Below are 569389 nucleotides of genomic sequence, written 5' to 3'. Positions count from 1 at the left end.
TACATTTCATTTCTGTATTATCTTCCTCTCCTTTCCTGTATTTTTTACTCCATGTGTACTGCTTAATAATTCTTGAGTTATGCTCTAGTTTTTATCTTCCCATAGTTCTCACCACAAAAGCATTAGCCCTTGCAATTGCAGAAAATGTATTACTGGCACAATTTCACAGAACCCTTAGTTTTCTTTCTTACAGATTGGAGTGGTTTATGTGTGTGAGAGGGACAGACAGAGAGAGAGACTATTATATATATCTAGAAATTTAACCCTAAATATCCAAAATACTTTCAATTAATAACTCAATGGGTATATCATTTAGGAATTATGTTCAGCTGCTAGTAACAGAAACTGGAAATAACAGCATCTCAAACAAAATAGAGGCTATTCTTCTCTCTAGGAGCCAGATGGAAGCAGCCCAGAGATCATAAAGTATATTTCCACAGATTCTTTCTATCTTAATCTTTTCAGCATCCTAGTGCAAGGCTTCCATTCTTAAGGTCACCCCATGGCCCAAGATGACTGCTTGAGATCTAGGGATCTTGGCTGCATGGTAGGCCAGAGGAGTCAGAAAAGAAGGATCCTACTCAGGTGTCTCCCACAGAACTTCCACTTGTGGACCAGGAGAGGTTGGCAAATAGTTTTTCAGCTGGGCACACTGTCCAGGGTTCTGTTAAAAAAGAAGAAAATAGATGTTGAGTGCTAAGTAGGATATGATCATCTTTTTACTTCATCTTTAAGAATTAAAAGACAAAGACCAATAATAAGAAGTAAAATAAAAAGTAAAATATGGTTTTTAAAACAATGCGCTTGACTTTATTTAAAGTAAATGGCTGGATTTGGAGCCATTCAGCTTCCAAACTTTCGAGAGCTGATGTTTAAAAAGGAATTTAAAATTTTAGAAAAAACTATAGTTATATTTAAATTCATATATGATTTCCCTATTTATTTGAAGACATGTGTTCGATGATAGAAAAAATGGTTATCAGTTAGTCACTTGAAAGAAAAGTATAATCTTATTCTGACAATCAACTAGTGCCATCTATTTACTATTTCTAATCTTCCTCTCTCTATATATCTTTCTCTCTCTTTTCCCTTTCTCTCTCTCTTCCACTTTCTATTTTCTATTGTTCTGCTTAATTTAGTAGTCTATTTTTTTAAACATTTATCATTCTAAAAATTCATTCTCTAGAAAGATCTCCTCAGCCAAGTGTAGTTCGGAATTAAGGCAATTATCTGAATAATGCAGGCAGAAACTCCACTTTTAACTCAATTATTCAAATAGTTCAGACATGCCAAAGGTTTTGCTTGAATTCCTAGATAATTGTTTCATCTTTCAACTTTACAATGCTAGGGTCATTGCCCAATAATAAATTTTCTTTTGATTTTTGTATGCAATATTTGAATAATTTTTTTCTTTGAAGACTAAAAACTTCAGTAATTCCCAGATACTGATTTGAGTTTCACTTTTCTGTCTACTTTCTAATTTCTTAATTTAATCATCCTGCCTTTTCCTCATTCTCACCCCAGTAACTCCAATTAAAGGCTGATCAGAAGAATACATTTCTAAGAGCTCTCACCTCCTTTCCTACTTACAGGCATAGCCACTTCTTCTCTTTAATGATCTCCATAAATTGGACTGCTTCTAGCCAAAGACAAGGTTACTGTATGGTAATATTTTCAACTATCCTGTTTGGTGTCCTGATGCAAAGAGTTTTAATGAAAATGATTGCTTTACAACAAATACTGCTTGTAATTTAAATAATTTCCTTTTTTAGCAACATTATTCTTAATTTTCAACTAAAACATTTGGAAGCAAGAATAGATCTCTCAGAGCAATGTATTGTAAGTATTAATCCACATGCAATCCTCCATATTTCAGGATAATTCTATAAATGGTAATGACAGTTACAAACTGGTACAATCCATCTTCCTTTTCTTATATGGCAATAGAAACCTAGTTTATTTATGGTGGCTATGTTTACCCCTGGAAGTCCACTTTTTTGCTCACTTGTAACTAGGTGTGGCCATGTGACTATGTCCTGGCCAATAAGACATAAGAAGTATTGTGAGAAACTTGTAGGAATTTCCTTAGAAAGAACTGATTTTGCAAGAGAAAGGTTATTGTGCCTCTTCCTTTCTTCTGCTCTGGGCTTGGAATAGAGGAATGATGTCTGTAGCACCAGCAACCATGTTGGAGCAACAAGTGATCTTGTGATTAGAAGGTAAGTATTGAGGATGGTAGATCAGGAAGATAGAGTTAGGGTCTCTGATGACACAAAGAAACCACAATAACAACCCTGAAATTTCTACCCCCAGAACTTCTTCTCAAGAGGAATAAATGAATGTCTATTTTGATTAAATTGTGATGACTATTTGGGATTTTCCTTTTATGTACATTTGAACTTAATCCTGATAATTATTATTTTTAATTGAAATGACTGATTTGCTTTCTTTGTTTCTTGTACAGTGTGGTCATATAAAGACTATTTTTTAAATGTTTTTCTGAAGGCATCATTTACATTATTTTTCATTTGCTCTTTTATTTTATGCTGAGAATACCACAAGTTTCAGGCTGGATATCCATTCTCCCCTTCTTCCTTAACAACAGAACCACAGTTTTGTTTAGGATACTAATATACCCAGCTAAAATCCTGGAAGTGGCCATGGGACATAGCTCCACCTAATGAGTTATTGGAAGAAATATGCTAGGGATTCTGGGAGAATCTTTGCTTTCCTGATAGGTTGTATGCCTTCTTTCCTTCCTGGGAGGATAGAGGGTAGAATATCTGTCTTCAAACCATGAGGCAATAGGTATGAGGACAAAGTTCACAAACTGAGGACGGCAAAGCAGGAAGATAGAAAATTGAAACATTAATGACTTCACAGAACCATTGTACAAACCCTGGTCTGTCTATATCCAAACTTCTTCTTTCGGGATAACCTTCCAAACAAGGGCATTTGTCACTGGCTATTTTATACCAGTTTCATGAAACTGAACACAATCCAAAACACAATCCAAAATAATAGCCTTTTGCTGTATTACAGCCCTTTTGAATATGGGTCACACCATTCCTGATGGCATGGTTAGAACTTTTTTAGAAGCACTGATTTTTTTCATGGTTTGTTTCAGTGTGGTAGAATATTTAGACTGATTTTATTTCATGTCATTATAATTCAATTAACAGCCTACTTTTTAAAACATACTTAAAAGGTAGGTAGATAGATAAATAGATGTGTGTATATATAAAACATTTGCTAGGACATATTTCCATGATTTTCATTTCTAACTGTATTCAGCAGGCAGGCAGTAAGAGAAATAAAGCTTTTGATTCAAACTCTGTAGGTATTTCAAACAGAAAGGATTCAATGCACAAAGACTTAGAGGTTTGCACAACCATCAGTATGGCTGGGGGAGCAAAGGTCTAGGAGCTATTGATATAGTTCAAAGTATTAGGAAAAGCAGAAATCACGAGAAACCATTGCCATTGAACTCCGTCGCCTGTGGCACCAAGGGAAATCTCAGGACTACCTGACTCCCAGACACTGCTGGCAAAACATCGTATCTGCCATTGGCTGATATCCACAACGGTCCCTGCAACTACAACTCAGTTTAATAGCTTCTCCTTTTCTTCCTTCTCTCCACTTTTGCACTGATGCCTCCCATTGGTAGATTTAAGTTGTAATACTGCTAGAAACAGAGTCTGAGAAATATCTCCTACAAGGGGAAGCTTCAAAGGGAGAGGAGGCTGCTTAGTATCAATAGTTAAATGTTTTTGCATAGTTTCTAAGCCACTTAGCTTACTTTCTGAAGTCCCCAAATACAAAGGAGGGAATTAATTACTTTATTCACTCACTCATCATTGTTTGTTAGATTTAGAAATGACTGCACCCCTACACAAGATAAAGTATGTAAAAATACTTGTAACTTATGCTATTCTCTTGACTCCATTAGCTAAAGTCAGGTGTGAGTTTTCCGGAATATTCTTCAGGGAACTCAGGAGACTACATGGCAATAATATCAGGATAGTGTTCTGACAGTCCCAATGCCACAGAGGAAATTCAGGCTTGTGGGAGTGTCCATTAATTTCAACCTAGAATTATGCATCTGGAATCCTAATATTTTTGGAAATGTGTCAAAAAACATTTTGGAAAACCAGACCTTATTATTCTCAACTATGTATTGATTTGAGCATCAGCTAAAATCCTGGGGACAGTCACACAAGTGGTACTGTGAATATCCAATACCATATAAAAATCAATAAAATGAATCAGTCCTCAAAACATTAGGTTTATATTTTATCCTTAAAATCTTTATAAAGAATGAGTTTTGAAATCAAGGGCAAGTGTGCAAAGATCAGGAAGAACTGGGCAATGTGCATTTTCAAGACTGACATGTGGCCAAATTGAGTCAAGAAGAATGGACATTGTGTATAGGACTTCTTTCATCCACAGTTTACTGCATTTGGCTCTGTTAGTGGACTTCTGCTGTTTTTACTTGGTAGTCAAAACATTAATGTACCAGGAAATATCTTATAGGAATAAATTGACTTCCACATTCTTTGATATCCCTCTTTGCCAATTACATATGAAATGATTCATACTACTGAAATATACATTGAAGAAGAATAAACTATTTTTGTTTCTTTGTTTCTTTAGCCTCAGCGAAATAATTTAAGCCACTTACTATATATATTATACTGTGGTTATGGTTCATATATTTATAGAGATTGTGCCAAAGGTACCCTATCATATGCTCATTAGATTCAACAGGGCTTGAAGTATACTTTAAATGAAACAATTTAAGGCTTATAGACAGTAAAATTAAAACAAATTAAATGAAACTTCATTTAAATGGACCATTCTGAACTCAAACATTTAGACATTTTTCTTTGTAGGAAAGTTTACCAGCAAGGCATAATGGCTCATTTTCAATGGGACTCATCAACTGGGCCAGCATTAGATCATTAGCTATACTGACGTGTCATCATGCTCAATTCCGTTATGAGTCCACTCGCTTAGATAATGTCTTCACTGTTGACAAAATCCCACACAATCATTTTCTAATCAAATCTAATCACCCTATTACTATACTCTAATCCTATTTCAGTACACTCAGAAGTGGCTACTTTCTAGAAATCAGATGGGAAAATGACTTACAGGAAGAATTCCAAGGAAAGGAAACAGAAAACTAACAGGGTGGTAGAGGAAAACAGGACTTTAAGCCAATCAATACTTCGTTGAAAATGAGAATGAAACAAACAGATCATTCTTTAAAGCAGAAAATTTTAAGTGGGCTCTTTGGATTACTTTGGTATTCCAGAGATAGACTTTAAATGGTGCATGAATGTCCTGAAGTTGTGAGCAAAAATTAAATGCATGTAAATATTTTTAGGGAAGGGACATACATATTTTTTTTTACCAGAATTTCAAAGTCATTCTTAACCACCCAAAATATTATTAAAATTAAACATGTGAATTTTGAATATACTCTCTTATTATGTAAAGCCAAATAAGCATTGAATTGGTCTAAAAAACAGTTATACCAAAAGTAATTTGCATTTGTCCTTGGTACGTGTTTTTAATTCTTGCATTTGAAAGTTATGGTATCCAATGTTTCAGTAAATAGCAACATTTCAAATAAAAGACACAACTACACTAAAACCTTTTAGCTCAAAAAGAATAGACAAGCTTCAGCCAGATAATACATAGATTTCTTAGAAAAGTTGAAGGTAACGTGTTGTCCTAATAAGTTCAAGAAGTCAATCCAGTATACAAAATTTGAGAACAAGAAATCACTTGGAATAAGGGTGACAAGAACAATAACAGCAATATTTTCTTCTGAGAAGAACCCTAAGCTGACTTGTTAGAGGAAATTCTTGCTTTTAGCTCTTTTGTGACACCATAATTCTAGAGTGTAATTAGAGTGGGACTTTCATACTCCCCAAATTCCTATGGTTATCATTTCTTTTAAGAAGGTAGATAATTAACATTTCCCCTCTCTGACATAAAAAAAAGTCATAGTCATATAAGGGACCCATTTAGTATACAAAAGAAACAGGAAAATGAAGTGTTTTGGAATTAAGCTGATTTATAATTATATGAATTGAAAATTTCTTCTTCCAATTTAACATTTTAATATTTAGACATAATAAGTTGTATATTTTTCTTCATAGCTAATTAGATGGTAATTTTTCTGAATTTTAGTATCTTTTTAAAATAACTCTATAAAACAACCATATATACTCACTCAATAGTTATTTTTTACCAAAAAGTAGAAAAATATATTTATTAATTGATTTATTCCATTTCTGATATTATGAGGAAATTTACATGAGTGTATATATATATACATATATATATATAGATAGATAATTAAAATAAAATATTTTACCATTACCCAAGAAAACAAAAATTGCAGTGGTCAAGGCAATTGAGAAAAATCATAAATCATAGACTATTCAGAAGTATAGGTTAACAATATGTACTTTAGAAAAGCATTAATATATTTCATATCGTTCAATTTTTTTTAATAAAAGTTGGGCAAGACACTTTGGCAGGTATTCTGGGTTTTTCCTATTTTGCAATTCTTCACTTTTTTGGTAGTGGAGAATAAAATATAAATAGAATGTTAATCTCTGAACTTCTACAGTACTTTGTAGAATTTGCCATGTTGTTTTGCAACATATTTCCTCAAGGGCAGAGAGCAAATCTCATTTATCTTTGTATCCCAGCATCTAGCAAAAGAAGTGGAACATAATGAAATTTTAATACATTATGCTTTCCTGAATGAGCCACTTTGCAGATTTTCATAGCATCACCATCTGTCATATAGCTTGAAAAAGGTCAAGGTCATGCACCAATTAACACGAAGGAACCTAATTTATAGTCAAAGCTTTCCTTTGGCATCAAGTCAAAAGCACTAACTGGAAACACTGTATCAAATGATATAGGCATGGATTTAAAAAATAATGGAAAACCAAAATCTAAGTATATGTGTAAGAAGTCAATGCCAGATCAACATTCACACAATGGTCTATGAAACAATGGTCTATAAAACAATGGTCCTATCCCAATTTCTTAACTGACTGGAAATTAGATTGGTAGCATCCAGATTCTTAAAATCAACTTCATCATCATTTAACATGGAACAATGTTGAAAGTCATCAAATGACAAGCCAAGGTCCCCAATCATGGTAACAAATTCTTGGAGTAGGGCTTGTACATCAGCAGTAGAATAATCATATAACTTAGTTCTGCTGTTTTGAACTAGGGTTGCAAAAAGTATGAATTGCAAATAATAGTGTGGAAATACAGAGTGCAGTAACTGTAGCTTGTATCCAAACAATGCCAAAAATCAAAATAAGATGAATCAAATTCTTAAATGGTTTGTTAATACTGTATAAAATATTTGCATGTTTAACCCCTGAACTGACTTGAATAGAATATTCTTGCAATAGTCTTGAAAAATAAATAGAACAATACATGGAAGAAAATGGCATCCTTTCCTATATGCATTGCCAGAAAACAATATCTCTATAACCTTGCTTCTCTAAGTTGGTCCCCTGATTAGAATACCTGAAAGACTGTCAGAAATTCAGAATCTGAGACCCAACTGAATCAGAATCTGCATTTTAGCAAGATCCCAGGGGATTCATATGCACATTATTGTTCCAGAAGCACTGTTCCAACACAGAGTTCTAACAAAGGATATGACCCTTGGTAGGCTTTTAAAAGATTCAGTAAAACCATGGCTATGAAAATGTTGCTGTAGGAAGTCATTTCTTCCACTATCTCCCATAACGGGCATTAGTTCACCTATATTTTAGGATGTTTAATATTTTTAAATGGAAAAAGAGTGGCTTTTTTTTCAATGTGGTTATGTATGACTTACCAATTATACCTTACCCATTTCTGGTAAAACTATGAAATTTCCTAAATTAATACTCTAAATAAACAGAAAATTTGTCTTCACATCATTATGGAGCTAAACCATACCTGGTTGATTACATTGACATTATTGTGTTTTCAGCATTTTTTTTTTTTACATGACTGATGACCAATTGTGCACCTACATTTTCCCCAAAGACTTAACAGTTCAACAGTTCATAAGGTGAATAATTAAGTTTTGAGGGAATCTACAGGTGTTTGTAACTTGTAGGTTCTGGGCATAGTATCAAAACATGAACAGAACTGGAACCTTATAAATGAGTTTGAAAAATGACCAGACCCTTAAGTACAGGTGAGGAAAGAGGTTTTGTTGCTGCTGTTCTTTTGTTTTGTTTTGCTTTGCTTTGCGTTCTATGCCGTTTAGATTTGGGCACTACATATTTAGCATGTTTAGAAAATGTGCCGCACAACTACAGACGGGCTGTTCTAGGGCATTCCTCGCTACGATTTTGGTCTTTTGTCATGTGTTTGGGAGCAGTATGTCGCCATATACCGTTTCAGAACCACGGACAGCGCCCAGGCGCTTACACCAAGAAGGGGAAAGGTTTCGGCTGGGTTTGTGTTAAGAGGGAAAAGGAGAAAGCATAGGAAAAAAGAATTCCAAACGACACATCCAGTCCGCAGTTAAACCAATACAGCTGTCACTCTCACCTTTCATTTATTGGTTGAAAAAAAAAAAAAAAAAAAACACGTAAGAATTTAGAGCCTACCCTTGGACCGAGTTTGTCGTCACCGAGCACAGCAAAAAAAACCCGCGGCATAGTTAGGGATGCAGCCAGGAGAGGAAAACAAGGATTTTCGCAATACATTAATTAAACTGCCACTGCCTTAGGAAGCCAAGATGGTAATCATCCCCTATTGCTAGCCTGCAGGGTCGTGATAGCGAAAAAAAACGTCTGTCTTTCCCCCAGCCCCCTTTCTTTTTCAGCAGAACTGAGGTATAGGTTAGAGCCTGTTGCTGCTGTGGTTGATTCTCTTTCGCCTCTCAGTTCCCATCTCCTCTTAGTCTCATTGTCAGACACTCTCACATTCACACACACATACACTCGCGCACACACACAAATATTTACACACTGCCACACCGAAGAATTCCATGAACGTTTTTCTGCAAATACACACGCGCGCACACACGTACTTTGCGAGCGCCCACGTCCTCCCTCTCTCACCAACACAAGACATTTACACACGCAGGTCAAGAAAGCGCTAACCATCACGGTCCTGTGACTCCACGCAGGTTACCAGGACACGCTTTTACGTTGTTACTGAATCGATCAGCGAACACAGATAAGTCTGCTCGCTGTATTTCATCTCCATGGCAACAAGCATGGAAGGTGAGACATCTCTGCCTGCGAAGTAACTTTCTCCCTTTTGCCTCCGCATTTGCTGACAGGGTTCCAGTGCAGGTCCAGATGAAAAGCCTGTCCTCATTATCTTGTATTTCTGAAGCAAGGGGGAGGAGAAGAGGGCTGGAGGCGGGGGTGGGTGGGAGCGGTGGGCTGCAGGTGTGGTCAGTGTAAATTCTAAAAGGGGAAAGAGCCCTAATGCTTCTGATGATGCTGCTGATACTAAAGAGGATTTGTGTGTGTGTGTATGTGTGTGTGTGATCAGCTTGCTGATGCTTCTCCCCTAATATTTTGTAGGAACTTTCCATGCTTTTTCAATTTAATATGTAAAAAGAGAACTGGAGATAAACAAGGAAGAATGATAATGACGGTCTAGGATTCTCCAGTGAGTAATTTTGAGAATTTTCAGACCAGGTTCCCAGTGCTTTGAAAGGAATGAGTGTCAGAGTCCTTGAGCATCCATCCACAGATTTTCTTAAGAGGGAAATGATCTTAAGGTGGAAATCTGAAGGGTTTGGGGTGGATTCTGGCAGATAAGGTTTGACTCTCTGGGAAGCCCTGAAATGTATGCACTTCATCATGATGAAGACATCTGGGTTTGTACTTCAACGTTTTGCTTTGATTCCAACATTATCCATTGCTGTGATTAACTAGCTCTGTGCAGATATGGCCTCAATAATGCTTCTTTACCCTCTTTACTTTTAATAGGTTTTACTAACCTTAATATTTGGTGTAGGGCATGTATGTGTATGTATGGGAGGGTTCATTATTTATTAAGCATGTGTTTTCTTATATGTCTCATTTCATGAAATGATGAATGCCATATCCTTAGCATTAGAGATTATTGTATCTAATGACCAATATTATAATATTTTTCATTCAGAACACCATATTCCACTGTAATAGTTGCTATTTCAGATATACTGTTTGTAATACCACTATTAGATAAACAAGAGGAAAAAACCTGTTGATTAAAATAAAATACAGATTCTCTCTCTCTCTTTTTTTTTAATGGAACCTACTTTTCAATATTGGCTTCTGCAATTGTGCATTGTTGTTCATGCAAAGTAAATAATTACATGTTTCTCAAAATGAGTTTTCATATCTCTTAATCAATACATTTATTTTATGGAAGAAATAAACATTATGCACAACATTCATTTATATGAAAGGGTATATATCAGGTATAAAAATACTATTAACCTTTCCTGACAATTCATAATGCCATAATATGATTTGTATAACTGATTTTATTAAAAATGTATTGGTTGCTAACTACAAAGCATATCAGTGAGATTTGGGCCTTTTAGCCCAATTCTATGACTCATCAAGACTTAAAAATCCCAGTGCTTGGCAAATGACATGAAGGAAACTATACACTTTCCACCCAATTCCTCATTTCTAGAGAACCTAATCTTTTACTCCGGTGGCTATGCCTTGAGACAATATTTTATTGCTTTTAGTGGTATTATGAGAACATGTTTAATATAATCATAATTCATATAGACTCTGATTTTTAAAGTGTGTAATGATGATAATCTTGCCCAATTGTTTGTGATTTTAACTTTTACCATCACCCATTCATATATCCCATTCTTTTTTTTTGAAAATTCATTTCTCTACTTCTATTTCCTCAACTTCTTTTTAATATGGATTTATTTATCATGGTTTTGTAACCACATGAACAAAATTTCTCTCATACTTCTTTCATTTTCTATTTCTCAGAAAACAGGAGGTTAAGATGATGTGTTCCCCATGGGGTAGGAATTAAAATGTCTGTTGTGGAAACCTGATGATTTTTTTTTTAATTTCCCTTCTCTTCCAGGGATTAGAGAAAGTGAAAATGCATCTTCCATCCAAAGTTGTCTAGTAATTTTGTATACTTTATTAATTATGAAGATATCAATGTTCTAACTGAAGACTTCAATTTGTTCTTCAAAATACTTTTATATCACATTACACTCTATTTCTATAGAAAGGGGCAAATCTCAATGTACTTGGCAGTATATTCTCAGAAACTTTAGATTCAGTGTTGAAATGAGACAAGTTGTTCATTTCACAAAGCAGGTGAAATGGAAAGTTTGGACAAGTATTTGAAAAATCTAGGCCTGAAAATACTGGTGTTTTAACAGCTACATACATGGCTTAAATTACCAAGACCATCTATTTTCTAAACAAATTTGGTAAGCATTGCTTGAGTTTTTATCTTTAACTGTAGTGATGAGGCCAGACTGCTTTCAACCTTTGAATTTTACCCTTTCATTATTTTTCCTTGACCTACATTGTTTCCATCTTTAGATGAAAGTAAAATGTTAAAATTAATATAAAAACTAAGTTTTTCCTTTTAAGATATTAATAAAGCATCTATTCTTTCCCAAACTAGTCATTTTTTTAAAAAATGAAAATTTTATAGTTCATTGAACCCCAAATGAATTTACTTGGCTATTTTTTAAAATACTGACTACACAGTCTTTTCCCTATTATTGGAAATAATTAATATGAAGATTTTACTCTCCATCTTTAACTTTTCTGCAAGTAAAACTTCTTTTCTGTAAAATTTCCTTTACCACCTGACTCCATTTTCTCATTAACTGTCCACTCCTATACACCTTCAATTTAGTGTGCCTCTTGAGCACTCAACTAAAATTAGAATGATGATGAAAAAATTCTCAATGTCAAATCTGAGGCCCCCATATTTCTGTGCTTAGTTTCCATCACCACTGCAGAATTTGACACTATTTACCAATGTCTCCTTTGAAAAACCCCAGCCTCCTTGGGTTGAGGTGAACTTCCTATTACAGTTTATTCTTGACCCCAATCACTCCTTATACAACCCCACTAGTGGATCCTGTTTTCTCCTTGTAGTAGAAGCATTCCTTGAAGCTCATTGCTAGACTTTTTCCATCCTCTATCCTTTCTGGTAACTTCAAAAAGAACTTTAATCAAATGACAACATTTTTCCCTCTGGATCAAGCTAGAGCAAGTTGATCTAGTTTCCTACTAGATAACACTTCAAATATTTGAATTCAGCTATTTGTCTTCCTCTGTCTTTTGATTCCTAAGCAAAATCAGCAATTCTTCCCTTCCCTAAAGTTTTGAACTGCAGATGCTTCTAAGTACTGGGCTCTCTCCAACCTGGAGACACTCTTCTACACAAATTTTATTTGAAAATAATACTCTTAAATTTGCTCACCACCAGCAATTTTATGCTGGGCAAATTCACTTAGATTAATGTATTAAAAATTTGTCTGTTGAGTGTCAACTATGTGCCAAGCATGAGCACCACAAGTTCAATATATCCAGAACTAAACTCTACTTACTTTCTAAATCTATACTTGGCTTGTGTTTTCTTTATTTTGGTAATGAAAGCACTATCTTTAGACTTACCCAGGCTTAATGCAATGAAATCATCTTTGATGCCTCTCTCTTCAAGGCCAAGAAATTCCATCAGTTGCCAAATCCTATCCCTTCTGCCTTACAAATGTCTCTCAAACCCACACTCTCCTCTACTCTTCTACTCTCTAGTCTATGCTTTCATTACGTCTCGTCTGGACCACTTTATTCCCATGATGCTCCCTTCCTCATGCCTATATATTCTTCAGTCTCATCAACAAGCTACTTTGACTTAAGTTTCCCATTCCATGGCAAATATATTTCAAGCTCTTCACCTGACAATCAAGATATTTTTTTGTCTTCAGATTACCTTTCAGAGTTTTGGACCAAATTGTTCACTGTCCTTTGAACACATCCAGCACTTTTCTGCCTTCATGTTCGTTGTCATGATCTCCTCCTCCACATACCTAAATCCTTTCATCTTTCAAGACTCAGCTCAGATTCAATTTCTTAAAAGAATATCCTTCCTGGTCCCCAAATGATGAAATCTCTGTTCCACCTAATTTTGTTTTTCTTTTTTTGAATTTCTTTTCTTTCATCAAGATATTGAAGAAAATAATGTCAACTCCAAGGTTGTTGTGGGGATTAAATAAAATAACATGTAAAGCAGTATCTGGTATAGTGGATGTTAAATACAAATTTATGTCCTCTTCCCTTTTTATTATTTTCTTTATTATTGCCTTTGTAGATGCCTAAATTATTTTATTATTGTTTGTGCCTGGCTCTTCTCCTTTACAGGTTGGAATCTCTTTAAGTAGAATGCCCCATGTCTAATTCAATTTTATAATTTCCAGAGTGCTTAGAACATAGTAGTTACTCAGTAAATTTTTTGGATGAAAGTGTAGTGAATATATATTACTTTTTATGTGGCCTGCCAATGCATAACAATAGTGCTACTACATTCTACTATTTGTACCCTATTCAATCCTTAGATGGGCTTTTTCAGCAACCACTTCATATCTTTGGCTCATATTAACTATCGGTAATTGCAACTTGCAGATTTATTTCATGTAAACTTCCAAGTAAGGCCTTACCCATATGGGATTGTGTACCACCACCAACCCACCCTCCACCCCGCCTCCACCACCATAAGCACTTAAATACAGGACTTAAGAAGTGTTTCTATAAAATTTTATGTTCTGATTTCAAACCAGAATTCTAGTCTGTCAGAATTGCCTTGAATCCTGATTCTGTTAGCTAACATGTAATCTTCAGCCCAGCTTTGGACCAAATTTAATAACCATCACATTAATGTCTTCAACCTAGTCTCTGGTGAAAAACACTGAAGAGGAATCATGTTAGATCTTTGTGACACTACATTGGAGACCTGTCTCCACAATTACAGAACCAGATATCTATTAGGATAGTTCAGTGAACTATTAATAAAAATTCCAGGCATACCTCACCCTCTTCCCCACAAGGCTACCATGGGAAACTTTGCCAAAACTTCCCCAAAGTTCATAAACCATGTCTAAGTTGTTTCTATGACTAGGTTATTTTCATGGTTTATTGTATTAGTAGCAAACTTTCAAAAAGGAAGTGAAGTTGACATTACATGTTATTAAATTCACGTTGATTTTTAGTGACTTCTCACATTGGCAAATTACCTGTTATTTAATTATGGATTTGAAACAAAGTTTAACTCCAAGTTACCAATAGATAATTTTCACAATTCCCCCTTACTTTTGAAAACTGATGTTTTTCTGTCTACTTCCATACTTCTGGAAGCTTTCTCATGGTCAATAATTTCTTAAAAGTTCTTGAATTTTATGGGCAAGTTATAAATCAGCTGAGCCTGAAAGTTTCAACTCATTTATGTGGCTAAATATTATCCTACTACATTCTTGTCTTCTTATATTATTTGATTTTCCTATGATTTCTAAAGACCATTCTACCTTGGTTAAAAAGACAGAAGTAGATTAAATAGCCTTTTCTTTGTCATACCATCAAACCACCTTGCACAAAGTAGTGGGTTTAATCCTTTATTGGTGAAATTCTTGATCTGATATATCATATATGAAATCCTCCACCTCAAAGCCTTTGCTGTTTCCTCAACCTGCTATGTTCTTCCTCCAGATATTTTCATGTCTCTTCCTTGACATCAATCAAGACTTGTCTCAAGTATCAACTACCTAGAGAGGCCTTTGCTGACTTCTTTACTTAAAGTAGCACCCCCCATCCACCATCATTTTCTCTCCTCTTAGCTTACTTTGACTTCTTTCATAACATTTATGACTACCTGACATAATAAATAGGCAATACATGACACATGTACCTGGCATAATATCTGACACAATCCATAATAAATAAAAATTATTTAAACAGTAGTTTTGTCTATATCCTCCACTAGGATGTATCCCTCACGATGGCAGGTGAACATTGTCTAACTTACCAGTGTACCTTAGCACCCAAAACAGGGCCTGACACATAGAAGATACTCAATAAATATTTGCTCAATGAATACTTTAACTTAAATGTAACTGTTGTCTTCATTATTGTATATTACCTTAAATTCACTCAGCTCTTTAGACTTCCTGACAGTATCCTTAGTTTTTCAGTCACTTTTTAACATTTGCCCTCATTCCATTTCTTCTTTGAACCAATAATAGACAGCCAAAGAGTGCTTATAAATTATTTTTAAAGCCATGAAATTGTCATTTATCTATTCCTCCAATGTAAATATAAAAGAATGGTGACTTTCTTCATTGGCTAACATTGACTCTGTATATTCATGCATTGCTTATATCCCTACCTGATTCTTTTGAAGCAACTTACAATAATCCTCTTAGCCAAGGGTAATCGGAACAGTCAAGTAATGAGAAACGCAGGAGCAGGAGAAGAAAATATGATTATATTAGGAATCTTAAGCTAATAAAAGTCACTGCAATTGAATATAAAACCAAAATTTATGATGGCTACATACCTTTCCTTAGACAATAAAAGGAAACTCACAAGGATGTTAGAAAGATACACTTTCTCTGCATTTGAGTATTATGAAACACATGATTCTTTCTGGGAATATTAAGCAATTTGACAGGAAAGAACAGAAACACTGAAAGTCTGAATGAGCTGTTGAATTTTTATGCTTACATTCAAGGCTGATTCTTGAAATCAAAATAAAGCGCTCTTGTTCATTATATTTTAACTAAATGTGTTTCCATATTTTCTAGATGTTATATTAGAATTGTGAAAAACAGAACATTATTTATCACTTATTACTTAACCACTTAGCAACACATCAAAAACCTGTAGAGTTATTTGAATATTCACTTTAATACGTGCTTTAGTATGTATAGGAACAGTTTTATGTGCCCACAAAGGCAATTCTGTAATTCCAAAGAAGTAGCAACTCTGATGCAAATTTAATTTTGGTCCATATCTGATGGTGTTTTAAATCAAGAAAGTTTGAAAAATACCAGATCTACCTGCCTAATGCCATACATGGATGAAACTAAACTGAATCCAATTTTGTACCTAGGCCAAGAGGTGACTCCAGCAAGAATTTGGAAGACCCCCAATGATGTAACAGTGAATGATGAGTAGTATCTACTGTGGCAACTCTTCAGCTAAGATGAGTGTCAACGAAGTATCAGCTTTTTCATTAACTCTGGAGCAAAAAACTGGCTTTGCTTTTGTGGGGATTTTGTGTATCTTCTTGGGACTTCTCATTATCAGATGCTTCAAAATCCTGTTAGACCCATACAGTAGCATGCCTTCCTCTACATGGGAAGATGAAGTTGAAGAGTTTGATAAAGGAACTTTTGAATATGCCCTGGCATAAGAGTTCCAGCTTTGTGATTTTTATGGTTCTGCCATTGGGGCACTGGTGGATGTATTTGTAATTACCACGAATGTGCTAGAGGGAGGCTTATTTCATTGACTGAGTTCAATAAACACCAGTGGGTAATTTATCCACCATTGTGCATAAATGATACCCTCTTGTTGGTATTCCTCAATTTCCTCTGTCTGTTCTGAGAGGTTCCAGGGAGTTTCTTAATGAATAGAGCACCAGGATTGGGACCCCTGTGCTCCAACCAAATATGCCTTCTTTATTCTTATATTGAATTCTGCTATGAATCTCTGCTTCATTTCTTGTGCTAATGAACTGTTGCTAGAGGCTTCCTGCTTCTTCCCTCTGCAATGCCCAGGCATCCACATTCCCAATTTGAGCCCCTTTAACTTTACAGGTATCTTATGCAGAAGGCACACTTAGCCCAAAAAATAAACAGAGTATAATTTTCCTAATAATAGCCCATGGGTTAAAAACGTTCACAGGCAAAAAAAATCTCAAATAGCTAGCCCTCAAAGCTACAAATAACCACTGGCCCTAAAAGTCTCCAAGTCTTACAAAATCCTGACCCTTCTAGTTCTTGTGGTTCTAGAATCTTTGGTGATAAAATATCCTAGGTTTGGGTCCAAACCAAACCTGCCTTATAGTGATACATCCTTCCCCTCTTCTTTTATAAGTGGCATTAAAAGGGGAGTTTCTAGCAAGACCTAGTGGAAAGAACACTTTACCAGAATTAAGAGGTCTAGTCTCAGCTCTGCCACCATGAAAGCTGTGCAAACTTGCGAAAGTCATCTAATCTCTGTGGACTTCGGTGAGGTGGTTAACCAGAGGATTTTTAATTTCCCTTTCAATTCTAGCTTCTTATGAATTCTAGAAGCATGGACCAGAAAACAAGAGAGCTGAGATGAATAAGGACTTAAGATGTCATGAACGTTTTCTCAGATTAGGCATCTAAACTCAGAGATTTGAATTCTAATGTTGGCCCAGCCAAAAACTAGCTTTATGACTAGAAAGTTACCTAAGGGTAACTTGTATTCCATGTCTGCAAAGTGAGGATAAAGAAACCCAAATTGCATATCCTACAGGTATATAGGGAGGACCACGTGAGATATAATGAATATTGAAGCAATTTGAAACTCATTAAGCGTTGTGAGCATACCTTATCATCATTATTTATTATCCTCATCAGCAGTGGTAATAGAGGTTCTCAAACGCAAAAAATCAATGTGATTCAGTGTAAGTCATTCAACTTCTCAAGGCTTCATTCTCTTCATTTGAAAAGTGAAAAGATAGAATTATATGATTCTAGAATTCTTTCCAACTACAAAATTCTGACTCTGTATGATCATTGAATGGGAGAATATAGCAGGAGATAAATAAACACAGAAATATTTGTGTCACTTGAGAACACAAAGTGACAAACATACCAAGAAGGAATAAGAATAACATTTTCTGATATTTGGCATTAAGTTAGGTACTTCCCATTGATTATGTGATTTGATATCATATCAATTGTTTGAGTCCAGGACTACTACCTCCATTTTATTACTATCTCCATTTTACATTTGAGGAACTAAAGCTGAGAAAGACTAGGTAACTTCACAAGGTTACATTAGGAAATGAAATTGTGAGTCCAACATCAGAGTCCTTGCTAGTAATCACCCCGCCACACTCCCAGGCACTATCCTCAGCACTTCTACTCATTTTAGGAACATGGTAACTGCTCAGGTCTACGGCACTCCAAATCCAGGTCTCTCCGTGAGACTTCCGGATGCCTTCTGTCTGCTAATAGACTAAGAACACATACATCTGTGTTGGCTGTCTTGTGGACCAAACCACCAGTCAAGGAAGCTCTTGGATCCCCAGTAGGTACAAAAGTGTCATTCTGGGACACTTAGCAGAGAGCTAGTGTTTTGGCCCGAGAAAACCTCATTGGGCCATGCTCAGCTGGTCTCTCTGACAATTGTTATGTGCCAGGGCACTAGGCTCTCCTCTGTGATCTAGGCTTTTAAAATCCTCTCTAGGAGATACATCACAGTATATCCCAGATGTGCCATTTGTTCCTCAGGGAAGACACCCACTTATACCCATGATTTTGGTGACTAGAGTATAACAAGGCAAGATCTTTATTTGAAAAAGAAAGGTCCCCAAAACCAAAAGTTGAGAAAAATTATGAGTATGGAAATTGATCCTGGAAGATCAACTCCCAGAAGCTTTTCAGATATAATCAATTCAGTCTGATATTATTTCCAACCCCAGTGAAAAGAAACTCTGTTAACACAAAGTATCTTTGTCTATGGCCCATTGGTGCCTTAGACTTTTTTAGGGGAAGGAAATATACATGGTAGGGAGGAGTCAGCATCTGTATTAATCCAAGCTAGAAACAATGTAGAAGACATTAAAGGCTGGCTACAGTATGATACAACATGGAAATGTCATGAATATGAATCCTTCTAGAAACAGATGTCCAATTCCACAACTGGATCATTTCCTGGCTACCTTTCCCCAAGAGCCTTGTCATACAAGACAGAAGGAAAGATAGAAGGGTTTAGCTCCCAGCAATCTGCTCCGTTACTTTACTCAGCTGTCTGAAAAGCTTAAATCAGGTTTACCTTTCAAGTTTGGTCTTATGGATAGTGTCATTTCATCCATATCCCCCAAACCATGTCCCATCTGCTTCAGAATGTCTGAAGCCCATTTCACAGCTACAAAAGGCTTAGAATGAAAATGTCTGGTTGATATAAGACCAAGACCTGATTCATACTACAACATAGTCAGGCAGTCACTTGGTCAGCGTGGAAAAGGACATGGACTGGTTTCAGAGGCTTTAACCATTTGGCAGAAGAAAAAACTTAAAGAATAAATAGGTGGGCTCCAAAAAGAGGCAATAGGTCATGGAATGGTTGAAGGAAAGGGAGTCTAGAGGTGGCAGAAATAACTGAAGATCAGTTTACAACTCCTGTCTTGATAGATGCATAAGACTTGTTTTGGGTCCCAGCCCCATCCTAGCTGTCCCAATCCTAATCTAAACAACTGGTCCCACTCAGCTTAATCTGAAATGTGACTAATTTCTATGCCTAACTATCCTCTACATGGGGAGTCAGGACTCTGTTAAACAGATAAATGGTTGTACCAGTGGCCTTTAAGAGCAGTATGAGTTATAGTCTGTCTATAACTGTAGAACAGTTATAAATGTAAGTCTGTCTCTATTGCAGATACAGCCTTATGACATTAGACTGACTGATTAGCATGATATCTACATGTCTGAGTGCATATAAGGGGTTTTATCTTAGGTACCTTGTAATCCCTATTCCTAATCCTTTAATCTAGTCACCAACCTATCTTTCCCCCCTTTTTAATAGGCATAAACCTATCCCAATCTCTAATGATTCGGCCCCTCATCTTGGAAGTAACTAGCTAAAAGTCACCGGTCAATTGTAATTGTATAAACCAGTGCTGTTTTAAACTCGATACATCCATTAATTTATTTAATCCTCACAACAGTTCTACAACAAAGTGCCACCATCATCCATACATGCATTTTACAGATGAGAAAATTAAAGCACTGAAAGATTGAGTAACTTGACTGAGGTTACCCAGGGCCAGGATGTGACCCAGCATTATGACTCCAGAGTCCCGCTCTTAAGCACAATATACCACCACAGCCATGCTACTCAGACAACTGGAAATCATGTGGATAGTTTCTTATAACACACAAGGGGGACTCATTCAATCATCCTGATTGAAAACCAATGACAGACTCTACAGGGAGAAACTATTTGTCCTATTTTAATAATCACAAACACACAGAAATGAGCAAAACTTCCCCCCAATGAAACTCAAAAATTGGGTTTGACAAAAAGGTTTTGCCAGAAGGAGACAAAAAGGTCATTTAGCAGTGTCACTAGGAAACTTACCCACAGCTTGATTCCTGCTTGAAACAGTTTTCCCACTAGGTAGAAATATTTTTGATAAATGATTGTTTCTACTCACCATCTGCTCAATTCCCATTCAGAGAAGATCGAGGTAATATCTACTATGAGCAAGATAAAATAATTTCAAATACCATTTTCTAGCTACAAGCTATAGAAATTATCCCTGGAGGACTATATTTTGGTGCACAGGCTGGACAAGAAATAGGTCTCTAGGACTCCTCTGAAATGAGATGATGGGATTCAGTTTATCTAGCCCCAGAAAACTGAAACAATGCTCATGTTTTGTTGGATGATTGCTGTTGAGCAATCCAATTCCCCTTATGAATTAAAGAAATTTTCCTTTACTTCCTGCCTAAAAGGATTAATGGTTTACTTCTAGTTACTAGTTGATGTGGTACTTAAGGTTCCTCAGGGCTAATGGATGGGCAGGGTTTACAACACTCTTCTAAGCCAATCACTGCACAGTCATCTCTTTCAAGAAAGGTTTTAACCAATAAGAAGAAGCCTATGGTTCTGGGCTGAAATCTAAATGCCCCATATATGTCTGGGTGATCCTGAAGCAGGTTATGCTTCCTCAGAAGGCTCCTGGGTGGTAAGTTAAACATTACTGGGCAGGGTAAAATCACATTTAGTATGATTGAGGGTGGGGTAAAAATGAGGATGTCAAGGACTATGAAGAGAAGTCAGATGTTCTGTAAAAACTAAAAAGTTAACAGCTTTACTTTTAATTTTCCTAGGAAAGTTTATTTGAGAGTTGAAGTTCAGATCTTTTTTCCAGAGATACAGCTTTAATAACTGTGTGAGGGAGACAGAGTTTTCTTTGTATTTATCTCATCATTCTAGAACTTTCTCTGAAAAGCCAAATTATAAGGTAAAAGATATTATTTTATTTTTAACATTTATTATTTAAGGTAAGAAATATTGTTCTAAAAGAGAATATCTTAAAATGGGTTCATATCATAGAATTGCAAAATAGTCTTTTTATCTCACAATCAAATATAAACCTCTCAATGAAGATTGAGAATATTTCATGAACAGGAGTCAGTAGAGCACGTTAATTATACCTAAATATTAGCATATAACTTCATTAAGGGCTGTGATTTATTGCCTTATCCCAAATACTCATATATTATTTAAAGATCCCATAATAGCACTTGCAAAACAAACAAACGTATGAGCAAATGAAACATTTTGAAGCCCAGTAAAAGATCTAAGAATTTACAGAAATATCATCTTGATGGAAGCATTTTTTTTTTAATTTACATTTAAAATATAGTTCTTCATTTGTTTCAGGGGCACAAAGGGAATAAATGTTCCATGGAACAAATTTATGCTTGAATATAAACAGATTTTTATAAACTAGCAAGAATGTGTATTTTTGAAAACTTTTAAAAATATATTTTTAAAAATTTTAGCCATGTTATATATATATATTCTTGTCAACAAAATACTTTGAAGTTTCAGCATTTAGTACTGCCAATGAAATATGTTTCAGTCTGAGTATATTTTTATCAGTGCTATAAGCACAGGTAACATTTTATGGACTTCACTGGAAAATCTGCTTGTCAAAGCAGCTCCCCAAGTATTTAATTGCTCAGGTGACTACATTTCTTGAACAAGTAACTTTCAGTGAAATGAATTTAAAATTCTGTGTCTTGTGAAAGAAAATTATCCCCTCATATTCCCACCCCCACCTAAATATATTTGTATTACTTGGAACAAGTTCAATTTTCTTTTTCAATGACAGCTTGAAGAACGTGCTGAAGATTATTTAGAAGAGAATACATCAAGGATCTATTTATTGAGTTCTTCTAGAACAAAAGCCAGGAGATCTCTAATGTAACAACATTAGTCTTTATTTTGAGGTGACAATATATAGATTTTTTTAAACTGTCATAAAACAGATAGCTTAGTCCAAAAACTCCATTCTGGAAGATGTCCCTGAACAACACTTCCAGTGTGTTCCTGGATTCAGTCCCCAGTAACACCAATCGCTTTCAAGTTCATGTCATAAATGAGGGCCACAAGAGCAGTGCAGTCACGGATGACAACGTGGACCCTCCACATTATGAGGAAACCTCTTTTGGGGATGAAGCCCAGAACAGACTCAGAATCAGCTTTAGGCCTGGGAATCGGGAGTGCTATGACAATTTCCTCCAAAATGGAGAAACTGCTAAAACAGAGGCCAGTTTCCATACCTATGATTCTCACACAAACACATACTACCTACAAACCTTTGGCCACAACACCGTGGACGCGGTGCCCAAGATCGAGTACTACCGCAACACCGGCAGCGTCAGCGGGCCCAAGGCCAACAGACCCAGCCTGCTGGAGATCCACGAGCAGCTTGCCAAGGTAAGCTTCAGGGCACAGGAAAGTACCTATTCCTCCAGGCAATTTCCTCCTCTTTCATTATGCTATGAAAGTGAAGGAGTCAAAACAAAAATGATGTCATTCCAAACTGTCCATCTTCCTTACACAACTGTCCCCATTTCCCAATAAACCCCAAATGTGCAAAACACATTTCACAAATGTTAACTGACTGAGGAGAGAGAACTCAAGAATTAACTCTGTAAGTTTGTCAGTGTGTTTTGTTCACAATTATAGTCTATTCAACTTACAGTTGGGTAAAAATGTCAAACTGGATACTAAGCTGGTTTGACCTTAATGTCTCTGCTCTAATTGTGAAACAAAAAATCATGTGTGTTTGCTGTAGTCAATACTGTAGATGTCAGCCTTTAGGGTGTGTGTGTGTGTGTGCACGCATGCATGTGTATTCTTTAGATTCTTTAAAGGGAGAGCAGAGATTTATAAGATTCAGAATTTTATCCCTTCCTCTTCAAAACATTGCCTGAGGCTCCTGAACGCACTTAAGCACGTGAAAGTAACTAAATTGAATGTAAGTACAGAAGCAGCAAAAATGGCTAAACTTTTCATTATATTTAAAGAATACAGCCAGGGTTCTGCTAGAAGCATGAGGCAGCACTTTTTCTAATCTTGTATCATTTAGAAGCCTGGCAGATTTCTTCTTCCCTCACTTGCTGTAAAATATGTTGAAGGACTTTACGTTATGGATCTTCTGGAACACTATTTAGAATAGATATCACTCTTTACTGGTTTTAATTACTTGCTAAGAAAAATAATTAGCTATTACATATCCAAACGTAGTTTACCCTTGTCCAAGGAGGAGAAAAAATGATTGGAACAGTTCTTCTCATATTCATTAATTCATTAATTCATTCAACAGTTTTTTCTTTTTATTAAATGATTACCCACCTCAGAGATTTTTCAAATACTGCTCTCAGGAAAATGCTGATAAAGGTGAAAACCTTCCTTTAGTTTCTGCTTATTCTTCTTTTCACAAGGACCACCAACAGCAAAACTTTTCCGCTGGCTGCCCAGGAATACCATCACCAGGGACTAACATTCTGAGAGAATCTCATGCTCTTAACTCTGCTCCCGTATCCCCTCTTCTCACCAAACCTTCTTGTCCTATCTACCATAAGAATAGCACTTTATTTTTAGACTAAAGATTTAGATTTTTATCTGTGGTATTTGGTGCTTAAATCGAAAGAAGTTAACAGTGTGGTAATTTGAGACAAACTGGCAGCCCTGATGAGTGGAAGATTTAGGGGGAGGGGAGGCATTTTGAAGCCCCTGAAATCAGAATGAGGTGTCATTTTCCTATTCTTTGTGAGAGGGGAGGTGAGGAGAATGGCAGAAGATACAACAGGGAAAAGGAAAAGAAGGAAAAGAAGGTTGAGAGAAAGGCATATAAAGAATTTTCCAAGTGTGGAAAGGGCAGAAAGAAAAATTGGGGGCATAATAAAGAGATTTTAGTTTATTCTGAAGAAGTGAAATGAAATAAAGTCCTTCCAAAAAAGGCCTGAAATTCCATCCCATCATACTCTACCACATTCGTCATTATAATTTTTAAAGGTGCATCCTTTGCTGTAATTGTGATCAAAATCGAAATATTCTCATTCACTACCCCTTCCCAAATTAAACCAAAGAGACTTAAATGTTAACTCCACAAAAAAGAGGAAATGGCATAAACTCTCATTGTTAGGACTGATATTCCAGAGAGAGAAAAGCAGCTTATTTATAATTATTTATAATTTCTAAAACCATTGCTTATGTACATCTTTAGAAGGCCATCTGAATGACCATAAAATAGGAATGCTATAGCTGCATTTGACAGCTGTTTGAGCTATCATAGCATTTTTGAAAAAATAGGGTGACACTAAGGACTTAACTTCAATTAAAGCAAATTTTTTTTTTCTCAGAAACAAAGGAATGCAACTTAAATAGATTAATAATTAGGTTTATGCTCAATGCTCTGAATAATCATTCCAAATGAGTATAGTAACAAGTAACGCTTCTTAGGGACTTTATCTACAGTGAACTTATGTTGCAAATCAGGCATAGGCAGCTACATGGCCAAATTGGAAGTAGAAATCAAATAGAAACACAGAGTCTACAACTGACACATTCTTGTAGGCAGGAGAATTCTAGAGTTGTTGAAGCCATGTGGACAAATCTGCCTGTCTATGTCTTCTATTTCTGCTCTAGCCTGAGATTACTGACATTAACAATCTGGGCCTTCTTCATTCATCTGTTTCTTCCTTACTAGTGAATTGGATTCAGCTATCCCCCTGCCTTTTTTTCCCTGCAAATAAGAGATGAAGAGCTGCAATGTGATGTAGCTATGCTACCACCTGCTTGTGGTCCTTGACATTCTAGGGTAGTTCCTCAAATCACAACTAGGAATGATCAATAGAACAAATGTTACATAATAACACTCCAACACTTCACAGATTTTGTATGCAAAAAAATATAAATTATAGTGTTTACTTAAATCATTTACTTAAATCATTTAAGAATGGAGAGTAATTGACATAGTAAGAGTTAGGCACTATTTTTTGACCCATGATTGCGATATTTTAAAAATTACAGCAATGGTGCATCCATATTGAATGGCAGAACATATTTAGTCAGAAACCAGTTGGATTTTATGCAAATCCAAGTAATAATTTACAAGTCAGAAAAAAAATTGCATGACAAAATTGTCCTATTAGGTAAAATGAAAAACAGATTTGAAAGATATTTCTAAAGTCTCTACCTTAAGTGAAACTCTGGGATTGATAGATACTGGCAGGATTTGTAATCCTAATGATTTGAGATGTAGTTGTAGGAAATCCTTTTCATTTTCTGTGTAGTAAAGAGCTAAATGCCTATGCTGGTAATTAAGAATAATGGATTTTTGAAAACTTCAGTTAAAAGCAGAAATAAATTATTCTGTTCCTTACTTGTTCTGCAATATTGTATAATTTCTCCTTACCTTGCAAATTGCTTGTTAATATTAGAGTTTATATGCATACAAAGTCTAGCACATTTCCTACAATGGGTAGGAACCCAATAAATGGCTGTTTATTCTGATGGTAATCTTTATGCTAGCTTTTTATTTAGAAAGTAAGACATACACTGGTAAAATATTTACAAAGTACTAAAATATACATGCTCTAATGAAATGACTCTCTTCTAACTCTAATCTTTATTTCTCTTCCCCACGGTAATCGTTACAGACAGTTTTCATGTAACTCTTCCCAGAAATTTTCTATTCTTATACAAACATTTGTCCTAAACTTTCTGTCTGTATTCTTTTTACAAAAATGTATAGGGGCCTGCTTTCACAGTTTTCTGCACTTTGTTCTTGTCACCAAACAATTATATCTTGGAGATCTTTCAATTAGAACATATATAATGATTACTAGATATTTGGCAAAAGATTAATCTAGTAATTTTACTTTGTAAAGAGAATTCTGCTTTCAGTATCCAGCTTTAATTCTAGGGACCACTTTTCAAATACAGTTCCTAACTACATGGTAACCAAAATATAACACCATTTCAGCCTTACTAGCCACCACCTCTCTAGTTAGCCTTTCAGAAAAGCATAATTATAAGGGATTCAGGAAAATCTATAGCCTTTCAATCACAGGCTGATGTTCTGATGTTAGAGAATAAACAGTCTTGGGAAGTACAAAACACTGTAAAATTAAGATAGAAATACTAATCTTAAGGAAGCCAGTCATATAGAAACGGACCCCAAATGAAAACAGCTAAATGAGTTCACATTTGGGTCATTAGACTGTCAGAAAATACAAATAAATTGGAACTAAAAACATTAAGTGACTTCAATTTAATAAGAACAACCTTTTCATTGAGAATTTTTTATGTGTCAGGCACTGTACTCACACCTGGCACAAATTCCTATATTCAATCCTTACAAGAAATCTTCAAGGTAGGTACAATTATAATTGCTATTTTATAGATGGTGAAAGTTTTATAAAATCCTAAGGATCGTTTGGTAGAGAAAACAGAGACTTAGAAGTCAATAAACAACCCAAAGCCACATGGCTAATAAGTTAACCCATGTCTGCCTGACTCCAGAGTCCATGCTCTTCATCACTGTTTTTTATCTTCAGCACACTCTCTCAGGCACTGTGTCTTAGCTGTCAAACCATGCAGAAGGGTAGAACTCAGGCACAAAAAGGAAAATCATGCCTCACTCCCGCCAGGCTAAGCAGGCAGTTCCAATCCATTCCTTATTTTTGAGACTGGGCCAAAAGATCAAGTTGCTTATCGCATAGAATTAATTGTAAGTTTTAATTATCTTCGTTGTCATCAGAAGCATTATATTAAGTATTTATTTATAGGAGGTGCTCTATATAGTGAGTTAAGGAGATATGACCTCCAACCTCTGAAATGTCAAATAACATTGTTATGGATAGAAATAAAGGACATGTAGTTAAGCTAACAAATATTAAACCACATAAATCAATGTACTAATTGCTTATATTTCATGAAAGGGCAAACAATGTACAAATGTTTTCCCTAGAAAATAATGTTTTTAAAGTGTTTCAAATTTCAAATTTGGAACTTTAGCATTTGAGTTGGGGGTGTCTGAAATGTAAAGTAACCTAACTACAGCCAAATAAAATATAGATTAAGATTGAGGCAATAAATGTCTTAAAGGCCAGAAATGATTGGAAATCATCCCTAAAACATTTGTTAGAGTCAAATTCTGATACTTGTTAGAGTTTCTCAGCACCCAAGACCTGTTTCCCTGTGAACTCATGCTACTAAAATAATCTGTGGAAGCAAAACAGAAAAATGATTAAATTCCCATTATAAGTAGTTCAGTTATGTATTCTCTGAAAATATTTTTTAAAAATCTTTTAATTTTCTTTTTTATGTTCTCATTTTTTGCACATAACTAAATTTGACTTAAGTTATCGAAAACACAGGTAAATTTTTCTGTGAGCTTTGTGTTTTAGATATAGTAAAAATACTGTAATTCTAAACTGTGACTGTTGATAATGATTGGAGGCAAGTTTAGAATAACTTTTAAAGCAAGAAAGAAAACTTTCTCATTTTCATCATTTAAAATACTCCCTGTTATCACAAAGGGATAGAATGTACAAACATAATAATGTTCCTCAATAAGATATGGAAATATGATTAGAATGTTATGCTTTTCATTCTGAAATGGACCTTAGAAATCATAAGGTCCTTTCTGGGATTGCTGTTAAAATAATCTAGCTCTAGGGGTATAAAGGGTATAGATGGAATAAGGTTGGCCATTAGGTTGATAATTGTTGAAGCTAAGAGATGGGTACCTGGAGTTTATTATGTTATTCTCTTGCTTTTGTATATGTTTGAATATTTCATTAATAAAAGAAGTTTAAGACAATGGAGGAAAATCATCAAGGCCTAAATATTTATGGAACTATTTCTCAATGATGGTCTAAGAAGTCTACTGTCCTGCTATTAAAAGCTCAGAACTTGAAAACATGTTCAAGTAGCATGTTGTCTAGCTGGAATTTAAAGAATAAATATTCTTATTTTCTTTTGCTCTGATGATACCTAGAAAGGCATTTGTTATTTTTCTGAAGTCTGAAATATCACATTACATATTAAATGAAATAATTTAATCTGTCATGATTTATTTTTCAATCTAGAAGAATCCATTTGGAATTTGGCCCCTTAACCTGCTTGTGATTGAAGCTTCACTAGTTTATCAACATTGGAGAGGAAAAAGCTTTTTATCAAATGGCCTTCCTTCCTTTTTAATGCACTTCATTTTAACTACTCTGAATATTTAATGCGCAGGTAAAACACTTGGTAAATAAATAATCATTCCCTAAAGCTACACAATTTAAAATGCATTTATGGAAGGTTACAGGGTCATCATTTATGGTAATGGAGTGTGAACAAACAAATTAATTCGAAGTATGAGGGCAAAATCTGGTTTCAAGCAGCAATCATAAAACTTCCAGTCTTTAAGGCTTTGGTCTCCAGAACACACACCAGCCAGGAGTCTTATGAGTCACTGGTTATAGCTCACAGCCTTCAAGTCTCCACTCAACCCCAACCCCAAATCAGGTTTAGTATTTTGAAGATAAGTTGAACTTATAACTGCTGTTTAAGCTTACAAGGAGGCGTTTATTAAAGAGTAAAACCAAGTCTTGCTTTGCCATGTCGGAAAAGGAAAATGGCAAACCCAGTGAAATGATCTTAACTAAGAGTGAACTGCTTTAAGATACGACTTCCAGAAACCCATTGGATTTATCATCACAGGCAGTGTCCAAGAAAGGCTAAGCATCTTGCTAGAGAACACATCCTGAATTAGTTACGTAGCCAAAATTGGATTACAAGTATCTTAATGTATCAAGTGCAGCAGTTTTGGGAGTTCTTCATGAGAGTAAGCAGTGCAAATGGATTCTTTACCTGTACTATCAGACGTTTATAGACATCAAAAGAAGCATATACTTCAGGGTTCTTTCCTCCCACTCTGTGTTTTGAATATACTTAAAACTTTGAAACTCTATTTCAAACTCCATTTACCTAGGGGAGAGTTGAACACCCTATGTTGACTCTACTTTTGAATAACTGAGAAGTTACTAATTTCCAAATATGATAGTTTTTTGATAATGCCCTCAAAGCACTGTAATTCTTTAGCATTTTATTGGGATGTTTTAGTGATAAACTGAAGAACTGTTAAACTGTGACCAGGAAGAATATTCATCAGGAAGAAATGTTCAACTAAGGGGAAATTTTATGTCCTATTGGTCTGTTTATCTTTGTAAGATGCTTTTCATAGTCATTGGTATTCTCATCAATCTGTATCTAAGGGTCACATAGTCACCATTGGAGTTCATGTGGGAGCTGAGCAATATCCTGGACCAAACCCTCAATTTCAGGTTTAATCAAAAAACAAACATGGCTTCTATTCCCAAGACTGCCTTTAAAAAGGCAAGTGGCTAAGGCTGAGTTTCATGGGATCCTCCAATTAATCCAGGAAAATTAAATTGTCTTCTCCCTGAAAGAGCAGCTGGTTATGGAATTGTGATTAACAAGAATATCAACAATCTAAAAAGGAAAAAGTTTCTCTGGAATCCAATCAAATAAATGAATCTTCTAACCAAATAATCTCTTTAACATTCATGGACATTTTATCAAATTCCTGAATTCCCTGCTCTCATTGATTATAAGTTTCATTTCTGGAAAAGGAAAGTTACATTTGACTCATTCAGCTGCCTTATGGATATAGAATCTTTCCAGAGAAAAATAGAATTTTTAAGTGACCAGAAAATGGCCTCAAATGTTTCATCCATTTGAAATGCAATTGGATGTATTATATAAACTTGCTGCCGGATATGGTAGCCACAATCCACATATGGCTACTGAGCACTTAAAATGTGACTAGTCCAAATTTAAATGTATTGTCAATGCAAAATACACACTGGATTTTGAAGATCCAATAAAAAAAAATGTAATTATCTCATTAATATTTTATGTGGGTTATATGTTAAAATGATAATATTCTCTATATTTGATTAAGTAAAATATATTATTAAAATGAATTTCACCAATTTTGTTTTACTGTTTTTAGCATAGCTACTAGAAATTTTTAAAGTACATACATGGCTTGCATTTGTAGCTTGACCATACTTCTACTGAACAGTGCTGATGCAGATCACCAGTTTCTGCCATGTCAGTTCATTATCAATTTCTTTGGATTTTGTCTGTCAACTTTTTACATTGGGATTAGCATAAGAAGTCAGCTTTCAATTATCTGTGCAAATAGAAACTGAGGATGCTTGAGATTAAGATGTTCTTCAGATAATTAAAAAACTAAATTTTAGCTATTGATTTCAATCCCCTCTTTCCCTATTTTTCCCCCAGTGCTGTCAGAAAATAACACAATGATCTCTTGGGATTTATTCCTTTTCTCTCCTTTTTTTATTTTTATGTGGCCCACATAGAGGAAACAATGAGAAATGGCATCCCCAAAAGGGAAAGAAGAAAAAAGAAACAGGAAGCAAGGATGAATAAGAAACTAGGTCATCTGCTCCGAAATGGCAGAGCTCGGTAGCCAATTTATGGAGAACAGCCGTGTATGAATGACCTGGTACATGGTAGACCCTTGGTTGACATGAAAGAGAAGTGACCCAGGCCACTGCCCTCCCCCAATTTAGTTTTTGCTCAACAACTCTTATTTCATTGTATTAAATTAGTTATCCAAGTGTCACACTAGTATCATGAACAAAGTCTTATGGGAGAAGAATGTAGGGAAGAATCCTTACTTACATAGAGAAGGAGAAGAACGTCCTGGAAAGAAATAAGAGCCACTTGGAATAAACAGCCCAAGTTAGAGTCAGCTTATAGCGGATACACGAATGGTACACCAACACCCAAAGAAGTGACAGCCCTTGGATATGGCAAGGATAAGGATAAAGAACTTCAATTGTCCCAGAATAAAGCCCTTATTATAAATTCTGATTATTAATTTCACACCAGTCCTATTTTAGAGGAGAAAAAATGCCATTGTCCAAGACCTCTTAGCTAGTAGTGTCAGAACATATCATCTTAGGCTTAAATCCAATTTAAACTGCTTAAGTAAGAGAAAGTTGTTCTATCATAATGGTAATTATTTGCTGTATCTAAGAGACTTCCCCAAGGTTTCAAAACCCTTACTAGAAAAGATTGCTTTTTGGCAGCTCCATGATCCACCCAATGAGGAACCAGGTAAGTGCCAGGTAGGTTAAATTAAGTAGGTGCATCTGAAATTATTTAAGTCACATCTAGAATAGAAATTACAGAGGTGTGCTTAACAGGAGAGAAACGGAGCTTTTCTCTGCTCCACTGAACTCAGAAACTATCTTACTGAGAAGGAAGCTCTTTTTTAAACTTAGGCCATGGGGTGGGGAGCACTAAATAAAGGTTTGGGCCCTTATGTATACTCCTTACTTCTTATTTCAACTCAGCCAGTCTTTCTAGTAGTCAGTCATGAGACTTCTTGCATAATACTAACACATTCAACAATTCTCAGGCAAAGGCATATCAAATCTGAAAAAAGTTTCCCCTGTAAGTGGAATAGTCTTCTTGTAGTCATGCAGTCTTTCAACCTTTTAATAATACTTCAAACTTTTTTTTTTCCTGAAAACACGTCTACATGTTCTTTTATTGACTCCTCTTAAACATCCTTTGAGGTGAGTAGTGAAGTTTTAGCGTTATTATTTTAAATGAATAAAATGAGGCACAGGGAGGGTGATGGAAAGAAGGCCAGATACTTTGCCTAAGTGAGGAAGATTAACTTTCTGATTCTGCCAACACTCCTTCTTTGAAGCCCTCATTCACTTTCACTAGGTCTTCCTCCCTTATTTGGACCCTTTCTTCTCTCTTCTGTTCTACACTTATCTAAATCTGACCACTTACAGCTAAGGAAACACACACTCACAAGTGGAAGAACAGCCTAATTTTTCTGTCTCCTGGCCCCAGAGTCCTTCCACCACCCCTTGCAGCTTTAGTGGTCCTAAAATCACTCACCAACGAAATGAACCCATCAGCTCTCAGGGCAAAAAACATATATATTATTTTACTAAGAAGATATAGATTATATTTTCTTTTCCTTTCTCCTAAAGTTCTATGTCAATTGTTCTGATTTGCTGTCAAAATTTTTAGAGAACCATTTGTTGTTAACCAAATGCTATGGCTTTGCTATCTTTAAAAATTCAGAATGTGACCGGGGCCCCAGGTGCAGCTGACAGGGTCGCTAATGGTGACGGGATGACTGGAGATGAGCAACCTGAAAACAAGGAAGAAGAAGATAAAGCTGGTGCTGTGAAGTTTGGATGGGTGAAAGGTGTGCTGGTGAGAAAGCTCCTACTGTTTACAAATGAAGGCTATCTGCTAAATGTGCTAGGGGATTAAGTGTTAACAAGGTCTGAACATCACAGCTACACAAACTACTGGGTTTGGCCCCGTTATCTCTTTTCAAGTCTCCTTTCAATGTCCCTTTAACTCACAGGTAAGATGCATGCTGAATATCTGGGGTGTCATGCTCTTCATTCGCCTCTCCTGGATTGTTGGAGAAGCTGGAATTGGTAAGCATTTTCTCCCTTCTAAATAATTTCCAATCTAAATCATAAATGCCAAAAGCAGCATTAATGCTGAATGTAAGGTTCACAGAAGTAATTTACACTTGGGATCATTTTACTTTACCTCTTTGACAATGTTTGTCAGCGGGAAAAGGTGAAACATTAACTCCTATGAGGCTGGAATTTTCCAGCTTGCCAACCAGGTGAACGCTCACATAAGTATTTCAATCTTTTGATAGGTTTAGGTGTAAAGGCATATAAAGAATATCCATTTTTAAATAATATTCATATTTTGGGACATGTTGGCATTTGTCCCTCAGTTATCACAGAACATTCCCCTTATGATTTCTGGCAAAATTTCACTAAACCAAAACAACTTGTGGAGAAACTGGTGAAAATGTGGTCTAATAAAAATGCTGAATCATTGGACATTTTCCAAATAAAGTAATTGTGTTACTTTCAGGTACCAGGAGTAAGAAAATGCAGTTAGTAAAGTATTGACAGATATAAGCTTAAAATGATAGCTTGGATGAGTAAAATAATATGTACAACTAATGCTCATTTTTCCAAATGGAAAACAGATGGCATTGAAATTAATTTGGGTGTTTATTTAATGCTTTTAAATACTATATTCCACTTAAAGTATTCTTTCCCCTATCAAATCTTTTTTTTAATCGAGAGTATTAGTAAACTTAGTGCAAAAAAAATTTATTTGAATTTCATCAAAGTTCCTTTTTTATGTGATAAAAATGAATTATGTTCTACTCTCTATATGAGTGTGTATCAGGAAACTATATTAGAAATTCACTTTGTGGGAGAGACATAAATCATTAGTATCAAGACACAGAGACTCAAATGCTCTTTCAGATACTACTCCAGAATATATCTTAATTCGCATTTAAAAGATATTTGTTCATTATTTATTGCCTCCTCTAAACAAATTCACAACCGTCAGAAACTAACTCAAAAAAGAAAGAGCTGAGTTGTAAACTGAACCCCTAGAAATAGTTCTGAGAGTTTTCCTGTGTTTTGTGTTTGGCAACTGCTGGGTTCCTGACAAAGGGCTGCTTACTGGTTTTATGATGCATATCAAATGAATGCTTACAGCCTCGGGCTCCAAAATAAGTATATGCTGTTCCATGGAAAATCTGCATCTTAATATTGTCGGGTTTTTGCTGCAGGGTTTCATGCAAAATTAAGTTTTTAAGGGCAGTTTAGTAACTTATTGAGATCATCAAGAAACATTACTTTATTTGGAGGTGTGAAAGTAGCCAAGGGCAAGAGTAATTCTTTTTAATGCAACTTATTTAAAATCCATATGTTTGGGCAATAGTCTGAACTTTAATCAGATCTTCCATTACTCTTTGCAGTCAACCCAGTAATGTTTGTTACAAAATTGTAAATTATGAAGAATCCTATTCTCTGCTAACCTGTTTAGTACACTTTTAGACATTAATGTTGTTTTAATAAGGACCTTTTACTTAAGTAGTCAAATTATGCTTTAGAGGTGAATAGTGTTCTACCTCAGTGGGTGGCCAGTGGGTTTCCTTTGAATGGAGGTTGTTGGGTTTTTTTTTTAATTCTCAGAAAACAGACTTTAGTGAGTAGTAGAAACTTATTATCACCCTTTCCTCAATTCTACTAGCCTTTGCTGTGACCCTAAAGCTAAAAGAGTTGATTAAGTCACCATCTGGAGCCCACTTTGGTTCCTCATTGGGAAAGAATAGAAACAAATACAAGTATTTTTTTTGCTTACTTTGGAGATAGTTGGGGGGGAGGAAACATAAATACGTTTTCAGGCCCAGACTCTGGGAATAAAAAGAAGGAAGCTGGAGCCAGGAGTAAACTGTATACATCCCTTGGGTAACCACTCTGGAGCTATGAGTTTGGGTTACATTGTTCTGAAAAGCCAGTGGTAGAAAAAGCCAGTAATGCTGTCTACTTGCTCTTCTCTGTTTTGGAGACCTTGGTCTGGGGCAAGATGGTTTCCAAAAAGCTTAACTTTCAGGCAGAGAAAAAGGGTCTGAAACAGAGGAAGTAGAAGGACGGAAGCAATTCACTTATGCTCCGAGAGTTTCACTTTCTCATCTAAAAATTAGGGAACGACATTAGTTCTTTCCCAATCAATTTTTGAAGATAAAGCTAAAGGGTCTTGCTGAACAGGCAAACACAATTGGAGATAGGCTAAGGATAGATCAGTATTCTTCAGACAGTGGTATGCATAAGAATTACATGGGAAGTTAGGTTAGAAAACTGCAGAAACCTGGAATTCATTTTTAAAGATCCGACCACTGGGCATTTTTAATAAACATCCCGGAATTTCCTGAAGCAGGTGGTTTAAGGACAGCACTTAGAGAATACCATGAACAGAATGTTCTCTAAGCTGCATTTTGCTTTGGGAGTCCACTTTTGATTGTGTGAGAGAAGCAAATCCCTCACTGTTAAAAAGTATAAAATTTTGTTCCAGGGTTTCTAACTGTTTACAGAGAAATATATACAATGCAAAAGGAAAAATTAAGGAATGTTGGGGAAATAGAGGCAAAGGGAAAATAAGGGTAGCGAAAAAATAAAGTCAGAGGAGGTTTAATGCTGTGAAATGCAAACTATATGGTTATGCACAGTTGCTGGGATGAGCTAAACATTCGATACCAAACTTTTCAAAAGAAAGCCAAGAGCCAAATAATGTGCAAAAGATAAAAAGAAATCGCCTTTAGTGGCACAAAGTCCTGAGGCCCCAGAGTAATGTAGAAGTGATGCTCACCACAGGATCCCTTCCATTGGTACGAAGAATTTAGTGCAAACATTTCTCATAACATCTAGCTTTTAAGAGTCTAGAGGGGCCAAAGCACTATGGTTCAACTTTACAAATGGTGCCGCAGTTAGCCTCTTCCCAATGCGCTTTAACCAGTAAAATAGCCTAAAACCTCTTGCTGGGAGCATCAAGAGACCCAACTTTCAGTACCTCATTCCCATTTCCCCCCACTGCCCCTTCTCCCAGGGCATGCCCAGAGAGATTGCAGCCTCTCTCGGTAAACTACCATTCTAACCATCCTTGACAAAAGAGAGCTTGCCAACAACAATTCTTGAGCATCCACTTCACATAGGGTAGTATATCAAACAGGCTCAGGTCAGAGTATTCCGGGATGCAGCCAGGGTAAGTTTAATGGCTGTGACCACAGAACCTGCCCCCTGAGTTCTCGATCAGCCTCCATTGAAAAGGATGTACACCTGGCTGCCTATTTCCTGAAGTTGAGAGCAACCTCACCTTCCTCCAAATTCTGGCCTTTACCACTTTCTCCCTCTCATTATAGTTATTGACCTTCTGAACCATAAGATTCTTGAAGGCAGCTTTTTTCATTTCATTTGATTTGATTTGCTCCTTGCATTTTTTTATATAATTAACACACAGCCTGATGCATAGTAGACTTTCAATAAACAATAGCTATTATGAGTATTGTGGATATGATTAAAAAAGCACTATCAATGATTGTGTAACTATATTCTATGTACTATGCTAGCCAATGTCCGTATACATTCTTTCTATCTCATTGCCATTTTTGGCTCAGAAGACAAGTAACTTGCCAAAGGCCACACAGCCAATAAGTTACAGAGCCTAATATAGTTCAAAGAGATTCTTTCCACCTTATTCATCTGCCAGAAAAACAATTTTCTATACTGCATGTAATTTTTCATCCCATGTGACCAAATTTCCATTAAAAGATAGTTCCCTGGAAGGATGAACATTTGATCTGTAGTTATATCAACAGTTTAGAATTGTATAGACCAATTACTGTGGTTATAGATGTCTACAACTTCAAAAAATGGGCTTCACATTAAATTCTGACTAGCTTTGGTTATTCAGTTGTGTGAGGCTTAGCACTACACACCTAGCTCTTGAGTTTCTCGTACCCTGTCACTAGTATAAGCAGAAAACATAAGAGCTGAGCACTTGTAAGTGGTGATTTCCAGGGCAACTTGTTTAACTCGAATGTGGTCCTTAAGTGATTACCCTAGACTTGCTGCTTTTATGTAAATGATCTAATGGATTGTTCCATTGTTTAATCGCCTTTATTTTTCCTCTCTCAACTGAGGTCTTGGTGTGATTATCATCGGCTTAGCCGTGACAGTGACTGGTATCACTGGTTTATCCACCTCTGCTATTGCCACAAATGGATGTGTCAGAGGAGGTAATTAAACTTGTGACCCGTATGATCATTTGTAAGGTAAAAGCAACACAGGCTCAAATAATTCACCACCGACCTTTCTGGAGTGTTTTTAAAGGTAATCCAAGTTGGTTCCTTTTTTTTTTTTTCCCAGGTAGGAGGGATGCAAGAAAAGTGGAGAAGGATTTAACCTTTGTCAACCCCCCGACTCTCTCATTCAGGATTCTCTCGAGCAAGAGAGAAGGTCAAACGTCATATTTTCTCTTTTCACAGCCAGGGTAGTTTGTCTCCCAGGACACCAGCATAAGTCAACTTTTCCTTTCCCAAGGCTGCATTTTAGATTATGTTTACTTTTTGAAACCGTCCTTCATCATAATGAGCAGTTCTCCAACTTGATCTTTATGCCAGCCATACCCGTTTCTCCTTGCCACAAAGGAACCCCAGTGGGACCTAAGGCCTGGATGTGAAAACATAAATTAAAGGCAATGTAGTTTGCAGCAAGAGGGAATACAAGGAAGAAAAGTAAAATATAATATCTTCTATCTTTCATTGCTAACAGGTCTTGGAGTTCTCATAATTCTTCTTTCCACCATGGTAACTTCTATTACTGGGTTGTCAACTTCTGCAATAGCGACTAACGGGTTTGTTCGTGGAGGTAAAAATCTCTAAGCTATCTAATGCCCTCATCACTTGCTACGGGTAGGCAAAAACTTTTTATATATTTCTTTCTGATGGGATCAAGGAAGTAGCTCGATGTCGTTGAAGTCTGGCAGCCTACTTGGATGAGCTGGTCGCAAAAGGAAGTGGAAGGTACTGTGAGTAGAGTTCAGGTCCACACTGGTCAGCTCTGATCTCTTTTCCAGTGGGACGGTTCTGGCGCTTTTCAGGTCCTGACTTCCAGATACTTGAATTCCTCAGGTAAACGTTTTATTTTTCAGGCTACTTTGCACAGCTCTTGCTGTTGTTTCTTGAAAATGATTCCTGGACATTGCCTCAGTTTGAAAGTTTAGTGCATTTCAGATGCTTCCTAGACCCTCATGCAATGGGATCATTTAGAACATTTCAGGTTTTTCATGGAGAGACTGATCCTTCCATGACAAGATTTGGACTGCTGCCTCCTGAAGTACTGGTGACTTCTCTCAGTACTGGGACCAAACACCTTTCTTGGGCGATTTTGCAGGTCTCGGAATCATCATCATTGGCCTGAGTGTGGTAGTGACAACACTAACAGGTATTTCTATGTCTGCCATTTGCACAAATGGAGTAGTAAGAGGAGGTAAGCCAATTTATTTACTTATGACTAAGTTTTTGGTTGCATTGTAATGTCTATATTCCTTTAATATTGGAAGTGATATTTGTATCCTCTTAATTAGTCCGCAAAGTCTAAAAAAAAGAGAGAGAGAGAAAGAAAGAAAACCTAAAGTTTAAATAGCAAGGCAAAATTTTTCTTAATCAAAATTAAGAAATATCCAGAAAAGACTTCTGTGTCCCATTGCCTGTGGTAAAGCATGTATATATTGTGGAAAGTGACCAGTTGACTATTAGGAAGGCTCAGAGTATTACAATAAATCATATGGCTTCTTCATGCCTTAGTCGAGCCCTGCTGGCTCACCCACTATTTCCCTCAGTGTGTTTTCTGGGCCCCAGCCTATATTGCCGACACTTCCCACTCAGTAAATCTCTCCTGCACCTAAGCCCCAGGGTTCTCTCCATTCACTGTGTTCCAGTGGCCAAAAGGCTTGGGAAGATTGTTAAAAAATACATATAGATAGATAGATAGATAGATAGATAGATAGATAGATAGATAGATAGATAAAAACAAGCAAACAAACAAAAGTGCTATTTTCAAGTGATCCAGAAATAGGGAAGCCTAGTCAAAAACAAATGTAGGGGTTGAAGTTTATCATTGTTCTTCTAACCTCCTTCCTTCCTCCTTGGTCTCTCTGGGTCTCTCCTGGGTGCCTTATCCAGGTCTCCCTACTTCAGGCCTCCTTGAACACCACCCCACCCACCACATTCCCGCCCCCTCCCCACTTCTGCCCTGTCTCTCATTTTGACCAAGCCTTTGTAACTGGTTGGCTAATACACTTAACATAATTTGGATAAAGAAACAATGGGGATTTGCTCCACCCAGGTAAAATATTACATTTTTTAGACGGAACTTTGTTCCCTGAACCCAAAGGAGTTACTCTATTGGAAGTAAATTACAACTCAGTAAAAGATAGTCTGGGTTTTTTTTTTCCAGGTTGAGTATCATTCCTATGCCAACACTGTTCACTTCTAAGACAAGCTCAAATCAGGAGGTCATTGATTTACTCTGGTCATGGTAATCAGGCTTTTCAATATCCACTCTTTTTTTCCTTCAGAAACATTTTAGATACTCTCTAGGGAGTTAACCAGTCCTGTAGAGTCATGTACACAAAGGTACACAAACATACATAGAACTGCTTTGGTCCAAGAGAGAAGCAATTGTTCCACGACCTTCCTAACTTTCTTCCCACTCTACATTTATGACTGTTTCACAGTAATCATGCCCTCTTGGGCTAAAAACACAGAAAATCAAGTCAGACTTACACAAGGGGTAAGTACATAGCACCATACATGTACCTCATTTTACGTAGCAAATCTGTATGGCAACTGTACACCCACACATGTGAGCGTGCCCACACACACATATATATATATATATACCAGAAAGGAAGAGAGGAAATTAGAAGGGCAATGATAAACTTCACTCACTTCATTGTCTGCCTAGGCCTGCCTGTTCCTGGAAACCTTGTGTGTTAAATCTTTCTTTAGTTGCACTGTTGATTTGAAATCTGCTAAGACAAAGGATTCTTCTGTAAATTTTACTGTGTTCTCATTTGTAGAATTTGTGTACATTTAGCTTTTAATAAATTGGATTTTGTTAAGTCAAGATACTTCTATTGAAGACTATGTACAGAACACAGAGGACAACTGTTATTAATTAAGGTAACATAGGATCCCTAAAATTATTAGGAAGTGAGAATATTTTTATTAGAATAATTAATCTTTCAGTGTTCTCATACTTTCAAACTCATTTGGTCATGAAAACTAAATCCCTTATAATTTCTCAATGTAAAGCATATTTATTTCCTGTTGCAGGTGGGGCCTACTACCTTATTTCAAGAAGTTTAGGGCCTGAGTTTGGTGGCTCTATAGGCTTGATCTTTGCTTTTGCCAATGCAGTGGCTGTTGCTATGTATGTGGTGGGATTTGCTGAGACTGTGGTTGATCTTCTTAAGGTAATTAAAAGCTTTTCTTTCCTTCAGCCAAGCAGGATAATGCAAATCAGTTTGCTTCAGGGAGCTAAGGGATGCCATTATGCAAGATGAGAGGAAATGAATTTATTCTACAGAATGTAGAAGTTGGAAATAGTGGAAGGAGCCCTGGGCTTGGAATCAGAAGATCCAGATTTGAGTCCTGGCTCTCACATTCATCAGCTGAGAGACTTTGGACCAGTCCTTTTACCCATCTGAACCTTATTTCGCCAAATCTATAATATGGGAGGATATTAGAAGGACAATGAAAAACTTCACTCACTTCATTGTCTGCCTAGGCCTGCTTGTTCCTGGAAACTTTGTGTGTCATAAAAATGGGATGCAGATCAAGTGAAATAATGTATGAGAAATATTTTCTAAGCTATAAAGCACTAGATAAATATTGGGGATTATTATCAGCAGCAATAATACTGTTAATGCTGTTAATAGATTTCCAAAGAGAAAAAGTGTTCAAACGTTAGAACTCACTGAAGAAGACCATGACATTTCCTAGTTTAGATGTCCAGTTTAGGGTGGTGTGTGAGAGTAGGTTAATTAGCAGGCAGTTGAACTAACTTCCATTCCTCCTCTCATGTTAATGAGAGCATTCACTCAATTCAATCTGAAAACCAGATGAACAAATGGGTGTGTTGTATAGTTCATAAGGTATGTCATCTTCAAAAGATGCATTATCTGGTTTGCATCATCTATTCTTTAATTCAATAGCATTTATATTCCAATATTAACATTGGAAACCACTTATTTTTATTCCCCTAGATTTTTCCCTGACATACTAAAGGAACGCCATTCTTCTGAAACAAAACTTGATGTATGTTTGCAGACATACTTTTACTTAGTGCTACAATAGCTTCAAAAGCTGTAAATGGAATGAACCTGTAAAATTTCCAACTCCTAACCTTGACTACCAAAGACCTATTATCATAGGAAAAATATAATGCTATGTTCTTTATCTTTTCTTATACGTTCTTCTCTTTATAAGAACATTCTTCTCTTCTACGTTCTTATCTTTATAAGCACTTCATTTTTCTATTATCCCATACAGCCCAAGGCATTAGTACATGGCATTTCTTCCTGAAATTAAATGTTTCAATAAGGCATACATGCAAACAAGTATCTCAAACAATTTTTGTGATTTTTTCCTGCAGGAGAGCGATTCAATGATGGTGGATCCTACCAATGACATCCGGATAATAGGCTCTATTACAGTGGTGATTCTTTTAGGAATTTCTGTAGCTGGAATGGAATGGGAAGCAAAGGTGAAGTTTCAAAATGATTTTATCAGTAACTGCTGGTCAGGTCCTGAACAAATTACAGTGGGGAGAGAAAAATAGGAGGAACCCCATATTCAAAGAGAATTACTGTTATTACTTGCTATTGTAAGAGGAGCTCGTTAGTGCTAGTGAAACACCAAACCCTCAAAGCACAAGGTCTGCGAAGTCATAAGCCACAGCTGATGTGCCCCGCAAGCAAGCCTATGCTTCGTTCCTCTTTGCACTACCATCGCAGAGACACAGCCACCAAGGTGGCTGCCATCTTCATGCACAGACATTTAAGATGACAGCAACAGTACATTCTGGAAGCCGATGTCTCTCAGTCATACCCCCGGTGTCCCCTTTTAAGCTGGCTGTGGGTGCTAAAGTCCAAGAGAAATGGCAAATATGTTGGGAGAGGGTTAACTAAGGCAGAAATTATTTGTCATTCTCCCCTTGAAACCCAGTACTAGAGCAGTAAATTTGAGAACATCATAGGCCCTGGAACCAGAAAATATCTGGGTTTAACTAACACAGATAGTGAATTTCCAAATGATAGAGGCATGTGTTTCGCTGCCTCTGTAACCCTCTGCAGTGACTGGTGCAGTTGAACATATACATATGTGCCTAGAGATACAGTAATTAGACCACAAATGTTCTCCAGGAAGGGAGGGATGGCAATGCTTCCCACCTACATAAGGCAATAGGAAACATTTCTACATGGCATTTATGTGTGGATTATGCATTCACACATTAAGCAAAAATTGTTTACGTGCCTACCTTGTGCTAGATGTTCTGCTGAGCACTAGGGGTTTGGCTGTGACCAAAATGGACACATCCCCTGCCCTGGTTGAGCACATGGTCTAGTGGGGGATGAGTAATAAAAAGTAAGTAAAAATAAATGTAAAATGGTAAATTATGATTCGTGTTATGAAGGAAATAATCAGGGCACTAAGGTAGAAAATAATAGGGGAACCTACTTTAGCTCACTTGACTCCCTTAGGGTGGTGGTGTTGGTTGGTGACATTAGGTTGTGGTATTTAAACCTACAGATCTGCAGTCAGACTGCCTGAATTTCAATCTGGTTTGTATCAGTGTGGCCTTGAGTAAATTACTTAACATCTCTGTGCCTTAGTTTCCTTAGCTTTAATATGGGGATAATAATATTACCTAATTCACAGGCTTGTTGGTAGTATTATTTGCCTGAAAGAATACAGGTAAAGTTTTAAATCTGAACCTGTTATATTGTAAGCCCTTAGTGAATATTAGCTGCTATTATTTAGATTGAGCAGTCAAGAAAAGTTTCTCGGAGAAGGACTGAAAAGAAGAGAAGGAGATGGCTGGGCAAAGAGCAAGGGGTAGTATATTTAGACAGAGGGAACAAACAGCAAATGGAAATGCCAAACCAGTAAACATCTTGGCATGATGACAGAACTGAAGGAAGACCATTTGCACAGGTTGGCAGCCTGACTTCCAGGGCACATGAGAATTCTGTGGCTCACTCTGTGTCCTTGTACTCCTTCCTGCAGTTAGCACTTCCTGCAGTTAGGAACCCATGGGTGCTCTGCCTAGTAAAGAACTCAACTCTATCAGTGTTAAAATGTTTGGCCCCCATGCAAAGTTCTTGAAATATTACATTTGAGTGTCACATGCTCCCATTGAAAATGTAACATCTACTCCCAGGTAAATAAGACTTATTAAGGTGCTGTTTATAAGGATGCACTTATTACCTACTCTGAATGCCAGAATCTTAACTGGAAAACTCAGAGACTTTCACCAGTGGACATGTATAACTTTTGTAATATTTTTAAAATGTTAAACAAATCTAACATGGTCTCCTGTAATTTTGCCTTTCCAGGCTCAAGTGATCCTTCTGATCATTCTTCTGATTGCTATTGCAAATTTCTTCATTGGAACTGTCATTCCATCCAACAATGAGAAGAGGTCCCGAGGTTTCTTTAATTACCAAGGCAAGTGTGACAACTTACTTGCATTGCAATGCAATAAATGATTCTCCATGCCCTGCCCCCCATCACTCTATCACCATCCTCATCAACCCCACTCCAGCCGTTGGAATTCTAGTGTGGTCCAAAGAAGAGCCTGGAGTTGGATACAGGACACTCAAGGTTTAGTCTCAATCCTGCCACTTACTGGACAGGTCACCTAATGTGTTTGGGTCTCAGAACTTTCCTACTGAAGAGTGAGTGATAATAATACCTTCCTGAGGGGATTTTGAAAAGCAAATGAGATAAAGAATGTGAAAGCACTTTATAAACCTTAACATGCCTTTCAAATTGTTGTCACTGTCTACGAGTAGAACAGAAAGCATATGCAGAAAAGAGAACACAGCTCAAACAATTTGCTCAACCATTACAGAGCACTGAAGTCAAACATAATCATGTATTTTGCCTCCCTGCTAGACATTTTTGTACCTTGCTTTCCTACAGCATTAATTAGTTAAGCAACACCGTCAGGTTTTCAAGAGTAAAGGATTGTGGGACTTACTTAGTGTAGCATCCTCTGGTAACTTTGCTGAGCATGAAATTTGACTTCTCTCCCTCTCTTCTTCTACCCCAGCTATCCACTCTTTCCCATCTTTCCACTATACCATATTCAAGAATCCACTTGCTTAGTTTTTACATATTTCTCCTCATGATTTACTATGTCATCAATATGGGTTTTTTTCCTTTGCATATCATATCATCTCTTTCTTCCTTATTTTTTCTTTTAAAGGTTGTCTATTGTTTACTTTGCATGTTAACATCCTTTTCCTTTCCATTCTTTTCCCTTCTTTTGGCTCTCACTAAATTCTTCCTGATGTTTTAAATTTTCTTTCCTTATTTTTGCATCCCAGATTATTTTATTCACATTTTCTTTCCCTTTCCTTTATTCCTTTTCTTTACTCCTTTTCTTCTTCTATATTGTTTCCTTTCCTTTAAGTAATTTGGAGACAGCCCTCAGTTCTAATAATAACCTGCAGGTTAGTATTATTTTATGACCCAAACTCCTCACTATAATATTCTCCACACATGACAATTTGGTATAAAAACCTAAGATCTAATCTCTGGGGGTGAGAGGAGATTTAGGACATCAGTAGCAAAATTGCAAGATAGCCTTATCCACAAAATTCCCTGCAATTAAAAGGAAAGCAATGTACTGATGCTTTAATGTATTTATGTATACAAGAATGTGTTTGGCAGGGGGTGTGGGGGTGATATGTATGTGATGTATTTGTGAGTACGCCAGCATGGTCATAATAGAATTCTCTATCTCCCTGTCTTTTTTTTTTCCATCTTTTAAATGCAGAGAAATCAAGCAGCCTGGGTCTCCACTGCCACAAAGATAATTGATTTTTCATATTTGTGTCTTAAAGATCTAAAAACTTGTGATACGTATTTTGACTATTGTTAAATATTGATATAATGTCCATCAGGAGTACACCGATGTCTTCAAGTTCATGTCATTTAGAATCTAGGGATACATTTGCACTGAGGGCTATGGAAGCAGAGGGCAACTTTATCTCCTGTGTGATAATTTTCTTATTTGTATTGTAGCATCAATATTTGCAGAGAACTTTGGGCCAAGCTTCACAAAAGGTGAAGGCTTCTTCTCTGTCTTTGCCATCTTTTTCCCAGCAGCTACTGGGATTCTTGCTGGTGCCAACATCTCAGGAGATTTGGAGGTATGTTGTTTTCTCTGTTTTGTGGTCCTGGGCAGCAAATGGAGCTATAGGGAGTGTCCTTGATCATGGTTTTCTACTAATTTTAGAACTATAAGATTTATGCAAGGTCCTGTTAATTTAAAGGTTTTCTCTTTTAGTGCCAAGTTCAGATTCCATTCTCAAACATGCTTATTCAGTGATATGAGAAGAACAGTGTACATTGACAGTGCATCATATTTCTAACATGGAATACAGTTCAGTGAAAAACTACAAATACGATCCTTTCTCTTTCAAACACTTAATGAAACATAACATGACTATTCAGGAAGCAAAGATAGTAAGGCTTCAATAAATATTTACTGAGTGAATGAATAAAGCCATTTAGATTTGCTATATTAGGGACCATGATGCCATGGTGAATTTCTTGAGCAGAAATATGGCATAATATATATTATGTTGAGGCTCAGAAAAGTTAACTAAATTCTTCAAAAAAAATTCAGGTGGTATCACTGCCTAATGAAATTTAGTTATACATGTTAAACTTATGGTTTCTTAGATCTGGAAAAGTATCAGAAGTCACTGATTTAAATGTCTGCAAGTCATAAACACACATTTAAAATAGAGAACATTGTGTTTTCCATAGTCCGTAAAAGCCAAGTTTGTATTAGTTGTCTATCAGTCGGCTCAGCTCTGCCAACACTTATTGAATGCTCGCTTATACCAGCTACTGGTGAAGCCAAGAACTCAACCCTTCCCTTGAGGAGCTCCGGTCTAAAGGGAAGACAGACTTACTCATATATAAGTCATAAACAAGAATAGAATCATGTTCAAGGGAGAGGGGAAACATTGATTGTCTGTCTCCGAAGAAGTAAGGTGAGGCTTTCAGAGGAGAGGACATTCAACCCAGATTTCAAGGGATGAACAGGAGATCACCAATGGAACAATGAGGAGAGGGCATTTGGAAGGAAGGAGTGGGATGTAAAAAGGCAGAGAAAGATACTGCTGATGGGAATTATTCTATAGGGTGTGGGGTTTACAAGTAAAATCTTTTCATCAGTATATGAATAAACATGTTTGTTTTTCTATATGTCCTAGGCATTTTGGGAGTAAACAAAGAACTATAAGATATCACCCCTGTCTAAAAAGGCAAGACTTTCCCAAGATAAGTGCTAGCTTGATTTTGGGTGACTACATTAGTAAAGTAGTTTATTTATCTGTCAGTCAGTACTGAAAAATCTCTAATTTAGAGTTTACATGTAAACAAAGTGTAGAGGATGGTCTGGCATGATTTTCAGGGTACATGTGGTCATGGTAGCATTACAAAACTTTGCATTCTTTACATTTAAAAAGAATTGGGTGATTTTACAAGTAAGCTCAACTTATAGCACATATACTGCTTTATGCTTTTAAATAGAACCTAGAGATCCTTTAAAGTACAGACAATGGATTTTGAATGTTATCCCAAATCTAGTTAGAGACACTTAGGAGGTTAGATAAGGAAATAAAATGATTAGATATATGTTTTAACGAGAGCATGCTAGCAGCTTGTGAAGGATGGATTAGAGGGTAGAGGTAGATAGGTAGGGAGGGAGGAGGCAGAATGATCAATTAGAGAATATCACAATATTCCAGACAAGACATGACAAGGGCCTAAATTAAGGCCGTGGCAGGGAAAATGGATCAAAGGTTAGGGTAAAGAATTAAGAGAAGAAATGAGAAGGATTTTTTTTTGCCAGTGACCCACAGTGAGAAAACGGTACTCATCATGACCCAGTGCACACATACAAAAGTTTCAAGAACAATTCTTTGCTTTATTACAAGCAATGCTTTCTGACATTTTCACATCAGTTCTATTCTATTGTATTCCTTTAAAGCTGGTTGCTGCCCATAAAACTGATTTCATGGTGTAGTAGGTAAGGAAAAGGAGTCCAGCTATAACCATTGAAGTTGAAATGGCAGAGGGACATCAGAGTGGAGCTGTTCAGTGGGTAGCTAGATTCATGAGTCTGGAGCACTGGAAAGGGACTCTGGAAAGAGGCAGGATTGCAAACCATGGACATGGATGATCTCATCTAGGTATGTGCAAGATGAAGGGGAGAAGAAGACCAAGACATCACCCAGGGGATGCAGACATTCAAAGTATTAATAGTAGAAAAGGAGTCCATGAAGAAGAAAGAGTTGTCCAAGATGTAGGGGAAACCAAGAAGAAAGTGGGGTCATTAAAGTCAAGAGTGGAGGATGCTTTAAGAAGTATTAATTAACATGGTTAAAAGCCAAAATGACCAAGTATGTTAAGGACTAAGAAGTGACCATATGTTGAAAAATGACAAAGGTTCTTCAGTACCTCCAGATATTATTTCCCTCTGAGAGTGAAACTAGAAATAAATAAGGATTCTATTCAACTTCATACACATTTATTATTTATCCACAATAAGTATATGCAAGATGCTGACCTGTGCTCACAGCTTCAGAATCTTTCCCAAGATGGTGCTTCAGGCTGCCAGTGACAGTCAGCAAGAGTTGGTACAAGGGGATGCTGCAAGTTTCCCATCCTGAACCTTCTATTTTCTAATAACACTCTAATAGATGATCTGTAAATATGTGCCCAGAGAATATTTGGGAACTAACTAAATCCAGTGAAGAGAGTTAAGCTATAGTCTCATGGACAGAAGACTAGGTTGTGGTTAACATACCCAGAAAAAGCAGCAATCTAATAGATTTTTGTAAATGTCTTAAAAACATATAATATTTAATGAGGAAAGGTGAAGGAAGTTTAGATTTAGGGTTTCTGCTGGGGAATGGGAACTAAGATTTAGAGTGAAAACTAAGAATAAGGTTTGTCAGAGTCCTGAGCCCTGCCTAAGGGGAATGTAGAATGTAGACTAGACAATGTCAGCATATGGTTATACATTAGTATTTTAGCATTCAAATTTATTAGGGTCAAGTTAGGTTCTTATGTAAGTTCTACTTAACTAATTTTAGAGTTTGTAGAGTTTCAGTGTAAGACTGCCTTCCATCTTCATACTTCTTAACCTTATATATATATATATTTCCTTTCTTCCACTTGAATAAATTCTTCACATTTCAGTCAGGCCCAAAGAAATCCTTAATCAATAATACTAATTTTGAAACATAATATGAATTGGGGGATTGGGTGGAGCCCATCTAGTTCATCCACAATTGTTATCTTTCTTCCATGTGCTACTCAGTTGCACACACCTGCCACGTTCACTTTTGGAGACAATTGTTAGAAGGAGGACGCTGAGTAGGTATGTGTGAGAACAAACCCTGCCTGTAGATATTCCTAGAAGAGTGGGAAGGCGTTAACGATCACGGAGTGGCACTGGAGGGAGCTAGTTTACTCCCACGTGGAGGTGGGTTGCTTGGTTCAGTTTTCATTTCCAGCTGTCAGGGTGAGTCTATATTCACTATGCATTGACCTTTTTGGTGGACTTGATTGGCAGATTTAAGTTTAAAAAATACTAAAATTTTATTTGGATGCATTGAATGATTACTTATGTTGATGAGCCTCATGTCCTCTGGTGGAGGTGCTATTGCCTACGAGATTGTATTTCTCTCAGTTCAGTACTTACTGATTCTTACTACATGCCAGGCACTGTCCTGTATAAGCAATGAATACATTAAAATCTCTATTTAATAATCCCTGTGAAGTTGAACTGAATTTCCCTAAGTTGAACTGAATTATTTAAACAGTTATGCTCCTTGGGAATTGATTATGATATGATTTAGCCCCCAACATAGGATATAAAATGGAATGTTACATATGATGTGAGCTTGACTCAGTAAAGGTATTTGCATTTATAACATGCCCCTTTCTTTATGCCTGCTTATGGAAATTAAATATTTCCATTGCAGTCATTCCTGAACTAGATTCCAAATGGGGAATTTGAGGAATTAGAAAATTTAGTACATCATCCTTTTGCTTAGTCAAAAGTGATTTTTTTTTAAAGCAAGCCTAAGTTTAATAGAAAACAAATACACACCTGCAAATATTGTCAATGTGTCACTTACGTTTGTCCATTTTCCCCTAACACTTCAAGGTCCAATACATCTGCATAAAATTCATAGGCAATAAAGAGAAGAGGGAGGCCTTAGTGAGTGAAGTGACTCCTGTACTTTTCTATAGAACTCGCTGAACACCTTCTTCCTTGACAGTTAGAGACCTCTTCTGTTTAGCACAAAGTCTTACAGTCTTTAATCACTCGAAGGCTGTTCTGTTTGACATGATCTACAGCTTACTGCTTTGCCATTGCCTGAGCTTTTCTTTAGAATTCACCTCAGGAAGGGTAGCCTATAAATTTGAAAATACGGAAGAAACTCCACGTGATCTCTGTTTCTTATTTCACCCTCTCATCTCCTACCTTCCTTTTATTTTTGCAAAGGATCCCCAAGATGCCATCCCCAGAGGAACCATGCTAGCTATTTTCATCACCACTGTTGCCTACATAGGAGTTGCTATTTGTGTAGGTAAGTTGCATATCTCCGGTGTCAGAATGTCAGAATTACAAGGGGTCCAGTTGTTCTTCATATCCAGTGGACTTTCAATGGGACATAAGTAGGTTTTTCTTAAGGCAACAATTTAAATTCCCTTCTTAGGACCTTAATATTAATGGCTTGGATGTTCTAGGGATTTGGATCCAATTAAGCTGTAATGCAGGAGTCTCTGGGTTAGGAGGAAGTTAGAGCTAATTTGAGTATCATCCACCCAAACATACAAAAAAATCCCATATTCCTATTCCAAGTGACAATCCCACTGCTAAGGCAGCCACCGCTTCTAGCACCCACCTCCCTTGCCCTGGAAGGCAGGTCAGGAACAAAGCAAGAGACAAGAAGCCAAAAGAAAAAAAAGCCTCAGGAAAGTCTGAAAGATGTGGCATTGATGACTGTGTCTCATCCTTGCCCTGCTGCCCCTAATATGGAAATTTCACCGTCACCAATTGGCAGGGAATCAGAACAAGACCCAGCTGCTAGCAGTGTGGGCAGCCAGCGCCCACATTGCTCAGTGAGCAGAAAATTTGTGAATTCTCCTGCTGTTCGGGGGGTTGGCTTTGGTTCTACCTGCCACCTGCAGCCACACCTCCTCTGGGTTGGGGGCCACTTTATACTTATGCTGTAGCAGGAGAGGAAGAAATGTGGTTCCCCAACATTCAGAATGCGGACTCCTTTCTGTGCACAATAGGGATATAGCTCCAGAGTGGACCACTGAAGAGGCCAGGATGACCGTTTTACCAAAGGCACATCCAAATCATCCTCTGCTTACTGAAGGGAAATTAGGAAAGTGCACATATCTTGGGTTGATTTCTGGAGAGAAAAAGAAGCAGAAAAATTAACATTGGTTCTTCCTCTCACTGCTGCTTATCTGAGGAATTTGGATAAGGTTGTCAATGGTACTGTTGTGGCATTTCCCAATTTAGTTGCATGTAAAGAGATTTTGTTCCAATGCTTTAGGAAGCTGACACGTTTTTAAATGACATTAAAACCACCTAGAATTAATTTTCCCAGATTGTTTTCTTGCTCACACAAAGCGAAAAATGATGGAGTGGGCAAAGTTATAGACGTGATTTCAGACGTTTTTACAGTTTTCTCCACTGCTGGGTGGAAAATCTGCGTTTCTTCTTTCAGGTGAGGAGAAGGAGCAGTCGTGGGGGTCAATGGCATGTAATAACTGCAAATGTTGGCGCATGGCCTAGCTTAGGGGAATTGGGGGAGATCTACTATGCAGAAGCTAGAAAACATGACTCAGAAAAGTCAGTTCCACTTGAAACAATAGAAAGGAGTAAATGTGAAATGGATAGTTTTGCTTGGTAACAAAAATCCATAATTTCAAGAGTTTAAGCAGAGGCTGGCAGGCTACCTCTCAGGGCTAAGAAAGAAAGGATTCCTGTACTGATTATTTTAAATGGTTCTTTCAATTAGAAGATTCGATGACATTTAAGTCTTTCCCAGATTCAAAGAATGTCAACTCCATGCTTAAGAGTGAGGTTTGCCCTTAGTTTCTGTCACTGGGACCTATTTTAGAGTTATTAGCAAAGAATAAGAACCATCCCAGCTAGAGTTTGAAAAGCAAAGTAAGTTGTTTTACTGGTTAGTGTTTAGTTTGTAAAGTATTGATCCTTCAAGCAGTTCAGAGAAATTAATATACACTTCACACATATATTCATATTTCAATAAGCCTACCAGATATGTAATAGCAGAGATCACAGTTACAAAAATTCATATGGGAAGTCAGTGGTTAAAATTTATACCAGGAATCTTAAAAAATTCTCATAAATCCAGTTTTGGGAATCTATCCTAGGGGAATATTTTGAAACAAAGAAGAAAAATTTTATGCACAAAGAAATCTTAACATTTTATCCCAAACCGTTTTCCTTTATTATTTAAACCATTAAAATTATATAGAGAGTATAATCATCACTTTGTCTGAGAAGTTTTTCAAGGAATTTCAGTATTTGAAAAAGTGCTCAGTTCTCTGGATTACTGGAATTCCATAACCCTATCCCTTGGTTCCCTCACAGATGAGAAAAGAAACCCCTCCCTCTACGTGAAAATACCCAATCAGTGTCCCTAGGCCAGAAATACGAATTGAGTACATAGTATGCACAAGGCACTGCCATAGGCATTGTGAGAGATTCGAAAGAAAGAGAGAGTCCCAATCCTCATGTCTCTCACAGAGGCAGGCGAGGACTAGGACATGAACCTAGCTATTCAAGGCGGTACAATTACCAGCCTTTGTTAGGATCAGGAAATGTTACCAGGCTCAGAGGATGGAAACCTCCAGTCACTCTGTCCTAGCAAGATTTTACAATGAACGGGGGATAAAAAATGGACCAATTCATTCTTCAAGTAAACTAAGTAATTTTTAAAGAAGAAAACCCTCAGGAAGCAGAGCCATTATAAAGAAGTGACAAGCCATGGTTGTTTCCTCAGGAGCCTGTGTGGTCCGAGATGCCACTGGGAATGTGAATGACACCATCATCTCTGGAATCCACTGCAATGGTTCAGCAGCCTGTGGGCTGGGCTATGACTTTTCAAGATGTCGATATGAACCTTGTCATTATGGACTGATGAACAATTTTCAGGTTTGAGCTTTAAAAAAAGTGTTTACTGCTGTTGTTTCCATTTCTAGAACATGATGTATAATAAAACTTCTAACTCTGCAACTGATTGATTATTGATCAATCTGAATTCAGCAAAAAATAGTTTGTGTGGGAGAGAAGGAGTTCTTACAGGCATCAGGTGGTAGCAAATACTGCGGTTATATTTAGTATGGTGGGGAGAGGATAGGCAGTTGTATGAATTGCCAGGGAAATACCACCACCTGGCACTGTGTGCCTTCTGATCAATTGTGCAAGATGTCATGGTGAAGAGGAGAAACAGGTGAGCACTTGAAGTGCATTTCATGCATGGGCTTCAGCTTAGGAAAAGCCTCTGAGGTGGCACTGGTGTGCCTGGAAAACAAGGCCAGAAGGGAAATTATGAGTGGCAGTGGGGAAGGTAAAGGAAAGGGAAGGAACAAGGGAAGTTGAGAAAACTGTAGGACTTGAAACAAATTAATTTGTCTGGATGATTGGTGAACAGAGGGAGAAGCAAATTTCTCACATAGACTTCATTCATCTATTTTAATAATCAACAAAGAAAAATTAACTCAGCTGAAGTCATTATTCCAAAATATGACTTAAATTGATAGAATCTCATCATGTCTCAGATCTAAAATTATGTTTAATGAGTACAGAAATCACAAAGGGTTGAAAAGCTTCTGTGTGTAGGAAGAAGAAGAAAGGCTAAATCCTTTTTTAAAAAACTGATAAACAGCTAAGGCCCTCCCCAAATCTTATTAAAACCCCACTTTCTGCTGGATAGAATTTCCTGTCATCAAAAACAAACAAGTGACCACAAGAAATGGAACGAGAAAATGTCAATATCCCTGAAATTATTTCTATTCTTTTTATCATCTTCTGGACATAGCGTCATGAGCATTTGTTTGTTTGTTTTTTTAATAAGCAACAAATTTTCCATTTTGTTCTTTCCATCTTGAAAAATCACAAATCTTAAGAACTTGAGAATAAAGTAGGAAAAAAAAATCTGGTGAGAAGCAATTAGCTTAAAAAGCAGATTCCATATCAGAGGAAGTGGGAGGAGAAGCATTTGCATAAAAATTTGGCTAATTTTTTTCCTGTCTGTTGGATGAGTCTCATCACTTCAAACTCTCTTCCTCAAGGTCATGAGCATGGTGTCAGGGTTTGGCCCCCTCATCACTGCTGGAATCTTTTCTGCAACACTCTCCTCAGCCCTGGCTTCCCTTGTCAGCGCACCCAAAGTGTTCCAGGTAATGCAGACACTAGAGCATGTGCTTCTCTTCACTGCTTTTTCCACTGAATGTGGATCAGGCTGAAATATTCATTCTCGTTGGCAATCATTTTCCATCATTTTCTGAGATGGTTTAATGTTTGTATCTGGCTCAAGTGCTATGTCTGCCACATATTCAAGATCGATTCGAATAAATATAAAGAATGACAAACTGCAGTGTTAACTTGTGCCTCATATTGTGTATCACTTAATCTTTCCCCAAATCTTCTTGTTTGAATCACCTAGGAAAATGACTGTGCATAGATATAAATGACGGATTTCTCCTCTTCTTTCCCATTAGGCTCTGTGCAAGGACAACATTTACAAGGCCCTGCAGTTCTTTGCAAAGGGACATGGGAAAAACAATGAACCCCTGAGAGGATATTTTCTCACTTATCTTATTGCCATGGCATTCATCCTTATTGGTTTGTAGTTTTCTTGTCTTCACTGAAAGCCAAAGAATTCTGATTACTCATAAGGGCTTTCCTTTTAGCTTGAGAAATTACCCTTTTTATGTTTAATATCCCACCTGGGAATATCAGAGCCTGTCTAAGAAGGAAATGAAAAATCCTTGTGTGTAGTGGACCTTTGAGAAACTTGAGGTAGACTTTGGACTTGAATCTATCCTTTGAATCTGTGTATTGGAAATCCATCCAACCAAATGCAACTGAATCCTTACTCCAACCTGCACGATACTGCCTCATATAGAGTCTCCCCCAGCTATCACCTGTCTGTACATCTCCTGGCCCGGTAGCTAACAGAATTTAAGTGTCTATGTTAGCATTTCTCAAAATATGTTCCATTAACCATCTATATCAGAGTCAGCAGGGGGCATTTATTAAAGTGCAGATTTTTCAGGCCCCACCCCGGAGTTACTGACTCAGAATCTCAAGGGATAAGGAGTCTGTGTTTTTATAAGCTCTTCAAGAGATTCATAGAATACACAAATGTTTGAGAACTACTTACCTAGACTATAATCTTCACTCCCTCTTCCAAAGCAACAGAAACAGGGACATAATCTTGGAAAGGCGCATTCATCGGTTTTAGCCTGCACACTCCTCACTCCTCCCAAAGGCACCACCTTTTCCGATGAGCATATCAGAGAGAAAGAAGAGAGAGGCAAGGACAATGGTAACTACTCATGGGGGGTAGTGCCTTCTACAGCACTGTGGAGCCAAATGCCAAGAGCTCCTCATCAGTGTGTAAGCTCAGGCCCATGGAGAAGGAAGTGCCTGCAATGCAGGAATCTTCATCAACATTCTGTGATGTTGAAGAGGGGGCATATTACAATGTCGGTTGGTTTTTTTTTAATTTGAAAAAAAGGTGGTTATGTACAGAGATGTCTCCACTATGTAATTTAACCTTTAAGACCACAAATCATTGCCCTATGCTGCATTTTCGTGATCAAGTTGTCATCTAAACTTTTTTTTGTATAAATTAAAAGAATATCCTTAAAATAACTCCTTCAGGACACACAATTGAAGGCAACTCTTTTTGCCTCCTCCCTGTTGGCGCCCTTGTTCTAGAAACCCATCCAACTGCCATGGGTATTTGCATTGCTGAGAGTTAATGTATGTCTGACCTTCATAAGAGTGGCAATGTCTCTATATTATTTCTTATATCACACAGTAAACAGTCCAGCTGGGATTACATCATGCTGGATCTTTAGCCATCAAGGTAGAAGTATTTTTGGCGATCCTTGATAGGTAGCACTCTCTATAGATGTGGGAAAGTGTAAATGACTAACAAGAATCCCAGAAGTCAGAGAGTGCATTGGGTATATGAAAAGGGATTCCAAATGCAAGTTTCTGGTGCATTGTTGTTTATTTAACTAATCTGTCACCCTGCAGAGCCATTTGATTATATAGAGAGCAGATAAAGAACATAGGATCTGATGCGTCCAGAATAGCAAGAAGTGAATTTATCATTTGCTCAGTTCCCAAATGCTCTACCCACTCCCACCCAAATTTTCTGTAGGTAGGGTCTTGCTTGTCAATTTTCTGGTTGGTAGTTTTTTTCTTCTTCTTCTTACTTTATGGAAACTCTGGCTAAGAATATCTTTTAAAATGAATGCAGCCCCAAAGAAAAATCACTAACTTCTTAAACTTTGACAGATGCTAGCTATGTTTTCAATTTCCAAATAAAGTCAAGCTTCCAGGCTATAACAGCTGTTCAGCCCCTGGTCTCATCACTCATACGTACATGCTCAATTTTGCTTCTTTTACAGCGGAACTGAACACCATTGCTCCCATCATTTCCAACTTTTTCTTGGCCTCATATGCACTTATTAATTTCTCCTGCTTCCATGCCTCTTATGCCAAATCTCCAGGTAAGTTGACTATTCAAAACTAAAATAAACAGTTAGTTTTTCTCAATAAAAGGAATGTCAGTGAAAAGTCCTAAATCTGTGTTTATATCCTAGTGGGCAGCATAATCCACTTTATTTTGGCAAGTTGGAGGATGATTTCTGAAATAGAAAAAGAATCATTTGAGCAATGGCCTTTTTGACCAACCGTAAAGTCAATTTTCTCCTGTGGCAATAAATTATTCATTGCGAAAGAAACCACATTTATTTCAGCAGTAGAAATACACCACTATTTATTTCCAGGGTGAAAGTGACCACAGAAGTGGAATAAATGTATATATTTGAAACTTCCTCACTATCAATTTGTTTCCTGCCCATGGTGCAGAAGAGAAGGATGAGTAGTTCCCATAATTACGTGCTGAGTGCAGTAAATGCAGATTTGTGTTGGGCCTGTCATGCAGATGCCAGTGATCTCAGAACACTCCTTGGACTGTGGTTTAAAGTGGTTCCAAATTTCAATCAGAGAACCTTTCCCTGTCTAGTCACCCCTCACCTCTCCTTCACTTTCATTAGCCAATAGACTTTCTTCAGCCTTTCCACCAGAATAGCGACATACCATTACTGACCTTCAGGAAGTTCTTCACCATGATAACTTTTATCTAGGCTAGGGACACATTTACACCCTCTTAGGGGCTGCCACCATCTCGAGCCTCTTTTGAAAACCTGCTGCCAATAAGACAACATATAGATGTAAAGGGAACTTTTATCCATCAAGGGCCACTGGGCTACAGAAAATAATTGAGGACTGCTTTAGTGCAGTTAGTCTTTTCCTAGAGATGTTTTTGTTTTTGTTTCTGTTTTGGTTTGTTCTTTTAAACAGAAAGTTCCATTCAGAGAATAAAACAAATATTAGAAATGTGTGCCTCCATGCTATATTCAGCTAGTTTTGAAAAACAAGATGAAATAATAAAGTTGGGAAAGGGAAAGAGTAAAAAGTGGGGAGGGAAAGGGAGAGAGAGAAAGGGAAAGAGAGGAAAAATAGCAAAGCACATCAAGGGAGACCATGGAGATATAAACCCAGAGAAAGTCTCTCTCTTTCACATGAATACACAGGCACACACATACACACACACACACACACACACACACACACACACACACACACACACAGAGAAATAGAGAGAAAGCCAGACTTGGAAAAAAATAAGTGTATGTCCAGTGATGTTCTTGGAGTGCTAGTTCCATCTTGTGGCCATTTAGGAAATTTCTCTCGAAGCTCTGTTGTGTTTTGGCAACTCCAAATACAAATTGTGTCTCACCCAGAGACCAAATGTGCCCTTCAAATCAGAGCTTTCCCATCCTGATCATACTGTCTCCCAGTCTTTCATTGCACCACTTGTCAAAGACACTATTCTTATACAGACTTGTCAAAAATCAATTGGCTATACATGTAAAGATCTATTATTGAACTCTCAATTCAATTCCATTTGTCAATGTATTTATTCTTATGCTAGTACCATGCTTTTTGACCACTGTAGCTTTGTAATATGCTTTAAAGTCAGGAAGTGTGAACCCTCCAACTTCCTTCTTCTTTGATATGTTTTTGGCTATTTGGGGCCCCTTACCTTCCAAATAAATTTGATAATTGACTTTTCTATTTCTGCAAATTTGGCTGTTGGAATTATGATTGGGATTGCATTGAATCTGTAAATTGATTTGGGTGGAATCAACATCTTAACAATATTTAGTCTTCCAATCTATGAACACAGATTGTTCTTCCATTTATTTAGTTTTTCTTTGATTTCTTTTAGCGATGCTTTGTAGTTTTCTGTATACAAGTCCTTTGCAACTTTGGTTAAATTTATTCCTAGATATTTGATTCTTTTTATTGCTATTGTAAATGGAATTTTTTCCTCAGATTGCTCATTACTAGTGCATAGAAACATTACTGATTTTTGCATGTTGATTTTGTATGCCGTCACTTTGCTGAACTTGTTTATTAGCTCTAGTGGCTTTGTTATAGATTTTGGGGGGCTTCCTAAGTATAGAATCATGTCATCTGCAAATAGTGAATGTTTCACTTCTTCCTTTCCAATTTGGATGGCTTTTCTTTCTTTTTCTTTGCCTAACTGCTCTGGCCAGAACTTCCAAAAAAATGTTGAATAACAGTGGTGACTATGGGCATCCTTGTCTTGTTCCAGATCTTAGAGGGAAAGCTTTCAGTCTTTCACCACTGAGTATGATGTTAGCTGTGGGTTTTTCATATATGCCCTTTATCATGTTGAGGAGGTTTCCTTCTATTCCTATGTTTCAAAGTGTTTTCTTCAAGAAAGGATGCTGGATTTTGTCAAATGCTTTCTTTGCATCAGTTGAGATGATTGTGTGGTTTTCCCCCTTTATTTTGTTAATGTGTTCTACTGCATTAATTGATTTTCTTGTGTTGAACCACCCTTGCATACCTGAGAGAAAACCCACTTGATCATGGTGTAAAATTCTTTTAATGTGCTGTTGGATTCTATTGGCAAGCATTTTGCTGAGGATTTTTGCATCCATATTCATAACAGAAATTGATCTTTAATTTTCTTTTTTTGTAGTATCTTCATCTGGTTTTAGTATTAGGATGATGTTGGCTTAATAGAAGTTAGGTAGTGTTCCCTCCTCTTCAATTTTTTGGAAGTGTTTGGAAGAGTTCGAACAGAATTGGTATTAATTCTTCTTGGAATGTTTGATAGAATTCACCTGTGAAGCCGTCTTGTCCTAAGCTTTTCTTTTTTGAGGGAGGTCTTTGATGACTGATTCAATCTCTTAATTGGTCTGTTGAGGTCATCTATTTCTTCTAGAGTCAGTCTGGTTATCAAATCTTCCTGTTTCTTATTACGGCTTCTGGTTATCTTGATGAGTTTACTCTGAAGGTCAGTTTTTCTCTCTTATCCAGGGTTTTATTGTTGACTGGCTTTGTGTTAAGTCTCTTCTCTGTTGCTTAATCTGCTTTATTCTATATGTTTGCAATAGCCTGTGGTTAACCAATCAAATTTTTTTCAGCCCTTTTTCATCTGATTCTTGCCCTGAATATGTGATACAATTTTTAAGGTTGTACTTTTTGTGCAATTGTTTCATCTTCAGAAGAAAGCTTCCTTTCTTCTCTTCCTTCTCCAGGAATCTTGATCTGTTCTGTTTGTTTTTGTTTTGCCTCTATGTTTTTTTTATACTTCTTTCATTGTCTCTAGCTGCTTTTGCCTGGAGGGCAAACACTGGGAGGAGAGTCACCCCAAAGTAGACTTCCCAAGTCAGTATTTCCCAGCCTAAACAGGGTCAGGGACCCACAAAGAGGGTGCAGACTGGCTCCAAAGTCCTGAGGAAGGGACCAGGAAGGGTGCCAAAAGCCTCTTTAATGGCTCTCCAAATCTATGCTTTCCTGGCCTGTCCAGCAAATGCAGCCCTTCAGCTAAACTTCCCCAGACCCCTGAGTAAGCACTGCCTCTTTAAATCTCTACTGCCTCCGCAGTTGGGTTGAAACAATGGCTGCTGCCACCTTTGTCCAGAGTGGGCACTAGCTCAGAGTGGGACTCAGCAATCTGAATTTGGTAATCAAAAGCTGTGATCTGTGATCTGCCATTGAGAACCCTATTCTTGGAGAAGACCATTTTTATGTCCCTTTCTGTCTCCAGTGAGCTAGCCAGGGACTGTACCCCAAGGTGGCCCACAGCAAGAATGGGGGATGGGTGCTGGCAGCTGCCTTGGTGAGAAAGCAAGTCACTGTTCTTTACTGCAGTCTTTCAGCCTTTTCCTCCTGCTCTTCCTTGGATGCTATACAGTGTTCTTCTGGCCTTCAGAGCCCCAGAACAGTTGTTCCAGAAGTTCCTGCCTGTTTAATAGCTGTTTCGGTGGAAGAGCTGAGTCATGGAGCTGGAAGTCCTCGATGGATTGACTTTTGACAAATGTTCTGCCTTCTCCATGGGAACAATAAGTCTGTGGTCTTAATTCTTCTCTTTTTAGGACCACCACTGAGTCCCTCCTCCCCACCTGCCAGGCCCCACTCTCACCATCTCTCCTGCCTTCTTTCAGCTCCCGATGCCATAGAAATCAGATGCTCGTGGTAGTTCAGGTTGACAATCATGTGGCATGCAGGAAGTATAGAGGGGTCATGAGTGGCACATTTTCCAGATGCCTAAAATTTTCTATGTTTTACAGCATCCTTACTTAGCATAATTTCCCCTTCATAGACCACAGGCCCAGTTTCCAGGATAACAGATTAGGAACTTGACCTAAAAGCTCTGATTCTTTATGCCAGTAAAAGACATGTTGCTTGCATCCTGATGATACACACTGGTATGATAGTGGTTGCGTGGAAGTTTTTCCTGTGTACATAATTTTTTTTTTTTTTTACGTTCAGGATGGAGACCTGCATATAAAATTTACAACATGTGGGTGTCCCTCTTTGGAGCTGTTTTGTGCTGTGCAGTCATGTTTGTCATCAACTGGTGGGCAGCTGTCATCACCTATGTCATTGAGTTCTTCCTCTATATCTATGTAACTTATAAGAAGCCAGGTGAGATGAGGACTGTAGAGTATGGTGTTTTCAAAGGACTTTCTAACTACCCATTCATTCAACAAGCATTTATTGATAGTTTCTATGTGCCTTGGTGTGTCATGTGTGCTGCACATATTCATGATATATGATATGATATATGATATGATAGTAACTAATCTCATTGAGCACCTATTATATGCCATACACTTATTTAATCCTCACAATAACATGGTAAATCAAATATTATTAGTCTCATTTTACAAATGAAGAAACTGGGGTTCAAAGAGTTGACCCCATGCCAAGGTGACATCTGGGTAAAATATCAAATCATATGATGAAGTTGATATTTTAACCAGAATGTGTATGAAAACAAACCCCAAAAACTTTCCATTATATCATCTTCTGCCTTTAATGTTCTAATGAATATAGTCCCTGTTCTTAAGAGATCACAGACCCTCACAGAAACAATTAATTACAATACAATGCAGTAAGTACCAGGAGAGTGTCATGAACAAAATGCAGAGAAAATGGAGGGAGTGGTCACCTCTGATTAGTCTGTCCAAGAAAAACTTTCCTTGTCTTGGATTGTGTCCTGAGGGCCAAGTACACAATAAGCACTTAATAAATATTTGCCCAATGAATAAATAAGTTACATTAAAAAGTAAAAGATGACTAGGAGTTAATCGGATAGAGCCAGGTAAGGATATTCTTGGCAAAAGGAAAAGCATGAGTGATGTAAAGGAAGCAAGCGAGTGCACGGCTTACCTGGGAAGCTTCAAGGCTGTGAGCCCAGAGGGAGTTCTCAGCGCAGGGGCAGAAGGGGCTTGAGCCAAGCCTGGAAGAGCAGACTGGGGTCCAATAGTTAAGAAACTGAAATACCATGCTAAAGAATCTGGACATTTTTAGCAACAAGAAGCTGCCATAGGTTATTCAGTTGGATCTGACCTTTGGATGTCAATTTTGGAACCAGTGAGAAAGATGGATTGAAGCAGGGAGGGATGAGAATCACAGAGTGTAAGACTGAGAGATACAGTCTCAGGAGCGAACAGACTCAGAGTCGTCCTCATGCATACCCTTACCTTTCCTTTACTAGGCCCAGTGTTGGTTTTATTTTTCTTTATTACTTTATATATTTTTAATATCAAGTATAATTTACATACAGTGAAATTCAGTCTTTTTAGATATACAGGGTATACATTTTGGCAGAGCTATACAGTACGGTAACCACCTCCATAATCAAGATTTAAACATTTCCATTATCCTCTAAAGTTCCCTCATACCCCTTTTGTAGCCAATCTCTTCCTCCCACCTCCAGACCCTGGCAACAACTTTTCTGATTTCTGTACAAATCTGTTCTGGTTTGCTAATGCTGCCAAAATGTAAAATACCAGAAATGGATTGGCTTTTATAAAGGGGGTTTATTTGGTTACAAAGTTATAGTCCTAAGGCCATAAAAGTGTCCAAACAAAGGCATCAACAGTAGGGCACTTTCACTGAAGAACGCCGATGGTGTCTGGAAAACCTGTCAGCTGGGAAGGCACAGGCAATGGCTGTCGTCTGCTCCAGGGATCTGGTTTCAAAATGGCTTTCTCCCAGGACATTTCTCCCAAGCAAACTCTGGAGTAGCAAAAGTCTGCTTTCAATGGCCATCTTCAAAATGTTTCTCTTGGTTGCAGCACTGAGCTCCTTCTGTTTGAGCTCTTATAGGGCTCAGTAAACTAATTAAGACCCATCTGAATGAATGAGGCCACACCTCCATGGAAATAACTGTGGGATTACCCACAATTGGGTGGGTCACATCTCCATGGAAACAACCTAATCCAAAGATTCCAACCTAATCAACACTAATAGGTCTGCCCCCACAAGATTGCATTGAAGAACATGGCATTTGGGGGGTCATAATACATCCAAACCAGCACACTATAGCTTTGCTTTTTCCAGAATATCATATATGAAATCAAACAATATGTTACCTTTGTATATGCCTTCTTTCACATAGTGTAACACTTTAGGGATTCATCCATGTTAATTCATCCATTTGTGAATAGTTTGTTCTCTTTTATTGCTGAGTAGTATTCCATTGTATGAATATATCACAAATTTTTAAAAGTGCATTCATGGATGATGGACATTTGGGTTGCTTCTAGTTTTGGATGATTATATATAAAGCTGCTATAAACATTTACAGACAGGGCTTTCTGTGGACATTTGTTTTCATTTCTCTTGGGCAAATATATAGGAGTAGGATAGGATTTCTGATTTTGTAGTAAGTGTAAATACAACTTTATAAACAACTGTCAAGCTGTTTTCCAAAGTGGCAGTCCTATTTTAATTCCTACCAGCAATGAATGAGAATCCTAGTTGCTCTGCATTCTTGGCAGCCTTTGGTATTGTAAGTTGTTTGTTTTAATGAAATTCTAGTAGATGTTCAGTGCTATATCATTGTGATTTTAATTTGGATTATCCTAATGACTAATGATGTTGAGCATCTTATTTGCCATTTATATATCTCCTTTCCTGAAATGTCTGTTTAAATATTTTTTGTAAGAATAAAGTTTATTATTATAAGGTTTTTATAAGAATAAAATGACCCAAGGAATGCTACGCATACAGTCAAGATGTAATCAATATTAATCTTCTTTATCTCAGATAATTATCCCTAGGCATTTCCTTGACTCCAAGAGCAAGGCTGGGGAGAATTTTGTTATGCTCACCTCCATTATTATAAAGGTTAGGTCCTAAAAGAACAAACTGAAATACATGTGAAAGAAACTTGACCCTTTTCAGGGACATCCAGAGCTATCTTCATTCAGCTTCACTATTAAAACTGTAAAGATTACTGCCCACTGACCGTGTACCTAGAATACCTCCTTTCTTTTCAACTTAAGAATTTGTGGAGACCTCTTGAATTGGTTGAAGACCACTTTCCCATCTGTCTGCCTGCAATGGGATCCTCACCCAGCCTGTCCCACCAAGAAAGGTTTCTAGGGCTACAGCTTTATGTTCTGTTCCTGAACTGGAGAGAAGTTTCACTTCTAGGGATTCACATAATATTCGTAGAAGGGCATGATGCTCTTCCTAGGAAATACTACAGTATATTTTCTCTAATTTGGGCACTCATCCACCACTAACATAGCCAAGGAAAATCACAGAAGAAAATGGCTTATAAAAATTATTTGCAGTGTCCAGAGGAAAGGTCAGTGCTTTTTATGCCAATTTTCTTCTTCATCCACAGATGTGAACTGGGGCTCCTCCACACAGGCACTTTCCTACGTGAGCGCTTTAGATAATGCTCTGGAATTAACAGCAGTGGAAGATCATGTGAAAAATTTCAGGTAAAGCTGGCTTCTCAGGCAGTTGCTGAGGTAGCATTAGAGGTAGCTTTCCTTTATGTGAGACAAATGCACCACGGATATATTCTAAAAGTAAGCAGTCACACAAATCTGTCACATTTTAACTGTCTTCTCCTGTAACTGAGTGCTGCTTCTCTTCTACACTGAGTTATGCCCACTCCCAACAATAACCCCTCGTAATGCCAGGTGTCACCTCCCAGGCAAGGAGATAGACAGGTAGGTAAGTGATGTGATTTCAGAGAGATCTTCCCAAATCCTCAATTGGAGTTGTCTCCATTAAGCTTAAGGCTTGGTGGCTTCAGAATTTTCTTAGAAGTAACACTTGAAACTCTTCATTATTATTCCATTCTTATAATGAATGGAACCTCAAGAGACAAGCTTGAAAAGAGGATGAAGGAAAATACTGCTTGGAGAGGGGCAGGTTGAGTTGGGGATTTGGGATAGGTAGTTCCTTGAGGAAAAATGACAAGGAAGACCCAAGACCACGTTTTCCCTACTGCACACTTTTGACGTCACGAACAAAACTAAGAACACAAAGATGGCAAGCTTAACAGGCAGATGACTCAAGAATTCTGATGGGAAACCTAAGAAATAATTAGGGAGGCAGTTGTCCTATTTTGCCAAGCATTCTGTACTTGCCGTTCATATCTAACGTTGTTCTGGGCTCAGCAGCTTCTCTCAATGGCCAATTCTCACACCTTGTTTTCTCCATTTCCAGGCCGCAGTGCATTGTCTTAACAGGGGGACCCATGACAAGACCTGCTTTGTTGGACATAACTCAGGCCTTTACCAAGAACAGTGGACTTTGTATCTGCTGTGAAGTCTTTGTGGTAAGAGCCACTTCATCCAAGGAAGTTGCTTTTTTTTCTCCCTGCTCACCTTGTGTTGTTTTTGGTGAGGAGAGCAGGTACATGCAGTGATAGGAGAATAGCAAGGCAGTTTGGACAAGAGCCTTTTCCTTGAGTCACAGAGCAAGGACTTCCAAGAGCCTGTGATCCTGAATTTAAAAGAGAGGTTGAAATGTGTTTCTTATTTCATAGACCAAGAAAAGTGATAAATATTCCAAATGATGGCCTTCAAGTCAAGAAAGAGACAACTGGCTTAGAAATAAAATGAAGGCATTTGGGGTGATAACTGTCCACAGATATATAAAGGGATGGAATGAGCAAGATAGAGAACTACTATATGGATTATCTGATGAAGAGAGAACCAGACGTGATGGCCTTAAATTGATGGCACGTAGAATTTAGATTAAATATTTAGATATACCCAATGACACTGCAGATGTCCAGAGAACTAAACCGAATTTTCCATCCCTGATCTCTGTTCAGGGAGTAGGTGGTGAACTAATAAGAATTTATTGGTAGCTTTTCTTGGAGGTATTCAAAATAGGTGCTGAAAATTTAACCGTAATTATTGGCCAATTTGTAAAGTGTAAAGAAATTATTTAAAATATTATAGAATAATATAGACCTCCTAACCAGCCTACTTCTACTTCTTTTCAATGTTTTCCTGTAACTCTCTCCCTCTCTCTCTTGCCCTCTTAATCTTTCTATTTCTCTCTCACACACACATCTACCCCACTCAAAATTTCCAGCTAATTCAATATATTATTACAGTACATACCTATTCTTCAGAACATTTTCCTAGTTTCTCTTATTTGATCCTTATAACTTCCTAGTAAGGAAGGAGAGGAAAAAAAAGCCCTGTTCTCATTTTACTGATTGGGAAAGTGAGCTTCAAGAAAATTAAATTCTTGCACAGGGTCACCAGGATTTCAATCCACGCTGCATGATTGTGCACTGTGCCTTATGCCTCATGAAGAAAGCCTTAGCAGACCCCTGTCCTTGGGCTGTTAGAATCAGGTACCACTACCTAAACATCAAATGCCCACCAAGGAATCGGGCTTTTAGGAAGTTATGTGAACCTGGGTTAGTCAGCTGTGGCATAAAGCAGGGTGTTAGTTTTCCACATCATTGTGACTGGCACTAAGTGCCTTTTCACATTTGGCAATATTCTAAATGCTATATGGCACAAGTCGGTTGTCTTTTCTTTCCTCTCAGTACTTAATATGATAGTAACATAAACAATAAAACTCAATGCAATTATCCAGTAAGGGGTGGAGGGAATTCCACTGACAGGTTAACTAATGACCAGCAGTGACTCCAGAAGATTTTTAGCCATCTTATCAAGCACATTTCTCTCATATTATCAACTTTGGTGCCCTCTGGATTAGTGAATTTCATTTTGGCCAATAAAATAAAGGAGCTGGTTGTGATGGAATAAACAGTTTGAGGTGTTTTTCTTCTTCAGCAGTTTAGAGAAAACTTAGTTTAGCAGGCCTTAAAAAAAAAAATTGTCCTTAGGACAGGAGAAATGAAGTGGGAGTATGAAGAGTCATATTCCACAAGGCAGAAAAGTTTCTTTCCACAGAGACAAGAGATATTGCTTTTAATTAACTCTTTGCTGCTTTAACTATAATAAAATGGTATGGTCTGCAATATCATTTCATTTGAAGTAAGTACCCGAGTCTGTGTCTCCAACAGAGCTGGTTGTTTGAGGTATATGTTGGACCACATGATACGTTACTGTGCTTATCTGTCTGAGTAGGGTCCAAGAATCTTGCTCTCAGGTGCTGAGGGTCTCTTGGGGACAGAAAATAGTATGCATAAATTAATCACTTTCTGGTTAGTTATTTTCTGTGAGCTTCTGGGGCTGCAATTGCTGTCAGCATTTTTAGGCTGCAAGCTCAGTCGTCAATCATCTTTGCAAAAGAACAGATGGAAGGGAATATGGGGGAGCCCACATACCAGTAGAGAATTGTTTCCAAAAGCACAGTCTTTGTAGGTTAGGCCAACCTTGTGGAAAATGTTAAATTGTAGTGATAGTGTTAAGTAAATACCAATTTAGTTTTTAACTCTAGGAAGCTGGTGCATGGGTTTTTGAGACAGTCAAGTTCTCAATCACTGTTTTGCCACTTATTAGCTGTGAGTTCCATAGGCATGTAATTTAGTCTCTCGGTGCCTTGATTTTTTTCAATTATAAGATGCGAATGATAATAGCACCATGCCACAAGGTTGTTGTGAAGATTATACAAGATAAGCTTTCTAGTGCTCTGCTCAGTGTCTGATGCATAGTAAATGCTCAATTTCCACTGTTACCGTTGACATTGTTATTATCATTGTCATTATTATTAGTATACCATAGTCACTATAGGCATTCCAGAAATATATTAACTTCAACAAAAATCTAAAGCATCCTCTCTTAGAAAAGTTATATCCAGACACCGGATATTGGAACTTTTTAGGTATCCAAAAGTTTGATCATGTTGGAACAGTCAGATGTGTACTCCTATCTGACTTATCGTGGGACAGCAGGCTCTGTACTCTGTCCCTGCTGATGGCCCTTGGTTATTTGAAGTATTAGCTTGAGTGTGGTTTCACTGCCAAGGAAAAGCAAGACCCAGAGCTCACTGGCACTTTGATGCTGGTGGGTAGAGGGGAAGCAAGTGGCCACAGCTGCCATTTCATGCATCAGAGGCATTGTCAAAGAGCTAGAGATCATGGCTCCTAAAAGCTGCTGAAACTGACATTAAGAGAGTTATTCTTTTATCTGAATCTCCAAGCTCCCACTGTGGCCTTCCAACTCTCCAACTCTTACACTCACCCATCAGAGTCTATTCCTCTCTCTTCTTGCCTTTTTCCTATTCAGGCTAAAGATTCAGATGAGAAATTCTTCACAAGACAGATTTGGGGATCCTTTATAAAGAATCCAGCTTGGTAACTTTTATAAAACCATTTATTCTTCTCCTTGGAGCTACCGTATAATAAATCCATGGCATACTTACATCCCAAGTAGACTTTAAATACAACATATAAGTAATTTTGCTCTTTTGTGCCTCTTTTCTATCACCCTAGTTAGGCTGGCGGGAATAGGATTCCACCTTCTAGTAGCCTGCTCATATTTCTGAGCATAGCTTCATTCAGCAGCTTCAGTAATAAGCAAACATTAAGTCAAGGGCTGTAAACCTCCACTAATTCTATCCTCTGTAACATGACATGAGTAAACCACTGCCTTTGTCAGTCAGTTTCCTCAGTTATGCCATTAGGAGTAGATCAAGAGATAATAAAACAATCATTGCAGATAACTTAGTTTGGACTTATATATCCTTCATTCTCTGGGTAGACTAGTTCAGTTCTAAAAGTCTCATGATATAAACTCATACTTATTTTTCTCATGTAAGAAAACATCATACTTCAGCAGTCCCTCATTCAAATACTTCTCAGTTTTGCATTCGAGAGCAGGAGTTTTGTTTATTAAAACAAATTAAAAACAGATAAATTTTAAAAGATGGCAAGTTGATCCAAATGGTTGGGGATTTGAAATGCAAATCAGGTAACTCCATTATTGTCAAAAAATATGCCAAGTACCTCTTTTCTAAATTTTCCTTATCTTAAAATTGCAAAAAGTTTCAAGTCTACAGTGGCATCTTTTATTAAGTACACTGTGTTGTTCTGGTAGTTGAAAACAAAGACTTTTTTTAGATTGCTTCTGTATTTTATTTTGAAAAACTAAGAAAAATATTAGGTTGAATCATATGAAATTTGCATTTTTGTAGGTCAAAAACTGTTGAGTATTGGCAATTTCATATAGGTCAACTATATAGAATAAAATGACAACCATTTTGTCATAAATGCTTCCACTCTTTTTTTTAAATGAAATAATCTATTACAGATCAAGCTAAAGTCTCCTTTATAACCACCCTAGCCCCATGGCTATTTTCTTCTTCAGAGGGAATATTATCATAAGTTTTATGAATATCCTTCTAGTCATTTCACATATATACACCAAGATGTAGTTCTATTTTGAGTAATGTTTTTCTTACTCTTTAATTTTTCTTTAAACCTTCATTGTCCTCTCCTCTCATTGTAAAGGAAAAAAGAAATAACTTTGGACCATCTTACTCATGCAGATCCCTTGTAACGAGTTTCCCTTTTTCTTCTTCCTGAAAATTTATAAAAGATCTTAATGAAACCTAAATCTCTCTTTGAATTCAAAAAATTTCTCGAAAAAACTGAAGAGACAAGTAACTTCTAATTAAGGCATATTGGAGGACAGTTCAAGCACAGGTGACCTCACAAAAACTAAAATTCTCATTTTCTCTTCTATCTCTAACCTCGTCCTAATCCAACATTTACACCCACCAAAAAGAAAATGCATTCTTTTTAGATGCATTTATTTTCCTCTTGTCAGTAAGCCTCTTTCATGACGTTAATAAAATAGTGACATGACTAAACACAGAAAGAATGAAATGACCTATGAATGGGTATCTGGAAGCATGCTGAGTTGAAATATGGACCAAATCAGAAGGGAAAAAATTTCCTTTCCCGCAGTTCCAGAGCAGCAATGGAAAAAAAGGCAGAGAAATAAGACTCAATGTTTTGAAAAATAAAAGTGGAAAGAACACGGTGCTTTGCCTAAATTCCTCTAGTCAATCCTCATGATGTCAAAGCTCTCTTGCAAGTTCTCTCTTTGTCATAATATTCCTTTATTTGAAGCCACCTCACATCGACTTCCTTTCCAGACTAAGTAATTATCAATTCTTTACCCTTTTCTCAATCAGTATCGAAGTTACAATATACACAATATTTTTAAAGCTTCTTTGTCTTTTCAAATCCTGGATTAATTTATGTACTCACATTTTGGATCCTAACTGAATCTAATCACTATAATATTTTAATTGGGTGGTAAAATCCATTTTTGTGACTATGACATATTTGGATGTTGAATAATTATCTTTCAGGGTACCTTCCTTCTTTGTTAGTTTGCGTTTTCCTTGCTACATTTGTATTGCAGCCTTGTCTCACATTAATATGTGTGCTACAAGGATATTATAATCGCTCTTAGCAAAGAGAGATTCTGCATGAAATATTTTTATGACTTCTCAATATGGCAAATGTAGGCACTAAAGTAAATCTCTCTGTCACAATTAATGTTTAATCTAGATTTTTGTAAGAGTAATAGACATACATTAAGCTGTATTTTTTTAAATAAATGCCAGTTTCCCCAGGGGTTCCCAGTCACTGTGGTACACTCAATATAGTGACGGTCCAACATTTTTCCTGGCTGTTGTTTATTATTCCTCTGTCTCATGACTGCTGTTACCATTGAGCTTCCTTGAACAAAATATTCCTTCTTACTTTTGCAGTTGATGGAGGCTAGAAAGGACCAGAGAAGTGGTTTAGTATGACTGTCTGTACACCTGAGCAAAATTTGATCTATAGTGACACAACTTTCCTTAGACTAGGTTTTTGATTTGCTAACTACCCTCCCCATCTCTCTACCTCCTCTACCTTCATTGAAAGTTCTCATTTTTAAAGTTTAATCTAAGTCATTGAAACTGTTTTAAAATGTTGGCAGGTTCTAGAAACTCTCCTGGGGGAAAAAATAAGTATATAAAGAATCTGATCTAATTTAAATAGAATATTAAAATGGAAGGGGTCCCAGAGATCAATCATCCAGAACAGTGCTGTGTAATAGAAACATAATATGTAATTTTAAATTTTCTAGTAGTCACATTAAAAAGGCAGAAAGAAACAGGTAAAATTAATTTTAATAATACATTTTATTTAACCAAATATATCTAAAATATTATACTTTAAACATATAGCCAATATAAAAATATTAGAGGTATTTTACTTTTTCCTTCTTTATACTAGTGCTTCAAAATCCAGTGTTGTTTACACTTCTAGCATATCTCAGTTTGCACTAGCCACATTTCAAGTGCCCAATAACCACATGTGACTAAGGGCTATCATACTGGGCAGTGCTGATCTAGCCAATTTCCTTATTTCTATAGATGTAGAACCTGCATCAGGACAAGCAAGCGATATACCCAGAGTGTCAGAGCCAGATCTAAACCTTGCGCTCTGACTCCCAGTTCAGTGCTCTTTCAGCTCCTTCATAGAAAAAGCAAAGTGGTAGAATTAGTCTGAGACTTCAATGAGATCGTGAGCACTCTTTTCAGTTAATAAAAATCAACTTTGGATGAACACCTGCTATATTCCAGGCATTTTACTTTATGATTACTACTTAAAACAACCTTGCAAGATAGAGTTTTTAATCTCTGTTTTCAGAATAAGTTAACTCAGATAAGTTATCTCTGAGTTAACTTATTATCTCTGAGTTAATCAATTACCTCAGAAGTGGCAAAGGTTAGATTGGAAACCAGTTCTGTCTGGCCAAAAAGCCTGGACTGTTTTTTCCATAGAGTCAAATTCTCTTTCTCTCCAATCCAAGACTTTCTAAGATTCCAAATGTTGTCTGAGAACCAACAGCATCCCTACCTGGAAACAGGTCAGAAATGCAGAATCTTGGGCCCCATCTCAGATCTACTGAATCAGAATCTGCATTTTATCAAGATCCCAGGTGATTCATATGAAACCTGAGATAGCACAACAAAATACCAAATCTCTCTGAGTTGAAAGAATTTCCCAGGAAATAGTAGATTCAAACCCTGCCACACATGTAGCAGATAAACAAAAAAACTTTTTGAATTGAATTGAAACCTGAGAAGAAAAGAGCTAGCTTGAGCCTTTAAAGGAGAAACACAAATGGTTTCAAGAACTCAAATCTTAAAATTACAAAATGCTTCATCTACTACCACAATCCCTGCTTCCTTCTTTCTTGATCTCCTCCATTCTTCTTATCTCATAGGCATGTGAACTTTTGTTCCCACCAAGTACATTGAGTGAGAGGGAAATGTTCATTTATTTGAATGGAAGTGTGTCAACATAACACAGGGGAAAGCGGTACAAGGGCATTCTTACCACGCACAAAAAACAACGAATCAGCCTAATAGAATTGTCAAGATGTGGTAGTTCATGGCAGAATTTGCAGCTTGCCTCATGTTTCTGCTCCGGAGAACTCTGTCCATTTCTTGAAATTGGGCTCTAGCTGAGATTTCCTTCACATTGCGAAAAGTGGCTCTTGCTATTCAAAGGTTGATTGTGAATTTATTCTGAGCCTTTTCCATCACATTTGCAGTATTTGCCTCATGTGCCATGATGCCCCAGCACTTCCTTTCATTCAGAATGAGGCAGTTAAGCGGGTGTTAATAACTCCAGTCATTTTGGGTGGAAAGTGAATAATGTGAACAGTTCAGTTCATCTCCAAATGGTTGAATCTGTGTGACCCTGTTCAATGAGGTTTTTTTCCCTCTTTCCCATTTTTTAACTCAATGGGGCATTGCCAGCTGTTTTTGTCCTTTAGAAAACAACAGCAGTGTGATGTATAATAGCAGGGCTTCTAACCAATATTTCATGTGTCGTGCAGGGACCGCGCAAGCTGTGTGTTAAGGAGATGAACAGTGGCATGGTGAAAAAGCAGTCCTGGCTTATAAAGAACAAGGTCAAAGCTTTTTATGCTGCAGTGGCGGCAGACTGTTTCAGAGACGGTGTCCGAAGTCTCCTTCAGGTAAGGCTGGCAGTGAGGGAATGGGTAAAAAGGCAAAAGACAATTAGCATTCCATGTTAATGAGGCTCCCAAAACAAACGGTTCTTCCATCACAGATCAATGCAGATGGTTGAGGAAATTCGATTCGAATTCCTGAGGCTAGGCAAAGCTAAAACAAAAGCAGAGAGGTTCTTTTGCCATTAAGCTATGAATCATATACCGGAAATGAAAATAAGGTTGCCTTTGGCCACCAGAATACATTCTGTCTCCGTGCTTATTGAAATGCAATTTTTTTCCGATGGTCGACGACATTTAAGATCCTGTTAAAGCTTCAAACTATTTTTGCATCTTATGCTGCATATAGCAACACAAGTCAAGCATTCTTTTCCTTTTCTCTTTTGCAAATGGTATGAGGGCAGTTGTCAGACTCAACTAAAAAATGCCTGGTGATCTGGGCATAAAATCTCTGCATTTTCCTAAATTGTTTCCAGAATATTGGATAAAATGTAATCATATCTGTGGCTCAACACTAAAGCCCACAGTTCCCCTGCCTTTTCTACCTTATTCTTTCTCTCTTATTCTTCCTTACCCCTTCTATAGTAAGTTCATAAAAGCTTTCCCTGGTTCTGATCCTCATAATATACAGTGCCAGAGAATTCTTAAAGCAATCCAAGAGACCCTCAGAAATTGTAGGGCTTGGCTTTCTTATCATTTGGCTTAAATGTGGTTAAAATGCCCCAATTCTAAGTATAATGGTGCAATTGGCTTTCAGAGTTGCCATATTCAGGACTGTCAGAATTCAGGACTGCATCCAGGTAACTCTGATGCTTTTGCAGGCAGGAAAGAAAAATATTGATTAAACTGTAATATTTTGGAGATTAAAAGTATTTCATGCATTCTCATCTCTAATGTCCCCAAAGAACACTTGCAAAGTAGCTGTTCATGCAGACAAGTCATTTCTGAAAACCATATTACCTCCAATGAGCCTCTTTTCATCTGTTTTTAATTTTCTAAACCATGAAAATAGATGTCACTGCAAGATACTGATTTTTCTTTTAGTAGTGAGTTACTTTTCAGTAGCTCTTTGGTCAAATATGTTGGAAAAGTTACATGTTTAATGTAAAATTTTCATGGAAGATTTGTAAAATAATAAAATTTTCATATAGGAATGGGAGGACAGCTAAGGAATTAGAGTGGGGAGAGAAAAGACATAGATATGGAAAAGAACTCTTGTATTAATTAGGAAGATTTGGTTAAAAAAAATGACTATGTGTTAAGTATGTTCACGTGAATTTCTTCAAATAAAAGTGGGGCACCAAAGGGACCTGGCAAAAGGACAGGACAGAGTGGTATTAAAGGGGAATCACTGTGGTCACACCATTTTGGATAAAGCCTTCTGTGCATCTGAGAAGTTTTGGAATGAGTAACCACATCCCCAAAATGTAGTCACGGAAAAGATTACATCCAAACTTCCATGCATCTGGTGAGGGTCAAATGACAGCTCTAAGGAGCTGTTTTTCTACCTGTACGTTTCAAAGAGCAATATCCCAAATGTGGTGGAGCCAAAGTTTATATCTGGAACCCTCTGTCAGTGCCTATCTACTATTTCACATTCTTCCGTCCCCTCTAAAATGTCCAGCTCTGAGAATTTGCTTCACTATTCCTAGCAGCCAGAATGCTCTTCCTTCATTCTCTCTGCTAGCCCTGTCTTTGCCTGTCAAAATCTAACCAACTTCCCAGACCAGCACAAATGCCATTTCTTCAATGAAGCTGTTCATGGGTCCTCTGACTTCCAATTTTCTTCCTTTGTGCTTCCATTTGAGCTCCAATTGCATTTAGACTTGTGTTTTAATTATATCTGTGTATCTGTGTGTATCTTGTCTTCTTCACCTTATTAAGCTTCTTAAGGCCAAAGAACACAGCTTGCTAGTCTTCTACAGCACCCAGCATAGCACTTTATAGTTACCATCTGCTCAATAATATTGCCAAATTAAATTTAATTAAATGGAAATCATATCCTATCATCTAATGGGGAGAACAAAACATCTGATATGGAAGGTGGCTGTTAATGACACTGCCATACAAGTGGGTTAAGTTCTGGAAACATATAATCCAGTTACTCTTCAGTTAATATTATAAGTAGAGATTTAAGTGATCCTTTTGTATAAGAATTTTCCATAGATTTTATTGCTAATGACACTATGGATATAACAGGTGGAAATCAGCTTTGAAACACCAAGTTACAACATGCATACCAACAGCTAACCAGCCATCACTTTATTTTAAATTATTGAACCATTTTAATGAGTGTGTCAGAAGAAATGCAAATGACTGCTAATTTAGAAAAGCTACATTTCTGTCATCTAAAATCCATTTATGGCTGAGATGATTTAGAACTAATCTTTCTATTTTATGCTTGGGTACGAGCATGAAGGACATGCACTAAAATGTAATCTAATCTTCAGAATCTTCAGAACATTACTTCACTGCTCTTTTGGACATTATTTTTCATTTGTGGCAGTGGTTTCTGGATTTGGTAAGGATTGCCCATGTTTATATGTCCTCTGTTTAGGCCTCAGGCTTAGGAAGAATGAAACCAAACACTCTGGTGATTGGACATAAAAGAAACTGGAGGAAAGCTCCCTTAACAGAGATTGAGAACTACGTGGGAATCATACAGTAAGTGATGGCTTTCAAGATGTAGTCTTGTTTATAAAGCACTAACCAGAGCGGTACATAGTCGACACCGCTGTGCCAGATTAAATTGTCTGAGACGAGCATGTTACCCTGTTCTTCTGAATTCCTTACCAAAGTGAAAATATCACCGCCAATAATTGAACTTGAGGGTATCAGACTGTCAGAGGAGGCAGGGTGGGAAAATAGCACTGTCAAAGTAAAAGGTAAACACTTAGAGTTACAACATTGAAGCCTATTTATAAGATTAAAAGCAAGGACAGCTACTTAAAGGAGGATATTTTTCTTTCAAAACATTTGAGATCTTGGGCTGCCTGCTCCACCTAACTGAGTCGCTGTCTTCTTCTGGCCTTGGATAACACGGTCACTGTACCGGGACCTCAGGTTCCCTTTGCTGAGGTGGGAATCTGTATGCCAGGTGCCTCTGATGTCCAGGAGAATTGGCTTATGTACAGAACGTGAATTTTCAACGTTATGTGACATATCAGACCTAAACATTTCAAGAGTCTTCGGGTAGAGGTGACAGTGTTAGTCCTATGTGCCAGGCATTGTGTTCATGTCCTTAACATGAATTATTCCAGTTAATTCTCACGAGAAGCCTTTGAAATAAGTACTATGGCTGTTCTCATTTTACAAGTGGAAAAACAGACATTAAAAATAAAAGGATATGCTGGAAAAAATTACAGTAAGTGGCAGAGTGGAGATTCCAACCCAGGACCATCCAAATTCAAAGCCCAAATTCATAAGCACAGTGCTCTGCTGCCTCCCAAAGTACATATGTGAAGTATTATCTGTCTCTGTGCCTTCTTTTGAATGAACACAAGCACTTCACGTAAAGAGAGAAGCAGGGTGTCCTCAATGACCATTCTAGATAATAGGGCCTGTCTTCCAGGATTGAAAATAATTAACTAGACTCCTCTCAAGAGGGGCATTTTTAGCTATGCCCAACAGCCATCTTTTGCATGAACAGGTCTGAAAATGGAAGGTTTCTTCCACCTGGAGTCTGGCTTTGCTCAGATCTCACACCTACTGCTGCACTTAGAAGTCCATACTACACAGGGAAGAAACCCTCACCCCTTCAAAACAAGCATGTACTTAGTGCTTCCTACCCAGGCTATTTTCTCTTCTCCCTGCTAGAATGAACATCACATTTATTATTATTTGGGAGAGATTTATGCAATGTAATAACAAAACATTCTAATATTAGTTCTACTATAAAGGAGCATAAGAGAATAGTTTTCATCTTCTGAAATTACATGCATCACTGACCAAACAGAAATTTACTTAACAGTATTCCTAATACGAGGAGCCTAGGTATTAAATGCATTTTCCTGGATTGTGTTTCTTAAACGTACGAAGCCTGGATGCCATGTGCAGCAGTGCACAATCTGACTCCTGCTGGTCCTCTAAGTGCACTAGTTACAAGCCTATACTCAGTCTGATCTGATCAGGTTCAGAATTTCACCAGGCTCAGACAACATAATTTTGATATATTTAGAGTCAAGTCACTTACTGACCAGATGTTACTAGGGATGAATTAAATTTGCTTTCTGTTATCCAGATTTTTCAGTAAAATTTCATCCTCACCTCTGAGAAGAAAAGGGGTTGAGGAAAAGAAAAAATAAGCAAATAGAAGTGTATAAATCTTTAATCAAATAGTCCATTATTTGATACAAAATAACCTGGGACATCTTCCAACCTCTGCACCCTCCCAAACATACTAGTAATTCAAAGCAACCAAAATAATCCAACCTGGTAATATTGAACCAAGGAGGCCTCTAGTTTTTATAATAGAGAATTATTTTCTCAGCAACAAAGTTCAAACTTGTACTAGCATAAAATTATCTGGATTGATAAAGTTAAATGATTTCATTATTTTAGCAATGGGGTTAATATAGGAGGACAATCATATATCTGTATTATATTTCCCTTTCTAGTCTTTTTGTTGTTTATGACAAAATAAAACACAGTGTTATTATTAACACACATTATTATTACAATAATAAAGAATTTTACCATTTTTCTTTCAATAAAAATTTTTTAAGGTCTATAATATTCTTAAGTGTGATTTAATTTTAATTGGAATCTGTATGAGTTTTCTATGGCTGCCATAACAAATTGCCTTGAATTTAGTAGCTCAAAACAAGACAATTTTTATCTTACACTTCCATAGGTCAGAAGTCTGGCATGGGGCTAAAATGTAGGTGTGGAGCCAGCTACATGCCCTTCTGGAAGCTCTAGGGGAGAATTACCTTCCTTGCCTTTTCCAGCTTCCAGTGCCTGCCCACAGTCCTTGGCTCATAGCCCCCTTCCTCAATCATTAAAGCCAGCATATGACGTTTGAGTCCTTCTGTCATCAAATCACTCTGACCTCCTCTTGTGCCCCCTAATCTCACTTTCAAGGGCCCTTGTGGTTCCGTTGGGCCCACTGGATAATCCAGGGTAAACTCCCCATCTCAAGGTCCTTAACATAATCACATCTGCAAAGCCCCTTTTGCCTTGTTAGGTAACATGTTCACAGGTTCCCAGGATTAGGACATGGATAATTTTGGGGTCCATTATTTTGCCTAACATGGAATCCAAATGTGAAACACACTGTCTATTTCTTGTAATCAAGAATAATCAAGGATTGGCTTAACAGGAATTTACTTAATGGCAGCTTTTGCTAGAATGGGTCCATTATGTTAAGTGATGATCCTTTATGGTCTGAATTTTGAGTGGATATTCATATTACACTGAACTTATTTATATTGTTATCTGAAAATTTGGATTTACTTTAGCCACTGGAAACTTGTTTGAATAAGGTGGGACAATCACAAACTGCATTGTGTCTGGGAGGTGGTGACTCATGGTAAGAAGTCCTGTGTTTCAAGTCCACAGAAGATTAAATAAAGGAAATTAAACAAAGGAGAAAATTTTAAATAAACTCAAAGTATTAGTTGTTTGGCTTTCTGTTTGAGGCCAGAGAAAACGCATTCTCCAGGAACAGAGATTAAAAAAAAGAGAACTGCCTTTCTCTTCTAGATAATCTTATCCCATTGGCTTGGGTGTAGAGAAGGCTCAGCAACCATCTTCAAGGTGACCGTGAAAAAGCATTGCTTCAAATGGCCTGTCCAGAGTCAATAGTGAAATTTCCTTAGAGGAACTGGAGACATTTTTAACCAGGAGCTTGATATCATAAACATTGTAGATGGATTCCTCCTTAATAGATGGGAAGTTTGGCTGTCAATTTCAAAGGGTCTTGGCAGCCTGAAAACTCTCTGTTCTATATATTTCAGTGATTGTTTTGCTTACTTCATAAAGAAATCAATTATTTTGAAAGTATGTGAAAACCTCTTAAAATTCTGGTTAGTAGGATTATTTGGATAAATTGGCTCCAGAGTGAGTGATTTCATTTCCTTTAACCAGAATACATTTTTAAATGGCACATAGCTGCTGCTGAAGTTTGGCTGTTCCTCAAAAGTTAAACATAGAATTACTATGTGACCCAGAAATCCCACTCCTAGGTATATATCCAAAATAACTGAAAGCAGGGACTCAGATAGATTCTTGAACACCAACGTTCATAGCAGCTTTTTTTTCAATAGTCAAAAGGTAGAAATAACCATCTGTTCATCTGTTGACGGACAAGTGCCCAGCAACAGATGAATGGATAAGCAAAAGGTGGTATATCTATATAGCCAAAAAATTAAATGAAGTTCTGATACATTCTACAACATAGATGAACCTTGAAAATGTTATGGTAAGTGAAGTGAGCCAAATACAAAAGGACAAATATTGTATCATTCTATTTATATGAAACACCTAGAATAAAAAGATTCATAGAGACAGACAGTAGATTCAAGGTTACCAGGTAGGGGGAGAGGAGCTGGGAAGTTATTGCTTATTAGGTTCAGAGTTTTTCTGACAAAAAAGTTTTGTAATGGATGGAGTTGATGGTAGCACAACATTGTGAATGTAATTAATACCACTGAATTGTCCACTGAAAAATGGTTAAAATGGCAAATTTTGTTAGATACATGTTAACACAAAATAAAAAAGGCACAAGGGGAAAACAAACATACAAACAGAAAAGGCTCCAGCTCTTGGCAGTATTCTAATGTGTGAATTTTAATACTTCAATTATATCACAATCCTAGAAGCAAGTTTAGTTTTTGTCTCAAACTTGAGGATTAAAGGAGCCATTTAAATCACTAACTGCTTTACTTCCACTTTCAGTGATGCATTTGATTTTGAGATTGGCGTGATCATAGTCAGAATCAGCCAAGGGTTTGACATCTCTCAGGTTCTCCAGGTGCAAGGTATGTACTGTTTTCATTCAACCAACAAATATTCACTGGGCACCCACTCTGTGCCTGACATTGCTCTAGGTGCAGGGGCTACAGCAGTGCACAATACAGGGGAGACTCCCTAATGAAGGGGCGTCCATTCTAGCACTGACCCTTGGTGTCTCTTCCTTCTGTGTTTTCCCCATCACTAATGCAAGTGGCCTTTGTCCTGTGAATCAGAAATATAGAGTAATTCAAGAGAGCCATCAATTATTTTTCTTATCACAAAACCACAAAGCTAGCATCACTGAAAATAAATACCTTCAGTAAAATAAACTGACAAATTAATTTTTGCAAGATGTTCCAGAAAATGAAGATTAATTCTCTCCTTGGAAAAACTTGTATTTTGCTTTTAAGAGCCTATGGTCTGGTTTGTAGCAAACATGGAAATGGGCCTGAATGTATCATGCTGTGAATCACTAATCTAAGTGGGAGGGAGAAACACTAATTCAGATTAGTGACTCTGCTTTTTCCCTGTAGAGGATTTGGTATACTTATTTAGTCTTATAATGTAAACATACTCTCTTGTGCATGAAATAAAGGACACATTTAAAGAGTCACTGAAAGATTAGGACAGTACTCCATTCATGACTTCTCTTTCACCTGAACTGCACAAAAGGGCCCAAAAAATGCTAGCCCCACTGAAGACATGACATTAAGACAAACAGATTTATTTCTGTGTTAAGTTTATTGGTTCAACAGATATCCTGGGGGTCCATACTATGCATCAGGCTTAGCATAGGTGTAGGTGCTATGTAGACTAAGATTAATAAGAGTCTGTACCCTCAAAAGGCAGACAGCCGAGTAAGGGAAATGGATATATTGGTACTGTGATAATTGCTATAAATAGGGAATTATGGGAAATAGAGTAGGGGGACTCAACTACAAGAAGGCTTCTTGGAGAAAATTTACCCTTGATTTGAGATGTAGTGGATGAACAGGTGTTAACTAGGCAACATTAGGGGCTAGAGAAAAACAAAGAGGAAGTTTGGGAATGGTGTTTCTGGCCAAGAGGACATCATTAGCAGAGGCAGGAAGACATGGACACATGGAGGAATGGGATATATGAGCAAATGAGAGCAGATTAGTTCTACTGAAGTGAAAAGTATGAAGCAAAGAATAGCAAAATATGAGGCTGCAGTTATAAAGAGGAGCCAGATTTGAGAAGCCTGATTTGTCATATAAAAAGCTTAGACCATCTTCTGTAGACAATGAGGAGCCATTGAAAGGATTTAAGTGAGGTAGTAATGTGGTCAAATTTGGGTTTTAGATCTCATATTCTTTCAGTTTTGTGAGGCCAAGACTAAAAGACTAGAATGGACTCAAAAAGAACAAATCAAAAGATTTTTATAATAATCAAAACAAGAGAACATGGCAGCGTAACAGGACAATTTCAGAAGGAATAGTGAAAGGACAGAATTTAGAAGCACTTAGGAGGTACAAAGAGCAGCATGTGAGGGGTGACTGGGTGTGTGGGTTATGGGCAAGGAAGGAGTTAAGAAACACCCCTTGGCTGACTAGAATAAAGATGGTGCCACCAATGGAAATGGGAACTGCAAAGGTTTAATGAGGGGATGCTGGGCTCCATTTTAAACAGTCTCCTGTGGGAAATCCTACTAGAGATGTTCAGTAAGGGTTTGATATTTAGTCTTAGTCTTAAAGAAGTTTGAGCTGGAGATATAGATTAAGGAGATATCATAATTTAGGTTGAAAATTGAGACTGTGACACTGGGCAGCATAACCCAAAGAGTATGTATAGTTGAAGCCCAGGAAAAGGGCCTCAAAGAAGGAGCAGGGAAGTAGTAGTCAGAAAGTAAGGGAACCAGGATCCTGCGGTGTCAAGGAAGCCATGGGAGTAGAGTGCTCAAAATGAGAATGATCAATGCTGATTATTCAGCAGAAAAGTCCAGCAAGATAATGAATGAAATTTTCTTGGAATTGATTGACATCACATGGATAATCTTGAGACAATTTCTGTAGAGCAGTATTAACAGAATCCAGGTAAGGCTGGATTGAGGAGAGAATATGAGATGATGAAGCAGAGACTATGGATGTGGTCAAACATTTTGAGAAGTTTGGATGCTACTGGGAAGAGTGAAAATGAGAATATTAACTAAAAGGAGATCATAGACCATAGAATGGGAAACATAGGTATGTTCACAGACTGAGGAAATGGGCCCCAGAGAGTGGGTGAGATTGAAGATACAGGCAAAGAAAGGAGTGACCCATGAACTAAGATCCTGGAGGAACAAGAAGAATCAGAGGAAGGACATGATGGAAGTGTTAGGCTGAAACTGGGAAAAGATACTTCATCTTTGAAGATTGGTACAAAGGAGTGAAGACTGATGATGAAACACATGGATTTACAAGAGTGAGATGATAAGTTGAAAAAGATGACCTATAATAGTCTCAATTCTGTCTGTGAAACTGGAGCAATGGTTTACTTCCCAAAACAAGAGGGTCATGAGATAATTGGGGACAAGAAGAAATGAGTGAAAGTTTAAAATAGGATGAGGAATGAAAGAGACCAGAGAACATGACTGATCAGCGTACAGCAGTGAGAACCGAGCTATTGGTGGTCCAGTACAATCTCCTCTAACAGCATCTAGTCTCCAGAATACAAGAGTGGAGGAGGCGCTAGTTGGTTCAACAGAAAGGAAGGGTATTGAGAGTGCTTGTGCCTCATGGATCCAGATTCCATTTGGCTATTTCATGATTGTCTCCATCGTAACAGATTGGGATATAAGTGGATTAGGTGAATTTTCTGATGCAACCATTTTGGTGTGTTTTGGGGAAGATAGAAAAAAAAGAGGAGCATTTGTATAAGATAGAGAGACACTATGATTACGTCTGAAGAGCTTTAAAAAATTAAACTGGGAGTATAGTCCACTCTATGCAAAAGTGTAGCATAAGGGTTAGCTTTAGTTTCTCCAGCTTCCCTTTTATATGTCCTTTTCCTTTTTTATTGACCTTTTATGTCTCCAGATCAGATTTACTAATTCCCACTGGGTGTTCATGATTTTTATTCCTTCCTCGTAGAACTTAATAAATTAATGACAACCATAGTTAACACTTTTGAGCACTTATTATGTGCCAAGTGTTATGCTTCATGTCCACATATATTACAGGATTTATCTTCCCAACTTTTCTATGAGGAAAGTATAATGTGCCCATTTTATAGCTGATAAAATTGAGGCTTACTCAAGATTCAAGGCTTGTAGTTGGTAGAGCTGGTATTGAAATCTGTTTCTGTCTGAAGCCAGAGTTCATTATTCTACCACTTTTCTACATTTTAGAAAGGAAACCTAGAGAAGACAATGACTGATGTAATAGTGAGTGGCAGTAGTAAAAACAGATATGGGAATGGGGCAAAGCTATTTCTGTGCACTCCTAAAAACATCCAACACAGGGATTACCTATCTATAGTAAGATAGACCTCTCACTTTGAAGATGATTATAAGAACCTGATATTGAGACCTGTTCTGTTGCTAACTTCTCAGGTTTACTTTCACTTTTTTCTGCCTTTTCTGCTGTAATGTTTTGCATCTAAAAAATGAGAATACAAAATACAATTTGTATTTAGATTACACATTTGCTTTGTATGTTACATTGATCTCTCCAAGCTAAAAGATGTTATCTGGCTGAAAAATATTGTTTCTACCCCTCACTGTTCCATCTGCCAAAATGTACCATCAACTTAGTTCAATAAACCAGTACAGCAACCGAATTCCATAGTAGTTTTAAAAGAATCCTGGCAGTGAACTGCATCCCCTTTTAATTTCCCAAAGGATATATCCTATTTAAATCAACTTTGATGTTTGAAGCATTTCTGCTTCTTAGTCCAGAAAGGGAAAATATAGTGGGATGCTAATAAAATAATTACAAGTACCAACTATCTAGGGTAAACAGAAAACAATGTTACATAAATACATGAAGAACACGAGGAAAAACAATAGCATAATGATAGAAATTATCTTTATGCCACATTTTCATGCATTGTTTTGAAGTTTATGAAATTTATGACACAAACCTCATATTAAATTTTGAATTGGAAGAAATAAGCTTGTGTTTCATTATATTATACTGTAATATGGGGCTTAATAAGAGCCTGATAAATCTTAAGTATTGCATTACACTATGTTAATGATTATCATCATAGCTTTTCCAACACAGGCACCATAGTGTCATCACAGATTATAATTTAAAGGAAATATTAGCAATTCAGAGTGCCCATATACTGTAGTTAATAAAGCAGTGAATAGAAATCAGCTTTATAGGTAATTTACCAGCTAACGGCAATTATTTCTATACTGTATCATAGGCTTATGTAAGGAAAATAACTTTTTATATCATTCTAACTTGTATGCTGCAGCAACTCATTCAATACTGATGGCTGACAGTTTCTCTTAATAAATTAATTTACTGCCTGACAACACAAAAGAATGCTGTATTTCACATAGTTTGCTTCCCAGGGGTATTTAGCAAGTTTGCCCACTACATCAAAGAGTCCAAATTGTACTAGTAGGAAATAAAATGATGGAACGTGATCTGTAATATATTGTGGTCAAGTATTCTGTGTAAGTACTGCACAATTTATGGCCATCTCAGAGCATGGGGATACTGCTGTGTCTGATCGAGTAGCTTAGCAAAATAGAGACAGATGGCAGTGTAGTAAATAATTACTTGATTGGAAGGCAACCACTGCAGGATTGCTTCCTGTCTTCAATTCAGCGAGACTTCACCTGGGGTATGGCCCATTGATTCATATGAGCATTTGCAGCTTTGAGTTGGTTGACCCGGGAAAGAATCATAATTTAATAATTAATAACGAGAAAGGATGCTGTGAAAGGGGAGGGGATGCAATTCCCCAGTGGGTTTCCTGCTTTCCCTTCTGCTGCCAGCTAGTTGACTGCTCTGTCTCCTAAAGATTCAAAGTGGATTGTAATTTGTAGACTCCTGCTTATTTCTAAAAGACACCTTTTTAAAAAGAGACTGGGGATAGAACATGAAGCCATCCTGGCAACTAATTGAATTTCAAAGTATAGCCACTCCAATTGATTACCATACAATCAATTTATAAATCGCTGGAAAATATAGTAACTACTCTTCAGGAGGTTTTGGCATTTGCGTAAAGACATGGCCCAAAATTCACTCATTGATCTTACTTTGAGAACTGTTCGGGGATATGTATGAAGAAACTGATTAGAAATCCACCCTTAGTTGACAGAACCTAAAGGTCTAAGCTTCCACCATCAGAACCTCATGGAATATCTTAAAATCTTGGAAAGAAAAAGGGGCTCTCTCTCTCTCTCTCTCTCTCTCCCCACACACACATGCAAATGCAATGTAGTTTTATAAACCACGATATGCTAATACAGAAGACAAATTCCTGGTGTTCTAGTACTACCTGATGCCCAGTTGGTGGCCAACTCACCTTTCATACCTGCAGTTGTCTCCAGGCTAGTTTGTACCACGAGCCCCTGTTAGCCCTAGCATTAACTCCATTTCTTCAAATATTGCCTGCTGCAATGACAACCCTTCCCTTAGTTTTAATTCCTTTGCAAAGCTAACACTTTCAAAAGCATCGAAGTGTATTGATTAGTATTCAACAAACTATATTTGGTGTATTTATGTGCAAATACTTTGCCTGGCACTGCATCATTGGTGGGGTGGAGGAGGGTGTGCACAACCAAGAATATGGGAGCCAGGATGTGAAGTTCCAGGCATATGCTTTGGAATCAGACAGATCTGATTTCAAATCCCAGCTTTGACACTTTTCAGCTGTGTAACCTTGTTCAACTTACTTATCCTCTCTGTGTTTCACCTTTCACATTGTAAATGGGAATAATTATAGTACCTAGCTCATAGATTTGTTGTTTGGGGTTAAAGGATACGATGGCTGCAAGTGTTTCACTTTGCACTTGGCACAAAGTAAACACAATAATGGTGGTAATGAAATATGACAAGCGCTGCCCTCCTGGAGTTTGTAATTGGTGGGGGTAAAATAGGCACGTGTCTTAAAACTCTGCTGTGTCAGACAGTTATGGTTTAATAACTGCAATAAAGGTTTAAGCAGAGTATTATGGAAATGTAGAAGAGATTAATTCTGACTGAAATATTTGGGGAGAGTTTCTTGAAGAAACTCAGATGGCATTCCTTCAGCAGGCAGATATCACTAGAATGGAAAGAAGTCTGGGGTCATTAGCTGTGCGATCTTGGGGGAAATCAGTTGAACTTCCTGAGCCTAAGTTTTCTCATCAGGTGAAATGAGGAGAATAACATCAGCTCTGCCAGAATCCAGTATTGTTGTTGGGATCAAATGAGATACTCTGTAGAAAGGGATTTGTAACTCTTGAAGCATTGCAAATGTAGTAGTGATGGGATGAATAATTTTTACTGCCAGCCTGGTGGAAATCAATTTATGCCTATCCATCCATTCCCTTTGCCTCGCTGCCCCTTGTGGCTAATGGTACACTTCTGCAAGTCAGCTGGCCAGCACTCTTCTTGAAAGAAATGTTTTGACAAAGTCTAATCTTGATTTCTTATGCAAACAGAGGCAAGCAGTACACTGGATAGGTAATTCAGAAGAAAAGATAATCAAAACATCAATTCTAGTAGTGCTGAAAGGAGAAAAGTAGGAAGTGCTCAGAAGGAGGCCTTCGATCACCTATAAAGTGAATAATTAAGAATTAACACTAATAAGAACTTGCAAAATCACTGTGCATATGGTGATCACATCACTGTGCGGATCTGAAAATCCAAGATGGCAAAGCAAGCAGATGTTAGCCTTTAGAATAGACTCACTCTATCATCCTCTCTCTGTGTCGTCTTCGAGGGAACTGCTGATTCCGAATCATTCAGGAAAAATAAAAAATTGCTTTTGTCTCTGAGGCTTGCGATTTTTGCAGTTTGCTCTGTCCTGGATGGGCTGTGTACATACCTTTCACTCAAATTGCTGGAGTAGCTCCCAGCTTGCTCAGCCAGCTGAGTCTGATACAAAGGAGGATTTTTTCCCCTGCTTTGTCCAAACCAGAGGACAAAGAGCATGGCAATCAGTGGCTAATCACAGGGTGTGTTAAAATCTGCGAAAAAAGGAGAAGAGATAGAACTTCCTCCTCATGGCAACCTTACAGTGGCCCCAAGAATATCATAAATGTGCACCTTCAGATGACTGCAAAGAGCGGGTTACCCACCCCTGCTCCCTTAGGCAGATCCTGCAAGGCCCTAGAAGGGTGGGAAATAGCCAGGGTGCCATCACAGGGGCCTTGATGACAAAGTCTGGCTGCTGCTGTTGCTGCTGCTGCAGCCCATCATGTACACCCTATTTTTGGAGTCTTCCTGTTAAGATTACATGTTTCAGGGGCATAGTTTATGGAAATTAATGTGAAATTATACTGTGTGCCTGAGAGTATTTAGGTTCATCTGATGATGAAGAGTTGGAGGTAAATAAAACATCATCAAAATAATAATAATAAGGCAAAAGAAGAACATCTTCTTAGAGGGCAGTGTGCAGATTTGGAGTCAAGCAAGAACTTTTTGCATTTGAACCCTGTTACCTGCTGGGTGACAAGTTACCGAACCTCTCTGAACCTCGGTTTCTTCATCTGCAAAATGAGGATAGCAATAGTAACAATCTCAAAGTTGTTTGAGAAGGAATAAAATGCAGCTCAGTCCCTGGCACTCAAAGAGTGTGCAATAAATAGTAACTGATAAAATAACTCCCAGGCTTCTCAAAATACCACATTTGCTTTGCATGACTAAGTCCATTTCTAGAAGTGACATAAATATACTACCAATAGAATGCACTCATGTTATTCTTTAAAGAGCTCCAAAGCTGTATGCAGAAACTGTTGTTTATTCTTTTTACAGAGCTGGGAGGATGGGAAAGGGAGAATGTGGTGATACTCAGTTTCACAGATAGGAAATCTAAGACATAGAAAAAGTGAATGACTTGCCGAATGTCATAACGCCCTCAGCAGAGCTGGAATCGGTCATGACCCCCAGTGCAATGCAGCTTATGTTCACCTCTACAACTTCTGCTTGAACTTCACTAACATCAGTCTAATTTCTCAGGTTTTCTATCATTGCTAATTTTAAGAATCGTTGAAGCTTTGGGGGAATCAAATGAGTGGTTTGACCTTAAATCTAGCGCCACTAGCAAAAGATTAATTGCTGGAAAGGGGCTAGACAATTCTGCGTAGCCAAGTAACAGCGCCATCTAGGGAGGTGACTGTCTTGACAGATTAAGTTAGTACATAGTTGATAAATCTCGAGTTTGTATAGCCAAGCTTCCTGGTTAGATAAGGCACCAGGTTCCAAGGGTTGACATTTGCAGAAGCCCTACCAGTGTTCTGTAACACTGAATCTATGTTTTGTACCCTCGTCCTGGTACCATTGCTTATTTTGTAGGGCTTTGTTCTCAGAGGCAGTAAAATGATGGAATCCTGACAAGACTGCCACCTTACCCAGCATGGGCAAAAAGCCTGACAGTTTGGTCCTGGATCATCACTGATTTTAGTATATTTACCCCGCATCCAATGAGGTTGAAAGAGGGATTCATGCATTACATAGCAGTTAGAAATTTTTCATCACAATCAGAATCAAAAAAGATAAAAGGCAGCCAGAGGCAAATCAAAGCTTGAATGGTGGGTTTCAACCCCCGGGCAGGAAATTTTGGACAGCTTGACTCTTGTTCCAGACTTCAGTGTTCTGAGACCCTTCTTAGCAATTTGAACTCTGACAGACACAGAGAAACCTCAGCTTTATTTCTCGGCTTTAGTCACCCACTCCAGAACCAAGTCCTTGCTTTTGGGAAGGAATTGGTGGTGGATAGTTTTCTCTGTAATTTGCATTCAGAACTTGTAGAGTTTATTCCCAGGTTTGTTATTTTACTTTAATTCTTGCCCTCTGGTTTTATGTTGCAATTCAGGAGGCATTGTTGAGTGTCTGATACACACCCAGAGCACTTCTATAATTTTGCCACTTCTGGGTTTAAAATACCTGATCCAGTATCTTAGGTCAGTAAATCAATGGTTTACAGTGTATAAGATCTTATATACAGTGGATGTGTTTTTGTTTGTTTAGGCTTTTGCTTTTTGCTGGCAATAAATAAAAACTGCATTATTTAGCTTCCCTTACTCTCACAAATAAAAACCTAGTGATTTCATGTATTCTAACTTAATATTTTGAGCTATTTTTCTGTGCCACTTGTTACTTTCTGGACATAATTTGCTGAAATGCATTACTTTTTATTAATCATTCATAAAATCCATATTATTCATAATCATTTTATCATATCACACAATTTTTAATATTAAAGAAGTTTATAAGATTGTTCCCAGAGCTTCTGTTTCTCTGTGTTAAGTAAGTGATTTTTGTCTTTTATCAGATGAATTAGAGAAATTAGAACAGGAGAGACTGGCGTTGGAAGCCACTATCAAAGACAATGACTCTGAAGGAGGGAGTGGAGGCATCCGAGGCTTGTTCAAAAAAGCTCGCAAGTTGAACATTACTAAGCCAACTGCTAAGAAGGGTAAGTACTTTAAAATATATGTATCACAAGAAAGGTTACAAGATAAGACACTACTTGAGCATCTGTAGGAATCTTGTATCTTAAATCAACATATAAGGTGTTGGGGGCATCGAGTATAGGTAGGAAACTGAAAGACATTTCTTTTGGAAAGACAGTTTATGTAGAAGTTGGAAGCTGTTGACATTTATCAGTACTACGAACTTTGTTCCATCATACTATAAAAACTTTATCTTAATATGAGACTATTTGGTTTGGGAGTCATTTCATGCTTAAGCAGATTGAGTGCCATAAAGCAGAAATTTCTTCAGTAAGATGGAAATTGGGTAGAAATTTAAGAACCAATACCCAAACTGGTTTATCTGTTTCATCCACCTTGCAGACATTTCAGGGCACTGAGAATTCACTATTATAGCTAAATAGGAGATCCACTAAAACCGTAATTTTGAAAAGCATCTTTATTATAAACTAAAATACTGGATGGAGTTGGAATGTCATTGATATTAATCACAGATTTTGGCTGAGTGATACACTTATCTCTGAATGTCTCATGCATATCCAAGGACAGAGGACCAGAGGATGGGAGAGATTAACCTTTATGTTTTTATAAGTTTTATAAACAGGTGATTCAAACATCTGACTGAAAATTGCTTTCTTTCCAGAAACACTGTGGGTTTTAATTTAATGAGGTGCACAGTGACCTCTGCTGGTAGAAAATTGGAATGCTAGCATGCATTTCCTTCATGCACAAGTGTTCTACATTTACTGGAATCATATGTGATGGTGGGCCAGGATAGATCATTTCACCGTGAGGCTTTCCAAGTCAAATAGCAGGGACCAAACAGAGACTTAGCCTCTGGTCTGGGTTGACATAAACCATGTAAAATGTTCAGCACTTCAAAGAAGTCACCTCCTATCCTGTAAAAGCCATCTTTTGGTTCTGTTTGCTAGTTCTCTCACTATAGTCCCAGGATAAAATTTCACCTGTAGTATAGTATTTTTCTATGTTTACAAAGAATGATGGGAGATTCCAACTTTGCTCCCCTTCAAATACTAAAGGTATCCTTAGGTACATGGTCTATCCTTTGGGCTGTGGGAGAGCCTACTACTTACTACCCACCGTAAAATTATATTTCTAGGAAAAGGATGTGTTTGAGCCTACAGTTGGAGGCACATCAGGACTTTTAAGGTGAAAAAATTAAAATAAGATTGTTCTGGATGCTAAATACCATTTTCTTTCTTCTGCAATTATTTTATCCACGAAAAGAGTTAACTGCCTGTTGAATCTGCTCTATTAAATTGTATAGTCTGGAAAAGCAATGGAATATTCAGAAGTCATAGCCCAGCACTGTTCTACCTGAAGCAGGAGCATTAATGTCTTTATTAATAAGAGCAGGACTTGTTGTTTAGTCTGAAAGCCTGTTTCTGCATTGCAATACTTGCTTTGCAAAAATGTACTCCTCTGAAAATCAACATCTCACTGTTTAGAAAAGCAATAATAGTGATATCTCATTTGCAATGCCTAAAGTTTCAAACACAGCTCTAATGGATCATTCGTTATTCTGGGTTTTATTTAGTTGGTTGACAACTCTTTTGAGCTCTAGATCAGGATCAACTCTGCCTCCAGTTATTCATATACAGTCTTTTCGATGCTTTGGTTTCATGTGAGTGAGGGCAGGATTTGGTCCATTTTGTAAATAAATTTACTTTGTCCTTCAGCAGTCCTAGGGATATAGAAACAATGTAAGATAATTGCTTCAGAACAGACAGACCCAAAACAGGGAAACAGTGAAAGGCAGAACAAAGCATCTTCAGAGACTCTCAGATCAGAGAGGAAGTTCTGAAGAGGCTGCCAGCTCTGGTCTAAGCACTACGCTGATACCATCTCTTTGAAATAGAGCAATGAAGTCACAACTTCCAAAGACACAGAAATGAGAAATAATCCCAGAAATGAGAAATAATGTGTAGAGTGTAGCAAAGAAACACTGGCAAATACTGGCGAATACTGACCTAGTTCCCTGGGTATATGTATACTCTCACTGTGTCCGTTTTCGGGTGAAATTATGTGAAAAAAAAAAAAATTTAAGTATTTTATATATGTTCAAGTATAGGTATTCTAACCCAACTAAAGGTATTTTGTCTTTCCACATTTCTTGCCTTTTTCCATTGGACTCACAGAGATTCAAATAGCTCAAGTGGCTTTTCATCAGTTTCACGAAATTCCTTGCAAAGAAAACAAAGGAGTAAGTCAGGCCAACCAGGGGATCAAAAGCTCAGTCATAGAGAGCAAAATGCACATGGTCCCTGGCAACCTTTATAATCTAGAAATTCATGGAACTTACACAAAATTGTGCTCAAATGAATTCCCCAATGAAGGAATGCTTCTGATTCTATTGTTTATCTTTAGAGAATCAATCGCCCATATGTTCTACTTTCAAGCAAACCTCAAACCATTAAATTGATTTTTATTTGTAATTTGGCAAAATTGGGGTATTTTGGCTATAGTAGCAGAGAATTTAGTATTGTTACATGACTAAGTAATAATTCCACTCTGAGACAGATTACAAAGGACCTGAAAAGAATCCACTGCTTTTAAATGAAAACTGTAATCACAAAACCAGTATTGAATTTTTATTTAAATATTGAAGGTAATCTAAATTATTGGGGGATTCAAGCATTAGCACTCCTTTTCAGAGAAAAGAGCTTACTGTTTATCTGTATGTATAAAAACACTTACAAATACATCGCCTTTCCTCTGTTTTCATCAGCAGATTTATTGGAAAGTTATTTTGTTCCTGTCCTCAAAAGACAAATAGATGCATCATTTTCTCTTTCATTTCAGACAGCAGTGTTAACACAATCCAGTCGATGCATGTCGGGGAGTTCAACCAGAAACTGGTGGAAGCCAGCAACCAATTTAAAAAGAAGCAAGGAAAAGGCACGATTGATGTTTGGTGGTTATTTGATGATGGAGGTAAGAAATTTCAGCATATACACTGGGGAGCAGAATTTCTATGTTGATAAATTTAACGAACTTGCACGAAAAAGTGTATGAAAATGATACCTGATAAAGATAACATTTCTGTGTTCTCCAAAGATTTAAGATTATTTGGGAGCTATGAATGTGGGAATGAATGAAGATGTAAAGCTATTCATTTCCTTTCAGTTTGATATACTTATCCTTTCTGTTATAATTTACTTTTTATTTCAGGGTTAACACTCCTTATCCCCTATATCTTGACTCTCAGAAAAAAATGGAAAGACTGTAAATTGAGAATCTATGTTGGAGGGAAGATCAACCACATTGAAGAAGAAAAAATCGCGTAAGCAACTTATTCGCGCCTGAGAACATTTAGATTGTGTGTTGCTCTGATGGTCACTTTTAAGAACTTTAAGTGCTTTTGAGGCATAATAGATGTAAAGACAAAACCATAGTGATAGGACCCCTATTTACTTGGTCTTCTAGTCAATAAATTATCCACATAATTTTTTCTAATCACTGTCTTCAAGTCCTCTTATCCCTGGCCACAAACGCTTTCAAAAAGGAATTTGGCACAGAATCCTCATCTCAAGTCTTGAATGAAAGTATCATTATCTCTTCCAAGAAAGGAAGAGCCTGAAGAAATTTGTGCCCAATAGATTTTTCTGGAAGATCCAAACCTGTTAATTCGTGGGAGCCGCTCTTAGCACAGCACGCTTAAAAGAGAACTAAACAGACACATTGCACCTGGGTCCTAGCCCCAGCCCTGCCACCAACTAGCTGTAGTCACTAAACATAGTTGAGTCTCCAGTTTCTCATTGTAGTTTGAAAGAGCTTAAATGAATGGCTGTTGAGAGCCCTTCTAATTAAAAAAAAAAGTTCCTACTATGTAAGTCTATCTTTTTCATTAATTTAGCTGTGGAAAACTGATATATAGTTATGAGAATAACAGGCTTGCCAAGAACGTGGCACATTCCGAGGTCTCTGGTGGAAATCTGAAGAATGATCTTCAGCAGCCCTTAATACGTCATGGCATAATTAAGCCCCGAGCCCTTCTTGGAACCTCCACTTCCAGAAATCACAAAATAATGACAGGCTTTTAGTAATTTTGAACATGTTTCCCTCTTAGGAAGATGTGAAACATCCATATTATATGTGGATACATGTGTGTGTGTGTGCATGCGTGTGCATATATATGTATATTTATGTATGTATATATACATATATAGTGTTGATTTTCTCTTAAAATGGAAAATAATATGATGTCTTTAATAATTTGTATTTTCTTAAAACTTCTAGTATCTTATTGGGACAATTGATGAAATTTGAAACTGATTTGGGGATTAGATGAGACAATGACATCAATGTTAAATTTCCTGATTTTGATAATTATACTCTGGCCACAGAAGAGAATGTCCTTGTTCTTAGGAAATACCCACCAAAGTATTTAGGGCTAAAGGGGTCTGATATCTGCAACTTACTTTAAAATGGCAGATAGGCAGGTAGGCAGGTAGATAACAGATGATAGAGAGACAGATGTAGATCGATATTAAGAGAGAGAAGCGAAAAAGGTGATAAATCAAATGAGGCAAAATGTAAACAATTGGTGTATCTGGGAGTTCTTTGCACTATTCTTGCAATTTTTCTGTAATTTCGAAATTATAGCCAAATGATCAGTTGCCAGGAAAAACCTCTAATGTAATGCTCACATAATTATTAGTTTGTTAGTAGTTTATCAGTAACTCTATAAAGGTAACAGTCAATAAGTGTTAAAATTTGTTCTATTTCTTTCAAACGTTAAGGAAATATGGACAGCTTTGTATTATCTCCCTGATACATGAAGACATAGCTGGTTTACTCTTTCTAAATATCTGTACCTACATGACTTTCTTTTTGTCTTCTGGAATAGCTGAGTCTACATACACTTAATGTATCTATCAAGTACTGCAGTGAAAATTATACACTAACCGAAGACTTAGATAAGTTAGCTTGTCTGAAAGCTAGGATGAAATACGACATGATTCCTTTTAATATCTAAAACACAGAAACTCTTTGATAAAAAATAGTTAAATACACAACAATGAAAAGCTTTTCTCTTATATTTTCAGAATGGCTTCCCTTCTGAGCAAATTTAGGATAAAATTTGCAGACATCCATATCATTGGTGACATCAACATTAAGCCAAACAAAGAGAGGTATGACACATTAAATGTCCATTTAATGTTCCATTCTTTCCTCATGGTACTAGCTCATTCTCTTTTGTGTTGATTATCAAAGGGTAAAAATGCTGTGTATTTACTGCAGTGATTTCCTAATAGGATATAATGAAGAAGGGCTTCAAATAATCCTGGTGTAAAGCTATGAAGCACATTTGAATGGGAAGAAAAGGGTTTGTGGTGAAGGTGAGCTTTAGAGAGAAAGTTGTTAAAACACAGGATAGTTAGCATTTTGGAATTACCCTTTGTGTTCTTTGTTTCTATGGTGGCAAGAGTAGCAGGAATAAGACCAGACTATTCCCCCAGGTAGTTGGCACAAGTTTTCATCATTCAGAGCTGCTGGTGAGTAGCTAGTGGGGAGCTCCGATGGAGCGGTGTGGAAATACCTTATATCTTCTTGGCATAATGACAGTACAAACCTTCCCGGCCAACACTTAGGGCCTATGAACTTTTAGGGGGGCCTATAAAACTACTTGATGCCAGGCAAGGAAATGCATTGGCTCCAAACTGAAAAAAGATAATGGCAAAATTGAAAAGATAATTGTTTTGATGTCTGGAAACATGACATCATTTTAACCCTCATTAACTGTTAAATTTATAGAGTCCCTGATATTTGAAAACAATTTCTAGGTTAGCTCTTCACAGGAGTTCCCAAGGGTGAAAGAAGATTGTTTGGAAATCATAGCCAATTATAAATTAAATGAACTACTAAGAGCTAAATTTTTTTCAGAAGCATAATTATAAAATGTTTGCAATTGTTTGCAGTTCAAAATCATATTTGCTGTTGCATCTGGACATAATATATTACATTTGATTTGATGGGGAGTGGGGCCTCCAAGGATGTGAGCACAGAGGGACACAAAGGTCTCAGAATGGCCTAAGTCCTCGCTGTCCTCTTGGACCTCTTCCCATTTCTTCTGACCACCATTTCTCCTTCCTCTTACAATCCTTGAGGGGTTGCAATTCTCACCCCACACACTATTCAAGTCTTCTTGCCTCCTCCCTCCTTTTGATTGATTGTTATCCAATATGTGCTTAAACCTGAAAATTATTCAGATTTAAAAGACATTTTTATTGACATTACCACTTTGAATTTCCTGTTCTTTGAGAGTATTCATAGTCCCCCAAGGGCATAGGTCAGGTAGAATGGCTTTGAAACACTTTGACTGTGACAAGAAAGCTGTAATGGACAGGGCTGACCTGAGTATTTCCTACATCATATATTTCCTGTAATATTTCCTACATCATCCATACCTTCAATTCCTAGCATTCCTGTATTTCTACAATTACAAATACTTAAGAAAAATTGAGAACACATTTATAATTCTCCTTAGTAAATGGAGTTAACTCTGACATGAACTGAGCTATCATACAATAATCTCTGCCAGCCTTCCATTTTTCATTGAAGAATTTTAATACCCCAAGTCATTGCCTCTTGGCATTTGCAGGGATGTGATCAAATGGACTCATTTTACGGCCCCCAGTTGTTGAAAATGCATTCTCTTTCACAGCACAGCAGATTCAGTGATTCTCTGACATGGGCCACTTAGCAGTAAGGCAGGGCCCGTCAGTGCTCCACAAGGATAGGGCCATTTTCTGTTGTCTGGAAGTTAGTCACTTCATCCCCTACTGACCAGATTTTCCATGGGCAAAAATGAGTCACCTACTTCTTACAGTGTCATTCTTGCTGCCATTTGCCTTACCAGAAGCAAAAGACTATGCTTGCCAGCTCCTTTGTTTCTGTATTCTTTTGTTTCTATTCATAGGTCTGGATTTCTCTACTGGAGATCTTGTTGCCTTCCATTTCTTTCACACTAGTCTCTGCCCAGCTGCCACGGTCGCTGTCACTGCATGCATCCTTTCTGTCCTGTCACTGAGGATGATGATGTACCTCTTTCATAAACCTTGCCTCTTCATTCTCAGAATACTGTCATAGTCTGGACACTCTTACCTTACTAACTGTCCTGGTTTGCTAATGCTGCAGAATGCAAAACACCAGAGATGGATAGGCTTTTATAAAACGGGGGTTTATTTCACTACACAATTACAGTCTTAAGGCCACAAAGCGTCCAAGGTAACACATCAGCAATCGGGTACCCTCACCGGAGGATGGCCAATGGCCTCCGGAAAACCTCTGTTAGCTAGGAAGGCAGCTGGCATCTGCTCCAAAGCTCCGGCCTCAAAACAGCTTTCTCCCAGGACGTTCCTCTCTAGCAAGCTTGCTCCTCTTCAAAACATCACTCCCAGCTGCACTCTCTTTCCTCTCTTTGAGTCACCTCATTTATATAGCTCCACTGATCAAGGCCCACCCCGAATGGGTGGGACCACGCCTCCATGGGAACATCTCATCAAAATTATCTCCCACAGCTGGGTGGGGCACACTCCAAGCAAATCTAACCAGCACCAAAACTTCTGCCCCACACAAGACCACAAAGATAATGGCATTTGGGGGACACAATACACTCAAACCGGCACACTAACCCTGACCTTTCTCTCATGCTTTCCTCTTTTCAGAGAACAAAACTATAGGGACTGTAGTAAGAAACAAAGAACCCAGGAATTTTTGCCCTGGTATCTAAATTTGATTTTTGATGCCATTTTAATTTGGTGTTTCTCACATTTCCTTATCATCTTGCAGTGAAGAGATCTACTCCCTTTTCTCAGGAAAAAAAGTGAATTAAGTATCACAATTTTGGAGGTTTTCCCCCTGATATTTCAAAGTCTTGAGGAAAATTCAAGAAAAAAAAAATCCAACCTTACTGGAATAAAAGAACCTTTGCAGCCACTGTACATGTGAAGGCAAGAGGCCACCAAGGAGAAGTGTGCTAGAAGTGCCATCCTCTTTTCTTTAGCCTTCTGCTATTCCTGATTCCGTATTACTTTATAAAACAGTCACATATCTGATGTTGGCAATAGTCGTTCCAATATATGAAGGGAACCCTATTTCAGAACAAACAGGGAATGGTCTGCTCAGTAAACCTTGCAGATGGCCACTGATAGTACATCTGACACTTTGTGATAATTAGAAAAAGGCAGCTCCACTGGGCATTCAATTAGAGAAAGGAAATACTTTCTCTGGGCTAGTGTGGCCCTGGCCCAGGGCCCAAGGCTTGGAGAGTGGAGCACTGGCTGTATTTCAGCTCCCACATGGACTTTCTTGGCTGGGTAGCCCTTATCTACTATTAACAACTATCACCTGATCATTATTGTTTTTTGGCCAATCAATCACCAGGGGATAAACAGTGTCAAAAATAGTATGTCAATGATTTCCATGCCTGAGGCCAATGTAAATGCCCTTAAATTGCCTTTAATAAATCTTTCAACTACCCATAAAACATCAGTAAGTCTTGATGGAGACATTTTATCATAAAAACATTATCTATAAATACAGTAGGGCACAGGTGAAAGGGAGTACAAAAGCAAAGTTAATGGGAAAATAATTGAGCCAGGAGAAACTGTAAAGTCTTATGGTTAAATTTCAGTTTTTATTGTACAGACTGAATTAAAAGGAATAGGCCAAGAAAGACAAAATCTTTACATGAAAATCAAAGAGAAACTAGAAGCAATTAGCTAGATACTTTAGTTTAAAGATGATAGAGTAGTCACAAAAACAATTAGTACATTGCTTTTAGAGAAGAAAAGAAATCTTTCTGTGAACTTAGGGAAAAAATGTATGCAGTTAAAATTTTTAAAAAAACATTATTATTATGAAGAATAGCGTGGGGAAGGCAAGGGCAGATGTTAATTTTTAAAATGGAATTCTCATTTATATTTAATAGCATGTTAACACTAGGCTTATTCTAAAGTCAATTAAAAATTACTTACTAAAAATATCAGACTCAATGAAAATTGATAAAGAATTAGGAATAATCTTGAACCATCTTTGCATCACCTAGTTACGAGAATGGAAAAGCTTTGAAGAAATCAAAGATGAACAAGGACAAGGAGCAGTAAGAGCTAAGAGAAAAGAAATGGGCAAAAACAGCCTCATTATAACCCATTTTGTCCCATAGCATGTTTTAATGTGAGTTAAAGAAAACCTAACTTATAGTGACTTAAATAACAGAAATTATTAGCATACATAACTTAAAGTCCAAGTGTAATCTGCCTTTCAGGCAAGGGTCTGTCCAGCTACTGTACCTTCCATTGTGAAATCACAACCACGGTGACTTAGCTTTGGAAAAAAGACTGTTGCCAGTAGCAACCAGGACTGCGTACTTGCTCATTTATGTTACTGGGAGACAAAAAACAAAAAACCCAGTCATTGAACTCGGGTTCCAGGCTTCATGCAGGTTGCACTGACCTAATCCACTGAGAGTCACCGAGGTGCCTCCTGGGCCCATCCTGCCTGGGTCATGTGCCCGCCCTGACCAATCACTCTGGAAGAGAGAACTACACAGATTGGCTGATTTGGGGGATGGAGTCAGTCTCAGCAAACTGCAATGGGGAAGGCATAGTGTGGATGACAGGGAGACAACCAACAAACCCCATCCCACTTACTATTTCTCATTAAACTACTTCTGAACTGCGTTTTCAAACTAGGCCCTGGACTGACGTGTGAAGAAAATTCATCCTGATCAAAGTAAGTATATATGGAGCTTAAACAGAGAACTCCTTGATTGTTAGCCTCAGCCCTTGTGGCTGTTAAATAAAGTGATTATCTTGTGTTTATAGAGCACTGCACACTTTGCCACGCACTGTTGCCCAAGCTGTCACACTGACCCTTACACTGGCCCTCACACCAGCTCTGAGCAGTCATTGTGACCCCCTTTTATAGGCAAGGTTTTCAGACCCAGGGGGGAAGTGGAAGTGCAGCAGTAAGAACCCAGGCTCTTCTCTCCCAGTCCAGTATCCTTTCCCAATATCCTTTACACTATACTGACCACTGCCAAAGGTCTCCGAAAGCACGATACTGTCAGGAAGAAGAACAAATAAAAGTATTAGTGTGGTTGAAAGAAGAATGGGACATATCAGTCTTACTCCTTCTCTGCCTTTGTCTATACTTCTGAATAAGTCAATGCATTAGACATTTACTACACTAAGTATCTCTTCAATGTCTTAACAAAGGCATGACTGCTGGGTGCAATCCTGCTCCTTTGTAATCTGCACTTTTATCTTCAAATCCTAAATCAGGCCAACTGATGAGATAATTAAACTCATTGCTTTATATTTTAATTTCTTAACCTGACAGCACATCGATTCTAATTATTGCTTATTTTAAATTATAAACAAGCTACATTATATAAAACCAAAGAAAATTGTTCACACTTGAGATCATCTTAAAGTAGCGTACTGAAGACAACTATTGCCATAAATTATAAGCTTTGTTTTATGTGACGGTTTTAAAAGTAAATCTGAGATTCATATGAAAGACAAAAAACTGAGATTTTTCAGCAATTTTTAAAATGTCCTACAGCTCTTAGATATTGCTCCTCAATTTCTACTCAATAATTTGTTTTAATCACTCTAAAATAGCCTCAGATTTTTAGACATTAAAATATTATTGATTTTTACATTTAAATCACCATCTACTACATAGATACAGGTATAATACAGAACTGAAACAAAAGTTTCAGAAAAAAATACTCTTGTGGGTCATACAAGCTGATGTTTTCTCTTCTCATCTCATCTTGTCTTTTCTATCCTGTCCTATTTCAATTTCACAAATGTTTGTTAAGGCCTGCCATATTCATTTCATGACCTACTGCATCGCAAACCATATTTGAACCCTGATCTAGGGAATCATTATGAATATTTCATATTCCAGAGCTGTTTTATACCGTGTTTTCCTGACATAGATGAAATCACAGTATATATGCTATTGTATTCTGCTTTTCTCACTTAATATTATATAAAATATATATATATATTATTGATTTTTGTTTTTTCTCCTAAATTGCACCTGAACAATAGTCATTTGAAAATTGCAGGCAGCAACATCAGACACTAGGACAAAGGCAACATTATTTGCAGCAAGCCTTCCAGGTTTTTTCCACAATCATTAAACTCATGGGAGCCCTTGCTGTACTCCTTTTACCTACCCACAGCCTCCTGCCATGAATGGGAGATGCCCTGTAGAACTAAAAGTGAGGGTGGCCTTATCCAACTTTGAAGGAGCCTGATTTACCTCCCATGTTAATTCGTGAATATCTCCCTTAGAGTGTATGTAAGCGAATGGCAACTCATTTATGGGCTAACGTGCCTATATTACAACTGTCTTTGGCTATACCAGGAGGAAAATGTCTTTGCAGAATAATTACTCTCTATATGTTTGTGTGTTTAAATTCAAGATCTAATACCTAGTAGGCTAACAAGGCCTCACACATGTTAAGGCCTTGCCTTGGGTTGGGAGGGAGTATTATAGCCATTGGTTTTACTCACAGTTATGTTCCCTGCAAAGATAATTCTTAAAAGATTTGCATAACATTCAGTTCTGATTCCATAGCCAGCAGAACCAGCCATACCTGGAGTATCTGTGAAATAATGAGTTAGGTTCCCACTGTGAGCCTCCTTTATAATTCCAATTTCAGCTGGAAAGTCTTTGAAGAGATGATTGAACCATATCGTCTCCATGAAAGCTGCAAAGATTTAGCAACTGCTGAGAAATTAAAGAGAGAATCTCCGTGGAAAATTACAGATGCAGAGTTGGAAGCAGTCAAGGAAAAGGTAAGGACTTGTCTTCCTTAATTTTTACTTTGCTGTCTAACTAGCTGAAAAGCAAAACATTGGTTGATTTCAAAATCAGGAAGTAATGAATCTGTTATTGAATTTTATTCAGAATCCAGAGCTTCTGCATTTTTCAAGTGCTTTTAAATCATGTTACTGGATATGAGTATTTAGAAAACTTTCCCTTTTTTATAAAATCAATTACTTTTTAAAAGCTAAAAAACAGGTCATTGGTACACATCATGAAGTCTCCTTTCAAAATTAATTTTTAAGAGCAGGAGACAGACCCATCAGTTTGAAATAATTTAAGTACAGTTAATAATGTGTGCAACATAGATAAAGGTGGTTTGACTCACAATTTTTAAGACAATAACAAAGAATTTTAACTTGATAAAGATAGCTATGAAAACCAACAAAGGGATCTGAGGAAATATATGATATGATTGCAACAATGAATGGGAACATTGGATTGTACACAAGTTGCAGGATTGATGAAAAATGGTAGGTTTTTCTAGAAAGCCAAGAAAGATGGGAGTTACCCATCTCTGGTCTGAGCTGAATGAAGTTGGTGAGAGTGAGGATAGTGAAAAGGGCAGAACTCAGGAATTAGGTAGAAGAATTAACATCTGAATTGGACATTCAAGAAAAAGACCACAAGTGTACCTCTAAACTACAAAATCTAAATAAACTACATTAGGAGATGAAATACTAAATGCAATTTAGATTTACTGGGGAAATAAAGAACTGGTAAGCATAAACTCTGTGTATAACAAACTTCCCAACTTTAACAAAGACTTAATATAATGGAGCAAATCACACAATTTTTATGAGCCTTGGTTCTTGAATCAGTGAAATATAATAACTATTACTTTCATCACTGCAAAATAGCTAATGTAGTTATTTTTCTGAGTGAGTCTTTGATGGCTTCTTAATTGAAGCTGCTCTCTGTACTGCTAAAGTGGTCAAAGAGCTTAAAGAAAGGTAGACTAGAATATAATCTATGTTTTTAGGATATCAAACAGGTATCAAGATCAGGCCAGTTTTCTTCCACCTCAAACCTGTTCTCCCAAACTGGACATTCTTATGTTCTTTTCCCTGTAATCCATGTTGTTACTCTGCATGCTTGTTTCGCCTACAGTTTAGTAAGCCACCCTAACAATAGTACAATGACAGTCTGGCCCTATTCTTTACGTTTTTAAAATTTCTCATGAGTTTTCATAATACTGTAAGTTTCTGAACCCTGAATGAAATCACTGTAATTTTTTAAAAAATGAGGTTTTCTCCTTGTCCATAATTGAAGTGAGAAAAATTCTAATTCATACATCCTGGTGGAACTTTCCCCAACAAAATCTTTAATGTTGCCTGCAGAGCTACCGCCAAGTTCGACTGAATGAACTCTTACAGGAACACTCAAGAGCTGCCAATCTCATTGTCCTGTAAGTATCACTGCAGACATTTAACAATTTTAGACAGAGATCATAGGGTAAGTGGGTTAATCAATTTAAAAGCTCATGACTATTCAGATGGAAAGGAAAAAAGATTTTGAGTATGTGAGATTTTAGAAAGTGAAGGAAAATAAATGAGACCCTGAGACCCAGGCAACTGGGGCCTATGCACTTTAGAGGCCTTCCTCCACAGGACCACAGGAATGTGCCCACCTAGAACCCACACCCTTCTTTCTGCACTTTGATCTAGAGACCTAGGACCCTGGAATTCCCTGCCTGACCAGCCCCAAAGCTCACAGGCCTCTTCCCGAGGCACGGTGCCCATGGCATGTTCCTGGGGCCCTGCACAGTGCAGGAAGAGGCCAGAGTGGGAGAAGAAGGATGGCAGACTTCTCCATTTCTACTTGTTGCCTTTCAGCCCCACAAATGTCAGTGCTGCACCTCCTGAAAGTTTTAATGTTCGTTTATTTAAAGGTTGGTAGGTAAACATGAAAACCTCTATTTCACATTTATACTTCATGAACTAATTCCTACACATGAAGATAAATACATTTTCAAGCAAGGTGTAGACCGGGGGACTATCCATTTAAGAAACTGTAAAATGTTATACTGATTTGGGTAGTAGCATTCAAATACCTAATTTCTGAGGTTTCTCCCAAATATAAGAGCTTTAGATTAGTGGGAAAAATCATTCACACACACACACACACACACACACACACACAAGGCTGATCAAAAAAGTTGATCAAATTCTCTATTTAAAGGAGAGCTAACAGTAATTTTTTTTGTCTCTCCTCTACAATACCTGAGCCTGATTTTCTGTTTTAGAGATATTTGTATTATCTGAGAATGCATCATGTTAATAGCTATACTCAAAGTAATTTCAGTAGCTGCTGCTTCTTTTTTTTTTTTTTTTTCTTGGCACAAAAAGTTTCAGGTCACTGGTTATTGAATAACTCTGAAGTACTAGTGATGTTATTGCCTGCAGTAATTTTCAATTTCATTGTTTATTTTGCTTCCATGCTGTCAGGAGCCTTCCAGTGGCAAGAAAAGGATCTATATCGGATTTGTTGTATATGGCTTGGTTGGAAATCCTCACGAAGAACCTCCCTCCTGTTTTGCTAGTTAGAGGAAATCATAAAAATGTCCTGACATTTTACTCGTAAGATATAAAAGATTAGAGCACATTTTAACTTAATGTACTTTATGTTGCAAATCTGACCTACAGATATGTAAACCTCTGGAGACTATCCTAAAACTTATCACTGTAGTTTTTAATTAGCTAAAGGCTATAGCTATTTTCCCCTCTATCAGTTTAGGAGGTGTCAAAGCAGTGCTACCCCTAGAAAAACATTGTTATCACTACAATTGATATAAACTAACTGCTGACTTACACTCATGAAAACCACCAACTGTACTGTAAGCTCTTCCAGGCAAACATAATCTTTTGTTTCTATGGTGTTTGCTTCTAGGCCTGGTATAGGGCTGGGCCCCATGGCAGATTCTCAGTAGATGGTTATTGACAGGTTGATAAAGTAACCACAGGGGTTTATCAAAGGACAAGACCAACTTGGTAGGAAACATGATCCTTGGCCTCCTGAGAGGCTTATACCTACAAAGCAGATTTGAAAATCATCAACTGAAAACTGTAAGAAGTTCTTGAGTCTACAAAATATTTAAAGCTGTTACTTAAATAGGGTTATTTAATGTAAAAAATATTGTATACTTAGGGTGAGCTGCACAATCATTGATAACATACAGCTTTAATTTGTTGCTGACTGAAAAGCATATGAGCTGGATTAGAGGAAAACATATGTTCCAATTAAATGAAATGTATTCTACTTTAATATATGAACACAAATTGCCCTCTCTACTAAAATATTTTGAAATTTCCATCACAATGTTACTTCATATACTTGTTCCTAATTAAGTGGTTAGCACAGATGAAATCTTTATAGACTTCTAATTGAAAACCAAGTACCACAAATTTTCAGACCAATATAAAGAAATGTGTCATGAATCATACATTTAGTTACTTTACATAGTGATAATATGGATCTAAAAGAATAATTAAAATGTGAAGTAGAAAACTTGGAATATACAGATACTGATTTTTCTCATTTTTGTTAGATACCTATAAAATTTAATCACATGGAGAAACCAACAAAAATTGTTTTTCTGACAAATGGCTTGATTTTTTTGCTGACATATTTTGACTGTTTATTCTAACTGATAAAAAATATGGAAAAAATGAACCTGAAATAAAAGCATTCAAATTCATTTGCTTTGGCCTAGGCCATGTTTTTACTTTTTAGTCCCTAAGATCCTGGTGCAATGAGGTATTAAATATGAGCGTGAACATCTCAATCAGTTGCCTTGTCTGCATGCAGGTCATTTAAAACAGGGATTCAAGATTAGGGCTCTGAAGTCCCAGCCTTTCTGAAGTCTCAGCCTTTTAGCTCAGAAGGATGACTAGGGAAGAAGAGGGAAACAACTGGCAAAGTAGAAGTAACAGTATATCCCTGTTCACCCAGGCTCCACACGTCATTATCTCATCACCATGGCCTCATCCTGAACTTGGTTGTCTTTACCAAGAGTTGTTCTATTTCTGAAATCCTAAGCAGAAATTTGTCACTGTCTAACCATAACCCCTATCCTTTCCATTTTCTGCTTCCCTAACTTAGTCCCAATACAGTTACTCTTGATCTCAATATCTCTGGTTCTTGCTGATAACCACCCCTTTTCTCTAAGTCCATGTCCTTCTACTTTTTTAATCTGGAGCCCAAAGAACATCACTGCAGTCACTCTCTTGCCAGTAGCCCTCAGTGTTCTGCCTCTGGAGTTCTTCACCCAGCTCCATTAACCCAGCCATCCATCATCTCCATGTCTACATTCAGTTGGGTATTAGTACCCAACTTTCTCTGGCCTCTCACTCTGTATACATTCTTTATCAGCTAACCCACCCATTCCCCACAATGACTTTTTAAAATCATCACAACTTTTTTACTTGATGGTACTGCCCCCATCCCTACAAACATACCCATGCACATACAGACCTAAAACTTTCTTACATAATAAAAAGGACCATATGTGAGTTCAATGTTAGAACTCCCAATAGAAGTTTTTTTTTAAAAAAAAATAGGCCTGCTAAATCAGAATCTCTAAGAATAGGGCCTAGGAATCCCTAGGTTCTGATGATTGGCCAGATTTTGGAACTACTTCTCTAGGCAGTCTTCCCCATTCCTGTGGTTTGACTTCTACCATAAGCTGATGTCTTTCACATTTATATTTCTACTCCAGATTTCTCCTAAGTCTCAGGTCCATATATTCAATCACTAATATTTTGGTATTTCTCCCTGAATGTCTTCCAGACACCCCAAATGCAGGTTGAACAGGTTTTTGTAAACAAATCAAAACTGGAGCAAAGACATCTAATTATCTTTCTCCATTGCCTATCAGATTCCTGTTAAAATGACTAAAGAAACATAAAAATAGGGAAGATCTGCATCACAGCAGGAAACTAGGAAAGGATGTCATCCACATGATAAAATTTTTAGAAATATAAGCCAGAAATAGTCCACATGGGATGAGATTGAAGAAAGATCTCAGAGGTCAGCTTTCAACCAATGCTCCCAAAGAAAAATCAACACATCACAGGGAATACCTGGGCGAATACCACATAGACTCCTCCCCCCAGATTTGAAACTGGAGGTGAGAACTGGCTATAGGGTAGACAGAATACAGCACCCTACTTAGGATCTCTTTGCTGGATACCAAGAGCATACAGAAACAGCTACCCTAAGAGGCCTCAGGTGTGCTTGGTGGGAACTCAAAGCAGAAATGGGCATTTGGAGGCATTTGGCAGCAGCACCAGTAAAACATACGCCTGCCATAAAGGTTGAGGCAAGGAGAAAATCAGGCCTCTGTGCAGAGCTTCTCCAAATACAGAGAAGAAAACTGGCAGAGATGGATGATCTTGCCCATACATCCTACTGCTCTCAGCCTGTTGGAATACTAAACTGGCAATGCAAGTTGCTATCAACCAACCCTTTTAGCTAAGATTAAATAGAAGTACAGTTATGACAACCAGATGGTATAGTAGAGTCCCTGTGTCAATCACAGATGACCAGCTAGCTTGTTGCTGGTTGTCAGTTAGGCTTAAAAGACAGCACTCTCAGGGTCCTTGCTAGCTGGATGTTGCCATATAAGTCACCTAAAATTTCTAATGTTTTCCTTTGCAAAGATTTAGAAGACCAACTGACATAAAGATGAGATTGGTCTTGACTCCATAAGGGGAGAACAGAAAAAATTCCTCTTTGAATGTGACTCATTTAGATGTTAAGATGTTCCAAATGCTGATAGATCCTGGTGTCCCCATCGGTTACATTAAACGCTGAGAGGTGAAACTCATGCTCCTGGCCTGGGCACCTGCCCTAGTCACTCAATCTCACAGGGCCACTAGCTCTTCTACTCCATTCCAGCCTGGTCTACAAGTGAAACTGCCTCTCCATAACAAGGTGTCAGCCAATATTATCTCTTTCAGGATCTCTGTTATTGAAAACAACAATCTGAGTCTCCTTTCTCAAAAAGGACATGCAATATTTCACCTCATCTAAACACAATTAATTCTGAAACACACCATTGTTTTAGGTCTCACTGAGGAAAAAAAAATCAATGCCATTCAAATTATGACATAGCTGCCTTATTACTTAAACATTTTATATTTTTGAGAGATCTATTTTAGACTTATATAGGTATAGAATTTAAAATCATATATCATTCTTATGCATACAAAAAAGGAGAAATATACATTAAATTTGGTTCCACTTCAGAGTTCTATTCCTCTATTCCCATTTCCACCAAGAGCCGGTGATGTCTCCATTTTTACACACAACATTGTCCTCTCTGCCACCAGGGGCACTAGTGACACAACATTTCTCATCAGGGAAACAGATACTATTTTGTTATTGGCACTAATATTTTGGATAAGTATTGTTCAAATACATTTTTTTTAAAAAGCTTAAATGTGTCCTCTAATGGAATTAAAAAACAGTGTGGGTAAATTTCAGTACATCAAGAACATAAAAACATGGTAAAAATAATGCAAAAGGGAAAAGCCAGACAAAAAGGAAATCATTAAAAAATGAAATTTAAAAAAAGGAAATCATATTATATAATATAATCATACAATGTAATATCATACAATATAATAAAATAAGGTAAAAAAATCAAGCATACAAGAAACAAATAGAAAACAAATATATTAAACTTCCTTATTAACAAAGAGTTTCAAATTTAATGAAAATTTTAAATAAAATCAAACTATTTGCAAGCATCTGATTCAAAATTAACTGTCAACAAGGCTAAAAGAATAAACAAAAACAAATAGAAAAATTCAAACAGAATGAAATTGGCAATATTAATTTCAAAGATTAAGACTAAAAGAATTAGAATGGACAGGAGAGGGTCATTTTATATTTAAAAAAGGTCTGATCCACAACTTAGCTACATTAGTAGTGGAGCTTTATGCAACAATAGCATAGCATAGCATTGGCATAAATAATAAAAGAATTGTTGGAAACAAAAGGGAGAGTTACAGAAGATCAATTTTCTTAGGAAATAGCTTACCTGTATCACCATCATTGACAGACCAAGTATTTAAAAAACATTAATAAAGGGTAGGAAGAATTCAAACTGCATAAATCAAAAATGGATTTAAGAGGTTTAATAGTGCTCACCTACAGAGAATACACCTTCTTTTAGGAATCTAAAAATGATTATAAAGATAAATTACATATTAGATAATGAAGAAACCTTAGTATATTCCAAAATGTAGAAATAATAGAGATTACATTTTTATCATAATACAATAATACTGACATTATTTACAAGTATATAAACAGCAACAACAAAAATTCTAGCAAAAATAACATTGGGAATTCTACATAGCAAAATGTATTTTAGGCTGATAAAGCAGGACTTAGAGGTAAATTTATAGCTATAAATGCATTTGTCAATAAATAAGAAAAATGTAAATTAACATTCAACTCAAGAATGAGAACAAAAGCAAGTAGTAGGTAAAGGAAAGCAGAAAGAAGAAATTAATGAAGAAAGGGGTAGCAAAATTAAAAGCTGAAGCTCTGGAGTCAGAGAGATAGGAGTTGAATCTTAGTTTCTCCACTTACTAGTAGAGGGATCATAACTAAGTCTCCTTAAGAATCCATTTCTCATACTTAGAATCAGGATTATTTAGAGAATCTAACTCTTTGGGTTGTTGCAAGGATATGAGATAATGTGTGTTAATTGTTGAGCAGAGTTCCAGGCTGAACAGTTTTTATAAGAATAAAATATAAATACACAAATTTATAAATGAGCAAGGGACTATGGGTACGACTTTGGAAACCAATGCCTTTTAAAATTCTAGTCTGGTAAATTTTCAAATTTCAAAGAAATTTGTAATTTTCTAGTGAAATATAAATGATCAAAATTAACTCAAGAAAAAATAGAATACCTAATCAAACCTAATACTTCAGAGTAAACCACAAATATGGCCAAAGCATTAGTTCCAAAAAAGATTTCAATCTGTTTCAGTTTCCTAGGTTGTTCAAGCAAATACCATGAAACAGGCAGGTTAAACAATGAGAATTTATTTGCTCACAGTTTGAGGCTGGGAAAAAGCCCAAATCAAGGTGTCATCAAGGTGATGCTTTCTTTCCAAAGACTGTGGAATTCTGGGGCTGGCTGCTGGCGATCCTCAGTTCTTAGTTTGTCACATGGCAAAGCACATGGTGGCCTCTTCTGGACTCTACCTTCTCCTCTGGGTTCCACTGGTTTCAGCTTATGGCTTCTCCTTCTGTGGCTTTCTCTCTGCCTGTCTGAATTTTACTCTGCTTGTAAAGGACACCACACCTTAACTGAAGTAGCTTCATCAAAAGGTCCTACTTACAATGGGTTCACACCCACAGGAGTGGATTAAATTTAAGATCATGTTTTTCTGGAGTACATACAGCTTCAAACCACCACACAGCCCAAAAGATTTTTTTCTAGGTGATCTTTAAAACATTCAAAGAAAGATAATTAAACACTTTCTTTTCTTTCCTCGGTTATTCTGTGAAACTTGTATAAACTTGATTCCAAAACACGACAGAACACACAAAACAGGAAACTATAATTCAATTTTGTGTATGAATAAAGACGGAAAAATCCAAAATAAACACAAGCAACTCAATTTTAGCAATATATTCAAACAATAATCCACCATAATCAGAAAAACAGATATTCCGGGGTTAAAGGTTTATCTGAGTGTTAGAAAATGAGTTAATCTAACTCATCACATTTAATGAACACAGTATGTTATCATTTATTTATTCATTTTTATTTGACTATTTATTTATAAATGCATAGAATATCTCTAGAAGAATCACAGAGAATAGTAAGGGTTATTCTGGGGAGGAAAATGAGACGAACGACAGGTGAGACAGTTATTTGTTACTACTTAGATCAATAACAATTTAAAAATATTTTAAAAATTGGAAAAGAAGTGAAACTTTCTCAATTGTAGATGACATGTTCTTATATATAGAAAATCCTGGAAAATCCACAACAAAACTATTCGATTATAATAAGTGAATTCAGCAAAATGGTGCAGTACAAGACCAACAAGCAAAATTCAGTAGTGTTTCTGAACACTAGTAACGAACAACCTGAAGAGGAAATCAAGTACAAAATTCCATTTACAATAGCAACTAAAAGAATGAAATATCTAAGAAAAAATTTAACCAGGATGTCAAGGACCTATAAATGGTAAACTATAAAACATTGCTTAAGGAAATCAAAGACCTAATAAACGGAAAGACATTTTGTGTGTTCATGGATTGGAAAACTAAATATTGTGAAGATGTCAATTCTACCCAAAGTGATTTACAGATTCAATGCACTCCCAATCAGAATTCCAATGGCCTTCTTTGCAGTAATGGAAAAGCCAATCATCAAATTTATATTGAGGGTATGGGCCTCTGAATAGCCAAAGCCATCCAGAAAAATGATCAAAGTTAGAGGACTCAGCCTTCCTGATTTTAAAACTTACTACAAAGCTATAGTAATCAAAACAGCATGACACCCAGCAAAAGAACAGACATATAGACCAATGGAATTAAGTTGAGAATTCAGAAATAAACCCTCACATCTATAGCCAACTGATTTTTTTATGGCTTTCTTTTTTTTAAATTCAGTTTTATTGAGATATATTCACATACCGTACAATCATCCATGGTGTACAATCAACTGTTCACAGTACCATCATAGAGTTTTGCATTCATCACCCCAATCAATTTTTGAACATTTTCCTTACACCAGGAAGAATAAAAACAAGAATAAAAAAGAAAAGTAAAAAAGAACACTGAAATCATCCCCTCCATCCCACCCTATTTTTCATTTAGTTTTGGTCCCCATTTTTCTACTCATCCTTCCATACACTGGATAAAGGGAATGTAAGCCACAAGGTTTTCACAATCACACCATCACCCAATGTAAGCTACATACTTATACAATCAGCTTTAAGAATCAAGGCTCCTGGGTTCCAGCTTGATAGTTTCAGGTATTTACTTCTAGCTATTCCAATACACACCTAAAAAGGGATATCTTATAGTACATAAGAATGCCCTCCAGCGTGACTTCTTGACTCCATTTTAAATCTCTCAGCCACTGAAACTTTATTTTGTTTCATTTCACTTTCCCCTTTTGGTCAAAAAGATTTTCTCAATCCCACAACCAGGTCCAGGCTTAACCCTGGGAGTCATATCCTGCATTGCCAGGGAGATTTACACCTCTGGGAGTCAGGTGTCATGTAGTGGGGAGGGCTGTGAATTCATCTGCCGAGTCATATAGCCAACTGATTTTTGACAATGGAGCAAGCCCACTCAATTGGCAAAAAAATAGTCTCTTCAACAAATAGTGCTGGGAAAACTGGATACCCACATGCAGAATGAAGGTGGATCACCATCTCACACAATATGCAAAAATTTATTCAAAATAGATCAAAGCACTAAATATAAGAACCAGGACTATAAAACTCCTAGAAGAAAACATAGGGAAGCATCTTCAGACCCTGTTTTAGGCAATGGTTTCTTAGACTTTATACCAAAAGAATGAGCAATAAAAGAAATAATAGATAAATGGAACTTCATCAAATTTAAAACTTTTGTGTATCAAAGAACTTCATCATGAAAGTATAAAAGACAACCTACAGAATGGGGGAATATGTTTGGAAACCATACATCTGAAAAGAGTTTAACATCCAGAATACATAAAGAACTGCTGGAACTTAACAACAAAAAGACAAAAAAACAATTAAAAAATGAACAAAAGACTTAAATAGATATTTCTCCAAAGAAAATACAAAAATGTCCAAAAAGCACATGAAAAGATGCTCAACATTATTAGCCATTAGGGAAATGAAAATCAAAACAACACTGAGATACCATTTCATACCCACTAGAATGGCTACTATTAAAAAAAAACAGAAAGTGTTGGAAAATATGTGGAGAAATAGGAATACTCATTTATCATTGGTGGGAATGTAAAATGGTGCAGCTACTATGGAAACAGTTCAGTGGTTCCTCAGAAAGTTAGGTACAGAATTACCTTATGAACCAGAAATCCCATTTCTAGGTGTATACTCAGAAGAAGTGAAAGCAGGGACTCATACAGATATTTGCACAATGGTGTTTATAGCAGCATTATTCTCAATTGCCAAAAGATGGAAGCAGCCCAAGTGTCCAACAGCAGATGAAAGGATAAACAAAATGTGGTATATGTACATACAATGGAATGATGCTCAGCCATAAAAAGAAATGAAGTTCTGATAAATGTGATAACATGGATGAACCCTGAAGGAAACATATTGGGAAAATAAGCCAGACACAAAAGTGCAAATATTGTATGATCTCACCAATATGAAATAATTAGAATAAGCAAATTCATTGAGTCTCAAACAAGAATGCAGTTTACCAGGTGCTGTGGTTGGGGTAGGGAATGAGAAGTTAATGCTTAGTTTCTACAGAATTTCTGTTTGGGGTATGGAAAAGTTTTTGTAATGGATGGTGGTGACAGCAGCACAACATTATGAATGTAATTAACACCATTGAATTGTATATGTGAATGTGCTCAAAAGGGGAAATTTTAGGTAGTATATGTGTTCTAATAAAAAATAAAAAAAAACAGGACTTTACAACACAAGCAGTGAACCCCAATGTAAATTATAGACTATTGTTAACAGTACAATTATAATTTTCTTTCATCAATTGTAACAAAGGTACCACACTAATCAAGATGTCAATAACAGGGAAAACTGTGTTTGAGGGGTAGTGTATGGGAACTCTGTATTTTTTGCATGATTTCTTGTAAACCAACAACTTCTCTAATAAAAAATAAATGTGTTTTTTTTATTAAAAAAAACTGGATAAGATCCACTTTAGATGAAAGACAACTGAGTTTCTACAGCCTAGTAAGCAAACATTGTTTCACAGGGGCAGAATATTGAATCACAATCAACTGAAACCCCAGCAAGCCTAATTCACACATCTCCCTGCATGGATACCCATATTTTACCACTGTTTCCTTTTCCTCCCTTCCTTTTTTTTTTTTTTTGGTTATTACTGTGGAAGATAATTCAATTTGCATTGCACATTTCCTCACAGTAATTTTGAATCTTATGAATATAAAAATCATGGACTTGGCCCAATTTTATTTTAATCAGTTTTTCTGTTTCCTAATTCAGGATTAACTTTCCAGGATATATGCACAGATTTAGTAGCAAGAGTGACAATGTGCACATTAAAATATGGAGAATTTCAGCAGCAATTTGAGTTATGGTAATTACTGGGATTTGTTTACACAGACATAGATGAAAAGCATAACCTTTTTGTTCCTGTCTTTTTTTGTAATTTGGAAAAATCTTGTGCTACCAACAGAAAAATCATGCAATAGTTGTTGAATGTCATAGAGGAAATAATGTGCAACCAATGTGACTGAGAAATAAAGAGATCAAACCTGACTTAGGTAGTGTCTTAAGTAGGTATCCTTTCCCTGGAGCCATATCCAGTGGGACAGAGAGGCTCTTAGGCTCACATTCTGCTCAGAATGGTTGCCACAACCTTTATATGCACGCAAGTTACCCAGTGGATACCCAAGGTATCCACTTGCTCACCAATTTCAGTTTGGCCCTAACCCCATCTTCTATTTCCTCAATAATCTCCATGCCTTGCTCCTTGGCCCCATTTGTTTCACCTAGGAGGGGAACTGACTGTGATTGGACCCATAAATAGATGTGGATGGGAGGGAGGTAAATGATTTCTCAGCAATTGGGAAGCAATTTAAAAGGTACCAGTGCTTTTGGAGCAGGTGGGAAAAGAAGACCATCCCCGAGAACACTCAGGAACAGACCAGGCCTGCTTGTTTAAGGCTTACTGATCCCAAGTCTGGAAGCTTCCCCAAGACACCCAAGTTCTTGTTTTCATGACTACTGGGTTGATTCTCCTAAAGACTGTAAGACATGTAAAAACCTTTACATGTCTTAAAATGGTTGAAAAGGGGCAAAATTTCCTGAATAACTAATACTTGATTCAAAAACTTCCTCTTCTTCTTCCACACCATTTTCATACTGAATTGACATTTTGGACCATAACCCAGCTAAAAGGGAAGTATTATTGATTGCTTAATGTATCTGTCCTAAGTCCTTGTGGTAGGCAGAATAATGGCCCGCAAAGATGTCCACAGCCTGATCCCTGGAACTTGTGAATATATTACCATACAAGGCAAAAGGACCTTTGTAGATGTGATTAACAATACCAACCTGGAGTCGGAGAGATTATCCTGGATAATCTGGGTGGGCTCAATCTAATCACATGACTCCTTAAAAGTGGAGAACCTTTTCCAACTCTGGTCAGAGAAGCAAAGTGATGGCGTAGTGAAAAGGACTCAACCTGCTGTTGCTGGCTTTGGAGATGGAGGAAGGAAGCCACAAGGCAAGGAATGGTGGGCAGCATCTAGAAGCTGGAAAAGACAAGGAAATGGATTCTCCCGTAGAGCCTCTAGGAAGGAATGCAGCCTTGCCAACACCTTGATTTTAGCCCAGTGAGACCCATGTCCAAATTCTGCCTAAAGAACAGTTTGCATTGTTTAAACTGCCAAGGTTGTGGTAATTTATTAGAGCAGCAGTAGAAAACTACTACAGTCTTCATCACCTCAAGCTTAGATTAGCACAATAGAAAATATCCAATTGCTCTGCCCTCTCTAGTCTCCAGGCCATCTTAGAACGATTACTTTGCCCAACTCTTGTCAAATATCACTCAATCTACTTCCTTGTTTACGAACCTATGAATGGTACTTTTTTTTTTCCAAACTAAGCTCCTTTAGACATCAGAAGGTCTGTGGTGCCCACTTCAGGCCTGCCAAGAGGGGATGATGAGAGTCTCATGACGCTCTGCTCCCAATTTAATAGAAGCAGCTCTGTTTGTATGTAGTGTACTTCTGAATCATGTAAAGCTTAAAGAATGGGTTCCACTGCCCGCCCTACTAATATTTTTTTTTTTAAATATATATACATACACACATTTTATTGAGGTTGTTCACATACCATACAATTATCCAAAGTTCCGAAGTGTACAATCATTGCCCATAGTACCATCATACAGCTGTGCATCTATCACCACAATTAGTTTTTTTTTCAGTTTTTAGAACATTTTCATTACTCCAGAAAAGAAATAAAGACAAAAAAAGGAAACTCCAATCTTCCCATACCCTTAACCACCTCTTCCCCCACCATTATTGATTCATAGTTTTGGTATACTACATTTGTTACTGTTGATGAAAGAATGTTAAAATACTACTAACTATAGTATATAGTTTGCAATAGGTATATTTTTTTTTCCTATATGCCTCTCTATTATTAACTTCTAGTTATAGTGTCATACATTTGTTCTAGTTCGTGAGACAGATTTCTAATATTTGTATAGTTAATCACAGACATTGTCCACCACAAGATTCACTGTTTTATACATTCCCATCTTTTAACCTCTAACTTTCTTTCTGGTGACATACATGACTCTAAGCTTCCCCTTTCCACCACACATTTGCACACCATTCTCAGTACTGTTAGTTATTCTCACAGTAATGTGTTACCATCACCTCTGTCTACTTCCAAACACTGAGGTTCATCCTAGTTGAACATTCTGCTCATAATAAGCAACCGTTCCCCATTCTTTAGCCTCATTCTATATCCTGGTAACTTATATTTCATGTCTATGAGCTTATATATTATAATTAGTTCATATCAGTGAGACCCTGCAATATTTGCCTTTATGTGTCTTATTTCACTCAATATAGTGCCCTCAATATAGTGTGGCTTCCTTCCTCCATCTCCAAACCCAGCAACAGCAGGTTGAGTCCTTTTCACTACGCCATCACTTTGCTTCTCTGACCAGAGTTGGAAAAGGTCCTCCACTTTTAAGGAGTCATGTGATTAGATTGAGCCCACCCAGATTATCCAGGATAATCTCTCCAACTCCAGGTTGGTATTGTTAATCACATCTACAAAGGTCCTTTTGCCTTGTATGGTAATATATTCACAAGTTCCAGGGATCAGGCTGTGGACATCTTTGGGGGCCATTATTCATCAACCTGTTTCTTTTTTTTTATTCATTTTATTGGGAAATATTCACATACCACACAGTCATACAAAACAAATCGTACATTCGATTGATCACAGTACCATTACATAGTTGTACATTCATCACCAAAATCAATCCCTGACACCTTCATTACCACACACACATAAATAACAAGAATAATAATTAAAGTGAAAAAGAGCAATTAAAGTAAAAAAGAACACTGGGTTCCTTTGTGTGTTTGCTTGTTTGTTTCCTTCCCCCATTTTTCTACTCATTCATCCATAAACTAGACAAAGCGGGGTGTGGTCCTTATGACTTTCCCAATCCCATTGTCACCCCTCATAAGCTACATTTTTAAACAATCGTCTTCAAGATTCATGGGTTCTGGGTTGTAGTTTGATAGTTTCAGGTATCTACCACCAGCTACCCCAATTCATTAGAACCTAAAAAGCGTTGTCTATATTGTGCATAAGAGTGCCCACCCGAGTGACCTCTCAGCTCCTTTTGGAATCTCTCTGCCACTGAAGCTTATTTCATTTCCTTTCATTTCCCCCTTTTGGTCAAGAACATGTTCTCCAACTCACAATGCCGGGTCTACATTCCTCCCCGGGAGTCATATTCCACGTTGCCAGGGAGATTCACTCCCCTTAGTATCTGATCCCACGTAGTGGGGAGGGCAGTGATTTCATCTTTCGAGTTGGCTTAGCTAGAGAGAGAGGGCCACATCTGAACAACTAAGAGGCATTCTGGAGGAGGCTCTTAGGCACAATTATAGGGAGGCCTAGCCTCCTTTGCAGCAACAGTCTTTCCAAGGGCAAATCCTGTGGTAGAGGGCTCAACCTATCAAACCACCAATCCCCTATGTCTGTGAGCATGTTAGCAAACATCGAGGTGGGGCAGGCCAATACCCCTGCATTCTCCACCAGCTCCTCAAGGAGGCTCTGCATATTTTTTCCATGTTTTTTTTTTTTAAATCAACTGTATAAAAAATTAAAAAAATTAAAAAAAATCATACAGTAAAAGAACATTTCAAAGAGACCATAGCAAGGGAGTAAGAAAAAGACAACTAACCCAAGATAACTACTCTACTTCCAACATGTGCCTACTCTACCCCAAGAAAGCAACCCAACACAGCAACATCTCTGTGAACTTGCTCCCACCACACCCATCAGAAACCAACAGACCATAGTCATTCCTGGGCATTCCCAGAACATTAAATTTACCCATGATAGCTTATCTGTTCTTATTGGATTATCGTTCCCCCTTCCTTAATTGCTCCCTATCACTAGTTCCCCTACATTCTACAATATAAACCGTTTGTTTTACATTTTTTAAAAGTTCACATTAGTGGTAGCATATAATATTTCTCTTTTTGTGCCTGGCTTATTTCGCTCAGCATTATGTCTTCAAGGTTCATCCATGTTGTCACATGTTTCACGACATCGTTCCTTCTTACTGCCGTGTAGTATTCCATCATGTGTATATACCACATTTTATTTATCCACTCATCTGTTGAAGGACATTTGGGTTGTTTCCATCTCTTGGCAATTGTGAATAATGCTGCTATGAACATTGGTGTGCAAATATCCATTCGTGTCACTGCTTTCTGATCTTCCGGGTATATATCAAGAAGTGCAATCGCTGGATCGAAGGGTAACTCTATATCTAGTTTTCTAAGGAACTGCCAGACTGACTTCCAGAGTGGCTGAACCATTATACAGTCCCACCAACAATGAATAAGAGTCCCAATTTCTCCACATCCCCTCCAGCATTTCTAGTTTCCTGTTTGTTTAATGGCAGCCATTCTAACCGGTGTTAGATGGTATCTCATTGTGGCCTTAATTTGCATCTCTCTAATAGCTAGTGAAGCTGAACATTTTTTTCATGTGTTTCTTGGCCATTTGCATTTCCTCTTCAGAGAACTGTCTTTTCATATATTTTGCCCATTTTATAATTGGGCTGTCTGTACTATCATCGAGTTGTAGGATTTCCTTATATATGCAAGATATCAGTCTTTTGTCAGACACACGGTTTCCAAAAATTTTTTCCCATTGAGTTGGCTGCCTCTTTACCTTTTTGACAAATTCCTTTGAGGTACAGAAACTTCTAAGTTTGAGGAGTTCCCATTTTTCTATTTTTTCTTTTGTTACTTGTCCTTTGGGTATAAAGTCTAGGAAGTGGCCGCCTAATACAAGGTCTTGAAGATGTTTCCCTACATTATCTTCTAGCAGTTCTGTGGTACTTTCTTTTATACTGAGATCTTTGATCCATTTTGAGTTAATTTTTTTGTAGGGTGTGAGGTAGGGGTCCTCTTTCATTCTTTTAGATATGGATATCCAACTCTCCCAGTCCCATTTGTTGAAAAGACTATTATGACCCAGTTCAGTGACTTTGGGGGCCTTATCAAAGATCTGTCGGCCATAGATCTGGGGATCTATCTCCGAATTCTCAATTCAATTCTATTGATCAATATGTCTATCTTTGTGCCAGTACCATGCTGTTTTGACAACTATGGCTTTATAATAAGCTTCAAAGTCAGGAATGTAAGTCCTCCCTCTTTGTTTTTCTTCTTTAGAGTGTCTTTAGCAATTCGAGGCATCTTCCCTTTCCAAATAAATTTGATTACTAGCTTTTCCAAGTCTGCAAAGTAGGTTGTTGGAATTTTGATTGGGATTGCATTGAATCTGTAGATGAGTTTGGGTAGAATTGACATCTTAATGACATTTAGCCTTCTTATCCATGAACATGGAATATTCTTCCATCTTTTAAGGTCCCCTTCTATTTCTTTTAGTAGAGTTATGTCGTTTTCTTTGTATAGGTCTTTTACATCTTTGGTTAAGTTTATTCCTAGGTACTTGATTTTTTTAGTTGCTATTGAAAATAGTATCTTTTTCTTGAGTGTCTCTTCAGTTTGTTCATTTCTAGCATATAGAAACATTACTGACTTACGTGCATTAATCTTGTATCCCGCTACTTTGCTAAATTTGTTTATTAGCTCTAGTAGCTGTATCATCGATTTCTTGGGGTCTTCCAGATATAAGATCATATCATCTGCAAACAATGACAGTTTTACTTCTTCCTTTCCAAATTGGATGCCTTTTATTTCTTTGTCTTGCTGGATTGTCCTGGCTAGCACTTCCAGCACAATGTTGACTAACAGTGGTGATAGTGGGCATCCTTGTCTTGTTCCTGATCTTAGAAGGAAGGCTTTCATTCTCTCACCATTGAGTACTATGCTGGCTGTGGGTTTTTCATATATGCTCTTTATCATATTGAGGAAGTTTCCTTCAATTCCTCCCTTCTGAAGTGTTTTTATCAAAAAGAGATGTTGGATTTTCTTGAATGCTTTTTCAGCATCTATTGAGATGATCATTTGATTTTTCCCTTTTGATTTGTTAATGTGTTATAATACATTGATTTTCTTATGTTGAACCATCCTTGCATGCCTGGAATGAAACCCACTTGGTCATGGTGTATGATTTTTTAATGTGTCTTTGGATTCAATTTGCAAGTATTTTGTTGAGGATTTTTGCATCTCTATTCATTAGGGAGATTGGCCGGTAGTTTTCCTTTTTTGTAGCATCTTTGCTGGTTTTGGTATTAGATTGATGTTAGCTTCATAAAATGTATTAGGTAGTGTTCCATTTTCTTCAATGTTTTGAAAGAGTTTAAGTAAGATTGGTGTCAGTTCTTTCTGGAAAGTTTGGTAGAATTCCCCTGTGAAGCCATCTGGCCCTGGGCATTTATTTGTGGGAAGCTTTTTGATGACTGATTGGATCTCTTCACTTGCGATTGGTTGGTTGAGGTTTTCTGTTTCTTCTCTGGTCAGTCTAGGTTGTTCATATGTTTCCAGGAAATTGTCCATTTCCTCTACATTATCCAGTATGTTGCCACACAGTTATTCATAGTATCCTCTTATAATTCTTTTAATTTCTTTGGGATCAGCAGTAATGTCACCTTTCTCATTTATTATTTTGTTTATCTGGGTCTTCTCTCTTTTTGATTTTGTCAGTCTAGCTAGGGGCTTGTCAATCTTGTTGATCTTGTCAAAGAACCAACTTTTGGTGTTATTTATCCTCTCCATTGTTTTTTTGTTCTCTATGCCATCTATTTCTGCTTTAATCCTTGTTATTTCTTTTCTTCTACTTGGTTTAGGATTGGTTTGCTGTTCATTTTCCAGCTTCTTCAGTTGATCCATTAGTTCTTTGATTTTGGCTCTTTTTTTCCTTTTTAATATATGCTTTTAGTGTTATAAATTTCACCCTCAGTATCGCTTTTGCTGTATCCCATAGGTTTTGGTATGCTGTGTTCTCATTTTCATTCGTCTCCATATATTTAGCAATTTTTCTTGCTATTTCTTCTTTAAACCACTGATTGTTTAGGAGCATGTAGTTTAACCTCCAGGTATTTGTGAATTTTCTAAGTCTCTGATGGTTATTGACTTCTAATTGTACTCCATTGTGGTCAGAGAACTGTTTTGAATAATTTCAATCTTTTTAAATTTACTGAACCTTGTTTTATGTCCCAGCATATGATCTATTCTGGAGAAAGTTCCGTGAGCACTAGAGAAGAATGTGTATCCTGGTGATTTGGGATGTAATGTTCTATATATGTCTGTTAAATCCAATTCATTTATCAGATTGTTTAGGTTTTCAATTTCCATATTGGTCCTCTGTCTGGTTGATCTATCTATAGGAGAGAGTGATGTGTTGAAGTCTCCCACAATTACTGTGGAAACATCAATTGCTTCCTTTAGTTTTGCCAGTGTTTCTCTCATGTATTTTGTGGCACCTTGACTGGGTGCATAAACATTTATGATTGTTATTTCTTCTTGTTGAACTGCCCCTTTTATTAGTATGTAGTGGCCTTCTTTGTCGCTCATAACATCCCTGCATTTAAAGTTTATTTTATCTGAGATTAATATTGCTACACCTGCTTTCTTTTGGCTGTAGCTTGCATGAAATATTTTTTTCCATCCTTTCACTTTCCATTTCTTTGTGTCCCTGTGTCTAAGATGAGTGTCTTGTATGCAACATATTGATGGTTCATTTTTTTTGATCCATTCTGCGAATCTGTATCTTTTAATTGGGGAGTTTAATCCATTTACATTCAATGTTATAACCATGAAGGCATTTCTTGAATCAGCTGTCTTCTCCATTGTTTTGTTTGTCATGTATATTTTTTTCCTCTCTCTATTAATATCCTTTAATGTACCCATAATGAATCTCTTTAGTATTGAATCTTTCTCCACATCTCTCTCTCCTTTCTTTGTTTCTCTGTCTGTAGGGCTTCCTTTAGTATCTCAGTAGGGCAGGTCTCTTGTTAGCAAATTCTCTCAGCATTTGTTTGTCTGTGAAAAATTTAAGCTCTCCCTCAAATTTGAAGGAGAGCTTTGCTGGATAAAGTATTCTTGGTTGGAAATTTTTCTCACTCAGAATTTTAAATATGTTGTGCCACTGCCTTCTCGCCTCCATGGTGGCTGCTGAGTAGTCACTACTTAGTCATATGCTGTTTCCTTTGTATGTGGTGAATTGCTTTTCTCTTGCTGCTTTCAGAACTTGCTCTTTCACTTCCGTATTTGACAGTGTGATCAGAATATGTCTCAGAATGGGTTTATTTGGATTTATTCTATTTGGAGTTTTCTGGGCATTTATGATTTGTGTATTTATGGTGTTTAGAAGATTTGGGAAGCTTTTCCCAAGAATTTCTTTGAATACTCTTCCTACACCTTTAACCTTCTCTTCCCCCTCTGGAACACAAATGAGTCTTATATTTGGACATTTTATATTATCTATCATATCCTTGAGGTCCATTTCGATTTTTTCGATTTTTTTCCCCATTCTTTCTTTTGTGCTTTCATTTTCCATTCTGTCATCTTCCTGGTCACCGATTCTTTGTTCAACTTCCTCTAGTCTTGTACTATGAGTATCCACAATCTTTTTAATTTGGTCCACAGTTTCTTTAATTTCCATAAGATCATCTATTTTTTTATTTAGTCTTGCAATGTCTTCTTTATGCTCTTCTAGGGTCTTCTTGATGTCCTTTATATCCTGTGCCATGCTCTTCTTCGTGTCCTTTATATCCCGTGCCATGGTCTCGTCATTCATCTTTAGTTCTTTGATTAATTGCTCCAGGTACTGTGTCTCCTCTGATCTTTTTATTTGGGTGCTAGGGCTTGGGTTATCCGTATCATCTGTTTTTTTCATATGCTTTAAAATTTTCTGTTGTTTTTGGCCTCTTGGCATTTGCTTAACTTGATAGGGTTCTTTTAGGATTTGTAGACCAATTGAAATCCTTATCTCTAATTTGTCAGATCTACAGCTTCGTGGAGGACACTTTCTCTAACTAACCTGCAGGTGGTGTCCGTGAGCCACCTGTTCCCCTCAATCCAGTTCTCCCCCGCTTTGTCTTTGTGGTGAGTGAGGGAGTGAGTATTGTAGGGTCCAATTGGTGTACCAAGCTTGCGTGTGTAGTTGGTATTGCCCAACCTGTATATGGGGCGTGTGTCTGGGCAGTCAGGGAGGGGAGTCGGCTCTAACAATCAAATCTCCCTGGTGTTCCTGGAGTTTTAAAGCTGCTGCAATAGTCTAATCCTTCAGTTCAGTCCTGCCACAGTTTGTCTCTGCCACTGACCCACAAGTCCTTGGTATTGGCGTATGGCCCCTGAGACTTGTGTGTGGGTCCTTCTTCCAGGCTGTGCACCCCAAGGTCCTCTGTTGAGGGATGACTGTGCTATGTCACAGGTGAGTGCCATCACTCCAGGGTGGTTCTGGGCTGCAGGGCTGTGTAGGGAGGCTCCCAGTCTGCTGAAATGATGACTGAATGGGGCATATTAATTCACACTGCTCCATCTTCCCAACTCTGAGATAACCAGCTGAGGGTGCAGGGAAGGCTAATGTCCATGCCCAATTTTGTGGTGTTTGCATGTTATTTGAAGCACTTCCGTCACACTGGGTTGTCTGGGGCAGCTCTGGGCTATGGGGCTGGCGACAGGCAGGAATGTTCCCTGTCCACCAGGATGATGGCTGTGAGCGGACACCCCCCTTTTCTTGGGTAGTTGTGGTGGTTAGTGAATTTTCTCAGCCACTGGATTATTGCCTTTTGTCTCAGAGCTCTCTTAGTTCTGCTCTTTTCTTGACCTGTCCAAATTGCAAGTCTTTGAGGCTTTCTGTGTTAGGCTTCTTAGAGTAATTGTTTTAGAAAAAAAGATTTAAAAAAAAGGGGGGGCCCTCCTTGCAGATCTAATGGATTATTGAAATACTAAGAGACAGAGCAATTAGGGTCATTAAGGAAAGGTCCAGGGGCCAGAGAGATCATTTTTTCTTAGGGATTTGCATATGAGCCTCAGGGCCTGAGCTCTGCCCTTCCCCTTTCTATGTTCATCAGAACTCCAAAAAGCCTCTGCTTTTATTTTTGGGTTTTTCTTGCTGTTTTTGCTATCCCTATCTCCTCTCTGCCAGGCTGGCTGCTCCCAGATTCTCTGGTGTCTGGTCTCAGTCTATCTATGATTGGAGTTTGGATCAGTAAAATGAGTTCCAATAAGAGCTGCCACTGCAGTTCTCCCTTCTCATTCCCCCTCCTCCCACGGGACTGAGACTGGCAGGAAGGGGCATGGGTCCCCTGGCCGCAAAAACTTACAGATTTCGCTGATCTCTGCAGTTCCACGGGTTCATGAGTGTTGTGTGAAGTATGCCCAAAGTCAAATTGCTCTGCGGTGTCCAGTCCACGCAGTTCCTGGCTTTCTACCTACTTCCCTGGAGGAGTAACTAAAACATACACCTCACCAATCTGCCATCTTGCCCCACCTCCCCCAACCCATTTCTTTTAAGATGATTTTGTTCACACACCATACATTCTGTTCTAAGTAAACCATTGTTGGTTCCCTGTATAGTCACATATTTATGTATTCAGCACCATTGCCACTAACTATATAAGGACATTTCTTCCACAAAGAAGAAGGAAGAGTCAAGAAGACAGAGAGACAAAAGAAAAAGAAAAGAGAAAGAGAGGGGGTGGAGGAAGAGAAACATGACAGCTAGAAAGCAACAAAAGGAAAGATAGCATTAACCTAAAGTAGAATAGAGTCAGACAACATCACCAATTCCAGGAGTCCCATACGCCCCCACCCATATGCATTTAGCTTTGGTATATTGCTTTGTTATATTAAAGGAAGCATAATACAATGTTTCCATTAATTATAGTCTCTAGTTTGCATTGATTGTATTTTCCCCCCGAATCCCACCCTATTTTTAACACCTTGCAATGCTGACATTCATTTGTTCTACCTCATGTAAAAACAGATTTGTAGCTTTGATTACAATCATTGAGCACCCAAGGTTTCCCTGAAAACACAGTCCCAGTTTTTATCCTTTGTCTTTTCTTCTGGTGTCCCACATGGTCCCAACCTTCCTCTTTCAACCATACTCACAGTCATCTTTTTTCAGTGTACTTACATTGCTGTGCTACTATCTCACAAAATTGTTTTCCAAATCTCACTCCTGTCTTTTCCTTTCTGTCTGCAGTGCTTCCTTTAGTATTTCCTGTAGGGTGAGTGTCTTGTTCACAAAGTCTCTCATTGTCTGTTTGTCAGAAAATATTTTGAGCTCTCCCTCATATTTGAAGGACAGCTTTGCTAGACATAGGATTCTTGGTTGGTGGTTTTCCTCTTTCAGTGTCTTAAATATATAACACCACTTCCTTCTTGCCTCCATGGTTTCCATTGAGAAATCTGCACAGTCTTATCAGGCTTCCTTTGTATGTGATGGATCACTTTTCTCTTGCTGCTTTCAGGATTCTCTCTTTATCTTTGACGTTTGATAATCTGATTATTAAGTGTCTTGGTGTATGCCTATTCAGATCTATTCTGTTTGGGGTATGCTGTACTTCTTGGATCCATAATTTTATGTCTTTCATAAGAGATGGGAAATTTTCATTGATTATTTCCTCTATTATTGCTTCTACCCCTTTTCCCTTCTCTTCTCCTTCTGGGACACCAATGACACTTACATTCCTGGTTTTCATTTTGTCCTTAAGTTCTCAGAGATATTGCTTGTATTATTCCATTCTTTTCTCTATCTGTTCTTTTGTGTGTAGGTTTTCAGGTGACTTGTTCTTCAGTTCCTGAGTGTTTTCTTCTGCCTCTTGAGATCTCCTGTTGTGTCTTTCATCTCTTGTGTTGTGCCTTTCATTTCCATAGATTCTACCAGTTGGTTTTTCGAACTTTCAATTTCTACCTTATGTATGCCCAGGGTTTTCATTACACAGTTCATCTCTTTTGCCATGTCTTCCCTAAACTTTCTGAATTCACTTAATATTAGTTGTTTAAATTCCTGTATCTCAGTTGAAGTGTAACTTTGTTCCTTTAGGCCATAACTTTGTTTTTCTTAGTGCAGGTTGTAGTTTTCTGTTGTCTAGGCATGGCTTCCTTGATTACCCCAATCAGGTTTTTCCAGACCAAAATGGGCTCTGGTCCCAGAAGGAAGAACTATTCAGTATCCGTTTTGCCTGAGAGTTTGTCTTAGAAAATTGGTATACCTTGTGATGCCTCAGGTCACTGTGCTTTTCTGCCCAGCAGGTGGCACCTGTCAGCCTGTAACTCCAGCCTGGTGTAAGGAGGTATGGCCTGTGGCTGTTTTCCCCCAGGCTCTGGGGTCTGGTTCTGAATGGAAGGCAGGTAGTAGAGCTGCTGCCCACCCCTTTCCTCTTAGGGAAGGTAGACCCCCTAGGGAGAGGTCATTAGCATTTCAATGGTCTCTCTCTGCCTGTGCTATCTCCACCCTTGTCTGGGTCAGAGTGCTGGGAACTGAAAATAGCTGAGGCTTTCTCCACTGAGCTGAAACTGGGACAGAAAGCCCCTTTCAGGGCCAGTATGCGGCCACTTTCTGGCTCTCCAAGGTCAGTCTTCACCCAAAGCCTCTGTCTGCTTGTTGGGGATTTGTAGCTTGTATTGAGCAGTCCACATTTGTTAATTAAAACCCCAGTTTGAGCTCAGCTGAGCTGTATTCACTTGCTTGGAGAGAGCTGCTCTCTAGCAGCTCTCTCAGGCCATGGGGGGAGGGGATACCAGCTTGGATCCGCAGCTTTTACTTACAGATTTTATGATGCGGTCTCGGGCGTTTCTCCCAATTCAGGTTGGTGCATGATGAGTGGATGGTCATATTTTACCCCCGCAGTTATTCCAGATTATTTACTAGTTGTTCCTGGCTTATTAGTTGTTCCAGGGGGACTAACTAGCTTCCATTCCTTTCTATGCCGCCATCTTAGATCTCTCCACACTACGAACCTTTTAAACCCTTTAATCATTAAAAGTAGCCTTTCACATCAGTCAGTACAATTTACTCAAAATATAGACAAATATTTATGTTTATATTGATACCAATAACCTGGACAGTACCAATACAGCATCTTAGAATCACTTTTAGTCTTCTCTCCCCACAGGTAAATCCTTTCTATTCATCTCCAGGCTGTTCTCCACCAAGAAAACAAACCAATTACCCCACCTCTTCCCAAGAGACCAGGTAACCTCTGCCTCCTCCAAATTTCTGTTATACTTAGTGTTAGGTAACCAGTCAGTCAGCATTTAATTATACAAAGATCCAGGATGTCACTGGACATCCCAACTGAATGCTTCTCCCTGTGTCAAGGGTCACTTTCCTCCAGCTTATTTAAGAGTCCTCTGTTCTAAAGCCTGATTTTCCACTGTTGCCTAGTTCTTTCCCAGAATCCCGCACTTACCCTTGGGCCTTTCATCACTTCTGTTGATTGCAGAAGGGATTTTAGGATTTCCCCTTATTCTACGTTGTCCTCACCAGGTTAACATGAGAGGACAGAGGTATGATCCTTGGAGGGCATACTCTCCTTTTCTGCCTTATCCTTTTGTATCCTAAAATGTCCCTAACTTGCATGAAAAATGCTTTAATCAAAGTTTGAGGATAACCGGAAAGGCTCACAATGTAGATTAAAAACAAAAAGTAAATCTGGGTGCTAATTTGACTGCAAAGTTCAAGGAGAAAGAAAAACGATTATCTCAAGGAGAGCTGCCTGATCTCCCTAAGGTTTGGTAGCCCAATTCCTTCTCAGAATCAACAACACACCTCATCGCTCCTACAATATGTTTTTATTTATTGATTAAGCTACATCAGGTTCATTTGTGTTACTTACATGCAAAAAACTACTAAAATATACTGAGGGAAAAATAGAAATGGCTCTGTGGTCACATATGCTTGGGAAATGTTGCAGAGCTTGGGACCCCATCTTGGAAATTCACAATACCCATTTAAGACTCTGAGGAGTCCTGCATTAGAGAAACTACTTTAATCCATCAATACCAATTCTATATGTCCCAAATGTTTATGAAAGTGAAACTCCTATTAACATCCTGCAGAACTAGTATTTTACTTCAGGGAGTACATGAATACAATTCATGGAGAAAATCACACTGTTATTCCAAAAGAATTCATATTATCTCCATCACATATAGACTTTTACAAATAATTTGCATGAACACATTGGTTAGATGTAAAAGGAATTATACTTTTGAATGCACCCTTCTTGGTAATCTAGGCCATTTTTTCTTCTCTCTTATTATCAGGGAGCTGGAGGGTGATATAATATATATACAGAAGAGGAGAAAATAGATGTATGAGGAAGTTCTTAACCCTCCAACAGGAAGGAACAGGAAACAGCAGAAAGGAAGAGTACAGCCAAGAAATCCAACTGAGGATCCTGGCTTCCCTCTGCTCCCCTCCTCACCTCCCCATGGTCAAAATATGGGGTGGGGGTGGTATTCATTTGCTTTCCTGGGAAATTTTCAAGCCCCTTAAAGATGCCCCATGCTACAGAAATGTGATTTTGGTATAATTGGTAATATTGTTTACATGTGAAAAGTTTCTTTTCCGGATGTCTTGGCCACAGGAGATTCTCCAGAAATAAATCTTAAAGCAATGGTTGTTAACCAGGGACGGGCAACAGAATCACCCTGGAGATTGTCAGTAGTCAGTTTGTGGTGGGGTCTGGACATGTACACTTCACCAAGCTCACTAGGTGATTATTGTGTGCATCCTGTCTTCTAAGTCATTTGATTTTTTCCTCTTTGCTTCCTTACCATTCAACAAACACTTCAAAATAAAGAATAGTCCTTCTTTGGCCACTGCAATTTTAGAAACATTGTCTCCTGATACGTACTTCTACACACATTGGAATAATGCAGAGTCAGGTTTCATGATGATTATGTTAAGAGATTGGGTATCCAGTGTAATAGTGAGAACTATAATTCTGAGTTTGTGGGTTAAGTATTCTGATCCCCTTGAGCCTTTGTAGTACCATGAGGCAGTAATTTTGTGAGTTAGTCTGAAGCAGTTTTGTAGCAATAAATGCTTGTTGACTATTTACTAGTTCCTTATCAGTTTATTTAACTGCCATTGGTCTTACTGTCAATCTACTGAGCTACCTCTATACTTATGAACCTGTGGTGCTCTCATGAAACTTAAATCTGTATATATTAACCTTATCTTTGTGTTCCTCCCAAGAGCCTGTCAGGAACATTATTGTAGGTTTCACAAGTCATACTCTAGTTCAGTGTTTCAAATTGGGTTGTGTATTACACAAGACATTTCAGGAAGTATAGTAATGGTATTTTGAACCAGTTTTTAGTCTGAAGTTCCAGATAGCTGATATCCATATGTATTTTTTACTGAAATCAACCTCCCTTTCCCATCTTTCCTATTGCAACTGCCTTTTTACAAAAGACATACATATTTCTCACTCATCCCGAACCTTACTCTGCTGCTTTGTCCCTTGATGTAAAAACATCTGAACTTGAAACAAAAGAATACTTCTAAATTTTGGTGCTTTCTCTCTTTTTCTGGCTTAAACATATTTCTCATGCAGGTGAACTGTGGCATGATAAATGAGGTATTCGGGCCCACATTGGAATATTCTGCATTCAAATATAATAGAATTATCCATCTATTAATGAGAATTTTCCATTAAAAATTTCACCTCTTCCATTCCTGAACTGTTGTCAAAGAATGCAGCCCTCCTAAGGAAGAGATAAGAGTTTTATTCAAACTGACAAAAACTGAAAAAATTCATTTATTGGAGAAACTTTGTAGAGGAAATTTGGGCAGCAGGACAGTGATTCCTAGATAAAGATCTGATATGCAGAACAAAGAGCAAAGAAAATAGTAAAAAGCGTGGATAAGCATTAAAAAAAAAAGACTGCAAAAAGCAGTAGTGATGCCTACTGAGTTTAACAGATTTGAAATACTAGACAATAAAAGCATATATGTTGGAAGAAGGGTTACTGGAGGTAAAGAATTCCAAGGTCCTCAGAGTTATCCAGGAGCAGTGTAACAGTTTTGATTGATTTTAGACACTGATGAATTCAAGCATACAGGTTTTAATTTATCTAAAATAACAGAACCAGAATGTTAAACTTCCAAATTAGTGGAGGGAAATTGGAATAATAATAAAAAAATAATAAATTCAAAAGGCAAGAAAAGAGAAATAAACATTGAACATCTAAAAATAAATTAAGATAGATTCAAATCCATCACGGAGCATACACACTACTGCAGGAAACATCCAACGAACAAGTAAAATGAATAAATAAGGAATTTCATGTCACAATATATACTATGAAGAAAAATCAAATAGGGTAAAACATAAGGTGATACACTAGGAAGAAACTATTTTTAGATAAAGGAAAATTTGAAAGAAAGAAGAGGCAAGAAAGATTCCAAGGTTTTTTATCTTGAGAGGTTGAGAAAAGAAGCAGAAGCCAAAGAGAAGACTGAGAAGAGGCAGCCACTGAGGAGAGAGGGAATAAGTAAATATTAAGAGATATGGTCTCAGTAGGCCACATATAAGCATATAGAGCATAGTGGTTAAGTGCAAGGACTCTGAAGCTAGACTACCTGAAGTTGAACCCTAGCTCCACTCTTTTGTAGTTGTAAGTTGTGTGATCTTGGGCAAATAATCTAACCTCTCTGCACCTTGGTTTCCCCATCTGCAAAATGGGTATAACAATAACACTTGTTTCCTGGAGTTGTGAGAATTAAACAAGTTAAACAAGTAAAACACCTGGAATACAACTGGCATAAAGTAAGAACCACAAAATTCTTTTGAATGGAAGAGGGATCCCCAGTAATGGCAAAAGTAGGAAAGACAACTTTGCTTGTAGGGTAACAAATTGCCTTCTCAACAGGTACAAGTTGGCACTGGACTTACATAATTAAATTAATCAGCATGGTTGATACGATAACAATATTCTGATAAAGACAACAGTAATGAAATAAACTACAGTTGGAACATGTTTAGTTCTTACATATAGTATCTTGAATTTAAAGTGTGTATTCAGTGTTCATAACAAGTTATTGTTCCTTATTGTAATAAGGAATGTCCCATTAAATGATTACTGGTTCAGAACCCTATCTTGTTATTGTTTTCCAGATATTCTTTTAGTCTAAAACAACCTCAGATGAAAAGTGGTAATAATAAACTTTCTGTATCCAGAGTAAATGACGAAATAACAGAATACCTTCTTGGTGCTAGGTATTACAACAAGCCAAACAGAAAAATCGTTCTGAAGGATTCATAAAAGTTTATGACTCTAATTAGTTTGAAAGATAAAATGCATACATCTGAGATTACACAATGACTAACTAGTTCAATGATATCCTAAGTGTTATAGCAGATAAGAGGAAGCAAAGATTATTACCGGGTTGTAAGAAAGTTACAGGAATGAAGTGGGATTTTTATCTGGGTCTGGGGAAAAAGACCCAGATAATTACAGTCATTACACTTTCAGACATGCAAGAACAATTTATCTCCCATGTGAAATTTCCTAGGAAATTCCTAGAGAAAGTGTTTCAGCAAAATAAGAGAGCAAATTAAGAAAGATGAAGATACCAGATCCAGAAAACAAGAGCTCCAAAACAAGAGGGATAAAGGGAAGTCCCACATGATAGCACACCAAGAGAGCCATCTGCATAAACTAGTACGAAAAGGGAGGCGTGAGGGAGACTGCAGGGCTCAACCTCAAACTCAACGCCAGGATTTTAACCACGCTGTCCTCTCCGTTACGCTGAAGAACCACCACCACCCCCACCCCTTCCCTTTGTGAATACATCTTTTTCCACTCCAGGTGCTGTAAGAAAATAGAGCACACTGCCTTGCCCACAGCCCTGGCAATGGGAAGCGGCCTCTCGGCTCTTGCGATCTCTGAAGACATTATAGAGTTCGGGAATGGCCGCTGGCGGCGCCGCCCCAGGTAAGCCAGCAGAGGTGCAGAACCACGCCCAGGCCCTGGTCCTCGGGGATACTGTCGAAATATGAGGGCTGAAGAAAATTAGGAAGGGCGAGGGAGCGAGGCAGCCGGAAATGGTAATAAGATTCAGGACGCCAAGGACGTCGTTTTCCTGGGTGCAGAGGGCCCGCGCCAACCCGAGGACGACCAACGCGCCGCCTCCGTGCACCCCTCGTCAGGCGGCGGCGGTTACTGCTTCCGAGGTCATTTTACCAGGACGCGTCTCTAAGGTGTAGACCCAGCAAGCGTCCGGGAGAGCTAATGAACCAACCAGCAGCAAAACCCCGGGGGAAGTGACTTCCCTCTGCCTTCCCAACTCCTTCCGCGTTGCTCCACTTAGTGTTTTAAAGACGCACGAAGCTCCCGGCCTGGAACCGAGGCCGCGGGAGGTTCCGGGCCAGGCCCCGCCCTTGGGCTCACCCCCAGACCCGCCCTGCGAGGGCACCATGCTGCTGGGGGCGCTCCGGCCGCTGTCCAGCGCTCGCCGCCTGGGCCAAGGCTGCTGCAAAGCCAGTAAAGTCGGGGACCCACGTTGGAGGGATATGTTTTCTGTAAGGCGTGGGGATGTAGGAGCGTCTCTGGCTGCTCCCACCCCCGCCCCGGGCACCCGGGGATTAGGCAGGTGGGCGACCCGGACCTGATACCACCCGCCATGAATCCCTCTGTTTTTAGGCGGTGGGGGAAGTGCGAGAGCGCGCAGTCCCCGCGTGCGCGGGAGCGAATCCATTCGGGCCCTCTAATGGGGGGTAGGGGCGACTTTATTTTGGGTGGGCGAGGCCACCGAAGCTGTCTCGCTACGTTGGACTCGTAGTTAAGTTTTGAAAGCTAAAACTGCCTCAGTGCTTTCCGATCCTAAATCTGCTTTCTGAGATTGGGCTCCCAACCCAAAAATTGAATTCAGCCTCTCCTCTCAGCCAGGATAGTGGGCTCGTCCAGAGGGGTGGCGGGGCGGAAACGAGCTGGCGGGAAATTAAAATTTGGTCTTCTCTGCCTCCGGCCTCATCCTGCTTCTTTGGTTCGGTTCTCCGCTCTCTGTTCGGTTCCGGTTTCCCCTCTTTGCACTGCCATGCCTTGCTCTGAAGAAACCCCCGCCATCTCCCCCAGCAAGCGCGCCAGGTCTACGGAGGAGGGGGGCATGCGTATCCGCTTTGCCCGGCTCTCGGAGCACGCCACGGCCCCGACCAAGGGGTCGGCGCGGGCGGCAGGCTATGACCTGTACAGGTGAGTGGGGGTCTCCCCGCGCCCTTGGGGGAGGCCCGCCCGGGCGAGGAGACAGAACGGCCGCCTCTGCCTCCATCTTCCCAACCCCCCCAAAGAAAACCCAATTCTGGAGTTATAGAGCTCCAGGTCATGCTACTTCATATGCAAGCCATATATACTGCCACAATTTAAAAGATTCACTTAATAGTTTGCAGAAACAAATCCGTTTTGTAATATGTAGGATTTCTGCGTTTTTATGTTGAAGATTTTAGCTTTCGCCTTCAGCGTAGATTCAATAGGGATTTCTGCAGAGTGTAGAGTGGTAAATAGATATTTATAAAAGTGTTCACCGAGATGTTATTTGTGTGCAGCACCTATTGTTTCCAAGTGGAGGGGCGAGATGAATAAGGCCCATCTTGGCCCTCGAGCAGTGGCCTGAGGGAGATGCTGTGCCAAACAGAAAAGGTTCCATGTGAGTTTAGGCCCTGGGTATGAGAATTAAGGATTCCTGGAGTCTGTCTCTGCCTGAAAGGATTAGTAAAGCTTCCCTGTGCATCCGTATTTAAGTTTTGCCCAAACATCGGGAATCTTAGAAAGGGTCTGAATAAAAAAACCAAGGATGTCAATATTACCACCCTTCACTTGTGCAGCACTTTTTACCTCACACTAAAAACTTTCCCATATGCTATTTTACTTAATCCTCACAACAATCCTAAAGTAGATGACTTTTACTTACTTTTTACAGATGAGGGTGTTTGCAAAGGGCTGAACTGATTTACGCAAAGGCTTGAATGTAATTGAGTTTTTGACCCTGAATTCAGTCCTTTTTTCACCTGACTACTCTGCCCAATTCGTAGAACCATTAGGTGAAAAGTGCAATTGAAGTAGGAGTGGTTATTGAATGACTGAATCCCAAGCATCAGGATTTGTTTTAAAGCACCACGGGTGATTATAATGTAACAACTACTGGTCTAAGTACAGACAGGCAAAAGAGGTAAAGATTGTAACAGAGAAAAGGAAAAAGAAAAGTGAGATATGGGCTAACTGCAGATGGGGATATAGTTCAGTTCCTTAATTTTGGATTCTTGTATCTAAAGCTGTAAAAATTTTAATAAATTAGAAGAAAAAAAATCTACCTCTACCTTTTTCATAGACATTTTTTTTCAAAGATAAATATGCAGTTCAGTGCTGTGAACTCTAAGCAAGATTGGTTATAGAAATCTAAGTTTCCATGAATTAGTTTATGTTTATTTTACAAAATATTGTTGAGGTAAGTATATGCTTGGCCACAAGAAAAGAAAAATGTAAAAACAATTTTATGAATAAAAACTTTGTTTTCTTTCAACATCTTCCTAGTGCCTATGATTATACAGTACCACCCATGGGGAAAGCCCTTGTGAAAACAGACATTCAGATAGCCCTTCCTTCTGGATGTTATGGAAGAGTAGGTAAGTGATTTAAGAAACAGATACTATTTGTCAAGTTCAAACTTTGTGGTATGTTCTATCATTTTAGTTTTATCTGGGGTAAAATGAGTGAAGAGAAGTAGCTTGTCCTGCTTCCTAAAAAGAAGGCAAGCCACCCGTCATGGCAAATGTAGCCATTTGAAAACTTTCATTTGCATGTCTGCTTCTGCCTCTATCTCTTTTCACCCTTTTATTTCTGATTCCTTACTTGAGCTTTAGGACACTCACATTAGCCTAGGAGTTCTTACTACCTTTTACTGTGAGAACAACTGAAAATTCAGGTAATTTTTATTAACTGTAGCTTTTTTCATTGTTATTGCTTACTTGTCCTTCAAGAATCACATCTCATATGAGGCCATTGCTTTGTGAAGACAGCAATGAGTGGTTAATATTTATTAATAGGAGAGAATAGAAAAAGGCTTAGGAAATACATAACAGAAAATAGAAAAAGGCTTAGGATGATGACCCATGGCATTTTATCTAATGAGAGTAAAACTTCTGGCCCCTTTTGGTTCTGAAGCATATCAGCTCACTTAACCTTTTCCCATTTGGGTATCCCTCCCATTGGGTGTGTTAGGGTAAGGGATACTCTTCATTGTGCCTAAAGGGAAATGTCTCTAGTGGGAGGAGCTAGGACAAACTGCAGGTCAACAGGTTGTCACTGGAGAAAGCATTCATAACTTCTTTTCAAGAGAGTAATTACTTTCTGACTAACCTCAGAGTAATCATAAAGGAGCTAATGGAAGTGTGACACCCCACTCCCTCCTGAGGGGACCTCGACTACTACTATCTTGTTAACTATAAGGATGAGAACTGCTGATACTTCACGCTTTAAACAAATAACAGTGGGCTCTCTCCTCCTCTCTTTTCTGTAGCACTGACTGCATCTTTAGGGTTTTGGAGGGGGATTCAGGAGATTGAGTGAGGTAAAGGGCACAGAAGGAATGGGCAGCATTTATTAAAGAAGTATCTGATTTAAATTATTCTAGAATAAAATACTAGATGTATGATAATTAATGATAGGCCTGCTGCTAGTATAAAGTACACACTTGGCTTTTTATTTTTTCACTAAGAATAGCAAGCTTACTGGAATTGAATTTTTGAGGTTTATTTTTGACATTTTGCTTGGCTGATGTTGGGCCTTCTATTCTACACTGGTCCATTTATTTCATAAAGACAGGTCTTTTGGCATCTGACTCATGAGTAGGAGTCCTGAATTCTAGGCTAAGCTCTGCTACCATTTGGTTAGTTTTGTGCTATATTTCTCTCTCTACTTCTTCCCATCCACATCGAGACATGTTCAGATCTCCCAGCTTAAAACAAAAGTCTTCCTAGTCCTATGTTCCTGCTGACCACATTCCCTACTTTCTTCCCCCTTTATTGCCAGATTTCCTGAAAGAGTTGTCTATGGTTGTTCCCACTTGCTAACCTTTTAGTTCATTCCAGCAATCCGGCTCCCACTTCTATAATGCCACAAATCCTCAAATAACTGAATTATGTGGGAATGGCTTAAGTTGGTTTTGAATTAACTATAAGGACTTTTAGTTTAAAACATTTTTTTCCTAAACGATTCATTTTTCCTACTTCAGCTATACAGTGTGATAACTATATTCTTTAAGTCAGAATAATTTACTAAAGTTAATAAGATATGCGTATCATAGGAGATGTGAGTGACATGTTTAAATTGTGTCAATTATATCCAGTATTGTGCCCCCTGCCTGCTTTGAAACAGCCAATTTCTCCTTTCTCTCTCTCTTGTTTTTTAGCTCCACGTTCTGGCTTGGCTGCAAAACACTTCATAGATGTAGGAGGTAAAATCTTTACATTTTTTTCTGTAAATATTTGTAAATATTTACTATCTTTGCTTAAGTGGTAGTATTCAAATGGAAGGTTTTACTTTTATCTTCAAGAAAAGGAAATGAGTTTTGGTTTGTCATATTTCTTTAGAAATTCCCATACCTGTGAAACTAAATCATAATTTTCTGTTAAATTTCCATTAAAACTGGGCACTGACAAATAAGATGTTTGTCTTGGTTTAGTGGTAATCTGCATTTAGTTCGAAATTCATTCTAATCTTGGAGGAAAGCTTGTTATTGTAAGAGAAAGAAAAAAAAGCTTTTCATAAGTAAAGATTTAATCAAAAGTTTCTACATAGTACAGGTTTATCTTATAGTGAGTTAGGATTTTCTTATCTCCATAAGAGAGCCATCCATGTTCAGCAAAATATTAAAATCTTTCTTTAAAGTCTGAAGAGAAAATACTCTGCTTCCCTATCCCTGAATACCATGCCAAAAAATCCTTCGCTGGCACCCAATTCCTGTATAATAAAGCCTTATTCATGTCTCCCGAAGTTGGTAACCTCTCCATGTGACCCTTTCATGAAGGAGCCCCCATCTCCTCTGCTAGCTACCCTCACTACAGGATCTCAAATAGCCCCCTCACTTTAAGGGAATTCTCATCCTCTTGATGTGGTTTCCCTGCTTTGGATCTCCTTACTAGGTTACAGACACCACTGACAGGATCTCAATATCCTTAGCCTTCTTTATTCCCTATTGATGATGAGTAACCGCTGATAACTCAGTTGCCCCTGATAACTCAGTATGCTAAGTCCTCCATCCTTTTTACAAAGCTCCTTTATCAAAGGGTCTTTCTAGAAAAAGGCAAGGTATAAATAAATATTTTGACTGTCCATTGTGCATCAGGCACTTTGGATATATTGCCTAATTCACATAACCCTGTATGCCCTTCTAACAGATGAGGAAACTGGCTCCGAGGTGAGCCCAAGTGTACATAACTATTGAAACTGGAGTCGGCGATCCATGTGATTCCAAACCCCTTGTTCTTTACACTGCAGTTAAATGCTGGAATTACCCTATTCCATCCTCCTCACTAACCAAACACAGTCCTGAGTTGGATTACTGTTCTGTGTCACTGCAGGGGTTGAGCACCTGATGAGGCCCTGGCCCAGGGCCATTTCAGGCCTGCCCTCATTCTCTTTGGAAGGGCCAGATGTCTCTCCATGTAGCCACTAGGTGGCGCTGTGGGGCAAGACAGAAACCCAGAGGGACTTAGGGACTTGGGGACTTAGGGGAGCTGAGCCTTAATATAGCAGGCATTGACAACCCACTGCCATGTTGAGGATCCCAGGGCTCAGGAAGTAATGTTTGATTTTCAAAAATATTTTTACAAGCTTAGATATTACAATTTGGGGCTAAAACTTAAGCATAGAAAAGATCAGATATATCTTTAAGGTAGTTTCAAAGAGTTGTGAAAGAAACATAGGCTTTGGAGTTATAAGTGGATTTGGTCTCAACTCTGTCACTGACTAGCTAGATGTTACTTAACTTTTCTGAGCCTCAGTTTCCTTATCGGCAAAATGGAGGTTAGTGTGCCTGCCTCTGCATGGTGTGAGAATTAAATAATAATGTATGTAAAGCATCTAACCACAGTGCTTGGCACATAGTAGCTCCAGTAAATTAGAATTCCTATCACTTTAGGGATAGCACAGATTTTTGTATGTGGAAACTTTTTGCCTTTGTTACTAATGTTTGCTCTGTTTAAAACAACCCTCTGAAAAAACTCATGTAAAAGAAATGGAAAGTTAGTTTGCCTGGTGGTTGGTATGGTGTTATTCATAAAATCTCATTGTGGTGTGTTCTTGGACGCAAAATATCTTAAAAATGTCTCTTGGGCACAAGTTTATCATAGTTGGCAACAGTTTTTGTTTCTTAACAGAGATGTTATAAATCCCAGGCTGTAAATAAGGGTCAAAGGGAAAAGTTGAATACTCAGGGTTCTGTTCAGAATTCACATCTGGTAGATGTGGATAGTTTTCACTAAAGCAGGTTTCCAGCAAATGACATGCCAAAGTCTTGACACGGTAAAACTTTTGCCTGAAGTCAGTTAATCATTCTGCCAGTTCTAATGCATGATTTTTTCCAGTGATAACTTCAAGATACTTTCTGCTTTCTCATGAAGATAAAAATCCCTAATGCTTATATCCCTTATGTGGAAAAAGGTTAAGTCTTCGGTCTTTCGTGAAGGTCAAAAATGGCAATTGATTAGTAAATGAACTTGGGGCTATTGAATTTTTTTATACTCTTGGATTTGTGGTAAACGAAGTATTAATTGAGGGCCTCTTTTTTTTGACATCCATTTTAATTGACTTCAGATGACTTTCTTTTAGTCACTTAAGTGCTTTGCACATTTTTGTGTCAGATCCCAAGCATAAAATAGGAAGTTATGGTAGATCACCTGGCTCCACAAAATTCAAAACACCCAGTTGTTTGAGTGTTCCTGGTAGGACTTTTTTACAGATATATAGGAAAGTTCTTTACAAAAAGAGAGTGTTTCTGTGTGGTTGCAAATACCATAAAGTCAGAAAACAAGTTCTTGCAACTCATATGAAAAAGAGGTAAAGACCCAAATGGATAAGAGAAAAGAAAAAAATGCATCATAAACAAAGAAATGTCCAGCAACCATATAGGGACAAAAAAAATGTCCAGCTTCACTAGTGGTCAGGGAAGGGCAAAGTAAAGCAATGAGATACCATTTTTTTACTCATCACATTTGCCAGAATTAAAAGATTGCTACCATCTGGTACTGGCAAGGATTTTGGAAATGGGCACTCTCAAATATCACTGATGGAAGTTTGAATTGTTTTACCTTCTTAAGCCAAGTTATCTAGCAATATTCATTAAAATTTAAAATATTCACACCTTTTGACCCAAGAAAGTGCTTTTGGAATTTATTCAATAAGAATAAAAAGCACTAATATGCAAGGATATATGCAGAGGGCTGTTTTGTTTATTATAGGAAAAATCTGAAAGCAACCTGAATGTCTGATAATATTTAAGAGAATAGTTACATAGAAAAATGGTACTGTATTCCATACTATGGATCTATAAAAAGAATGATTAAAATTTATATATATTAACCTGAAAGGATGTCTATGATATTATAAGTGAGAAAAGAAGTAATATGTAAAGTATATCGTAACTTTGGCTACTTCAGGGATGATAGGGGAACATTATTAGCTTTTATTTTGTATGTATTCATGTTGTTTGGGTAATTTTCTAATAGATTTTCTAATATAGTAAAAAAAAAAAAATTAAAAAAGATCTTATAGGTCAGCCAGTCCACAAGGTCTTTTAATTCATTCTAGATAGATGATTATTAGCCTGTATTTCCAAATCCCCCAGCATGGAGATAATGGTAACCTCTGTGGTCATTTGTTCCATCCTGGAACATGGCCCACCAAGGGTTTCTTCCTGCAGTCAAACTTTCTCCATATAGATAGTGTGGGAAATAGCTAGTCACAAAGATTAAAGACTGTATTAACGGTCAACTGGAAGTAGGGGAAAGAAACCAGAGATAAGTGTTCTTTGAATTGGGCAAAACTTTGTTGCTCTACAACTAGAAAACATGAGACTGTTTCCTTCAGACTAGACGTGTGATGAACTGCCTCTGTTGTTTTTAAGCTCATTTTTATATTCACCCTTTTCCTCACTGTTATAAATTTACCTGTTTTTAATTCAAATATGTAAAAGTCTTGTCAGGAACCTTCTAAAAACTACTTGAATCCAGTTTGGTTCAATTGTCCTTAGTAATTCATTCACAAAGCACAGAGGTTCATTTAAACCTCTGCTGTAATCCAATGGAAAAGCATTAAAATGTTAGTTTTTCTAAGTATTTTTCCCCATGGTGGAATGTTTTAAAAAGTTTGCTTTTTTTTCCTATATGAGAAAATTGAAAGGTTTTATACTTAAGAATTACCATAGATCTAGAAAAGAGAAAACATTTTCAGTTGACCTTCAAATATTTAGGAGTCTTACTAACCAGCATTAATACACATTGAGCTAAATTCTTGATTTTATATATGTATATTTTTTTCTTCCTTTATAACAATTTTTTGGGGTAGGGTATTAATGAGATGTAAGATAACTACATGGAGCCAGATTTAACTGGGTTCACATGACTCTGCTCTACCCTTTCATAACTAGAGAGAAAGAATTAACCTGTATAAAAGGCAACTGTGGAAAAATGTGGGTGGAGAGTGACTTCTCATATGTAGGGTTTTCTTTTGAGGGTAATGAAAATGTTCTGTGGTTGTGGTGATGATTGCTCAACTCTAAATACACTAAAAACTGTTGAACTGTATACTTTAAATGAATTATATGGCTTATGAATTCTGTCTCAATATTAAAAGAAGGAAATGAGACGGCCTGGTGTACCTGTATTACCTGGGCCTGTGTTTATGGAAATATTTCAAATTCTTGACCCAAAGATAATTACTGCTTAACAAGTCTGGTAAATGTAGCTCTCTGGGCCCTGGCAGGATGCTGTCTCAAATCTCTTGTTTGCAAATGTTTGCTGCCTTTGTGTTTATAATTTCAAATAGGTACTAATTACACATGGTTTTATGTATACTCATTACTAAGCTTATGTGCTAATTCCTTCTGGGAGATCATGCTCTAAGAAAGAATGATGTTTCACATTAAAAGAAGAATGTGAACTGAAAGCTTCAGCTCCATTTTAATTATAAAAATAGAGTGTTCTGTTGAAGACTGCTGCTTAACAATGTCAGCATTGACTTATTTAACAATAGATCTTCAGGCTTTTTGACATTTTAATAAAGCTTTAAAAATCCAAATCATAAATTTCTTTTAGTCCTTTTGGCAGCTTTGAAGCAGGTAGACAGGTTTGGAAAGAGCAAATGAGGATGACCAGTCTGACCAGTCTGTGATGATACTGCCTTCCCCTGGGTTGGAGTAGGGCATAGGTACCATTTGATAGGGGTGACGGGTTGGAAAATTAGGACCATTTTCTAAATTCTTTTTATATGAGTTTTAGTAATACCATGTCTTAGTTTTGAAGTTTTATGTGGTACCAGAGCAACGTTCACTGTTATTCAGTTGTAAGGATAAAAATCTCAAAGCTACATAAGAATGATTTTGAGGTAATCTTATACCCCTAGTGTTGTGGTAGCATAAATCAAGCTAATGTTATTTTTCTCTTCTCCAGCTGGTGTCATAGATGAAGACTATAGAGGAAATGTTGGTGTTGTGTTATTTAATTTTGGCACAGAAAAGTTTGAAGGTATGTTAAGTATGTACATTCACATGAATGTAGTGTTATAACAGACTAAGTCCTCTAATTCTTGTTGAACAAGGCAAGATATAGTCAATCTATCAATAAAATATCAGTAATAGACTATTTTGTTTTGTCTTTAAGTGAAAAAGGGTGATCGAATTGCACAGCTGATTTGTGAACGCATTTTTTATCCAGAAATAGAGGAAGTTCAAGTAAGTATCATTAAAGCTGAGTAGAGAATGAATGATACAAAACATCTGAAGTGTAGGGGAAAATGCTATTTGTAATTACATAGTAGTATATAGACTGAATTTTAATCAAAATCAGATCTTAGTTTTAGAATATCTTGAAATGATTTTCATATAGATATTAGGTAGCATCACTTTGGATAATGAATTATTTAAATATACTATGACATTCCAATCTTTCCTTAGCCTTTTTTTAAAGGTAAACAGATACTGCAATTTATGGAGCCTTTTTAGAAATTTAATTTTCTTTTTATAATCTACCTTTTGAAAAGACAATATAACAAGAATAAAAGTCTTACAAATTAGGAGCTAGAGAGTAGAACTGGAAAAAAAAAAAAAAAAAGACTCTAAAATTTTAACTGTGTGGCTTACCACCTTTTTATCTTTTCAGGTTTTGGATGTCACTGAAAGGGGTTCAGGAGGTTTTGGTTCCACTGGAAAAAATTAAAATTTATGCCAAGAATGGAAAACATACTTTTATCCCTTAAAATCACTTTTACTTAAAATGTTTTGGTGTTCCTGCTCCTGTAAACTTAATAGCCTTATTAACCTCTAAAAAAAATCTAGTTTTCTTAAGATCAAGGAAACCTCTGGTGGGATCGCATAGAAACTTCTTGTGTTTTTCTACTCAGCAATTGTTGTGTGTAAATCTGCTTTAGTATCCTAAAACAAGCAATTTCTTTTTCAGTTCATTTTATGTATAAATGTGTATCTTTTGGAAAGTGTGTATTATTTAATTCACTAAATGCTACCCCTTCAGCAACTTATTTTGCTTTAATTGCTTTATGAACCATAAACAATGTCTTATTCAGTAAATTCGAATTCTTTCAAAAAGGTAAATTATTGCATAAACTGAACTAAAAGATAATAAAAAGGAGAGGTTAAAGTTATTCTGTGTTCTTCCCTTCTCTTTATTGGTCGAAACAAAATTTTGAAAATCTGAAGATTCTTTCATAGTGAGAAGAGAATCCTTAGGCTATTATTGTTGTTACTGTTTTTAATCTTCATTTGCTAGTCCTTGGGCTGACTGGGTAGAGGTGTATTTGTGAAAGGAAATGTAACTTGGAAATATCTAGTTGATTTGTTCCTCTGAAATTCATTCTATCAGCAAATTATACTAGTTATGGTTATATCTGTTTCCTTCACTGAGGTAACAATAGTAGGCTATAACCAAAATAAAAAACAATGCAATTTTATAGAAATAAAATAAGTTCTATTGATGTATACTTATCCCATTAAGTTTTTCTATCCCAAGTACATAGTTAGAGTAAATATGTTTAAGCAGCACTTTATTGCAAATTTGAGGCAGATTTGGTAGATTATCAACATCTGTTGCAACCTCCTGCTAGTGCGCTTTCCTTTACTGTATTTCCCAGACTCCTTTACATAAGGGTGTAGGGTATAACTTGTTTTTTGTTGTTCAGATGCATTAGTATTAGTCTCAAGAGGCTTTCTTTTTGTGGGTGTGTATTATACAGATGGAGTGCTTCTGGAGCTGGTAGCTCTCTTGGCTGTCCAGTTTCTTGAAGAACAGGCTAGAATTTGTTTCTTCTATCCTTCCAGGGATGCTTTAGGCCATTTAATGTCCTTCAATATAGTAATTTCCATTTGTGGGTCACAGTCTGTTAGTGAATCATGAAATCAATTCAGTGGGCTATAATCAGCATTTAAAAAATTGAATAGAAAAGCAGGATAATACGTGTTAGAAAGGTAGATAATGTGAAAATTGTTTGAATTACATATGTATGCATGCATGTGTGTACTGGGTATACATATGGTATAATTATTTCTGCAGTCAATAAAATTTAAATACTGCTATAATACATCCTTTTCTGCTCAACTAGCCAGAGTGGATTCTGTTCTCTGCAACTGATCCCTGACCAATGCATAGTAACAGTTGAGTAAGAACAGATAGTATGTGGCTACCAAAAGATACGGTGTTCGCTCACACTGTTAATGTTTCCTTTTACTGAAGGTCTACTATATTGAACACTTGACAAACAGCTCATTTCTTTCTCAGAGCTTATCTGTGAGAGAATAGATAAAACATCCATTTTACATGTGACAAAATTTGGCTCAGGCCCCAAATAGCCAAATCTATATTGCAAAAGAAGAACACAGTTAGAAGTCTTATACTACCTGATTTCAAAATTTACTATAAAGCTATAGTAATTAAAACAGTGTGTTTATGACATAAAGATAGACATAATCAATGAAATAGAAGTGAGAGTTCAAAACTGAACCTATACATTTATGGCTAACTGATTTTTGACAAGGCTGCCAAAAATGTTAATTGGAGAAAGAATGATGTCTACAATAAATGATCCTGAGAAAACTGGATATCCACTCGCAACAGAATCAAGTTGGACCCCTGCGTTCACACCATATACAAAAATTGACTAAATGTATCAAGGACTTAAACATAAGGGCTAAAATCATAAAACTCTTAGAAAAATGGCAAAACCTTCATGACCTTCGATTTGACAGTGATTTCTTAAGATATGACACCAAAAGCAGGAACAACAACAAAAATAAATAAAATGGACTGCATCAACATTAAAAACTTGTATGTCAATGAACACATATCAAGAAAGTGGAAAGAACCAACAGAATGGGAGAAAATAATTGCTAACCATATATCTCACAAGTGTTTAATATTCAGAATATATAAAGAATTGCCACAACTCAACAACAAAAAGATAACCTAATTTAAAAAGTCTGCAAAAGACTTGGATAGTCATTTTTCCAAAGAAGATTTATAAATGGCCAGTAAGCACATGAAAACCTGCTCAACATCATTGGTCATGAAGGAAATGCAAATCAAAACCACAATAAGATACCACTTCACATCCACTGGGATGGCTATTAGTTTAAAAAAAAAAAAAGTGTTGGCAAGCATGTGCAGAAATTGTGGGAATGTAAAATTTCAGCCACTGAAAATCAGTTTGATTGTTCGTCAGAAAGTTGAACTTAGAATTATATAACCCTGAAATCATACTTTGAACATACACACCAGAGAAGAGAAAGCAGAGACTTGAACAAATACTTGTACACCAACATTTATAGCAGCTTTATTAACATTTGCGACAAGTGAAGGCAACCCAAGCATCCATCAACAGGTAAATGAGTTAAAATGTATACATACATGATGGAATATTATACAGCTGTAAAAAGGAATGAAGTTCTGATATATGTGACAACATGGATGACCCTGAAGACATTAAATAAAGTGGATGAGACACAAAACATATTCTTTGAACTCACATGATATAACAAGAATAAGCAAATTTCCTAGAGGCGGTAGATTATAGCTTACCAGGAGCCAGGGGAGGAGGGGAGGGAAAGGGGGAGTTATTGTTGGTGATGGTAGTATAATATTGTGAATAATTAATATGACTGAATTGTACGCTTAAAAGGATAAAATGGGAAGTTTGGAGATTATATATATTTTACTACAACAATGAAAAGTTAAAAAATTGTCTCAGAGAGGTTTATTAACTTGCATAACCTTTCAGCTAATGAGTGAACATTATTAAAACTCAGGTTCTTCTAGCTTCAAAGCCCAGGTCTTTTGCAGTATCTTAGATCTCCTCCCAGTAGTAGAAATAGAGAATATGCAGTGGAAGAAGATTGACGAAAGTCCTGCAGCAGTTCATTTCTAGAATATGTTTCCTTGGGGGCACCATACATAAAAGGATGTTAAGATCTGAAGCTGTTCTGGAAATTAGAAACTTGGAACCATGTATCGGGAATAGGTGAAAGACCTGGAGATGTTAAGAGAAATGAGTGTGATGGGAGTAGGACAAATATGGGGGGTGGGGGTGGGGGTGGTGAAAGGTGGCGAAAGAAGGTCCCTGGGATATGATAGATGTGCTTAGATTCTTGAAGACTCAGATAAGGAATTAGGCTTGTCATATGTGACCTGAGGGACTGGAACTTAGATAAGTGGATTTAATTTATAGGAAGATGGTGATGTGGGGCAGACTCATGGAACTTCCCTAAAACAGCAAAATTAATAGAACAAAATAGTAAAGTACATGCCATGAGAGAATATAATGCAAATGGTTCATCTCTTGGGTTGGGGTTATTGGTGACCGGTTTTCTGTGTTATTTCTGCAAAGACTGAATATGTTAAAGTGAGTATTTTATTTTGTTTTATTGTGAAGTAAGTTATTCCTGTTTGTATTAGTTTCCTGTGGCAGATGTAATTAATACATTTCCACAAACTTTGTGGTTTAAAACAACACACATTTTTTGTCTTATAGTTATGGAAGTCAGAAGACCAAAGTTAGTCTCACTGGGCTAAAGACAAGATGTTGGCAGGGCTCATTCTTTATGGAGGCTCTGAGGGGAGCCTTTGATAATCATCTCTATTATATATTTCTTTTCTATTTCATTAATTTCTACTCTTTATTTTCTTTCTTTGGACTTATTTTACTGTTTAATTTTCAGCCTTTCTTCCTTTCTAACGTATGCATTTAACCACAAACATTTTAAGTACAGTTGTATTATGTTTTGACATGATTTAGTTAAAATATTTTCCAATTTCCATTATAATTTTTCCTTTAATCGAGAGGTTATTTAGAATTTCATTTATAAATTTTCACATATAAAGGGATTTTCTATTTAGTTGTATTTAGTTTGTCACAGAACTTACTGTATGGTTTCAGACTCTTGGAATTTGTTGACAATTGCTTTATGGCCTGGTGTATTGTCACTTTTATAAATGTGCTCTTGAAAAGAGCATACATTCATCAATTATTGGATGAGATTCTTTATATACATTCATTACAACAAATTATTAATCATGCTCAACATTTCTACATTCCTGCAATGTTATTGTCTTTTTTCCTACTGATTTCTGAGATAGATGCTTTAAATTCTCCCACTATGATTGTAAATTTGTCTGTTTTTATTTTGTACTTCTGTCCATTCTTGTTTTACATGTTTTGAGATAATATTATTTGGTACATACAAATATAGAATTACTATCTATTCCTCATGAATTTAAACTTTATCTTCATCTGTGACTTCATCTGTGGTTTCCTCTTAAAGTTTATTTTGCATGATGTTCATATAGTTATGCCCACTTTTTTTCAGTTAGTGTTTGCATAGTATATTCCATTCTTTTTTATTTTCAGTTCTTTATCACTATATTTTAAATATATCTTGATAGCACATATATAGCTGGATATTTATAATCTAATTCTGAAAATATGTTTTAGCTGATACATCTATCATGTATACTTTTATACTTTAATGTAGTTTATACTTAATGTAGTTTCTGATGCAATCAAGTTTTAAGCTGCCATCCTATTTTGGGCTTTCTCTTCAGCAAAATGTCTTTTCATATCTTTTGCCCATTTTATAAATATAGTATATAGTATTTGTACTACTATCGTTGAGTTGTAAGATTTCTTTATATATACAAGATACCAGTCTCTTATCAAATAGATGTTTCCAAATATTTTCTCCCATTGAGTTGGCTGTCTCTTTACCTTATTGGCAAATTCCTTTGAGGTACAGAAGCTTTTAATTCTGAGGAGTTCCCATTTACCTATTTTTTCTGTTGTTGCTTGTGCCTTAGGTATAAGGTCTAAGAAGTGACTTCCTAATTCTAGGTCTTGAAGATGTTTCCCTACATTATCTTCTAGCAACTTTATGTTGCAGTCTCTTATATTGAGATCTTTGATCCATGCTGAATTAATTTTTGTATAGAGTGTGAGGTAGGGGTCCTCTTTCTTTTAGATATAGATATCCAATTCTCCCAGCCCCATTTGCTGAAGAGGCTGTTATGTCCCAATTCAGTGGATTTGGGGGCCTTATCAAAAATCAGTCAACCATAGATCCAGGAGTCTATTTCTGAAGTCTGAATTCGATTCCATTGATCAATATGTCTTTCTTTTTACCAATACCATGCTGTTTTGACCACTGTAACTTTATAGTAGCCTTAAGTCAGGCAGTGTAAGTCCTCTACTTTGTTTTTCTTTTTTAGAATGTTTTTAGCAATTTGAGGCATCTTTCCCTTCCAAAAAGTTTGATGACTAACTTTTCCAAGTCTACAAAATAGATTGTTGGAATTTTTATGGGAATTGCATTAAATCTATAGCTCAGTTTGGGTAAACTTGACATCTTAACTATGTTTAGCCTTCCTGTCCATGAACACAGAATATCTCTCCATTTCTTTAGGTCATCTTTTATTTCCTTTAGTAGAGTTATGTAATTTTCTGTGTAGAAGACTTTTACATTCTTGGTTAAGTTTATTCCTAGGTACTTAATTTTTTTAGTTGCTATTGAGAATGGAATCTTTCTTGAGTGTCTTCTCAGTTTGTCATTTTTACTGTATAGAAACTTACTGACTAATGTGCATCAATCTTATATCCCACCACTTTGCTGAATTTGTTTATTGGCTTAGATATGTGTGTTGTTGATTTCTCAGGGTTTTCCAAGTATAAGATCATATCATCTGCAAATAATGACAGTTTTACTTCTTCCTTTCCAATTTGGATGCCTTTTATTTCTTTGTCTTGCCAGATTGCTCTGGCTAGAACTTCTAGCACAATGTTGAATAACAGTGGTGGCAGCGGACATCCTTGTCTCATTCCTGATCTTAGAGGGAAAGTTTTCAGTCTCTAACCATTGAGTACTATGCTGGCTGTGGATTTTTCATATATGCCCCTTATCATATTGAGGGAGTTCTCTTCAATTCCTACCTTTTGAAGTGTTTTTATCATAAAAGGATGTTGGATTTTGTTGAATGTTTTGTCAGCATCTATGGAGATGATCCTTTGATTTCTTTTCCTTCTGATTTGTTACTGTGTTGTATTACATGGATTGATTTTCTTATGTTGAATGACCCTTGCATGCCTGGGATGAACCCCACTTTGTCAGGGTGTATAATTTTTTTTAATGTTTCTTTGAATTCGATTTACAAGTATTTTGTTGAGAATTTTTGCATCTATATTCATTAGGGAAATTGGCCTGTAATTTTCCTTTCTTGTAGCATCTTTATCTGGTTTGGGTATTAGAGTGATGTTGGTTTCATAAAATGAGTTGAGTAGTGTTCCATTTTCTTCAATTTTTTTAAAGAGTTTAAGTAGGAATAGTGTCAGTTCTTTTTCGAAAGTTTGGTAGAATTCCCTTGTGAAGCCATCTGGGCCTGGGGTTTTTTTTTTGTAGGAAACTTTTTGAACTGATTGGATCTCTTTACTTGTGATTGATTTGTTGAGTTCTTCTATTTCTTCTTTATTCAGTCTAGGTTGTTTGTGTGTTTCCAGGAAATTCTCCATTTCCTCTAAATTACCTAGTTCGTTGGCATAGAGTTGTTCATAGTATCCTCTTTTGATATTTTTTATTTCTTCAGGATCCATAGTAAGATCCCCCCTCTTGTTTATTACTTTGTTTATGGGTTTCTCTCTTTTTGACTTTGTCATTCTAGCTAAAGGTTTGTCGATCTTGTTGATCTTCTCAAAGAACCAACTTTTGGTTTTATTTATTCTCTCTATTGGTTTTGTTTTGTTTTGTTTTGTTTTCCATATCATTTATTTCTGCCTTAATCATTGTTATTTCTTTTCTTCTACTTGCTTTAGGATTAGTTTGCTGATCATTTTCTAGCTTTTTCAGTTGTTCCATTAGTTCTCTGATTTTAGGTCTTTCTTCCTTTTTAATGTATGCATTTAGAGCTATAAATTTCCCTCTCAATACCGCCTTTGCTGCATCCCATAAATTTTGATATGTTGTCTTCTCATTTTCATTCATCTCTAGATATTTAGCAATTTCTCTTGCAATTTCTTCTTTGACCCACTGATTGTTTAACAGTGTATTGTTTAACCTCCAGATATTTGTGAATGTTCTGGTTCTTTAATAGTTATTAACTTCTAGTTTGTATTCCATTGTGGTCAGAGAATGTGTTTTGAATAATATAAATCTTTTTAAGCTTTATTGAGGCTTGTTTTATGCCCCAGCATATGATCTATCCTGGAGAAAGTTTCTATGAGCACTAGAGAAGAATGTATGTCCTGGTAATTTGGGATGTAATATTCTATATATATCTGTTAAGTCTAATTTGTTTATCACATTGTTTAAGTTCTCAATTTCCTTATTCTGCCTAGGTGATTTATATATAGGAGAGAGAGTGTCATATTGAAGTCTCCCACAATTATTGTGGAAACATCTATTTCTTCCTTAAGTTTTGCCAACATTTGTCTCATATACTTGTGAGCACCTTGATTGGGTGTATAAATGTTTATGATTGTTATTTATTCTTAGTGAATTGTCCCTTTTATTAGTATATAGTGTCCTTTTTGTCTCTTATAACATCCTTGGATTTAAAGTCTATTTTATGTGAAATTATCTGAGATTTTGGGCTTTTTATTTGTCTTATCTGTTCTGTTCCATTTTTCTCTCCATTCTTTCCTTCTTCTGGATTTATTTCCCATCATTTTATTTTTCCCCTCTACTAATTTAGAAGTTTCAAACACTTTCTATTCCAACAATTGTGTGGAAAACCACTATTTTAAAAATATATTTGAATATTTTTCTTTCCCTTGGAAAAGATTATATATTCTTACCCAGTTAAACTCAGGTGTGGCCAGGTGGCTTGATCTATCTAGTAAAATTAGAGCAAAAGTGATGTGTATCATGTCTGGACAGAACTTTAAGAACCAAAGCATTGTTTATCACATTCTCTTTTTGTTCTTGCCTCAAATCATGAAAGCATGTGTTGAGATGAATCTCAAACTACAGTGAATATATAGAAGAAGCAAGAAATAAAAGTAGTTTTAAGCCACTGATATTTTCAGGTGTTTTGTTTGTGTGTTTGGCATAATTAGTTTATTCTGACTACTGCATTTGGTTATCTTGGAAATTAAAACATACATCCTTAACTTATTTTGGAAATTAAAACATACATTCTTAACTTATCAATATCTGGCATTAGGATTTACAATACTTTATATCTATCCTTATTTCCCTCTCAATTTATCTATTGTTGTCACATATTTTAATTTTATAAATTTAACACTTGTATAAGATATTTTTAATATTGTTTTGTGTATTCAAAATTCATTTACACTTACAACTGCCTTTGTGCTTCAGTCCACATTGCATCTCTGACCTGACTCAGATCATTTTCCTTCTGCCTGAAGCACATTCTTTAGACTTTCCTTGACTAGTGATAGTGAACTCTTAGTTGTTGTTTATCTGAAAATGTCTCCCTTTTTTTTATTCTCTTTCTTGAAAGAAGTTTTCAGTGGGTATAGTCTTACAGTTTGTAGTTTGCCAGATATTTTTGTTTGCTCATATTGAAAGCATAATTCCCTGACAGTTGTTGCAATTGAAGTCAGTTGTCAGTCTATCAATCCTTTGAAGTAACTGCCTTTTTTCCATCTGAATGGTTTTAAGAATTTGTCTTTTTATTTAGTTTCCCACAGTTGCACTATGAAGGGGTAGATTACTATCTGTTTATCTTCTGGGGACTCATTGGGTTTCTTAATCTGTGTTATTGATAGCTTTCATCAGTTTTGGAAAATTCTCAGTCTTTCTCTTCAAAAAATTTTTACTTATCCTTGTACCATAAAATTTACCCTTTTAAAGTGTATAGTTTAGGGCTTTGTAATATATACACTGTCCAAATTTGAGGTGTCAACAAGGTGATGCTTTCTCTCTGAAGACTGTGGCATTCTGGGATTGGCTGCTGGTAATCCTTGAGTCTCTGGGTCCCATCACATGGCACTCTCGTGGTGTTGTCCTCTCCTTCGTTTCTGGTTCTTTTGATTTCCAACTTCTTGCTTCACCATGACTTTATTTTGTTCTCTATAAGACCTCCAATAATAGGATTAAGGCTCATCCTGATTCAGGTGGCCCCACCTTAACTAAAGGTGACATCTTCAAAAGGTCCTATTTATGCTGAGTTCACACCCTCAGGAATGGATTAAGATTAAGAACATGTTTTTCTGGGGTACATAATTCAACCTACTACAGTGACTTTTCTGAACTAATTCTGTAGAGTATATATTTGTCCTGTGTGGCATCTCCTTGGTCTGCTTAGCAGTTAACTAGCAAATGGACAGAAATTTCCTCAGATGCCTTGTGCCTGTAAGTTCCTTAGCCTTTTCCAAGAGGCTGTGGGTGTACCTGTGTGTGTGTGTGTGTGTGTGTGTGTGTGTGTGTGTGTGTGTGTGTTAGTACACATTTTCAATGCTCCAGCAGTCAATTTACAACATTGCCTTGGCCTTCCCTTCCTGTTTGCATGGAGTCTCATGATCAGCCAGATGTGAAACATCTTCTCAGGTCTTTCTGGATGTAAACAGCCATGCTTATGCATTCGTCTTCTAGATTTCCAGGAAAATGTTGGAGATTTTCAAAGCCCCTTATGAACTCTCGTTCTCCAGTTTGCCTTTTACATTTTTTGGTTGGTTTCTTGTTTTCCCTAACAGTAGTCACCCATAGTCTTAGGCAGGTGCAACATTAAACAGCTGCTCTTGTAATTGACAAGTGGTCCAAGGAAAAAGCAGTTTAAGCTCTGACAAGCCCTGTGAGTGGGGATTTCCAGGGAACTTCCAGATAGGTCATATAATGTCCATGCTTCCCAATTGCATCCAGACTGAGCTACATTGTACTCACCCCTAAGTCATATTAGAGGTGTAACCTCTGCTTTTATTCTTTTTGTTCACTTCAGTGAATTTCAGGGAAAGGACTCATACCAATGGTCACTCACTGCCATCTTTATTAAAATCCCTGTCTTAAAAAGAACTGTATGTACTCCTGAACAGAAAGGACATAAATGAATGAATGAAAGAAAGAATGAATGAATAAATAAATAAATAGTGAAAAATAAAATAGATCCTAAAGGGGTAACTTCAACATTATCTTAAGAGGGAAGGAACCCCCTCTAAGTAATTTCAGAGCACTGGCAGAGTTCAAAACATATAGAAGAAATAGAACAGCTAATCTTTGTTCTACATCATTATAAGAGTTATAGTTATTTATTGCATTTATTATTAATTTAATATCCATTGTACTTAACTTTGTACTGGGGCTTCTTCAAGGTCTGGAATGTTTTATTAGGAGGTGAAAACCCTGAGCTCATTTCAGGTTTGCTTTATTCCAATCAGCTAGATTCAGTTGATAGCAAAGGGTGACCTGGGAATATCCCTTTCTCAAGGCAAGTTCTTCCTTCCGACTAGAAAGGAAACCATAGTTCCCTACTAACAGCAGATGAGAAGCATCATTTTCACATGTAGGGCTGCACCATAAGATTTTCAGATTAACTACAAATTGAGTCGCAATAACCACTCTATCAGTCTCAGTAGCTTCCCAAGCAGAAAGCAGGCACTTTCCCTCACCCACTGATGATGCCCTACTGCCCACTCCCATCTTTGGTGCTATAAGTATCAGTAGAGAAATAATCAGGGAGACACCTACAATCTAGTCTAATTCTCCATTTATTAATACATCTCCATGACTAGCTGCAGAGGAAGCCACATAGCAGTACTTAAACTGTTGGCCTGGGATTGGAGGTGAGGGCAAGGCCCAAGATTTGGGTTTCAAAACATTTCTGTGATGTCCATACACAGTACTTCCTTCCACATGACTTTCTACATCCCACCAGGCGAGAGTTATCAAAAGATTCTTTCCTCAACTTCACTCTCCATCTTCCTGTATCTTATCAATGGAAGAATGTTGGGAGGCTGGAAGACTAAGATGTAGGCACCTGGAGTTATATGAAGTGAATGCGTCAGATTGTGGCTAATGGTCTGGACATAATTAGCATAATTGCATGAGTATTTTGTACAAATTTGTCATACAGAGCATTGTCAGCAGGGTTCCTACGCCAGTTCTCTTGTATTAACTATTTCTAAATCACCCCTGGTCCTATTTCCCATTTGCCCCTCTTTTCCCCTATGACTTCAACTCAAGGTGTACTACCTTGATAGGAGAGTTCTCATAGTTTGTAATTTCCTGCACCACTCAATTTCCTTTTGTGCCTACTGCCCACCTCTTTTGTGGACTCTTAAGGGTGGTAGAATATTAGTTACCAGAACTATAGATTACAAATAAGGAAAGAAATAATATGGATTAAAATTCAATTATAGTATTAGTAGCAAAACTTAACAGAATTCAGAGACATCCCTGAATGCAGAGAAAGCTTTATATGCAAAGAGGCATGTGATCATTTTAGTAAAGATAATAGTGTTATCCTTGATTAGGCATTTAGAGCCATTTTATATTCTGGCAAAGAATGTAAAATGAACTACTGTATGTAACTGACTTGGTCCTCTTAGCTGATAAACACTCTACAATATTACAACAACATCTTAACAAGAGGGGTGGGGTGGGGAAGAGTAACTTCTCAAAAATGAAAATAAAATGGCTTTTGTTGAAAAGATACATCTTTCCCTTGGAAGTGGATTGTGTAAGCAGTGCTTTTTTTTATGCAGTTTTGTTGAGGTATGTTCACATACCATACAGTCCTCCAAAGTGTACAATCAGTTGTTCTCAATATCGTCATATAGTTGTGCATTTGTCACTACAATCAATTTTTGAACATTTTCATTACTCAAAAAAATACAATTAAAATTAAAATAAAAAAAGAACATCCAAAACATCCCATTCCCCTCCTCCTCCCCATTGTTCATTTACTTTTTTTCTAAATACAATTTTATTGAGATAGATTCACACACCCTACAGTCATCCACAGTGTACAGTTATTCACAGCACCATCATACAGTGTGCGTTCATCACCAGAATCAATTTTTGAAACTTTTCCTGACTCCAAAATAAAAATAAAATCTAAGCAGTGTTTTGATATTGTTCTTTTCCTTACTGAAAAGAGAATGAGAAAAGGGAAAAAGATTTAAATGAAACTGAAAATTTCACTGGGAGAATCTTCTCAAGAAGTCTAAGAAAAAGTCTATTTTTTTGCAACTAAACATGGTTAAGTTGGGAGGATTTTTAAACCAATGTAAAATCCAGAAGGTCTCATAAAGAAAAAGCTTACTAACTATTTATAAAAATAAAATTATAGGGAAATGTTAAGTTTAATAGGAAAATTACTAAATTATGTCTTGGTTTATTCATAATTTTAAAAAATGGGTTTATATACAGGATTACAAAAACCTCTAGGATACTGTATACCAAAATAATGATTATCTTTTGCTTTTTAGAGTTGCCAGTAATTTTGTTCCTTTTTGGATAATCTATGTATTATCTTTTTTCTTTACATGGAAACTATATTTTTTGGTAAAGAAAAAAAATTAAAATTTTATTATAAAATATATTTGTTTAAGTTTGATCATATTTATTCTTTAATGGCTATTTCAAATATTGAAAATATGTGGGAAAATTATGACTCAGTTATAAGTTTGAAACATAAAATAAGCAGTTTGGTATAACAGAAGAACGCTAGCTTTGGTAGTAATAGAACCTGAGTTTAATTTCTGCCTTTCTGCTAACTAAGTAATCTTATTATAAAGCATAACTTTCCCAATCTTCAATTTCTTCATCATAAAATAAGGAGAGTGTGTCACAGAATCTCTGGAGTCTCTTTTGTTCTCTGATTTCATTTTAGGAATGTTTGGAAAGATCAGACTGTATCAGACTGCCACCTGGTGTTTGTTATCTAAAGTGAGGGAGCTGTATTAAGAGATAAAATCACATTAATTCCTTCTGTCATTCTTAGATTTGTGCAGCATCTATGTGCCAGGCAGCAGCATCATTCATTCAATTTATTGTTTTTCTGGATATTTTTCTAGAAAAAAATTAGTGTTTTTCTAGGTGATGTGTATGGTAGATTGAGCTATGTACCCCAGAAAAAAACTTGTTCTTAATCTGAGTCTGTGTTCCTGTGGGTTTGAACCCATTGTAAATAGGACCTTTTGAAGATGTTATTTTTGTTAAGGTGCTGCCCAACTGAATGAGGCTGGGGCTTAATCTGGATTACTGGAGTCCTTTATAAGCAGAAGAAATTCACGCATTGTCAAAGAAAGCCAGAGACAGGAGCCAGAAGCCACAAGTCAGCAGGAACCAGAAGAGAAAGGAGAGAACATTGCCATGTGCATCACCATATGATGGGAAAACTAAGGAAGCCAAGGATTTCCTGCCAGTCAGAACACTACAATCCCAGGTGGAAGCAAGCCTTCTGGCCTCTAAAACTGAGCCAATAAATCCCCACTGTTTAAGCCAACTGATTGTGTGGTGTTTGGCATAGCAGCCTGGAAAACTAAGACAATGTAGGTGAACCAACTAAGACAAGCTCTGTCACATACTAGTGGTGCGACCCTGAGCACATCATTTAACCCACCCTGAGAGTCTGTCTTCCCATTTGAAAAATAAAGATATTATCCACTTCGCATTGTTAGAAGATCTAGAGGTAATGGATGTAAAGTATCTCACATATCCATGGCAAAGAACAGTTGGTCAATAGAAGGTAGTAATTATCCTTAGGAAGGTTACCATCTAGTAGGGAAAGTAAGACAAATGTAGAAATACATGCAGTTTGTGATATCCCAAAAAGGTACTATACGAGTTGAGAAAAGGAGGTTAATTTTGGCTGAAACGGAGGAGTTGGCTTATGATCTGAGCCTTGAAGTGTGACTGGAATTTAACCAAGAGAAGATATGCAAAGAAGGCTTTTACAAGCAGTAAAAATGCCATGAGCAAAGGTCCAGTGGTAGGGAGGTACAAGGCACATTCAGAAAATGGCAAAACCAAAGTTCAATGGAGTATAAAGGACATGTAGGTAAGTGTGGGGAAATAGTCTGGCATGGTAGGTTGCAGGTCCACTCTGGAGTGCTTCAAATGCTTGGGAAGCAGTGTCCAGCAGTAGAAGAGTTTGGGGCAAAAGAGAGCTGACCCTCAGGAAGACTGCTATTAATCTAATGTCTGTGACAATGAAGTTAAGAGGCCATTGCCAAAACAGTTAAATAATAAGCACAGAGGAGGGCAAGGGAGAGATGGATTAAAACGATGGGGAGAAATTGTAACACAAAGTTGTGAATGACTCTTTCTAAGATGTGTTTAAGACATTGTCAAATTACAGTTGAAGAACCAAAGACAAATGGAGGCTAAGATGTGCTTGGTATCATGAAACCAACCAAACCACAGCAGTTGTAGGACCACAATCCTGGGTTCCTAATTTTCTGTCCAATATCCTCTCCATAGCCATGAAAAAATTTAACCCAATTTTCCACTGAAGCAGGTACACTGAACCAAATGTGAGGATAACTTTCTTATCACATACTGTACAAGTATATCAAAAAAAAAAATGAAGTTTTATGACAATTTTCTAATATGCCAGGGGATAAAGAGGAAGTATTATGATAAAATACTCTTCCACAAGTCCATTCACTTCGAGTATTGGTAAGGGCATTATACTTAGAGGAAAATAAAATCCTAAGTGTGCCCCCATTTAAAACCCTTGTGGGATTTATAATGGCTTAACTTTTAGTTGACATGACATATTTTTCTCTGGCACCTTAGAGAAGCAGGCAATTTCAGAGGTGATGTTTTGACAAATAGTAGCATAGATCAGGCCAGATGACACGATGCTCTCATAAAATATACTTGACTAGAGAAAAAGCAAATAGTAATAAAATCCCCTGCAGCTATCTGTTTAAAATGGAAATGTTATATTGTTGCAGATGATAAGGAAATAATACTAGAAAAAGACGAATGCTGTATTTGGGTCCTGTCAAATGAGGAGTGTAGGATAATTCCGTAATCTGCAGAATAATATGGTTCAGAAAAACAGAGGGTGTCCATTGAGTGAGACTGTTTGATTATCATAGAAGAGATGAAACACTTTTTCATAGTCAGAAAAATCAATAAACAGCCAAAGAAGAGAAGCCGTTTGATAATAAGGCAATAAAACCTTCAAAGAGTAACTTTAAAATGTTTCCTAATTCATTTCAGCCTAAATTTATCCCTGTGCCCATCTCATGCTCTCCGCCAGCTCTTTCACTGGAATATGTTACCCAGTCTCCTTGGAATCATTACTCAGTTTCCTTGGAATGGAAACTGTGTCAGACTCCGGGGGTGAGTGGGAGGGAAAATGGTGCTGGCAAAAAGAGAGGAAGCGTTTCTTCAATTTAGAACCAGAAGTGCTGACATTGTCTCATGTGTGTTTGGGGACAATGGCACATGCCAATGGTAACATGTCCCTTGCTCAGAGGCATTTGGCAAGAGGCTACAGAAACCACAGCTACTTCTGCCCCTACCCTCAATTCTCTGAATCTCTTTCCTCCTGCTTGAGATTGGTGAAAGAGGGCAACTCACTCAGTTTCCACCTTTGTATGAATAACACAGTTATCCATAGTGAATTCTTTTATTCTTTTCCCATATATATTTTGAAATCTCTTTTTCCATACTTAATTTAACTTCCTCTCTTCATAAGCACACCTTTTGGGAGGTGTTAAACACCAACCTCTGCTGACTTCAGAGCTGCACTAAGCAAAGTCTATGTTTTCCAGGCCAAAGTAGACAAAGTTAGGTTAAAGGAACAATTGCCTGTTGATGCTAAAATAGGAGAAAGGTTTGTTAATCAGCTCAGCTTCTTAACCACAGTTAATCTGACAGTTTAGATTCATCCAGCTTCTAGCTCACCTCTGATAAGCTGGGACTATGATAGATGTCTAGCCCTTTGGCTGTCGCAATATAGTTGGGTAGCAGAGAGACAAAAATACAGTTTATTTTTAAAAACAGTTCTATTTATGTATCACACAGTGTCTATATTGAACATCTTTTCTTTCTAAGTCAAAATAATCCTTTTGCCACATTTTACTTGTGCTTTCTCATCAAGGCTTGTTTGTAGGCCATTGATTCTGATATAATTATTTGTGTCAGTTTGGTAGAATCAATTGAATTAGAATAGAAATAAGAGAACTAACATTTTTAAAAGGTTATATATGCCTGGCACTATGTTACTTTTACTTGAAAGAGATATTTCGTAAAGCAGAGGCAGAATTCCTCTTAGGGTGAAAACCAGTTTTGTTTTTGTTTATGTGATGGAAGAGGGGTTTGTCAGCAAGCCATTCTGATGAGTTACCCAGTATTAGAGAGGGATCCCAGAGCTAAAGGTTTGCTTGGGCAGCCTGAGAAGGAGGATGGGCTGGTAGATGGAAGGGACCCAGAAGCTGGGGAGGGAGTTCCAAAGCATAGTAGGAGGCTAAATTGGAGGATGGGCCATATCTCTACATCAGGGATAGCAGGAACTCTTTTCTTCTAAATTTTTATTATGGACATTTTAAACATATAAAAGAAGAATGAGTAGTATAAAGAACCTCATGTACTCATCACTCAGCTGCAACACTTTTCAACTCTGGCTGATTACATTTCTTGTATATCCCCACCTACTCCCCAATCCCCAGACCCCAATGGATTATTCTGAAACAAATTCCAGCATTGTGTCACTTCACAGGTTACATTTTAATCTGTTTGCTAAACCATTTGGGCTGTAGTTTCTCTCCTATTACCCAAACTTCAATAAAGTCCACTGCATATACTGCAGTGTCAGTGATACTTTGAAGGGGGATTAAAAAGCAAAAAAGGGTCTGAAGTTTGCATTTGAGCTAAAAAGACAGCAGTATGAAGCCTGGGGCAGAGCTGAGATTAAGAATGGAAACAGCTCTTCAGAATCCTTGAAAGGATTGGAGGAGGAGAGGAGGAAGAAAGGATGCTGGCTTTTATACAGAAAGTCAGATGAGGGCTTCATGCAGGCGGAGAGTGTGTGTGTATGTGTGTGTTTTATTTTTAAAATGAAGAGTGACTCCAGAAGCCTGGAAGGCTTGGGGACAGCCAGACAGCTGGCATCTGGGTTACAGTTGCTTATTCCAAGTTTCCTTTCCTTGAAAGGAGAGAGAATACTAAATTTAACTACCATCTTTCAATTTCTCAGTCAATAATTTCCCTTTCTGTCTCTTTCACAAATGCAGTCTCTAAACATCAATGTAAGGAATTTATTCTTCAGGGTGCCTTTCAGAAACATGAAATCAAGGAAAGGGTTGTTAAGCGATCCCAACCCCGATTACATTTTCAAATTGATTTCTGTGTAGCCCTGTTAAGTCTCTGTTCTTCACAACTTGTAGTGAAAATACCAAAACTTACCAAAGGTTGTAGAAAGTGGACCTAGATACTTGCCTAATTCTTCCACAGTATTCTCCAGATAAAAAAAAAGAAAAGAAAAATAAGACAATAATTGGACTAAATATAGATTCATCAAATTAACAACACTCTTTCAGTTTATGGGAAAACAGGAATTTAGGACTTAAAATTTCATCTCTTAAGTCCCATGTACCCAGTTGATAATTGCTCAAATATTTTTACATGCCTGTAGCATCAAATATAGGTGAGTTGTTTCCTGGATGCTTTATCTTAAGAATTATTGGTAATATTCCAGTGAAAAGAGATTTTGTTTTTCTTTGAGAAAAGAAAGTGACAACTTTCCAATATGATGACTTGTCTGTCTCAGGAAAAGACAGAGGATCTATCTGAGAAACAAAGATAATCAACAATATTAAGACAATATATTGTTGAGAATATGCTATCTAGAGGCTTTAGAAAATAATAACCAGACATCCACTAGATGTCACTTGATGTTTGCTTTTTTGTAGAAGTAGTAGAGTTCACAAAATTGTTGAGCTGTGATTATGAATTGGCAACTCCCAGGGGGTCCAAGCTGGCAGAAAACAAGAGGCAACAATATTTGAGTGAAAGCAGGCAAAAGTCATTAAATGAGAACAATGATTATAACTTTAAATAAGATTTGGGTGGTTACAGGGCTTGCATAATCCCTCCTGGCATTTGTAAGGATGAAGAGAAGCCAGCAGCTTTGCCCTCCTGCTGTGTTTTAACAAAAATGGAAAATTGTAATGAACAGCTCGATTTTTCCTATCTTCCATTTTCTTTTTTCTTCCTCCTGCCTCCCTGTTTTGAGGAAAATGTAACTTTTAAAATGTGTGCCCTTTAATGAAGTGATTTTGCAGCATTTTCAGACCAATTCTTTGTTCAAATTTCTACCGACAAAACTGTTTAATCCTCATTATCTTAGTGAAATGCAGATGACAAAAGTGAACGAGAAAGATCTCTGGAAATTTTGTGAAGGTCCTCTGTGGTTATCATCTTCCTGTATTTGCTAGAAATCTAATAATCAGTTCCAGTAGAGACCATGCCTTCTGGGATTTTGTTTTGTGTTACAGCTATTTGTTTGTTTTTTAACTGCCATTGTATTTTGGCTTCACGATGGTTAAATAAGTCTCGGTATTAAGTAAACTTCTCTGACCCTGCCTATTTCCTGTCTTGTCAAACCTTTCCTTGTAAGAAAAACAGTGTACTTTTATTTGGTAGTGTGCAGCATGATGTTTTTGGCATGCCCAACATTTTTGACTTGCAAAAATTTGTGACCTCAAGTGTGGGAGAAGTGAATACTTGCTTCAGTAACTCAAAGGGTTCCAATCTTAAAAAATGTCCTTTGGATACCTGTTAGAGTTGCTAAAGAATTATCCACATATTTATTCACCAAATGTCACAAATAATTAATAATAATAAAAGTTTTTCTAAGTTACTAAAATTATTAAACCAGTGATTACTTGGTCAACATTTTGCTGCTACTAAAATTACATAATTCCTCAAACTGGCCTAGCCATACAAAACATGCTTTTATTTACTGTGTTCTATCTAAGTAATCCATATTTTGAAAAACATATTTTCAAACCAACACGCATTATGTGGCAGAGGTGTTATTGCTATTCCAAGTGAAAGAAGGGCTTTTTGTTGCTGTTGTTATCTAATCTTTATATAGCCAGATCTAACTGGTGGCTGAATGGATTCTATAATACAAGAACCACCAAAATCAAAAGTCTCAATCAAGGGTCCCCTTTATGAAAAGAGTGACTATTTGCTAACATTTTATTCTGGCTTTTGGTTCATCTTTTGTTTTTCAATAAAGTGGTCATTATAGGAATAAAAGCCATGGTAAATATCTCTTGAATTTAAACATTAACAACTGCTAAATATTTATCTTGAAACATTGAGAACTAATTAGAATCTGAAGAAGAATAGACTGGTACATTCAAAGGTGTCATGGGATAAATTCTTATAATCACAAATCACCAATTGCAATAATTTTCTAAAGTCTCAGTTAACAAAAGTCCTCTAAATATTTGATGTAGATGGAATTAGAACTGGTAGATGTTAGTATTTTTATCAGTGCTTTTTATCTTTAGCCTGGAAATATTGTTGTAATAAAGAGCTGCTGACAGACAATAACAAAGAAAAAGCTGAGGTTTGAAAAGATCCATTTATCACCCTGACCTAGAATACTTTTGCTCTAATAGTCTAATACGTGGAGCTATAAATGTGACTCAAGATTTTCTTAAACTGGTCATATCTACCTTCCTTCTTTCATTCATTGTTGTTAGGTGTTTCTTCTTTTCCAGAGCTGAATCCAAAGAGATTTAAATGGTATTATCAAGATTTATTTCCTCTACACCAGACATTTATGCTTTCCCATACCACAACCAAAAGACACTGTTGCATTCTGTCTCCCTCTTATAGAAATAAAAATGAAATATAATAAGACTACAAATTGTTTTATCCCCTTTTCACTTTGTAATGTAAAGATATACAATGAAATAATAAAATAAAAAGTATTTTAAAAATTAACCTGCATGTTTTAAAAGGAACACTCTTCAAGTGAAAAAACAAACAAACATGAACACCCAGAATATAGCCCGTTAAGTTATTGGCAGTCTTAGCTCTTTTGTAGAATAGTTGTGGGTATAGATTTGGAAGTCAGAGTGTCTAGGTTCAAATATTGTGTGTGTTTGTGTGTGTGTACACACATGATTTACTGCATGAGTTCTCAAGAAGCAAAGAGGTGTTCTTGACTCGTTTACCAGTATTACACTGGTAGTCCATGGCATGCAGCAACACTTTCCATATAATTTTTTTTTTTAATAAAAATAACAAGTATAATAGAGTTGCCTGGTTTCTTCTAAGTGTGCTGGAGAATTTAGGAAAGAAAATGATGAGCTTAAACTTTTATTTATTTATTTTTTATATTTATGTCAAATTTATTAATAGTAAACTATATCTGGAAACAACTCAAATGCCTATCAACTGGTGAAATGATCAACAAATTGCAGTATATACATGCAATGGAATACTACTCAAAATAAAAAAGAATGAACTATCAATCTATACAACATGGGAATAATCTAAAAAACATGCTAAATGAAAGAAGGAAGACCCCAAAGACCACATATTATATTTATTTCATTTATATGATATTCTGGAGAAGGCAAAACTATAGAATCAGTTACCAAATTAAGGACTGGAAGTGAGCAGAGGAATTTTTTATGTTGTATCTTAATTTTTATTCTAGTAACATATATACAACCTAAAATTTCCCCTTTTAACTACATTTACATATGTAATTAAGTACTGTTAATTACATATATGTATTTCCATCACCACCATCCATTTTCAAAACTTTACAATCACTGGTTCAAACCTTAGCACCGCCACTTGCTGGCTGTGGTAAACAAGTTAATTAACTTCTCTGAGCTTCAGTATCCTCTTCTGGTAAAGGGAGGGAAATGAATTTCTTATATTACTTTTTTTTGAAGAGTAAATAAACCCTGTTTCTAAAATGCTTAGCACAGGGCCAGTCCCCAGTAAGCGCTTCATAGGCTCTCTCATCATCATTATTATTAGTCCAGACAATTATGCCTTTATACACTTAGGCCACTTGGTGCTTTATGTTGTCATAGTTTTCTTTTCTTTTTTTCAACATATCTTTGTTTTTAAAGAAATTTTATCCTAGTAACATATACACAACCTAAAATTTCCCCTTTTAACCACGTTCAAATATCTAACTCAGCACTGTTAAGTTCACCACATTGTGCTACCATCACCACCATCCATTACCAAAATTTTCCATATTCCCAAACAGAAACTCTGTACATTTTACTCCCTATTCCCTATCTACCCATCCCAGCCCCTGATAACCTATAATCTAGGTACTGACTCTATGAGATTGCTTTTTCTAATTATTTCAAATCAATGAGATCATACAATATTTACCCATTGTGTCTGATCTATTTCACTGACATGATGTCTTCAAGGTTCCTCTGTGTTGTTATGTATATAAGAACTTCTTCCTTTTTTGCAATTGAATAATATTCTATTGTGTGTATATACCACATTTTGTTTATCCGCTCATCTGTTGATGGACAGTCAAGTTGCTTCCATCATTGACAATTATGAATAATGCTGCTATAAACATTGGTGTGTAAATATCTATTCATGTCCCTGCTTTCAAATCTTTTGGTTATATACCTAGAAGTGGGATTGCCGGGTCATATGGTAATTCTTTACTTACTGTCTGAGGAACTGCCAAACTGTCTTTCACAGCGGCTGTGCCATTTTACATTCTTATCAACAATGAATGAGTGCTCTTATTTCTCTACATCCTCCCCAACATTTGTAATTTTCCATTTTTTTTAATAGTGGCCATTCTAGTGACTGTGAAATGGTATCTCATTGTGGTTTTGATATGCATTGCCCTGATGGCTAATGATGTTGAGTAACTTTTCATGTGCTTTTTGGCCATTGTATATCTTCTTTGGAGAAATGGCTATTCAAGTCTTTTGCCCATTTTTAAATTGGGTTGTTTGACTTTTTATTGTTGAGCTGCAGGATTTCTTTATATATTCTGAATATTAAACCTTATGGTTTAATATCCAGAATATATAATGGTTTCCAAATATTTTCTCCAATTGTGTACATTGTCATTTTACTTTCATGATAAAGTACTTTGAGGTACAAAAATTTTTTATTTTATGAAGTTCCATTTATCTATTGTTTTATTGTTTTGGCTTGTGCTTTGGTGTAAAGTCTAAGAAACCATTGCCTAAAACAAGGTCCTGCAGATGCTTTTCCACATTTTCTTCTAGGAGTTTAATGGTTCTAGCTCTTATATTTATGTCTTTGAGCCAATTTGAGTTGATTTTTTAATATGGTGTGAGGTAGGGATTCACCTTCTTTCTTTTGCATATGGACCTCCAGTTTTCCAAGCATCATTTATTGAAGAGACTTTTCCTGTTGAGTTGTCTTTGCCCCCTCGTCAAAAATCAGTTGGCCATAAATGTGAGGGTTGATTTCTGGATTGTCAATTCTATTCCATTGGTCTATATGTGGTCCTTGTACCAGTACCATGCTGTTTTGATTACTGTGACTTTGTAATAAGTTTTAAGATTAGGAGGTATGAGTCCTCAAACTTCATTCTTCTTTTTCAAAATGGCTTTTACTGTTTGGGGTCCCTTTACCTTCCACATAAATATTATGATTGGCTTTTCTGTTTCTCCAAAGAGGATGTTGGAATTTTTATTGGCATTGTATTGAATCTGTAAATCATTTTGGATAGAATCAACATCTTAACAATATTTAGTCTTCCAATCCATGGACTCAGAATATCTTTCCATTTATTTAGGTCTTTTTTGATTAATTTTAGCAATGTTTTGTAGTTTTTTGTGTACAAGTCATTTACATGCTTGGTTAGATTTGTTCCTAGGTATTTTATTTTTTTTTCATTACTGTTGTAAATGGAATTTTTTTCTTGATTTCCTCTTTAAATTGTTCATTACTAGTGTACAGAAACACTTTTCAGGATTTTCTATATATAGGATCACATCATCTGCAAATAGAGAAAGTTTTACTTCCTCCTTTCTAATTTAGATGGTTTTTATTTCTTTTTCTTGCATAATTGCTCTGACTAGAACTTCCAGTACAATGATGAATAATAGTGATGATAATGGGAATCCTCATCTTGTTACTGACCTTATAGAGAAAGGATTTTAGTCTTTCACCACTAAGTATGATGATAGCTGTGGGTTGTTCATATATGCTCCTTATCATATTGAGGATGTTTCCTTCTATTCCTAGTTTTCAAGTATTTTTATCAAGATTGGGCACTGGATTTTGTTGAATGCCTTTTCTGCATCAGTTGAGATGATCATGTGTTTTTCTCCCCTTCATTCTGTTAATGTGGTGTATTACATTAATTGATTTTCTTATGTTGATCTACCCTTGAATAACTGGGATAAATTTCACTTGATCATGGTTTACAATTCTTTTAATGTGCTTTTGGATTCAGTTTGCTAGTATTTTGTTGAGGATTTTTGCATCTATATTCAGAAGAAATGTTGGTCCGTAATTTTCTTTTCTTGTGGTATCTTTATCTGGATTTGGTATGAGGGTGATTTGGGCCTTGTAGAATGCATTGGAGAGTGTTCCCTCCTCTTCAATTTTTTTGGAAGATGTGAGCAGGATTGATGTTAATTCTTCTTGGAATGTTTGGTTAAAATTCCCCCGTGAAGGAATCTGTTCCTGAGCTTTCCTTTTTGGGGAGGTTTTTGATTACTGATTAAATTTCTTTACTAATTATTGGTTTGCTGAGGTCTTTTTCTTCTTGAGTAGGCAGTTTGTGTGTTTTTAGGAATCTGTCCATTTTATGCAGGTTATCTAATTTGTTGGCATACAGTTGTTCATAGTATCCTTTTACAGTCCTTTTTATTTCAGTGGGATCAGTTGTAATGTCCTCTTTTCATTTCTGATTTTAGTCATTTGCGTCCTCTCTTTTTCATCAGTCTAGCTAAAGGTTGCCAATTTTATTAATTGGTTTTGCATTGGCTGGTGCTCTCTGTCAGAGTCCAACCTTTCTATCAGAAATATCAGTCCAAGGTGAAAGCAAAGTACAGGTTCTTTCTGTCTTTTCTGGGCCTGTGTCTTGTCCTGGGCTTGCTGGTGGCTTTAGGAGTTTCCCTTTTCCACAGGACTTTGAATGCCCCCATATATCCCAGGAAATAAGCATTCTCTGTCTTCACTGCAAGACTTAAAGCAGGTAAGCCTTTGCCCCAGGCCAGCCACTTTGATTGTTCTTTTGCTGATTTCATTGTCTCAAGCTTCTTTTGCTTGGAGGGCAATTACTGGGAGGGGATGCACATCGGAGAGGAGTGTCCCAAGTCAGTCTTTCCCAGCCAAAACAAGGCCAGGGACCCACAGAGAGAGTGCCCTGGGGTGGGAGTGAAGGAGAAACCAGGAAAGACACCAGGAGCTTCTTCCATGGCTTTCCCAAAGCTGCACTTTCTTAACTCAGTACCTGGCCAGCAAATGCAGTCCTTCAACTGTCTTCCACAGCTCTGAGGAGGCATACTGTCTTCAAGTCTCCTCTGCTGCCTGTGTCAGTGTGGGTTGGAACAACAGCAGCCCTCAGAGCTGGGCCCCCAGTGACCCAAAGCTGCTAATAAAAAGGAGTGATCAGCAATCGTACCATGCTCTCCCCTCCCTGGATCTTGGGGAACTGGATTTTTATGTCCCTCACTGGCACCAGCAAACTACGCCAGGGGCCAGACCCCACTGCTGCCTGCCACAAGAGCTCCAAGAAGGCAGTTTACTGGTATTTACTATAATTTATCAGCCTCTTCCTCCTGCTTTTCCTTGTTACTGTTCAGTGTTCTACTGGACTCTAGAGTTTCAAAATAGTTGATTCAGACAGTTCCTCGTGGGGGGACTGATTCCTGGAGCTTCCTGCTCTGCCACAATTTGAGTTTTCTGATAAGAGCTTTGTAAAGAATTGAGCATTTAGATTCAAATATCTATGTCCCTAAAGCACCTGAAGATACATCTTGAATTTTCTTGTGCTTAGTTCTACCACATTAATACAAAAGTGAGCACCATTTATTGGGGTTTTCTTGTTGTAAATTCCTCATTGTAATAGGTAGAAAAAACATTTAAAAAATTACTTTAGAACATTTATTAATCTAGAGAATATTTTGCAAAACAATTGTTTAAGACAGACACAAAAGGACAAATATTGTATGATTGCACTTATACGAAGTGTTTAGAATAAGCAAATTCATAGAGAGAGAAAATAGATTACAGGTTACTAGATGCTAGGAGGAGAGGGAATGTGGAGTTGTTGCTCAATGGGTGCACAGATTCTGTTTTGGGTGATGAAAAAAGTATAATAATGGAAGGTGGTGATGGTAGCACAACATTGCAAAAGTAATTAATGCCACTGAACTGTACATTTAAAAATGGTAAATTTTATTTTATAGATAAGTTACCACAATAAAAGAATAATACATAAATACATTTAAAAAAATCTTTCTCATTTAAGAGAGAATACAATGAGATATTGGACAAAATGAAATATATTCACTTGCTACTTATTCTCTGCTTTAAAAAATTATTCTAAAACATCCCAAGTATTTTGTAAAGCATTGACTAGTGATAAACACAATCCATACTCACAGACTTGTCTTGTTCATTTCCACCATATTTGAGATTGTTTAGCAATCTTAATGCCTATGGGATAAAAGTTCATGTGATTAATACAAATAATTCAGTTAATATTAGAGCAAATTAAGTTCTATGATTCTACTGTGGCAGCAATCCAGCCTAAACAGCAGTGGCACTCATCAAATATACAGCCACAGTATTTATAACAAGCATATTGACCAAAGTAATGCAATTGTGGTTAAAAAAAGATGAAATGTAAACATCTTAAAATGGTCATTCTCTTAAACACATAGGCATTCCAGAATAGTGTTTTTCACATTTATTGAAATTATGGAAGCCTTCTGTGGTTTTCTTCCACTGTGTGACATTTTCCATCACTTATGAACTTGATGTTGCAAAGGCAGCATTATAGATGCTATTTATTTCCTCCTTGGCACACAGGCTCACAAATACAATGGTCCTCCAATAGGATGACGGTGTTACTTAAAAAGGGGGTGAGCATCAACACTGGCAGACCTACCTCAGTAGTGATAAAAGGAATCCAAAGTCATGCAATATTCCACTTAAATTACACAATTTTATATTTTTGAGTGCCTTATTAAAGCAGCTAAATGAAATGTTTATCAGACTTCCTTCTGTATGTAAATATGTAATATAAAAAAAATTGAAAAAGATTTAGTAGTTATGAACCTAGGCAGCTTTTTCAATCTTCAGCAGTTATTCAGATTCTCCTCATGTTTACTGCCAGTCACTTTCAAAGATGATATGTTTTAATTCTCATGACCACTATGTGAGCTGGGCATTATTATCACTATTATCCCTTTTTAAAATATAATTAACTCAACCCAGGGATCTCAGGGGAATCTAAACCTACGTCTTCTGACCTTTAAAACAAACTATGTCTGTTAAAGCATAGCTACTCCTAAGTTGCAGCCTATATACCATGGTTTCCTTCAAGCTTGAGTTGATTTAGGGACTTTCCTAGGGTTTGTTTATTATGCTGAGATAACTAAAGGGCATTTCCATTGTTCAAAAAACCTAAAACCTTTGTTTCACCATAGCATTACATTATACTAATCTTTATTCTCGCAGGAGAGAACTGCTATTTCCTACATACAGCTTATCAGGAAAAAGGGCCCATTTGCCCTTCAAATATCCTGCTCTTTTGACTTTACTCTCTTCAATGTTCAACAGGAGTTTAAAGATAAGAGGTTTGCAGTAGCAATATATTGCACTTCATGCCAATTTTTAGATGGTCTTCTGCAGACAGAAAGCAGTTTGTTAACACATTCTGAGCTTCCTTACTTTTTTCACTGCCTTTGAGGAACATTTGTGGTTGTTTTTCGAGATCTCCTCCTTCCCTAACCCATTTTTTTTTTTTTTTTAATTTTTGTTGTTGTTGTTACTTCCTACCCTCAGCATCTGAACTAACACAGTACCTGTCAATGGCTTCTAGTCAGCCTCCAGATGTTGCAGGACTAGCCTCTTCTTGCTATAGGTTGCCTTGTTAAAAAGGGACCATGCTCTCTTCAATAGAACCTAATTATTTAAAAGCATATTTAAATTGCTAATTCAGGGTTTTAAATAGTGACAAAAAGTGATTACATGCAAAAATTCTAAACCCTGATACAATATTATCCTGCTGTTAATTGTGATGGAGCTGATGGCTGATAGAACTTATACTTTTTTCTCATGACCATATTTTCTTTCAAGTAAACACCTAGCATTCATAAAATTGGTGCCCCAGCTTTTTGGAACTCTAAAAAGATTATAGTGTGATTTCACAACTTCTCACTGACCCCTCCCCATGTAGATTACTAGGTGCTGTATATGATGGTTGCTGTTTTTTTTAATAATTGAAATAAAAATGTGCTTTGAAATGAGTTATTTTCTTTTATTTTAGATTTTTTTTTTTAGAATTTTCTGAGATCGTTTCTGATTGCTTCACCATGGTTCTGTTACTTAACCTTCTATTTTAAAATTGAGTTAAATTAGAGTATCAAAATACTTACTTATGTGGTTTTAAAAGTCAATAGTACAATTGTGCTGGTTTGAATGTATTATATCTCCCAGAAAAAGCCATATTCTTTGATGCAAACTTGTGGGGCAGACATATTAGTGGGGATTAAGTTGGAACGTTTGGATTAGGTTGTTTGCATGGAAATGTGCCCTACCCAACTGTAGGTGATAACTCTGATAAGATAATTTCCATGGAGACATGGCCCCACCCATTCAGGTTGGGCCTTGATCAGTGGAGCCATATAAATGAGCTGACAAACAGAAGGAACTCAGTGCAGCTGAGAGTGACATTTTGAAGAGGAGCTACAGCCAAGAGGGACACTTTGAAGAAAGCACAGGAGCTGCAGATGAGAGACAGTTTGAGGACGGCCATTGGAAGCAGACTCTTGGCCCAGAGAAGCTAAGAGAGGACAAAAACCCCAAGTGCAACTAAGAGTGACATTTTTGAGGAACTGCAGCCTAGAGAGGAACGTACTGGGAGAAAGCCATTTTGAAACCAGAACTTTGGAGCAGATGCCAGCCACGTGCCTTCTTAGCTAAGAGAGGTTTTCCGGACACCATTGGCCATCCTCCAGTGAAGGTACCCAATTGTTGATGTGTTACCTTGGACATTTTATGGCTTTAAGACCGTAACTTTGTAACCAAATAAACCCCCTTTATAAAAGCCAATCTATTTCTGGTGTTTTGCATTCTGGCAGCATTAGCAAACTAGAACAACAATCAAAAAATTATGATGAAAAATAGCAGTTCTCTGCCTACTATTTTCTTCCGAGTCAAAAAAATAGACTGTGTCAAAACAATTTCAACTGTTTGTGTTTTATTTGCATTCATAAATAATATGCTTATGCAGCTATTTCATGACTTTTTTCCCCAAATTCACAGGTTTTCTTCTGTGGCTGATGAGAATTCAACTGTCCTACCATACTCCCTGTTGCATCCTAACTTCCCCTCCTCCAATCTTCCCAATTGTATTACAATATTTTGCTAAATTTACAGCTGAACTATTTGGTGTAGTATTGTAACATATTTACATAATTTTTTGTAGGTTTCTTTTTTGCATTAGTAATAGACTCATTTTTGCTGTTGCTTGATTTTTCATGTATTTATCATTAATTCTTCCCCCAAATTAATTAGTTGAAGAGTCAAACACTAAGAAAATCTATCAGTTTCTCACCCCCACCCCCCACCCCATGCATCCCTGCTTGATCCCTTTGTCTATTCTTCCAATCAGGACTGACTGCTTTCTTGGCCTGTCACACAACTCTTATCCTTGACTCATCTTTTTTTAGAGATTCCCTTCATTTCTGTTCTGCATGGGATGATCCCATGCTTTCCCTAGTTTATGCCCTCATTTTGGTGAAGCACAGTTTCCAAAGGCTTCTCTTCCAAGTACCACAAACTGGGTAGCTTAAAACAGCAGCACATTATAGTCTTACAGTTTTGGAGGCTGGAAGTCTGAGATCAAGGTGTCATCAGGACCATGCTTCCTCTGAAGTTTGTAGAGTTCTGACAGAGGTTTAGTGTGTAATCTGTGTCATAACCCAGACTCTGCCACCATCACAGGGCCATCCTCTCTGTCCTACTGACTATGTCCAAATTTCCTCTTGTTATAAGGACACCAGTTATATTGGATTAGGACGCACCCTAATTCAGTCTGGCTTCCTCTTAACTCACAACATCTTCAAAGATCCTATTTCCAAAAGGATCACACTCACAGGACTGGGGGTTAGAACTTGAATATATCTTTTTGGGGAACACAAGTCAATCCATAACAGTATAAGAAACACACAGAACAGTATATTAGACATAAGTGTACAGCTCAGTGAATTTATATATATGTATATATATGAATCTGTGTGTGGATACACATACACACACACACACACACACACAACCACCATCCAGGTCAAGATACTGAGTATTTCCAACACCGTAAAGCGCTCTCTCTCATTCCTCTTCTCAGTCGATAACTTCTACTGTTAACCCTTCCCTACCAAGGTAATCATTTTTCTGACTTCTGTCATCAGTCTTGTCTATTCTTGAACTTCATATAAATAGAATTATACAATATGCATGATTTTGTGTCTGGCTTTTTTTCACTCTTCATGAGGTCTGGGATGGTCATCCATGTTGTTTCATACAATAGTAGTTCTTTTTTTTTTTTTTTTTGCTACTTAGTATGTTGTATGAATGTATAGTATTTAGATATTACAAATAAATATAGCTTCTACAAACATTCTTGTACCTGTGTTTTGTTGGACATATGCATTCATTTCTTTTGGATGTTGTTCTAGTTTGCTAATGCTTCCAGAATGCAAAACACCAGAAATGGATTGGCTTTTATAAAAGGGAGTTTATTTGGTTACACAGTTACAGTCTTAAGGCCATAAAGTGTCCAAGGTAACACATCAACAATTGGGTACCTTCACTGGAGGATGGCCAATGGTGTCCAGAAAACCTCTGTTAGCTGGGAAGGCATGTGGCTGGCGTCTGCTCCAAGTTCTGCTTTCAAAATGGCTTTCTCCCAGGACATTCCTCTCTAGGCTTCAGCTCCTCAAAAATGTCACTCTTAGTTGCTCTTGGGGCATTTGTCCTCTCTTAGCTTCTCCAGAGCCAAAGTCTACTTTCAAAGGCCGTCTCCAAAATGTCTCTGTAAACTGAAGCACCTCTCTCGTTCCAGTGCATTCTTCAAAGTGTCCCTTTTGGCACTTCAAAATATCACTCTCAGCTGCACTGAGTTCCTTCTGCTTGCCAGCTCATTTATATGGCTCCAGTGATTTAATTTAAACACACCCTGAATGGGTGGGGCCACACCTCTGTGGAAATTATCCAATCCGAGTCACCACCCACAGTTGGGTGGGGCACATTTCCACAGAAACACTCAAAGAATTACAATCTAATCAGTACTGATACTTCTGCCCACACAAGATTGCATCAAAGACAATGGCGTTTTGGTGGACACAATACATTCAAACTGGCACAGATGTATCACTTAGTAGTAGAATTGCCAGAGCATAGGGAAGCCATTAACTTCTTGAGAAATGGTACAGCTAGAAATATTTTTTGATATGCCCTATATTAGTTTAAGCTAGACTATGCTACAGTGATAAATAAGCTCCACATCTTAATGTTTTAAAACAAAATGTCTTTTTCTGGCTTACACAAAGTCTGCTGAGGTCAGACAACTCTCCAAGGCAGCTGTCCTCCATGTCATGATTCAGCAATCCAAACTGTTTCAATCTTTTTTTCTTTAACAGTTTTATTCACACACTATGCAATCCATTCAAACTGTACAATCATTGGCTCTCAGCATGATCACAGAGTTATGCATTCAACACCACAATCAATTTGAGAACATTTTCATTGCTCCAAATTAAAAAAAATCTCATACCCTTTAAACCCCCATATTATTGATACTTAGCATTGGTGTGTTTCCTTTGTCACATTTGATGAAAGAATACTAAAATATTACTGTTCACTGTAGCCCATAGTTTGCATTAGGTATATTTTTCCCATATACCACCCTATTAACACGTAATAGTGACATACTTTTGTTCTAGTTCATGCAAGAACATTCTTATATTTATCCAACTAACTACAGTCATCATCCGCCATAAGTTATATCCTCTAGCTTTCCTTCTAGTGGCATATATAACCCTAATCTCACCCTTTCAACCATACTCATACTCAGCACTGTTAATTACACTTGCAGTATTGTGCTACCATCACCTCTATCCATTTCTAAACATTTACAATCAACCTTATTAAAAATTATGTACACCTTAAAACTGTTTCAACCTTATGTCTCTGCCATCTCACCATGAGACCTCTTCAAAAAGCAAGGAGTTCATACCCCTCTCTCCAGTGCTTTGGCCAGGATGTGGCACATGTCACTTCTACTCATGTTTTCTTGATCAGAACACATGGCCCTGCTAAACCTGGAGAGCTCCAGGAAGTGTCATCTTCTATGTATCCAGGAAGGAGAGGGGAGCCAGATATCAGTGAGCATAAGGAATGTCTACCATATTTCCATACCTGAAAATAACTGTATTCTAATTTCATACTGAAATGAGAGTTTAGCTAGATATTCAATTCTAGGTAGAAAATAATTCTTTCCCTGGGAATCTTGAAGTCATTTCTCCATTGTCATTTCACTTTCTGTGTTGCTGTTAAGTAACAGAATGTCATTCCAGTACTTTATGTGGGAACTGTATTCCTCTTGGGAAGTTTTAGTATTTTCTCTTTATCCCCAGTATTCTGATATTTCACAGTGATATGCCTTGGTATGGTATTTTACTATCAAAGTAAAATATAAACATATACTTTCAAAGACTGTATCTTTATATATAGGTGTCGGGTAATCAAAGGTTAACTGGAAGAGCTGTATAACAAGTAGGACTTACTGACTGATGAGCTTCCCTGTAGAGGAAGATGTTGGTCCCAGCCATTTTGCTGGGCAACTCCCAAGTCACTGTTGGTAGGAATTTTCTTTTAAGCTCATCACATTCTCCAAAGAAGAACTCGCCAATCTTCTCTGTGAGGAATACAAGTTTGGATGTCATGGAGCTAAGGTTTCCAAGTCTCACCCTTCAGTATGTGTTCTTTCACTTAACCCCATTTCTGCCCAGCCTCTCACACTGCCCCCCGGTGTCACTGAAGCCAGAACCCTGCTGGTTCAGCGTCTCCAGAGAACAAATGTCCTGCCTTCTACCAAGGCAGAGGCGCAATAGTCACCTGGCCGTGGGGCATGGGGGAGGGTCTATCCCTCATTTATGCAGACTTTCCACAAATCCTTTGGTTTGTCCCTACTCCTCTCTCTCATCTTCAGAAGTACCAGGATCCATCAGTTCCTGACCTTTCCAGAGTTCTTTAGAGCAAATTATCTTGCTCCTTCTTGGCTTCCACTTCCTAGGTTTTATTAGGCTTTTAGGTTTTATTAGGTTTCTCACTCTGCTTAGTCCAATACTTCTTTCTGCTTTCCATCTTCCAAAATGTAGTTGACAACTTTTGTCTGATATCTCCTCCACTACTGTCTTTGTCCTTGTGACTTTCCACCTTTTTATTCCCTCACTGTCATTTTTGGTAGGTTTCAGAAAAGAATATATACAAGTGCTTATTTTAATTTTCCATGTTTAAGTTGAATCTTAATGGCCTTCTAATGCTAAAATACAGTCATGTCACCACTTGCTCAACTTCTGTCCATAGAACCCAAATACCTACAGCATTAATTCTAAAATCCTTGCCTTAGCACACAAGATCTTTCATGATCTGAAGAAACATTTCTAATCTTAATGCAACAATCCGGATATACAGGGTTATTTGCTATTTTTCAAATGCAGCTACGTGCTCTTTGCTATTTTTAAGGCTATTCACAGAAAGGTTCTATCACTTGAAATTTACTTTTCCTCTCCCTACAAAATCTCTACACATTCTTTGCTTTTCCTATAAAGCATTCTTTGACTCTTCCAGACCAAAGTAGGCTTCTTTCTGTGTATTTACACAGCACTTGATATACTTATATAAAAACATTTATATCACACCAGTATTTTCCCAATCCTGCAATGTAGTATTTCCCAATCCCACAATGAAGGACTGCTGCACTAAATGTCAGCTCCTCAAGAGCTAGGATTATATCTTAATCTTCTTGGATTTTTCTAGCATTTCAGAGTCTGCCCTCTCCTAGACACTCAAATATGTGTGAATCAGTGAATGAGAAAGAGAATCTAAGACCCCTTGTTGTAAAACAAGGGCACCAAAGAGCAGAACTTTCCCTTGGGAGTCAGGATTTCCAGGTTCCAATTTTTGCCTGTCATGGACTTGGAGTATATAATCTGGCATAACTCATTTCCACCTATCTGCTCTCAAATTTGCTCACTGGTAGAACAGAGATATCTCAGTGAATGTCATAAATTTTGGAGAGAGATTGAAAAACTGATTGGGGCTTCAAGTCCTCTTGGACCAGCTACAATGAGATCACAGTGTCTCTGTTTCAAACTGCAGTTGAATAGTTTCCTGGCTAGAGAGACAAGGCACCATCATTGGTGAATGTCTCACATCTAGACAAGGCAACTTACCCTTCCCATAGGCCATTTTTTTCTCATTGGTATTTCTTCCTTTGGTAAACATTACAAAGGCTTTTTATAAGATGCACCCTTTTTCCCTGACTCTGTTTGCTCAACACTGACCTCAGATGAGGCTACACACAAGTCCCACCCCACAGTCTCTTTTGGTAATCACGTCCCAGGCCAGGATTTGTTTTGTAAAAGATCCAGCTGTATGGGAAGTCCCAACAATTGCAAATAGTCAATATAATAGAATCCTCGACCCTCTATTCCTGAGACTTTCAGGCAGGAAAACCTGCTCAAGATCTGTCCCTCTCAGGGCACGTCATCAATGCCTGTTCACCTTTTCTGACAGTTACCTGATTGGAGACTGTTGAGATAGATAAACAGGGTTTGCCTTCAGTGGGCTGGATTGTAAAAAGCCCTGACTCTGGAGCCAACCATGCGTGGGTAAATCCACCTTTTCTTGCTGTCTGAACTTAGCGGGTTACTTAACTTTCGTGAACTGCTGTGTGCACTTCTGTAAAATAGGGGTATTGACACTTGCCCTGAGGCTGGTTATGAGAATCCAGAGAGAGAACGTGCGGGAAGCACCTAGCACGCCACAGGCATCCCCTTTCAGCATTGTTTCCCTCTGAGGGTCAGAGTTCTTCCTTTTAGGTTTTTTTCTTTTTTTCACTCTTTATGTTCAATTTTTTCCAGCCCTTTATTGTTCTACATACTGTGTTGACATCTCCCATTCTTCCTTTTGTTCAGGGGGGGAATTTTAAAAATTCCCCTTCAGTTTTGGTCATATGTCCCATATCTGGCTTGTGATTATTTCCTTCCTTTTCACTTGTACTTCCTTTCTTCCTTTTTGGCACTCTGTATTCCACTTAGTCTGGTGGCTTGAAGGATAATCGCAGATAGGCTTTGAGAGATGTTTTATTTAACCGTTCATCTTCATGGTTGGAAGGACTAGAAACCCAGGCAGGCCCACTTGGTAAAGGCAGTGGTGGTTTGGAAGGGGATTCATTGCGAGTGAGTGGTGGTAGGGGAGGTGTGATGGTTAGGAAACAGAGAAGTGTCCCAGGAATTCAAAAACAAGAAGTAAAGTATCACAAGACCTCATGGGACCTGGAATGTTGCCAGGAAACCAGTCACTCTCTTTAGGGGTATTTTCCTCTCTTTTCTCTCCTCCCTTCCTATCCATGTCCCTATGTGTGCTGTCTTCTCTTCTCATCTAGCACGTGATGACCAGCCCACTCCCCAGGCTACATGTACTTTGATTTATCTCCTTATAGCTAAGAGGTCAGCCTCTCAGTGTCCCAAGTCCAAAACTTTCAAGAAAGGAATCTGACTGGCCCAGCTCCTCTTTCCTCATCTGACCAGAAGTCACTGGCCTCCATCAGGGCCCACTCTTGTCTAACTGGATATTTTCAGGAAGTACGGCACCACTTGGAACCTCTGTGGCTTCCTGGACCTGCCTCTTCCAGCTGGAGGATGAGTGTCTCAGGGAGGAGTGTTTCTAGGGTCCACAGCTCAAAACAGAGAGTGCTGGATCTGATTTAAAAAAAAAGAAAATACAAATATTGGGATACTGATTATAAATGAGAGATCGCAAAAATATTACGACAAATATGTCAGAAAAAAGATTTAGCATCTCATGATAAAAAGAGTTTTGGAGAGTCCCCCTAGTAAATAAACATTTAGATACCTGGATATTCATGCTCCTTTGTTTGGAAATTTTCTTTTGGGTGAAAGCTGTTTGCAAATACTTCTGAAGTGACAGCATTCACAAACTCTAAAATCTCACTTCTGGAAGCTCCTATGGTATGGCATCGTGGGTTTTCTGTAGCTCATTTAGGAGGAAGTGGCCAAGGGGCAGGTATCACAACTGAGCCAGCTCACCTGTTAGTAGAGTTTGATGGGAAACAAGCCTTCAGGTGTTTCACCTACACACATCCCACAAATGGAGAAGTAGGCCAAGAGGGGTTGCCCCTATAACGCTAGGAACATGGCACTGATTCATCTGCATGACCAAGCCCAAATTTTGGTGCAAAACATTAAATATATTGTCTGAAATTCCCTGTTCTCATATTGCATGTCCCATATTCCAAATCATGTCTGAAATTCTCCTACATATATCCAGGGAAGACAGAAGAAATTCCCGTAAGCTTTCCTGGTTTCTTTCCTTCCTATCCCAGTTCTGTCATCAATCTTTTCTCTCTTCATCTTCCCACTCTCCTTTTCCCCTCTTCCCCAAACCCTCTCCCACCTGATCATGGGTAAATCCATGTTCTCAACTCCCCCTAATATGACTTTAGCAGTAACCTTTAAGTATATCTGATGAGTGGAGCCAAATCCCCATAAAACATCTGAATCCTTACTCTGAGAAAATGAGAGTGCAGATTGTAAAGCCAAAAATGAAAGTGTTGCTGCTACTTGAAAGTAACGTCCAATTCTTTCCTTTTTCTTATCTTCCTAAGTATCTAAAGACATGTCCCTGAGGTTGAGTAGTAAAGAAGCTCCACTCTGCTGCTTCTCCTTTCTCTCCTATTTTCTTGAATCTTTTGTAAGGGATGGATGACCAGGCACAGGGAATTCGGTTCTTATCGCAAGCCTGAGAACCGGGATTTAAATGGTGATTTAAACCCCATTATTTCCTTCCCCCTTTCCATTTATTAAATCTAAAATGATACACTTAGCTTCCTATCAATGTTCAATGGTTTCTGTGTCTTCTTTAAGAAACAAGGATTTAGGATACTTCCATCATCAATGACAGAGAAATATTTCACTACATTCCAATTAAAAAAAAATTACTTACTCAAAATGACAGTATTTTAACAAGCGGGGGAGAAATGTCAGACCGAGAAGGGAGTTATTTATTGTTTTTACCAATTTTTCTTCTTTTTGGCAAGAACCCTTTGAAAGAAATGGGTCAGTTTCATGCTGCAATGGAAAAACATCCCAAAGACGCTGCTAGTTAGTGTCTTAGTCTGTTTTCTACATAAAGTGTTCGTGAAAGACCCGCCCAAACAGCACAAGACCCGAGCATGGGAACCTCAATCTGTTCCAGAAACCAGAGTTCCCACATAACTACATAATGTGCTGCTATCAGGTTACTGGCTCACCACTCCGATTGCCTAGGATAATAATGCGGACCGGGCGCTGCCCTGGGGGGCGTAATCACCAGGGGGAATGTCTTAGGCTGAGTGGTTGCAGTACTCAGGAATTAACATGCGCAACTCCTGGACAAGCCAAGCTCCCCGTAAATATTCAACCTCAGGCCAAGGAAATCCGGGATTAAACTTTCCAAGGTCTTTAACTCTTTTCCTCCTCCCCAAGGTAATATTGTATATTAGCTGTCTATTTCTATGACACAAGGATCAAGGGAAGAATAGCATTTAATTGCACCGCTGCTCTTGTTTTCATGATCTTGCTCTGCCTCTGAAATGTGTTGATTTCAGAAGCCCCCCAAAATCATTTTGGTGATTCTGTTTTTTCCTTTATAGTGCAAAATACTGTTTATTGACTTTCTATAACAGGCCCCAAAAGGTGATGATGACGACAATCATGTGATTAAATTTAGTCATTTTTTAATATCAAATTTCAACCTGCATCAATTCTTGTTCCTAATTCTTGACCCAGTCCCAGATCCTGAACTGAGGCTTACTAATGGAATTCATGGAGTCCATGAAGTCTAGCTAGACAACAAGGTTGATTGTTGATTTCACACATTTATGGCAGTGAAGGGTAAAAGGGGAATGCTTAGAAGCCAAGACCAAGTTCTGTTTAATGTGGTTGGTGGCATTTCCATTCAACTGAGCGCCTCGAGCCTCTCGGGAGGGAAGCCCAAACTAGGTCACTAAGAACTAGTAGTGCCTTGGCATAGGTATGAGAAAAATCTTGAATTTGATTGCCTTCATCCATTTTTTCAGTTCCTATTTGCACTACACACATTCCTGATGTGATCACAGCCCTGGGCCGTCTCCTCTGACCCCAGATGACCAAGGTCCCTGTGGTTTCTAATCCCAGGTCTTAAGCCTGATCACCACCCCAGCTCCTAGCTGCCTCTGTCTCACCCAGGTCACTGTTTACCTCTCCTCATGGCCAAGTCTTTGGCTGAAAATTATCCAGATGTCCTGAAGAACTAAATGGTGAGTGGTTAAATGGTCCTTTATAATGGTTTTCAAAGATTTTTCCTAAGCAGCAGAATATTTTTTTTCTTCAGATTAAATCTTGTGCATTTGCCCAATAACTAAAACAGGTGATCGTGGCCCTGAAGAGATGTTCCACCATACTGTCATGTCAACCCTGAGGAGCCTCCACAAACTTGAAGGCTCTGCAGAACATGTATGGAAACTGCTCTTATACCAGATTCCAAAAGGGAAGAGAAAACCGAAAAAGTGTGTGGCTTATTTGGACAGCTGCTTCAGTCAGAAATTATAGTTTCTATCCCATGACCTGCCTCTGAACCAGAGCCTGTTGGATTGTATTCAGAGCAAGTGGTGCTGGTAACCTATAGTAAAGCTAGAGTCAAGTCCACTCCCTTCTTCAATTTCTTCTCCAAGTTCTTTTTTTTTTTTTTTTAAACCAACTTCTAGCTCTTGGAAATTCTGTGGGCCTCTAGTCAAATAATCTAGACTCCAGTTCCAGTTCTGCTTTCCAGTTGTGTGTAAGGATAATTTGAACTCCCTAAGTCTTGGTTTCTTCCTGAGTTGGTGGAGAAAGTACCCACTTTACCTTTGGGAGCATGAAAACCAAAATAAGCTAACTGTGTGAATTATGTGTATTTGTATTAGCTTTCTATGACTGCTGTAATAACCACCAAGTTGGTGGCTTAAAACAACAGATTTATTCTTTAAGGAAGATTGACATCTCCCCTGATAATGTGCCACAAAGCAGAGGATGGTTACCAAACTCAGGTTCTTGACAGCCCAGGGAAAAGTATGTATTTAATGATAATCAGCATAGGATGTTTGACCAAGCACCTATATGAGGCCAACAAACACAGCAAGGTGAGTTTCCTCATGTCTTCTGGGCCAGCAGAGTGAAAGTAGATCCCATGGCTGCTTCAATGAATTCAAGCAAAAACTCTTAGGATGCTGGAGAGAAGGACACTGAGGACCAGCAGTGACAAACTATGACACCTGTTAGGACAGTAGCCTAAGGCATGTTACTGTTGGAATTGCTCATACATTATTAGACTCTTCAAAGAAAGAAAAAAAGAAGGAATTTAAAATTGACCTGGGACAGAGGTCAGAAATAGACGACACCTCTACTGCCTCTTACCTTTCCCAAGGCCACGGCAGACAAAACTAATCACAAAGGCTCAATTTCTTTTTCCATAAAATGGGCATAATAATGAGATAATTCATGCAAATCACTTAAAACAGTGCTTCTCACATGATAAATACTAAAAAAAAAAAAATTGCTATTATTCCCACTGAGCTATTAGCACTAATGCATTGTGCCATGATGTGGCTCAGAATTCTTTTTGATATAGTGTTCTTGGAAGTCACTCCTAAGATGCAAGAAGAGACCCACGAACCATTTCCCCTGTAGCTCGGCCTCCACCCCAACCCCTGCTCCCTACCAGCATTTGTGGCTAAGGAAACTGAAGTTATGGGAGAAGGAGAGGCTGCCTGTCCCCTGAATTTTGATGCCTTTACCTTGATTAATCTGCTTTCTAGGGGGTTAATTGACAGTATCTCACCTCCCTTTTAAATAGTCCTTCAAAGGCATGGGCCTTCATCTGCTAAGATTTTGGAACTCACTCTCCCCATGCCAAAGTCACTGATCACTCGGTCAAATGACTGTGAGGGGAGGTGAAGGAAGGGCAATAATTAGGAAAGGAAACCACAGGGCTTTAGAAGGAAAGAAAAAGGATTGACTTAGAGTCTGTGTGGATTCTCCAGTGACAAGATGGATTCCATAGGGCTGAAAAATGACTATGATACCATTAATCATATAAAGTTAGCAACAATAGCTGGCTCAACCCTTGATTAATAACGTCTTAACTTGCTAAGCTTCTTGATGATTTCAAGTAGTCGTCGGAGAGACGGTGAGTCAGCGCTCTGAGCCTCCCCAGTGCGCGCCTCTCTGGACTTGAGCCATCCTTTCTCCTGTTAACTCCCAGCCTCTCCCCAGGCGGGTTGTTAAGTCCCTTCCCTTGGTCCACGCCCTGATGGACCCTGCCTGTCTTCACTCCTGTCATTCCTTTGCCTTCCCCCGGCTGCCATTATCTGTTTGGACCCTTCCTTTCAGCCTTTCCTCTCGCCACCCAGCATCGTTCCGCTCATTGGCTGTCTTTCCATGCTCACTCCCACTGTCTTTTCCGTAATCCATTTCTTTCCATTCTCCTCACTCGATAGTCTCCTGAAATCCACCCTTCTTCATTCATTCCACTTTTCATCTTTGATATTTATTCCCGCGGCTATTTTTTTTTCTGTTTTCAAACATCACATTGCTGAGATTTAAATTGGAAGGAATGTGTCTTTTCTGCCTGTACTGCCCCTTCATAACAAAGCTTCTCAAGGGTTTGGAATTGCTCATCAAGATCTTCATTTGACTTTCTCCTTCTTCCTTGTCCACTTATAGGCTTTCTTCAATATCATGTGGCTATAAAACCCAATCTATTTTTTTTTTCCTTTTTGCTTTTCTGGAAGGATGGAGGAGGATGAAAGAACAATGAGCATATGAGTCTAAAAAGTATATGACTGCATGAGCTCTATCATGCCCACAACAGCTGCAGCCCTAGAAGTGGCATTTTCCTTTTCCATTTGTATTCAGTTCTGCCCACATTATTTCTAAGAATATACTAATTCCTTTAAGCACAGAAAACCTGTATAGAAGTAGGGAGAGACTGGTCTTCCTCATGAAAATCTTAGGCAAATTACTATTTGTCTATTGAATGAAGGGAATAATGGGATGTGGATAGAAAGGAACAGAAATAATATAATCCATCCATCTCTCTCTTTTTCTCTCTATTTCTCTCTCTCACACACACACACACATATACCCTCTTCTACCAATCTGCAAAATGAAGAGTTGGAAGTTGAACTGTGGAAGTTGGACCATCTTAATCTGGTTTCCAAAGTTTGGATTGAATTGGGATGGGGTATCTTGGTGGCATACTACTTGTCAACCAGGGAATGCCATTTAAAGTAATTGTAAAGTAGGCAAAGTTTGTTTTCTTTGCCTTATCAGTTTGAACTCATAGATCCATAGGTCTCCCCAACCTGCAGGTACAGAGCTGAATGGTTATCAGTCATGATTCAGATGGCAACAGGCTGTGTCCCATGTGCCTGAAGCCAGACCTCAGCACTGCCACCCCCACATTCACTCCCCCCAGGTGTCTCTGGGCATCTCCATGTGTTCACAACCAGTTCTCATGGTTGTCCACTCCAGTTTCATCATTGAATGGCCCAGCCCTGGCCCCTGTAAGAATTCCTCTATCAAGTACCAGTCACCTCCCCAGGGGGCTATTTCCATATTCTCCCAAAGCTGCAACCCTCAAGATGCCTGTTTAGTTTCCTTATTGCTAAAGCGGATACCATGCAATGGATTGGTTTAAATAATGGGAATTTGTTGGTTTACAGTTTTGAGGCTAGGAGAAATCCCAAATCAAGGTGTCATCAAGGCAGTATTTTCTCCCAGAAGACTATGACATTCTAGGGCTGACTGCCAGCGATCGTTGGTCCTTGGCTTTTCCGTCACATGGCAATGTACTTGGTGTCCTCTCCTGGCTTCTCCCTTCTCTTCCAGGTTCTGCAGATGTTCAGCTTCTGGCTGCTGCCTCTGGCTTTCTATCTCTCTGTGACCTTCCTTATAAGGCCTCCAGTAATAGCATTAAGACCCATCGTGATTCAGCTGGGCCACACCTTAACTGAAGTCACCTCATCATGAGGTCCTATTTGCAAGAGTAGAAGGGAGTTCTGCTCAACAGATCTTTTGTGCGAGTGTGCTTGAGAGCAGCAGCAGGGGAATTAAGAGAATGAGACATTTATGTTCCTTCTCTGGGCTCCATAGACAAAGGGCCCAGATAAAAAGTGTGATGGAGAACAGGGCCTTCTACCTTACCTGCAGGGAACACAAAATGCCACAGTGCAGCCAAGACCTGGAGAAACCTGTGGCCATTTTATCACTATTGTGGTTTGGAGCTAGGAAACCCAGAAAAACAAACATATTCTTAAACTGAATCCATTCCTGTGGGTGAGAACTCTTGTCAATAGGACCTAGAAGGCAATGAGGCTCTCATGCTCTTCACTGAGTCCTGACCTCAGCTCACGAGCTCAGAAACCAGTGAGCAGCATCGCAGAGCCTCACTACCTTCCTAGGCTGCTGAAGGTCACGTGTGACCACATTGTGTAACATCCTCCCTCCCTTGAGCACGTTCATCTGGCCCATTCGGTCGAAGCAGCAGGGTGATCTGTGAACCAGGGCAAACAAAGCCTTAGGAAGCCAAGGTCCAGGCAGGCACTGTCAGAAACTCTAAAACAAAAATTTAGTCGTTGGTACCCTAGTAGCTTTAAAGTGTTAACATCACTTCCTCAAATCCCTAACTTCCTCTAAGGGAAGCATTTATACACTTAGTTCAGCATTTCAAATCCACGAAATGAGAAATGCAGCATTAAGTAAACTGATCTTAAATCCCTTAAAGCCACCACAAACGTCTGGATTGCCTCACATTGACATAATACCTGTTGGCCAAAGAAACGAGAACACCAAGACCATATCTTATGTCAAATGATTTCATACCTGGATGGTTAAACCCACTCTCAAAGAAGAGAAATGAGAAACAAGGTTTTTAAGAGTCTAGGAAAAAATAATGTGAGAAAAACGAGAGAGTCACAAATCCAAAGAGGAATTCAGTTTTTGAAAGTTAAATAGAATTGAAGACAAAATAGCATTGGACTATGGGGCCTCCTATGGACAGGGAGAAATGTGCAGCCTCTGTCCGTTCCAGACCAATAAAGTTTTTGCTGATCCAGGGACCACTCAGAGGAAAAGCAGCCAGGGTGAGAGCTCAGCCAGAGAGCAAGACATGTCTGAGTAGCAAGAGCGTCTCTGTGTAGCCTGTGAGGCAAGCAGCTCAGCTTCAACCACCCCTTGATGGCCAAACAGTAGTCTCCTGGTGGCACTGGAGTCTTTTCTCCTGTAATTTAATTTACAAGTGTAATTCATATTTCCCTAGAGAATGCCACCCAAAAGTGTCATGGAACACTGTTGTATTGTAGACTGTTGAGACTCCAAGAAAGTGGCCCCCTAGCATTTCTGGGAAACCTCATTTCTGGGAAACCTCAAAGAATGTCTTGAATGGCTTCCACTGACTAACAAGATTCTGTTCCTTATCACTGACTAGATGAAGGGCCTGTCTCCAGCTGTGTCCCCCCACCATTGGTGTTGTCAGCACCCACCACACCACCAAGGCCTCTGGGTCTGGTGTTAAGGGGATTGCTGCTCCTGCCCACCAGGCAATGGCTGCCCAAAGATGTCCATGTTCTAATCTCTAGAACCTGTGATGGTCACCTTCTATGGCAAATGGGAGTTTGCAGATGGGATTCAGTTAAGGATCTTGAGATGGGGAGATTACCCAGGATTATCTGCATGGGCCCATTGTCCTTATAAGGCTCCTTATAAGAGAGAAGGCAAGGTGGTGACTGAAACATAGATTTGAGGCTATTTCACTGCTGGCTTTGATGATGGAAGAAGGGGCCATGAGCCAAGGAATGCTCAAAGCCAAAAGCTGAAAAGGCCAGGAAACGAATTCTCCTGAGAACCTCTGCAGGGAATGTTTTCCCTGCCAACACTTTGAATCTGGCCAAGTGTAACTCCTTTAGAACTTCTGACCTCAAGAACTATAAGATAATAAATTTGTGTTGCTTTAAGCCACTAAGTCCGTGGTCATTTGTTATAACCACAATAGCTAACTAATACACACATAAAATGGTTAAGAAATTCAGCTAGGCAGGATGGAGGTAAGAACTTGATTGAGCAATGTAGAAATTAGAAGTGTAAAAGATGGCTGCTATGAGTTGTAATGCTGGCAAAGGGCTTATAGAGAAAAGACTTGCGCTTGATGCTAAATAATGGCATATTAGTCAGGACTCTTGGTTGCAAGAGACAGAAACCCACTTTAAATTAGCTTAAAAAAGGAAAAGCACATTCAGGGATTGGCTATCTTCCAGTATAACTAGATGCAGTCCTCAGAATTTAATCTTTACTTTAACTTTTAGGCAAAGACATGCTAGTGAAGTTTTCCTTAGCATGACCAAAGCAGCATTTTTGTATATTTCCTTTGTGGACAGAATATTAAATAACAATAATATGATTTATTGAGCCCCTATTAGGTACCAGGTACATTCATTTTATTATTATTTTTTTATTTACTTTTTAAAACTACTTTATTTATCAAATAAAAAAAACATTTCAAAACAAAACAAAGCAAAGCAATGGGAAAAATAAATATCCTAAGACAACCTTATTCCTTCCAATATAATCCTACCATACCAAAAGAAAATTATTGTGCCACAGTCATTCATTTTATAGATGAGGAAATTGAGGGTAGAGGGATTACATCACCTTCCTAAGGTCACAGAATGAAGGAGCAAGGCTGATACTGAAACTAATTCCTGAGTTAGCTAACTCCTGAGTCCATGCTGTATATAGGAAATTCACCATTGCATCATTTCCATTGTTGGAGCCACACTAACGTCTACCAATGCCAGGAATGACCATCTGAGAGGTAGATATCCACTAAATGGGCCCCTGGTTGGCCACAACTTACTCTGAGACTCTGGGGCTGATATTGCAGAGAGCAGCTGGAGCATGTGTGGTGGCCTTTGAGAAGATGTACTGCTGTTGTACCCTGTATTAGTTAGGGTTCTCCTTGGAAACAGAATCAATGAGAGATGTCTCTGATTATCAAATTGTAAAAGTGACTCACGCAACTGCAGGAGCGCATGAGTCCAAATTCTGCAGAGCCGTCAACAAGCTCTCAACTCCAAGGAAGACGTCCAACGAACTCCTCGGGAAACGAACCGACAACCTTGACGAACTACTCAGGAAACGAACCGGCAACTTCGACGACCTCCCCAGGAAATGCTTCACTGAGCAGCCGAAGAAGAAGTGAAGGTTCTCTAACCGTCAGGCTCATAAGCCTCCAACTGATCACCCGGACCAAATCCAGCCAATTGCATTCTCCCACCGTGGAAGGCACGCCCCTTGATGAGCCATCAGTCAGCCACAGTCAATTGACTAATGATCCAACAAACTGGCTGATCACCCAGACCAAATCCAGCCAATTGCATTCTCTCACTGTGGAAGCACGCCCCTTGATGAGTCATCAGTCAGCTGCAGTCAATTGACTGATGATCCGACAAACCAGCCCGTTGGTTTATCAACCAGCCCCAAACATCCTCACAGCAACCATCAGGCCAGTGCCCGCTTGACCAGACAGCTAGGCCACCTAGCCAAGTTGACACATGAACCCAACCATCACATACCCTATCTTCCTCCAACAGGCCAAAGAGGTAGCAACTCTCAATGTTATGATGATCCAATGACAGCACCAGTGGAATGCAGAAAGGGCAGCATTGAACCTTCTCTGTGAATGGACTGAGACCAGTGGTGAGTTACATCATGGTAACCACCAACAGCCCTACTTCTTCTGGGTTTCTCTGAATGTCAGGGTCCAAGTATAAAAGAAAGCATGGGATAAAGCAGAGTGATATGGTGAGCCCAGATAGAATGAGATATAGTCTTGCATTGGAAGATTAAAAGAAAAAATCATAGTGGTCATCATAGTGTCTCACACAAAACAGGTTCTTATAATTGAAAGATAATAGTATCATTACTATTATTACTACTATTACAATGTCTTCTACTTTCTTATAAAATAACATGAATCTGTTCTGGTTTGCTAATGCTGCCGTTATACAAAGTACCAGAAATGAAGTGGCTTTTGTAAAGAGTGTTTATTTGGTTACAGAGTTACAGTCTGAAGGCCATGAAAATGTCCAAAGGAAGGCAACAACACAAGTATATTTTCACCTAAGGAAGGCCAGTGGCATCCAGAAAACTTCTGTTAGCTGGGAAGGCACGTGGCTGGCATCTACTGATCCCAGATTGTGTTCCAGCTCCATTCTCAGCAGCTGTGCATTCTTCAGTGTCCTCTTGGCTGTAGCAGCCCCTTCTGTCTGTGAATTTTTTTATATGTCTCCAGTGATTCAATTAAGATCCACCCTGAATGGGTGGGGTAACACCTCCATGGAAATTATCTGATCAAAAGTCTTGCCCACAGTTGATTGAGTCACATCTCCATGGTAACACTCAATTGAAGGAGTCCAACCTAATCAACACGAATATGCATGCCCCTACAGACTGCATTAAAGAACATGGCATTTTGGGGGACATCATGCATCCAAACTGGAACACATGATGTATATACTAAAATATTTTAAATGATTGTATCAGTAGGGATGCTTTTGGCAGCGGTAACAAAAGACCCAGCTCAAAATGGCTTAAATGATAAAAGGATTTATTATTCCACATAAGACACCTAGTGGTAAGGCAGTTCCTGGACTGGTTAATTTAGTACCTCAATTATGTAATAAAGAACCTAGTTATTTCCATCTTTTATGGCTTGTGGGCTAAATGTGTTAGTTTTTGCTTCATGCTTATCCTCTAATGGCCAAAGAGGGCTGAGGAAACTCTAAACATCACATTCTCACATTCAGATCCAACGGCTGGAAGAGAGAACCTTCCTTTCCTGAACCCCTTTTAAAGAGTAAGAAAAACATTGCCAGACACTTCTCTGCAGACTTCACCTCCTCACAGTGGTCAGATTTGTATTACATTGCCATTCCCAAACCAATGAATGTCAAAGGAAAGCATAATTTTTTTCTTTTTTCTTTTCTTTTTATATCTGTAAATATTTATTCTCTTGAACTGAAAAAGGCTTGCATCAGCACACATTGTACAGCCTTGCAAATTACACAGAAATTGAAAAAAGTTTTCTTTTCATAAGTGCAATGAATCTTTGATGTCCAGTGATCCGCTGCAAACAATGAAAACAAATTTTAAAGCACTGAAGAAGTTTCCAGCACTCATCAAATGCATTTCCTCAGGTGACTAAAAATAGGATCCACAAGGAGGGAATGCAAATAAGTGGCATTTGGTTACTGGAGGGACACTTAGGAAAAAATGAAGTGCAAGTATTTTCCTGCTCAGAATGACTTCCTATTCCCCTCGGAATCTAAGTAGTTTAATTAAGGGGCGTTAAGAACATAATTTACTTGACACTTGATTTGTTTGAGGGGGAAGAGACCAATACTTCCTGGAGTACATGGGTTTCTGATACCTGAACAAAATCAAGTCTTGATCAACATGAAAAGAATTGGAGGAATGGCCACTGGGTATGCAGCCAGCAGTGTCAGCCACAGTGATAAAAATTGGAGTTGTCTCTCAGTGCAAGCAACCTGAATTTGGCCATAATTTTCCATGTGCATGCTTTAGGCTCCTTGAGCACAGTAACTAAGTCTTGTTTAACCTTAGGTTCCCCCCGAAGTGTTCAAAATTGAATTATTTTTATAGTTGAGGCAATTATATATTTTTTCCCAGAGTTACATCTTAATTTCATTACAGAAACTGAGAGCTCATCTAGTTAATAAAAATAAGGTCTCCAGTGTTTTCTGTTCCCCTGGTGATTTTTTTTTTTTTTAACCTCTACCCTGAGTTAAGAAAGCCTGGTACTCTTTTTGTGAACACTGTGAGAACAGAGGAGGGCAAAGAGCTAAGAACAGCTTGTCATTAGTAATTCCTTATTTCCAGCCTTTGAAAATATTCTTATCAAAGTTTCAAATGTAAAGAAAGTAGTGGGAAGGGTGAATACCTTTGATGGAATCAAGATATGCAAAGTTCTTACTAGAATTAGCCATTGAACTAAAATGATTAAAATTAATTTTCATGAGGAAAACTAATATAAGTCCCTGAATTAAATCCAAATATCCTCTACTGAAATATAAAAAGTTTGTGTGAGAACGTGTGTGGGGGTAGGAAATCTGACTTTACTTATGAGAAAAAGACTTATACATTGAATCAGAAAAGTTTAGTTTATATTTGGTTACAAACAATCCCAAAATCTTGTGCATTATGGAACAGAAGTTTATTTTGCACTCAAGCAAAGTGTGCTGAGTGTCCAGGCAATGTTCCAGGGTAGCTGTCATCCATGTGTTGGATCAGCATTGCAGCTTGATTCAATCTTTGACACCACCATATCAAAATCAATCCATGTTGCTGACGATTGCCACAGTGGGGAAAGAATGGGTTGGGACATTGATAATGGGCACTTGAATGCTTCAACCCTGAACTGGCACATGACATCTCTGCTCATTTCTCATTGGCCAGAGTAATATGACCATAGCTAACTCTAAAGGGTGGGGTTGTGTACTCCACCCATGTGCCTGAGCTGTAGAGGAGAACTGAAGACTGATGACCATGAGTAATGCTTGTCACACAAATGTTAGTGGGAAATAAATTCATTATAAGTCTAAAATGCCACAGCACTTTTAGAAACATTTAAAGATGAGTTTGCACTAATAGAAGTAAAGTTTCCAGATGAGGGAGCCAATAATGCTTTGATTTACCTTCCCTGTTCAGAATATGCATTGAGTGTTATGCTCATTTCAGGGACTAAACTTTAAAGCTATCTGGAGGTGTTCAGAGGAAACTAGCCAAATGCAAAACGTTCAGAAAACCTTTATATTTAGACTGGAGAAGTCTTCTGTGGACAAAATAACCATTCATCTTCAAATATATGAATATTTGACTTGCTTAAAGGGGTTGTGGGTGGTAATTTACAGGAAGACAGATTTCTGTTCCATTTAGGAAGAGCCTTCTTCAGTCAGAACTGTATGGGTTGCAAAAGGACATTATTGGAGCATGTGAAAAAAATTGGAAAATGGGCTGAAAGCTTTTATATCAATGTCGAATTTCTTGAATTTGATAACTGTACTTAAGGTGTATACATAAGTGAATATCCTTGTTCTTAAGAAATGCACATGTAAGTATTATATGTTCAAGGAGGAGGATGTATACAACCAACTCTCAAATGTTTAGAAAATAGATAGATAGATAGATAGATAGATAGATAGATAGATAGATAGATAGATATAGATAGAGGCACACAGCAAGTGTGGTAAAATGTTAAAATTGGTGGATCTGGGTTTCTAGGTGGGGGTATATTGGAGTTCTCTGCATATGTTTTGTATGATTTTTGCAATATTCTTTTAAGTTTGAAGTTATTTAATTCTTTTTAAAGTTCTTTTTTAAAAAACTGTATGGTTTGGAGTGATATCAGCAAAATGGTGGAGCAGAAAGTTCCAAAATTCCAACCCCCACCCCCACCACACATAAAAATTAAAAACAAGCAGAAACTGGCAGAACCAATTTCCTTAGAACTCTGAAAAAAGAGTTGAAGGTATACAGCTACCAAGCAAACACTAAAGCAAGCAAAAGGCAACTTAAAATTGGTAGGAAAGCCTTATGTTGCTTTTATTAGCTCTTTCCCCACCCACTTCCCAATTTTGTACAAGGAGCTCCTGCTCTCAGTATGGGTTCCTGGAGTCATGTTCATGGGGAATAGAGCCCACCTCATTCATGGACTGGGGTGTACATATGTCTCTTCCAACCTGTTTGGTGGCAGCCTGAAAGTCTGCTCCAAGGTGCTTGTCTCTGCCCCACTTGTCCCAGAACTCACTCTAGATGAAAAAGTGGAGGGCATGACTGCTAAAATACTGTAAAAGTGCAATCAAACAGCAGCCACTTGAGGCAAAAGATTATGTGGTTGAAAAATGCAAATGAGCTCCAAGGGCCCAGAATGAAAGGCTGCAGAGTGGGGCATTTAGAGCATATATACTGGGGAATTTATAAGGCCATGTGCATGTCCAGGGCAAGATGCAGGCTCAGAAAGACGTTACCAAACAGAGTACTATAGCCTTCAACAATAAGAAAAAAACCCAGCAAACCATGGGGAAAGGGGACTTCCAGAGTTAACACATTAAAATACTTAAATGTCCAGATTGAAACAACGGAAAAAGCAGAAGGCATAAAGAGAAACAGGAAAAGATGGCCCATTCAGCAATAGAAACCATCCCTGAGGAAACACAGATACTGAAATTTCTAATCAAAAAATGTAAGTCAACTCTCCCAAATAAGTGCATGAACTAAAGGCAAAAATAAACAAAGATCTAGAGGAACTCAGGAAAATGACACATGAACAAAGAAGGAATTCATCAAAGAGGTAGAAGTTTTTAAAGACACCAAACAAAAATTCAAGAGCTTAAGACTACAGTAACAGAAATAAATTAACTAGAGAGATTCAATAGCAAATTTGGAGGCAGAAGAAAAAAACAGCAAAATTGAAGATAGGACCATTGAAACTATTCAGTCTGAGCTAAAGAAAGAAAGGAGAATGATGAAACAGGAACAGAGACTAAGCGACCTGTGTGACACCATGAGATACACCAACATATGCTTGTGGAGGTCTGAGAAGGAGAAGAGATAGAGGCAGAAAGAATATCCAAAGAAATAATGACCAAAATTTTCCCAGATTTGATGAAAGATCTGAATATAGTTATCCAAAAACCTAAAAAAAAAAAAGATACACATTGACGTACATTATAATCAAACTATCAAATGTCAAAGATAAAGAAAGAATTCTAAAATAAACAAAAGAGAAGCAACCCATCATGTACAAGTGATCCTCAATAACATTAGCAGATGATTTCTCAGCAGAAACCATGGAGGCCAGAGGGGGTTGACATATTTAAAACATTGAAAGAAAAACATTGTCAGCCAAGAATTCTCTATCTGGCTAAAATGTCCTTCAAAAATAAGGTAGAAATCAAGATATTCCCAGATAAACAAAAGCTAAGAGAGTTTATTAACTCTAGACCTTCCTTACAAGAAATGCTAAAGGGAGTCCTTCAGGATGAAAGGAAAGGACACTAGACAGTAGCTTGAAGCAGAATGCAGAAATAATAATCCATGATAAAGGTAATTACATGGGTCAATATAAATGCCAGTATTATTGTAGTCTTGGTTTGTAACTCCACTTTTTATTTCTTACATAATCTAAAATACAAATGCGTGAAAATAATCAAATATATGATATTGGGCTCACAATCTATAAAAATGTAATTTGTGAGAAGAAAAACTTCAGGGAGTGGACACAAGGAATATAGGAGTAGAGGTTGTGTACACTGTTGATAAGTTGGTATCAATTCATATTAGATTGTGGATTATAAGACACAAAGTAACCACAAAGGAAATATCTAAAAACTATACAGAAAAGGAATTCATTTCAAAATGGGTCACTGTAAAAGATCAACCTAACACAAAAGATATGACATACAAAAAGTAAATGGAAAAATGACTGGAGCAAGTCCTGCCTTGGTAATTACTTTGAATATAAGTGGATTAAATTCTCCAATCAAAAGGAAGAGATTGGCAGATGGATGAGAAAGCATACTCCAACTATATGCTGTTTACAAGTATGCTGGTTTGGATGTATTATATCCCCCCAAACGCCATTCATTATGCTTGATGCAGTCTTTGGGCAGGAAAGATATTGGTGTTCATTGGGTTGGAGACTTTTGACTGGATGTTTCTGTGGAGATGTGATCACTCAGCTGTGGGTGAAATCTTTCATTGGATAATTTCCATGGAGATGTGGCCCCACCCATTCAGCATGGGCCTTGATTAGTTTACTGGAGCACTATACAAGCTCAGACAGAAGGAGCGAGCTTGCTACAACCAAGAGGGACACTTTGAAGAATGCACAGGAGCTGAGAGAGGAACTTCAGCTTACAGAGACACTTTGGAGATGGTCTTTGAAAGCAGACTTTTGCTCTGGAGAAGCTAAGAGAGGAAAACGCCCCAAGAGCAACTGAGAGTGACATTTTGGAGAGAAGCTGTAGCCTAGAGAGGAACGTCCTAGGAGAAAGCCATTTTGAAACCAGAACTCTGGAGTAGTAACCAGCCATGTGCCTTCCAAGCTAATAGAGGTTTTCCGGACACCATTGGCCATCCTCCAGTGAAGGTAGTTGATTGTTGATGACTTACCTTGGACACTTTATGGCCTTAAGACTGTAACTTTGTAACCAAATAAACCCCCTTTATAAAAGCTGATCTATTTCTGGTATTTTGCATAACCTGCAGCATTAGCAAACTAGAACAACAAGAAACTCATTTTGGATCCAAAGACACAAATAGGTTGAAAGTCAAAGTATGAAAAAAATATTCCATGCAAATAGTAAACAAAAGAGAGTTGGGGTAGCTGTCCAAATATCAGGCAAAACAGAATTTAAGTAAAACACAGCTAAAAAGCACGAAAAGTGACATTATACATTGATAAAAGTGTCAATTTATCAAGAAAATACAACAATTAAAAAATCTATGCAACAGCAGAGTCCAAAATATGTGAATTAAACATTGACACAATTGAAGGGAGAAATAGACAGTTTTACAATAATAGCTGGAGACTTTAATACAACACTTTCAATAATGGATAGAACATCTGGACAGAAAATCAGTAAGGAAGTAGAGAATTAGAACATACTAAAAAAACCACAACTAGATCTAACAGACATATATAGAACACTCCACTGAACAACAGCAGAAAACACATTTTTCTCAAGTGCACATGGATCATTCTCCAGGATAGACCATATATTAGGTCACAAAACAAGTCTAAATAAATTTTAAAGGATTGAAATCATAAAAAGAAACTTCTCCATCCACAATGGAATGAAGTTAGAAATTCAAAACAGAAGGAAAACTGGAAAATTCACAAGCATGTGGAAATTAAACAACACATGCTTAAACAATGAATGGGTCAAATTAGAAAATACTTTGAGATGAATGAAAATGAAAATGCAACATACCTGAAACTCATGAGATACAGCAAAAGCAGTGTTCAGTGGGAAAGTTATAGCTGTAAATGCCTACATTAAAAATGAAGAAAGATCTCAAATCAATAACTTAACTTCAGACCTTGAAGAATAAAAAAGAAGAACAAACCAAACTCAAGTTAGCAGAAGTAAGGAAATAATTAAGATCAGAGTGGATGCAAGTGAAATAGAGAACAGAAAAACAATAAAAAGAATCAAAAAGCTAAAGCTGTTTCTTTGAAACATCAATACAATTGACAAAAACCTGTAGCTAGACTGACAAAGAAAAAAGGAAGACACAAATAACTAAAATCTTAAGCAAAATTGAGAATATCACTACAGATATAAATCTTTTACAGATATGAAAAGGATTATGAGACATTACTATGACCAGTTGTATGCCAACAGATTAGATGACTGAGATGAAATGGACAGACTCCCAGAGACACACAAATTACCTAAACTGGCTCAAGAAGAAATAGGAAATTGCAATAGACCAATAACAAAAGAGATTGGATCAATAATCACAAACCTCCCAACAAAGAAAAGTCCAATATCAGATGACTTCATCTGTGAATTCTACCAAGCATTCTAAGAACAATTAACACCTATCCTTGTTAAATTCTTCCAAAAATTTGAAGAGGGGGGAACAGTTCCTAACTCATTCTAAGAAGCTGGCATTACTGTAATACCAAAGCCAGATAAAAACATCATAGTAAAAGAAAATTACCAACCAATATCCCTTATGAATATAGATGCAAAAATCCCTAACATACACTAACAAGCTGAATCCATCAGCATATTAAAGGGATGATACACTATGACTAGGTGGGCTTTATCTCAGGGATGCAAGGGTAGTTCAACAGAAGAAAATCAATCAAATATAATACACCACATTAACAGAAAGAAGGAAAATAAAGCATCACATGATCATCTCAATGTAGAAAAGGTACTTAAAAAAATTCAGCAACCTTTCTTGATAAAGACACCCAGAAAACTAGGACTGGAAAAGAACTGCCTCAACATGATATATGACATGTATGAAAAGCCAACAGCAAACATACTCAACAGTGAAAGACTGAAATCATTCCCCCTAAGGTCAGGAACAAGATAAGGATGCCTGCTTTCACCACTGCTATTCAGCATTGTACTGGAGTTCTAGCCAGAACAGTTAGGCAAGAAAAACAAAAAAGGATATCCAAATCAGAAAGAAGTAAAATGATTTCTATTGCAGATGGTATGATCCAACATAAATCCAAAGAATCACAAGAAAGCTACCAGAGATAATAAATGAATTCAGCCAAGTTGCAGGGCACAAGGTCAACATACAAAAATCAATTGTGTTTCATACACCAGCAATAAACAATATGAAAAGGAAATCAAGAAAATAATTCCATTTTATAATAGTATCTGGAAGAATAAAATATCTAGGAATAAATTTTATAAGGATGTGAAAGACATGTACATTAAAAACTATGAAGCATTGTAAAAAGAAATTAAGGAAGACCTAAATAAATGCAAAGTCATCTGTGCTGGCTTGAAACTGTTTGGATCCCAGATGAGTCAAGATCTTTTAATCCTATCTTGTTGAGTGGAACCTTTTAATTGAGTGTTTCCATGGAGATGTGACTCACCCAACTCTGAGTGAGACCTTTGATTAGATCATTTCCATGGAGGTGTGGACCCTGCCCATTCTGGATGGGTCTTGATTAGTTCACTGGAGTACATATGAGAGCTCAAGAGCTGACACTGACGCTGACACTTGGAGACACTTGGAGATGCAGACCAAAGGACATTTGGATATGCTAAGCTAAGAGACGAAGCCCAGAGTTTGCCCTGGAGAAGCTTAGAGAGGACTCCCAGATGCTTAGAGAGAAATGTTCCAGGAGAAACAAGCAGAAAGCTGATAAAAGCTAAGAAAGACCCAGAGACATTTTGAAGAATGCCATTTTGAAATGTAAGCCAGATGCAAAGGACCAGCAGATGCCAGCCACGTGCCTTCCCAGCTGACAGAGGTGTTCCAGATACCACTGGCCTTTCTCTAGTGAAGTTTCCTCTTATTGATGCCTTAGTTTGGCCACTTTTATGGCCTTAGTTCTGTAAATTTGTAACCAAATAAACTCCCTTTATAGAAGCCAATCTGTTTCCTGTGTTTTGTATAATGGCAGCATTAGCAAACCGGAATAGCATCCTATGCTCATGGATAGGAAAACTTAATATTGGTAAGATGTCAATACTACCCAAAGTGATCTACAGATTCAATGCAATCACCTAAAAAATCCCAGCAGCATTTTTTACAGAAACGGAAAATCCAAATCATCAAATTGACATAGAATTTCCAGGGACCTCAAATAGCCAAAACAATCTTGAAAAAGAAGAAAAATCAGAGAACTCACAGGTCCTGATTTCAAATGTTACTACAAAGCTACGGTACTCAAGACAGTGTTGTAAATGTACATAGTACCAATATCACAAAAGCCAAATGGTAGAAACAATCCAAGTGTCCATCAATAGGTTAATGAATAAACAAAATGTGGCATATTCTTACAGTGAAATATTATTCAGCCACAAAAATAGAGTTCTGATATATGTTACAACATGGATAACCTGAAAACATTATGCTATGTGAAATAAGCCAGACACAAAAGGAGAAATATTGTTGATTTCACTTATATGAAATATCTAGAATAAGCACATTCATAGAGACAAGCTAGATTAGAGGTTACCTGGGACTGGGGGTCAGAAAAGAGGGAGTTATTGCTTAATGGATAGAGAGTTTCTATTTGGGGTGATGAAAAGTTTAGTTATGAGTGGTGCTTATGGCAGCAGAACAATGTAAATGAAATTAGTGCCACTGAAGTGTACACTTAAAAATCATTCCAATATATATTCCATATATACGAATGTATGTATATAATCACTATAAAAAGAAAATCATTTTGGTTTCCTCTCATGGGTGGGGCTCATGCATGGGCTGAACATTCTTCTTGGCACAAAGTTGTGGAGGGAGGAGAAATTCAAGCATCATATGTCTTGTTGGACTAGATGACCCTTAAAAAAGGCTTCTAGCCCCAAATATCATAGTTGGATGATTCCCAAGTGGCCACAACTCCAATCTGTGTGACTGCCCCAGGTCCTCAAAAACCACTGGCCCTTGCTTGAACCCAAAATTCTGGAGTCATTCATTGCTAGGATCTGGCTATGTGAAGAAGAAACTAATGGCTTATATCCCAAAGGTGAAGAGACTGGGGTGTGGTTTTGAGCCCTGGTTGCTCTTCTTTATCCAGAATTGTAGTCACAAGGAGGCTCTGAATCATTCTAGAACTAGCTGTGGGAACACACGAGAAGCCACACACCCTATTGTCTTCCTGCAATGAATATGGGCTGAACTAATGCAAACCAAATTTGATTTACACAAACAAAATATCAAAAAAATTTTGTCAGGCAGTGTTTTTACGTCATTTTATCCTTGAGTGAATTTTTACAGCTGAGTTGGAAACTCTATCAAATAGAGATTAGAACTTCTTTGCCAACTCCCAATGTACATCTTATAGTGTGTGTGCATAGCCTATCCAGAACCACTCTCTCTTAGCCACCAGGGGTTAGCCGTGTTCATTACTCAGCAACCATTTCCTGACATCCTCCCTCCTACCACACTCACACACACACACACACACACACACAAGGATTTTTTAAAAAATTCACAAGTTGCATTTCCTTGGTTACTATGGCTGCAAAGTGTTGATACTGAATTCGTAGTCAGGTTTTTATACATTTTGTCATTTTTCCCATGAACTAATAAACCACAGTGGAGGTAAGTGTGAGCAAATGTGAACCTTATGCAAAGCATTTTTTATTTTCCATTGCCATTCCCTTCTCACCCTTAATCATTTAGTGCTGTGAACATAAGAAAATGAAAATGTTCAACCTCCTCCCTCCCCCTCACTTTTCTCTTATTTCCCAAGCTTAGGAGGGGGAAAACCACCAGCTATTTCCCATCAGGACTGTTTGTAGAGTCATACATGTTCTCAATTGTGGCATCAGAAACTGAGGGCAACTTTTGGGTGGGAAATGGATGACTGGTTGGCATCTGCCTTCTGTTGAATATGCAAATGGATGCCGCAGTGGGAATGGCTTAGCAGGATAACATTTTTCTCTCCTGTGATTCATGTGGCTTTCATCCTGGGCCATGGATCCAGTTCACAGTGAGTGCAAGCCCAATATCAGCTTTGTATGAGGCACTCCACAGCAGAATACAAGCTCAGAGCCCATACATGTGAAAAAGATCTCAAGCTGAGTCAAGAAGGGACATGCATAAAGTGTAATCTTCCATAATGGAAAATGAGTGGGTTGTATGGTAAGACTATCTGGGTTCAAAACTTTTATTTACAACTTACAAGGTGTATGGCCAAGCCATACAACTTCTCTCAGCCTCAGCTTTCTCATCTGGGAAAAGGAGAGTGAAAATAATAATCCCTACATCACAGAGTTGTCATGAGCATTAAATGAGATAATCTATTAAAAGGATTTAGCACACTGCATGGTATTGCTCAATGAGAGCTAGTAATTGTATTATTCAAGAAACTTTTAGTAGCAATAGACAGAAATACAACTCGAAGCAATTTAAGGGGGGAAAGGTATTTATTGCTCTATGTAAGGCATGGATGGTCCAGGGGCTCAAACAGTGTCAATAAGACTCAGCTTCCCCCTCCCTCTCTTGGTTTTGCTGTTATGGTAGTCAACCTCCTAGATGGCCCCAATGAATCCTGCCTTCTGATAATTCCACCATGTGTGGCCCCTACCAGAAGAAATGGCATGTCCACTTCCAAGATTAGGTTATAAAGGCAATGTGTTCTCTCTTTTTCTCTCCTACCTACTTTTCCTCCCTCCCTCCCTATCTATCTATCTATCTATCTATCTATCTATCTATCTATCTATCTATCTATCTATCAATCATCTATCTATGATTTTTCTATCATCTATATCATCTCTATCTCTATCTTGTCATTCTCTCTTGGGGAAGGCATCTGCTATGCCATGGACAGCACTATGGGGGGGCCCACATGGTAAGGAACTGAAGTATCTTGCCAAAACAGCCATCTCAATGAGTCATCATGGAAGCAGAACTTCCAGTCTCAGTCTAGCCTTTGGTTGACTGCAACCTCTGATGACATCTTGACAGCAACTCATAAGAGATCCTGAGCCAGAACCATGCTGCTAGCCACTCCTGGATGCCTGACCCTCAGAAACTGTGTGAGTTAATATGTTGTTTCATGCTGCCAAGTTCTGGGGATAATTTTTTATACAGCAAGAGATGCCTAATGCAGCTATCTGCTTTCATGGCTTCACTTGCAGATGGGTCTCTTTGAGCCAGCCTTTGGCTTACACTATTCTCCAAGCTAGTAATTCCAATAGAGAGAAATCTTTCCATTTCTCTAAATGACAACAAACTTCCAGGACTGAGTGTCACTGGATGGACTTATGTGTCTTTCCCTTAACTGACATTTTCAACAAAGTAAAATCAAAGTGCTTTCACCAGAAGAAGGGAGATTTTTTCTGGGTAGAAAAAATAACAAATGGGTGCTATTGTTATTATTGTTAATAATCACAACACAATTATTTATCTTGTGTAGGCTAATGTGTTTGGCAGTAATAAAAATGGCTCCTATTCTACCTGTGATGTATCTGAATGTACCTACTAGACCCCATCCCCAACACTGCAGCCCTTGGGGACCTACAAACTTCTGCACTACTCCAGCCATCCTTCTGCAGGTGGGAAAATACTCCAGATTCTGTTTTCCTGCAGGAATAGGGAAGGGGCTCATGTCATTTAGGTTCCAGCACAGGACATGTCCGAATTGTGTCCCCCTTACCAGGCTCTGGGATCTTGAAGGGAGATTGCTCATTTTCCATTTCCTGTGCCAGGCACATATAGGAGGGCTCAGTGGATGTTTGTGTTTCCTAGGCATCTTACTCACAGGTTGTTGTCAAAAGAACAGGGATTTCCTAAAAACTAGGTGAAGGACTTGATAGACATTTCTCCAAAGAAATATGCAAATGGCCAATAAGCATATGAAAAGATGCTCAATATCATTAGCCATCAGGGAAATGCAAATCAAAACCACAATGAGATACTACATCACACCAGGAATGGCAAAAAAGTGGGGGATAGGTTTTGGAGAGGATGTGGAGAAATTGGAACTGTAGTACATTGTTGGAAATGTAAAATGGTGCAACCACCATGGAAAGCAATATGGCAATTCCTCAAAAGGTTAAATATAGGATTGCCATATTAGCCAACAATTCCACTTCTAGGTATATGCCCAAGGAAAGTGAAAACAAGATATCAAACAGATACTTGTACACTAACATTTATAGCAACATTATTCACAATAGCTATAAGGTGGAAAAGAATCAAATTCCATCAACAAATGAATGAATAAACAAATGAGATGCATATACACGGTGGAATATTATCAGCCATAGGAATGAATGATGTTGTGAGACATGTTGCAGCATGGGAGAAATGAAAAAGTTATGCTCAGTGAAATAAGCAAGGCACATAAGAGTGAATTTTGTTTGATACTGTTTAGAAGAGATGACTAGAAATAGCAAATTAGCAGAGTTGATTAGAGATTTCCAGGAGATAAGGAAAGAGGGGAAGGGGGCTTGTTTGTTTGGGAGAAAAATGTGTTCAATTATGCCTCACTGGATATTCTACTGGAGAAAATTATCAACTTCTCAGGGTATCAGGGTCTTGGGCAGACTCTCAGGTGGAGCCAGCTTTTCTAGCCCCACTGTCGCAACAGGTACTACTTGGTTAGAGAAGCAAACAGGCAGTTTATGCAAAGAGAAGGAACTGCTATTCCCAGAAAAAGAGAGGGCTGGTGGGCAGGAAGAGGGAAGTTGATCAATATACACTCCTTTAAAAGTGTGTCTGTGGTTGGCTAGCTCTGTGTCCTGTTCTCACTGCTGTAAACTAGTTATTGTCCACCATTTACATCATTTTTATAGGAAAATTAATTTTGAGTTGACTGAAAATTTGGGACAACTATACTGATTCAGGGTTAGGAGGAAGATGGGAAATTACTAAACACATTGGTGTCCTTGCCTCAGGATCTTGAAACTCTTAACTGCTAAATTTCTATGCCCCAATTCCATTGGAAATAAGAGAGCATCAATTCCATCAGTTAAGAATGTATAAATAACTTACATAGTGGGCAGTGTTATTTCAAATAAAGAACCAGGAAATGCCAAAATTATTTGAATGACCAGGGCTGAAAGGGGACAACTCACTGTCTTTTTCTCTCCTCTTTTCTCCTCTTTGCTTACACACCTCCCTGCTTTAGGTGAACAAGTTGCTAAGGATTAAGAACTCTCGGCAAAAGTATTTCCCTCTTGGGGTAAGAGGAAGTTAAGATTTGAGGGGTGAAGAAGGATTGGGGACGGTATAAGCACTAAGCCAGGTGTTGATAATTCCCCTGCAAATATAAAAATTTCTAATTAAAAGTTGGCAGCTGCACAAAACAGCTTGCACCACGGGGGAAATGAGGACAGAAAGGTTGGTTTGGAAGAGGAGACCTGATGTAATCACATTCCATTGAACACAAATCCTTTCCTGTGGGTAAATATTGTCCTGGGAATAGTATGCTCTGTTCCTAATAAATTTCAACAGGCAAAAACATAGACATATCACCTAGAAAAGGTCTTCAAAGGACTGTGATTCCTGTAAGCCAGGAAATAGAGAAGATTTCCCATTAAAGTAGGTCTGTCTGTTCAGCAGGGTTCCTGGGTCGCTGTCACGGAGAAGTTACTTGCTGACTCATCTTGAAATTGGAGAATTTTCAACTTTCCATTGCACACAGTTCTGTCTCTTTTCAGAGCAGTTTTTTAAAAAATAATTTTATGAACATATTTTTGAATTATGTCCCCCTGTTTAAATTTTAACAAGAAATATTACTTGTTCCTGATTCCAATAATGAAGAAAAAATACCCTCAGTTTTTGAATCTTTTTCAACTCATGGTGTAAAAAATGCATCAGCCAAGGACAATTGGTGGTCAATTTTTTTAAAAGAAACTACAAAAAATGCATCTTTTCTTTAAGCTTTCTCAAATTTTAGAAATGCCTTTTTAAAAAAATTGTGCTCAGGAAGTTTAGGTTCTGTTTTCTGTCATTCTTGAAGCCCATGTACCTATGTGGCAAGATAAATGAGTTTCAAAAAAAAAAAAAAAAATGCCTTTTTTTCCAGTAGTAAAGAAAATAGCTTTCAATAACTCTTCAGTTATTTTTAAACAAATACCTTCCCCCCATTCAGATCCAGGTTTCCAAATTCTCACTCTGCCCCGAGTCTTGGCCATGGCCAGATGACTGAATCCCAGGAATTTGAAAGGACCTTAGAGATCCCCTATCCCAAATCATAACTAATGAAGGTACCAGTCCACAGCCTCACCCTTCACAACTGGTCTTGGGGTCTCTATTTGGACACTCAGTAGGGTCTGTATTTTGTGAGATTCTTTCCTGGAAGAGTCAGGCTCATTTTCAAAGATGGACAAGGGAGTGACTTCATCAACATGGTGATGTAAACAGCTACTGAAAACTTCTCCCCAGAGATTCAATGAAGAAAAGGACAATTCTGAATTGTTTGAAACTCTGGAGGAGGATATAGACTGGAGAAGGACCCTGCAAATGCTGAACTGAAGAAAGAGAAGAAATATCAGGTAGGAATCCTCCATCTCAGACCAGCTGGTCCTCTCCCCTCCCCCTCACTTGGTCTTATTGTGGGAAAGGCACAGAATCAGCAGATGGGAACCCTCCCACCAGGGACACAGACTATAAAATCTCTCACAGCAGTGAGACATACTCCAACCATTTGAAGACCCAGGGGATAGGGGAGGACATTTCAAGGCCCAGGTCAGTGAGGGACAAAGAGTCTGAGAAAATGTGGACAGAGACTGTGTTTCCAGCCCTGGGTATGAAAGCCATTCCCCAACCCTTGAAGGAAGCAGCAGCTGGTGGCTGTTTCCTTGCCTGGAGGACAGCTGGAGTACTGGGTCAGCTGAGGGAGTACTTTGCCACAGGTGGAGCACCCCCCCCCCACATCAAGCCAGATTTTGACTGGCAAAGTGAGGGCATAGGAATCCCACAGTTTCAGCTCACCTGTGTAGATGCAGCCTGTGCTCAGAGGCAGAGCAGCTTCTGAGGACAATTACGTTACCAAACAGCACCATCTGCTTGGACAGTCCGGAAGGTGGAAGGGAATTGAAACACTTAAAAAGTTGCTCCAGACCCTTTCTTAAGACCGTAGGAGCAGGTCTACACACCCTGTATGGAAACCTGGCCCTGCTTTGACTGAGAAATACAGAAGACCCGACTGTTAAAGCATGACTCTAAAACAAACCCAGGTCTTGCTGGCTAGTGGAAAACAGCACCACTGGAAGCCAGCAGATTTGTATGACCACACACAGTGAACTTGCTGAGGTGCCCAGTGCCTGCCTCCCATCCCTGTGGTAGGCCACAGTGGGCACCTGATTCTGGGGGGAAAACCAGGGGGCAGAGCCAATCTGACAACTGGTCAGCAAGAGAAACAAAGAAAGGATAGAGATAAAAGACAATCAACAAGAAAACCCTAGGCAAAAGAGAGAAAACAACTTCCAGAATAAACTAATCAAGAAAATCAGATGCCTAGACAGCAAAAAATCACTAGCCACACCAGAAAACATGGTTATATGGCCCAGTCAAAGGCACAAACTAACACCTCAATTGAGATTCAGGAGTTGAAACAACTAATTAAAGATGTTCAAACAAATCTTCCAAATCAAATCAATGAGTTGAAAGAAAACATGACAAAATAAATGAAGGCTATAAAGGAGAAACTGGGTGACTGTTCTGGTTTGCTAATGCTGCCATTTTGCAAAACACCAGAAATGAGTTGGCTTTTATAAAGAGGTTTATTTGGTTACAAAGTTACAGTCTTAAGGCCATAAAGCGTCCAAGGTAAGGCATCAACAATAGCATACCTTCACTGGAGAATTGCCATTGGCATCCAAAAAACCTCTGTTAGCTGGGAAGGCATGTGGCTGGTGTCTGCTGATACCGGGTTGCATTTCAAAATGGAGTTCTCCTAAAATGTCAGCTTTCAACAGCCATCTTCAAAATGTCTGTTTCAGCTGCAGCTGCAAGCTCCTTCTGTCTGAATTCTTATATAGGGCTCTAGTAAACTAATCAAGGCCCACACTAAATGAGTGGGGCCACACCTCCATGGAAATTACCTAATCACAGTTGTCACCTACAGTTGGGTGGGTCACATCTCCATGGAAACAACCTAATCCCAAGGTTCCAACCTAATCAACACTAATATGTCTGCCCCCACAAGATTGCATCAAAGAACATGGCATTTTGAAGGACATAATACATCCAAACCAGCACAGCGACCATAAGAGGAATTTGTAAGCTTGAAAAAACAAATGGCAGAACTTACAGGAATGAAAGGCACAACAGAAGAGATGAAAAACACAATGGTGACATACAACAGCAGACTTGGAGACATAGAAGAAAGGATTAGTGCCCTACAGGACACAACAATCTGAAATCCTACACTCAAAAGAACAGATAGGGAGAAGAATGGAAAAACATGAGCAGGGTCTCAGAACGGAATGACAACATGAAGCACATGAATATACGTGTTGCAAGAATCCCAGAAGGAGAATAGAAGGGAAAAGGGGCAGAAAGATTATAGAGGAAATACTCATTGAAAATTTTCCAACTCTTATGAGAGGCATAAAATTACAGGTACAAAGATGCACAGTGTACCCCAAATAGAACTGGTCCAAGTATGCTTACTCCAAGACACTTAATCAGATTTTTACACATCAAGGACAAAGAGAGAATTCTGAAAGCAGCAAGAGAAAAGCAATCCATCCCATACAAGGGAAGCTCAGTAAGACTAAGTGTGGCTCTCTCAGCAGAAACCATGGGGGCGAGAAGGCAGTGGTATGATATATTCAAGATATTGAAAGAGAAAAACTGCTAACAAATAATCCCATACCCAGAAAAACTGTCCTCAAAAAATGAAGGAGAGTTTAAAATATTTACAGATAAACAGACATTGAGAGAGTTCATGAACAGGAGACCTCTACAAGAAACACTAAAGGGAGTGCTACAGACAGGAAAAGACAAGAGAGAGAGGTTTGGAGAAGAGTGTAGAAATGAAGATATCAGGATATAGAAAGAGGGTAGAGATTGGGCATTTGATGCTGAAGGAGTATAGAATGTTCAACTGGATTGATTGTATAGATCCAGAAATGGATAGCACAATACTGTGTGATGGAAGTATAGTATGGTAAGTACACTGAACAAAGATGACTGTGAACACTGTTGAAAGAGGAAGGTTAGGAGTAAGTACACCAGAAGGAGAGAAAGAAGATAAAGATTGGGACTGTATAACTTAGTGAAACCTAAAGTGGCCAATGATTGTGATTAAATGTACAATATAAGAATGTTTTTACATGAGGGAGAACAAATGAATGTCAACTTTGCAAGGTGTTGAAAATTTGAGGGTATTGGGGAAGAAATACAAACAATGTAAACAGACTCTATAGTTAACAGTAATATTGCAATATGCTTCCATTAATTGTAACAAAGTTAATATACCAAAGCTAAATATCTATAAGAGGGGGATATAAGGGAGGGGTATGGGATTCTTGATGTTGGTGTTGTTGTCTGACCTTTGAATTGTATTTTATTTTATTTTTATTTATTTTTTCTTTTCTTTGGTTAGTCTTCTTTTTTTTTTTCTTTTTCTTGTTTTGCTTTTTTCTCCTCTTCCTCTTTCTTTGTGGAAGAAATGGAAATTTCCTCATATAGATTGTGGTGGTGTGTGATTAAAAAAATCACTATGTGATTACACCAGGAAACTTTGATTGTTTACTTAGGAGGGAATAAATGGTGTGTGAATAAAACTGTTTGAAAAATAAACAGAGGGACACAAGTGCTGGAGAAAATGTGGAAGAGGGATATAACTAATCACTGTAGGTGGGGAAGTAGAATGGTACAGCCCATCTGGAGGACAGTGTGTTGGTTCCACAGGAAGCTAAGTATGGGGTTATCATATGGTCCTGCAACACTGTTATTGGGTGTATACTTGCGAGAACTGAGAACGGGGACATGAATGAACATTTCCACAGTGGGGTTTATGGTGGCAGTATTCATGAGTTGTAAAAGAATAATAGGGAGGGTTGGGGAGATGGGATATTTTGGGTGCACTTTTTTACTTTGATTTTTATTTTTTGTGTGTGTTAATGAAGATATTCAAAATTGTGGTGATGAATGCACAACTATATAACGGTACTGTGAACAACTGATTGTACACTTTGGATGACTGTATGGTATATGAACATGTCTTAATAAAATTGAATTTAAAAAAAAGATAGGCAGGGCAGACAGACTGGATGTACTTGAATTCATTTGTTCATTTATTCATTCACTCATTCCTTAAACAAATATTTATTGGGCACCTTCTTTGTGCCAGGCTGTTGTTGTTGTCCCAAAGAAGGACAATTTGTGGAGGAATGCAGACACTCAAGAGGGACCTTGGAAAACTGCTATGCATGTAAACTTTAGTTCACTTGTTGCATATGACAATTCTGCTTGCAATTCCATTGACCAAAACAAATCAAATGATCAAGCCCACATTAATGGGGCAGAAAGTATACTCCTTCTGTGGGAAGGGTGTTGGAGGGAGAGGAGAATGACTATTTACTGAATAATAATACAATTTACCACAAGTATCTTTTTTGTTTCATTGGCCATTTGGATTTCCCCTTTTATGAAGTGTTATTTCAAAGTTTTCTATTGGTCAATTTTTCCATTGGGTTGGCTGACTTTTTCTTATTGATTCATACACGTTCTTTTTACATTCTGCTTACTAGTCCTTTGTCAGTCATATGTATTGCAAACACATTTTCCCACCAGTGACTTGTAACCTTGCCCACTGTTTCAGTTTGCTAAAGCTGCCGGAATGCAAATTACCAGAAATGGTTTGGCTTTTTCAATGGAAATTTATTAGGTTGCAAATTTACAGTTCTATAGCCATGAAGATGTCCAAATTAAGGCACCCAGAGGAAGATACCTTGACTCTGAAGAAAGGCCAATGGCATCCAGGGTTCCTCTGTCACGTGGGAAGGCACATGGCAATGTCTGGCGGCCCTTCTCTCCAAAATGTCTCTGAGCTTCTGTGTGCCCTTGCTTGTCCCTCCCAGGACATTTCTGTCTCAGTGTTTCTGAACTGTCTTCAAAATGTCTCTGCCTTTTATCCTCTCATAGACGACCCCTGTAAGAAGACCCACCTTGAATGGGTAGGGTCCCATCTCCATGGAAACAACCTACTCAGAAGATCCCACCCACAATAGGTTTGCCCCCACAAGACTGGATTAAAACAACATGGTGTTTCTGGGGCACATAACAGTTTCAAACCAGCACACCCTCTTTATATAAACCTAACTTATGAATAGATTTTCTTAATTGTAGTGTAGTTGTATTTATTACTCTTATCCTTTATGATTAATGCTTTTGATGACTTCTTTCAGAAATCCTCACTACTCCAAGATAATGAAGATATTCTTCCATATGTTTTCTATACACCTTTTAGGTTGTAGGTTTAGATCTTGAATCCATCTAGATTTTTTTTTTGATATGATGGATTCAATTTTTTTTCCCCAAAGAGCATCCAATTATCCTGTCATCATTTATTGAACAGTTCATTGTTTTAGTTTTCCAGGCTGCTTAAAGCAGATACCACGAAATGGGTTGGCTTAACGCAATGGGAACTTATTAGCTTACAGTTTGAGTATGAGAAAATGTCCAAATCAAGTCATCATCAAAGTGATGCTTTCTTTGTGAACAGAAGCTGCAGATGATCCTCAGCTCCTCTGCCACATAGCAAGGCACGTGATGGCATCTGTTGTTCTCCCTTGTCTTCTTTGTTTTGTTGCTCTCAGCTTCTTGCTTTCATGGCTGTCTCTCTGTATTCATTCCATTTATAAAGGACTCTAGTAATAGAATTAAGCCCCATCCTGAATGAGGTGGGTCACACCTTAACTGAAGCAGCTTCATCAATAGATCCTACTTGCAATGGGTCCACAACCACAGGAATGGGTTAACTTTAAGAACATGATTTTCTGGGGTACACACAGTTTCAAACCACCACATTCATTTTTTCCCCATTGATCTGCAGAGAAGCCTTTATTATAAGATAAATTTCCATATGTTCATGGGACTAATATAATAATAAACTATTAAGTTAATCAGTGAGTGATTGCCATTTCCTTCTTTATAATTTTCTGTATTTTCCAAGTATTCCACAGTGAATACGCATCACTTATTTAATTAGAAAAAAATGCATTGTTTCTAGAGAAAAAAAATTAAAGTTTAAAGACCAAGAAACAGCAAAGGACACTTACAGATCTCCAGAATTCTAGGGAAAATTTGCCTTTTGTTGCTTTTCTCACCTTATGTCTGCTTATTCTTAGCACCAGTGACAAGTAGTCAAGAACTTTCTCATCTCTGAAGCATGGAGCAGAGCAAAAGCCACCTGCCCATCCTTCCAAAGGGACTGAGTACCGTACCCTGCTTCTCCAAGTTCAGGCTGAAGTGTCCTTCCCTGTTAATTTGAGCTGTATTTCTTTTCCGGACATTGGTGCTTATTTAGGTCCAGAGTCTAGGACTCCAGGAGCAACCAAGAATCCTCATGAAATAGACAGTTCTCACTCAGTGTCCAGTTTCTATTCACCTAATAATCGATCTCTCAGATCCAAACTGCTCCCCTCCCCCTCTTCTGCTTCTTACCCAGATGGTTCTTTACTCCTGCAGCTGTTCTTAGCTCTCTCCAGTTATGTTTGGGCTCTTCCAAGGAATCCAGACAGGCACTTGTGGTGAGTGCAGGTCTGGAGACAGCCTGGGCTCAAATCCCACCCCTGTTATTTATTAGCTGAGTACCCTTTGAGAAGTTACTTTACCATTCAGCCGCTTAATAGAGTTTCCTAGACTAAAAAACGGTGATAGTTGTGAGAATAAAATGAATTAATCCATATAAATTTCTTAATAGTGCCTGCCACATGGTAAACTCTCAATAAACATTAGCTGTAATTATAGTTATTCCATAAAATGCTTATATAAAAAATTCATCAGCCCAGTGTCATATTTAGGCACACACGTAATAGCAAATTGTTCACTCCTTAAAGAAGCCCAAAGCAAGCAGATGTCATAAGAATAAACCACTGTCATCTATAATAACTGTTTTACATCACTGTGACGAATCCTCTCTTCCATCTCCCCTCAAAGCAAAAGCCTTTATAGTCAGCTTTGGAAGGGGTGAGGCAGAGGTGTAGAAACTGGAGAAGGGTCACTGTGTTTCTTGTCTGGGTCAATATAATGCACGTTAGAGACAACATGCTGGAACGTAGAAGCTAAAGTAGCAGAGAAGACAGCGATAATTCAAGCCCTCAGGAATTCACAGAAATCCAGAGGAAAGTTTTGAATTTCTGTAGACTAGGAAGGGGTGTGGGACAAGACTCAAACCTACTGTACCCATATCTAAGGAGCAGAGACTCTCCATCTGTGTTCAAGAGGTACTGCCCCAAATTCATCACCTGCACAGCCTTTCCCAGCTGTTGGTTGCTAAGCCAAGGTGCTACGAACCTTACACTCTTCTCCCTGCTGTCTTCTCCCTTGGCAACATCCCTTATGGATAGGCCATATGGGCAGTCTTGGATCCTGTATTTGCTTTGCTTGGTGGTTGGCTGCTTACTTCCTGTTAACATTCCTTCCCCCAATGCCCCTCAGAATTTGGGTCTCTTTTAGCCTCACCTGTTTCTTCTCTTTCCTGTGCCCATAGACACCATTCTCTGATTTCTCCATCAGCTGCTTGGCTCTTGACTGGGAATTAAATCTAACTTCTAGTCAAATATTTTCCATCTGAAATTCTTGTTCGGAATGGACAGGTGGTGGGCCTTTATGGGGGTAGAAGGGGATGATCAGGGGTGGTACCTTGAAAAGTCAAGTTCATACATCCAAATGACTTTCAAGAAAGAAAAAAATTCTTCTTCCCTTGGATTCCAAAAAACATCGGGCCCAGTGCAGAAGCGATTATGGCCAAGTCGGCTAGTGCTGAGTTTGAGCCCAAGAAACAGTTTAGGAGTGGACAGAGGCTCATAGCTGGCACACATGCTTTTGAATTCTCTCTCGTTTGTCCTCCTGGGTTTTCTTAACCCAGGCCCTTGGCCCAGTCACAGTGTCAGGTCAGACCAGGCCACAGTCCAAGGCCAACCCATGTAAACTGCCACACCCCACATGTGACATGCATGACAAGTTCTGGCTTCTCACAACTGTCTTGAGTGCTCATCTCCTCCAGTGGAGTTTAGATAAGAACTTTCAGCTTGGCCGCCTCCTTCTGATTTTCTTTGTTTTCCCCAGGTCCAGTGGCTTCATGGAGAAACACATTTACCTACCCCAGGAGCCTCTTGCCTTGACTTATACTCAAACCAAGAAGACTTCAGCAAGAGGAAGCAGTGCTGTGTCATGGTTCAGGGTGTCAGTTCGAATCCCAGCTCTACTGTTTATTAGCTGTGTGACCTTGGGCTAGTCACTTAACCTCATGCTCCCTGTTTCATCACTTGTGAAATAGAGCTAATAAGGCAAATAAGTGTGATTACTCAAAAAGATAACCCACAAATAAAAAGGTGAAGTGATTTGCTGAAAAACATGCCAGTAAACCTGAGACAGGAAATGGGGTGGGCATTATGTATGGAGAGGTGGTCGCTTCTCCTTTTGGGGAATGAGATTCATAGTTCCATAGAGAGTACAATGGGTAGTCGAGTTGGGAAAAATAACTTTATGTGTGAACCCAGAGAGCTAAGTAAAAAGAGCAGAGCTGGGTCCAGGCACTTGGTGTTTGACATTTAAGGGTCTATGAGTTGAGATGACATGGAGAGAGGACAATGGAGCCTAGCAGGGGCACCTTCTGACATCCACAGTTCTTTGGCTTTGTTCCATTGCTGGAATGGCCTGTTTACAGGGGTCTGGCTCCTGGAATGGTCAGGGCTGCGTTGGACACAAGGTCATAGGTTCTGTTGGGGGAATGTCTCCAATGGGGGACACTGTGGGATCTGGGTCTCTACAGTTACCACCGGCAGTGGCAACAACAGCCAAAAAGAATGAGGCTCCTTGCTGGGCTAAACATGGGTTTGAATAGAATGCTTAAAGGCAATACTAATCTGGGCTGATCATTTGGAAGAAGGCTTCCCAGGGTTTTGGAGCTCTCAAAATCTTGGAGCGTAGGGTCTTGGGTCAGTTCCCTCAAAAGCCAATTTACATCGCTTAAGTCAACTGGAGTAGAGTGCCACATTAGCCACTGCAGTCTGCAAGCCTTGGGCCCCATTTCCTCATGAGGAACCTTTCTGTATCCCTAACTCAGAGTGGGCCCCGAGTTATATAATTCTCATGTTTGAGAGTACGTGGCCTCTTTTTATATGCCAAGCTGGTTATGTTTGTATAGTGGTTAGCACTCTGCCTGGCACATTTTAAGAGCTCCATAAACGATGGTCATTATTGTTAAGCACAAGTGCTGCAGCAGCCAGAGGGCAGAGCGTGCTCCTTGGCAGCTGGAGTGCCCTAAGGGGAGGGCGGGGGCTTAGTGGCTGGGAGAGGAGGGTGGAATTAATTAGCAGTTGACACATACCCACTTGCTCCAGGGAATCTCCTATCCCCACACACAAGTCTGACCCAATTCTGCTCAGCCCTTCTGAGACTCTCTGGTTCCAGCCACCAATCCAAGCCTGGGAGCACCCTTCCCGTCAGCAGCCTGTGGCTGGGAGGAGGCAGAAGGGGTGGCCCGCAGCTCAACCGCAGTTGGGAGTCTTGAGTACTAGCTCATCTCCTCTAGCACTCTCTGGGGGTCGGAAGGCTGTGAGAATGGGAGGAGAGAGGGTGTGAGGCACCTCTCTTGGTCAGGGAGGCCTCTCCTCCCTTGGAACACTCAGCAGCCAGGTCATGGGCTCATGGGGTTGTTTATCAACCTCAGCCTGGGGGAGAACATGCTCACATGACAGTATATTTCAAGTGGGAATGTATTTTCCAAATGTGCAGGACCTTGGCCTGGGATTTAGCTGTATGATTTTTCAGACCTTGGACCATAGGATCTTGGGTCAGTTCCCTCAAAATGCAATTCACATCGCTTAAGTCAACTGGGGTAGAGTGCCACATTAGCCACTGCAGTTTGCAAACCTTAGGCTCCATTTCCTCATGAGGAAGCTTTCTGTATCCCTAAAGAAACCGGAAGAGTGCAAAGTGACTTGTTCTTGGCCGTGCAGGGCATTGATTCTCATAGAATGGTGGGGGTGAGGGTGGGGCTGGGGGAGATAGACTTGGGAGGTCACCCAGGGCAGCTTTCAGGCAGAGAAGGTATCATCTTTCCTTTTCAGATGCACCATCCGAGGCTCAGAAAGACTCACTCATTGGCCCAGGCTCACCCAGAGCTGGGGATCCATCACCCAACCTGCTGCCTCTTCCTACTGCAATAGAAAGCTTCCTTTTATTTGTATGACCTTTTTAAAGCTTAAAAGGGTCTTATTTATTATATATTTACTATTCTTTTCCAGCCACCAAAACAAAACCACATTCTACAATCAGTACTTTTATGTAAACATGATGAACCCAGTTGTTTGTTTTCATTTCTCCCATAATCCTGTAGGGTCCTACATCCCATGGTCACTTAGGCACCCACTGCCTTAAGATGTCCCCCTTCCCAGAGACTTTGAGCCCCTTCATGCTTACTTCACCTTCCTTTTTTTTTTACTATAGTCCTACACATGTCTTTATATTTTAGTCTCCTACAATCTCTCCTATAACCCCATCCACTCAGTGTTCATATATTGGTTTTATGGAACTAGGTAAAGGTGGAAAAACTGAGACAAGGAGAGAAGTGACATTTTCAAGGTCCCTCAACAGCAAGGCAGGGACAAAGACCTCCTAATTCACATGTATCTCCTGAACCCTTCAACACCCTTCCACTTCCCAGACCACTGCCTTGCTTTAGTCCATATTGCCTGGATTCCTGCAGGATCCCATTCTTTCAACAAATGAGTGAGACAGGCACAGCCCCCACCATCGTGCACTTAATACTCATTGTAAATGAGCAATAAAAAAGGGATGTTAAGAGGCCTCCCTACTTGTTCTGCTGCCTCAGTCTCTTGGCTTCTTGGACTTATCCTACACACTCTTGCTGGATTAATAGTCCTAATATTTCTAAAGCAGCCCACAAGTAAGATTCAAGCTGTTCTATCCCCACCACAATCACAACTTCAGGACCCTGCTCCCTTTACACACTGATCCTCCTGGCCAGCTAGCACTACTACCCAATCGGTTCTTGCCTACTTTGGTGTCTTTACTCAGGAGATTCTCTCTGAGTAAAAGCCCAGCTTGACATCTTCCAGAGGCTTTCCCTGACACCTCTCACCAACATTTTTGTGGAAAAGATCAATGTTACAAGATTCAGGGACTTTATAACTCCTTTCAGGTAATGAATAGCCCAATAGTAGATAGAATGAAACTGAAGAACTTAGGATATCCATCTCTCAACATGTTTTTGAAAGCCCACTCTTGTCCATGGAATGCTCACAATTCTTCCTTTTTGAGCATTTGCCAAGTTCTGGATACCAGACGACAAAACACAACATGGAGAGCATAGTTCCTGGTTTCTGGGCTTATATTTCAAGAAGTTTGTCTTTTGAAAAGTCTGCAGAGTCTTTATCAGCTGTAAAGCATTTACAAAACTTTATTTTTTCAGAAAGCTTCCCTCCCCTGGGGGTTTAGCCTGTGACATATTTCATTTCATATGCTGTATCTCACAAACATCTCATAATATGATTCCTGAGGACATCCTTATCTTCCCAATTCTGTATGTTCACTCTGGTTCTCAGGCAGAAATGACTTCCTCATTCCATCTTTCCAGCATGTTTCTCAGGTTCCCTTCTTCTTGCTCTAGCCTTATGATCTCTCACTCCATCAATACTTGCAATTTAGCAACACATACTTTAGCTCTTCCTCTCACATGGTTCAGAGCAGTGAGGTTTAGTGCCTTTGGAGTTTGTGGTGAGACAGCTAGCCAACCACCAGAGGTATGTGCTCTCCTTCAAGTCAAGTTGTTTTGGGGACACAGCTACCTAGTTCCTACATTTCTCAACCCCCTTGAATCTTACTAGGGCCTTATAACTAATCACAGTCAATGAAGTTGAAGTGATCTATAATATAGATCTACAATATAGATCACTTCTGGGCAGAGGTTGCTACAGTATCGATTGTGCATTCATCATTCACTCTTCTTCCTTTTCAACCATTTTGATGCAACATATTGAAAATAGTGGAGCTTCAGGATGGAAGGGACCTGTATTCCTGAGTTACCACTTGGAGAATAACCTCCTAAGAAAGCCCAGCCAACCTGGATCATCTGCAGAGGACTTTGGGAAAGACATATGCTTTTATGAGGTTAAAACACTGAGATTTTCCCTGATCAAAAAAAAAGATAAATTGAGGACTGAATCCCATCTCTACTACTTGTTTGCTGTGTCATGGTAGGAAGATTACTTAACCTTCCTGGGTCCCAGATTTTCCATCAATAAGAAAGGATCAAAAGTACCCAACTTTGCAAGACAGTTGTAGGAAGTAAATATTTCTGAAGTGCTTAAGATGTTATAGATATCAAACACTTTCTATATCTCTGTGTGTGTGTGCTCCTGTGCTGCACCTTCATGTGTGTTACTCTTATAACTAGATTGTAAATTACTTGAGTAGCTGTTCAATGTTGTAGATCCTTTCTTAATTCTTCATAAGGCCTAGCACAGTGCAAAGCAGTTGAAAGGTCTCAATCCATATTTACTAAGAAGAAAAAAAAACAAAACAATGAAAACAACAAAAAAGCACACACAAAAACTTGGCTAAAGACATATGCAAAACAACCTGTACCACCTCCTTGATGACATCCCATTTTATGCCACCCACCACCCACCCCATTATACACCTCCCTTTATTGTCTTCCTCCTATGACCATCTCCCACTGTTCAGTTCTTCCCTTAGCCACTCATTGACCCATTCTTTCAGAAGTTTATTTTTGTGTATGCTTGTTTCTCAGTATATGAGTAAATGGGTGTGTCTATTTGGATAAAAGTGTTTTTGTGGTTTGAAATGGAATGGAGGCCAGGAAAGGGCGGGAGCTCTTTGTAAGCAGATGGTGAGAGAACCAAGCTGGAAGTGACCTTATTTCATGTTTTTTATAAATGTAAAATTTCATACAAGCAATGTGTTAAAATCCCTAAGTTGGAAGATGTCACTAAGCACTTCTGCCCTGTATAAAATATCAAGTTGATGAAGCTCAACCATCTCGTCAGATTGGTATGTTGAGACTTTGGGAATTGTGTCAATGTGTTTTTAAAAGGAGAAGATGTATTTAAAAGATTAGAGCAACGAAGGAATGGTGGATTATAGGTCATCTTAAACGAGCACAGTTTAGCTTATCTTAAAAAAAAAGTCAGACTCAGACCTTCATTAATGAAGAGGCAGTTGAAGCTCCTTAAGTGTGACAGTATTTGACATGCTTTTTGCATATTTATATAGTTCTTAACCTTTTCTAACAAAAGCTAAGAAACGGAAAGTGACACCAAAGAGTATTCTGATGCTAGTATATAGGGAATAAATGCCTAGTGGGAAACAACAGTTTTTTGCATGATGTCCCATTCAGGAAAATTTTTAAAAGTATGGGCTTCATTTTAAAAGAGAATACACACACCCGTGCACACACACACATATATCAGGGAAATGTAACAATTGCAACTATAGTAAAGCTTTTTTGTAAAAAATATTTCTCCAACATGAAAAGGTTGCATTGGGGCAAGCTACAATTTCAACAATGACATATATAATTAGCTCACATTCAAGTATCTGCTTGAAACCTGGGGCCTTGGAACAAATTTTGTGTGAGATGAGAACTGGTGGTGTTGGATGGAGGCAGGCTGGGGTGTAGCTGCTGAATTTGAAGTGGAGTGTGAATCAGCCATAGATCAGGATCAGTAAACAGCCAGTCCACCAGGATCTCGCCAATCAAGCTGTGGTCTGCAGGCTGTCCTCAGGGCTGGCACTAGGGCAAGGCAAGTGAGGAATCTTCTTCGATGCAAACTTTATGGGGATGCCAAAATAAAAAAATTCAAATCAGAAAACTGTAAATTTTGGGCTGGTGGGCTACCTGTTTTTGTACATAAAGTTTTTTTTTTTTAATTTTTTATTTATTGAGATTGTTCACGTACCATACAATTATCCAAAGATCCAAAGTGTACAATCAGTTGCCCCCGGTACCATCATACAGCTGGGCATGATCACCACAATTAATTTTTTTTTTCAATTTATAGAACATTTTCATTACTCCAAAAAAGAAATACAGACCAAAAAAAAAAGGAAACTCAAATCCTCCCATACCCCTAACTACCTCCCCTCCATTGTTGACTCATAGTATTGGTATAGTACATTTGTTACTATTGATGAAAGAATGTTAAAATACTACTAGCTGTAATTAGTTTGCAATGGGTACATTTTTTCCCTATATGCCCCTCTGTTATTTTTTTTTAAAGTTTCAGAATAGTGTTTAATTTTCAGATATTTATAGTAATCTTATTTGATATCACAAAATAGTGACCGTGTTATAAGTTTTACAGATGAGGATATTGTTGCATTATTCTCACCATACATAGGTTACAGAATAAATCTGAATACAGATCAATACTTCCCCTTCTTCCTCCTTTGTATATCTACAAACATGCCTGCATATAACCCTTGCTATTCAAATTATTTTTATCTGAACCAAGGAACTAAATGCATTGAGATAATTTTGTTTTGTTTATAGGAATTCTCACTGTAAACTATACAAGCTTAGGGATCAGAGAGTAAATAGATTTTTTTTTTTTTTTTTTTTGCCAAACCCTCTAATTGAACTCAGAAGCTAAAATGGTTCAGTATTTTCCATTAGCTATGCAATAAATAGCAAATCTTGGGTCCACAATTAATGTTCTTTTGCTGCAGTGTATGAAATAGAAGTTAATAATTACCATTTAAATTTAGTGGTTCAATGACTATAATAACAGATGTCTTTCCATATATAAATAGACATTTTCACCAACACTGCTCCCTATATGCCTTTGCTCTAGCGGTCCCATGCCTATCTACATAAAGTTTTGTTGGAGCAGCATCAGCATCACCTGGGTGTTTGTTAGAAATGCAGAATCTCAGGCCCACTCCAGAACTTCCTACTTAAAATCCGCATCTTAACAAGATCCACAGGTGATGTTTGTGCCCAAAGAAGTTTCATAAATGCTGCTGTAGGAGATTTCAAGGCAGGCTAGACTGAGCCATGGGCTGTTCCAGGCAGGCTAATAATTTGCTGCTCTTAAATGGATATTCTTTACACATTTTTAATTTAACATTTATTTAGTAGGGATGGGAAGAAATTGATTTTTTTTCTTAATTAAAATGTATCTCTTTCTTCATATTCAACATAAGCTATTCATTACTTGCATTGAATGTAACATAACATTTAAACCTATTTGGAATAAATTTTTATTTCCCATCTTCTCCATCATTTACAATTGGACAGCATTAGTCACTCACACATGAAGCACAGATACAATACAGAAATATAATTGAATGTTCCCATTCAAAATATATTTTAAAGTTCCTTTTTCTGACATTCATATTGGCAGCAGAATACCACTTTTTTGTAGTTGTTTTGTCTTCAGTTTTTCTTGTGGTTTTATAAATCAGAAAGCTTCTTGGGAGGCATATTAGCTTGAAATTTAAGTAACAAAATACAACACTTATTCTTGGTAAAAGGCACCATGTGGTATTCAGCATTTCTAGGTCGGTGCCTGGATCCTGGGGGCAGATAGGCCATGGTACCACCCCTATTCCACAATATAACTTGCATGCACTTAGCAGAAACTCATCACTTTGGAAGGAGCTTCTGTTTTTACTCCAGACAACCTTAAGCTAACAGAACTAATTTATATTTTACCAGCTCTAACCAGTGGTATGAGAAAACCTCGGTTAACTGGACCATATTTCTGACTTTGATATTTTTAGGAGTTTTCCCCAACATTTTGCTACAAACAGATTTTATATTGGGGATGTTGACTCCCTGAGACCTACCCAGTGCGGAGTCAAGAATTCCAATCTTGCCTCAAGGCTGGTGCAAGGCAGTGGTTTAGCAGGTTGAGCCAAGCCAAGCATCATGTAGCATCCACATCTTGCTGCTGCTTGGTTTTCTCTACTCATGGCACACCCCAAAGTCTAGTGAAAAGTTACAGTATGCAGAGTCAGGAGCATCAAGATTAATGTTACTATGTGCGAACACAATGTCCTCTAGACTAAGAGTGTCAATAATGGATGGGGTGCATATCAGAATTACCTGGCAGATGTTCACAAAACACTCTCATCTGCCAGGGTTCACAATAGGCCTAAAGATTTAGAGCAGAGGTTCTCAACCTTGGCTGCAAATTGAAATCATCCAGAGAACTTTTAAAAATGACAATGGATGGGGCGCAACTCTAGAGATTCTGGACAGCAAGATTTTTTTGAAGCTCCCTAAGTGACTCTAATTTGCAGCCAAGATTGAGAACCACCATATAGACTCTTTGGAGTGAGAAAGTGGGTATATGTTTATTTGTATCAGTCAGGGTGAATGATGGTAGCTGCTATAACTAACTAATATAAAGCTAATGATGTTCATGTATCAGTGGCTTAATGCAATAAAGTCTATTTCTGTGAGTGTAAATGATTCCGCATGTGGTTTTCTGACTACCCCAGGGAGTGGTATATATCACTTCTAATGGCATCACATTGGTTAGTATCTTATCGCACAGCTCCAACCTAACTGCAGAGAAGGTTAGGAGATACAGACTTTTTGTGAGCCCGGGAGGGAAAAAAGAGAGTTGGTAAGTGTATTACTCAGGATTGTCTAGAGAAATAGAACCAACAGGATATCTATCTATTTATCTTTATCTATCCATCCATCCATCATCTATCCATCCATCATTTATCAATCATCTATCATCTATCTATCTATCTATCTATCTATCTATCTATCTATCTATCACCAATTTTATCAAGAGATTCATTTTAAGAAATTGGTTCACACAGTTGTGGGGACTGACAAGTCTAAATTATAAAGGGTAGGGTAATTTAAGCCTTCAGTCCAAATTTCTTAGAAGAAGCTGGCTGACTCCAGACTTAGTAGTAGAGGACTTAATCTCAAAGCAGAATTTCTTTCTGGAACCCTCAGTTCTTTGCTCTTAAGGTCTCCAACTGATTGGATGAGGCCCACCCACACTATACAAGGTAGTCGTCACTTACAGTCAATGGATCATAGGCCATCTGCCAGGAGGGAGCCCATCCGTGGGCTCCAGGAGCCGAGCTGGGCCTCCGGCCATGGACCACAAGCCGCTGCAGCACGAGCGCCGTCCCCCCACCACCCACCTCCAGGGCAATGGACCTGCAGCCCTCACACCTCCAGGGCCATTCCTGCTGCAACCCACTTCATCACACGGATACCCAACCACCACCCCAGGGTCTCCATGTCCACAGTACCCTGTCAATTCAATGGTTGTTCGAGAAGGCTGCCCAGTCTGCAGATTTGGGGTTTTGGAGGGCTTCTTCACCTTTCTGGGCATCTTCCTGGCTACCATCTTGTTTCCCTTTGGATTCATCCGCTGTTTTGCCTTGAAGCGAAGATGCCCCAACTGTGGAGCAAACTTTGCTTTAAGAGAACAATACGCCGAGCTTTCTTACATTCAGTTATCTTTTCTAATGTAAATGTCATGTACAATAGCTCTATTTGATTAAGCTTCACAGGCTTGCTTTGTAAAGTGCAGTGGGATAGATTTGGTATTTGCCAGCCGAGGTTTTATGCATGGAGGTAACAGAGCAAGGACACAGAAGGTTAACAACTTGATAAAATATTGCTTTTATTTTTTTGCAGTCTTCAATTTTGAAAAAGGTGAGAAGTACTGTTTCAACAAATGAGATTCATATCATAAAAAAAGGCAACTGATTAAAGATGCTAATCCCATCTACAAAATACCACCACGAACAACTGGACACCATTATTTGGCCAAAGTGACATATAAAATTAACTATCATAGTGTGCATCTAGTCAGTATCTACCACATATAAATATTATGAAAATGTTTATAAATCCTTATTTGACATGATGTTTAATGCTCCCTTATTTGGGAACCATATAGGCTTACTTTAAGTAGCAACATTTAAAAATTGTAACTTTTTTTCTTAAATTTGTAGTAAGACTCTAAAGGATGTTTCAATACTTTTCAATTAAGATTGTCTTGGAGGGAGTAAGTAGATAAGACTCCAGGCTGCTCCTTGCTGTTTGAACCCAAACAACCCTGCCTACATTTTATATATTGGATTTCAGAGTAAGATTTCATTTAAACTTGGAATCTAACCTTAAAAACAAACTCACCACTGAAAATGGCATTTCTAACTTTGGTGATTCACAAAGATCTAGACATGGGCTTTCCTGATACAAAAGGTAAACTTATTGTAGGATTGCACCTTCCCTCCCATCTACTAGGACTGTGGGAACTGAGGATCCCTACTTTCTGCTACTTCCTATGGGAGCCTGCAAAGTCTAACCATGTACGCACTGAAGATACAACTGGGAGAGAGTGGATCAGTTGCCCCCTCATTTTAAGGTGGTGTAGATTAGGAATCTGGCTTCAGTCATCTTGTCCCCATTATGCAGGACTGGCACAAGGCAGGGGCTTGAAAAATATTTGAGAAAAACAAAGAAAAGGAGGGAAAGGAGATGAGGAAGAGTCAGAGACAAAATGGGTTGTTCTTCCGCATGGATTTTCCCTAGTTCCACTTGCATTTTTATTTCCCCCGATCTCAGTCACTGATCCAGTCAATAAATATTAAATGCCTGCTGCATGCCAGGCACCTAGCTGGGTGATGGAGCTATGAAGGTAAGGCAGGCCCAGTCCTTGTGGTCAGAAGCCTGGCATAGCCCAGCGGAGGCAGCTTTGGGAGCATGATGCAGTGCAGCAGGGGGTTACACGTGCCATGATGGGCCTTTACTGAGGGTCGAGGCCCAGAGCAGAGTGCAGTTCACTCTCTCATTGATCTTTTTCTTGCGGAAAAAGCTGAGGGGAGCCTAGCTCTTGAATCACATATGTAATTTGCAGCTTCACAGTTCCTGTTTTGCTTTCATATATTTCATTTTGTTCATTCTTCTTTCGGCATGGCACTGTGAATAGCATACATGCTTTGTTCATGGGAGAGCTATTTTTAGTCTCATCTCTACCTCTTTAAGGTTGAGAGACTTTGGCAAGACACCTGAACTAGTGGAAAAGGAGAAGTATAATAATCCAGGAATATAAGGGTAATTGAGAATCAGAGGGGTTATGTTTCACAAGTTCTTTTTAAACTGTAAATTTCTATATAGGTGTTAAAAATTTTAAAAATATGGTGTATAATAATAATAATCCAGCAATGATATAGAGAAGGTATTATTATACCAAATTTACTGAGGTAGAAAGCAAGGTTCACAGACATCAAGCAGTTGCTCTGGGCCAAGTAACTAGGAAGGAGGAGCTAAGACTCAAATGCACCTCAGATGCCACACAGGGTCAGGGCTTTCCCAGAGGCCCTCCTCAGGAGTGGACTGAACTCTCAGCAAACTTTCTTGGCAACCCAAAGAAGGGTTAAAACTCTGTAAACAGAGAATCATGGACAGGAGGACAAAACTTTGGGATGAGCACCTGAGCCTTTAAGAACCATGCACCCGCACCCGGCTTCTAAGGGAGACCTGGGTGGGTGGGGCTGAGCGTGGTCATGAGCCAACTTTCCCCGCGGGTACCAGGTCCACGGCAGGCGGGCTCAATGCTTGCTGTGGATGACCAGGAGAGCCTGCTGTGGCCACTCTACAAAAGCGTAGGAAGCAGCAGGCCTCCTGGCAGAGCTGCCACTACGGCCTGGGGCATGGGATGCCTGGAGTCTTATTGAAGGACTGCCCTACACAGGAGAAAACAGAAAGGCACATCAGGCTAATTTCATGTAGTTGCAAAAGTACACAGATACAAACTTTATGTAGTCTGTGATGCCTTGGGAATTCTGAGCTATCAAGATGCCATTAATCTTTCCTGACAGGCCTTGTCTTCTACATAGCAGCAGAGCTACTGGGGACACCCAGGCCAGAGCTCACCATCTAGACACAACTACCAAGACCTGTGACCTTCCGTCAATGGCTGATAGGATCGATGGGATGTGTGATTATCGTCAATATGATTTGAAATGTCTCCATTTCCTGGAGTAGAAAAAGTTTAATCATTTAGATTAGATTTAATTTTCCTCAAGAGAGTATTTTAGGGTAAAAATCAAACAGATCTCTTCTTTCTGCAACTCCCAACACAGCGGCAAAGACTCTAAATGGAGCAGCTGCTTTCTGCCAAAAGTCCCTACCTGAGTTACAGATTCTAGAAGGCACTGAGCTAGATGCCTGGGGAAATGGGGAGCATGGAGACAGAAATGTTGCATTCATTTGTGAAATGGGAATAATCACAGGGATCCAAAGTAACGGTGAATTCCCTTTCGTGCGGAACAAAAGTAACGGTTAGAGAGTAGCAGACCAAAGAGGGCGGAGCTAGAAGCAAATAGCACCCAGTTACCTGCTGCAACTCAGTTCACTTAAAAACGATGCACCGTCCACTGTCTGACAATACAAATAGAACTGACATCCATTTTTAGAGGTCATAATTTGGTTTGGGATCAAAGATGCAAAACAGCCTATGTCCTAAAAAGACGTTTATGATTTGTCTGCCAAGAAAAACATTTTGGGTTCATTAGCAGTCAATTTAAATAACAGATTTTGTGATATTTGCCAGCTCCTGCCAAATGTGTGGTGGGTGTCAAATGTACATGATACCACAGCAAAACCCTCATGTTTATATAGACATTTGTGAGAATGTCAGACTATTATTTGAGACACAATCCTGTAAATGAAGCCAGTTGTCTTCACACATGGAAATTTGCAAATCAAACCCACAGCCTTCTTTCTCTCTAGCCCTAAACTCAGAATAATGGTGACAGCCCTTTTCTTTTTTAACTCCAACATAATGTTAGGCTCACACTGTTTTCAAAAGTTTAATGAAGTAAATTGATGTGCTTTTTATGAAGTGTTACTTAAAATTATCAAGTCATAAATAACTAATTCTTCAGCTTTGTGAAAAATTATCTTTCTACCAGTAACAATATTCTAGCATTTAAAGATAATGTCCTTAAACCATTTAATAATTACATTTCTAATAGAGCTCTAAGAACTACAGTTAAAACCAGAATAAAGCATATTCTGTGGACAAAGCAGAATCTGTGATTTAAAAGTCTCTAGCAGGTTATGGTCATAACTTTTAAGTATACTAACTAATAGAGTATCAACCCAATTGTCCTTTATTTTGGCTCATTTAAATTACAAACGATTTCTGAAATTTAACAGTATGGAATGGCAATGTTCAAAGTAATTTTGGCTGAGTAAAGTGCTATTTGTTGAACAAAAATGTAGTCGTCTGTGCAAGTTTAAACATTTCACAAGGCCAGCTAAGTTCATTTCAACTCTACTCACAAAATAATTATTGGCAAATGAAATGGGCTGGAAGGTAGAGAAAAGCAATTTTCAAGCTTCTGAAAGATTTAAAAACCAAGTTCTTCAACCGTTGAACATATAGTTGAAAGGTCATAGACAGTTAGAAGTTACAGGTTTAAATCTTAGGAGTAAAAAGGGTTCTGACAAGAGAAATATTTACAGTGGAACAATGAGGAAAATGTTTTGTTACAGTCAGAAACATGGAAAATATGCGGTTCAAAATTGTTGGCTCTGGAATAAATAAAATCCAGACTTAAACTATTAAAAATATCAAAGGGATCCATTATGTGCCAACTCCGTTTTCTGCTGTTGTTTGTTATAAAGAAAATCCATTATTGAATATAATGTAGGTCTGGTTAAATTATCAAAGACATTTTCCATATGCAATCTGCTATTTAACATATGCTATATATTTTCCTCTAACATTTTCAGTACACTCCCACCATCCAACCATAAGCACAGAGTGAAAGGAATCTTTGAGTCATATTCTAACCTCCTACCCATGGTAAAAAACCCCTTCCAAGACAGCTGTTCGACTTGTCTTTATTGAGCATCTATTATGAGCAAGAGCTTGTGCAAGGCAAAATAAGAGATACAAAAAAACTTCACAAGACATTCATAGCTTGTTAAGTGAAAGAAAGCATCCCTGTCCAAAGGCGACTGTTAAACCTAGATTGATACCCTTCTAGCTACAGAGACAGAGAGCTCATCTCGTTCCAAGGAAACTCATTCTCTCTGTGGGCAGCTCTGTAATTAGGGAGGTGCATGTTATACTGGGACTCATCCACCACTTATTCCATCTTCTTCAGCCCCTTGCTCTTCAAAGATTTTGAGAGCTTTCTCCAGTGTCATGAAGGGTTTTTTCCCTTTCATGAAAGTAATCTTATTTCACTACCACAAAATGCTTTACTGCTTTTAGGGATTTTTCATATTGTTTCCTATCAATTGGATGGGTTCAACTGGCTAAGTATTCAATATCACCTCTAAAATAAAAGCAGCATTTTCAAATTATGACATTCATAAAATAAGAGTTACAGCGTTCAATTGGATTCAATTTGGGATTATCCCTTTGTAATTAGACTAGCATTGACTAACAACAGATGTTTAGGGAGGTAAGCCTGCCAATACTGCATACATATTTGAAGGGAGGGGGCTTGATAAATCTTTTATAATGAAATACATGTGCTCTCAGACAATGACTAAACTTGATATTTGAAAGTATTTAAGTCTATGGTGATTTAAAAGTCAGAGGATTAATTAGGTCATGTTTCAGAAATTATGCTACAACCTCAATTTCTTATTAGGGCATCCTGTTAATGAAGTAATTCATAGGCTGAAACATCAGATTTTGCTATCTGCAATGAATAAGGCGGGGACTGACTCAAATATGTTAAATTAAATTCTCCTAGTGATTATACATTTGGCACCTATAGAAGCTGTGGCTAACAGGCCCAGGATAATTTAAATCCAGGAGACATTCTTGAGCCTCTAGAACAGCCCATCCAACCCCAAGTCCATGCAACAACACAGAGCCAAGGGGTAAACTAAAAAAAAAAAGAGACTGTTTTATTGTGACATTTATGACATTGACCCCTTGTTGACAGGAATGACTGAGGGTAGTCTTGGCATATTGCACAGGTCACGATGAAGGATGCACTGGTGATCCTCTGGCTGCTGAGGCCGCTTGCTGGTCCTTCCAAGACCTCAGTAAACGTGTGGGCCAGTCACAGAAATTTCATTACCGCTTGGTGTATACATTTAACAAGTCTTTGGTCTTAATAAGCACCATTACAAACCCTCACATTAAGGGCATTATTATTCTAGTTTATAAATGTTTCAATGATAAAAAATAGCACGATTACAGTATACACACACTTAATTTACATGTAATGTATTATACTCATAACTGAGATAAGCTACTGAACTAACTTTGGTTGACTGAAATTAATGAAGTATTTGAACTGAATACTTGTAATTTGGGTTCTAAGTTGTGTAAATATGACAGTGCATTTATAAATCTAGTTTTGAATTTACTAGCACCAAATAAGTATTATACATGGCCAACCTAGTATTTGTATTTGGAGAAGCAACGTTTAAAATTTTGACAAAGTGGAACAGTCCATCAACTGAAAGCACATTCTGTATTGTTTGCTGAAGGATGGCATATCAGCATAAATAGCCAACCCCCAATGGAAATAAATGTCCCAGTTTTCAAGAATCAACATATATGACAAGGTAGCTTAGCTACACTCACGAGAAGCCTGAGAAAGTGGTTGTTTTGAACTAGGATAGGAAACCGGTACCTTGCTTTTGTAATATAAGAGTTGTGCTTATTTATACAGATTTACTTGGCAAAAGATTGTACCTATGACATAGAGATTCTGATTGGGAGAAAAATTCAGTTCTACCTATCTAACTTTGTTTTTATAATTATTTGGTCTCTGGATGGTGAATTAATGAAGCAAAATCTGAATTTTCATTTTCAGATTATCACCCAGTTCACCACTGAGGTAGTCTTTGTCATATTTGTCTTCTAGCTGGTTAAGTTCTTTCTTTTTGTAAAGTGGAGTACTACTGATTTGTAATGAATAGGTTCCAGCCACTGGCTTCTTCTTCGTGAAGTGGAGGTAGCTGATCCCTTCCTTTTGGTTGATTTTAAAGAGGCCATCTTCGTTTCCAGAATCAATCAAATATCTGTTGTGATTTGTCAGAGTTGTAAGGGCTGGAAGGAGTTCGAGGATGTGGACCTTGTTACTGACCCGGGAAATATTGAAAGCAAAGGTGGCCGTCTTCTCAACGTCCCAACTTGCAAGACTCACGTTGGCTTCTGTCTCAGGCTGATCCTGGAAAGACACAGGACAAGGTGCTAAATAAAATGTAAGTACAACATGTATCTCCCAGATTAAAGAAAAAGTAACTCGAATCTCACACTAATACAACTTTCTGCCCATGTTCCACACACTATGTTGAAAATGCAAATTCATAAAACACTTTGCTCAAACCACAAACGTGTTAAATAGGTACGTATTTAGAATATTTAAGAACACTAAACCGATGTCAGGCAGCAAGCCAAGTTGCAATCACTTGTTTTTGGGAGTCTTTTAATGCAATGGTGTCAAAGTGTGGTCCCTGGATCAGCAGCATCAACATCACCCGGGAATCTGTTAGAACTGCAAATTCTTGGCCTCACCCATTCATACTCAATCAGGAATCTGTTCCAACAGGCCTTCCAGGTGATTCGGATGTATGCGCAAGTTTGTGAAGCACTGTTTTAACAGAATATTTTCTTTCCAAAGATTTATCTCATTTCCCAAGCCACAGCAGATGGGCTGCAGCAGCATTGACAGGAAGAAAGAACTAGTCTGTTTCAATTTTGTTCACTGACACAAAACCATCCTCTCCTAAGGCCTCACCCATGAACCTACTTCCTGATGCTGATGATCTGCTAATATTTAATGCTTTTCAGCAGGCTTCTTGCTGGCCTCTCTGGGACTAAGTGTGCTGGATTCTATGGGCCTGGAGCCAGAGGTCTGGGTGAATATCTGTGCATTACTGAGTTGAATGAAAGGCTGCAGTAGTCGTAGGCAAAGAAAACCAGGCTGCTTCAGCTCCATGTTGTTTTTGTCCATGGTCCAAGTTCCCTCACACTCCACATGGCTCATTTCAGTAGAGGAGCCTCTAGCCTCCGGGACTTGGCATCCCTGGGTAGTGAGCACTATGTCACTTTGCTATTCTGCCCACTGGCTGTCCTGGATCTCAGACCCTGTCCTTTCAGCAGACTTTGGGTGGGTGTTTGACTTTCTTTTTGGCGAGACAGAGGAAATGAGCAAGTATGTGAAAACCTTCGAATGGCCACTCCCTAAAAGCAGCATGAAACTTCAGCAAGGCCCACAGACTCTTGGAAAATGCAGCCTTGAGCCCAGGGAATGTCTGGATTTTCTCTCTGGGGAGCTTTTTCACACTTTGGAGCATCCCCTGAGGAAACCACAGGAATCTGGAAGGCCTTTCCACAAAAGGAGAAATCAAAGGAGAAACCACCTTCTGACCTACCTTGATATTGGAGGCATCTGTTTCGTTTGTGCTTCTCCGTTTCCTACCCCGTTTGGGGTAGCCGTTGATCTTACAGTCGTAGCAAGCCTCTGGAGAGAGTGAATTGTCATCCATTTCACCGCTGACCGGTGGCTCTGGGCCTCCTCGGCTCATGCCCATCCCAGAAACACAGTGTCTGCAGTAGAAGGGAAGCACAGACGCTGTTCGTTAGAGCCAGGGGATACAAGGAGGCAGGGGCAAGTGTTCTGGTGAAGCCTGGCCCCGGCACTCGTGACACATTCAGCCATGGATCATCTGTCCATCACAGGCGCTGCTGGTTCTGAGAATCACACTGAAGTCCTCTGTGTTTGGCCTCTAATCTAATCTCCAGTGCTCTGGGCTTATTGATTTCTTTTTGCTATCTTGCAAGGCCCTGTTTTGCATACTTATTTGGCCCTGTTTCTCAAACCTAAGGTGGCGGGCATTCTGCTGTCCTTATACAGGGTGGATGACATGGAGTGAAAACAAGAGAAGAACAAAGGATGAGGGGGGCCATTTGGGACAGTAAGTTAAAATGTCTTTTATTTTTTTAATGAAACAGGCATCTGTGGGAGTGAAGAAAGTATGAAAAATCACTGTTTCATTCATTTACCATTTCTCACTTAACCAAGGCCATCACTATAATCACCACTCCTACCACCATCACCGTTCCCGCCACCATTCCTATCACCACCACCACCACCTCTGCTATCACCACCATCACCACCATAACCACCACCACCCCTCAGCATAAATTCTAGCCTTCTGAGCAATCTATTATTTGACCTCTCATTTTTGCTGAAGCTACTGAGGAAAGCAGGAAAGATCTAGATGATAACCGAGGGTTGATTTAGTAATCAATGATGAAGATACGCAATATGTAAAATACATGTATCAGAGCTTGCCCAATTGTGGGAAATCATTTCAAGTCATTCAAAACCAATAGGGCCATTGGCTCTGACTCATGTGAAGCTGGATAAACAAACCGATACCCAAGAGAGAACTAGTTCAGCTGTTTTTCTTTGCCTTTCAGTTGTTAAAGCCAAGTTATAGTGGGAGGCTTGCATGTTTCACAAGTCCCTTGTTTTGTTACTCTGATTACTCTTTCATGGGCTACTTGGAATGTGTATTTACTGGGCTCCTTATTCAAAGTGTGTTGAAACACTTGAATGGTCCTAAAAGAATCTTTATTTGGGGCAGGGTTTACTCTAGTGATTCAGAGTCCAAAACAGTTACAAATGGGTAGATTTCTACTAAGCCATAAGAGCCATAAGGTAGACTAAACATTATTTACCTACTTTCCTGGAATAGTTGGCTATTCTTTATAACCCATTTTCCTTTATACCTTTAGGATTCAAAGGTTGATGCCAATGGTCATAATTTATTTTTATTTATTTTTTTATTTTGCAGCAAATGACAGGGTCCTACTATTCTCTCCATTCTTGCCCGAGTCCAATAATTTTCCTTCCTCTTCCCTTATCTTGAAACATGAAATGTGTGGAAACAATAAAATGAATTGAACGATAAATACTCATTCTGTTTGTCTGTATACATTTGCAAAATGATTAAATTATTGGGAGGCAAACCCCAAATTTGCAGTCTTCAATTCCTTTCTCAGAGCTTCTTCCCAGTATTTTCATTTCTCAGGAGCACCACTTATAAGAAGTGTGACTATAAAATCCCACTGGTCATGAGCCAGCTTGGAGTGTCACAATTTTTGCTGGGAAAAATGGTTTTGGCATTGAACTTGTAAAGAATGAGTCTACTGAGAGCCAGACACAAACATCTGGGAATTTTCGTCCTATTGCTGGAATTCGTGTGCTTCCCATGAAACATTCTTTCACCTTCAAGCCTACAGAACCCAAAATTAATTCACTTGACATTTGTGTGTCAAGAAACCAAAGACCACTAAGTTAATCATTTGATGTATGTGGGTATTAGTGTGGGTGTATATGAGTGTGTTGGGTGTGTGTTGGGGGGAGGTGTGTAGGTATGTGTGGGTGTATGTTTGCAGGGAAAGTGTGTATAAAGTATGTGTGTGTGTGGGGGGGGAGTACATGTGTGTATATGTGTATTTAATGTCTGGGTGCTTTTAATTAAAAAGTTAAAACTTTGAGATCCTTCCCATATAACTTCAGAATAACCAAAACTAGATGGAGGGACAAAGTATTCACAGACATCTAAGTCCAGATTAATTTAGCAAGGATAAAGGCCTAAACTTTTAAAACTTACCACTAAACTTTTAAATCATTGAATAAAATAAAAAATCTGTCTCTTCCCTGCACCAGCTCTCACACATAAAATCTGGTGAAGTTTTCTACCTGGAAAGTACAAAATTATTATAACTCTCATATTTAATGCCTTTTTGGTAAACTTTAATGTCAATTCAAGTCTGAAATGTAAAATACACTTTAAAACCCTAAAGAACTCCCTTCAAAAGGTATCTCTTTGCCTTGTCCTAACTTAAACTAGAAGAGAAGACATTTTAAGTCAATGCAGAATCCCGCTTGCCCCAGGAAAAGGAGGGATCAGCAGGGTGCAGTGTGAGCCCAGCTCTGTCACAGGTGGGCCCCCTATTTCTGGAGAGGTGAATCCCTTTCCAATAAGTTATGACAATCAAGAGAACAAGGTGGAGAAGCCAACTAGCGAGGTATTTACAATGTGGTTTCATTATTTTGTTTGATGATTTATGAATTTCAGAAATCCAGATGCCCCCTTTCAAATATAATATCCTAAAAAATAGAAAAAGTTTCAGCTAACCAGAATTAACTCAAGGCTTACAAAAAGCAGAGGTTCTTGTCTATTGGGACAGGTAACTTTGAGTTAAATATTCTTAATCATATTATGAATGAGAGAGTTCCCGAGCACGACTGGGACGAGTAGTGCTTACCCTTGGCCGATTCTGAAGTATCCGGGGGGACAGCCACACAGGTAGCCACCCTCCGTATTGGAGCAGCCATAACTGCAGGGCGCCTGGGGAGAGCCACATTCGTTTATGTCTTGGCATCCTCCACTGAACTGTTCATACTGGAATCCGGTGGGACACATGCACTTATAGCTCCCCAGAGTGTTGTGGCAGGAGGCTCCTCCGCAAATGTGAGCACTGAGGCATTCGTTTTCATCTGCGGGGAAAACACGGAGACACTGTGTGTTTGAGACGGACCAGAGATTTCTACTGAGGAGTCTGGGTCAGGCCACCTGCTGTGGGCCCGCTGGTTCCTTGGCTCAGCTCTCGAGAAGGTAAGGAAGGTAGAAGGTGCTGGGTTGGGGGAGAGAAACAAAAAAAACAGAGAAAGATGTGGAGATGGAAGTGGCCACATGTCACGCTGTGGCTATACGTGGTAGACAAGGTCAAATGCACCTGGCGGAGAGTATTAGAGGACGTCATTCTGAAGGATCGACAGATTCCAGTTCTCATCTGAATTCATCAGTAAAATGTCCTGCTCCACATGTACACTTGGTAAAGAATGTGGGGCTGATTCATAGCAAAGACTCAGGGTGGGAGGGAAGGAACCATGCAATTGCCTTTTCTGCGCAAGTGCCCAGCAATGAGACGTATCTCAAGAGCAGAGGCCGGCCATATCCTAGAGGCTGCTTTCCCAGACCTCTTTTTTTCAGGATATGCAGCCCTGGCAAGGGCTGGTATCCTGTAGGAAGTGTCTGCTCCATTTGGACTTCCTTTTAAAAAATCAGTGAAAGCCCCCAGGTGCTTGTTCAGGGGGATGAATGGTGCCTTCTGGTATGTCCGCTCCCACCCTTGAATGCCTCAACCCCCAATCCAAACCAGCCTCCTGCCCAGAGTGTCTGGGTTGTGTCTAAAGCTAAGTGTGGCTGGAAGAGATTCAGTTCAGACTCCATGAGCAATAACTGGGGAAAACCCCAAGAGAGACAGAGACAGATGCTGCAGGCAGCACCCAGGGACCTAAGTCTGAAACTAATAAGCAGAAAAAAGAAATTTAACCTTTGAAAATTGACTCAAAGAGAGAAAATCTTGAGTTTTTCATTATTTCTGATTTATGCTTTTTTGAAATCTCTGATATATTTTTGCAGATCTGCCTTTGTAGGGCAGGTGGGAAGCTTGCTGGTAAGATATTACCTAATTGCTGCAGCCCATTTTCAGGCATATATTCATTTGTACACAGGTAGATTGGCCTTCTCCTCACTTAGGGATACCTACCTCCAATGGAAGGGAGGAAGGGCAGGGAAATTAACATTTAGTCGATACCTACTACTTGACAGATAGGACCCTATGTGCTCCACATTTGCTAGTTTACGTAATACTTAACCCTCCTAACAATCATGGGAGGTAGGTATTATACTCCCTGTTTCACAGATGATGAAAGCAAGGCTCAGAAAGCTTCTCTAAGGCTCAGTCAGCAGCAATAGGGCACAGATTCACACCCAGTCTGGCGGACTGCGAGAGCTACGTGCTTTCCTTTATTCCACAGAGTCTCTCGAGACTCACTTGTATTTAAACCAGTACTTCCTTTCTCCTTTAATTACCTTTACCTTCTTTGTTAGGGAAGATTCATCCATAAAGAAAAAGTTGACTCTAAGAAAAAATTACATATTTCACTTTCTTTTAAAAATTAGAATATAAGTGGGGAAAGGTGGTGGGAGAAGGGTTGCTTGTTTGTATATACTTATTACATACTCATATCTCCCTCATTCCTTCCCTTCCTTCCTCCCTCCCTCACTCCCTTCCTCCCTTCCTTTCATCCTTTCTGTGTTCCTGTGTGCAGTTACAGTGAGAAGAAGGAGCTTGGCAAACAATTAGAAAGCCATTCAATGAGCTGCCTGCTATGGCTCGGTGCCCAGCTACGGGTCTGTGAGCTTAACTTTGCCTTTTGAAGATCTTTACATCTGAGGAATCTCAAGTCCCACCAAGGTCACTTAGGCTCCAGGGTTCCTAAAACAGAAATCATTCCATCTGCCATTATCTGTGTTGTTTCCCATTATTTTAATTTTGGGATGAGAAATGCAGAGACGAATGGAGACCACGGACAGCAAGCCCTATGACAAAGAGTGGATGAAGAAAGGAGGATGTCTGTTGGGGTGGAGAAAACACCTCTGTGCTGGATGTCTTCCCCTTAACCCCGTGCCCACCCTCCACCCTTTTCCACCTGCTCTGGGCCGCAGAAGGCTGAGCTGTGTGGAGCATCGATAGGCTCCACTCCTTGTCCTCTGTATTTAGCTGGATTCAGCCAATAGGGTACAGCAGCAGGAGATTAGCGGGCAGAAGAATGAGGTCAGGGTATTTATTCCTCCAGCTCCTTCCCTGCGCAGTCACCACCAGTCGGGGGGCTCTCTCACACAGCTACTCTCCCCTGCCCCTTCAGACCTACTGTGTGCTCCCAGCATTTGCTAATCTGGGGGCTGCTGCACTATGCTCCCCCGGGGTTCCTAAGCCCTGCCCACACCTTAAGTAGCTTCTTCATTCAATTGTCCTTAATTACCCAATTTCAATGTACCCTCTGTGTCCAGCTGGGACGCTGATGGATAAAATGTCTGAGGCATGGGTGTATGTGAGGGAAGATCTGTCAGTACAGAGCTTAGATTCATTCTGTTTAGTTTCAAGGGGCAGAAGTGAGAGGGAAGAAAAGTTCAGTTCCTTAAGAAAAAGACATTTCTAAGAATTAAAGCTGGCTATATATAGATTGAGCTGTCTCCAGAGAAAGTGAGTTTCATTTAAGGTGGTGCTGAAGCCAAATTAGGATGACCATGGAGGCTGGAGAGAAATTTATACATTAGGAAACAGGTCTGATCATCTCTAAAGTTAAAGTCCTTTTAACAGTGAACATCTGTGTTACTATAAATATCTATTTCCATCCAAATATTCCCTCTCCCTTTCACATTTTTTTCAATTTTATTTTATTTTATTTTTCCTCTCTGAGACTCTGATGAAGGTCAAGTTAAACTTGCTTATCTATGATGGAGAGTTGGGTGGATGGAGCACTGATTATCAGATAAGAAAATTGCAAATGTTCAGTGTTTACAGCTTGGAAATAGTACATTTGTGCATTCACCCATTTCATCAGTATACAAACACTAGAATTTGGTTAACTTGTTTTGCATTTTCCCGACCTTTTTTATACTGTGCACCTTGGAACAAATAGATCCGTATGGAATTCCTCTATACTCCAACAAATTTATTTATTCTTTCAGTTGGTATTTAAATTGGTGAGGTTTTCATTAATTTTTTTTTAAAGGGATAATTCTAATTTTATCGAAACAGCATCAGAGTCTCTAAAATCACTCCTTGAAAGCAGATTTAAACCTACCCAAGCTGTCCTCTAAAATTGAAGGCTCCAGCATCAGGCTTGCAAAGTGTATTAGCTGCAGCATTAACGGAGTACCACTAGGGGAATTCTGAAATACAGAATGGACTTTCTTCAACTAATTTTCTCTAGGTCAAAATGGGCTTACTCCAACTGCACACTAGAAATATATTTTCTAGGAAACAATGAAATCAGTGGCCTCTTGCCCCAAACCCATCCATCCTGGAAGAGTGAACTTCCGGAGGCCTCGGAGTGAGGATCCAGGCAGGGCTGACAAGAGATCTGCTCTGCATGGCTCTTGGGAAGCCACCCCTGGCCTGAGGAAATGCTCGTTCTTGGTAACCGTCTCCCGAGAATTATGAGACCAGTTCGGACAAGTGTCTTTTGGTGATCAAAAATCCTCACCCTCTTTCTACTTCTGAATCAGACTATTCTTCCAGAATCCTCAACCAGGGGATGATCATCATGGGATCAAAGCAGGATCTCCAGGCAGTGAGGACATGGCCTGGCTGTCCCTATCCATTCCTGGATTTAGGGTAGGAGGAGGAGGGTAAGGCGCAAGAGTGGTGAACCTATTCTCTTTTATATTTCCCCCCATAGCTCCAATCTCATTAATGAGGCCTACATAATAAGAGCAAGCAGGCACATAAACTGGGTATTGAATCAACAGAGCACCTTCTGGAAATTCTGGAATGTCAGAAAATGGATGATTAAAATTGAAGAATACCCTAAGCTGAATGGAACAAAGGCATTTTTAGTAAAACCAGATATCTAGACAGCAAGTTGTGCAGTCTAAGCTCCTTTAAGTACTGGGGTCATTTTAGCCAACCCTATTCACCTCTGCAAAACTGTCTTGTACAGAAGCAAACCAGATAGAGACACAATTCTGGTAAATGAAAACATACAAAATGTGTCTTCATTTGGAGTAAAGTGAAACCTTGCAGTGTGGTGCATACATCCAGGAAGCAGTAAGTCTTTGCATTTTTGCTCAGGAGGGCTCTATACCAAAGGGATAGCTAGGTGCTCCATCAGTGCTTGCTGAATGAAAATAAACTAGTGACCATGATGCTTGAAATGTAGCCCCAAATCAGGAAGCTAAGAGACTTGGGTTCTAGTTCCAAGCATGCCACCAAATAACTGGGTAAGGGAAGATTACTTTCCCTCCCTGGGCTTCAGGGTCCTTACTAGTAGAACAAAGGGCCTGGGCTAGATTAGGCTCTCTCCAAGGACCTCATTAAGCGCTATTCTCCCATGGCATTGCTGAATCAGAGATAACATAATTTTAATTTAATGAGAGTGCTTGTGGACCTTCCTTAATTATCAAAAGAATTTCTCAGTCCTAAAAAAAAAACAAAAAAACAAAAAACAAAACTTGCTGTGTCTGACTCCTGTAGTCTGCCCCAACAATAAGTACAGCCAAACGGAACTACTTTTGAATCTTCAGACCAAAAGCTGCTCAAAATAGCCTCTCGCTGGCTGATACTTTCCAATCAGGAGTAGGATTTTGTTGGCTTCTGACGTAAACAGAACTCAGGTGTGGGTGGATTGCTAGCAATGCAGCAGAAGAGTGGGGAAATATTGAGAGGCAAGGAATATGGAGGGCATTTCATTGCAGATGCTCTTAAACTACCTTCTATTGTGAAATTTTTCTTAGTTTGCTATTTTGCAAAGGGTATAACTGCCCTCTGGTTTCAACCAGGGTAGGGCAATTTTAAGTGTTTGCTGCTTCAATAACAAATTTAAAGTTTTCAGAAAGAAAGCAATATTTTTGATGCTGATAGCAATTCATCTTGCGAATGAGGAGAAACTACTTGCCAACACATTGGTTCCACTGGTAATGCTGAAGATAGCCCTGGGGGCAGCTGCACCTGTATCCCCCGATGATGTTCTGGCAGCCGTGCTGGCAGCGGTGGTTTCCTTCACACTCATCCACATCTGAAAAAGAAGGCCCCATTGCCTTTAAGCCACGTTGATATGGCTTCTGAATTGTCAAAGTGGGCTCACAGTAGCTGCCCAGAAAGCAACATTTATATGCATGCTAAGGGGAAAGGCAATTTTAATAAGAAATCTGATACCTATTAAATTATTCTGCTACCCAAAATTTCAATAGTAACTACTCTATGACTTTTCATAAATTCAATGAGGAAAACAATAAGATGTCCCTGGTAAAAACCTACAAATAAAAATAATAAGTTAACGCAAAGCACAAGAACACTCTAGGGGATAGCTCTTTAAATTATTTGTGATTGCTTATTTGCACCAAAATTAGAAACCAAATGGTATAAATGCAAAAATAAAATCCTAAAAGAAAAAATTTAATCTTCTAATTACATATTATTGGAAGAGTTACTCCTTATATGTTTAATCCACGTTGGGGAAATCTTTTATGTCTTTGGACCCAATGACCAGAAGAGTATTGAATCACATTCGGAAATCTAGCTATTTTTCGTAACTGGGTTATTCTATATTAGATTAAATTAATAACTGAGCAAAAAAATTTTTGATATACCTAGGAAAGGCATGCATTGCAGACACAATCGTGCATGAGACAAAAGCTGAATCTCTATGATATGGGACGGGTGCAATTCAGACAAAGTATTTCCCATCTTCAGTTGGGTGTCCCCCCGTGCTCAGTTCTAATATCTCATAGAGGATAACGATGATGGTGTTGATGGCCCTGGAGGCCACCCCTGCCAGCACCCACCAGTGGGATCACAACTGAGGCTCAACCCACCTTCACAGCTGGCGCCACTCTGATCAAGTGAGAATCCCCGCTGGCATTCACAGGTGAAGCTTCCAGGAGTGTTTTGGCAAATGCCCCTAGCCCCGCATAGGTTGATGTCAGTGGTGCATTCATTATTATCTATGAGAAGCAGTGGGGGAAAAAGAGGGAATTAAAATGCCCCTCTTTGTGTTGTTTAAAAGAAAATGAGAAAGAATACTCACGTAGAAAGGACAAATAAAACCAATATCATTTCACATACATGTGTGCACACACAAGTAAATGCACTCACATTTTGGGGGCTTTTGTCTTCTTATTCTAGCAGCAGAGGGAGATTGAAAACAGCAGTCCTTTAAAGGAATATCCACATTCCCTATAGGGTTTATTCCACTCCCACTTACCAATACAGGCTGTATGGTGTTGGGTAAATCCGGGAGGACATTTACATGTGAAGCCGCCAATAGTGTTAACACACAGGAACTGGCAATTGTGCTGCTTAGTTGCACATTCGTCAAGATCTATTAGAAAAAGCAAGACAGGCATTCAATTTGAGCTGACAACACAGGCAGAAACAGGAAGTCGCTCTAAGGTTTGATTCCTAATTCTCAAATGACCCCAGACAGAACAGAGCCCCAGCAAATGACTAGGAGTCCAGGAGATAAAGCTTTGGAAAGATAAAATGTGGTCTCAGTTTACAACAAAAAAATGTAGCTCTTTGAGGATGTAAAGAAAACCCGATTCCTTTTAGTTAGAGGAATGCAGATATTATAAAGGGATTTTAAATAAATTATAAGATCTTAAACAAGCTATAAAATGAAGTGAGAGCTGAGGGCTTTTGAAAAATTTCCAGAGCACTGGAAGATCTAGTTAAGTTGAAATATAAGATGAAATGTTGAGGCTGGAAATTAAATTGTTCACTTAGTTCTTTTCTGTTTGCTGTTTTTAATCTGCTCAAATGAGGTTGTCAAAAAAAAAAATCTGACTCCTTTAATTAGGGATTCTCCTTTGGATAAAACAACATTAAAAAATCAGGAAGGAAAAAAAGGAAAGAAGAAGCTTATTCAGATAAGCAAATGGCACTTTAATAAAACCATCCAGGGTATTTTTCCAACATTATTCCCCACATCTCAATAAAATCCCTTGCTTTGACCAGGCCTCTTCTGTCATTGCCTCTAGTTCTAGGCTCATTCTCAACTCTGATGTTATTTAAAAATACCAAGAGATACAAAGTTCATTCTAGCGTTTAGTTGAATTTTAGGCAAAATAAACCCCTAAAATCAAAAACAAAAAACAAAAAAACAAAAACAAAAACCAACCAACAAACAAACAAAAAAACCTGCTGCGTATTCAGGCAGCTTTCTTTCCTGCTAATGACCTTATTTTGTCATAAATTTAGTCACCATGCACCCATTTCATAAATGTGCTTGGAGCTGCAGCTCAGTCCTCGTTTTCTGGTGACAGTTTCCACTCCTCAGTGCCAGGTGAGTAACCTCTGGAGTGGACCTAACCTGGGAGGACATCCCCATATTTCTCCCAATGCTGACTTCTCTCAAAAGGAAGCCAGTCCTGTGCTCTTTCCATAGAAGGGGGCAGACTGACGGGAGCTCTTTGTTCAGCTTTCTTGAGCCCTACCGACCTCCCTGGTAGGGCAGAAGGGAGTGGGGTGGGGTGCTGATTCTTCATTATTGATTACTTTGCACCTCCTGCCAGCAGTGCAGCTTCCTTACTTATGACCCCAGGGGCTTTTCTAGGGCATCACTGCACATTTGTTGAGGTGACCTGCAAACAGGTGACAGAGATGTTGGAAACAACACTATTTTATAATTACAAAAGCAGAAAGGGACCTAAATTATAAGTGAAGCTATAAAAGGCATACAGTTATTTTATATGTCTAAAACTATAAAGAGAGCGTTACCAAGGCTTTTTATGTACTGTGAAAGAGCCTAATGACTACTATACATTTAATTTCCATTTTTCATCTTTTGATTGCTATCAACTTTTGAGGATTTTCTGCCCCTACAGGTTCAAAAACACTGTAAATTTGTTTTGTTTGTTACAAATAATGTGAATAGTGAGAGTCATTCCCCCTGAATCTGAACAGCTCAGAGCTCAATGTGATGCACAGATGTAAAACGAGTCCCATGTTTGAGAAAAACAAAGCTATGAACAACTCTTCATTTAACACGGTCAGAATTTTTGAGTAGGTATCTCAGCTTCCTCTTCCCAAACTATAGGATTATATAGGATTAGTGCTGTAAATGAGAACTTCAGGCTGTTCCCCATTCAGCCAGTCAGTATTAACTGCTTCTTAACTCTCTCTCTTCCAGAAGACAGGAAAGAAGTCTCTACTCCTACCCCACCCTTTACCGTCTCTTACTGCCCTTTCTTTCCTTTAAAGTTCATGATCAAGCACTCTAACTCTATTCTGTCATCTGGTCTACCTTTCATTCTCCAACCCCCTCTATGACTCACTTTTCCTTTTCACTCAATATGAAGTTCTTACTGTTGAGGAAAATGTTCACAGGAGTAAATTCACCCCAAAAGAATTTTGCAAAGGATAATGTCTGGTTGAGGAGGAATTTCCACAGCGAGTTGTGCTGTTTCTTCATTCTTTGCCATATTTATGTTTCAGGCAAGCTCTTACAGAGCAGGTATAACCCTATTTTGCAGAATAAAAAATTGGACACAGCATTTAATTAGGCACAAGGTCCTTTGAAGATTATGGCCTTGATTATTCTGAGGCAGGCTTTGCCAGAGATCTGGGCTATACACTTACTGAATAGATAGAAGGCATACATGCAATAAATAGGAAGCAGAAGACAAAACAAGTCAGCCAGAGAGGAGGTAAGCAATTTAGGATCCTCCCCACCCAAGCCCTAGAGAGCTGGCCCTGCCACCTCAGACCCTTATGAGAGGCTCCCATGCTTGCTCATGGGGCATACGGTGAGGAAGGCTGCTGCAACTGGTCCTGTGCAGCCTTCTGGCCTCAGCCTCCCTCCATGTAGCATAGGAGGTGAGTGGAAAGGAGACCCTGGCCAGGCACTGACCCCCAGGAAGCACCTCTTGCCTATACTGCTTTCACCTTGGCTGTGGGTTCCTCAGAGGCAAGAGGAAAGCAGTGATGTTCACCAGTAGCAGGTGAGTGGGTGAATGCCAAGTCTGCATTACCTTTGCAGCTCCTTCCATCCTCCTGGAGAATGTAGCCTTTCGGGCAAGAACACTGGTAACTCCCTTCTGTGTTTTTGCAGATAAAATTGCAGGGTTTGGGAGCCTGGTGGCACTCATCCAGATCTATGATCAAAGAGATACAATGTGACTGCCCATCTAAAAAGATGTCAAAATGCTCAATATTCACAGGGTCTAACTAAGAATTTTAGTTTTGGGAAAAGAAAAAGTCAATTCCGTTTTATTTTCCTCTTAAAGCTCAGCCTTTGATCACCTGTCTTTCTGTTTCCTAAGGAATTACGCAGATTAAGGTAAGAGCCCTTCAAAGAATTTTAGTTTAGGGATTTTAATTTTTGTTTGCCATAATCTAAAATTTCCACTCAAAATAACATCAGAATATCAGAAACAGAGCACTCACCTACACAGGCAGTCCCAGTTATATCTGGAGTGTAGCCAGTTTTACAAATGCAGTGATATGATCCTCTATCATTGACACATTCCCCATTTCGGCAAACATCATGAATAACCCTGCATTCATCGATATCTGAAATTTAACAAATAGAAGTAAACATAAGAAAGACATTATAAAATGGACAACATTCATATGTAGGGGTTACTCTTGTGGAAATACCAACAAAAAGTGTTACTATACTATCGACCTAAGAAATTAAACCAATGGATGACAGCATAAATTTCATATGCAATAGTAACTATACTAAAAAGCAAATGAGTAAATTTATTAGACTACAGGGATAAACTAATCAGGCTAGAGAAAAACTAAAAATAGCTGGTTTTCCAAATATATATTGATTTTTCCCTCCTGGGTCCTGAGAGCAACCAATCTTACTAGAAAACCTCAGCTCCTTGCACCATCACTGCTCATGCCATCACGCCTGTCTCCAGAAGTGGGGCCTATTGACAAGGAGGCATTTTCTAATATTGCACGTTCAAAATAAAAAAGAAAGTTTTCTACATTACTTTTCTGCAGTTTGAAGTTAATCCTGAAAAATATCAAGCTGTATAATATTGGGGAAATGGGATCAACTTCCTCCTTCAGTGAGGGATGTATCTGGACTCTGGGGTGCAACACTGGGCTGTATTTTACAGCCTGCAAAGGAAGAGAGAACCCTCCTTAGGGCTCCTCCACTCAGAGAAAGGTTAAATCAGTATGCTCTGTCGAACATTAAAGTCCCTCTCCGCCTCGTCTCGACTCTATCTGCTTACTGCTTGCTGGGACACCAATACAAGCTCCTGACAAATGAGTTTTCCACCGTTGATCGCCAAATAACCATTTTATACTGACAGCTGGGTGTGCCTGATCTTTCCAAGTTTGCTTGAAATGCAATTTTGTGCACAAGAAATTTATATTTTCCACCACCTCATTTTCACATCACATCCTCCAAAGAATGATGAGTAGCTGTTGGTCACTTCAGCTTATCTGTCCAGTTCTGTCTTGTGCCACACTCAGTTCAGTTATTCCACGTTCAGCCACATCCTTCTAACATGAACACAGATTCTTCTTAAACTTCTTCCCCTCTCACTCTCAATTCTCTCCCAAGGAGCTCAAAAAGTCTCTCTCTTTTTCTCAGACTTTTTACGAACTGAAAATAGTTGTAGTTACCACTGATAACCATAGGAATAGAACTAGTGATAGGCCTGGAAGTCTTCTCAGAGCTGCCTCAGATACCTCCAACAGCCTCCTCAATCTTCCCTAGTTACAGCAGCTTGCACCTTTTCAGATGCAATTGTGTTTAACTGCCAGGATATTAGCATTGTTTGTACTTCTTTTATGCAGTCCATTGCAGTCAATTTTATGAGTTAAAATATGCATTTGCTGACTAGTTTGGGAATTTAATGATCACTTATGTCAGGGTTTCTCTAAAAAACTGTATTCTGTGCAGCCAACAATTATCACAAACTTCCATTTAAAAAGTTAAGGACTCCTAGTAACACAGACACAAAGACTCAAGCACACACACCTTAATAGGAAGACCAGGGACAACGTGGTAGCATGGCCTTCAAGGTCTGAAAACACCATAATGAAAAATTATGGTCTCAACAATGCAACTGAGCCTCGGCCCACACTGTAGATTCCATATTCTCATCTTTTTCATAAAGCAAATGAATTCCCTGACAAGGATTTTCAGCACATAAGTACTTACTCCATTGGTCATACATCAGAACATAATGAAGTACCTGCTCCGCTGGTCATAAATCCTCGGCCGTGGGGGCAGAGTTTTTTGAAAGCCACAGTGCCCTGGAAAGGGCAGATCTCACAATGTGGCCCCCAGCCTCGGCCCCCGTCACAGCAGCACTCGGACTTGGTGACGGGGTTCCTGTTGCTGGAGCCGATCTGACACATGTTCTGCAGCACCTCCGTGAAGCAGTACCCTTCCCGGTTGTCTAGAAGGAACATTAGGATGCGAAGAGGATTTTAGGAGAGGGACTTTTATGAGCATATCAGGATATCAAGAATTTGGTCAGAAAAAGGATGTAGCACTTTACCCTTGGTAAGAAGGAGCAAGAAGGGAAAGCTGGAAACAGCAGAAGAGAGAAAGGATGGCATCTGCGGGAAATGAACAAGACAAAGATATCAGTAAGCAGGCAGGGAGGTATTGGCCTAGACAAGATTATAACTCCATTTGTTCCCAGATATATGGGGAAATAGTCATGCTCTAGAGGAGGATGGGGCAAAGAAACATATGGAAACCGATCCTGATCACCAAGGGCTTAAAAAGGCAGCCAAGAAAGAAATTCCAAACAAGTGATTCAACAACACAATTAGCAAAGGAAGAATTTAGTTGCAGGGTGGTGCTAAGCCCAAAGACAATTAAAGTCACTGAGTCATCTCCAAAATATGAATGATTTTAACTCTTGCTCAAAATTTGACATTTTCTACTATTTGGAGTAAGAGGTTTGGGTTTAAAGCATGCACGGGTAGAAGCTGAGATTACAAAGGTATCCTGCTGACTGTACTCACCAAGGCACTCATCCTGGGTGGAGCTGGGTATGAACCCATCATTGCACTCACAGATGTAGCTCCCCCGAGTGTTGAGGCAACGCCCATTCTCACAGATCCCGGGCCTGGTCTGGCACTCATTCTCATCTGTTTAGTTCAATTGATGGACCGAAAACAAAAGGAGTCATCTGGTTACTTTGCAGAAGGATGGTTCTTTTCTTTCTTTCTTTTTTTATTTTTTTAAACATTTAGGTACAAAATGCTATTCACCCAAAGTCCCTCTTCCCCCGTTCCCCCAGCCACCAAATCTCCCAACCTGGAGGCAACCAATGTTGCTGTTAGTTTCTAATATATTCTTCCAAAGATGGATTATGCATACAAAAGTAAAAGCAGATATGCACATGTGTTTGTGCTCATACCTCCCCTCTTTAAAAATATAATTGATAGCATTTTTCAGTACATAAAAATGGTAGCCTTTTATGTACACTTACATTTTCCCTTGATAAAAAATTCAAAACTTTCTATATCAGTACACAAAGAGGATCCTGAAAGGATTATTTCAAGTGAGGACATCAAGAAACTTTTAAGATGAATATTTAAAGAAACCATTACAATTGTTCATCAGAAAAACGTCCGTGATGGTCAGTGTTGACCTGGGGAGTCTGTCTAGACTAATCTTCAGATTCAATATAGATTATCTTTATCACAATATTTTAATAATAATAGTAAGATAATAACCATAATTGTCTCCTGAGTTAAAGAAAACATTAAAATAGTTGAAAACTCTTAGAGTTACTGATGATTACTTAAAAAGGTCACAAAGTGAGTTGCCTAGGTGTATCTCATCATTAGAGAATAGTTCAGCGTCCCCGAGGACAGAGATTTTGTTATGAGAATGCAGAGAGTCCGAAGGTAACATCTATAACAGTGTTAAAATAGGTTAAAAATCCCACTGCCCAGACTATCTCCAGAGCAATTAAATGAGAATCCTTGGGGTGGGACACAGGCTCCCCAAGTTATTCCAACATGCAGTTGATCTGGATTCCACTGATCTGGAAAGGTCTACTGTGTGATCATGAATCCACATACTTTCTTTTTCTGTGCTTTTAAAGTCTGTTCATTAATTACTGTTTTAATTCTGTATCTTACAGAATAAGGGGGCAATGAGCGTCTTAAGAATCTTCTCAACTGACACAATACAAAATATACCTTTCAGATATCGTTGATTATGAGAAATGAAAAGGATGTATGTGGGAATTTTCTAATAATTTCCTATCATATTTATTGTCAGAAGCAGAGGTCAGGAAGTTTTTTCTGTAAGGAGCAGACAGTAAATATTTTTGGCTTTGTAGGCCATATGGTCTCTATTGCAACTTCTAGATTCTGCTGTAGTAGCATGAAAGCAGCCGTAGACAATATGTAAATGAACAGGTATAGCTATGTTCCAATAAAACTTAATTTATAAAAACAGCTGCCAGGCTGGTGGGCTGGACTTTGCCAACTCCTGGTCTAAAGGTGTGATTCTCAATGCTGGATCCACATTGGAATCTTGTGGGGAGCTTTACAAAATACCAGTGCCTGGCCCCACCTTCCTCAAGACCAAACTCTCTGGAGGTAGATCTCATTGTTTAAAAGAGACTCCTAGTTCAGAGAGACCTGGCATTTGCACTCAATGTCATGGCGCTAATAGCAAAGTTAGAGCAAGAGGGAGGCAATTCAATGTTGGAGAGAGGGCTGACCCCTCAAACAACAAAGGAGTATAAAAATTCAAGAAAAGGCATGGAGGAAACACCTGGTGTCCCAATCCTAGCAGCAAGGTGAGCTGAGAAAGGAGACCAGTGAATTCATAGATAATCAAGAGGCCAGGTTCTCCATGGAAAGTCATGACATGGAAGAGAGGCAAAATGGCTCTGGCCGAGAAGAACACAATACCAACAAGGACTCAGAGCCAGGTCCTTTCTGTCCTTTGTCACCTCCGACTCACTTAAAGCTCCTTCCACAGGGACTCACTCACCGATGCAGGCTTCTCCGTCGGGTCTCCGCTGATAGCCGGGTCCACAGATGCACATGTAAGTGCCGATGAGGTTCTTGCATTCCATTTGCTTTTCAGCACAGTCATGTTTTCCCACTTCACACTCATCCTCATCTGTAAAGAAGGTACAACCACAAATTTGTAAAGGAAGATGTATTAATTACCTGCCTTTTAAACATAAAATGGCAGTTAGTAACCAGTTTTCACTTGTTATTTCAGTGCTGGCCTTAATGTCTTTTGCATTTTTTGGTGCCAGCACATGAGAATGGGACAGTCCTCTCTCCACTTTGAACTTGAAGCATGCTGTCTAATTATTTTTCATGACTTGAACTAAAAAAATTTTAGATAAAGCTTTCATAATACAAAAATAATTATAACAGCATCATAGTCATAATTAATTAATGTAATAATTAGCTAGAGGTTTTAGTATATAATGATTATCCTAACAAGATAATTTCAATATAATATTAATGAATATTGTATAATATTAATGAATATTGTATAATATAATCATTATATAATGGAAGTTTTAGTTTTTATACTTTGATGAAAAGAGAAGCATCCACAAGTATCTTATTCTCTACTTTTCCTCCCTCCTTCATTTCCTATTCTCTGGAGCTGGGGTGGAGGGGGATCTTCTTTATTTTTTACTTTCTGTCCTATTGAATTTCCTTTTTCTTTATGCTTTCCCTTTACATTATCTGAGCTGAGACATTTGGATTTCATCCTGCATGTGATAAAGAGCACTGAGGAAATCTTCCCACCTTTAAGCAAAATCGTATTTAAACCATTTTGAGAGAAGAGATGCCTGCTTGTTTAAGACCCTGGGAGAGGCAAATTAGAAATTCTCCAAGGGCAAGCTGCTTGACTTATCCATGTCTGCATAGTAGATCCTAGTCCAGTTCACATCGTTCACTTCTTTGCAAGACGCCTGGCACAGCATCTCACAGTGAACTAATAAAGGATCCTCAGTGCAGCCTTCAATTCAGCTTGATGATGCTTCAGTTTGGGGGGAAGAGTGACAGTGACAACCCCCATGTTGCCCATGGACTATAGAGGCAGGTCCCAACTCCCACCCCTCCTTCACTAATGGAAGATATGGAGGGGGCAGCTTGCCATCTAGAAGGAGTTAGGACTCCCTGGCTTAGATGACCTTGAACATGGGTATCTCACCTTTGCACATCCTCCTGTCCTCTCTCAGAATGTATCCAGTAGGACATTTGCATTCATATGACCCATAAGTGTTTACACATCGGAAGGCACAGAGCAGAGGATTCTGGGCACACTCATTTATATCTGCAGAAGATGGTAGTAAGAAATAATGAAATATGAGCATCAATAAAATAAGGAACCTGCTTCTCTAAAAAGTTGAAAGACTTCATTGATATAAACATGGATGGACCAAGCAGTCTCTGATTTTCCAGGGAATTATGAAGTCAGTTAATTATAATTCATAAAGTAGGATGACTATAAATTCTGGTTCTCCTGCACAGTCCCAGTTTATGCCTGCTGTCCTGGGTGTAATTATTAATTATTACTTATGTGGATGATAAATCATAGGTCACCCTACATGTAAGAGATGTTCCTGAAATTCTAGCTCTGGAACCTCAAATTGATGATCTGCTACTCTCGAAAGTCACATTGAGTGGGGATCAGTTTTGTACCACACATCCAAAAGAGCTGTTAAGGTGATTGTTGTCTGAAGAGAAGCAGACCCCTCCAATATCATTAACCACTCTCCCAACCCCCTGCAGCCCTAATATAAAAGAGGCCCTTGTGAAACAACTGATTCCTCTGCCCAAGCAAATGGTGTTTTGGATCATGTTACACTTACTGATACTTAATTCACACAAACTCTCAGGTTCTAGCCTTAAATAAATGTAATTACTTCACCACAATTAGACATTGAAAAGGATTTTTTTTTTTCAGTTTCACAGTTTGAAACCATCAGAATGTGTTTTGGAAAAGTAGAGTTTAAACAGAATATCTCTAGCATCATGTTGCTCCCCAAGGCCAATGATGCTGACTGAGAATCTCAGTGAGATTCCAGATCATGATTTAGTCTCAACTCTTAAAGATCTACAATAACTCTAGTGAAGAGCTCACTTTAATACCAACTTTATTCTCTCTCTTCACCTCCCTTTCATTCTTTTCCTTGCTGAGCTCAGTGGTTCTCAACCTGAGAGTGGTAGTTAAAACACAGATTACTGGGGCCCACCCCACTCTTAGAATTTCTCTTCTGACTCAGGAGATCTGGGATGGGGCTGGACATTTTGCATTTCTATTAAGTCCTCAGATGATGCTGATGCTACTGGTCCAGGGACTGCACTTTGGGAACCACCATTCTAGACAACCCCCTCTCCTTTCCCTCTTCATATACATTCTACCAGGCATGCATATATATATATCAGATGCCTATATTGCATAGGTAACCTCTTTAGCTGTGACTGTCCCAGAGGTCAGGATGTTGGTGGTTATTCCACTGTGCAGATGTTCCTATGAGTAGAAAAGAAGAGAAAAAGGGAGAAGAAAAAGAAAGGGAGTGTGGTAGAAGAAGAAAAAAACTGAAAGGAAAAATAGAAAGTAAGAAAGAAGGTAGTTAAAATGAAGGGAGTTGTATCCAAATACAAGTAGTAGGGAGACACCAACAAAGATTCTTCATGATACACGATACAACTTGTGTCATGAGCCTTCTACAACTTTCCTGGCTACTCCCTGCAGAGCTGAGGACTCACAGAGAAGAAATGATGGAATGGCACATCAGACGGCCCAGAATTTCCTTATTCTATACACCCTGAGTGGTAGGTAATATTAAGAATTGTAATCAACCAATGCTGTTCCCATGATCAGAACATACAGCCAACTATTCTGTGTTTAAGAGGCTTACCTTCACAAGTCATCATTGGGCCAGGCTCAAATCCCTCCTCACAGGTGCATTCAAAACCTCCAATCACATTCTTGCAGGTTCCATTTCCACAAGGATTGCCCACGGAGCATTCATCAGTATCTGCAAGTGACCAGGAGAGTATGCAAAAAAATGATGAATTGAGGTAAAATGGACTTGGACTTGGAAAACACCTTTCATTCTGTCAGAGTATTTTAATCAATAGTGTCTCATTTTCTTCTCATCCTGTCCTTGCAAGGAAGGAGAAGTGTTTAATTATCACAGATTTATAGCTGTGAAAACTGACTTGCTCAAGGATTCTAAGTGGCAGCGACAGTTACAGTACCTGGAGTGACAGTGACAGTATCTAGCTCATATAGTACTCTTCTCCATGTGTTTCCCCAGTATCCCACATTATGTGCAAGTAAATCCTCTACTGGAAATGGAGTCTCTAAGGGTTAAAACAAGGCTTTTCTCACCAGTCAAAAGTCTGTGCTTATTTAAAGCTAGAAATAATCTCCAGTTTGGCCTTACATTACATCACTCTCCAAGAAGCCTTAAACATGATGGATTTTTGCCAGATATAAAATAGAAGACTAAACTTAATGCAAAATAAGAGCCCAAAGGTTAAGCAAAATTAATATACTGTATAAAATCAAGATTCAAGTCAAATTTGTTGATTCTGTTGAAACCAGATGGTTTACATTAGTCAGAAGAAAGGCTACAAAGAAATATGTTTACGGTTTGAGCTCTCTGAACAACTGTGGAGAGAGCACAAGTCTTAACAGGGAGACCTACAAATTCTGTATGCCTCCTAACCATCAGTCTGGAATACTCACTGTTTCTATTCTGACACTTCCCTTGGGAAAGGAAAATTGTTGAGAGATTACACTGTTATTTTAGCTCTCTAGGGGACAGGACAGTAATGGACTACTGTCAAGGGTTATGTCTTATGTTGGGGTTTTGAAGGCTGAAGGCAAGAGCAGTTCAGTAAGGAGGTTCGTTTCTCAAGTGCATAGCAGCAATAACTGAAGATTCCAAAGAAAAAACATTGGCTTCATTTGCTTTAGTTCTGCTATGAAATTGTATTTCACTGTCAAGAAATATTATTTCTTTTTTAAGTTAATAAAAATCATGATATCACTGATTTTTAGAGCTGCGAGGGCAGTTAGAAATAATTTAGTTCACCAGCATAGCATTATATTCTAAGGCCTAAAAAGTCTGAAGGACTTGCTTAAGCTCCCACAGCCATAGCTGGGGTTGAAATCCTCATGTCCTGCCTTCTTGAATGGAAAGAACGCTTTCTAATCTACACAGATAAATCCTCAGCATCCACGCCATTGTTAAACCAGGTTACAGTGAACTACTCTGGAACCCCTGAATAAATGCATAAAAGACATGGATTCAACCTGGAGAGTTAGCATGGATTTAAGAGGCCAAAGGTCAGCTATAGAAGCCATTCTCTGAAATTTTAATAAGCGGATTAAAACAAGACTTTATACTGGGTTCACCGCCCCTCATATTACTAAATGGAATAAAATCTGAATTCATTTTAAAACTTTTATATACTGAGAGATAAGAAAATTACAGGCATTAACAATTTTTCTTTTAATTTTACAAAGACTTTCCTTATAATGTTTTCTCTTCCACTGTCTCTTCAAATGTGCCCAGTGTCTGTCTTCCACCATTAGTGTAAGTTGCATACAAGGAAGGCCCAAGTCTGCTTTGTTTGCTGCTGTAGCCCCAGAGCCTAGCATGGTAGGGATTCAGCTAATTTTGCTAAATTAATAATACATGAATGAAAGGACAAGGATTTATTCCTGTTCCATCTTGGTTCTATTTCCCAGTGAGAATGCCACATAGCTTATTTTCTAATTTGTAAAATCCCAATGGAAGAGCCAACTTTTACTCACCTACACATTCATTCCCTTCTAGAATGTAACCAAAGGGACACTCGCAGCGGTAGGAGCCATCTGTATTGATGCACAGCCCATGTTTACAGACATCAGGCTCTTTGCACTCATCCATATCTTAAGCAAAGGATGAAAAAAATAGTGAATTATAAGGTACTTTTAAAAAATAAAGGTAAATCTTGATAATTTCAGTGCATATCTAAATATTCACTTGGTATCCAAGTGAAAAGGCAAAATGGTAGAGCTTACTTTTCCAAGATAGTTGTGAAAAAATAAGAACAACTGGAGAAAGGGTAAGGATGGGGCTGGTTGAGAATATTAAGAAATGCTGATAGTCAAGCACTGTCCACTCACCAACTGCTGAATCGTCAGGTCCCACAATGATCCCACTTCCATAGGGACAGATCTGGCGAAAGGCCTCTGCAGTGGAGACACACACTCGTTAAACCAATGGCAGTTAGCCACAGTCTCCTCCCCAAGCTTTCTGTAGTGGCCAAATTGCCACATGCTGCACATACTGCAAAATGATGAACAAGACAGCCCTAGAAGCCAGAGAAAGTTAAGGCTACCAAGGTGGCTGTGCCTCCTCTTCAGAAGGCTCTGATTCATAACATAATTAAAAAGAAAATACCTGGCTCCTGAGATAAAATAATTTTTAATGAATATTTTAGTTAGACTTGGAATGAAATCAAATTCCCCTGTTTCCTTTAAGGCCCACAATCTTACTTATTTCATGGCCAGTCTGCTCCTTGAATGGCCCAAAGAGAAATACAGAGGAAAGACATACCATCAGGTTCAGTGGGGCACAGCTCACAGGGATCACCCCAACCTTCTCCCTTCAAGGCACAGCAGCATTCCTGTTTGGAGTGATTTCTGGACTTGGGAGACGAGCACTTTCCTCCTTCAAACTTTGCATAACAGTAGCTCATTCGCAAATCTGCAGCATAAATTCATGATATCCTTTCAGTTGATCTCCCCACTAAATCTTTTTTGTATAATATTGAATAAGAAACAATCCCCTAGGTTAAATGTGCTCTCCTCTCATTAACATAGCACTACTCCTTAAGTGATTAACTATAATAATAACGGAGCTGAGATCATTAAAGTCATAAGTAACTTTTATAGTGAAATCTGATGAACCAATCTATGTGGCTTTAATCACGTGATGTGAACAATAAAAATCAATACTGTCATTTTTCAAAACTGACATCCATCAGTGACTTCAGGATTGGAACATTCACAGATGGAATCAGTCACAAAATCCCTTCATCGATGACTCTGCTTGCATATGTTTTGGATAACATTTGGTGAGAATGCTGGGTCAAGGTAGCCTTCAGGTCTAGTACTTACTGTGATATGATACTATGTTGTTTATTTTGTGTCCCCCTAAGCCCTAGAACCAAATCACAACTGCAGATGCCAAGCAGAGAGCAAATAAAAAGGTGGCAACTTTGTAGACTGGCAAAAACACAACACAAAGGTTTCACATTGAAGCAATTACTCATTGAGTTCCTGGCTACAAAACGCATGTGGGACTTCCTGCAGATTTCAGACACCAACACACACATAGCCACGGGCAGTGTTAAATTTTCAACAGCAACTTCCTTAGCTCAACAGTTGAGAGGGAAGGAAAGAGGATGGCGGGGAGTCAAGTGGATGGGAGGGAAAATAACCCTTCTTTCAAAGAGTATATTTCTTTAATATTGATGACTCCAAACATGGAAGTTCCAAACATGGACTTCCAAACACGGTGACTCCAAACATGGAAGCTGGGCCAGTTCATATAAAATTCTTCAATATTGCTTAACATCATTTTAGAAACTGACATTCCCATTTCTTTTAGAGGAAACTAGGTGACTCTAAAAAGCGAGCTCATCCAAGGTCCTGGAGTATGTTTTCCCTCAAACTTGACTTCCAAAGCCTTCCAAACTCCTCTTCCTTACACAGAGGCTAAAATCTGCAGGTTTTAAGGAAATGCCTTCATAGCCATTTTGAACAATTCCTCTTTCTTTACGTCTAACCAGGTCTGCTTTTTATTCTCTCCTATCACTGCTTTTTAATTTCAGTTAGCGTGATATCATAGCCACTATGTATTTTTGTTTAGACAATATCACCAACTTTTATTCTGATAACTGACAACACAGAAAATAACTGAATTGACAGAGATCACAGAGGAAAAGTTTGTGAATCAAATCAAATAGTATCTATCTATCTCTAGCTATCATCTATCAGATTTACGAAGCCCTGGTAAGTCGAATTCAGTTGGACTCCCCAGTGAACTTGTTCAACTCTTCATGGCTACAAACTCTTCCAGGTAAATGATCCCTCTAGTTTTTACTCCACTCTCACCTCTTTTCTCACCAGGACATAGGAGGCACCTTTCTAAGAACCACCCTTCTGAAGGTCAAAAACAATAAGTCGGTCTTTGTCCTGCAGCATGATGGCTGCCATTCAAATTTTTGCTTTGCTAAGAAGTGTTCAGAGTTAACCTTATTGTTCCTTAGAGCTCACCTTATGATTTCCTTTATTCTTCAAGTTCATTGTCACAAATAATGGTCTGTGTTTATCTGCCCTGTTTTTATTATTTATGCCTAAAACCATCTTAAGGTATAATTCAGTGACTACTCACAAAAATGATTCAACAAGTATACGAAAACTTAATTATTTCCTTTGTCCTCCAGTTTGTAACATTTCTTTTAAACCCAGATACACACAGGTCCTAATATTGGTTTGCTAAAATTTTCTTTTCCTTTATTGCTGACCCTGCTCCATACTCCAGCCCTATCACTCCCCACCCCACTCCATGTCTTCCCTGCCCCCCACCCCCAATCTAGGCATTACACAGAGGCTCAAATGTATGAATTTTAGAGTGAGCCTGAGTGAAAAATTCCATTCATTGAACTCTGTAAGTGGGAGTGGCTCATTTACACCTGTGGCCTTCAGATGACTGGATCTGTCTATGGAGTCCCATGCCATTTGTTCTTTCAAAAAGGTAGTCCATGCTTCTGTGGAATTTTCTCATTTCATGGGCAAGAGAAGCCTGACTCTTAATTTGCCATCTTACAAGGAAACCCCAGCTCTTAATTCTCTGGTTATAGCAAAATCCATGCTCTGTGGGAGATTTACACGTGCTTGTGGTGATCCTCTAGAACTGGTATATTAATCAAAGGTGACTTGCACTGGGAGAGAGAGCTGTGCTTGCCCACATACTTTAAACCAGGGCTTGCATCCTAGGATGCCTGTTTACCAGTCCATCTGCAAAGAGCCCTTAATGACCTTTGGAATTTCATCAGAACTGCAAAAGTCACTTTCCCTGCTTGCATTCCTCAATTCTGGCTCTGCCTCCTGGAGCTGAGCATGTGGCAGGGCTGTTCACAGCTGGGCTGATTCTTCCTGCAGCGTGAGCTTGCTCTGTGACAGGCCGGTGCAAATTGAATTAATAGTCTATGAGTTTCCTCTGGTCTGCCACATCGGCAGATTCACACCTGGTTTCTCACTGCTTTCTTTCCAAACTCAAACCAGGCAAAAGGCACACAGAAACAAGGGAGTAGGAGTCTGAATTTATCTGGCTGGTCTGTACCATACAGGAAAAATATCTGTTTGAATGAAGAACCACCTCACTCACAACCCTGAAATCCCTACCTACAAGATTAAACTGACAGAGAATTTTTCACCTCAGACCACCCCCCCCTCCCCACCCATTCTAAATACTGGGTAATGAAACAACCAGTTGAAAAGTGAAACATTAGTTAGACAATCACAATAACAGTAACAAGAGTCTACAAAGGACTTGGAGACCAACAAAGCTTTTTCACATAGTCAATAAGTCTGGTTGGGCAAGGAAGAAACTAAGCTTCCAAAAGATTAAATGACTTGCCCAAAAGACTAAATGAGATTAAAAATGCCAGAGCTGAGGTTCCCCGGACACAATATTTGGATTCTTAAATTCAGAGCTTTTGCCTTGATATCTATTGCCTCTTTTTTTGGTAATATGAAGGGTGGGGAGTGGGCAAGCACAGGAAAAGAAAAATAAATATATGTGTTTATGGAGCACTTTTTACTGAATTCATTCAAACTACTTTGTTTAAGTGCATAGATGCACACAATTGCATTATTTAAGAAAGTCTAACAGTCACTTTCTGGTACTTAAGTATTATGCTTTTAAGTTCAGGCTCCCAGTTGATTTATTTATTTATTTTTAATTTGAAAATCTACCTGGCAAGGCCTTCTAAATCCTTATTGAAACAATTCACAAGTATTATCCCTGAAAATAGAACATGGTCCAGCAAGAATACTGGTTAGCTTAAATTTATTTCTCTGATTTCTTAGAAAACTCGTAAGTGATGGACACTTTGTCCTAAAAGCATATGGATTAATCTGTATTTTGTTTTCGGAAAGTTTTGGCCTATTTTTCTAGGTGACCTCTTCAGAGGCAGAGAATATGTAGTTGGATCTTCCCCAGGTTTTGCTTTATCCAGTGGCTAATGAATGAGTACCTGACTAGTTCACCTATCAGTGGTTGTGTTCCTAAGAGGAGAGGTTTGAGTACTAGGAAAGTTGTATAAGCACCATAAATTGATGGGTGAGTTTTAACCTTAAAAGCAAAACTGAACCTTCAGCCATATGGTAGTTATCAGGCCTCTGGGTGAATGAAAACCCTCTATCTTCCTTTCACAAACAATCAGACCTCAGCCATGTCTTAAAACCACAGCAAATAAACTCAGAGGAATGAAAGCCTAAGGTCTTCAAAGGCACTTACCTTGGCATCTTCTTCCAGTGGAGGACAAGGAGAACCCTTCTGGACACAGACATTTGAAACTGCCTTCTGTGTTACTACAAGTGCCCAAGGCACAAATTTCTGGTTCTTCGACGCACTCATCAATATCTAAAAGAATTACATGAGTCAAAGTCAAAACACAGAGGAGACACCATCAGATACCAAATGCCAAATGTGGAAGTACGAAGTGCAACTGAGCTTCACAACTCTTTAAATAATAAAGAAGAGTTCCATTAATGAGGTCATGAAACATATGACAACATGGATGAACCTTGAAGACAAAATGCTGAATGAAATAAGCCAGACACAAAAAGAAAGATGTTGTATACTACCACAAATGTGAACTCTGTGAAAACTGCAAAATAAATATGTTGTATTGTAGAATGTAGGGGACATAGAGATAGACAGCAAGTAGTGAAGGGGGAACAATAATCTAATAAGAACAGATAAGCTACTGAGGGTAATCTCAATGTTACGGGAATGCTCAGGAATGATTATGGTTTGCAAACTTTCTTGGGTACAGTTAGGATTGTGTTGGAAGCAATGTAGTTATTTTAGGTTATTTGTTTTTCTTAATCCTTTGCTTTGTTTTGTTTGAAATTTGTTATTTTGTTGTTTGTTTTAATTTTTTGATAAAGTTAAAAAATTAAAAAAAAATATAGCTGAAATTAAAAAAAAAAGAAGAGTTCCATTTACCTGTGTCATAATGCTGTGAGCGGAACTTTTGGGTTGTGATGGCTTTTAAAAAACTGGTTTTGATAGTTCTTGATGTAAAAATGGAATCTGCAAGTGTCTTCTAAGGGCTGTCATGAGAAACTTCTCTAGCCAGACTGAGTTGCTTGGCTAATTAAAAAAGTAGGAATATTTCACACCACCCTAAGCTGAAAAGAAGCAAGAAACTCCAGAGTCCCCACCTCATCATTTTACAGTAAGTGTAAGTGCTGAAATTTTAAGTGTGTTGACAGAGATCTAGGCCACTGAACCAAATTTACTTCCCTCCACCCTATCCAGTGCTTTTCCCAATGAACCATGCTATAGTCCTGAAACCATGAATTTTTCAAGAACACTAATACTCATGAAAATAAGTGTAATGCTCTACAATGGAAACTAAAGATATCAGAGAAGGCGAGACTCCTAACTCTCATTTACAGAATAATTTGAACTCACAAAAATTCCCTCTCTCTAGAGGCTGTATTTTTTCTTTCCTCTTACAGATGATAAGAACCAGATACATTTAGAATTGTGACATGTTTCCCTTATTATTTCCTATATTAATACATCTTAGCTACAGGAAAGGAGGTGGTGAAGGGAGGTTCTGCCATGAAGCTTTGAATGGCTTGGACAACCAAGTGTCCAAACTTATGCCTGAGGACCAGACTTCATTATTGATAGCACCCTCTCCACTTCTGAAACTGTCTTGGGTTGGTCAGTGATTAACATGGTCACCCTTCTTATGGAAAAAGTATGACCACTCTATTCTAACAAACTCATCCATTCTTTCTCTGACTTTCAGCGGGAATTTATAGTGAAAAAAAAATGATAAATCTTGGTTCTAAGCCATGCTATTTTTAAGGAAAATTTTTTTTTCAACAGAACGCAAAACTGTCCTGTGTTTTGCGGCCCTCCCTTTCTCTTCAGAGTTTGTGCAAAGTGTTCTACCCACAACAAAAAGCATTTTCATTACACAACTCTATTCCCAAGAGGTCCAACTAAGGGGAATTTAAGAAATTAACTCTATTATATTGACTTAATATTTCAAATACCACATATTAGATATTCTAGAATTGTGTAATGCCAAGGGATTCTCTTCCTGTACAATGCAAAATCAGCCTCTTCATCACTCTATGTTATTGGACCTCATTTAGAATTGTTTTATGTTCCCTGTGGTTTATTAATGAAACTTAGCTGCTGCTCATTGAATTACTGCCTTCCCATACTCCCCCCACTCCTACACTCAAGTTCTTCGTAAAAGTCAACTTTTATAAAAATGCTCAAATGGTTTTTCTGGGCTATTGTTTTTGTTGTTGTTGTTATGATTCCATTATGGTAAAAATTAGCTTGTAGGGAGAAAGATTAGAGAATGGGAACATTTATTGACCTTTTGGGAAGTTATTTTTTTCTTTCTATTCATCTTCATTCTGTTCATTTTAGGGGAACTGTTTATTAATACTGGAGTGAATAAAGCAATCTTTAATCAAAGTAAAGTAATATTTTTAATAATTTGCATTTGGGCCTAAATTTGATAAAATGTTTCCATTTAGAATATTATCCCTTGACTGTGATTTAAAATGGATATATAATAAAATTATATAGCTATATTCATTGAACTTGGAATGTGGTCATTTAATGATTGTAACTGGAATCAGGAAGTTATTTTTAGATACAATGCTTTGGCATTTGAAAACATGTAATTCAGGAATACTGGAAGTGGGACACAGCAGTTTTACCAGCTGTATAAAAGCAGACTGGAAAGTAGAGTCAGGCTCATATGACCATGCATAGGCACAGAGCAGACCAGCTTCAGCAGAGATTAGCATGGCAATTAGATGTTCTTATCTGTCCATCTAAAGATGAGGTCACAAGTCACACCTTTTGGATTTGTTTCTGATAAAATATTCCAAAAGGAAGACACCATCACAAAAGCTCTGATTAGTAATTCCAGTACAGTCACCCACACTACCATTTCTAAACATTAATAACTATCTTACCTTCACACTTGTCATTCTGCAGACTGTATCCAGGTGGACAAATGCACCTGTAGGACCCATCCAAGTTCTGACAGGTGCCTGGAGCACACTTTCTGGGATCTAGAAGACATTCGTTGATATCTGCAAAACAACAACAACAACAAAAAAAACTAAAGTCCACAAAATTCCACCAGGGATAAAAATAAGAGACTCAAAAAAATAAACCTTATAAACTTTCCAAAGTGTGCACTACAACAATACACTATGTTATCTACCACGGAATAGTATACCATTTGAAAAGTCAATGGGTATGAAGAATTTATGGACACCCAAAAGATTATATAAGAGCTTACTTTAAAAGTAATTTTGAAGAAAAAAATATAAGAAAGGTAATCACAACTGTTCAAAGAATGTAACTGTTCTTTGTGAGTACAATAACTTACTTTTAAAGGGAAAGGGGAAAAAGTAAAACTTTCATACATATACAGAGTTTATAAAATCAAAGTCTTCACAGGCAGAATCAGTGTAATTCTGCTCTGCGTCTTCCTCCAGGCTTCCGGAGGAAGGACCGGGGTAGAGACTGCACGATTCTCTGAGTGGTCTCTGGGAGCCTTCTTTGGAGGGTCCTTCTCCCGGGCTGCACTCACCCACGCAGGTTCTCCCATCCGGAGCCACCTCATAGCCCTCGTTGCACTGACACTGGAAGGACCCCACCGTGTTGATGCATTGGCCATTTCTGCAAAGGTTCCCATTTCCAGTTGCGCATTCATCAACATCTGCCAAAGAAACATCCTTTCATGTATTCCAGAGAAAAAGTCATAATCCCAACAATGATCAAAATCTTTAAAAGGGGAAAACACTTATTCTGAGTTTCAGTGGCCTTTGCTGGCTCAGATTTAAGAAATTCCAATGAAGATGGAATTTGTAGCAAGAGAGATCCAGCTTTAAGCACTGATCAAAATCTAACAACAGAATTACCTAATTATCTCAGTTAGAAAAAGATCATTTATATCAGAATTGTGTATCAGTTTCACCTTGATCTTCCTTTAAATTTTATTTTTAAAGGCTAAAACTGAATAACTAGTATTCAATACAGCTGAGGGCATTAGTAGCTATTTTAGCAATTAGAAGTACATAAAGTTAGCTTCTAGCACAAGATTTGGTTCAGTATCCCTGCCTATGAATAACAGCATGTTTTATGAGGTGGATTTTATAGATTCAATAATTTATTTCTTTTAACAGAGGCCCTAGTGAAATGTCTGGACAAGGAGATCCACATTATTGCTGACTTATATAATTACTATATAAAAAATCTCTTTCGTATGCTTTAAAACTTAATTCAATTTATTTTGAAATTTACTTAATTCATTGCAAAGTAGACATAAAAACTATAGATGCTAATGAGCACCTCAATAAAAGGAATGGGTGTAGTTACTATATTTGACATTTAATGAGCACATTATATTTGTTGAATACTTTCACTAATTTTTATGCGTAAGATGGCATATATCAAAAAGAGACAGCTGGCACACTGGAGATGATGCTAATTATGAAGAACACATATGAAACTGACTCCCTTTGGTCACGCACCCCCCTGCACACGCACCTATACAGTCATTGTTGTGAGAAAGGATGAAGCCATGATTGCAGCGACAGGTGAAGGAACCAATAGTGTTTCGGCAAGTTCCATTCCCACAGGCATCTCTTTCACATTCATTTATATCTGGTAGGAATAAAGGTCACAGAGAAACATAACTGTAATGGAGAAAAGAGGTTACATGGCTACCTGGGGCTAAAGGGCATTTGGGGGTTCACAAAGTATTCTACACAGACCTAGAACTGCTGGCTGTTGCCATTTGCTCTATCAGTGGTCGTCCCCTGTGAGAAACCAGCCAGAGGCAAGTTTCTAAACCTTGGGAATAAATCGTTCCCTTGGATGGCCTGGGAAAGGAGGCAAGCTAAGGACATGAGAACCGGACAAGAATTATTTTATTCTATTTGCTTGCAGAATTCTCCACCCTTGCCACTTTTCTCAAATATTTTCACTTGAAAATGGAAAAAATTCTGCGTGCATCTGGGCCTTGACTTGCTGCCACCTTTGGCAAACCTCAGCCTTTTAAGGTTCTCACTCCAATTTACCAAACAGCAGTGACTCACCCGATATTACCCTGTAATCAGCAACTTCGCTTTCTAACTCACCTACCATTTTAGACAGCTTTTCCTTTTTCCCAGTTCATTCCTCAAAACACATTGCCGCTCTAGCCAATGGTGACTTCTCTCACCCTTCTAAACTATTCCAGTGTGTTGGCACTTAATGTGGTTCTTCTCATACACTCTTGCATTATTATTTGTCTTTTAAGTTGTCTATGTCGTTTTTGCTTTGAGTATTAAGCAAACTTCTTCTGGCATCTTGTGTTTTTGCATCTACCCACAGCAGCTAATAGGTTTCTTATAAAGAGGAGGTGTGCATTATATTAAGGAAGAAATTTAAAAAAATTAAAGAGGTGAAAGAAAGTTGATAGTGCTGGTTTGCAAAAATGAGGGAGAATAAGGAGGGTGGGAATGAAGGGAGGGAGAGAGGGTAGAAGTAACATCTAAGTTAGCAAACTGTAGTGTTTACAGTTAGGATTTCTTTTCCTGTCAAATTTCGGACATGAAAATAAATTATCTATGATCCTAAAGCAGGAAGTTATTGCTGACCCCAAAGTGATTCCAATGTGTGTGTGGGTGAAGACTGCATCTCGGATGAGTTACCCTTCCAGCAATCAAGACCCTCACCCTTGGTTCATCTTTTGCCAAGCTGGTGAAGTCCTCTGGTAGGGCAAGAGGTGGGCTCCAAAGAATTCAGATGGAGGAAGGGGAAAGCAGGTTGAGTTTCATGGCTACATAGGGGTTAGACTCCAGTGATGAGTAGGGCTGATTATGCTTCTTTAATTTAAAACTCATTATCTGCCCTGGAGAGGACAAAACTTCATGAGAATGTTCTCTAATGGATGAGTCCAGTATAGCCAAAGGCAAGCACTTTAAAATTACTGTTATTTATTGTTCTCCTTTCAGCTGTGAAAATGATTCATGTTCTTAAAGTCCCCAAAAGACTTAATGGATATTGCTTTTAAGTAGAAAAAGAAAGGAGAGAAGAGGGAAAAAATGACTGACTACATATTTGAAGTTTATTCTAAATCAGCATCTTGATTCTGTACTAAAAACAAGGAAGAGATGTAGCATATTGATCCTCAATTTTTTTAAAGGTAAATTTAGCTTTGGGGATTTGGTATGAACTATAGACCCTTCTCAAAAAAGGCTCATATTCACACTCAAAAGCTGAATTCTGTTCCTATGGAAAATAAGGGAAATCCACATTTTATCCTAAGTATTACAAAAGAATAATAGGCTTTCATCATTAATAACTTTTTTTTTTACCTTATTATCTTTCTCCTCTTACCTGTTAACAAAAAGTTTGTCTGAATTGACAGCCAAATGAATATCAAGGAAGATGTTTATTAGGTTCAGACTGCCAAAGATTAAATGCTGTACACCTGCCTATGCTTTTATTTTGTAAATAACAATGCAACTACTGAGAGACTTAGTATTAAATTTCAATTATATTCAGGTGCAAATAATTTTTCATAGGATATGAAGAAAAAATGAAATTATAATCATATACTCACCCAAGCACATGGTTTGATCAGCATTGGTTTTAAAGCCAGTGTGGCAAAGACAATAAAAGCTTCCAATTGTGTCAATACACTGTCCATGGCTGCATATGTTGGGGATTTCTTGGCATTCATTGCGATCTGCAAATGAAAAGCATCTTCAGTATCTTAGGGGAAGCTTAGCAGGCAAATCTAATTGAATAACCTACTACTAAATATCATCCTCAGGATAAATTCTCATTCTAAATTAAGTCAGTGCAACAGACTCTGGAATTCTATTTATCTTTGCCTCAAACTTATTTAAAACTTACTCCCATTTACAGGAGGGCATATTCGGAGTATGTCAACAATACATGAAACAATGTAAAATAGTGGCAGTGTCCAAAAAATATTTGAATGATTGAAAGAACTTAGAAGTAGAATAGCTTTTTCATTTGATTATCTGCCTAAGCAGCATCATAGCCTGTGGAATTAACAAGTATTTTGTCTAATCTCCTCAAATCACGAATCTTTCATGACTTCCCTTGGAAATGTGTATCAAAGTCAAACAAACCCCATTTGTTTAAATAGGTTTTCTTGATGGGCAGCCCTCATTTTTCCTTGTTCAAGCTTCATCTTATTGTTTTACCCTATTCTTATGACTTTTTGGACGATCTTAACTAAATCTTTATGCTTACATACGGATCTTTTTAGAACTTGGCAATCATACTGATCTTTCTTTTTATTCAGATTAATTCAAAGGAAAGCCTGCTCATCTTGCCACACTTCTGCCAGTCTTTTAGTGGTAAATTATATTCATTATCAGTTGACTGGTAGTTGCTTTCCTGAAATATGGTTACTTGAGGAGCAGAACTTCATATGTGCATCCACAAATAACACGATTATATGCCTACTTATATCTCTAATTTAATTGTTTAAAGCTCTCAAGATTCTGTATTTAGAGCAAACGTAGTTTGAAGAGCATTGAACCATCCTGATTTTCCTATTGTCACAAGTGAGAGCAAACAGCAGGACGCCATCTTTGCTGAAGATGCTCTAGAGCATAGCAGCACCTTGCTCTCAGTTGAATTCTCTAGACTTGCTGTTTGCCTGCCCTGTCTGCTGAGAAAACAGCAATTGGGAATGGGTACTTTCACCTACACAGAGCAAGTAACCTTGCCCAGGCCAGAGTTGCAGGTATTCCATCCATTTCAAGTGCACAGGCAGCCATTTTTGTAACTACCTTCTTCTAATACATAGAACATTCAGGGCTGATAAACCACTGTACCATTTAAAAGTCCCAAGTAAGGTTGAGTATATCATTAGGCGGGGACATTGAAATGGAGCAGCTTAGGAGCTACTATGCTAGCTTATGCAGAAATGTTGGTTAACCTAATTACGGTTATCATCAATTGAAGAAATGAATTTAAAATGAGCAAACTGCTTCCCAGGATAGGCAGAGGAAACTGATTTGCATTCCCAAACTCATTAAGGGCAGCTGATCTTGAGGAAGGGTTTCTTGATGCCTGCTGTAGTTGGTTCAAATCTTGGGCACCCTCAGGCAGTACTGGATCTGAAAGTATGTAGGAAACCAGGACAGTCTTATGTCTGAATTCTACAAGGAAATGGAGAACAATAAGGATCTTCTTAGAAAAGGATCCTCAGTTAGAAATTTTGTTTCCTCCACTGCCTATTTTGTGATGGTTTAACAAAAGTGAAAAATGAAATGTGGAATACTTTGAGATTCTACTAGTGAAACATAGAGTTACAATTCCAGGGAACTTAATTATGAGCTTCTTACATTATCTTGAGACTAGAAAACTAGGTTCCTACAAGCACCAGAATTTGAACTCTCAGGAGATTACGTCTGAAGTTGGGATGGGAGGTTTGAACAGGGTTCTGGGGGCGGGGGTGGGGGCAGGAGAAACCAGTCAGCAGAGGGAGAAGAGGCCATGAGGAAGTGGGTGGGGGGAGCCTGTCTCTTGTCTTCAGTGCAGTAAGACATTTCAGAACGGGGCAGGATTTGCTGTCTAGTTCCTGGGCTTAGATATCTAGTCGTTCTCTCAGATCTCTCAGCAACAATGCATGTGCTGTGGCTAGCTGTGATCTGGGGTCTGAAATGATACATTTCGAAATAAAAAACAACAATTTTATGATGACAGAAAGTTTTAGCTGTTCTCATCTTTAACACAAGAGGAGTATTTTGAAACATGCCTGGAAAATGCCAAGTATAGGATGGTATTCGAGGTATTTAAAAAAATTCTTTTTAAAAGAAAGATGTAATTAAAACCATTTCCAGAGTGAAGTATTCAACCCTAGATGCTGACTAGTTGCATGTAATTCCCCCCTCTTGAGGATTTTAATGAATCAAGGAAATGGAGCTTTTGGCCACAAACAACAAAATCCACAGGACTTGTTTTATGTATGTTAACAATACTACACACAAAAAATAATACAAAAGCTTAAGCCCCAGTGGGCCATGGGTGGACACCTTGTCTTGATACATAAATAGCTCAGAAACCTGAGCATGAAGTCGTGTGAAATAACACGTTCTATATTATCAGTAATTCTTTATTTTGCCTGGAATTATTTCACCCAGTTTCAAAGAAATATAAATTAGGAGCAAAATACAGGGAAGTGGTATCAATGCCAAGTTGCAACAGGGGAGTGTGATTCATATCAGAGACGTCCCCACTCTTCCTGTCCTGTTTTTTTTTTTTTTTTTTTTAATAACTGGATAACAACAGCTCTGTTGACGAAATGCTAACCACTTACACATGTTCCTTGAAGCTCAACAAAACAAGTCTTGATTCTCAAAATGACTTTTTGTTGTGCTACTAAACTCTCTTCCCACCAAGGTCCCATAAAACAATGCAAAATGCCCTACAGAGAACAGTGCACTTCCTACCACTTAATCACTAGCGAGCAAGGAAATCCAAGGAAAATCTGATCAGGTTCCCTTGTGTTGTTTCATTCACAAATGCGTAAAATATTCAGGAAACTCCTTGAGAAATGAGCCGTAAGCAAAATAACACATTCTTCCTGATGGTCTTGCTAAATACACAATGATATATAATTACTCAAAGGCTTACAGAAAAATCATTCTGAAGTAGTACTTGTTTCTCGGGGAAGCACCAATGTTTTAAAACACTGGCTACAAGATACTTAACAACTTTACATCAGTTTCAGTTATAGCACACCCATCCTTACCTTCACACATCTCTGACAAAAGTGAACAACAAGAAAATCTAACTTATAGTGGATACAGATTCTGATTTTACTGTAGGTGATTTATGGCTAATCAAAGGCTTGTAATGCATGCAGCCTTCAATGGGTGGCCTTTTGTCTTGAAGATGTTTAGGAGAAAAAGGGGTATGTGACAACGCCCCCTGCCTAAGGGGGGTTATGTAGAAGACGGAAGAACAAATTATTTGTTCCTGAATATTAGTTAGGGGAGGGGGTGGGTAGCGAGCAGCTGATATGAAATCTATTTATGTACCTGCTTTACTTATTTTGAAAAAAATCATCTCTAAGGAGGGAAAAAAGCTAAATGTTTAGACAGTTCAACAATTTTCCTCTTTTCTAGCTTATTTATTAGAGCTCAGCAATCTAAATCATGCATTCTTCAACCCAACCATCTCAAAAGAAATCCAGTTCTCTGAAGCTTGGCATAGACTGTCCCCTTCAGCAGGCGCACCCAGCCAGTGGCAAGCTACGTACCATTGCACTGCCCGGTGGAGGTGAAGCGGTAGCCGGGCTTACAGTCACAGCGATAGCTGCCCGCGGTGTTGATGCACTCGGCGTTGCGCTGACACACCGGGCCATTCTGACACTCGTCAATATCTAAGAGCAGAAGAGAATTTAATTCAGAGGAGAACAAATTCTGGTGTCGAGTCACTGAAGCCTCTCACAGAAAAACAGATTTATATTTTCTTCCTTTGATTGGTTCAATTGAAAAGACAAAGACCAAAACTCATTTAAAATATTATCCCCTTTACTGATATTTTTCATCAATGCAACTGTTTGATTTATGACCACACATGGACTCTACTGACGCTCAAGTCTAAAAAAAAGGTCACCAAACTTAGCTGCGTGGGCCAGGCCTTGTTATGGCTATAGACTAATATTCAGGGAGTCTTAATCTTGTATTTATTTGTAGTCTGAAGAGTCTGTGATTCAGTAAGTTTCCTTTTGTCTGGAAGGCTGTAAGATCTGTAAAGCAGAGTATCTCAAACTTTAATGCACACTTGTGATCTTTTGAAAATGCAGATTCTGACTTAGCACATCTGGGGATGGCCTGAGATTCTGCATTTCCAACAAGATGCTTCGTGGAGTGGGCTCCTGCTTCAGTTACTGCCACAGGGCAGGCAAATCAGGCAAACCCAACACGGGATGCCACGCATAAAACCACTGAAAACAGCCCGACTCTCGTCATCGAAGAAAAGAGGAAAATAGATATTGTGTGCTCCAGAGATTTGACTTACATCACCAAGAGGTGGTTCGTCTACCTATTTTTTTCTTTAAAAAGGTACCTGCTATAGCTGAAAATTCATGACATCACAAAAGTTACTGCACAGTCTGGGCTATACCACAGAGAAAATGATGCCCCTCCCCTCTATTCCCACTCCAGTGAAACAATAATTCAATCTAAATTCAGTAAAAGGGGATCTACCTGTAACACAGGTAAGAGTTGGTCCTCCGTGCCAACGCTGGGTTGGCTCAAGAAAGAAGTTCCCACAAGGGGGCGGCAAATACATCCACCAATGTTTCACAGATGCCTCAGCCTGTGTGCTTAGGTGACAGGAAAACCTTGGGACTTCTCACCCAGTCAGTGGAAGTTCCTGTCTAATGTGTACGTGTGTGTGTGTGTGTGTGTGGGGGGGTGTCACTGTGTAACTGATACAAGAGCAGAAGTGTGTCTGCCTTGGGATACAAGGGGTGCGGCACCACCTCACACACTATGTCTGCCCTGTCCTTATTTAAAGGATAGAAGCACACCGAGGGCAGCTTGTTCCACTGGAGAAGCCAAAAGGTACTGCCACGGACAGGCATTTCTGTGCTGTACCAGCCTAACACTGGATTATAGGCATACACAGGGAGAGCAGAGACATGGATGCTCCCCAAACCGCTTCTGGAATCCATTCCAATTTCAGTGACGCTGAGGCATGTATTAAAGCAGCCTTTAATTCCTGATTCTGAGAGCTAAGATTGTAAGTAGCTTGGAGGTAGTACATCTTGGATTAAACATTCAGCCTTGAGGTGGATTTTCTGAGAAAGCGAACCCCAAAGTTGAAGCACTTATTAATCCCAACATGCACTGAATGCTACCCTGAAAGCAAGGTGTCTTATTTGGTCCTGTTGCATGTTTTCAACCTCATGGGTATACAAGCTCTAGGATGACTTGGTGGTCATGGGTGGCCTTGCCCATTTGTTCTGACCAAGGGCTTCTGTTAAGCAAATCTAAGTACAAAAGAGGCACCTGGGTAAAGCAACCATCCATTCAAAACCATCTCAAAAGGGAAGAGAAGGGGAGATGCCCCCAAGAAGGTGACAGGCATCCTGAGGTGTACATGAAAGGGGCAAGAGTATGGCTGTGAGGAGGAAGGCAGCCTGCCTTCAAGCTAGGAAATTACCTGCACTGGGCTCCCTTCTTCTCTCCCACTTCATGCTTCCTAGCCAGTCACCTGACCCTCAATGGCCTCCCAAACTCTGGAAGCAGCTCTCTCCTCAGGAAGGCCTACCTCATTCCCACTCCCCCACACTCAGTCAGGGTGAGGGACATGGGGCTGCCTGGCTGGAGTAGCCAGAAGTCTGAGTGAGGACTGTTTAAGACTTTGCTCAATGGTCTACAAGTTGTCTCTAGTTTAGGAAAAAAAGGGTTTTAACATTAAAATGTTGACATATGCGGTAAGAATAAAGAACCTTCTGAACATGAAAAAACAAACAAACAAACAAAAAACCCTGCTAGAGGCTGCGAGTTTAAGCATTAGAGGATTATTCCAGCTCTCCTAGGGCACATGGTGTATATTTAATAACCAGTAATGTCCCTTTTACCAAAATGTAAAAGAACACTATCTTCCCCAGAAGGAGGGGAAAAACATGAAGTGCTGTGAGGAACGCTCAGACTCGCAGTACATACACATGGCAACGGGAGGGTAATTTGAAAATGAAAAAAGTACCATTTGCCTCTGTGCCAACATTCTTCATATAAAATCAGATTTGCTCTTCTTGCCATTTAGAATTCTCTCATGTGTTTGGAATATTTGTGTTAATCTGGTTTTCACTTGGGAGTAGCCAAAGTCTCTCGAAGAGAACTCTGATTTTGAGAAGCCACTAAAGACGACTGCCCACCACTCCTGTTCACTTCTGAGCAATTGTGAAACAAAAGCAATCAATTTGACACACCCAGGAACTCAAGTCTTTTTCATATCAGCTGAGAAATCTAATACATTGTGTGTGGGGAGGTGGGGGGCAGTGCTAATGGGGAAGCGGATGAGAAAGGCACGTCCCAGTTTTTCCACTGGGAGTCAGCGAATTTTTTGCATGAAATTTCACATTGTTTTACACCATGTCCTTCACTATTTTTAGAGCTTAATACATTTCTAGAGCTTAATACATTTCTAAAATTTCAATATTGTGAAATTTGCCATGTGCATGTGGTCAGCTAGCTCATCGGTTGGCTCATTTCTGGATATGACAGTCCCAACACCACTTACCTTCACAAACCAACAGCTTGTCATTATAGAAGAATCCCACTGGACATTCACACCTGAAGCTACCAACCATGTTGATGCAAACTCCATTTTCACAGACCCCTGGGATCTCCCGGCACTCATCAATATCTAGAAACAGAGCAGCCATGTGTGAGTGACAGCAAGCATGTGATCCCTGCGGAGAGTAACTCAGGATTGAAAGTCAGCTGCTTCTAATGCACTGTTCTTTGTGAGGTCTGTAATCAAAGAAAAGAATGTGTGTGTGTGTGTGTGTGTGTGTGTGTGTGTGTGTGTGTGTGTGTGGTGTGTGTGTGTGTTGGGGTGGCAGTAGTGGGACTTGGGACACATCAATCAATGAATTTCAAACTAAAATAAGCCACTCTCCACTCATGTATCTATCTAGATTTAGTTCTGTCTTTTGGATTTTGTTTCATGACAGCAGTTTTATACAGATGGGAGCCATCTTTGCCGCCACTGGACACTGTAACCAGGTGAGTAGAATAAAAGCGAGTGCTGAGAGTAGGTGATTGCCCAAGTGTGCCTGCCGCGGAGTCTGCCTACAATGGGAAAGGGAGCTGATGAAGAACAGAGGAGGAGCCCATGGTCACAGCCGACCCTGATCTTTCAAATTCCACTTCAACTCCCCTTTCAGCCTTCATTTGACTTTAGAAAGGAAGTAAGTCTGATCTGAAGATGCAAGCCGGGTGCCACTACCTTCAAAGATTGAGTCAGCACTGAGGAAGGGTGGCTGCAATCCACGCTCCCTCAGGCTGGGGACTGCCCCAGGCTGCTGCACCCCTGGGTTCCCGGTCCCCTACCACATTACTGACACATGGTAAGTGCTCAAGGCAAATCTGTTAAATTAAGAACCAGCGTCTGAAAGTGGAGTTGGTGAGCACTAACAAAGGACCAAAGTAGGAGGGAGGGCAGAGCAAGGACCAAGGCTGCCAGAGCAGGACTGGCCAACTGGTGGGGGGACACGTTGTAGGCAGGTCTCTCCTCACCAGCCTGGCTTTGTCTGCCCTCTGCCTTACCTGCATGACATCCTGACCATTGAAGTGTCCTCCAGGATAACAGTGATAGTAATAATAATATTTCTAGTGGCTAACTTGATGTGTGCCCCATATATTTCTAAAGCAATTACCCTGAACCTACTGACTGAATCATCACAGTCTCCCTTGGCAATGGTAGAGTGACTATTTCCTCGCTATGCAGACGATACACCTGAGGCCAAGCAAGAGGATAGAAGTTGCCAAAGAACACAAAGCCAGTAAGAGGCCGAGTAAGGACTGGAGACCAGGAATCCACTCACAGGCTCCCCGGCCTCCCGTCTGTTCTTCCACATAGCAGTCATACTGCGATAATGGAAGACCATTATCAAAGTGCTCGTTATCCTGGAAGGCCCCTCCATCAGCCTCTTGGCAGAGCTTGACAAAGCAGCCCCAGAAGCTGGGACAATACACAAAGTATTGGCCTACATTACAGGTACTTCAGTTCATTAGGTTTCTGTCACTGCTGTTGAGGTACTTTCATTTACATATTAGAGTCAGGAGCCTCTGCACGGCGCTCTGTTCACCCTAGTTGTTAGGAGAGGGCCAGAGACACCCATGGAGCCTACCAGAGCTGATGCCTTTTTTTTTTCCTAAGAACTGCATTCTAAAACCTACCAGTTTTAAAGGGCCATCAATTTATTTTAGACCCCTCTCTAAAGGGCTTGATTTTTCTCAAGGCAAACTGATCAGTTTCATGGGAAAAGAGCTTAGAATCCCAAAGAGTATCCTATTAATTTGAATACAGGTAATTACGTTTTTAGATTTTTCACAATTTACCATTCATCCATAAAAAGCTATGTGAAGTAGCATCACAATTCTGTATCAGCAAACCCCCCAAAATTCAAATGCCATTCTTTTGGTGTGGGTTAAAACATGAAATAGTATATTCACATTCATTTGTTTTAAAAATAAGTGGCATATTATTATCAAGTTTAACAATAACAGGCTGAGTCAAATTTCTAGCCATTGTTAGGCATAAAACAGCCTAATGGGATTATTAAAAATAATATTTTCTTTTTCTGTATGGATTTTATTTGAGCTGCAACTTGGAGACGTTTATATTTTAAGACAGGATGAACAAATGTGCTGTTTTAACCCCATTCAAATGGACTCCATATGCCAACAATCCTAAGACCTTTCAGAAGGAGAGTATAAAAGCTTAAATAAAACAAAGTTTTTCAGTCATCTAAATATTTTGTTATGGTGGAATTTGGTAACAATAAGTATATTGCTAAATACCACATTTCTAGTATTCTGGAGCTGGAGGAAAAGCAGGCTATGAGTCAGGACTGGATTCTGGCCCCGGCTCTGGTATTAATTAGTTAGTGACCTTGGCTGAGTCCCTTCTCCTCTCTGGGCCTCTGTCTCCTCAACTGTAAAGCAAGGCGTTTGGACTAGATGATTTCTGAGGGCCCTTCCAGCTCTACTAGCTAATGCTGTTTCGAGTCTGTGCTTGCTGCCAACCGACGCTGGAAGGCCGGCATTGCTGGGGTACATGCCTGCTCCGTCCATGGAGAACCATTACTAATACAGACCACTTATCTTCAGATCAGAGATTCTAGGGAGATTAAAAGATCTGTTTTGGGAAGGGGAAAAACAAAGCAGCGAGGGCCAGGTGTTTCATGCCAATGTCATTTAGCAGTTTTTCTTTCCAAACCATGAAGTTTCTCTGGACGTTGACTAGACTGTGGAGCCATATGGATTTGGCACTAAGGGAGCCAGGCTGATTGCTGGATCAGACCCTTGTTTTCTTAAACAAGGTCACTGGAAAGGCTGATGTGGATTTGAGTTTATTTATCAAGAATAAGGTGGAACAAAGCAAGTGGTGATGTTTGCTACTAGACACAATTGCTCAGACTTAAGAGGGCATCTAAGGATGCATATAAATCACACTAGGGAAAAACTCTGAGAATGCAATAGCTTTCCATCCTACTTGTGTGCTATTTGGTTTAAACCACAAAGGCATGGCCTACATTGGCTGAAGGCTGTGCAATACGTCTGAACCCTGCACAAGCATCTCTACCACTGTAGCAGTCTCTGCTCCAGTTACCAAATGGGGCCTCAGATTGAAAATATACTTATTTCACATCTGTAATTCTCAGACAAACTGAGGTTCCATGTCAGACAAAAAGTGGCTTTACGTAAACAACCTACACATAATATTGGTGTGAAAAGTCATATTAAACTCATGTCTCAGAAGGAAGGACTGAGAATTATGGTCAAATCAAATGTCAACTGGTCCAACTCCCAGAATCTCTCTTTGTTGATACCTAGGGTTGGTTCAACTAAGTTTGATTGTAATTCTGTGAAAAGCTTTCCAGTCCCCTTAATCATGAGCGGTAAGCGTTGCTGCCAGATGGGTGGAGCTAAACAGGGTGTTTGCACAATTTGTCTCAAACTAAGAACCTGGGTTTCAATAAAGCTACATGGCACTGTTTAATGACTTTTCCTTCTAAGAAGAAAAAAAGCAAACTGAGAAAATATTGGTTTATACTCCCCCTTTCCAACACAAAGGCAAAACCCAGAAAGTTCCGACAATGCCATAACTCACCAACAGGTAAGCCGGTGTAGATGTCAATGACAAAGCCTGGCCTTTGACTTCCACAGAGTGTAGCAAATTCATCTGCAGTAATTAAACAAAGGTGGGGTGGGGTGGTAGGGATCAGATAAAAGCAATGATTGGACTGAAAGAAGTTACTATGCAAACATTCTTAAATGTTCATTGTATTTCTATGTATTTTGAAGAATTTAAACTAAAAGTAAACCTGAACACACCTACAGATATTGTAACCTTGTCTTTAGGACAAGCACTGAAGAAAAGAGGCTCTCATGTTGCAGTGTTAATGATGAAGAAGCAGAGGTCTCCACATCACCCCCCACTCTTCTCGTATTAGCTTGCCTGCAAGAGTTTCAGTGTCTATGTGGATGTTCAGTTCCGAACCCAGGGACTGGCAAGAGTGGCTCTTTCCACTCTGCATTGAGCATCCTAAGGGTTTGAGGGACTCTTACAAAACCCATTTCCTCAGGGGACTGGAGACTAACATACCATACCCAGCCAAGTTCTTGACATCAGGTCTATTACTGGTAAATTGGATCGAACAGCTAACCTTGGTCATTACTTCAACTTTTGGAGCTGGATTTCTCTTGGTACAGCTGCCTCATTCTCTCTGGAGCCTGAATTCATCAAAATTCACAATCAAGGTTGAACTAAATGCCATCTGACGTCCCTTCTATCTCTGAGATTCTGTATTTCCAGATTCCACTGTAACTGTATAGCACAGTATCCACCCAAGCTCAAGATGGCCACGGCTATACTAGTCAATGAAAATTAGTGAGCTTTCTGGAAGCATGTTAACCAAAATGCAACATACTCTTCTCCTGGTGCTTTATTTCATTAGTTTGAGTCTCCCCTTCCAACAAGTGCTGTGCTAGCTGACACTGGTCATCTAGAGATAGTTCAGGGACTCCTAAAATGTATGCAGATTTCACAGCTAATGAAAAGCCGTAACTGAATTTGGTCAATATAGAACATGGAGAAGAAATCTTGCATTGTATACTAAGAAAGTATAGATTCATAAAACTAAGACATTTCTGAAAGCGCATGTTTATCTAGATAAAGGGTCCCCAGGGGAATGTGCAATGATTTATTAGGATACAAAAGAAAATACTAGAACTTTCATCTTTATTTGAAAAATCTAATCCTTTGAAAAATTCAAAATTTTGTATATATTTTATAATGTACTTAATATAATAGAACAGTTTATGAAAATAACAAATGTATTTTTCAATATAATTGAAAACATATATAAAGACATATACACATATACATTTGCATATAGAAACACATGTCAAGCATGTTTAACCCCTGGATTTTTTACTGATGGCATGTATGATCAGAAGGTCTGAAGACCATTAGTCAAGATCAGGGGCCAGCAAATGCTTTCTTAAAGGGCTAAGTAGTAAATACTTTAGGCTTTGTGGACTGTACAGTCTCTATCAAAACTACTCAACTCTGCTCCACAAGCAGCCATAGACAATATGTAAATGAATGAACAGGGCTGTGTTCTAATGAAGTTTATTTACGGGCACTGAAATCTGAAGATCATGTAAGTTTCACGTCATGAAATAGTATTGTTTTGATTTTTTTCCAACCATTTAAAAATGTAAAAATCATTCTTAGCTGGCGAGCCATACAAGGTCAGGTGGCAGGCTGCATTTGGCCCATGGGCTGCAGTTTGCCAACCGCCTGGACTAGAGACATCTCATATGGTAGAGGCAACAGTTCTAAGTGATGGTTGTTGCATTACATCTCAAGTGAACAATGGATGAAATGATATGTTTTACTAAAAAATGATCTGTTGCATGCATTGTCAGGTGGTGCCAGACAACAGATTTGGTATTTTACACATCACAGTGAAGAATGAGTAGGTGCTAGAGAATACCTTAATCTGTACCTTGCATGATAGTTCATTTAATACACAATTATAACACTAATAAATGGTGACATTGTCATACAAGGGCTAATCATATACTGCATGATACAGGACCAGTGACCTGAAGTCTTCATCTCATTTACTCCAAGGATGTAACACAGACTTAAAAAAAAAAAAAAAAATCATACAGTCTTTCTTATGAGAATATAAGAAGGAATTTCTTTTGGGTCTCAATATTCACAAGAGTTGCTCTTTCCTTTAATGGTGAGTTTACTTTATGGTGATTAAGAATCTTTACCATGTCTCCCTTTTTATATGGGGTGCTAGAAAGTTTGGAGCCAAAGTTATTCCTTATCTCTGGCAAGTATGTAGAAATTCCAAACTTGGATTCTGTGTACTATCCTTGCTTCATTTTCTCCCCCTTGTTTGTCATTTACCTTATGTTTATTTCTTATATACATTTGTATCTTTATGGAGTCCTTTAAATTCTTTTTGGAACAAAACTAGCTGAATAATAGGAATTATGCATCATTTAACGTCACATTGGTTTGCCTGATGTTCCCAGTTTTTTAGATATAAGGCAAACTCCAAATGATGATCATCATGTTTATATTTGTATGATATGCTGAGTCTACAAATCTGGTGAATGAAGTGGTATCTAAATTAGAAAGCATATTTTCTGACTCAATTTACAGCTGGAAGTAACCAGGATCAGCTCTGAATTTAAATACTCACCTCTGTGTGTTATTTTTTTTTCTGTTGAACTTAAACAATGCATCCTTTTCTTCCTTTGCTGAGACTGATTTCCCCAACAGTTCATGGGCAATTTACTGGCCAACATTTTTGGTAATGGTGAAGCTAAAACTCACCAGTGCTTGGGATGGGACACTGCTCACAGGGTTTATTCCAGGCCCGGCCAATGTTGTAGGAACAGCAGCACATCTTCTTGGTCATGTTGAACAGCAGTTCTCCATCACAGGTCTGGTTGTCAGCATAATAGTTCCTGTAGCACAAACTTCTTCTCATATCTGGAGGAAAGGAGGAAGACAAGGATTGGCGATATGGTGGGGAAAGCACAAGGAAACTCAAAGAGAGAGTTCAAGAGTCTTCTGCAACCTAACTTGATTTTTTGATCAGGTCAGGAGAAGCCCTTTCTTAGACAACTTTTCATCTACCTATGCTGCTACAAGAAAAGTACTTCAAGAAATGTATTCCCTGGTATCGTGTCCCACAGAACTAAGTCATTACGTAGCTGTAGCATTAATAAACTTTACATGATTCTCTGCCCAGTCTCTTAGTAACAATTCTCCCCTGCTATCTGGCAGTAAGTTTCTCAATTCCGACTCATGATGTTTTAATACTGTAGGTCAGTGCTGTAAATATAATTGTATAAGGATACACCCAAGAGTCAAACAAAAGAAGTACTATTAAACCATTGTTTGGGATTTTCCGAAATTACATTTTAAAGAAAACTCCCAACCACACATAAGAGGTGATGACAAAATGCCAAACTTACGGTTTACAAGGGAGGAGGCTCTCAAAAAGACAGTTAAGGGATGGCAACACTCAGTTTGTTGAGTCACATAGCACTAAGGACTAACTGCTGGACTTGTAGGCTCCTTATTGTTTTGCAGATGAGGAATAAATATGCATTACTAAGAAAAGTCTGGACTTACCCATGCAATTATTTCCCCCATTCACTTGCATGTAGTCTGGAGGACAAATACAGGTGTAGTTGCCAACGGTGTTGTAACATGTCCCTGGACCACAAATTCCGGGAGTATCACACTCATTCACGTCTATAATCCAAAGAGAAGTGGTATGCTAATTCAAACACTTCACTCTTTAGAACAGCCTGATACTCAATGTCAATTTAAATGTTGACAGTGGAGGAGAATATGTACAGGGCACTTTGAAATCCCCATAAGAAAAATAGGTGTTTACCTGATTAGTGTCCCTTTATGTGCTAATGTGTGCATTTTTAGGACAGAAGTTTCAGAAAAGCAACTCTTGCCTTCTGATATGAGTTTCTAATAAATGAGTCTATGACAGTCTCAAAGACATGCAGAGATATAAATATGGAGAAATTATAATTGTCAAATATGTTTTAGAAAGACAGCTATGTACTCCATACGTTCACAAAATCCAGGGGAAGATATGATACGTCCCAAAGCCATCAACGACTGGCTTCAAGAACCTGTATCTGTAAGGCAGCCTGGAAGTATGATTTCACACCCCTGTCCCCACTCCCCATTTTCAAACAAAGGGGTTTATTCTAACTTTGCTGACTCCATGGACTCTTAGAGCTGCATCATATATATTGTGATGCTTAACTAATACTCAACCACTTAATGAGCCATTTGGAGAGCCAGGGACTATTTCTCATGCGGAATACAAGCAGGTCTCTTTCTTAACTAGTCATGTGACTCCTTATGCAGATGAAAAACTTCTCCCACACCCAATCCAGGCCCAAGTGCTCTGAAACCTAAAAGTGGTCAATATTCTCTGTCTTTCTAGTAACTCAGAATACATGGGTCCAACACTTACATCATAAAGGAGAATGGACTGCTTTCTAAGAGAAGTTCATTTAAATGAATGGTGAGTGGTGAAGAAAGGAAGAAGGAGTCCAGAGCTGACCCGAACAGAGAAGTCCCTGAAATGAGGCAGGTGCCATACTAATAAAAAACAGCTTTTCTTAAGAACATGGAAAACTTTTTTGTAGGCATGAACAGGACTATGGCCCAAGATAACAAAACTCCATTTTTCTCAGGGAAAGAGGAAGATTTAGGGCCTACTGGAAATGACATCATTTTAGCAACATTTGAGCCACTGCCACATGTGTGACATATTGACCAGGTTATGTTCTGGTTTAGACCATTGTGCTATTAATGCTGAAGTATCCAGTTTTCCTGGCAATTGCATGCTGGTTTTTGAGGGCAGTTCTCAATATTCTGAAGAATTTATCACTCGGAAGGGCCATTTACCATCACACACTCGGGTATCTTCGTTCAGGTAGTAACCGGTTGGACAGCGGCACTGGAAACTACCAAACGTGTTGATACATCTCCCCCCTTGGCACAGCCCTGGCAGCTCCTGGCACTCATCAATATCTACCAAAATGAAAACAAGAGCATTTTTTTCAGCACTGTAAATACACCCAAGAAAGTTCAAAATGTGCACTCTTTAAAATAAAGGAAATAAAATTACCTTCCAATATAACAGTGATAGGGTTTGGTCGAAAACCTTCTCCTCCAGGACAAAGGATTTTGTACTCAGCTATAGAAACAAGAATGACATTGAGTTATTTTACATCTAAAATTTCTAGAAATGGTACCCTCAAGAAAAACACTCACATATCTAACTGGAAAGGTTCATTTTCAGGGATCTTTAGCAGATGCCCCACTCATCTGAAGCCAGTTATCATTTTTGTGTAAACTGGTAATTTTCAAATGGCTTTTACTATGTGTGCCAAATATAAGGCAACTATTTCAGTCTGCAAACCCTCCACCTACTCTCTTGGCCTTACATTCTCGTGAACTGTTTCATTTCCTATCTCCATCACCATTTCCTTCTAAAAATCTTTGTTCCCTGTTTATTTTCTCACAAAGTCCTCCAATTTTGTTTTGTTTGCCTTATTTCCTGAGAATTACAGCTTTCTTTAATAATGTTAATCGGCCTGTCTTCAAAACCCTTTCCAAAGACAGCTTAGGAAGAGTGGGTCTCTCTTGTTCCCATCCCATTTTTCTCCTTTACAACTTGAGATATTTGTTGTCCCTCTGTTTCTACCAATGGCAATACTGGTTCCTCTGGTTTCCATTAACACCTTCCTACACTGTCCTTTCATTTCCCTCATTAATTCTTCCACCCAACTATTTCATTCAAAAGCATGTATTTCAGTGCCACCCACCAGCATTGTGACATTCAGGGACACATGACTAAGACTGACCCTAATCTGCTGTGTCAGCCTGGTGAGCCTCTGTGAGAATTGGTTATTTCATAATCATTGCGTTCTTTCCAAAAGTGATAATCTCTGTTTCGGCTTTCAGAAACTATACGTATACATGCATAACTCTACATATGCATATATTACAGTTGCTCTGATTCAGATTTGAGGTGTGGTGGATCTCTATTGCTTTGCTAACCATTATTAAGCTATAGAGCTGACTCCTCCACTTAAAAATTTTAATTTACTTCTTTCTACATCAACGAAATTAATTATTCTCCTCTTTTCCTTTTTCTCTTCCCCTTTTTCTGCAATCATGTACTCTTTTTAAGTCTCTTTTTCCATAGTCCAGTTTTCCTTCAAACCCCAATTCAAAAATCCACTAAGCTGTCACTACCCTCTCCCAACCCAAACTGACCTTCATTTCTGCAGAGCAGAGTAGAGGAGTTGCTTGCTAGACAAGCATTCCTGTGCTGGGTGCTTTACATTGTGATTTTATTTGATCCTATGAGGTATTTTACAAATGAGGAAACTCACATTTGTTGAATACTTTGACGGAGGTTACATGGGTGGCAAGTGTTAGCTTCCTGATTTGAAACCAGGTGTGTTCTTTCTACAAAACCAGGCTCTCCTAATCATGGCACTGTGACTGTTCTTCTCTGTCTTCTTAGGGTACTTATTGAGTCCTACATTGAAGTATATCTCCTGTTTTGCTTACTAGATGGTATGCTCCAAGAGGGCAGGATCTAGTCTAATTTATCCTTGCATTCTCAAAGTGCATACTCAGGGAATACAACAAATACTTTTAGAAGAAATGAATAAATGGCCCTTTGTCAAGGGAACAATCAATACCTATCCCACTATACCCTATGAGTAACAGTCATTTAACTTTGCCATATGATTCTGAAATCGTAACACAGGACACCCTTAGAAAAATGGGAAGCCTCTTATTTTTTGGAAGCTTCAGTATTTATTTCCTTAAAATCACATTCTACCCAGAACACTACTGACTTCAGAAGAAAGCACGGCCTGTCTAGACCTTGCTTGGGACTTCTGGCCTCCAAAACCATAAGCCAATAAGCTCCTGTCACTTCAGTCAAACAAACAAACAAACAAACAACAACAAAAACACATTCTAAAACTTTCGTTGAAGCCGTAAGAATGGAATAATCTTGCATTTCACATTTGCCTAACTAATTGCTTCTCCTTCACCCAGGGACATTCTGATTCTGTTCTAGAGCTTCTGAAACTAACCAGTGGATGACAAGAGGAACAAGCTCAATCACTGTGTCCCTGGAAAGTAAATAATATGATATAAATAACCTAGACTGGAAAATCCTCTTTAAAACAATGCTACCTGCTTTGCACTCAGAAAGAAGTGAGATGTTACCTGCCCCACCTGACCTTTAAGTGCAAGACCTCAAGGGCCATTTTCTGACCCCAAATTGAGAGTGGGGTCCTTCAACAGTGCTGTCAGGATTTATCTCCTTTCTGTATTGGGTGCTTTGCATACACGATTTTCTTTAATCCTACAAAGTAAATAAGAGTAGAAACTAGTGGCAGCTCCCTCCCTGTGAGCTTCTCTTCTGTGGATCTAAAAAGGGGAACTGGACTGAATGGGATTAATAATAACCTAGAGGATGCCAACTTACATGTGTTCACGGGAGGGCAGAGCTCACAGGGAGTACCCCAGGCTTTCCCCAGGGAACAGCAGCAGGAAGCCTTGGAGACACCAACTCCAATTTCATTGCTACAGGCTGTATCTCCATCATCTCCTCGAGGTCGAACATCCAAATAGCAGTTCCCAGAGCGGGTATCTATTTATCAGGCACAAACAGGAAAAGTTTCAGGCAGATTCTTTCTACACGAGGGCTGAAAATTCAAACCCACTTCAGAAACTGTTTGAAACCCATAATTTACCTTTACTCAGAAACTAAACAGTGCCCAAGAGTGTGCACTGCGGATTTACCTATAGAAAGGATACCTGGATGTGTGAACCCGATTTCGGAAATGCTTAAAATTTTACATTATTGACTTCTTTTAAAAAAATTTGAGAAAGAAATGTTAAATGCTGCTTTAAAAATAATAGACAGTATGCTTCTTTGAAAAGTTTTTAAGATCTTACCAACACAGCCAACTCGAGTTGGATTCAGCTCAAAATCTGGTGGGCAATCACAGGTATAGCTGCCTGGAGTGTTGACACAGTTCCCACTGATACACGTAGTTGGATCCAGACATTCATTGACATCTAAAACCAAGCATCAAAGGCCAAATCATCGCCTGAGCCAATGCAGGGCACATATCAACAGAGAATGGTAGGGCCAAATCTAGGGCTCTGAGCAAGAATTTTTCAGAGTTACCAGTTCTGATGACACCTAGAAATACACCCTTCCACTTCTGAAATAGAACCCCTCAGGAAGGAAATACGTCATAGTCTTTGGTCTTTTGGTCTTTTTCCCCTGGAACACATTCAGCATTCAAATTTGTCATCAGGATGAAATATAACTTTGGAACTAGGGAAAATATTCCAGTCAAGGTAGGGCAAAACACTGCTGTGACCTCGGTCAACCAAAAATTCAGACGCAGGTTTTAAGAAAATATATTTAATATGTGTGGCTTGTATTTCATAAAATTAGAGCAAGATGTCCCAGGGAACCCTCAGAGCAGACAACCTCTGCTGCCTGCCCCACAGGGGGTGCTTGCCTCCCTGTAGCAGGGTGTAAATGCACACACACGCAGGAGGCTTGGTGTGTTTCGAGCCTCCTAAGAGTTTCTCCCCATCAGTGATGCTGGGTAGAATATTTCCCTTTCAGTTTCTATTCCAAAACTATGCACAGAATTCCAGATATTTAGGACATGGGTTTTGGCAAATTCCACCCCTGTATAATCCTTTTGTCTGTTTCAAATGCTCATGAAATACTCAAGAAATGACAAACTGATTGGGAGATGAGCAATGGGGACTGGGAATGACAGTTTCTCCCTGGATCCTCTCTTGGAATTGGGAACCCTCCTGCGGCTGGCTCAAATCACATGAGAACTTGGATGAACAGGGCCAGACTAACTGAAGTGAGGTTGGAAATAATGATGCTTATTATTGGCGCCCTGATGAGAGGTGACCTCCTTAGCTAAGCTAGACACTCAGCTTGGTGTCATTTTTAGAAAAACCAAGGGAAGAATCTGATCCATGTCTGGCGAGGAACACACTGGTCTAGGGCAGGTCTAGGCCACAGAGTCATGGCTTAGGTGGCGGGAAAGTATGTATTCTTCCAGAAAATCCTGAGCCCATGCAGAATGGAACCTGTTTTCTCAGTAGCCTCGACCTGAAAGGTGGACGAGGAAAGAGAATCGCAAGTGACTTTCAAAGTCTCAACTCAGTGCCAAAGCAAATGGAGCGGCCATCTACTGGGTGCTTACAGCTTTTCCAATTTGTTTTTCTATTATATTCTCTGAGAGTCCCTTGTTCTAAAGTGAAATGATTTTTATACTAGAAATGGGTAGCTGACTTCTATGCACCATGTCCTTTGGTGACCACTGGTAGGGTACGGCGGGAAGATGCGTGTATTGCCAAGGAGAAGTGCAAGGAGCAAACCCGTGATCCCAGAGCATGACTTTGAAAGGGAACTTTCAGAAAATATACCCATGGAGAAAAGGAAATGACTGAGAAGCCTTACAGCTAAGCACCCCTGAAACATTCCTCTATAGCTGCGAACTTGATTTTAAGGCTCCAAACTCTGCTCCCCTAACTGTCTTCGACTGTTCCCCTCTGCATCACTCCTATCTAATCAGTTCCAGATCTGAGGAAATTTATTCTGTGATTTCCAATGCTTCATCCTTGCTGTTCTTTTCCTCTGTGTTTACCCTCTGGGTCCCAGACAGCCCCAACAGCCAGGTACCCTGGGGACCTGGGAACAGATTTGATGCGAATGGATCTCTTACCTGTGCAGTTCCCGCCACTTCTGTCCAGTTCATAGCCAATCTCACACTCACAGCGGAAGAGACCGGGAAGGTTGCGGCAAGTTCCAAAGACACAGATGTTTGGAAGGGCACACTCATTAATATCTTGGGTGGGGGTGAGGGTGATAAAAGAGGGGAGAAGTTAAATATAGTTTTCACTAAGGAAGCTGCCTAATATAAATGTAATTAGGCAGCTGATGTTATTCTTAAGAAAAGGAAGACTACTGGACATCAATCTAAGTGTTTCTCCCGTAGACTTTCAGATGCTTTGTCATGTACAGGGAAGTCTCATTGGTGAGAAATTATTTTATTTAGCCCTTATTATATGCCAAGCAGTGTACTAGGCACTTTATATGTATGTATCTTATTTATGGTGTTTCACACAGTTTCACATTACTTTTGTAAAGAAAGAGCCAAACAGGTCACCTTAGACTAAATTCTTTGGTTGTTTTCATCTACGTATTCACTGTTTTTTGCTGTGGGTTAAAAGGCTGCCTGATAACTTTCTTTTATAATCCTTTGCATGCACACTACTGTAGTCGGTGTTTATTGCTGATGGAGAGCTAAAAGCTGTAGATGATTCTTCCAGGGCTCTACCACTGCTTCCTGTTAACATTAGGCTTGTGCAATTGACACACAGGCATGATTTCAGCCTTAAGACTAGCTTTAAATAGCCATGAGCGCTGTGCCCGCGATGATTTATATTAAGAACAAACAAACAAACAAAACCTGGCCTTAGACCACTAAAAGAAGCACAACTTTCACTGTGCCTATTTATATTACTAGAAGTGGCACAGTATCTGTTTTCCTTGGAAGTTCAGAGCAACAAAAGTAAACAAGGCACAAGGCCTGTGATTAAAAGCATAATCTGGTTCCTCGCCTCACAGGAATTTTTATATCAAACTTCACATATTTAGTAAAAACTGTATAAAGAGCACCCAATGGTTCCATAACAAAGAAAAGTAATTACACAGAAATGTATGAGTGAATTAAGATTGCTTTTGAGTTAATGCCTTGTTAACAAGGAACAATTATTAGCTAAGTCATTAATCAGGGTCTTGCTTAAATTTCTGTCAATCCTTACCATTTGTTTATTTCTACTGGAATCTTATTTGCTCATTGTAGTCACCAATTCTTTTCAACGAGGGATAATGTGTTTAAATTTGACAAGTGTGGGTAAAGAGAAGAATCTTCTGTTTCCTAATGGGACCCATTCCCAGTGAACAGATTTCCAGGACTCTTCCTGCAAACCCTCAAAGACAGAAACACTGTCTCTAAGAGACATCGTAACATAGGATATTATCCCAAAAGGTTCCCTACTGAATGGATTTGCAGAAGACTGTTCCATGTTCATATATGTTAGATATTCAGAAACCACTGTGAAGACATACACAAAGACATTATTCTACTTGTGGAGAAGACTATCTACTCTGCCATTATTTTAAGGCCTTTATTTCTAGAAATCAAATCCTGGCAGAGATTAAAAATTGTGATTCCATATTTAAAGATAATCTTCCAACAGGACATCCTTGGGGGACCTGCACTTAAGTGCTTTACCCCAGCAATGGGGACACATGGACTGCATTGAGTTAACCACACTTGGGGGTCTTTCTCTCCTATGACCAACAGGACGTACACATGCCGATCATCAGGCTGGGGTTCAATGTGCGGTTTGTTGTCAAGGAGCTGAGATTTTCTCTGCACAGAGAACTGGCCCAGCTGGAGACCTAACCGCTCCACAAACTGAATTGACAGTCAAGCTTAGATGTGAAGCCAAAACACACCTCAGTTTAAAAAAAAAAAAAAAAAAATTGGGAATGTTTAAATAACCTAATATCATCAGGCCCCACAAGGCTGGCAACGGCCTCCCCATCAGTCACCTTCACAGGCTTTCCCATCTGCACTGGGCACAAAGCCCATGTCACATTCACAGCGGTAGCCTCCCGGGGCGTTGAGGCACTGGCCGTTGCCGCAGAGGTTCAGATTCTCCGAGCACTCGTCAATATCTGCAGCCAGAAAGAAACATGGGTTACTCTTCCTCAGTTAGGAGCTCCCCAATTCCCCAGGGCCAGCCATTTTTATGACTGTCTTGTTTCCTGAGGGTAAGGATGTTTTGTCTTTATTTCTATTTGACACATTTAAACTCATTTGTTCTTCTCTTTTGAATGCTAATATTAATATTCAAGGAACAGGAAGGTGGGATTCAAATTCAGAATCCTGCATGCTAAATTATCCCTAATGATGTAAAATGAATAATCAGTCAATTGAATAAACGAAGGCTTTTTCAAGAACAGTCATCCATATGAGGACACGTCCATGATAGGAAATAAATAACAGGCCAGGGTTTGTGCCTGTTTCTCAGCTCAGCTGGGCTGCAAAAACAAGAATAGCAACTAGAAAGTCAAGCAAAAATTCCTGTCTGCTTAATCTCTACCCAGTTTTGTTAATAATCACAGGCATTGCAAATATCAAACACATGAACCACACATGCCTAATACATAAAGCTGTGAATATTTTTTAAAAAGAATTAGGAATTTTACCATGACAAAAGTTCACTGCACCAGACTAAAAACCAGTTTGAAATATCATAAAACTTAGTCTTTACCTATTAGCAAAGTTCTTAGGATAAATTAATGCTTTGAAAGTTGTATGAGAAGCTATACTATCTAATGGCCAATAAGCCATGGGCTTTACCATCTTGATACCAAAGTCCTGAAATAAAAAGTGTTGCCTGTACATACATGTTATATGTAAGTGTATGTATGTATATACTTTATAGAATCATGTCCCTAATCATGTATATTTAATATGTAGTAGTTCATGTTAATTCAATGGCTATTAATTACAGCCAAGAAGAAAATGTCATTAATATATCATAAAACTGCAAGTGAATGAATTCCAACAAAGCAGACATGAAATTCTTATACCAATGTGGTATGACGATGATGATAGTGAGAGGGAGAAAAATATGTACTGTTTACTCAACCTGATCCAGAACATCTATGTGCTGAAACTATTGCTTTATTTTATCCTTCTTACATAGCTTCCTATGGGAAGCTCATGGTGGATTTGGTGTGGAAAACAGAAATAAGCACAAGAATATAAAGGTATCCACAGGGAGTGTGAGTTGTTTTAAACTAATGATATCACTATATATATGGTATAACACATTTGCGGAGTTAGCTTCTGAGGTTTTCCTAATTGACCTGGGGGGAATCTAGTTTCAAAGAACTAATCATTTCTGTTAAAAATTGTCTGTCATTGACTCAGCTTTCAGAAAAGAACTGGTGATCTGAAAGATGTGCAACACTTTTCCTGACTGATGTTTTCACAGCTGCTTCCAGTAAAGCCTACCTGTACAGGTGAAACCATCGCCTGTGTATCCTTCCTTACAGAGGCAGCGGTAAGACCCCATGGTATTCTTGCAGTCTGCATGTTGGCTGCACATGTGGGTTCCATTGGAGCATTCGTCCAGGTCTTAAGAAAAAGGTTACATCATTTAAAGAAAGTGTGATGTTTAAAATCAATAATGCAAAAACAAATTTTTCTTCACAGACTTAATATTTTGATATTTATCATCCATGAAGACCATGATAAGCAATTTCCATTATTTTCTAACTCACCAGTGCACTTAATGCCATCTCCGATCCAGCCAGGGCTGCAGCTACATTTGAAGCTTCCTGCTGTGTTGGTGCATATGGCATGCCTGTCACAGTTGTGTGCTCCAATTTCACATTCGTTGATGTCTGGAAAAATAACCAGTGGCTTAAAAAAGTTGAGTACAAATGTCTTTTCTTGTTCTGTAAATAACTTAGTAATATTCAAAAGCTGACTTACTTTAACACTTCCCACAGTATAATATACAACTATTTAGCATACACATATACTCTACATATATTGAACCACTTTAAATTTCAACTCATAAAGAATAATATGATACTATGGCTAGTATTGCCTCTAATTAGTTTCCATTATTCTAACATAAGTGTCCAGCCACTGTAAAGCAAAATTAACCTCTTTCCAGGTGAAGTCTTTAAAAAAATGAGGTGCCTAATATCCTACGACATTAACACTCACCGTAATGTGTTCCTACTCCCAATATTTTTATTAGGTCACTTACGGAATAATGATGCTCATTGCTTTCATATCCTCTGCATATGAAGGAATACAGTGTTGCTGGCATATTAGAAGACATTTTCAGTTATATTCTATGTTCTATGAATTTTATTCTTAGACTTAAAGCACTGTTATTAAATTAGTTATAAAGCACTGTTATTAAATTAGTTATGCTTTATTTCTATAAAAGCTTTACTTAAGGTATTGTTAACTAAAGCATTTGCAGATAATTTCCCTGAATGTAGTGTATGAACCATCTCTTCCCTAGCTTCTTGGAATCCTAGCATGTTGGAGATTTGCCTTTTTAGCATATTTCATGTAAACCTTAATTCAATCCAATGGGGATTTTGACACAATAAGGAATACTAGATTAGTGTCACATTATTAAAAAACTTTGCATTCTCCAAAACTCTGTTTCCAAATTTAGCCAAGACAGATTCTGTACTACAAAAGTCTTATAGAAAAGAATATAAAGATTTAAAGTTAAATATGATCCATTTCCCAGAATTAACCCATTATGTAATGGAAGAGAAATAATGAGCCTCATAAACAGCTTTTTCTTAACTAAGAACAAAAACTCGTAGAGATGACAGTATCACTCTGTATGGAAAGCAACGTCTAACACAAAACTTAGGTTAAGAGGACTAATTTTCAGTGATCATTTGAGTAGTGGCATGAAAAAGAAACTGGTAAGCAACTTGCATTTACCCTTTTGTTTACTTAACAAAACCAGTTAAATGATTTGAAAGTGTTCAGAAACATGCTGTTTGCCAAATGTTCCATCTGAAGCTCTGAAATGGTCCGAGTTCTTTGGCTTCTTCATAACTTTGAGAGCAAACACAAAACAAAATAATGATAGATTTCTCCCACACACAAAAAATATTGTATCACTAATGATCACAAAATGAAACATGCCTGGAAGAATTTTCTTACAATTACAATTATTGTCTAGGTGGTTTTTAATGTATGCTTGGCGGCCACATGAACCTATCAAGTTATCAGGGCAGGCAAGGAAAGGACCTACCAAGCAGTTTTAAACTCATGACTGGGAGCTTTCACAGCTGAATAACTGAGCTGGCATATTCCAGCGGATGAGAAGGAGGCCTACCAAGGGGTAAGAGAGACAAGTAGGCACCAGAAAGGCAGCCTTGGCATTCCTGACCTAACAGACTCTAACTTCTGCAAATGTTTCCAAACAGGGCCATCAACATGTCTTTCTCCCTCAGATACTCAGTCACCTGTTATAGTGATGCACATCTGCAGAGTCTTGCCATCATTTCTGCCCTCCGCCCCCTCTCCCCCATTTGTCATGATCTCTGAGTTAGCAGAAATGAAGAGCTTCAATTGTGTAAGTATTGAAGCCTCCCGATTTTATAGAACCAAGTAATTTTCTAAGTGGAAGGAACTTAGAATTCCACTATCCCCATTAACAGTTTCACAGAGGAGGACACAGAAGTCCCCTAAGTGTGGGGACTTGAGAGAGCCTCTCCGTCAGTGAGGGGCAGAGCCAGGTGGGCCTGGAAATCATTTCTCTGTTAACTGCTCTTTCCTTTGTGTGACAGCTTTCTAATTGAAGCTCATTTCATTGGTTACATCAGGATTTTATTCTTAATACTGCTATATGGAGTTTTATAAAATACTGACATTAACAGATTCATTGAAAAATTCACTAACATTTTATAAGTACAATTTTCAGAAGTGATCATAGCTAATCAGTCTACTAATGCTGTAATCTTTTTCTTTCCAGTTTTCTAATGACCAAAAGTACCCTTATTTTCATATGGCTTTTCCCTTCCATATTTATTCTTGCAATTAAGAAAATCATCATTTCTTTTAAAAGGAAAGTCTCTCTCATTTTACTATCATTAATAGTATGCTAATGTAAATTTCTAAGTAAGGAAAATGTTTGTAACTTTACCACAATGTTTTCAAGGTGAAAAGAAATTATATTTGCAAGAGGCTGTGTATCATGGGCTTTGGAGTGTTAGGATAGGGTAAACTCAAGAGCCAGTACTCAACTCTCCATTTTGTGAAAATTTGTATAAGTTATTATCTCAATATCTTACACTTTTAGTTCATAACAACTGAATTTAGAAAGACTTGGTCATAAAGTGTAAAGTCATCTCTGAATAAAAGTGTGTGTGTGAGTGTGTGTATGAGTCAGCTATTATTCGTTAATCATTTCCATGGTTGACTTGAGCCTAAGACTGTACTTTATTATTATAAAAGCAGAGGGGAAACTGAGCCATAGGAAAACAAACAAACAAAAATGCTGTATTCAAACACTCTAGTCTTCAACATATGAAGAAAACAGCAAATGTTTGCCAAGAACATCTCTTTCTGTACAAATGTTCCCTTTCCCCGACAAGTTTGCTCCAGACAGAAAATTCCTTTTTTAAGATTAAGAATAAATGCAAGCCAAGAAAAGCAAAGAAATTCAAATTTTAGGCTGACACTGCAACCTCCTTAACCCTCACCAAATCTCCTTCAGAAAGACTCTCAAAGGTTCTACTTGCACAGCTCTCTTGAAAGGCAAGGGTGGGGTCTGCACAGAGCTGGGCATAGATTTTGGGAGTGTCCCACTTGAGTCTGATGTCTGAGTCAGGGCTGTACTCTGATACAGTTACACAGGGAGAAGCTGCATCACCACCACAAACACCTGCCTTCCCAGCAGTCTGGGCCCAAGTAGAGTAAACCCTAATCCAACTCAGCTGGCATTACCGTGGAATCTCCCAGATTAGGCATTGGGGAAACAGGGTTAGAGTAAATGGAGAGACCAATTGTGAAGGCTACTTGTGTTTCTTAATTTGAATGGAAAATTGAGCCAAGACTGTTTAACTGAACACCCATGTAGTTTTCATAGGCTGACAGCCAGTGGAGGAGAATTAGCAGTAATAATAAGCTGGAAGGAAATTAACGCAAATTCTCACTGACTGCTGATAGTTTTGAAGTATATGATTTTCTTCCATGGACCAAGACCCACCAGCAACATTTCTCATGAGAAAAGGAGCCAGACAGTTTGTGAAATGCAATTACCCAGAACTCCAGTGTTAACTAAAGACAACTGTGATTGCACACCACTGGATGGTATGCTATATTCACTAACTGAGTGATCACATGATGGGAGGCAGGTTTTTATAAATTAGCTTTTGAGAAGCAAGGATCCACCACGAATGACATCTAGTGGTGACCTAGTTTTTCTTCTTCCAGTTTATTGTCTAATTACAATTACGTATAATGAGCAGCAGAAGCTGTATACTGGGGCACAGAAAAATTGTAATCCAGCTCTAGTTGTAATCCAGCCCCCTTAAACCAGGACAGAAGAGCTGTATTCCAGGTTTGAAGCAAATATTCTCTCTCCCTCCATAAAACTGGACATTCCTCTCTGCAAAACCCATGATTTGGACAAAGCTTAAGGAGAAAAAGGAAGAAACCCTTAACATCTGTGTGGGCTGGGAATGTAAGTCAGTGGGTGGATTCTGAACACTGCTAAAGTGATTGGGGGAAAAACATGTTTATTTGTTAAAATGGAAACAATCAGTAATGACAAGGGAGCTGAAATATTTAGACAAAGCTGTAATGGAACCCAGAGAACTTTTTTAGTTCTCATGAAACAGAGTTCCTTCCCTAAGAAATAGCATACATATTTTTATAATTCCTTTGCAGGGTACTCACTAAAAATATACATAATAATAAGTAGATACATTTCTTTTGTCTGTTAGCAAAACAATTCCAAGTCTGTTCTTTGCTGTTATTTGTTTTATGGCTTGCTTACCCAATTAGGAAAGATACGTAATTTCTACTTACCCTAGTTGTCTGGACATTATAGACTTGTCTTTAATATGACATTACCAAGGTAACCTGATGATATTCTAAACTATGAGTGACAATAATTTCAAGCTAAAAGCTGGCTATAAGAGCCTAGTTACATGGGATTAAAAAACATTTTCGCCCAGATTTTTAAAAACTTGTTTTTAAACATATCAAAATTTCTGCCAATTCCTGTTTAAGTCATTTCCAATCAAATGTAATAACCCTCAGTTGTTGATAACCTATTTACAAGGGGCCTCTTTTTCTTCTCTCCCTAATGTGCCCCTCCTTCCATATGTCACATCAGGGTTGCTTACCCAGAGGGAACACTTCTGCATATAACCTGGTGATGGATTCAAGATCACAAACCAGTGGAAGAATGAGGGAACAGAATCCAGAGCCTTGGTCCCCTGGGCAAGAGCATGACGTGCCACACTACTGTGGTGTCAAGGGGGCCAGGAAACACAAGCTCTCTTTCACTACAATTTAAAAGAGGGGGGATGTTGTCCTTTGAAAAGGAAAAAGTATTTCTTGGACTTTGAATCTATGTTTCTATTCATGTGATTCACCAACTGCTGCCGTTCTAAATGTAAAACTGGTGTCATCTTATCCAACGTGGAGTGCACAGCTCATCTCCAGAGTCTCACTACCTGTGCAAACTAAAATAGGAAGAGCAAGCCTTTTAATATACAGAGTAATATTTTCCTTCTTTAAACTGATTTCAAGTAAATAGCAGTATAGAAACTTTGCTAGACTAGAAGTTATGTCTTTAATTAAAATGACTTCTAGACACTGTCCCGGCATGTATCATTTAATAATAACAACAATAGCTACTATTTATTGACCAGCTACTGTATGCCGAGCACTGTGTCATGGGCTTTATATATATTCTATCTCATTTCCCTAAAACATATTAATATTTCATGAAAATGTAAGTCTTCCTGGTAAAAAGCCTAAAATAATCAGCCTCTGCACATGCCCCAGTTAGCTGGAATTTGGAGTATGGAATTCCAGAGACACTTTTCTTACAGGAAAAGAAGGCAGTCCAAATAGGCTAATGGCTCCCTTCAGAAGCATCACTGCTGTCTGGGAGGAAATTCAGCGAGCTCAATTTAGCCAAACGATAGTATTGGCCTCTATTAGGTAAAATGAAACATGGAACTGACCTACCTTGCTCTTCATTGCTATCAGAGCACTATCCCTTGCTCCAAGTTGTATATCTAAAATCTTGACCTACAAAGCTAAACATGATTTGTACACTGAAGATCGTATGGGGAGTTGACAGTTTAACACCGTGCCATTTATTAGAGTGGACCCCTAGCCATCCTTCATAGGAAGAGTACATAGTGAGCCATGAAAGCACTTTAATTTCATGCTTTCTTTAAAAATCTGGCTAAAAGCTATAATTTTTGAATCAATAGTAATGTTGTTGCTATTATTCTATAGATCCATAAATTTGAAACAGCATTGGCCAGTTTGAAATGATATATGTAGGGGGGAGGGATTTCTTGAAATTGTTGATATAATTAAGGGAAGGTTCTGTACATTTACCACACAGCCAATGTGCAAATATTTTAATGCATGTTTTAAGTCACAAGGGCTTGGCAAACTGGCTTTTGGAACTAGAGTCTGTTATTTGAAAAGAAAAGATACAGTTACCTAATTCAAGCTCATTATGGTCTTTATTCTCTTTTAAATTATGTTATATGATACAATCATTTTATTAATATAAATAACTACAGCAAAACTTTACTATATTATTATTCCATGCACTTAACATCAGTGCCTCATGCTTGAAAATATCAGCTAAACATTTACAAAATAATGTCATTCGCACAAAGTGACTTCTTTCATTTGATGTTTAATAGAATACAAATATTGTGAAAAAAATGTTATGTGTTATAGATATTGGAAAAATACAATTACAAATGGTTCCATGATCACTTCATACGATTTTCTAAGCCCCAAGAATAGACTTATTCCAGCAAAAGCAACTTAATACATCAAAAGCACACTAATTTAGAGGAATTGGAGGACTCGTGAACTGATGAAATATATGAATTGTGTATTTTTCTCTTAAAAAGTATCAGTTACAAAACTTTAGGCAAAGTTTTGGCACCGGAGGTCATTGAGAAATGCCTTAAAAAGGGGATAAGAATATCTGGTAAACAGCATATTAAATTACCCTGATGCAAAGAAGTAAATTTAACCTCATTTACTTAATATGCTCTTTTCACAAGTAAAGAAAAATCCTCAGCTTAGACCCAATCTAAAGTATAACATATTTCAAAGAAGTAGGGGGTGAATTAATGAAAATGTTATACAAAATGCCTTATAATGCAATTAAATAATTAATAGTTTAAAACTTGCATTAGCCTATAAGTACAATAGCACTCTCCTAACCACTTAACATTCTATTGCTCACTTTGAAAAACACACCTGTACAGCCCGTTTTTCCTTTTTTGCCTGAATATCCCATATCACAGTGGCAGATAAATGAGCCTTTAGTGTTTTCACAGGTTCCGCTTAGGCAGATGTTTGGATTCAGGTCACATTCATTGACATCTGTAAAACATTGACATTATTAATACACATTTACTTGATATCTTCAAACGCTTTTTTCCTGAGACAAAACAACTACCAAAAAATGAGCAAAGGCAAAATAATTTTCACTCAGAAAGAAAATTATCATGTTCACGAAGTCCAATTCACATTTGCTTTCTAAATTGCAGGCTGAACATGCAGACTGAGTTTATCTGAACAACAAGCAGGGGATCAAATTATCAAATGAACTAACTGACTCCAGGCTGAGTAGAAAGCATCCCTTTCCCTGTTTAGGTGTCAGTCTAGAAAATTTTGTAATACAGCATATTCTGTTGCAAGATGAAATTTTAATTTCATCTGCATGATGCTAACAATCATTTTCCATATTTGAAAAGAATTGATAGATGCACCGCTAGTCTTAGTGCAGGTAGCTTTAAAACTTCACTTCTTTCCCAAATTAAATCATTTATTTTTTATGGGATTCACTTCAATTTCTAGAAGTTCACAAATATTCAGTGAGGGTTGTCAGAAGATATAAATGTGATAAAAGTTAAAGACAATCAATTTTAGATTCTTGCTTCCAGCTAAGATGGAGAAACAGGAACCAAATCTGCCTTCCTGCCTGAAAAAACTGGAAAAACAGAGGAAATATGCAAAATATGTGAAAAAAGTGGTTTTCTAGACAATGGCCATTAAGCAATGAAAGACAATAATACATGAGAGAGAGAAAACAAAGTAGGAGGGTTCTCCAATTGCCTCAGCTTGCAGCACAGGAAGAGTTCTGAGGCCAGGCATAGGGAGGTGGATGCCAGGCAGTGATCCTGAGCTGAGACGATGAAGCTGTAAGTCTGGGAAAGCCAAGGCAGCCAGAGTTCACCAGGAAGAGGAAGGACAGAAGAGAAATGCAGAGAGAGAGAGCAACTCCAGAGATCCGCAGAGTGTGCAGATGACTAGCGATCAGTGCGTGCATGTAACGAAACTACTTGAGGCTGTAGAAAAGACCACCCAAAAGAAGTAGAGGGAAAAAATCCTCAGAAAGCACAGAAGGCTTGGAATGTGCCTGTTTCCATCAGCCAGACTGAAAAAACTCAAAATTCATAGGGCATTGGGTAGCGCACCCAAGAGGGTCTTGCTTCACCATAGGGCAAAAGTAGCTCTGGACTAACTGCTGCTTAAAAGCTTAAAAGTAAGACTTGAAAGGATCAAACTGTTTCCAAGTAACTTAACTGTGTTCCAGACCAAAGCTCAAGAATATTCCTAGGAATGCAAAAATATCCAGTGCCCACTGAGGTGAAATTTACAATGTCTGGCACCTAATAAAAAATTACCTGACCAGCAAAGAATCAGGAACATACGACCCAAAATGAGGAGCAAAGTCAATTTATTGAAATGACCCCAAACTGACACAGATGATAGAATGGGTAGATAAGGACATAAAAATAGTAATTATAACTACATTTCAGATGTTCAAAAAGCTACAGAAAAGATTGAACATGTTAAGCAGAAAATAAAAGATATAAAAAAGATCCAAATTGAACTCTTAGAGATGAAAAATTACAATGTCTGAGATGAAAAATACACTGGATAAGATTAAAGGCAGATTAGATATCACACACACACACAAAAAAAGAGTTGAACAAACTTGGAGCAATAGATGCTATCCAAAGCAAATATAATCAATGGTAGAGCTTACCGCATTCTTGTCAGAAATAAATTTTGCTTGCTTTTAGTCAAACGTTTTAAAAGCCTAAACTCTTGTGACAGCAGAAGGAGGGTTAAGTGGACAGAAATAATGTATAGAAATAAAAGAGATGCCTACCTTTTTTTTTTTAAATTAGAGAAGTTGTAGGTTTATAGAACAATCATGCATAAAATACAGAATTTTCATCTCCCACCTTATTATTAACACCTTGCATTGGTACAGTACATTTGCTACAATTCATGACAGAAAATTTTTATAATGGTACTGAAATGTCTATCTTGAGCTGACCAATGGCCAGCTCAGTACAACATAACATATTTGACAAGAGCATCATATTACAGTCACAAAACAGTTGCTTTTTGGAGTGTTAACTTTAAAATATCAGAACTAGGCCCCTCAGTATCCCTACTTTTCATTTTCCCTATTGACGACTCAAACTAACCTTTACATAATTTAACAATACTTGTGAATAAACAGACAAAGTTGAAAATTCTGCCTTCCACACTTACCTACACAAGTCTTCATGTCTTCAGATGCCATGAATCCATCATAACACAAGCACCTGTACTCGCCAGGTATGTTTGTACACTGACCGCCATCACAGATATTGGGATTATCTTCACACTCATCGATGTCTACAGAGAATAAAACCAACAACCACATCTTGTTGATACTGGTTCCATTATTCAGTGATGTAAAAATAACAGACCCAAGTTAAATAAACTCAGCTTACTCCTATAAGACTAATAGCTTTCAAAGAGAAATGGAGCTTTACATAAATTAGCCCATGGGGTTATCATTTCTGGGTAAAAAAAGGAAAGAACTGTTTTTAAGATTCACAACATAATGTTCGAGGACAAGGCCCACGCCCACTTACAAGTCCATTACTTAATTAACAATTTTATCTCTAATATGAATTTGCCATACAAAAATGATCATGAATCTTATTCGTCTCACTGTCAAATTCTAAATACTTAAGATCTAACATCTTCTGTTTTACTGATATTATATGGTGAAAATTGCTCAAAATAGGCCTAAGTACTTAAAAGCATTTTTAGTAGCAGTATTTATTATCAACATTTACTTTTCAAAGCCAAATTTATCTTTAGGGATTTGGGGCAAGATTTTTCTGGGTTGGATAAAATAATTTTGGCTCTTAAACCCAAGTTCTCTTCTTAGCCAAAAGAAAAATCTGTATTACCCACATTGTTTCTCATCTCTAGCTGGGTGCCTGGCACTTTTAGCCCAAGGTGATGGAGCAGAAAGTATAAATCAGACCTCAGTTCTGAAACTTTAACATGCATCGGAACCACTTGGGGGACTTGTTAAAACACAGATTGCTGGGGTCAACCCCAGAAGTTTCTGATTGAGTAGCTCTGGGGAGGGGTCTAAGATTCTGCGTTTCTAACAAGTTCTCAGGTGATGCTGATACAGCTGCCCCAGGGAGCAAATCCTGACCACCGAATTAGACCAAAGGATCAGACTCTTCAAAATTCTAATCAATGAAGAAAATGTTTTTTATACCCCACTTCTTGAGCACATGGCATGCATTATGCTGAGGGCAATATATACTCTTCCATATGGCAATCTGAACCCCATTTTATAGATGGGGAATGTGATGCTAACTATCTTGATTAAGGATATACAGCTAAAACATGTGGCAAAACAAGAATTTGAATCCAGTACTGCCTGACTTCAAAGACCAGGCCTAGAACCACTTCTACTTAAGGATCTGGTATTGAAAATTTTCAACCCGAGGCTTTAGCCTACTCACCGGTGCATGATCTCTGGTCAGGCATTAGTGCATATCCTGGCTGACAGCTACATTCATAGCTGCCTTCAGAGTTTGTGCAGAAGGTTTCACAACCACCGTTCATTATGCTGCATTCATCGATGTCTAGAAAAATGAAAATAATATCACCTTTCTCTGCATTTATGATCATGGCACATGTTTAATGTTTTCAGGCATGGGTTAATGTGACAACTTGGATAGGTTATGGTGCCCAGTCATTTGGTCACACACACAGTGGTCTACTTGTTACTGTGAAGGTATTATGTAGATGAGATTTGCATCTACAATAAGTTGATTGCATCTACAAACAAGAAAGGAGATTGCCCTCAACAATATGGATAATCTCCTTCAATAAGTTGGAGGTCTTAAACACCAGAACTGATGGTTTCAGGGGTCAGAAGAAAAATTTCTGCCTCAACTTCAATATTGGCTTTTGCTAGAATTTCCAGCCAGCCAGCCTCCCCTGGGGAATTCAGACTAAGGACTTCAACATCACCTTTATTGGAGTTTCCAGCCTGCAGCCTGCCCTACAGTGTTCAGACTTGCCAGCCCCCATGGCTGCATGAGGCAATTTCTTAAATCTCTTTCCACACACATGCACACACACACACACACACACACACATACACATCATATATCCTGTTCTGTTCCTCTGGAGAACCCCAACTAAAACAGTAAAGTAAAGCAAATAAAAATCATCCTAGTACATCTGGAAGTCACTGTTCCATTCCTTCAAGAAATATTAACTGCACATCTGCTATGTGCTAAGAGGTGAGAATCTAATGGTAAGAGAGACATCATCCCTGCCTTCACAATGCTTCCACTGCAGAAGCGGATGGATGTACAATTAATTGCACAATATGTGGCCTGGCACATACTATCCAGAAGTACTAGGTGCTATGCTATGACAACATAACCCAGTTATGATAATGGGGCACGTGGGTGAAATTTTCTTGGCCACAGATTCATTTATAAACTTGAAATTCAGTTTGACTGGCTAACGTTCCAATCCTTTTCAAAAATCTGAGTTGGAGTTCTGAGTTGTTCAAGGCCATGTTTCAGAAGAATTCGGGCTTGATTTATGGTTTGGGGCAGAAATGTGAGACTTGGCAGTTCCACATGGTTTACACCCCAAACCAGACAAAAACTGGCAGTATCTATAAAGTTTCACTTTGGCTTTGGGCACAATAAAGCCACAGAGCTTTTTGCGCCACTCTTCCTGCCACCACTAAACCTACAGAGGGCCAGCCACAAAGCAAAATGCTTGCCCCACAAAAACCCATCTTTTGAGTGCCAACCCTGGCCTCTATTTCAATGTAAGATACGAACACACCATGGTCTTCTTTCCGATAATTGTTCTTTGAACTCTTTTAGCTGATCTAAACTACCTGATTTTAAACGATGCAAGGTACCTGGGGGCAGACATTGAATTCTATGCCTTTTGTCTTTTAGGTGGTTAGTAACCCCTTGCTGATTTGCTTCAGTGTGCGTGGGCAAAAACAAAGTGTCTACCAACATTCATGCTTAAAGCAGCATGGTTCAAATCACACATGTGAGAGTTAAAACATTCTACATCTTTCACTAAACTCTTCTTTCAACAGTTAAGGGAGGTGAGATCCAAAGGCCGGGAGCCACTACAAAAAGAATTTTACTTCCAGGGAAACAATAAAGATTAAGTAAAAGTAACCAGCGATGGAAACAAAACTCAGAGTACATCGCTTGTTTTAAAAACGAAACACAACGAAAGGAAACGGACTGAAATACAGAACTTACCAACACAAAACAGCCTGTCGGGAGTGGAGTGATAGCCGGGATTGCAGGCACACTGGTACTTCCCTACGAGGTTCACACAGCGGCCGTGGGGGCAGAGGTTCGCACTCAGTTCACACTCGTTGATGTCTGTGGAGAAGATAAGGATAGCAAAGATCCAACCGTAAGCTTCTGATTCCAGCAGAGACGTGGGTCTGGAGTGGTCGGAGAATCTTCCTTCTTACCTATACATGCTGAGATGTTGGCAGACAGCTGATGACCAGGAGGGCACTCACAGCGGAAACTTCCTTCGGTGTTTAGGCAAATGCCTCCTCGGCACAGGAGAGGATCTCTCTGACACTCGTCGATATCTGCCAAGTGGAAGTGACCCATGTTACAGACGGTGGCAGTGTCCTGCCCAGAACCCCTTTACCAGAGTTGCTGGGTGTCCTGGCTGCTGAAGGCTCACAGATCCTCTTCCTAGGTAATTGCTGTCCACAGCAAGGAGGTAAGAGATTAGACCCCTCTCCCATGCTGGGGGCCGCCCACGGCCAAAAACCAACTGAAGTTGATTATGCTTATCATAGAATTTCACAATTGTGGCCTCCTAGCTTCAGATGGAACAACTCTATGGTGCTATCTGCACTTCTGAGCTCTCCGTGGGATCAGGCTAAGGCTCAACAGCAGCTTATAGTCTTCCTCTGCTCTATCCAGCTTCCCTTACTACCTTAAGGTGCCTCCTAGAGTCCTCTCTCTCTCTCAAATTTTGTTTTTTGAAAGAATCTTTATCTCAGGTTTTATATCTAAGTAACATGACCTAAGTCAACCTGCTTAATCAATCTCTTTTTCTAGAGATATTGGACAGAAATCCTGTAATGTGATGCTAAATAGAGTGCATATTGGAATTGTTCTCTTTTTCCTGGGGTGTCTCTTCCAGGTGTTCAACTCACTTTCTGAGGACCCATAACTGAGGCCACCCACAACCCCACGATTCCCTCACTCCTACCTGCCGGTCTCCCTCGGTCTCAGACTGATTCCTGACTCATTAGTCTGGAGACCAACGCACTGGGAGAGCAGGAAGTGCCTGGACTACGCGCTACAAGTCATCCAAGTTTTGAGGCATCCTTGTTTCCTGTGCTGATCAAATGATCCTAAACTTACCCATGCAATTCTTCATCATCATGAATCCGCTTTCATAGCCTTCATCGCACTTGCATTCGAAGTCCCCCGGGGTGTTCACACACTGGCCTCGGCCACAGAGGTCAGGAGATATGCGGCACTCATCAATGTCTGCGCAAAACCCACAGATGACAGCAAATGAGCACCGGGGCAACCGCATAAAGATGAAGAGATTTAAAGGGTGGCCCCCACAGCTGTGACCCATTCACTGACCTGTGCAGTTCCTTTCTTCAGAATCCAGAGCAAAGCCACTGTCACACCTGCACTTAAAGCTGCCGATGGTGTTTCTGCACTTGCCGTGGGTGCAGAGGCTCGGTATCATCTTGCACTCATTGATATCTACAAGGAAAATAAAATGTGGGAAAAGTCTGTGAGTAATCAATGAGGAGTTCTCAGAGCCCACCATTTAAAATCCCGAGGACTGGAAGGTCTCTTGTTTCTAAGACTTTTATGATTTCACAGTCAGTTATAAGGACTTGACAATGCTTGTTTTAAACAATGATCAATGATCCATGAGAAATATGACTTTTAAACATTTATAGCTTTTTCAACTTCTTTAGAAAGTATCATTAGAGAAGCAGAGTATGTTTGATTAAACTTCTGGCACCCAGCACACCTTACAGTGAACAGTTAAAAAATATCTGCTGAATGAACGAATGCTCTAAACCACCAATTCCTTTACTTACAAAACATAGAAGACTATTTGAATAGATTGTCCCACAACAGCCCATTGACTGCATAGTGGAATGAGATATTGATGTAATGCTCTTTGATGCTTTGTGGGATATACATAAGAATTTCAAAGAAGATGCCATTTGTGGCTTAAATTATTTGTAAATAATGGATACTATTTGTAATATGTTCTCAATATTACACACAATTAAGGTTTCATTAAAGAATTCATGAAATTTCTTGTGTATCAGGGGACTCTGCATATATAACATGTGGCCTGAGTTTCCCCTAAAGGGGCCTTCTCAAAGCGAGCCCTAAAGCTCAAGAAATACAAGCAAGTTCACATCTACCTGATGTCAAGAGAGGTAGAAATGACCTGCCAGTGAGTTTCTCATACCGTTCACCCCCCATTATCTATACTCACGGAAGAAGGCAGGGACATGGATGCTCCAAATCAGCAGGTAAAAAGCCATATTACACAGCTTTCATAGGGGCCATAAAAGCTGCCCTGATCATATTTTTCTTTCATTTATATTTGGCTTAGCACGGTATTAAAATCTATTTTTAACACTTGGAAATGGCTGGATGGGAGAGGCAAGTGCCCCAGGAAGTCCTGAGACACACGAAAAGGACAGTCCAGCACAGAGTGAACATTTTACTATCCATAATCCAGAAGGCAAAAAATGCACACTGAGATGATCAAGGGATGACCACATGGAGGTTAGTCACTGTATTAGTCCTATTAGTAGATCCCTGGGCTCATGAAAATGTATGCTTTGGGCCTAAAAAGAAAAGTAAGCCACCCCTGGGAACATGATACCTTTGAACAACGGTTTTCCATTTGTAATTTCTTTTGTGGCAAATCCGGGCCCTTTGGGACAGAGCTCCTCGTAGGCAGGGGTGTTTCTCACGGGACACTCCTCGCACTCCTCGGTGCCCCAGGCTGCCCCGACCGAGCAGCAGCAGGCGTCCATGCGGTGTCGGCCAGGCACGGGCAGGGCACACTCCTCATCCTCATACGTCAGGAAGCAGGTCTCCAGGCGGATATCTGTCGGAGGGACACAGGCAGGCTGAGCGCAGCGCCCCTGTTTCCATGTACCAAACCACCGGTGCTTTGTTAGGCACGGTGCAGCACCCACAATAATTGCTAATCCTTACTGACTAGAATAATTCCTTTTTCCTTGAAAGGAACTTAGGTTTTTTGGTGGGTATTCCTGCCTAATAGACTCTTCTTTTGTCATCTCACATGTCACCTCATATTTATGGACAACTCCTTTTCAACTTTCAGCACGTTCTGGTAATTCTACGTAAGGAGCAGTATGCTGGGAAATCCCACGATGCTCTTTTGGGAGACGTTTTCTCCTTGTACAGACCTGCCTGTCACTGATGCAGGCACTCTGTGATCTTTTCATCCCCCTCTAGCTAAAAGCACCCAGCGTTCCCTATTGTCGGAGCACATCTTAGCTAGATTTATAACCTCCTCAGACCCACTTCTTTTCTGGAGGGGTGGAATGTTGAACTTGGTGAGGACTGCCCTACTTGAAATTAGTTAAAGAGGAAAAGCAACAAAGAAAAAGCAAGTACTGCTCTTCTCAGGTATTTCTCTCACCTCAGCACGTGCTGACATGCAGACTCTTCAGGAGACATGTGGGACAAATTCATAGGGTTGTGAGGAAGAGAGAAAGCACAACAGACCAGAAGTAAAGATAGTTGGATTTTGGTCCTGCGCTGACACTAAGAAGCTACTTGTTTTTGGCAAATTATTAACTGCTAGGCCAGAATTTCCTATCTTTAAAACGATGCCCCACCCATCTCTCAAGGGGTGAGTGCCATGAAACTCAAATGAGATTACACATCTGAAAACAGTAAACTGTAATAAAAATGTCAGGCATTATCATTCCTCTCTTTCTCCTCCAGAATGTGTTCACCATTCACCTAAGCGCCTGAGCTTCCTCTAGAGTTAGCTTCTGAAGCCTTCCAGGCAACGTCACATTCAGGTTACCAATATTAAGATGGGTTTTTAAAGACAAATCATAAATTAAGCATTGAAGCATCTTTTTACCAAAGAATCTAAGGAGCAGGTTCTCAGTAAATCCTGACTCCTCCTAAACAAAGGAACTAAGACTCAGAATGGGGTTAACTGACATCCTCAGTTACAAAAAGGCTCTAGGCTCCGGGTTCTGTAATTTCTATTTCATACTGCTTACACTATAAACCATAAAGGTCCATATTTAGTTAGTTCTAACTTACAAATTTATAAAGTAAATCATTTATAAATGCTCCACATGCCTCTCTTTAACCACCCTCAGTGGTCTGCACTAATGATGCTGTTCCAAGTAATATGATTTCAAGCACACAGTGCTGCCAGACAACATTTCCTGAGGGATCCGAGGGACATGTCCCTGGCTGCAATACCAGAAAAAGTCTGCAGACCCACAAGCGTGACTACGGGGCCTCAAACTTGCTGACACTAGAGCACACAGGGAAGCATTCTAAGGACTTAGAATTCTAGGTTCTGTGTGCAACCTCTCCTAAATCATTGCCTTTTGGGCTCCAGCACTTGGTGCAGAGAATTATGTCATGACTGGCAGTGACAACAGCCCTGGGCTCCCCCAGGTTCACTCTTCGGGGCTGTGGTATCATTCCTGACACCCACAGGGGTTGCCTTCAAGGACCTGTCCTTCCAGCCAAGGGCAGAACATCCCTACCAAGCACAGGTACAGTTTCCAGGTAAGCTCAGTTGATGCTATTATCCCCAACCACCCCATATTCTATAGTCCATGGTATATGGAGGGCAGAGTTAAGAGTTCTGGATTAACAACTGTGATGGTAGAGATTTATATAATGGTTACACATCCGCAAAGGATTAAAGTTTCTTTTCATGAGCACGTTCTCTACTCTTTTTATAAAGTGTGAACAAAGATGTTGAGCCCAAAAGGCTATTTGTCAAGGAAACTATAATGGATCCTATTGAAAATGCTGGATTCGGGGTTGTGTGTCTGTACTTGGAATTAAATATTCAGCTATAACTTGTTAACATTGTTTTTGATAACCTTTAAGAAAACAGTTATTAGAAAAATAATGAACTCAGTATTTACCTAGACAGATCCTCCCCGTGGCATCCAACGTCATCCCACTGGGACACTGACACTTAAACGAACCCTCAGTGTTAACACACAGGCCGTTTTTGCATACTTCTGGGAATACTTCACATTCATTTATATCTATCAAGGAGAAAAGATTAAGTTAATATACCTGTATAACATGATTCTACTTCATTCAAATCATAGAGTCATACTTACTCCCACAAAAGAAAAGACCATTTTGAACTTGTTAAGTTCACAAAACTAATTTGCCTCCAAATAGTTTATGTGGAATTTCTGGGATGTTTGACTAACAACCAGACTGAGCCTAACTATTAATACTGATCTGAGATTCTCCATCTGTCTCAGGGAGCAACTTTTAAGTTGTGGAGACAAGGAGCTGGTATGAATTCTTGGGGGCAACTCTAGGAACTGCTGACATCTCAGGTGGGGTTACCAGGGGTTGATTAATTAGCTTTATGAGATCAGATGGCTGCAAATAAGTAGAGAGGCAGACACCTGGTCTTTCCAAGAAGAAAGGAAAAAACTAGCTTGAAAGTGAACATAGAAAGACCACTGAGGAATATGTAGGGTCTGTTAAAAGTTCCTCTTTTGAGCAGTGCTGAGAAGTCAACAGAAAGTGTATAACTAGTTCTAATTCAGCAATGGTCTTAGACTGTTCTGTCAAAGGCTTAGTGGCCCCAGCTTGGGTTGGTTGGGTTGGGTTGGGAAACAGGCCATGTTCATTCATGTATTATTCACCCAATTTCTCTCAAATGGACCAATCTTTCCCAGTTTGCTGAATGGTGAGCAATATGTGCTCGCACTTATTTTGGAAAAATATTCATCACCAAGTTAATCCAAAGAAAGGCACTTACTTAACAATGCCAAGAAAAGAGGAGCAATGGTGAAGAAATTCACATAAACTGTGACTCTATTTAGAAAGAAATAACTTTCCAATCTAGTAATGTTGGAAAAATATTTGAAATCTTTCCTTGTAAAAGAGATAGACGGGGTAGGGGCTTTACCTTTTGGGGTTTTTTTTGTTGTTGTTCTGGCCATTTGTACACCAAAATGTGTGCTGAGGTCAGATAAGTTATTAACAGTGGGTCTGGACCAGAGAAAGTCCAAAGGATTCAGTCATCATTTGGAAAGCAAGACCTTGGGTGGGGGTTATGGTGTTCCTCTTTGTTTTAGCAGGAAAAAAGCTTCATTTCATCCCACATATGGGTCTAATTGCTGTTTTTAAAATTTTTCAGCTGCTGTGTCATGTCAGGTTGCGTTAGTCACGATGACCTACGTCTATCTGGGTCTCTGTGAGAAAGAATCAAAGCAAACTGGAGAGAATCCACATGGACTTTCAAAAAAGAGGCAGTAGAATGTGTCCTGCTAAATCATCTATGACCACGGAACATTAAAAAAACAACAACAAAAAAACCAGGACAACAAAAATGCAAATTTTAAAATTTCATCAAAAACTTCCATTTTTTCCTCTTCTTAATAGATAGCATTTTGTAAGTACAGTTACCTTAAATCACAGTCAGTCTAAAACATATTCAGCCACCTTGTTGTTAGGCCACAGTGATCTGACACTGGCAATAGCATACATATGCTGATAAAATCAACATTGTTCTGTTATGCAGCTTTCATTATTTTTTTTCTCTGCTATATATTTTTCACTGTGAAGTTACATGACAGCCTGATCCAATCCCAGTTAACACAAGCATTCTTCATACACACAGAAATCTATGATTTATGAATCATCAGAAATACCTTCACATTGTGTTCCTTTAATTCTTGAGAACCCTTTACCACATATGGGATCTGTAATAAAAAATGAAAACATACAAATTTGAAGTAACAATATCCAGACTTTGTAGTTATGACATAGTATAAGAAACATGAAAGAGGAACAGAAACATGAATTATATTTTGTTGCTATGAATGTCTGAGATAACAAAGTATATCTCAGATTGTCTAGATGAAGAATAGTAATCAACTGTCTCCTTTTAAGCTCCATTCCTCTAATATATCCTAAAAGACTCTAAAGAACCCTATGGACAATACCAAGGTGATGGTTCAGAGGGGAGTTAACTGTATATTTCTACCTTGCTTTTAGCCCTAGAGTAGGAATCACAATATAGGATTACCATAACATGCATTTGGAAGACAAAGTCCAGAAACTGGAGATCTCAAGCCCTGTAGCATGAACACTGGAGGGACTTTATATATTCCAACATTTAATCAACAAAATCATGAGCAAGGCTCTCAAACCTCAGCCTCACAACAGATTTAGAATTTCTCCAGAAACCCTTATGAACTATAGCCATAAATACTGGTTTCTTTAAGTCAATTACTTTTATGCAAGAAAGTCTGCTCCTGTAAAAAGATCAAGCCCCTTAATCCTAAGGCTCCCAAGATAGCCAGTAGGAATTACTGCTGCAGGAAAGCAACACCAGCTAAACACATTACAATGTGGTGACTGAAATGAAGAAATTAATCAAATCACAGAAAATTATTGTCCTTGAATTTCTCCTAGTTTCCTACTCAGCAATGTTTCCTTGAGGTCCTCAGAATTATATATTTTTAAATTACAAAGTACTGGGCTTCCGCTTCCCTTTTCTAAGCAAATCAGCCAATGGGAAGGGCACGGGTGCCCCAGCACCCACTTCTCTTACCGACTTGGCATAGGGTACAGGGGCTCCCCCAGGCAGCCCCAAGGGAGGAGCAGCACTGAGACTTCAAGGTGGCTCCGTTGATGTTGACCTCACATCGCCCATCGATCACAGTCTGCCAGCAAGTGCCCCTGATTGTTTCTGCAGAGGGAAGGAAGGGAATCAGATGCCTTCAGAAATGATATTCCATTGAGTCTGTATCAAAGATCCAATCAAATATTCACATTGGAATTACAGCAAGAACAATATCATGAAATAAACAGTAATGGTCATTTCCAAAATTTTGTTCATGCTTAACAAAATCTTGCAGTAAAAGCTGATATTAAACACAACAGCACTGATAAACATGGGAAAATCAATCTCAGAAGGATAATTACCTATGCAGATGGTTTTTGTTGCATCCAAAGTACTTTCAGAAGAACATTCACAAATAAAAGAGCCTGGGCTGTTCTTGCAGACTCCATTAATGCAAGGACTTGACTCACATTCATCGATGTCTGAAATAAAAACAGGACTACATTACTGCTAAATGCAAGTCTTGTGCATGAATGAGTACATAAGCTTTGGTCTCAGCTGCTACTGCATATTCCTCATTAAATAATAAAGGTGGCATAAATAGTTTTTTTCCTAGACTAGTTTGAAATGTCAAAAGTAGTAATAAAGCACATCTCTACAGTGCAGAATTTGTCCCTGGACTAAATTTTTTTATTCAGAAAATCTGGAGCAAACTAAGTGTGATTTAAAAATTACTAACTCAAATTGCTAACACATAATATTTTCCTCATCTATTAAATGATGGCAAGTAAAATGCCAATTGTAACTAAATGCAATTAATATTTTAAGTGGCATTTAAATGCAAAATAAATGGCAACTAAAATGCCACTAGCAGGTAAATGCAATTAATATTTTTAAGCGGTATTTAAATGCAAAATAAACGACAACTAAAATACCAATAGCAGGTAAATACCAGCAGTGGCTTAGAAAGTACATATGGGTGCCATTTAGAGCCACAGAATTGTAGTTAAAGTGGCATAATTGTTTAGTCTAAAATAGATGTTACTCTAATTTGTTCTTAGTTTCCTAATGGCATTCCAAAGGCAGCAAAGTACACAGTGTAAGTACACAAATATTTTTTACCTTCACAAGTTTTCAGATCAGGTTTGTATACAAATCCCTTGGGGCAGGTACAGACGAAACTTCCAGGAGTGTTTCTACATTGTCCATTGTCACAGAGTAGAGTGTTCAGGACACATTCATTAATATCTGGAAGTAAATGAAAATGAAATTTTAAAAGAATGCAACCCTTGTATGCAACTACTTTACTCTTTTAAGTCGGGTCTTTAAGGTCATAATGATATGCTTAATTCAAGCAAACAAAGAAGCAAACCTCCTATACTGTAACCTAATTTAGAAAAACAGTGGTTTGAGCTGATTATTTAAATTAGGTAACTACAAAGCCCAAAGCCACCACACACAATTCAAGCCACTTTTGCTTTAGCAGGAAGGAAATTGGACTTGGTAGAAACTATTAACTTTACTTTATATAATTTTTTCATTGGGCCAGAATCAAAGGACTAATCCTATTGATTTAAGGAACCAAAGAAATATTTAGAAAGTGTGGTCCATCTTTCATATGGATTAGTTCCAGGATGGGTGTTTCTTCCTCAGAATAATTCACATACTCTCATTAGGTTTATGAAGTAGTCTGCAGAATGTGTAATTGTCCAAAAAGTTGGGGAATTTTGACTCGTGATTCAAAATTGAAGAAAACCCCTTGTTTCAGCTCAATTATATGCCTGTCTGCAGCAAAACCTAATGGTTAAATACATATTACTTAGATAATTTAAGAAGTGTGGAAATTATGTAGTTTCTTATATCATTTTGGGCTAAACTACATCCCACCACCCACAATAAGGTATGTTTCCCACATTAGAAAATCTGATTAAGGATCACCATTTTGACAACTTAGTAGCCCTTACATAAAGGGTACGCAAATTCAGCACAGGGGAAATACATGGGTTCACAGCAGTAAATGTACTTAAATCAGCAACAAATTTATGAGGTACTTAAAATATGGGACAATCAAGTATGAAGTTACATAACCATCTGAGAAAATAGCATGCGGAGAATTCTATCAAAATGTAAGGAATGTTAATACTTCCCGAAAAGGTCAATATTGAAATTCCTAAGATTTGATGATGTCAGAAGAAGCTGGAAGCTTCAATTGAGGAATTGACTATGTAGATAAAATGCAGCCAGTAAGGTTCCTCAAAAAGTTAAACACAGAATTACCATATGACCCAGCAATTCCACTCCTAGTTATACACCCCAAAGAACTGAAAACAAGTGCTCAAATAAATGCACATGCGTGTGCACATTCACAGCAGCGCTGTGCACGACAGCCAGAAGGTGGACGCTGGAGGGAGGGGGGATGGGGAGCATCTGCTTAATGGGTACAGGGTTTTATTTTGGGGTAATGAAAATTTTTTGGATCTATAAGGAGGTGGTAGTTGCATAATATTGTGAATTTACTAAATACCACACTGAATGCTCTACTTTAAAATGGTTATGTGACTTTCACCTCAATAAAACAAATAGCCAGTCACTGGAACCCTGTGTGGGAAATGGCTGGACTGCATCTGCGGTTCACAACTTCATACCTCTGAACATAATCAGGCTCTGATCTGATGATAATGGATCCAACTTCGGAGTTTTTACTAAAGCTTTGAAGGAAAAATCTCTGCTGCCTCCCAAACTCTCCTTTTAGCTTCCCATGTGGTGATTTTTGGATGAAGCTAAAACATCCCTGTGTCTTTCTGGACTGCTCAAATAAATAATGATTTTTCATTATTTATTCATGTCAGCCAATGAAGAAAGGCTCTTATAGAAAAATGAAATAGTAAAACCTGTTTTTAGTTGAGTCTAGTTTTGAAAGTACCATGCATATTCAATAACAACTGTACCCTAAAACGTGGCCCTAAAATTAAGGGTGTTACGCAGGAAGAATTCCTTTCTCAAAAGTCAATCAAAACCACAATGAAAGAAGCTGCAGGTTTGGGCCAACAATAAAAGCAAGAGAGAGACAAAGAAATATGCAGCTGAAAGGAGAAGAGGGTTTTGGATAAGTTTGTAGCTTCTCTGACCTGTTTCACCCTCCATTTTCTTAGGCACTGCTTTAGAAACTAAAATGAATACTGTTTTAAATGGGGGTGGAGAATATGCTCCAATTTATTGTTAGTTGTTTTTATGCACATATAAATGCAACATAGTCACAAGGAAAGCAAGCAAAAATATTTTTTTAAAAGATTTTTACTTTTTCCCAAATAACCAAAATCTCTACTTTGCCCCCAATGACAACCAGTCATCATGATTCTGAACAAGAAAGCTATCTATTAAAAGTTCTGGCCTGTTTATGGTACGCTGCTTCAATCTGCAAAATTAGAGAACTGCACACTGTCCAAGAGGTGCGGTACTCTTGGCATATTCTATCCTTTAAACAGTTAAACAGAAGATGAAAGTAAAAATTATTTATGACGAAGTGACAGTGCTAGTACTAGAGAAAGCCTGAGGATGTGAAAACAAGAGACTTGTAGAAATGATTCCGAGAGGGCCATGGAGGGACAGAGGGGGCAGTTAAACCACTGAGGGCTTGTTTTAGGAGATCTGCAGTCAGCTTTCCTCTGTCTGTCTCCAAAACCCATCCCTTTCTCTTCACTTGTACATAGAGTATATAGACCTTCACCACATATCACTTAGTAAAAGGTGCCCCAAATCTTTCAATACTGGTATTAGAGGACCAAAATAAATACAGAATTTTGTGGGAGGAGGAGCTATTTAAAAAAAATAGAAGAAGAAAGAAGGTGAAGGAGTAAGGGAAGAGGAAGGACAAGGAGAAGAAATGGCCAGGTATTGAAAAAAGTTGAATTTGAATAAAGGCATTTGTAATGAATTTATACAACTTAGAGAATCAAAGCTGCTTCTGGACTGCAAGATTCCTGAAAGGAGCCAGAAATATCTGATTAGGCTCCAGATGCTTTGGAAAGAATGTGCACGATGTCAAGAGATCAAGAGATGGTTTATGGGTATGTTAGGATGTTAATTTTTTATTGTTTGATATGTTACAGCCATTAAAAATATTAAAAGACTGAAAAGGATATTTATGTTTACTTCAATCTTCAGAATCTCTGAATAATTACGTTTTCCAAAGACTGACCATGATTACCTTGGAGCAATACTTTTCAAAAGCAGCCACTAAAATACTCCAGTGGCAGAAGATATAAACTCAACATCAGAACAATAAATGGCTTTCAGAAAGCAAAAGATATTTCTGACATCTCCTGTTTTATCTTAAAACTTATTAATTTGCATCCTACTTCATCAAAGTAGGTTTGCCTTTATAGAAAATGTGTTTTACTTCCAATTCAAAAAGATGCACCATCTTGCTCTTTGGTTTTGGTACCACTTGCCATATTCCCAAGAGCATGAATATCCAGTTCCAGAAGCCCAATGTTAGGAGACCTGATATATTACGTCACTACATTACAGGATGATCAATACATTTTTAGAAAATATTAACTGAGGCAACAACCGAATGTTGAAGAGAAAATAATGGTGCCCATGTTGACCATATTCTTCCCAACCAAGTGATTTATCTAGTTTCTGGCTGGTACCTGAAATAAGGATTGTCAGAGCATCAAATAGGCATTTATTAAACATTCCAGAGGGCAGTTATTGCTGAAAAGCAAGCTGGTTTTTCCTTGGTTAAATCTAATATGGGGTTGGGAGAAGAGCAGCTTCTCCCCTCCCGCCCATATATATGGATTACTTTGTAGACACAGGAGAATGGGCCCAGCATCTTTGTACTTCATATTCAAAGGAGCTTCTCTTTTATGGAATGAATATGATATATGATCGTTCATAAATTGTCAGGATTCAATTACTTGAATTTTCATTTTCAAGATGTGTATATGTCATGCTAACAAAGTATAAACCATCCCATTTCCTCAGTTCTTCAAGCCTTTCAGGAGCAGTTTCCTCCCAGTGGCAAAGGAAGCAATGGAATTTCTTAGAAAAGAGGTAACACTTCTTACCAACACAGTTTTTCCCAGTTGAATCCACTTCATATCCTGAATTGCATATACATTTATAAGTCCCACGGAGATTTTCACAAATTCCATTTGGGCAAATATCAGGATCTAATGCACATTCATTTATATCTGCACCACAAGAAAGTTAAAAATTAACATCATTCTATAATAAACACCAAAATGAACTATTTAAAAAAAGTACCTCTTGGAAAAAAAAAGTCTCACTTTGATTCTTTTTTTCTTGCTACAAGATCAATCAAATCTTCCTTCCGCCAGTCTCTGAGAGGTATTCACCATCTAAGCTGGAACTACAAGACTACCTATTCTTAATCAAATTTAATGAAACCTCCTGGAACTTCTTCTGGTCCAGCCACCAAGATGGAAAAGTGGGTCAACCGCAGAGTCCAAATCCCCATAACTGCTCTTGACACTGGCCTACCCCTCTTTAATCTACCTTCCATACTGCTACCAGACTTAACAAGTCTAAAACAAGTTGCTGATGTCACTCCCATTAGTTCAAACTTCTGTAGGTTCAATCATATCCTCAAGACTAAATTCAAAGATGTATCCTTTGTTTATCCACTCTAAACTTCTCACTCTTCCATGAACATACAATACCCTTTCTTCACTCTGTGTCAGGAATGCCTAGAGCAGGTTTTTCATTGGTCAAGACCCACCTCAAACCCCACCTTCTCTGGAAGAGCCTCCCCTACTCTGCCCCCACAGTCACTCCATGCTTACCCCGCACGTAGGGCTGGGATCTACCTCTTCAATGTCCTCACACTGTGGAGAGCTCTAATAGTCAAGGCCGATGAGTAATGACAATCAGTGAATTGTCAATGTCATATCCTAGTTCCTGCTTTTGAACCAAACTTGATTTTGTTTTCTTCTCCAGGTCCTTATCCCAACTTCTTTACTCTCCACTAACTCCTTATTCCTTCTTCTTCTTCCTCCAAATATTTCTACTCTAGTCTTCATTTATACATAGTGATGAAATCAATCACACTGAATGAACTGACAATCAATTCAGCCAGTCCATTTTTTTTCAGAACTGAAAACGATTCTGAATCAAATCGTTTATTTTTATATTAATAAGATAATTCTTTTCTCTTTATTGTTACCTATTTTTACGGTTGTTTCAATTCTCCTTTTAACTTTAATTCCTTTTATGGTATCATCAATATTTCTCTAGTTCTAACTTCTACCCTTAAAGCATTTAATTCCCTATCAACTTTCAGTTCACTGTTATCACTCCTTGCTGCAAATAGAGATGGTTCTCTATTGCCACCTTATAATGACCAAGCACCCGACAGCTAAGAAATTGTTCAGAATTGTTCAACAAGCTCATATCCTTGATAGTGGGAGATCCAAAGGAGGGCAAGGCTGTCCCTCCTCATGAATGAGGAACCATGGTCATCGTCTCCTCAACAGCCCCCCTTCAATCACTCTGGGAGAATGGCTAGCCCTTCTGGAACCACCCCCTGCCCACACCCCCAGCAATTCCAGGACCCACTGTGCCACAGCTCTACTGCCAGTGGGGGCTTCTAGGACTCCCAGATACATTATGCGGTGATGGCCAGAGAGAGGGTCAGTACAAACTGGCGTAAAGAGACCAATTGGAAGGCCTGATGCTGTCTCCGCACATGCTTAAGGTAGAAAATTTCAAAATAAAGCCTTACCACTGCCTGCTGACGTCATTCCTGGCCCACTGCTGCAGAGCGCCTGATATTCCGCTGCAATAAATTAACAGATAGTAAATGACTCCCTTGTTTGCAGAATAGGTCGATCCTGCCCTTGGCTTTGCACACACCATTTCTTCCGAAGTGAGTGGAACAGAAATAAAGTGGTAACGGAAAAGGAGCCATCTCCCCAGGGCTCACCATTTACAACAGGCTCCCATTTTAAAGGCTGCGCATCACTGAGAGAAAAATGACTCCTAAGGAGACAGGCAAGTTAAAGCAATTCCTTGTGCAAAGCACTTTCGGAAAAGGTGTTTTTCCTATAACTTGATTTTTTTCACCAGGGAACAATTTACACTTACAGTGAAATGTGCCTGTTAAAATATGGTTTCTTAACTATTGAAAAAAACTTTCTCCCACCATTGTGGGACTAATTTTGTTTCTCAGTGTGAGCCTTTTTTTTTTTTTTTCAGTCTAATCAAGTTAACATTTTCTCATTTTTCTCTGCAAATTCTCTAGCATCTACTCATAAGCACAACAGAGCATTTACTTTTGCATTTAATGTGTATTTTTAAAGCTAATATATATCAGGATAATGGATTCATTCTATGTTTTAAATCCCTATGGAAAGTATTGCTCAATGTTAAAACTGTGAGATCTTACTGAGGAAACTGAAGTACATCAAATATGTTCTCAGATTTGTGATGGAATTACATTTCTATTTCTTAAATTTGTACAATGTTTTACATACAATTGAAACAATATTCAGATGAACATAAGAGGTAATGATGAAAACGGAAAACTAACTAGAGTAATATTTTATCTGAGAAAAAGAAACAAGTGTCGCCTTAGTTGCCCGTGGTTTCTGGAAGTTGCAGAGTCTCATGATAATACATCTCATCTGTGCTTATGTGGAAAGAAGAGCTGGATATTAAGGAGGGGGAGTTGCTACAGAGGCTGTTGACACCTCACTGTCAAAACTAGTAGTTCAGATTCTTACACTTCTGCATGCTAGAAAATCACATTCCTGATGAGAGTGGAGGCAGATGAATTATACAGGCAAAAAATTAAATTGAATCCTTCAGAGCCTGTGCCTTCTAATAAATATGAATTTAAGAAAAGCTGTGAATTTCCTTAATTTTTAAATCATCTTAAAAAGGGCCAAAAGGGGAACACAAGGAAGGTGGCTGCCATTGTGTGTTTGAAAGCCAGAGACCGGGAGCAAAAAGAAATGCTTCTTCTTCATCCTCTCACATCAGCAATGAATTAAAACTCTTGTGAAATATGGTATGTAATAACACAAGAAAAATAAAATCATGCCAGTTTTGTAAAAAGCACTTTTATAGGTAGTGCTAAATTGGTGATGCTTGGCCTAAACAGAAGCAAATTATTGTCACCGTTGTTTTCCATTTCGGCCTACTAGATATTCTTTCTAGTGGATTCAGACCAGCTTGGGTTTGAATTTTGGCAATAGCGATATTGCTAGGGGTTTGGGGGTCAAGCCCTTGACCTCTGATAGCACCCTCTTCTATAAATTGGGGATAACAATACCCAACTCACACAGTAGTTGTATGGATTTAATGAGACAAGATGTAAAGCAGGAGGACAATGCCAGGGACATCAAAAGCACTTAATATAGGGTAGACATAGCTATGAGCTAACTCAGGGTCATGCCATGGAGACAGCAGTATGGAGAACACATCAGAAAAGTCCCCAGAATTACACTTGTATGTGTTTAACCACCTGATCACAGTGAGGAGTAACGGCAATTATCTAGGCCGAATTAGCCTGTGAATCAGCTTCAGCAGTCAATGAGAAATATCTTTATATGTTGCTTGCTTGACTTTCCAGAGGATAAAGATGAATATTAGATGTTGCATAGTTGGAGTTGCTTATTGAAGTGACCAAAGACATTCTCCCTGGATGTTTTCAGTATCTTTTAAAAAATTCCTTCTCTCTCTTGAAATGAAGGATATCCTTCTAGATTCTGATCCATCATGATTTGGCATTTTCATCCACCAAAGAGGTGGAGAAACCAGGCTGAATGAAACCATTTCTACATGTGTCCCTCTTCTGTGAGCATTCAAATATGCAACAGAAGTTAGTGTAACTGGGCTTCAAATTTAGAAAATATTTTTAACTCTCTTTCAACTTTACCATTTGAAGAAATCTGGTTTTCCCCAGCCATCTTCTAATAAGCCTACACATTTTTCTATGTATCGTAAGAATTCTTCAGAGATGCATTTGATGCAGAGGAAAATACAAACACAAAGAACTATATGCAGAAAGGGTCCTGGATTCTAAGTCTTGGTTCTTCCACTTATTTAGCACGTGAACAAATCACCTATCCTCTTGCAAGACAATTTCTCACTAGTAAAATGCATCTCATGATACTTCTCTATCTTGTTAAATCAAAGTATGTAACAAAAGTACTTTGAATACTTAAAGTAACAAACAAAAAGGATGATATTAATAATATGCAACTATAAAGTTATATGGAAGTATACTTGGTTGATAGAATTATGTTTGTATACAATATAATTGAAATATTGTTGTAAACCTGTATTTAACTGATTGGTGGTCATATATAAAGTGATAATTTGTATATTATTCAGTGGATGAAGCAATCAACCAGAATAAAGCTTTCTTTCTTTTACTGGCTTCCTCCATTTCTTTTAAAGCCCTCCATTTAATGTTAACTTCCATAATATATTATAACTTTATAGCTCTGTAATTTCAAATATTATCATTTTCAAAATGGCAAATCTTTAAAAATTGTGGATTAATCTTTAATCAAATTTATCCAGGCTGGAAATGCACTAACTGAATCTTTGATATAAACCTACCAATTAGAGTTACATGTTTTCAATAGTAGGTCTAACTCCATTTTAGAACATTTGAAGTCAACTGTCAGCATATCTTAAAATTATGTCCAAATGCTGGCAAATCTATTGCTTTAATTTCAATAAATTATTTTTTACTTTATAAGTAGAAAGAATTTACAACTTAGAGGACCTCATGAATTATCTAAAACAACATTATTTTGTAAATGGGAAAATTAAGGATCTCTTTTCCACATTACACTATTTTATAATTATGTTTACTAATGCAAGCAATCTCAGATTCTTTTGATAGAAGGTGACAGAAAATCCTAAATAAACATAACTCCACAAAGAACTAAATCCTAAAATTAACTAGCTGGTCTGCCCATGGAACTCGGGGACAGAATTCTGAATTGTAGTCCAGTTCTCTTTTCATTATGCATGCCACCTTGACTTGAAAAAATGCTTTTTCCCTATGGTTGAATAAAATCATTTAGGAAAAGGAGTCCTAAATCAACATGTGGCATGCAAATAAAATTCACAAATGGCCTTCTGGAACAAAAACTGGAAATGCTCAGGTGATCTGGAATTTATTTTCTTTTACACTGTGTACATTTCTGCTTCTATAATAGTCAGTTCCTGCAAAATGCAAACATTGTGAAATTACTTTAGAAAACAAGGCAAGTTGCATGTATTCCAAAGAGCACAAATATTATGGAGGGTGTATGCGTGTGTGTGTGTGTTCAGATGAGAGGCATAAACGAGCTGCCTGTTCCAAATGATAGTGAAGGTACCATGAATAAAACCCCTGATGGTGAGTAAAATATGACTAAACACTGGCTAGCCTCTGTCAAGCCTCCAGGAGGGCATCATGCACCTGGAGAGCATAATGTAATCCTTCCCCGTGATTTTGTATGCAAAGACCGCAGATGGCAGCAGAAGGCTGGTAGTGTGAGAGTATTTCCATAACACCACATACCTGAGTTCTGTGCAGGACACGGCTGGCAAGGTTCCCCAAAGGCGTACTCGGTGCTGGCACAACAGCATTCAGATTTAGTAACAGCACCAAACAAGGGTTTGACACACTGCCCTCTCTTGTATCCACCATAGCATGTGCTCCGCATGTGTGTGTCTAAACAGGAAGAAGCATCTGTCATCACACTGTCACTTCAAACAGATGAGAACCCCCCAGGTCAAAGTTGAAGCTGGCTTTATTTATCCATCATCCCTTTACTAACACAGAGAACGCCTCTGGATTAGGAGTCAAGGGAGAAAACCAACAACAACCCACTCAGCTTCCAAGTATTGTACATCTAAACATGGCCAGACTCTTCTAGTTTTCTAGGGGCTGTCATGGCTTACCCTTAAGTTCTGGGATTATATCTCATTCATTTCTGTCTTTTCCAGGCCTGTACAGAGCAGGCATTTAATAAATGTTGAATGAATGGTGGATGAATGTTGAATCTTACACTATGATAAATAAGACCTTGATAAGAAATGTGGCTTACCTCAAAAAAAAACACGAAATTATTAAGTGTCCCAATTAGCTGTATTTTCCAAAAAAGGAGGATGTTTAATCTGTAGAAGGTTCATTATATCAAACCTATGAATGTTGATCAACTGAGCAGTTTCATTTTTACCACAATGTTCTCCAGTGATGCCCAATCCTTTTCTAATTCAAAGGGTTTATTGAACACCTTTCCTAAAAATAATTTGGGTAAAATTCCTATCTATTTCACAACAAATCTCAAGCTTCTTATAAAGCCATGGCAAACTATTATCATATAATAAATTTTTAGATTACCAATATTCTCCTTTGCATTCTATACTCCACTTTGGCAATTTACTTCTTTATTAAAATACTACCATGAGACAATGACTGTATACAGGTCAATTTCAAAGACCATTTGCAACAGACAAGGGTTGGAGAAAATTGAGAACAGCTACATGATTAGGGAAGAAAGGGGAAAAGGGGAGGTGGAGATTCCCTTGGTTTTCATTCATCTCAACTCATTGTTCTGTCCCTTAAATGAACATCCAATTTATGAAAAGAACTGGCCCTTGTTGGTTTGTTGCTCCACAAGCATTCATTTTATCTGCTGTAGTAGAGCATGTTTGTTATTGATGGGTTCTACTGTTTGATAGAGGGAGGATCACTATCACAAGTCTAACCATGGCTTTATCTTACCGACACACACACGTCCATCCAGACCCACTGCCAGTCCTGGAAAGCATTCGCATCGGTAGGAGCCATCTGTGTTCACGCAGCGTCCATTCATGCAGATCCCAGGGGTTTCACACTCATTAATATCTGTGGTGGGGAAAAGCATTTATTAAAAATGAGGTGACTTTTATCTAAAACCATAACACATTTCCAATTCTGTTAAAATACTTGAAAATGGGGAAGATGGAAAATAATGTGCAGCATCAACAATCAAAAGCTCAGTGGAATGCATTCTCATTTTTTCCTTTGAGGCAATAGTAACAGAACTGAGAGACATCAATTGTCAGAGCCTATTTCTTTCCCATAGAAAGAAAATTCCTCAATAATATTCTCCAAGAAAGATTTTTTTTTAAATCCGAAATAAGACTCACAAAGGTAAATACACAATTGGAGGAAGAAGTTAAGTGACGCCAAAAGACAAAGGATCTTGCCGAATGTTTCACAGCTAGGCAGTTCTTCCAGGACCTCCAGAAATCTAGCTTGATGATAAATTACATCTTTGACCTGGGCAGGAAGCTTTCCCTTTTGGCATTCAACACCATATTGGTATCCCCCATGCCTTCATTCTCTAGGACACTCAGCATGACTTCAAGGGACATACAACTAAAACTTGGATGGTATGCCTTAGAAAAGGAACAGAAGAATGAATATGGATGATTTTGATGACCATTCTTGGCCAGCAACAGCACCATAAGCAACCAGAAACCAGCAAAGAAAAATCCTTTATTAAACATTACAAATATTTTATACTATTGTATGTGTAGACTTAGGAAGAACTGGTAAAAGACTTTATTGGACACATACTAATAATAGCAGAGATTTTTGTTCCTCAATATTGAGAAGTAAGAAATGGTACCCAAGACTGTGTTTTGGAAAACATGTAACACTTAGAAGCAAATCAGTTTATAACAACCCCTTTTATAATATACAACCAGTTTATGTGACTATTTCCTCCCTTCTGACCTTAAAAAGGCAAATTGAGAGTGAAACACCTCTGTTTTACTTAGCTTGTGTTGTTTGGCACAAAATATATTCAGATGGGCCAAGGTTCTGTGTACAGATTGTATTTTAAAATAGCAGTTATATTTAAATACACGAACTTAAATTGGTTCAGTTACTCTGGTCATCTTTTCGTTCAAGATGCAAACATACTATACAACGGTGGTGACTACAGTCTGTAAAGTAACATGCAGGCTTTTTAATGAGGAGAGAGATGTAATTTTGGGCTTTGCTCAAAATCGCTGGCCTCAATTTTCTGAGAATGGTCAAATCAGAGAGGCCATGTCATCCGTAAGCTAACTTTAGAGATGAAATTAGCTTTGCTTATTCAGCTTTGAATAGTCACATCTTTGTGGGCTCAGAACTAAGTGCTCGGTGCTAACAGAAAATCTTGTCTTATGACTCAATGAGAAAAACCATAGGACCGAAGCAATTCAGTGGACAAGGGATTACTTTCTTTTTTCTTCCTTTAGTATTAATACAGTGTTTGTATTCCATTCCTTAGACACTAGGGGAAAAGAAAGAAGATAAAAGTAATAAAATATGGAACACCCTCCCTTTTTACCTCCCCCTCTCTCTAACTCCGAAGCTAGCATGCTAGAGTCAGAGCAAACCTTTCAAATCATCAGGCACTTTCAAAGGAATGGAACAATCTATTTGAAAAGGCACGCTTTCACTGGTTGCAAAGTTTGCAAAACATGGTTTCACCAGTGAGGTCATAATGGCTTCTGAAAGTTACATAAGCATTACCTATTGGCCATACTTAAAGCTGAGAGGCTGCAGCTGGGGTCATCAGCAGCCTGGAGGCACTGAAAGTGAATGTTAGTGCGCTCTCTGTGGATAGGTGAGAGGAGCATGTGTTCTCACAGAAGTTCTGCTCACAAAGGGGCTTTCACATTTCCTTCTGTTATTTTGTTTGGAAGCCTAATTCCAAATATTCCAGTAATCATTCCTCTTTCCCTTTCTCTTTTTCCCTTGTACGGCACTTAATCTGCACAATTTGGCAGTTTGTTTCATGCTGTCTTACACTGTAGAATATTTCCATGTGTTAATCTTGTCTTCCCAACTATAAGTTCCTCCCAGCACAGGGCTCAAAAATACAGAAATCATTTTCCTTACTTCAAATTTGAAAAACTCAACTGTTTTCTTCTGCAATGAAGAAAGATTTGCACGATATTAAGAATCATTGATGTGAAGGTCACAGAGAATGTAGGTAAACAACCAAGGGCTAGAAGCTCTTTTAAGCCTGGAGAAAATGTGCATCTTGCCAAAGATTTAATACAAGGCTGTCTTCCACAACATCTTTACCAAAGCTGTCTACCTGAGAAGAAGCACCAAATGATTTTATTCTGCTTTCTCAATCTGGGACAGTTTGGAAGTTCGAACCTTGTGTGTCTGAACCCACAAACAGAAGGCTTTGAGTGCAGCATTTTAGCAGATTTCCTGGACCTGTTTTAAGTATGAGGTTCCTTGAGAAGTCTGGTTCCAACTCAGAATTTGGACCCAGGCACAGCAATCACTCATCCCTGACTACAGAAGGCAAGAGACCCTAAGCACAAATCTGTCTCCATTAATTCTTGTCAGGACCCCAGTTTTCAAGAGCACAAATAAAAATCCTCATTGTTGTCTCAATACCGGGAGAAATGAAATTATTTCAAAAATTACCAAGCTGAACAATGACACCTGGTCTGTTTATTTCTTCTGCCTAATACTGTTTCCCTTTTTGCTATGTGCCTGAATAAACTGTCCATGGAAAACTTTGTGTTCCTTAAGATACTTAGAGGAAATTACAAGAAGAAATCACTGCAAATATTTTTTCCAGGTGAAAATGGAAGAGGTAGCAAATGACAGCCATCAAGAAGCCTATGCCATTTTTTCCCAACTGGAAGGGTGAGGCCAAATCCAACTTAGAAATATGTCCCCATCTGTTTGTAGACTAAGTGATGGTTGGGCTTCTGATTCATGTGCTGTGTAGCCTTGCAAGCTTCCCTGAGAAGACCCCAAATCCTCTTTCTGAAATAAGGACAGCCTTCTGGGCTTAAACCGTAGCTTTCTGGATGGATAAATTCAAGAAGGAATCCCAGTCGTGCTTCCTAAACCAGAATTAGGGGAACTTTAAATGGGGAAAATCAGCAAGAGAAGGTGGCACTCCTAAACAATGCAGAGAGGAGAAAAAGCATGTGAAGAATATGTTTTAGAGTTTGACAGCACAAACCTTTGCAGTAACGTCCATCTGATGCCAGCTGGAATCCGGGTTTACAAATACATTTAAAACTGCCATCTTCATTGATACACATTCCATTAAGGCACATGTTTCTGATGCTGCACTCGTCCATATCTGAAAAATGCAAAAAATACATTTTCTTATGACCAGAAAAGTAATCTTACAAAGGAAGTCAACCTGGAGGAACATAATCCTCTTCATATTTCTTTGTTCTTTGGTTTTTATAGTCTAAGGCTGATTTTTGTCCAAATTATAGCATACAAAGAGAGGCTATGTACCTAAAGTTCTCAAGTTTTGACATGTGCATGCAAACCATAGAGCTAGACTTATTTTATTGTGTGTGTATGTGTGTGTATGAAATTTGACTCAGAAGCTACCGAGACCATTTTTAGCAACAGCCGCTTACAAACTGAAAAGTGTTTTAACAGCCTGGTGTACATATTTACCTCACGGATTCATATTACTTCTAACACACTGAAAATGAAAACAAAATTAAAACCACAAGTAATGGAATCTTAAATGTATTTAGGCTATATCCTGATTCTTTAAAAAGTGGAAACAAGAGGACAAGCTTATAGTTTTAGGCAATATTAAATAGGGGTAAGAAAAAAATGGACGTTTAAATGCAAGACAACATGGCTTATGGCTGTGTCAGCTGACCTCGAACATCCCTTGATCATAGTGCTATTTCTTTAAATTCATCAATATGGTTTTTAATTTAATATTATAGCTGTCTTGGGAAGTGCTTGCTGTCCCAGACATGGTGTGTTTTCACTTACAGGCTTTAGTCAGACCAAAGTAATTTATGATTTTTTTTCAACAGGACTCTATCCCAACTGAGAATTTTGGCATTAAGTCTTTGAATTGAATCACTGAGATAGTATCTTGCCAAAAATGTTTCTAAGAACAATTTTGAAATTCTTTTAATGTATGAGTAGATTCTTGGGATCTTTTCCAAAGAGGTTGGGAGACATGATAAGGAACGCTACACATTTTTTTCTAAAGGTTTATGAAGTGGACACTTATCAATAATAATCATATTTTCTATTCTCGAGAAAATGGCAGGGATAAAAGACAAAATGTTTGAGGCAGCCGAATTCAAAGTGAGGTGACTAATTCAAGAGGTAATTAAAAAGGCTAACTCGCAATAGTCAATGCTTCTCTCAAATTTTACATTTTCAGATACTGATAAGTAGTATTTTTATTACTGGACAGAAACTTTAAGCAAAAGGATTACATACAACTAAAGACTATATGGGTTTAGGTGTGTCTTTTAAAAATAGTACAAATACTGATTGTATAAAATAGGAGATATTATTTATCTTACAGGGATTTTATCACCACCAAAATATCATTAAATGTCAAGCTCCCTAGCAATACTTAAATTATTATTTGACTCACCAAATGTTAATTAAAGACAACTTTACTAGGAACATGAATAATGTGGAAAATTAGGCTTGCCTTCCAAATAACAATGTATGAAATATATTTAATACTTTGACCTATCAATTAATAGTTGGCAGCTTGGTCTTTTTAAAGTCTCCTGACACTGAAACTGCAATAGGAGAAGGGGGAATAACATTTTTTTTTTACTGTTAGTACCTTCACAGTTCTTCCCATCTCTTGTAACATGAAAGCCCGCGTTACACACACAATGGAAACTGCCATCTGTGTTGATACAACGGCCATTATTGCAGATCCGGCCATTCTGTAAACATTCATCAATGTCTAAAATCAAAGGTGAAAAGAAAGAGTTTTACTTTGGGGATCTAAAATTATTTTGATTCTCCCTCACTCCTTCTCCAAACTCATGATCTTAACCCTGGGTCTCAACTTCTGAGTAATATTCATCAACATGAATTGGGTATCAAGTAATGCGATATCTAGGTTTGCTAATTAGAGTCTGAAAGACACATGCTAGGAAAAACAGCAACAGCAACAATATAGCATTCAATCTAACTCTAATTTCTAACAAGACTCCTTAAATCTCAATTTCGTAAACAAAATAGATTTTATTTCCACATTTTCCTACCTAATGTCATGAGTCAGTATATCATTATTTATATTGAACTTTGGCCAGTGTCTTTCAACACATGATTAAAAAGGCAAAGCTTACAACTGATAATACCAGAACCACAATACAACAGATAGCCTTTTTAAATATATATATATACATACATATATATTTAGTTTAGAATTCTGGTTAACAAAATGGCAGCATAAGATGCTCCAGGCTGCCATTCCAACACCAAATATTTGAACAACTAGCAAAAACTGGCAGAGCCATCTTCCTTAGAATTCCAAAAAACAGTTAAGGTGTTACAGTAACTGGGTGGTGCCAAATCAAGAAAACTATCTTTAAAAAATGGTAGGAGAAGCTTCAGCATGGTGTGGAGCCAACTTGTGCTCCCATTATGCATTCCTGGCCCTGTTCCAGAGGTAAGAGAGTAAACTTGATGTGACTACTGTGGTTCCTGTATGTTGGCCCAAATCTATTGGAGGTGGGTGGGTGGGGGGGATAGGCACAGCTGGAAAGACTGAATCAGTAACTCTTCCCTGGCTCACCTCCCAGAATTTGCCCTGCAGACAGAAACACCTTGAAGACAGCTACAGTATAAAATACAGTTAAGTTAAAGTGGACTGGGGCAAAGGATTACAGGTTTTAAGTCATACAATAGATCAATGAGGAAGTACAGGACTTGAATGCTAGACTTGAATGCTACACTATACCAACTAGACTTAAGAGACATATACAGAACACTGCACCCAACAACAACAGAATACACATTCTTCTCCAGTGTACATGGATCATTCTCCAGGACAAACCGTATGTTTGGTCACAAAACAAGTCTCAATAAATTCAAAAATATTAAAATCACACAATGTATCTTCTACAACCTCAATGGAAAGAGGATAGAAATCAATAACAGAGGAAGACCTGGGAAATTCACAAATATGTGGAAATTAAACAAGGGACTCTAAACAACCAATGGCTCAAAGAAGAACTCAAGAGGGAAATTAGGAAATATCTTGAGGCAAATGAAAATGAAAACACAACATGCTGAAACTTAAGGGCTGCAGCAAAGGAGTGCTGAGAGGGAAATTTATAGCTCCAAATGCTTACATTAAAACAGAAGAAAGTTATCAAATCAAAGACCTAATCTCACAACCGGAGAATTTAGAAAAAGAAGAGCAAACTAAACCCAAAGTGAGAAGAAGGAAAGGGAAAGGAATAACAAAGATTAGAGTGGAGACAAATGAAACAGAAGTTTAAAAAATAGAATCAATAAAATCAAAAGTTAGTTCTTAGAAAAGATCAATAAAGTTGACAAACGTTTAGACAGAGAAAAAAAAAGAGGACACAAAAACTAAAATCAGAAATGAAAGGGACATTACTACCAACCCCACAGAAATAAAAAGATTATAAAAGGATACTGTGGACAATGAATTAGATAATCCAGATGAAAAAGTTAAATTCCTAGAAAACACACAAACTACAGCATTGACTCAAGAAGACGTAGATCATCTCAACAGAGCAGTAACAAGCAAAGAGATTGAATCAATAATAAAAAACCTAACAACAAAGAGAAGTCCAGGACCAGATGGCTTCACTGGTGAATTTTACCCAGCATTCCAAGAATTAACACTAATCCTATTCAGATGCTTCCAAAACACTAAAAGAAGAAGGCAACACTTCCCAAATAATTCTATGAGGATAACCTCATCCTAACACCAAAGCCACATAAAGATACTGCAAGGACAGAAAATTACAGACCAATATTCCTTATAGATATAGATGCAAAAGTCCTACCCCCAAATACTAGTAAACTAAAGCCAACAGCACATTAAAAGAATTATACACCATGATCACATGGGATTTATTTCAGGTATGCAAAGGTGGTTCAACATAAGAAAATCAATAAATTAATACACAACATTAATAGAACAAAGGGGAAAAAGCTACATGATCATCTCAGTTGACACAGAAAAGGCACTGAACAATATCCAGCACCCCTTCTTAATAAAATACTCAGAAAACGAGGAATAGAAGGAAACTTCTCAATATAATAAAGGGCATATATGAAAAACCCACTGCTAACATTATACTCAATAGAGAAAGAGTGAAAGCTTTCCCTCTAAGATCAGGAACAAGACATAGATGCCCACTGTCACTACTGTCATTCACCATTTTACTGGAAGTTCTAGGCAGCTCAATTAGGTAAGAAAAAGAAATTAAAGGTATCTAAATTGGAAAGGAAGAAGTAAAACATTCCCCATTGGCAAATGACATGACCATGTATATAGAAAACCCTGAAAAACTCACAACAAAGCTATCAGAGCTAATAAACAGACTCAGCAAAGTGATGGATACAACATCAACAAGCAAAAATCAGTAATGTGAACAGGAAATAAAAAAAAAAAAACTCCATTTGCAATAGCAACTAAAAGCACCAAATATCTAGGAACAAATTTAACCAAGTATATAAAGGACTTATACATGGAAAACTACAAAATATTGCTAAAAGAAATCAAAGAAGACCTAAATAAATGGATGGACAGTCTATGTTCATGCACTGGAAGAATAAATATTGTTAAGATGTCAACTGCAGACAAAGTGATTTAGTGATTTACAGATTCAATGCAATCTCAATCAAAATTCCAACAGACTTCTTTGCAGAAATGGAAAAATAAATCATCAAATTTATATGAAATGCAACGGGGCCCTGAATAGCCAAAACTGACTTGAAAAAGAATGAAGTAGGAGGAATCACACTTCCTGATTTCAGAACTTATTACAAAGCTACAGTAATTAAAAAGGCATGGTACTGGCACAACATATAGGTCAATGGAACTGAATTGAGTTCAGAAAGAAATACTCACATCTATGACCAATTGATTTTTGACAAGGGTGCCATGTCCAGTCAATGGGGAAAGAATAGCCCTTTAACAAACAGTGCCTCGGAAAACTGGGTATCCAAAAGAAAAAAAGTGGAACACTACCTCACACCAGATATAAAAATTAATGAAAAATGGGTCAAAGACCTAATTTAAGAACCAAAACTATACAACTCCTAAAAGAAAACATAGGGAAGCATCTTCCAGAACTTGTGATAGGCAATAATTTCTTAGACATTATATCCAAAGCACAAGTAACAAAAGAAAAAATAGACAAATGGGATTTCATCAAAATAAAAAGCTTTTGCACATCAAAGGACTCATCACGAAAGATAAAAAGACAACCTACCGAATGGGAGAAAAGATTTGGAAATCACATATACAATAAAAACTTAATACCCACAGTATATAAAGAAATCCTACAATTCAACAACAAAAGACCAACAACGCAATTTAAAAATGGGCAAAACATCTGAACAGATATTTCTCCAAAGAGGATGTAAAATGGCAAACAAGCACATGAAAAGATGCTGGACATCATTAGCCATTAGGGAAATGCAAATCAAAACTACAATGAGATATCATTTTACATCACCAGAATGGCTACTATTAAAAAAATGGAAAATATATGTTGGAGAGAACGCAGAGAAATAGGAATACTAGTACATCATTGGTGCAATTGTAAAATGGTGCAGATGCTGTGAAAAGCATTTCGGCATAGCCTCAGTTAGTTAAGTAAGAAGTACTATATGACCTGGCAATCCGTCTTCTAGGTATACACCCAAACGAATTCAAAGCAATTTGAATGGATATTTGCACACCAAGGTTCACTATGAGATTATTCACAATAGCGTAAAGATAGAAGCAACCCAAGTGTCCATCAACAGATGAATGGATAAACACAATATGGTTTATACATACAGTGGAATAGGAATATTTTCAGCTGTAAAAAGGGATGAAGGCCTGATACATGTGAAAATATTGGTGAACCTTGAGGACATCATGTTGAAATAAGTCAGACACTGAAGTACAAATATTGTATGATCTCAATGACAAGATATGAATCAGAAATTCATAGTCAGAAACTAGAAAACAGGTTACCAGTGCCTGAAATTTGTATAGGCAATAGAGAGTTAATGCTTAATTTGTACAGAGTTTCTGTTTGGGTGATGGAAAAGTTTTGGTCTTGGTTGGTAGTGATGGTAGCACAGCACTGTGAATTAATTAACACCACTAAATTATATATTTGAATGTGGTGGTTAAAGAGGGAAAATGTAGATTGTGTAAATATATTAATAGAATAATTTAAAAAAAAAAAACAGGGACAGTACAAAACAGTGAACCTTAATGTAAACTATGGACTACAGTTAATAATATAATTATAGTAATACTGTTTCATCAATTGTAATAAAGTTACCATGATACATGCAGAGTATTAATAATAGGGAAATCTGTGCATAGGGGGTTGGTAGTTATAGGAACTCTATTCTCTGCATGATTTTTCCGTAAACTCTAAGTTCTCTACTAAAAAATACTTTTCAATTCTGCCTGAAAACCATCAATCACATGATTCTTTTTTTTTTTTTTTTTTTTTTTTTTTTAGAAATTAGATCATTTACTTAAATACTATTTTAAGATATGCTTAAAGAATGTTGCATTAGAACTGCTGGCCTAGTTACCCTTTATCCCCAGTTCTCATAGGGTTTTTTTTTTTTTTTTTAATCTTCATTTTATTGAGATATATTCACATACCATGCAGTCATACAAAACAAATCGTACTTTCGATTGTTTACAGTACCATTACATAGTGGTACATTCATCACCCAAATCAATCCCTGACACCTTCATTAGCACACACACAAAAATAACAAGAATAATAATTAGAGAATTACATGATTCTGAAATATCTACCTCCCTTATGGTCCAAGTACAGTTTTATTGATTATGTATTCTCATGACTATTTTACCTACCAAATAAAATATTCATACTATGGGGGCATTTCTGTCCTTTTTTTCTGTTGTGTCTAATACTATGCAAAATTAAAAAATGGAGCTTGAGAAGGAAGGGTTAAAAACAGCAATAACTTGAATAAGCTCTATCTGCTCTCTCAGTTAAAGATGCATAATCAATGAAAAGTGGATAACATGGCACCCTGGATTATATGTTTCCTTCAGCTTCACAAAGAGGATGATACAGAAACTGCCTTGCTACGTAGCACACAATCTTTCCCATGGCGCACCTTCCATAAGGTGGATTTTTCCCCCAAAAGGTAGGGACTAGGGAAATATATAGAGTTGGATGGGGGAAAACTTATCTATGCAGGACTGAGGCCATATTTGCCTGATAACAAGGCATCCTGAACCTCCTCTGGACGACAAGACTTTGCATTGATGGCATATCGGGCTTTTTGCCTGTCTACCCTGCGTCTGCATGGTGTCTTGTGGTTGACCCTCAGACGCACTTTCCTTTTGTGCAGATCCAGCAGTGGTTTCCACACGAGTCATTGGACTAGCTGAGGCAGTCTGGGCTTGTCTTCTGTCTGATCTTTGTGCCAGCAGCCTATGATCTTTTTCTCTCTCATGTATTTCTTAATCCTTACTAAACTCTGACTTTGACCAAGACACACTCCAAAGAATAGTAGAAGCCACATATTCTTGAGCAGACTTTTCTTCAGGATTCTATAATCTTTTGAAGTCCAAGTATAAACAGGCTAAAGAGCTCAGCTTTTTCTCTCCTCACCAATTCCAGAACGCCAGCAAGCTCCTCGGTGTCATAGAAGATAAATGTTAAAAGCTTGCCATTCAAAGTTCCCCTTGACTGCTTTTCAGACTCTCTCTTGGGTCACTTTCTATCTAATTCATCTCCACTATACTTAGCCTTTTTGACCATTCTGTGGTAACTTGCATCTACCCAAAAATGGGAGGATGGTATCAACTTCTTATATTCAGGATAAGCTTAACACTAACTCTTAAAGAAGACAGAGCTCGAGCCTTTTAGGTAATCTTTAGTCTCTAATAAATTAAATCCCAGATTGATGACAACATGCATTTGCACTGGCTGGCTCTTACCCCAGCTGAGTGCTCTCCAATAATCTCTTCTATTTGTTTATTTAATATTGCAGTCTCCTAGGCAATTTCATTTTATTTTCTACTATTGTAAAATGCCCAGTACACTGTTTGCACTTGATAATGATTTTAAGCCAATAATTTTAATATTAAGAAGGTTCTAAACTCAGTTAAATATTCATGCTATCCATATTTATCATTCAGCAAGTAGGTCATTATTAGAAATATTAGCAGGTGGAAATGCCATGCTCTAGTTTTTTCTGCTCAAAACTGCCATTTTCTAAGTGTACTGAAACAAATTCATTGCAAGAAATCTCTGAGTGTGAACCAAATTCAATGTTTTTTGAAACCAATTCACTCATAAAGATAAAAACTTCTTTGTCTTCAACTTACATGAAGAGATTTTGCAAATAAAGGCAAAAAATTAATTTTAATTAATGACTGGCAATTTTTTGAAGTGATACAAACCTCCCCGACTATTTTTATAGTTAATTTTAATAGAGAGCTTGCTTGCTTTTATCTGGCTTTACTGGATTAAAGATACAGCTTATTTTATGCCAAATTTATAGATGATATAGGGATTTGAGTTTCCCAAGGATGAGGAGTACATCTTATTTATTTGTGTCACAGGAACTTATACATCAAGCCATTCAATAAAAGACATATTCGGTGGTTTAACAAATAGATTAATAAGCAAGCTTGAAGGGAAATTTTTGTGAAGGGACGTTTAGAACAGTGCTTCTCAAACTTTAATGTACACATAGATCACAGGGGTATCTGGTAAAAATGCTCATTCTGATTGTGTAGATCTGAGGAGGGGCCTGAGATTCTGCATTTCCAACTGGCTCCCAGGTGATACTACTGCTGACCACACTAATAAATAGCAAGGCCTCAGAAGTTACTTCTTTATCCTTGAGACTTTCCCATTAGGAAATTAATCATATACAATTTCACCTGAAACCTTTCTGTTTCTCTGTCAATAAGGCACAGCCCCATTCCCTTACTCTCAGATTAAAAATTAACAGGTAACAGTGATGAGGCAAACAGTAGGGAAAATTACATATTTCTGTAGGCGCAGAGGAATCTTTTTAAATAATCGGAATGTTTGCCAGACTTTCTGACTCTGTCCGTCAGCGCTATAATATCTGTAATTAAGTGCAAAAAGTAACGGGACTATATTAGCTTCTTCTGGCAAAGGTTACTTAAAATCCACTGAATCCTTGTAAACGAACCCTTCAATTGGCTTAGAAGCCCGATATTCCAGGCTGGGACCATACCTCGGCACTCTGTCCGCGTCAGGGTGCTCTGATAGCCAACACGGCACTGACAGGTGTACGAGCCCTGGTTATTAAAACACTCTCCACCAGCACAAGGGTTTTTTTCACATTCATCGACATCTGCAAAACACAGACAGTATATTTTAATAAGAAATTGGATAGCAATAACTCATAAATGTAAAACCATTTTATTGGTTTTTCTTTTACATGTGCAAAATTGTTCCTTTAAGAAATAAATAGCATAATGGAAGGATCTTTTTTCTTTTCACTACAATACACCATGTCACTATCCATTTGAAGACTGGCTGAACAGTTAAAATGTATTCTTTTCATGTGTCATTTTTCAGAAGAAATGCCAAGCACATAGCAACTCAACAATCCAAGCTAATAAACATTTTCTTCACTGAGTCTGACCTCAGAGAAACAAACAGATGAATATTTTAGAAGTGGTTTCTGGATAGGATTCTGAGTATCTATTGAAGGTCTACTTTTCATTGGAAAGAAGGCCTAACCATGTCTAAGCATCACCTGCTGCATAGCATTAAGAATGTTAGAAAAAAATATAAAGCAAGCAATTGTCATTTAAAGAGCAGCTCTACCCACCAGAGCATCTACAGGTGTCCTCAGAGGTCCTCAACACACCAGCTCCCACTAGTTTTACAGTCACTTAGAATTATTAATATAATTCAAGGTAAGATGGTTTATATTCCTCTATTTGTACAGACGAGGAGAAAGCTGGGGCTTAGGAAAGATGACCCACTTGTCTAAGGTCACCTGCTTCTTAGTGACAGATGCAGGTCTCTCCGCATATCCCCCATCCTGGGCTAGATGTTCCCTGTTGCACCCAGCTCTGATGGCCTCTAAGGATGGATGGACTGTCTGCTAATGTGCCTTTGCATCAGCAGGACACTAAACAGTGCAAAAGAACAAGAACTACTTATTTCTGCCTCATTCATAATTATAGAATTGGAATTTGTAACAGAACTAAAGAGATGGATTTTTTAAGTAGATAGGACCTATGAGTTTTTATTCAGTCCAACAGATTGAGTTTTCTTGAGTTGCATTTTCCTTCCTTCACTAGCTTAAATGCCTTATCGACCATTTAAAGTATCTCTCTTCAGATTTTAATGTCTAATTAGAGAGAGCTGCTAAATTACCCATTTGAGTTAGTAAAATGAACAAACTGTCATAACTTGGGGATACTTTTAATGCTTTCTTTTAATGGCTAGGCATTTGGTAAAATGATTTAAACTGGAGTTTCCAACAATGAGTTGAATGTATTTTACCACGGAAGTTAAAAGTCACTATAGTAGGCAGAATAATGAATCCCCAAAGACGTTAACATCGTAATTCCCAGAACCTGTGAACATGTTACATAGCAAAGGGGAATTACAGATGCATTTGGAATTAAGGTTGCCAATTAGTTGACCTTAAGATGAGGAGATTTTCCTGGATTATATATAGGTAGACCCAATGTAATCACAAGTTTCCTTACAAGTAGACTCAAGAGAGAATTGGAGGAGAGAAACAGAGAGCCAGGGAAATATCTGAAGATGCTATACTGCTGACTTTGAAGACAGAGGAAGGGGCCACAAACCAAGGAATGCAGGCAGTCTATGAAAGCTAGAAAAGGCAAAGAAATAGTTTCTCCACAGAACCTCCAGAAAGAAATGTAGCCTTGTCAACATCTTGATTTTAGCTCACTGAGATCCATGTTGTGCCTCTAACCTACAGATCTGCAAGATCATAAAAGTGTATTATTTTAAGCCACTAACTTGGAGGTAATTTGTTACAACAGCAATAGAAAACTAATACAGCTGCAGAGCAGAATTCAATAGCCTCTCGGTGCCAGCCTAGCAACCACATACCAATGCACTCTCCACGGAGGTCCAGTTGGAATCCTTTGTTGCACTCACACCGGTAGCTCCCAGGAGTTGGAATGCAGCGTCCATTTTGACAGAGATAGCGGAACAATTGACAGTAATCAGTGACGTTGACTGGCAGTACCCCTAGAAGAATAGCATTAAACCCCATTAAAATTATTTATAACTACAGCATCTTTCATCAGTACTTAATCTGGTAACAATGGGTAAGACGCTGAAACAACAAGGTAGAAGGACACTCTTTGCCAAGGGTCATTTGGCAGCAATAGAGCATATTTCCATTCCTGCCATCAGATATCACATCTGCACTGTGGTACACCTGGAAAGACACCGCTGTCCAACTCCAGCCTGATCCTCCCTACCTGCTTCTCCCACTCATTTCTCTGCCTCACTCTCAGGCCTCCATAGTGGGGAAATAACAAAGGCAGTGAGTGACTGGTATTTAACTACTTGCAAAACTGCTATACAAGGTATATACCAAAGTATAATTTTACACCCACCCTATTATCCTGTGAATCATATTTAAACCTTTCCCATAACTCTCCCAAAGTTTGCTGAAAATGTCACTAACAAAAGAGACATAAATCTTTGGAGAATACACAAGCCCTCCAATTTTCTCTATGCAATAGACAAACTGAGAAATTTGCAGTTTATACAACACCGTAGACTGAAAATTCATTCTCACAACTGCTAAACTTATTCTAATGATGAAAGCAGCAAAAACAAAAGATGTTAGCCTGATTAATTCAAGAAAAATAACCATATGACTTTTAAAGTTTTACTTGGTGGTTCCCGAGATGGATATGGATATTCCACTGGTGGTCGAGGTAGTGGAATTTGAGGTCCAGGAGGCACAGGATGAACTGGAGCAATGGGGACAAGGGGTGGGGGAGGATATTCTGGTCTCCCAGGAACTACCACAGGGACTGAGCACAGCTTGTTGAAGTCCTCTGGAAAAACACAATGCAACATAACACAACCGCTAAGCGATAGCTTATGTCATAGAGTCACAGAAGTCATTACTATGTTTTAAAGAAACCTTTGAATAAAATTGATCTTCAAACTGCATAGGTCAATTTGGAGGAAAGGGGAAAAGGCCAACTGGCTACATTCCCATTTCTAATACCCCTAGCAGCAGCCATCTTGGATAAATAATTCAAATATAAAAACAAACTCCCCAGACTAGGAGTCTTTATCAATATCAAAATTCACCTCAAGGAAAACATAAGATGCTACTTTCTCCATTCAGTACCACCTGCAGATCCCACAGGGCTCTAAGGGACATATTAAATTGTTTATATTTTATTTTATGTGTAAAGAGAAGCCATTGGAGGTTTTTAGCAAGGAAGGACATAGTCAGATGAGCATTTATAGATGATCACTCTTGCAGAGGCATGGCAAATATATTGGAAAGAGGCAAGGCTGCTGCAGAGGTTAAGGAGAGGATGATAATGGCTAGATAGGGAGGTGGTGACAGCACTGGACAGAAGTTGACACATTTGAAGTATGATTTAGAGATAAATGAATAGCACTTGGTGAATGTAGTAAATGTGGGGACTGAAGGAATAAGAAATCAAGAATGACTACCAGCATTCTGGTTTAACTATTGGGTGGATATTGGTATCATTTAGTGAGATGGGAAAAATTGTAGAGGGGCAACTTTCAAGGGTAGAAACCATTTTAAATATAGGAGTTTTGAGGTATCAGACATCCAAGTGGTGACATTATAGAGCAGTTATAAAGAGAGCTTAGCACCTAGAGAAGTTGAGGCTAGACATAAATTTGGTAGTTATCAGTAGATGGGTAGCATCTAAAGTCATGGGAATGGACGAACTCATTTAATGAAGGTGTTGGAGGTAAAAAGAAGGGGAGTATGGAGGTAGAGCCCTGAGGAATATCCAGCATTTGCTGAAGATAACAAAGTCGATCAAGAAGAAGTTGCCTGTTGGGGAGGAGGAAAACAGGGGGTGGTGGGTGTTTATTCTGCATAATGATCCCTACACTACTATATAACCTGATTTAAGTAATTATTACCCTATCATTGCACATTTAGGTTGATCCCTATTTTTCACAATACCAGATCTTTATTAGAATACTTCATCTTTTAGGTTTGTGACACATTTTTATAGGCTTCCAAAAAAGTGTTTTTAAACAGTATCCAGGTTTCCAGCGAGGTATTTACTTTAACCATTCCTTTTCATGTTTCCTAACAAATAAGCACACTTTGTCATAGTTTCCATTTGTAAATAAACTAACCATGTGATTTTTAAAATTTCTTTTCTCTCTCTTGGCAGAATTTTTTATCATGGTCACAAAGTGATTCTCACATAGGTATTTTCCATGCTAGTTCCTTCCATTAATAGATTAGGCAGAATATTTCCTTCCTTGAAAACTAAAATTTGGCTTTTTCTAAGACACAGTAATATGTCTTACTGAAATGTGGCATTTTATCCCACACAGATATTCTCTAGAATTTGACTGTATTTGGAAAGGGTTTATATATTGTTTATGCCTCTCTGACTCAGTGCTACAAACCCTCTTGTCAAATGAACGTGATCCTTCCTGTAGAGTTATTACCTGGATGCACCATATCTGCCATTCCCTGGCTCCCTGTTTCCCACCAAATGTCTACTACTAAGACTCTGTACATCCTTGAAGTCAAGGATTGTATCTAACTCATGACTGAATTCCACTCTCAGTCTAGCTCTGCAAATTGCACACAAGAGGGATCTGTTAACTACGTGCTGGAATTAATTGAATGGCAATTATATTGAGGAATTGTGGGCCCAAGCGCTGATTCGGCCTTTCTTATTTAAGTCTTTTAGGCATTGGATAAAAACACTTGAATATTCTATCAGTATTTCTGCTAATTATGTGGATAGATTACTTTAAGCATGGCATTAAATTCATTCTAACTAAACTCTCTAGTAAAATGTATCAGACTGGGGCCTATACTCTTTCCCACTTACTATATAGCTTAATAACGTGCCCATGACCCCTTTTACATTCAGGATTTGCAATCTGGAGCTAATTTTGCTCAGCCAATGTTCATCTTTTCTATCTGTGCCCCTCTTAACCCAGAAATGACACTGATTTTTTTTTTGTAAGAGTGAAAAGCTGATTAATCTAAAATAATCCCCACCCCCCACCCCCACCTCGTATTATCACTCTCTATAAGTTAAAAGCCCAGAGCTCTGTAGCACTGGTATTAAAGTATTTCAGCAAACAAGCACTATCTACAAATGAGTTTGTTCTAGCAGTCTGCTTTGCCCTGGGCCGATTTCAGGATGGTGTATCATTCAGTGGTACATATGGAGAGCAGCTCTCTGCAAAGCCACACAGGAAAACCTGGCCTTCTCTCCAACTGTGCCAAAGTTAGTCTTCCTGCAGGCACTCAAACTTGCTCTAGTTCCCCTTCTTCTGTTTCAGTCCTCAACACAGGAAGGAATCCACATCAAAGGTGGTGACTCCTAAGTCAACATATTCATTTAAAAAGCAATTTTTTTTTTTTGTACAGAGCCTGTACTTAGTGCAATAAGTTTAAAAAATTTGCTCTGGTCAGGTGTGACTATGGTTCGTAAATGGGATTTTAATTATCAGTGACACACTGAAGGCAAACATGTTTGTAAATGGTTGTTTAAAGGCATGCAACCCACAAGGTAGCACCACAAACCTAACTGTTAGCATGATATACTTATAGGTATGACACTTGAAAAAAAAAAAAGCAATTCTCCTGGTATCCAAGACATATGTTTTAGTTGGAAGCCATATGTGCGTGACCTACTAAATGGTCTCCTAGTGAACAAAAGGGTTTGGGTTATATTTTGGGGCCATAGAGAGTGAACAAATCAGATAGAATATATGACTTGTTAAAATACATTGAACGATTTTATTGCTTCTTTAATCCCAATAAGCAATTTGCAGCAATAAACAGAGATTTTATAGCAACATCTGTGAGCTGGTCTAGAACTGTGATGATGGGAACTTCACATTCTGTGAATAGCACACTCTAAACTACCACATAAATTCTGTATTTGTCCATCCTCACATTCATTTTCTCTCTTAAATTTTCCTGATTTAAACACACTCTTCAGGAATCAGATTAAGAGGGAGATGTAAACTCCAGTTTTTTACCTAGAACTGGTAGGAAAGATGCCACTTAATAAATTGTTCACTCTATTTGAATACTTCCTATAAGCAAGATTTTACTAAATTCTGTGCAAGTGTAAAAAGCATGAGGAATATGGAACTATAATGATAAATGAGATCGCCTAAAGAGATTCATCATCTAGTGAGAAAGCACAAGCACACATAACCACAAAACAAGGCAGTGTGGGGTCTGTGCTATAGCAACACTACAAGCCAGAACCACTGGAGCATTGAGGAAGAAAGGAGCTTTCAAGCTGTGGTTATCTCGGGATGTTCACAGATGAGTTCATGTTTCAGCTGGCCCTTAATGGACAAGAAGGTATATAACAAGCAAAGACAGCCAGGGTGGGGAGTAGGGACTAAAGGACCTGAACTGGGAAGAAGTTCAAAGTAAAAAGATCATCCTCAGTTCAAAAATGCTCAGACTGAATTCAAAGGAAGCTTGATAATACGATTTAAGTTACTAGGAAGAACAAGAAATAAAAGGTGAACTGGCATCAGATTTTGGAGTCTAAATGCTATGCTAAGTAATAAAATTTTATTTGCAAGAAACGGGGTGACTTGGACCACTTTCTCTACGTTTCCCCTAGACACACTCTTTTTAATTGAACTTTAGATGAGTTAAGCTTTGGGAAATGTACATGGCAGCTGTGGATGGGAGACATGAAGACCAGTTAGAGGCTACTGCAGTAGTCCAGATGAGATAAAATGAGCTTTTGGACTAATCTACTAGTAGTGGAAATGAAAGGAATATGGCAGATAAAAGAGATAATGTGAAGGGGGAAAAAAAACAAAAACAAAAACACCAGCAGAACTTGGCAAATGGAAGAGGAAAGAGTCAAATCTTGGGAAGGGGAAAATGGGTACCCAAAATAATTCACCTGAAAGGTGAAAAAGCCATTTTATGCTATTGTGCTTTTGAGAACCACATGAGAGCCAGAGGAAATATATGAGAAAAAGCGGTAACATGTACTTCCTGAAATGGTTGCTAGTCACTGGTAAAAAGCAAGTCAAATAACAAGCAGGACTCGTAAATAGCATTGTTTGTATGGACCTCTGAATTTTCCCTATTCATCATGTGAGGAATTTTCCCTGGATGTCATCTCTTACATTTGCAGGGACCTTATTCATTTACCTGGGTTTCCACCTGATCTGTGACATGCACATTGCCATTTGGGCTTGTGGTTGGGGCACTCTGCAGGTAATTGGAAGGGCTCTTACCAGTTGCTCTGATTGGACACATCTCAGGGGCGATGGTGGCCCCTGGAGACCAGCATCGGCCAACGTCACAGCAGCACTGCATCTTGGTTATAGACTGCGGCAGCTGGTTAGAACAGCGCCCATTTGCCAGAGCCGTGTAGCAATATCCTGGGCGAACATCTGAGAGGACAAAGAAGCGCACACGTCATCTTTGAGACCAAACTTCAAACATTGCTCTTTTGCCCACACTTCACTCTTGGGCTATGTCAGGGTTAACTCACAATTCCTCCCCCTGGAAGGGAAGTTACTAGCACTGCTCCAGAACAACACCCAGTCAGAAATCCCTTGTCTCACACCTTTTGCCCCTATGTGCTGGTACACTTGGCTGAAGTCCCAGATTCCATACCCAAGGTGGGAAAGAATGATTAAAACCATATGTGCCACAGGAAAAGAGAAACTACAAATATCACTGGCGGTGACAGTTAATTATTTTTAAAGACATGTCTTTATACTGCAGAAAGATATGTTGTCCTTGGTTTCAAACTACTTAATTCAAGCCACTTAAGGCAAATATTTATATAAACTTATTTTAAAACAACATTAATTCTGTCCTATAGTCTACATTCCTAAAAGATCTTTCTTATTTTTCAGACTGAAACTTGAGTCAGACTTGTGAGATTTTTTTTAAGCAATGAGCCACTTTGCAGACAGATCCAATGCTTGTTAATCAAGGTTTCCTTGTGTCCTGGGGTCTTAACAGATTTCATTAGGAAATAATTTATTTACCAGTTCAAAATGTGCATGAATCCAAGTTCTTAGTCCTATAGGATACAACAATTCTTGAAGGGATTTTTTTTTTTTTTTTGGCAGAAAGGTATCATTTCAAAGCAATATGGTAAGACACATTTCTAATATCACTTTTATTGGGTTATGTCATGTCTGACTGTCATGACAACATCTGACACACTGCAGTACAACTCTGGGCTACCAAAAAAGAGCATGTGACATAAGGGAAATCTACCGCCTCAGAGGGTCTTTGAGATACTACCACGAAATAGAATATGTAGGTAGCTAAGTACAAAACACCTTTATATACCCGACATATGCCAAAGGTATACCTCTCTTCCATCCAGTAAAATATATTTTTGTACAGTTAGTGCAAAATAAGGTTTAGAAAAACATATAATATTTTAAATATGCTTGGTGTAAAAGGAATATAAGTGGTACATTCTTTTGTAAAGTGAGGAACTTTTTAATGGTCAAAAAATCCTTCACTATGTTTCCTGCAAGCCTGACTATTAAACATCATGTCTGCTCTGTGAGGGTCATATTATGTCTTCATCTACATAACACTTAAGAACAAAATGCCTGTAAATCTTGAGGATTTCAAATAAATTACCATGTAATAGAGTAGAAGAGCTTTAGCTGAACTGTTCATTATCACAGATTCGTTTTAATTGGTTTTAATGCTTATGGAATATATGTTCATTAATAAATGTATCAAATAGTAGAATACAGAGGCTAAGAGCACACACCCTAGAAGCAGGACACTGGGGTTCAAATCCTGGCTCTGTCAATGTGTAGCTGGGTGACCCTGAACAACCTTTCTGTGCCTCAATTTCCTCATCTTTAAAATGGGGATAATATTAGCCCCTCCTTGATTGGGTTGTTTTGAAGACTAAATGAGATAATATATGTAAAGATTTAAGAACAGTACTTGTCGCAAAAGAAATTATTTTAAGTTTTAGCAGTTGTTCTTCCTTACAAACCTCAAGTATGAAAGAAGAATGAATCCTAACTATTTAGGAAAAACAGAATATAAGAAAGCAGCATTCTAGATATTCCAAATCAGGAGCACGCAAGCAGATAATGAGGGTTCTATGTTTTGCTAAAATTTAACAAAATACTTCAAAACCAAAAATATTACTTAGTAAAAAGAACAGGGACTGAGGATCTGTTTTCTTTTTAACCATTTATTTATTAATAAATGTGGACCAAAATACAAATGCATTTTTTGGCCAGGGAGTTGGGAAAGGTTGATTGATAATTTTTACCAACATGATTAAAACCTAATCTTTTTACCAAAAATAGTGTATCCTGTGTAATCCCCCCCAAATCAACTGCAAAATAAAACCAAGGCTAATAGAAACATTTAAATGGCTAACATCAAGTGAAGAGGCTAAAACAAACCTAAACAAACCATAAAAGAAACGTATGAGTCAGTTTGAAAGGATTCAGAATTATTTCTGAAAAGTACTTTAAACCACTAGCAAATATACATGAGCTTTCCAGAAATTTTTTGTGGTTCCAGTCCTGTACCTCTGGTCAAACTAAAAGTCTCACCAAAGAAGCCAAACCAGTTTTCTTCCAGCTGGGTGGATCCAGTGTAAATGGGCTGGAGAGGGATGTGCAGACAAGGTGTTTCTCTGTGAAGGGAAGGGCTGCCCGTCTGCCGTGAAGACGGCACAACAGAGCAATGGACCTGCTCAACTTCCCACATTACAATATGCATTTCCTTAAAGTCATTAATATTTTATATACTCAGGGGTTAGTAAATATTTGTATATGGAAACCAAAGGCTGTTAAGAATGAGAAAGAGATGTTCAAAACTTATGTCCCAGCTTCGAGTGAATTTAATGGTCACAACTCAGTGTAAATGCTTGACCAAATTATGAAATTTGTCTATATATACATGGGCTATCTTTCACAGCCAACCTGGGTCCTATAGCTGCCAATGGCAAACCCTCAATGGACTGGTGTGTATTATTTAGCTAATTATATTACTACTATGTTACTGCTCCTCTGGCTGACTTATTTATTAAATCAATGGCTAAGAGACTCTTATCAAATGGTAGCTGTTGGGGCTGAATAAAATTACAAGCCCCTGTTGGTTACTAGGATTCACTGATTTACAAACGGCAACCACACACACAGTACTCATTCTGCTAATTTCTTCCTTGCTGACACAAAAATCTTTGTTGAAAACACACATCTTCACACAGCTTGGAATTTTAAAGAAAACCCATAGACTACTCAGTATAGGAAGGGAAAAGCTGTGAAAATCGGGAACCATTTGGAGGAACTGACCCCAGGGGCACGAGCCTGAAGTTTTCCATTTCCTTAGGCAGCCCAGCCCTAGGAAGCAGGAAGGAAATGACTCTGGAGTTGGATCACTTTGCACCGAGGGTAAGGGGTGGCTTTGGAGAGATCTGAAGGCCTATGGCAGCCAAGGGAGAAGAACATCAGGGTCTGGGGCCAATCAAGGGAGGCAGAATGAACCACAGCCACCTTCTTCTATTTTGCATTTGCCCTGCCCAAGCCATCCAGAAGAAAAGGAGTGGAAACCTTTCACCTTTCTCCTTTCTGAACCACTTGGCCCTTATCTGCATGACACAGAACTCATGTTATATTAGATCAAATACATTAGAGGTTAAGTAACTATTTGCAGGTCATCCTCCTCGTTTATCAGTAGGTCTCTCTTAACCAACCATTAGCATTGTTGTGTCCGACATGGAGCTAGGAGCTGTGGGGCCCAAATTAAGAACAGGCCATCTTCAAGACTAATATAAAAAGACAACCCTAAGCAAAATATTATAAAGTACCAAAGTTGTATCAGACCAAAAAACAAAAGGAAAGAAGTTAAAATAATACTGCAAGAGCTTAGAGAACAAAGGAAGCATTGGGAATGGAGAGAAAGGAATCACAGAGAACCCCAGACCAGAGTCTGCAGCGGTCTTGAACTGGTGAAGGCGAAGAAGGTTTTCCACAAAGGAAGAAAAAATGGAATCGTTTGCCTGGCCCCAAGAATGTGTGCCCAGGAGTCCCTGGGGTTTAGGTGAAGGAAACATGCTGGGACTGTCTGGTTAAACAGTTATTGAATGGCCAAAGTGGAGTGTAGACTTTATCTTGCTGACAATGGACAATAAATGAAGACTTCTGAGCAAGGGGAATCAATTCCAAATCTAAAATTCTATTAATCTACAAAGAACTATTTTAGGATGGGTAATATGGACTGGATAAGTCAGGACATTCAACTAAGGGGTTACTATTGAATTTGGGCCAATGGTAATTAAGATAATAGGGCACAAAAGAAAAGATGGGGCAGAGCATCATTGCAAATGCTGAATTAGTAAAATCAGGTGATTCGGGAGAAATGAAGGAACCAAAAATATGTTTTGAGTGTGAGTGGCACAGAAAATGATGGTACATCTAACAAATAAATATGGGATGGAATGGGGAGAGGAATTTAGTTCTGGAGGCAAAAATGGAACATTCAGGTGGAAATTTCCAACATTCTGGGGGACATATGGTATTAGAACTTGAGAAAGTGAGATCAACACTGGAGAAACAGGGCTGGGAGTTTCATAATTTGGTGACAGAAGGCAACAGTTGGATTACCATGATTAGAAGAGATGTACAAGGAAGATACCACATACCATTATCTATATATGGGGTTTCTACCAGTTAGATTTACTAATTCCAAACAACTAATTTACAAACAAAACTTGGATTTGTTTGTAAATTGGGGACTATTTGCATTTTCTTGTCGCTGGGGATAATTTGAGGGTCATTGTGGTTTACCGTGGCAGGAAAGAGGAGCATTAGGGAAAGGCAGAAATGTCATTTGGATCACTTTAAATAAAAGTTGTTAGAGTTAAGATAAAGTTAGTTAAGGAAGGAGGAACTGCTTGCCTCGGAGTATGGCAGGAAAGAGTCTGCTTCATTTGGTGTTAATTTGGGAGGAGGCAATGGAAGCAGTCCAGACTATGGACTCAGACAAACCTGGGTTGGAATCCCAACTCCGTCACTTATTAGCTGCTTGAACAACTGGACCAAATTATGTATCTAACCTCTCTAAACTTCAGCTTCTTCCCATCTCACAGGACCATTGTGAACATTAAATCAGGTAATTTACATAAAATATTTCACACATATGGAGGTGATCCATAAATCTCAGTTCTCTTCTACTCCCACCTTCCTTTGTAAAAAGGCAGTGTATATATTTTTGGTAAAAAGAAAAGAATAATTAAATATGTTAACCATCTTATATGTAAATTCATTTTAATCATTTTGATGTCACTTAGAATTCTTTTTGAGGGTTAAAAAACAAAAATCTACCTAGTATCTGGCCAGGGAACTTCCGATCTACCTCTCTGCTAAACATACCCATTGGGTATAAAAGGAAATACATGAATTGCATTTGCCATTATTTTACTGCCATTCCAGTGTCTAGATCCCAGAAAAGTGGCCATCCAACACCACTGTTTTTGCTAAAGGAAAGTCCAGTTATCTTCCTTCACTTTGTTATGCTTATTTAAATGCCAACTGTAAAAGGCTGCCCTTGGGTTTGATTATATGTGACTAAGGAAAAAGGAATTCAGAATTTCAAGTGCAATTCAATTTTGGTTTGAAATCCACAGCCTCTGATGAGGATGTGAAGCTGCATGCCTTTGAAAATATGAACCAGAAACACACATTGTGAGGTGAAACTGTCTTTCCCCAAGGCTAGGAGCCATGGCTTCCCAGTCTTGCCCTAGCAATATGGAACTGCTTATTTAGAAAATCAACAAATACTTACTGAATGTCTGCTATGTGCAAGGAATTGTGTTGAGTCACTGGGGATTCATGGATAACAGTTACTACTAGTCTCTAAAGAGAGCTTACGACCATCAGAGAGACAAAAACTTACAGATGCATATAAATTTCCTGTAAGGTCACCAATGAGAAATAAATTCTCAGGAAAGAGAGAACCTGCTTTCACATAAGCTGAGCCGGGGCATCTTCACTTTACAGAACCTGAGTAGAAGGGTGAAAAATTGAGTTGGGAAGAAGTTCCTCTGAGCCGTGTTAACACATATAATTAAAGGCATAAAGGAATAAAAATGATTGGCACGTTTGGGGATGAGAAGCAGGGACAGTGCAGACAGATTAGCGAGGTTGGGAGGGGTTAGACAATGAAGCACCTTAACTATCAGGCTGTGCACTCTAGAGCTTGAAATTTATTCTGGAATACTGTACTTGGAAGGAAATCTTAGCAATCATTAAATCCAACAGTTTTTAAATCTATTTTTATAAAAAGCAACACAATCTCTTATTTAATTGACATCTTACATGGAAGCCCACACTGACAACAGATGAAAGTAGAATTCCATGCCTGGAGTGAGAGGGGTGAGCAGGAGCCTTTCTATGGGGCCCTCCCCTCTTGCCTGTCCTCTCCCCAACCCCAGAAGCCCTAGAGGGCTTTGCAGCACCTGACAGATTCGAGGAACACAGACTGAAAACCAGTAATTTCCAAGTTCTAATGGAAAACTACCAGAGGCTTTTGAGCAAGAGTTATTTCATCAACACACTATTTTAGGAAGATAAATCTAACAAGACGGATTGTAGAGAAGCCAGGAGGAAGGGAGAACAATTAAGAGAATATTGCCAAATTTCAGACCTAAATTAGCATAAGGCCTGTAAAATGACTAAAGGTGGGGGCAAAGAGAGAGAGGGATCAGGATGGCTACATTCACATAAGTGTAATGTTAATTTACAGAGGGAGGGTATCTGGAGTGTCCCTCTTCTACAGGAGGCAAAAATGCCAAAACTAGATCCACAAGAGGGCTATGTTTTTTAAGAGTGTGTTCAAATGTATAATGCCCACATTTCCATAAATGTGAGAAATCATGTGTCCCCCTTAACAAACTTATTTAGAAAGATGTTCATTATGGAATGGATTTATACAAATCATGCATGTTGTGTGTAATTAAACCTACCTAAGCATCTGGTACCCTCGGGAGAGGTATAAAAACCTGGAGGACATTTGCAAAAGTAACTGCTGACTGTGTTTGTACATTCGCCCCCTTCGCAGATTCCAGGAATAGTGCTGCATTCATCGATATCTGTAACATAAAGAAGAGTTTCAGAATTTGTAGAACGAGGTGGAAAGCTGCACATCATTACATGGATTCAGATGTAACACTAGTCAAATCATTTCCTTTAAAACAGCCAACTATACAGAATAATAGCTGCATATGAATAGTCAATTCAGGTGTAGATGCTTCTTCTCTTAACACAAACATACCCAAGGGATTTACCAAATTCAAGAGATCAGAGCAAAATAAAAGAAACCACTCCTTTGAAATCTAAAACGTGTACCATTTGTTTGTCAAGTAACCAGCATGCTAATATTCCAAAGGACTTACATTTTACAATTTGTTTTCCCTGTTCTGCTCAGGTTTTCCATTTCGTTAAACTCCAATTCTAATTACTCTGCATTCTTCATCACTTCCTGCATTTCTTATCAACCTGGCTTTCCACAGAGCAGATAATGAAATCTTATCACCTATTAAGTAAATGCAATTCCACACAAGAGACATGTGTGTATGTATGACACTGAACCACTGCAGTATGACTCCCTTGAGTTGCAAAGGCTATACGGAAAAGTCCACCTGCTTTTACTCCATTGCACCTGGGAATTAGCACTGGGATAAGAATTTGCTTTAGAAAGAAGGAAGAAAAATAGTTCTCAACAGTCTTGAGTGAAGAAACTGTAAAGAAATGGCAACTGTAGAGTTTAATTTTGTTAAATACTGAGGTAATTGTACCCTTTTTTCTTCAAATCACACCATAACCAAATTGATTCTAAGTCAAAGAACTCAGTCAGCTTTACCACTTTTAGCAACAATTTGCCAAAGCAAGCGTTCTGTACTGCTCCAGAGAGTTACACTATTTGGAAATCACACATACTCTTTTCCAGTTGACTTCAGGGGACACTACATGGATACCAGGCTGTGTTTTAAGGGAATCTGTACTTTGAGGGCAGATGTTACATTGCACTGCAAACCTGCTACACATGTCTCAATTTTCCACTTCCATGCAGTCCACGTTTATCCATGTCAAGCGACATGGTAGTTTTAAGTAACATTTTAATATAAATATTCTCACTAAAGTAGAAAAGCAGTGCAATTTAACGTAAAAATTCTAATTCAGCAGCACCCATCTTAGAAACACAATATAACCTAAGCCAGAAACATGAAAACACATATTTAATATTTCAGATTAAAATTTTCAAAATAATGTCGTAAACTGAATAGGCAAGAAAAACCAGTGTCCACATTATAAGAAATTCAGTGTCTTAAACAACAACCCCAAAATGTTAATCATTTGACTTACAAGAAGAAAACACTTCAGGTATGAAACCAAACTCTTAATTTCTTTAGAGTTAAACCTACTTGAAAAGAATGCCTACTTGAGACGTCTCCTAAATGTGGTCATGAGTTACTTGTATTTATGTTTTGAGTATGTTTAAAATCTTGAGTTTTTCATCAAAAGTTTTTCATCAAGGAGAAGAGAAGACCTGGAGCACATACTGCATGTCAATGAAATTCATGGCCATGCAAAAGTATCACAAGGCCACTGAGTCACACCATCTTTTGCTCTAAAAACTCCAGTACATGATACTCAATTTGACTAATTTGAAGGACTGTTACCTCTTGTTACTACCTTATCTAACATAGATAAACCCTACTTTGAGCAAATCAGATACATGAAAAAATTAATAATTCTGCCTTGCAAAATAATCTATTAAAGAATTGACAATATGCAGGAAAAAAAAAAAAAACCACAACAGTGTCTTTCAACCCTTTCAGAAAATCTTCTCTATATAATTCAAACCTCCTTCTGAGTATTTGACCTGACTGAGGCATACAGGGAGGACCTTTTGGTAAGAGTGCTGACCAAATCCATGTCAACTTAGATGACCATCCTAAGGGGAGGGAGGGCCCATTTGGGGCCTCAGTGGCACCCAAATTATGATGGTTCTCTGCGGGTCTGATGAATGAATTGTGGAGGGCACTGGATGCACCACCCAGTCCCTCTTCAAGGATGGACCTGTTGCCCCAGCGGCTGGGAATGCTGTCAGCAGATGGGCTTCTGCCCTCAGTCCCTCAGGGACTCAGCTGCGGAGAGCCAGCCTCACCCAAGGTCACAGCCTTCCCAGGCAGCCTACATCCAACGACTGACTGCAGAGGAGCCATAAAGGCCTAGCGATCTCCACCTGCTGGGGGACAACCCTGAAGGCACTCCAATCACCCAATTCCCTGTGGGGTCAGCCGAAGTTGTGGTTAGGCTCCGTCACTGCTCACCTTTTCGCCTTCTCTTCCACAGGTATTGATCCCAAGGACACCCCTGAACAAACATCCTGAATGCTATGAATGCCATGGTTGGCGGAGCTCTGGGAGACTGAGGCCACTGGTTTCCTCCAAGGAAGCAGTAAAAATCCCTTAGGACAAATCTGACCACTTTCTTTAAGGGTAGCTTCTCAAGTGCCAGACTGACAACTGTCAATAAATGTGGCTGGCACCAGTGAGGCAAGAGAAGAAATTGAGAACTTCCTGCTTAGGCTAAAAGTTAATTCAGTTTTGTCTGGGGTGGTGAAAGTTTGGGGAATCAATGATGGTGATGGTGGCATAACATTTAAATGCAATTAATGACGATTAAATGTACACTTAAAAATGGTTACAATAGCAAAATTTATTATATATACAGGTATAACCCCCAAAATTTTTTGAAAAGTTAATGCAGGGCACAGAATATTTGCACTAACCTAGGGAGAGGTGAGGTTTGACCCCAGCCTTCTGGGGGCCTGGCCATGGCCAGGCTGACCATCGGACCCTGAAAGGCTCAAGGCCTAAAAATAAGAACACACATCTGCTTCAGCCTAAGTACTGCTCTTAATTTAAAAGACAAAAGAGAGTTACAAATGGACCAGATTCAAGTATCTTCTGACTCAAGTTCACAGTGCTAATCAAAAAGGCAGCAGTGACACTATTTACATGCATTTAACATTTTTAAAAGCAAAATCACCATTCTTCTATTCTAGGCTAGAGGCTAAACCAAACAATATTTCACTGCTTATATTAGAATGAATGCTAACATAAACAGCATTGTTGTGGTGAAGTTTTATAATAGTAAAGGTGCACATTCTATTCCTCAGATATAAATTTCACAGGCGTGAGGAATGGTCAGGCAGAGCCTGACATGGAACCAGCCAGTTCTAGAACCTCACTGAGACTGAGGTGCTAGAATTGGCATAACACCTCAAGGCATATTTTAAGACAGTTCTTGAACGTTGACTTTCTGTATTTACCAGCCACACTCCAACTTCAAACAAACAAACAAACATATCAAAGCACCATTAGGATTCAATTGCATCATTTAAGAATAGAGGAAGCTAAAACTAAAACGCAAAGGTATTAATTAAGATAAATATATCTCTGACGAAGTGTTTCCAAAAGTTATTGTATGAACCATGTGATGCCTATCAAAGAACATGTGAAGAGATTGTCTATTAAAAAAACACAATCTTTTCTCAACCTGTTAAAATAAATGACTACTACCATCCTTATTAATGACATTTAACATAGACATTGATACCCAAAGAAGCAATTTAAATGAGAGCATAATCAGAAGAAGCTATTTAAAAAACAGAATTAACTTTGGCAGGAGGGGAGGAAACATACTCTTTCACATGTTATTACTGAAGATAATAACAACAATGATGAAGATGATGATGACAGCTAATATGTACTGAGTGCCAGGCGTTGCCTAAATGCTGGGTTAATTCATCTAATCCTGCAATCATGGACCTGATTTCTGTATCTCTGGTGCCCAGGCATAGCTCTTGCATTACATTAAGGCCTTCAAAAAACTTGGCCTGAGCAAAATCCAAAACAAGAGCGAAGAGATTTATCATTTATTAAGTGATGTTAAACCCAAGTCTCCAATGGCTGGGGCTGGATAGAGGTGGTGGGCAGGGAGAGTTCCCACCAAGGTGCACGCCCTCAGGGCCAAACAGCACAGGAAGTACACGCTAGCCCATGCCTCCCTGCCAAAGATAAAACTGAGCCAGGCCAAACTGTTAAATCTGAAGAAGTTTATTTCACGACTTCAAATTCCCTTGAATGGCAACCCCTCAATGACACACCCTTCTTCCTTCAGGTGTCTAGTGCCTTTCGGCTTTTCTGAACCACCTTCTCATTCCCGCTGCTTCGTGGATGTAATCAAAGAATTCACGGTGAAAGCAAAAGAGTTCAGATTTCATCCCAACTTCCAGTTCCTGATAGTAAAAGGCCAGAACAAGTCGTTTTAAGTGGAATCACTTCCACTTTCTGAAACTCATTCATATTAATTTATTATTTCTCCAGTTTCTTACCCCTAGGTATTTATCGCCTTTTAAAAGAATATGAGGAATCTGAAGTCGGAGGGAATTTGAGAACAGTGGCTTTCTCAGCGGTTCTGTAAGTCAGTCTGCATCGGATGCCAGCTGCGAAAAGTAAAACAGCTTGGAGATCTGGTGGGGAGCAGGGCTTGGCTGGGAAAAGCTGTCTATTTCTGTGCTCTGGACACTTTCCCCTGTTTCCCTGAGGCAGGAGGCAAGAGGCAGAGCTGCTGGGAAGTTGTTATCCCTTGGTAGCTGCCCATGGTTTCATGCTGTGACCCTGAGAAAAGTGGTAGGTCCCTTCCCTCCCTAGTCACTGCGTCCACCCCCACCCCCATCCATTGTTCTTGATCTTCCTTCTTATCCCTCTGTCTCATCTGTTCTCCCAGGTCTTCTTCCCATTCCTAGGCCACTTCTTGATCCTGGGTCTCCTCTAGCAGAAGGGGAGGAAGGGGTGTGGAGGACAGATGGGATGGAGAGCCCTAGGACCGGCATCACGGGGAAATGTGGCTCTAGGAGCTCGATCCAAGGTCATGGACTTTGACCATGAAGGAGAGGCAGGGGACACAGTTTACCTGACACTGACTGCCTAAATTACTAATAAAGTGAGAGAAAAAATAAACTGAAAATTGTGGCACCTGCTTAAAAGTAACATGGGACACTAATGATTACAAATGCCACTAAGCCTGTGAGATTAACCCTGCTTTACTATAAACACTAAACTCGGTGTAAGATGTGTGATTAAAAAGGAAACAAAATGATTCTTCAAATCATGTACCAAAAAAAGCAGCCATGTATGCCAGCTTCCATGGTTTCTTGTTCACAAAGAACGTGTTGTCTCATCACAATTTGAAAATAATTAGAAATGGAAAGATGGAGAATGGGTTGTAGAACTGGAAGGACCTCAGATACCATCTTGTTCAACCTCTTCACTTAAAAGATCAAATAACTCAGTGATGGAAACTGATTTGTCTGATAACACACAGAAGATTAGGGACATGATCAGGACTAGGGTTAGGTCTAGCTTATTTCCAACTAGTGCTTTTTTGCCTACCCTAGAGTTTTTTTGTTCAACCAACCATACAGGTTGCTGGTTAGTTCAACCAGTGGCCTGTGACCAGCTGCAGAGGATGGAGCCCCATCTCTGGCACAGGCTAAGTAACCCCCAGGTCTAGAGGATAAGAGTCCCTAATAGCAAGTAGTCATCAAATTAATATGCCATTATTTTGGAAAGGGGAGGTACTAAGGTTTTTTGGCTCATATATTAGGGACTTCATGGACTTAAGTGCTCCATTAAAAAAAAAGTCCTTTGCCTCATGTAGTGCTATTATAATTGCTAAAATGGCTGAGCTGGTGATCATCTAAATCCCAAAATATAAGTGGCTAATTAAGAACCCAAGGAACTTCTTCCAGAAATAAAACTTAATCCCTTAATTATACTTTTATTTCTTAACTTCCTCCCACAGTCACCTATACAAATATGGACTTGGTTTTCAAGAGGAAACAATTGGTGCTTGCTTTCAGTGTGCACACTCCACAGACCTTGGAAAAATCAGCAGCGGAGATGGGCATGAACTCTGTTCCCCCTTTTTCTCAAATCACAGCTATAAATCTACATGTTTTACTTCTTAAATTTGTGAAAATTTAATAACTGTCATTTAGAGACTTTAGCTTGTTGACTCACATCTCAAATCCACCTATATTGTATGTATTTATTTACAACTTTGTATATGACATATTTTTTTAAAGTTTCAGGAAAAGGAGAGCTATTTTAGAAAGGAAGGAAGAACTCTGCAATAGGGGGATCATGAAAAACAATTTGAATTAAGCCATTCTCCCATCTGAGGGAGTGATGGTTAGCATCTTGTAAGTTTGCTAAAACCAAGCTGATTGCATTGTTTGTTTGTTTTCTTAAGTACTGTGACCTTCTAGGTACCCAATTTATTCCTTCCCATGTCAAGAGGGAGACACATTTAAAAAGCCACTCAAAGTAATGGTAAAGATGTCAGAACAATTTTCACAAAGGCACAGAGCCCCGCTGCTGCCTGACCATCTTCCTGGGGAACACACAGCATCTCCTGATCCTTCCAGCTCTGGATCAGATTTCCTGGGATTCCCTCTATTGACCATCTGGAGACCATCCTTCCCCCAGGGTTATGCCATTCCCACAGCGAGGCGCTGGAACTAAGAGCAAAGGGGTTGAAGGAGGGGACTCAGCTCACCAAGAGTTCTCAGAGGACTTTCTGATTACTTTCCTACCGGAGAAAGATCAACAACACACCAACCAGCCTCCAGGCCAGAGTACAAGTAGTACTAACAGGACATTCTCTTCCAATATCAATTTTGCATAGAAAAATAAAAAGGAAGGGGGAAAAAAAGCCATCATCTAATTTAATGTAACATTAGATGGCAAAGGGGGGGAAAAACGGTCTAGCCAGAAGTATTCTGTTTTATTCTTGCTATAGGCTTTAGTAAATTGCCGGGAAGAAAAAAAATGTGGATAAGAAATAAACAATTTTATTTTAGACTGAATTTTCAGTCCATTGGGCACTCCACCATAATAAATTTCTTGGCATTAATAAAAGGATTTGAACCCCTTTTCTTTCATTCTGAGCACTGAATCTGTGTCTTCTTCTAGTTTGTGTCAAGGTTACCATTTCTATGTCAATTGACTGGTCTAAGTGAAAAGCAAGATCAAATCTAGTCCAAGCTGGAAGCTATCATAATTCCAGAAAATGAAACACAGATCAGACAAGTCATACTGACCACATTGCCCTAAATCTTTAAGCTGAAAATATCACTTGAAGCAGAGTATACTAAACTGTGGATTTCATATGCAATAAACCTTAACAGCTTATTAAACTAACATCATAAAAATTTATGTATGACAATACCCTAAAACCTACACTGTAATATTTTAAATATTTCAAAAATATTAGGAAATACAGTTGTTAACAAAGTAGGAGCAATGGCTTACATCTAGGAAAGAAGACGTAATACAGTACAAAGAACACTAGAATGTAAGTTAAAAGCGGTAAATTTTCAGCATTCTCTGAATGACCTCAGAAAGAGCACTTAACGTACCCAAGACACAGTTCCTTATTTTATCATTTGAAAGGGTGAAACTAGGTGAGTTCTTTGCCCCTTTCAGTATTAATCTTCTCTGCGTATAACTTAAGAGTTATAATGTAACTTCTAAACACATTGGCCTACAATCAACTTTCTTGTTCTTTGAAACAATATTTTTAAGAAGCCCTCCTTTTTCAGAAAGAATTAAAGTATTTATCACAACTATCTCAAATAACTGCTCATATATGTTCAAGAACACAATATAATGATAAATTCTATAATGATTAATAACCTAAAAACAACTCCAACCCACAAAGGCAATTCTATCAGTGTTAATGTCTTCAGATTCAGGGCAAGCAGATATACTACTTTTTTGTATGTAATTTGTTAATTGCACTTCAAATTTAAAGCTGTCCTTCATCTGCCTGATACACCATTGTGATCAACAAGGAAAGGTTAGGGATTCAAGCCCAGGCAAATAATTTAGAATGAACATCCCCTCATTATTAGAGTCCAGAAATAGAAATCCAGCAGTAACTGGTTTCAACTAAAATGCATTTGCCTAAATGAAACCTCAGAATACGCCAGGCAGAAAAATTGAGTCAGGAGGAGAAGCTCTGAGAATGCAGTTACATTATTGTCAGACATGACCACAAATAAGGTATATGCACTCATCAAAGAAAGGAGAGCACAATGCCACCTACATATTTTCCAGATGTTTCCCTCTCATGAATAAATTATTTATTGTATTTGGAAGCCAGGCCATTTTTGGCAAACAGCAATAGTGATCAATATAAACACATCCCCTGTACACACATTCTTAGAATCTCAATCTATAAACTAAAATCAAATATACAAAATTACCTCAAGTTATTTTTCTATTAGATTAACATTAAAAGCTTTCCATTTGATAAGCATATATCATCCTCCAAAAAAGAAAATCTGAAACCTTGTACTAGGAGCATAATGCATATCTCCAAATAAAAATCAAACATATATTTAATAAAATATCGAAATATATATCATTTTGAATGCTAGCTAATAATCAAATTCAAATTCATGTCTCAAACTATGCAAAAACATGAGTCTTGAACATTTTGAACCAAATATTCGTTCAAAAATGATTCATGTTTTAGTACTTAATTTGATTCAGATGTACCTCTTACTTTGGGTCTACAAAAGCGGAAAAAGCTGCAGGGTTTTTTTGGTTCAATAGAGAAAGGCATAAGATTCCTGGTAAGAATATTACATTTAAACATTCACAGGAATAGCAAAGATAGGGGGATTTAAGAACAATTGCAAACAAGCTTGTCACTAATACAAGTTTTTCCTACCCACTGCCCCCACTTAACTGCAAAGCATGAGATTTCTTACCTTCACATTTTTGTGACACTTCATTAAATTTGTGTCCAGCAGGGCATTTGCACTCAAAAGACCCAACAGTATTAATGCAATTTCCTCCTTGACAGAGTCCAGGGATGGCCTGGCATTCGTCCACATCTGTCAGATTTTAGAAGAGGAAGAGAAAGATTCATACAAAATTCATTGCAGAAGAAAACGTGACTGTTTGTCTACAATTATATTAACAAATTCATATCAATGAGTTATTTGCCCATCATAATATTTGGAATATGATGAGAGAAACTATTTTTCACAATTACGCTATGTAAAATAAACCAACACAGCTTCGTCAATAATTTTCTATGAGAAGTTAGTTCCAAGTGCTCTTTATTTTCCCACTTTGGAAGGTGGACCTTTCTCTATGTAAAGGGAAATATTTGTACTAACTTTTGTAGTTTCATTATGTCTGCCGCACAGTACAAAGATACACTTATAAAAAGATCATTATTCATTGCCTTGCTTTTATCTCTAGATTGACAGTAATAACTAAATAAGAGTTATTCAAGTAATCCTGAGAATCAAAAAGCAACACACTTCTATAATAAAACTGTCTAAAAGAATTGTATTGGATGATTTAATTAAAACAGAATTTACTTAAGATCACTCACACTACATGAGAAAGCTAATGTTTTTGTACAAATGAAGTGGAAAATGTTCATCTTATTTATGTTCTGGAGAATTGTCTTGCACAGAAAAAATGAAGCCATCCAGAAAACCAGGCCAAGGAGTGAGTGATATCCTCAGACTAATGTGCAATCTCAGCCACATGTGCTGCAGACTTACCTTGAAGACAGAGAAACTGCCAGAGAAGACTTTTTTATTGGTAAGTCAGATCACATTCCTCCCCAGCTCAAAACTCAAGTCCATGCTAAGTCCTAAAAGGTTCTACATGACCCCTCTACTCTCTGATCTCATCTTCCAACCTTCTCCCTTTCTCACTCCTCTCCATCCACACTGGCTTCCTTGCTATTCCTCAAATAGGCAAGCACGTGCTTTTGTAGCAGTTGCCCCTTTGGAATATTCTTCCATAAAGCTGCATGGTTTGGTCTGCCCTGACTTTCAGGTTTCTGCTCCAATGGCACCTTAGCAGTGAGGCCTTCCCTAACCAGCCTAATAGCAGCATGCAGTCCCCGGACACTCACCACCTTTCTTATCCTGCTTATTAATCACCAACCGACATATATTCATTTTGTTTTGTTTTATATATTGACTATCTTCAAAACAGGACTCCATAGAGCAGGGACTTCATCCATTCACTAAGCATCCTATGTACAACCCTAAATGGTAACCCACCAGGAACAAAATTAGAGTATTTCAGGCTCATTACATTGAGATACACATATTGTAAAAATACATGTATATTCTCTCCATCTTGCCTCTCAAAACAAAAGGTCTGATTTAGTAAAGAACTCCCAGGAAGACAGTCTAACTTTTCTTCCTCTACTTCAGGTATTCTTTCAGAAATCTGGAAGCCTAACATACTATTTGTTTTTATGCTGCATTGTGTGAAGCAGAAAATGAATGCCATTTTTAAGAACTCTAATAACCTGATTGTTGAGAAAAGTTGTCATGTAGGAAAAGGGGTACTAAAAGGAACAGCAATTTATTTTGGTATGAAGTGTCACTTAATGTTTTAAATGGAATGTCCTGACCCACAAATGAATGACTGCATGTGAAATATAATTAGATTATGTTCTACAGCTGATTCCAATTTTGTCTTAGACCAGAATTTTCCATTCTCTTGATATGTTGAATATATTTGTTAAAATGTTATTTGAAATTAAGATTTTACTTTACTGCTAACTGGTCATTAACATATAAGCAAAACTAGAGAGTCTTGTTTGATCATACTTTTTGGCCAGTAGAGATAAATATGAAAGCAATTCTCTGTTGACCACATATTGCAGGATTGGAAAAGAGGATAAGCTCCTTTCTGAACCTCTTTGCCCACAACCCTTCATATCTGGCCCCAGGACTGGGAACACCAGCAAAGAGGGGGAGCCCCAAGCTGATGGCAGAATCTACCTCCCCCACCCCCCGCAAAAAAAAAAAAACAAAAACAAAAACCACCAAACATGAAGAATTTTCCTTTTCAAAGATGCAATATAACAGCCATTTTGATTATCTGGGTTTTAAAAAATTATCTCATAAAAAAACTTTTTTTTTCTTGAATATTGAGTAGCAGAGTCAGGAAGCAAATGCTGGAGAAATCCAGATTGTATGAAATTAATAGCAAAGCTAAGGAGAAACAGCTCCTTCCTCTCCCTGTTTTCTCCCAATTCTGTTAACACCTTAATCTTTGATCATTACTAAACAACAGGCAGCTGGGCACTCACAGTCTGGCTTTTTGGTCACTGTCAGTGAGTTCATGGACATTAGTTAACTTCAGAGCACTGAGACCAAGAAATTCTTGAAAACTCACTGGAACTTTCTAAGAATGAGAAAAATTTAAAAGGCACCCCAAAAAAGGTGACCTAAACTTACTTCTAATTTTTTAAAATTCTACAATCCACCCCTTTATAATTCAAGGATTTAAAAATCACTTCTTGCTGCTCCTGACATTGAGAAGAATACATTTAAGGGCATACAAAGAAGTCATATGTTATATGTGGTAGCCAAACCAACAGTGCTTTTCAGAAGTGGAATTTATTGAAGTATAATAGAGACCCACAAAACTGTGTGATTAAGCTCAACTTCTGTTTTATTGCATATTATCCTTAGAATTAACATATAGAACACAACCAAACTGTTGTCTATTACCTCAGAAAAGCATACCCTTAATTTCTGAAAATACTGCAACTCGCTAAAGATGCACTGAAGATGTCTAAAGGAAACAGACATAGCCTGGGAGTTTTCAATCCCATCAGTTTAGTACAGAGCTGCCTCTGTTCACTTCCTCCTATTTCCTGCCAGACATCCAGACAATAAAAGAATTTGTACAGCTGGAAGAACAGGAGTAAAAGCCAAAAACAGAGTAAAAGCTTCGATGGGAGGCAGGAGAAGCAAGCAGGCAACATCTGGGGATATTTAAAACTGTGAAACAAATCCTAATTGATTTCTGACGTAAAAAAATGCATAATGTAACATGCAAAATGGTGATAGGAACAATTTTCTTCAGGTCAACTAAGTACAAGCTGTGAGACAGGGCAACTCCTACAGCTTCAACTAAGGAAAAAATTAAGAAAAACATTAACTACCTTGTTCACAAATCTCGCTTTGTGTTTACACTCAGCCTTGCTGTGATACACATCATTGCTATAAACAGAATCACACAACCCCTGGAGTTGGAGGTACACACAGCACCTCTGAGGTCAGAGGGGAACTGCTGGAAAGGAAAAATCCAGTAAGGCTCCAACTGCTCCCTCGTGAGCCAGGTTCCTAATGCCTTAGTCGGATATCATGCAGTCAGCGAAATCATGAAGTTAAGTCTCTGACACTGCTTTTCCATTCTCTCCAACCTCACTGGAGAATGGCTCCCCAGGGCAAATCAGATTAATACATTAATGATTCCATTGGCTCAGGGTTTACCTTGACAAGCTCCCGTGCGGATATTGGGAATGAAGCCGCGTCGGCAGGGGTGGGGCTGGGCAGGGCACATCTCACAGGGGTGACCCCAGGCTCGGCCGACGGTGGCGCAGCAGAGAGTTTTTGTGCACACGATCCCGCTGAGCTGTCCCTGGCACATCTGGTTGCTGATCACAGTAAAACATGGGCCCGTCCTGTAATCTGGAAATAAAGAACAAGAATTCCATGAAAGTCCAGAAAAGCAAGACCCATCACGCAAAAGAACAGCTGTGCCACATCTTGCCTGAAGCTAGGAAATGGATTTCAGGGATAAAAATCACATATTACTTAGTTGTTGTGGAAGCCTTTGGCAGACCATTCTACCTCTGAGCTTCATTTTCTTCAACTACAAAATGGGGATAAGAACACAGTCCCCTTTTAACGACACTGCTGTGAAGATCAGATGAGCTAATGGAACCCTCTTTACAACTGGACTTGCTACACAAATATAGCATACTATTCATTCATTCATTCATTATTACTTACTCATACAGTATTCATTATTCATTTACTCACTCAAGAAAATGTATCAGGTGCCTTCTATGAGTCAGCCCCTATATCTGATGTGGATGCTTCAGTGATTAAAACAGACCGAATCCCTGCCCTCGTGGAACGTACAGTCTATTATTTAGGGTGGACAAAGCAAAGAATTTCAAAACTTGCAGCAAGGCAAGTTATGGCACCTTATGCCTGGGAGTTCTTGAACAAAAGAAGCTGCTACCTGTTTCTTTTGAATTCGGTCCATTTTATACCAAATACCAAAAAACAAACAAACAAAAAAACCCATTGTAATCCCTGGGCAAAGCAAACAGGGATAAGCTCAAGCCAACAGGAATTTTCAAGCAGACCAATCGGATACAAAGTCTACTTTCTTTTTTTTTTTTTTGCTAAAGAGGGAAAGTCAATCTGAATTCAGCAGCCAACAAAGAAAGGTTAAGATGTAGTGAGCACAGAGGACCAAAGCCAGGCTGTACTCACGGTGTCCCTGTGAGGATAATCAGGGCCATCTTACCCTTTCCTGGTCTACAGTGGCTGTGGCAGGACTTGTGGGTCAATATAGACCACTCAACATTCTCACACTTCTTTATGTCATTTTCAGATGTACACTTTATATATTTGAGACAACTGGTGCATTTCCTGTGTATAGGGATGGACTAAATGACACTGGTTAAGTTCCTCTCACCACTGAATTATATGGTTTTATGAAAATCACTCATATTAATGAAACCACTAGGCCACTAGGTTATGTTTTCATTTTTATTTTCTTCTTTAAGTAGCTCATGGGACCCAGAGTGCCATTTACTAAGGACATCTCTTCCTTACAGCACCAGCCAGAGTGAAAAGGCTGGACCATGACGACGTTTTGGCAATACATGAATCTAACTGGCGTCTGTCCACTGTGCATGTTCTCCCCTGCTTTCTCTCTGTTGCATTCCTGCTCTGACCCTACCCCTGCAACTATGGCCCTGCCTGCTCTCTACACCTCTGTTCCCCATCACTAAATGCTCTTCCTTACATTTATGAGCCACCTCTGACCAATGGCACTGAAGAAATGGCCACACTGCCCTAATGCTCATGCTGAGGGATCAACCTTCTGAGGAACTCCAAAAACAGAACTCCACCCCAGTCAAGTACATCAAGAGACTGATGGCTCAAATCACGGTGGCACTAGAGATAGACAGCATGGCCAAAGGTCAAGTTCCCATCTCCACATCTCTCTCCTTCATGCCAGTGCTGACCAAAAAGGCGGTATGTGTAACATGTACAGGATGCAAGACGATTTTAGATTTTCTTATTTTATAACTTTTATTATTAAAAAGTATAATCCTACCAGACTCATAAGTTCACAGATAGTTTTGCTACAATGAGACTGAACTTAAAAATCTATTAATTCATTTAAAGAAAAATATTGAGTAAATGTTAGGATAGGTGGTATGCAAATATGCCAAAAATTGTTTGGGTGGTACACAAATATCACCTGAGTTATCTGTCCAAAAGACGAAGCCTATCCCTTCATTCTCCTCAAGTCTCTACATGGTCTGGCCCCACCTACCTTTCCAGCCCTATCTCCCAACACTTCCTCAGTTCACATTTTGAACTTCAGTGATAACAACAGCACGTTGTTATAAAACTCCATGGATTGGCATATGTTTCCTCTACACAGAGAACCAACTTCCCAAACTCTGCTCAAACATCACCTCTTCTCACCATCCTCTTAGGACCTATAGTCTACATTTCCCCTAAAGCCTTGAACATAAAATCCATTAGCATTAACTGGTTGTATTTTATTTCTTTCTAATATTTTACTTATTTTTTCAATGGCAATACATGTTCACAATACAAAATTCAAAACATAAAAAAGGGAGTACGTTAAAAGGCTAGTCTCCTTTCTGCCCTTGTTTTCCAGCCTCTCATTCTCCCTCCTTGGAGGCATCTACTGTCAGAAGTTTCCTTGTGCTTCTTCCAGAGACATTCTATGTGAAAGAGGATATTACGATGGATATTTCTGCGAATGCACGGAGATAACAGGCACCACAATCCAAAGCAGAGTGTAAGTTCTTGATGCAATGCCTTCAATAGAGTTTAATGAAAACAGGCTAAGGAGTCTACTCCCGTCATCCATATCAAAGGGTATAAAAGAGTTGAGGTTGATGAGATGAGAGAATATTTTGGGGGAGAGTTGTAGGTGGGCCGGCATTCCCACCCACCTCTCAAGGGAGGGGTGAAGAGTGTCTACCCCCTTAGAGAGTTTAACATGTGTTTGCTAAAGTTGGAGGGTTACAATGTTCTAGTGTCTGACTAATGCTTGAGAAATATAAAGAAATACATAGGGTGAGTGATTGGTTGGCTAGCTGTTTTAATGGCAGAACAAAGGAGAGGTTGTTGATGCTCTTCCGAAGCAGGCATGATGATTTTCCATGAACAGATGTAGGTCACATATGAGAGAAAGCTGATGTGGGGTCATCTTAGGAGCAAAAGACCTTAGCAAAGATAGACTGGAGGTGTTCCACTTGATACCTAGAGGAAGGATAGCAACGGAATAGCTAACATAAGGATGCACTGGTCCATGACAAGAGAACTGCAGGTTAAGAGGTGTAGGGGTGCAGGGAGAAGTGATTTTAGCCGTCAAAGAACCCAAGAGAAAGTCAGCCTGAAACATATGCTGAGCCAAAAAGCATTAATTCTAGGTCACACAGCAGTGCCTGTCAAATAAGAGCTTTCCTGCTCCTTTGATCTCATCTCCCCTTCCGCAGTCCAACTTCGTACACGTCAGATATCAGGTGATGGAGGAGGGGGAAGAGTAAAAGTGTTAGGTGAGGAAATTGAGAGGAATTCAATACTTTTTACCCAAGCTTCTGGTTTCCCATCTGCAGCAGGCCCAAGGTGGGGAGGAGAAAAACTTTTGACTTTAAAGTAAGACAAGTTTTGATTAGTGTTTGGGGCTGCACATTATTATCACTAAACAAGACTGGGTCCCACGACTTCAAGAATGTAGAGAATTGATTGTATTATCTAAGACTGATTAGAAAACTCATGGGGATGGCCTGAATTTTTATCCAGTGACAGCAGGATGGATTTGAAGAGCCAGTGGGAGACAAAAACAAACATTTGTGAGTACCTCTTCGTAGCTATACTTCAGTGAGGGAAATATCTGCATATATATGGTACATCACTTGCACATAATTTTACATCTTGCTTTTTACCCACTAGCTATAACATCACATAGGTAGTTCCATATGAAGCTACCTCATTCTTTTTAATGTCTGCAGATATTTCATTATTTCATTAATTTATTTATCTAGTCCCCTGTTGATGGATATTTAGGAGGTTTACATTTTGGACCAGTACAATCAATGGGACAATAGATCCTTATATATGTATCATTTTTTCTCATGTGTAAGTGTAATGAATATACGATAAATTCCTAGAGATGGAATTGCTGTATTAAAGTGTGTGTGAAATTTAATTTTGATATATATTGCCAAATTGCTCTCCACAGAGGCTGAGCCAATACACAATCTCACCAGCAATGTATAAGAGTCCCAGTTTCCCCTATGTAATTAACAACACAGTTGAAAAATAAACCTATTCATGCTAATTTCAATAGGTAAAAACCGTTTTAACTTTGTATTTTTTATTTGAGTATCTCTTATTACGAATGAAGTCAAATATCTTTTCAATCAATTCATATATTTGTTATTTGAATTTTCTTTTACATGATTTTTTAATATCTTTTCCCTTTTTTAAACTGAGTTGTTGGTATTTTGCTTATTGACTGTTGGAAGGATTTATAAATTAAGGAAATAGGCTGATTGTAAAATTAGTTGCATTTTTTTCAGTTTATTATTTGTCTTTTTACTTTGTTTATGCATTTTATCCTACTAAATTATTACTTTAATACAAATTTGAGGTGTATTTTAAATACTTCACAACATAACAGGTTTATTCAAAATCTGCTCTCTTCTTCATAGATACTGAATTTAAGAGACCACAAATATTAAACGCTGAGATGCTGAATGACATCTCAGCCCTCATTTTGTTCTGTTAGTGAAGAAAAAGTCACTCAGCACTATGGCAGTTTGTAATTAAATCTTTCTTCAACACAACAACTACATGGACAAAGTGAAATACTGCAGTCATCTTTATTTCTTTGGTTCAAATCTTCCAAATACCTATAAGCACTTAATAAATATCTCTCTGATAGATGGTTTTCTTTTCTATTGTAATATTTTGTCATGTATTTTTCTGATTCAAAAAGTAATAAATTATTATTTTAGACAATTAGGAAAAAACAGTGATATATAAATAAGAAAATAAAAATTACATTTAATTGCAAGTAAAGAAACCCCTGATAACATATCGGTATATTATGTTACATAATTTTATATATGTGTGTGCATCGTGTGTATATGGTGTGTGTGTGTATGTTTATTTATATCACAAAATGGGGATTATACTAAATACACAATTTATTCACTTATTGTCAAAAACATTTTCCCATGTCATTAAATATTATCTAAAATATGATTTTAATTGCCACAAAATTTCCCATCATTATAATTTATTCAATAATTTTCTCATTGTGGGTCATTTAAATTGCTTCCAAATCTTCACATAACATTCAGTGTACACTGCCAATGATTCTTTTCAGGAGGAGAGATGTTTAGTATTGTGCACCAGTCACCAAGATTTTTGTGAGTATGCACATCTTACACCTGAAACTAGAAAAATCACAGCAACATAATCTTTTATTTAAAAAATAAATAAAACTTTTCATGTTAGGTAACAAGGAAGGGAATTTAGGTTTGTTTTTTTTCCCCTTCTTAACTTAGTGAGACAAGTGCAAGTGCTTTAATCAAATAAATTCATGTTGGCATATCACTTTCAATCTTTTTTTAAAAAGCATAATGGAACATGAATTTTAATTTATACTCTTGTCTTCAACACTGCTTTGGGCTTGATTTTCCTCCACATTCTGCTAAGATATCCTATGGAATTATCTCCATATTTGAGGGTTGCAAAGATTCAGAGGAGATGCAAATATGGTTTTTTTGTGAGTAACACCAGCAAAATTCAGGCACACTACAAAATACTAGGAAAAATCTGATTCAGTCTTATCTAATACTGGTTCATAACTTCAGACATGATTTCCTCATTGGAAGGATAAAACTAAACATAACCTTTAAGACTTTTCCAGGGTCAACAACTTCTTCAAGTCATTGCCCTTATTTCAATATGAAATACATGGAATAGAAACGGCACTTGTTAATTCTCACAATATTCATTAGGCAGCTCTAGAGACCAGAGGGACCCATCTTTATTAAGTATACAGGATATCTGGCAGATAGTTGGAGGCTGTAGGACAGATCTGTGGACTTAACATTTCAGCATTAGACACTTATCACTAAGGACAAAGTGATTTTGGAAACAAATTAGAACCAGCTCATTTGACAGTGCAGGCTAACAAGTGGACATAAATGCCACAGAACCATATTTTCGATAAAAATTGCTGACTGCAGAAAGAGAGGTCTAATCTGGGTGGAACAGATTTGGATCCAACATCTCTTGGAAGGTAAATGCTGTATTAATGTAATTTTCAAATGTCATTCTGATTTGGAGGCATGTGCTTTCTGTCCTGTGCTTCACTGAGATTGCCAAAGTTATGCTGATTTTAGTCCAATACCCAAACCACAGAAAAAAATCTCCTCACGCTCCCAATTCCCTTCTAATAATCCAATTATTTACGATTATTCTCATAGCACTTACATGATATTAAGCTAAATTTACATACTCTGTTTTTCAGATACTTCCAGCACTAGACAGGGAATGTGCCTAATTCAATGCTTGTGTAATGTCTGACTCATTCCTGGCCTCAACATAAATCATTATTCCTGATGCAACTAAAATATAGTATTAAAAATACTTTCTATTTGCAAATTGCTCTACAATCACATCCTTTTAAGACCTCCATGAACTAAGGCAATAGGCCAAACCTTTTCAAAATTTAAAAGCAATTTTAATTGTTTTGAACTGGCTTACCCTACTGTGGCTAGTTCATGGGAAATTCTGCATCTACATGTTCCCATTCTGAGTGGGTTAGGCTCAAGAATCATTCACCAGTCCCATTAGATTTGGCCTCACTGCTTGGGATCTGACCAATACGTGCCTGCAGCCCCGATCCCCAGCTCGTTCCCAGATCTGCAGCTCAGAATGCTGTGGTCTACAGCATTATTTCACTTTCATTTGTAATCACACTTCACCCTGAAGCAAATGCATCACTTACAGAGAAAGAATATTCTGTGGTACAATGAATTCTTGTCACTCCTGCCCAGTCACCAAACCACAAACTGCAGGGAAGGCACAAGGATATAATTTTGGGCACTATACTCCGATTATTATAAATCTTCCTTTTCATAAAAAATTACAACAAAAACGAGGTATCAATTCACCCACGAATAGAAAGGATCACAGCATGCTTCCTTCTCCCAGGTGGGTTGGTCTGGACCACATTAGGCACCTGATGTGGAATTTCAATACAGCCTTCTAAGAAGGATCAGAGACCTTTGTGTTCTGAGGAAAATTAAAGCAAAAAAAAGTTCCATTCTCATAATCAGTCTCATAAATGCTGTTATTCCAATCATACTTTACCTTAGGACATGAGAAAAAAACACTGGGAAGTTTTATATGCTTATGCCGGGGCCCCACCTGGGTCTGCCCCGACACCTGCCCCGTGGAGTCCATTCTGTAGGTCTGACTTGAGACCTGGGTGTTTGTATTTTACAAAAGCTCCCCAAGGTGACTTTCCCTGCTAAGGCTCTAAATTGTATGTCTCTATTTGTTCCCCCTTTATTGAGGAGTGCTTATGTTTCATGACTAACTGGTGCTGTTTCCAATATAGCCTATTGCTTTTCTGAAAATCTAACTTTAGAAATATGAGAGGGCCCCAAAACTGGGATCACTACTGCCCAACATAACCCAATATCTCTCAACCAAGACATTCTAACCATGGCAAAATAATATTCTTTTCCGCAGTGTCACACTGATTATAATACACTTTATTATGTCCTTTATTACATTATCAATAAACACTCCAAACCAAAGTAACCCAACAAACAAAATCAAAATGTAAGAAGGCAAATCACCTACCACTGCACTTTCCTGGTACTTAACTGAATTCGTATTTCCAAGCCCTTCCCTCTCAGTTTTACTAAGCACACTCACATGCATGACACACACCACTACCATGAACTCCAGCTTCCCTGTCCAGTGCTGGAGCTTGTATCTGAGTGGAATTCCAGAGAAGATTCTCCAACTGAAGGCCCAAATACAGAGATCAATAAATATTAGCATCGGTAAGACCAAAAGTTAACTCTTAATTTCCTTCAGAATTTTTACTATCACAGACCACTTCAAATCATTCCAAGCCTTCTATGATCTTGAAATATAAAGTACACAAAATTATCTATGACATTTCTTTCCAAAAATAGTCAAACCTTACCCTAATCAAGTCTCCAGATCTAACTTCTTGTTGAGAGGAAACATAGGAATAGAAGGACAAGATAAATGACACAATGAGGAAATAATCCAAAAACCCAGAATGTGTGACAATCTCTAAGGCAACTGTTCAGAACGTTTCCAAAAGTAAATGATGAAAAAAAAGGTAGTAAGATTATTTTAGATTAGAATACCATAATAATCAAAACTTGATTGAAATGCTGCTTCTAAAAAGACAAAAAGCAAAAAAAAAAAACAAAAACAAAAAACAAAAAGATCTAACGGAAGTCTTGAGACAATTGGGGAAATTTTATGTGGAATGGATATTACATGATATTGAGGACTGTTGTTATGTTAAGTTTGATAATGGTATTGTGGTTATACACGAGAATGTGTTCATTACTTAGATGTAAAGTGTCATGAAAGTATGCAACTTAATTTTTAAATGGTTCAGCAAAACAAATAACAAATATAAACATAAACACACACATATACAGAGACATTGTGTGTACAAAAATAGGAAAATGCTAACAAATATTTAATCTAGGTAGAGGGAATATTGGGTATTCTCTATTATTTTTGAAATTTTCTATTAGGTTTGAAATTTTTCATAATAAAACTTCTGGAGGGATTCCTTTCAGGGCTACTTTTACTAAACAATATTGCCCTCTCATTTCACTCAAGTGACATGTTTTTCTTTAATGACATAATAAATTTCAAATGTACTTTCTAATCCATACATTTCTGTAAGATACTACATGTAAGATACCATATTTAACACAGTCTATACAATATTGCTTAAAGAATATGATCTTTTGGCAAAATTTCTAAAGTATATTAGGTGAAATGTTTTATCTTTTAGCAGCTGCATCTGAGGTACAATTTAGTTTTAACTAAATGTTTTTAAATAGCATTTTAGAAATAAGTGCATTGTAATAAGCATAAAACTATTTCTAAGTCAATATATTCCAATAACTTTTAGTATTTGTGCTGTCAAAGTGGGCACTTTCCCTGATTTTTAACTTCTTTAATTCATAAAAGCATTAGCATTATAAACTTAAATTTAAATATCACTCAAAACTACAGAAGCAAGCTAATTGGTTGTACACCTTTTAATCTAACATGCAGACTAAGCACTTCCCCAAAATCCAGGCTTTAGTTCTGTGGGACCCAATTATATGTGGCAGGGATTCAACTTAGAAAATTGTTACCACATTTTATTCTGTTCCATGATGAAGAAAACAGTAAAAGCAACCTTGTTCAGGGTAGGAGAATATCTCATTTCCAAATAATCATTTACCTGACATTATTTGTTCCTTCACTGTAAATCCTACAAGTCATTGCTGATTTTCATTTCTCCCCAAAGTTATCTTTAAACTACCTCTACTAGAAAAAGAAATGGGGGAGGGGGAAGAGAAGAAGTCAAATCCTGCTTTGGTGATATATTTACCATCAAGATAATAAAATCATAGAGAGCCTTCATTTTTAATAGCCTGCAAATTCCACTCTTAAGAACCAGCTGGCTTTGATTTATTCATTTTTTAAATGGCTTGTATAAAGTGCCACGTTAAACCAAAATCTGCAGTTTCACCACAGAGCATCAGCTACTGAACAGCAAGACAAAAACAATAGTATTATATAACAACTTGATTCATTTATTCTTTTTTATTTTCTCCAAAGCCACCAAGTATATGACATTATCTACAATCCAAAAGAAATATTAATGACATTAGAGTAAAGGACCCTGTGATCAGTAATATTAAATACAAAAATTGCCAGAGCCAACATATTTTTAATTCAACCTATTAGCTTAGAAGTACCTTGTAAGATTGTTTAGTTTCCAAATACAAGTTCTATAAAAAATGAATTAAATTTCTTAAAGACCTCAATAGAATGTTTTATAATTAAAATTGGGAAATTATTATTTTCTGTGGCAGGCCAATATCAATATTGGATGCTGTAAACATAGTGGGTAAAGGCCTGTGTTATTAAAGGAGCAACAAAAATAAATCAATTGGGGGAAGGGGGAAAGATTTGGGAACTCTGTACTTTCTGCATGATATTTTTTGTAAACCTACAACTGCTCTAATAAAAAATAAATAAAAATATTCCAACATATAAAATAAAAATTAAATATCCTGGCCTCAATGTTCAGGCTTAATGAGTAAACTTTATAACTGTGAAACATAATCACAGTTTCTTTATTCATTCAATAAATATTTGTTGGGCTACCCTGCTCACTCAGTAATTAGGGCAGATAAGATCCCTGCAAAGATGGAGTTTACAAACTGGCAGGGGAGGCAGTCGATAAATAGGTAAATAGATCTAGAAATAATTTTAGGTTTGAGGTTGTGATACAGTCTACAAATAAAGTAAGCATGTGCTGTGATAAACAGTAATTGGAGATACCTCCATTATTAAAAGTTATCAGGAAAGGCTTCTTGGAGAAGATGATGTTTAAACTGGGGCCTAAAAGATGAGAATAAGCTAGCTGTGGAAAGTGGGGATAAGTACTTTCCAGATATAGGATACAGCAAAATGAGTGGCTAGGAGCTGGGTGACTCAGCTTGTATAAATGGGTATATCTATCTATCTATCTATCTATCTATCTATCTATCTATCTATCTATCTATCTATATCTGCACCTATATCCATGTCCACATATCTATATCTATATATAGAGAGAGGCATGATCTAATAATGAGAGAAGGCCCCTGTGACTGGAGCTCAGAGAGCAAAGGGAGAAGGGCACACCACAAGGTTGGAACATCAGGCAAGGACTATATTGCATAGCACACTCCAGGCCATGGTAAGGAGTTTGGATTTGGTTCTAAGTTTAACAGGAAGCCACCCAAACCACAAAATATTATATTAAAAGATTGCTGCTTAGGGGGTTCAAGAGAAGGCTTGCAGGGTAGCTACTGAAGTATTCGAGGTGAAAATGGCGGTGCTTGGCAAGGGTGGTGGTGTGGAAACAGGGAGAAGTGGGCAGGTGGGGGTGTACTGGTGGATTGCTGATGGAATAGCTATGAAAGGTGAGGGAAAATGAAAAGACAGCAATAACTCCTGAGTTTCTGGGTTCAGAAGCTGGATATATTGCCAGTTATTTACTGAAATGGGGAAATGGTGGGAAGACTAGACTCTACTAATAAACAGTATAAAAGTTCTTAATACTTTCACAACAAAGTACCTAGTACAGGACAGGTGATCTGAATTGATGAGGCTGGCCCCGCATAAAACAATATTATCTGTAATCTTCATGCTATCAAAAAAAAAAAAAAAAAAAAAACACGTATAATGAAATTATATCTTGACCTTGTGCCAGTTTGGATGTATTGTGTCCCCCCAAATGCCATGTTCTTTAATGTAATTGTGGCAGCAGATGTATTAGTGTTGATTAAGCTAGAGCCTTTGAATTAGGTTGTTTCCATGGAGATGTGGCTCACCCAACTGTGGGTGATAACTCTGATTAGATCATTTCCATGGAAGTGTGGCCCCGCCCATTCAGCATGGGCCTTGATTAGTTTACTAGAGCCCTATATAAGCTCAGACAGAAGGAGCTTGCTGCTGCAACTTACAGAGACATTTTGAAGATGGCCATGAAAGCAAAGTTTTGCTGATGCTTTAGAGGTACTAGCCCAGAGTTTGCCCCGAGCAACTGAGAGTGACATTTTGAAGAGCAGCTGCAGCTAAGAGAGGATAAAATGCCCCAAGAGCAACATTTTGGAGAATGCCATTTTGAAACGCCACCTGGGAGCAAGCAGACACCAGCCATGTGCCTTCCAAGCTAACAGAAGTTATCTGGACACTAATGGCCAGCCTTCAATGAAGGTACTGGATTGTTGATGCCTTGCCTTGGACACTTTATGGCCTTCAGACTGTAACTTTGTAATCAAATAAACGCCCTTTATAAAAGCCAATCCATTTCTGGTATTTTGCTTAATGACAGCATTAGCAAACCAGATCAACTTATATATTTTAGCTCTCTCACTAATTTTTTTTTCCTTCCCTTCCTTTTGGTGAGCAAGCATTTACTCATATCTCATTCAGATATTCATATATAAAAGCTATGGTTGAAATTCTTACTTCTAACACGTTTGTCCAATTCTCACAAGAAACCTGCCCAGACCAACCATCTGTGACTGAATCCTGGCATAGTGGGTGGGATTTCCTCCAGAGGAACTTCCATGAAAAAACAGGGCAAGAGAATCCAAGACCACTAGCATTCCAGCTGCCAGTCCCGAGTCCATTCTATTGGAAATAGATACACACCACATGCCAGTGATAGCATCAATTCTGAGAGATCTGGTGAAAACCTTAAGCAAAGACAAAGGTTCAGTCATTTACCATAACTGAGAAATACCTCATAGAAATCCGGACTTTCCATTATACAAGACAGATTAGTAGCAGTGAGACTGTTTAGATACATTAGTTGGCAAGTGTTATTTCTAGAATTGCCTTATTACAAAATATGCGTTAGTTTATGGGTGTGTGGTATAGGTTGCTCATGCATTCCCTTTCTCTGTTTCTGTCTCCTTTCTCTCACACATATACACTTACACACACACACACTAAAGTATGTTAATATACTATCAAGTAGCTTTCAAGATGACCCTTCTATTCCCAGAATTTTTCTTTGGAAGAAAATGTCTGATGAATGAAAAATTCCCGAGACTGTTTCCAGCTCAGGGTCTGGCGCTGAACTCAAATGAAGAAAGACAAGTAGGAAGAAAGTACAGTCATTAGTGAGAACAGGCGCATGACTGTGCCAAAGACAGGCAAGAAGTTGAGGAGAGGAACAGGCAGCAGAACCGAAACCTGATGATGTAGACTTAATTAGTCAACAAAAGAAGATTCCTGAAAAAAACATCTGTACATGGTCAAATACCAAAATATGGCAATTTTCTGAAAGACTGAAGACTAAAAACATTGGAACTCCAAGCAGGGTTTTTCCAGCCATGGTTGCTTTATGATCATCTATTTTTATGGTCTCTTGGCAGCTTCACTGATAATATACAGACTTTGACAATCTGGGCCCCTTATGTTTCTGTGAATGGCAACTATTTTACAGCCTACAATAGCAGTGATGCCAATCTTCATTATACCTTTGGAATTAGTAATTAAGACCCAGACATCCCAGGTATATAATCTTCATGGACAGCTAAACATCAATAATACTATTTTATAAAGGCAGATAGGTCAATCTCGTTTTAGCAACGTTTTGCTCAGTGCAGCCAGTGGGAGAATGATGTACGTTCGGCTCAGAAACTTCCATTCTACAGAAATGGAAAACATCTAAAGTTGCTCCTAAGACTATTAAATTATATAGTGTCTAAACACTAAAAGGGCACTGTGTTCCTCTATTCCCTCTTACCACTTACTAGAAATTTAAATCAGCTTGGCCAAACATGGGGGTTTCATCTGAGGCAGCTAGTTAGATACGTGCAGAAAGTGTATATGGTTAGAAAATAATAAGAGACAGCATTAAAAGTGGTTTAACATGCCCCAAGAGGCAAGCCAAACACCACAATTTTCTCCAACTGTGGAAGAAAAAACAACTTGAGCCAGACTTTGGCTCTTTGGATGTACGAACAGGTCTACATCGTATTCCCTCAGATATTTACAAAGCATGTTAACAATAATTAGAATTGAATTTTCCAAGCCTTTAAGGGTAAAAAGTAGGAATATAATACCCACGACCTTGGTAAGTGTTATAATTCAATATACATCATATTCACTATCCTGGGATTTAACTACTGATATTCAAAATTCACAACTCCTGCACAAAGCAAGTGTTCTCAGGCTCTGTGCTTGTGCAAATACACTCTACTCAAATGTATATTCCATTTTCTACTGCAGATTTATTGCTAAAATGTAGTGGTATTGGGCTAGCAGCTTTCAGATTTCTCTAGTTCCCATGTTCTTCACTTGAAGATCACAGTTGAGTTGCAGGTTTTCAAGGATTCCCTGATATTATACATAAAATCATATATATATATATACAAGACAGACAGATCTGGGAATGTTTAAGTGGGCCACGTATATGGGCCTCAGACCCAAGCTGACAATCAGATTCTCTCTTTCAGAAATTTGCAGTTGGGATTGAGAAGCTCTGGTCTTCACCTCTGCAGGTGGCTGGAACTGAGGTGCTATGTGGAGAAGCACAAAGCAGCACATTTGCGTGGAGAAGCAGGGACAAGGTCTGCAAGAAGGACCTTGCAGGGAGGACCATGTGGCCCCAGAGAGACACTGAGACAGCATTTGGTTCCTGCTTCCAGCCCTCAATAAAGCCCTGCTGCACTCCTTGTCCCTGAGTTCCTGGGACACCCCAGATCCCTTATAATAAATTCCTCTTTTCCTTAAGCTAATTTCGTTACTTGTGACCAAAGGAACCTGACCCAGTACAGTGTGCACACGTGCATTTTTGGAGGAAGAGTTCAGGGCTTTCATCACATTCTTAAAAGCGTCAGGGACCTTTTGGCCGGAACTATCATCCTGCAGTAATTTGCCAAAATGACGAATACAAAGGGAAAAAGGAGAAGCACACGCTGTATGTTTTCCAGGCCTTTTAGAAAACACGGAGTTGTTCCCTTGACCACGTACATGCGAATCTACAAGAAAGGTGATATCCTAGACGTCAAGGGAATGGGCACTGTTCAAAAAGGAATGCCCCCCAAATGTTGCCACAGCAAAACTGGAGGAGTCTACAGTGCTACCCAGCATGCTACTGGTACCGCAATAAACAAACAAGTGACAGCAAGACTCTTGCCAAGAGAATCAACATACGTACGGAACATATTAAGCACTCTCAGAGCCGAGACAGCTTCTTGAAGCGTGTGAAGGAACACGATCAGAAAAAAAAGGAAGCCAAAGAGAAAGGTTCAACTGAAGTGGCAGCCTGCTCCACCCAGAGAAGCACACTTTGTGAGAACCAATGGAAAGGAGCCTGAGCCGCTGGAGCCTATTTCCTATGAATTCATGGCATAAGAGGTGTAAAAAAGAAATAAAAGACTTGTGGACTGTAAAAAAAAAAAAAAAAAAAAAGCTGATGACTCAAAAAGGTAACATAGAGGTATGTTACCTTTCCCAGCAAAGGTAACATTGATAAAAAATTAATTAACGAGTGTTGTTACTTGGGTGACTGACTAGTCCAGATTTATCAGACAGAGCTTTATATTTTCTTTTCGTTATCACAGAAAAGTGAAAAAATTAAACCCTAGTTAGTAACACGAGCACAAACAAAATCCACTCCCGCTATCCCCTTATCTTAATTGTACCTTGAAAGGGGGCTAAAGAGAAAGATAAACTTGAATCAAGTTATCATAGCCATATATAAATCGGTAACTAACTCTTAGTAACACACAAAGTTCTAGTTGATTTTTCCCCAAACAGCAGCAAACATGTATTGATGCTTTTATCTTGTTTACTTAAGGCAGAATATAGTGCAGAGGTCAAATTGAAAGGAATTAGGCTAAAAAGTCAGACAGAAGGCCTGGCCTCCAGTCTCAGTTCATCTACTAATTTGCTGTGCATCTTGAGTTAGGCACTCCACCTCTCTGGTGGAGTTTAAGTGGCTGAGCCATGAACCATTCAGCTGGCTGGAGCAGGGGAGCAGCCCACCAGGCTAGAGAGCGGTGGCTGCTTCTACTGCCCATGAAAGACAGTGGTGTGTAGAAAGATGCGTCTGACAAGAGCTCATTTTCCCACTAGACTTGCTGCTCCTGCAAGTCTGATTTTGGTGACGGGCGCCTTCATAGACCAGGTTATCCAGGCAACAAACCTGGGGGGCCACAGTCTCCCTCTCACCCCACAAACCCTGTAACATTTACCACCTCAATAGCTTCTTTATCTGCCCTTTCTCTGAAACCCAATGATCATGCTTTACTGTAGACCCCATTTCCTCTCACCCTGCAGGAGTGAGTCTGACTCCCATCTTAGAACCTAGGGCACTCTGTGCGAGGGTCCCCACCCAGCTTTGTCTGCTGCCACTGCCCACGGTGCAGTCCCTCTCCAACTGCAATGAATAAACTATAGTACCTTGACTGATGGCACTGTTTCCTATCCATATGCATTTGCAAATGCTGTTCCCTCTGCCTAAAATGCCTTTTCTCCCTCTATTTTCCCAGCAAATTCCTCCTCCTGGTAGTCTTCCCTGACCACTTGTCCCTTCCCTCCTCTGTGGGACTAATTGCACTACACCATAATCAATGATTTGACTGACTTCCATCAGATTGTAAGCATTAAGGATAAACATTTTGTCTTATTCAACTTTGAATCCTGACAACCTAGAATAGTTTTTGACCCATAATATGCACTCAAGTACTTGAATGAATAAATGAGTGACTGAGCGATGATGATATTCAGCTGGCCTTAATCCCTAATCTTTTTGCACTATTCATTCCCTTTGCCTGAACCATATTGAACTACTTGTGATTCCCTATTGCACTTGATTCGAATCTGATTATTCATGTGATCATGAGCAGGGTTACTCAGAGTCAGTGCCTTCTTCCACCTGGGGTTGCATGAGTATTAAATAAAACCATGTATTAAATAAAACCAGAGTGCCTAGTTCTTCAATATTTTTCCTTCCTCCCATACATACCAGGGCTATGGATAACTGATGTATTGTTATTCTTATTAACAGATGATACCATGAACCCACAGTCTATGAGACACACACCTTTTAATCTGTTCTGCAGGGCTGATAGATTTGTTCTAAGTCACCCCCCTACCCTCTTGCTTGGCCACCTCCTGTGAACTATAGTTGGGATTTGGAAAATAGAGCAAAGGTAAAGGCCAACATGGTGACCAAGCCCAGGCCTGGCTTCATGAAGACACAAGAAGATGGCAACCCACCCCGCTTCACAATCCCTTCCTCCCTAGCCACCTTCCAGATGGGAGTGGACATGTGCTCCAGGTCTGGTCAAAGAGACTCACAAGGAAGTCTACAGGGTGGAGAATCAAGGAAAGCTCTTCATTCCCTGAGAAAGTGACACAAAGTTATCTGGATTACCCCGTTACTCCTTATCCTTCACCCTTCTAGAAAGATGTGATGCCTGACGGTGCATCAGCTAACTTGCAACCAGGAGGACAAAACCACTAAGGGTGGTGTGCTGGTTTGTATATATTGTGTCCCCCAGAAAAAGCCATAGTCTGTGGTGCAATCTTGTGGGAGCACATGTATTAGTGTGGATTAGGTTGGAACCTATTGGTTCAGTATTTCTATGGAGGTGTGGCCACGCCCATTCAGTGTGGGCCTTGATTAGTTCACTGGAGCCCTATAAAAGCTCAGACAGAAGGAGCTCACAGCTAGCTGGAGCTGAGAAAGACATTTTGAGGATGGCCATTGGAAGCTGATGCAGACATTTTGGAGAATGTCATTCTGAAACACAATGTGGGAGCAAGCAGACGCCAGCCACGTCCCTTCCCAGCTAACAGAGGTTTTCCAGACGCCATTGGCCATCCTCCACTGAAGGTACCCTATTGTTGATCCGTTACCTTGGACACTTCATGGCCTTAAGACTGTAACTGTGTAATCAAATAAACCCCCTTTTATAAAAGCCAATCCATTTCTGGTGTTTTGCATTCCAGCAGCATTAGTAAACTGGAATAGATAGAAAAGTAGAAAGAAAGAAGAGCCTCGGTCCTTGAAGCCATTCTTTAAATACATTTTTATTGTGAAATTTAACATATATACATAGCAGTGATAACTTTAAAAACACAATTTAACAAGTAGAGAGCAAATTTCAAAGAATGTTATGGGTTTTTTCTAGTTCCACAATTTCAGTTATTTCTTTATTGTAATATATAACATATATACAGAAAGGTGGTAACTTTCAAAGTACAATTTAACGAGCAGCTATAGAGTAAATTTCAGAGAATGCTATGTTCCACCTTTTCAGTTATTTCCTTATAGCTATTCCAATACCCTACCATCTAAAAAAAATTGATATAAAGATTCAGTATTCATAATCCTTTGTTAAATCCTATCTTGTTTGTCATCACCCCTTCCTCTCTTTAATCACTTTCTTGATTTTCAGGAATGTCTAGGCAGTGACCACCCTAACTTGTTCATATTGAAAAGAGGTATCAACATTATGGGGAAGGGAGCTCATGATGCCATGTTTGAGCAGCTGAATCACCATCAGCTACCATCTACCTTCAGCTTCCTCGTGACATAAGAAAAGTTAACTCCTATTTGTTTAACTCATTGTGGTTGGGTTTTCTCCAACCACACCCAAACTCAATCCTAAGACACAAAGTACATGGATTTTGTTGTTGTTTGATGTACATATGAGTGAATGATCCAAGAGAAAAATAATGGATTTCTGTAATTTTTGTGTGGTATGATTTTAAAGACTGAGAAGCAGCAGAATAGACCAGGTATATAAACAAATTTTGCCCAAATTCAAAAGGGAATTCCATATTATATTCTTTCATGAACTCATATTCTAAAAATCAAATTTTTCTTCCTGATAACTGGATGAGATGTCTAATGTTGGGATATGACTAGATTCTGATAACCTGTCTTAATGCACTGATCTCTTATGTCTGATGTACACTTTTTTTCAATTAAATCAACATAAAAATGGTTAGATGCATCATTACCATCATAAGGGTTAAGTTCAGCTTTCATTTGTAAAATGATCTCACTAATAACTTATTTGAAGGTCACGTTTCTCTAGTCTATTCTCTAATGGTTGAGATATTTTGAATGTAATGTTCCCATAAAGTACTCTGACATGAAAATACAGACCAATCTTCCTTCTCCTAGGTTCCTAAATATTATGCATTTGTGCTGTTACCATAACAATTACAAAAAATATATAAACAAATATGGTGGACATCTGGAACTGATGGAATTCTGGAGCTATTCCCAAACAGTGGCAATTTCAAACTACATGTCAATAAGAGTGTATCAAGAGAAAAGCAAAAGAACTATGTAAATGCCCAGGAGGTTTATGGGCAGGAAGAGCCTGGAAGGACACTGAAAGGTAATCACTCCATTCACATCTACATGGGGGATTACTCAGTTTTTACACAGGGTAATAGTACTGATGCTTTATGCAAACACAGATGGCCTATATTACCAATAAAAACAAAGTCTTAATTTTATAACCTATTGTTTTGGATTGGGAAATGGGGAGGGAAAGGATGGTGAATGAACTTTTATCATACTTTTCTTTCCACTCCCTTCCCCTTACTCTTTGAGGAACCATATTTAAAAAAAAAAATCCCAGATGTTGTTATTAATTTGAAAAGATTCATCCAGACCTTGGAAGGTCTCTGATGACAAGTCTGATTTGAGAGAAATGCCTAGCCCTCTAATACAGGAAATTCCATAATTATGAGCTGGTTGTGTTTCAAATGTTTATGTATAAGATGAGCATTGGAATCTCTCATTTTAAAGTTGGAAAGAAACTTGTAGAAGAAGGGAAAGAAAAACAACATTTACGGAGCATTGTAAATGTACTTTCACATGGTGTCTCATTTAATTACAACAGTTCTCTGAAGGAGATTTTTTACCCATTGTACAGAAGAAGAAACTGAGACTCTGAACAAAGCTTAAAAATATGCCCGTGTTCACTCAAAGAGTAGTGGCAGAATGCAAGTTCAGATTTTAGTTTGTCCGATTCTAGAACCTGTGCTTTTCCAAATGTACTACGTTGCCTTGCTCAAAGAGCTCATACAATTTCACAAGGGTAAATATTTAGACTTAGAGAGGGGAGTAATTTTCCCAAGGTCACAAAGCAAATTAATGGCAGAGATGGAATTAGAATTTACATCTCTCAAATCTCAGATTAGGCCCTGACTGCTACTTCGTAACTACTCTTAGGTCTCATTTTTTGCTTTCCTGCACCTGGGATTAAATCGCAACCTTCAAGATTAAAGCAATGTTCATATCAACTACAGTGTCCTGGTCCCCATGCTCCTAAATCTGGAGCTATCCTTAAACCCTCAATATAGTGTCTAAGTGCTGTTAGCATGAAATGCAAATCATTCCCATTTTTTAAAATATAAATACATTCAACCTCAGTCATGACAATACAGAAGCAATTTTGGTGTCAGATGAAAAATACATGTAAGAAAATGTATGACAGAAGGTACCTCTGTGGAAGAAAGTAAGGGACGGTACCAAATAGGTATTGATAAGTTTCTAGTGCTCAGGTCGGTGGTGTTTTCATTGGTGCTTTATCACTAACATTTATATTATATATATTCTTTAAATGTGTTATATATTACATTGAAAAAGTACACTAAAGAGAAAAGTGTAGGCCACACACACACACACACACACACATACTTTTTATCTGCAACCTGGGACTAAAGCACTTATACCCCCTACGTGACCTTGGGCAAATTATTTACACTTTGGCTCTCAGTTTTCTTAATTATAAATGGGGATAATAACAGACAGGGGGTTTGTAAGAATTACATGAGATACAGTGATACTGTAAATAGAAGAATTCTTTTTACATAAGACACATGATTCGATTGGGCTCTTTCACATCAGATAGAGTCAGCCTTTGTGCACTAATCAAATATGAGGCCATGTGTAAGATGATGTATGTTAATGCCCTATTTAAATATGACAGGTAATGATGTATAAATTTCACACACCATTCCTTCATGTCTTACTCCCTCCCTTGTCCTTTATCCATGTTCTTTTCATAATCCCAAGGCTAATCCCTCCCAGCACTGAAAACCTGTGCACAGTTAAAGGCTGCCACAGTAATCCCAGCTGTTCCCAGATCCATGCTGCCCTTTATTGAGGAGAGCACAACCCCCTTTAACCGAGCATGAGCTTCTAGAGCTCTTACCCACCTCCACAGACCCACTCCACTCCATGCCAACACGTATGGCAGAGAACTGGGAAGGCTACTAGGAACTGCCTGCATTACCCAAAAACATGTCTGGTTGCTTCATGCCAGAATGCCCTTCCCCCTTTAAAATGTTTCTCCTCTTTCAAGACCAAACTTAAACGCCCCATTTTGGGGGAAGCTTGTCCAACTTTTCCAATCAAAATGAACATCTTCATCTTCTGAACTCCTATGGCACTGCCCAGACATCACCTATTTGGCACCGACACTATTTGGCCTTTTGCTACAGGCATTGCCTAACAGATGGTAATGAAAGAGGGATGGTCTCTTATAGGGATGGTCTCTTATTTATCTCCGAACTCTTAGCCTCCATCCCCAAGAGCTGGGAATAGAAGTTACTCAATATAGACTGTGGAACCAAATTGTTAACTTGGTACAAAAATTAATTCTTGCCTTACTTTGCATTATGCATAACTATCTACAATTGCAAACATTCCTTAGGTGAGCTCATGTGAAATTAATTAACCAAGTTAACTGATTCTCCAGCTCAGCAGGTTATCAGAACTGAATGTACCCAACTCATCTAAATGCAAAGATAATATTAACAGATTTCTGCTTTCTACATTTCTAATGGTATCTCTTAAAGAAACTTTCCATTAGCCATATAACTTGTCTCTTCCAAATAGAAGACTTTAAACTAAAAAGATTTCCCAAGGCAGTAACTTACATATATCCTCCACAAATAATTTATCTCTCAAAGGAAGTTTTGCTCTACACCATTCCAGAGGAAAATACATCTATGATTGTAGGGGTTCTTCTCCCTCACAGGTTACATACATGCAGAGTTCAATCACTTAACGGGATAAGGCTATAGGTAAGTACAACAAACCTCAATGGTTTGTGACCCTCTTTTTATGTCACTGGAATCTTGGTGCCATTTTGGAAGAGCTTTCATGATTCACCTTCAATTTCCATCCACTCATGAGATGAAACCATGATGAAATAGTAGTTGGAAAGAAGGATCTAAAATCAACTTTCAACCATGGCAGACTCAAAATCCAGCCAATGCCAGCCAAATATGCGCTCAAAAGTGCTCATAAGGAGAGACTAAGGTTTACAAAACAATCCTCTTTGATGAGTTAAGTGAATCAGAACCATATGGGTTAAATTCCCCTTGAAATACCCAAGGATTTAAAATTAAGTGGAAAAGTGTTTGGCAAAGCATAAACTCCTAGCATCTGAAATACAGTTCAAGATCATTTTCTTGGGGAGGGGTTTCCCTGAGAACTCTTGCACAAAATGCCAGGTACTTGTCAGACATGGCAAAGGCAGGTACTTCTCGTAGCAAAGGGGCTGTCATAGTTGAGTTCAGGCTATGGACACAGACAAGTCTGATCTGAATTCCAACCTGACCACTTATGAGCACTACGCAATTGTGAGGCTCAGTGAGTCTAATTCCCTCATGTGTCAAGTGGAGATAACAACAGTTCATTTTAGGGCTTTTAAGGATTAGGTGAAATAATATAAGCATAGGACACAGAACTGTCCTAGACACATAATTTTGATCATGACATTTTTTTTTTCCTTTACTAGAGATCTTTATTTTTTAAATGCATCTTAGATCTACTGTCTAGTGTCCTTTCCTTTCAATCTGGAGAACCCTCTTTATTATTTTTTTATCTTCATTTTATTGAGATATATTCACATACCACGCAGTCATACAAAACAAATCGTACATTCGATTGTTCACAGTACCATTACATAGTTGTACATTCATCACCTAAATCAATCCCTGACACCTTCATTAGCACACACACAAAAATAACAAGAATAATAATTAAAGTGAAAAAGAGCAATTGAAGTAAAAAAGAACACTGGGTACCTTTGTCTGTTTGTTTGTTTGTTTCCTTCCCCTATTTTTCTACTCATCCATCCATAAACTAGACAAAGTGGAGTGTGGTCCTTATGGCTTTCCCAATCCCATTGTCACCCCTCATAAGCCACATTTTTATACAATTGTCTTCAAGATTCATGGGTTCTGGGTTGTAGTTTGATAGTTTCAGGTATCCACCACCAGCTACCTCAATTCTTTAGAACCTAAAAAGGGTTGTCTAAATTGTGCGTAAGAGTGCCCATCAGAGTGACCTCTCGGCTCATTTTGGAATCTCTCTGCCACTGAAGCTTATTTGATTTCCTTTCACATCCCCCTTTTGGGATCATGACATTTTTTAAAACAACACCCAGAATAGAGCCAATAACAGAGTGAACTAATGCAAAAAAAAAAAAAAAAAAAAAAAAAAAAAAAAAAAAAAAAAAATCCTACGTAAAGTAATGCAAAACATCCAAGAGAGATAAATTAATAAGCAGAATCACCTGCCCCAATTTATAGACTTTCAGGATGTTCTTCTTCGTAGTGGACTGTGCCAGTGAAGGAAGGGCTTTGAGGTATCTATGCCCAGGGTTGAGACGGATTAAGTACACACTACGAAACTATAATAGAAAGGGTTTGTGTTTTGTGGAGAGAGGTAATGTGGTATGTGGAAAGTATAACATGTGGGTACAACATCTTTATTCATTCAAGTTTGCTAACATTACTTGAATAACTGACTTTTAGGATCCAAAAAGTCCTTAGAGAACATCTGGTCCAACTTTTCTTTGCAGATGAAAAAACTGAGGCCAGGGCAGTAAAATGATTTGTCCAAGGTCACACAGCTATTGAAAAGCAGAGCCAGCCTTGGAACTCAGTTTCCTGCCTCCTAGTACAGTACTATTCTCACGAAATCATGTTACTGCTCTGGATGCAGGCCTGATAAACTGGTGCCAAGTGGCAACTGGTTTCCCCTCCAGGGGAGCAGTGGAAGGGGCAGCAGAGTCCTTTTTCACCTTGGAACATGCCAGAGATGGCGTCAAGAAAGCCAGGTTTAAACCAGGTCAGCCAGAAGGGTTTCTCTAAAGCACAGCTGAGCAAGCTCCATTCAAGCCAGGATTCCGTCAGTACAATGGGTGTGTCGACGACAAAGTTGAGTGAACTAGATTCAAGCCAAGTATTCATTGAGAAGACTAGCCAGGATGGGTCCAGGTTGGGGAAGGTGGAAGAAAACTTATAAGACTACTGGATTCCCCTTTAGGGCATCTTTTCTACACTGGAGCTGCTCTGAGCATACTTAGTGATTTGCAGAGGGTCCCTGTGACATTTACCATCACCTCATAGGCTTGCATTTGCAAGATTGTCACTTGAAAAGTAAAACTTCACACTTCTCTTAAACACCATGCTTAAAATACAAATAAGCCACCACTAGGAGATGAATTTGCCAGGATTAAGGCTCTGAATTCTGAATAGCTAGGCCTCCCCTTTAGCAGTTAAGTCAAAGTATCGCCCCCCCCACTGCCCCCCCCCCAGCCATTCAAATATGGTTTTCCTATAAAAGAATACTTAAACAACCTGGGCATAAATAATAATTAGCACCCTAAATCCTCTCAGCTAAGCCACATTACCATCCAAACTCCTTTCCTACCTACTTTATTTGAATTCTCTTTGCTTCACTTGAACTTCAATCTTTGAACCCACAACACATTTCATATATTTCTACGCACACATCTTTCCTTCTTTTAACTATTTTCCATCACAGAATATCCTCCCCTTCTCCCAGCTTATTTAAACAATTTAGTTTAGTATCTGAAGAAATGAAAATGCTTAGGCATTATTCTGAACATCATTTCAACATTATTACTGTGAGGCTTAATTTTTTGATATCTTGATAATTCCAGGAGGAATGGTTTAAATTATTAGATTTATTCCAAGCCAGGATATAAAAGCCTTTCTAAACAGGTACTCCCTCAAAGTATGCTGAAGGGAAGCATAAACTATGTAAATCATCTTATAGCCCAGTCAAGCAGAGCATAAATTTATTTTGCTAAAGTAAAGGCTGTTTTGGCACATTGACAACTAGCTTTGGAAATCCTATACCTAAGAAGTTGGGTGGAATTATGAAAAGACAAAAAAAATCATATATACTAGCAAAAATATCTGTCTGCTGTGTGTATTAATAAAAAAAACAGATATAGGAATAGCAGACGGATTAGATTGAGAGAGAAAACTGAGTAGGAAATGAATATCAAATGTGTTTTTGAAGAAGCAAAGTCATGTGGGATGAGATGGCTGGCTCTGTTCTTCTGGAAGCTAATTTTTGGAAAGCTGTTTCAATCTTTGAAGGTAATATGGGAGTACCTATAGCTGCTTTATAGCTTTGACTTCCTGGTGAAAGCTTATTCAGTGAGCTATGAATCACTACATACACCTTCATATATACGTCCTTCTAGAAAAATGCCTCTTATCTGACTTCCCACAAAGAAAGCTGTTTCAGAGCTCTCTGAATTCATAATCGGAACAAGAAATGTTGATTAGCTAAAGTTCAGAGACTAGGAAGAGGTGAATAAAAAGGCCCACCCGGACAACACAGACCCTGAGGGTTTTGGTAGATGCACAGAGCAGAAACCAGAGGTCTGCTAGGAATTAAGCTTCAACTTAAAGTTACTGGAAATACTGAATGCAGAGCAACAGAAAAGGGAGTAAGAAAATTCTGTACTGTAAGCCATCTTCTATAACTTAGCTATGTGCTCGTTTGACAATTTATTGGCTGGAACAGCCTGATTCCTTTCTTAACAAATTGTAGCCACCAATATATTATGTCTAAGGAGTTCTGAGACCCCTTTGAAAGGGAGCTCTATCCAGTCCTCAGGGCTCCAGGCTCTATCAGCATCAGCAGAGAGCTCTCCAGGAAGTCTGGTGGGAGGAGGCTGGGTTCCCCAGACTGAAACTCAAGATCTCTCTCATTAGAGGAGTCTGACTCATGTAAAAGGCCTGCTGAGGACATGGACCAAGGACAAGCAGGCGGACCTCTGTGTGGAGCCAGGGTCCTGAGCAAACACAATTTTTACAAACTTTAAAAACCTGCTGCCAACCCAGGCAAGCTATGTACCTTGTCTGTGTCCATGTGAACTGAGGAAACATGTAAACTCGCCTCACTGCCCAGAACAACTGACTAAACACTACGATTTTTAACTGCCAACAGGTTTCTGCAGTATTCAAGTGCACAATGGATTCACTCTGATAATGGGAAAGAGATGACGACAAATAAGATGAAGAGCAGAGAAGGAAGTTTTCAAATCTAGTAGCAGAAAAACAATAAACAAAAGATATTAAATGGAAAGACTGAGAGTATTTTATCCACAAAGCTCTTCTTTTACGGAAACAAAGCCTGTTAAATTGTTTAGTATGCCCATTATTTGTTGTCGATCATCCGTTATCTGTAAAAGTTCATCCATATCCACGTAGTACATGCGGGAGGCAAAATGAGGTAACAGATGCTGCAGAGTGTGGAAGCACATAAGCAGCATTCATGGGCCCTGCTTTATTGGTGGGCCCACAAAAGGCCACAAATTTTGATTTTATGAAACCAAGCTTGCCCCGGGTGTTGGCAGGAGACAGTTAAGCTTTTCTCTTCAGCCTACCATTATCTGAAACCACACCACATATGTTCTAAATACGAAGACCAGACAGGCCTGAGATGAAGCTCACAAACCTACAATAAGTAAGAGACCCTGGCTGGTGCCCTGGTTTTGCCACCTACAAGTCAGTTATTTAAATAATTTGATTTCTAAGTCTTGGCTCTTTATCTGCAAAACTGGGTTGTAGGGAAGAATAAATGAAATCATGTATAACAAAAGCTTACCTTAATGGGTCCTCAAAGAGTGGTCACTATTATTCATGGGAAGGACGACAGAGTTGAACATTATTCCTCTTGGTAGTTAAGTGCCGTATGTGTAATGTAAATGCAGAACTTCTAATACATTTGAAACTTGGAGCTGGTGTATTTTTTTACTCTTATTCAGTGAGCATGTTCTAATACTCTCTAATTATAGTGTGAGCTCCAAAAATCGGGGACCCATGACTTCAATCTCTTTAAGATATCTCCAAAAGACTTCAAACAAATGTTGACTGGGTCCTGAATAGCTTATATGCTTGAGGATTTTAATGTTGGAAGGGGCCCTGGAAAGAGCCTAATTCATGCTCTTTCATTTCACAGTGGAAAGAGCCCAGTGCTGGAAATTAGCTGCTCCAGCCCTCTGTGACCCTGCCTAAACCATGTAACCACCTTGGGCCATAATTTCCTCATCTGAACAATAAAGAGAGTACAGTACCACCTACCCCACAAGACTGCTTGGAAGGTTAAATAACGTATTCAGAAGCAGTCAGCAAATTGTAGGCCAGTGAGTTTTCACCATTAGTATTATAGACAAGAAAACCATGTCTCATGGGGTTGAGTGATTTGCCCAAGGTCACTCGAAACCCCTATGTTGAGTGATCTGTCCGGGAAGTGCTTTAAAATCAGTGGTATACGTGCTAAATCACAATGACTTATCTCTTGAGGCCAGTTAGTGATTTCCTTAAAACTAGCTGTCTGCCCTCTTTCCTTTCCCAGCCCTGACCTTTAGAAACACTCATTACCTTATGCCACAGGGAGCTGTGGATTCTAGAACACATGTTCACATGGTCTGGGCAGAGTCAGAGCACTCATCTACGAAGAACCTACAGCAAACATCAATGCTTTAGACAGTCCAAATATTTTAAGACTGTGAATAAGCAGTACGTTCACAGGGTTCAAAAATCAGGAAGCATAGAGAGCATCCACTAAAGAGTCTCCTTCTACCCCTTCCTCCTTCTGTCCAGTTCCTCCCACCAAACCGGTAGCCACATTTTCATTACCCTGAACATTCATCCAGACAGGCTTTTATGAAAATACAAGCAAATGTGACTATATTAAGTGTATACTCAAGCTCCATTAAACACAATCCAAAATTTTAAAGAATTACATTTATCTTCTTAGATTTTATCAACAATTCCCAATGGATCCTCTGCATAAACAACCTTGTCAAATGAAAATTTTCCTATTGGTAACTATGGAAAAATAATCTCTTTCTAAAATAGAGGCTTCGTCTCTTAACTATAGAGCTCATCTTTAAATGGTTTATATAGTCAACTTATTCAGCAGGGCAAAATATGAAGGCAGATCATTCCTCAGGGCAAGCATTCCCAAAGACCTACCAAGCATAAAGCTTTTCCTGGGAAGGAGGGCTATAGGCTTGCTTCTTATACACAAATTTCATTGCACGAATGAACCATTTATTGATTCTTATTAAAATGCAAATTTTAGCTATGAACCACCAACGATTCTGATTCTGATAGGATCCAAGAATCACATTTTTACTGAGCAACCCTGTCAATTTTAATGTAAGTAGTCAAGAGGCCAAATTTTGGAAAATGTTACACTGGAAGTTAGGAGAATAGATTTAATTCTGGACTCCCCTAATTAGCTGTGTGACGCCCGGTTAGTAACTTCAGTTCACTGGGCCAGCACAGCATCCTCTACAAAAGGTGGAGGCTGGGCCAGATCGTCCATGGGTCATACTTCGATGCTATGAGAGCTTGGATACCTTCGAGGGACACTGGACCACGAGGAGACCTTGAGTTACTGTAATGTGGCGATGTGTTTACTTCAGAGACATTTTATGTACTCTGAAAGAGCATGCAACACAGTAACCTAGTTTTTCTTTGTTTTAATAAATTTATTTTTGCCAAATGGTGGCCAAATTCTGTATTACAAATGGGGGATTGAGTCAGTGCCCAGGGACTCTACATGCAACAGACCTACACGCATGGGCGTGAAAGTTTTGTTTTTGGCCATCAGCAACGGGAAAAGTGCGTGCCTTTAAACTAACCCAAGCCTTGGTTTCATTAGAAACAGACACATATTTTTAAAACCAAAGCATTTTCATTTTCAAGGATGAAGTTCTGCTATTTTTATAGATGGCACTTTGTGGGTGATGGCCCACTGGTGGATTACCGCTCACAAATAGGCATGCCAACTTGCAAACAGGCAGAAAACTCAGCCCATCGTTTGGGGCATCCCTGCCACTGAACCAGGCAAAGAGAGCAACCCACACAAGCCCTGTGCCCCTTATCTCTCTGACTATGGCATTCAAATTACTTCTTGTAAATTTTTAATAAAACATTTCAAATCCAGTGTTTATTTAGTTTGCCTTTTCTTTAATGAAGTGATTTACTGCATTACTATAGAAGTATTTTTAATCTATTTGTAGAATCCTTTAGAGCAGGGATCATATACCCACCACCTAGCATTACAGTACTACAGTCCTTGGTACATACCACACCCTTTATAGATGTTTGAGGAATGAGTGAATGAATGAACTAATGAATTAAGAAGAAGATATCTTCCTCTTCTTGTGGACCAAGTTTTATCATCAGTATTTATTGAGCACCTACTAAATGTGAGGCACTACTATAGGCACCAAAGATACAGCAAAAAGAGCCAGCCAGTTCCCACTTTCCTGAAGCCAATTTTTTTAGGAGGCAAGACAGTCTCTAAACAAGTAGCCAAATACATAATTATATATAAGTGTTAAAAAATATATACGGTAATGTCATAAAAAGGGACTGGGAAGCAACATTAGGTAGGATGGTGAGAGAAAATAAAGGAGTTAGGCTAAATAATAAATTAATGAGTCCTATATGAGGAAGATACTCTCTCATAAATCAGCTGTCCTATGTAGGGGAAAAGGAAACAAAGCCACAGCTATTCATTTTATTTTGAACAAACTATTGCAAAGCCAGAGATCACCAGTTGAACCACTGCAAAGATGCCAAGGGGCCTAATTCCAAATATATATTCATTTCGGAAAAATGTATAAAACTTAACTTCTTTTAAAATTCCCAGGCAATTAGGCCTTAAAATGTGTTATCTGTATTGAGCCAGCTCTCTGCCGCCGTTCTGCAAATAGATGATCCACATGTACTTGTATTCTTTTCCTTGGTTATCAATCTCTCTATCAAGCTCTCCACACTCTCCTACATCTTTATAACTCACTGTGTGTGCACATCCAACAACAATTTGTTACAATCTTGTTCTCTTAGGAATACTGGAGCAAAAAGCATAGAGACCCTTTGAATTAAGTATAGTATTAAAGATATGTATGTGTCTGTGATACATCTTAATACTGAAATAGTTCAAAGAATGCTCTGAAAGGGACTTGGAGATGAACTGTGACCTCTCAAGTGACCCAGCTATATAAAAACAGTATTCAAAACCTAGAAGAGCAACGAGAAGGTATCACACAGGCTCTAGTCTTCATCATCTCTCTTTCCAAGCATCTGGTTCCTTTTATATATTATATGGTTACAGTGGGTGGTCTGGAAGTTTTAGGGGAAGACTGTAATATTTGGTATGGAAGGCAGGCTTCAGAAAGCTCAAGAGGATGCTATTGCTGCTTAACTGTAGAACAATAAACCTGTGATTAGCTGAACTTTCCTCACCCATCATCCTCGTCATCACACAGACACCAACACCACGCTGATTATTAAATGGTCACCCGAGATGGTTTTTTTATTGTATAGGATTATTTGTTGGACAGCGCCCTTGCAACCAGATCAATAAAGCAAACTTATTAGAATCATCTGCTGGGACAGGGAAGCATTTTTGTGATACAAAGCCAATGAAGTTTTATGTGTGCTTTGTTGTAAAGTCAGAGAAAACACACTTTGGAGGGAAGAGAGTACTGGGCTCAAAGTCTTCATTTGGGCCTCTTTAAATGCTCCAGCACTTATTTTTTTCTAGTTATACCTTTGTCTTCTCAAAGGGCTATTTCCTATGAATTGTATACAACTAATTTAGTTCATTAAAAAGCAAACACCACATGTGGCCCTTGCATATCTACAAAATAAATGTCTACAGTTGTGTATTTACAAACTCAATCCTAGTTTTTCTCTCTTTCACGACAAAACTAGAGATGGTTCTCAGAGAAAATTCCCAACGGAAACTCAGTTTGGAAGGAAGTTAGGTGATAGCCAAAACTGCTAATAGTAGCATTTAAAAGGATGCCATGTGGAAAAGCAACTGCAGGACTGAAAAAGGCTCCTTGGAGACAGATTTCACCAGGGATACTGTCTCATGTTCTCCCCGAGCTGTTCAAACATAGACTGGGCTACCTCTGGAGGTAATGAGTTCCCCATCACCATAAGTGTATAAAGTATAATAATCATGACACAAGGTGCCTGTGTACCAAGAATTACACCAAGAACTTTACATACATAATCTCATTTAACCCTCTTTAAAACCCAAGAGAGAGGCAGGGAATTATTACCAATTTATGGGCAGTAATGTTTTATTGGTGGGTACCATTTATTGGCCCCAGTGGCAACATTTTCACCAGAAGATGGTAGAGTCTGTGCTTCTCAAGGGCAACAGCTGTGTCTCACTATATACTTTTATATTTGTGGTCTTTTCTAATTAAAAACAAATCATGGCTTTTACACAACATTCAAAAGACAGAGAAAATTAGAAAGCAGAAAATGAATGTCAACCATATTCCCCTCACCCAGAAAGAACCACTGTATTGATCCATGTCCTTCCTAACATTAATGAATATATCTTAGCACATAATACAATAAAGAGTTAATTAATTAAAAATCAAAAGGTCTGCCCAGCTGTCCTCCATTATTACCAAAAGAATAAAAGGAAATCCACCAACTAAAATGTCTTGCAGTGGAGCCAAAAATAACAGCAATACTGTAACTACATTATGTTCTTAAAGTGATGTTTAATGTGCTAAACGAAAAACATAAAAGAAAATTCTAACTTTCCACTAATCTCCTCAGTAAATAAAAACTCTTATATGTTTTAGAGATTTCAAATCTCTATATGAAGGGAAACAAGTGCTCAGTGGTATATACAACTGAAATAAAATTGTTTTACAGTGTGAAGCCACTATAAACTTAAATGTAACAAAACTGACACTAGTTTTCTTCAAAAGTCTAAACCACCACTTTTAAGAAATTCTGGGGACAGGAGTCTCTGTCCTTAAATTGAACTGAATAATGGCATCTAATGCATGCTTTGCATTTAAGTTTGAGGAATTAAAAATTTAACAGAACAGCAGAGTATTTTAAACTTTTTGGAAGAATTGAAAAAGGGATGTGAACTCTTGCAAACCCCATAAGCCATAATTTTTTTTTTGCCCAAAGAATATGTTATTCATGTGCTCTGTACATTAGGTCAATTATTAGTCACTTTCTTTGGAGGCTGACCAAGTGCCTCCACCCTTTATTTCAGAGTTTGCTGTAATCATCTGTAGAGTAAGAATAGCAGAATCACACTAATACAAGCTAAAGACTTACGATGCAGCCCCTGGAGGTTTAAACAACACATTTCTACCACTGACTTGCCATCCTTTTCATTTGCTTTTAAGCAATAGGAGGAAAAGTTTCAAGAATCTCAGTAAATAAAATTAAATATAAAGGAAAATGAGATCATTTCAAATTGGCTGAAACTGAAGCCTTTAGCTCTTTTGTGTCAACTTGAATTTCATAATGTAAACACCTATTTTACTTGTCTCTCCACAGTTTAATCAAGTCAAATTATTTTTTTAATTGAATTGCCAACTACAAGGTTAAACCAGACCCCCCACCCTTTTCTAAAACTTCAACATGGAAAAATCCTTGACTATTATCCAAAACTTAATAAGGCATGTTTACCATTGCTTTTTAACATCACGTTAATAAATGCTGTAACATATGACTTTGGGTTCGTGTTTTATTAGGTGTATAAAAATGAAAATGCAAATGCAGCCATAATTCTCCCTTGACATTGATGCTTACAGTCACAGACCCTGAGAGCTGGAAGAGATGTCACAGATCTTCTAGTTCAACTCCCTCCATCTATAGATGAGCATTCCAAGGCTCAAAAGGTTAGAGGCCATGAGAAACAACTGATATCTACTGCATTATGACTGCTGAGCAACCATGCAACAACCCTGGAAAGACCAAAATATGTACTAAAGCAATTTATGGCAGGGTTATAAAGAGTATCAGAGTGGTTTTAGTATTTTAGCTACATGTCACAGCCTTGGTACTCAAAAGGTGACCTGTGGACCAGCAGCATCAGCTTCATCTGGGAGCCGAGTAGCAACGCAGAGCTCTGGCCCTGCCCCACACCTACTGAATCAGAAACAACATTTCAACAAGATCCCAGGTGATTTCTATACCCATTGAAGTTTAAGAAGCACAGGTCAACATCAGGCTGCTCAAAGTGTGGGTCGCTGTTAGTGAGAACTGTTTATTTCCAGTCTGATGAAGTGAGACTAAAAATTAAGAGTAAAATTTTAGAAACTTTTATACAAATTTGGCAGAGTAACTTTATATTCGCTGAAGTTATTTTTTAAATTTGGCTCATATTTTTATGTTTTTGTTATTTTCAAATTTTTCCAATAATTAATTTTTATTGTATTTTTGTAAAAAGTATTAGCCCACAACAGACTGGAAATGGTTTTTAAATGGAATTTTACTATATAGAGAAAGGAAACTATCCTACATTATCCTTTCCTCCTTCTGAGACTTGTTAAAAATTAAAAAGTCAATTGGCTCACTTCTCAACTTAGTCTATGAAGCCAGAATGACCCTGATACCAAAGCCAGACAAAGACATCACAAGAAAACTACAGACCAACATCCCTATGAATATAGACACAAAAACTCTCAATAAAATACTAGCAAACCAAATCCTGCAACATATAAAAAGGATTATCCATTCTGACCAAGGGAGATTTATCCTGAGAATGTAAGGTTGGTTTAACATTTGAAAATAAATTAATATAATACACCATATTAATAGAACGAAGGACAAAAACCATATGATCATCTCAATAGATGCAGAAAAAAGCATTTGACAAAATCCAACACCTATTCATGATAAAACTCTCAACAAAATTGAATGGAAGGGAACTTCCTCAACCTATTAAGGGCACCTATGAAAACCCTACCACTAACAGCACACATAATGGTGAAAGACTAAATGCTTTCTTGTGAAGATAAGGAAAAAGGAAAGGACGTCTGCTCTTGGCACTTCTATTCATCAGTGGTTGTACTGGATTAAATAATCCAGTTATTTAATGCAAGGAAGTAGTTAAATAATAGTTAAATAACACAAGGAAAAGAAATCAAAGGCATATAGATGGGAAAGAAGCAAAACTGTCTTTATTCACAGACAACATAATCCCTTATGTAGAAAATCCTAAGGAATCTACAACAATATTTACTAGAACTAGTAAATGAGTTCAGCAAGGTCACAGAATACAAGAACAATATATAATGAATCATTTCTATTTCTGTGTACTACCAATGACAATCTGAAACTGAAATTAAGAAAGCTATTCCACTCATAATCACATCAAAAGGGAGTAAGATACTTAGGAATAAATTTAACAAAATGAGCATAAGATTGGTACACCATAAACTACAAAACATTGCTGAGACAAATTAAAGAAGCCCTAAATAAATGGAGAGACATGCCATGCTCTTGGATTGGAAAACTCAGTGTCATTAATATGACATTTCTCTACAAATGGGTGCATAAATTTATTGTAATACCCATCAATATCCCAGCAGGAACTTTTTTACAGAAATTGAGAAGCTGATCCTAAAATTTATATGGAAATGAAAAGGACCCAGAATAGCCAAAACAATTTGGTAAAAGTATAATTAATTTGGAAGACTTCAATATTTACTATATCTAAGCCCAACTCGGCAAATAAATTCATTACTCTCCGCTGTTCGTGGGACATGACCCCAGGGGATTGAATCTCCTTCATAACATGGGGCACAACTCCCAGGAATCAGCCTGGCCCTGGCATCAAGGGGTTGAGAATGACTTACTGGCCCAAAGGGGTAAAAGTAAAGGCAACAAAATAAGGTTACAGTGGCTTAAAGAATTCAAATAGAGACGAGAGGCTATCATGGAGGTTACTCTTATGCAAGCCCTAGCTGGACATCCCAGATGGCCACAGTATCCCAAACCCTAACCAACAGTAGTTCCGAAATACCTAGGCCCTATTTGAGACTCTATAAAGGTTTCACTCACTAAGTGTATTTTTCAGAAACTTAAATCCACCAGAATGTTCCCATGCCAGACAAGTCCTAAAACCCAAGGTAACAGCTTCTTTACGAACATCAACCAGATGCAGCCCCCTTCTCTGCAATGTCGACACTCCTTTTTAATATGAAGTTAGGGAGGTCACTGCCTAGACACCCCTGAAGATCAAGAAAGTGATTAAACAAGAGGAAGGAGATGCAACAGACAAGATAGGATTTAACAAAAGATTGTGAATACTAATCTTTATATAAATATATATATATTTTAGATGTTAAGGTATTAGAATAGCTAGAAAGAAATAACTGAGAAGGTAGAACTGTAACCCACAACAGTTTTTGAAATTTGCTCTATAGGTACTCATTAAATTGTACTTTGAAACTTATCACCTTTCTGTATATATCTTTTTTTTTTTTGGCAGAGGAACTGAGATTTTATTATGTTTGCCCCAAAAGTACAAAGGCTGCTTTCATGAGTAAATATGAAACAAAATATTTAAATATATTAGTATAAGTTCGAAGCTTTATAAACCAAATCTAAAGTATAATTTGGTTTAGATAGAATAAACTTGATGTAAAATTTGAGATGTTAACAAAGTTATGTTTTTTGTTTTTTTTTTAAGATGAAGTAATAAAAGCACTAAATTTTCTAAGATCATGGCCAAATGAGGGAGTGAAGGCAATCAGCTACAATCTAAGTCAGGCCAAACATTCGCTTTTACCTAAATTACCTGTCTCTTTGATTATCATTGAGGGTAACTGCCTCAGTTTTCAACTTGGCCTGGTTTATGAGTACTGGAGGAATAATGACAGGCCTAAAGGAACAAATGTCAGTTTTCTCATATGAGCAAAAAAAAACAAAACATCTGTATATATCTTATACTTCACAATTAGAAATAACTGGAATTGTGGAACTGTAACTCATAACATTCTTTGAAATTACCTATATAACTACTTGTTGAATTGTACTTTGAAAGTTATCACCTTTCTGTATATAGGTTATAGATCACAATAAGGAAATAACTGAAATTGTGGAACTGTAACCCATAATATTCTTTGAAATTTGCTCTCTAACTACTTGTTAAATCATACTTTGAAAGTTATCACTGGTCTGCATATATATCAAATTTAATAGTAAAAATGTATTAAAAATTTACTATAAAATTAAAGTAATTTTGATAGTGTGGTATGGAGGATAGAGATATAGACCAATGAAAGAGAATAGATTGATTTTAGACAAAAGTGCCAAGGAAATTCAAAGAGGAAAACATAGCTTTTGCAACCAATGGAGCTAGGAAAACTAGATACTCACATGCAAAAATTTTAATTTCCACCCTTACCTCATACCATTAATTCAAAATGGATCACAGAGTTAAATTGTAAGAGCTAAAGCTATACGACTTATAGAGGAAAGCTTTCAAGACCTTGGGTTAGAAAAAAGAGTTCTCTGACACAATACCAAAAGCACAATAGATAAAAAACTGATAAATCACACATTGTCAAAATCATAACTTTAATACTTCAAAAGACACCAATGAGAGATAAAAAGACAAGCCAAAGACTAGGAGAAAAATATTGGTAACATCTGATGAGGATTTGTACTGAAAATATATAACGGTCTCTCACAACTCAGTAAGATTAAAAAACCAATTAAAAATTGGCCAAAGATCTGATGAGACATTTCACCAAAGAAGATATACATGAATAAGTACATGAAAAGATGCTCAATCTCATTAGTTATTAGGGAAATAGAAATTAAAATCACATTGAGACACCATTTCACACCCACTATAATGACTATAAAATGACTACAGTGAAAAAGACGAACAATAACAAGGAGCGGTGTGCTGGTTGGAATGTATTAGTCCCCAAAACACCATTATTTTTGATGCAATCTTGTGTAGGCAGAGGTATTAGTGTTGATTAGATTGCAATTCTTTGAGTGTTTCCATGGATATGCGACCCGCCTAACTGTAGGTGATAACTGTGATTGGATAGATTCCATGGAGGTATGGCCCCGCCCATTCAGCATGGGCCTTGATTATGTTCACTAGAGCACTATATAAGCTCAGACAGAAGGAGCGAGCTTGCTACAGCCAAGAAGGACACTTTGAAGAAAGCACAGGAGCTGAGAGAGGAGCTGCAGATAAGAGACAGTTTGAAGACAGCCGTTGAAAGCAGACTTTTGCTCTGGAAAAGCTAAGAGAGGAAAAACGCCCCAAGAGCAACTAAGAGTGACATTTTTGAGGAACTGCAGCCTAGAGAGGAATGTCTTGGGAGAAAGCCATTTTGAAACCAGAACTTTGGAGCAGACGCCAGCCATGTGCCTTCCCAGCTAAGAGAGGTTTTCCGTACACCATTGGCCATCCACCAGTGAAGTCACCCAATTGTTGATGACTTACCTTGGACAGTTATGGCCTTAAGACTGTAACTTTGTAACCAAATAAACCCCCTTTATAAAAGCTGATCCATTTCTGGTGTTTTGCATTCTAGCAGTATTAGCAAACTGGAACAGGTAGTGAGGACATGGAGAAACTAGAATCCACATATATTACTGACAGGAATGTAAAATGATACAGCCACTTTGGGAAAATAGCTTGGCAGTTTCTAAAAAGTTAAACATAAACTTACCATATATAACCTAGCAATCCCACTCCAAGGTAAGTCCCAAGAGAAATGAAAACATAAGATCACACAAAGCCTTGTACATAAATGATCTTGGCAGGGTTATTCATAATAGCCCCAAACTGGAAATAATCCAAATGCTCATCAACAGGTGAGGGGATAAACAAAAGGTGATATAACCATAAAATGGAATATTATTCAGCAATAAATGGAAAAAACTATTGATAAATGCTACAACATGGATGAACCTCAAAAACATTATGCTAAGTGAAAAAAGACAGATGCAAAAGATGTAAGATTCCATTTAAAAAACAATACAGAAAAAGCAAATCTATAGAGATAGAAAGCAGATCAGTGATTGCCTGTGGCTTGAGGTAGGGCTATCCCCACCTCAAATATTTGACTGCAAATAGGCACAAGGGAAATTTTGGGAGTGATGGACTTGTTCTAAAAATGTAGTGTGGTGATGGTTGCAAAACTATAAATTTACTAAAGATTACCGAATTGTCCTTTTAAAATGGCAATTTCATGGTGTATAAATTATACTTCGATGAAGCTGTTTTTTAAAAAAATCAATTGGCTTACATTTTCCTCAAAGGTTCACAAATGGCCAACTAATGCAGCCATAAACTAAACTCTACAAGTTGACATTTAGATAGCTATTCCTCTTTCGTTTGTTTGTTTTACATACTGGGTAAGTAACGCTTGTATTTCTATCTATCTGGGGCAGATAACTCACATAATGAGGCAGATTAAGGGCCCTTTAATCTGTTCATGAGGAAGACTCCTCATGAACAGAGGAGCTTGGCTCCTCTCTACGACATTTTCCCAGCTCCATTGAACACTCTGGGTGATGGGGAACTCATTACATCTGAACTGGGTAGATTCAAATGCTGATTTACCTACAAGGCCTTGCTTGTTTTGAAGTCAATAGTTGATCAGTTATTGAATCACTTGCTCCATACTCATTCCTTTAAAACAGAAACAATGTTGTTGCTATAAACAGCATTTTTGTTTATTCTGGAGCAGTGGAGCTAGAAAAGAAAGTCTTTCAGTCAGCAAGGAGGAAATGCTGGCCAGAAACTGCTGACCCAGCCAGGAGAACTGGCATCTGTGGGCCAGACTGCAGGGGACGGGTGGCACGTCCTGGACGAAAGGTGACTGGGAGCCATCCACTGTGTTTTAGACATTCCAGACCCTCTGGAAAATGAGTGTGCATTGTTTGCTGGAAGTCTGAGTTCACAAGTCCAACAGAAAGGCCAAAGACCTAGCGTGAACTAGCTGGAGAGTGTCAAAAAACGGGCAATGTACCTTTCAGGGGCAAATGCCAGATTCCCACTGAGCCAGACGGGCAGGAGTGGGTATGGGAGTTCCAGCATTAGTCCAACATTTTAGTAACACCCATCGTCTGATTTTAAAAACTATCCTAATAAGATTCAGGTACAAAAATGTGAGGTGAATCCTGGAATTCATCTACCTACCACTGCATTTATCACTGGTTTAAACTGGACACAGCAGAACACTGGTACCTCAGTAGTATCTGCTTTAAGCCCACAACAAACCCAAACTGGACTAAAGCATCAAAGATATTCAAAAACCAAATCAGAAGAAAAACTTAAAGGAACAAAAATCAAAGTATTTATCAAATATTTGGAAGCAGGGGGGCTCTTTAATCTCAAAAGGCATAGACAAAATCACAAGGAAAAGATCGACATATAACATTAAATAAAAATAAAAACATTTGTACACTAATAAAAATAAAAATCCCTTGAAAAATATTTTAAAGTAAATAAGACAATCGAAGAGTTAACTTAATTCTATAAAGAGTTAATGCTTCTTGATGAGGATGACAGGAACTTTTTCTTTTTCATTTAATAAACCCATATATGGGCAAGAATGAGGAGAAATCAACACTTGACACTCAGTGGCACATCTGACCACATAAGCAGCATGTATCAAGAGCCTTAAGTGCCAGCTGCCTTGACCCAATCACTGCATTTTATTCTAAATACAGAAAATGCTCTATGCACAAAGATGTTACATATGGTGATATTAAAATCCGAAAAAAAAATGAAGGATAGACCCAAATAGTCAACAAGATGGGAATACAGGACTACATAATATAAAAACTAAGTTTAGGTGTGGATAAACACATAATACAAACTGCATTCGTGTCCTGATTGCAAAGGAAATTACTGCACAAAGAAACATAAAAATTGGAAGGAAATAAAGTCAAGCAGATGGTAACTGTGATAGTAGGATAGTAGGTAGCCTTTTCCCCCACTTCTCTGCACTTGCCAGAGTTTCTTAAATAAGCATATTAAATATTAATGGTAGGAGGCGGGGCAAGATGGCAGACTGGTGAGCTGTAAGTTTTAGTTACTCCTCCAGGAAAGTAGGTAAAAAGCCAGGAACTGCGTGGACTGGACACCACAGAGCAATCTGTCTTTGGGCATACTTCATACAACACTCATGAAAACGTGGAACTGCTGAGATCAGCGAAATCTGTAAGTTTTTGCGGCCAGGGGACCCGCGCCCCTCCCTGCCAGGCTCAGTCCCGGGGGAGGAGGGCCTGTCAGCTCCGGGAAGGAGAAGGGAGAACTGCAGTGGCTGCTCTTATCGAAAACTCATTCTACTGATTCAAACTCCAAGCATAGATAGACTGAGACCAGACACTAGAGACTCTGAGAGCAGCCAGCCCAGCAGAGAGGAGACAGGCATAGAAAAAAAACAACACGAAAAACTCCAAAATAAAAGCAGAGGATTTTTGGAGTTCTGGTGAACACAGAAAGGGGAAGGGCGGAGCTCAGGCCTTGAGGCGCATATGCAAATCCCGAAGCAAAGCTGATCTCTCTGCCCTGTGCACCTTTCCTTAATGGCCCTGGTTGCTTTGTCTATTAGCATTTCAATAACCCATTAGATCTCTGAGGAGGGCCGTTTTTTTTTTTTTTTTTTTTTTTTAAAATCCTTTTTGCTTTTTCTAAAACAATTACTCTAAGAAGCTCAATACAGAAAGCTTCAAAGAATTGCAATTTGGGCACGTCAAGTCAAGAGCAGAACTAAGAGAGCTCTGAGACAAAAGGCAATAATCCAGTGGCTGAGAAAATTCAATAAACAACACAACTTCCCAAGAAAAGGGGGGTGTCCGCTCACAGCCACCATCCTGGTGGACAGGAAACACTCCTGCCCATCGCCAGCCCCATAGCCCAGAGCTGCCCCAGACAACCCAGTGTGACGGAAGTGCTTCAAATAACAGGCACACACCACAAAACTGGGCGTGGACATTAGCCTTCCCTGCAACCTCAGCTGAATGTCCCAGAGCTGGGAAGGTGGAGCAGTGTGAATTAACAAAGCCCCATTCAGCCATCATTTGAGCAGACTGGGAGCCTCCCAACACAGCCCAGCAGCCCAGAACTGCCCTGGGGGGACGGCACTCACCTGTGACATAGCACAGTCATCCCTCAACAGAGGACCCGGGGTGCACAGCCTGGAAGAGGGGCCCACTTGCAAGTCTCAGGAGCCATACGCCAATACCAAAGACTTGTGGGTCAGTGGCAGAGACAAACTGTGGCAGGACTGAACTGAAGGATTAGACTATTGCAGCAGCTTTAAAACTCTAGGATCATCAGGGAGATTTGATTGTTAGGGCCACCCCCCCTCCCCGACTGCCCAGAAACACACCCCACATACAGGGCAGGCAACACCAACTACACACGCAAGCTTGGTACACCAATTGGGCCCCACAAGACTCACTCCCCCACTCACCAAAAAGGCTAAGCAGGGGAGATCTGGCTTGTGGAGAACAGGTGGCTCGTGGACGCCACCTGCTGGTTAGTTAGAGAAAGTGTACTCCACGAAGCTGTAGATCTGATAAATTAGAGATAAGGACTTCAATAGGTCTACAAACCCTAAAAGAACCCTATCAAGTTCAGCAAATGCCACGAGGCCAAAAACAACAGAAAATTATAAAGCATATGAAAAAACCAGACGATATGGATAACCCAAGCCCAAGCACCCAAATCAAAAGACCAGAAGAGGCACAGCACCTAGAGCAGCTACTCAAAGAACTAAAGATGAACAATGAGACCATAGTACGGAATATGAAGGAAATCAAGAAGACCCTAGAAGAGCATAAAGAAGACATTGCAAGACTAAATAAAAAAATGGATGATCTTATGGAAATGAAAGAAACTGTTGACCAAATTAAAAAGATTCTGGACACTCATAGTACAAGACTAGAGGAAGTTGAACAACGAATCAGTGACCTGGAAGATGACAGAATGGAAAATGAAAGCATAAAAGAAAGAATGGGGAAAAAAAATTGAAAAACTCGAAATGGACCTCAGGGATATGACAGATAATATGAAACGTCCAAATATAAGACTCATTGGTGTCCCAGAAGGGGAAGAAAAGGGTAAAGGTCTAGGAAGAGTATTCAAAGAAATTGTTGGGGAAAACTTCCCAAATCTTCTAAACAACATAAATACACAAATCATAAATGCTCAGCGAACTCCAAATAGAATAAATCCAAAAAAACCCACTCCGAGACATATACTGATCACACTGTCAAACATAGAAGAGAAGGAGCAAGTTCTGAAAGCAGCAAGAGAAAAGCAATTCACCACATACAAAGGAAACAGCATAAGACTAAGTAGTGACTACTCAGCAGCCACCATGGAGGCAAGAAGGCAGTGGCACGATATATTTAAAATTCTGAGTGAGAGGAATTTCCAGCCAAGAATACTTTATCCAGCAAAGCTCTCCTTCAAATTTGAGGGAGAGCTTAAATTTTTCACAGACAAAGAAATGCTGAGAGAATTTGCTAACAAGAGACCTGCCCTACTGGAGATACTAAAGGGAGCCCTACAGACAGAGAAACAAAGACAGGACAGAGAGACTTGGAGAAAGGTTCAGTACTAAAGAGATTCGGTATGGGTACAATAAATGATATTAATAGAGAGAGGGAAAAATATGGCAAACATAATCAAAAGGATAAGATGGCCGATTCAAGAAATGCCTTCACAGTTTTAACGTTGAATGTAAATGGATTAAACTCCCCAATTAAAAGATATAGATTCGCAGAATGGATCAAAAAAAATGAACCATCAATATGTTGCATACAAGAGACTCATCTTAGACACAGGGACACAAAGAAACTGAAAGTGAAAGGATGGAAAAAAATATTTCATGCAAGCTACAGCCAAAAGAAAGCAGGTGTAGCAATATTAATCTCAGATAAAATAGACTTCAAATGCAGGGATGTTTTGAGAGACAAAGAAGGCCACTACATACTAATAAAAGGGGCAATTCAGCAAGAAGAAATAACAATCGTAAATGTCTATGCACCCAATCAAGGTGCCACAAAATACATGAGAGAAACACTGGCAAAACTAAAGGAAGCAATTGATGTTTCCACAATAATTGTGGGAGACTTCAACACATCACTCTCTCCTATAGATAGATCAACCAGACAGAAGACCAATAAGGAAATTGAAAACCTAAACAATCTGATAAATGAATTAGATTTAACAGACATCTACAGGACATTACATCCCAAATCACCAGGATACACATACTTTTCTAGTGCTCACGGAACTTTCTCCAGAATAGATCATATGCTGGGACATAAAACAAGCCTCAATAAATTTAAAAAGATTGAAATTATTCAAAGCACATTCTCTGACCACAATGGAATACAATTAGTAGTCAATAACCATCAGAGACTTAGAAAATTCACAAATACCTGGAGGTTAAACAACACACTCCTAAACAATCAGTGGGTTAAAGAAGAAATAGCAAGAGAAATTGCTAAATATATAGAGACGAATGAAAATGAGAACACAACATACCAAAACCTATGGGATGCAGCAAAAGCAGTGCTAAGGGGGAAATTTATAGCACTAAACGCATATATTAAAAAGGAAGAAAGAGCCAAAATCAAAGAACTAATGGATCAACTGAAGAAGCTAGAAAATGAACAGCAAACCAATCCTAAACCAAGTAGAAGAAAAGAAATAACAAGGATTAAAGCAGAAATAAATAACATAGAGAACAAAAAAACAATAGAGAGGATAAATATCACCAAAAGTTGGTTCTTTGAGAAGATCAACAAGATTGACAAGCCCCTAGCTAGACTGACAAAATCAAAAAGAGAGAAGACCCATATAAACAAAATAATGAATGAAAAAGGTGACATAACTGCAGATCCTGAAGAAATTAAAAAAATTATAAGAGGATATTATGAACAACTGTATGGCAACAAACTGGATAATGTAGAAGAAATGGACAATTTCCTGGAAACATATGAACAACCTAGACTGACCAGAGAAGAAATAGAAGACCTCAACCAACCCATCACAAGTAAAGAGATCCAATCAGTCATCAAAAATCTTCCCACAAATAAATGCCCAGGGCCAGATGGCTTCACAGGGGAATTCTACCAAACTTTCCAGAAAGAACTGACACCAGTCTTACTCAAACTCTTTCAAAACATTGAAGAAAATGGAACACTACCTAACTCATTTTATGAAGCTAACATCAATCTAATACCAAAACCAGGCAAAGATGCTACAAAAAAGGAAAACTACCGGCCAATCTCCCTAATGAATATAGATGCAAAAATCCTCAACAAAATACTTGCAAATCGAATCCAAAGACACATTAAAAAAATCATACACCATGACCAAGTGGGGTTCATTCCAGGCATGCAAGGATGGTTCAACATAAGAAAAACAATCAATGTATTACAACACATTAAAAACTCGAAAGGGAAAAATCAATTGATCATCTCAATAGATGCTGAAAAAGCATTTGACAAAATCCAACATCCCTTTTTGATAAAAACACTTCAAAAGGTAGGAATTGAAGGAAACTTCCTCAACATGACAAAGAGCATATATGAAAAACCCACAGCCAGCATAGTACTCAATGGTGAGAGACTGAAAGCCTTCCCTCTAAGATCAGGAACAAGACAAGGATGCCCGCTGTCACCACTGTTATTCAACATTGTGCTGGAAGTGCTAGCCAGGGCAATCCGGCAAGACAAAGAAATAAAAGGCATCCAAATTGGAAAAGAAGAAGTAAAACTGTCATTGTTTGCAGATGATATGATCTTATATCTAGAAAACCCTGAGAAATCGACGATACACCTACTAGAGCTAATAAACAAATTTAGCAAAGTAGCGGGATACAAGATTAATGCACATAAGTCAGTAATGTTTCTATATGCTAGAAATGAACAAACTGAAGAGACACTCAAGAAAAAGATACCATTTTCAATAGCAACTAAAAAAATCAAGTACCTAGGAATCAACTTAACCAAAGATGTAAAAGACCTATACAAAGAAAACTACATAACTCTACTAAAAGAAATAGAAGGGGACCTTAAAAGATGGAAAAATATTCCATGTTCATGGATAGGAAGGCTAAATGTCATTAAGATGTCAATTCTACCCAAACTCATCTACAGATTCAATGCAATCCCAATCAAAATTCCAACAACCTACTTTGCAGACTTGGAAAAGCTAGTTATCAAATTTATTTGGAAAGGGAAGATGCCTCGAATTGCTAAAGACACTCTAAAAAAGAAAAACGAAGTGGGAGGACTTACACTCCCTGACTTTGAAGCTTATTATAAAGCCACAGTTGCCAAAACAGCATGGTACTGGCACAAAGATAGACATATAGATCAATGGAATCGAATTGAGAATTCAGAGATAGACCCTCAGATTTATGGCCGACTGATCTTTGATAAGGCCCCCAAAGTCACCGAACTGAGCCATAATGGTCTTTTCAACAAATGGGGCTGGGAGAGTTGGATATCCATATCCAAAAGAATGAAAGAGGACCCCTACCTCACCCCCTACACAAAAATTAACTCAAAATGGACCAAAGATCTCAATATAAAAGAAAGTACCATTGAACTCCTAGAAGATAATGTAGGAAAACATCTTCAAGACCTTGTATTAGGAGGCCACTTCCTAGACTTTACACCCAAAGCACAAGCAACAAAAGAGAAAATAGATAAATGGGAACTCCTCAAGCTTAGAAGTTTCTGCACCTCAAAGGAATTTCTCAAAAAGGTAAAGAGGCAGCCAACTCAATGGGAAAAAATTTTTGGAAACCATGTATCTGACAAAAGACTGATATCTTGCATATACAAAGAAATCCTACAACTCAATGACAATAGTTCAGACAGCCCAATTATAAAATGGGCAAAAGATATGAAAAGACAGTTCTCTGAAGAGGAAATACAAATGGCCAAGAAACACATGAAAAAATGTTCAGCTTCACTAGCTATTAGAGAGATGCAAATTAAGACCACAATGAGATACCATCTAACACCGGTTAGAATGGCTGCCATTAAACAAACAGGAAACTACAAATGCTGGAGGGGATGTGGAGAAATTGGAACTCTTATTCATTGTTGGTGGGACTGTATAATGGTTCAGCCACTCTGGAAGTCAGTCTGGCAGTTCCTTAGAAAACTAGATATAGAGCTACCATTCGATCCAGCGATTACACTTCTCGGTATATACCCGGAAGATCGGAAAGCAGTGACACGAACAGATATCTGCACGCCAATGTTCATAGCAGTATTATTCACAATTGCCAAGAGATGGAAACAACCCAAATGTCCTTCAACAGATGAGTGGACAAATAAAATGTGGTATATACACACGATGGAATACTACGCGGCAGTAAGAAGGAACGATTTGGTGAAACATATGACTACATGGATGAACCTTGAAGACATAATGCTGAGCGAAATAAGCCAGGCACAAAAAGAGAAATATTATATGCTACCACTAATGTGAACTTTGAAAAATGTAAAACAAATGGTTTATAATGTAGAATGTAGGGGAACTAGCAGTAGAGAGCAATTAAGGAAGGGGGAACAATAATCCAAGAAGAACAGATAAGCTATTTAACGTTCTGGGGATGCCCAGAAATGACTATGGTCTGTTAATTTCTGATGGATGTAGTAGGAACAAGTTCACTGAAATGTTGCTATATTATGTAACTTTCTTGGGGTAAAGTAGGAACATGTTGGAAGTTAAGCAGTTATCTTAGGTTAGTTGTCTTTTTCTTACTCCCTTGTTATGGTCTCTTTGAAATGTTCTTTTATTGTATGTTTGTTTTCTTTTTAAATATTTTTTTCATACAGTTGATTTAAAAAAGAAGGGAAAGTTAAAAAAAAAAAAAAAAAGAAAAAAGACAAACAAGGAAAAAAAAAAAAAGAAAAAAGATGTAGTGCCCCCTTGAGGAGCCTGTGGAGAATGCAGGGGTATTCGCCTACCCCACCTCCATGGTTGCTAACATGACCACAGACATAGGGGACTGGTGGTTTGATGGGTTGAGCCCTCTACCATAAGTTTTACCTTGGGAAGACGGTTGCTGCAAAGGAGAGGCTAGGCCTCCCTGTATTTGTGCCTAAGAGTCTCCTCCTGAATGCCTCTTTGTTGCTCAGATGTGGCCCTCTCTCTCTGGCTAAGCCAACTTGAAAGGTGAAATCACTGCCCTCCCCCTTACGTGGGATCAGACACCCAGGGAAGTGAATCTCCCTGGCAACGTGGAATATGACTCCCGAGGAGGAATGTAGACCCGGCATCGTGGGATGGAGAACATCTTCTTGACCAAAAGGGGGATGTGAAAGGAAATGAAATAAGCTTCAGTGGCAGACAGATTCCAAAAGGAGCCGAGAGATCACTCTGTTGGGCACTCTTACGCACACTTTAGACAACCTTTTTTAGGTTCTAAAGAATTGGGGTAGCTGGTGGTGGATACCTGAAACTATTAAACTACAACCCAGAACCCATGAATCTCGAAGACAGTTGTATAAAAATGTAGCTTATGAGGGGTGACAGTGGGATTGGGAATGCCATAAGGACCAAACTCCACTTTGTCTAGTTTATGGATGGATGTGTAGAAAAGTAGGGGAAGGAAACAAACAGACAAAGGTACCCAGTGTTCTTTTTTACTTCAATTGCTCTTTTTCACTCTAATTATTATTCTTGTTATTTTTGTGTGTGTGCTAATGAAGGTGTCAGGGATTGATTTAGGTGATGAATGTACAACTATGTAATGGTACTGTAAACAATCGAAAGTACAATTTGTTTTGTATGACTGCGTGGTATGTGAATATATCTCAATAAAATGATGATTAAAAAAAAAATATATATTAACGGTAGTTTCCCAGGGACCTATAAGTATTGTTTTCCAACTATTTTGCACTTTTCTGACTTTTTTATACTTTTCAGATTTTCTATTATGAAAATTTTAAATAAAGAATAAAAATTTTACAAGATCTACAGGGAGCATTCTGAACACTATAAATGAAAGACTCTTAGTGCTAAACCTGCTAAACTAATAAAAAGGAACACAATTTCCTCTAAAAAGAAATTATATATAATTAATCTCAATATTTGGGAGTGGGGGAATGCCAGAAGAGGAAAAGGTCAATCAACTTTCCTATAAAGTGAAGAATGAAATTTAAAATTTATGTAAATTTTACCAAAATCTCTGAAGAAGCACCAGAACAGAAATTTTTTTAAAACTGCTCTTTAAAAGTAAGCAACAATTGAATCTGTTTGTTTGTTAAAAAGGCAAATAAAGCAAGAAACAAAAACAAAGAACCTTCAAACCACAGGAAGCAAAGGGTGAGAGTCAATGAACAGCAACTCAAATAATGAAGCCCCCAGGGGTCCGGGATGGGGTTATCTAAATTAGCATTTTCTTAAAAAGCTAGGAGAGCGGACAACAAAGAATAGAGTTACAAATGGTCACGAGCAATTCTGCACAGTCAAGAGTTGAGATGAAAAATTACCAGACAAATCCATGTTCGAGTTGTCTGTGGAGAAAAAGGAACGATCAAGAGCTAGGAAGGGAAAAAGGGAGAGCAACCAGCTTTATCCAAGATGTTGCATTTCATCTATTTAGTATAGAGGAAAATTCATAAAATGTTCACCTTTGTTAATCCAGAAGGGAGGGTTTACATGTGTTTGTCATATTATTCTCCATACTTTTCTACATTTTAAAAGCTTATAGAAAAATAGGCAAAGAAAGTACACTGAAAGTGAAACAGCGGGAGGGAAGGAGGAAGACAGTGAGTCTCCCCAGGTGAACGGAGGGAGCCGCTGGCAGCAGTGGGGAGAGGCAGGCAGGGGACAGATCATGAATGGAACTGTCTGCTAAACTAAGGAGTGGGAATACTATGCTAAAGCAGGAAGCTAATAAAGCATTTCAGCCAAGAAAGGAAACTCTCTTTGAGATCTTTCGTGATTATCTCAAATTGTTTTTAAAAGTTTGTATTTTTGCATATATATTTATGTACATTTATACATAGATAGTCTGAGTTATGTGAAGTTTATGGCCCAGAATACACCACACAACTCAAATTATACACTGGAACAGCATATCTATCGGTTGCGTGGTGATGCACATTAATCTCCTAAGGCCCAGAGATGACATCTGTCACATTTCTGTAGTAAACACCACCATTATCTTGTTATACCTTAATAGAATGATAAGTTGTAAATTAAACAGTATGGCTTATCATGTAATAAAAACTAAAAACATAATGCCAATTTAAAAAAGTTATTATTATAATAAAACAAGGTTTTAAAGGCAAGTGACTGGGCAGCCAAGTATTAAATAAGCTTCGACAAATGTAAAATCACCATTCTAAGGAAAATCATCTTAATTGCGCTTCTAAAACATTGCTGTCGATTACAGTTTGTGGCTTTGCCTGCAAAGAACCCAGAACAACACCAGCCAAGGGCTCTGCTCCACAGGGGGCAGGCTGGGCAGACAGGCTGGGACCCCACGACTTTCTAGAAACTGGCAATGGTCAGCTTCTGCCTGTGAACAAAGGAGGGGTTCCAGATTTAACCCCACCTCAGGCATGGCCCTTCAGACACCCTGGCTCTGGAATCCATGTCAAGTGTCAGAATTTTTCAGCCTGCTCACTCTGTCTGCCTTTTCCAATAGCAGGTCTCCTATCCTCATGGCTTAGAGCAGGGTCTTTGGGGCTGGGTGATCCCCAGGTCAAGGCACTGGCTTAATCACCCCATTTACTCATTCAAAGCACATTGCTGAGTCGTTACTATGGTCAAAGGCACAATATTAGACCTTAGAGATACAACGGTAAATAAGACAGAGCCTCTGAGAGTACAGTCTAGTTAGGGAGACAAGTACATGAAGTGAATGACTGGTATATTATCAAACAAGGACATACAAAATGTTTTGGAGGTATTGAAGAAGTCACTCTTCTGTGGCGGGGCTAGGGGAAGCTCCCATCTGACCGATCAGTAAGGCCACGTTAGATGGAAGGGATAGAATGAATATATTGCAGAACTGTGTATGGTTGGTTGTGAAAGCAAGAGATAAAGCCAAAAAATTCTACTGATTCTAGATTGTGAGTGGCTTGGTAGCTCTTACTAAGGAAGGTGGACTTATTCCTAAAGGCTGTGGGAAGCTGCTATTGAGTAGATGTATGTTTTTAAAATATAACTCTAATTCACCCATTAAACAAAAACGTAGTTAGCACCTACTTTGGACAGTACCATATATAGATACATCTATATCCTAAACATTTTCCATTCTTCTTATTCCAAAACAAGACAAAGAAAAATGTAACAAGATAAGATTTTGAGAAATGTTCATCAAATGATGAAGAATACAGAAAAGTAAAGAGTATGGAGTGGCTTCCATATGACATTTGATCAGGACAATAAGGAACTTCCATTTGGAAACAAAAGTGTGGTACAACATAGCATCAATTTTATGAAAATCACTACTTTCTTTCATTTCAAATTCCTGTTTTAATGAACAAATATCAATGATGAATGAATTCATCACATATAAAGATATTAATACTAAAAAACTATTAAAACTCAGAGGCAATATTAGATCATAATAACACAGAAGAACCATTTTACTCCACAGCTAGGCATCCCTATGGGGCTGAGTAGACAAACATGTTCCAGAAAGGTTTAGATACATTTGCAGAGTAGAGATGGAGTCATGTGTGACACGAAGTGTAAACTCAGAGATAACCCCTACCCACAACCACAGACAACACAACAAGGCTGAAAGGGTCACTGACCTTCAGACTTCATGACCTTGCAACCCATTGTCATAAGCTAAAATGAAACTCTCCCCATCCCAAAGAGCGTGGGAGCAGGGAGAAGGTGACCCTGCTTTAGAGCTCTGATTAATTCTTGGCCTAGGATATCCAGCAGGTAAGGGACAATGGGAAGTAGGACAATGGAAAGGTAAGGTGACCAAAGACACTGAGTGATCTCACCCATTTGTCTCAAATATTATGAAATCGCAGTATATTTGACTCACCCAAAGAAGACACCACAACACCTTCTAAAGCCAATTATTTTTACATTTTGATCCATTTTGCTTACCTGCAAATTCCATTTGCTCTGATATGTCGTTTCTTTTCCATTCACAGTGAACTATGTGTACTTTCTCTAATACTGCTTTATTCTTCCATGTCTTATACTTCTCCAAAGTCTTTTTCTTCATCGACTCTTACAAACCCTCTAGGTTCTACAAATCCTTAATTTCCCATTCCTCCAAAAAATCTTCCTTGACCTCTAGTCTGATTTAAATGCTTTTTTCTATACCCTCAACACTTCTGTGCATTTGTCTATCATAGGGCTATCCCCCTATGCGGGGATGTCCCATTTACTCATCAGTCTGGCCCGACAGACTGTAAGTTTCAGGAGTAAAGGAATCATGTCTTACTGGGTTTTGTGCCCTGGTACATTATGTTAAGTGCTTGCTGGTGGAAGGAAAGGAGCAAGGAAGAAAGAGAAAAAGAAAAGACCAACTATTAAACTTTTGGCTTAAAATTACACTCTTCGTTCATCCATTCAGCAAATTTTCATCTAGAGCTTACTATGTGTCAAGCACAATGATCAAGGAGCTGAGGATACAAAAAATAAAGGGGGAAGGGAAAAAATAATCCCTGCCTTTATGAATTTTAATAATGTAGTGGAAGAACCAGATGATAAATAAACTATATAATACATTAGTTAAGAGAAGTACCATGAAGAATTATAAAGCAGAGAAGGTGGATAATGGGTCTTGGAGGAGGGGATTCTGTGTGAAAAGATTGCTATACATCCCGTCCAGTGCCTCACCACAAATCTTTATTATTTCCCTTCATATAAGGAATTCATGTTTTCTTTCTTCAGCATCCCGTCCAATGGCAATTCTTTTAGAACTCATAATTCTCGAGTCATTTTTTTAACCTCAGCCTTTTTTTCTGATGTCCAACATCAATTGGGCTATAAATCTGTCATATACTACTACTAACTTAGTCCTCTCCAAGTTATAACCCATGTGTCCAGCCAAGGTACAGAGATTCCCAAAAATGCTTTCATCACATCCCAGCTGGAATCTCTTAATTCATTATTTTCAGGTCTAGCCAGTACCTCCTATGAGCACTGCAGTACAGAAAAAACTAGGTCACAAACATGTTCGCAAGAAGCAGAATCCCTAATTGCAATTCTCCCATGATAAGGGAATCTGTGAACAAATTTATGTGAACCAAGGTTTTCCTCTCTCAAGCCAACTAACATTTTCTTCTTTGTAACTTGAGTCAGAAATTCGCTTCTCATGATAAAGAAGTATTTTAGGGTTATGAACCACTGATAAATTCCAAGGCAGTATTCAAACATACACTTTTTCCTGGCTCACTTAAATTATGCTTTTTTATCCCCCCATTTTATCCATTGTAATACACTCTGGCATTTTCACACTAAGAATGCAAGCAGGAAACAGATGAATTAGCATCTTAAATAAATAAAGCCTGTTCTTTCTTGCATTAAGTGGTCCAAAGTATGCTCATTGCTCCTTCTTCCTCAGAGATTTTATAGTCATGTTGTGATTACTGAGCAGTGCCATTTATACTTTTATACTTCATGTGTTGGTAACTCTCCATCATGCATGAATTTATGTAACTTAGGAAATAAACTGGCTAAAACACTATAACCATTCCATTGGCAACTCCCTTCCCATGAGGTCTGAAATTAAGACCATTAAGATTAGTATATTTATGAAATCTTCTTTGTTGTAAAAGCAGTCATTAGTTGGCCCCAAATGATTGATTTATGAAGCTTTACAATTCAATTCAAAAAGATATGATTAAGCCGTTACTATGTTACTGAAGCAATATTTCTCTTTATATACCCACACACAATCTTGGCACATGCTGTCTACAAGAAGAATTTAAGGATTAGAATGCGCATTTTTGACCAAGGAAGGGAAGAGGGAATCGAAAGTGATTCTATTTGTTGAAGTATTTGAAAACAAAAAAAAGATTTATATTAAACCTTCCTGGGTTGTCAAATGGTTCAAATTCATTCTTAGTTCATTCATTAAAATAAAAAAATAGAGGAGCAGGAGTCAAATCTCCAAGGTAAGGAACACAGGGTATCTACCCCCACATGACTGCTCAAAAAATCTGTTCTCAGAGATGACCAGACATTATGGACAAGACAATACTTTTGCCAGTAATAATGTTATTTTTTTTCAGAAATGGGTGTCATCACTGTGAAATGGATCCAGTAGAAGTTGTTTGTGGTTTGAAATATACTTTGTTAATGTTCCACTCCTAGACATGTGCTCTCCAAAGTGCATCCTCCGATTTATTTTTAAGTGAAAAATGTCAGCTGCAAAAATGCATTTCCAACTTGTTAAAACCTGTAGACAGCTTTCAGTGACAATGAGTCCAAGTGGTGAGCACAGCTCTGAGAGCAGGCAAGGCAGGTGCAATGTGAAGGCCAGAATTTCGCCAGGACCATTGAAAAGTTTGCTCCATGTCATGATAAATGCCTGAATATGCACTTATAATAGAGGACACTATGGTTTTCATGCTTGTAGTGGATAATTTCCTGACAAAAACTAGTTCTTAAAGATGCCACATTAATTGAACTTAGGAATAATTCCATTTAAGAAGCAAAATAAAGTAGTTTATGTGATTACTACTAAGTCTGCTGCTTAATTTTGAAAATGGTCATTAGTTTTTCTTTATTGTGGTTTCAATTATACATAGTTGAACACATATTTCTACCACCCTCTCAAAAAATCAGGGAAGGAAGAGAGTTGGTATTTTCATTTTTATGTTCTATAAAATCTAAACTCCCCAGAAGCTAGCTTTCTAAAACCTACAGACGTCTGGAACAACTCAGGACTCTGAAGGAGGGGGAAAATGCTTCTTGGCAGTCTTCCGATTTAGATGCAGAGATTTTTTTACTAATCTATAAATCCTCTTTCAGTCCACATAGGTCCAGGACAATGCTATGTAAAAAAGAGGACTCCATGTCCTAAACCTTCACAAAACGTCAAAGAAGACAAAAATTTTAAGTTATAAATCAGGTTCTTCAGACTCATGCTCAAAGAAGTGCTCTTAATCAATGAATGCCTCTTACATATTTAATCAAATCCATGCATACTTAGATTCAAGTCATCTAGATTCCCTTCATCGTGGTAGAGTGTGTATCTTTTTTAGTAATCATCAGTATTAAAAGAATTATCATTAGTATTAACTTACTTAAGTTAAAAAAAGATTCTAAAATCAGTCCTATATTAAAAAAAAAAAAAATGTTATTCTACTGTAAGACAGAAAGAACTCAAGAAACAGACCAGGAGGAAAATGTGCAAATAACAGCCTAAAGGATAAATTTGTGATGGATAAAGGAACAAATTCTTCCTCATTTCTCAACAAAGTAATTGACCTGCCTTGTAATTCCTTTTAAATATTTTGGTCAGAATACTTGCTGTGATAGCATAATCTCACGTTAACATATTTACACTTACTTGGTGAAGAAGCAGTTTCTAAAATATATTTAATATTGTATAATTAGAGTTTGAAGAAGAAACAAGAGTCAGTGAATAGCAACAAAATGTAAATTTTGAAATTGAAGAGGCAGATTCTGACATTTCTTCTTCCTTTTTTTTTTTTTTCTTTTTGGCAATTACTGAAGTTAAAAGAAAAAGCTTGAAATTTCCACCCTGCCCTGTTATTTCTCAATCCAACATCTAATTTCAATTTCCTTTTTCTTTCTTGTCCAGTCTTCCCAGTCACTCTTCAGCCAACAGCTCTTCATACCTGCACATTACCACAATGCCGTCAAAGAATATACATCCACTATACACACATCATGGCGAAAAGAAAACATGTAGTCTTTAGGCCCATTAGTCCCTGACAATCTGACAGATGTGACATTTGTGTATCTCCCCTCCGTGGAAACTCCATGTTAAATCTTCTCTGGCATTAGCGTTTGTGACTTGCTGAGACACTTCAGCATAGTATCACCTACACACAAGGAAACTTGGTAGACTGGATTCTCAGTATGACTGATAGATGATGCTCAGTCTGATGATGACAGATAAGCCTAGAGTCAAGAGACTGGGTCTTTCCAAGTACCCAGAGCATGACATGGGAAAAAAGAAACAAACTCTACCTTAGACCATTCCAGTGATGCCAGACCAAGCCAAAAGCCACACACCCAAATTGAAATTTCTTCTGAAGAACAGAACTCCTTGTGATCAAATATTTTTTCAGAAGAAAACTGATGGCATACTAATCCATCCCACTTCAGGCAACCCAAAGCAACCCATTTTAATTCTTTTCATTCTCACCACTCCATTTTTGGCCACAGATTAGCTACAGTTACTATTCTATCATACAGAGTTAAACTAAAGCCAAATATAATTTCATAATAAATTACAGTGAGTCTGAGGGATGGATAACTACCCATTGAAACAGGGAATAGAACTGCATGCATTTGTATAGTGGGGCTGACAAGAATCAAACACCAACTTCAACTTGGCTTGAGCTTGCTGTCACTGAGTAACTGTGGCAAGGTTAGCTTAGAACATGCTTACAGCAATGGCACTGGCAAATCATTCCACTCACTCTGAATCCAGTCCTGCTGCTACAAGTGACATGCTGGATGTCAGCCAGCTACATTCTTTTATTCAACAAATACTTATTATTGAGCATCCACTATGTGTGTTAGTCTAGGTATTCTGGTAAGACAGATAAAAATCCCTGCTCTCTTGGAGCTTATACTCCAGAGGAGACTATTCTACTGCAAATATCCAGGAGTTTTTATAAGAAAGTAATATCAAATCTCCTGCCACGTGCCTCAAGAAAACAAACTGACCACAAAAGAAAATTAATTCTCAACCCTTCCCTGAACACATGCATACACACCACACATACACACAAACACATACACACACACCCCAATGTGTCTGGTCTCACTTTACACTACAGGCATTATACCAGAAGGGGTTTCCTGAGCAGAACAACACAGCAGCAGCACCTTCATACATCCAGATTCTCGATGCTGTGTATTCTCAGGCTCCAAAAGGACCACATTCTCTCAATTCTGCTTACAGCTCAATTTCAGCTAAACTCCCACATCCACCACTATTTTTATTACAGACTGGGCCAAAGTATTTTCCTGATGGACCATCTACTTACAAAATATCTACTTCCCAACAAATTCAACCTACAATCCTTGCCTAGTCACCTAAAATTTAGAATTAAAAAAATTATCTAGAGACTGAGAGATACAGAGAACAGAAACAGCAGCAGCCTAAATGGGAATCAAAAAGGTATGTGAGTTGGCAAGGAAAGAAAAAAGATAAAGGAAAAAATAAAAATATAATTAATTAAGAATAGCCAAAAATAATGCTAGAGACAATCGTGTGCTTTAAAAGTAAAGCAAACAGTTGTTGGAGAATACAGTGTGTGCCACTGTCTATAAAAGAACATCGTAATGAGTTAGAAGACTTCGCTCTCTTTCCTAGACACCTGCCTTAAGAGAGACACAGAGGTTCCCTAACTCAGTTTCCTTGGCTATAAAACATGAGCATTCTCACAGGTTGCTCCAAGGACCATCTGAGATAGTGGATGCACATAAAGAATGAAGTACTGCATAAATGGAAGGGATCATATAATTTGTTTTCCTTGAAGTATTAACACTTCACAGAATTCACTTACTTGGCTATATTTGACACTTTTCATGATTTATAAAGGTCACGGGGAAAACTACCCATTAAAAGTAGTCATTTCTTATATTTCTTACATGAGTTACAAGAAATGTAAGAAACAAACTGCCTGAAAGCTCTTCATTTATTCATTCGTCCATTCAACAAATACTTACTGAACTACTAGGTGTGAGGCACTGGGAATTAAATGGTAAACAAGACAGATACAGTCCCTCTCCTCGTGGAGAAGGAAAGTACTAATAAACCAGCAAAAACCCATTTGTCATTCTTATATAAAGCCACACACCATGCAGCATAATTTCCTGTATTTTTCACAGTGGGTCTCCCATAATATTCACTATTTAATTTTTAAGATATATTAGACAGTAAGAATTTATCCTTCCAAAGCCCGCAAAACTGCATGTGGTATTACAAAACTGACATGACCAAACAGTATGTTGCTAGGTGGTTGTTGTTATTGTTCCCATAAACCATTACAAATGGTATCTAGTGACCGAGGTGGTGGCCGCGACTTGTCCAAATAGCAAATGATTTATTGAGACCAGAATTGCTCTTATGGCATCCAAAGATGTTCCCTCGGGGAAAGCCTGCATGCGTCCTCTCAAAGGCATGCATTATCTCAAAATGTCTGATGCCTGAGCAAATGATTTTCATGGCTTACTTGTTTTATATATTTTAAGAGCATCTGAGTTCCTGTTTAATAACTTTCCTGGGGAGAATCTAGAAGAGCCCAAGGATTAGAGGAAAAGGAATGTAAGTAATACAACACTCAAGATCCCTCTGGTTGTCAAGGGCATTGGAAACCCACAAAAAGAACTCCCCCACCTTGACTGAGTCAGTATTTTGGGGCTCTGTAGGGCAGAGTTTCATGGACAACCTGAGCCATCAGGCTTCTAAGGGGCTAGAAAACTCGAAGGAGCTCTTATTATTTCCCAGTGTTGGTGTCACGGCCCCACAGAATATACCTTAAGGTGCTGCAGGCAGTGTTCCCTGATACATGTTCTTACAACCACGGCTCTAACCTCGATTCCCATCCTTCTCCCTCATTTCTGAATTCTGACTGCAATGGTTTTCTTTCATCCTCAAATACAGGGATATTTCCCATCTTAGGACCTCTGCACGTGCTCTTCCCTCCCCGGACAAAGCTTTCTCCCTCACTCTTCACGCGGATGGTGACGACGACTCGTCTTTCAGAGAGGCTCTCCCTGACTGTCCGTCCACATGAAACCAGTGTTCTCGCTCTTCACAGCCTCGATCTTCCTGCACGGCCTTTGCCACAATTTGTACTTGGGAGTTCCCGGGTTGCCTTGTTTAATCTCTGCCTCCTCCACTGGAATGTAATTCCATGGGGCAGTGTTTCAACTACTGTTGTATCTCCAGTCATTAGCACAGTGCCTGGAAAATCATTAATGCACGACAGATAAACTCATCTCTCCTTTTCTTCTTAGAGCCTTTTCTTTTCAGCACAATCGCATCCTGTTTTGTGGTGAAATTTAAGAAAACTGATCTCTGGAGAGTACGGCTTAAAATTTTTGCATTAAAAAATACTCCAACATTTTGGCTTTTCTATCTTTAGCTCTCTAAGACTAATGCATTTAGTACTTTGCAATTACAAAAGAATAGCGTGCAGATTCTACGAGTAAAAGCATTGTCTTCCCCCACCCCTAAGCTGACTATGCCATATTTATAGACTCAAGTTCTCATATCCACCTAGAAAGGAAGTATATACTTATATAGGTGTGCTGGTTTGGATATATCATGTCCCCCCAAAGGCCATTATCTTTGATGCAGTCTTGTGTGGGCAGGAAACATATTGGTGTTGATTGAATTGGCGACTTTTGATTGGATGTTTCCACAGAGATGTGATCACTCAACTGTGGGCGAGATCTTTCATTGGAAAATTTCCATGAAGGTGTGGCCCCACCCATTCTGCATGGGCCTTGATTAATTTACTGGAGCACTGAGCTCAGACAGAAGGAACAAACTTGCTACAGCCAAGAGGGACACTTTGAAGAATGCACAGGAGCTGAAAGAGGAGCTGCAGCTTACAGAGACATTTTGGAGATGGCCTTTGAAAGCAGACTTTTGCTCCAGAGAAGCTAAGAGAGGACAAACGCCCCAAGAGCAACTAAGAGTGACATTTTGAAGAGGCGCTGAAGCCTAGAAAGGAACAACCTGAGAGAGCCCATTTCAAAACCAGAACTCTGGAGCAGACGCCAGCCATGTGCCTTCCCAGTTAACAGAGGTTTTTCCGGATGCCACTGGCCATCCTCCAGTGAAGGTACCCGACTGATGACACCTTATCTTGGACACTTTATGGCCTTAAGACTGTAACTTTGTAACCAAATAAACCTCCTTTATAAAAGCTGATCCATTTCTGGTATTTTGCATCCCGGCAGCATTGGCAAACTGGAACAATAGATGTTCAGTTTATTTTGCCAATGCATAAGTTTTGATTACTTCTCATTGCTTTCAGAATGCCACATTCCTAAAACAGTTAAGTACCTCTTGTATTTCACTGCAGACCTATTATAGAGAGACAAATTCATTTCCCTTTCTGTATCTGCATGTGTCAGCATAAGTAAAGAAAACTTCTTGGTAACCTTTTATTTGTTGTTGTGAAGACAAACAATTTTCAGGGCCACAGTCATCATTACATTTTATGCAAATGGTTTTCACTTACCTCTGTCACTTTATCCTTCCTCTATTACTATCTGCACCACTGGAGCTTTAGCTTTTGTCACAACTGCAACAGTTGTGTGCAATAAAGCAAAGCAGATGCTATTCAACTAAGAATCTTTGGCTTCAACTGAATAGCACACCCAAAAAATATGCTGTTCTTGTAAAATAACAAAACCTGTAAGTAGAAACAATGGTTATAATGGGGCCTCTAAGTATAGGTCGAACTTTGGTGGTAGCTGAAAATGTTACAGTAGCATTTATGAAACACCTCTTCTCACCAAGATTACTCTGGACCTCTGCTAACCACTTCCATGGATTGTCTATTTAATATTCCCAACAATCTCACTAAATAAATACTATTATCTCCATTGTACAGATAAGGAAACTATGGCTGAGAGATATGCAGTAACTTGCCCAAAGCCCAACAGCCAATAAAATGGCAGGATTTGTCTTCAGAATCTGAGCACTCAACCATTATTCTGGGAATGATCAGGCAATTTAAATTTTTATAAAACACAAGCCCTCCTAATTAGGCATTTTTAATTGAAACATCAAAACGATTGTCACATGACACTGGCAAATGAGAATGAGGACTCCCTTGGGATAGAGTTTAGTTCTGAAAACAATTTCCCTATCATTTCCTCCCATTCATAAAAAGTAAAGAATAACAATGAAGGAACCATGAGAACAGGGGAGCCCTGTGCACACTTCAAGTTGGCTCGGTAAAGGGCCATAATGACTTCTCAGAGTTGTTGCCTTTTGTTTAGTTTTGTGATAACTTGTTCTGCTTGGCAATGTGGAAAAACAATGTAAAAAGAAATGAAGCATAAATAAGGTCTGAAAAGAAATAGCTCTATCCTTCTCTAATTATGCTATTAAAATAAATCAGAGAATTTTCTATAGTGTTTAAGAGTTGTTGTATTCAAAAAGAGCAATTCAAAATTCTATTACACTCTGCTTTCCAAAGCCATTTCCATATCATTAAAATGCTACGTATGCCTCTGCTTTTTATATTTTCCACAGCCCAACAAGAATGCTCCAAAATCTTCCCCCTTTACAAGTGAAGTTGCCAAATCATTATACAAAGAATGAATCAAAATTTATATCTAGAGGGTCATGCCTTTGTCTTGGTCTTTTAAATTTTACTAGCTTTAATTTAAAGGTTTTATCATTGGAATTCCTAACAGAATACAAGCTTTTCCACTGGGACTTTGGAGAAGAAATGATTCCTAAGCACCAAAACACGTCCTGTTCATAAAAATATTTCCAATTGGGATAAAAGTTGCACCCAACCTGAAAACCCACTGCTTTAGCCTGGTTCAGTGTCTCGCAACAGGGCAAGTCAACAATGTTCCCTATGAAGAGGCAGCAACAGGACAAGGGGTTCCCAAGGACAGAGTTAGAAATGGTCACATTTTATGAACTGTGCCATTAAAATATTCTTTATTTCCTAAAGAAACAAATATCCCAATCTATTGTTTACTTATAAATCTCTTCTGAAAACAGTTAAGGGAAAAAGGATTATTGCTGGGGGAATATGGTCAGAAAGTAAGAGAACAATTCTTTTCATGTGTTCCATAGAATTCACTTCCCACACATTTCAATTGTAGGATAAATATCTATACTTGTATTTCCAAGTGAAGTATAGATGGATTGATAAGTACTGCTGTTCAGCTTACCTTTTTCTAAATGCTGTATATATCAGATATAGTCAACATTTAAATACTCTTTCTCATCGACTTCAAGATCCAGCAATTAAATCAAGTAAATCAACAATATTTACTGAACACCTACTCTCTTCACAGCATGGGCTTGGAACTCAGTGTGATAGAAAAAAAAATCAGACATAGTTCTTGGACTTTGGTCTATGGGGGACACCATAGTCTGGCTGGGAAACTATATATAAACCAGTATTTGATTAGCCCCAAAACTAGATTAGCAAATTTTATAATTCCTAGATCATGAGGTCTGATAGAACAAATCTGCCTTTAAAAGAAAATAAACACACATTTGTATAAACACACAGCTATTTCAAATTTTAAAGTTAATAAACAATTTTTTCATTTAATAAATAAAATATTAAGAAAACATAAAATATAATATAACTTGATTACAAGGCTTCCTGAAACCCATGAAATAGGATTCTAGATATCTTTATGCCGATAAAGTATTTCAACACAAGAATCAATAAATATGCATGGAAAAAAAAACATTTTTGACAAGGTGAATATGCCATTCCTTATCTCTTAGTAAACATCATTAAAAACCATCTTTCTAATCTCAAAAGATAATGACTGGGTCACTCAATTATTCTGAAATGTAATAAAAAATAAGAAAAACAGGGATTCATTAGAGGGATAAAAAATACTAAAATAGCTGATGTAATCTCTGAATTGAATTTAAACACCAAAAGTTTAATAGACGCGTTTACTAACAAAGAGAAATGTGGATAGGATTCACGCAGCGAGAAGTGGTGATGTCAGTGAAGTTACACAGACATGGATAGAGATGTGTGGGGGGAGGGGGTTCCTATGGTCAGGAAAGTCTTGGGAAGGAAATGAACCTTGAACTTGACCTTGAAAGAAAAGGAATTACTGGTTAATTCATCCATTTATAGGAGAATATCTTATACTCCTAGTTCTGGTACGTTGAATTCCCAAGGGCTGATATGAACCAGGATGACATGCACGCCAACTACATCAAACCATTCAGAACCAGAAATTAATCAGTATTTAATGGGATAGTCCAGCTTGCCCAGATGATACGTTGGAATATTTGAGAACTAAATCCTGAGGAATGAGTGTTTCATGCTGCACTTCAATTTACTATCAAATGAACCCTCTTAGGAACACAAAAGATGAGTTACTACATGATGAATGTTGTCCTCCAAAAACTTCTAGATATTTTAGATAACCATTCTCATACATATTCAGAATTACAATCATTTATGGATTTAAAATACTATCAAGAATATGAAGATAATGTCACAGAGATGGCACATGACTTTCAAAATGACTGTCAAAATCATGAGAATCCAGACCATCAGGAAAAGGATGTTAAAGGTGTTAAGGAAGAAGGCGGGGTGGGGGGGCGTTCTAAAATTAATGGTTTGGAAACGCTGGGTTAAACTAAGTTAAAACAGTTTCCTTCCTGCAGGACTCCCAAGAGCTAACATGCTAATGTGCTGGTGACTCTCCTTAAAGAAGACAGGGCATAGGTTTCTAAAATGATATTGGCCATGAAAACTTCATTTCATGGAACTCCATGAGACTCGTGTTCTAAGAAAGTACTTGGGCACATCCTCTGTACCACAGAGCCCCATATATTTGTCCAAATACATTCATGAACCAAAAATAGCATAGACTCTCTAGAAGTAATAACTACTAGGGAACATAAACTCTAAGTATCCTGAAGTACTCTCAATCAGGCATGTAAAATTGGTAAGAGTTTCTAGACTGTTGGCCATAGGATTAAGCTAACATAGTTTCAGAAATAGGCCAAATTTATAAACAAAAAAAGAGAATTCTTAACATCTCAACACCCTGCCTCATATAGAAATTGTACTGAAGCACGATCACGTACAATAAAAAGGCACCACGGAGAGTCTTGAAACTGACCCTCCCTTCTTTGGAATTAAGCAAGCTGAGGTCATGCTTCTCACATAGAAGCCCTCCAGACTCACCATGATGAAGCCTGGCGTAGCAGTGTTCTACAGAGCACTGTGTCCTCCCTTCTCCCCAGGTCAACTCCAGCCTCCACATCGTTGTGCTCTCTGTTCCTGTCACCTGAAACATTTTCCCTCGTATTTTCTGCCTAGCTAGGTTCTTGCTAGTTATTGCCCTACTTGGTAATTGAATTATTTCATATATGTATTTCTCTCTTTCTGATAATGATTTTAAGGCTCTGGTGACAAGGACCGTGCATTACTCTCTGAATCTAAATTTACGAAATATTAGCTGTAGTTTATTTAATTGACATGACTGTACTGACAGAGGTAATGCTTATCATTTATAGGCGATCAAAATTGCACTTACACAGAGATCCTGAGAAATTACACTCTGTGATCTGGGACCCTTGGTTCTATTTTTCTAAATTGGTTTACTTTTCAAACATTGACATAAGCTCTCTTTGAGTCACTCTCTAAAACGCTGCTTTCTGAAAAGGTGGAGAAGAAGCAGGAGGAGGAGGAGGAAAATTGAGATCTACAGAGACCCTAGATGAAGGGCTAAGGAGTATTAGTGGAAACCATCCCCATATGGCTATTGGCTAGTTCCAGCTGAGATGTGGTGTAAAATACACATTTGATTCCAGAGACTTTGTATGAAAAAAAGAATGCAAAATATCCAATTAATAATTTTTAGTATCAATTATCTACTGAAATAAAAAAATTTTGACAAATTGGGTTAAATAAAATACATTATTAAAACTAATTTCACCTGCTTCTTTTAACTTTTCTATTTTGGCTGCAAGAATATTTAAAATTATATATATATATATATGACTCACATTAAGTTTCTATTGGCCAGTGCTCTGCTGTTTTGAACACCCAAGACTGAAAACATTAAATGTGGCTCCTAACTTATAAGAACTAATTTCATCTTTTTTTAAAGTTCATAAAAACTTAAAAATGATACTAAAGTTGAAAATAAACTGTCTTTGAAGATGAAACAACTGTGAGACCAAATTTTACATCAAATTTAACAGCTGAATTAAATTATTAGCATTGATAATGTGAGAGGATGTTAAAATGGAAGTTTCAGCTGAAGTACCAAGAGAACAGACGCCACATTCTAAGTCAAGTGTGAGATCAAGATGCAGAACATGGAAAGGAGATGTTGATGATGTGGTCACAGTCACTTAAATCCTTACCCACATCAAGGGTATCAAAGCAGTAAGAAGGGGAAAGGGGATTACTTGAAAGAGAGCTGGGCTGCAACAAGCTCTTTCTGGGAAATGGATGGAGGGCCACTTTATGATGCCAAGTCATAGAGGAGGCTTCAGAGAAACTGCTCAGACTGCATGCTCTGTGTGCCCTGCAGTCTGGAGGACAGTGTAGACTGGGATTGCCTAACACCCTCAAACTGGCTGGCCAGATGCTTGGATACATTTAAGGGAGAGGCTACTGTGTTGAAATCAGTTTTCACTCCAGCAGTTTCTCGTGGCAAAAAAGAAGCATGTTGTGTAAAAGTTTTCCACCAAAGAATTGTGGAGAACTAACAAGAGAGAGCTGATGTGGAGTGGGCTTGGATCCTTTTCCCAAAGGCTGCCTGGCACAACAAAGACGACTCAAAAGGAAGATGTTACAGGTACCCCTGGGTGCCCAGGGATCGAGGAAGGAAATGTAAGCAACTAGTAAGAACACAGGTGACTCTGCCCACATTAAAGGACCTAAGGAGAAGAAATTCTGAAAGTGACCAGAAAATTTCATCTACCAACAGGGGAAGAACTAGCCACACTGAGTGGGCTGAGTGGGTCAGTAAGAGGCAAAAATAAAACTGCCTTATGACTGCACCCCACCAGTCCTGCTAGCTCATATACAGCATGTGGAGCCTGGAGAGCGCATAGTAGCATGTGCTCTCTACGTGCACACTGTTACTCAACCACAGAAAATGAATGTCTATGTCAACAGATGTAATTTCTGGAACTATTCTAGGAAAATCAAGTTTATTCAATGATCCAACAGCTGCCAAATGTTGTAATATCACTTTAGATGTACAGTAACATTTAGGGCATACTGCCTCTGCTATCCACACATCGTTATTTACTCTCCATTTAGACTAAATAACAAAAGTGAGGCTCAGGCAGGGCTTCAAAGTATTTTATTAACAACAGTTTATTGTGTGTTAACTTTTGGAAAGAAGAAAATACACATAGTTCACAGAGCTCTGCCTTCCATAGGTATTTTGAGAATGGGAGTTAATGTGTGACATTTACTCTGGGAACTTCAAAAATAGCCACCTATAATTTAAAGATACCTAAAATTATTGTCAGAAATGCAGCTCTGTAAAATTGACTTCCAAATAGAGAGAGAAATTAATCTACATTTCAACAATGCCTTCCAGAAAAACTCCAGGAAAATAGGCATGAGAAAATCAGCTTCTGTCTCAATGAAGCTCTCTAGGGACATGTTTGCACTTTCTGTTTATGAGGTAAATGTATCCTAAATTTACACCATCTAATTATTATATATTTGTGTCATGTGTCAGTTCTTTCCATTCATTAGACAGTGTAGACACTGCTTTCTTGAATTTGCAAAATACAAGCTTATCAATTGCTTTCTGTGTTCACTTTGCAAAAACCATTCAATGAAATCCTTTTCTAAAATCTCTGCAAAATAATTAAGACCACAATAAGATACCATCTCACACCAATTAGAATGGCTGCCATTAAACAAACAGGAAACTACAAATGCTGGAGAGGATATGGAGAAATTGGAACTCTTATTCACTGTTGGTGGAACTGTATAATGGTTCAGCCACTCTGGAAGTCAGTCTGGCAGTTCCTTAGAAAACTAGATATAGATATACCCTTTGATCCAGCGATTGCACTTCTCGGTATATGCCCGGAAGATCGGAAAGCAGTGACATGAACAGATATCTGCACGCCAATGTTCATAGTAGCATTATTCACAATTGCCAAGAGATGGAAACAACCCAAATGTCCTTCAACAGATGAGTGGATAAATAAAATGTGGTATATACACACTATGGAATACTAAGCAGTAAGAAGGAACAATGTCGTGAAACATATGACAACATGGATGAACCTTGAAGACATAATGCTGAGCGAAATAAGCCAGGCACAAAAAGAGAAATATTATATGCTATCACTAATGTGAACATTGAAAAAATGTAAAACAAATGGTTTATAATGTAGAATGTAGGGGAACTAGTGACAGAGAGCAATTAAGGAAGGGGGGGGAATGATAACCCAATAAGAACAGAAAAGCTATCACGAGTAAATTTAACATTCTGGGAATGCCCAGGAAAGACTATGGCCTGTTAATTTCTGCTGGATATAGTAGGCACAAGTTTACAGAAATGCTGCTATATTAGGTTACTTTCTTGGGGTAGAGTAGGAATATGTTGGAAGTAAAGTAGTTATCTTAGGTTAGTTGTCTTTTTCTTACTCCCTTGTTATGGTCTCTTTGAAATGTTCTTTTATTGTATGTTTTTTTTTAAAAAAAATTTTTTTATATAGTTGGTTAAAAAAAAAGTTAATTAAAAAAAAAAAATGAAAAAAATATGCAGAGCCCCCTTGAGGAGCTGGTGGAGAATGCAGGGGTGTTGGGCTTCCCCACCTCAATGGTTGCTAATGTGCTCACAGACATAGGGGACTGGTGGTTTGATGGGCTGAGCCCTCTACCACAGGACTTGCCCTTGGGAAGACTGTTGCTGCCAAGGAGAGGCTAGGCCTTCCTATAACTGTGCCTAAGAGCCTCCTCCTGAATGCCTCTTTGTTGCTCAGATGTGGCCCTCTCTCTCTGGCTAAGTCAACTTGAAAGGTGAAATCATTGCCCTCCCCCCTACGTGGGATCAGACACCCAGGGGAGTGAATCTCCCTGGCAACGTGGAATATGACTCCCGGGGAGGAATGTAGACCTGGCATCGTGGGACGGAGAACATCTTCTTGACCAAAAGGGGGATGAGAAAGGAAATGAAATAAGTTACAGTGGCAGAGAGATTCCAAAACGAGCCGAGAGGTCACTCTGGTGGGCACTCTTACGCACAATGTAGACAACCCTTTTTAAGTTCTAGTGAATTGGAGTAGCTAGCAGTAAATACCTGAAACTATCAAACTACAACCCAGAACCCATGAACCTTGAAGATGATTGTATAAAAATGCAGCTTATGAGGGGTGACAATGTGATTGGGAAAGCCATAGGGACCACACTCCCCTTTGTCTAGTTTATGGATGGATGAGTAGAAAAATGAGGGAAGGAAAAAAATCAACTAACCAACAAACAAAAGCATCCAGTGTTCTTTTTTACTTTAATTGCTCTTTTTCATTTTAATTATTATTCTTGTTATTTTTGTGTGTGTGGTAATGAAGATGTCAGGGATTGATTTTGGTGATGACGGCACAACTATGTAATGGTACTGTGAACAGTCGAATGTACGGTTTGTTTTGTATGACTGCATGGTATTGAATACATCTTAATAAATTGAATTTAAAAAAATCTCTGCAAAATAATCATTTTTATATCATCAGAGAAACCAAGGTAAGAAGATAACAGAGTTTCTCAAATGCGAACTGCACATATGAGAAAGAGGTTGAGTTACAACCAACCTAGCTGCTGTTGGTTGATTATTTCATTGTTGTGGAAAGAAAAAAGGAACTGTTTTCCATCTCTTTTAATACTGGAATTCCCTAGAGAAAGTAAGTATGATGTATAAAGAACTAATTCACCTTCCACTGCTCTACTTCTCTGATGGAGCACGAATTATTTCCATACTTTCATTGTTATTCCACCTCACTTTAGCACCCCTTGTTTCTTTGTCTTAATGCTATCAGTTCAACAATGCTTTCCTCTATACTTTATCTACTGATAGCCAGCTTAATAGCCAACAGACTTTCTTGATTTGGCAAAAATCCAAGTATTGTCTTCACCGTTTGGAAGGACAGGAATTTAACATACAAGAAATAAATTGGGATTTAGAAGAATCCGTGCACATGCTTACATTCTGATGGCACATAATGACGATCTCCAGACAGAGTAACGATTGAAAACTTCTTGTTATTAGTATTTTATGCATCTAAAAGGCTTCATCCTCTGGTTTACAAAAAGTTTGACATTAAAACATTAATCCAATTCCACGTGCTTTATGGGCCATGTAAGAAAAGTATTTTCACTGCTTTTTAATCTAAGTCAATTTCTGACCCCAATGAAAATGTCTGATTATCCACTGCAGTTACTAGAATTGACAGTAAACTACATTAGGCCATTTCTGAAAACTCAGCTACCTCTTCAAAAGGGAAAAAATGGACACATGTTCATTTGAATGTTTTTCTGCCTCTGTAAAGGTAATTCCAATAAAGAGTTTCCAAATGTGTTTTGAACAGTTACAACACTGTAGGAAAACTATATAACCTTCCTTGGTATGGTAATTTGATGCTGTGTGTACCCAGAAAAAAAAGTTCTTAAATTAAATCCATTCCTGTGGGTGTGAACCCATTGTAAGAAGGATCTTTAGATGAGGTTACTTCAGTTAAGGTGTGGCCCAGCCCTTTCAAGATGGGTCTTAATCCTATTACTGGAGTCCTATATAAGCAGAATGAAATTCAGAGTGAGAGAAAGCCACAGGGAGCAGCCAGAGGCTGATTTCAACAGAACCCAGAAGAGAATGAAGAGTCTAAGAGAGGCCGTCATGTGCATCACATGTCGGAGGAGCTAAGGACCAAAAATCGCCAGTAGCCAGCCCCAGAATGCAACAGCTTTGGGGAGAAAGCATCACCTTGATTTGGACACTTTCCTGGCCTCAAAACTATGAGCTCATAAATTCCCATTGTTTAACCTGACCTATTTCATGCATATGTTTGAGCAGCCAAGGAAAGTAGAACACTTAGTAACTGTACCAAATGACAATATTCATTTTGTGTGTCTACATTTAGGCAAGTTGGTTCAGTCTTTTGGAGTCCTATTTACATGCAAACAAACAGGAATCAGCCTCTGTCCAAAGAGTGCATTTGTTTCTTTAAAACACGGAAAATCAAACAGGAAAATATTCCAAAACCCTACAAATACTCAAGCAATACTCAAGAGTCCTTCCTCTTGGCTTTTAAAAATGATTTAAAAACAACTTAGCTCAATTCTACCAGGGAGGAAAACTATCCACCTAATCACATTTCTTTGAATGACTTTTTTTTAAATCTATTACTTCCACTTTAAAACACATATTGTAGGTTGCTTATCATTCCTCAGAAACATCTCTATGGTTCCTGATGACCCCTTCCCAGTGAGATCCAAGAAGAGCACAGTGGTTATGTGCACAGGCTTATGAGTCAGATTGGATGGGTTCAGTCTTGAGTTTACCACTTAGAAGCTGTCTGACCTTGGGCAAGCGATGTAACTGCTCCGGCTCTGTTTGTTCTTCTGCAAAATGGGATTCGTAATAGGACAGTCCCCATGAGATTACTGCAAAGATTAAGTGAACCACCAAAATAAAGTGCTCAGTGTTATGCTTAGTGCACAAGAAGTACTAGGTACATGTCAGCTATGGTTACGTCTCATGGCCTCTTCATGATTCTCACCCTCTCTTGACACTTTGATAAGCTATTTCCTGAATTCCTTCCATCTTTGTCTTCTTCACCTCAGCGTCCTTCTGGTTCTCTTACTTCTCTTCCCATTTTCTCAGTCTCCTTCCTTTGCTTATCTTCTTCCCCAAGCCTATGTGTTACCCACCTCCCCACCTCCAAGTTCAGAGTCTCCACCATTCACCTGTTTTTTTTCAGTACCTTGAGAAATCTCATTGACTCACATGATTCAGTATGTTTACTACAATGGTATTTAGCAAGATTTTCAATGATCTGCATTTTGAGGCAATATGGAAAGAGAAAGTATGATTCCACACAGCCTTTTGTTGGTAGTAACTATGGCAACACACAACTAGCTTGTGCTGTCATTGCCAAAACAGGCACTGACCTCATTTCAATTCTGATAACAAAAACTAACATACTGTACCACTAAGCTAAGGCAATGATAAGTTCTACTGGTTGCTCAACGCCCAAGGAGAAAGAAGGCAAAAACATAAACACAAGTTTACAGAAAGAAACAATGTAAGAGGAAGAATGAAAGAAATGAAAGAAAACTCAGAGTTTAAGAGAAAATACACAAAGAAAACACAAATAAATACAATTGTTGATAGAGAATGAAGCAGATGGTGGCACACTCAAGTGCCCACCTGGGCCAAGAAGCAAGCTAAATGAATGAACTGGGCAGAACGTATGACAATAGGGAGTGTGTGATCTCTGACAAGCTGGAGAAGATATCGAAAGTGAAGGTATTCACATTCAATTTTTAAAAAGTAAACACTCCACACCACAGGCCTCCACTTTACTTCCTGTGAGCTGAGAGAGGCAGGCAGTCATACTATATATCAATGCCATTACCATCTGCCAGTGAGGCTGACGAGCCAAGGAAATTTTTTTAAGAAATTACTTATTTTAATGGATAAAACCTGTAACTGAGACAAATTTGCTTCATAATCTGATTGCATTTCTTGAACGAATGTTAAATTCCATGGGACTAACATATCTACACCTTGCTGCAGATTTCAGAATAGCCTTATCATGGAGGGGAGCAGTTACAGATAGTCCAAAACATGGAGAAACCCCTGAATAATATGCCAATTTGGATTACTAGTTTAATAGCTTAATGCGTTTGTGCCACTCCTCAATTGTGGGTAAAGATTAAATGTTTGAAGAAATAATTGTGTCATGGTTCAATATCATACTCTTTATGTTAGACTGCTTTATCATCAATACCTGAACTATGGGCATCAGTTTTCTTTGGAGCAAATTATTAATCACTTTGTTAGAGGTAAAATGTCCAGTAACTTCATCTTATTAGTGATTTTCTGAAACAAGCTGAACAAATTTCTCATCTGAGAAATTATTTTCACACACCACTTTTCAAGTTGCATGTAACAGTCTTAATTTCCTACAACATCTTAATTGAGTAAATAACAAAGACCCCAGAATAGTGCTGCCTAATAAAAACAATTGTCGTCGTTACTCTGGATACCAGTATACACACACACACACACACACACACACACACATATAAACTCCAACTTAATAAAAATGCATTTGTGCAAGTTGTAAAGAGCAAATTTTAAGGAGGTACCCCAAAAAGATATCAAAATGCAATGTAAAGGCAAAGAGTCTATGATCCATCACACATCAATATCATGCAGTGGTCTTAGTAACAGAGATACAATAGAATTTATCTGGAAGTAACGGTAATTAATCTGCAGTTACTTACTAAATATGTATGTTGCTTTATCAGGAAATAACTGAATTTAGATAAAATTGTGAAAGTAGAAACAGAAAACAAATAAATTTCTCACATACTACACTCTGTTCTTTGTTTTTAAATTACCTATATTCAACATCTGTTACTGAATCTTTACTTTCCATCTTGGAATAAAAAGATCTCTACACAACTTTGGCTGAAAGTGATGATTGCAGTTAAAAGTTCATGAGTATTGTTCAACTGCATTTTTGTATGCTACAGTCAAATGAAATGAACCTTCCTTATAAATCTTCACTAGAAAACTAGAAACAGTAAGAAATTGGTTCAGAATGTAGAGACAAGATGATTAATAAAGTCAAAGCTCAGAGAAAAATTTAAGAATATTACACATTCATGTGTATCTCAATATCCTATTTGCATTTATAGATAGGCAAATTGAGTAGACCATTTATTTAGCAGCAGCAGTATTATTTAGACTTAGAATCAGAAAACCCACTTTCAAATTAAAGTTCATTTTTATTTGTGCAACTTGGGCAGATCCCTGGACCTCTCTGACCATGGTCTTCTCCTGTGCAAAAGCAAGGATGATTACTCCAGTGGACTTCAGAAGGTACTGAATAAATGATGGATGTGAAAGCACCGTTTCTAAGCAGACACTTGATAATTTCATGGTGAATTCTGACTGCTGAGCTTGTATGCCACTGAAGCCCCCCACAGGTCCTATTAGGTGCATTTTTCTTCATTCTAAACTATTCCTTTTCCATAAAGATGTTTTATTTGTTTGGGACCACTTCTCCAATTTAGTAGGATAGAAATGAGCTAAATCCTTACCCTTAAGGAAAATTCTCCTCTTTCTATCTTGGTGCCAACCAGTACTTATGCATATGCTCACTCTTCAGTTCTGCAGTCCACTCACAAGAGTTGCTAAATAACAAGCATGGATTCAGAGCCACTGTCTTGTCATCCTACAAAGTGGCTCAGTGAAGATTCAGAAAGCCCCCCAAAACTCAGTAAAATTTATGAAGCAGCAGTGCAAACCCAATCCCTGTTCAAATCAATACTAGCTTTAACCACCAGTACACATTTATGCAAATAAGAAGAAGCCAATACCTCTTTCGCACTGGGGTCCGGTAAAGCCATAAGTGCAAGCACATCGATTTGGGGCCACACATCTCCCTCCATTGAGACAACCACTTTCACAGACAGCTGTAAAATAAGCAGAGAGAGACTTTACCTGAGGGTAGGTAAATTAAGTAACCTATGAATTAATGTAATGAAGTAATACTTATTGTCCCCTGAAAAAACAGATAAAAGATCTAAATAATCACTCAGGCATTTGTTTTAAACAGTCACCCTACAATTCCAACCCCTTAAATGTTCCTCAGTGAACTTTTAGCTAAACCTGCCTAGTATAGAATCCATTCATACTTGTGTTAAGCCTTTATTCCCTGAAGCATCTGAGCAAGGCTTTCAGTTCTGCCTCTAAAATGATGGGTTACATGATACTGCACTGGATGAGAATTGCATTTTTGCAAGCTCTTTTGCTTTTGACTTGTTATAATTTTGAGAGGGTTCCCCATGAAAGAAAATGTTGGTCCCTCTGATGTCAGCCTTACAGAAATGCAGCATGTTAAATTACACAATCAACTGCAAACAACAAAATATTAACCCTGACAGTAATTTCAGCATTATAATTAAAACCCAATTGAGTTTCATAATAGGACCTACAGATACTAGTGGTGAGATTAAGTTGAGAGATGCTTAAGAGTGGTAAGAAAAAGGCTTAAAAAAGAGAATATAAAGCTCACGCTCTAAACAACTCTTCTCTGTACAATCTCCTGCAACCCTTTCAAGCACAGTGTCTTTCTAGGCCTCTTTGGATGGTAGGCGCTCTCCTGTCAAATCTGCCAGTCTTACCCACTCTTCAATGCTCGGCTCAAAACTTACTTCTCCATCAGGTTCCCCTAATACCTCCAACTAAAATTATTTTTACTCCATACGTTTCCAGTGCATTTCACTTTCACCCGTTTAGCAACCATAGAGGAGAGTCACTCAGATCTCCCTTCAAGAGAACCTTGAAGAGTTTAGTTGGCAGACGACCTCCAGCTGCCAGATCTTTGGATCTGCGCTGCAGGCTGTAACTCCTCCTACACAACTGTCCTCCCTTCCCTCTCTCCTTTCACCAATGTCAGCCCTGCATTGTCTGAAAGCATTTCCCGCCTATGTCTGCTTCCTCTCTCCATTATTCTTCACAGGCATTTCCCCCAATAAATCTCATGTACATCTAATTCTGTCTTGGCACTTGCTTCTCAGAGGAACTGAACTGACTCCCCAATAGCCAAAATTTATGGCAGTAATCTATGTCTCATGACAAAATCAGAGAGGTTTATATGTATTCATTGTTCTGATTTGCCTCTTAATTTATAGTTATACGAATGACAGGGGAGAAGAAAAGGATTTTTAGCAGGAAGGAAATTTTGAGATTGCCTAAGCCAACCCTCTCTCTTGCTTTACAGATGAAGAAACTGAGGTCTAGGACAGGTTTTCTAATTCAGCAAACATCAACTGAGCACCTGCTGTTTGCTGGGCGTGGGCTAAAATCCCTCATGGAGCACCAAAGGGAACGGGAAGACACACAGCATCCTCTCTTGATATTCCTTCCAAAAATACTTTTGACTCCATCCCCATCTCACCATCTCTGAAGCAACAGTCTTAGTTAGGACTGGTCTTTCTGTTCCTGTTTCTTCCCCTTGCAATTCATTCTCCACACTGTAGACACAGTGATCTTTCTCATTGTAATTCTTTGTAAATAGAGTGTATATGGCCAGTATTTCATAACGATTGACCATGTGGACTCTTAAGTCAGACTGCTTGTGTTCAAATCCCAGCTCTGCACTTACTACCTGTATAATCTTAGACAAGTTGCTTAAGGTCCCTGTGCCCCAGTTTCCTCTTCTTGTAGAAGGTAATAGTAATAGCCTCTAACTCAAAGTGCTGTTGTTATATTTAGATGAGTTAATATATATAAAAATGTGCCTATCACATAGTAAGCACAGAATAAGTTAACTCAATAGATGTAAGTTGTTGCTGTTATTTTTGGTATCTCACTCCCATTCACTGACTCTCCATTGGAATAAACCATAGAATGCATAAAAGCACTCAAAAACCTGGCCCCTGGCCTCCGACCTACCTCATTTCCCTTCCCTCTGCTTTTCCCAGCACTGAAGCTCTAGCAACACTAAAGCACCTGCTACGCCTGACATCCCATGCAATGTCATGTTCTAGGGCTCTGGCCTCTGTTGGGCTATCTTCCTCCTAGAAGGCCCATCCACCCCATCTGACAGGTGAACTCTTACCTGTCACTCAAGACTAAGCTCAAGAGTTTCCCACACTGGGAGGCTGCCCTGCTTTTCGTACCATGCTACCGCATGGGATGAACAGAACTCAGTCATTACTCTCATCACACTGCAGTGTTTGATATAAATTTTATTCATTTATAATAACATTATTCATGATAGGAAACAGATTCACAATAGCAAAAGTTGGAAACAACATAAATAAGTGCTCATCATTAAAGAACTCAGTGTCCATGAAACCATTAATGAAACCATTAAAATATATATGAAAATGCTTAACAACATGGAAAATACTTCTAATAAAATATTAAGTAAAAAGAAGTATTAAAATTATATACACAAAAACATCATATGTACCTAATAGGCATTAAAAGACTGAAAGGTAATAACTGGAATTACAGGATTATGGACAATTTTAATTTTATTTTTTTATGTTTCTGGACTTTTCCAAATTTTCTGCAGGGCGTATATAAGCATTTATAAAGGAATTTTCACCATCTGCATAGCACAAGGATTGACAGAGAGTAGACACACAGTACATGGTGCTCATGAATGAACCAAAAAACTGAATACCACTGCTAAATACTACATTAGCAGAATCTATATTAGACAACTTGAGAGATGCAGATATAACTAAGTAAGGGAAAACGCATGTTTGGGGAGAAAGATGAGGTCAAGTTCTGAAATACTTTATTGGAGAAGTTTCTTGAAAATCCAAGTGGAGATGTTTAGCAATCCATAGAAATTATATGCCCAGAATGAATGAGAATTCTCCACCTTGACTGGTGATTGTGAATCAAAGGGATGAGGCTAGCAGGGAGGTGAAGGGAAATGAGGAAAAATTAATCAAACAACCCATCTCCAAGGTATCATTTGAAAATTTGGAGCTAAATATGTTGGGTGAATGACCTGCTCATCTGTAAAGAGTCACTGAACATCTGTAAAAATGCCAAGTCTCAGGATTTCAAAGAAAATTATCATCACTTATTTGTTTATTCTTCTTGCCCAAGCATAGGTTAAAATTTACAATACTTATAACTACGGTTTATCTACTTACGTTGCCCACAGTGTGTCCCTGTGTATCCTTTCTGGCACAGACAGTGATCATCACTGCAGCTCCCTCCATTCATACAGCGAATATTACAGTGTTGTACTTGAAAAAAAAAAAATCATTTTTTTTTTTACAATTTAAGTACATAGATTTAAACAGTTCACTAGGGTTGGTTTGTAGTTTTTTGAAGAGAAGATCAAAATGGTTTCTCAGGATTCACATTTACGTAAAATAACTTACTCAACAATGCTAAAATGTTATAATTTGTGTGTATAAAATAATTTACAATACAATGTCATTGTTTCTTTGACTCTTATTTAACAGTGCTAAGCGACTTCCCTAATTTAGCAGAGAGTATCACAGTCAAACTCATTTCTATAATTTATACTAACAACAGCAATCATAAGAGACAAGAGTATGTTGGCAATAATTTTCCTGTTAAGATATTTCAAAAGCAAGGAAAACAGTCATAGTGACAAATTCCATGGAAGTCTCTTAAATTTTGGAGGAAGCAGAAAGAAAAAAAGAAAATACCTGGAAAGGCATTTAATGGGAAGACCACTTGATAATGGGGTCAGCTGGGCTTGGCACTGAAAGAGCTGCTTGTTTCGAGTGTAACCCCAAACCCATAAGCCCTTCAATGTCTGAAATCCACTCATTTTCACACTGTCACCTCAGAAGTGTGAGCTGCAGGGCCCAGGGTAGAAAGACCCAGGCCGACAGACTCAGCTGAGATAAGGAGGCACTAAAAGAAGCTGGAGTAAGCTGCTGGGTTCCGTGGTGAGCAACAGTGACAGCAAAGTCTGGGGCCTCATTTCTATAGTGCTCAGACTTGTCTCAAATTCAGTCATCTCAGCATGCTAACAATGTTTGAAAATCCTGGGCCATTCCTTAGCCCTTCAGAAGTAATAACTATCCTTGGGGAAGACTAAAGACTTGGCTGAGTTAACCACAAATCCTTGTGGATGGATCCTCTATGCAAGGAGGGCAAGGCTGGGCACTGGAAGTTTGGCTAATTCTGTCCTGTCCTCCACACTGTGGGAATGAATTTTCAGGGGAAAAAAAAAAGCCTCAAAAATTATACATAAGGAGAAGAGGATCCCTCCTTTCCAGACAAGAGCAGAAGCCAGCTGTTTATGTTCATTTTTATACTCAGTGTGTCTGGAGCACAGGGGCCAAATCTCCCTGAAGTGGAGAGAAGACGTCTCCCTCTTCAGGATCACGTGTTAGGGATTCTCAGCACAGTATCACAGCATCCCAGAGTTCATGAGAGAAGCAGCTACCCAGACCTTAGCATAGCAGCAGGGAAAGGAAGGTGCCAGAACGTGATACTTACTGTGCCCTCTTACAGTTCCAAAGAGTTAAATCAAGTAGAGAGAGATACGCCTCTTCAAGAACATGGAACACCATCAAAGGCTCCCAGACTCTACTGAATTAGGCATCCCTCCCTCTCCCAGCTCTCAGGACCTTCCTCTGAATGGCCTCACAGGCCTTTCCAGGCCCCTTTGCACATTCCTAATGCATCGATGACTCTGTCTCCGATCTACTTACCAGTCTTTCATTCACTCAACAAATATTTCTAAGTGCCTACTACATGCCATGCAAAATGCCAGGCACTCTGCTTACCAAGTCTTTCCCTCAGTTTGCACAAGTCTTTCTTCATGGAATCTCCTGTTTAACTGCATCAATGTCTGTTTGCCCCTAACTCCTAACCCCCAAAACATAACACACACAGTTCTCCCCAAATACTGAAATCCTTCCTATCTCCAACATCCATTTCAAATATCTCTTTTTTCTTTCAATTATTTCTTATTTCTATCCTCCCCTCCCACCCCAACCTGATATGAACCCTCTTTCTTCTGACTCCAGAGTACTTTATACTTCTCCTTTGAAGCATATATTACATGATCTAATCTATTTTTTGGTAATTTATCCTACCTCTAATCCATTTGTCTAACAGCTTCTTGAGAGTATGGAATGTCATGGCCATTGTTTATATCCCATAAGTGCCTAGAGGAACCCCTTGCCTATATGTAAGTTTTGTACAAAACTTTACTGAATTAATTTCTATTTATTTAACTCATGCTTATTTAACTCATTATCAGTATGTGATAATGATACCAAAAGTTATGCTCAAAGACCAAACTGAGACCAAGAAGTTCCCATGTGTCTTAAGCACTTACTTAGCCCTAAGTAGGTTGCTATTAAAAATATTTAATCTTTGTTTCCCCATGTATAAAAACAGAAATAACTCCTTTGCTGCAGCATTGTTACAGATATCAAGCAACCCAGGAAACTGATTAAAACAGACTGTTATTTCAGGCTTCTGTGATTTTATTAAAGCATCTCAATCAAAATGCTTTTTACCTAAAAAGTTATCTACAAGTACACAAAATAAATGATTTGGTGAAAACTTTGGATAATATTCTAAGTTGGCCAGGAAAAGGTGTACAGCTGCTTTAAAACTCGGAGTTAAACTTAGCTTCATACTATCTTAGAAAAACAGCAAGGATTAGGAAAAGCACAGGAAATGATGTCATCTGTCAAGCAGCATAGGAACTCAACCCACAAACTGATTTCAATTAAAGTGGTTCATGCCAAGAGCTAATTTCCATTCCCACATAAGCAAAAAAGCCATTTAGCTAGTCTGAGATTAAAACAAGCTAATAGTAGTTCTAATGGTGATTTGACATTATTTGTTCAAATTGAAAAACAGAATGCATTCTCTTTTCAGGGAAAATGATAGGTTTATATTTAAAAGCCGTATGTTGAAAACCTCTGTGAACTGCTTTCAAATTTTTTCTACCCTGTCTTTCAGGTGAAACTTTTCCAGCATAAACTATTCCTTCTCCTTTCAAAAATAAAACCACTGGATCAAACTTGTGAAAAATGAAGTCACAGTTATTCCAGGGGTCCCCTCAAATCAATGAACCATGGCAAGCAGCAACCTCATCAACAGATAATAGGATCTTAATCACCCACTTTGCCACAAACATGTTTACCATGAAAAACTGTGCATTTTTTTGAGAGTCTTAGATCTTTGCTAGGAGGCTGGCAAACCACTCAGGATTTGTGTGGAAATAAAGGAACTAGATATGTAACCCCATTACATGAGTAGGAAACAGTTGAAAGAGCATCTATACACAAATTGTTTTTACTTTAGATTGAATCCTGCCTTTAATGCTTGTTCTACACTCACTGTGATCTGAACAAGAATTCCAGAGGCCAAGCAATTAGGAGATCAGGTCCTATGTCTCCAGAAAAAGCCAACTGAAAAAGAGGGGCTCCACTTAAACCCATAAGGATGATACATCCTTTATTGGATGCTCCAATATACCGGGTCAGAATATATTCCTCAACTCAATCTGCGTTAAGATTTTACCAGAAACTGAGAATACTTGGGATGTTAGAGGGTCACTGTGCTGCCCGTGCTGCCATGCCAATTTACCCCTGGGGCTCTGAGGTCCTCAGGAAGTCTTCACCTAGAGGATGTACAGACAGGCTCAAAGGATTCAAGTAAGGCTCAGCATCCTGAAGTCAACACAAAATGTCGCCATTTAATTGTATCCATATAGAATCCTAAACTGAATTTTATGTTCATTCCAGGAGACGTCAGCTGTTCAGTCATTCGACAAATACTCAACAAACATCTTCCATTTGCCAGGCATCAGGAAGAGTAGAAGAAACTTCAGGAAGAGTAGAAGAAACTTTCTTTGTATTATTGCCTAGTATAAATTAATTCTTTTTTTTTAAGTTAGAGAAATTGTAGGTTTACAGTAAAATCAAGCAGAAAACACAGCACACCCATACAGTTTTCTCTACTATTAATACTTTCCATTAGCATGGTATGTTTGTTACAATTGAAGAAACAAGACTATTATAATTAAACTATTAACTATAGTCCATAGTTTACATTAGGGTTCACTATATTGTAGAGTCATATAGGTTTTTTTTTAATTTTATTCTAGTAACATATATACAACCTAAAATTTCTCCTTTTAGCCATATTCGAATGTATAATTCAGTGGTGTCAATTATATTCCAAATTAATCCTTAAAATGACCAACCAGAGGAGAACAATGTGCGCATGCTACAAGAATGAGAGAGATGCAGGGCTGGCACATGGGTTTAAATACCTCAGGTAATGGTTTGTGTTGGGGTGTATTTTGTCTAGAATGATTCTAAAGACCTGCCATCATCCTGGCACAAACAGCAAAAAGAACAATGGGAGCAATTTGTAAATAAGCATCTGTATAGTAAACGTGATTTTAATTGAGACTCTAGGAAAAGCACAGACAGACAAACAGCTAGGCTAACTCCAGGACTCTACACCTGAGACAACAGATCCACAGGGGCAGCCAGAGTCACATCAGGAAAAAAGCAATTTTCGTTCAGAGAGGTAACAGCACTGACTTTTCCTCTAAGTGCTTAAATGTCCTGTGGTGCCTGAAGACACAAAGCTCAGAAGAGCAAAATAGCTCCAGAATAAAAACAGCAGAGCTGGAGGGGATCTAGGGAAGGTCAAGTTAAATGATAGCAGTGATGAAGGTGTGTCCATTTAAGGGCAGACTGAAAACAAAGAACTTAACTGTCTCTAAGGACAAGCATGAGCAGATACCATTCACCTATCTCCTCTCTGTCCATATAAACCCCATAACTTCCTCAAAATCCTTTTCAAAAATCACTTCTTCCACACTAGCTATACAGCACCACCTTCCCACCCTTTGCGTGTCTTCGCACTTTTGGCATGTGGTTGCACCTTAAACTTGCTAACACACTGCTCTAGAATTGTTCTCCTGGCCTCTTTACACAGAGCTTGGACTAGTGTTGGGAGTGATTGTACTCCCAAATTTTCACTGATTTAAGTAAATAAAAAATGAGAAAATTTTATAAAAGTATAAGGGTTCCACATAATAAAATGTCAATTCTCCCCAAATTGAAAAACATTTCAATGGTCAATTATATGGATAAAACAAGTAAGGCAATTCCTATCAAATTCCCTTTTGTACATCTGGACAAGATTAATCAAAAATTTATATGGGAAGACAAAGAAACCAGAATAACTAAAACTATTGTGAAAATTAATAAAGTGGGAGGAATTAGTCTACCTGATTTCAAAACTTATCATATAGCTGCAGTAATCGAAATTGTATGATACTGGTGGAGGGACAGACACATGGAAATAGAGATGCACAAAGATGCCCAACTGATTTTTTTTTTTTCCTTATATACATCTATTTCTGTTGGTTTCTGACTATTAACTTTTTGAGTACAGGAATCACAACACCTTATTCTGCTTAATTCCTTGTACAAGTACCACTAATTTTTCTGGCCAGAATAAACACTCATGGAAAAAAAGAAAGAGCAATGTCATCCAGAGATGTGTTACAAAGTCTTTCCCAACCTTCCAACAAAGTAGAGTTAATTAGATCTTTTCTGGCTCTGCCTCTAATCGTTGCACTCTTTTTTTTCTTTTCTTTTCTTTGTTTTTCTGGAATAATCCTATTATATACAATCAAAATTTCTCATTCTAACCATTTTTAAATGTACAATTGAGTGGTATGAATTACATTCACAAGGTTGTGTTACCATCACCACTATTCATTACCAAAACTTTTTCATTATCCCAACCAATATCTCTGCCCCTTGCCCCATGACCCCTGCAACCTCTAACCTACTTTCTATGAATGTACTTATTCTACATATTTTATATAAGTGGAATCATACAATATTTGTCCCTTAAGTGTCTGACTTTTTTCACTCAGCATAGTATCTTCAAGATTAATCTGCACTATAGCATGTATCAGAACTTCATTCCTTTTTATGGATGAATAATTTTCCATTGTATGTATCACATTTTGTTTAGCCACTCATCTGTTGAGGGACACTTGGGATGTTTCTGCCTTTTGGCTACCGTGAATAATGCAGCTATGAATATGAATAATACAGTAGTGTACTGATTTTGACAAAGTGCAAAACAATTGATGGAAATAGGACAGCCTTTTCAACAAATGGTGCTGGAGTAACTGGACATCTGTGGGCCAAAAAAAAAAAAAAAAAACCAGAAAATGAACCTTGACCTAAACCTCACACTTTATACAAAAATTAACTCAACATGGATCAAAAACTTAAATGTAAAATACAAAACCATAAAACTTTTAGGAAAAAAAAAATAGAAGAAAATCTTCAGGATCTAGGATGAGGCAAAAAGTTCTTAGACTTGACTCTGAAAACATGATCCATAAAAGGAAAAATTAATAAACTGGACTTGATCAAAATTAAAAACTTTTCCTCTGTGAAAGTCTGTTAGGATGATGAAAATACAATCTACAGCATGGGAGAAATTATTTGCAAACCACATAAATGACAAAGGACTGGGATCTAGAATATATAAAGAACTCTCAAAACTTGATAGTAAAAAGCAAATAATACAATTAAAACCTGGGCAAAAGACATGAAGAGAAATTTCACCACGGAAGATATGCAGATGGCAAATAAACACATTAAAATGACACTCAACATCATTAGCCATTAGTAAAATGCAAATTAAAACCACAATGAGATAGCACTACAAATCTATTAGAACAGCTAAAAAGAAAAATAATATCAGCACCAAATGCTGGTGAGGATGCAGAGAAACTGGACCACTCATTTGCTGCCATGGGAATATAAAACGGTACAGCCCATCTGGAAAGCAGTTGGGCATTTCTTTAAAAAGCTAAATATGTAACTATCATACAATCCAGCAATTGCCTTCCTGGGTTTTTTAAACCAAAGAAATGGAGAGTTTTGTTCACACAAAAACCTGTACACTAATGTTTATAACAGCTTTATTCACAATAGCCAAAAACTGGAAACATTCAGATGTCCTTCAACAGGTGAGTGGTTAAACAAACTGTGGTACCTTCACATCATGGAATACTACTAGGCAATAAAAAGGAACAAACTGTTGACACACACAATAACCTCCAGAGAGTTATGATGAGAGAAATAAAGCAATTCCAAAGGGTTACATACTTGGCCTGTATCTCTAAACCAATTCTGCAAATTAACTCACTACCCCTATGTGGGACCTGACTCCCAGGGGTGTAAATCTCCTTGGCAACACAGGATATGACTCCCAGGGATGAACCTAGCCCTGGCATCATGGGATTGAGAATGCCTTCTTGACCAAAAAGGGGAAAAGAAATGTAACAAAATAAAGTTTCAGTGGCTGAGAGATTTCAAATAGAGTTGAGAGATCATACCAGAGATTATTTTTATGCATTATATAGATATTCCTTTTTAGTTTTTAGTGTATTAGAATAGCTATAAGGAAATACCTGAAACTGTTGAACTGTAGTGCAGTAGCCTTGATTCTTGATGATGATTTTATAACTATTTCTCTTTTATCATGTGACTGTGTGATTGTGAAAACCCTGTGACGGACACTCCCTGGATCCAGTGTATGGGCAGATGAGTAATAAAATAAAGACAAAAATATATATATAAATAATAGGGGATGGGATAAGGGGTATGGGATGTTTTGGATGTTCTTTTATATTTTTAAACTTTTATTTATTTTTATTATTTTTGGGGGGGAGTAATGAAAATGTTCTAAAATTGATTATTATGATGAATATACAACTATATGAGGATACCGTGAGCCACTGATTGTATACTTTGGATGGATTATACAGTTTGTGAACATATCTCAATAAAATTGCATTTCAAAAAAAAGTTACATACTGTATATAGAATCATAATTTAAAATGACAAATTACAAGAAATGCAACACAGATTAATAGTCACCAGAAGTTATTGAAGTGTCCTCCCCACTACTGGGGACATGACTCCCAGGGATGAGCCTGGACACAGCAACGTGGGATGGAGAAAGCCTTCTTGACCAAAAGGGGGAAGAGAAATGAAATAAAACAAAGCTTCAAGGGCTGAGAGATTTCAAATGGAGTCAAGAGGTCATTCTGGAGGTTATTCTTATGCGTTACATACATATCCCTTTATACTTTTTAGTGTACTAGAATAGCTAGAAGGAAATACCTGAAACTTTTGAACTACAATCCGGTATCCTTGATTCTTGAAGACGATCATATGATTATATAGCTTATACGGTGTGATGTGTGATTGTGAAAACCTTGTGGTTCAGACTCCCTTTATCTAGTATATGGAGAGATGAGTAGAAAATGGGGACAAAAAAGTAAATGAATAAAAGGAGGATACGGGGGGTATGAGATGTTGGTGTTCTTTTTTACTTTTAATTTTATTTCCATTTTCTTTTGGAGTAATGAAAATGTTCAAAAATTGTGTTGATTACACAACTATATGATGATACTTTGAACAACTGTACAGTTTGGAAGATCATATGGTATGCAAATATATCTCAATAAAATTGCATTGAAATTTTTAAAAAGTAAAAAAAAATGCTAAGGGGTAGAGGTGGTAGGAAAATGGGTGTGGCTATAAAAAGGCAACATGAAGGATCCTTGAGGTGGTGGAAATGTTCTTTATCTTGACTGTATCAGTGCAAACATCTTTCTTGTGCTATTGCACTGTAGTTCTTCAAGACGTTACCAGAGGGAAAACTGAGTAAATGGTACATAGGATCTCTGCATTATTTCTTCCATCTGCATGTGAATTTACAACTAACTCAACATAAAATGTTTAATTATTAAAAATTCTTTAAAAACATTGGAAAGGATAAAGCAGGATGAACATGGAATTGATCTCCAACGTCTATAATCCAAAAAATAGGTGGCAATTTTTACAATAAAAATATACATACTGTTACTTTTGAAATATCAGAAATACATTTCTTCCCCTGAAGATGTGTTGATGTTTTAAAAAGGCAGTTTCAGGCATGACAAAAAAATTAATAAACCTTTATATAAGGGACAGTAAAGTTGTAGAGCTTGTAAATCCCAGTATTAGAAGCTAGTGTGTGCATGTGTTTAAAAAGAGTTTGAATAAATTCACATATCAATACACCATGATAGGTTCTTAGGAGAATAAAGGCTGCTCAGGGTCCATCTCTAATCTCAGAGCCTGACAGAGTAGAAAACAATCCTTGTGCCCCACTAGGGCTGGAAGTAAAATCTAGAAAAACCACCGTTGTCACCCAGACAAGCCAATTTTCTCCTTTTGCCCCAGTGCCTCACTGGCCAGTGTCAAGAGCTCTGACCAATCTCACCAAGTCTATGGGAAGCCATGTCTTCCCTGCATCCAAGAGAATTGCTGGCCAACAATTTAGGCCTTATGGAAGTGCTGTCTCTCATTCACACAATAAGAAATCATTTCTTTTCCTAAGTCACATGACATTCAATCTGAAAGCAACCTGAAAGAACACTCCTCTTTCCATTCCTTTCCTTTTCTGATGAGAAAACTAAGGCCATCAGAGTTCCCACAAAATGCCCTGACCCCTAGTATATGCCAATGGATGGTGGTGATATAGTACATCATGTGTGAATGTAGTTTACACCACTAGATTACATATTTGAATGTGGTTAAAAGGAAAAATATTAGGTTGTATATGTTACTAGAATAAAAGTTAAAAAAAAAAAAAAACAGGACTGTAGAATACAAACAAAAATACAATTATAACCACTTCTTAAAAATTGAGTAAATGATTCATATTGACTCCCTATTACTAGAACCACAGGTAGTAAATACAAACATTTCACTGAGTTCGGGTTATCCTCTATTAGCAAATGAGTTAGCTAACTTAATTGTCTACCACACCATGGCCAGGGAAGTTCTACAGAGTAGCATAGTTGTCTCATAGAACATCACTTCTAAAGATCGGAATTGAATTCTTATCCTCCCCAGTTACCCTTAATTAAAACACATTCTGCCATTTTTAATTTTGCAAGTTGTTTAGACATTATCAGTTCAGCTGAAGTCCAAACCAATGATTTTAAAGGTTACAACGAATTCAAAGATTGTTGACAAAACTAGACCCTCCTTATGCCACTCATCCACTTACCTACTTGGGATCTTGTTGAATGTCCAGGTACCATAACTGGACCCAAACCTCCTCAGAGAGCACCACCCACAAGTCTTGTTCTTCTCTCTAGCTGAGGAACTTAAATCTGGCCTGCAGGACCTCACCACTACCTCCTCCCATCTCACTGCTACCCTCAAGTAAACTAGGACAATGGCCTTCCCTCCATTCTTGTTAACATCTTGTCTCCACATCTCATGAGCTCTGCTGTCTTTTTATTTGACAGATAAATCATTAGTGCATGTTATCATGAGAGACTTTCCAGGTAGATACCCAGTTTTTCCATCTGGCTATATTTTCTTCCCCAGATAAGTGCAGCGCTCTTAGTTGGATCAAAGACAAATCTGAAAGACGGGGTCTATTCCCAACTCCCCCACCCCTGAAGCTCTCGATCCTCAGCAGCACACTGGAAGTCATCCTCATAGAGACAGAGCTGTCTGACAATGTTTCTGGAAGTAACTCCAGTAGACCTCTCTGCCTCTTTCTATTCCTCTAGCTCAGGTGTCCTTACTATGTAGAATGAATCTGCTGCTGCTTGGAGGACACACATTCAGAATTCAGCACACAGTAAGATAAGCTAAAGAGTCCCATCCCATCAGAGAGTTTCAATCCCCATCTATGATTGGCTGTGTTTGGTAGTAGGCTGTCTTTGTGTGGGTTCCTCCAGAAGCAGATTCTGAGACAAGAATCTGAGTGCAAGTAGTTTGTTTTGGAAGTACTCCCAGGAAACACTGGTAGGAGAGCCGGGAAGTGAAAAAGAAGAGAAGGAAGACAATAAAGGTATATTATCAAGCCTATGGCCATCTGTGGGGAACTGGGGCTCAGTCCCACTAAGAAACTTGAGGAGACATGCAAAACATACCTCACTGTTACCCAAACTGAGAAGCAAGGAAACTGGGGCATGTATCTAACAACTTCCCATCTGTCATTGGTTAAGAGTTGCCTCTAGGGCCATTAACCCTCCAGACTTCCAGCTTACCCTGTATGCAAACTGGCATGCTCCCCGGTCAGAAAAATTTTACAAAGCTCTCAGGCAGAGAGCGAGACACGTGTGTTCACGATTGCCAAGGGATGTGAGTAGGCACCAAAAGTGCCTGCTACACAGGACTACTAGCCTTATTCTGGTAACTGGATTATCAGTGCCATGTTTAAATGTTAGGACCCTAACAGGCAATGAGCCTTGGTTACACTGATGGCTCTACTGGCAACAGACAAAAAAAGAGTGCACTTATTACCACACACTTTATCTTAAAAACCTAGTCAAAAACAGAACACCTTGTAAGGGGTTTGCATTTTCTCACTGGAAATGGGAAATGGGTTAAGGAACCTCAGTTTTTCTCCTTGAGACATTAAGCGGCTATTGATATAGAAGTGAACCTCATCTTTTTAAACAACTGATAATGACCCCCCTTCCCAACCTCCACATTTCCCCTAATTCACTGCTGACTGCACATTAAAAAAAATAGAGAACATGCAAGCAAAGACTCTGAAGAATGAATTGTGGATCTTTCTTTGGCATCACAGAATGAACCAAGTGGCAAAATTATGAAAAGAAAAATATGTTTTTTACTTTTTGATAAGTCACCCCCAGAAAATGCCTAAACAACTTCTTACAGGGGTATTGAATTTTAAATAAGAGTTTAATCAGATTCATACTTCAATACCTCAAGGAAAATTGCCTAGTTTCTTGAGCCAAAAACATTCACTAAGCAATCATTTCATTGAGCATCTTTTATGATGTTCACATTGGAGACACAAAGATGAATAAGGTGATACCTGCTTTCAGACTATAATCTTTACATTATTCATAGTAACTATGCCTCATAGGTAAGTTTCCAATAAAGAGTGAAGAAGGGAAATGAGTGGCAAGATTGAGGAAAGCTATTCCAAGTATTTTGGGTAACACAGAGAAGACAGATGTTCTAGTGCAAAAAAAAAAAAAAAAAAGTATTGCAGGCAAGAGAAAAGCCAAAAACAAATTTAGGAGAAAATAGGGTGTAACCACATAAAATAATGTTATATATAATGACATGTTATACTCACTGGATCTGGAGCCACAGGAAGGAGCTATCTGACCAGATGGGCAAGTGCACATATTTGGCCTCGAACAAAACCCATCCCCACAGGAATGCCGGCAAATGGCTGTGAATAAAACCAGAGGTCTGTTAACACACAGATTCAGAGCATGGTGAATTCTGAGGGCACCAGCCTCGAATTTGGGGTCCTGAGGTCTCAGGACCCTCATTAACTTTGCCAACAGGACTCGTAAGACTGCAGGCTTCAGATTTATTCATCTACAAAACACGTCCTCTGGACTAAATGAACTCTCACTTTAAAATGCTGTAGCTTCCTCATGCTTATCAGTAGTTCTCAACCTCTCCGCTCTTATTTCTCAGCACTCAATCTGTGAAAAAGTCCAGGACATCTAACAAAGGGAAAACAAACAAACAAAAAACCTGCATCTAAACCTATTTATATCTTTACCAACATACTGTTTTTATATTAACCTTAAGATTTAATGACATAAAAATTGTAGCAGTGTTTATGACAGCCAATTTCATTGTAAATGTTTAATAATTTTTATATGAACACTGTGCCCTACTAAGACTATTTCTCTAGCTTTTACCAATTGAGAACATAAACTCTACAGAACAGTTTTTACCCTATATTTTTGTACTGTTCTGAATGACACTGAGAGTCTGAGAGGAGGTTGGAATCCCCTGCATTGGTACAGAATCTACAGTCGGGAAGCCATTCATCTTTCAGCGAAATATTAGCAGTGCTGTGCCACCCACAGAGTAGTGTCACATCAGTACCAAACGCTCTCCTAGTGGCCAACAGAGTACGTTTAAATGGCATATGATTTCTATTTATCAGCAGACTACTGATAGTCACTACTTTTCATATTCATAGGCATGAGCCTTTCCTCAAACTTCTGCACAAACTTGCAAGAGAAAAATGAAATGAACAGTGTAAGGAAAATGTTCAAAAACAGACTGGGGTGATAAATGCACAACTATATAATGGTACTGTGAACAGTTGATTGTATACCATGGATGACTGTACAGTATGTGAATATATCTCAGTAAAACTGAATTTTAAAAAAATGAAATGAGCAAGGCTAAGATAATACACTTGATAGAAAATGCATTAAAACATCAAGAGCTTGGGATAGAGAATGCAAACTATGATGAAAAAATTTAAATATCTGAAGATATTTAACCCAGGAAAAGGGTTCTGTTCTCAAGTTCATTTAGAAAACCCCAAATACCATTATGTCCCTGTCTTAGTGATTCAATTTTGGATCTTGAAATAAGATACAATGTACCAAATGAACAAGTTATTTCCTGATCAATCAAGAATTGTGAAAGAGATTTAACTTTTTCACATCCCCAAGTGAATATCGGCCATACGTTTCTATTCTTCTCCATAGACCATTCTTGGCCAAGTATGAGCATATAGTCAGTGATTCCCTAATGTCTTTTCAGCTCTAAGTTTTAACTGTTATACTAATGGAGTTTTCTGAAAACTGAAATTTATTTTGTAGGTATGATGATTGCAAAAGTTCATGGAGGGCAGATGCCCTGAAAATTTGACTTGATATCTCCATTAATTAGCACCCTGTCTGCCACATGGTTTGGCACTCAACATTTGTGGGATATTATAAGAATCTGGAGGTTTGCCATGGTAGCCAAATCAAAAGAGGAGTCTTTAGTAACATTTGAGTTCATCTGATGATCTGTCCCTTTCCTTTCCCCTTTGTCTAGGAGCTAGTCTGCCTTTGGCCTTAACTACCCAAATTCAGTGTATGAGATTTGAGTAGGCTTGTAGGTGGCCCACAAAGTCAGAAAGCATCAAAGTTATAAATTTTTTCAAAATCTCACCAAAATGATGACAGGTACAACATATTTAAATGACATGCCACATTTATAAAAGTATTCCTGTGGCTCAGTACCCTATATCTTAAAAATATTCTAAAGGAAGTCACTGAATTAAGGCATGACAGTGGTTTCACCAAGTTAATGTACCCCCCAACCTGGATTCAGAGAATGTAGGAAATCTTAGAGCTGGAAGGCTCTGCTATGAACATATTAACAGTACGCAGTTACAGAGGACCCAAATATTAAGAATCAACATGCAACCAAAAACAACAAAAGCCAAGCACGCAGAATGACGGGTTGTCTATTTACTTACGGACAATACACTGATTTCCACCAGGTAAAGTTTTCCATCCGGGGCAACAGTAAGCATTATAGCGGGATCCACAGACATTAGGTCTGAAACAAAAACACAAGAGTTAAATTTTTTTTTCTAAAGAAGATATGTCCAAATAAAAGGAAACAATTCCAAAATAGAAGAGCAGGCAAAATCTTGGCAGACAGGGAAAAGCAAACTTATGGGTCTTAATGATGGCTTAGTAGTGTGGGGCACTTAACTGGAAAGATACCAGTAAGGATATCCCTTAGTATCACCTATGCATTCAGCCCATCAGGAAAATAAATACCAGAGATGCAAAATGCAGGGCACTTGATCCCAATGCACAGATGTAAAAATTTCTGGAGACTTATGAGTCTAACTTAGTCCATAAATTTCCTACCAACCTGGTTAAGAAGGAGCACAATAAAATCTACTGCACATAAGGTTAAATTTCTAGTCTTTGAAGCTGTGTATATTTTTTTCTATGGCCCACCTCACGTCTAACACATTACCACTTTCCTCCTTTCTCCAGAATTACTGGAATTCAAACTCTGACATTAGTCAGAAAAAATAAAAGCCAAAACATGTAAATATTTCTTCAGCAAAAGTTTGGATACACAGTTGGTACAGGCAGTTACAAAAAAATAGTGTCACTCTGGATTACATGTTTACAGACAGTTATTTCATGTCTCAGAGCAAAGCTTTCATTCAGAAACCAGATAATCCATATTTAACAATTAAAGGGCGCATGTGGGTAAGGATCTAGCTATGTCTACACTGGTAAACTGAGACAGAAGATGGAACACAGAGAGACCCAAAAGAAATAGTTCATTTTATCTGGCCCCAAACTGAGGGCCTAAACACTGATGCCAGTTGCTGGAATTCAGGGGTTCATGAGCGAGGATAAACATTCTACAATTGATTGCACAAACTAGGAGCTATTCCAAGGCTTGCTGGTATAAATACTGTAGTACCATAAACACAAGCCTCTGGAAACAACTGCATAGTTGACATATATTTTCAACTGGGTGCACTCTTCTCCCTGTATATGTAGACCACATGTAAAACACAGAGCCCTCCTGCATTTCCTCTGAACTTAGTACTTCAGTTACATGCAGTACCTCAGTCATATGCAAGGTAAGGTCTTTACACTGCCTTTCACCCCATTCAAAAAAAAAAAGTAAGAAGAAAAATGAAGGCTCCAGGGAAAGGGCCCTAAATCAATATCCAGCAGCCCTGGCTTCTCCAAGGCCAGAAAGAAAGTGTCTGGATAGAGGCTTAAGGTGCACAGAACTTGGGGCCTCTCTGAGCCTTTGCTTATTTCCCCATAAATCGAGATTATGAAATGACTGCCATGTCTACATCGTGCATATGTGTGTATATATATAAAAAGGACAATGAAAAGGCAATGCAGAATTATCATCATGATGGAATCATCTTCAGACCTAGATTAGCTACTCAGCTAAAGGAACCACAGGGGTTAAGGAAGAGAGAAAGACTTTATTAAAAATTCTAAGCAATGGCTCTCAAGACTTTGTCCCTCCTGTGATAAAGCAGCATCCCCAACTTCCGTTCAGAGTGCCCAGAACTTCCTATAGAAACACAGAACCAAGAAATGGGAGTGAGAGAAGATTGGGTAGGGGGTTGGGGTGAGGGTGGGAAGACACTCAATCTTTGCAAAATTTATAGTTCTCCCAATCTAAAATGACAGTCCAGGCCAAAGTCAACCTCCTCAAACCTCCCCCACCAAGAGCCCATTACAGCAACTCCACTGGCTCCAGTCCAATCACAAACCAAACCCTGGAATAGCTACAGAGGACCCCTGAGCCTTTGGAGGATGCCCTGTGGTTGGAGTAACTATGTTTTTCAAACAAAAACCAGGACATATTGTCTGACAAGAATGAGCATATTTATGGAGTAATAACACATAGTAACAGAGTGAAAAAAGCTAAGAAAAAAGGGCCAGGATCAGTAATTTCAGGCCTACTAAGCAAGATATTTGAAAGATTTTCCAAGATATTTTAAAAATCACAGTAATATAAACTTCCTTTCCTGTTTTCTCAGTGTGTAGAATCAACCTACAGCCAAAAGATGGAAGGTTTTACTATGGTTACAAAACAAAATGTAAATGTTTTAATCCTCCAGTGTGTAAAATAATGGCATAAATGACATAAATTGGGAAGCAGATGTTGGGAGAAAAGGGAGAAGGAATTGCTAGAGAGCTTACTTCTTCCTCTTACATTGTGGAGGTCAATAAAGCAGTTGATCCCAGAAATAGAGTGTTAAGTATATCATAGTATGCATTAAAATAACCTGTAGAAAAATTTAAGTAATACTAAAACTATAAAACGGAGAAGAGGGAGAAAAGGGGCAGATGATCTAAGTGAGCTAAGTCCCCTTCTTTTGTAACAAGGAGCCAATGGATCCTGTTAAATCTAGATATGGGAGTATAACCATAATAGACGATGTTATGGAGACAGACATGGGAATAACTAAAAACGGAAATGTTTAAAAGAGGTGGTCTCAAGAGATCAGGACCTGGGGATGTAAAAAGAAAGTTCTTTTGCTTTCTCACTTAATGCCCATCCCTATTGTCCATTTAATATATGTGTTGTTATACTTTGATCATCTCTTTATTTAAAGCAACAACTTTACTTTAAATGTATGAACATCTTATCTTATAAATAATGTCTAGGCCCCACAGTTTCCTTTTATTATTGCATCACATTTCACTTCGTTGAATTTCTTAAAATTCTATGTAATCTTAGATTGTGATTTTTTTGTTTACATCTTCTGAATACTTTGAGTTTTATACTTTTTCCTGCCATGGTATAGTATTTAATATCAATTTGCTTCTTCCAACAACCTCAAGTGACAATGATTGTTTTTAATCTCCTTGCCATTTTGTTCTTTAACGACACTAAATACTACTATGTTGTGTGGCTCAATGCAAAATATTAGAAAATGTATGATTTCCTCTCTGCTGATTTTGGTCTTGAGAACTGCAAATTAACGGAACTTGTTCAGACAAGTTGGGTGGCAGAAAACACAGAAAACACAGCTCTAATTATAGAAATAAATGAATAGCTTATTTGAGTCGGAAAGTACTAAAACATGTAAAATCTAAAGGAGATATGTTGGATTATTTCCATTATAAAAGATTTTATTCTAAGGTTTCAGCACAAAAAGCATTTGCAAAGAAGATAAATCTTTAATGAGGTTACTTTTTTGTGAAAATGCAGGTGTAGCTTCATAGTTCTTTCTCTTCCTTTTCCCTTCATCAACCATACTTACTTCCCCTTCCCACCCCCACCCCCACACACCATCAAAACAAAGCCAGAGTTAAAGCTCAGTGCAAGTGGCAATAGCATTCAACAAATTATAGGTAAAATTCAAAGGGAAAAGAACTTTATGCTAAGTGCAAAAGCTACACTACTTTATTTCTTCCTTATAAAAACACTTTCAGGCAAGCTCTATTATTATTATCTTTACCAATAAGGAAACTATGGCTTAGGAAGGTTAAATACATTAACCTTGGAAGTACAGAAAGGGGAGCTGAACTCAGGAAGCCTAACTCCAAAGGATACACTCTTAACCCCTATGCTAAGGCAAATATGTGTTTAGGGGACAAGATGACACTTCACTCAAGAGCATTAGTGGTGACATGAATAATAAAAATCACAAAAGGTTCAATAGACCAAAAACAAAGCATAAATCATTTAACCTGTATTATATTCTTCAACTCTGTATATCATAGTCTTCTAAATAGCCAAGTCTTCATTTGTAACTTCTCTTACCAGCTACTTTTAATATCGTACTTTGTAACAATCCAGCTGTGATCATCCTGGGGGATGGATGAGCCTCGGAAGGCTTGATATTTGGATCCAGTTCAGACACACAGCGCTAGAAGACCGGGTGGGTCAGCTAAAACCTCTCTCAGTGGAGTAAACAGCTGGGCCCTACCACATCTTACCACATCATTGCAAGAACTGGCTTATTTGCAAGATGTCTGCAGTGTGTCCATATCCCTTGGCCAGGACCCTCTCATAACAGGATAGCCTCTCTGCTTCCTATCTCAAGCACAAAACTCCTTTTCAGACAAGACTGCAGAAATAAAAACAAGTTCAGGGGACTCTTGTTTCTATGAGTGAGTTTCTCAGCCTACGAAGTGGTTAAATCCGTGGGCAAGGAGCATTGGGTTAATGAGGTTGAACCCTGCTCCAGAGTTGCCTGCTTTTTCTTGACCTTTGGGAGGAAAAACATGATTTAGCCCCTTGAGCAAAAGAGTGGAAGGGCATATAAAGGCACATGCCTCCACATAACAAAGTGCCCATGTAACATGCCCCCGGGGTATCCTAATATCTCAGTGTACCAGAAAAGAATTTTAACTGTCAAAAATATGAGAGATCATAAAAAAATTATAATGCACAAAATGGGTTACATAGATTATGAAGCACACATCATGATTTTATTTATCCTTTGACAAATATTTTATTAAAAAAAAAAAACACAAAGAGAAACCGTGAACACTATCTGATGACAGTATTACTCCAACAAACAAACTTTGAACTTCCCACACCACCCCTTATTTGAGTGTCCTTTATTCTGGCCCTCTTTTCTGAAAGCAGAGGTCAAGTCTCTTCACAGTGATTTGAATACCACATGTGACTGTTCCAGCCCATCTGCCAGTCACAACAACTCGGGTAATGAAACTTCAAACCCCGGTAATGAAAACAGCTTCCATGGCCTCCTCAAGCCTCTGCTGAGCTCTCCAGACCCAGAGATTCTGTATTGTCTGGATCAACACTGGCTGGGACACAGACAATCCTGGTTTCCTCCTTTGAAGATGCAAGACTGCCAACCTTTCTAACCTACTTCATGCAGTTTTTCTTAATAAAAATAATCTCTAAAAAGAGCAGAAAGAACAGTTTGTATTCTGTTTTGCAAAGACCTTATCCCCTTCATGCTTTTTCCCAAAACCAGTAAATTAGTGACTCCATTATCTCTTTCTCCAAAAGCTAATGTCTTTTTCTCTCTCCCTCCCTCCCTCCTTCCTCTCCTTTCCTTCTTCCTTCTTTCTCTTCCTCACTCCCTCCCTTTCTCCACCCCTCTCTTTCCCTCTTCATTCCCTTTTTTCAGGGCTTTTAGAATGGAATGTTGTGCTCCTACCTCAAACTCAGTGTATCCAAGATCATATGGTTCATCTTCCTGTACAGCCAGTAAGTTCATTGCCAGGCCCACAACGAGAATTATACAACTAGTTACCTTGTCCTCAAGCACAAAACAGTGCAACAATATGACATTCCAGGCACTGTGTTAGAAAAATGGGGAAATAAAAGTGACTAAGACAAGCCCACCCATCATTTACCATTCTCCAGTAAAAGGAATTAGGGATCCTTGGAGAAATGGCTGATTCTAGGACTGGGGCAGGAAATAAACAAGATGAACCTGGAGCTTGTAGCGCCAGAAAGTAATGAAGTGCTAAAAAAAAAGGAAAGAAGGAAATCCGCAATGATGAGAGCATGTTTTAAAGAGCTCCCAATAGCCAAAGCTCAAACAATTTGAGCAACAAAATAAAGAAATAACGCAGGATAGGATTATAACCCAAAGTATACAATAAATATCCATGACCCCATTCTGATATAAATAAATGATGAAATGTTTAAATAAATAAGTGGAACATAACTCTCTACTTCTTACATGCAGGCTGTACATAGTGACTTCATTCCTTCCCAGGAGTACAGTATTGAAGGGGGGCAGGGGGAAGAGTCACTTCACACTGGAGAAACCTCACAAACCCCACCTCAGCCAGGTGACCAAGGTTATTAGCAACTGTGAAAAGTCATGTTGATGGCATGACCCTTGGCACGATGTGATGAGAATGGAAACTTACCTCTCTGATCTTCCTCCCCCAAGCCCATAACCCCAGTCTAATCATGGGGAAAACACCAGAGAAATTCCAATTGAGGGACATATTCCGTAAAACATCTGACCAGAACTCCTCAAAACTATCAAAGTCATCAAAAACAAGGAAAGTGAGAAATTGTCACAACTAAGAGGTGCCTGAGAAGATATGATGACTAAGTATTCTGCTGGGATTCTGGCATTGAAAAAAAGACAGCAGGTAAAAACTGAGGAAATCTGAATAAAGTATGGATTTTAGTTAATAACAGTGTATCAAAATTGGTTCATTAATTGTAACAGATATACCATGATAATACACGATGTCAACAGGAGGGAAACCTGGATTCAAGAACTATGGGAACTCTCTGTAGAGTCTTTGGAATTTTTCTATAAATCTAAAGCTGTTCTTAATTAAAAAGTTTATTAAAAAGCAAAATAATACTGTAACCATGCAACTATAAATATACTGTAATTTAAAAAAAAAAAATACTAAGACAGACTGCTCTTGAGGACTTTACCATCTAAGGAAGAGACATAACAAAGAGCGTCAACACAGCAGATAAAATGCTAATATCGAGGTATGTCCCAGCATAGCTAATGGAGTCCAGAATAGGGGCCTCAAGCCTCAGAGCCCAGGATAAGGACCATCTGAGCTATGCCTTGATGTTTTCTGGTTGCTAAGGGTAGTAACTAGTCTTATTTCATCCCTCTGCTGAAATTGCTCTTAAATTCTCTTAACTCCATTAGCAAATTCCTTGTCCAAACCCTGGTGATTTCATTGTTGGACTAGTATCACATTCTTTTTTCTTGGCTTCCCAGTTCCTCTCTACTCCATTAGGACAACATAGTTAAGCATATTTTCATGTTCACTATGCTTAATTCTGTTCCCCTACAGATGGACCTTCACCCTTATGATGGTGTTAAACATCTCACTCTTAACTTCAGATCTCTACCAGGTAAGCCTAGCTACCTGCCCACTCTCACCTATACCTGCATCTTCTTCTACCCTCCTGCTCAGCTCCTCCTCTTCATCAACTCAGCCCTCACACACACACACACACACACACACCTTTACAGAGGCTTGTCCATCTTTCCCTTTCAATGTATAATTCCATCTTCTCCCACAGTGTTCCCTGATTAATCCCATCCATTTCTGAGCTATCAATGCAATTCCAGACACACCTTTCAAAAACCTATGCTGCCATACTGTAATTAGATATTTTCAATAATTATATATCTAGACTCTCATTCCTGCAAACCCCCCACGCCCCTTATTCCAAGTCCCAGACCTATAGTTCTTCAAACACAGAAACAATGCCTGTGATGCGTAGAATATCCTGGAATCTGTTTAGAAGCACACAAGACAATTGACTAAATGCCTTAGTAACTAAAAAGTACAATTAACAAAGATAAAACTACATCTTTAGTATCAAAAATAGGCCAGCTGAAATCTGAGGTATAATACCAAATGCCACCAACATGGAGTACTTCTAACTGTGAGAAGTATTCCTAATAAATTAATCTATTAAAAAGAATATTTTACTCCTCTTTGAAAGGCTACATTAGCAGTTAACTACTAATGCATCATGGTTTTGCTCCTTGGTTATCTCACTGACACACTGATCATTTATTTATTCTGATCAGTGAAGTACCAGTTTTTAAACTTCAGGGTATCAATTTATTTCCTTAGAGAAAAAACAAAATCAGTGTACACAAATAATGCTCATATATGAACAACTGATTCCACTTTTTTCTTTAGCAAAAGGAAAATAAAAATCCAAAGGCAACTAAACAAAGATTTTCAACTCACAAATTGGTGTGTATTTCACAAATTGGTGTGTATTTTACTACAACGGTCTTCTGCAACCAATCAAGGCCACAGATTGAGCCAGCCATATGTGGCCAGTTCCTAGAAGACATCTGTCACAAAGTTTAAAGGGCAGCCTCGAAAGCCTGCTAAGATGTGCTGCATGGACGAAGGCTTTCCCACTGCTGAGTGGAGTAACGCACAGTTCAGGCCATACCGAGAGGGCAGGAACGGTTTAATTTGCTGCATATCCTAAACTGTCTTTTTGTAGGGATATTGTGTTGATAATTAAAATCAATAGCCCAGGAACCTAAGGGTCAAGGACTTTTCAACTCCCCATTCCTGTCACAATGGTGGTAACAGGCTCTGCGGAAAATGCCATCTTATCAGGGTGCACATGCATGCATGCACACGTGCAAACACACACATGCACACACACATACACAAAATTGAGGAAACTGAAGGCTGCAAGGCAGTTCCCTAAATATGGGAGGTCATTTTAGACTGACAGCCAATTTAAATACAATTGGAATCGTTTTGTTTTTTTTTTTTGGGGGGGGGGTGACTGTAACTTGTGTGTGCATGCTTTCTTTGAAAGGAGGAAGAATTTAAAGCTCAGAAAGCCACAAGGTGCACTATAACAGGAAACTATACATTGAACCACGAAGACCAAAAGCACAGACTTTTAAAGTACATTGTTGTGTGCAGCAAGTCCTGATTCCTCTGGAGCACTGGATATTTTATGCTTTTGGCATTCTGGATTAAACAATAAGAACACAGGAGGCTGTGTAGGCTATTAAACCTCTCAAGTGCCCCCCGCCCCCAACCTTCTAAAGACAATGATTTGATTAATTTGCTGTCACAGTTTGCAGTGAACCTGCTTCTCTCTAGATGGGATCAGAGTCTGGCTTGCTGCATCATGCCCCTGGTTGGTTGTATAAAAGCTATTTCCACCTGAACACCTGGAGAGAAGTATATTCATTCACTAGGTTGGAACTTTACTATTTGACCCCATAAGGATGCAGAGGTGCTTTCTCCAAACAGAGAAACCAGCATGCCTCAGATTTGTACCACCTGAGCCTCTAAGAGGATTTGTGCAATGACATAATGAAAACACATGGTACTTCTGAAGAACTGCTTCCCAGAATTCTGCAATTCTGTGATTTTACCCGTGAATTCAAGGAGCATCGTGACATTTTCTTCAACTGGCATAACAGCCCATTTGCTCAAACTGAAGCCACACTGTACTTTTCCAAAGGGTTGATGGGATTATGGAAATGACTGAAAACACAAATAAGTGAACCAGGGAGGAGAGCCAGGGCCTAGGTTAGTGAGAAGTAGGCTGGGGGTGGCGGCTCTAACAGATCTCTTCCCTCCTCGTTATCAGCCACAGAAGACAAAGGGGATTGAAATCATGATTTCACCACTTCCCAGAAATTCTCAAACCAAGATTTCAGTCCAGGGAGATATTATCTTCTGAATATACTGGCAGCCCCATCAAAAGACAGGAAAACTGGCCAATAGGATCAGGCTTAGGGAAAAGAATGAGGTCCTTCAGGAACTTGGGGTACAGAGCAATTCTAAACCTAAGTTCTCAGTACTCACAGCTCCCAAATGACAGACAGGTTGGGTTCCAAAATTTCATTCTGATGTTGGTATTTAGGACTTGAGTGGCTTTTCCAATAGAAACAATGTTAATAGGTGGTGGTTTGGTCCCCAGGCTAGTCAAATAGCTGCATTATCAGCTAAATAGGCTATTGTGGGCTGGTCTGGGAAGCTGACCACAACTTAAAATATTGTTTCTATGGGAAAACACATTCCACAGAAGGCAATCAGAAAGAAACTTGGCCACCCAAACCCACCGTCCCTGCAGCTATACTGAGCTGCCCAGTGAACTGTGAGAACCAAACACTTTAAAAACTCAGGTAACTGGCAAGGGTGGGGGATGGAGGGTGGGGGGACATGCTTTCACAGCCCTAGGCCCAATGATCTTGCTACCCCAGCGTGAGGCCATTAGCACACACAAATATAGGATATCCATAAGTCAGGGACTTAAAAACCCAGGAGTAATTGGATGTTGTAATCCTTGATGTACAGGATTTCTTTTGAAGACTAGAAGCTCCCAGCCTACCAGGAACTACAGGACAAGCTTGAAGACCCAGGGTTCAGTGAGCTGTTTCCAGAAAGAGTAGCTTCCAGTCAAAGCAAGGATAGGTTCTGAACCCTATTTAGTGCCTTCAATCTCATACACAAATTATTTGAGCATTTCAGATTCCCCTAGAACTGAATAATTACCATTTCTTTTGTAATGTGAGTTCTTTAAAGACATTAAATTAAGATTTGTCTTTACAACCTCAGCAACTTGGCACCATACTTGAATCTCAAATGGTATATGAAGGCTTAGGGTTTTATATGTACTTCCGACTAAGACAACATAAGCTAGAGAGAACTCTGTCAGAGCAGTGAGTATTTAATTTATTGAAAAGGGGAAATATGTTATTAAAAAATTAAATAATTAAGAAACAAAAAGGGTATTTTCAATCAAATCCATATCATTTCCTTCTATTTTTAATTTTAGAAAATTAAAATGGAAAATCAAACACAGAACAAAAGATTCCCATAAACAGAATAAATGGGAAATGAGAGTGAATTTCTTCCATGTTTCAGATGGTTCATTTAGAAACATTTTACAACTACAAAAGTCTCGGAGATTTGGTAGCCCAATTGGCAACTGATCTTCTAAAACGTTTCTCTACCAAACCTTTCCATCAGGACAGGGTCAACTCTATGGCTAAGGAATAACAACAACAAAAAACATCATTGACAGATTTTAAGCTTCTCAAAAACCAGAGTAAGTTAGCAAAGACATACGGTTGTTGAGATTATTTCATTGAAATTAACAATCCACAATATTAGGGGTCAAAACTTGACAAGTCCCAAATACCTGGGTCCCTGCCTGAGATTCTATAAAAGATTCACTCACCAGGTTTTATCTCTCAGAAACTTAAATCCACCAGAGTGTTCCTTTGCCAGACAAGTCCTAAAACACAGAGGCAACAGCCTCTTTAAGAACAACTATGAGATGCAGCCCCCTTCCCCATACTGTCGACACCCCCTTTCAATATGAACAAGTCAGGGTGGTCACTGCCTAGACACCCCTGAAGATGGAGAAAGATTAAGTGAGAGGAAGGGGTAGCAACAAACAAGATAAGATTTAACAAAGGTCTATGAATACTGAAACTTTACATAAATATATATTTTTTTGAAGCTGGGATGTTGGAATAGCTGGAAGGAAGTAAATGCCGTGGTGAAACTGTAACCTATAACATCCTTTGAAATTTGCTCTATAGTTACTTGTTGAATTGCACTTTGAAAGTTTTCACCTTTCTGTATATACCCTATATTGCATAATAAAGAAAGAACTGAAACTGTGGAACTGTAACCCATAACAATTTTTGAAATTACCTATACAATTCTTGTTGAGCTGTATATCAAAATTAATACCTTTCTGTATGTACGTTACATTTTCCAATAATGGAAACAGCTGAAGTTGCGGAACTGTGACCCAGGGCATTCTTTGAAATTTGCTCTGTACTTGTTAAATCATATTTTGAAGGTTATCACTGTTATGTATATATGTTAAAGTTCACCGTTTTAAAAATGCATTAAAAAAAAAGAACTTGACAAGTTTTTTAACCACGTAATTGAAACAAAATGGTAAGCATTTATTTCCAAACAGTTAGATAGCTGGAAAGTTTTTTTAACAAAAGTAGTCTAAATTTGAGAGAATTTGATTAAACAAGGAATGTTTCTAATCCACGTGAAGTCACCCTATAGAATAATAAAAATAATAATTAGCAATTTTTAGAGAGTTTTCTAATTTACAAAATTATCATGTGAAGCTTCAAAACTCATTGAAGAAAATGGTATCAGTGTGCTCATTTCCAAATGAGGAAACTGAGCTTCAGAAAAGTTAAGTAATTTTTCAAAGGCTACACAATGAGAACATGGTATAAATCACTCATTAAAAACCAAAAGAATTTATTAACAAAACATTCCAAAGTTAGTACCAAAACTTTTCAGATTTGAGGCTAGAAAGATGTTTCCACAAAGACTGTTCTTTTTGTATAAAGTACAATTGCACATAATTTTTTGTGCTCTGGTTTTCTTTTCCTACATCTGCAAAACAGTGTTTTTAAGCAGATTTTATAAAGTATATTGAAAAAAGTTAAGCAATGTTTTGAATGTAAAGGGAATACATTATAGGGTCACTAATTCCTATAGTCTGCTACTTTCTGTTTTGAAATAGTTTCTGCATGGTAAATATGCTGTTCTGTCCCTCTGGTAAAAATATTAGTCAGCTTTAACATGCTCAGGGTTTGGGGGAGTATATGGAGGGAAGCAGTGCAGAGATTCAAAATGAGGATAACTCAAAACCTATTCATAGCTGGCACTGGAATGTGTTTTGTACATACATTGAACATGGGTGTGTCTTATCTTCTGAAAAGTAGCTTCAAGCAAAGTAATCCGGTCATGCAGGCAACTATCTGACCTGGCTTAGGAAGACACCAAGTTGCCCAAAGACGGGGAGACCCAGATCATCTTCTAAAACTCCTTCCAGTTTCACGTTCCTGTGACTTAATTCAGAGGCTGCTAGGACACTGTCCGTTATACCTAGAAAGTAGTTTATCTCTTCATTCCAACTGCCAGCACAGATCTTCCTCAAAATCCAATCTGAAAAATTTCCCTCAGCCTGAGTGATGCCAACATCGTCCTCTCATCACCTGTCAAGCTCTGGGGGAGGTGTGACAGTTTTCGGGTTTCAAGGTATAATTAAGCAGAGCGGGTGCCAAAGGCCAACACAAAGTTTCAACACAGAACCAACTGCTGCAGAGGAGATGATGCTGTCAAAACAGAGCAATACAGGCCCACTCATTCTACTTCTTGTCAGAGGCTAATACCTTAAGGATTTTAAAATCTCTGTAGCACTGCCCAATGACAACACACATGTTCTAAAAAGCTGTTGTTTCATCTGGGAGTTTTATGGAGAAATATAACAGGCCTTAGGAAACTACCTAAACCTTTCACTGACATGAAACTCTCACAGGAAATGTACCTGACACACATGCACAGGCACACACACACACATGCACATCACACACCATCCCACAAACACAGAGAAAAGCCACTGGAACAGTTCTTCCTGAATTCCATTTCCAAGGGGGTCTGGATGTTCCAGTGGTTTTCAGAATCTTTGATCTGAGTAACTGAAGCTGTGCAAGTTCCCAGTTCTTAAACAGAAAGAACATTCCTGAGAATTCAGTGCTGAAATTTGGGCACATACACACACTGCTGAGTGTTAAAATGTCTGCAAATATCTTCTTTCTACCAGGAGCCCGAAATATTACCAATTCTTCACAAGGTCCTCGCCTGAAACTCCTTACAGTAAAATAAAAACACACTGTGTCATGTCACGCCCCGCAATCCCATGGATCTGTCTCTCGCTTCAACAGTGTTTGCATGAAACAGACCCAAGGACCATCCCTTCAGCCTCCAACCACCGTCCAACCTCTTCTCCAGTTGCAACCTCCTGGATCATCTTCCCGGCCATGGCCTCCTTCCAGGACCAGCAAACATTGTTTTTGGGTGTATGTGGTTAGCTCCTCATTGTTGACCAACCATGAGCTCCCGGATCCATCAGAATTTTTCCACCAAAGTGGAGGAACTCATCAACCTCTTGGTCAACCTGCATCTGCCAGCCCCCTAAACCTACCTCTCTGGGGCTTTCTGTTTTGACTGCAAGATGTGGCTCTGGAGGGTGTAGACCATTTCTTCCCCTATAAGGAAAAGCAAAGCCCAGAGTCACCCGAAGATGCAGCAGCACCCTCTTCCAGGACATGCAGGAGCAGTCCCAAGATGAGTGGGATAAAACCCTGGACACCAATGAAAGCCCCCATGGCCCTGGAAAGAGCTTGAACCAGGCCCTTTTGAATCTGCATGACCTGTGTTCTGTCTGTCCACACAGACCATCATATCTGTCGCTTCTTGAAGAGCCGTTTCCTAGCTGAGGAAGTAAAATTTGTCACAAATATGGGTGATCACCTGACCAACCTCTACAGGTCGTTGGGCCCACAGGCCAGCTGGGCAAGTATGTCTTCAAAAGGCTCACCCTCAAGCATGTCTTGGAGCTGTAGAGCCCAGGGGCCCTTTGAGGGTGCCTCTCTTCATTCCCCTGGCATTTGGGTTGTTGCCTAAGTCCCTCCATCCAGTCAGAAGGCATCTTTTTAGCCTACTACCTCACACCCCTCTAGCGAGCTGTGAACCAAGTGTAAACAATAAAGTTTTAAGCAGCAAAAACAGCATATTGTCTCCATCTTGGCTGCCACTAAAGGAGCTGTGAGGAGGGGAGAGGAATGAATCTTTACAGGAATAATTTCTTTTCTTGTCTGCCCCATCAAGTCCAAGGCTCCTTCTGTGTGAACTGTCCACAATTTTTTACCTCATATGAATTAAACCTTAATATTAGATATTAAATACTTTTCCACAGCCCTCGCTGTAGTGGTCAGTTGAGAGAAGTGAAGAAAAATGAAGACTTAACAGCACTGCAGTCACAGCAGGAGGGGCAGCACTGGGCATTAAGTTCAAAACTAGGTGTAAAATCTTTGCCCTATTAATAAATAAATAGAAAATGGCAGAATCCAGATATTCCCATTTTGCCACTCTACCAAGTTAAATAGTCTAGGTAATGATCATCAATGGCAGCTAACATCCCCAAAAGATGCCCCAAAAGGAGCACATCAGTTCTCCTGCTAGAATTACACATACTACTTATAAAGTCTTCTTGCCAGAAAGTTGATTCTGAATTGTATCAAGCCTCCCACTCTACCTACCAATTCACAGTAAATACAGGGGACAGAAGAACACGATAAGCACCACCATCACTGGAATGCAGCCAGCACAAGACTGTGAGAAACTCTACGGCAGTGTACTCTAAGTGTGATCCACCAACTGTGTATTACTGGTGTATAATGAGATAAGGAGCTTGAGTTTATAGCATCTACTGCTTCCCTCAACAAGAAAGTCTTACTCCAAAAAAAAAAAACATCTGCTAAACTAAACAGGGTGCTTAGTGACATGATTTACAGTCTGGCACAAGCTTCTCATCTTACCAAGGGCTGGTAACAAGTAGTTGTGGACTGGCATTTTGAGTAGCACTAGTCTACAGGACATGGCCTGGTTTCTTCAATAAATAAATTAGAAGGGGAGAAAAAATAACAGAGGGGCAATCTATATATTAAAAAAAAGATTTAAGAAATATATTTTATTTGAATCCTGATTTGAACAAACTGTAAGAAACATAAAATTTATAACCCATTCGGGGAAATCTGAATACTCACTTGATATTTGAAGACCTTAAGAAACGAACGTTAATTGTAAATGTGATAGTGGTATTGTATTTATGTTTTCTAAAGACCCCTTATCTTTTAGAGATACTTTCTGAAATATTTAAAAATGAAATAATTTTTCAGGGATTTACTTCAGAATAATCTGGTGGGTGAGAGAAGTAGATGAAAAAAGATTGATCATTAAATGATAAATATTGAAGCTGGGCTTCATTGTCCTATTCTCCCTAGTTTTGTATATATTTGAAATTCTCCATATTGAAAAGTAAAAATAAAAATTGTTGTAGCAGCATTTGGCCTAGTTCACCCAAATAGTTCACCCTCCCTCATAATCCCATCACGACATCACAACTCTGTTGTCTTTTTTTCATTCACTTGAAGAACCACCTTTATCTGTTATGCAATTCAACATTCCTGAGAAGGATGGGGAACCCTGTTCAGAGCTAATGGCAGTCAAATCCCAACATGGTTACCATCTAAAACAGTGACAAGTGACAAGGACTAACCAAAGTGTTATCAACCTCAGCTATCCAGCTACTAAGTAGCATTACTGTCCACTGGACAAGGAATCCAAGAACAAATGACTTAATCTCAGTTGTGCAAATAATTAAGCATCCCAGCCCAGATGGATGGGCTAACCTTGGGCATTAGAATTACATTTTGACATGATTCATTTTTTTTTTTTTACATACTTACATTTTTTGGAAGTTTTATTGAGATATATTCACATATGATACAATTCACCCAAAGTGTACAACAATGGCTTTTAGCACAATCACAGAGTTGTGCATTCACCACCACAATCAATTTTAGAACATTTTCCTTACTCGCAAAAGAAAAACTCTATAACCCTTAGCAGTCAGCTCTCAATCTCTCTATTTTTCCCCAGCCCTACATAACCACTACTCTATTTCTGCCTCTATAGATTTATTTATATTTATGTTTTATATAAATGGAATCATACACTATGTAATACTTCATGTCTGGTTTCTTTCACTTAGCATAATGTTTTTTTAAGTATTGTAATTTTTTTACACAAGTTGTAGGTTTACAGAAAAGTCAATTGACATGATTCATTTTTATAACAGTAGCTTATCTTTCCTTATGACAAATGCAAAACCATCAGTTAAAACATGTGTTTGAAGGAAAAGGGGTTGATTTGTAGCATATCCTAGAAAGGGGTGAATTTTGACTTTGTGTACACAAATGTTAGAAATCTTATAATCGTGGGAAATATGAAAAGAAGGAAATAAATCAGTTAGCAAGGAAACCTGATTTTTTTTTTTTTTTTTTTTTGACTCTTCTCTGTGTGAGAATGTGTGTCTTAAACCACCTGTTTTCTAGGAAAGGCCCAAATGCAAATGGGCAGATGAGCTAGTCCACGTTCAAATGAGACCTTGTTGTCTTCCTGTCAATTGTTTATAAGATCCACATTAAGTCAGAATTGCTTACAAGAAAAGAAGGAAAAAGTTGACTGCAAATTCTTTTAAAATTCCTGAAAGATTTTCAAAACTTAAGGAGAAAGAGTTATTTTGTTGTTTGAGGTTTATTTCTTTCCTGGGAAGTTGGCAGAGCAGAGAAAGTACTTGGTTTTTGTTTTTATTAAATTTTTAATTTTTACTTTCTGTAAACTCAGTTATATTGGTGATGGGGTGATTTACCCCAAGGAGATCAGAGATATTAGGTAATTCAAAAATTTTTAATAGCACATGGAAAAATAACTTTTATCTGTATAAACCATTCCTTATTTAAAACATTTATTTTTATAGGCTGTGAATGAATACGAAGCAACCACAACTTCTTAGTGTTTATTGCCAATCAGTTAACCAGGGGTTGGCGTGTAAGGGTGCATAGTATAGGAATTCTATCCCAGCTTTGCCTAAGTTAAGATAATGTACATTTTGTTCTACTTTCCTAGATGTTCAGTAGTGTAAGATCTCTCAGCAAGTCAACTCTCATTAAAATCAAGATGGTTATCATTAAAAGAAAATGAAAAAATAAAAAGATTTTCAATTTCTCAAGGGAAAAAAAAGTCATGGAAGAAAAACAACAGCAAATAAGAATCCCTTTGTACTATATGATTATTATGCTGTTGCACAGCAGGAGGCCAAAGAGGGTGATGATATTTGGGGTAATTAAGGCCATGGCTCTTCTCAGAAGTGGCCAATCTGAGTCAGCCTGACCCAAATCACACAAGCGCGGCTTACCCACAAAGCACCCAGAGAGAAGTGTGAGTTGAGGGGGTGCCAGCCCTATCAAAAAGGGAGATTTCTGGGTTTGAGTTTGGAGGTGCTGTTTTTACCCCCCAGCATCCCTCTCCCTTCTCTGTTAACCAAATCCCTCTTTTCTAAGAGGAATCCATCCCACATGACTCAAGAGAAGCTGGCAATGGCTCAGGCCTTGCCAGCTGGGCGGCCCACTTCTCAGGCCTCAGTGACGGGCATGTGACCGGAGCAGGGTCAGAGTCCTCCATGAGATCTGATTTGTGGAGGCTGGGGAAGAGAGTTTACCTCTTTTCCTCCAAGATCATGAGCTGGAGGGCAGTGCGGCTTGGATTGCCAGTGGCCATCTTGTCTACCTGATTATAACCAAATCCTCACTCTGATAGGGCCAATTAAAGCACATTTCAATATTGGCCAACAACCTCACCACAAGACCGTCCTAACTCCCAGGGTATCTCTTTGCACTCCTGCCAAAAAAAAAAAAAGCAGTTTTCAGTCCAGTCCTTCCATATCCTAAAATCCAGATTCCTTTCACAAAGCTCTTGAAAAAAAAAATATGTTTATCAGGAAAGAGACAAGACCTATTTGCCAGATCTGCCAATTAAAAAAAAAAAAGCAAACTTTTCTGAGGGACTTGAGGGGAGCAAATTAATAGGGAATTTTTTTTCCAATAAAGGCAATACAATTTGGGGGAAGGGGGAATTCAAAGAATAAAACCTTATCCACACCCTGCCTTTAAATATAACCAGAACTCTACAAAGTAAGTTTCCATTAAAATTATATTTTTAAAATTTTTGACCAAGTTCAACTTTGCTCTCTATGTTTCTGAAGATAATCAGTTCCAAGAAGAGAAACTGGAGACTATGATATCCACATATTAATGATTATCTACCTTTCTCTTCTGGCCATAAAAAAACAGCCTGTTTATATGACCCTGCCCCTCACTTCCTTATCGTAACAGCATTAAAAGCATCCTCATCATCATGTCAGGCACTGTACTAGGAACTTGAAATACATCATTTCATTAAATCATAGGAACCCAGAAAGGTGAGTGTTACAATCTCATTTTACAAGTGAGGAAACCACGGCTCAGAAAGGTCAAGCCACTTGTCTGAGGTTTCTTCCTAGTAGGTGGTAGAGCCAGGATTCAACCGTAGACATGTCTATCTCCACACTTGCAAGCCTCCCTGAAAACATGGCCAACAGTTATTAGTATTCACTGAAAATGACTCTTTGGTCCTTTAAAATATAGTCCCACAAGCAATGCCACTCTATCCAGCTACCCACAACCAGACTCAAATAGGAAACAGTGTGAGGTAATTATAACATGCACCCCAGCCACTAGTTCTGGGTTTTTATGACTGCGCTGCCAAATCACTATTAGCCAGCTCTTCAGGAAATGTTCAGACACTTTCTCAGATTCCAGCTAAAACATCAAGTATGTGGCTCTAGGGAGTACAGAGCTCACAGGGTGGTAATGGGATATAAAATTTGCAAACTTGAGGTCAGTGGCCCAAACTCTGGGGTGTGAAGCAGCAGCAGTCCATGAAACACTATAATTTATTTGGAGATTTGAATGTTGCATATCAAGTCCTTCCTTGCAAAGTGCTTGTCCATATCATCTCAGACATTAACTCCAAAAGATATTCCAAATGATAGTTCTGCCTAGAATCAGTGGAAAGAAGATAATAATATCAACAGGTTTGCAACTGGGTGTTCATTCTAAGAATTAGGCATTTGAGCCAATGCAAACACAACCAATGCTCAGTAACTGTCACTTGGAGTAGGCAGATGTTCTACAAAATTACTGGGCATATGACATAGAAAAAAAGATAAACATTTAAGAAACGTTTTCTTCATCTTTATGCTTATTACATGTAATGTAAATGTATAAATAAGGAGCTTGGATAATTGAGTTAGCAAGTTACAAAAACAAGGATCTACTCTTACTCATGGACCTAGAGTTGCCACAGCTACACCACCAGCCATTTTGATATTCTAAGTGATAAAGAAAATTGTGAGTCAGGGGATGGAGGAAGGGCAAGTTACCCTTCAGATAGCCACAGAAGACTCACGCTTCTCTTTCTCCCTGCCCCTCACTGCTACCCTCCCTCACTGGCAACCACCTTGCTTTAAAAGCCCCACCCCACCCCACCTAATCGCCGGATTGCCTTCCATTGATAGTAGGGTCTAAAACTCTGGCACCCATCCTCAGATCAGGGTTGACCACCAAGACCAGTCTCACTTCCTAAGAAAAAATTAACAAGAGAAAGAAAAATGTCCAGGTCTGCATGATGCAGGAGTTTGCTTATTTCTGGCACAGTTGGGGATCTGCAGGGTGAACACCAAGAGGAGATACCCTTTTCCACCCAGTAACACACTTCTACTCAAGTCACGCCTTGCCACCGTGTGACTCAGCTTCTGCACCTGTGCAGTAGAGAAGGCAGGAAGCACCTCAAGCACTTGTTACTTAGGATTTCTTTTTCTTAGAGTTTCAACCTGTATTTGGCATTCCTATTCTCCCTATTTTATTTATAGTTCTCCTTATGAAGTTAGTTAGAAGAAAAAGGAGGAGGAGGAAGAGAAACACAAAGAAAAAATAAAACAAAACCTGCCTCTGGAAGCCATTCTCTTTATTAGTAGATACATAATCATACTTCATTTCAAAACCACAAAACTTAGCAGACATAACGCGCCCATAGTGCCGACATAAATTCTGTTTCCCAACACCAACATCATAAAATAGTTGAACTATATTTGGACTTCGATGTGTTTGGATACTTATATTTGAATGTAAGTATGACTGATGGTCTAGGAATTCACAACCCTTCGAAACACTGAATCATATCACTGTCTAATGGAGCAGGTCTCCCACTCTAAGCCTGCTTGCTTCTGGAACACATCTTCAGCTGGAAATCGTGGAGATAAGGAATTTTCCTCTCTCCCTTGTGGCTCCAAGAGAGCTGGATAAATAGACTCTGTGATAACTTTAACAGCAACAACAAAAAGCCACTTAAGTTGAGAAAATAGTAAAGTCACAAGTTACTTAAAACCAGAATTTGATAGAGTATAGGACATCCACAATTCAAGTTTGACTGTACTTCTAATCCAATTTTATTCTTTTAACACCGTAGCTACCTCACTTATGACAAAAATAATACAGTTCAGATCATCACAACACCAATTTTATTGGCAATTGTGCACCTTTTTTATATATCAATTGTAACCCCATTCCAAAAAAAAAATTGTAAAAGTCCATATGGAAGGAAAGCAAAACATACCAAATACTTAACCTAGTAAATAAGAGTGAATGTGTAGTAAATTTGACCCTGAGTTTCTTAGAAGCTAAGGAAAAAGGGAAAATTTGGGGGGTTTATAATTCTTGTATTCTGGCCAAAAAAATGTACCCATTTATTAGGAAGAATCTTATTCCTGGGGTTTGTGAGTTCTTAATATGTAGAACTCAGGACAAATTATGAACAATGCCCTAAACATTAATAGAACAGAACATTCAGACACATTATTGACTTAGCAAGTTTCATCCCGAGGTCACAGCAACAAATACGGTGACACTTCTTCAGTGGGAAACTAAGCCAATCAAACATGACCAAGTTAAAATTAAAGCTTAAAACATCGGATTATCCTGCTCAAAGACCTTTGCCCCACTGTGGTAGCTAGTCTCCACAGAGGACCCTCCAAAACTCCTCCCCTCTCTGTATGTACACGCTGCTTCTCACATCAACAGGTGGTCCTTGTAAGTTCATGCCCCTGAATCCAGACAGGACCTGTGACTTCCATGGAAGTGATACTGGGCTGATTGCAGACCTAAGTTTGAAGAAGATCTAGAAGCTTCCACATTTGGGCTCTTGGGATCCTGAGCAGCCATGTAAAAAGTCTGGCTATTTTGCTAGAGAGAACATGTAAAGAGGCCATGTAGAGAGGAAACGATCTAAGACTACAAGCAGAAGAGCCAAGGAACCCAGCCAGCATTGAGAACTGAGGTCACCAACTTATGAGCCCAGTCAGGCCCTTCTGGCCAGCCCCCAGCCATTCAAATCAGCTCTGCAAGTGGACCAGGTGTCAGGGAGAAGGTGTCTGAGCACCAGTCCCAGTGAACAGACCCGGGGCAAGGTCTGGTTGCTGCACTGGGGCTCAGTTTCCCCATCCTCACTCAGGTGTTCCATCGCCAAGGGGGAGCCCAGGAAAGAGGCCACAAGGGAGAGAACTTTAAAACCTGGAAGGCCCAAGCTGAGTCGGTCAAGTGGCTCTTTGTTTCCTTTATTCGCCTTGTGCATTTAGATAAAACACACTGAAATGAACACAGCTGCAGGCGCCAGTCCTCGGTCACAGCCTCAGATAAATAGGTGGAAAAAGTCATATTGCTCATTCCAGCCCCAAAAGACATCACGGGTCACAGAGACAAGATTCCCTGCTGTGCCCTGTCTAAATTCCTGACCCCCCAAATCATGAGAAATAATAAAACTGTTTTTATTTCCTGCCACTAAAGTTTGGGATAATTTGTTATGCCGCAATAAGATAATCAAAACACTCACAAATAAGAATAGCTTCACTGTTGTAGGGAGACGATGAAAGATTTTATTTCTCTTTAGTTTCTCATTAATGATGCTACAATGCTTTTATGTATGGCAAGTAGATATGGTTGTCAACGCAGCTTCCATTTTCCTCTTCCTCTGTCTGAGGAAAACCCAGTTTGGTTTAGGGATTCATCTCTTCCCTAGACAGCAACGTGTCTCAGGGGAAGCTGACCCCTCCCTCAGCTCCAAAGGTGGTATGGCCTGAGGGTTATCCCACCTGACTGGCCAATGATGTGTTCATAATGGGCAGGAAATGATTCTGGTCAGCAAGGTGCAGGAAGACATCTGCCAAAGAGTTCTGGAAAGTCCTTCCTTACTCTCAGAAAAGTACTCTGAGAAACCGCTCCCTCATTCCCCCTGCAAGACATGAAGGATGGAGCCTCAAACACAGCTGGCAGTCATCTAATGACCACAAGGACCCAGAAGTTACCGGTTCAAGATCAAGCTCCCTTAAGGCCCATAGCTAACTGCTGCTTATACTTGCAAAATTCAAGTACTTGTGAAATATAATCCACTATTCATTTGGTTGTCAAGAAGAATATTATATTTTTTACATAGGTGGTAAGAAATAAAAATAAAATATTCCTGACATACATAATATTAATTAATGTAACCCTGACATAGAAAACCTTAATTATGAGAAAACATAAAATAATTATAGAGAAAGTGTCTCAGTTTCACAAAAATACCTAAATCACTTTTCTGGGTTTGTTTTTTTAAAATACAGAATTCATGAAATTCCCAGTGGTCCACTAGAAATTAAACTAAAAGCCATGGAACAACAGAGTGTAAAGGCAAAAAATGACTTTGGAGAGAAATTATAAAACCTCTTCATTTTACAGATGAGAAAAATTGAGACCCACAGAAATTAATTTACTGGCCTAAGATCATGTATTTTATTAACTGCAAAGTCAAGATTAAAACAATGGTTTTCTTTCTCAATCTCATCTTGTCAAAACAAAATGCATCTTCTCCCTCACCCCTAACCATTTGTACCTCTGCCCCCTCCCCTCCAATCTTCCTGGGGTCACATACGCAGTCAGCCCAAAACTCTTTTTCTGCATCTCCTTCCAGTTCACTCCCTCTCCTTTCCAGGATCCACACCCACATCCAGGCTCTAACCACCTCACACTTCGAGAACTACAACAGCTCCCATCTGCTCATCACCACCTAAAGCAAAACCAGTCTGCCTTTCCCGCAGTCTCCACCATCTCTGTGTCTGACACCTCCATCCTTCCTGTGTCCAGGAAACGAACGAGGGAAGCATCCTGGGTGGCTCCTCCCCTTTGCCTCTCACAACCAAATGATCAAATGCTGCCCATGATAGCTCCTGACCCTCTTCCACCTCCTTGACCCCCTCCACTGCTTTGGCTCTGCCCATGATCAGCAAAGGAGGTATGCCTCTTGAGTTAGCCTCCCAAACCTTCCCGCCTCTAGACTGACTCTCTAAACCATGCACCCTTCACACCTCTGCCAGAGTGGCAAAATCTGATCATATTCCCATCTTAGAATCTTTTAACAGCTCCCCATCCTCACCATTCACAACAATCAGAGCTGAACTTTATGCTTCCTTTAGTCCTTCTCATGCCTCTGACAATGTTACTGCCTATGCACAACCACACAAAGTTGTACACTAGACAACTCCAGGGAGCAACCAGTTTCATAGACTACGCTATGAATGGTGCCCCTGGGGCCAGGCAATGCTAACCATGCCCCACTGTGATCCCACACACTTCATCTCTTTCACTTCATGCCTTTTGCACTCAAGTTCTTCCTACATTTCTCCCCCATACTTCCTTAACCTTACCCAGGACCTTGGTCAGAGACAGTCCATCAAAAAACGATTTATTGAAACTTACCACGTGCCCAGCTCTTAGGAATAAAAGGGAGGAATAAAACAAACAAGATCCCTGCCTTCAAGGAATGCTCAGCCCTAGTAGATAGTCACTTATTTATTACAAAGACCACAGTTCAGCAAACTTTTTCTGTACAAGACCAGATATTTCAGCTTTGTGGGTCACAAGCTGTCACAACTATTCCACAAATGCTGACGTAACGCAAAAGCAGATGTAGGCAATATGTAGAAGAATGGGCATGACTGTGTTTCAATGAAATTTCATTTACAAAAACAGGCAGCTAGGTCCATAGCAGTAGTTTGCTGACCCTTGGTAGACTTTCATTGTGAATGTTTTCTGATTAATCCCATCTCCACAGTGATGCTTCCCTTGGCTTGTACTGCATCTGCCTCCAATAAATGTTGAGTCTGTCCCACCGACAGAGGTAGGAGAGGACTCTGGGGAAATGAAGGTATCAAGGGCAAGGAAGGAAGAGACAAACTTACCAACTCAAAAATCCATTACAATTGAGAAGCAGAAAAAAATGTGGTTAAGAGCATATTTATGAACTCAAATTTCCAGCTCTGCCTCTTACTAATTGATGTCCCTGGAGTATTTACTTAAATTCTCCATCCCGCAGTTTCCTCATCTGTTAAATGGGGCAAATAGGCCCTAATCTCCTTCATAAAGGACTTACATATTAAATGAATTAATACATGTAAAAAGGAATCGCAAGTTACATACCAGAGCTTGCTTTTCTTTATCATTAGTGCTGTAATATAATGTAAAAATTGGCTCTGAGCTTACAGACGGCCGAGGTGAAAAATGAAACAATCAAATAACTGGCCTTATTGCTAAGGACTTAAGACCTATAATAGTTACTCAGGAAAGAGTCACCTCTCTTGAAACTCTGTTCTAAGGGAAATTTCTCACATGGCACATGAAAGCAAGAGATTCCGAATGGCATAAAGAGCTACACCTCCAGCTCAGAACCCCAGACAATGCAGACGGAGGGTGCCTGTGATGGCTCTCTATAACCTGAAATAAAAGTTCAAGGTATAATATTAAAATAGAATATATGTGCCATTCAAGGTACCTGCCAGCTCTGACATTCCATGATCCTTTCTGTGTTGTATTAGTGTTTTTGCAGAAATGGTAGAGAAAGTTTCTTATTTGACTAAATATCACTCTGTGATTTACCCTCCCTAGGATTTGTGCCCTAGCACAAAAGAGTATCAGGAATTTTAAGTAGAACTTTACCAGTGTCTTAGAGGCCTACATTTTTGTCCAGTAGAATGAAAAACCAAAATCTTAACAAAATAAATGGAGAAAGTAAATTTAATATTAAGAATTTGTCTTTAGAACCTAACTTCTATGTATCTCAGCCCTCACAGTTGTAAAATAAGGTTAATAAAAGAACTCACCTTATGAGATGGGAGGATCACATGAGCTAACACATGGAAAACACTCAAAACAATGCCTGGCACAAAAATACTTTGTCTCCACCTTCTTTATTTTAAATGTGGAATTGCTGAAGTCTTCTAGTCAATATCTTCTTTAATGGTGTCCTAATGATTTTAGGTGAATGTTAGCTACAACTGCTACTACTGTTACTCACTGTTTGTTTTTACCTAATACTAGACCCCCATGCCCTCCACTGCTGCCTTTTTGTTGATTCCTGGTTCCTGTGTGACATCCCAAGTTTCCTTCTAACAGATAAGCTCCTGCAAGCAGGCGGTAAGCTGTACGTCTGTGGCATTCCCCAGAGACAAGTTCAGGCTGGCATTCAATCAAGGCTTACTGAATTAATGAATTCTTTGAAACCACATCTAATATAAATTAGTGTTGAAGTGCTTATGTTAGGATTCTTGCCTTTGATAATTTTACAATCTAATGGGAAAATCAAATTCAATAATCTTGAAATTCTCACATGCCTGCATAGAATTCAGGGCTGGTCTGTTATTAAGTTCACCTTTCTCACAGAATGTTACAGAAAAAAAACAGAAAGTTGCTCGAATAGATCCATTAGCTGGGTTAATTGTTAGAAACAAAGAAATTGGTAAAACACTTTATTTCTCTTTCGCACTGAAAATTACAACTGAAATTCACAAATCAGTTAGGCTGGTTATTTGGTTTACTATAGGAAAAACCAAACAAGCTAGTGTGTAAATTCACTAATACCTTGTTTAGTATTTTGCTTGATTGGAGCAGTAGACATAATACTATAATCTTTTTAAATATCTGCTACACAACGCAACAAAGGAATATGTCAATATTCTTTAAAATTCCAAATAAGCTTGAAGGGAAATCTAGACTTCAATTTCAATCAGCCCTCACCTCATCTCACTGTAGGTTGATGTTTTAATCAATTTGTGATACCAACAACTTATGCTTTTTTAGTAAACAATCTACATCTTAAATGTTAAAAAATGAGTCACATAAATATTTTGTCTCCACCTTCTCTAAATGTGAAATTGCTGAAATTTTCTATATAAAGTATCTTTTTAAAAAACTGGTCTCCCAATATTTTAGCTTAACCTTTTGCATAAGTGCAAAGACAAACCACACCACTGCAGGAGTCTTTTCCCCATATTTAATTAGCCCATCTGACTTCAGATGAAACTTAAAGTCCCCTTTGTAAAGTAAAATGAACTTTAGAAAGTCTACAGAACTTTTCCTGTGTTCCCTGTTAAAGTTTTCTATTTTAATAACAGACTTCTGTGTAATTAATCCCTCAGAGTTTGCCATCACATAATCTACCCTGTGTACGAACTGTTCCATGTGTATTTTTCTGGTAATAAGAACTCTAGAAAAAATAAACAAATAAACAAAGACCAAAAGTAATCATGCACAATGGGACAAATTGTGTGAAATACAACCGGTCTCATGTACCTATAAACCAGGCAACAGGGACAGAAGTCTCAATCCACCTTATCAGAGAATTGTGAAAAGGGGTTTCACTGTAAAGAAATTTTCCCTGTGACAGGAAACTAGTATTTCTTTATTTGGAAGCTAAAGCAACAAGGCAATCATAAATAAATGATGCATAACTGGTGTTGTTCAAGTAGAGGTTTTCTTTCTAAAGACTGAACTATTTCCCATACTTTTTGCCTAATCACAGTTCAAAATTTAGTTGAAAAAATTCTTGTGAACTGGAATGCGAGCATCGGAGCTAGGATTTTATTATATCTAATCAAGTCATTTCACATATGTGATGCAATGCCCAGGCAAAGGGAAACTACAATACATTTATTATTTTAAAATGTTTTTGAAACTTGCAATATTCTCATTTTAAAACAGAGCAAAATCCAATTTTTTGCAGAGTGAATGGGGACCACACTTATTCCATTAAAAAAAAAAAAAAGGATTTCCTGTAAAAATGGAAACTGGAGATTTACTCTAAGAAAACACAATGATCGCTGGGTAGAAACCTGAGGATGCTTAAGTTTCCACTGCAGAACAGCTTCTGCTGCCCAGTTGGGAGGAAAGAAAAGGGAAAAAATAAAAGAAAACACCTGCAACAGGATGGGAGGAAAGGAAGACAAACTAGGACTACCAACACAGAAACAAAAAACTAGGCAGGTTCCTAGTCTGTGAAGACAGGGAGCTGACAAGAAAGAAATATATATCCAAAGAAGACTGCTAGAGCAAATTTCATAGTCACCTGTTACATCAGAGAAAGACAAGAGGGCAGTATTTGAGGGGGGGATTGGAGCAGTGCACAGCAGACACTGAAGAGGGTAAGGCATCTTCTAACTAAAGGAAATATTAGTGAGGTGCTGAAAGTTACTGCCACCAACTGGGCATTGGGTGGACTTTGGGGCCACAAATCACTTTCACTTCATAAACTGTGCATTTCCATCAAAATGGTAAACAGGTTTTATTGCAGGCAAAGAGGTGAATTTTAAAGCTAGTGATGTTTTAACTAGCAAAAACAGAAATTTTAAGCAATAACTGGAAAATGTAATACACAACTGCTTCTCCTGGTGATTTCTACAGTACAGCAAGGTTAAAAGACTTATTCATATGAGACAGTAATGGTAATCAGCAGAAAGAATAAATTTTAAATGTTATTCAAATTGAATATCAGAATTTGTGTTGGTTTAAAATGGGTGGAAAAACCTTTGATCAGCAACTCTATTTGTACTCATTTATACTGTATATAAACATGCACAAACACACACACAGGTATATAGAAGAATGCTGGAAACAGCAAAAGATCAAATATAATCTAAATATCCATTATTAAGGAACTGTTCCGGGCACATATGAGATTCTATGTGCTACAAAGTACATCAGGTAGATCCATTTGGGCTGATAAATGGATACATTAAAGATATGCAAAAGCAAGGAAGGTTTAGAACACTATGTACAATACATTTCATGTATTAAAAAGGATACACAAACACACATATATAATATTGTACATATATAATATCTCTAGAAAAATACACAAAACTGGTCTTTGAGAGGTAGAGACTGAGTGGGAGGGAAATACTTTTCACTGTATCTCTTTTTCAACTATTAGAATGTCCTTAACACATATATTTACATATGTATGTGCATATATATACGTGTGTAAATATGTGTATTATATACATATATATTAAATCTTACAGATACTATGAAAATCAGGAAAATTCCTAATTATTGTTCTATTAGCATCAAGTTTTCAGGAAAGTTTTATAAATAGTTTGCAACAGGATAAGATCTGTGTTAGTGATCAAATACCATCAGGAGCATGAGAGGTATCTCTATAATCATAAAATAAAAGTAAAATTCAATAAGAATAAGTGCTGGTATGAGTAGAAGTGTAGACCTCCTGTTAAGCAACAAATAAGCTTACTGCCTGTTTTGCCACTGGGTCTGCACCTTCCCAGGAAACACACAGATATGAGACTAATGTCTAGCCAGGCCTAATATCCCCCTGCAGATTTTCACCCACAGAATTAAGCCCCCATTTCCTCTATGTCTAGAGGAATACTACCATCAGGTATGGACATCAAGATAATATTAGTATCACAGAAACATACTTTTGAAGGGGAAATTTTTTGCTGGACTCCATTAGCTCCTTTCGAGAATGTATAAAAATCGGAGTTTATTAAGTCCATTTATTGACCCTGCCATGCCTTGCACACAGGGCAGCAGACATCTACTGTATGATCAAAATCAGGCTCACTGTGATAAGCAAATTTCCTTTCCAAAATTGTCAGAATCCTGGATTTATTTTCAACAAAGGCCAAGATGGAACCAAATTAATCATAACTATTTCCTGGGGTCAGAAAATCATGAATATTTTACCACGGCCTAAGTGCCTTAGCTCTGACAAACATTTTGTCCCTAGTCCAGACAAGGCCTCCAAATATCTGGTCGGCTCAGTTCACTGCACTTTGTCTTCCAAGCACCTGGGCCACAGAAACACAAACGGCACTACATACAATACACACAAGTAAGACAGCTCATAGCAAACGAGTAAGTGAAATGTTCAACCCACATCTGAATGGACACTATCACTTGGTCACCAGGGCCAAAATATCAAGCTATACAACCACCCAAGAAAGAACGACAGTAAGAATGGTAAGAACTTAATAGAAGCCCTCTGTGTTTTTACTGTCTGGGCTCATTTAACAGGCTCCTGCAAGGAGATTAAAAGGTGATCATTAACAGTCCATCCTGCTGCTTCTACGGAGGCTGGAATTTAAACTCAGATTTCTCTTTAAATCTAAAAAATCTTATGGGAAGTAAGTACATTGACACCTTCTTTCAATTCAGAGGACGGACAGCCCTTATATATAGTCAACCTGCCTAATTTAAATCTTTCCCGGAAACATTTTTGGTAATAGAGGCATGGGATGTCCAAGAATCGATCAACTGCATGTTCAGAGCACATACACCACTGGGTAAAATGACTTGCTCGGGGTGGGTCACGGCAGCCTCATCACCGCAGAAAAATGAAGGGCTCCATACAACCCCAGAACAAGTTCCCAGAAACCCTTGCCCTGTTCTGTTTCCAGTGTAGACATATGAAAGGTAGTCGTATCCCTCAGAAAACTCTGTCCTTAGTTCTAATAAATATAACTTAGAGGGGAGCCCTCTCCTCGGACCATGGGACACTGAGATCCCTTCCTTTCTCTGTTCCCTTACAAGTACAGCATCTGCAAAGATGCCCACAAGGAAAGTACTTTCCCCCGAACACAGCTAGACTTGGTATGAAAGGAAAAGAATGGTCTCTTCTCTGCGTCACAGTTCCTCTCCTTCTTCCTCAAAGAACTCGTCTCCACTCCCCAAATCTACCTCGACAATGGCCCAAAATTCCTTTCCACAATGACCGCTCCTCTGGAGCAGAATTCCTAGAGGATCAGGAGCAAGGTAGTTCGGACGGAACGCGATGAGGACTGGGTAGCTCTTGCAACCTCTGTTCTAGGCCCCTAAGAGGTCTTTCCAAGGATCCATCTACCGTCGAGAAACGACACTGTGAGTTCCTCTGGATCTTGGTACTCGGGAGAAGGAGGAGGGGAGACCCACACCAAAGAAGCTAACCCGTTCCATTACCCTTTAAGCGCGTCGAGTCCTCCGCCACCTCTTCTCTTGGCCCGGCTGGCCCTGGTTTCCTTTACGTTCCCAGCCTCCAAATTGGCGTCCGCCCCCTGGCTTGTATAGGACGCTAAGAGCACGGTAAATCCCAGGGCGATTTCCAGCAGCCCCCCTCTCCGCATGATGCCGAGCGGCGCGGGCTCCTGCCGCCTCTTGCTGCGCCTGGGGCTCGGTCCGCGGCGGCCGCTGCGCGCTTGAGAGCGCCGCGCCGCCGGGGTACCGCTCTCCCGCCGCCCGTCGGCCGAGCTGGGCTCCTCCCGCCTTCTCCAGGCGCTGCCTCCCACTTCAGGCGGCCCCTGCCAGCTGCAACACAGAGACCATCCCAGAAAAGGGGGAGGCATTAGCGGCATCGGGATGCTGAAGCCTGGTAGTCCCCATTCCCGAGCCCAACCAGCGCGCCGCTTGCGCGTTGCGCAGTTAATTTGGGTAAGTGCAGACGGTTTGGTTCACAGCTGGCTGAAAAGCCCAGGCCCCCGGCGGCAGCGGTTCCTGCTGACCCCTGGGCCTGTCCGGCGCCACCAAACCCCATGTCCCGAGCTGTCCCAAACCCCGGAGTGAGCTTGCTAGATTTATTTTTTTAATGGCACGAACTGCGCGCCTAGCGCGCTTCAGGTCCCCAGCTTGTCCTCCCCGCCAAGCCGCGGAGCTGGAAACCCGCCGCGCCGTGCCGGGCAGGCTCCGGACACTGCCACCGCCCCCCAGGAAGCTGTCAAGCAGGGGAGGGCCAGCGCCAGTCGCGGGCGTTCCGGGACAGCCCCTCACCCCAGTCCCTGTCTCTGCCCTAGGCGCAAACGCAAAAGCCTCGGTGGCTGAAGCTCCAACCCCGGTATACGCCCCGATCCCTGCAGGGACCCCAGCTGCACCCACTGGAGACTCGCTGGCTCCGGCTCCTGAGAAAGCGGCCGCGCTTGCTCCTCTGCCCTGGTCGCAGCAGCCTCTGCTCTGCTCCGCCTGCAGCTGTCCCAGCTGTGACCGCCTGTCCGCCTGTGGCACCCACAGTCTCTGCGGCGGCTCCCGCGGCCCCCTCCTCTCCCCACCTCTTCAAGTATCGTCCGCGCAGCGGTTTCTCGCGAGAGAAATACTTCTTAAAAAAAAAAGAAAAAGAAAATGACACCCCCTCCTACATCCCCCTCATCACCACCCCCTTCCCTCCCCATCCATCCTCCCTTTCCACTCCCCTTTGCCAGCCACTGCTTGCATTTTGGGGCCTCCGTCGCTCGCCGGATTAGCGCAGTGGGAGGAGGCAGTGGTGATCGGTTCCTGCCCGGACTGGGATTTTTCGTTTTAGGGTGGGGAGAAGAGGGAATGAAAAGAGGTGGAGTAGCGGTTTAGCCGCTCTGCGACTGGGAAGTCTAGACCCGAGAGTAGACTGTCCCGTGATCCCGCAAGCCCCATCCGCGCAGGAAGCCGTGCCACCTGCACCAAGAACGCGCACTGGAGGCGACAGCTCAGGAGGCTCCGGAGGCCCCGGCGACCCCGACGTGAGGGGAGACAGGTCCTAGCTGTCCTCGCCTCCCTGGAGCGGCCTCCCTGCTCGTCTACGCCGCCTCAGGCCGCCTGGGTGTCGGAGCCCGCCGAGGCGCGGCTCTTCCGAGGTTCGGTTCAAGCCACCTAAGCTAAACCGGGATGCTCCAAGAAGCTGAGTCGGATTTCGACCGAGGGGCCAGTTCTGTAAATGTTGGGGATTTGAGACAGGGGCGGTGACGGGGTGGATGGCCCTCTTGCTCACAGGTTCCCCCGAACGGTTCCATTTCGCCTCCGCACGCACACACACACACACACACACACACACACACACACACGACTGCCCCTCCAGGACATTCAAGGCACAGTAAATTCAGTGGCTCTGGAGGACATAGAATTTATGGCATATATATGACATATATAAATGTGGATAAGGGCTGGTTGCCTGCATTTAAAGGCTTCAGAGGGCAGGAAATCGCACCCTGAGCCCTGACCACTGGAACCACCAATTGTGAAGTCAAAGGTAAGAGCTCAGCACAAACAGGGACCCTGGGAATGCATCCTGTTGAAGGAGATTTTCCTTATTTGCAATAGTGTGTGTCCAGACAATAGAGTGTAAGGACTAGGGGAAGTTATTCAGCTTCTCTCTAAATGCAAGATGGGAATAATGTAGGCCACTCGGGGTTATAATTGTGATGATGAAACTGCTGAACTGTTATGATAGGTGGCATACAGAATTTGAAGATGAAAACGGTGAAGCCACCGAAAATAATGAGCCAATTTAAAGTCATAGTCCTGTAAGCATGTGTTCTAGTTTAAGGTCTCACCTGAAAAAGTCTCTTTTAGCAAACTTATAAATTGGAGCCTTCGTCACACCTTTCTTATGTAAAGATCATTCATTCAGTAGGTATTTGCTGAGTACCAACTACATGCCACTTAGTGCATGGTTGAATCAGGCTCATTGGTGAGTGTGGTAGATTGAATTATATACCTCAACATGTTCTTAACCTCCATCTGCGTTCATGTGGGTGTGAACACATGGTAAATAGGACCTCTTCAAAATGTTATTTTTAGTTAAAGTGTGGCCTAACTAAATGAGTGTGAGTCTTAATCCATATTACAGAGGCCTCATAAAAAGGAAAATCAGGAAGCCAGCATTTAGAGAAGGCCACACAAAGAACCAGAAGTTAACAGAAACCAGAAGATAAAATACAAAGAGAGAGAGCACCATATGATGGGAGACAGAGATAAAAGCCAAGGAACCCCAAGGATGGCCAGCAGCCAGCACCAGAATGATACAGACTCCAGGAGAAAGCAAGCTTGGCTGCTATCTTGATTTTGGACGACTTCTAGCCTCAATACCATGAGCCAACAAATTCCTGTTGTTTAATCCAACCCATTGTGTGTTGTCATAGCAGCATGGCAAACTAAGACAATAAGTAAGGCAGAAATGTTTCTCCCATCACACAGCAGGTAGCATACAGGGAAAGGCAGACTTGAGACAAATAATAACGGTAATTATTAAGCCTGAAGAAGGAGAAGTACTTGGTACTTGCTTGGAGGATACATAACAGGGGGTCTTGAGCTAAGTTGGGGCTGGGAAAGGACAGCTTCCCTGAGGAACATAACTAGACTTTATCTAGGATAGTGGTTCTCAACCCTGGCTACACAGTAGAATGACCTGGGGAGCTTAAAAAAATTATGACACCAGTATGCAATCCCCAGAGACTCTGATTTAAATGATCTGGAGTGGGCCCTTATGGAGGTATTTTTAAAAGCTCCGAGGTGGAGGAAGAAGCTCCCCACTGAGGTAAAGGTAAGGGAGTTATTGAGATTGGGAAAAAGATCTAAGCAGTGGGACTGTGGGTCAGGAAGAATCAGGACTACTGAGGGTCTGGAAAGACTTCGTCCTGTCCACCGGTTCCCTGGGCTTTTCTGTACCCACTGAGGAGCCTGGGGACCCTGTCTGTTTTCCCTACACTCCAGCAATGGGCAACACTGTTTGGACCCCTCCTCTTGGATCTACTCAGTGACATGTTGGATAGCAACAACCAAACTCGGGGTTTTTCTAAGGCTTTGGCCTAAGAAGCAAGGAGCAAACACTGGCGCCCTGCAAGTCTGGACTTTTTTTTTTTAAATGCAATTTTATTGAGGTACATTCACATAACATACAATCCTCCAAAGTGTACAATCAGTTGTTCATAGCATCATCACATAGTTGTGCATTCATCACTACAATCAATCTTTGTCTGGGCATTTTTATTACTCCTTACCTGCCACCCAGGGTTTCGCCTCCAAGAGAGGGATTTAGATTGAATGTTTGCCTCTGGCCTTCACCTTTTTTTTATTTTCTCTTTTCCTTGGCCCCTCCCTCCAGTAGAGGAAAGATTTTCTATTTCCTCTCCAAATTGGATGGGAGCACTAAGCCATATAATTCCCTCTAATAAGACTCATAGCCTACCCATTATGGTGGCAGCTCTGCAAGTGAAAGGAAAAAAATAAAAACAACTCTGATTACTGAGAGGGAAAATGCATTTTAAAATATGTAAGAAATATCCCCATTATCTAGGCAATCAACATATATTAGAAAAATATATATACTACTCAGTGACAAAATTCAGTAACAAGGAAAAGCTGTGTCTTTGCATAAGGTTTTCTTGATGCCAGATGATTCACAACCCACTGCTCTTTAGACTTATTATAGTTCATACCACTGTTTGCAAAATAAGTCCATGGACTAAAATTCCCTTATTCCTCAACTTCACTTAAAAGAATTCTATCCATCCTAAGAGAACTTGATAAAATTCTCCATTTTTTTTTAAGGTGTATAATTCATGCCAGTATCTCTTCTTCAAACCTCACTCTACTTATTAACAGAAGCATTCATTTAATAATTAATTAATTTTAATACATAAAGCATGCCTACTATGTGCCAAGGAGTGTTAGGTGCTGATAATTGGGACATTTTCTATAAGGTTAAATGAACTATCTATTTTTTCCTGTGGTTACTGTGATTTTTTCCCTAGCTGGATTATAAGTCCTTAAGGAAAAAGCTTGCATTCTTTATTCAAGGAAGCTTCCATAATGTCCTGAAAACTGTAATGAAAGACAAATAATTAGTTGGTTGTTCTTTGATCAGTTGGGGTCTTCTGGAATTTTAGCTTCAAGACCACAGTTATCATCGCTTTGTATCTTCTGAATAGATATCTGTGTCAGCAAGGACTCTGTTTGCAAGGAAGAAAACTATCTCTGGCCAATTTAAACAAACATTTTTAAAGTATATTAAGTTACGAGATAGTTCATTGAACCTGACTTTGGTATAAAATGGGGAATAGGGCATATCTGGGGTAGAAGCAACAGAAATAAATGGAAGATCTCTTCAGGCTCGTATCATTTGGATGAATCAACGCCAACCACTTCAGTCCTCCTGCCATCCCCCTCAAGGTTCACATTATGAGGATAGGGTCCAATTGGTCCTGCTTAAGGAATCTGCCCACCATCCTGGCCAGGGGATGATCAGCATCTTGATAGATAGCCCCACGGGAAAGTGGTTACTCCACAAAGGATGACCAAAACACTATCACCAAAAATGTGAGGAATTGGATGCTTGTCAGGCACACACACAAAAATGTCCAGATGTCCACTATACCATCTACATCATCTCAAGAGGTTTTGAGAATGTTTAGAGCTTATTGAGATAAAAGTTTCCAAGACCGTATAAAACTTAGTCTAAAATCAGCTTCTAGGTTCCAGGACAATTAAAGCATGGCTTCAGGCTTTAAAACTAGACTTTCATGCAGCCCTGATTCCCTCCATTGTTGGTGGCAAACAGACCAATCACAGTACACCCAGCTATAACATCAAAAACTAGACCTTGACTTACAGTGATGTCGAATTTTGTAGTTACAGAAACATAATGCATATATGACAGCTGCCAGAAACCAGACCTACCTGTATCAGAAAACAGTACTTTCATATACATAATCTTATCACATAATCTCACCACAACCTAATGGTCAGTTGAAAATCGTGGCCACAATATTTCTCATCTTTTTCCATCAAGAAGTAGAGTCAATTTCCCAACCCTCTGAACCTAGGTTGGACTGTGGCTTCCTTTGGCCAATAGAACACTGTAGAAGTATTATTGTGTGACTTCCAAAGCTAGGCTTTAAGAGGTCTTGCAGCTTCCTTCTCCCCCTCTCAGAATGCTACCCTGAGACTGCAAGCCTTGAAGAAACCAACAATGAAAGACTATGTGGAGAGTGAGCCCAAGATATCCCAGCTGAGAACAGCCCCTAGCCAAGCCACTAATTAAATGCAACCACATATGTGAGCCCAGATGAGGTCAGCAGAGCTGACCAGTCAACCCACAGAATAAATATGCCATTGTTGTTTTAAGTCACTAAATTTTAGGGTGGTCTATTTTGCAGGAAGAGAGGACTGAAACAAATCTCATGAGGAAAAATACCATTGTCCCAATTTTTTAGAGGAATAAACTCACATTCAAAAAGGTTAAGAAACTTGCTCAAAATTATAATACCATTACTAGAGGCAGGAATGGGATTCCAAACCATGCCTTTGACACAAGTCAAGCGTACTTTCCATTTCACCACAGCTACCTTGTTAGCATCCACAAGATCTCGTTCAAGGTCTAAGGTCGATGTAGACTAGAGCTATTCCCAGTGTCTGTAACACTTCTCTTGTGTCTTCTGGGCAGCGAAGATTTCATCCCCTGAGCTTCGTTGCTGTCTGAATCTACATTGCATCCTATGGGATAGCTCCATTTACTCCATGCTGCAGTCACCAAACAAATCTCCCAGGAAACGAAGGGATCATAAATGATGCTGGAGCCAACTTCCCTGCCTCTCTGCTTCAGTTTTCTAGTTCCCAGTCATATCTATCACCTAGAGCAATTCGTAGGTGCTCAATAAATATTTGTTGGATGAATGAAAAAGTGAATAAACAAAATTCCTTCAAGTTGGTAGTACGATGGCAACTTTAAGGCCTCAACCCATTCTTTCTTATCACTCTGTGTGTTAAGGGAATGTCTAAGCTTTTCCAACCATTGATGGAGCCCTGGGATGACATATTGCCTCTTTGTGCCTCAGTTTTCCCATCACTCCCTCTTGGAAGAAGAACTTAAGATAGTATTAAGTTATCTGATTGCTAGCAGAGTATATCTGTGCATGTCCCACTTTTTTTCTCTGTTGTTTAGTTCATTTGTCCATTTAACCAATTTGATTGAAAGAAAGGCACCATGTGCCAGAAACTGTGCAGAAGCCGAGGCTTCAACCACGAAGGAGATGCCATTTCTGTCTGTAAGAATCATTAGGTCCAAGTGATTGGAAGAGAACCTTACTATGGTGTAAGACCCAAAATTAATATGCTGCCTTGTCTGGTGAAATCAAGAGGACTCACTTAGCCTAAGCACAAGTTCCCCTCCCCACTCTGCTTCCACGGATAAGATCTCATGGCCAAACAACCCTCCTTATCAAGTGGACCAGGTGCAGTTCCTGCTTATCCCTGAGTAGCAGGTTTTAGTTCCCTGCCAGCCTGCAGAATTACTCAGACAAGCCAATCACATCCTCCTTTGGGAACCAGAGGGCATCCCACCCTCTTGTCTCTACAAAGCCTGCCTCCTACAGCCTCTGGTTGTTCAGTACAAACCCCATGTAACCCTGCATGGCATGTAGTGTCCTCCTCTCCCGGGCTGTGAATATATGTGACGAATAAACTGTTGCCAATTTCATCTGTCCAGTTCTGGGTGTTTTATGTTCAGCCATCCCCATAATCCTAAGGCAGGAATACGTTCCTCATCAATGAGGTGAACAGAAGGCAGTTAAAACACAACTTATACTGATAACTACCATTTATTGAGCATTTACCTGGTGCAGGCACTATGTAAAGCAGGAGGTTGGTCATGCTCTCTCCATTTTACAGTTTCCGAGAAATTAAGGTTTAAGGAAGAGCATGTTAAAATGACATAAATAGATATTTTCTTTAAGAAAAATTTGTGTATGCCTTTATCTATATGTTATATTCAGCATAGTGGCTTGGAGTTCTGTATGCCAGAAAAACATATTCTTAATCCATTCCTGTGTGTGTGAACCCATTGTAAATAGGACATTTTGATGAGGTTACTTCAGTTAACGTTTGACCCAACTGAATCAGAATGGGTCTTAATCCTGTTATCAGAAGACTTATAGAGAAGACCACAGAGAGAGAAGCCACAGGGAGCAGCCAGAAGCTGGAAGCCAATGGAACCTGGAAGAGAAAGGAGAAGACACCACCACGTGCCTTGCCATGAGTCGGAAAAGTCAAGGAACTCCAAAGATTGCCAGCCAACCAGAAAATACCGATCCTGGGAGGAAGCAAACCTCCTAGTCTCTGTAATCCTGAGCCAATAAATTCTTATTGTTAAGCCAACCCATTGTATGCTCTTTGTTTTAGCATCTGAGAAGCTAAAACACTCAATTTCCTAAGTAATTCCCACTTCAATGTAAAATTCTGGTTTTGTGAGGAGACAATGGTGAAAAAGAGAAAAAAAAAAAAAAACAGGTAAAAATTTATACATGCTAGAACAGGAGTAAGAATTTTTTCATTTTCATCATTTTCAGAATCTTATTTTAGCTACTTAAAGAAAACTTTTGTTAAAAAGAATTTTCCCTGATAAGGAGCAATTAAGAAAGGGAGAATGAAAACCCAATAAGAACAGATAAACTATCGTGGGTAAATTTAATGTTCTGGGAATGCCCAGGAATGACTATGGTCTGTTAATTTCTGATGGGTATCCTAGGAACAAGTTCACAGAAATGTTGCTATATTAGGTTATTTTCTTGGGGTAGAGTAGGAACACGTTGGAAGTAAAGTTTACCTTAGGTTAGTTGTCTTTTTCTTACTCCCTTGTTATGGTCTCTTTGAAATGTTTTTTTGTTGTGCTTTTTTTTAAAATTCTTTTTTGATATATTTGATTTAAAAAAAGAGTTAATCAAAAAAAAAAAAAAAATGAAAAAAAATATGCAGAGCCCCCTTAAGGAGCTGGTGGAGAATGCAGGGGTGTTGGGCTTCCCCACCTCAATGGCTGCTGATGTGCTCACAGACATAGGGGACTGGTGGTTTGATGGGCTGAGCCCTCTACCACAGGACTTGCCCTTGGGAAGACTGTTGCTGCCAAGGAGAGGCTAGGCCTCCCTATAATTGTGCCTAAAAGCCTCCTCCCAAATGCCTCTTTGTTGGTCAGATGTGGCCCTCTCTCTCTAGCTAAGCCAACTTGGCAGGTGAAATCATTGCCCTCCCCCCTACATGGGATCAGACACCCAGTGGAGTGAATCTCCCTGGCAACATGGAATACGACTCCCAGGGAGGAATCTAGACCCAGCATCGTGGGATGGAGAACATCTTCTTGACCAAAAGGGGGATGTGAAAGGAAATGAAATAAGCTTCAGTGGCAGAGAGATTCCAAAACGAGTCGAGAGGTCACTCTGGTGGGCACTCATACGTACAATATAGACAACCCTTTTTAGGTTCTAGTGACTTGGAGTAGCTAGCAGTAAATACCTGAAACTATCAAACTACAACCCAGAACCCATGAATCTTGAAGATGATTGTATAAAAATGTAGCTCATGAGGGGTGTGATTGGGAAAACCATATGGACCACACTCCCCTTTGTCTAGTTTATGGATGGATGAGTAGAAAAATGGGGGAAGGAAAAAAAAAAAGGCACCCAGCATTCTTTTTTACTTTGTTCTTTTCCACTTTAATTTTTATTCTTATTATTTTTGTGTGTGTGGTAATGAAAATGTCAAAAATTAATTTTGGTGATGAATGCACTATATAATGATACTGTAAACAATTGAATGTACACTTTGTTTTGTATGACTGCATGGTATGTGAATATATCTCAATAAAAATGAATTTAAAAAAAGCATTTTCCCATAGTCCAGCCACCCAAGTATAACTGTTTTTATTTTTTCTCGGTTCCCCTCCAGTCTGTGTCCATATGGAGCATTTTTTGTAGTCATAACCATGGTGCACATAAAGTTTTGTGTTCTGCCGAACAGGGAGGAGAATTGTTCAGCACTTCAGTGCTCAATCTTTACATTTTACAGATGGGGTCCCTGGGTGAGGTTTGCCTAGCTGCATTTCTGGCAGAAAGCATGTACAACTGTTGAATTATGTTATTGAAATAAATTTCATTACCTCAATCCCCCAAAGCAAACAGCTCCTCTCCACCCAAAACAAAAGCTCTGGCTCCCAGACTTCATTTCATTTGTGTTTTCCATGAGTTTTGTGACCCACCCTGGTATTCCCTGTCATTTTTCCTACTAGACATAACATATACCAGTCCAACAGCAGAGGGGAATGAAGAAGAGACCCGGAGAGCAGGAAAGGACATCACTTTGTATGTATCATGAATTAGAAACACATTCTCTCTTGGCCCCATTCGACAAGTGTTTACTGAACACCAGTTCTGTGTTCCAGAATATGGTAGACCCTGCAGAAGGCACCAAAAAGTATCAGAACTCTGTCGTACCCTGAAAGGGTAGGCCTTCTTTGGGAGGAAGAAAGTGAATGCATATAGCTGGGGTCAGCAAACTGTCTGTGAAGCGACAGAATAGTAAATATTTTAGGCTTTGCAGGTCAAGAGGCAAAAGAAAATAAAATGAATTCCTACAAACCTTTAATGGACAAAAATAAGAATCTTTAGTTGTGGACACTGAAATTTGAATTTCATATAATTTTCACATGTAACCAAATACTATTCTTCCTTTGAATTTTTTTCAACAATTAAAAAATGCAATAGTCATTCTTAGCTTGCAGGGCGTATAAAAAACAGACAGTGGGGTCAGGTTTGTTCCGCCAGCCCTGGTTTCCCAACACCTGGCATATAAGAAGTGGTTTGGGATTACTCTCCAAAATTAGTAGCAACAAAACAGGGAGTTCAGAGAGGAGAGAGATGGGCGGGGTAGGCTGGCCCAGTCAAGAGGAAGCAATGGGAGAGTAATGGAAGAGATGGGATTTGACCTTGGAGGGAGGGTAGGGTTTGGCTGCATAGAATAGTCTGGGGAGAACACTCGAGACAGAAGCAATGAGCATGAGGCAAATGCACAGAGGGAGGAAAGATCATGGGGTCAAAGGAGAAAGATGAGGTGTTTCCTCATCCTTTACTGTGACGTGCTTCTAGTTCTCCAAGGTTTTTGTGACACACCCCGGGCCGGGCTGGATGTTTAAGAAGGGGAGGGGGTATTGTGGGCCCGTGGGAGTGTGTCTTTAAAGGATTGTGATTACTTACAATGTATTACTCTTTATTATGTTCATCACCCAGAACTTGTTGGAAACTCTGAGAACCATCTGATCTCTAGTTTAAAACTGATGGAGGGCAAACTAGATTTTATTTTTCCTCCATTAGGAGACATTTCCGGTTTCAATTAGTCACTTATTTTAAGGAATTTTATGGAGAATGGGCTTTTCCTCAGTATCTTAATATTCTACACCAGGAAATGGCACATGCCCTAAGCCAAATTTTCATGGCCAGTCTGGAAATCTTAGTCAAGGAGTGACAACTAGCTTTGGTTAGTGACACTTTTTCCCCACATTGGTTTTTGCTTTTAGTTTCAATCTCAATTTCTGTAAAAAGTTAGTGATTAGTGGATACTTTCATACTCCCTGGAAAACATGTTCTTACTGGCTGCCTTTTATTTCCATGATTTCACCCCTCAGCCTATAACATGCTACTAACTCCTGAGTCTGTCTCTCCAGCCCAGACTTCTCCCTGCTAGTGCTTCAAATTCATACATCTGAGTTCCTTCTGCTCTTCTCCACCTAATCCTCCCACAGGCATCTGAACTCAATGATTCCCAGTTCTTGGTATTCACATTCTTGGGCAATCTCCTTCCCTTGAGTGTGGGCTGGTCCTAGTGACTCATTTATATAGAAAAGAGAGTGCCAGAGATGAAGGGATGTCACTTCCAATATTAGGTTACAAAAAAACTGGCTTCTGAGGGAAGCCAGCTGCCATCTTGTGAGCTGCCCTATGGAGTGGCCCACAAGGAGAAGAACTGAGGGGACCTTGGCCAACAGCCAGCTATGATGACCTGAGACCCTGTCTCCATCAACCCTCAGTGAACTGAATTCTGCTGATAACCACATGAGTACCCTGGAAGCCTTCAGAGGAGTCTGCAACCCCAGCCAACATCTTGATTGCAGCCTTGGAAGAGAGCTTGAGGTAGACACTCCCAGCTAAGCTGTGCCCAGATGCATGACCCACAGAAACTGTGAGATAATAAATGGATATGGTATAAGCAGTAATTTGTTTCACAGAAATAGATAACTAATACATCAGCAAACTCCCTAGCCCCATCCCCCCCTGCCCCGGATTTCTCATTTTTAGTTGCTAGGACCATCCTGCACACTCACCTATGCTGCCAGTGGGTTTGCTATAGGTCCTTTATATATGTTTCTTACATCTATAAAAGTTCAGATGCGTTTGTGTTTTTCAATCACAATTGACATGGCTCAAATTTTAAGTCTTAATATTTGTTCTCTATGATTTCCATCTAGAATTCAAGCCATTTATGCAACATAACATACTGCAGCTTCAACTTTTCTCAATTTCTGCATTATTCTGCTAGCAAAAATATTAATGACATCATAATAAATATCTTTCAAAAGATAACAAACCCCTGGGAAGTGTCCAGAGTGAAAGAATAGGAGAAGGGAGAGGTTCAAAATCTGTAGGCCTGGGGAACTCTAGGAAACTACACCTGAAGCTTGAAAATCAACCACAGAAATAGGGATTAGAAGACAGAAGACCTGGGTCCTGGTCTGAGTTTTGCTACTTCTCTGTGGCTTCCCACAAGTCACTTCACTTCTAGGGTCCTCAGTTTCCTCTTAGAGAAAATGAGGGGGTGAGATTTCATCAGTTCCTCAAAACAGAGCCATGGGTGAATTGCTTCAGAATGAATTAAAGAGCTTGTTAAATGCAGACTCCTGTCCCAACCCTCAGTCCATGCTGATTCAGTAGGTCTGAGATGGGGACTAGAAAACTATATTTTTAAACTTTCTAGCACCCTGAAGTATACTCAGGTGTGGAAACCCCTAAATTAGATAATCTCAAAGGATATTTAAAATTCTAATGCCATAATTTCCAAACAGTTTTCATTATATACTAATTCTGCTTTTCATGTACATTTATGAAACACACAAAAAATAAAATTTTAAAGGATGATTGTGTGTGCATGTGGGTTTATTTGTTGGCCTTTTTCTCTTGTTTTATTTTATTTTCTTCTCAAACCCTAATGGATCTGCTGGTATAGGCCCTGGGGTACATGTACTCATCTGGAGACCCACTGCTCAAGAATCATGGCAGATCTCTGGGAATTGGATGAAGAGGGGCACAAAGGTCCAGGAACATCAAAGACAAACAAACAGCCAGGTCAGCAGGGGTCTTTTTATATTGACAGCACTGCTTGGTATTGCGTGGAATACCGAGAAATATAAGATACTGTCCCAAAAAGAATTTACAGACTAGATGAGGAGAATTGATACCTGGCCCTTCTTGTTCTCTCCTGAAAGCCAATCTCAGCAGTGTCACATCAAAAACAGACAGAATCTGACTTAATGAGAAAACATCTGACAGGATCCTCAGTAAAAACTAATGGAAGGAAGGTGGAACAAGATGGTGGCCTAGGGAGGTGTAGAATTTAGTTAGTCCTCTGGAACAACTAGCATATAGCCAGGACAAACTAGTAAATAGTCTGGAACAACTGCTGGGGAACATCTGTGACCGGACAAACATCGTACACCAGTGTGGAATAGGTGGAACGGCTGAAATCACAGCATAAGAACTGTAAATAAACCTCTCCAAACTGCTGAGCTGGTGCCCCTCCCCCACTGGCATGGCAGGCTGAGTTGGAAGACTTCCCTGTGGGAAAAAGAGGCAGTCTACTAAGAGGAAGGGAAGGTAGCTCAACCAAGCTCCAATTGTGGTTTTAATTAAAAAATCTGGGATGCTGAATACAAGCTACAAGCACAGATAAACCCAGAGCAAGCAAGAAAGGAACCCGGAGGTTTCTTGCAGTAGAGAGGAGGTGGGGCTGATGGAAAAAAAATACATAAATAAATAAAAACAGAGACTTTTGGAATAGTCTGAGCTCAGAATACTGGAAAAGGGCTGTGTCCCAAGAAAAGGGGCACATAGAACCAGGCATCAACTCTGAATCTTGACTGGTAACTGGGGGGCTAGGAACTGGCTCTGAAAAGGAGATTTCTTTTTTTTCTTCTTCTTTTCTCTCATTCTAAGGAACTCATTAGAGAAAGCCTCAGGCATTTTCAATTGTCAGTGCTGACTCAGGCAAGGGTGGAGTTATGAGAGTCAGAGAGTCAAAGGAAGAAGTCAAGTGTAGGAGATAAATCCTTAAAGGGCTTATCTTCCCTAAGAAAAGGGGGAGGCAGGGCCCAGTTTAAGTGGCTGCCCTCCCTCAGAGAACTCAGATGTTAGGGCCTGGGGGTGGGGGACAACAGAAACAGCTTAAGCTTGGCTTCTGACACTCTCAAACCCTGGAAGCAACAGGGTCTACTGAGAATTAAAGGCAACGCACCTTTCTATACTGTTGGGGAGCTGCAGGTTTGACAAACACCACCTGCTGGGAAGAACAGGAAAAGCACAGAGCTTAGAGGCCTCACAGGCAAGTCTGACAACTTGCTGGGTCTCATTCTCAGGGAAAGCTGATACTGATTACTACCTCTTCCTGAGTAACCTGGCCCTTCTGGTCTGGGAAAATCCAATAGGTGTAATCAAGGAAACCAGAGGCCTAGACAAGAAAAACTTACAAATCACACTAGAAAAAATGAAGATATGGCCCAGTCAAAGGAACAAACTTAAACTTCACATGAGATACAGGAGTTGAAACAATTAATTAAAGATCTTAAAGCAAATATGCTAAATCAATTCAAAACTCAAATCAACAAGTTGATGGGAGATATGGTAAATGAGATGAAGGATATAAAGAAAACATTGGGCAAACATAAGGAAGAACTTGAAAGTTTGAAAAAACAACTGGCAGAACTTATGGGAATAAAAGGCACAATAGAAGAGATGAAAAGCAAAATGGAGACATACAACAACAAATTTGAAGAGGCAGAAGAAAGGATTAAGGAACTAGAGGACAGATCATCTTAAATCCTATGCAAAAAAGAATAGAAAGGGAAAAGAATGGAAAAATATGAGCAAGTGTCAGGTAATTGAATGACAATATGAAGCACATAAATATATGTGTCATGGGTGTCCCACAAGGAGAAGAGAAGGGAAAATGGATAGAAAGAATAATGGAAGAAATAATCATAGAAAATTTCCCATCTCTTATGAAAGACATAAAATTGCAGATCCAAGAAGTGCAATGTACCCCAAACAGAATAGATCCAAATAGATCTACCCCAAGACATATAATAATCATATTATCAAATGTCAAAGACAAAGAGAGAATTCCAAAAGCAACAAGAGAAAAGCTTGATAAGAATATGTGCAGATTTCTCAGCAGAAACCATGGAGGTGAGAAGGCAGAGACGTGATATATTTAAGATACTGGAAGAGAAAAACTGCCAACCAAGAATTCTATGTCTGGCAAAGCAAAACTGTCCTTCAAAAATAAGGAGAGTTTAAAATATTTTCAGACAAACAGACACTGAGAGAGTTTGTCAACAAGAGATCTGCTCTACAAGAAATACTAAAGGGAGCACTACAGGCAGATAGGAAAAGACAGGAGAGAGAGGTTTGGAAAAGAGAGTAGAAATGAAGACTATCAGTAAGAGTAAAAAGAGAAAGAGAGAGAAACAGAGAGAGAAATTAAAATAAGATGTGACATATAAAATCCCAAAGACAAAATGGTAGACAGTAGACATTACATTGAGCGAAATTAGCCAGAAACAAAAGGACAGATACTCTAAGACTCACTAATATGAACTAAAATTGATGAGCGAAATTTGAGAGTGAAAGTTGAGAACTCAGGTTGTCAGGAGACAGAAAGAAGTTAGAAAATGGGCATTTAATGCTGAAGGAGTACATAAGGTTCAACAGAGTTGATTGTATTGATCCAGAAATGGATAGCATAATACTGTGTGAAGATAGCAAAATATAGTAAATACTCAGAACAAAAATGAGGGTGAGTATGGTTGAAAGTGGAAGGTCAGGAGCATGTATGACACCAGAAGGAAAGATAAGACAATAAAGACTGGGATTGTATAACTTAGTGAAACCTAGAGCGGTCAATGATGGTGATTAAATTGTACAAATGTAAGAATGTTTTTAAAAGAGGGAGAATAAATGAATGTCAACATTGCAAGATGTTGAAAATTGGATGGCATGGGGAAAAAAATACAATCAAAGCAAACTAGAGTCCATAGTTAGCAGTAACATTGTAAGATGCTTCTATTAATTGTAAAAACTGCAATTTACCAAATCAAAATATCTATAAGAGGGGGATATAAGGGAGTGATATGGATTCTTGGTGGTGGCATTGTTGTCTGACTTTTTCATTGTATTTTATTTTATTTTTTTCTCTGTCTTTTATTTTTTTTTATTCTTCATTTCTCCTTTTCCTCTTTCTTTATGGAAGCAATGGAAATGTCCTCAAATAGATTGTGGTGGTAATGCATGATTATGTGATTATAGCAGGAATCATTGATTATTTGCTGAGAATGGGTTGTATGGTATGTGAATAAAACTGTTTAAAAAATAAACAGAGGGATTCAAGTGCTGGAGAAAGTGCGGAGAGAGGGATGTACCTATTCACTGCTGGTAAATAAGTAGAATGGGGCAGCCCAGCTGGAGGGCAATGTGGTGGTTCCAGAGAAAGCTAACTATGGGATTGCCATATGGTCCTGCAAACCTGTTATTGGATATATACTGAGAGCAGGTACATGAATGGACATTGTACACCGGTGTTTATGGTGGCAGTAGTCACAATTTGCAATGGATGCAGGTGACCTAAGGGTGCATCGACCGATAAATGGAATGGTGAACTGTGGTGTATATATACAATGAAATATTGAACAGCAGCAAGAAGAAATGAAGTTGTGAGGTATGCAACTGGTGAATGGACCTTGAGGGCAGTGTGTTTAGTGAAATAAGCCAAAATCGAAAAGACAAACATAATGCCTCATTAATATGGACTATCTACAATGTGCAAACTCTGAGAATTGAATCTTAGAGCATAGGTTATCAGGGGAAGGCTTATGGTAAAGGTTCCTAGATTGTAAGCTCTTAGAGCAATCAGATATGTTCATGACTTGTAACAGTTATCTCTAAATTCTGAGACACTGAGCTGTTTCTGTATAACCTGGTCAATCCCTGGAACTTTGGGTATCTGTGGTGACAACTGACACTCAGAGCCAGAATTTGGCAGCTATGAATGTCAGCATTACACCACACAGCAAAATGCTAAAGAAGCTGAAAAAGAGATCAGACTTTAATTAGAGATATGAACAAAAGGGTTTGGTTAGGACTAAGGTAAACCAGACTAAAAGAAAAAGGATGATATTGACTGTATTTTAAAACTTCAACTTCTTTGTAAGACCAAAGGAAGAGATGTTTATTTGGTGGAAAATCTACATTTTCTGTAGCATGCTATATAATGTAACTTACATGGTCAGTTTACTCAAACATCATAATTACATGGAACCTTGAATAAGAGGGGGATCTGATTGGTTTGTACAGGCTAGCATGAAATCCTGATACATTCCGGAGTAATTTGGGCACAGAATAAAAATTATTTGCAAAGTCCCATTGAAGGACTGGGGAAAAATTGGAAATATTAAACATCCCCACCTGGGGAATTCCTGATATTCTCACAAGCATTGGGGACTACCATTGTAGTAGGCCAACCTCTCCATCTTGGGTCTTGACCTTATGAAGCTTGTTACTGAAAAGGAGAGGCTAAGCCTACTTATAATTGTGCCCAAGAGTCATCCCCGAAGAACAACTTTCATTGCTCAGATGTGGCCTGTCTCTCTCTAAGCCAACACTGCAGGTAAACTCACTGCCCTCCCCCTTATGTGGGACATGACTCCCAGGAATGTGAATCTCCCTGGCAATGTGGAACATGACTCTTGGGGATGATCCTGGACCCAGCATCATGGGATTGAGAAAGCCTTCTTGAATAAAAAGGAGAAGAGAAATGAAACAAAGTAAAGTTTCAGTGGCTGAGAGATCTCAAACAGAGCAGAGAGGTCATTCTGGAGGTTACTCCTATGCATTATATAGATATCCCTTTCTAGTTTTTAGTGTACTGGAATAGCTGGAGGGAAATACCTGAAACTGTTGAACTGTAATCCAGTAGCCTTGATTCTTAATGATGATCATATAACTACATAGCTGTGTGATTGTGAAAACCTTGTGGCTCACACTCCCTTTATCTGGTGTTATGGACAGATGAGTAAAAAGAGGGACAAAAAGTAAATGAATTATAGTGGGGAAAAGGAAGTATGAGATTTTTGGGGTGTTCTTTTTTACTTTTATTCTTATTCTTATTTTTATTTCTTGGAGTAATGAAAATGTTCAAAAAATTGACTTTGGTGATGAATGTACAGCTATATGATGATACTGGGAACCACTGACTGTATACTTTGGATGATTTTATGGTATGTGAATATATCTCAATAACATTGCATTAAAAAGAAAGTTTACCTGACTTTAAAATTTCAAGTCCACCCTGAACCTCAGAATGTCACTTTATTTGGAAATAGGGTCTCTGCAGATATAATGAGTTAAATCAATATGAGGTCATACTGGATTATAATATGACTGTTGACTATAAGAAGAGGGAAATTTGGACACAGACACAGAAGGAAAATGGTCCTGTGAAGATGAAGGAGAGAGCAGAGTTATGATGCTACGAGCCAAGGATCCCGGTCGTACCAGAAGCTGGAAGAGGCAAGGAAGGGTCATCTTCTAGAGACTTCAGAGGGAACACTGCCTGCCAACACGTTGATTTCAGATTTCTAGCATTCAGAAATGTGAGAGAATAAATTTCTGTTATTTAATAGAGAAACAAAAACTAATGGAAGTCTTACTGAAAGTGTCTTGAGGTGGAAAGAGAAGAAGTTGCTTCACCTAATGCACCATGCTTTGTCTCTATTTCCTCTCTCCAAATCTCTCAGCTCAACCACTCCACCTGCTCTCACCCTGGTTTTCCTCCTTCTTCCTTTCCCTCTCTCTTAGGTTTCTTTAGCCTACCCTCCCAGCCTAGCGAGATATCGCCCACAGCCCTTTGTTATGTAGAGTATTTTCCCCTTTTCTCAGTTTCTCCCATTTGCTCCAGAAAGGAGAAGGCTCAACCTGGGAACCACCTTCAGGTGAAGGGAGGCACCGGGGTCCTGATTATGTCTAATACAATATTTTCAACACTGTACACCAAGAAAAAGGAACTAACAATATGTTAAAGACAAAAAAATAATCAACAGATATTTAATTTTTAGGATCTCACAGCTTTACTAAGCAACTCATTAATCGGGCAGCACTGTACCATAAAATGGAGGGGCGCTCCGAAGAGTGAGAGAAAGAACAAAGCTTATCAAGGCAGAATGAGGAAGTCTTAAAGAAAATAATCTTACTGGTTAGCTCAGGATAGTTTTCCTTATTTGGCTTAGCCTTCAGTTATAGGAACTAGGCTACAGGAGAAAAAAGAAGCTGGAGAGTTTTAATTGGTAGTTTTCGGATTTCAGATTCTGGGAGAGTGGAGCATTTTGCAAGAGAAAAGAAAGTCTGGTTTGCCATGGTGGGGTTTAGCATGTGTGACTCCATCTTGGGCCTTCTTAATTTATTTAACAAAAGTAAGGCAATCAATGCTGATGACACATAATCAAGGTTCTCTAGGTATTCAGAGGAGAGAAAGAGATCTCCATGCCAGAGTGCTCAGGAAAGTGTTCATGGAAAAAATAGAAGACACACTGAGGGTTGAAAACTTGAGAAAATCTTTTACAGGCGACCAGTGGAGCCCCTGCTCTCCTGCTCCAGATAAGAGGAACTCCTGGGCAAGGAAAGAGCAAATGCACCCCTGAAGGGTGGATTAAACTGGTGGGTCATATAAAGGAGAAGAGTGAGAAAGATTAGAAAGTGGGTTGGGGACAGAGGATCTGGGACTTTTTATCCTGTAGGGAAACAGACATCATTAAAGAATTTAAAGCAGAAGAGTGACATGAGTTACAAAATTATTATTATTATTATTATTATTATTATTATTATTTTGTCACCATGCAGTAGGGCCAAAAGAATAGATAATCTAAGCGAAAGGAGGTCAGGAGGCTAATTCAGCCTCAGGGGTCTGGTAATGAGGGCCTGTTCTAGGAATGTGGCAGCACACAAGAGAAAGCAGAGAAACATCTCGGTGTGAGTTAATGATGCAGCCGTCATGGCTGAGCCAGGACCGGATACAAAAAGCTATGGAGAGGAGGAAGACAAAGATGACACTGAGGTTTGAAACAGGTACAGACAAGAGGACTTGAAGAGGTGAGGAACCAGGAATGTGGAAAGGAAAAGATGGTCAGTTTGGGGCTTGTTACCTGGGGCACATGCGAAATCAGGTCAAACAAAGTGATGCAGAGGGCTGATAGGAGAGATTGAGATTTGGAAGCTATGTAAGGAATTGTCTTTATCAGCTAACTAAAATTGCACTTGTCTCTAGCTTAGAGTTTTGGTTCCAAATAAAGCCTGCAAATCGACCTGGGAAAGAGAACTCCCCTGTGATCCGGCATTTAATTTTTGAGTTTTAGATGTATTCTTGAGAACAGATTCTGATGCCAAGAAGGATAGGAATTTTTAGTAATTAAATAGGGAAGGCAGGACACTGTCTAAATATCGAAAACAAACTATACCCCTGGCAAACACTAGGAGAAAAAAGACTTGCATATTTCCATTTGGAATGACAGTCAGAATTTTGGTAGGTGATCAATGAACACATTTACTTCCGGATGATTTGCGAATAATGAATATTATAATTAAATGTGGGTACTCAAATGATGTCAACTAAAGAAATATTTGCAAAATTTTTTCCTTTAAGAGATGAGAATTATTTATTTAAAACCTGCCTAAAATTCACGAGAACAAATTCACATTTTCAAAGTCGAATTTTCAGCTTTGGACTTAAGATTTGAGAATACATTAGAATTACTTTCTCAATCAGGAACCTAGAGGTATAGTTCTGTTGCTGATTTTAAACCACAATGCTACCAGGTGATATGTTACAGTTCAGAAGCCAAGTGCCCCCTTTATTAATTTTCACCAAAGAGCCCAGAATTTGAAAGATTTCATTGTATACTCATTGAGTAAAAATGAATATCTATTTCCATTAGTGTAGGTGTCCATCAGCATGAGGTAACTGGCACTAGGATGTGGAGTTGAAATATTTAGTTGAGCAGACTTAGCACTATTTCTCGGATTTATATTACTATGTTCCTAGGCCCCTAGAGCTCTAGGTAACCCAGGTTTGGTAAGCCCTGGTTTGGGTCCTTTCTGTATCAATTTCTGAGTCCCCTCACCCTTACCAAGCTAAATTCCATATTATCTCTGCAGATCTCTTGCTGTGTGACACCCTGCTTTTACCCAAATTTTATTTCACACTCAAAATGTCTTTTCCCTTCCAAAGTGGATAATGCTGTTCTCTGCCAAGATCTCCTCTTCTGGGCTGATGCCCCCCATCCCCTCAGGTAATGCTAACTGCTAACAGCTTACAACTGCATCCTTCAGTTGTTCCCTTGGCCCCAGGGAACTCCTTTGCCCAATTTGACACCTCTCCCATGGTGTGGCCCAATATTTGCAGCATTTCTGAAAGTCTGTTGTTTATATAAATTTACAACTCTTCACGATAAAAGGAGAGAAGACACAAATTACTAATATCAGAAATTAAAGGGAATTGAAAGGAATTAAAGGAATTGAAGATCAAGAGACATTAAAAGGATAAGAAAATATGAGTAATTGTGCTATAAATTTAACAACTTAAATGAAATGGAAAAAATTTCTTGAAAGGTAATCCAAACTGATGCAAAAATATAGAAAACTTGAATAGACCTATAGCTATTGAGGAAATTAAATTCATAATTAAAAACATTTCCGCAAAGAAAAGTCTAGGCACAAATGTCTTTGCTGGTATATTTTATCAAATATTTATAGGAGAAATATTAAAAACTCTACAAAACTTCTTTCAAAAAAATAGTAGGGGAGCGAAAACTTCCCAGTTCATTTAATGAGGTCTTCATTATCCTGATAACAAAACCAAAGAAAGATATTACAAGAAAAGAAACTACAGGTCAATATCCCTCAGGAACATGGATATACAAAGAAAAATACATTGTGAACAAGTGAGGTTTATCCTAGGAATGTAAGATTGGTTTAATATTCCAAAATCCATGTAATTCACCATGTTAACAGATTAAAAGGGAAAATACACACAATCACTTCAAGAGATACAGAAAAAAGCATTTGGCAAATTTAAACACCAAATTATAATTAGAAGCTCTTAGCAAACTAGAAATAAAAGGGAATGTCTTCAAACAAATAAAGAGAATCTATTAAAAACTTCACTCATATCTTCATAATGGTGAAAGACCAACTGTGTATCCCCTTATATATATATCGGATCTCACCCCTTATATTCAACATTGTACTAGAGGTTTTAATCAATATTATCAGACAAGAAAAACGAAGAGCATAGAGATTAGAATGGAAGAAATAAAATTGTCACAAAAAGCCTGATCATGTATCAGAATATTCTAAGAATCTGCAAAAAAGCAACTAGATCTAAAAAATAAATTCAACAAGGTCACAGGACAAAAGATTTATACAAAACTCCATTATAACTCTGGATACTAGTAATAAACAATTGCATAATGGAATGTTTAAAAAAAACAACACTCTTTTTAAAACAATACCATTGGGTATTTCACTTTCCATGTGACTGAGTAGGCACCTACGGAACCTTCCCATAACTAGCAATTATAAACTCTGGAAAAAATATGAAAATAAAAAACAAAAAAATTTCCCAAAGGCACTGGAGTGTGAACAAAAGTAGGCATATTCTGGAGAGGAGTAGACACCTAGAGGAAGTAAATAAATGACAGTTAGTGAGTTTCCAATTTCTTATGGCTTCTAGGGCAGTTAACATTGTGCAAGGTGACTAAATCACTGAGAGGAAAGTCCCAGTATTTCTGGACTGAAGAAATGGGGGAAGGGGAAAACCACATATTTTGTGTATAGACTCATCTGAAATATCTGCCTGGTCCCTGAACCTTGCATATATTGCATAGACTGCAGGCAGCCCAACCAAGGGCTGAACTGAACTAAGAGCTGAACTAAGATTTGATCTACTGCCCAGGAGACAGAGTTTATAGTTTGAGTGCAACAAAGTTAATGCCCTGTCAAACAATAGAAAACAAAGAAACAACTGTCTTTGGAAAAATATTGCAAAAACCAGAGTTTTCACAACAATATTCACATTGTCTAAGATACAATCCAAAATATTCAGAACATAAAGAGGCAGGAAAAGCCATTCTCAGGAGAAAAGACGATCAATAGAGACAAACCCAGAGATGACACAGATGTTGAATTAGCAGACAAGGATTTCAAAAGCAGGTATTATAATTCTGATCCATGTAGTACAGGGAAATATGGTTACAATGAAGGAAAAGACAGAGAGATATAAACTATTTTAAAAAATAGAAATTCCAGAACTGACAAATACAATATTTGAAATAAAAAATTACTGGATGGGCTTAACAGCAGAATGGAGATGATATAGCAAAGAGTCAGTTAATCAACAGAAATTATCCAATGTGAAGAACAGGGGGAAAAGTCTGCAAAAAAAAAGAAAAAAGAAAGAAAAGAAAAAAAGGAAAAAGGACAGAGCCTCAAGAACCTGTGAGATCATAGCAAAAGAGTGTAGCATACATGTATTTGGAATCACAGAAGGAGAAGAAAGAGAGAGAATAGATCAATAAAATTGTGAGTAAATAATGGCAAAATTTCCCTAATTTGGAGAAAGTTATATTTACAGATTTAAAGTGCTCAGCAAATTCAAAGCAGAATAAATATGAAGTCAACCATTCTAAAACTGAGGAAAATAAAAAATAAGGAGAAAACCTTAAAAGCAGACTATGAAATAAAACATTATATAGACAGAACAATGATTCAAATGAATGCTGACTTCTCATCAGAAACAATGGAGGCCAGAAAATAGTGGGCCAGTATCTTCAGACCTGGTGACACAAACAAACAAAAATTGTCAGCAAAGAATTCTATTTCCATAAAAAATATTCCCTGAGAATGAAGGCTAGATAAAGTCATTTTCAGGAAAAATGTCATTTACAATAGCATCAAAAATATGAAATACTTAAGGATAAATTTTACAAAATATAATCAAGATCTGTACAATAAAAATTATAAAGCATCACTAAAAGAAATTAAAGAAGGACTAAATAAATGGAAAGATATAAGATGCTTATGGATCGGAAGACTCCAAATTGTTAAGAGATTAATTCTCCCTAAGTTGACGTATAGATTTACAATTCATCAATAAATGAAATACTAAATAAAATCCTAGCAGGCTTTTATGTACAAATTAAAAAGCTGATTCTGAATTTACAGGGAAAATAAAAAGGTTCCAGAATAGCCAAAATGATTTTTTATCTAGTATTTCCATCAATTGCTGAAAGTGGGATGTTGAAGTTCTAAACTACAATTGTGGATGTGTCTATTTCTCTTTTCATTCTATCAGTTTCTGTTTCATGTATTTCAAGGTTCTGTTGTTCGTTGTGCACACATTTAAGATTGTGTATTCCTGATGACTTGATCCTTTCTATCATTGTGTAATATCTGTCTTTGTCTCTAATGATTTTCTTTGCTCTAAAATCTATTTTATTTGATATTAATTAGCCACTCCTGCTGTTTTTCTTTAAATTAGTATTTGCATGGTCTATCTTTTCTATCTTTTCACTTTTAATCTACTTATGTCATTGTATTTGAAGTGAATTTCTTACAGACAGCATATTGTTGAATTATGCTTATTTATCTACTCTGTCAATCTCCATCTTTTAAATGGTGTGTTTAGACCATTTACATTTAAGGTAATTATTGATATGTTAGGTCTTAAGTCTGCCATTTTATTATTTGTTCTCTGTTTGTTTCCCCTGTTCCCTGGTCTTCTTTTTCTCCTTTGTTATCTTCCTCTGGGTTATTTGAGCATTTTTTTTAGGATTTCATTTTTATTTATTTGTAGTGTATTTTAGTAGATTGTCTTGTATAGTTTTCTTGATTGTTCCTCTAGGCATTAATATTCTCTCTCTCTCTCTCTCTCTCTCTCTCTCTCTCTCTCTCTCTTTCTCTCTCTCTCTCTCTCTCTCTATATATATATATATATGGCTTATCACAGTCTATTGTTACAGACTCTTACCTCTTCAAGTAAAGACTTTATTGATAAGTAGCCCTGTGAGGATGGCTGGTCCAGCAGCCAATATGATGCATAAATAGAGATTTGGGGCCAGTGATTTCCAAGAGCAATCAAGTCCTGAACTTCCAAAGGAATATAGCCGGGCCCCCTCAGGGTAACCTTGTTCTCAGATGCCAAATAGAACATATGTTGGTCGCTCTGGGTAGGCTGCATTTGATGAGATGTATATAATCCAGCAAGTAAAAGCAGACACACACACACACACACAATGTGCATTTTGAAATCCTCCTACCACATGAATACCAGATCATAATGTTCCTTTCACATCTCTGCAGCTCTGCTGGCTGCTTCTCAGAAACCAAGAAGTAAATGAATATGAAAAAGGAACTATTTTTTAAATATAGCAATTAGGGTAACCATTCCTGATATACTCTACCTGGGCACATCCTGCTAGTCATTGCAAAGCACATTCCAACAGTGAGAGAAAAGTAGAACCTACTACATGGTGCACTCCAAGAAATTTTGTCCAGACTTCTTTCCCCAATCTTCACTGCCATTCTCCTTCTCCTTCCCCCCAAATCCCACAATTAGAGATTCCTTCATTCGTAATAAATCTTAGGGAAAAGTAATACATTGAACATTAATAAATATTTTTCTTGTATTACTGTGTAGGTTCACCTCCTTTGCCAAGATCAGCTTTTTAATTTTTTTTTATTAGAGCATTGTGGGTTTACAGAAAAATCATGCAGAAAGTACAGAGTTCTCACAGAACCCTCCCTTCCACACACAGTTTCCCTATCACTAACACTATGCATTAATGTGATACATTTTTTATGTTCAATGAAACAAAATGATTATAATTGTATTATTAATCATAGTCCACGGTTGACATTAGGGTTCACTTTTTGTGTCGTACAGTTCTATGTGTTCTTTTTTATTTTTATTCTGGTAGCATATACACAACCTAAAATATCCTATTTCAACTATTTTCAAATTTATTATTCACTGGTGTTAATTAAATTCACAAGGTAATGTGAAAAATCATCACCATCATCTATTCCCAAAACTTTGTCATCACCTCAAACGGAAACTTCCTACCAATTAAATATTAACTCTCACTCCCCACCCCCACCCCCATCCCTGGTGACCTGTATTCTAATTTCTGACTCAATGAATTTACATATTCTAATTATTTCACACAATGAGATCATAGAATGTGTGTCCTTTTGTGTCTGGCTTATTTCATTCAACATGATGTGAGACCAGCTTTTGATAAGGGATCCCTGGTTGAAAAATCACAGACGCAGTAGAGTAAGGCATAGATGGAAAAAAAAACAGAGGAAAAGACCACAGAAATGGAAGGCTGGATGTATTGAAGATAATTTGGAGGACTTCACCATTTAATTAAAAGTGAGACAATTTAAATTTTAATAGCATTTTAACATACCTGAATTCAAAACAGTATGATTACTAAAATGAATAATTTCTACAAACAGGAGAATGTTATAAAGTTCTCTGCCACTTCCTCAGATTTCTGATGTTGTATACATTACTTAACTTCTCTATGAACCAGTTTTTCCTAGCTGTGAAACAAAGACTTTGCTTGCTCACTGCCAAGGCCATTCCTGGGGGAGGGTGGAACATGGAATAAATCATAGTAGTGTGGTCCTACTCTAAATATTCTGACATAAATGAAGCCTAATTCAAATGAATATCAAATGTAGCTTTGAAGGAGACAAGAAATCACAGAAAGGCAACCTGGAGCCCCAGGGGAACACAAAAAAAGATGGCATTGTCTATCTAGACACATCTCATGGTGAAATCTTATGGAAAATATGTAGGCTGATCATAAAATAGCTGAGCTTTTTATTAAAGCAAGTTAAAAGCATCCCCTCCCTCTCTATATATTGTCCCCAAGTCATCACCACATACCTCATCCTGAGTTGATTTGTACATTCTCTGAGTTTTCCAGGGTTCCAGTCCATTGCCATAATTTTCTATAACTTTAAAATAGATTTATTAACCAAGCAAAGGGCAATAAGAAACTTTGAAATATTGAAAGGTTTTCAGAAATGGTAATTTTATCAGCTCTAGAAATTACTACCATTGGGAAGCAGTAATGAACATAACTTAGTTGAAAACTGAACGAGAAGAATGAGAAAGAACCACGAGAGCCAACCTCAGAATGCAAAGGGAAAGGAAAATAATGATAACATGCAGGGAGGACAAGGAATGGAGATGCAAGCCTAAAACTTTTAAACGTCCCTAAGGGAGAAATGAGAAAACCCAATACAGAAATAACGGTCAAAAACATGACTGAGGACAATTATACTGAACTGAAGAAAGAGAGTGAGCAAACCAAAAGAATTTACCTTATTCTAGACTAAATAAAAAAGAGGCCCACATCTAACATATACAATGAGCCAATGAACAAACAAATACCAGAGAACATGAAGAAAATATGTCCATAGCCAAGGTTCCCCAGAGGGCACAGCCTCAGACAAAGACTTACATGTGAGCACCTTACTGGGGAGTGTGAGTCTAGGGAGCAGGGGTGAAGGATGGGCATGGAGTGGGGTGTCGAATATGTATTAGTTATCTATTGCTGCATGACAAATGTTACATTACACCCCAAAACGTGGTCGCTTCACACCGCCCACATTGATTATCTCACAGTTTCTGCGGGTCAGAAATCCAGGAGGGACTTAGCTGAATGCTTCTCACTCAGGGTCTCTCACAAGGCGGCAATCAAGCTATCTGCTGGGGCTGCAGTCATCTCAAGGCTGGCCTGGGGGAGGATCTGCTTCCAAAGCACACTCACATGCTTCAGGTCCTCGCTGTTATTGGTCAGTTCCTGCCATATGGGTCTCTTCTTAGGGCTACTTGCTACATGGCAGTTGTTTTCCCAGAGCAGTGCTGAAAGAGAGGGAGAGAGAAAGAGGGAGAGGGAGATGGAAGTCAGTGCTTTTTATAACCCAATCTCAGAGGTAACAGCCTATCACTTTTGTTGTACTGTGTCCAGCCCATACTCAAGGGGAGGGGAATACCCAAGGGCACAAATACCAGGAGGCAGGATCATGGTGGGCTATCGTGTCCACCGGAGGACAGAGGGCACAACATATAGAAAGGAGAGCCAATATAAGAGGTGATAGCAAGTGGACTAAGAGCTCTGAGAAATGCTTCTCAGAACTGTCTGTCCAGGAAGAGAAAAGAAGGAAGATTTGTCCATTAACGTTTCACCCCACAAGGCATTAACTCCTTCATTCCTCTGAGTTACCCAAGCATGGTCTTTCAGTGAGCTTTTGTGGGAAGTCTCTGTGCAGGAGGTAAGGGGTGCATGAAACAGACATGAGGTCACACTGGTATGGATAGCCTTGAGAAAGAGGCTGCTGGATGTAGCTGAAAGAATCTGCAGAGAAGTGGTTGCCACAGAGATGGTTGAGTCTAAGAGAGTTGAAGTGTTGCCAGTTGCATAAGATCTATCTGATATAGTCTGAGCTCTAAATATAGACATGATAGAAACTGAGTCTTCTGATTTAAGGAGATAGCCCAGTCAAATTTCATAGACCATTGTAAATTATGATCTCCTAGTCCCCAACATCTTCCATGACAGCAGAGACTTCAGGAACCTCAAGTCAAACAAAATATTATCTCAGTAATCAGGCAGATAAGCATCACCATCATTCACTTAACTAACCTCTTCTTGATCTTGTCCTGATACCCCATCTTTATCAGGTCTTCAAAAGCAATAAGCTTCTTCTTGTTCAGTTTTTACCAAGAGACCTATAGTCCACCAAGAAATTCATAGCTAGAAAAAAATTTAATACGTCATTTAATTTAACCTCCTCTCCCCGTGCAAACCATTCAAACCAAAACTATACATAATTTTTTAAAAGACCTTCAGATATACCAACTTTAGATACCACTTAATGGCTGACTTTAAGAATATATATCTGTCTCTATCTATGTTCATAACATAAATCTAGATCCAGATTTAGAAGGATATGAGATATTCCTGAATATATGCCTACATATATAGAAATAGATGCTGACTTAGACAAGATGAATTTATTATGAATTGTTATGGAAAGTAGTCATAAAATAGTTATCAGAACTATCGGATGTTTTGCTCAAGCTAAGTAGGCAAGAGTAGAAGTGGGGAAACCAATTAGGAGACTATTGGAGTGGTCCAGGCATGACATCATGGTGGCCTGGACCAGAGGGGGACACTGGAGATGAGATGGAAATGAGAGGTCAGAGTCAAGGTACATTTTGGAGATAAAACCAATGAGATGTGCTGATGGATTGGATATGTGGAATCATGGAAATAAGTCAAGGATGAGTTCCAGGATGGAATGGCTATACGTCTGGTTTTGGCTTCAAAATAACTCATAAGGGGGCAACTTGGACGATGGTAGAAGAGAAACAAGATGGCCCATCAATTGACAATTGTTGAAGCTAAGAGATGGGTACATGGGATTCACATCGCTATTCTGTCACTTTTCTTTATGCTTAAAATTGTCCACAATAAAAAATGTTTTAAAATGTCAATACACCTTTCCTGGAAATCAATTGATTCCAGAAATCAATCCTAAGAAAACAATCAGAACTACAAATAGATTTTTATATAAGGGTAGTCATAGTAGTATTATTTAAAATAGTAAAATATTAGAAATAATCTTGTTGACTAACAAAAGGGCAGTAAGTATATTGTGGTATATTCATGTGATATTCCTATTTAAAATCATGACTTGGAAACATAATGATTTGGAGAAATGTTCATAATATAATAGCAAGTGAAAAAAAAAACAGGAAGCAAGCCATACATACACATTCAATAATGTCAATTTTATTATATATATATGTGTGTGTGTGTGTGTGTGTATGTGCTTATAAATTTAACCAAGGATGTAAAGGGCTTATACATGGAAAACTATAAAATATTGCTAAATGAAATAAAAAAAGAACAAAATAAATTAAAGGATATTCTGTGTTCATGGATTGGAAGACTAAAAATATTGTCAGGACATAAATTCTACCCAAAGCATTTTACAGATTCAACACAATCCCAATCAAAATTCCAATAGCCTTCTTTGCAGAAATGGAAAAGTTAATCATCAAATTTTAAAGAAAGGATAAGGGGCCCCAAATAGCCAAAACCATCTTGAAAAAGAACAAAGTTGGATGGCTCACACTTACCGATTTTAAAACGTATTACAAAGCTACAATAATTATAACAGCAAGAACAGACATATAGACCAATGGAATAGAATTGCGAGTTCAGAAATAAACATACATATATATAGCCAACTGAGTTTGGCAAGGGTGCCAAGTCCACTCAGTGGGGAAAGTATAGTCTCTTCAACAAATGGTTCTGAGGAAACTGGATAGCTATATGCTACCATATCTAAAATTTATCTCAAAATGGATTGAATACTTAAATATAAAAACCAAAACCTATAAAACTCCAGAAGAAACATAGTGAAGAATTTTTAGGACCTCATGTTAGACAATGTTTTCTTAGCCTTTACACAAAAAGCATGAGCAATGAACAAAAAATAAATGGACCTTCATCAAAATAAAAATGTTTGTGCATCAAAGGTCTTTATCATGAAAGTAAAAGAACAACCTATACAATGGGAGAAAATACTTGGAAACCACATTTCCGATAAGGTTTTAATATTCAGAATATATAAAGAAATACTACAACTCAACAACAAAGAGAGAAACGACACAATTTTTTTAGATGAGCAAAAGGAAGAAATATGAATGGCCAATAAACACATGAAAAGTTGCTCAGCACCTTCAGTCCTTACAAAAATGCAAATCAACATCAAGAGACACCATTTCACACACCCACTAGAATGGTTACTGTTTAAAAAATAATGATATCCAGTGTTGGAGAGGATGTGGAGAAATAAGAACACTATTTCACTCTTGGTGGGAATGTAAAATGCTGCAGCTGCTGAGGAAAACAGTTTGGTGGTTCCTCAGAAAATTAACTATAGAATTACCATATGACCTGTTAATCCCACTTCTAATGTATATATAAAGAAGAATTGAATGCAGAGTCTCAAATAGATATTTTCACACTGATGATCATAGTGACATTATTCACAATTGCCAAAAGATGGAAGCAACCCGTGTGTCCATCAACTGATGAATGAATAAACAAATGTAGTATATACATACAATGGGATATTCAGCTGTAAGAAGAATAAGTTCTGATACACGTGACAACGTGGATGAACCTTGAAGACAACGGGTTGCGTGAAATATGCCAGACACAAAAGGACAAATATTGTATGATCTCATTTATGTGAAATAACTCAAATAAACAAATACATAGAGTCAGAAACTAAAATACAGTTTACCGGTTGGGGTGTGAGTAGAGAATGGGGAGTTACTGCTTAACTGGTGCAGAGTTTCTGTTTGGGGTGATGGATGGTGTGATGGTAGCACAAGTTGTGAATATTAATTAACAGCACTGAATTATATATTTGATGGGATTAAAAGGGGAAATTTTAAGTTCAATATATATTACTAGAATATAAAATTTAAAAAAACCAGACTGTACAACACAGTGAACCAATGTAAACTATGGACTATAGTTAGTGTAATTATAATAATGTTTCATCAATTGTAAAAAAGGTACCACACTAATGCAAAGTGTTAATAATAGGGAAAACTGTATGAGGGGAGTTATATGGGAACTCTATGTTTTCTGCATGACCTTTCTGTAAACCTATGCCACTAATTAAAAGAAAAAAGCAAGCACACAAGTTATCTGAATGTACAGATAACTGAAGAATACCAAGTTAAGATACTATTATTTAGTATAATTGATTATTCACGCATTGTGACTGACTTGATTTCTGATGTTTATGTGTTCTGGAACAAGAAATAGAAACAGTCTGTAAAATAAGTTAATTAGACTTGGATAGCTTTGATATCTAGAGGGACATACATGATATATTTTATGTATCTTGCATGTGACAAATGATGAATATGGTGTATGAGGTAATGTTATACAATACATGGTGTGCATGAATTAAGAGAAAAATAGGCAGCACATAATCATTTGGTACACAGATCTTGACAGTCAATTTATATTCTGAAGAGAACACCCTTTCAATTTAGTGAGTTTGAAGTTGCATATATTGCCAAAGGATAAACAACCGTATTTCTGTTTCTTCTAGGCATATTATTTTCCACATTGACAAGAATAACGTGACTTTTTTTCTACACAAATATTCGTAAAGACTGAGCTCTTTGATAGGAAAACACCTCCTTAAAGACAACTGAACCTCTCTAAGTCTATTTAATTTATTTTTCTACTTTGAGAATGAATAATTAGAGGATAAAAAGAGTTAGGCTTCTGCTTGGTTAACATTTTCAAATGAATATAAAAGATATGACCAAGAAAACAAGAATAAACCTTGTGCCTAAAAATTTATAATCTATCTGTGTACAGAAATATGGATTCTGAAAGATAGGATAATCATGGCTAGTAATATATATGTAATATATTTTTTCTGAAAAAAAAAATCAACTTTTATTTGTCTTTGACATGGTGGAGTTATGAGGAGGGATGAGGTGAAATAATGGGAGGATGTGGAGTGGGGTAGGGCTCACCTAAATACAATCAACCTAAAATCGTAGACTCTTGTGAGGAATACGAAAGTGCATGGCATAATAGGGTAGATCAGAGTAAGTGTAGTACGGTACAATAGAGTATATATGGTCTAGTATAATCTACAGTCCTTGCCCCAAGGATCTTACAATTTACTGGGGAGACGTGACTAGTATGAGAAACAATGGGCAAACCATAAAGGACTAAAGCAACTTAGTGCTAATAGTATGGTATAAACTGAAGGCCTGTGGAAACACATGGGAAGGGGGTTTTTAGTTAGTGGAGGACGTAACCACCTGAGTTTTACCTCAAATGATAGGTGTGATCTATTCAGACTGAGGGAAGAAGGGGAGGCTCTCCAGGCCGAGGAGAAAAACGTGAACATAAATGGAAATGAGCTTTGTGTGTTTGAGGAACAGTCAAGACACACATTGATTAAGAGCATAGAGTACAGTTTGAGGAGAATGGAAAAAGCCATTGGATCAGTAAAGGGGAATCAGACTACGAAGGAATCAGTAACTTGGCAAAGGGATTTGTGTTTGATGTGAGCAGGGAGTGGTGTGCTGAAAGCAGTGTTTAAGGAACATTCGTCTGGTGTCCACATGCAGGATAGATTAGAGCAGGGAGAGCCTGAAGTCAAGGAGTTTCCTTGGGAGGCTGATGGACTGATCTGGGATCAAGGGGGAGAGGAACTGGGGGAGGCAGTGAGAACAAAGACGCTGGAACAGGGACAAGGAATGAGATAAAAGAAGACAGTAGATTAGCTGACAGTCAGAGATAAAGAAATGAATGAAGACAAGGTTTCAAACCTGAAAAGTGAGACAGAGAGAAAAAAAAAACTGGTTTTGATGACAGAAATTTTTCCTCTGAGATTTTTCTTCTTCTTTCAAAACCAGATCAGATAGCTGGTTGTGGAGAGAAGAACAATTCATTTTAAGACATCTTGAGTTTTCAAGTGGCCTTCCAGGAAGAAGTTTCTTTAAACTCTAAATATGAACTAGGGGTTGAAAAGGCCCTTTTTTGGCATTCAGAAGTCTAGGGTAAGTGTAGAGGCTACGATAATTAAGACTTGAGGCTCACTGATGGATTGGAGGAAGAAAAGGAGTCATAGAAGAGACAAGAAAAAGGCCCCAGAGAAGCAAGAAAAGACCCAGGATGATACAAGGAAGAGAATTTCAAGGGAATAACACTGTCAGATATGACACAAAGAAAGTGAGGCAGAGAATGCATTTGACAAGATAGAAACCAAATTAAGATAGAAAGTTAAAAATAAGAATGACAAGGAGATGGGAGATCTAAGCATTTCAAAAAGTTTGGCAAAAATGGAAGAAAGGTAGAGTGATGAGGAGGTACACCTGGTTCAAAGGGAATGTTTGTAAAATGTTCACCTGTCCACATTTATTGGTAGAAGCAAGGAGCTAGATGACAGGATTCTCTCAAGGTTCATCTCCTTATACTGTGGGAAAGGGAAGTTTGTCCCACGTGTGCTTATGAGTCATGCACTTGGACACATTTCTTCATGTTTTATGCTCTTCCCAGCCACCTCCACCATTGGCCAGTGCTCTCTACACTGCTGGACACTCCCTTGACCCAAATCTGCTTCTGCCTCAGGGGCCTCAGGAAACAGTGGAATTCTCATCAGGCCACTTACTCTTCATCAGCCCTTCTTTAATTCCCCTCAGTACCATCATATCAGAAACTATGAGTATGTCAGACTTCACTGGTCAGGTAGGAGATGCTAAGGGGATTTATAGAGTTGCCAAGGAAAGAACTAGAAATTGAGTGACTACAGCCCAGTTACTAACTTAATTCCTTTTACTCATGATTACCCTCCTCTGAGATTTTTCTTCTTCTTTCAACTTCCATGTGGCAAATACCCAACCCTCTTTTAGGGAGACTTCACCTCTAGCTGCTGAATTTGTCTTATCTCAATGATCCATATCCCTCCCTTGTCCAGTACAATAACCTGAAACAGTACATTTCCCAGAGTATTAAAAAGTCATTAAAAAAATACCACTGTGTGGGCTTTAGTGTATTTCTTATATGTCCAAGAAACTCACTAGGATTTTACAGGGGGCAGTTCTGCTCTTCCAGCCACTCCTGAAATGGAAGGAATTGGTGGAAAGAAACCAGTGGGTAAATTAAAGATGGAGACCATGCTCCCCCAAATAGCAAGTCTTACCCTTATCCCTTCTCTGTCCACTCTGTGGTAAAGGTGCAAATGAATAGCAGGAAGCTCTAAAATTGGACAATAGACACCATTGGTCCAGAGTCTAGATAATCTGCTAAATATTCACATCCCCTGCATAAGTAAGAGTTAGCTATATCTTAATTACAGATATACAAGCCATGATGATTAGGTTGTCTCAAAGGTGGAAACAGATAAGGACATATCAACAGGACAGAGAACTGTCTTGACTACGATTATTTGCAAACCCGACCGCTTGACTTCTAGCTCTTTACCTGGGAAATCACACTTTTGCTCCTCACAGTCACTGTGGATGTGAAAAGAAAAATGAGAGAAAACAAAGTTTACTAGACTCTTAGTATTCCTTAAGATGTTAGCGAAGAGATTGTCATGTGATTAAGAGATAATCGTAAAACTTTAGACCTTTATATGATATATACAGAATAACCCATCTCTTGCATAGACAGAACATAAGCTCCATGAGAGCAAGAATTTTTCACTTGATTTGTTCATTCATGTATCCCAGGCACCTGGAATAACGTCCAGTTCATAGGAGGCACTCAACAAATAATTTTTGAATAAACGAGTAAATGAACGAGTGAATGGATGAGGAAGATGAAGTGTAACGGAATTGATGTTTTGTCACTGGCCACAGTGTCCTTTGACAGAGCAGGTCATGCACCAATTTACATTTCTACTGTGAAAGGATATGTGGAACCCTCCTGAGATCTGTGGCCCGTGTTCCACAGGCAGCGGTGTAGCAGAGCTGGAGAGGGAGTTCCACACTCTGGAGCAGGGCAGAGTCTCCCTGGGAAATTTAAAGTCATTGCCTGTTGTGACTCCCCAGTTATGGATAACCTGGCTTTGTGAATAAAGCCCAGCACAGCCAGGGTGGGTGATCTCAGACGGTAAAATTCCCTTAAGTGTGCATAGTCATCGTCTCATTCGAGGCCAAAATCTGCAGCCAACATGGCTCCTCCCAGCACTGGGCTTCAGACAGGATCCATTGGGAGGCTGCCATCCTTGAAAACACCACGTTCCAGCCTCACATACTTTCTGCCTATGCGATGCAGGGGTCTTCCCGAAAGGGTAGAGTTTCAGCTAATACGGGCCCTTTTTTCCTAATCCCGGAGCAGTTCGCCCTCTTGATCTTGCATGGTGGTTTTCTGTGAGTTAAATTTAATAAGCTAAGGATGTCTGTAGTCAGAGTTTGGCCTCTTTGGACTGAGATGACTAAACTTTTGTGATTTCTCACTCCCTCTGACTTGATAGGTGGTGTTCCTGCCAGAAGGGGAGAAAGTAAATCCAAAGGATTCTCTTTTCCCATCAGAAATCCTGTCTGCTGTCTGAAAATCTAAAGGGAGAAGTCTCAGGATCAGACACTTTGAAGTTCAGAAGAGATTTTAGAGATTTTCTGGTCCTGGGTCCTAAATTCATGCAAACAGAGGGGCTGGGCAGATGACACAGATCTGGGAATAGGGAGTGGTGAGGTCAGTGTCAAACTGGAGACTTCATTAGCCACACAAAGGGAGTCACATTGAAAGACTTTACATACCTCTGTTGGCCAGGAAAAGCACTTCTGTACACTGATTAGGTGGACCCCTAAGCCAAGTCTATCCCCCTCATTTTACAGCGAGGTACCTGAGGCCCAGCGGAAGAAAGGAGTGTATTTTGCAATAAAAAGAACACTGCACTGGAGAGCATGAGACCTGAATCTAATGACCCACTGAATGACTTTGAGTTAAATGGACCACTTGGAATCTCATTTCCTTATCAACAAAATGAAAAATCTCCCTAAGATCTTTTTGTACTCTAAAATTCTATTTCTTCTCAAGGTCATCAGACTAATTAGTGACAGATTTCTAACTGTGGTCCAGGTATCCTGGTGGAGTGTGTTCTTTACTAAAGTGAACCTCCTGTCAAGACAAAGCAGAAGGAGGAAACAGAACAAAACACCTAGAGGCCGATGATTGCTTCTTATGGGATTTGCTCACCCCTTAGGCAGGTTGTGGAAACCAAGGCGCAGAGAGGCCTGCACACTTTGGAGCCATATGATGAGCATCCCCTTTCCTACTCACACATCTGTGAGTGCCCGAGTGTCCCAGGGCAGGCCTTCTGAAGACGGGAGTCTCAGAAGTTCTGAGCATTTTCCTGTACCCCATAGAGTACGGGTCAGCCAACATTAAAGGATGGATCCAACTGGGAAGAGATGCTGGATACCTCTTGTTTTGCTTTATTTTTGTTTTTTTAGAGAATTGTCCCTTCTGTTGAAAGGTAAAGAGCTATTCATGAGACTCTGCTCCAGCTCCAGATAAATCCTCTTTCCAAGGCTCTCAAATCCACTAAATGATCTTATCCTTGAAACAAGGCTACTGGAAGTAAAGCCAGTAGGCTTCTCTTCACCCTGGTCTCTGCCTATTTCTCCAATATTACTTAGTGCAACTCTCCTTCTAGCTACAATTTTCCAGCTACACATATCAAATTGTTGCCTGTATCATGTCTTTGCATTTGCCGTTCCCTCCACTTAGAACGTGTTTCCCACACTCAGCCCCAGGTCACTACGTGGACCTTCTTTCAGGTCTCAGCCCAAATGTCAACAGGAGGTGATTACCCTATCTAAAATGGCCCACAACACCACCGGTCATGATCACATTTCCTGTTTTTATTTTATTTTACTGTGTGTGGTGCTCCTTATTACCGGAAATTATCTTGTTTATTTATCCGTTGTTTGTTGTCTGAGTCACCCTCCTAAATGCTAGTTTGAGGAGAGCAGGGACCGTGTTTGCCTTGTTCACCATTGTATTCCCAGTGCACAGGACAGAGCCTGCCCACTGTGGGTGGAATATTTGATGGATGAGCAAATGATTGCTCAAGTTTCCACAGCTAATTTGTGGAAGAGCCAGGATCTGAATCAAGATAGTCCAACTCTCACTTCTATCCCTTAAACTACTGATTCTCAGAACAGCGATTTGTCAGTGAATTTTCTAACGAAGGGAGTAGAGCAGTACTGGATCTGGGCATCAGGACAGCGTAGATTAGAAGAGCCAGTTGACTGGAATTTTAGTCCAAGCTCTTCCCCTCACTGGCCAAGTCATGCAATGTTAACTCTAGACGGGATCTTAGAGGTCATCTGTCCAAACACTCTGAACATTTTTATATCAGCAGAAACCTTCATTCAAATACAACCTTATAGAAAATCTCAATATATAAACCAGATGAAACAGAGCTACTCTGGTAAAAGCAGAGGAGGGTCTAGACCCTGCCCTCTAGACTTATTCTTCAGCCCATTTGAGGTCAACTCTGAAGGAACTCTGAAACACACAGTTTAAAAACCACTGAGTTAGTCCAATGGCCCACCAGTTTCAAGAAGCTCCAGAATTAGGGCGCTTATTCTTTCTGGACAGCCCATTCTATTGTTAGTAGAATGTTAGGAAACTCAATCTTTTCTTGGGCCAAAGTATCCAGTTCACAAAAACAAAATCACTCCCTCCAGCTCTAGGCCAGCAGCAGCATTACAAAAACCAGTGAGACATGGCCCATGTCTTTAATGAGACAGACCTGGGTTTGAAGACCAGTTCTTCTCTAGTCATTAAATGCACATTTTTGTAAATTAGGGATAATAATAATATACTTATCTCGTGTGGTTGCTATAAGGATTAAAGGCAGTAATGTAGAGACTTAGTATAATGCCTGGCATGAGATAAGTGCTCAATATACTTTAGCTGTTATTATCAGGATGATGCCAAGTTAACCTTGCCATGTTACCACCATCTCACCCCCTCCACCATTATTACTTCTTCTCAAGAAACTTATGGGCTACTCAGAAAGCAGCTAAGTACATCAATAAAATACAAGCCATTCTGATAAATTCTATTACGGAGGTCTGCACTAAATATGTACCAACTTATTCAGCAAACATACATGATGCCCATTTTTTCCTCCACTGTGCCTTGAAACTTTTAGATTTTCCCTGGCCAGGCCAATTAGAATTATTTATGTTCTCTAAGATCTTGTTACCCATTGTGTGGTTCCTAGACTAGGAGCAAGAGTATCATCTGGAAACATGTTAGAAATGCAAAATTTCAGGCTCCACCCCATACCAACTGTAGCAGTATCTATATTTTAACAGAAGCTCAAGGTCCTTCATCTGTACATTAAAATTTGAGAAGTCCCATCTCAGGTTCAGCTTCTTCATCTGTTAGATGGGGAGATGACTATTTGCTCTGCCTAAATCATAGGGAAAACTGAATGGGATGTTGTGCGTAAAACCTCCTTAGAACAAATCCACTCTTAATTCCTCAGTGCCTACCAGATACCTTTACGCATAGAACTTATAGACCCCTGATTGATTTATGGAAGAACTATTGCAGCATACAGTCCTATTTAAAGTCTGCATCAATTATTAAATAACTTCATACTCTTTTTTATCTTAAAAACTACATTATGTTCTCTCTGAACTCCAGAAAATTCCATTAAAATTATTTTTGCCACAGAACATATTCACATCCTTGAGTCTGCCTGGTCTCTGTGTGGTCATCTTTCAGAATTCAATTTGATCTACAGTTACTACTCCCACTCTATTTTTTGGAATGCTTTCAGCAACTACATGATTTCATGGATTTAAACATATCATTATTGCTATTATTTCATAGCTCACATGCCTAAAATAATACATGACACATTTTTAAATGTATCTTAAGACACATTTTTAAATTTTATGATCTAGGAATTAATAAAATCTACTTATTAAATCTTGCCACCCAGGATATTGAAGTCGTGATTCTAGCTGGGAGTTGGGTAGTCAAAACAAATTTTAGTGGGACATATCCCAAGGGAATTATAAGACCATAGGAGCCAGATGCCTCACCAAAGGGGACAGGGAAACCCTACATATCAGTATAGCCAACACCCTCTTAGGTGGCCCAATATAGAAACAAATGATCCAATAGTTCAAAGCTCCCAACTGATTTCACAGAGGTGACCAATGCAGGCACCTTTAGAGTAAGATATTCCTGAATCTCTCCAAAGGGCTAGTTAAGAGTCAGATGTTATCAGGGAAATACGAGGAAACTGAGAAGGGTGAGGGGGAAGCTTAGGAAGGTAAAACAAGAAGAATCCAAGGCAAGGATTCATGAAGTGAGGAGTAAGAGGTGGTCTCCAGGTACTTAGACTGGTATTTCTCTTTATTATAGAGAAAAGGCTGCTAAACAGTAACATAAACACCAGAAAACTAACATTAGAGACACCAACACATGACTATCTTCTCCATTCTTTCTGGGTCCTCTTTTCTATTACAAAATTCCCAAGTTTCCTTCATTCGCTTCTGAATGTAGCCCATTTCACATGCAGTTTCCAAGCCAGTCTTGTCCCCGGGACCTCTGACTACTCTTTTTTAAGGCATATTGGGTTTAAATAGCAGCAATTTTTCTCTGTGGAGACACAGCAGATATTCTGGCTCTATTATGACCAGAAGTAGTGCCCAGCTCTCTGTGGCCTGCTACTCATTGGACATGCTCAGAAGTCATGAAAAATCTTGAGATAGAAATCAGTACTTGGAGTGGAGAACTTAGTGGCCTACTGTCTTCTCTCCTTTAGCTGCTTCATCTGTTATTTCATGGGCTCTAAAGCTGGGCAGAATATGGAGTTTATTTAGCCCGAACTCTTATTTCACATAGAGCTTACTCCCTGGGGACTATAAATGTGTCAAGTCTACCATCTTAACTCTCTGAGCTCCACCTTCTTTATTACTTGTTAACAAAAAGCCCAGAATTCTCCTCATAGTCAGTCATCCTATGGATTCTGAACAGGCAAAGCCATCCTACCTTTCCATAGAAGTATCCTTTACCTCTGTGCTTGTTGTTAACTCTATTTTAATTGGAATCTTCCATACTATTTTTAATACTATGATGCATTAAGAAACCAATGATGTTATGGCAGTATAACACAAATTGTCTAGTCAGCTATGACTGGATGTGAAAATGCCTTTGATGCAAATTACGAATCCTATATAGAAATAAGATAAAGTAATGGTGGAGTGAGAGTTGAATGAATGATTCTTCCAATGAAAACCTCCTGTGGGTTTTGGAGGAAGGTAAGCTCATTAGGAATCAACAATATTATATAGCTGCCAAAAAGCTAATGTGATCTTAGGTTACGTTACTAGAAGAAAATGCTGAGAACAGGGAAGGTTACAAACTCAGTATCAATTTTCTATAAAACTAAAATGTTCAGTTTGAGGGGTATATTAGTTATCTATTGCTGCATAGCAAATTACCCCCAAAACTTAGTGCCTTAATACAACATTATCTCGTGGTTTCTGCAGGTCATGAATTGAGGGCAGCTTAATGGGGTTCTCTGACTTGGAATCTGTCCAATGCTGCAATAAAGGTGTTGGCTGGGACCACAGTCATCTCAAGGTTCGACTGGGGAAGGATCTGTTTCCAAGCTCACTCACACAGTTGTTGGCAGAATTCACTTCCTTGAAGGCTCCTGGACTGAGGGCCTCAGTTCCCCCTGGTCATTGACCAGGGAACACCCTTAGTTCTTTGCCACTTGGGTCCCTTCATAGGGCAGCTTATCATATGGCAGCTTACTTTATCAAAACAAGCATAGAAGAGCCAAAGAGAGAGTGCAAGTTAAGTCAGAAGTTCAGAGTGTTTTGTAACCTTATCTTGGAGATGACATCCCATTGCTTTTTGTTCTGCTCTATTTATTAGGCTCAGCTCATGCTCAAGAGGAGGGCATGAATACCAGGAGACAGGATTGTTGGGAGCCATTTTGGAAGCCACCTTCCACAGCATCTACATCTAAGAAAGGGCATTGATGGGTCCCCTGAGGGAAGCAAGCAGGGCCTGGGGCATTATGTTCTGAAGAGAGGACTTGAAGGAACGTGATTCATGTCTGCAAATATTTGAAGAACTCTCATGAAAATACAGGATTATGCTTGACCTGTGTCATTCGAGAATGGGAGTGGCAAACACAAATGTCCCAAGGCTGCTGCCTTTGCTAAGTAGAGCTTGCCTGGGTATAATTAGAACATACATGCCCTCTGTAGAGGGTGCAGCCATCACTTGGTGTCAGCTGAGTGTTGTCCTATGGCAATAAAGGCCCAGTGTGTCTGCATCTCCATATTTTTTAAAAGAAACTAAACATTCATGTCTCCATATGAAATCCAGTTCATAAAAAAACTCCAGAGACTAGTCAAAATGCATCTTCAGGTTTAATGTGGCCTGCTGGCTTCCAGTTTGTAACCTCTGTCTCAGAGACAAGTAGGACCATTGGGGAGAAGAAGTTAGGAAAGGCAGACAATTTTCTACCTTTGAGTGCCAATAATGGAACAGAAGTCTCAGGGAAGTGATTTCTGTGTCACTAACAGTATTTGAGAAGATACTGAGTGATGACTGGGCAAGGGTTTGATAATAGTGATTTCTGCCTTGAACAATACTTAGAATTAGTGTTTGTTTGTGTGTCTTACAACTACCCAATTTTGTCATTTATTGGTCAAATTTACCCCAAGTTTGATTGCCAATCAATAGTATTGTCTAAGGGAAGGAGATGGTCCTGCCCCAAACTCCCCTGGTGGTGCTGAGAAGGGTGTGGTTATGGAGAACATGTGTGGTGGGCTCTGTGGCCACCTCTACTCTTTTAGCAAGGACTCTCCACCAACTGCCATGCATGTGCCTCTCCCTCCTCAGGCTGGGATAATAAATTATCAACAGCTGGGAATGCTCCTGAATATTTTGGAGCAAGAAGTGGATGTTTCTGTTTCATTTCTGTATGTCCTCTCTGATCTTTTGCATAGCTTTTGGGATAACGTTTCTATTCTTTTCTTCCTTTCACCAACCTCTTGACATATTTCCAACTTTCTGCTTCTTTATCAAGAATCTTTTTCTCTAGCATCCCAAGAATCTCTTCTAATATATCAGAATCCTGGTTGTTTCTTAAGCCTTATTATCTTATCTTCAAGCTCAGTCCTTAGATGGTTAGTGATTGCCTCAAACATAAAAACAAACATAATCCAAAGTTTCTAGGGTAGTGTTGTGTGTATGTTTAGTTTCCTGAGTATTAATATATCATCATGGGTTCCTTTGAAAATGCCTATTGAAGATTAATAAAACTGCCTGTTTAGTGCTAAATTCATCATGCAGGGACTTCTTGGAAGTGTCTTATTAGACATTGTTCAAACATTTAACAATATACTGCTCTTTAGAAGTTTACTATGTACATTAGTATAATAAAACTCATTTAAATTTATTTTAATACAGTTTCTTGAATATATTTCAGCAAAAAACTTTTGTGGCAAATTATTAACTTCCATGGGACAGTAATTTAGAAAATATTAATCTAATACATGACAGCATCTGAATATATGGGAAATATTCTAAATGTCCCCTTGGAGACTTGAAGCAGTAATTTACAGTGATAAACATTTGTGGACTTCAAAAGGCAAATGAACTGACTACTATGTGTTGAGTGGAGAAAATAGATAGAATTCCTGACAGGCATTCTTGGAATCCCTAGGGAAAGTTGAGTGGTAGAAACTGTATCTTTGGTTGCTCAGGCATGTTGTGGCCTGGAGCTACACTAGACTTCACTACTAGAAAGTGGCATTTGTTATGATTGAGCTAAATGCTAATTCTATATAGGGCATGCAGAATGAACCCAATTCAGTGACAGATGCCTGAGTGAATCACTTGCATATTTTTTAAAGTGTTATAATGAGTATGTGTTAATTTTACAATAGAAATAAAGATTAAAATAGAATTTTAATAAAGGAAGATGAGTGGAATGATATCACATGAAGGACACACTGGATAAGAAAATGTATGGAGCTCTTTGAAAGCCATGCCCTCGTGAGAGCTATTTTGAATACTCTATATAAATGCCAAAATTTAACCTTATATAAAATTGACTGTATTCATCCAATGACTGCTTAGATTAATAGCCAGGTCTTGAGGCTTTATGGCATATACCTTATAGCAAAACTAACATTTGACAAAGGCACTTGGAAATTAGACTATTCCAGTGGGGAGGTGGGGAGCCAGAACTTGCCTGTTAACGTTTAAGAGATGATGATGTCATGGAATTCCAGGATATAAATCATGTGATTACTTCCACAATGATTTCTTATCATTGCTACCTACATTAGCTTATCAGAAAATTCTCAGTGAGATATCTTTCCTGAGGACTCTATGAGGCAGAGAAATGAGGCAGACCAGTAAGCACAGGCTCTCTTTGGCAAGAAAAACTCTTACCCAAATTTTGTCCAGGGTTTGCCTGTGGTTTAATGTTCCATGAGCTTCATTCAAGTCAATTGCACAAGGACGACAGGCAAATGAATCCAAACTGAAGGCAACATTGCTTCCTCATATCCCACAAACATAGCAAATGCCCTCATGCCTAACCTATTTGAAACTGAGAGCTGAAATTAATGAAAAAATCAATTAAAACAGGCAATAGTACACAGTGGTCCTCAACTTTTTACTTTGACCAAAAAACTATAATGTAAATTTATTTGCCAGCATTTTTTAAAAATTCATATTTATTGAGATATATTCATATACCATGCAGTCATACAAAACAAAGTGTACATTCAATTGTTTACAGCACCATTATATAGTTGTGCATTCATCACCAAAATTAATTTTTGACATTTTCATTACCACACACACAAAAATAATGAGAATAAAAATTAAAATGAAAAAGAACAATTAAAGTAAAAAAGAACACTGGGTGCCATTTTTTTTTCTTCCCCCATTATTCCATCCATAAACGAGACAAAGGGGAGTGTGGTCCACATGGCTTTCCCAATTACATTGTCACCCCTCATAAGCTACATTTTTATACAATCGTCTTCAAGATTCATGGGTTCTGGGTTGTAGTTTGATAGTTTCAGGTATTTACTGCTAGCTACTCCAATTCATTAAAACCTAAAAAGGGTTGCCTAGATTGTACGTAAGAGTGCCCACCAGAGTGACCTCTCGGCTCCTTTTGGAATCTCTCTGCCACTGAAGCTTATTTCATTTCCTTTCACATCCCCCTTTTGGTAGAGAAGATGTTCTCCATCCCACAATGCCGGTTCTAGATTCCTCCCTGGGAATCATATTCCATGTTGCCAGGAGGATTAACTCCCCTGAGTGTCAGATTCCATGTAGGGGGAGGGCAGTGATTTCACCTGCCAAGTTGGCTTAGCTAGAGAGAGAGGACCACATCTGAGCAACAAAGAGGCATTCGGGAGGAGGCTCTTGGACACAATTATAGGGAGGCCTAGCCTCTCCTTTGCGGCAACAGTCTTGTCAAGGGCAAGTCCTGTGGTAGAGGGCTCAGCCCATCAAACCACCAGTCCCCTATATCCGTGAGCACATTAGCAACTATCAAGGTCGGGGAGCCCAAAACCCCTGTATTCTCCACCAGCTCCTCAAGGGGGCTCTGCATATTTTTTTCACTGTTTTTTTTTTTAATTAACTCTTTTTTTAAAAAATCAACTATATTAAAAAAATTTAAAAAAATATACAATAAAAAAACATTTCAAACAAACCATAACAAAGGAGTCCAACATATTCCTACTCTACCCCAAGAAAATAACCTAATATAGCATCATTTCTGTGAACTTGTTCCTACCATACCTGTCAGAAAGTAACAAACCATAGTAATTCCTGGGAATTCTCAGAACGTTAAATTTACCCACAATAGCTTACCTGCTCTTATTGGGTTATCGTTCCCCCTTCATTAATTGCTCTCTATCGCTTGTTCCCCTACATTCTACATTATAAACCATTTATTTTAGGAGTGTGTCGTTTAACCTCCAGGTGTTTCTGAATTTTCTAAGTCTCTGATGGTTATTGACTTCTAATTGTATTCCATTGTGGTCAGAGAATGTGCTTTGAATAATTTCAATTTTTTTTAATTTATTGAGGCTTGTTTTATGTCCCAGCATATTGTCTATTCTGGAGAAAGTTCCATGATCACTAGAGAAGAATGTGTATCCTGGTGATTCGGGATGTAATGTTCTACATATGTCTGTTAAATCAAATTCATTTATCCGATTATTTAGGTTTTCACTTTCCTTATTGGTCTTCTGTCTGGTTGATCTATCTATAGGAGAGACTGATGTGTTGAAGTCTCCCATAATTATTGTGGAAACATCCATTGCTTCCTTTAGTTTTGCCAGTGTTTGTCTCATGTATTTTGTGGCACCATGATTGGGTGCATAAACATTTATGATTGTTATTTCTTCTTGTTGAATTTCCCCTTTTATTAGAATGTAGTGGCCTTCTTTGTCTCTCATAACATCCTTGCATTTGAAGTCTATTTTATCTGAGATTAATATTGCTACTCCTGCTTTCTTTTGGCTATAGCTTGCATGAAGTATTTTTTCTATCCTTTCACTTTCAATTTCTTTATGTCCCTGTGTCTAAGATGAGTCTCTTGTATGCAACATATTGATGGTTCATATTTTTAGATCCATTCTGCCAATCTGTATCTTTAATTGGGGAGTTTAATTCATTTACATTCCATGTTATTACTGTGAAGGCATTTCTTGAATCAGCCATCCTATTCTTTGGTTTATGTTTGTCAGATATATTTTTTCCCTCTCTCTCTTATTGTCCTTTAATGAACCAATATTGAATCTCTTTCATACTGAACCTTTCTCCATATCTCTCTCTCCTTTCTCTGTTTCTCTGTCAGTAGACCTCCCTTTAGTATCTGAAGTAGGGCAGGACTTTTATTAGCAAAATCTCTCAGCATTTGTTAGTGAAAAATCTAAGCTCTCCCTCAAATATGATGGAAAGCTTTGCTGGATAAAGTATTCTTGGTTGGAAATTTTTCTCTCCCAGAATTTTAAATATATTGTGCCACAGCCTTCTCGCCTCCATGGTGGCTGCTGAGTAGTAACTACTTAGTCTTATGTTGCTTCCTTTGTATGTGGTGAATTGCTTTTCTCTTGCTGCTGTCAGAACTTGCTCCTTCTCTTCAGTGTTTGAGAGTCTGATCAGAATATGTCTTGGAGTGGGTTTATTTGTATTTATTCTATTTGGAGTTCGCTGGACATTTATGCTTTGTGTATTTATATTATGTAGAAGGTTTGGGAAGTTTTCCCCAACCATTTTTTTGAATACTCTTTCTAGACCTTTACCCTTCTCTTCCCCTTCAGGGACACCAATGAGTCTTATATTTGGGCAGTTTAGTTTATCTATCATATCCCTGAGGTCCATTTTGATTTTTTCAATTTTTTTCCCCATTCTTTCTTTCGTTCTTTCATTTTCCATTCCGTGGCCCTCGAGGTCACTGATTCATTGTTCAGCTTCCTCTAGTCTTGTACTATGAATATCCAGAATCTTTTTAATTTGTTCAACAGTTTCTTTTATTTCCATAAGATCATCTATTTTTTTTATTTATTCTTGCAATTTCTTCTTTATGCTCTTTTAGAGTCTTCTTCATGTCCTTTATATCCTGTGCCATGCCCTTCTTCATGTCCTTTATATCCTGTGCCATGCCCTTCTTCATGTCATTTATATCGTGTGCCATGCTCTCGTTGTTTGACTTTAGTTTTTTGATTAATTGCTCCAAGTACTGTGTCTCCTCTGATCTTTTGATTTGGGTGTTTGAGTTTGAGTTATCCATATTGTCTGGTTTTTCACATGCTTTAAAATTTTCTTTTGTTTTTGGCCTGTTGGCATTTGCTTTACTTGATAAGGTTCTTTTAGGATATGTAGGATTATTCAAAGACTAATCTCTAATTTGTCAGATCTACAGCTTGATGGCGTACACTTTCTCTAACTAACCAGCAGATGGCGTCCACGAGTCACCTGTTCCTCTCAAGTCAGTTCTCCCCAGCTTTGTCTTTGTAGTGTGTGGGGGTCTGATTCTTGTGGGGTCCTATTGGTGCACCAAGTTTGGGTGTGTTGTTGGTGCTGTCTGCCCTGAATGTGGGGCGTGTGTCTGTGCAGTTAGGGAGGGAGGGGAGCTTTAATAATCAAACCTCCCAGGTGTTCCTGGAGATTTAAGGCTGTTGCAAGAGTCTAAACCTTCATTTCAGTCTCACCACAGATTGTCTCTGCCGCTGACCCACAAGTCCTTGGTATTGGCATATGGTCCCTGGGATTTCCGAGTGGGTCCCTCTTCCAAGCCATGCTCTTCTAGGGCCTCTGCTAAGGGAAGGTTGTGCTATGTCACAAGTGCGCGCCATCCCTCAAGTGAAGTTCTGGGCTGCCGGGCCGTGTAGGTGCGTTCCCAGACTGCTGTAAGGATGGCTGTATGGGGCATGTTAATTTCCCCCTTTTCACACAGCTCTGCCTTCCCAACTCCAGGACAATTAGCTCTGGGTGTGCGAAAGGCTATTGTCCACACCTGATATTGTGGCATGTGCACTTGTTGCTGGAAATACTTCCCGTCGCACTGGGTTTTTTGGTGCAGCCCTGGGCTGTGGCTCTGGCACCGGGCAGGAGCATTCCCAGCCTGCCAGGAAGATGACTGCAAGGGGCATGGTTATTTTCCCCTTTTGGCTCACCTCTGCCTTCCTCGCTCTGAGACGATTAGCAGCGGGTGCACGAAAGGCTATCTTCCATGCCAGATATTGAGGGTTCGCACAGCCCATTCCTGCTGCACTTCCCTGTGCAGTTCTTGCTGCCGTATCTGCAGCCACTTTGGGGTTTTCTAAAAAAGAACTAGTCCGCCTCCAAATGCCAACCCACTGTTTCCCCACACCGCAGCGCGGCTGCTGGATATTCAGCAGGCTTACTCACTCGTTTCAGAATGCAGACTCCTGGTTTCACCAAGTGGACGGTCCCTGTGGATTTAGCAGATCTTGTCCAGCTGGTACATCGCTGGAACTGGTGTTCTGGGTCACTTTCTGGCTTTTATCTAGTATTTTTCACGGAGGTGTTCTTTTTTTTTAGTTCAGTTTTATCGAAATATATTCACATACCATACAATCATCCATGGTATACAATCAACTATTCACAGTATGATCATATAGTTATGCGTTCATCACCACAATCTATTTCTGAACATTTTCCTTACATCAGAAAGAATCAGAATAAGAATAAAAAATAAAAGTGAAAAAAGAACACCCAAACCATCCCCCCATCCCACCCTATTTGTCATTTAGTTTTTATCCCCATTTTTCTACTCATCCATCCATACACTAGATAAAGGCGGTGTGATCCACAAGGTTTTCACATTCACACTGTGGCAATGCAGGATATGACTCCCGGGGATGAATCTGGACCTGGCATTGTGGGACTGAGAGTATCTTCTTGACCAAAAGGGGGATGCAAAATGAGACGAAATAGTTTCAGTGGCTGAGAGATTTCAAATGGAGTCGAGAGATCACTCTGGTGGACATTCTTATGCACTATATAGATAACACCTCTTAGGTTTTAATGTATTGGAATAGCTAGAAGTAAAAACCTGAAACTACCAAACTCCAACCCAGCAGTCTGGGCTCCTGAAGACGGAGGTGTTTTTTTTGCCCTGTCTCTCCTAGCCACCATCTTAGGTTCTCCATTTGCCAGCATTTTGATGTAGGAGCAAGGCTCTTTCTTTTAGTGTGGATTCACTAATTGGATAATGTATTTCTGTTTGTCCAATTTCCATTTTTTTTAAAGAAGAGAAGGAATTGAAAACAAAAAACAAAAACAAATCATGAAACCATTTGAATACAGATTTCTAGATTCTTATGGCTTTACACTTCATTTTTTACAGTTGTCTTGCTCATATCTAATTTAACATCATGTTCTTTATGCAGTTTGTTTTTGGAAGTTTTTCCAAAGTTATCTAGGGATAACATTATTTTTGCATGAAAATATTATTGCTTCATGTGACCTATTAATAACAAGTACACTAGCACAAATAGATTTTTAGTTCAAGTAAAACTGACTCTTTGTAAACACACAACTCATCTAACAGGAAGATAAGTCTGGTGGGGGAGTAGCACACTGCACCATCTGTGAGTATGTTTAGAAAGAATACAGTGATGTTCATTCATTCACTCACTCAACAAATGTGTGTTGAGTGTTGAGCATTTACACATGCCGGGGAGTCTAGGTGCTTGAGGCAACATCAGTGAAGAAACAGACAAAAACTCTGCCTTCCTGTTGCTTCTACTCAGTCAAAACAGAGAGATAACAAATAATAAACAAAAATCATGCAATCAGGTTCTTTTTAATTTGAAATATAGATCATGAACCATAAAATTCATCCTTTTAAAGTATACATTTCAGTGGTTTTTGGTATATTCACAAGGTTGTACAACTATCAGTACTCCCTAATTCCTAATTCATATGGGATATGAGGGAGCAATGTTGCCTTTAGTTTGGGTTCATTTGCCTGTTGCCCTTGTGCAATTGACTTGAATGAAGCCCATGGAACATTAGACCAGAGGCAACCCCTGGACAAAACTTGGGCAAGAGTTTTTCTTGCCAAAGACAGCCTGTGCTTACTGATCTGCCTCATTTCTCTGTCCCATAGAGTCCTCAGGAAAGATACCTCACTGAGAATTTTCTGATAAGCTAATGTAGGTATCAATGATAATAGACCACTGTGGAAGTAATCATGAGTCTCATCACCCCAAGAAGAAACCCAGTACCCATTAACTGTTACTCCTCATTTTGTTCTCTCCCCTGCCCTTAGTAATCACTAAATCTATGTGGTTACTACCTATGTCTATGGTTTTGCCTCTTCTGGACACTTGATATCACACAATATGTGGCCTTTTGGTTTGAGTCCTTTCACTTAGCACAATGTTTTCAAGATCCATCCATGTTGTAACATACTTAATTCCTTTTAATGGCTAAATAATATTACCCTGTATTGATAGACTACGTTTTATTTATCCATTTATCAACTGATAGACATTTTAGTTGTTTCCATTTTTGGGCTATTATCAAAGTACACCTGAACATTTGTGTACAAGTTTTTGTTGGAGCACCTGTTTACAATTCTCCTGGGTAAACACCTGACAGTGGAATATTGTAACTCTATGTTTAACTTTTTGAAGATCTGAAGAACTGTTTTCCACAATGGCTGCACCATTTTATGATTCCCACCTGCAATACAGAGTTCCCATTACCCTGCACCCAGTTTCCCCTGTTATTAAATCTCACATTAGTACATTACACTTGTTACAATTGCTGAACCAATATTGATGCATTATTATTAATTAAGGTCCATAGTCTATTAAAATTTCCTTAGTTTTTACCTGAAGTCTTTTTCCGGTCAGGGACCCATCCAGGATACCACACTACATTTAGTAGTGGTTATGTCTTCTTAGGCTCTTCTTTTTTTTTAATTTTTATTTTGAAATAAATTCACAGTTATAGGAACAGTTGCAAAAACAATACTAGCCCCATACACAGAATTCCATCATACCCTGACCCCCCTCCCCTGATTGCTCAGTCGACCAAATTTAACATGCTGTCACATCGCTATTTCTTTCCCTCCCTCCCTCCCTCCCTATCATCCATCATCTATTGCTCTGTCTTCTCAACATATGAGAGTTAGCTGCACACATCCTTGAACATACACTATAATTCACGTATACACTTCCCGTGAACAAGAACATTCTTTTATGCAATTCCATTAAGCGCAGCTAAGAAGTACAAGAGATTCAACAATGCTACAAAGCTTACATTCTATATTTCCTTTTCCTTATGTCTCAACTGTGTCCCTTTGAGCCACCTGTCCTCTATCCTCCAGTCCCATCCAAGTTCATCCTTAGCATTCAACTGTCATCTAGTTAGACTTTTTTTTTTTCTTTTTTCAGTTGTGGAAACATATATACAGCCTAAATCTTCCCATTCCACCCCTCCCTAGACTTCCATTAGTGGGATTAATCACATTTAGGAAGTTGTAATGCTCTTTCCCACCATCCATTACTAGAAATTTCCCTTCACCTCAAACAGCAACCCTACACTCCTTTCTTAACTTCCCATTGCCCCTTCCCCCATTTCTCTTAACCCAAACTCTACTTTTCATCCCTATGGTTATATTCTCTGATAATTTCTTTGTGTTTACTGTGGGGCTTAAAATTAACCTCTTAAATCCTTATCAATCTTGTTTTTCTTTGATACCACCTTCATTTCAATAGGACACATAAACTATGTTCCTATACTCCTTCATTCCCCCACCTTTATATAGTTGTCTAAAATTACATATTTTACTTTGAGTTCAAAACCACTGATTTGTCCTTAGAGTTTGTGTATTTTATATCATGTAGGAAGTAAATAGTTGAGTTACAGTTCAAAAATTAATGACTTCTATTTATATTCCATTGTGGTTGGAGAATGTGCTTTGAGTATATTCAATTTTTTTTTTAAATTTCTTGAGGCTTGTTTTATGTCCCAGCTTATGGTCCCTTCTGGAGAAAGATCTGTGATCACTAGAGAAAAATGAGTGTCCTGGTGATCTGGGATGTAAGGTACTATATATGTCTGTTAAAATTCTCTATACCTCTTTCTCCTTTCTTTGTTTCTCTGTTGGTAGGGCTCCCTCCAGAATCTGAAGTAGGGCAGGTCTTTTATTGGCAAAGTCTCTCAGCATTTGTTTGTCTGTGAAAATTTAAGCTCTCCCTCAAATTTGAAGGCGAGTTTTTCTGGATAAAGTATTCTTGGTTGGAAATTTTCCTTTCTCAGAATTTTAAATATGTCATGCCACTGCCTTCTCGCCTCCATGGTGGCCGCTGAGTAGTCACTACTTAGTCTTATGTTGTTTCCTTTGTATGTGGTGAATTGTTTTTCTCTTGCTACTTTCAGAACTTGCTCCTTCTCTTCAGTATTTGAGAGTCTGATCAGAATATGTCTCGGAGTGGGTTTATTTGTATTTATTCTATTTGGAGTTCGCTGGGCATTTATGCTTTGTGTATTTATATTGTGTAGAAGGTTTGGGAAGTTTTCCCCAACAATTTCTTTGAATACTCTTTCTAGACCTTTACCCTTCTCTTCCCCTTCTGGGACACCGATGAGTCTTAAGTTTGGATGTTTTTATTTTATCTATTGTATCCCTGAGATCCATTTCGATTTTTTCAATTTTTTTCCCCATTCTTTCTTTTGTTCTTTCATTTTCTGTTCTGTGGATTTCTAGGACACTGAGATGTTGTTCAGCTTCCTCTAGTCTTGTATTGTGAAAATCCAGAGTCTTTTTAATTTGATCAACAGCTTCTTTTATTTCCATAAGATCTTCTATTTTTTTATTTACTCTTGCAATGTCTTCTTTATGCTCTTCTAGGGTCTTCTTTATGTCACTTATGTCCTGGGCCATGCTCTTCTTGATGTCCTTTAAATCCTTTGCCATGTTTTCGTTCCTTGATTGTAGTGCTTGATTAATTTTGTGAGGTACTGTGTTTCTTCCGATATCTTGATTTGTGTGCTTGGAGTTGGATTCTCCATATCGTCTGGTTTTATCATATGCATTAAGATTTTCTGTTGTTTTTGGTCTCTTGGCATTTGTTTTGCTTGATAGGGTTCTTTCACATTGTAAAAAATAAAAGGATATTGATCTAATTTTTCAGAAACACAGTTTGGTGACATCCAGTTTCTCTAACTAACCAGCAGATGGCGCCTGTGGGTCACCTATATCCCTCAAGTCAGTTCTCAGCCTTGTTCCCACAGTGTGTGGGGAAATGATTCTTGTGGGTTCAGTTGGAGAACTCAGTTTGGGTGTGTTGCTGGAGCCGTCCGCCCTGAATGTGGGGCGTGTGCATGGGTGGCCAGGGAGGAAGGGCAGTTTTAATGTTCAAATGCCCCAGGTTCCCAGGGATTCAAGGCCACCTCAAGAGTCTAAGCCTTCATTTCAATTCAGCCCCAGACCCTCTCTCTCGCTGACTCACAAACCACCGGACTTGGCGTAGCATCCCTGGGTTCTCAGAGTGGGTCCCCCCTCCCAGCCACGATCCTTCAGGAGTTCAGCCAAGGGAATGCCATGCTACGTCACCAGTGCGCGCCGTCCCTCAAGGGAAGTCCTGGGCCACTGGGCCGTGCAGGGGTGCTCTCAGCCTGACACAAAGATGGCCGAACGGGACATCTCAGCCCCCTCCTCCTCGCACAGTTCCTCCTTCCCAGCTCTGGGACAACTGGTGGGGCTCTGGGCTGTGGGCACGGCCCTGGGCAGGAGTTTATCCAGCCCTCCGGAGGGCCAGCTGCTAGCCATGGGGTTTCTTTCTGCTTCCGGCTCTCCCCTCCATTCCCCCAGACCCAAGGGTATCTGCAGCGGGCTATCTTCCCGGCCAAACACTGAGAGGCCGGCCCAGCCCCCTCTTGCTGTGTTTTACTGCGTGGTTCCCACTATTGCAGCTGCGGTCACTTCTGGGTTTTTCCCTTTTCCTTTTTTTTTTTTCTTAAAGAGCCAGCCGGTCTCCAAACACTGAGCCTTGGCTTCCCCAGACCGCCACGTGGCTACGGGTCTTCCAGCCAGCTTACTCACTTGTTTCAGAATGCAGATTCCGTTTCACCAAGTATACGGCCCATCTGGAACTAGGAGACCTTGTCCAGCTGGCGCATCACTGTAACTGGTATTCTGGGTGACTTTCTGGTTTTTAGCTAGTGTTTCTCATGGAGGTGTTTTTTCGCCCTGTCTCAGCTAGCCACCATCTTAGTTTCTTCAAGCTCTTCTTAACTTTCCTTCTTTTTGATGACATTGACAGTTTTAAGAGCTGGTGAAGCATTTTGTAGAATGTGTCAATTTTGGATTTCTTTAATATTTTTATCATGGTTAGTTTAGTGGCTTAGAAAACATGTTCCCAGAAAAACATCGTTTTAAACTTAATCCTTTCCTATGGGTGTGGACCCCTTGTAAATAAGATCTCTTCAAGACGTTACTTCAGTTAAGGTGTGGCCCAAAAGAATCAGGGTAGACTTTAACCCAGATTACTGGAGTCCTTTGTAAACAGAGTGAAAGTCAGAAAAAAAAAAAGTCATGGTAAGGAGCTGGAAGTCAATGGAACCCAGAGAACTGGGAGAGGCCATTGTGTGCACAGGAGAGAAAAGCCAAGGACTAAGAATCACTGGCAGCCAGCTCCAGAATGCCACAGCCTTCCAGGAGAAAGCATTGCCTTGATGACACTTTGATTTGGAATTTATCCTAGCCTCAAAACCATGAGCAAATAAATTCCCATTGTTTAAGCCAACCCATTGCATGGTATTTGCTTTAGCAGCCAGGAAACTGAAACAATTAGACTGGGGTTCTGGGTTTGGGGGACAAAGATCATAGAGGTAAAATGCTTTTCCCATCTCATCATATCACGAACAAGTACTACCAACACAGTATTACTGTTGATGTTAACCTCAATCACCTGGCTGACGTAGTGTTTGTTAAATTTCTCTACTGTAAAGTTACGTTCTTTCCCCCTTTCTACACTATACCCACTGGAAGGAAATCACTATGCACTGCCTATTCTCAAGAAGTGGAGAGTTATGTTCCACCTCCTTAAGGACAGAGAATTTATATAAATTATTTGGAATTCTTCTGCACAGAATATTTATACCATCTCCACCAAAATTTATTTATGTCTTCAATCATATTCTATCGGTATAGACACATGGATATTTATTTCATACTTTGGGCTGTAATACAATACTAATTTATTCATTTTCCTGCTCAAAACTAGTTTGGGTACTCTTTCAGTTGGCTCCTGCATCCCTTTGGCATATCCCCATCATTGCGTGTTGCATTTTTTTTTTAGCGTTTCCTTGCTGTATGATACTACAAGAGTCTCCCAGCTGATTTTGTATATTCCCTACCCCAGTCCTAAAATCAATCATTTCTTCAAGAAGCCCTGGTTCTTTTTATTGGTTAATGATATTAGAAATCAAGGCCTGGGAACTAAGTGGGCTTATAGCTACTAGGATGTCATTGTTTCTAGGCCCTCTCAGCTGACAGAGCAAAGAAATATATGTTTTTTTACTAAACTATGTATAGGCACATATTTATAAATAGTTCCATATGTAACTATCTGCAACTATATAAAGCTAAACATGAGTTCATATTGATGTCTAATTCCTCATCACTTAGGTCTTTCTAGCCTTTCTCCCTTGCTTATCTGTAAACTCCCACCCCAACAGTGGTCAATTCCAGTACACAGGTATAGCCGCGTCAGAATTGTTAACACATACCCCATGGGAATGAACACTATCAACTAGAGTGCAGTGCTTACGTATGGTTTCTTTGACCTTTTCTCTTACAGAATCCACTCATTTCCAAAGTTACTTAGGCCAGCACCTTTCTCCCCACCACATTCAGTGAAGTTGTTTTACACTTTGTAATACAGTTAGATTGTTTGTCACATTCTTCATTCTCATTCCATCTTAGGATCTCCTGATCTTTTAAAAGATTTTTTTTTAATTTGCCTACAATAAGGTTTACTCTTTGTGCTATAAAGTTCTATGGGCATTGATAAATGTATGGAGTCATGTATTCAAAATTACATTATCATACAGAATAATTTCACCACTGAAAAAGTCCCCTGTGCTTCATCTATTCAACACCATCTCCTCACACCCTCTGAGCTTCTGGTAAATATTGATCTTTTTACTATGACTATAGTTTTGTCTTTTCCCTAATGTAATATAATTGGAATCAGACAGTATGTAGCTTTTTCAGACTGGCAATATTTTTTCACTTAGCAAAATACATTTAAGATTCATCCATGCCTTTCATAGCTCGTTAGCTCATTTATTTTTATTACTAAATAACATTCCATTGTAAGGGTATATGAGAGTTTATTTATTGATTCACCAATTAAAGGACATCTTGGTTGCTTCCAACTTTTGACAATTATGAGTAAAATCTGCTATAAACATACATGTACAAGTTTTTGTTTGGATATAAGTTTTCAGCTCATTTGGGTTTATACCTAGGAGCATGATTGCTGGGTTGTATGGTAAGAAACTGCTAAACTTTCTTCCAAAGTGGCTACACCATTTTGCATTCCCACTAGCAATGAATATGAGTTCCAACTGTTCCACATCTTAGTATTTTCAATTTTCAGTGTTTTGGATTTTAGCCAATATGTGTATAATGGTATCTCATTATTGTTTTAATTTGCAATTCCCTAACAACATCTAATATCAAGCATCTTTTCTTATGCTTATTTGCCATTCTTTAATCCTCTTTGGTGAAGTGTCTGCTCAGATTTTTGTCCATTTTTTTAATTGGGTTGTTTGTTTTCTTATTGTTGAGTACTAGGAGTTCTTTATATTTTTTGGATACAAGTCTTCACAGATACAGTGTTTTGTAAATATTTTCTCCCAGTCTTTGATTTGTTTTTCCATTTTCTTAATGGTGTCTGTTACAGAGCAGAAGATTTTAACTTTAATAAAATCCAATTTATCAATGTTTTCATTCATGGATTGTGCTTTTGGTGTTTTATCTAAAAAGCCATTGCCAAACTAGAAGGTTACCTAGATTTTCATGGTGGCAGTTTGTCCTGCAACTTCAGTTCTCTCTGCTTAGTCCAAAACATAGTCGTTGATTTCAGTTAATTCAGATTTTTCTTGTTTTAAGGACAGAAATGATAACTTACATGTTGGAGCTGAAACTGGAAGTGGAAGCTGCATTTTAATAAGTGCATCAGGTATTCAAGCAACCCTCCTCACTTTTGAGAGCAATTAACAAACATTTGAGAAACTGATTATAAATAATTCTTAGTTGCTCAGTAAAGCAAACCCCCAGGACAGCATCATTAGGCAACTCTTGATTCAATGTCTCTAAAACAAGTGCCTTAAATATCCTACAATTCAGTCTTTCTGTTCATCCAGAATGTTTTTTCCACAATTTGTTAGCAATGACATAGTGTAGATTGAGTTGAAAAGATACATGTATATGATTATAGCTTTGCTAAAATTAATACATCTGGGTAAGGGCTGGAAGGGAGTTCAGAGAAATGAAACAGTTATAACTTTAGCAATTCTTTTTATAGTTAAAAAAAAGCAAAAGCATGTGCAGCTTGTGGTAGAAATTACAAAAAGAGAAAGGCAAGAGTTATTCAGATTGCCAAACCAAATTATTAATCTGACGTGATCTTCACTGAAAACTAATGCCTTATTGTAGATGGCCTTCCACTAAGTGTTGTGCAAATTTAATTTCATTCTTTGTTCACTAAGCCACTGATTTGAAGATAATTTCAACATCTTCAGGGAAAACATTGAAACAGTCCTCAAAGACATAAATATGCTTACATCATATTTAAATCTAGGACTGCACATTGGTGAGGGAGAGTTTGGCTTGGAAAACCCAATGATCAAATAAGGTGAGGTCATAAGAACCACCCACTCTGATTGAACAAGAAATTAGATAGAATTTTAAAACAATAATAAACAAAAAGTAGATTTCAGATGAAGATTTCATGTAAGAGGCACAATTTTTCAGTAGATTTGGTACACATTTCATATTTCCTGAGGTGTAGAGAAAATAATTGAATGTTGAAAACATGGATTCTGCTCTATGCCCCAGGGGATTAAGCAACAGAGAAGTCAGAAATTGGGCAATTGATAAAAAATAGTGGGGATTATTCGTCTTTATGACAACCCAATGAGATTGTTAAGAAATTTCTTCAAATAGAGAATAAAACTACCCTTAGTACTGATTAAATCTGGGTTTTAAATGCATGTTTCTAGGAAAGACAAGGAGACGTCTCTTCAAAGAGCCTGATTTGGGAATGATCTGGAAGCCTGTAATTGCTGCTGGTAAGGGTGCCAATTGTATACAGACTCAGGAAATCAGTTATAAACTTTTTCTACTAAATATCTGATGAGAGAGGGAAATAGTGTTTTGGTTTTGTTTTTTGTTTTTTGTTTTTTTTAGAAGGAAAGGAACTTTTTATACAGAAAGGGAGCAGGAGGATTTCTTGCTTTAGATCTGCATTCAAAATTTATCTGAAATCTCTATTTCTTCATTATTTTGCCAGGTCACATGCGAAGTGACAGTGATGAAAGGGATAATTATATGGTTAGAAGAGTGAAAAAGTTTATGGACATTAAAAATTTCTCAGGTAAAACAGAAGCTAAATAGCTGTTCTAAGAACGTAAAATTTAGCTCCAAATAAGGCTAGGGATTCTAATCAAACTAAGAATAACTTGAGGTGAATTATTCTGCTTTAGTTTAAGGAAAGAACTATAAATAGGCCATAATTGTTAACAGCTATGAGTTACTCCAAAGGTGGAATTTTTAAAATAGCAATTCTTGGCTTTCTTTTTCTCCTAATTCAAGAGCAGTATATACTTGTGCTGGTTTGAATGTATTATGTCCCCCAGAAAAAGCCAAATTCTTTGATGCAATCTTGTGGGGCAGACATATTAGTGGGGATTAAGTTGGAACATTTGGATTAGGTTGTTTGCATGGAAATGTGCCCTACCCAACTGTAGGTGATAACTCTGATGAGGTATTTCCATGGAGGCGTGGACCCCCCATTCAGTTTGGGCCTTGATCAGTGGAGCCATATAAATGAGCTGACAGGCAGAGGGAACTCAGTGCAGCTGTGAGGGACATTTTGAAGAGGAGCTACAGCCAAGAGGGACACTTTGAAGAAGGCACAGGAGCTGCAGATGAGAGACAGTGTGAAGACAGTTGTTGAAAGCAGACTCTTGCTCCACAGAAGCTAAGAGAGGACAAATATCCCAAGTGCAACTAAGAGTGACATTTTTGAGGAACTGCAGCCTAGAGAGGAATGTCCTGGGAGAAAGCCATTTTGAAACCAGAACTTTGGAGCAGACGCCAGCCACGTGCCTTCTCAGCTAACAGAGGTTCTCCAGACACCATTGGCCATCCTCCAGTGAAGGTACCTGGTTGCTGATGTGTTACCTTGGACACCTGATGGCCTTAAGACTGTAACTGTGTAACCAAATAAACCCCCTTTTTATAAAAGCCAATCCATCTCTGGTGTTTTGCATTCTGGCAGCATTAGCAAACTAGAACAATACTCAATCAAAAAACCTTGAAAATCAGAAAATCTACCACAATGAGGAAAAATAATCTCTTCAGTGCTACCAATGAAAGTTAACTACTGCTTATATTTCCTTTCAGTAATTTTTCTATCCAAATTGACCTATATTGTTTTTCAAAAAAGTCTCATAATATACCTACTGCTTTTCCCCTAGTAATACATGATGAATATATTCCCACGTCAATAAATATTTTCCCAAGTGTGAGGACCCAGGGCCCCGCCCCCTCCTCCATTTTCAGTGCACACAGCCGCCCACGTGACCGGGACAGACTTCAAAGGTCAACAAACCCCCTTGGGGATGGGGGGACAGAATGTATCATCAAAGCATTAAAACTCCCCTACCCAATCTCTGTTAATACCCAAATGTCGTGAGACCCTGCTGAAACTCCAGTGTAACACCCTGTGGACCTAAGTCTTTATAAGCCACCCCCTCCGGTACTCCTCTCTCCCTCTCTGCGCAGTTCACTTTCCACCGCCGGCCACAACCGTGAGACCATAATCTCCTGTCGGTAAGTCCCAAGTAAACCCATGTCCACTTCCATGCCTGGTGTGTTCTTCAGTCTTAAGGCTAAGCTGGGTTGGAACACCATGTCATATTTTAATGTCCGTATAAATATTCCATAACATACTCAATAAATATATGCCCAATGGACTTTTCCCCTAATTTCACTATTGTAAGTAATTTTGTAGTAAGTAATGTGAATACACATCTTAGTACACATTTCTAATTATTGTGTAGAAGTAGAATCCCTAGGTCCAAAGGCAGTCATGTTTTCTTTAAAAAGACTTGATTTATTAAATTAATGCTGTTTTAACATATTTTAGATATGTAATATTTTATTTAAAAAATACGTTTCAATAACCAAATGGTCAGTTATCGACAACCAATACATGCCTGACTACTTCCAAAATTATGGGGTCATTGCTTAAGAACCAGTACTTCACAATTCATACCAATTATGTACTGTTGCTACTAACTGAGCCCTTTTATAATCTCAATCTCAAGCATTCCACTTTCTGTTTACCACATCCCATTTCCCCAGTTCTTCAACCCCACCAAGACCTCCAACCTATTGACCCTGCTACCTTTTCATGGTCCATCTGATCCAGCTTAGATACCATGAACAAAACTGTTTCCTTACATTCACCCTGTGCTGGTTTGAAACAGTTATTGAACCCAGAAGAGCCATGATCTTTTAATCCAATCTTGTGGGGTGGAAACTTTTGATTGAATGTTTCCATGGAGATGTGACCCACTCACTTTGGGTGAAAACTCTGAATTATTTCCATGGAGGTGTGGACTCTGTCCATTCAGGGTGGGTCTTGATTGGTTCACTGGAGTACTTAAGACAGCTCACAGACAAAAGGAGTTCAGGGAAGTTGAGAGATACATTTTGGAAGAAGCTAAAATATGTAATCCAGAGTTTGCCCCCAGAAGAAGAGCTGACATAGATGCTGACATTTAGAGATGTTTGGAGATGTGGACAGAAGGATGTTTGGAGATGTTAAGCTAAGAGATGAAGCCCAGAGTTTGCCCCGGAAAAGCTAAGAGAGTACCCTCAAACTGTTAGAGAGAAATGTCCTGGGAGAAAAAAACAAGGATGCAGAGTAGCTAAGAGAGAGGAGCTAAGACAGACATCCAGGGACATTTCAGAAAAAGCCATTTTGAAACAAAACCTGGGAGCAAAGGGCCAGCAGATGCCAGCCACATGCCTTCCCAGCTGACAGAGGTGTTCCGGACGCCATCGGCCATTCTTCATTGATGGTATCCTCATGTCGATGCCTTAGTTTGGACACTTTTATGGCTTAAAACTATAAATTTGTAACCTAATAAATCCCCTTTATAAAAGCCAATCCATTTCTGGTATTTTGCCTAACAGCATCTCTAGCAAACCAGAACACATCCCATCTCCTTTGCCCTTCTCTCTCTGTAGAAGTTGCTCAGAAAAACATTTTTGTGCTTGCCTGACTAACCACAACCCTGGCAAACCCAACTCTCCACCTATTCCTCCAGACCCACACCTGAGCAGCTTTACATAGCAGGAGAAAATCATAACACCACGTTCACTTATCTCACTTTGAAATTCATGACCACAGACCTTGAGTGGACCCTCACTGCTGCCTGGAACTCCTCGAAGTCAACACAAATTTACCCTTTCTCTGATCTTCTGAAACCCCCAACATCCCACTCTCCTCCTTAACTCTTAGTTGATAACCTTGCTTATTATTTTACTGAGAAAATAGAAGCAGTCACAAGGGTAGGTCCATATATGCCCCTCCACCAAACCTATCATCTGCCTGCATCTATATCCTTGTACCCTGCCTTCCCTCCCACTCCAAGTGTGACTAATCCACACTTCTGTCTACGGTCAACTCTCCACCATGCACAAGACCCCATTCCTTCTCTACATACATTTTCTTTTCTCTATTATAACATTCCCATCAACAAACATGCATGCTGTCTATTCTTCCATCTTTAAAAGAAAAATAAAACAAAAATTTCTTTGTTGTCCTTTTCCAGCCCATTTCTCTGCAAAACTCACACAAAGAACTGTCTCTACCTGCCTTCTCTACTCCCCTCTCTCATTCTTTCAGTGCCACGACTTCCCTCAACAGCTCATTAATTATTTCAGTGCTGCCAAATCCAGTGGTCAATCTTCAATAGTTCAACCCATCCTACTCCAAATCAGCAACATTTGGTGTAGTTGATCCATCATTCCTTCATGAAACACTTTCTTCACTTGGTTTCCAGGATGCTACACTATTTTGTTTTCCTCTTTCCTCACCATCCACTCCTCCTCAGTCATTTTGGCTGACTCCTCCTCATCTTTCCATCCATGGTGAGTCTGTGGTGAGCCTGTAGTGTCCCAGAGATCAATTCTAGGACCTCTTTCACATTCATTCTCCAAATGATCTCACTCAATCCCATCTCTAAACTGGGAACTCCCAAGCAGAAACTGCAGCCCCGAACACTCACTGAACTATATATCTAAAAGCTCACTCAACTAAAGCTCCTTTTGGACAATAGACATGTCAAATTTAACGTGACTAACACCAAACTCTTGATATCACCCCCATCCCAGCCCACCCTGCAAAACAAAACAAAACAGGAAAAAAAAAAAAAAAAAAAAAAAACCCTTGTTCATCCCATAGTCTTTCTCTTCAGAGTAAGTGGCAGATACATTCTTCTAGGTTTTCAGGCCAAATATCCTTGAGTCATTCTTGACTGTTTATCTCGTATCACATAAAAACATCAGAAATTCCTATATGCTTATCTTCCAACTGTCTCCAGATTCCTACCACTTTTCTGCAGCTCCACCACTATGGCACTAATCCAATTCATCTCATACCTGGGATAATGCCATAGCATCTGGTCTGGCTCCTGTTTTCATCCTCATCTCCTGTATTAATATTCTTCTCCAAACAGCTGGAATGACCCTTCTAAAAGTAAGACAGATCATATTACTGCTCTGATCAATATTCTATAATGTCTCACTCTTAACAAAGCTAAAGTACTAACTGGGGCCTACCAGACCCTATCATCAGCTTGCTCTTATTCTCCAGCTCTCCCTTCACTCACTCACTGCTGTCATGCCAGCCTCCTGGCTGTTTCTCAAACAAACCAAGTGCACTTCTACCCCAAGGCCCTTACACATGCTGGCCCCTCTGCCTGGAAAGCACCACCCATATCACCACAGGACTTTCTCCCTCTCTTCTTTCATGCTCTTTCTCAGATACCTTATCAGAAAAGCCTTCCCTGACCATCCCACAAAAAATACCTTATGTGCTCTCACATACATAGCTGTCACTGTCTATCTCCCATCACTGCTTTTTTATGGTACTTGCCATAATATATGCATCAACTTTAAATGTAATTGTCCATGTCCTCCAACTAGAATGAAACTATGTGGGCAGAAAGAACTCTATCTGACACATAGTAAGTACTCAATTTTCTTAACAAATGAACAAGCAGAATAACTAAGAATACTTATTCATTCCAACTGCAAATTCAAACTTAGAGAGTAAAGGCAAATGTTTCCAAGTGATTATGATCAGAGGGGAAGTTTTCCTTGGACATCCACAAAAGTATTTTGCAATTATAGTATATGAATGTGGAATCTTGTGTCATGGGCCTTGAGCCACAGGAAAAATTAAAACAAATCTCAGGCCACAAAGAAGCAGAAAGCAATAATTAAGGTCTAGGAAAAGGATTAGACAATTAGTCACCACTTGTTTTGCCAGAGTGGTTGATAGCACAGGCTTGGGGCTCAGACAGATCTGGGTTTGAGTCCTCCCACCAGACACTAGCTCATGTTAGTTATTCTCTCAGAGTCTCAGTTTTCCGGTCAGTAAAATGGGGCTAAAACCCTCCAGGGTAATTGTAAGAATTACATGAAATAATGCTCTTAGTGCAGTCCTCAGCACATAATAACTAAATCCACACTCTAATGAGATCTCTATTCAATGTAGCATACATCCATATTTGGAATGTGTTTTCCTACATGCTTCCTATTCTCCTGCCCTGAGGAGCTGGTGCTATGCCTTTGTGGTGAGGCTAAGGGAGTAATCTCTGTGCTGAGCTGGGCAGCGTTTCTGCTCTGTGGGTCCCATGAGACTCTTGTTCTATGTTACTAGTTGATCAATGCTGAGCTATCTTTTACTTTGCCTCAGTGTCCTTGTGTTCTAGTTTGCTAATGCTGGAGGATGCAAAACACCAGAGATGGATAGGCTTTTATAAAACGGGGGTTTATTTCACTACACAGTTACAGTCTTAAGGCCACAAAGCATCCAAGGTAACACACCAGCAATCGGATACCTTCACCGGAGGATGGCCAATGGCGTCCGGAAAACCTCTGCTAGCTGGGAAGGCAGCCGGCGTCTGCTCCAAAGCTCCGGCCTCAAAACAGCTTTCTCCCAGGACGTTCCTCTCTAGCAAGCTTGCTCCTCTTCAAAATATCACTCCCAGCTGCACTCACTTTCCTCCCTCCAAGTCAGCGCATTTATATAGCTCCACCAATCAAGGCCCACCCTGAATGGGTGGGGCCACACCCCCATGTGAACATCTCATCAGAATCATTACCTACAGCTGAGTGGGGCACATTCCAAGCAAATCCAACCATCACCAAAACTTCTGCCCCACAAAACCACAAAGATAATGGCATTTGGGGGACACAATACATTCAAACCGGCACACCTTGTTACTAATCTTATTTCTAACTTACATCCTTGTTCAAAATCTCCTCTTAATCATGAATCTACTTACTAATTCCAGGAATGGCTAAATGATGCAAAAGACCATGATAATTCCTGCTTCCTTTATTCTTCAACGTGTGCAAAAACATGTATGTGAAAGACCTTATTGCCTCATCCTACAGAGTGCAAGACATGCACAACACCTGACCTCAGAGAGTCTAAAGTCTAGCGGGAAGCACAATTAACATAGGTAGAGTGTAACGTCAACTGTGATGAGGGAATACACCGTTCCCTGCAATAGACAGGAGAATATCACACCCAGACATGAAATACCAGGAAATTGAGGGAGTAACGTCTAAGGAAATATTTTTCAAGCCTTTTGATCATGATCAACATTAAGAAATATAATTTACAGTATCACCCAACACACACACACATACTGCTTTTATGAAACAGTACTTAATATTTTCTACTTTATTTCCTTCTATTCTATACTTTTTTCCCATCCTGGTAAATGCCTACTATATTGATTTTTTGACCCTCTAATTAGTGACAAACTGCAGTTTGAAAAACACTGATGTAAACTGAGTACTAAAGATGAGTATCAGCCAGCTCTAGGGTAGAGTAGGGATTGAGGGGAGCAGGCATATGTTCTGAACAGGAAACATATGTACAAGACCCCTTGAGGGGATGCATGTTAATTCATTCCCTCCCACCCTTAGGGTTGTGAGTATGATCAATTAGCAACTGGCTTCCATTTTCACTTCCTTCTAAGGTGTCTTCCTGTACTGCAGAAACTAGAAAATAAAAACTACATTTCTTAGACTCCCTTGCAGCTAGGTTTTACATTCACATAGGCTCACCCAGTTAGCTTCAACAGTGAGATCAAGAAATTGGAAGTGAGTCAATTACTGCCCTGCTGTACACATTAGATGATTATAGCAGGAAGCAAGATGTTAAAGACATGATGTCCACATGACAGTGAACAGGTGCAATGTTCTGCTGTCAGGTCACCATCTTTACTTGCTGAGGGATAGTTGTGCCAGAGGTGGCAGTGCATTCCTGACCTTGGACTGTGGCTATGGTACCATATTTTTAAACTTAATGTTAGCGTCTGATTCCTGTTGCTTTTTGATGCATTTGTAAGCAGTTAATTCCCTATGTCAAATCCCTTTCCTCTTAAAATATTTAAGCTGTGTCTTCAGTCACATTCCCCAGAAGCAGTCCTTGAGGTGAGAATTGGGGGCAAGTGATTTTTTTAAGGAAGTGATTCCAGGATAAAACAATAAGGGGGTGATGGGAGTGGGACTGGGAAAGGGAAAAAGCCAAGTGAGGATGTGATTTTAGGCAACATCCCAGACACAGCCAGATCTCACAGAAGAGCTGTGGAAGGTGAATTATACCTCAGAGGTTGGCCAAACTCCCAGATAGTCTGCCATCACTGTGGGCCACTCCACTGGTGGGAGGGTGGGGTGGGAGAGTGGGAGAGATTGCAAATTCTCTCTCAGGTACTTCTGATTTCTGTGCTTGCAGATGCAGACAAAGTGGCTGTAGCAGCCTTAGGGCAGTCCTCTGGAGAGGTGAGGGTGGTTACAGAAACTGGGTAAAGGGCACACAGAAACATTACAATGGCTCTATGTGGACCTTGGCAGAACACGGAGGACCGTGTGCTCTACAGGGAGATTTTCTGTTACTTGCACCAAACTCTGACAGATACAATTAGCAATAATAGCTCATATGTTACTGATTACTTAATTATGCTCATTGTCATGTAGGTTATAATTACAAATTACACGCAATAAAAATTCTATTGAAGTTGAACTGGCAACTAACACTGGTTTGTTTCCAGAATTGCCATCATACATGCTATCATTATCAAGCAACCGCCTAGATCAAGTCCCTTGGACTTTAGATTTTCCTCCTCAGATGTAGGATTTTGCTGAAATGTGCTGGCATTTTGTTTTATTTTTTCATTTGCATAGACTTCTATTGAGAAAAAAGAAAACAATAAAAAAAAAACTGACATTGGCTGCTGTTAAGGGATCAGCATCCTACCATATGGTGGAATGAAGCAGCCATGTTAACCTCAAACCTTGATTGATCAAGCATGTTTACCACGATGCCCCCTGGTGGTTCCCTCCGGGAATGTGCAAAGAAGTCTTTCCTCCAAAAGAGAAAACTGAATAATTTCACTTTCTGTTTATCCTTATCAGAGTCTAGTGAGGATTTACTATTGCATTATACCCTTATTTCCCCCAAAGTATTTTTCCTTCTTCCAATCATCAATTTGACAGATGTGGTTTGCCCCAGTTGATTAACAAACCATTACAAACCATTAATTATTGCCTTCTCTTCTCCTAAGCTTTCATCTTAAAACCTAGCAAAATTGGATAGATATGTATTTTTAATAATTAATAAAAGAATGAAGTAATTCTATTATTAATAATGAAAAGACCTGAACTCTAAACAATGTATAACAGTATAACAGTAAGCCTTATGAAAATTATGATTTTCTTTTCCCTTTTGGTTCTTCTCTACCACTCCCATTTGAATCCCTTGAAGAACAATCATTCTGTCCTTAAATCAGCATTCACTTACTTGCTGCAACTCAAATATGCCCTTTGTACATATATGCACTTTGTAGGTGTAAAACAGTAAATCAGTGAAAACAGATCTGCTGAATCAATTATCAGTCTATAAATTCTTAATGATTCAAATATTTTGGTTAGTGAACAGTTGAAAGACTCTAATCAGAAAATGTCAGAATACAGTTTATCATTTAAAGCAATCTCTCATTTTCTTTTAGGCACTACATTAAATTAAAAGCTACTTGAATGTTTATTACTCAGTAAAACAAATTCAAGCTTTCTAGTTAATTTTCTCCTCTCAGAATCAACTCTGAAATATTTAAATCACATCCTGTAGGTTCCTTGGAAGGCTGGAGGTATTCATTGTGTTCATTTGCTTGTATTTTTGAATTTATACTAAAGATGTTTGTTCATTTGTTTAAGCTACACTGGAGACTTACTGTTAAACAGTGTACAGTCCCAAAGCTCTTCCAATGCCTGGTGGCTTTGCCCAGCATTCCTTCCGTAATTCATCGTATGTTGAAAATCTGCATCAAAACTTTTGCTGACAGGAATGTGAATAGCAGTAAAAATATCAACTGCGATTATCATCCACCAATTACTAATATTTCCCAAAATGATTACTAACAAGTTTCCCAAAAGTTTCTTTTCATTTCCCCTTCATAGCAAATGAAATAATGCATTTGCAAGATTCTGTAAATTGCAAAAAGTGTGTGTTTGCATGTGTGTTTGAGTTTGAAACATTCCAAAGACAATCCTTTTGGGGGCTGGAATTCCTAAAACAAATGCAGCTTTGTATAAAGACTTCCTCCTTTTTATGACTAGATTGTCTCTAAATTAGTTGAGCCTGTAGACCTTTCAATATAAACAAAAGCTGATAACTTGAATATAGTGGGGTATTTTGAATTTAGGCACAGATACCATGTTTACCGTTGGTAACATGACTGGAAAGGACTGGCGGGTTCCTTGCATCTAGACCACAAATATCTTGCTGTTCTCAAGAGCCATGACTTCCCAGTTATTCTCCCCAAAAGGGGAACCACGTAGTTTCCTCCCCAGGGCTGCAACAGGTGACAGATGCCACACTCAGGTCAGTTCCAGTCCGTTAAACCTGGTGGCAAGACTGCCATCTTTCCCCAGGTGGGCCCCAAGTGATAAAAACTGTGTTTCTTTATATTCCCCTGGACTAGGGTTGCGGGAGGGCAATAGTCAACGTTTCTTTTGACTTACACAATCCTTGTGAGTCTTTGCTCTCTGTGTAAAGGCCCCACTTAGAGGAAAAAGAGCCTGATCTCACTTGCTGCTTTAATCAAACTAAAACATTGAGGTAATATTATCAACAAAGCCCGAGGCCACCCAGGATTTCTTTCCTCCTTCTGCTTATCCTGCAATTCCATCAGCATTTCTTGTGCTCATTTATATCACCTCTTTCTTACTTTATAATTCTCTTCTATAATATTAACTACTAAAACTGTTCCTGTACACCCAACCATTAAAGAGCCTCATATTTTGCTGATCCATGAGGTTAACATGCTTTGGGTTGAAAATCAAGGGGCTTATTTTCAAAAAGTAATCCTACCCCAGGCAAAAGAAAAAAAAAGCTCAGTAAATTCTCAAAACTGTAAAGAAAATATTCTATGACCACAATGTCATAAATTAGAAATTAACAACTGCAGTATAAGTAGGAAAGATTGAAGACACTTAGAAACTAAAAATTCATTTTCTATATAATTTTGTGGTGAGACAACAAATAAAGGTGGTTAAAATTAACTGTTTAGATGTAACAAAATATGTACAAGAATGACAATATTACACCTTAAAACTTGAGATTCTGCCAAGGTTGAATTGAGAGGAAAATTCCTAGTTATCATGCATTTATTATTAAATAAGAATTTTAAAAATTGAACTAAGCATTTAACCCAAAAATCAATTTAAAAGAATCCTTGCCTTTCAGAGATATATACTGTAAAGAGACGAAATGATGATGCCTGGGATTTTCTCAAAATGCATCCAGTGGGTGTGGAAGGGGTCATAGCGGTTAAAGATGAAAGGAGATTCTGTGAGTAGCCAGTAGATGAAGCTGTGTAATGGGGTCATAATGGTCCCTTGTACTATTCTATTTCTGTATATTTAACATTTTTTCCATTAAAAATAAACTTTTACAAAACCCACCTGTCCCAGTTTGCTAGAGCTGCCATTATGCAAAATTACCAGAAATGGATTGGCTTTTATAAAGGGGATTTATTATGTTACAAATTTACAGTTCTAAGGCCATAAAAATGTCCAAACTATGGTATCAACAAGAGGATACCTTCACTGAAGAATGGCCGATGGTGTCTGGAACACCTCTGTCAGCTGAGAAGGCACGTGGCTGTCGTCTGCTGGACCCTTGCTCCCAGGTTATGTTTAAAATGGCTTTTTCCAAAATGTCTCTGGGCTTCTGTCTCTCTTAGCTTCTCTCAGCTCTCTACTTGGTTCTCCTGGGGCATTTCTCTCTGAGCATCTGGGGGTTCTCTCTTAGCTTCTCTGGGGCAAACTCTGGGTTTCATCTCTTAGCTTAGCATCTCCAAACATCCTTCTGTCTGCATCTCCCAGAGTCTCCAAGCATCTGGGTCTGTGCAGTCAGTTCTTAGCTTCTCCTGGGGGCAAACTCTGGATTACATGGCTTAGCTTCTCTCCAAACTGTCTCTCTCAGCTTCTCTTAAAGGATTCCAGTGAACTAATCACTAATGAGTGGGGCCACACCTCCATGGAAATAATTTAATCAAAGTTCTCACCCACAGTTGGGTGAGTCACATCTCCATGGAACCACTCAATCAGAAGGTTCCACCCAACAAGATCGGATTAAAAGATCATGGCTCTTGTGGGCACACCACCTTCGATGGATTAATGAATGGATAGCTATATAAATATGTGACAAAGTCAGTGTAGTAAAATGTTGATGGTCGATTCCTCTGGTGGGTATATGGGTGTTCCCTGTACAAGTCTTCAAATTTTGCTATATGCTTGAAAAACTTCATAATAAAATGTTGGAAAAATAAGCAAGAAAAGCAAATTAAAGAAAGCAAGAAGAAAGTAATAACATATAAGTAGAAATAAGAGAATTACATGCAAGAACAGGGAGTTAAGTATATTTAAGAGGGGATTTTTTAAAATACCAGTAAAATAAACAAAAGTATTGCAAGACTAAATAAGCACATACTCACACACAAAGGCAACAAGTAAAAACATTAGGATTAAGAAATAAGGTATTCCTAAGACAAACCACGGTCTAGAGTTAATAATAAGATTATATAAATGTGCTTTTATCAATTGTAACAAATATACCGCAACAAAGCAAGGTGTTAATAATAGGGTGGTATATTTCACACTTGTATTATATGCATGATTTTTCTGTAAACCCACAACTTCTCTAATTAAGAAAAAGAAAGAAAGAAAGAAAAGGTATTGCTGCAGATAAGAAGGAAATTTGGAAAATTCATAAGAGAATGCCATATAAAACCACTGCAATAAATTTTTAAATCTCCTTATAAGGATGGTTTTCCTAGGAAATATAACTGTGTTAGTTAATTACTGTTGCATAACAAACTCAGTAGTTTAAAACAATAAACATTTATGATTGATCATGAGTCTGAGTTAACTAGGTGGTTTTGGTTTCAACTGGGCCCACTCAGTCCACAGTCAGCTGCAGGTCAATTAGGCAGCTCTGCTGATCTTGGCCGGAATCTTGCATTTGTTTAAGGAATTACAGGCTACAGGCTGGTCTGGGATGCTCTTGGATGGGGCACCAGGGTTTCTTCCACATGGTTTCTCATTCTCCAGCAAGCAAGCCTGGGCTTGTTCACACAGGGGTGGTGGGTTTCAAAGAACAAGAGCAGACTTGCACAAGACTGCTTTGCAGTCCAGGTTGGGAACTGGCACATCATCACTTTTGTCACATTCTATTATCCTAAGCAAGCCACAAATCCAGCCCAGATTCAGGATGTAGGGAAAGAGAATCCATATCTTGATGGGAAGAGCTGCAAAGTCACACCGGGAAGAGAATGGATTCAAGGGGCCCTTAATTGGTTCTATCAATGTAATCAATCTACCACAATAATGGACTAAAGAAGTAGAAAATCTGGATGTACCACAAAAGACCCTGAGGTTATCAAAGAACTACTTCCCAAATTTGTGTCGGACCCATATTTTTCCACTCATGTTGTTCTTTCAAATTCTTGAGGAACAGAGAATCTCTATGCTACAATACTGGTGCAGGGATTAGAGAACATAAGAAATATTTGAATTCATTTTATGAAGCTGGCATAAGGCTGATACCAATATGTCAAAGAAAATGAGATCAGTATCATCTGTGCCTATAGATTGAAAAATTTTAAATAAAACATTAGCAAATAAAATATAGGAGACTATTAAGGCCATGAAACCCCATCCATGGTCTAGGTATGGTTTAATTTAGGGATTCAAAGAGAGTTTAATATTTTAAAATCTATTAATATAATATATCACATTTATAAAAGGAAAACTACATTTCAATCATCTTACTTAAATGCTCAAAAATGTATTTGATAAAATGTAGCATCCAATCATTAGTAAAATAGGAATCCAAAGAATTTATGTAACATGATTTTAAAAATTATCTCAAACTTTTAACATCCAATAGTGTGCTGAAACCTGCAGAACACTGGTTGGGTAAGATGATAGGTGCTGTGTTTTTAAAAAATGAGCAATGATGGGTTCATTATTAAATAAGTTTAGGAAGTGAGATGCATAGATTAAGCAAATTTAAACAATTTTCTTTGCAGTTATTTTAGAGCCTTTAATATACTAACATGTGTTTTCCAAAACATATTTGACTACTGAACTTGTTTTTTAAGATTATCAAAAGAGACTTTGAGAGAAACACAGCTACAAAGATATTCCCTTTTAAATAAGAAATAAGGTAAGAATGAATACTGTTACTATTATGATTTAGAATCATCCTAGAAGTACTAGCCAATAAAATCAGAGATGGTAACAAAACAATGGATATATATTTTGGGAAGGGAAAGGCAAAATCTTTTTTATTTACAGTAGATGATTGCCTACCTGGAAGAAGAAAGAAAAACACATGAAAACTATTAAAACTAATAAGAAACCAATTATATAGACCATTAGAAATATAATGTAGAAAACCACAGAAAATATTAAGCATCTAGGAAAAAACTTAAGAAATATGCAGGACCTATATAAAGAAAACAAAAATAATACAAGAAATATTTTCTGACAAACATAAAAAAAATTAAAAGGAGGGATATAGCATGACTCACATTGAAAAACTCAATACTGTAAAAATGCCAATTTCATCTAAATTAGTCATAAACCCACAAAATTCTACTGCCATAAAAAAAAAACTTAACCAAATAATTAAAAATTTCATGTGGAAAATATATGCAATAATAGTCAGTAAATATCTGGGAAAAAAGGAGACATCCCCCTCCAGATATGAAAGTTCATTTTAAAGTTATCTGAATTATAATAGTGTGTGATATTGGTACCAGAACTGTGGAAACCAACACAACAGAATAAAAAGTCCAGAAACAGACTTATATTTAAGAATTTCTAAGAGGTCTAAGTGGGATTTCATGCCTTTGGAAAAGAACAAATTATTAAATAGCATTGTGACAACTGCCGATTTGAAAATATCTTAAGTGATCAAAAAATTCCCAAGAATTAAAAATTAAATATAAAAAATGAAACTTTACACATCCTAAAAGAAACACACACACACACACACACACACACACACACACACACACACACACGAAAATAGTTACGTAATCTTGGAACAAGAAGTTTCTAAGCAACGCACTAGAGGTAGACACCATAAAAGAAAATGTCTATATGTCCAAACAAACACCATCAATATTCAAACGGTACACAACACTTTGAAGAAAATATTTGCAATATACATGACAAAGGGTTAATGCCTGATAGATTTTTTAAGTCCAAATAAAATATTCAAACCCTCATCTTACATAATCGTAAGCAATCCAGTTTCCTATTGTGATAGTTCTGGAGATTTTTAGAAAGCACTTACAGCTTTTTGTGGTTGCTTGTCAGTCTCATTCCAAACCCTCACTGTGTTTTCACTGAGATGGCCGCTCCTATTTCAAAATGATTAGCTGTCTGATGTCTACGTGCTTACAGAAAATTCCAGCTCTTACATACAGGATCTCCTTCCCCGGCCCCACCCTACCCCAGGATTAATAACCTCTGGGCCTCAGTAATTTCCAGAAGTAATTTTCCCCCATATGGAGGACTTCAAGAAAATGATCCAATAAGTATATCATTGCTACAAATTCCATCTCCTTCAGAGTCATACAGCAATATGAGTTAAATATATGTCTCCCTCTTCATTCTTCCTTAGGCCATCCAAGTTCAACTCCCAATGTTCTGTAGGTAACTCTCAAATGACTCTCATGCACACACATACACACTCCTCACAAGAAAAAATAATTTTCATAAAGTCCAATCTAAAAATGGTGTGCACTCATATTATACATATATATAACAAGAAATGCAAATTAAAATTAAAATTATTCTGTAAACCCACAACTTCTCTAATAAAGAAAAAAACTACAAGATAGCATTTGTAATTACACAGTTGGCAAAGATTAAATATAATGCCTATAATTGGGAAGGAGATGAGGTAATGGTTGCTCTCAGCCAATGTTAATGATAGTGTTAAATGGTTTCATTCTAGAGAATCAAAATCCATAAAAATATGCATAGCCTCTGATGCCAAAAATTTATTTCTAGGAATTTTTTCTAAGTAAATAGATACTTAAGGATGTTTATTACAATATTGTTTATAGTAGCAATAAGATACATGCAGATAATGGATACATACAGCCTATAAACATCATGATAAAGTTCTTTATTAACTGGCTGAACATTAGAATCACCAGGGGAGAGTTCCAGAAATACATATGCTTGGACTTCATCCCCAAAGTCTGATTCAGTAAGTCTGGAGTAGGCCTGGGAATCAGAATTTTTTCAAAATTACTAGGCCATTCTGATGTAGAGCCAGATTTGGAAGCCACTGATAGATCAGTGTTTCCTAGACTGAACTTCTCTGGTGATCATTCTTCTGCCCAGAACGCCAGTGCTAAGTGTGCACAGCGTTCGTCTCAGCCAAGCCCAGGAACTGCCTTCCAGCCCCTTGCAACACCCAACTCCAAGATGCCACCGCAAGGCAATCTGATTTGGCCTGGGAAATAAAGCCCATTTCCTTATTTCCACTCTAACACCTGCTCCCCCTTTCTGTGGCTGCCTGTCAGAGCTCAGAGCCCCCCGCATCATCCCTCCCCTCTAGGGTGACCAACAGGGCTGTGTTTTCTAAAACTTGCTCCCTGCTCAGGGCCTCACTTTAACGAAAAATTCTTCATTTGTATACCTGAATTTTCAGAAACCAACCTTTAGATTCATAATTTTTTAAACTATGAAATAATGTATTTCAACATTATACAGCTTCTTTTTTCCCTTTGAAAAGCCCAATTAACTCTCCAACTTTTATTTTTGAGTCAAAATACAAGTGGTCAACCTTCCTTGGCTTAGAGATTTGGAAAAGATTCCCTATCATCCATACTACGTAATAATTTATAGCAGACGAATATTACTTTACTTACTTTCCCTGTATCTTCCGAGGGAAAGCAAGCGTGTTCATTACAAAGTAAGTGTGTGTGTCCCATATACCTTCTTCCATTTTTCATACTATTCACAAACAAGCAAAACTCACAACTGACATAAACATTTTTAAATGGCAAAAATGTAAAGATGACTTCAAATATTAGTCTGATGAAGGAATACCTTTCAGGTTCCAAGAATGAAAACAGTTCCTTGTCTTCTGAAATGAATGGTCCTTTATCCAGAGAAACAGACTTATATATGGGGAAAGCACAAGCAAACAAGCAGTAAAATCACCTCCTATCCTCCTGAAACTCAGTGGGAAAGATAAAAGGAGAAATCTCAGCCAAACAGGGGTCCAAAAGGTCACAGTTTCCATCACTTCTTACACTGAGGTCATGTGCTGAGGGCAGATGTATAGGCGAAATTGTTCTGATAGTCTTTTGGTCCCCAAAGAAACCAGCTCTCTCCAAGTTTGTCAGTGGTGTTAAATGGGTTAAAAAATGTAAAACCTTAAATGCTCCTGAAACATGTCAGCAAGGCAGTATCAGCCACCTAGTTCCTGTTTGTTGCCTCCAACTAACCCAAAGGAATGACCTATTGGGTCAGCTGGGAATAACCTTGACACTTCTCAGGAGTAGCCAGTATTCTAAAATATTTAAAGACAAATGCTATAACATTAGGAGCTTGTTTTTAAATACTCCAGAAAATAAAGGCCAGTGTTGGAGAAGATAAATAGATAAAACAATCCACCAGTATATAATTGAACACCAATCAAACTTTAATATTTCAAACACACCCAAAGTCAAACTATTGTACTGTAACCAAGATGCATATCAGCCAGCTTTATAATTACAGACCTTAGACCTCATTTAGCCGACAGGGTGAGCACTGATTTCTTTTAGGGAAATGCCAGGCCACATGAGGAGGCTGTCCAGGAGCCCCGACCAAAACATGTCCTAAAACCTGTGGTAAGCTTTAGCCTTGTTGCTTTATTCTGGTATCAACTTAGAACTCTTCATATAACGGGAGGTCTTAACAAATGTACAGCCAGATAGTGACTCTGCTCTTACCGCCTTGAACCCATCTTATCCCTCTCAATTCTAACGTGTAGGCAAACCCTCAGCTTACTCTAACAGGCAAATCCAATCACCACAGCTTGTTTTCTACCAGCCAAGGTACCGGTAAGGGTATTTTAAATTGGGGGACTTATCCCTATTTTCTCCACTTAATGTAGTTTCTGATGTCGCTAACCAACAAATTGTGAACCCACCTAATGGGATTTTGAGATCATTAAGGCCAAGTCATTACTATTATGAGAATTCCATGAGTTTCATTTTCTCTCACTCTGTGGCTATTAAGTGGAAAATATGCTCAGACCCAAAGTTCCCAAATTACTATCTTTATTTCCCCTTCACTCTAATTTTAAGCAGAGGTCATTCTCATTAAAAAGCCTCTGAGGTCTTTGATAAATGTAAGATTTATACTCACTGAGAGATCCTTGGCCCTTTGCTGAGGCTGCACGCATGCCTGTCATCCAGCTGCTATCAATTAACATTCCACCGATTTCGCTGTCAGTTTGGGTTAGGCTTGACTGCGTCCCAGGTACAGTCTGCTTGGCAGCATTTTGATGTCACAGTGTGTTCACCATAGGGGAGTTAAGATCTTTAATGAAGTTTCATTCAAAATCAAAAACATTTATTGAGCACTTATTGTAAGAAAAGCACTATAGTCAACGAATCTATCTTGTTCCAATGACACAGGACCTGGTTTTTCTAATTAGTGATGACTAAACTAATTTTCCAAGAAGAGATTATTCAAATATTATTCAGTGTTGGACCAAAAATAATATTTTGGCTTCACTGAAGAATGACATAAGTGATAGAAAGAAAAAAGGAATGGGAAGAGAAAGGAGCGGGAGGGAAGGGAGGGAAAGAAGGAGGGCAGGGCAAGAAAGAGAACAAAGAAAGAAGAAACATGAAAAGAAGAGAAAAGAAAGAGAGAAAAGAAAAGAAAGGCTATGGGAAGATATCAAGTGCAATCAATGCTGATAGAAAATGTAAGAGAGGTAAAGAGACACTTAACATCTCTTCCTGGGTATAATCCCCACCCTAAATACTAACGAACTAGTAGCAATTCTAAACAAGGCCTAAATAGAAAACTTAGAATCTCAAGGTCAGGGTTGGGAGAGTCACATGCTTCAACCCTATGCCTAATATAAACGCCTCCCAACATTTGCTTGAGCCTTCACCCAGCCTCTGTTTGCACTTCTCCTACATGGGAACTGTGATGGTCCCAGGGGAGCCCAACCAAGCCTTGGTCTGATTGGGCCTGAAGACCAGTCACTCTTTCATGGCTATAATTTAATTGTATTTCTGAGGTAACTAGTCATTACCTCAGAGTCCAAGGACAATGTCACAGGATAGGCCTGGTGATGATGTAAGACTACTGAGAACCCAGATTTTAGGTCTAGGTGATGCAGATTACTGAAAGTGGTCTTGTAGGCATACAAGACAAATACGTGGTGTTTGGGGATAATGTGGTTAGACTTTGTAAGCCCCACTCAGAGCTTCCTGCAACCTTGGAGGACCTCAGCTTGGTCTGGCAGAATACATACATGTATCCCATTAAAGAGTTTTAAGAAGTCATGATGAAAAACACACGTAATGACAAAAGGAAAAGCCCTGCACAACCTTTCCTTATTCACAATTCCTAAGAGCAACAAGTCTCTACTCCTTTAGCTGTTTCTGCTAGTACTCACCTCCAATTTCTAAATAACGTGTTTATTCTGCTTTTTCTTAGTTGTTTTTTTTTTTTTCAGTTTTGATTTTATCTATTTATTTCCAACCAGGGAAAATAAGGATTTAGCTTTTACATGCCCTGTCTCCCCTACTTGTGTACACTTTTCCTCCCCAGTAATCTCAATATAGCTTTATTACTTCTTTTTATTAAGTCAACATAAAGTGTTCACATTATTATGATAAAATAAATATTGTTCATGGATGAGCTTACAGTGTACAATGATAACTTTTCTTTCCAAGTACAACTCTTTTTTTCCCCCTCTGGACAAAATATGTCCTCAATATTTTTAAAATTTTCTCACATTTCATCCACAATTCTCTAACAGAAGTAAAAATCTTCTCTCAAGTTCAAGCTCATCAGGTATTCTATAAGTTTTATTTTTTTCTTTATGAACTCCCTCTTGGTCCCTCCATCCTTTTCTGTTATTCTAGACTGGGTACACTCTCAGTCTGCCGCACCGTTGGGTTTTGCCTTCACAGCCCTTTCTCCGCTCTGTGGCATTGGATACCTGTTTCCTGGACCTGGGTGTTCCCCTTTCTTTCTTTGCTGCCTTATTTTGGTGAAGCATCCCACAACAGTTTCCTAAAAACAGTACATTTTTGAAGACATTACATTATTCTGCCCTCTCAGATTTTTGACAGTTTGGCTGGTGTCCAGGTTTGCCAGGACTACAGTAACAAAGTAACAAAGTACCACAGACCAGTTGGCTTAAACAACAGAAATGTATTGTCTCAAGGCTAGAATCCAAAATCAAGGTGTCAGCAGGGCCCTGGTTGCTCCTAAAGGGGAGACGCTGTTCCCTGTGTCTGGCTTTTGGTGGGTGGCTGGCAGTGCCTGATGTCCCTTGGCATAACCCAATCTCTCCCTGTCACATGGCTCCCCCACCCCCACGCCCCGTCTTACTGTGTCCAAATTTCCTCAGTTTTTAAGAACACCAGTCCTGTAGGATTAAGGGCCCATGCTAATCCATGCGGCCTCATCTTAGCTAATAACATCTTAAAAGATCCTATTTACAGGCCTTGGGGGAAGCGATCTGGGATGCCGGCGCTGTGGATTCCCCAGCGCGTTATCAGCGAACCAAGTAGAAGCACAGCCTTAACAACAAATCGAAACAAAAGAAACTGATGAATTACCCAACGGTACTGAAACTCAACAACATCAAAGTGACTTATTTGCTAGAGGAAATAGAAAAGTAGTCAAAAGTCCTCAAAGATCATCAATTAAAATAAAAGAAAACAAGCATCCATTTGCTCTTTATGGCTGGTGAGAAAGACAGATCCAGGAAGCCAAAAAACTCCTAATGTCTATGCTTCTGTCCTTGTGCATCAGATTCATGAGTCAGCATTACGAGCCAAGACCAGAAGACAGGTGGAAAAAAGGAAACTGGTTGCTCAAAGGCAACATGCTCACTCTATGAATGTGGGAAAAAAACATAAAGGTTAAATCTTCTTCCTCAGATAACCCATGGATGACAGAATGCATGAGATGCTATTTGGTGAGAGCTTAAAGAAACAGTTGCCTGTACATTCACTTTTTAAAAATGTAAATGAAAGAACGAAAAAACAAAACAGAACAACCATCAAAAGAAACTGGGCATGGGTTTAAGAAACCGGTTTAACTGATTATGCAAAGTTTTTCATAGGGAATTTCCAAATGATTGTTACATATTTTGATGACTCTCGGCCATCTACCTCAGCAGTAGGGCAGACAGTTGAAGCGATAGATGTTTGAAGTTATTTATGAAGGTAATTCCCTAAATCTTTGATATTCTTATAAAGGTTTTGTTTTAAAGCATCTTAATCTTTTAAGATACTGACATCGAATGCTTTTAAATGGCTATGGATGCTTAACAAATGTAATCTTGTTCTGAGTAACTATTCAAACTCCATAGCTAATGAGATCATTCCATCTTGCAACATAAGACTCATTTTCATTATGTGCAGTTTTCTTAGTGAAAGAATATCAAGTTAAAAATAAGTTTCAACAGTAGTAACTACTCCATGTATAATAAAACTAGAACTTGGGTAGTTCCTGAAAAATTAAACTTACTTGTATTTCAGTTTAGCACCACTTCATGTTGTAGAGCATGATATTTAAGACTTATCTGAACTGGGTGAGGGTTATCTTTTCTCTTTAAATTATCATCCAGCCACTTATTTAATAGTTGCAAATACATTCCAATAAACAAAGCATCAGCGTAAATATGTGTTAAGAGTAGAACTGAAGTTTTTTTGCGTCAAAGACTGTCACCTTATTTTTTCTAAATATTGCAAAAATGTTTAGAAAACATAATGGAGAATTAAAGCACTTATTGGCATCTGGCCTCTTGATGCACACCCACTATGGACGTTTGTATCTTGCATAATAATTGGCAATGACATTTAGAACTTTCAGTTTGAAAATTCGTTTAATTTGTAAATTGAGATTATCTGGCCCACTGCGGATGTATGACGACCATTAAGATATCACTTAGAGTTGTTGCCCATCTCCACTTTCTCACTGTTTTCCTCTACCAAACTTAACAATGATCAAGTCTTGATGATGCAAAATATTCATACTTTTGGTAGAAATACATTACTATTTGATTCCTGGTCAGAAGAGCTCATATATGGAAGTTAATGTGAGAATGGTGGTTGTACATATAGGCACAAATGTAAGAATTTAAATGATGTATTCCTTCTCTTTAGTACATTTGCTTTTTGGATAGAAAAATGTTTTTTTCTTTTTAAATAATACTTTTCATCAAAAAAAAAAAAAAAGATCCTATTTACAAATATGTTCCCTTTCATAGGACTGGGATTAGGATTTGAACATGTATTTTGGGGGAACACAAATCCATGACAGCTGGGTTTTGAATTATGAATTGAAAATCTTTCTCCCGCAGAATTTTAGATGTACTGTTTCCTTATCTTCTAATTTTATTTGTTGCAGTCAAGAAATCTGAAGCCCTTCTGATTCAGATTCTTTTCATGTGAACTCTTTTAGGTGAAAATTTTATGTGAAAAGTTGAAAACAATTTATATGCCAAATAACAGAAAAATAGTTCATTGAATTTTGCAATCACCATATATTTTATCCATTAAAACCATGTTTGACAGAAATATTTAATGTCATAAGAAAATCCTTGGTGAGATATATATATATAAATGATTTAAAATACTGAAAACGAATTCACTAAAATAATAAAGGAAGTACTGCTGGATGATGTAATTTGGGTGTTTCTTATTTTAAGGAACTCCTGTATTGATTACATTTCTGAAACCTGTGTTGATTTTTATAGTTGGATTTGAAAACTGTATCCTAATGCCATGTTAAAGTCCTGCTTAATCCAATAATAAATAACATCATTACATTGGAAAAATCAATAAAAGAGCTGACTAATATAAATTTTTATGAATGTAATCTTAATCCCATATTTCCTACATTTTATTATAAACATTTGTAAACATATAGTAAAGTTAAAAGAATTTTTCAGTGGACAACTGTACACCTACTACCTAGATTTTACCAATAACATTTTACTATACTTGCTTTAACATTTATCTATCCATCTATCCATCCCTCCATCCACACACCAATCTCTCTTGATTTTTTATGTATTTCACAGTAAATAGCAAATATTAGGACACTTCTCTCTAAATCTTTCAGCATGCATATAATTAGAGTTCTATATATATTTGCAGTACTTTTCTTTTGAGATAAAGTTTACATACCATGAAATGTCCAAATATGAAATGTACAATCTCTGAGTTTTGACAAATGTATGCATTGGTGTAACCCAAACCACAATCAAGATAGTAATACTCTAGCACTCCATATAAAATGTAACCTTTACAACCACACAGGTTCATTTATCGGTTACCCTCTATACCCTCTATACTTTATACAATAGCTGTATACATCTACATATGTTATAAACCCCATGAGGCAAGGTTATAAGTTTTGCTTAGAACTGTCATAAGTATTTTAAGGAAACCAAGAGAAAAAAATAATACTTTATAGTTGCAAATTCTGGTGCTCCTTTCCCCACCCACCCAACCTCCCTCCCTTCCTCCCTCCCTCCTTTCCTTCCTTGAGCCAGGTTTCCATATAGTCTTATTTCCCTTCAGCCTGAAAAACGTCTTTTAGCATTTTGTATATTGCAGTTATGCTGATGACAACCTCCCTGAGATCTCTTAGTTTTCTTTTACCAGAAATATCTTCATTTGCCTTCATTTCTTGATGAATATTTTTGTTTGATATAGAATTTTGGGCTAACACGTTTTTTCTTGCAGCTCTTTAAAGATGTTGGTCAACTGCCTTCTGGCCTCATCATTACTGATAAAACTTCGGAGGGCATTCAAATCATTGTTCCCCTCTATGTAATGTGTTGTTTTTTCTCTTTATCTTTGTTCTTCAGCAGTATGACTATTCTGTGCCTTGGCGTTTGCTGAACTTTTTAAATTGTAGGTTTATAACTTACTCTACATTGTGAATATTTTGGTCATTATTTGTTAAAATGTATCTTTCTGTCCCATTCTCTCTTCTTTTTTTTCTCCACTGGGCCTTCAATTATACATACATTAAAACTTTTGAAATTGTAGAACAGATTCCTGAGGCACTATTTTTTTTCTTTCCTTTCCTTTTTTTTTTTTTTTTTTTTTGTCTTTTTTGCCAACTGTACTTGATTAGCTAAATCTATTGCTCTAACTTCAAGTTCACGGACTCTTTTCTCTGTCATCTCCTTCTGTTTTAGTTAAGCCCACCAAGTGAATTTCTATTTCAGATCATTTAGTTTTCAGTTCCAGAAGCTGCATTTGGTTCTTTTTGTGGTTTACTTTTTGCTGAAATTTCCTATATTTTTTTCATTGTAGGCATATTTTCCTTTGTATCATTGTATGTAGTTACAATAGCTGCTTGTAAATCCTTGTCTGCAGTTCCAACATCTGGATCATCTTGGCTTTGGTCCCTGTTGATTGTCATTTTTCTTTAAAAAAGACGACATTTTCCCATTCCTATTGTGTTGAATAATTTTGGAATGTATCATGGACATTGTGAACATTGTGTGGAGAGACTCTGGATTCTTTATTTGCCCCAAAAAGGTATTAATTTTTTGTCTTGTTTTGTTTTAGCAGGCAAGTGACTTAGTTGGACTCAAATTGCAAACTCTATTTCTTAGGCTGTAGCCCAAGCCTCAGTTTAGTTGTTTTATACTTAGGCTACTTAGACTCTGACCCACACATGCAGAATTCAAGGATCGGCATGTATCTGAACACAGTTTTTACACATGAGTTTTGGTTTCCCCTCTCCGGTTTTCTCATTTCTAGTATTTTCTCCTCACTTTCCAGTGGCTATGGTTGCCCTGAATTCTATTCCTGATTCCTCAGGCCAGAAAAACCACTGGTTTTCTATGGACATTTTAGCAGCCCTATCTGGCCGTCTGAGGCTTGTCTTCAAGCTAAAAGCTGTAAGAACCCAGAAAACTCATCCCTTGCCATTACCTTCTTCCAAATTATCAACCCCTCTCCAGAATCTGTTTGATTGTATTCAGACTCCTCTGCGTTTGGGTGGCTGTTTTTGTTTGTTTATTTGTTTTGCCCAGAGCTTAGCATTGTTATCTGTGGGAGGGCCAGTCTAGTAGGAGCTGACTCAGCCATTCCTGAATGCAACCAACTTTGTGGGGAATTTTAATTTTCTTTTTATACTTTACTATATTTTCTACAATAAGTAAGAGTTACTTTTATAATCAGGAAAGTATTTTTTAGTATATTAGGATTTATGACAAATGAAAACTTTCCATAGAAAAACTGAAACTTTAGATTTACAGGGGAGAGCAGGGGGAATAGAAATTCTTTGGAGAAAGATAGCAAAAGTTTAAGGAGAATGAAGCAGAGTAGACAATTACCCAGAAAGAATTCAGACTACTGAGGTGGGAAGACTCCAAACAACTCTGAGCAGTTGTTGCACCAGTCAGCGGCAAGGAGGAAGGCAAATCAGAGCTTACTTACTCAGTATTTTCGTCTCCAAGTGCCCGTTTTAACACTTCCCCTTTCCTTCTTGGAGCAAGTGCCTCCTCTCCCAGAATACCAGTGGTCCATAGTATAGTTATCGAATTTGATTTACCATTTCTTCCAGGACATAAGTTTCTCACTGGTTGATGAGCATTTGAGCAGACAAGCTTAGGCTTTCTACTTAAGCTTTCACTAGAGTCATGGGTGTATATGTTCAATATTGCCATTAGTGATGAGATAGATCCATAGAAACCGTGTGATCTTGGCTAAGTCATTTCCTCTTCCTGGGTCTCAGTTTCTCTACCTGGAAATCGAGAGTGAATTAAAAGAGCTTTAAGGTTAATTTTTTAATCTCTGAAATTCTACAGAGCTTAAATCTACATAACATGCTGTACTCATATTTTTTATCACTTTTTTTCCCCCTAAAATCTGCTGCCTATACCATCCTCAGGGTATCATGTGGTATATAAAAATCCACTAGAGGGGAGTAAAACATTAGATGAGAGCATACTGCAACTCAGTTTGGCTATGCTGTATAAATTATATTTGTGAATGTTGCCTAATGTCTATTGTTTCCAATCAATCCCACTTAATTGCCTTAAAAACCGGAAGATGTGAAGGAACCACCATTTCCCTGTGGAAATCTTCCGCTTTGCGGAATAAAGCTCCAAGTCGGGGAAGTCTTTGTACTCACGAATGCAGCAAGAGCAATTCCTTAAAACAACAAGCATGCCATTTAACTTCTAGTTTTCTGTGTGTATACAAAAGCGTTAAGGGAACAAAAATATATCCTATCCTTAATTCAAAAGAGAAGCTTCATCCTGATAACTAATTCATATTGAATAGAAGGGAGCAACCATGGTATTCTCAACTCTTGAAGAGGTCAATATTTAGAGACCTCAGAACCTTGCCTGGGTTCCAGGTTCTTTGTACCCCAAAGACTGATGGAAAGTTTCTTTGGTGAGTCCCATTTCATCAAGGTGATTAGAGACTCCTCATCCATTGATTTAATATTTTTATCTTGAAGATATATAATCTTAATAGAATTAGCTTACCATCTTCTGTCTCAGAGAAATGTTTTAAAAGATCTGGGCCTCATCTCGACGGGTGAACTCGCTGCCCTCCCCCCTGCGTGGGACCCGACTCCCAGGGGTGTGAATCTCCCTGGCAATGCAGAATATGACTCCCCAGGATGAATGTGGACCCGGCATCGTGGGACTGAGAGTATCTTCTTGACCAAAAGGGGGATGCAAAATGAGAAGAAATAGTTTCAGTGGCTGAGAGATTTCAAATGGAGTTGAGAGGTCACTCTGGTGGACATTCTTATGCACTATATAGATAACACCTCTTAGGTTTTAATGTATTGGAATAGCTAGAAGTAAATACTTGAAACTACCAAACTCCAACCCAGCAGTCTGGACTCCTGAAGACAATTATATAATAATGTAGATTACAAGGGGTGACAGTGTGATTGTGAAGACCTTGTGGATCACACCCCCTTTATCTAGTGTATGGATGAGTAGAAAAATGGGGATAAAAACTAAAGGACAAATGGGGTGGGATGGGGGGATGATTTGGGTGTTCTTTTTTCACTTTTATTTTTTATTCTGGTTCTGGTTCTTTCTGATGTAAGGAAAATGTTTGGGGATAGATTGTGGTGATGAACGCATAACTATGTTATCATACTGTGGACAGTGGATTGTATACCATGGATGATTGTATGGTGTGTGAATGTATTTCAATAAAACTGAATTTAATTAAAAAAAAAAAAAAAAGATCTGGGCCTCTGGTTCTTGTACTCAGGGAACCAGTTTCAGAGGAAGAGAAGGAGGGAGAGAGGCAAGAGGAAAGAGCTGGTGCCATGGCCGTCTCTGCACATCATCCATACATCCCCGTTGGGGCTCCACTGGAGAATCAGCTCAGAGGGCAGGTATTAGGAGAATCCAGTCACACTCTTGTTCTTTGGTTTCTATTTCTGGAGGTTTTCGTGGTATAGTTGCTGAATGATAAAGTAGAGAGAGCATAAAATTTGGATGAGAGTTTGAATCCTAGATCAATTAATTGACTTCTCTGTGACCTGGAGATATTTATGTAACCTTTCCTGAGTCACACTATATCAAGCAGGACCTTAGTTATGAGGAAAGAAATCATTTCAAGTTAGGTCAAATATACAATGTCATCAGTTCTTTCCCCACCCCCCTCGAACTGTATCTCTTGATGGTTGGTATCTCATTATTTCATGCTACTAGCACAGTTTCCTTCATTTACCTAATGGAGGAAGATCTAAAAACCGACATGATCCCAGAAAGTCTTTCTTTCAAAAACTAGATATAAAATCTGAGAGAAGACTCTGATTGCTCTAGCATGAATCTTGTGCCCGTCCTTATCCAGGCCCAAGTTATGTACCTACTCTTATGATTAGAGAGGGAGAACAGTGGCTAGGGTTGGCAGAGAAAATACAGGATGCCTAGATATATTTGAATTGTTGATAAACAATAAATGATTTTCAATGTAAGTATGTCCCATGAATAGTTGGTACATATGCATACTAAAAAGTATTTACTGTTTATCTGAAATTCAAATTTAAATTCTAATTGCCCCATGCAATACTTGGGACATATTAATCTGCTGTGCATGTGAGCAAATGTGGGACAGTTCAGGGGAATCACATGTAGATAAGTTTCCACATGATGTCCTGATGTCCACATGGTTTCTACCACATCTGAAGAGAATTAAGGACATCCCTGGAACCACCACCTCTGTTAGGAACCTGCTACCCACTTTGCTTTGCATATCGTTAGAGAGAGTAGTTAGGTATGATGTCTCATCGTACTGCTGAGTCTTGAAGAGGCTGTAGTGAACTAGCTTCCAGTGATTACTTAGAACTGCACTGTCTTCCAAAGGCTTCAGGCACTACTCTATGAGACCTGGGCCTAGAGACCCAACCAAGAGGCAGACACCAAACCATATTTAGAATTTCTCCTCCACCATGAGGACCCCCCTTTTCCTCAAAGTGAGTTATCTCCTAAGAGGCTCTTTGATCCCTCTTGCAGGCAGAACTTAGGAAGACTGCCAATCCTGTGGGAAGCTTAGACTCAAATTGGGACACCTTAGCTTTAGCTTAGCCTTAGCTTTCCAGAGCTTGTAATCTAAATTGCTCCTTTAGATCTTCAAGTAATATATATATTATGTATATATACACACACACATATTTTAATGAGCTAATAAGTAAAATGATGAATGGAAAATGAGTTGAACCAATAAAACTATTTAGGTCTGCAGCAACGGCTGTCATTTGGGGTGTCAAGAGTCCAGCATGCTCTCATCAATTGTGAAATATATCACAAGTAATTTGTTTCTAATGGTGGTAAAATTACTGACAGTTTCATATTTTTTTTTTTAATAGATTAGTGTATCGGTTGCAGGAAACAGAATAATCAAAATAGGATAGTTTAAGGATGGCTCATTTTGAAAGGCTCTATTTACAAAGCTATAGATGTGGGGTAACTATAGAGATAGTGCAGGAACCCTCCGGCTAGTAGCAACTGAGCTGACCCCACTGCCCCCTAAGTTCTGAGAGCTGAGGGGAGAGGAAGGTTAGCAACCCAGAAAGAGTGGAGGATAGCAGTACTACTCGAAGTGTGGCCAGCTAACTGGTACCAGGTTGCAAGAGATGAAAATAGAAATTGAGGGTAAGTATTTTGGAATTTTTATAACAATTTGACATTGCTGAGACATCCAAGCCTGCCTGTGATCAATTTATTTTCCAAAAAGGACCAATTCATGAAAAAATGACAACAAAACATTGAAGTGCTGATGTAGAGAAAGCTGCCTTGAGACGAGTTAAGGGACACAGACTGCCTAAGGTAACCTTGCAGATCTAGAACCAGGGAATTAAACACCTGGACTTCACTCTTTTCCTTCCCTCCTTATCTCCTGCCAGTGCTGCTCATTGGCCAAACCCAACAGGAAGCTCTGCTGATGCAGCCCAAGCTGATCAGAGCAGGATGGAGAAGGGTAATGGGAGGGTCTGCAGGAAAAAACAGATTTCTGGGGCAAGTAGACTCAAAGGTATTCCTATAACATCTCCAATTTTGCTCATATTCCAGTATGCTTTCTGACATGGAAGAGAAAGCATGTTTTTTAGCAGAATTGCCTCCCCTGAAGGTTTGCAGTGGGGCTCTGAGGAAGTGTACAGGGCATATGAGAATGCTCTACTTCTGCTCATGTAATTCCTTAAGGACAACCACAAAGGGCCACTGCAGAAGAAGCAGTGGAGCAATCAACAGCTGCAAGTTCTTCCAGGATGAGTTTGTACTGGCAAGGATGGGGCATTCACCCAGCAGTTGCCCACCATGTTAACTATTTGTGATGGCTTTGTTGTGTTTCAACATTGTTGGGTTAAACTGTGTTTCCCAGAATTTCCTTTCTAGTATGTTTCTACAAGAGATGTACTCTTGAGAGAACTGGAAGACAGGGGAAGCTGCAGCCATTTTGTAACATACACACACCTTCTCCTAGTTATTCAGTCAAACAAAAATCTAGATGCTGCTGTGAAGGGATTTTGCAGAGGGATGTAAAGTCCCTAATCATATGACTTTAAATTAGGAATATTATCCTGGGTGGGCCTGTCTTAATCAGTTGAAAAATCCTTACAAGAGGGACTAGGCTTTCCTTGAAGAGAGACAGAAAATGCTGCCTGTGGACAATAGCTTTGGCCTTTGCACATGGAGTTCCAGCCTGCACGTGATTTTCCCTTCCTAATTGCCTGTCCTATGGACTTCGAACTTGCTTATTCAGCCCCCACAATTGTGTAAGCAAATTCCTTATAAGAAATCCCTTAATTGTATCTGTCTATCTATCTATCTATCTATCTATCTATCTATCTATCTATCTATCTATCTAACTAGCTTCTACTGGTTCTGTTCTCTGGTTGAAACCTGGAATATACTACTTACAGTTAAGCAGGCAGGGCAGGCAGTGGAATGCAGTCCTGTTACCAGCCCCTGGACCTCCTCACTCTCACCTCCACACCACCATGAGCTCAGTGCCACCTTTCCAGACCCAGCCGGCTCCTTCTTTTGACCCTCTAGTGTCACAGGCAATTCCTCCACTCCCCGTAAAGAAAGAAGACCTCAAAGGCAAAGAGGGGCGGTAGTCAGGGAGTCCAGTAGAACAGCCTAGTGGAAAGGAGGGAGCTGGAGAGGGCAGATGCAAAGAACTGAGGGAGTGATTAATAGGAGGGAGAGGAAGGAGAAAGGAACAAGAGGGGTGCGCAGCTGGGTGGGCAGTCTGGGGACGGCACAGTGGGGAAGAGCTGGAGGAAGGGGCAGTGTGGGACAGCGAGGAGGAGAGGAGACTGGCTGGGAATGCCTGTGTTCAACTTTGTCCTCCTTTGCCAGGTTGCCTTCATCTCCACACTGGGGTAAGGAAGGCTGTCCTCACTAGAAGGTCACCCCACATTTCATTTATCAATGGAGGACTGCCCCATACTTGTAAGTTGCTAATCTTTTTTATCCAGTTTTAACTATTTTTAGGTTTTCATTACCTTTTAGCATTAAAAAGTAAAAAAAAAAGACAATCTGTTGTTTATATGCTTGCTTTAAATTTTTTTTAATGGAAAAGTAAGGTGCAGAACAGTGGGCATAATGTGCTACCATGTATGTAAAATAAGTGATATGTATACATATATACCTGTCTGTGCATAGATTCTGAGTAACAGATTCTGCCTCCAAGGCAGAGAACTAGGGGACTGAGGATCAGAGCTGAAAAGAAGGCTTTTAACTACACCTCTTCTTATAATGTCTAAATCTACTATTTGCATATATTAATAATTTAAAATACAATAAAAACTTTATCAATGATTTCTTACCATATGTATCAATCATTCTATCTGCTGTACCTGTAACATGTTTTTGGGTATATGTAAAATGCATAGGGTAGGCTGGTACCACTATCCTTTTCTCTCTTTCCTAAACCAAGTCATCTCTTGTACCTGATCACCTCTCCAAAGCTCAATCTGTGGTGACAGTGATGCAATACCCCCAGCAAAGGTATTTCCACTTACAATTCTGTTCCTCCTCAGCAAACAATCTGTTGCCAATCAACTTAGTGGGGTTGCAGTGATCACACTCACCCTGTGCTTTATGGACAAAGAAGAAACCTCAATAACATAGAGAGCCAACGTTTCTGGACTAGTTTCAGTGAGAACTCCAGAACAAGGGAAACACATTTTGTACTCATTTAAATAGAAACCAGGCGTTCTGCTTAGAATGTGCATCTTGATTAAGAACACAGAGCTGCACCCACTGCAGAGGAGGCAGTTTATGCAGAATATATCATGGAGGAGTTTCTTTCTCTGATTTTTCTCCAACAGAAACTTGCACTATGAGTTTGGGCTTAAACAATTATCTATGGTCTCTAGAATTATGACAGCAAAGGGAAATGAGAGCAGATCAACTTATTGTATTAAAAAAAAAAACACAGAGAAGTTTGTGTGATTATAAATCAAGGATCTGGGTAAGAGTGAGATTTGCCAGCTGGAACCACCAAAGCAAGGGTACTTGGTGGTAAAACTACGTGTCTTGAGAAAATGACTAGTACATCTTGAAGGCTTAATGGAATTTGCTTAACAAGTTTCACATTTGTCATTATTGGTAGGTTCTTTGGGTGCCAGGAGACATAACTTCTTCATTATATAATCAAATTTTGTGCTTGCTGGAGAATGAGCACTGAAGATGTCAATCACTTTCATTTCCAAAATTCTTTCCTGAGCTAGCTGGGTGTTCTGAATTGCGCCTCCAACATTGGACATGTTTTGGAAGCTAAGTTCAGCATTTGGCTTTGGCCCCTCTCCCACTTACCTTTCTGCAAGACTACTGACCCAACCCCTCAAACAGGCTGATGGCCTGGGAAGGGAGAGGAAAGCTGCCATTTGCCCTTGATCTTAGGAGCAGAGATAGGAAGCTGGAGGATCCCAAATTTCTCAACTTGCATGTTTCTGTCTTTTTGGACATGCATTTGTCAGCTACAGTAACATGTTAAGATCCTGAAGCATTACAACACCTAGAGACAAAATACCTTCATTTTTTGAGCTCTTTTTGAATCTTTTAATACCCATATCCGTAATCGTATGTATTTGGCTCTAAACTCTGAAAACTTCTTCCAAGGGGAACAAAACTTCTCTTCCAAAGGAGGCCTCTGTGGTTAATCTTATGTATTTTGATGTTGAGCAGGTTTGGATTTTTTTTTTTTTTTTCATCTGATAGTCAAGTGTTTTTGATCCAGAGCAGACAAATATATGCAAATACTAGGATTTGCTCTAAGGTAGAGACCTCAGAAAGTAAAAGGTCAATGTTTATCCAGGAGATGACTTGAAGATAATTTCCTTTCAATGGATGAGACCTTTTTTTCTACCTTCAAATGGGGATTTTGTTTACTTTTCTTGGGTATAGGCCAAATTATTTTGATCTGAGGGGGAAAAATGCTCCTTTCTTAAAACTTGGTTTTAGGCAGTTTTCAACCTCTCACTATTCTGTGAATAAAAGTTTATGTTATTCTACCAGTTGGTCTAAAATTGATACAGCCATGTGCAATTTTTGTTGCATACTGAAGAACAGTGTTCAGTGGATAAGGCTTCACACCAGATTTAGAGTCCTGAAAAAATCAAAGCCATCTCCTCCCTTACTATTGCCACCCATTGCTAATATTTATGGAGTCTTTACTATGTACCAGGTATCATTAGGTCCTTTGAAAAAATTCTCATTTGAACTTTCCAACAACCCCATGAAGCAGATACTATTAAGATGTTTTCAGCTTTCAATAACAGAAAGACTGAGTTTGCCCAAATCATAAGGACATGTATTACCTCCCATAATAAGGAAGCAGCTGTTGTTCAGATCTAGGACCACACATTAGGGCTCTAGCCGTGCCCTCTGTAGTTCTCTTAGCTCTCCCCTCCTCAATGAGTTGGCTTCATCTTCAGGATGGAAGCAAGATGGTTGCAGCAAATCCAGGCATCACTACCAGACATAGCAACATCTAGGCAGTAGCTCTCAGCACTGATATGGAAGAAGTGGGGATCTCCTTTCCAGTGTGGAAGGAAACTCATTATAAGAAGGAATGTTTTCCAGAAGCCCTCCAGCCCTTCTCTTATATTACATTGGCCAGAATCAGGTCATACACTCACCCTTAAACCAACCACTGGCCACAGGAATTGGGGCCACTGTGACTAACTAAAGCCAAACAGGAGTCAACTCTAGAGTTGGGACTGAATCATGAAGGGAAGGGACTGACAACCCTCTCCTTGCTCTGCCAACAAGGAAGAAGTTAGGTGATAATAATTACCTAACAGCTGCATATCCCCATTTTTCAGTTGTGGAGTCTGAGGCTTATGGGTAAGTGATGGAATCAGGATTTGAAACACGTTTGATTCCAAAGTCTGATTCTAATCACGACCTGTCTTTTACTCTAAGAAAACTTTGGTTTGTACTAACTAGGTTTGAGCTATTCAGCACAGATCTAATCTGATTTTCAGGAAGGCATTAATGATACAATATTATATTATTAATAATACAATAGGATCTACATATATTGGGGAGGGAAAATTGATGGTGGAGATATATTGCAGCTTTGGTGTATAGCCAATGCTTGGTGAGCAGTGGGTTTATATCCACCTTGCATTAATACCATGGCCACTTTGAATCTCTGTTCAGCTATAAAATTAGAGCTGTTGGATAAGTCCCTTCACCTCTCTCAACCTCCTTCTCAACTGTAAAATGGGAAAAATAAAACCTACTTTGAAAGTTTGTTGGAAGGATTACAGAGCCCAATATGAGGACTGGTCCATAGTTGGTATTCAAAAAGGAGGTGTTATTTTTGTGTTTATATATAGGATAAACCTTAAGAAATCTAAAAGGCATGTTATAAAAATTTATAACCAATTAAAACAGAAATTTGAATATAAATAAGGCTTAGAAATCATTAATATGTGAACACTTGAGCATCCAAGAATCAGAATGGATTGTGAAATTTGACATTTTAAATTTTACTCTAGAAAACTCACTGACAGCCAATGGAGTCATTAACCTCTATAGAACTGCGGTGATGATGCATGAAGCAGGTTCACCCTGTGTTCCTACACAAACGAAATATGTTTCCAGGGATTGTAAGGTCAGAGAAGTACAGGAAGCATTTTATGCAAACAGCATGATGAATAAAATTATGTAATTAAATTTGTTGTGAGGAAACTGGACAAGGACTATGCCTGAACCAAAATTTTAAAAACAATAATAAAAAAATTGTTGGTTCTATTCAGTTTAGTCATCCAAATTTAATTTAATTTGATCTCTAAAGTTCCCATATTATTGCTGAACTTCAAGGAAGAAGCCATTCCATTTATATTACTTTCGAAAATGAGGTTTCTGTTAAGTGACATTTTACTATTTCAATTTCTAATTAATTTCCTGCTCTGGTCCTTAAGGAAAAAACTTGTCATAATTATATCAAAAAGTTTTAAATGCCTATTTACTGCTAGGAAATTTCTAAATGCCTTTTCATTTTTTCTTTAAAGATGAACGATTATTGGTTGAATTTTTAAATTACAAAAGATAATTCTATTGTATTCAAGTTTTCCAGTTATGTTGGTAAATATCTAGTTGCAACACAAACTCCATATAATATCCTATGCTGAAAATTTCCAACTAAAGAGTCAGACCCACTTTTTTTTTTTTTACATATACGAAGAAAGCACTGATTTCATATGTGTAGAAGCCTGCTGAGCTCATTTTCCTGTTTTGGAAGTATGGGAGAGAAGTGGAACATGAGGAAAGAGGAAAAGACTCTCCCTTCAAAATGAATTCCAGCTCACCTATAAGCCAAACCAAATAAAGACAGTACAGGGATTAAGAGAGTGCTGGCTCTGGAGTTTAAAAAAAAAAAAAAAAAAAAGGTCTAGATGAAATGCTGGTTCCTTAGTTGTGACAAATATACCATGATGTTGT

At 38.5% G+C, this 569389-nt stretch overlaps 5 protein-coding genes across 17 annotated transcripts; 4 read left to right on the top strand and 1 right to left on the bottom strand.

Moving 5' to 3' along the window:
* Positions 1-8665: 8665 nt before the first annotated feature.
* Positions 8666-16578, top strand: CTXN2 (cortexin 2). 2 transcript variants are annotated; one of them, XM_037834065.1, is made up of 3 exons: positions 8666-8788; positions 9179-9275; positions 16159-16578. In XM_037834065.1, the coding sequence occupies exon 3, from the start codon at positions 16213-16215 to the stop codon at positions 16459-16461; it is 249 nt and encodes an 82-aa protein (XP_037689993.1). In that variant the 5' UTR covers positions 8666-8788; positions 9179-9275; positions 16159-16212; the 3' UTR covers positions 16462-16578. The 2 variants fall into 2 exon arrangements, with proteins under 2 accessions (XP_037689993.1, XP_037689994.1); XM_037834066.1 differs by lacking the exons at positions 8666-8788; positions 9179-9275 and adding an exon at positions 9585-9672.
* A 4392-nt stretch (positions 16579-20970) lies between these two features.
* Positions 20971-104628, top strand: SLC12A1 (solute carrier family 12 member 1). 9 transcript variants are annotated; one of them, XM_037834048.1, is made up of 28 exons: positions 20971-20997; positions 22153-22760; positions 32487-32621; positions 32779-32854; positions 36940-37035; positions 37571-37666; positions 40138-40277; positions 41459-41569; positions 43422-43533; positions 45118-45245; positions 49628-49712; positions 52173-52324; positions 53464-53571; positions 53893-54016; positions 55819-55920; positions 60290-60445; positions 63663-63762; positions 64499-64610; positions 72115-72255; positions 74807-74913; positions 79147-79229; positions 88645-88788; positions 91628-91759; positions 91997-92108; positions 93874-93960; positions 100512-100647; positions 102016-102083; positions 103123-104628. In XM_037834048.1, exons 2-28 carry the CDS (start codon positions 22341-22343, stop codon positions 103256-103258), a joined length of 3399 nt encoding a protein of 1132 aa, XP_037689976.1. In that variant the 5' UTR covers positions 20971-20997; positions 22153-22340; the 3' UTR covers positions 103259-104628. The 9 variants fall into 9 exon arrangements, with proteins under 9 accessions (XP_037689976.1, XP_037689975.1, XP_037689983.1 ...); XM_037834047.1 differs by lacking the exon at positions 103123-104628 and adding an exon at positions 102343-102645; XM_037834055.1 differs by lacking the exons at positions 36940-37035; positions 37571-37666 and adding an exon at positions 38192-38287 and having other exon boundaries at positions 103123-104627.
* Positions 104629-131318: 26690 nt separating this feature from the next.
* On the top strand, positions 131319-142857 carry DUT (deoxyuridine triphosphatase). 3 transcript variants are annotated; one of them, XM_037835408.1, is made up of 7 exons: positions 131319-131579; positions 132063-132287; positions 133623-133714; positions 135499-135543; positions 140756-140830; positions 140966-141036; positions 141464-142857. In XM_037835408.1, exons 2-7 carry the CDS (start codon positions 132133-132135, stop codon positions 141518-141520), a joined length of 495 nt encoding a protein of 164 aa, XP_037691336.1. In that variant the 5' UTR covers positions 131319-131579; positions 132063-132132; the 3' UTR covers positions 141521-142857. The 3 variants fall into 3 exon arrangements, with proteins under 3 accessions (XP_037691336.1, XP_037691334.1, XP_037691337.1); XM_037835406.1 differs by having other exon boundaries at positions 131325-131579; positions 132149-132287; positions 141464-142856; XM_037835409.1 differs by having other exon boundaries at positions 131494-131617; positions 132149-132287.
* A 77045-nt stretch (positions 142858-219902) lies between these two features.
* On the top strand, positions 219903-220286 carry LOC119532800 (brain protein I3-like). The gene has a single exon (XM_037835096.1). It carries the CDS (start codon positions 219903-219905, stop codon positions 220284-220286), a length of 384 nt encoding a protein of 127 aa, XP_037691024.1.
* Positions 220287-225670: 5384 nt separating this feature from the next.
* Positions 225671-476506, bottom strand: FBN1 (fibrillin 1). Of its 2 annotated transcripts, XM_037834045.1 has the most exons (66): positions 476366-476506; positions 475457-475801; positions 445136-445218; positions 442985-443083; positions 430954-431049; positions 427651-427746; positions 355372-355569; positions 351817-351942; positions 342929-343054; positions 336192-336350; positions 331604-331771; positions 330807-330947; positions 328939-329058; positions 321302-321427; positions 319691-319813; positions 316441-316563; positions 315232-315384; positions 311431-311484; positions 309755-309880; positions 305802-305927; positions 305042-305161; positions 304668-304805; positions 303763-303813; positions 302005-302130; positions 299727-299954; positions 298448-298573; positions 298217-298345; positions 297301-297426; positions 297080-297205; positions 295289-295411; positions 294024-294149; positions 291708-291833; positions 284966-285088; positions 284697-284819; positions 283223-283348; positions 281325-281447; positions 279514-279636; positions 279041-279205; positions 276653-276721; positions 276430-276555; positions 275122-275244; positions 274315-274473; positions 271564-271635; positions 267964-268089; positions 264968-265090; positions 261284-261409; positions 259222-259338; positions 258263-258391; positions 257637-257756; positions 254911-255036; positions 250939-251088; positions 250506-250571; positions 250152-250268; positions 248242-248361; positions 246528-246650; positions 245337-245468; positions 243344-243469; positions 242560-242766; positions 240782-240907; positions 240367-240489; positions 237600-237716; positions 237211-237339; positions 236292-236411; positions 231089-231320; positions 228181-228355; positions 226584-226973 (listed from the first exon to the last, which is right to left on the bottom strand). In XM_037834045.1, the coding sequence occupies exons 2-66, from the start codon at positions 475618-475620 to the stop codon at positions 226584-226586; spliced, it is 8604 nt and encodes a 2867-aa protein (XP_037689973.1). In that variant the 5' UTR covers positions 475621-475801; positions 476366-476506. The 2 variants fall into 2 exon arrangements, with proteins under 2 accessions (XP_037689974.1, XP_037689973.1); XM_037834046.1 differs by lacking the exon at positions 476366-476506 and having other exon boundaries at positions 225671-226973; positions 475457-475620.
* Positions 476507-569389: the final 92883 nt, after the last annotated feature.

The sequence above is a fragment of the Choloepus didactylus genome, chromosome 4 (genome assembly GCF_015220235.1).
Source record: "Choloepus didactylus isolate mChoDid1 chromosome 4, mChoDid1.pri, whole genome shotgun sequence".
Taxonomy (NCBI): Eukaryota; Metazoa; Chordata; class Mammalia; order Pilosa; family Megalonychidae; genus Choloepus; species Choloepus didactylus.
This window is presented reverse-complemented; position numbering and strand designations above follow the sequence as displayed.

What these genes read in the sequence shown, in the direction of transcription:
- CTXN2 (XM_037834065.1), top strand. Translation starts at nt 16,213, where the DNA reads ATGATGAGTAGTATCTACTGTGGCAACTCTTCAGCTAAGATGAGTGTC.
- SLC12A1 (XM_037834047.1), top strand. Translation starts at nt 22,341, where the DNA reads ATGTCCCTGAACAACACTTCCAGTGTGTTCCTGGATTCAGTCCCCAGT. An exon ending in TGTTGGAGAAGCTGGAATTG is followed by an intron (nt 32,855 to 36,939) that starts GTAAGCATTTTC and finishes CTCTCAACTGAG; the next exon opens with GTCTTGGTGTGATTATCATC. An exon ending in AAATGGATGTGTCAGAGGAG is followed by an intron (nt 37,036 to 37,570) that starts GTAATTAAACTT and finishes CATTGCTAACAG; the next exon opens with GTCTTGGAGTTCTCATAATT.
- DUT (XM_037835406.1), top strand. Translation starts at nt 131,513, where the DNA reads ATGCTGCTGGGGGCGCTCCGGCCGCTGTCCAGCGCTCGCCGCCTGGGC. An exon ending in CCAAGGCTGCTGCAAAGCCA is followed by an intron (nt 131,580 to 132,148) that starts GTAAAGTCGGGG and finishes CTTGCTCTGAAG; the next exon opens with AAACCCCCGCCATCTCCCCC. An exon ending in TGGCACAGAAAAGTTTGAAG is followed by an intron (nt 140,831 to 140,965) that starts GTATGTTAAGTA and finishes TTTGTCTTTAAG; the next exon opens with TGAAAAAGGGTGATCGAATT.
- LOC119532800 (XM_037835096.1), top strand. Translation starts at nt 219,903, where the DNA reads ATGGACCACAAGCCGCTGCAGCACGAGCGCCGTCCCCCCACCACCCAC.
- FBN1 (XM_037834045.1), bottom strand. Translation starts at nt 475,620, where the DNA reads ATGCGGAGAGGGGGGCTGCTGGAAATCGCCCTGGGATTTACCGTGCTC. An exon ending in CAACATCTCAGCATGTATAG is followed by an intron (nt 297,206 to 297,300) that starts GTAAGAAGGAAG and finishes TCTTCTCCACAG; the next exon opens with ACATCAACGAGTGTGAACTG. An exon ending in GTGCCCCACTGAACCTGATG is followed by an intron (nt 250,572 to 250,938) that starts GTATGTCTTTCC and finishes TCTCCACTGCAG; the next exon opens with AGGCCTTTCGCCAGATCTGT.